The sequence below is a fragment of the Prionailurus bengalensis genome, chromosome D4, assembly GCF_016509475.1.
Source record: "Prionailurus bengalensis isolate Pbe53 chromosome D4, Fcat_Pben_1.1_paternal_pri, whole genome shotgun sequence".
Taxonomy (NCBI): domain Eukaryota; kingdom Metazoa; phylum Chordata; class Mammalia; order Carnivora; family Felidae; genus Prionailurus; species Prionailurus bengalensis.
This window is the reverse complement of record NC_057359.1, coordinates 45,115,106-45,691,821: the sequence shown is the minus strand read 5'-3', so window position 1 is coordinate 45,691,821 and position 576,716 is coordinate 45,115,106. Positions and strand designations below refer to the sequence as shown.

Below are 576,716 nucleotides of genomic sequence, written 5' to 3'. Positions count from 1 at the left end.
AGAGCCTGGTGCCTGCTTTGGATTCTGTGCCTCTCCCTGCCCCTCCCCTGCTCACACTGTCTCTCTCTCTCTCTGTCCTTCTCAAAAATAAATAAACATTTAAAAAATGTAAAGAGGGGCACCTGGGTGGCACAGTTGGTTAAGCGTCCGACTTCAGCCAGGTCACGATTTCGCGGTCCGGGAGTTCGAGCCCCGCGTCAGGCTCTGGGCTGATGGCACAGAGCCTGGAGCCTGCTTCCGATTCTGTGTCTCCCTCTCTCTCTGCCCCTCCCCCGTTCATGCTCTGTCTCTCTCTGTCCCAAAAATAAATAAATGTTGAAAAAAAAATTAAAAAAAAATGTAAAGAAATAAAATAAATATTGACGTAAGTAGTTAGGGGCAGGGAATCTGCCTTGGAACTCACGTAACCCCACTAGCTCAGTGTCTCATCCCTTTCTTTCCCTAGGTGATCTATTGGCCAACCTTTTGGCCGGGTGCCTCCCAAGGTTAGGGGAGGGTAGGGAGCCTCGCAGGCCTAGGCTAGAAGAGGTTTTAGCACACTAGGGAACTGCAGGAGCACTGGCTGCAGGCTCAGTCTTTGCCCAGAAAAACGTGACCCGGTGGGGAGAAAATTACTCTGGAGATCCGAAAACTCCCAGCCCATGACCTATCAGAGCACAGTCCTGAAATGACCCCAGGTCCGCTGGTTGCCAGGGGAGGGTGCCGGGTCCTTGGGGGTCCTCAAAATTCTATGCTCGATGCCTCGCTCCATCCTCTCTGCACGTGCAGTCTCAACCTCCCAAATAGCCCCGAGTGTCACCTCTAGGATTATGACTTCTGCATGTAGGTCTTTTTTTTTTTTAAGTTTACTTAGTTATTTTGATAGAGAGAGAGTGAGCAGGGGTGGGGGGCAGAGAGAGAGAGGGAGAGAGAGAATCCCAAGCAGGTGCCACACTGTCAGCACGAAGCCTATTGCAGGCCTTGAACTCATGAACCATGAGGTCACAACCTGAGCTGAAACCAAGAGTCAGGCGCTTAATGGACTGAGCCACCCAGCTGCCCCGTCCATGTGTATGCCTTTACCCAGAGTCCTATCACCAAACATTAGACCCGTATTTCTACCTGCTGCCCTAGAACGTCTCCACTCAACAGGTCCAACATGGAACATCTATTTTCAAACTTTCTTGCCCTTAAGACCTGGTCTTCTTCCTGTGTTCCCCTTCTATGTGAGTGGATTCATCCTTCTGCTACCAGAGATAGGGACACAGACGTCATCCTTGATTCCTCGACTTCCTCAAAGCCCATACCCAAGAAACCTCACACCATCATTTGAGCACTTATAATATCACCTATCATATTGACGGCTACCCATCTTCTATATAACAACCTTCCACATTAGGGGATAGTCTACCTTACGAATCCTGTGTCTTCAGGTTGTGGGGTTTTGTTTTTTATTTTTTTAAAGCAATCTCTATGCCCAGTGTGGGGCCTGAACTCAGGACCCTGAGACCAAGAGTCGCATGCTCCACCAACTGAACCAGACAGGTGCCCCTCAGTTGTGGTTGTTTTAAAATACATCCACAAACTGCCTCATATTCTTCCTTGTCCCTTCCCTTGACTATATACTGCATGTTGTGACTCCCCTGTAATGCATACACAACATATGGCTGAAATGATTCTGGAAACTTCTAAGGCTATGCCACAAAACAATTTACTGCCTCCTCCACTCCTCTCTTCTTTTATCACTCGCTCTAGTTGAAGCCAGCTGCCATGTTGAGCAGACAGCCCAGACCACCATGGGGAGGCCCATGTGGCTGTGATGAGGAACTTCCACGTCCTTCCTGCCAATGTCCATACAAGTGACCCACGGTAGAAGCAGATTCTCTGTCTCAATGAAGCCGTCAGGTGACTTCAGGCCAGTTGATATCTCGACCACATGGGAGACCCGGAGACCACTGACTCTGCTTTCCAATTCCTGATTCACAAAAACTGGTAAAAAACTATTGTTGTTTAATAACTAATTATATATCAACGGAAAACTCAATTAACAATGTAGAAGACGCAATTGACATCTCCAGTCTCCTTTGCAGATAGAACATGGGCACTTGAATACAGCTGCCAATCAGAAGCAATGTGTGACATGTTAATCTTAAAGTGAAAAGCGAAGAGATTCAGGCTCTGTGTGGAAATTCCACGTTTTCTAGCTGAGGTGACGGTTTCCCATGGCGGCAAGTTCAAGTTTCTGGCAAGGAAATGGCACGATCAAATGGCCATTCCTTCCAGTTCTTACCAAAGTCGGCAAAGGTGTGAATGGAATTAATAAAACTATTTATGCTCCTTTTGCATTTCAAGGCAGATTAAAGGTGTATGGACATTTTATATCTCTTTAAAGGTATGGGTTAAGACCCAAACATTAAAATACAGATTCAACTACCCCCACAAAGCAATATAAACAGAAAGCAAAGCTTACCATGTTATAATATAAATGATAACATTTGCAAAAATAGAAATTATTATAGGATATTAAATTCTCATTACTCAGGTTAAAATGCAATTCCTTTTCCCCAAAGTATAGTTTCTTATTATTAATACATCATGTGCTGCAAACGACGCACCACATTTTAAAACTGACCCAGACAAAAAATATTTCAGTGAATATTTATAAAATTGAAGCCACACAAATAGATGAGACTCAATTGCAGAAGGTTGAACTGAGTCTCCTCTCCAACTTCCCGGGTGTTCTGATGAGCTTATTAATACAGGGAAAGCACTTCTTGATTTCCACTTCTGAATTTCCAGTCTGACAACGTCCCAGGCAGGGCAGCTATGTACTTTCTTGCCAGAGAAGACTGATTCTTTGCAACTAGCTCCCCACAGGCAGGCTGGCGTCCTCGTTGCTCGGGAGGGTCTTTTCCTTCCCCATCTCCTGCACCGAACACTCACCGGGTCGTCCACCTTCTCATCGAGTCCAGTGAGCACTTTCAGCGGTTCGTGCTGGATCGTCGTGAAGTTGGATCATCATCTCCTGAAGACAGAGGTGGCCTGCGCTCTTTGGAACCGGCTGCCACGCACCTGCTTCTGGGGAAACCTGAAAATGTTCTCGGTCCTTCAGGCACGACAGCAAGGACGATCCTCCCCACATACTGCAGAACTGTGACGGTCTCCAGCGCGGGCAGGCCACGGTTCTGGGCCAGGTCGCCGCGGAGGGTGCTGACAGAGCTGGAGAGCATCGTCTCTCCAGTGTCATCATGAAGAGGCTGGCAGGCCCCAGGCAGGCGTGATGATGCACAAGTCCACCCGGGGGGAGACTTTACCCAGCTGCTCTGAACACCTTGCACATGAGGTTCTTCATTAGGCCGGGACTGCCGCCTCGGTTCTTATCCCGATCTTCTTTCCACTTTTTGTCAGGGCTTCAGACCACGTCATGACCTCAACACTTCCTTTGTATTGTGACGCTGCAGATCAAACACACTCATGGAAATCATAGAAGTCTCAGTCCAATAGGATACGTTCACCTAAATGAGACCCCAGGTTGAAGTAAAAACCCGACTCTCCATCCATGTCTGTTTTTCAATTCTAAAAAGAACGCTCAGTGGTTTGATCCAGGTACCATTCTTCCACTTCTCCCAATGCACTCGAAGACAACTTGCCCCAACCCTCTGCATTTCCCTTGTAAGGGGCTCTCCATTAAGTTTGAGTTCTCCCCTATCTCTTTACAGGAGACATGGCTCATATATTCTGACACAGTCTGAAGATAATAGAGGCATAAAGGTGAACTTCAAGGGTTAACTCACAGAGTTCTCTGCATCCTGTCCCCCAGAAGGTGCCGCCTGCACAACACGCGGAAGGTAGTGTGTGGCCATGTGGTCTCACAGAAGGCAAGACAGGGATGGTGACTGCCCTCCAGGGAACAAGGAAGGCAGACATTAAAGACATGGTTCAGATTAATGAGGCACCAGCACAGTCAGTGCAGCTAAGGGCACGTACTAAGAGCTGAGGAAGAGGACGGACTGGAGGGTGGCAGAAAGCCCCACTTTTGAAGACACCTGTGGCTCCGGAGGATAAATGACACCAGATTTTGATCTCCTCCTCAAAAAGAAGTGGAGACATTAGTAGTGGTCACACAGGAAAGTGTAAAGACTAAATGAGATAAAGTTTGCAAATTTTAGGCTGATCACAGATGAGAGTCCACCTGACCGCAGTAAATGGTCGCTGCCTGCAGGGCTAGTAGGACATCCAATACTGGGTAGAGTCCACACTCAGCCAAACCAGCTCAAGCTTTCAGTGCAGCTCCCTTAACACCCTCAGGGGTGTGCATGGGGCCCCTCCCCCCACCCTGGACACTCCTGGAGAGGGCAGTGTCTGCAGGACCGTGAAGGAGCAGAGCCCAAGTTTCCCCTCTGGGGTCAGTACCTGGAACATAAAGGAGAGAGATCTCACAGCACAAAGAAGGTCTCTGCGGGGAACCAGCCTCTTGAAAGTTGTCTGACAGAAATGGCTGCTCTGTGAATAGGATAAAGCGGTCAGAGCTCCTTCCCTCAGGCTCACTCACCTTCAGACCACTTCTGGTGATAGTTTGAAGGCACAGTGGAGAAGACAAAATTTGTAGAAACGAGGAAACCAGTTTTAAAAATTATGAAGGAGAGGGTGATGAGAAATGGGACATTCCTAGATTTTCAGCCATTGAAATTCACGGCCCTAATTCAAAAGCTATTTCTTGGGTCAGTATTTGGGTAAAGTAGGTGAGTACTTCCTTCAAGTACTAAATATAAAGAGGCACCAAGTCTAAGTAATCAAGATAAATACCTTAATGCAATACTTTAAAATGTAAGTTAATGCAGAACATCCATGTGGTACAAAATATCAACATGTTAAATACAGAGGAGAACTGACCTTGCACGTGCAAGTTCCTGAGTCTTCAGAGGAGCCACAGTGCATATGAAATTTTGGCAAATTCCATTCAGTCTAGGAATTTCTTGCCAAAGAAAATACAAAGATCTCACCTGCTAAATGTGCTGAATGCTTGTGCACAACACCACCCTTCCTCTTTAACTATAGAGTCCAGTTGGAATACTGGGAGAGATGTTTCATTAACCAGGAGTTAAATAAAAATGACATGAAGTTTGTCAGGGAGACACAAGAAATTGTCAAACGTACAGTCCTACCAACTGAAAAGAAGAAGTAATCTCCACTATATTATTGAGTTTGTTTCCATCAATGGTGGAAGAGTAAAGTTATATTCAATTGTGTGCATTCAATCCCACTGCAAAAAGTTAACAAAAATAGCGGTTGAATATCTTAATATGAGAATGTTTAATATCTTATGTCTAATATTTTAATGTAATATTTACTATCAAACACATCATGGTGACCAAGTTGACCACAGTGCTGTGCGAGATTCTCAATTACTCCTTTGCAAAGTGCAATCTGTTCATGCCCCGCACAGGCTTCCAGGTGGCCAATGTTGCTAGAAGTCAGCAGAACGCTAGTGGGCGCCTTCACTTCCTCACAAAGAGCATCCAGATGCTGGCGGCACGCGACTGGCTCCCAGGACTGTATCAGCGCTTTGGTCCAAGCGCGCCCCATCGCCCCATCGCTTCATCGCCCATCGCCCCATCCTTCCATCCCCCCACCGTCCCATAGCCCCATCGCCCATCGTCCCACCGCCCCACCGCCCCATCGCCCCAACATCCCATCGCCCCACAGTCCCATCGCCCATTGTCCCATCGTCGCATCGCCCCATCCTCTCATCGTCCATTGCCCCATCGCCCCATCGCCCATCGTCCCATCGTCCCATCGCCCCATCGCCCCATCCTCCCATCGTCCCACAGTCCCGTCGTCCCTTGATTCAGACGCTGGCCGCTGTTGCTAGAAGTCAACAGAACGCTACTGGGCGCCCGACTTCCTCACAGAGACATTCCAGTGCTGACGGCGCGCGACTGGCTCCCACGACTGTATCCGTGCTTTGGTCCAGGCGCGTCCCATCGCCCCATCGCCCCATCGTCCCATCGCCCCATCGCCCCATCGTCCCATCGCCCCACAGTCCCATCGCCCCATCACCCATCCTCCCATCTTCCCACCGCCCCATCGCCCATCGTCTCATCGCCCCATCATCCCATCGTCCCAAGGCCCATCGTCCCATCGCCCCACCGTCCCACCGCCCCACCGCCCCATTGCCCATTGTCCCATCGTCGCATCGCCCCATCGTCCCATCTTCCCATCGCCCCATCGCCCATCGTCCCTTCTGCCCATAGTCCCATCGTCCCAACGCCCCATCGCTCCATCGTCCCATCGTCCTATCGCCCCATCGCCCCATCGCTCCATCGCTCCATCGCCCCATCGCCCCATCCTCCCATCGTCCCACAGTCCCGTCGTCCCTTGATTCAGACGCTGGCCACTGTTGCTAGAAGTCAGCAGAACGCTACTGGGCGCCCGACTTCCTCACAGAGACATTCCAGTGCTGGCTGCGCGCGACTGGCTCCCACGACTGTATCCGTGCTTTGGTCCAGGCGCGTCCCATCGCCCCATAGCCCCATCGTCCCATCGCCCCATCGTCCCATCGCCCCATCGCCCCATCGTCCCATCGCCCATCGTCCCAATGCCCCATCGCCCCATCGTCCCATCTTCCCATCGCCCCATCGCCCCATCACCCCACCGTCCCACCGCCCCATCGCCCATTCTCCCATCGTCGCATCGCCCCATCGCCCCATCGTCCCATCGCCCCATCGTCCCACTGTCCCACCGCCCCATGGCCCATTGTCCCATCGTCGCATCGCCCCATCGTTCCATCGCCCCATCGTCCAAAGCCCCATCGCCCAACGCCCATTGCCCCATCGTCCCATCGTCCCACCGCTCCATCGCTCCATCGCCCCATCGTCCAATCGTCCCATCGCCCCATCGTCCCATCGTCCCATCGCCCCATCGTCCCATCGTCCCATAGTCCCATCCTCCCATCGCCCCATCGCCCCATCGTCCCAACGTCCCATCGTCCCATCGCCCCATCGCCCCATCGTCCCACCGCTCCACCGCTCCATCATCCCATCGTCCCATCGCCCCATCGTCCCATTGCTCCATCGCCCCATCGTCCCATCGTCCCATCGTCCCATCGTCCCACAGTGCCGTTGTCCCTTGATTCCGACGCCTGATCACCCCGTCGTCCCATCGCGCTAACGTCCCACTGTCCGCTCATCCCGTCTCTCCATTGCCCCCTCCTCCCACCCTCCCATCTTCCTGCCTTCGGGCCCTGTCCTCCGTACCCTCTTACCCCCCAATCCTGTCCCAGCCGGTCTCGGCCACGGCCTCAGGCTCACACGCTACCCTAGGCTGACAGGGCGATTCAACGCGCTCACGTGGGTTCGGAGCCTCCAGTTCGTTTAGGAAACGATTGTTGGAAAAAATGGCCCGGCTGCACTCTCGGCGCAAAAGGAGAGTTCGGGACACAGGGAGCCCAGAAAACTCAAGGTCCACGCCTCCCTCCCCGTGGAGGATGTTCCTGGCGGAGGAAGCACAGAGGAGGTGCCCGCCAGGCGCTAAGGGCGGGGAGAAGCAGGGCTTTGCAGGGACTATAAAAGCAGCACACAGTTGGCGCCCAGAGCGCCTCAGCCCTCGCTTTGCCCTGGCGCTCTTGGAAGGGCTCAGCCTGGAGTCCCCCGAAGCTGCCCAGAAGCTGCCCCGACGCTCCGCTTTCTGTTTCAAAGTCCCAGCTTCTTTGCCCTAAAGCCACTTCCGAAAAGGACGGCCGAGCGCCACCTGCCGGCCGCCTGGAGAACCACCGAAATCGTCAAGGGCCCAGATCTGTGGTTGGCCTTGCTAGGCAGCATCCCTGCCTGCTCCCTTGCTGGAGACCTGCCTTGGCTCCAGAGCCCAGGAAACAGGGACATCCTCCTACTTTTGAGACAGTTGAAAAGGAGCCCCTCTCACACATGCCTGAATGACAGAACCTCCTGTTTCAGACTTCCTTGGGAAAGAGGCTATATCGCCCAAGTGCAGAAGGCACAAACCACCTGTTTCCACCATCAGATGCTCCAGCAGATCTCAGCCTCTTCAGCACAGACAACAGCCGCGCTGCTAGGGGCGACGCCCACCTCCTTACCCTCCTGTCTAGCCTGGATCTCAGCCTGGAACACCTGGAGCCCCCGGAAGAAGACAACCTGGCCCGTGTTTGGGAATTGTGGCCTAGAAGTACTTCTAAAGCATCCATCGGTATATGAAGGAAAAGACACACAGTCGCTCTACCTGGGTAGCAGGTGAGAAATATCTGAAACCAAAACCGTGAACTTAAAAAAAAATTAAGTTTATTTATTTATTTTGAGAGAGGCAGAGACAGCGGGAGCAGGGGAGGGGCAGAGAGAATAGGAGAAAGAGAGAATCTCAGGTAAGCTCTACCCTGCCCACACGGAGCCAGAGGGGGACCTGGAAGTCAAGTCTGATACCATGACCTGAGCTGAGACCAAGAGTGGGAGGCTTCATCCACTGAGCCACCTAGGGTCTCCAAAATCATGAACTTAAAAAAAAAAAAAGAATAGAAGACATGTTTAGGAGAAGAACATGATCTATTTCCATAAGTAAATGATCTTGTGATGTAATTTTAAAATCTGATCAAGGTTTGGGGCGTATTTGCGATTTCCAAAATGTAAAGTCCAAATTTTAAGTGGAGAGGTGTTTGGGGATAGTATTTTCTGAAAGACGTTTGTCAGTAAGTGAATGCCAGCTGTTGTACCAGATCTATAGAAAACTAGAAGAGAACCGTGCAGGAGTTCCAGCTCAGATGTCTCTTCTGGTTGGCTCATCTTCAAACAGTGACTCAAGGACACGAGGCCCTTCCATTCTGTGACTTGACCATATTCAGCACAGGACTCCAAATGGGTGTGAGATGCTTGAGTCTATTCCAGTTAGTTGTAAAGGGAAACAATATGGAAGATCACATGGGAGGTTTTCAAGGGTCAAGGCTAGACCCCACAGGACAGTATCACTTCCACCACCATTTGTCTGGTCCGAATGTATTCTCATGGGCTGCCTAAGTGTCCATATCAAGTGCGTCCACTGGGAAACAGACTCTACTCTGGTGACTGTGGAAGAGAGGAGTCCAGTGAAAGTGAGTTTTCACTGTTACATTATTTGTACTGATGCTTTTTTTTTCTTTACGTTTACTTATTTTTGAGACAGAGAGAGACAGAGCATGAATGGGGGAGGGTCAGAGACAAGGAGACACAGAATCTAAAACAGGCTCCAGGCTCCGAGCTGTCAGCACAGAGCCTGATGCGGGGCTCGAACTCACGGACTGCGAGATCATGCCCTGAGCCGAAGTCAGCCGCTTAACTGACTGAGCCACTAAGGCACCCCAGTACTGATGCTTTTCTCAAGGGGAACAATAGCCAATATGTTGGCAGCACACTTTTTCTTGAAAAGCTCAAAACGACTGACCCAAAGTCTGACTCCACAGTTTAAACCAGGGGAGATTCAGTCCAATGGATGTCACTCTTTAGACTTGACGGCATCATTGATCCACTGAAAGAAGCATTGCAATCGATTGCCAGAGGCCGATGTTGGAAAGTGGCCATAAGGGTGGAGATGAGGTCTTGGAACACTTTGTAAAATTCAGTTATCATTATGTGAGGGAGGTGAGCAAGGTATGATGAGGTAGCTCCTTGCAGGTACTTGAGGCTCCCTGAAATAAAAGAGGAGAGTGAGTCTTCCATTGATGACCAGGCCCGTGATTCTCGTCTTAATATTCTAAATACTGAAAATACAAACTTGAAGGAAATTTCCACACACAGAAATCTTTCTTTCTTCTTTCTTTCTTTCTTTCTTTCTTTCTTTCTTTCTTTCTTTTCTTTCATTCTTCTCTTCTTCTTCTTCTTCTTCTTCTTCTTCTTCTTGTATTGTTTTGTTTTTAAATGCCTCACAGGCTATTCCATTATAAGTTCCCTGTAGGACCGTGAGGAATTCATATAGGATCTTCAGATCTATTGTCCTTTCAAATCACATGATTCATATCTCTGTAGCCTCTGTTGGTAGTATTCTTTCTCCTGTAATTGTCATGCTTGTTTTCCTCATGAATATTGATTGTGCTCTGGAAATGATGTGGACCAGACTGGGTGCCTAGAAAAACAGCCGGCTAAGATGATGTCTCTCCCCTTAAGTATTTTACAGACCCCTGGAGGGAGGTATTCTAAGGAGAAAACAGAGCAGGTCAGGGCTCAATCTGTTTGGGCTGCCTTAAAAAAATAGCATACCCTGGGTAGCTTGTAAAAAGCAGTAATTTATTGGGGCGCTTGGGTGGCTGAGCCAGTTGGGCATCTGACTTTGGCTCAGGTCATGATCTCGTGGTTTGTGAGTTTGAGCCCCGCGTCGGGCTCTGCGCTGACAGCTCAGAGCCTGGAGCCTGCTTCAGATTCTGTGTCTCCCTCTCTCTCAGTCTCTCTCCCACTCACCCCTGTCTGTGTCTCTTTCTCTCTCAAAATATAAATATTAAAAAAATTTTTAAAAAAAGCAGTAATTTATTGGTCACAGTTCTACAGGCTGGAAATCCAAGAGTGGGGTGTCTCTTATAAAGGCCCCAATTCCATCATGAGGGCTATATTCTTGTTCTCGCGCTACCTTCCAAAGGCCCCACCACCTAATACCATCACTTTGGAGTTAGGACTTCAACAGATAACATCCAAACAGTCTGACCATAGCGGCTCCTTAAAGGCTCCATGCCCGCCATTTAGAAGATAGAACACAGCTGTGCCGAGGGACAAGAGTGAGGAGGCAGGTTGGCAGGCAAGGACAGGGCGCCAAGAATTAGGAAGCCAAAGCCTTGCTTTCTGACCGGAAGGGAAGCTCTGATTATTACCCACCCTGCCCTCCCCGAATTCTACATATCGAACTGAAACGGAGCCTACTCTCCCACAGAAATAGACGGAGATAGGAGCATGCAGCTAATGGTTCACGTTCTTTCTGAGTTGTCTCCAGAGAAGCTCAGGGTGAAGGCTCGATCATTGGCGCTTCGGACCACCAAGTCCGGGGATCAACGGTCAGGTGACTGTGAGCTCTGGGGTCCGGGAGAGTTGGAGTTTCGATGTGTTGTTCTGTGCAGGACGCCAGGCTGGTTAGTTTTCTGTGATGACCACGTTGAGGGGCGATTTGAGATGAGGCCACACCTGGGGGTTCTTCCTCGTGCTGGGCAAAGGCTGAAAATAGTGCTGTTTTGGCAGCCTGAGTCCCAGAGCCCTGTGTGCAGGAAAGCAAATAAAATCCCAGTGGCTTCAGCAATAATCTCAGTAGGCCACGTGGGTAGCAGGAGACTAGAGCAGAAATTTCAGCCATTGTCCCTACAATCTTGCACAGCACCTATGGCCCTGATGAAGCAAACTAGCATGGTCATTCACGAATGCCTTCTGGTAGGAGGAGAAAATCAGTGAGACGCCTGCAGTAAAAGTGACTTACTGAGCCAGTATTCAGGGCCCGGTGCTGAGGACAACAGAATGAATGTAACAGAGTCCGTGACTAGGAGCTGGTGTGTCCAAGATGGGTACACACCTTCCATTTAAAGAGTTGGTCTATGGAGGGCTTAGGCCGGGTAACTTCCTATGCAAAATCCAAAGAGTTAAGGATGGGAGCAAAGAGAAAGTTCTTCACATGATAATAATCAATATTTACAAACTTCTGAATTTAGGACAAACAACTTTCTTTTCTTTTCTTTTCTTTTCTTTTCTTTTCTTTTTTTTTAAGAATAGATCTGGTTTGGGACTTCTGAAAGTCCTCTGGGAAATTTGAAATTAAATGCAAATATAAAAGAAAATTCAAATTGAATATATATGTTTTTTAAGGTTATCTCTTTTGAGAGAGAGAGGGAGCACAAGCGGGGAGGAATAGAGAGACAGGGAGAAAGAGAGAGTCCCAAGCAGGCTCTGCACTGTCAGCGCAGAGCCCGACGAGGGGCTCAAACTCACAAAATGTGAGATCATGACCTGCGCTGAAACCAAGAGTCAGACGCTTAACCAACTGAGCCACCCAGGCGCCTGCGAATACGTTTTCTTACTTGCCTATTTTCTAGGCGATATCATTACCAACGGTGCAAAAATTAGCTCTTGGAGAGTGAACAAATCTTACGTATTATAATGGTTCGTTGCTCTTCAAATCAACCCTATTCAACCAAATCTTATTCCTTAGGATTTATAATCTCATCACCTTGTATCTTCTCGGTGTTTCTTGGGTATCTTATGTGAAGTATTGATGTTGAGTTCATGGACGTTATACAAAATGTATGCATGTTAAGAGCAATAAAACTTACATCCAGTAGATGGATCACCAGAGGACTCTCCCTCCATCATTTCCTAGATTTCAAAGCTGTGTTGTGAGAGGTGGGCTTCCCTTACCTAGAAGACGCCACGATGCTTACGTTGGAGCCTTAGCGTGAACTGGGCTCTAAAACTAAATGCGAGTAGTTTCTATTTGATCATTTAATTCTACTAAAGTTATTCAACTCATTTATAATTATGTCAATTGCTGAAAAGAAATCGATGTTGAGAATATCTTGATGAATATCTAGCTGCTAGTGAAATTAAAAATTGTTTTTTGATATGAAGCACAATTAAAAGTTAAGGCCTAAAAATACATGTTAAGACAATACTGTAATTTTTCAATTGTTTTTAGAAGTTCTTAAAAACGTTTTAAGTATATCATTACATGTATATTATTATTGTCTTTGTATAATTATTAATTTGAATATGTAACTTAATACATTACTATTTATACATGTAAATATGTTAACATTTGCTCTGCAAACTTAGCTATAGAGATAAATAAAATGGTAATAATTTTTAAATTTGCTTTTAGCTTAAAATTTTTATCAATTTTAACCCTGCCTTGGATCAAAAAGGAAGTTTGGCACTCTCTTTTTCTATGTATAAAGGATAGATAGAGAGAGAGTACATAAATATAGAGTATAACTGTGTCATTAAAATTTCATGAGGGTTCAATTAGCAAAAAAAATCTAAAAGGGGTCAGGGGAAAGGGGGCAATAATTAAATAAAACGGTTGAGAAGCACTGCTCTGAACCCATTTGGAGAATGCAAAATGAAAACCAGAAAACAAAAGTAGGAAGTAAGAGGAGATTCAGAAAATGGAAACTCATGTGTTCCCATTTAGGAGGTGCGCACAAGGGAAGATGTTCAGAGAACCTAGAGCCACGGGTCACAGAGTCGCCCACCCCAGCCAGGCCAACAGCATCTGCAAGATCCCCAATGGCGCTGCCCTCTTCCTTCTTGGTGGCCCTGGTGGCGCTGGGCTGCAACTCCGTCTGCTCCCTGGGCTGTGACCTGCCTCAGACCCACGGCCTGCTGAACAGGAGGGCCTTGACGCTCCTGGGACAAATGAGGAGACTCCCTGCCAGCTCCTGCCAGAAGGACAGAAACGACTTCGCCTTCCCCCAGGACGTGTTTGGTGGAGACCAGTCCCACAAGGCCCAAGCCCTCTCGGTGGCCCACGTGACGAACCAGAAGATCTTCCACTTCTTCTGCACAGGGGCCTCCTCGTCTGCTGCTTGGAACACCACCCTCCTGGAGGAATTCTGCACGGGACTTGATCGGCAGCTGACCAGCCTGGAAGCCTGTGTCGTGCAGGAGGTGGGGGAGGGAGAGGCTCCCCTCACGAACGAGGACTCCATCCTGAGGAACTACTTCCAAAGACTCTCCCTCTACCTGCAAGAGAAGAAATACAGCCCTTGTGCCTGGGAGATCGTCAGAGCAGAAATCATGAGATCCTTGTATTCGTCAACAGCCTTGCAGAAAAGATTAAGGAGCGAGAAATGAGACCTGTTCAACATGGAAATGATTCTCACTGACTAATCGTATCACACTATCCACGTGTTCTGCCATGTCAAAGACTCTCATTTCTCCATTCTGCTGTGACATGAATGGCATCAATTTGTCAATATTTTCAGGAATATTAACTACATCATGTCAACTCTACAAGCACTAGTCACTTTCCGATGACCTTGCTGATCTATTTATGTATCTATTTAACAATTTATTTATTTACTTAACCATTTACAAGATTTAAATTATATATGAATAATATTAAGTGTACTTTCCATTTGTGGTTAAGAGAAAAAATATATTCTTTATATTTATTCAATTTATTATTTTCTTTATTAAATATTTTCTATAGAAAAATTCTTGTCTTTCTTTATTATTTTTTCCTAACGTTTATTTATTTTTGAGACAGAGAGAGACAGAGCTGAAATGGGGGAGGGTCAGAGAGAGGGAGACACAGAATCTGAAACAGGCTCCAGGCTCTGAGCTGTCAGCACGGAGCCCGACGCGGGGCTCGAACTCATGGACCGCGAGATCGTGACCTGAGCCGAAGTTGGCCCCTCAACCGACTGAGCCACCCAGGCGCCCCTGTTTGTTATTAAAAAAGAAACAACTCTGATGAAAGAATGGATTGTGCAATTCACTTACTCATTAGTTATTCACGTTATACATTAAAAATAGACTTTCTCTAAGCCAGTCTGTATGCGGCTGTCAGGATAGGGGTGGACATAACAAATCCAGTTCTGCTTCTGCACCAGTGAGTTTTGTGGAGAAAGCAACCTAAAGACAATAATCACACTGAATTTATATCGGTTATATTAAACGGTATAATGAGGAGAAGGGGAAAAATGGAGTTCTCTCAGCAGGATCTGCAGGAAAGCATGCCAGGAAACAGAAACAAAAGCCGTAGATATCTCCTAGAATTGACTGGTGGACTTCCAAGTGCGAATATTCTTTGGAAAATGGACATTTGAGTCTGCAATTTACAAGCAACTCCATTAACTGAAAGCCTTAAAACCGAAGCGGTCACACGGGAAGAGGAGAGCATGAGCAAAGAACTTCAGATCGATTCCTCGAAACTTCAGATGGTAAAGGGAGAAAAGAGCCACAACAGAAACAGAGACAGAATGGCCATGAGGTAGTAGGGTAAGAGAGAATATCGCTAAAAGTCGATTTCAAGGACTGAAATGGCTTCAAAGAATTGCATCATTGTAAAATGTGGATGTAAAGTGCCCGCCGCACTGGGATGAAGGGGGCATTGAAGCTTTGGTGAGAGCTGGTTTGGAAGAACTCACAGAAACCATATTGGAGGGTGGGAGGGAATGAGTGAACAAGAGAAGAGAAGTTCAGGTATAAGGAGCAAATAGTTGTGAGAGATGTGCCTGCTGAAATGCAACAGGAGAATAGAATGGGAATTGGGAATTACGTAAAGTTTTTTTTTTTTTTTTTTCCTGCAGAGTTCTCCGTTTTGCGCTATGTGTGTCTCTGGATAGATGCATGGATTGGATGTATTGGCAAATCATGTTCATATGCTTAATGTTGTGTTTATTTTAAAGCATGGCACCTTTCATTCCTTACCATGATAATCTATTATCATTTTGATGCGTACTATGCGGAAGGTCAGGAAGCTGTTCTGTGGACGGAAACCATCCAGTATGTGGGGAAGCAGATGGAACTGACCTTAGCGAGGGCTGGATGGAGTTCGCAAGCAGGCACCACAGTGAGCAGGTGGAAGGTGGGAGCAGAAGCCAAGGGCTCCCGCTGGCTTCCCCTCACCTGGGAGCCACCCTAGTGTTTCCACGGCCGTCACGGTCAGATTTGCCTTTGATTTCCTGGTGCCTCGGTGCATCCCAATGCCGTGACAGCTTTCTAGGAAAGCTGAGTGGAGAAAGAAGAAGATGCTGTATCAAAACTGATGGGAAATAATGGTAGGGGCCCTTCCCGTTTGCATTCATGTTTCCCTCTTTTGGTACTGACCTCAAGATGAAGTAGAAAGGAATTCAGAAGAGAAGTCCACCCGTGCCTATAAAATTACTAAATTAAAAGGAACATATACAATTTTAAAAACTCCAAGCTAGTAAAGAAAGGGGTTAGTTTCTCTAGTATGTGGCCTCCCTGCCCCACATCTTCGCTGTGAGATGGATCACGATGAACCAAATAGCTCAGGAGAAAAGAACTGACTCACTAACCCAGGAAGCCTTATTCGTTACTTCAGCGCAAGCAGCAGGAAAATCAACACTGAGTCCCCTGCGGCCTCAGAAACTGAGAGCGTGAGAAGGACTCCACAGGTTAATAGACTGAACTCCACATAGAAATCAATATTTAGCAAAATAAAATTCCTGTTGCTATTTAAGGTTACAAAAAAAAAAAAAAAAAGGATAGTTTACCCACACCAGTGCCCCCTACACACATGAAGTGCATAACGTTTGTGTCCTCTGGAAGCTATGGAAAAATCTGACTCTTGAGCACCTGACAGAAAGAGAAGGAATTGGTTACAGAAACAAGCTTGGGTCGCAGACAGTTGATTGTTTGGGGGACAAAAGCAGCCACCCTCCAATAACATTTTGCTCAAAGCTGGAAGTATGATGAGCTGACTCCTGGCGGCCAGTTACAGAGAAAGAGAGAGTGAGCGAGGGGAGCCAGGTGCCAGACACAGGGCTATGGGCACGCTGACCCAAAGGGACCAGGCATCTTGACTGATGCGCAAAAAATAAAAATCACAACAGAGCTCAGGCTCGGAGGTCAAAGTATGTCCCGAGCAAGGAGGACAACACCTACCTACTTTTGATCGTAACACAAAAGATTTCCGTCATTTGAAAGCTTTGGATCCCTTTACGCTGAAACATTTGAAGTACTGCGGCAAATTAAACTTCACGGAAATAGTGAAATGAGTAATTCATAGGGTTAATGTTTTCTAATCTAATCTACTCTAATCTAAGGCTTACATAAAGAAAGAAAAAAAACTTAAGAAGAATAAAACGTATACAGGAGCATTCAGAAAATGAAAACGGTTTTGTATTAAAAGACATGCAGAGAAAGAACTTGAGAGGAACTAGGGTCCAAGACGCCCCCCTTGCTCGTCACCCAGGCCACCAGACCCCTCAGGTGCTCAGCGCGCACCCCCTCTGCGGGCCTCCTGCTGGATCCCCGTGGCCGCATCTCCTTTCTGGGCTCTGACCTGCCTCCTGGCCACGGGCAGCTTCACAGGAAGACCTACTGCTTCTGACACAGATCAGGAGGACATCCCAGTTCTCCTGACTGAGGGGCATCTCCCCCGGGGAGAGGGTGGGTGGCTGCCAGTTGCAGGAGGCCCAGGCCACCTCTGTCCCCAGGAGCTGCTCCGGCAGACCTTCAAAGTTCCTCACAAAGTGCCATCTGCTGCCTGGAACCCGATCCTGCTGGACAAGCTGCCCGGGGTTCCAGGGACAGCCGGAACCCGGGACACCTGCCTCAAATGCACACACCCGGACACTCCTGCAAGAACCTTTCACTAGAGGACAAAAGTTCCATCTGGGACTTCATCTCAGTCTCAGGAGAAGCAATGGAGTGATTGTGCCTCTAGAAAGATGCCTGAGTGCAAATCACGTGATCGTTGTCTGCATATTCAAACTCATAACAATTAGTAAGGAGGAAGGAAGGAGACCCCAAAATCATTCTCTTTAATACATGAAGTCACATTCCCAGGTATTTAGTCATTTCACTGACTTTATTTCTGCTTTCGTCTTAGAATGTATCGAGTTAAATTGTTCAAAAGTGTGCTCCAATGTTCTTCTTCAATGATTATCTCTCGGGGCTCTTTCCTTGGGAGACACTTACCTCTAACGATGTGACATACGTATTCATGTATTGGCGGACGTTCTGGTACCCACCCAACATGTAATCAGCTGAGCTGGTTGTCAGCCTTGACCTTCCATCAACTATAACACTAGTGCCAAACAAACTGAAAAGCAACAACTCTTCCTAGATCCAGACAGAGACCCTGGATGACTGGGAGCAGAAATGCAAGAGTTTAAAGCACAGCTGAAGCTTGTATTGGTAGAAACACTGAAGCTGAAATGCAAGAATTACTGGCAGGTCTATATGGACGAGCTTGAGATCGAAAAACTGCAAGATATCCTGTCTTTGGGGGCCACACGCTTTCGTGAGTGTTACCTTCGGGAGAAACCTTCACCAGGTTCTCACTGTGAACATGAGAAAACAAACTCCTGGTGCTTCCAGCAGAGGAAAGGAAAGAGAAATCACTGGCTGGGAATCCTCTCAGTCTTCTGTTCCCCTCAACAAAGGCCTGCTCTCCAGGGAAATGATTTTCCTAGAGCCTCCCCCCGCCCCCACCGGGGGAAGGGAAGTCCAGCCCTCTCTCCTCTTCCACTCGGGGGACAGGAAAGACACAACTGCACGCCCCTCTAACTTTCCTGTGTCCCTTAGCGGGGTGGTCACGTTAGAACATTTAGAAGCGCTTAGCGGAGTATTTTCCACTGAATGAAGGCTTACCATCATGTTCTTATTTATTCATAGAGGTCTATAAGAGCATAAGTAACTTCTCCTAGCCCTCTCTCTGTAACTGACTGCAAAATGCTGAGAGTCTAAAAAAACAGAATTGGGAACAAGTGGCTCATCAATGTAATTATATACGTACTAATATACTATGTACACATAGATACTATGTATATACACGTGCACTATGTATTCTGACACTAGCACGTTCCCCTTTCCTCCCGCTTCCCCAGATCTCATTCTTCACGTGCATCTCACAGTGTTTCCTTCTGCCCCAGTGTAGAAACCCCCAGCGAGCTCTGCTCTTCTCAGTCTCTCCTCCTGAACCTGCCCTGCCCATTCACACAGCTGCTTCCTTTTCTGCTGTGGTTTCCGGCCAAGTACAAAAGTCACTAACTGAAATCAAGAGTTGTGTGAAAGTTCTAGGTTTTTGGAAACTCTCATAGGAGAGTTCTTGTTCTCTTCTTTTTCTTCTCGTGACCTTTTTTGGCCATGAGGGAATGTTCCTCCTGCAATGATGTAACAAGCTGTAGGGAAAAAGGAAAGAGAAAGCAGGATCATTTTAGTCAGGGGTCTGTTAAAATATTTACAAAGGAAGAGTGCCACCTACTGGCCAAGATGGACAAAGACAATGACCGGATCTGGAGACCTGGCTTGTGGTCTACAGAAGTCTGTTCCCAGGCAGGAGTCTTTTCTACAGAGAAAAATGACTCTTTCCTGGAAAGAACTGACTCCAATAACATAATAAGCCAATTTCCTTACCTTGGATATAGTTTTGAAAAAACACAAGTGTTCTTTTTTTTTTTTTTTTTTTGAGAGAGAGAGTGAGCACATAAGGGAGGGGCAGAGAGAGACTGGGGACAGAGGATCTGAAGCAGGCTCTGTGCTGACAGCAGAGAGTCTGATGTGGGGCTTGAACTCATGAATCATGAGATCATGACCTGAGTGAAGTCGATGATCAACCAACGGAGCCCCCAAGAGCCCTTAGCTTCACAGCAAAATTGAGTGCAAGATATCGAGGCTTCACATACTCCCCGGTTCTGTATATGAATAGTCTCCCCCATTATCAGCATTGCCACACCAGGTGGAATAGTTGTTACAATTGCTTCCAAGGGTATAACAGTAAGTTCCTAGGGTTGTGAACCAGCCTGAAATATTGCAGTGGTCTGTGGCACTCCAAAGCTCAACATTGGGCCAGTCTAACAAAACATTATTCCTTAATATTTATTTTCTCTCATTGGATTTTCTTGGGTATCATACAAGAAGCACGGACATTGAATTTGTGGAATATACACAAAACATCTGCAAGATCAGTGTGACAAACCTGGGGCTAACCCGTCTCTGTGATTGGAAGAGTTTCTCTCCATTGTTTCTTGGATCTCAAAGTCATTCTGGGAGAGGTGGCTTTTGCTCACTTGTGAGCTGCTATTGGCCGTCTTGTGCATGTTGCTTTTGTCTGAGCCTCGATGTGATATGGGCTTTGGGAATTAAATACAAATATATTATATTTTATGATTTAATTCTACAAAACTCATTCAACACATCAGCAATTATCTAGTGAGAAACAGAAAAAATATTGTGACAATATCTTCAAGAGTATCTAGCAGCAGGCTAAGTTAAAAATTATTTTGTCAGGGCGCCTGGGTGGCTCAGTCGGTTAAGCGTCTGACTCTTCATCTCGGCTTAGGTCATGATCTCACGGTTTATGAGTTTGAGTCCCGTGTCGGGCTCTGTGCTGATGGCGTGGAGCCTGCTTTGGATTCTGTCTCTCCTTCTCTCTGTCCCTCTTCTGCTTGTGCTCTCTCCCAAATAAATAAATAAACTGAAAAAAATTATTTTGTCATGAGGCAACATTAAAATTCAGTACACTGAAAATAAATCAGGGAATAATTTAAGTGAATAATTAAAATTTTTTGTTGCTTTTAGCAATTTGGAATTATTTTAAATATTTAAGTACATTGAAATAGTTATGTCTTTATAGAAATTTTAATTTATGTACTTTATATAAAATTTATATAAGTAAATAAGTTATGAGTCACAAATTAAATTTAGGTCTGGAATAGAATAGAGACTCCAGAATTGGACCCACAAATGTATGGCCAGCTAATCTTTGACAAAGCAAGAAAGAATATCCAATGGAAAAAAGACAGTCTCTTTAACAAATGGTGCTGGGAGAACTGGACAGCAACATGCAGAAGGTTGAAACTAGACCACTTTCTCACACCATTCACAAAAATAAACTCAAAATGGATAAAGGACCTGAATGTGAGACAGGAAACTATCAAAACCCTAGAGGAGAAAGCAGGGAAAAAACCCCTCTGACCTCAGCCACAGCAACTTCTTACTTGACACGTCCCCAAAGGCAAGAGAATTAAAAGCAAAAAATGAACTATTGGGACCTCATGAAGAGAAAAACCTTCAGCACTGCAAAGGAAACAATCACCAAAACTAAAAGGCAACCAAGGAATGGGAAAAGATTTTTGCAAATGACATATCAGACAAAGGGCTAGTATCCAAGATCTATAACGAACTCACCAAACTCCACACCCAAAAAATAAATAATCCAGTGAAGAAATGGGCAGAAACATGAATAGACACTTCTCTAAGGAAGACATCCTGATGACCAACAGGCACATGAAAAGATGCTCAGCGTCGCTCCTCATCAGGGAAATACAAATCAAAACCACACTGAGATATCACCTCATGCCAGCAGAGTGGCTAAAATGAACAAACCAGGAGCCTATAGATGCTGGCGAGGATGTGGAGAAACGGGAACCCTCTTACACTGTTGGTGGGAATGCAAACTGGTGCAGCCACTCTGGAAAACAGTGTGGAGGTTCCTCAAAAAATTAAAAATAGATCTACCCTATGACCCAGCAATAGCACTGCCAGGAATTTACCCAAGGGATACAGGAGTACTGATGCATAGGGGCACTTGTACCCCAATGTTTATAGCAGCACTTTCAACAATAGCCAGATTATGGAAAGAGCCTAAATGTCCATCAACTGATGAATGGATAAAGTTTTGGTTTATATACACAATGGAATACTACTTGGCAATGAGAAAGAATGAAATCTGGCCATTTGTAGCAACGTGGATGGAACTGGAGAGTGTTATGCTAGGTGAAATAAGTCATACAGAGATAGACAGATATCATGTGTTTTCACTCTTATGTGGATCATGAGAAACTTAACAGAAGACCATGGGGGAGGGGAAGGGGGAAAAAAAAGTGAGGGAGGGAGGGAGGCAAACCATAAGAGACTCTTAAAAACTGAGAATAAACAGTGGCTTGATCGGGGGGTGGCAGGGAGGGAAGAGTGGGTGATGGGTATCGAGGAGGGCACCAATTGGGATGAGCACTGGGTGTTGTATGGAAACCAATTTGACAATAAATTTCATATTAAAAATATAAATAACTAAATACGCAAACATTAAAAAAATCAAATTTAGGGCCATACTTAAGCATCAATGGCTTTAAATTTTAACTTTAAAAAATTTTTAGTAATTCTTAACCCTGCATTGGATAAATAGAGTAAACTTTATATTTCCTTTTTTATGATTTTTTATGTATAAAGTACAGCTACATATACAGTACATAATTACACATAATGTGTATCTGTGTTATTAAATTTTCTCGGAAGGTTCAATTAGATAAATATGTACAAAAACTCTGGAGGCAAGAGGTAATGATGAAAAAAAAATGGTTGTGGAACCCATGCTCTAAACCCAAGTAGAAGGTGCATAAAGGAAAGCAAAAACAGAAGTAGAAAGTAAGGACAACGTTCAGAAAGTGAAAACTGCTATGTTCCCTACTTAAGCCACACGCACAAGGGAAGATGTTCAGAGAACCTAGAGCCACGGGTCACAGAGTCGCCCACCCCAGCCCGGCCAACAGCATCTGCAAGATCCCCAATGGCGCTGCCCTCTTCCTTCTTGGTGGCCCTGGTGGCGCTGGGCTGCAACTCCATCTGCTCTCTGGGCTGTGACCTGCCTCAGACCCACGGCCTGCTGAACAGGAGGGCCTTGACGCTCCTGGGACAAATGAGGAGACTCCCTGCCAGCTCCTGCCAGAAGGACAGAAACGACTTCGCCTTCCCCCAGGACGTGTTTGGTGGAGACCAGTCCCACAAGGCCCAAGCCCTCTCGGTGGCCCACGTGACGAACCAGAAGATCTTCCACTTCTTCTGCACAGAGGCGTCCTCGTCTGCTGCTTGGAACACCACCCTCCTGGAGGAATTCTGCACGGGACTTGATCGGCAGCTGACCCGCCTGGAAGCCTGTGTCGTGCAGGAGGTGGGGGAGGGAGAGGCTCCCCTCACGAACGAGGACGTTCATCCCGAGGACTCCATCCTGAGGAACTACTTCCAAAGACTCTCCCTCTACCTGCAAGAGAAGAAATACAGCCCTTGTGCCTGGGAGATCGTCAGAGCAGAAATCATGAGATCCTTGTATTCGTCAACAGCCTTGCAGAAAAGATTAAGGAGCGAGAAATGAGACCTGTTCAACATGGAAATGATTCTCACTGACTAATCGTACCACACTTTCCACCTGTTCTGCCATGTCAAGGACTCATTTCTGCTGTAGTCGTGACATGAAACGAAATAACTTGTCAAATGTTTTAGGAGTAATAAGGGACATCATGTCACCTCTACGAGCACAAGCCACTTACCGATGACAGTGCTGATATCCTTTTATCTATTTAAGTATTTATTTATTTATTTATTTAAATATTTATGAGATTTAAATTTTTTCAAGTAATCTGATGTGTACCCTTATGTTTTGGTAATATAATAAAATATATTCTTTATATTTAAGCAGTGTATTATTTTTTTATTTCACGTTTACTGTAGGAAGTGTTTATAAAGAGTAACATCTGGTCTAATGGTGCAACTTGATGGAAAACCGGATGTGAGGATTCATTTACCCATCAGATTCTATTAAAATCAGAGGTAACAACTGTCTTCCTCTAAGACAAGTGGTTCGTTGATCTTACGACATGGGATATAACAAATACAGTTCCTTTGATTTTTGTAGGGATAGAAACCTAAAAGCCATCATCATCCTTAATATTATAATGAAGCAGGGAGAGAAGTGAATTCTCTCAACTGATGGCAGAATGAAGAATGTCAGGAAATAAAAATAAAAGCTGTCAGTCTCCTCTACATTGACTGATACACATGGAAGTGCCAATGCCCATTGTCAGTGGATAGGCGAGCTTAGATTTTCTAAAAAATGCCGTAGAACAGGTCCATACATGGCAACAGGAAGCCAGAAACAGAGGCGGTCATGGGGCACGACCGTGTAGTGTGACCGAAAGAGTTACACTTGATTCTAAGGCACAGCAGGGGAGAGAAGAACCACGAAGGATAACAGGTATACTGACCATTCAGTAGAAGGATAACAAGAGAGGATGCTGAGTGTATTTAAGGAAATACACGTGCTTAGAAGAATGTCAGCGGATTCATGGAAGATGTGGGTCTAACTGCCTGCTACGACAGAAAAATGGATACCATCGTGAACTTCATGAGAGTTCGTTTGATGGAATTACTAAGCAGGAAACCACACTGGAATTCCTGAAAGCCTCAATAAGAGAAGTTAGCGCCTCTGAAGTGAAAAAGAATACAGCGTGCGATCTGGAAAATAACGTGGGGCAGTTTTTCTGTGCATCGTTCTGCCTTTTATGCCATAGATCTATTTCTCAGTGATTTCATGGAATTGATGTGCTGGCAAATCATACTAATGTGTCTAGTATTATATTTATTTTGAATCACAGCTCATTTAGTTAGTTACAATTTTTATCCTGTCTTGATTATTATTACTTTGTACATCAGCAAGCTGCTCATCTTTAAGAACCGACTGGGCGGGAATAGATAATTAATTCAGTCCTTCACCAAAATATCTATTACCACTGAGAAAACAATACTCCCTAGAATTACTGGTTTTATTAATTAAGTTACTTCACTGATCGTTAGGACACTGGCTTGCTGCGGCAGCCTTATAGCACGTTTCAGTTTCTAGGGGAGTTTGATACGATAAGAATTCTTTCACGTTACTCACTGGTAATTTGTGCTAATTTTTTGAATATCACCATCTTTGGTGGGTCCCCAAATAACACAATTATTACATAAATACTGACAGTCTTTTGGGGCACCTGGGTGCTCAATTAAGTGTCCAACTTTTGTTTTCAGCTGAAGTCATGAACTCAAGGCTCCTTAGATGGGCCAGGTGTCGGGCGCCAGGCTGACAGCAGAGAGCCTGCTTGAGATTCTCTCTCTTCTCTCTGCCCCTCCCCCACCCGTGCTCATATTCTCTCTCTCTCAAAATAAATAAGTAAACTTAAAAAAAAAAAGACCAGCAGACTTCCTTCACATGAGAGTGCGAAGCTGGGTTAGGCATCGTCTTCATATTTAAGGCAACAAAAAATTGTTTAAAATCAGCTGTAACCACAACATGAATAATGGAAATCCATAGAGCAAATGTGAGCTGTGTATAATTCAGGAACAGAAACAGAGCTAAGAATTATAACAGAATATTGTGAATACTAACTAAAGTCATGCACTTGAATGGCACCAAGCAACGCATCTTCTGTAGAGTAACGACCAAAAGTATGGTTCATATTTTCTTATTTTTCTTCAGACGGCTATATGTGAGAATAGTGTTTGTCTCTTTCAACAAAATTCTTAGCAACTGTGTGTCCCACCTTTCACTAACTGACCTTCAAAGGAGGCAGCATAAGAAAACAGCATTTTGTGGTGAATTCTGGAGAAGGCTGACTGATTCACTCCTTATTTCAAACAAGTGTCTTATTTATATTCAATTAGGAAATAGTGGCTTGTATTAATATCTGAGAGTTGAGAATAAGTACCTAGATGGATGTACAGGGGCACCTGGGTGGCTCAGTCAATTGAGCATCTGACTTTGGCTCTGGTCATGATCTCGCAGTTCGTGAGTTCGAGCCCCACATCCAGCTCTGTGCTGACAGCTCAGAGCCTGGAGCCTGCTTTGGATTCTCTGGAGCTTGTTTCAGATTCTGTGTCTCCCTCTCTCTCTGGCCCTTCCCTACTCATGCTCTGTCTCTCTCTCAGAAATTTAAAAAAAAAATTAAAAAAAAAACTTAGATGGAAGTACAGAAAAACATGATGTTTCTTTACTATTGTGGCACCTGCACCTCTCCCCTCAGCATTCCAGGACACATTCCCCTGTCCTAATAGTTCCTAGTTTCCTCCCTGTCCCAGAAGGAAGTCCCCACACACCCTGTCACTCACTCCCTTCAACTGTCAGCCTCTTCACACAGCAACTTTCTGGTCTGTTGTGGTCTAAGCTTAAACGTTTCCCTGAAGAGCAGCATGTCACAAGTAGAAACTAAAACTCAGATGAAATCCCTAAGTTTTGCAGAAACATCTTCAAGAAAGGCTTTTTATTTACTACCGTCAAATGTGATGTAATAGCACTTGTGGCGAAAAAGACAGAAAGGAGGATCCGGTTGAAGGGTGGGCTAACGAAGCTCCTCTCAGAGAAGACCACCCCCTGGTGGCCACGTGCGGCAAGGGCAGCGACCAAGACTGGAGGGCTGGCTTGGGATCCCTGCAGAAATCCCGCCACTTCTTGAGGATGTCCCCTCAAGCTGCAGAAAGCTACCAGCTGGCAACAACAGATTCAAACGCTGTCTATGACAAGGACTGAGTATTGCCCTGAAACTCTCTATAGCCATATTCGGTTTCAATCCCAGAGGTATTAAGTGTTAAATACTCGAAAGTGTTGGAGAACCGAGTCTCAGGGTGGGAGGCACGGGCGGGCGAAGGGAGTGATCACCATCCGCCAGCTCTCTCCTTTGAGCCTCAGGCCAAAGCAGCTATTTTCCTGATTTGGGGGAATTCAGTGTGGCCTTCACTCTTCCCTCTGCCAGAGCTCCGGGCCCCCAGTTTGCTGCACCGATTGTGTTAACCAGCCCTTTGCTTTTTTGCCAGCAGACAAGTCACTTCCCTTTTTTCATTTTCATGACATTCAGACCTATATTTTCTTTTGCCCAACACAATTGTTGTGTTTTGCTTTCTAGGAGAGTTGAAATGAGAAACAAAAAACCAAAAACCTGATATCTTGGAAATAGAGAGAAAAATGGTGCAGCCCCTCATTCTCTTACTTGCCTTTGTATTAACCTGCGGATGATATAAAACATGATGCAGGAAGAGCAAGACAGACTATGTCCAGTAAACCACTGCGTAAAAACGAAGTCATTAAAATTCTTTTTGTTGTTGTTTTTTAAATTTAAAATGAAATAACACGAGTAAGTAAAGGAGAGAAGGCTGTTTCTCCCCGACATAATAGCCGGGGCCTCACCGCCTGCATTCTGACCCTCAGACAGATGAACAGACTAAGAAGCCAAAGAGAAATACCCAGACTGAATGGACAACGGAAAGTCGCTAGTTTCTGTGCTGGAAGCTTCCACTGAGAGGCATCATCAATGAGTCCCCCGAGCCCAGCTCAGAAATGTTGAGTCTAACTAGTGCTCAATAGTTGAAGTAAAAGATTGAACAATTCAAGCTGTGGTGGCAAAATGACAAGTATTTGCTTACTGAAGGTGAAATGATTACAGTTGGGCTATTCCCCTACTTTTGTCTCAAAAGTTGAGACAAATTTTGCCCTAAGCATCTGAGGGCTGTTGACACTTTGATACCTGCTCAGGGGAGGAGGAGGTCAGCGCTGAGAGCTAGGGTCCCTCACAAAAACACTCCAGGGACAAGGGCAAGGATCTAGGGGTAATAGCTGTTTTGCTAACAAAGAAACCAGCCCCTCCACAGCAGAGGAATTCTAATGTCCTCAGGACAAGGTGAGCCTGCCCTCAGGGAGTGAGTCCAGGAGAGGCTGGGCTGAGGACACTCAGTCACTCCAGAGGAACATGTTAGTAGAGGTGATAACAACCTTGCGCGTGAGGGGTTGCTGAGAAAATAAAATGATCTGGGATTAGAATCTTCACAGCTACATGTCCCAGACCAGAACCGGGCTTCCTGCTGGGGACACTGGCACAGCCTGAGGAGCACTGTAGACGGGTTACAAAATGGCAGAAGGATAGTGTCTGTATTATTAGTCTTGACCCTGAGGCTCCAGTGAAGCATAACTGCATGGACGTGCATCAATTATTTCTAGAATGAAGAGATACATCCAAGAAACTCATTCACTTATCACCACAAGCCTCTAATGTGAGTACAACAGTAATTAAAACCCAGTCCTGGTTCTAAAGAGCTTATTTACCATACATCGTCTGGTCAGAACCTAGCAAGATACAAAAACCCATAGGATTGAAGGATCCTGTCTCTGTATGAAGTAAAGAGGGTAAAAACCTAGTCCACGATCAAGGCCAAAGCTTCTTTCTAACACAAAGAGCGATGTTCATATATGAAAACATATATGCGAGCAGGTGTGTGTATGAGTACCTACATGCCTACATCACTCCAGTCTTTAGGACAAAGACGTTTCTCGTTTGGTTGATAAGTGTCCATTGGGATGGACGTATCAGAAGTTTATTGGGAAATAAAGCTTCCATTGCCAACGTAGTATTTTAGATGGATGACATCTTCTTACACAATAAGGAGAATGCATAAATGAAAACAAAAAAAGGAAGTAGAAGTGGGGAGGATGTTCAGAAAATGAAATTGTCCGCGTTCCCTATTTAAGAGCCATGCTTCGAGTTGGTCCTCAGAGAACCTGGGCCCCGAGGTCCCCCAGCCGCCCAGCTCAGCCCTGCCAGCAGCCCCCTCGGCTTCCCCATGGCTCTCCTGCGCCCTCTGCTGACCGCCCTGGCGCTGCTCGCCTGCCGCCCTGGAGGCTCTCTGGGCTGTGCCCTGCCTGGGAGCCACGCGCAGGTTAGCAGGGACAACTTGGTGCTCCTGGGCCAGATGCGGAGACTGTCCCCTTTCTTGTGCCTGCGGGCCAGAAAAGACTTCCGCTTCCCCCGGGAGATGCTGGAGGGCGGCCAGCTCCGGGAGGCCCAGGCCGCCGCCGCCGTCCTGCGGGAGCTGCTCCAGCAGACCTTCAACCTGTTGCACACGGAGCGCTCCTCGGCGGCCTGGAGCCCCGCGCCGCTGCACGGACTCCGCTCTGGCCTCCACCGGCAGCTGGAAGCCCTGGACGCCTGCTTGCTGCAGGCCACGGGCGAGGGAGAGCGCGCCCCGGGGATGCACGGCCCTGCCCTGGCCATCAAGAGGTACTTCCAGGACATCCGCGTCTACCTGGAGGACGAGGGATACAGTGACTGCGCCTGGGAAATTGTCAGGCTGGAAATCATGAGAGCCTTGTCCTCCTCGGCGACCTTGCAAGACAGCTTGGCCATCAAGGCTGGAGACCTGGGGTCACCTTGAAGTGATTCTCAATGATTCACGTGCCACATCACCCTGCACTATGTCTGCTCACCTCAAGAGACTGTCACTTCAGCCTTCATCACAAAATTTATTGACTTTAATTCCACAAATATTTTGTGAGTAGTATTAAGCAAGAATATGTAAAAAAAAAAAAAAATCCGGCTTCAGGATCATCAGTCCTTAAGAGATGATTGCCCTGATGTTATTTATTTATTGTTTATTTATTTATTTATTTATTCATTCATTCATTCTTTTGACTAATTTATATTTATGTTTCCATATAAAGGTTTTTGTCTTTACATTGTGTTAAAACTTATAAAACGTACTCACCTTTTCATTTTATTAAATATGCATTTTGTCTTAATAAATTCTTATCAAAGACAACTTGTTGAGTCTCTTTCTTCTTAAAACCTAAGTCCAGGGTGCCCGGGTGATTCAGTCAGTTGGGTGCCCAACTTTCACTTGGGTCCTGATCTCACAGTTCATGAGTTTGAGCCCAGAGTCGGGTTACTGATAAAGGCCCTACTCACTTTTCCACCATCCCCCGCTTGATGAGAGAGCCTCCCTCTCCCTCATCCCAAGCCTCACCATGGTGCCCTTCCCCTGGGTGCAAAACCTCTGTGACCCCAAACAGAGGGACAGTTCCAGAAGGCTTAGCTTTGGACAGATTTCCTTGACGCACTGCAGAGAAGGCTCTAGTAAGATGCTTATACTTTATCAGTGACCTCTCCTCTCTCCTGACAGTGTTTTCCTTTCCACGTAAAAAAAAGTGAGCATCAGATGTGCCTCATTTTCATCTTCTTCATCCCAGCCCTACAACCACCTGTAGGTATTATCTTGCTTCTGTCATTCTGTTCATACCCAAACTATTTGAAGTTCTCTGCGGTGTCTGTTCCCACTTCGCGGTCAGGTCGTCCTGCCCTCACTGTAACGTGGCTTCAGCCTCCCTGTTCTCCTGAAACTGCTCGGCCCAGGTTGACACTAAACCACATCTTACTGAGGTCAGAGATTGCTGTCAGTCAGCCCTGGCTGCCATTTCCAAACATCTGAGCCCTTTGGTCACGCCTCCACTTTCAAGTCTGACCTCCATGTGGCTTCTGTGTCTCTACTGTCTTCTGCTTTTCTGCTCCTGCTCCGCTCTTTCCTCTGTTGACTATTTTCTCTCATCTTGGGGCAATCTGGGTGTTCCTCAAAATCCATGCTGGGTGCCACACTCCTTCCTCTCTGCACATACAGACTCAACCTCCCAAATAGTTCCGAGTGTCATCTCTGAGATATGACTTCCAGGTGCGTGTCTTTGCCCAGAATCGTATCACCAGCATTAGTCATCATCTCCAAACTCTTATTTCTATCTGCGCTCCTACAATATCTCCACTGATCATGTTCAGAATTGACCATATCATGCATTTATTTGGCGAACTCCTACAGATCCTTGGATGCCAGCTTGGCAGATGCTGCTTGTAGAGTTTGTGCCCCTTTCATGCTCCTTTGTGCTCCCAGCATCCTGTCCGTTCCCTGTCCTGGCCACAGAATGACATTACTTGAAAGCTCAATGACCCAGAACCACCAGACTGGAAGCTCTGTGACAGCAGGCGGTGTGTCTACTATTTCGTGTATCGGGCACCCACCGCAGCACCCACGGATAGAAGATGTATTCACTACTTAGTTGTTGAAAGTGAAATTCCAAGATTCTGTAATGTCTTTCACTTTGGTGTCTAGTTCATGCAATCGCTGAAATGGAATCAACAATCATCAGACATGATTTCTCCAAGAAACTTTAAGTCCAATGGACCAGCTCCAGCTGCTCCAATCTGTCAGAGTATCTGCTGCATCTCCTTCGTTGTTCTAGAAAGGACTCCTACGTAATTACTTATCCCTTCAGGTTGGGGGAAGAGGAGAGACTACAAGGCAGTAGAAAACCCCATTTTTTAAAGAAATCTGTGGCGTCAGCACATAAATGACACCAGATTGTCATTTCTTCCTTTAAAAAATGGTGACAATATTAGTAGTGGTCACACAGGAAATTATAAGGATTAAATGAAATAAAGTTTGCAAATTTTAGACTGAATCATAGTAGATGAGAGTCCACCTGACCGCAGTAAATGGTCGCTGCCTGCAGGGCTAGTAGGACATCCAATACTGGGTTGAGTCCACACTCAGCCAAACCAGCTCAAGCTTTCAGTGCAGCTCCCTTAACACCCTCAGGGGTGTGCATGGGGCCCCTCCCCCCACCCTGGACACTCCTGGAGAGGGCAGTGTCTGCAGGACTGGGAAGGAGCAGAGCCCAAGTTTCCCCTCTGGGGTCAGTACCTGGAACACAAAGGAGAGAGATCTCACAGTGCAAGGAAAGTCTTTGCAGGGAACAAGCATCTTGAACGTTGTCTGCCAGAAATGGCTGTTCTATGAATAGTATAAGAGTGGTCAGAGCTCCTTCCCTCAGGCTCACTCATATTCAGACATCTTCTGGTGATATTTTTTTTAATTTTTTAATTTTTAATTTTTAATAATTACATCCAAATTAGTAAGCATAGTGCAACAATGATTTCAGGAGTAGATTCCTTAGTGCCCTTACCCATTTAGCCCATCCCCCCTCCCACAACCCCCCCAGCAACCCTCAGTTTGTTCCCATATTTATGGATCTCTTCTGTTTTGTCCCCTCCTGATTTTTGTCTTTCTCTGACTGACTAATTTCACTTAGCATAAAGCCTCCAGTTCCATCCACGTAGTTGCAAATCGCAAGATTTCATTCTTTTTCAATGCCGAGTAATACTCCATTGTGTATGTATGTATATATATATATATATATATATATATATATATATATCTCACATCTTCTTTATCCATTCATCCATCGATGGACATTTGGGCTCTTTCCATACTTTGGCTATTGTTCATAGTGCTGCTATAAACATGGGGGTGCATGTGCCCTTCCAAAACAGTATACCTGTATCCCTTGCATAAATCCCTAGTCGTGCAATTGCTGGGTCGTAGGGTAGTTCTATTTTTAGTTTTTTGAGGAACCTCCATACTGTTTTCCAGAGTGGCTGCACCAGCTTGCATTCCCACCAACAATGCAAAAGAGATCCTCTTTCTCTACATCCTCGCCAACATCTGTTGTTGCCTGAGTTGTTAATGTTAGCCATTCTGACGGGTGTGAGGTGGTATCTCATTGTGGTTTTGATTTGTATTTCCCTGATGATGAGTGATGTTGAGCATTTTCTCATGTGTCAGTTGGCCATCTGGATGTCTTCCTTGGAGAAGTGTCTATTCAAGTCTTTTGTCCATTTCTTCACTGGATTATTTGGTTTTTGGGCATTGAGTTTGATAAGTTCTTTATAGATTTTGGATACTAACCCTTTATCTGGTATGTCATTTGCAAGTATCTTCTCCCATTCTGTCAGTTGCCTTTTAGTTTTGCTGATTGTTTCCTTCGCTGTGCACTAGCTTTTATTTTGATGAGGTCCCAGTAGTTCGTTTTTGCTTTTGTTTCCCTTGCCTCCAGAGACGTGTTGAGTAAGAAGTTGCTGCGGCCAAGATTACAGAGGTTTTTGCCTGCTTTCTCCTCAAGGATTTTGATGGCTTCCTGTCTTACATTGAGGTCTTTCATCCATTTTGAGTTTATTTTTGTGTATGGTGTAAGAAAGTGGTCCAGGTTCATTCTTCTGCATGTTGCTCTCCAGTTTTCCCAGCACCACTTGCTAAGAGACTGTCTTTATATCATTGGATATTCTTTCCTTCTTTGTCAAAGATTAGTTGTCCATACGTTTGTGGGTCCATTTCTGTTCCACTGATCCCAGTGTCTGTTCTTGTGCCAGTACCACACTATCAGGATGATTACAGCTTTGTAGTATAGCTTGAAGTCTGGGATTGTGATGCCTCCTGCTTTGGTTTTCTTTTTCAAGATCGCTTTGGCTATTCGGGGTCTTTTCTGGTTCCATACACATTTTAGGATTATTTGTTCTAGCTCTGTGAAGAATGCTGGTGTTACTTTGATAGGGATTGCACTGAATATGTAGATTGCTTTGGGTAGTATCGACATTTTAACAATATTTGTTCTTCCTATCCAGGAGCATGGAATCTTTACCCATTTTTTTTTTGTCTTCTTCAATTTCTTTCATAAGCTTTCTATAGTTTTCAGTGTATAGATTTTTCACCTCTTTGGTTAGATTTATTCCTAGGTATTTTATGTGGGTTTTTTTTGGTGCAACTATAAATGGAATCAATTCCTTGATTTCTCTTTCTGTCACTTCATTGTTGGTATATAGGAATGCAACTGACTTCTGTGCATTGATTTTACCTGCCACTTTGCTGAATTCATGAATCAGTTCTAGCAGTTTTTTGGTGGAACCTTTGGGGTTTTCCATATAGGGTATCATGTCATCTGCGAAGAGTGAAAGTTTGACCTCCTCCAGGCCAATTCGGATGCCTTTGTGTTGTCTGATTGCAGAGGCTAAAGCTTCCCAATACTGTGTTGAAAAACAGTGGCAAGAGTGGACATCCCTGTCCTGTTCCTGACCTCAGGGGGAAAGCTCTCAGTTTTTCCCCATTGGGGATGATATTAGCATTGGGTCTTTCGTATACGGCTTTTATGATCTCGAGGTATGATCCTTCTACCCCTACTTTCTTGAGGGTTTTTATCAAGAAAGGATGCTTTATTTTGTCAAATGATTTCTCTGCATCTATTGAGAGGATCATATGGTTCTTGTCTTTTCTTTTATTGAAGTGATGAATCACATTGATTGTTTTGCGGGTATCGAACCAGCCCTGCATCTCAGGTGTAAATCCCACTTGGTCATGGTGAATAATTTTTTAATGTATTGTTGGATCCAGTTGGCTAATATCTTGTTGATTTTTGCACCCATGTTCATCAGGGAAATTGGTATATAGCTCTCCTTTTTAGTGGGTCTCTGTCTGGTTTTGGAATTAAGGTAATGCTGGCTTCATATCAAGAGTTTGGGGGCGCCTGGGTGGCGCAGTCGGTTAAGCGTCCGACTTCAGCCAGGTCACGATCTCGCGGTCCTTGAGTTCGAGCCCCGCGTCAGGCTCTGGGCTGATGGCTCAGAGCCTGGAGCCTGTTTCCGATTCTGTGCCTCCCTCTCTCTCTGCCCCTCCCCCATTCGTGCTCTGTCTCTCTCTGTCCCAAAAATAAATAAACACTGAAAAAAAAATGTTTAAAGAGTTTGGAAGTTTTCCTTCCATTTCTATTTTTTGGGACAGATTCAAGAGAATAGGTGTTAACTCTTCTTTAAATGTTTGGTAGAATTCCCCTGGAAAGCCATCTGGCCCTGGACTCTTTTTTTTTTTTTTTGGTCAGATTTTTGATTACTAATTCTATTTCTTACTGGTTATGGGTCTGTTCAAATTTTCTATTTCTTCCTGTTTCAGTTTTGGTAGTGTATATGTTTCTAGGAATTTGTCCATTTCTTCCAGATTACCCATTTTATTGGCATATAATTGCTCATAATATTCTCTTACTATTGTTTTTATTTCTGCTGTGTTGGTTGTGATCTCTCCTCTTTCATTCTGGATTTTGTTTGTTTGGGTCCTTTCCTTTTTCTTTTTGATCAAACAGGCTAGTGGTTTGTCAATTTTGTTAATTCTTTCAAAGAACCAGCTTCTGGTTTCCTTGATCTGTTCTACTGGTTTTTTGGTTTTGATAGCATTGATTTCTGCTCTAATATTTATTATTTTCTGTCTTCTGCTGGTTTGGGGTTTTATTTGCTGTTCTTTTTCCAACTTTTTAAGGTGTTAAGTTTAGGTTGTGAATCTGTGATCTTTCTTCCTTCTTTAGGAAGTCCTAGACTGCTATACCCTTTCTTCTTATGACTGCCTTTGTTGCGTCCCAGAGGTTTTGGGTTGTGGTGTTATCATTTTCTTTGGCTTCCATATACTTTTTAATTTCCTCTTTAACTGCTTGTTTAGCCCATTCATTTTTTAATTGTATGTTCTTTAGTCTCCAAGTATTTGTTACCTTTCCAAATTTTTTCTTGTGGTTGATTTCAAGTTTCATATGCATGGTATGATCTCGATCGTTTTGTATTTGTTGAAGGCTGATTTGTGTTCCAGTATGTGGTCTATTCTGAAGAATGTTCCATGTGCACTGGAGAAGAATGTATATTCCGCTGCTTTAGGATGAAATGTTCTGAATATATCTGTTAAGTCCATCTGGTCCAGTGTGTCATTTAAAGCCATTGTTTCCTTGTTGACTTTTTGATTGGATGATCTGTCCATTGCTGTGAGTGGGGTGTTGAAGTCTCCTACTATTATGGTATTACTATCAATGAGTTTCTTTATATTTGTGATTAATTGACTTATATATTTGGGTTCTGCCACATTTGGTGCATAAATGTTTAAAATTGTCAGGTCTTCTTGATGGATAGACCCCTTGATTATGATTTAATGCCCTTGTTCATCTCTTGATATAGTCTTTATTTTAAAGTCTAGATTGTCTGATGTAAATATGGCTACTCCGGCTTTCTTTTGTTGACCATTAGCATGATAGATGGTTCTCCATCCCCTTACTTTCAATCTGAAGGTGTCTTTAGGTCTAAGTGGGTCTCTTGTAAACAACATATAGATGGATCCTGTTTTCTTATCCATTCTGTTACCCTATGTCCTTTGATTGGAGCATTGAGTCCATTGATGTTTAGAGTGAGTACTGAAAGATATGAATTTACTGGCATTATGATGCTTGTAGAGTTGGAGTTTCTGGTGATGTTCTCTGATCCTTTCAAATCTTTGTTGCTTTTGGTATATATATATATATATATATATATATATATATATATGTATACACATATATATATATATCTTTTGGCATGTATATATATATCTATATATCTTTTGGTGTGTGTATATATCTATATCTATATCTATATCTATATCTATCTTTTGGTATATATATATATATATATATATATATATATATATATTTCATCTTTTTCCCCTCAGTGAGTCCCCCTTAAAATTTCTTGCAGGGCTGGTTTAGTGGTCACAAACTCCTTTAATTTTTGTTTGTCTGGGAAACTTTTTCCCTCTCCTTCTATTTTGAATGACAGCCTTGCTGGATAAAAAATTCTTGGCTGCATATTTTTCTGTTTCAGCACACTGAATATATCTTGCCACTCCTTTCTGGCCTGCCAAGTTTCTGTGGATAGGGCTGCTGCAAACCTGATCTGTCTTCCTTGTATGTTAGGGACTGTTTCTCTCTTGCTGTTTCACGATTCTCTCCTTGCCTGAGTATTTTGTGAATTTGACTATGATATGCCTTGTTGATGGTCAGTTTTTGTTGAATCTAATGGGAGTCCTCTGTGTTTCCTGGATTTTGATGTCTGTGTTTCCCCAGGTTAGGAAAGTTTTCTGCTATGATTTGCTCACATAATCCTTCTACCCCTATTTCTCTCTCTTCCTCTTCTGGGACCCCTATGATTTTGATGTTGTTCCTTTTTAATGAGTCACTGGTTTCTCTAATTCTTAAATCGTGCCCTTTTGCTTTAATCTCCCTCGTTTTTTCGGTGTCAGTATTCTCTATAAGTTTGTCCTCTATATCACTGATTCTCTGTTCTGCCTCATCCATCCTTGCTGCTGTGGTATCCATCCGTGATTGCAGCTCAGTTATAGCATTTTCAATTTCATTCCAGCTATTTTGTTACATCTTTTATAGAAGGGATTCTAATCTATTTTCGACTCCAGCTAGTATTCTTATTATCGTGATTCTAAATTCTGGTTCAGACATCTTGCTTGTATCTGTGTTGGTTAAATCCCTGGCTGTTGTTTCTTCATTCTCTTTCTTTTGGGATGAATTCCTTCATTTTGTCATTTTGAAGGGAGAAAAATTAATGAGGTATAAAAATTTAAATTAAAAAATTAAAATAAAAAAGAGTAAATTTAAAAATTAAAACTTACAAACACACAAATCGAATAGATGATACTAGATCCTAGGTGTGTTTTGGTCTGGGTGTTGAAAGTGGTTTGACAGATTAGAGAAAAAAAGGTGGGGGGGGGAGAAAAAGAAAAAAAAAAGGAAATCGTTTGCGAATTTGAAAAAATGAATACACTGAAGTAGACTAAAATGTGATGATGGGGTAAAATAGAATTTGAAAAAATATACCCAAAAGTAAAGAATACAGTAGAAAAAATTAAAGAAAAATATTTTGAATAAAAATTAAAAATTATATGATTTTTCTTTTTATGTATTCAAGAAAAAAGAAAAGAAATGAAAAAGAGAAAAAAGATAAAAAAAGAAGAAAGAAAAAAGGAAATCGTTTGAATATTTGAAAAAGTGAATACAGTGTAGCAGACTAAAATACAATGATGGAAGTAAAATAGAATTTGAAAAAATTTACATAAAAGCAAAAATTATATTAAAAAATTAAATAAAAATAATTTTTATAGAAATTGAAAGTAAAAATGAAGTTTTTCTCTTTCTGCATTCAAGAAAAAGAAAAGAAACAAAAAAGAGAAAAAAGAGGGGCGCCTGGGTGGCGCAGTTGGTTAAGCGTCCGACTTCAGCCAGGTCACGATCTCGTGGTCCGTGAGTTCGAGCCCCGCGTCAGGCTCTGGGCTGATGGCTCGGAGCCTGGAGCCTGTTTCCGATTCTGTGTCTCCCTCTCTCTCTGCCCCTCCCCCGTTCATGCTCTGTCTCTCTCTGTCCCAAAAAATAAAATAAACGTTGAAAAAAAAATTTTTTTTAAAAAAAGAGAAAAAAGAAAAAGAAAGAAAGAAAAAAAAGGAAACTGAAAATTTGAAAAGGTGAATCCACTGAAGAAGACTAAAATAAAATGATGGAAGTAAAATAGAATTTGAAAAAATTTACACAAAAGTAAAAAATATAATAAAAATTAAAGAAAAATATTTTTAATAAAAATTGAAAATAAAAATGAATTTTTTCTCTTTCTATATTCAAGAAAAAGAAGTGTAAAAGAGAAAAAGAAAAAAAGAAAGAAAATTGAATAAATCAACCTGCTAACAGATTGAAGTAGGACTAAAATTACTTCGTTTTCCCCTAGAAGTCAGTCCGTGTAGCACTTTATAGTCCATAAAGCAAGCCAGCGGTGAGACTTATGTTCTTGAAGAGCAAAGTTGGCCCAGTTGGGCGGGGATCAGTGTAATAGCTCCGCTCTCCACTAGATGGCACGGCTAGCCTCCTGGGGTGGATTATTGAGGCGCTCATAGGTGCGTATGCGCATGCGCGGGACTGGCGAAAATGGAGCCACCCAGCTACCCAGTCTGTCCTCCTGGATAAGCGATCTCGCACCTGTTCTCTGTCTTCAGCTCTCATCCACTCCCCGCTTTTTCACTCTCCGTGACCAAGCCCCAGGCAGTACCTCTCTCCCGAGTTTTGTCTCAGATGAGGCTGTTTTCCCTGTCCCCTTACTTGTGAAGGACTGCGGCTTTGACCTGTTCCGCCCCTCTGCAGGAGGGTCTCATCGCCCAATGGCTGAATGTCGGCTGCACCCAGGAACGCTTGCTGGACCCTGCTGCTGCCGGTGCCCTGAGACTACGGCCAGGTGCCAGCCTATCCCAGAAAAAGTTCGCAAGATAGTGTAGCAGCAGCGTTTCAGGGATTATGGAAAATCACAACACACATCTGGCACCAGGCTTCACCCTAAACGACCTTGTTCTAGCACCAGCAAATGTGGCCGTTTTCTGCGGTCTGCTGGGACCAAGTGGCTTCAACAGTCTCTACCAAATGTCCTTCCAGCAGTGGAACCGCTTTTCTCCGTGTGGCCCGAGAACCTCCCGGACCCCACTCTGTTCCTGGGGATTCGCCCTTCTCACCAGAGCACTGCCAGGTATGGAACTGCAGAGTTTCAGACTCTGCACTCCCCGTTTATAGAGTCTTAATGGAATTTAAACCCTCTCCTGTCTCCTTTCTCCCTTTTTAGTTTGGTCCCTGCGGCTGTTTCCAACTTTCCACTTTCTCTCCAGCTGCTTTTGGGGAGGGGTGCTTTTCCCGTATTCTCCCCCCCTCCCCAGTCTCGGTCCTCTCTCCGCCCCCAAAAGTGGTTCCCTACCCTTCGCAGCTTCTCGCTCCCCAGATTCACCTCTCCGCGCCGCGTACCTGCTGAATTCTGTGGTTCAGGTTGTGCAGATTGTTGTGTTAATCCTCAGATCAGTTTTCTAGGTGTGTAGGATGGTTTGATGTTGGTCTGGCTGTATCTCATGGACACAAGACACACAAAAAACTTCCATGCTGTTCCGCCATCTTGGCTCCTCCCCCTCTTGTGATATTTTTAGAGGCACAGTGGAGAAGACAAAATTCAAAGAAACCAGGAAAACAGTTTTAGAAATTATGAAGGAGAGGGTGATGAGAAATAGGACACTCAAAGATTTTTACCCATTGACTCTCACAACCCTAATTCAAAACCTATCTTTTGGGTTAGTATTAGGATAAAGTAAGTGAGTACTTCCCTCAAGCACAGAATTAGAGAAGGTACCAAATGTAAAGAATCCATATAAATAATATCTAAATCAATGTTAAATCATGTATACTAATGCAAAACCTTCATGAAGTACAAACACCAAAAATTTAAATAAAGGCAAGAAATCAGCCTGCACTTGGAAGTTCCTGAGAGTCTTCAAAGGAAGAAGCAGGATGCATAGGAAATTTGGGCAAATTCCATCCAGTCTTTCAAGTTCTTACAAAGAAAATGAAAAAATTGACCCGCTAAATGCCCTTAATGCTTGCAGACAACTCTTTAACCATAGAGTCAAGGTGAGGTCCTATGAAAGACGCTTCACTAACCAAACGTTAAATACAAATTATTTAACACTGTCATGGGGGACACAAAAGATCATCAAACATACAGTTCTGCCAACTGGAAGAGGTAAAGGAGTAATCTTCACTGTATTATTGAGTTTGTGTCCATCAGCGGTAGCAAACTAAGGTTATGTCCAAGTGTTGTTTTAATGTAAATAAAGTATAGCTTCAATCCTATTGAAAAAGTTCCCTAAAATATTGTTTGAGTGTTTTTATCGTGAAGAAGTTTTGATATTTATGTGTGGCATTTTGATTTATTGTGCACTGTCAACTATTTCATGGTGACCAAGTAGATGACAGTGCTGAGTGAGTTTCGCTATTACTCTTTTGCAAAGTGCAATCATACTCCCTCCTTCCCATGGGCAAACGGTGCTAGTAGTCAGCCGAGGGCTAGTGGGCACAAGACTCCCTCACAGAGAGGATCCAGAGGATATGGACTCCAGACTTGCTGTGTCCACCAGGTCCTCACTGTGTCCCAGGCGAATGCTGTCATCCCTTCCACCCTCCGCTGTAGCCCAATCATCCCGCCCTACTGTCTCCTATCCTCCCATTGCTTCATTGTCCCATTGCCCTATGGTCTCTAGTCCTGTCGTCCTGTCGCCCCTTCGCCCCAAGGATGCACCTCTCCGTTGCCCCAGAACCCTTTGGCCCCATCTCACATTGTCCCATCCCCCCATTACTCATGTGCTTTCCTCCCGTTGTCCCATCACCTCATCACCCTCCCATCATCCCGTCCCCTGTCGCCCCATCCTCCCACTGTCCTGTCATCTCTCGCCCCCACCAGTGCCCCATCATTTCAGTGGCCCATCATCCCATCGCCCTATCATCCCATCCTCCATTCATCCTGTCCTCCAGGTACCCTATCTTCCCAACGTTCCTTCATTTCACCCCTCCACCAGCACCCCATAGTCACAGTGGCCCATGGACCCATCAGTGCATCCCTTGCGTTGTCCTGTCATCCCGTTGCCCAATCGTGCCATCATACCGTGGTCCCTCTGTCTTTTTGCCCATGTCCCACAGTCCCATCACCCCATCGCTACATGTGCACCTACATGTGTAGCTGTATGTTTCCCATCTTGCTATTATTTTCTTTGTTCCTATGGTTCTCTGTGCCTTTCTTTCTGAATTTCCTGCCTCCTTGGATGAATCAACGGTTTTTCAATGGTTCCATTTTATCTCCATAATGGACTCTGAGTTATTCTTTTTAATTTTAGTTTCCTTTATACTCTTTACCATATATTATTTCAAATTATCACACCCGACCCTTTCTGTAGCTTTCCCTATATTGTTGTAAGACCCTTAAACTAGCATGCTTCATTTGTCATCATCCCACCTGTGGCTCTGTGTGTATGGCCCCTGTGACTTACCTCTTACCGCTATACATGTTTTAAATGGCTGGACACAATTTTCTTATTTTTGTATTAGACAATGCAATACTTACTATTCTGTATACCTCAAAATTTCCATCTAGTACGATTTTCTCCTTTGCTTCAAGAGTATCTTTTAACCATTCTTACAGTACAAGTCTTACCATGAATTCTGTCCTTTGCTTCAAGAGTATCTTTTAACCATTCTTACAGTACAAGTCTTACCATGAATTCTGTCAGCTCCTATATTTCTGGAAAAGTCTTTATTTACCTTTAATTTGAAGGATTTTTTTGGCTGAATTGGAAAGTGCAAGTGAAAAAGGTTTATTCCCTCAGCCTTTATATATGCCATTTAACTGATACTGACTTTGCATAATTTCTGTTGAGAAATCCAAAGGTAGTTTTCTTTTCTTTCATCAAATGTAATCTCTTCCGATATGTAACTGCTTTAATATTTTTGCTTTACCAATTTTTCTCAGCAATTTTATGATGATGTGCTTTGCGCTGGTTGTGCTTGTGTGTGTGTGCGTGTGCGTGCGTGCGTGTGTGTGTGCGCGCGCGCGTGCGCTGCTTAGAGTTTATTGAGGTTCTTGGAGCCAAGGTTGGTGTTTTCATCTAATTCACAAAATTTCCTGCCATCATCTCTTCCAGTGTTTAGTGGGCCTTTCTCACTCTTATGGCCCTGGAAGAATCTGAGACCCTCATTTCATTCCATGCTCCTGTTGGACACATTCTACTCTTGTGCATTTAAGGATCCTGATCTTTACATCTCTACCTCATTTATCCTTCTCTAAAGTGCATGTGGGTTTTTATTTATGTCTTCCATTTCTATCCTTTAGGAAACCTTCAGGAAGAAAGACATGTTTCTTGTTGAACTCAAGGAGATGTTGTTCTTTGCCTCGACATCACAGACAGTTTTCCAGTTGTTTCTCCTAAGAGCACATATTCAGACCTTCTTGATACATCGTGACTGAAACCGCACTCTGTTCCTTTTTCAAATCGAATCTTACACCAATTATGTATTCCATCATGATTTCATTTTCCTCTCTCATATAATAAGAGAGTTGACATTGATCTCTGCCTGGATTGGCAGGTAATCATTGTGGAACCATTTCCGGACAGTGGATCCCACCAGTTGAACATCAGATATATACTTTATCCTAAACTTAACTGTCACTGATAACACAACCATTTTGGATATCATGTGTTTTACCAGTCTCATCCCCAATTTTCTTCCTTGTTACATTGCATTTTCTGTACTTATGAATACCTCTTACTTTTTCATAGACAATGTTATGTCTGGACTTCTTCTGTACTGTTCCCTTATTTTTGATTAAATGAAGATTTGATGTTTAGGGAGAGCAATGATTTCAGAAAAATCATAACTTCTTAGACATCATTAAGTAATGAATTTGCAATGGATATGATAGCCAGGGATGCTTCTGTCATAAGATGAAAACATGAAAGGTAATCAGAAAATTTCTGTTCTCCAATATCTAACGAGCAAACTTAAAAAGCAAGAGCATCATCAGTAAAAGCCAGAATCAAGAAAGGGTATAATTTGGGGATTCAAATGTATGAGAATTTCACAATAAGAATTGTTAGCGAGATTTATGACTGTGATAAAGGATTATGTACTGCATGTAGATTTTACCCAGGAATTTAGATGTTTGATCTTGAATAATTCACTTAACCCCTCTGGATCTCAGTCTCCCCATAATAAAGTAGGTTGGAAATGTTCCTAGAATTGTATTAAATAATCTAGAATATTTCAAAGTACTTAACAGAGTGTCTTCCACTGAGTGAGGACTTAACAGGTGCTGACAAGTTTCTTATCTTTTCATATGCATCTACAAGAGGATAGTGAATTGATAGCCTTGTCTCTGTTACTCACTAAAGAATGCTGATAGTCTAAACACACAGAATTGGGAACATGTGAATCTCACTTGTATGTAATTGTATACATGATAATATAATGTACACATTATACATTCTGATACCTAGCACATTCCTTCTTCCACTTTGTTTCCCTGGACCCTATTCTTTCACTCCCATATCATAATATTTCCTTCAGCCCAAGAGTAGGAACCACCCTGCCTGCCCACCCCCCCCCCCCCCCCCCCCCCCCCCCCCCCCCCCGCAGTGAGCTCTGCTCTCTACATTCACTCCTCACTAACCTGTCCTGTCCATTCATAGAGCTGCTTCCTCTTCCGTTGTGGTTTCTGTCTGGCAATTTTACTTCCAAGTACAAAGCCACCAGCTGAAACCAATAGCTGTGTGAAAGTTCTAGGTTTTTTGCAGACTCTCCTAGGAGAGGCCTTGTTTTCTTCTTTTTCTCCTGGTGGCTATTTTTGGACATGAGGGGATGTCCCTGCTACAATGATGTAATGGTGGCAATAGGGGAAAAGGAAAGAGAAAGGATCATTTTACTCTGTGGCCTGTCATGATATTTACAAAGGAAGAGTGCCACCTACAGGCCTAAGAAGGACAAAGATAGTGACCAAGTCTGGAGATCTGGCTTGTGTTCTAAGTGCAAGTCTGCAGGAGATTTTTCTCAAGAGCAAAAAAGTCTCCTATCTGGAAAGAACTGACTCTAATAGTATAATAGGTCAATTTCTGTAGTTTTTATATATTTTTGAAAAAAAACATACTTTTCTTAGAGAGTTGGTAGCTTCACAGCAAAATTGACTACAAGATAAGGAGATTTTTCACATACTCCCTAGTTCTGTATTTGCATAATCTCCCCTATCATCAACATTCCCTCACCAGATGGAACAGTGGTTACAATTGCTTCCAACCTTGGGGCACCTGGGTGGCTCAGTCAGTTGAGTGTATGACTTTGGCTCAGGTCATGATCTTGTGGTCTGATCTGTGAGTTTGAGCCCCACATCGGGCTCTCTGCTGACAGCTCAGAGCCTGGAGCCTGCTTCAGATTCTGTCTCCCTCTCTCTCTGCCCCTCCCCCACTCATACTCTGTTTCTCTCTCTCTCTCTGTCTCTCAAAAATAAACATTTAAAAAATTAAAAAAAAAATAATTGCTTCCAACCGTGTAACTGTTAGCTCTTAAAGGTTGTGAACATGTCTTAAATATTTCAGTGATCTGTGACACTCCAAAGCTCAACCTTGGAGCAGTCCAACAAAACCTTATTCCTTAGTATTTATTCTCTCATTGTTTTTCATGAGTATCACACAAGAAGCATTGACGTTGATATCGTGGAAGAGACACAAAATGTCTGCAAGCTCAGTGTGTCAAACGTCGGGATAACGGGGCTCTGTGATTGGAGGAGTCTATCTCCATTGATTTCTGGGTCTCAGGGTCATCTTGGGAGAGGTGGCCTTTGCTTACCTGTGAGCTGTCATTGGCTGTCTTGTGGATGTTGCTTGTATCTGAGCCTCAATATTATACAGGCTCTGGGAAATAAATAGAAGTAGATCATATTTTATGATTTAATTCTACAAAACCTACCAAAACTTCAATAATTATATCTAGTACTAAACGGAAAAAAATATTTTGACAGTGCCTTCAAGAGTATCTAGAGGCAGGTGCAGTTAAAACTTACATTCTCATCAACACAGCATTAAAATCCAGGACACTAAAAACAAATGTCAAGTAAATAAGATATTTTTACAATTGCTGTTAGCAATTTGGAATTATTTTAAATATTTGAATACATTGAAATCATTAATATCTCTTTTTAGAAATTGATAATTTGCATATTTGGTTTACATTTTATAATTAATATAAGTAAATACATTATAAGTTACTCATCACATTTAGTTATACATTTAAGCATCAATGGATTTAAAATTTAGCCCGTAGCTTAAAATTTTTAGTCATTATTATCCCTGTACTTATAAAGAATAAAAAGAGTAACTTTACACTCTCTTTTGTATGTACAAAACTCAGATATAAATAGAGTATAAACTATATAGAGAGAGTATAAACTATATATATATATTATATATATAATATATATAATATATAATATATATATATGGTATCTGCGCTATTAATATCTTGGATGGTTCAATAAAAAAAAAAAGACTCTGGACACATGGACCAATAATGAAAATAATATATATGGTTGGAAACAGTGCTCTAAACCCGTGTAGAAAGTACATAAAGGAAATCAAAAACAGAAGTGGAAAGTAAGGGCAACCTTCAGAAAGTGAAAACTGCTATGTTCCCTACTTAAGCCACACGCACAAGGGAAGATGTTCAGAGAACCTAGAGCCACGGGTCACGGAGTCGCCCACCCCAGCCGGGCCAACAGCATCTGCAAGATCCCCAATGGCGCTGCCCTCTTCCTTCTTGGTGGCCCTGGTGGCGCTGGGCTGCAACTCCGTCTGCTCCCTGGGCTGTGACCTGCCTCAGACCCACGGCCTGCTGAACAGGAGGGCCTTGACGCTCCTGGGACAAATGAGGAGACTCCCTGCCAGCTCCTGCCAGAAGGACAGAAACGACTTCGCCTTCCCCCAGGACGTGTTTGGTGGAGACCAGTCCCACAAGGCCCAAGCCCTCTCGGTGGCCCACGTGACGAACCAGAAGATCTTCCACTTCTTCTGCACAGGGGCTTCCTCGTCTGCTGCTTGGAACACCACCCTCCTGGAGGAATTCTGCACGGGACTTGATCGGCAGCTGACCCGCCTGGAAGCCTGTGTCGTGCAGGAGGTGGGGGAGGGAGAGGCTCCCCTCACGAACGAGGACTCCATCCTGAGGAACTACTTCCAAAGACTCTCCCTCTACCTGCAAGAGAAGAAATACAGCCCTTGTGCCTGGGAGATCGTCAGAGCAGAAATCATGAGATCCTTGTATTATTCATCAACAGCCTTGCAGAAAAGATTAAGGAGCGAGAAATGAGACCTATTCAACATGGAAATGATTCTCACTGACTAATAATACACACTTTCCACGTGTTCTGCCATGTCGAAGACTCTGATTTCTGCTGTAATGGCGACAAGAATGTAGTCAATTTGTGAAATGTTTTCAAGGAGTATTAAGTAACATCATGCCTACTCTACAATCACTAGTTGCTTACAGATGACCATGCTGATGTCTATTTATCTATTTAAATATTTATTTACTTAACTATGTATAATGTATAAGTTATTTCAAGTAATACTATGTGTACCTTTATGTTGCAGTAATATAATAAAATGAATTTTTAATATTTAGGAAGCATATCTTTTTTTATTTCACTTTTACTGCAGGAAGTGTTTGTAAAAAGTACCACCAAGCCTAATGGTGTGACTTGATTGAAAAATGGACAACAAAATTCATTTACCCATCAGATTCTATTAAAATCAGAGGTAACAACTGACTTCCTCTAAGGCAAGTGGTTCGTCGCCCTTAGGACATGGGACACAGTAAATACAGTTCCTGCTGTCTTTATCTTCGATATTCATAGGGACAGAAATCCAAAAACAATAATCATGCTTAATATTACATTGAAGAAAGGAAAGAAGTGAATTCATTCAACTGATGCTACAGTGAGGAATGTCAGGAATAAAAGTGAAAGCTGTCGGTCTCCTCTACAGTTGACTGGTCGACCTGGAAGTGCCCATACCCGTTGTAGTGGATAGGTGAGCTTGTATTTTACAAAAAACGCCATGGCTAGAGGTCCATTCTAGTCCTGGGAAGCCAGAAACAGAGGTGGTCATGGGGTGAGACCAGTGTAGTGTGACAAAAAGACTTATGTTGATTCTAAGAAAAAGCAGGGGAGAGAAGAGCCACAAAGGATAGGCAGGTATACTGGCCATTCAGTAGAAGGATAACAAGAAAGGATGATGTTGAGTGTGTTTAAGGAAATAAATGTGCTTAGAAAAGCATCAGTTGATTCAAGAAAGATGTGGATTTAACTATCTGCTATGTCACAAAAATAGATACCACCCGTGACTTTCAGGAGAACTGGTTTGGTGGAATTAATAAGTAGAAACCACACTGGAGAATGTGGTAACATAAATAAGAGAAGTTAGTTCCTCTGAAGTGGAGAAGAATATAGTGTGGGTTCTCAGAAAATAATGTGGGTTAGTTTTTCTGTGCAGGGTTTTCCCTTTTGTGCCATATGTTTTTCGTGAGTGATTTCATGGATTTAATGTACCAGTAAATCGTATTAATGCATTTAGTATTATATTTCTTTTGAGTCATGACTTACTGAATTACTTAAATTGTTTATCCTTTCTTGGTTATTACTACCTTGTGTATCAGCAAGGTGATCAACCTTAAGAATTCACTAGGCAAGAAGCGATAATTAATTTAATCCTTCATCAAAATATCTGTTACCACTGATAAAATAATATTTCCTGGAATTATTGGCTTTATTAACTAATTTGCTTACCTTTCGTATTGAGACAGTGGTTTACTACAGCCACTTTATAGCACGTTTCACCTTCTAGGAGAATTTGATATGATAAGAATTCTTTAATGGTACTCACTGGTAATTTCTCCCTGTTTTACGAATATTACAATCTTTGGTAGATCCCAAAATAACACAATTATCATGGACACGAAGACTGACAGACTTTTGGGGCACCTGGGGATGCTCGATTAAGCGTCCAACTCTAGTTTTCAATTCAAGTCATGAGCTCAAGGTTTATGAGATGAGCCAGGTGTTGGGCTCTATGCTGACAGCATGGAGCCTGCTTGACATTTTCTCTCTCCCTCTCTCTACCCCTCTCCAACTCATGCTTGTGCGCTCTCTCTCTCTCTCTCAAACTAAATAAATAAACTTAAAAAAAAAAGGACTAACAGACTTTCTTCACATGAGAGTGGGAAGCTGGGTCAGGCATTGTGTTTCTTAGTATTTAAGGCAATGAAAAAAACTGGTTAAAATCAGCTGAAAACACAACATGAATAACAGAAATCCATAGAGAAAATGTGAGTTGTGTATAATTCAGGAGTGAAAAAAAACATTTAACAATTAAACAGAATGTTCTAAATAATAACTGAACTCAGGCACTTGAAAGGCACCAAGCATCACATCTTCCATAGTGTAACAATTGAAAACATGGTTCGTATGTCCTTATTTTTCTTCATACAGTGGCTATAAATGAGAATAGTGTTTGTCTCTTTCTGCAAAATTCTTACTGTGTGTCCTACCTTTCAGTAACTGACCTTCAAAGGAGGCAGCCTAAATAAACAGAAATCTGTCATGATTTCTAGATAAGGCTGACTGATTCATTCCCCATTTCAAAGAAGTGTCTTATTTATATTTAATGAGGAAAGGTGGCTTGTATTAATATCTGAGTTTCAAGAATAAGTATCTAGATGGGAGTACAGAAGAATATAATGTTTCATTAATATTCTGGCACCTGCCCCACCCCCAGCATTACAGGATACATTCCCCTGTCCTAATCGTTTCTTCCCTGTCCCAGAAGGAAGTCCCCACACACCCTGTCACTCACTCCCTTCAACTGTCAGCCTCTTCACACAGCAACTTTCTGGTCTGTTGTGGTCTCAGCTTAAACGTTTCCCTGAAGAGCAGCATGTCACAAGTAGAAACTAAAACTCAGATGAAATCCCTAAGTTTTGCAGAAACTTCTTCAAGAAATCCTTTTTATTTACTACCGTCAAATGTGATGTAATAGCACTTGTGGCGAAAAAGACAGAAAGGAGGATCCGGTTGAAGGGTGGGCTAACGAAGCTCCTCTCAGAGAAGACCACCCCCTGGTGGCCACGTGCGGCAAGGGCAGCGACCAAGACTGGAGGGCTGGCTTGGGATCCCTGCAGAAATCCCGCCACTTCTTGAGGATGTCCCCTCAAGCTGCAAAAAGCTAGCTACCAGCTGGCAACAACAGATTCTAACGCTGTCTATGACAAGGACTGAGTATTGCCCTGAAACGCTCTATAGCCATATTCGATTTCAATCCCAGAGGTATTAAGTGTTAAATACTCGAAAGTGTTGGAGAACCGAGTCTCAGGGTGGGAGGCACGGGCGGGCGAAGGGAGTGATCACCATCCGCCAGCTCTCTCCTTTGAGCCTCAGGCCAAAGCAGCTATTTTCCTGATTTGGGGGAATTCAGTGTGGCCTTCACTCTTCCCTCTGCCAGAGCTCCGGGCCCCCAGTTTGCTGCACCGATTGTGTTAACCAGCCCTTCGCTTTTTTGCCAGCAGACAAGTCACTTCCCTTTTTTCATTTTCATGACATTCAGACCTACATTTTCTTTTGCCCAACACAATTGTTGTGTTTTGCTTTCTAGGAGAGTTGAAATGAGAAACAAAAAACCAAAAACCTGATATCTTGGAAATAGAGAGAAAAATGGTGCAGCCCCTCATTCTCTTACTTGCCTTTGTATTAACCTGCGGATGATATAAAACATGATGCAGGAAGAGCAAGACAATGTCCAGTAAACCACTGAGTAAAAATGAAGTCATTAAAATTCTTTTTGTTGTTGTTTTTTAAATTTAAAATGAAATAACACGAGTAAGTAAAGGAGAGAAGGCTGTTTCTCCCCAACATAATAGCCGGGGCCTCACCCCCTGCATTCTGACCCTCAGACAGATGAACAGACTAAGAAGCCAAAGAGAAATACCCAGACTGAATGGACAACGGAGAGTCGCTAGTTTCTGTGCTGGAAGCTGTTGACTACAGTACAGTATTAATAAACTCTTGCCGCCTACTGTATATAATGTAACTGGCAGTAAGGCAGAAGAAGGGTCTATATCTGCAGGCAGCCTGACCTAGAATGAAGCAAAGCATTCCTAAGCTTCCTCTTGTATGGAAAAGCAAAGGACTGTCCACAGGTGCTTAGAAATGACAAAAAATACACGAGAGCCAGTTGTGGACACCTTCCAACATTTTGAAAAATCCCAAATTTCTGCCAAACACCGTGGCCTGAGACCGAGCATCTGAGCATGGGAGAGGATCACCCACAATCCAGCAGTGAGAGAGAGAGAGAGAGAGAAAGAGAGAACCATTGGCTCAGTGGTGATCATGTGACACTCAGCATCACCTACTACCCTTACTGCAAGACGTCGTTCCTTTATCAAGTTAAAATTTATTAGAAATGTTTGCTCTTCTTGATGAACACTCAGAGAACAAGTTACTCACAATCCAAGGTTTTACTGTATTTCCTTACTAAAGGTGAAATGATTACAGTTGGGTCACTCCCCTACTTAGAGGAAACTAACTGTGACCCTCAGCATCGGAGGGCTGTTGACACTTTGATACCTGCTCAGGAAAAGAAGGGGTCACCACTGAAAACTAGGGTGTCTCACACAAACACTCCAGGGACAAGGGCAAGGATCTAGGGGCATTACCTGTTTTGCTAACAAAGAACCTAGCCTCTCCACAGCAGAGGAATTCTAATGTCCTCAGGACAAGGTGTGCCAGTCCAGGAGAGGTTGGGTTGAGGACACTCAGTCACTCTAGAGGAACATGTTAGTAGAGGTGATAACAACCTTGCGCGTGAGGGTTTGCTGAGAAAATAAAATGATCTGGGATTAGAATCTTCACAGCTACATGTCCCAGACCAGAACCGGGCTTCCTGCTGGGGACACTGGCACAGCCTGAGGAGCCCTGTAGACGGGTTACAAAATGGCAGAAGGATAGTGTCTGTATTAGTCTTGACCCCAGTGAAGCATAACTGCATGGACCTGCATCAATTATTTCTAGAATGAAGAGAAACATCCAAGAAACTCATTCACTTATCACCACAAGCCTCTAATGTGAGTACAACAGTAATTAAAACCCAGTCCTGGTTCTAAAGAGCTTATTTACCATACGTGGTCTGGTCAGAACCTAGCAAGATACAAAAACCCATAGGAATGAAGGAGCCTGTCTCTGTATGAAGTAAAGAGGGTAAAAACCTAGTCCACGATCAAGGCCAAAGCTTCTTTCTAACACAAAGAGCAATGTTCATATATGAAAACATATATGCGAGCAGGTGTGTGTATGAGTACCTACATGCCTACATCACTCCAGTCTTTAGGACAAAGACGTTTCTCCTTTGGTTGATAAGTGTCCATTGGGATGGACATATCAGAAGTTTATTGGGAAATAAAGCTTCCATTGCCAACGTAGTATTTTAGATTGATGACATCTTCTTACACAATAAGGAGAATGCATAAATGAAAACAAAAAAAGGAAGTAGAAGTGGAGAGGATGTTCAGAAAATGAAATTGTCCGCGTTCCCTATTTAAGAGCCATGCTTCGAGTTGGTCCTCAGAGAACCTCGGCCCCGAGGTCCCCAGCCGCCCAGCTCAGCCCTGCCAGCAGCCCCCTCGGCTTCCCCATGGCTCTCCTGCGCCCTCTGCTGACCGTCCTGGCGCTGCTCGCCTGCCGCCCTGGAGGCTCTCTGGGCTGTGCCCTACCTGGGAGCCACGCGCAGGTTAGCAGGGACAACTTGGTGCTCCTGGGCCAGATGCGGAGACTGTCCCCTTTCTTGTGCCTGCGGGCCAGAAAAGACTTCCGCTTCCCCCGGGAGATGCTGGAGGGCGGCCAGCTCCGGGAGGCCCAGGCCGCCGCCGCCGTCCTGCGGGAGCTGCTCCAGCAGACCTTCAACCTGTTGCACACGGAGCGCTCCTCGGCGGCCTGGAGCCCCGCGCCGCTGCACGGACTCCGCTCTGGCCTCCACCGGCAGCTGGAAGCCCTGGACGCCTGCTTGCTGCAGGCCACGGGCGAGGGAGAGCGCGCCCCGGGGATGCACGGCCCTGCCCTGGCCATCAAGAGGTACTTCCAGGACATCCGCGTCTACCTGGAGGACGAGGGATACAGTGACTGCGCCTGGGAAATTGTCAGGCTGGAAATCATGAGAGCCTTGTCCTCCTCGGCGACCTTGCAAGACAGCTTGGCCATCAAGGCTGGAGACCTGGGGTCACCTTGAAGTGATTCTCAATGATTCACGTGCCACATCACCCTGCACTATGTCTGCTCACCTCAAGAGACTGTCACTTCAGCCTTCATCACAAAATTTATTGACTTTAATTCCACAAATATTTTGTGAGTAGTATTAAGCAAGAATATGTAAAAAAAAAAAAAAATCCGGCTTCAGGATCATCAGTCCTTAAGAGATGATTGCCCTGATGTTATTTATTTATTGTTATTTATTTATTCTTGTAGCTTATCCTATTTATATTTATATTTTGATAGAAAAGATATTTCCCTTACCCTGTATTAAAATTGATCAATCATATTCACCTTTTCATTTTATTAAATATGTATTTTGTCTTATTAAATTCTTATGAAAGACAATTTCTTGAGTCTCTTTATTCTTAAACCCTAAATCCAAATCTTGGTTGTTCTAAACCAAATGGAAGAATGGATGGTAGTATTCATCTACTTACTCATCCTTTCAGTTCATGTCATATGTAAACAGGACATCAAGACGGCAGATGCAGAATCACCTTCACAAAGCACAGCCGAGTAAATCGAACATGGCAACTTCTGTGTCAAAACTTTTAGTCTCACAGGCAAAGAGGCATTAAAAGAGGATAAATATTTAAAAATTTTTAATTATATTAAAAAACACAAAATGATGTAAAGGAAAATGTTATTCTTACATAGAAGCTTTAAATACTATAATTTTGAGACGGGGGAACATGGATACCCTTTCTAGAGCACTTGGAAAATACATAATTGCAGAAGTCTTGCTGGCTGTTGGGCATAGGGGTCAGCAATGAACAACAAATGCTATGCGGGGGTGGTATTAATTTGAGATTCTTTATTACATAATTGGGAATGAGCACATGGGAATGGGTGTGGTAATTTTTGTCTTTTATTTGAGAGAGAGAGAGAGAGAGAGAGAGAGAGAGAGAGAGAGAATCTTATGCGGGCTCCATGCTCAGTGTGGAGCCTGATGCGAGGCTTGTTCCCATGACCCTGGGATCATGACCTAAGCCAAAATCAAGAGTCGGATCCTCAAGCAACTGAGCCACCCAGCACCCCTGGATATGGTCACTCTTTTTTTTTTTTGAAGGTTAAACTTTGATTTAGAAAGGCTGAAACAATTGTATGTTAATTGCAACAGCTAGGTTGTACAAAAATATGACTTGAAAATTCCCTTTTGATATCCTTGAAGAACTGGATTGCCATTACATACATGCCTTATTCTCTCTTCAGACCTCTGATTTCAGACTGGAGCTGAGCAGAGAAATGGCTGAGGGTTCCTCAAATCATTCTTGGGCTCCAGACAAGGTGCTGGGCCTCTAAGGAAATAAGCAGGTTATGGGTAAACCACACCTGTTAACTCTGGAGGCTTTTGGGTAGCATACAAGAACAAACTACTCCATCCTTAACTCTTTCCAGGAGTTCGACCCAGGGTACGTCAGTGGGCATCATAAGCTAGGTGAACGTATCACCATCAGGACAACCGGTATTCACCCTGGGAGGCAGCTGGATTCCTCCAGCTTGGTGAGGATGCTCACGTAATGCCTAGTTTGCAGGGATAGATCTTGTCCCATCCTCCAACCTGTGAGGTCTTTTGAACTGAACCACATTCTAACAAGTCGGCTCTCTTTCCGCTCTTTAGTGTTCCAGTGTGCACCTGAACCCGAGTGCCATGAAAAAATTAGCTGGATATGGTCACTTCTAAGTAGAGTGGGCAATGAGAAGAGACCTAAATGTAGTCCTGCAGACCCTCAGAGCATTTGGAGGTCAAGCAGAGGATAGTCTGCCAGGGGCACAGAGGTGGCGTGGTCAGTCCAGCTGGAAGGACACATGGGGACGATAACACATGGGGGGAGAGACCCCACAGGGAAGAAGGGTCAGAGTGGTGCTCGCAGGGTAGGTGCAGACGAACTGCCCAGGGGGTCTGAAAACAGACGCCATAGGGGACCTTAGCATGATCTGGTTTAGTGGAATTAATGAGGCAGAAACCAGATGGGTGTAGGTTGAAGAGGAAACACAAGAAGAGGAATTACTGGCACTGTGTATAGGAAATTATTTTGGGAAGCTTGTTTGTGAAGTGGAGACAGAAATAAGGTGGGACTTTGAGGAAAATGCGGGTCGGGCGGTTATGAAGAGTTTGGGCGCCCCCTTCTGGCGGTTGGGGCGCAGCGAGAGGCCTTGGAGGCGCTGCGGATTGCTGTCCACGCGTGTTTCACTACGGCCTGTGGAATCACAGAACGCAGTGACATAATCTATTCGCTAATGGTGCTGGTGATGCTTTGTGCCAGCCCCCCTGAATCTGATGGTTGTGAAAAACAGGAAATCATGCTTTTGAGATATCTGAAAATGATAGCTTCTCAGTCACGCCAGAATAACAGGACCTGGGTTTTTTTTTTTTCACCACAAAATAGATATCAACAGCCAGAAGGCACAAGCCACCTGTTTCTGCCATCAGATTCTCAAGCTGTCCCACAAAGACTACAATACAGATCGTCAACCTGTTTACACAGAGAACTACATACAGCACGGCTTGGAGTGGATCTGCTGGTTACATTACTCCCGAGGAAGTCTGGAACAACAGCAGAAAACGAAAGTAGAAATTCTTCTGGTTTGTGCTTACTTGAAGGTACCTAAAAGCACTCTCAAGGAATCAGCAACTGTCTAAAGAGCAAGGAATGTAGCTGCTGAGCCTTGGAGGTTTTTAGAGGGATGGCTGAAGTGTGCTTTTCCCTCTTTAATACATTCCAAAAACAATCAGGAAATGAGAAAATTATTTTCATGACTCTCTAATCACTGTATTATTGTTTGTCAAATCAAAGAAAGCAATCTGCACTGTTTTTCTGCACCAGCTATAAAAGATCTGAAATCAGGGGTGCCTGGATGGCTCGGTTGGTTAAGCATCAGACTTTGGCTCAGGTCATGACCTCGTCATTTGTGAGTTCCAGTCCCAAGTTGGGCTCTGTGCTGACAGCTCGGAGCCTGGAGCCTGCTTCGGATTCTGTGTGTCTCCCTCTCTCTCTCTCTCTGCCCCTCCCCTGCCTGCACTCTGTCTCTACCAAAAATAAACATTAAAACAATAATAAGAGATCTGAGATCAAAACTATATTTTAGGTATAAAGTCTCCAAAAAGTGTTCAGAAAAGTAAATGATCTGTTTCTTTAAAAAATAACCTATGATAATACATTTTTCATTTATCTTTTCAAATTTTTGGAGGGTATTTTATGTCCCTAGAATCTGAAATATAATGGAGGGTATTTTATGTCCCTAGAATCTGAAATTTTATGTCCCGAGAATCTGAAAACCTTCTTTACATTATTTTGTTACAGACTTCTGTGAAGATAATGTTAGGTGTTCAAACAGATACAAATGAAAATATCAGTATTTTGAACATAACACATGTTTATCTTCCCTCCATGTAACACTTCAATGCAAGTATTACTGAACAAATGACTCTTCTGGTAGGTTCTCCCTCAAACAGTGACTCAGGGATCCAGCTACCTTCTATTTAGTGCCTTCAATATATGACTTTAAATATGGCTGTGGTGTTTGGGCTTCTTCTACTTAGTTGTAAAGAGAAAAAGTACCATTGATCACATGGGCATATTTTCACGGGCCAGATCTGCACAGAGCAAACGTAACTTCCACCCACATTCAGTTGGCCAGGATTCATTCACATGGCCACATCTAACTGTAAAGAGACTGGGAGAGGGAGTGTAATTTTGTGACCAGTGGGGAAAAGGTACAAGTTTAAGGAACAAGACCACTATTAATTTTTAAACTATGTGCACTAATGCTGTTCTTTAGAAGAAATGGCCAATTTTCTTGCTTTTGCATCCAAAAAATGCTGAGTGCAGATCTGATTCCACAAATGAAAACCAGGCAAGAGACCTAACAGAAGAAGGCATGGGTGTTTGTATTATTGGCCCTTTAAAAGGGAGATTCACAGGGATTCCCAAGGGCATAGGTTAAAGTTGAAACACACAGCTTCTGGATTGGAAGTTCTTTTTTTTTGTTTGTTTACATTTATTTATTTTTGAGAGACAGAGCGTGAGCAGGGGAGGGGCAAAGAGAGGGAGACACCGAATCTGAAGCAGACTTCAGGCTCCAAGCTGTCAGCACAGAGCCTGATGTGGGGCTCGAACCCACGAACCGTGAGATCATGACCTGAGCTGAAGTCAGACCTCAACCGACTCAGCCACCCAGGCACCCCTGGATTGGAAGTTCTTTTGAGGTCCCTCTTACAAATCAGTCCCCATTCAAACTCTCTCCTGGCTTGAGACCATGCTGATTTGTAAGACTCTGGCAGATTACTTCTGGCCTGTTGTTAACTACTGTAAAATTTGGGATTGCAAGTAACTTGTTCTGGGAGTGTTCCACAAGACGAGCAAACATTTCTAATAAATTTTAACTTGATAAACGAGCACTGTCTTGCAATACAAGTAGTATGTGATGCCAAATGTCACGTGATCACAACTGAGCCAATGATTCATGAAATTCGCTTTGATATATGAGTGCTTTGGATTACAAGCAGGTTTCCAGAATGAATTATGCTCGCAAATTTTTACTGTACTTGGAAGCTTTAGGCTGAGAGATCTTATCCATTCACCTCTGCTCCCTGGGCAACGTATATAGGGTAGAAGGAGTTGATCAGGATATACTAGCCGCTCTCACTGCCAATGGTGCTTCAACTTGAAAATATCCCTGTTAGGCAGCTAGAGGAGCACATACCGCAGACATCTCCACATCCCCAGATATCTGGGTGCACATTCAGCAATGTTCTGGGAAAAGCTGGACTATGTGAACCCAGACAATGACACTCAGAACTCAAGAATTGTGCCAAGTAGGAGTAACTCTATAAGGAATGAATGGTAGCATGCCTGCTCCTCTCCTTTATCTTCCAGAAAATCTGTTCATTGTCAATAATGCAGCATAACATAATTAGAGTGGTTGGAATTTTTTTTAAATTTTTAATGTTTATTTATTTTTGAGACAGAGAGAAACAGAGCATGAACGGGGGAGGGTCAGAGAGAGAGGGAGACACAATCCAAAACAGGCTCCAGGCTCCACGCTGTCAGCACAGAGCCTGACATGGGGCTCAAACTCATGGAGTGTGAGATCATGACCTGAGCCGAAGTCAGACGCCTAACCAACTGAGCCACCCAGGCACCTCTAGAGTGGTTGGAATTTTCAGTTAGACTATCTTGGGTTCGAATCTTCATTGCTTGGTAACTGTGTGGCCTTGGATAAATTATTTAATATTTCTAAAGTTCATTGTCCTCATTGAAAAGTGTGAACAATAAAAAATGATAAATCTGCATTATTATAGAATAGTTGATATTATACACTTTATGATCAGACAAATTTACAATCAGTTGAAAAATGGGAATAACAATTTGGACCCTTTGAGGTGTCCTTTGTTGGTGTCACCAGTATTCCTGCTCTGGTCCTCCAAAGGAAATTTAGGCACTTTAGTCTCCCAAGGGGCTTTAGGGACTGAGAAAGGTTGATGGTGATTTTTGCCAGTATTCTTAACCTCAGAGCTGTGATTGTGTTCTTTAGTTCTTTTTTTTTTTAATTTTTTAAATGTCTATTTATTTTTGAGAGAGAGAGAGAGAGACAGAGTATAAGTGGGGGAGGGGCAGAGAGAGAGGGAGACACAGAATCTGAAGCAGGCTCTTGGCTCCGAGCTGTCAGCACAGAGCCCAACACGGGGCTCGAACCCATGAACTGTGAGATCATGACCTGAGCTGAAGTGCGACGCTTAACCCACTGAGTCACTCGGGCACCCCTGTGTTCTTTAGTTTCTAAAATTCATCAGTCTGTCCTGCCCATGTCTTGCCCATAAACAAGAGTGTCTATGAGGCAACCGTGTGTCAGGCATGGAGAAACCCTCACTACAACTGCGTGTAGGAGTTGTTACTGATGAGAAAATACAGACTTAGGTTAAATAATTCTCCTTACAGTTCAAATGGTTCAAAATACTACCTGAAATTGAATCCAGGTCTTTCTGACTTTAAAATTAGCATAATCTTGCCCATTTTTCTGAGACAGAAAGCACAGTTAGAAGCCAATCTCCTAGACTGTAGCTGACATAGACAGCATGTTTGAACACAGGCATCTTGTTCAATGTGAGCTGCAGCCTTGGAGTCACGACAAGGATGATCCAAAGTTTAGAACCACTGACTGTCCTTGACATGGGTATTACTGTGCCTGGTTCTTCCAGTTTATCATCAGTCATTAATATGCTCCAGGTGTGGCAAAATAAAAGCCTAATGATGCCTCTCCTCTTGATGTCACTAAGAGGGCCAAAAGCATCACCACTGCACAATCTTCCAAGCTAGATGGATCACTGTGTCCCCACTCTGCATCCCCCTTATGCAAGTCCCATCTGAAACAGAAGTCTGATAAAATCTTTAAATGAATCTGAAAGGGCAAGTTACTCATTCATCATACTCCGCTCCTTCCAGCCTCAGAAAGACAAATTCTTAGCTTAGGACAGACAAAGATGGCCATCTAGGTAGAGGGCTGTATGGCATTCTCTCCATGAGGATCCTTTGGGGGAAGTATGTTCAGCTGCCACACAGAAAATGTCAGCAAACCATTCCATTGTGAGTTTCTCAGCCCCCTGGGATCCCATATCTACTACCTAATCGTAAAACCCACTCATTCTTGGGCAGCATTTTGCAAAGTTTTCTCTCACCCAGAATCTCACTGGAGCTGCTATGAGGAATGATTTTCAGATCAAAGTGCGAAGTGATATCTTCAAGGACACTCATCCAGGCTGTGGCGAGTGGCAGAGATAGGACTCACAGCCAGTTCTGAATGTATAACTAGTGTTCTTTTTGCCATATTGAATCTGTCTAAGCTACACCTTGTCACCAGTCACGCGAGATTGATGAAAACCCTCAACAGTAATATGGCTTTCGAAGAAACTTTTATTTTTCAGTCTATTTCTTTTTTAAAAGTGAGCAAGCAGGGCGCCTGGGTGGCGCAGTCGGTTAAGCGTCCGACTTCAGCCAGGTCACGATCTCGTGGTCCGTGAGTTCGAGCCCCGCGTCGGGCTCTGGGCTGATGGCTCAGAGCCTGGAGCCTGTTTCCGATTCTGTGTCTCCCTCTCTCTCTGCCCCTCCCCCGTTCATGCTCTGTCTCTCTCTGTCTCAAAAATAAATAAATGTTAAAAAAAAATTAAAAAAAAAATTAAAAAAAAAAAAAAAAGTGAGCAAGCTCATTGATGCTTATCCCGGTGGCTCAGCATCAGAAAGAAGAGAGTTCAGCACAGTCAGAAAATGAGGAAGAGAAAGAAAAATGTATCTGGCCATTTATGCACCATCTACAAGGTAACTAATATTACTTCCTAAATTGCCCTGTCAATTTGTGGAAACAGGGATGCTGTCAAGTCCATGTATAAATGAATAAAGCAGAAGCCCAAGAGATGAAGTGACCCATCCAGTGCACAGCAAGTGGAGCTAGGAGTTGAGCCCAGGTGTGCTGATGGAGACTCTTAATACCTGGCAGAACTGAGTTAATGTCATGCTTCCTCCCCTCCCAGATGACTGTGGCAAGCAGGAGAGAGGTCAAGTGCCCACAAATCACGCTTGCCTTGCTCCCTCTCTACCTCATGCCCCAACCCCCTTCTCCTTCTCCTCCTACAGCATTTATCTAGATAACGAGCAAATCGTCTGTCACCAGCATGAGTACATTCGAGACCCCAACGATTCCCCCTCAGTTATACTGAGATATAACTGACATATAACATTGTATCAGTTCACAGTATACAAGATAATGATTTGACATGTGTTTATATCGTGAAATGATTACTAAATTTAACTAACATCCACCACCTTATATGGTTACAATTTTTTTTCTTCTGATGAGTACTTTTAAGATCTACTCTCTAAGCAACTTTTAAATATATGATAGAGTATTGGTAACTATAGTCATCATGCTGCGCATTCCATTCCCAGAACTGATTATCTTCTAACTAGAAGTTTGTGCCTTTTGGCCACCTTCACCACCCCCTTACCCATCCCCGCCCCTGCCTCTGGCACCCACCAATCTGTTGCATACTTTTATGCCCTTCATCTGTATTTACTCATTTCACACACTAATCCTTGAAAAATACCATTATTGTCCCCCACATTAAAGATGAGGAAACTAGAGAACGTAGTGTTTATGTCATTTACAAAAGTTCCACTAACAGTGGATAGCAGAGCTGGGATTCAACCCTCAACTCTGGCTCCAGAAACACATTCCTTAACCACTAAAACACATCATGCAAACCATCAGGACAAGTCAGGGCAGAGTCCAAAACAATAAAATGAGATGTTTTGAAGAATAACCACTAACTTCCCCATAGGACCTTGCATATGTTTTCCCACACACTCTTCCAATGTATATTTCCTCACATGCACCAAGGAACACTGGCGGGGGGGCGGGGGGGGGAGCAGTGTGAGGCTCTGAGATGAGAAGGGTTTTGCCCAAGAGCCACAGCTGGTGAGAAGAGTCAAATGTGATCTCAGGACAGATGAGGGCCTATTATTTTCTTATCCATTTCACAGAGGACAATAGTAAATAGAGGCCAGGATTAAATGTGTAATAGTATCCCACCTCAAGTGAGCCCAGCTAAGCGTGTTGCAGGTGTTTGGTGTTTAAAATGTAAGAAGTTCTAGAAGTGCCTTCTCTTTGTACCGAATGTAAAGAGCCTAAATGTCCAACAACTGATGAGTGGATAAGGAAGACGCGGAATGTATACACAATGGGATACTACTCAGCGATCGAAAAGAATGAAATCTTGCCATGTGCAACAACGTGGATGGAACCAGAGTGTATGATGCTGAATAAAATCAGTCAGGCAGAGAATGATAAATATCATACGATTTCACTCATATGTGGAATTTAAGAAACACAACAGATGAACCTAGGGGAAGGGAAGGAAAAATAAGATAAAACCAGAGAGGGAGGCAAACCATAAGAGACTCTTAAATACAGAGAACAAACTGGAGGTTGCTATAGGGGAGGTGGGGGGGGTGGGTTTAATGGGCATTAAGTAGGGCACTTGTTGGGATAAGCACCGGGTGTTACATGTAAGTGATGAATCACTAGGTTCTCCTTCTGAAACCAATACTACACTGTGTGTTAACTAACTTGAATTTAAATAAATAAGTTAAAAATAAAATAAAATAAAATTAAAATAAAATAAAATAAAATAAAAGTAACTGTTCATAGCCAGTCTTGGAATCTCGCTTCCAGGAAGTTTACTTCTAAATATCTTTTATTTTTAATGTTTATTTATTTTTGAGAGAGAGAGCGTGAACAGGGGAGGAGCACAGAGAGAAGGAGACACAGAATCCAAAGCAGGCTCCAGGCTCTAAACTGTCAGCACAGAGCCCTACGCGGGGCTCGAACTCACAAACCGCCAGATCATGACGTGAGCCGAAGTCAGACGCTTAACCGACTGAGCCACCCAGGCACCCCAAGAATGGATCTACTTTAAATTCTTTTTAAAAAAAGTTTTCTGTCAAATACTTTAGGACAGATTTGTATAAACACTGTACCCAGGAAATATCCAGGTGACGAACAAAAATGTGAGAAGATGCTCAACGTCATTAGTCATCTGGAAAATACCATTTTACACACTTAAACACCACGACACATTGATGAAAATAGTTAGAACTAAAAAGACTGACCGTACGGAATGTTGGAGAGGATGTGGAGCAAATGGAACTCTCCGTCGCTGCTCACGAGGAAGTCCATTTTGGAAGAGAGTTTGGCATTTCCTTGAAAAGATAAACGTATACTTCCACGTGATTCGGCTATTCCATTCCTAGATATTTACCTAAGAAAAATGCCAACAGACAGACAAAAATGTTACTTTGCTTTCTCGCATTTCTCTCATCTCCCCTCTTCACAATCCTATAGGAAAAGCAATTCCTGACCAGGGGCGGCTGGCACTCTAATGGATTCGCCTTGAACCTCAGTCCTCCCACCTTCTCGTGCCTTATGTCTATCCCATGTTTTGAGTCATTTCCACATTCATCTGATTTCCATCCAGTAAAAAAAATAAAAACAATAGTGTTTGGAATAGAAGTGTATTTACTAAAATTAAAAAAAAAACGCGGTGGCCAAGTGCATGGCATAAAAGTAAGTGCTCAAAGATTGTCATACAAAGTTCTAGGCCATAATTTCTCATTTCTTTGCCAACATGTGTCATTACTCTGGCTCCGGTCGATAAAAGACTGCCTCTTACACATTTTGTCATATCTGTAATACTTGACATTCTTTGAGAATTAACACCTGCTTCTCCCTTCTCTTAGCGCTAGGAGAATATTTTGAATTTATGGATTCAAGCTCTAAACGGATCTGCCAAGACAGAGGAGACTAGGGCTGGAGGTTTCGGGTAGTTCATTACGAAGTCTAATTGTTGGTCAGATACACTTGCTGCAGGGGAAAAAAGAAAACATGTAATTAGTGAAAAGAAAGTTTGTGTGTGGTGTGGTGTAAAGGCAACTTCCCTAGCAGACCCAGGTTATTAGATTTATTATTATTATTATCATTATTATCATTATTATTATTATTATTATTAAATCTCTTATTTAAAACTTAAACTTCTGTGGGTCTCAGGTGATTTATCTACTTGATGTTGGCTGCATAGGAGAAAATAGGAGGCATGGTCCAATTGCTCTCTGAAGTTATTTCTCTATCTGGGATCCTATGAGAAAGGTCTAGAAGAAATATGTTTTTGGGCAGGCAGAGGGTACCCCTCTGTTCCTATTTGCTCTTCAGCTCCCCTGAAAAGAAAAATTGAACTATGTGTAGTAATACCAACCATAGGATAGTCAAGGGATACAAGGTATCCTACAAGGTAGGGCCTTAAAAAGCTCCACATCCTTGGAGATCATTCTTCACCTGGGACGGCTGGAGTTCTAATGGATTCTCCATGAATCTCAGTCCCACCTTCTCATGCCTTGTGTCTATCCCCTGTTTTGAATTGTGTCCACATTCATCTGATTTTTGTCAAACTGCCTCTCACCTGACTGCTTTCTTGCGACCTTCCCCTTCAAGTCTGATGGGTAGCTGGAAGGTCACCTCTCAGTGACTCCAGGGGTCCCAGTTCATGGTCTTCCTCCTTCAGCACTTCACAGAGACCCAGGAATCAGCCATCCTGGTCCTGGCCTAGAATCCCATGGCCAGCTTGCTTGAATAGGGTATCAGGAACTTAGCTCCAAGGGATGGAGATGAAATTTGGCTTCTTATAGTCCAAACACTTAGAATGATCCTCTGATTATTCCAGGAAGGTTGTTGGGAAAAGTCTGTCTGGGAAAAGTCGCTTTTCTCTCGGCTCATCATAAACTAATCACCTCTCTGAATCTTCCTCCACAATGAATTTATTTTCTGGCTCAACAAACTGTTGTTCACTCTATCCTTTGCCATCCACCCTAACCACCAGCACTCTGGCTGCCACTCCCAGAGAGTGGATCCTGATCACGTTGCGCCACGCAGACAGTGTTCATTGTCATGTGATCATGCCATAGCTCGTATGATTCCACCTGGAGAAAAATGTCAAGTGAGCATCTGCTTTTACTGAATGTTTTCCGTGAAATAAATTATTGATGTGTGTAGCAAAGAAAGTTCCTGATGGTGGAGGTGGGGGGAGAAAATTTGCATAGCAGAACTCTGGGATCCTTTGAGAAAACAGGAACCAAAAGCCCAACCCCATTCATCCCCAGATTCAGTTATTAAAACTTGGTAATTGTCTTAGTGTGGTGCTTGAGACAAGGCACGTCAGCCCAAGGATGGCAAGAAGTCTTACAAACAAAACTGTTAATGAGATACAAATGTCTCTTTTTGGTTTAAATTAGCCAACTTATACACATATGCCAAGTATATGCACAAACTTACTTTGGAGTAAGAAGAGGATGATGTAGGTCTAAAAACGTACATTTCACATTACTAGGATCATTATGAATTAGAATTTATTTTGCTTCACTTATACATCTGTGTCTTTGTTTTCAAATGGGCAGGACATCAAAGTGTTCTTTCTTTTATTTCTAATTTCCTGCGCCTTCTTCCCAGCAGGAGGTCCTGGAAGGGAGCGGTGGTCTCTGAGTCAGTATTTGACCTACATGCAGTAGATGGCAGTATAACACCAAACTTCCACACCTTTCGTTCTGGACGCGTCAGTCAATAGGCCAAACAAGACTCCAGAGCTGAGGGCTTGGACCACAGAGAAGGAATGTCGTCTAAAATCTTTATTCTCTCTTTGTTTTAGCTTGATCCAGTCCAGCATTGGATAATAAATTACCAAAGAGAAGCCATTGAAGGCCTACAGGAAGAAATGAAGATCCTAGAGTAAGGAAGTAACCCCTGCTGCTTATACTCTACACTCAGACTAACTAGCTTCTTCTCCCTTTTTGGGTAAAGGTTGGAGGGAGCCATCAAAAAAGCATAGCCTATGGGGCACTCATGTACATCTTTCAATTGTTTCCTTTTCTTTCTTTTTTTTTTTTATGTTTTTATTTATTTTGAGAGAGAAACCACGAGCAAGGGAGGGGCAGAGAGAGAAAGGAAGAGGGAGACTCCCAAGCAGGCTCCCCAAGTCAGTGCCGAGACTGCCGTGGGGCTTGAACTCCTAAACCATGAGATCGTGACCTGAGCCAAAATCAAGAGTCCGATGCTTGACAGACTGAGCCACCCAGACACCCCTTGGTCATTTTCTTAACTGAATGTGCCTTACCGTAGTTTCAATCTGCATCTTGGAAAACATGTCAGAAATATAATGACTGAGAATGGCAACAATATTATCCTCATTCAAAAGATTTTGCAGGACACCTGGGTGGCTCAGTTGGTTAAGCATCTGGCTCTTGATTTCGGCTTAGGTCAGGATCTCACAGTTTGTGAGTTTGATCTCCACATCAGGCTGACAGCACGGAGCCTGCTTGGGATTCTCTCTCTCCTTCTCTCTCTGCTCCTCCCCTGCTCGTGCACACACACACACTCTCTCAAAAATAAATAAACTTAAAAAAGAAGATTTTGCATTCTAGGATGAGAACTGCCTTCAGAGCCAATTTACAAAGTAGCAAGTTGGCGTCTGGGTGGCTAAGTTGATTGAATGTCTGACTCTTGATTTCAGCTCAGGCCATGATCCCAGGGTTGTGGGGTTGAGCCCCACATCAGGCTCCATGCTGAGGATGGAACCTGCTTAAGATTCTCTCTATCCTTCTGCCCCTCTCCCCTGCTCACGCACACTCTCTCGCTCGATCTAAAATTTAAAAAAAGTTTTGGGGTGCCTGGCTGGCTCAATCAGTTAAGAATCCGACCCTTGAGCTTAGAGTCATGATCTCAAGGTTCATGGATCAAGCCCTGCATTGGGCTGTGCACTGACCGTGCAGAGCCTACTTGGGATTTTCTCTCTCCCCCTTTCTCTGCCCCTCTTCCACTCACATGTTCTCTCTCCCTCTCTAAATAAATAAATAAATAAATAAATAAATAAATAAATAAGTTTAAAAATATATTTAAAAAAACAAAGTAGCAAGAATATCAAAGTCATTGACCTTCAGTCATATGCTTCATCTTAAAATGTTTAATGCAAGCTGATTACCACCTCATTGACCACATGACCCTAAGAACTTCCAGTGGTTACATTTAGAATACAGGTGTTTATTTCACAAACTACATCCAAGTTAGTACTATTCTCAGAGCATTCAAAATTAAATAGTTTTGTTTTCTTTTTTTTTTTTTTTTTCAACGTTTATTTATTTTTGGGACAGAGAGAGACAGAGCATGAACGGGGGAGGGGCAGAGAGAGAGGGAGACACAGAATCGGAAACAGGCTCCAGGCTCTGAGCCATCAGCCCAGAGCCTGACGCGGGGCTCGAACTCCCAGACCGCGAGATCGTGACCTGGCTGAAGTCGGATGCTTAACCGACTGCGCCACCCAGGCGCCCCAATAGTTTTGTTTTCTAAAACAAGAAGTCAGTTTCCATTCACTAACTTTTTAGACCTTCTTATCTGTTTATGTATAAGCATGAATTCCCATGCATATATATTTATATGATGTCTCTTATGCACAATTATTATGACTAAAAGCAACAGTCCCTGTAAGAACTGGGAGTAAATAATAAAAGCAGTTAAAATTAATCTTAAATTAAAATTTAAAAAATTATATTTAAAGCATTGTGCAATGTTTCACTCAAAAATTAAGGGACATTTTAAATTGTTTTGAAAAATATATGGTCCTTAATAACAATTGGGGAGCTGGAGGGAGTATGACAAGTTTCAAAAAAAATAAAAGTCATCTGAAAAATAAGGCATAAGTCAATACATTTGAGAACCAAATACATAATGGTCAAGATTAGAAGTATAAACTGCTTGAACTTCCTTTTTAAAAGAAAAAAAAATCATTGATTGGTTTAAAGCACCAGTCTCATTATTAGTTTGCATAGGGGGAAAAGCCTAAAATCAAGTTATACTACATGTTTGGTACCAAAACAGTATTATAAGAAAAGATGGGCAAAGACGGAGCAGGAAAACACAATGGAGGAAAGTATTTAGAGGTGGCAATATTAATACGAATGAGATATTAATAATGATTAATATCAATATTGATCTCCAAGAGAATTGAATGAAATAAATTTGAGAAAGAAGATTACTATACCTAGGAAACAAATAGAATCTATAATTAAAAAGCTATGGAGCTAAAATTCAAATAATATAAAACATTAAGCAAAAGTTTTTAGCAATATATACAAATGTGAACAGAAACATGATGGTCGCATTGAAATTTTAGCACGTTGTCTATAAAATAATGTAGAAAAATAATAAGGACAAGAAGATTTAAAAGTAAATTATTGGTTAAGACTCTCGAGCACTGTAACTTCTTTCAAATATTTATAAATCATTCACAAAAATCATCATATATTAAACTACAAAGAAGGACACCTGGGTGGCTCAGACGGTTAAGCATACGACTTTGGCTCAAGTCATGATCTCACAGTTTGTGAGTTCAAGCCCTGCATTGGGCTCTGTGCTGACAGCTCAGAGCCTGGATCTGCTTCACATTCTGTCTCCCACTCTCTCTGCCCCTCCCCTGCTCACACTTTGTCTGTCTCTCTCTCTCAAAAAAAAAAAAAAAATTACCCACTGAGGTCAACTCACAGCCTAAACAAACATATGAATTGAAAACAGACCCACCTCACATATTAAAGTAAAAAAAAATTCTAAATAACATTAACACACTGTATAAAGAATACGAGCTAGCATTTATTGAATGTTCACTCTCTGCATCAGGGACAGAGCTAAACACATTACAGGAAGTATTTTTATCTTCTCAACAACGCTGTCAAGCTCTTAAACAATAAACAATACCTTATTCTCTACTGCATAACCTTAGATAATAATATTTATTGAGCACCTACTGTGTGCAAGAGCAGCAGATAATAGAAGCTATTAAGCAGCAGAACTATGATTCAGAAGCAACCAGTATTTTCCCAATTCTATATGCTGTCCAATGTGACATCACGTTAATAATCTAATTCATCATGATTAAGAAGAATATCATGGAAATATAGAGATGATTTTATACTAGAAAATATATTTATATAATGTGTTATTTATCACACCAGAGCTTGTTAAGTGGTAGTTTCTTAAGGATTAGTTGCAATGTGGAGTCTAAAACTAAAACAATAAAGTTTAAAAAGCCTATTACAAAAAACCCATCAATCTGACTTGCTCTTTGAATAGATCTCTTTCACCCAGGCATAATTTTGTAATATATGCATCACTTTCATTTTCCAAATGAAAATATCTGTTCACTAAGATATTCTGACATTACAAATCTATATATATTTCAATTATTATAACCAAGTAATTTATTTGTTAATATCACCATTGTTGTCATCACAAAAGTCTTTTAAGTATTGAAAAGTTGTCAAGTTTGCAGTGATAGGTTTTCCAAAATTTTAATTTCTTTTCTTTTTAAGTTTACTTATTTATTTTGAGGGGGGGGGGGAGAATCCCAAGTAGGCTGCACGTTGTCAGCACAGAGCCAGACATGGTGCTTGAAGTCACAAACCATGAGCTCATGACCCAAGCTGAAGTCCAGAGCCAGATGTTCATCTGACTGAGCCACCCAGCTGCCCCCCCAATTTTAATTTTCTATTGAAAGCTCAAATGTTATCATTGGAAACTAATATTTTTCTTTAAGTAACAAATTCACTTTGTAAGTATCTTGAGAAAGTGTTTGTCAAATACCTAAGTCTGAGTAGCCATGCTTTGTCTGTCTGTCATTCTTTCAAGTGAAAACGGATTCTGCGAAGAGTGGCTAGTTTAGCTCGCAACTCTAACAATCATATAAATGGTTTTCCTCAAAACGATCATCTTGCATGCAGCAGACGTGCTTGTCACTCAGAATATTAAAAGACTATCACAGAGAATATTCAAAAGATGTGTACTCACAAGTCAAGATTTAATCATTATTATTATTAATTATTAATAAAATTAATAATCTTTTTATTTCATCAAGGACATTATTAAGTGAAACTGGCTTTATTTGTTGCTCCAAGTATATTACAGTGAAAAATATAATAATTACTGGTACATTTTGGTGACACTGCCTTGATTGACACTTGGGCATTAGCAGTTTTATTCACTGTTGGTGTTACACCATTAGTGCAAATTGTTAATGCGGTAAACAAAGCAAATAATGTCTGGATGTTATTACCAAAGTATTTTTGATTTCCTGGATCCCCTTAAAGTATCTTGGGGACCTCTAGGGGCCCACAGGCCACACTTTAAAAAAAATTTTTTAATGTGTGTTTCTTTTTGAGAGAGAGAGAGAGAGAGGCAGAGTGTGAGCTGGGGAGGGGTAGACAGAGAAGGAGATGCAGGATCTGAAGCAGGCTCCAGGATCTGAGCTGTCAGCACAGAGCCTGATGTGGGGCTCGAACTCACAAACCATGAGATCATGACCTGAGCCAAAGTCGGACGCTTAACCGACTGAGCCACCCAGGTTTCCCAGGCCACAGACCACACTTTGAGAACTGCAAGTCTAATGAATTTCCTTGCACCTGCTCTGGTCAGGCTACTCTCTTACTTTAAATCCTGAAGTCACTTTCCTTGGTTCCTAAGATAAAGTCTAACATCTTTAACATAGTCTATTGCTGGACTTCTTTTCATTTCTCCAGCGTCATGACAAGCCATACTTTCCATCTGTTGGTACAGTCCACCTACTCTGGTGTTTTGCGCTCTTTCTGAAGTACCAGCCCCTTTCCTGCTACAGGGCCACTCCCTCCCTATGCAGCTCCTTTTAACTTCCCTGTGATATTTTGCCCTCCACGTGATACTTACCAAACACCCGCTCATCTTTCCAGCCTCATACTTCATATTACTTCCCTGGGGAAAACTGAAGGTAGTATAAATGAGCTACCCATGAAACTCACTGCCAGAACATCTTTTCTTTCTGCGTAGCCCAGATCCCAAATGTAAATACCTAATTACATTACAACTACTTCTTTATTTATTTTTAATTTTTTTAACATTTATTTATTTTTGAGGGATGACAGAACATGAGCAGGGGAGGGGCAGAGAGAGAGGGAGACACAGAATCCAAAGCAGGCTCCAGGCTCCCAGCTATCAGCACAGAGCCTGATGGGGGGCTTGAACTCACAAACCATGAGATCATGACCTGAGCCGAAGTCGGACGCTTAACCGACTGAGCCACCCAGGTGCCTCACAACTACTTCTTTAATGGCTATGTCTTTCGCTCTAATGTAAGTTCCAGAAGGACAGACACTACATACCCATAATCAAGACTCTATCCCCAAGGCCAATAAATGAATGAATGAAGTGCACCACATATTTTTATGTTTAGTGTGCAGAATTAGAACCTCAGAGAAATTAAAAAAAAGAGGAAGAGAAACGTCTTAAATTTAATAATTAAAAAAACCTCACATTTTTATTAAAGATGAAAATGTAAAAATACTTCTATATAAAAATAGAACATACGAGTGCAAATTCCATAAAAATGAATAATAAATTAATATAAGTAAATATATACATAAACATTTTATAAAATGAGGTTCAGCCCCAGGGCACCAGTTACATTTTCTCCAATTGTGAAACTAGCTGGGCATAGATGTGCTTAACATTACTGATAAAAATACGCCAACTATGATTCGTATTATTTTATAACTGAAGCAAAAAATAACAGTTTTGGAAATAAATGAACAATTAAAAGCCTGAGCTAGGACATTAGTCACTGAAAACCAGGCTCCTGTTAATTCCTGAGTCTTCTTATGAGCTTGTAAATGAAGAGATAGCGACTCCTGATTTCCAGCCTGACAATTTCCCAGGCGCAGTCACTGTATCCCTCGTCCTCCAGGTAGACGCGGATGTCCTGGAAGTACCTCTTGATGGCCAGGGCAGGGCCGTGCATCCCCGGGGCGCGCTCTCCCTCGCCCGTGGCCTGCAGCAAGCAGGCGTCCAGGGCTTCCAGCTGCCGGTGGAGGCCAGAGCGGAGTCCGTGCAGCGGCGCGGGGCTCCAGGCCGCCGAGGAGCGCTCCGTGTGCAACAGGTTGAAGGTCTGCTGGAGCAGCTCCCTCAGGAAGGCGGCGGCCTGGGCCTTCCGGAACTCCCCGCCCTCCAGCTGCTCCCCGGGGGAATTTGAAGTCAGTCCTGTACTTCAGACGGGAAAGAGAGATCGGCACCACTTGGTTGAGAGCTGTGAAGCTCTCCTGCTTTCCCAAGTCAAAGCTCTGAGGCAGGTCACAGCTAATGGAGGTCAGAGAGTGGGACAAGATCAACACTAATGCCATCAGTAAAGAAATTGAAAAAGCCATTGGTAAGTTTCAAGACGTCCTTCTGGTTGAGATGGGAGATGATGAGCTTTTGTCCAGCTTCTCTGAAAATCCTCCATCTATGTGTTTCTTAAATATTAAGCATAAGAGTTTTCATTTTCTAAATTTCCCACAGAATTTTGTTCTTCTCCATTTTGGGCTTTCCTTTCTTTTGAAGGGTCTGAAGTTGACATCAGTTTCAACTCTTTCTGTATTGTTACAATTGAAGAAAAATTTATTCACTAAAAAAGTAGAAGTTCTAAGTCAATGGAATGTTTATTATCGTAATAAAAACCAACTTTGAACTAATGATAGAGCTATCTGGATCTTTCTTCCTGATGTTAAGAACAACTTCTAAGGAAGCTTTACTAAGGCTTTCTTTTAAAATCTTCTTTCTCCCCTCTCCTCCAGATGGCCCTCTTAGAAGTATTGGTCAGGTGTGAAAGATAACCTGACTTGCATATGCATGGATGTCACCCTATTCTCTGCTGCAAAATACGTAGTTTGTCAAATTTGGTGTTATTTACTCTGCTTCACTGAGAAGACTACTGAGCATTTCTTCTGTGCCAATTATTACCGTGAGCTCAAGCTATACTAACATGATTAAACCTCCAGTCTTGCCCACAAGAGTAAAGAGTAGCCATTGCTACCTTAGAGGTGTTCAAGTTGTTAGAAAGTGTGTTTGCTGCTTTGTGGCAGGCCTCTTTGTGTTAGCCCAGACCATTGTCTTAGCTCAGGAGGAGTCATGGTTAAACAGTCCTTGTTGTTCTTTGCTATTTTGGCATAATTATAAAATCGTTGCCTTTCATTTGTATTTGTCTTTTCTCTTTATGAAAGCTGTCCTAGTGCTTTTCTATTTCCACTCTGAGGTTTGTTGGGAAACAAGGAAGGGAAAATGTAAGAGAAAAGAAGAGATGGCATTTCCTCTATGATTTTCAAAACATCAGAGCTTCCCTCTCTCTCTTAACGTTCCTAGAGAGTAAAAGGAAGCAGTCATAAAAACGTAATGCACAAAAGACAAATGGAAAGTAAATGCTGAAAATGAAAGGGAAAAAAAAGTGACATCTTCTCTGTCCAAATGACAAAATGTCACTAAACCTCTGCAAGGGATTAAGAGCTCTATAGAGTGGCAGGTTTCAAACAAGTCTGTGTGAGATTGTTTCCCTGCAGAAAGGTCCCCAAGGAGGACAGCTGGCTTTTTTTAAGGTGGGCGGTTACCTAAAGGGCTAGTTTTCGGCTTTGCTGAATCCGCAAATCTGTCTATCCCTCTATCTATCTATCTGTCTGTCTATCACCTATCTACTTTTTTCTCTATCAACAGAGGTGATCAGATTCCAAGGATTTAGTCGTACCAACTCACCCTCAAGAGACTGGGTTATAGATCAGACAGCCATTTTATTAATGTGTGAGAGGTCAGTTATTACCTGGAAGCTGATAGACGTTAGTGACTGGGACAGGGCACTCCCTGTCATGTGAACACCTGCTAGATGAACACAGAAGAGATGACATTAGAAATAAAAGTGTTTATTAGTGAGCTGAGAAGGAAGAGAAGCCAATCACTTCAGGGAAAACTTGCATCCAGTTCCCATAGTTGGATGGGTTAGTTTTCTCCGTTGTGATAACGGCTGACGGCTGTTGAGTACTTATTTTGCCCAGGCATTGTTACAGGTACATGACGTCATCCCACCTTCACAGCAACCCAGTGAAATCGATATGATTATTATTTCCATATGACAGAGGAGAAAAACAAGAAGCCCAAGGTCACACACACACAGGCTGGAGCTATGATAGTAATCCAGGCAGTCTGGCCCCAGAGTCCACTCTCCTAGCCACTAGATTGGGCCTTCTCTGATCTTCTTCCTATCTTCCTATCTTAGATTAATACTTAGCAAGTTTTTCTCTCCAGCTGCCATTCTTAGTCACCAAAAAGCACCATTCGCTTATTCCAGAGATACTGCAATACCCTTGAAGAGGATACAGCTTTCTTTTCACTTGCTAGATTCCAGTCTTGTCTTTCAAATGGTGTGTTTTGTTGATCTCTACTGGATCTTTGAAACTCCCTGCTCCCATCTGATGTATTTTCAGAAATCATCCAGATTAAAGAATCCATTTAAGTCCATCAACTGATGAATGGGTAAAGAAATTGTGGTTTATATACACAATGGAGTACTACATGGCAATGAGAAAGAACGAAATATGGCCCTTTGTAGCAACATGGATGGAACTGGACAGTGTGATGCTAAGTGAAATAAGCCATACAGAGAAAGACAGATACCATATGGTTTCACTCTTATGTGGATCCTGAGAAACTTAACAGAAACCCATGGAGGAGGGGAAGGGAAAAAAAAAAAAAAAAAAAAGAGGTTAGAGAGGGAGGGAGCCAAAGCATAAGAGACTCTTAAAAACTGAGAACAAACTGAGGGTTGATGGGGGGTGGGAGGGAGGGGAGGGTGGGTGATGGGTATTGAGGAGGGCACCTTTTGGGAGGAGCACTGGGTGTTGTATGGAAACCAATTTGACAATAAATTTCATATATCGAAAATAAAATAAAAAGGTAAAAACAAAAAGAATCCATTTAAGATGCATCTCACTTGAGTTGGTCTTAAACTCACGGGAGATTTTGTTTAGAAAACAATATTGCAGAATAAAAGTTATTCTTACTATCTCTGTTTTCGGAAGACTGTTGTTTTCTGACACAGCCCACAAATTTAAGTCCTACTCGTATTTGGAACATGTAGTCCTTTTTGTATTTGTTATGGGACAGAAAACTCTCTGTGTGCCTCCTCTGTGACACTCAAGATATACATTACTGCCCTCAGGGAGGTTATAGTCTATCAGGGCAGTCAGATGGTAAACAAATAGTTAAATTGATTACTTAATCACAAGCATAGAGAATGTAGCCAAAAGAGAATGCTTAAAGTTAAGGAGTAATATGGAGGCAGAACAGTGCAGCTGGTGAAGTACCACTCATGTAGCAAATTGTGTCTTTTAGCAAGTTAAGTAACCTCTCTGAGTTTTTGGTTTCCTTATCTGCAAAATGCAAATAATTACAGTAATTCCCTCTTAGGAAAGTTGTGAAGATAAAATGAAATAATGTTTGCAAAACGCTTTGCTGAGAACCTACATATAATTGGAATTAATACTGCTGCCATTAATATTATTAAAAATAATCTATATATTACAGATTCAATGAACACATATCATGATATGCTTTGTTGGGTTTCTTTTAGATTAAAAAAAAATTTTTTTTTACACTTATTTATTTTTGATAGACAGAGCACAAATGGGGGAAGGGCAGAGAGAGAGGGAGACACAGAATCTGAAACAGGCTCCAGGCTCGGAGCTGTCAGCACAGAGCCTGATGAGGGGCTCGAACTCACAAACCGCAAGATCATGACCTGAGCCGAAGTCAGACGCTTAACTGACTGAGCCCCCCAGGCGCCCCTAGATTTTATTTTTTTAATTTTTATTTTTTTAATGTTTACTTATTTTTGAGAGAGAGCATGCAAGTGGGGGAGGGGCAGAGAGCTAGAGGGACAGAGGATCCAAGCGGACTCTGTGGGAACAGCAGGGAGCTAGATGCAGGGCTGGAACTGAACTCAGGAACCATGAGATCATGACCTGAGCTGAAGTCAGATGCTCAAACGACTGAGCCACCTAGGTTTCCCTAGATTTTATGTTTTTAAGTAATCTCTACACCCAACATGGGACACCAACTTACAACCCTGAGATCAAGAGTCACACACTCTACTGACTGAGCTAGCCAGGCGCCCCATCACGATAAGCTTTGAATACCATTACAGCCCCATTAGCCCTGAGTACGTGATAGGATATCACTTGTCGAGGGAATATCTAAGGATATGAGGCTGTCTGAATTACCACACAATGATTAAGGCAAAGTTTTTACTATGAAAGGTTGTACTTGGTAGAGAACCAAGAGACTCACACCCTTGAATGCAAACTTGAAACTTTTAGGGAAACGAGCACCTAGCAAAGTGCTTGGCAGGCCATTTTGACAAATGATATCTGCAATATTGTTTTCCAAACAGTATCTTCCATGAGTTTTCAGATGAAACTCAAGTGATATCTTTGAGGCATATATATAACTGAAAAGCTTTAAAGAAGGCAGAAAAGTGTAAACAAGGAAAAAAGTAAGAAAAATTTAAATCTCCTGTTTTAAGAGCTTTTTTATATTTCTTGTTGACTTAGAAAGACCATCATTTCTTGCATAAATATTTCTCCCTTTTCTGACTTGGTCTAGGCTTTTCTCCCCAAGAACAATCTGGGTGGTATGAAAAATATGTTATAATGCTGTGTAGATACTGCACTGGCACATGTGGTTGGAGTCCCCCATCTAGGCACTCATGTCAATAAATGTACATTTTTTACTGATTTTGTAAAAAAAAAAAAAAAAATTGAAAAGGAAAAGACTGGGCAAAAATGGAAAAACCCAGAAAATGAAAGTTTCTATGTTCATGATTTAAAAGGCACTCATCACCCAAAGTTCTTAGAACTTTCTGAGACTTCCTCTTCAGGCAGTCCTGCAGAATCCCACCCTCCAGCTGCCTCATGGCTCTCTCAATCTCTGTGCTGTTGGCTCTGGTGATGCTGTGCTCCAGCCCTGCCTACTCTCTGGACTGTGACCTGCGTCCGAGCAATCCAGAAACCTTCACGCTTTTGAGTCAAATGGAGAGAGTCTCCATTCTGTCCTGTCTGAAGGACAGGACTGACTTCAACTTTCCTCAGATACTTGTGGCTGGGAACCAGCTTGAGAAGACACAAGTGACAGCTGTCGTGCATGAGATGCTCCAGCAGATCTTCAACCTCTTCAGCAAAAGCGACTCCTTTGTGGCTTGGGATGAGACGCTTCTGGACAGATTCCTTGTTGGACTTTACCAACAGCTGGATGACCTGGAGACGTGTTTGAGGGAGGAAATGAACATGGAACAGCTACCCCTGGGAAATGAGAACTCCAGACTGGCTGTGAAGAGATACTTCCAAGGAATCATTCTCTATCTTAAAGAGAAAGAATACAGCCACTGTGCCTGGGAGGTTGTCAGGGTAGAAATCAGAAGATGCTTGCTCGTCATTAACAAGCTCACAGGGACATTCAGGAAATAAAAAGGACGCTGAGTCTGGAAACAGTTCACCTGGCCAACTAACTGGCTATTTTCTAGGACTCAGAGTGCAATCTTCATCTCTAATTTTATGCCATATGAAAAGGGAATAATAGCAAATGTGTGAGATTATTTAAAATCATAGTAAATGTTATAAGTTGCAGTAAGCTGTTTAGAACAGAGAAATGCACAATTCATTTGCTTATAGCTTAAAATCTTTTGTATTTTTTATTTATTTAAATTATTTGAAATATTCGTGCTACTCATACTATTTAAGTATTTATTGTTCACAGACCACCTGTTTAGTGTTATGCTGTGTATTAGACTATTATTCATTTTTAAGTCATGGGAAATAAAAGCAATTTTTAAAAATCAATTGTGCTTGCACACATTTTTTTAAAAAATAAAAACCTAACCTAAAGCCTGATCTCACAAAATAAACCTACGGAAGGTTCCCGAATGCAAAGGGAATGGGGGTAGCCCAACACGGCCAGTGGAAAAGCCAATGCTAACACTCATATGGAATTGCAGGTGACTTCAAATTGCTGAAAAAATCTTGAAAAATAAAAGCAAAGTTGGAAGACTCACATTCCTGATTTCAAAACATACTATAAACTACAGTTATGGAAACAGTGTGTTACTGGCATAAAGGTAGACATATAGATCAATAGAGTAGAATTGAGAATCCGGAAATAAACCTATACATCCATGGTCACTTGATCTTTGACAAGGGTATTAAGACCAATTAATGAGGAAAGAATAATATCTTCAAAGCTAAATCTACAAAACTCTTAGAGAAAAACAAAGCTAAATCTTGAATGACATTACATTTGCCAATGATTTCTTAGATAAGACGCTAAAAGCATAAGTAACAAAAGAAAAACATATCTACATTGAACTTCATCAAATTAAAACTTGTGCAGCAAAGGACACTATCAAGAAAGTGAAAAGGCATTCTGCAGAATGAAAGAAAATATTTGCAAATTGTATATCTAATAAGAGTCTAGCATGCAGAATATATAAAGAACTCTTATAACTGAACAATAAAAAGGCAAAAAACCTTAATAAAAAATGGACAAAGGACTTGAATAGAAATTGTTTTTCAAATAAGATTAAAAAAGGGTCAACAATAATATAAAAAGATGTTCAGTATCATTAGTCATTAGAGAAATGCAAATCAGAACCACAGTGAGATACCATTTCGTACTTACTAAGACGGTTATCATAAAAAAATGGATAATAACAAGTGTTGGTGAATTCAGAGACATCATAACCTTTATACATTGTTGGTGAGAACGTAAAATGTCTCAGGTTCTGTGGAAAACAGTTTAGTGGTTCTTCAAAAAGTGAAACATACAATTACCAGATGGTCCAGTAATTTCACTTCTCGATATGGATCACAAGAGAATTGAAAATGAATATTCAAACAAATGTTTGCACACGTATGTTCTCAACAGCACAATTCATGATAGCAGGAAGTGGAAACAGCCCATTGGTGGATGAATGGATAAACTGTAGTATATTCATGCCATGGAATACTGTTCGGCCATAAAAAGGAATGAAATTGTACTGATATACTTGCTGCAATGGGAAGGAACCTCGAAAACATTATGCAAAGTGGTAGAAGCCAGACTCAAAAGATCACTAATTGTATGATTCCATTTATATGAAATATAAATCCATAGGGACAGAAAGCAGACTGTGGTTGTCAGGGGCTGAAAAGGAAGAGGGTGTGAGGAGAGACAATTGCTTAATGTGTATGAAGTTTCCTTTTGGGGTGATGAAAAAGTTCTGGAAATGGATTGCACAACATGGTGAAGGTACTGAGTACCACTGAATTGTACACTTTAAATCATCTAGATAGAGGATCTTTTCTTCCTTTAAGCATTTCCCATGTTCATGTCTTCCCCAAAGACCGTGAGTTCTGCAAGGACAAGGAAATACTAGATCCTTTCACCCAAGTCAGCTAGTCGAGAACTTTGCACAGAGGAACCTTTACATGATTGCTGAGTAATTGATCCTTTAGAGGAGTGATTATGACTTCTTTCAGAGTGTCTCATCCCGTTTGCAGGGCAGTGCAGAGAGATCATAAAGACGGTTAATAAGAGTAAAAAAGTAAACCCATATATAGAGTAGTTGTGTTGAAAGAGTAATTAGTTTTTATGAATGCTGCATTATTTCATATTAACTCTAGTGTGCTAGTCTTGTCTTTTCCTTTGGGTTTCTTGCAAAGAGGAACCCTTAGTAGCATCTCCCATGGTTTATTGCAGGTCTTAGGGAAGTCGCCTAAATCTTCCGTGGCTTAATTTTCACAGTTGTATTATGGGATTCGTAATAATACCTACCACAGAGACTTATGAGATTAAATGAGTAATGGGTACAAAATGCCAGGCACATATAGGAATCATATAGAAGTGAGATATTGTTACTATCATTTGTTTAAAAAGTTTATTTATTTTGAGAGAGAGAGAGAAAGAGAGAGAGTGAGCACAAGTGGGGGAGGGGAAGAGAGAGAGGGAGAGAGAGAATCCCAAGCAGGCTATTAGCACAGAACTCATGAGATCATGACCTGAGCCAAAACCAAGAGTCGGATGTTTAACTGAATGAGACACTCAGGTGCCCCTGTTACTATCGTTTTTTTACTAACGTGCACACTATAGTTACTCAGTAAATAATTACTCATCTCTGAGTTTGTTGTGGTAATTATTTAAAGAAATTCAGGGGCACTTGGGTGGCTTAGTCAGTTAAGTGTCTGACTTCGGCTCAGGTCATGATCTCACAGGTCATGAGTTCAAGCCCCTGTTGGTCTCTGTGCTCACAGCTCAGAGCCTGGAGCCTGCTTCAGATTCTCTCTCTCCCTCTCTCCTCCCCTCCTCTGTTCTCGCTCTGTCTGTCTCTCTCTCTCTCTCAAAAATAAATAAATGTTAAAAAACAAAAAAGGAATTCAGATGCCTCTTGATCTTTGGCTAACATCTCTACATTTCAGGAGCTGAGGAGAAAGAATTGGTCAAAAATACAGAGAAGCTGCCAGGGAACTTACCTCAAAAACCAAAGTACAAAACTTGAGGGGATAAAAGGGTGTTAAAAGTCTTGCATCCATAACAACGGCAACAAAACCCAAACATAATTTTAAAATAGACAAAGGATTTTGGAGAGACATTTCTCCAAAGAAGATACACAAATGGCCAATAAGGATATGAAACTATGCTCAACATCACTGATCATTAGGCAAATGCAAATCAAAACCACAACGAGATGCTACTTCATGCTTGTTAGAATGGTAACTACAAAAAAAAAATGTTGACAAGGGTATAGAGAAATTGGAACCCTTATACACTGTTGGTGAGAAGGTAGAATGGTACAGTCGCTATGGAAAAAAGTATGATGGTTCCCTAAAAAATTAAAAATAGAATTGCCATATATATGATCCAGCAAATCCGGCAATTCCACGTCTGGGTATACCCTCAAAAGAAGTGAAATGCAGATTCTCAGATATTTGTACACTCATGGTCATAGCACCACTATTCACAATAGCCAAAAGATAGAAGCAACCCAAGTGCCCACTAATAGGTAAATGGATAAATAAGATGTGGTCTATCAAGACAGTGGAATGTTATTCAGCTTTAAAAAGGAAAGGAATCTGACACATGCTACAAGATGAATGAACATTTAAGACATTATACTATACATTATATATACTATACATTATATGTTATAGTTTACTATGTATATATACACATGTATACATATATATGTTATATATACTATACATTATATATTATAGTTTACTATACACACATATACATACATATATACATTATATATACTATATATAGTATAGTATACTATACACACACACACACACACACATATACATACATATATATTATAGCATACTATACATTATACCTGAGCTGTGCTGACACCTCGGAGGCTGACAGGGGCTCGAACTCACGAACCATGAGATCATGATCTGAGCTGAAGTCAGACACATTATACTAAATTAAATAAGCCATTCACAGAAAAGATAAATACTGTATGATTTCAATTATATGCAGTACCTAGAGTAGTCACATTCCTAGATACAGAAAGTGGAGTGGTGGTTGCCAGGGGCTTAGGCGAGGGGAGAATGGGAGGTTGTTTTTTAATGAGTATAGAGTTTTCAGTTTTGCAAGATGAAAAGAGTTCAGGAGGTTGGTTGTGCAACAATGTGAATATACTATAAGCTTAAAAATGGCTAAGATGGTAAATTTTATGCCTTTGCATTTTACCACAATTAAAATTAAAAGAAAACATTTTAAGTCTTGCATAGACAGCCTAAACTCATATCAGTGTGGGTAAAGGCATGGGATTTTTTCAGAGTCTAAACTAGTGTTTAAAAAAATTTTTTTTAATGTTTTATTTATTTTTAAGACAGAGAGAGACAGAGCATGAGTGGGGATGGGGCAGAGAGAGAGGAAGACACAGAATCTGAAGCAGGCTCCAGACTCTGAACTGTCAGCACAGAGCCCCACGTGGGGTTCGAACCCACAGACCGTGAGATCATGACCCAAGCTGAAGTTAGACGCTCAACCGACTGAGCCACCCACGCGCCCCTAAACTAGTGTTTAAATTCTGGCTTCCGTCTAATTCACTGTATGACCTTGGGAAATATACTTAACCTTTTTGAGCAGCCTCAGTTTTCTCCTCTACAAAATGGGAAGAATTATACCTTCTTCGTGGCATTGCTGAATCGATTAAGTGAGATAGGGTATGCAGTAAAAAACAATACTTGGCCCATGAAATGGAGGGTTATTATTGTTGTTATTCAAACCAAGAGGAGTCTATTGAATTTGTCAATCAGGTCTCTGGTGATCAGGAAGAGGGTAATGTCAGTAACCAGTTAGTAGTAGACTGAGCCCTATTCAGTAGTGAGAAAAATGAAGGCAGTAGTAAGAAAGTTGTTTCATCATGGATAAATACAGGAAAAATATCTAACCAAGGGCCTCATGGAAATGTCTCAGGTTATGGGCTCTCCTCCTTCCCTCCTTGCTCTAACCTACGTAGCTTCTTTCATATTAACGCTTATCAGGGTTTACCTTGTACTGTTAATGAATATTTTATTTTCAAAATCTACTACCAGGGAGAAAAATATTCAAGGGTAAGTATTCCTGGTCTCTTCTTCCCCCCCTCCGCCCCCCCCCCCCCGTAAGGAGATGACCTGGGTGTGTCTCTTGACTCTCAGTGTTGGGTTCCTTGGAGTTAAGGATGAAGACGCTCACCTGAAGTGATTCACAGAAGGGAAAAAAAAGTCTTGCTGTTTGGAAGGAGGCAAGGAGAGCAGGATGGTCTGCAGTTTGCAAAGACAGGTGAGAGTGATATGAGGATGACCAGCTGTCGTGGTAACTGTGACTTTAAAGGAGATTTCTTTCTTTTTTTTTCTTTAATTTACAACCAAGTTAGTTGCATATAGTGCAACAATGATTTCAGGAGTAGATTCCTTAGTGCCCCTTACCCGTTCAGCCCAACCCCCCTCCCACAACCCTTCCAGGAACCCTCTGTTTATTCTCTATATTTAAGAGTCTCTTATGTTTTGTCCTCCTCCCTGTTTTTATATTATTTTTGTTTCCCTTCCCTTATGTTCATCTGTTCTGTATCTTAAAGTCCTCATATGAGTGAAGTCCTATGATATTTGTCTTTTTCTGACAGACTAATTTCACTTAGCATAATATCCTCCAGTTCCATCTATGTAGTTGCAAATGGCAAGATTTCGTTCTTTTTGATTGCCGAGTAATACTCCATTGTGTGTGTGTGTATATATATATATATATATATATATATATATACCACATTTTCTTTATCCAATCATCCATCGATGGACATTTGGGCTCTTTCCATACTTTGGCTATTGTTCATAGTGCTGCTGTAAATATTGGGGTGCATGTGTTCCTTCGAAACAGCACACCTGTATCCCATAGATAAATGCCTAGTAATGCAATTGCTGGGTCATAGGGTAGTTCTATTTTTAGTTTTTTGAGGAACCTCCATACTGTTTTCCAGAGTGACTGCACCAACTTACATTCCCACCAACAATGCAAAAGATATCCTCTTTCTCCGCATCCTCGCCAACATCTATTGTTGCCTGAGTTGTTAATGTTAGCCATTCTGACAGGTGTAAGGTGGTATCTCATTGTGGTGTTGATTTGTATTTCCCTGATGATGAGTGATATGGAACATTTTTTCATGTGTCGGTTGGCCATCTGGATGTCTTCCTTGGAGAAGTGTCTATTCATGTCTTTTGCCCATTTCTTCACTGGATTATTTGTTTTTTGGGTGTTGATAAGTTCTTTATAGATTTTAGATACTAACCTTTTATCTGATATGTATTTGCCAAGTATCTTCTCCCATTCTGTCGGTTGCCTTTTAGTTTTGCTGATTGTTTCCTTCACTGTGCAGACGTTTTTTATTTTGATGAGGTCCCAGTAGTTCATTTTTCCTTTTGTTTCCCTTGCCTCTGGAGATGTGTTGAGTAAGAAGTTGCTGCGGCCAAGATCAAAGAGGTTTTTGCCTGCTTTCTCCTCAAGGATTTTGATGGCTTCCTGTCTTACATTTAGGTCTTTCATTCATTTTGAGTTTATTTTTGTGTATGGTGTAAGAAAGTTGTCCAGGTTCATTCTTCTGCATGTTGCTTAGTTTTCCCAGACCACTTGCTGAAGAGACTGTCTTTATGTCACTGGATATTCTTTCCTGCTTTATCAAGGATTAGTTGTCCATACGTTTGTGGGTCCATGGCTGGGTTCTCTATTCTGTTCCATTGACCTGAGTGTCTGTTTTTGTGCCAGTACCATACTGTCTGGATGATTACAGCTTTGTAGTATAGTTTGAAGTCTGGGACTGTGATGCCTCCTGCTCTGGTTTTCTTTTTCAAGATTGCTTCGGCTATTTGGGGTCTTTTGTGGTTCCATATAAATCTTAGGATTGTTTGTTCTACCTCTGTGAATAATGCTGGTGTTATTTTGATAGGGATTGCATTGAATATGTAGATTGCTTTGGGTAGTATCGACATGTTAACAATATTTGTCCTTCTTATGCAGGAGCATGGAATCTTTACCCAATTTTTTTTGTGTCTTCTTCAACTTCTTTCATAAGCTTTCTATACTTTTCAGTGTATAGATTTTTCACCTCTTTGGTTAGATTTATTCCTAGGTATTTTATGGGCTTTGGTGCAATTGTAAATAGGAGCGATTCCTTGATTTCTCTTTCTGTCACTTCATTGTTGGTGTATAGGAATGCAACCGATTTCTGTGCATTGATTTTATATCCTGCAACTTTGCTAAATTCATGAATCAGTTCTAGCAGTTTTTTGGTGGAATCTGTGGGGTTTTCCCCCACATGATAGAGTATCATGTCATCCGTGAAGAGTGAAAGTTTGACCTCCTCCTGGCCGATTCGGATGCCTTTTATTTCTTTGTGTTGTCTGATTGCAGAGGCTAAGACTTCCAATACTATGTTGAATAACAGTGGTGAGAGTGGAAATCCCTGTCTTGTTCCTGACCTCAGGGGGAAAGCTCTCAGTTTTTCCCCATTGAGGACGATATTAGCATTGGGTCGTTCATATATGGCTTTTATGATCCCGAGGTATGATCTTTCTATCCCTACTTTCTTGAGGGTTTTTATCAAGATGCGATGTCATATTTTGTCAAATGCTTTCTCTGCATCTATTGAGAGGATCATATGGTTCTTTTCTTTTCTTTTCTTTTCTTTTCTTTTCTTTTCTTTTCTTGAAGTGATGAATCACATTGATTATTTTGTGGATATTGAACCAGCCCTGCATCCCAGGTATAAATCCCATTGGTCGTTGTGAATAAATTTTTAATGTACTGTTGGGTCTGGTTGGCTAATATCTTGTTGAGGATTTTTGCATCCATGTTCATCATGGATGAACTTGGTCTGTAGTTCTCCTTTTTAGTGGGGTCTCTGTCTGATTTTGGAATCAAGGTAATGCTGGCTTCATAGAAAGAGTTTGGAAGTTTTCCTTCCATTTCTATTTTTTGGAACAGATTCAAGAGAATAGGTGTTAACTCTTCTTTAAATGTTTGGTAGAATTCCCCTGGAAAGCCATCTGGCCCTGTACTCTGTTTTTTTTGTTTGTTTGTTTATTTGTTTGTTTGGTCAGATTTTTGATTACTAATTTGATTTCTTTACTGGTTATGGGTCTGTTCAAATTTTCTATTTCTTCCTGTTTCAGTTTTGGTAGTGTATATGTTTCTAGGAATTTGTCCATTTCTTCCAGATTGCCCATCTTATTGGCATATAACTGCTCATAATATTCTCTTATTATTGTTTTTATTTCTGTTGTATTGGTTGTGATCTCTCCTCTTTCATTCTGGATTTTGTTTGTTTGGGTCCTTTCCTTTTTCTTTTTGATCAAACTGGCTAGTGGTTTGTCAATCTTGTTAATTCTTTCAAAGAACCAGCTTCTGGTTTCCTTGATCTGTTCTACTGTTGTTGTTTTTTTTTTTTTTTTTGGTTTTGAAAGCATTAATTTCTGCTCTAATCTTTATTATTTCCTGTCTTCTGCTGGTTTGGGGTTTTAATTGTTGTTCTTTTTCCAGCTCTTTAAGGAGTAAGGTCACGTTGTGTATCTGAGATCTTTATTCCTTCTTGTAGGAAGGCCTAGATTGCTATTTACTTTCCTCTTATGACCACCTTTCCTGCATCCCAGAGGTTTCGGGTTATGGTGTTATCATTTTCATTGGCTTCCATGTACTTTTTAATTTCCTCTTTAAGTTCTTGATTAGCCCATCCATTCTTTAGTAGGATGTTCTTTAGTCTCCAAGTATTTGTTACCTTTCCAATTTTTTCTTGTGGTTGATTTCAAGTTTCATAGCATTGTGGTCTGAAAATATGCACGGTATGATCTCGATCTTTTTGTACTTGTTGAGGGCTGATTCGTGTCCCAGTATGTGGTCTATTCTGGAGAACATTCCATGTGCACTGGAAAAGAATGTATATTCTGCTGCTTTAGGATGAAATGTTCTGAATATGTTAAGTCCATTTGGTCCAGTGCATCATTCAAAACCATTGTTTCCTTGTTGATTTTTTGATTAGATGATCTGTCCATTGCTGTGAGTGAGGTGTTGAAGTCCCCTACTATTATGGTATTACTATCAATGAGTTTCTTTTTTTTTTTTTAACGTTTATTCATTTTTGAGAGGCAGAGACAGAGTGCGAGTGGGGAAGGGGCTGAGAGAGAAGGAGACACATAATCCTACAGCTGAGCTGTCAGCACAGAGCCTGATGCAGGGCCTGAACTCACAAACCATGAGATCATGACCTGAGCCAAAGTCGGAAGCTTAACTGACTGAGCCCCAATGAGTTTCCTTATGTTTGTGATTAATTGATTTATATATTTGGGTTCTTCCACATTTGGCACATAAATGTTTACAATTGTTAGGTCTTCTTGGTGGATAGACCCCTGGATTATGATGTAATGCCCTTATTAATCTCTTGATATAGTCTTTATTTTAAAGTCTAAATTGTCTGATATAAGTATGGCTACTCCAGCTTTCTTTTGTTGACCATTAGCATGATAGATGGTTCTCCATCCCCTCACTTACAATCTGAAGGTGTCTGTAGGTCTAAAGTGGGTCTCTTATAAACAGCATATAGATGGATCTTGTTTTCTTATCCATTCTGGTACCCTATGTCCTTTGATTGGACCATTGAGTCCTTTGACGTTTAGAGTGAGTACTGAAAGATATGAATTTATTGCCATTATGATGCTTGTAGAGTTGGAGTTTCTGCTGGTGTTCTCTGGTCCTTTCTAGTCTTTGTTGCTTTTGGTCTTTATTTATTTGGTTTTTTTCCCATCTTTTCTCCTCTCAGAGAGTCCCCCTTAAAATTTCTTCCATGGCTGGTTTAGTGGTCACAAACTTGTTTAATTTTTGTTTGTCTGGGAAATTTTTTTTATCTCTCCTTCTATTTTGAATGACAGCCTTGCTGGATAAAGAATTCTTGGCTGCATATTTTTCTGATTTAGCACATTGAGTATATCCTGCCACTCCTTTCTGGCCTGCCAAGTTTCTGTGGATAGGTCTGCTGCAAACCTGATCTGTCTTCCCTTTTAGGTTAAGGACTTTTTTCCCTTGCTGCTTTCATGATTCTCCTTGCCTGAGTATTTTGTTAATTTGACTATGATATGCCCTGTTGATGGTTGGTTTTTGTTTAATCTAATGGGAGTCCTCTGTGCTTCCTGGATTTTGATGCCTGTGTCTCTCCCCAGGTTAGGAAAGTTTTCTGCTATGATTTGCTCACATAACCCTTCTAACCCTATATCTCTCTCTTCCTCTTCTGGGACCCCTATGATTCTGATTTTGTTCCTTTTTAATGAGTTACTCATTTCTCTAATTCTTAAATCGTGCTCTTTTGCCTCAGTCTCCCCCCTTTTTTTTTCTGCTTCATTATTCTCCGTAAGTTTGTCCTCTATATCACGGATTCTCTGTTCTGCCTCATCAATCCTTGCTCCATGGTATCCATCCATGATTGCAGCTCAGTTATTGCATTTTTTATTTCATCTGGACTACTTTTTACTCTTTTATCTTCACAGAAAGGGATTCTAATCTATTTTCGACTCCAGCTAGTATTCTTATTATTGTGATTCTAAATTCTGGTTCACACATCTTGCTTGTATCTGTGTTGGTTAAGTCCCTGGCTGTCATTTTTCCTGCTCTTTCTGTTGGGGTGAATTCACTTATTTCATCATTTTGAAGGGAGAAAAGGAAGTAATGAGGTAAAAAATAATAAAATTTAAAAATTATTAAAATTAAAAAATTAAAAACAAACACACATGCAAAAAAAACAACAAATAAATGATGCTAGATCCTAGGTGTGTTTTGGTCTGGGTGTTGAAAGGCGCTTGATAGATTAGAGAAAAAGGGGAAAGGAAAAAAAAAGGAAATCGTTTGAAAATGTGAAAAAGTGAATACACTGAAGTAAAATAAAATGAAATGATGGAAGTAAAATAGAATTTGAAAAAATTTCCACAGAAGTAAAAACATAGTAAAAAAATTTAAAGAAAAAATTTTTAATAAAAACTGAAAATAGAAATGAATTTTTTCTCTTTCTGTATTCAGGGAAAAGAAAAGAAATGAAAAAGAGAAAAAAGAAAAAAAAAGAAAATTGAATAGATGGACCAGCGGACTGACTGAAATATGACTGAAATTACTTTGTTTTCCCCTAGAATCAAACTATGATGCTCTTTATAGTCCATAAACTAAGCAGGCAGAGACTCATGTTCCTGAAGAGCAAGGTTGGCCCAGTTGGGCGGGGCTTAGTGTAATGGCTCCGTTCTCCACTAGATGGCGCTGCTTACCTTACTGGGGTGGTTTGTTCTGGCGCTTGTAGGTGCCCATGCGCATGCGCGGGAGCAGTGAAAATGGCGTCACCCAGCTACCCAGTCTCTAGTATCGGAACTATGCTCTCCCCGACCAGCAATTGTGCACCTGTCCTTTTTCTTCAGCTTCCTTCCACTCTCTGCTATTACACAGTCTGTGACCAAGCCCCAGGCAGCACTTCCCTCCCGAGTGTTGTCTCAGATGCGGCTGTTTTTTCCGTCCCCTTATTTCTGAGGGACTGCGGCTTTGACCTGTTCCACCCCTCTGCAGGAGGGTCTCACCGAGCAATGGCCAGGTGCCGGCCACACCCAGGAATGTTCGAGGGACTGTGCTGCTGACAGCTACCAGAGACCACAGCCGGGTGCCAGCCCACTCCAGAAAAAGTTCTCGAGATAGTGTGGCAGCAGCGTTTCAGGGATTATGGCAAATCACGACACGCATCTGGCATCAGGCTTCACCCTTAATGACCTTGTTCCAGCACCAGCGAATGTGGTTGTTCACTGGGGCCTTGCCTTTGGGGGACCAACACGGCCTCTACCAGTTGTCCTCCCAGCAGGGGAACCGCCTCACCCTGTGTGGCCTGAAGAACCCCAGACCTCGCTCTGTTCCTGGGGATTCGCCCTTCTCACCAGAGCACCTCCAGGTAACAAGCTTTGGAGTTTCAGACTCTGCACTCTCTTTTTATATAATCTTAATGGAATTTAAACCCTCTCCTTTCTCCCTTTTTAGTTCAGTCCCTGCGGCTGTTTCCACTTTTCCACTTTCTCTCCAGCTGCTTTTGAAGGGGGGGTGCTTTCCCATATTCTCCCCCTGCCCCAACGTCTCCATCCTCTCTCCTCACACCGAAGTGGCTCCTTGACCTCCGTGGCTTCTCTCTCTCCACCAGTTCACCTCTCTGTGCCGCATACCTGCTGGATTCTGTGGTTCAGGTTGTGCAGATTGTTGTGTTAATCCTCAGATCAGTTTTCTCGGTGTGCCGGATGGTTTAGTGTTGTTCTGGCTGTAATTCATGGATGGGAGACACAAAAAAAACTTGCGTGCTGTTCCACCATCTTGGCTCCTCCCCCTAAGGGAGAATTCTTAAATTTATTTATATTTACATAATACACATGGATTTATTGTCATTGTTAAGTTTTCAAACAATTCATATAAGGAAAAAGTCCACCTTTCACCTCTTGACCCCAGCGCAACCCCACACTGCTAATAATTTAATGTGTATCCTTCTAGACATTGTCCTATGTATTAAGGAAATCTGCACATACAGAAATATTCAGTGTAAATACATCAATATCATTATTCCATATATATCAATCTCTAATTTGTCTTTTTTTACTTAGTAATAGATCTTAGAGATATTTCTCTCTTTGTACATACAAATCTACATTATTTTAAATTTTGTATTAGTGTATAAATTGAATTCATTCCTAATCCATACATCAATAAGAACTTTAGATGGAACTTGACTGTAAAATGTATCAAGAAGAAATCATTTACATGAAAATCTGAGAAAGGAAGAAATATACAGGTCAACTTGACTTCTCGAATATCAAATGATCTTCTAAGGCTATAGAAATTGAAACCAAGTGGTGTCCTATTCGATCAAGAAAACAGAATGGGGTTGCCTGGGTGGCTCAGTCAATTTAGCGTCAGACTCTTGATTTCAGCTAAGGTCATGATCTCACTCACAGTTTGTGGGATCCAGCCCCTCATCAGGTGCTGATAGCTCAGAACCTGCTTGGGAGTCTCTCTCTCCCTCTCTCTCTGCCCCTACCCCACCTATGCTCTCTCTCTCAAAATAAATAAAAATTTTAAAAGGAAACAGAATAAAAGTTGAGGATAAGACAATTGAATTTAGTGGAACTTTCAAGCCAGTGGGAAAAGTGGGTGTTAGCTAAGCCATTTAAAAATAGCATGATCCCTCTATCATATTCTTAGAGTTCTCAGTGCTGCTTTAGGCCTAAGTATATAATCAAAACTGGAGAGGGGGAGACAAATATAAGCTAGATATAGCCATGTGACACAATTCTAAACATGAGATTTGGGGGAAGTCTGCTGGACAATTCTAATAAGAATTTCAGCCTTTATTCCTTTCTTTCTGCTAGGGATGCTCTTGTAAGTCTTTGATGTTTGCAGTCAGTGTACCCGACCTATGACTATGAGCAAGAGACCAAGAGAGGGACAGAGATGACAGTTCAGCACACTCACAGCTTTAAGCTGCTGATCTAACCCTGCAACCATCACCCTGTAGACTTTAAATTGACATAAGATAAGCACCCACCTTCATTATTTTGCCTCTAATAATTGAGTTACCTGTTAACTTACAACAAAAAGAATTCCTAACAGATATAATAATATTGATCAGATTTAAGCTCCTTCTTCAAGCTTCAGTAGGCCAAGGTATAGCTTTTTAATTAATGCAGGGGTTCTGAGACACCTATTAAGACTAGTGTTTGGTTTTTCTCCTTGTTGCATAATAATGCAGTGAATTCCACAAACAGAGTTTTCTTTTGAACTATCATTAATGTCCTGGATAAACTCCAGTTGTTTGTTGATAAATACTTTTGGTCTGATCTCCTAATGTTTAACGTGGTATTTTTATCTTCACGTTTATAAGTAAGAATGTCATATGGTTTTTTCCTTCTGATTTTCTTTTCTAGGTTATAAGAGCCATATAAAATGAATTGATTAGCTTTCCATCTTTTCCCATACTTTCTTACAATGGGAACTCAATATGATTTACTGAATAGTTTCATGATATGGTTTCCCACTTTGCTATTTCTTCAAGACACTTCCCTGAAGACCTGTATTGCTTTCTAAAGACTTTTGATGATAGATTTCTATTTCTTTTGGATGCAATACCATGCTGAAAAGAGCTTAAGAAGTAGTAAGAAGATCCTCACGCAGTGGGGCTATCCTTGTCTAAAATAATATTTAAGCTTTGTCAAAAGGAATAGTATTGTATTTTGAATTTTGTTTTTCTTCCTTTGTTCACCTTGCCTAGCAACGTGCTCATGCATGTAACAGGGGCTTGAATTCTTGTCAAGACAACTTATTACATGAACTCTCAGCAAATAGCATTGAGATAGCCTCTTGGAGCTTGACAACCAGAAGCTCATCAAAGCACATATTCCAGGCACAGTATTTATTTAATAAACAATATTTAAGTCCCTACCATGGGCTGGAAACTGTGCTAATGACTGGGCATACAATGCTCAGATTCAAAAAGTCTAATCTTCTGGAAGAGACAGAAAAAAAAAAACCCATCAAGTACAGAACAGAATGATATGTTCTACTGGAAGAGCTGTATTTGCAAAGAGCCATAAGCGGGAGGGGGGGGGGGTGGGATTTGTGAAGTGGAGAGAGATAATCAAATAATTGGTACTTTAAGACTGCTAGATAGAGATGGAAAGACATTTAAAGAATTGGACAATGGGAGAAGAGCCAGAGATGTGCAGGGATTTGGAAGCAAGTGCTAGTCAAGGAGTTGGCAAAATTGGACATTTTATAAAAATAAGAAACCAGAGCTAGGAACAAAATCAAGTTTCCCTCCCTACAAGGGGTCTGGAAATGAGGATGGGAAAGTTCCACTAGACCTTCAACATCCCTGCTAAAACTTTGAGAACAGGATGTTATTGTTAAATTTCTTAACAGTCCAGGAAAAGAGGATCCCTGTGCCCAGTTTCCTTATCTGTGAAATTAACATAACCATTGTACCACCTCCTAAAACTGGGGTGAGGATTAATTGCTTTAATTTATGTAATGCAGTCAGAATGGCACTTGGCAGGGGTGCCTGGGTGGCTCCGTCGGTTAAGCATCTGACTGGCTCAGGTCACGATGTCAAGGATGGTGAGTTTGAGTCCTGCGTCAGGCTCCATGCTGGAGCTCAGAGCCTGGAGCCTGTTTTGGACTCTGTGTTTCCCTCTCTCTCTCTCTGCCCCACCCCTGCTTGTGCTCTGTCTCTCTGTCCTCAAAAATGAATAAACGTTAAAAAAAATTTTGTTTTTTTAAATGAATGGCACTTGGCGCTTCGTAAGTGCTCCTTACATGTCAACCGTTTGAATCTGGTTAGATTTTTCCCTGATGTTCCAGGTTTGTGGGCGGGAAGAAGAGGCAGTTCCAAGAGAGATGCCCAGGAGCACGTGCAGTGCCAGCTCAACCACTGCACAGGGGAAGAGAAATAGCCATTGACGGGGATGGCCCGGCCAAATGGATCTCCGCCAGGAATCCGACTTGGGACACACACCAGCTGTCTCCAAGCACACACCTTTCCCGGCTGCGCTCCCCGCTGTGAATCTCCCTTGCATTCACGATCTAGAAGTTTCCACCAGAAGAATCCTGTGTTCCGTGAAGTTTCCACGCACAGAACTAAGACAAGCCTCTGGGCCAGAGGGAAATCCCAGCCTGCTTTTTCAAATTCAATTTGACCACTTGCATTTTAGTTTCCTTTTCGTTTGTTGCATCAGACTCATTGTTATTTTCTGCATTCCCCTGGTTCGCTATGCAATGGCTGATGATGAAATAAAACTAAATTTAGCTGTTAAGTCTTAACTACTTAGAAGGTTTTGCTTCGGGCTGTTTCCCTTTAAAGAAGACCCAGAAACTGCTGCAGCCACCGGAAACGTCCAAGGAGCGAAGACAGCTAGCCACTCCCACTGTTAGCGGAGGGAAAGGAGTTTAAACTGACTCAGCTGCTATTGTAAAAGTGTTGCCCATTTAATTCTCTTCTCAAGCCCCGCTGGGCCTGGCTCAGGCCACCCCTAGGAGGGGTCGTGAGAACAAGAAATCCGGCTCAGAGTGTTGCCTGGCATTTGAAGGGAAACGTGAAGCCAGGCTTGATGCAGACTGGCGTCTGTCTCTCTGGGGGCCGGTCTGCGGTCGTGAGCAGCAGTGGCAGTCCCGGCAGCAAGCGCGGGGAGACCCTGGGTGGGCTGCCCGGTGTGTGTCTCTCGGTCACCGGCCTGTTGACGGGAGCATTCCGAGGGTGGCAGGGGGATGCACAGTGCAGGACCCTCTGGCGGTGTGTGCGTGTTGGAGCAGGGCTGAGGGTAGCGCGAGGTAGGCAGGACCTTCAGCAAAGTGGCTTTGTCCCAGGGGATTCGAGGGGACCAGGAGGGAAACCGAGGAATGAGTCTAGTCAAAGGCCTGTGACAAGACACCCAGGATGTGGGAAAGGGAAAAGGAGAGAGAAGATCCTGAAACCAGGGTCACTTAGATCTTGGCTGCACGTTCCGCTTCGCCACACCGGGTCAGTAGCCCGAGGGTAATTGACCTCGGCAGCTGCTGGGCTTGTAGTTACAGGGAAACCCCAATCCCAGAGGGCAGAATCAGCCTCCGGGGCTGAGTGAGGGCAAGAATACGGCGGCAGGTGACAGACTCTCCCCTCACCCCGAAAACAGGCTTTTGCATTGTGGTTCCAGAGATTCTCAGGAGCTCTTCTGCTCCCCAAGCAAAATTTCTCCAGTGAAAGGGAAACTTTTGGTGAGATTACCACTCGTTTATTGTTGTAGAGAATATTCTTTTCTGAACCAAGTTCTTCCTCATTTCCTGTGTCTTCCTTACCTCCCATCGTCCTCCTTTGTCAATGGACTTCGCCCCAAGTGGAACCTCCCACCACAGTTGTTACCCAAGTTCAGGGGGAAAAATCACATTTGTGTGATGTGAATAGAACAACCGATAAAAAAGATTAATGTCATTATTAACCCATAATACTCATCTTCAATTAGCCACCCAAATGGGTTCTTGTAAATATCAACATCAGCTATTTTTTTTTAAATTTTTTTTTCAACGTTTATTTATTTTTGGGACAGAGAGAGACAGAGCATGAACGGGCAAGGGGCAGAGAGAGAGGGAGACACAGAATCGGAAACAGGCTCCAGGCTCTGAGCCATCAGCCCAGAGCCTGACGTGGGGTTCGAACTCCTGGACCCTGAGATCGTGACCTGGCTGAAGTCGGCCGCTTAACCGACTGCACCACCCAGGTGCCCCATCATCAGCTATTTTTAAATGTTTTGGTCACAAGACCCACCTATACTCTTAAAAAATATTGAGACCCCCAGAGAGATTGCATTTGTGTGGGTTACATTTATTGGTTCTTACTGATATGTACCATGGGAGAAATTAAAACTGAAAAAGTTTTAAATATTCATTCTTTTTAAAATGGGAAAAATAAGCCTATTAAATCTTAACATAAAAAAATAGTTTTATGAAAATACACTTGCCAAGGCAAAAAGAAATAAAGAATGTATTTTAAGGTTTTGCATATCGAATGTCTGGCTTCGTAGCAGGCAACTGGATTCTCGTATCTACTGTGCATTCAATCTGCTGTAATACGTTGTTTGTTTCAGTCTTTGGAGGAAATCCAGTCTCAAACAGATATGTGCTTGGAAAATGGAGAACCTCAAAGAATGCTAAAAGAGTCTCCGGGAACCTCGAGGTGCCCAGATTACCCTCTGAGAACCACTCATATACGTCATCATCACAGAAGGTTGAAAGGATACTTACTGCCCACAGTGAGTTTGAATTACTGTTCATCTGCCTATCTCCAATTCTGCTTATTTTCATTATAGTTTAGAAAAACAAGCAGGATTGGAAAACACTACACTCATGTGGTCGACATTGCTCAGGATTATCAGCTAAAAGGTTTAGGTAAGAGTATGTGTTCATTCACACCTTTGATTCTTGTTTACTAACCATCTTTCATTGTGAAATACAACAATCATATACAAAAATGCACCAATGATGAGTAAACATTTTAATGGATAATTAAGGCAAATACTCACGTAGCCACCAGCCAACAAAAGTAATTAAATTTCACAGCATTCCAGAAGCCCCACCACCATTACCATCCAGTGTGCCCCTCGTGGATATAACTCCAACCCTCTGTACTAAAGGGAACCAGTATCCTGAATTTTATGGTAACCATATTCTTGCTTTGCTTTATAATTTTACTTTGGATCACCCAGTCCAGTTTTGCCTGTTTTTAAACTTACATAAATGGACTATGTATTCTTTTGAGTTTAGTTTTTTCATTTATCATTATGTTTGTGAGATCTAGCCTTGCTTATACATATAATTGTGGTTCTTCTTTTTTCTTGTTATTTATGGTCCTATTACATGCATAGACTCCAACATATTTATCCATACAACTTTTATGGGGTATTTGGGATGTTTCTCATTTGGGACTATTATGTATAGTGTCGCAATGAATATTTTTGTGCATATATTCTGATGTATATCTGTATGATTTTTTTCCCCCAGGGTAATTCCTGAAAGTAGACTTACTGGGTCATAGGCCATGCATATTTTCACCTTTGCTAGATAAGGCCATAATGTTTTCCAAAGTAGCTGGACAAATTTACACACTCAACAGTAGTGGATGAGAGTCTTTTTTATGCATATTGTCCTCACACTTGACGTTTCTAGTCCTCTAATTATTTTACACACATTCGATCTATTTGTTTCTCCAAAAATTTGAAAAATCAATAAAAAAAACCTCTTAGACATAATTTTTACAAAGTTGTCCAGGTACAAAGTCAAAATTCATAACTTTCACATATATGTGTGTGTATGTGTATTTATATATATATGAAAATGTAATGAGTTAGTCCCATTCAAGATTAGAAAATGTAATGAAAGAATCATTTCATTCATAATTATAACAATAAGAAAGCATAAAACATTAGAGGAGGAAAGAATATGCAAGATGTAATCAAGCCAACAGTAAAACTTTATTGAAAGACGTTTTAAAAATAGCTCAATGAAATGACAAGGTTCACCATTTTTCTTTTTGAAGTGATTAATAATTACTCAATAAATGTAGGTGTGTTTCTCAAGCGGAGGCTGGCATTGGCGGCCTATTTAGAGTCTGATTTCCCTTCCTAATGATGTTGCCCAGCCCACCACATGCTTAAGTGTCCCTTGCTCACCTACAAAATGAACCAATGAGAGAAGCTGCTTAATCTTCACTGGTGATCAAAGTGAAAACAATCTGTCTCAATTTAAGAGACAAAACTATGTAATGCTTTTCACTGGTTCCTGGCCAAAGAGGAGGATAACTTTCCCTGTCAATGTTATGTTTAAAAAAAAAATTTTTTTTAATGTCTAGTTATTTTTGAGAGAGAGAGAGACACACACACACACAGAGTGTGAGCGGGGGAGGGACAGAGAGAGGGAGACACAGAATCCGAAGCAGGCTCCAGGCTCTGAGCTGTCAGTACAGAGCCCAAAGTGGGGCTCGAACTCATGAACTGCAAGATCATGACCTGAGCTGAAGTCCAGTGCTTAACTGACTGAGCCACCCAGGCACCCTGGTTTTATTTTTTTAATTCAAGTCCTACTTTATTCAGATTTCCTAATTATTATTTTTTTTACCTAATGTTCTTTTTCTGTTCGAGGATCTCATTCAGAATGCCACATCACATTTAATTGTCACATCCCCTTAGATTCCTCTTGGCTGTGACAATTTCTCAGTGGTGGACTTTCTATGATATTGTCAGTGGCATCATTTTTTTTAGTGTCATTTCCCAATTTTTTCTTGCTAGTATAAAAAGAGGTGATTGATTTTCAATATTGATCCTGTGCTCACTCTCCTTGCTAATTTCACTTTTTAATTCTCATTGTTTATCTGTAGAGTCTTTTGTATTTTGTTGTAGATAATGAAGTAAAATATCTGAGATAGCCAGAGATTTGAACAGGCACCTCACAAAGAAAATATTCCAGTGGTCAATAAACGTAGGAAAATGTGCTGAACCTTATTAATGACCAGGGGACACGAATTAAAACTGTAATGAGATATCACTACACACCACGAGAATGGCTAAAATTAAAAAGACTGCTGACACTGGGTATTGGCAAGAGTGTGATGCAAACGTGCCTTCCAAACACAGACAGTGAGAATGTAAATTGGTGCAAACATTTGGGAAATATGCTGGATATTATCTGTTAAAAATATGCATATTCTGTGACCCAGTTACTTCATCCTATGCATATACCCAAAGAAATACGTACAAATGCGCCTCAAAAGACACATACAAGGGTTTTCATAGCAGAATTCATTATGATGACAAAAAATCAAGAAGAAAAATACCTGAATGCTCATCCAGTAGTGCAAAGGATAAACACTGGGGCATTTCTAAGTAGATACAACACATTCATGCAAATCAAGGAACCGTAACTGTACAAACAACATTGGTGAATCTCACGGACATACTACTAAGTGGAAGAAGCCATTTATGCAAAGTTTAAAAACAGGCAGAATATAGGGAGTTCAAAGGCACAACGACACTGTTGCAGGAGAGTGAAATAATGATTGCAAGGGGACAGACAGGGGTTTCTGTCCTGTGGATAATGCTTATACCTTCACTTAGTTTGTGTTTACAAAGGTGGGCAGAAGGTTTTATTTTATAATAATTTCTTGAGCTGTATACTTAAGATGCGTGCATGATTTTCTATGTAAAACATATAAACTTTTTTGTTCAAAAGGAGAAATGGGGAATTCTCCCTTTTATCTGTCAACATTCTCCCTGACTATCACCTTCACTGCCCCTTCCAGGTTATCACCGAAAAGGGGTTTTGGGTGTTGATTTTGGCTCTGCCACTGTTCAGACACTTGTGAATAACTTTTCATCTTGTCCAATTTGTCATTTTTTATGAAGCCTTTCCCTTGAAAAAATAGTTGAAGAGATGATAAGACAACTGTAATTTTGCTTTCTGGATACATATTCGTCCTGCACAGATAATGAATTGCATCAAAAAAGAGGAAGAACCACTTCCTGTGAGTTTATAGAAAAGCACCTTCAAATCATCAAATGATGACTCCAGATGGCTAGCCTGTTCAAGTTTTATTTTCTAAATGTCACTCTGCCTGTCTGGAAAACCTCACTAACCGAGAAGAAACTGGTGCAGGGGCAGGAAGTAGTTGTCTGCACCACAGAAAGCTGGTGGGAGAAAATGTGTGCAGAAAGCGATCTCCACAGGGACCCCTGGGTGGCTCAGTCGGTTAAGCATCCAACTCTTCATTTCGGCTCAGGTCATGATCTCATGGTCATGACCTCACGGTTGTGAGATCAAGCCCCAAGCCCCATGGTGAGTATGGAGGCTGCTTGGGATTCTCTCTCTCTCTCTCTCTCTCTCTCTCTCTCTCTCTCTCTCTCTCTCTCAGGGCTGGGGCATTAATCCTGGCAATGCAGGTATACATGAGGCTACTCTAAGACATAGATATCCCTGATAGAGACAAGTTCTATGAATTTTTCTGTTTACTTGATAAAACTCAAATAAATTAGAGGAATGAAACTAAAATAAGAGACAGTGTCTTACAAAGGAGAGACTTTAACCCATGCATAGATAGACTCCTGCTGTGACTTTCGCCAGATCCTCCGGAGAGGGGGTAGAGGAGAAATTTCACGAAGGAGACTAGAAGAGTGGACTAGGGAGCACCTCACGAACACAACAGTGAGAACTGGGAAGTGGACACAGGGAAGAAACCAGAAAAAAAGAATTCCCTTTTCATTACCCTGCATCCCTCCCTTCTGTTCCAATCCCCGAGCTATGCTTTTATCTCCAACCTCCATAGCCACCAGAGCCTCCTGGCAAGGCTTCTTCCTGTCTCTCCCCACTCTAGTTCACCTCCAATATTTCTGCCTACTCTTCTGCCCAGGGCAAAGAGCTCCAGTCTCCCCTCCGACCCAAAGATCTCTTGACTTAAGTAAGTACAAATGCTACACTCTGGCATTCAAGAGCCTCCACAATACATCCTGAGTTCATTTTTCCACGTTCAGTCCCCTTGACTCCTAGCACTTAGCCTGTCCACAACCTGACTCTCCTTCTATTTGCTCCTTACAAATTTGTCCATTCTCCTGGCCCTGTTCATGCTGCCCCTCCATCTGGGGCATTGAGCACTCAACGAGTCCAAACGGTGCTGTATGATGAATGTAAAAATATGCATCATATTTTGAAGACAGCCTAAAAGAGCAGAATGTAACTATCTCATTAATAACTATATTGATTACATGTTAAAATGATACTGTTTGGTTATATTATGTTAAATAAACACACCATTAAATTTAACTTTCCCCTTTTTAATGTTTCTTTTTATCCTTTTAATGTAGCTAACTAGAAAATTTTAAATTGCGTAAGTGGCTCCCACTGTATTGCTATTGGACAGCATTGATCTAGAATGCCCTCTACCATATCACCTTCACCACGACCATCACCTTTCCAGGCACACCGTTTGCCTCCTTATCCTCCCATCAGCTGTAATCCCCTTGTCCTTTGAGAGCCACCATTGCCACCATGGTTGGCACCCTGTACCACCCTGAAGGCACTAGCTGTTGTCTACTCCATATTCTATGTGTGGTACACGGAAAGAGCACAGGTTTGAATGCAGTCCACTCATTTGATTATCTTTGTGTATCCTGCGTATATTACTTAGCCTCTTTGTACCCCAATTTCCTCCTCTGTAAAATGGGAGTAGTGATAACCCATCTCAAATGTTTACTGTGAGGGAACACCTGGGTGGCTCAGTCGGTTGAGCAACCAACTCTTGGTTTTGGCTCAGGTCATGATCTCGCGGTTTGTGAGTTCGAGCCCTATATCGGGCTCCATACTGGCAGTGTGAGAGTCTCTCTCTACCCCTCCCTCTGCTCCTCCCCTGCTCACACATACACACACACACACACACTCTCTCTCTCAAAATAAATAAACTTTATTTTATTTTTTAATAAGGTTATTTATTTATTTTGAGAGAGACAGAGACAGCGTGAGTTGGGGAGGAGCAGAGAGAGGGAGAGAGAGGGAATCCCAAGCAGGCTCTGTGCTGTCAGCACAGAGCCCGATGGGAGGCTGGAACCCACGAAACCGTGGGATCATGCCCTGAGCCGAAACCAAGAGTCGGACGCTCAACCGACTGAGCCACCCAGGCACCCCTAAATTCATAAACTTAAAAAAAAAAGTTTAGTGTGAGAATTACCCAGAGAAGGACGCCTAGAACTGCTCAATTTGTGGTAACTAATACTACGGCCACTATTGCCACCATTATTGATTTTAGATTATGGACTCTCTTATCAGAGATGATTGGAGGCTATTGGATGTGGGCAGGATGAGGAGGCCCTCTGCCACACCTGAGGAGCTCAGCTCTGGCCAAGCTCCAAGTCACCCTGGAGGAGTAGGCCCCAGTGACCAGACTCCTTGGATGACCTCCGTTCGCTGAATGCAAGGACCCATCTCTAGGTTGACTCACCTCTATGACTCCTTGCATTGGCCTTTGTGGTATGAGCCTTGGATGATTCCAGGCACCCCTATTCTGGCCATTTTTGAAGAAACAATCTTCCTCGTTCTCCAAATATTTGCAGAAATTTATATTTCCATTGAGTGTATATCAGAGTAACCATTTCCCCAAGGCCTTTGCAAGTCTTACTGGTGAAAAATGATTACCTCGTTACTAGTTTGACACATTTCTTAGTAATAGTGAGCAGATTTCCATTTCTTTTATTGGCTCTTTAAATGTCCTTTCCTGATATCTGGCTGTTTACAAACTTCTCCAGTTGATAGGTTTCTATTAATTTTAAGGGCTGTTTGTATGTGAAGAAAATTATCCCTTTTTCTCATTGCGTATTATAACAGTGTCTTTAACTTTGACTTTTTTTTGTCATTCTGAAATGTATAACTTATTTCTAGCCATATTTATCAATTACTCCTATGTAGTTTAACATATATATGTATATGTATGTATGTATATATATACATATATAGGGGCGCCTGAGTGGCTCAGTCAGCTAAGCGTCTGACTTCAGCTCAGGACATGAGCTCGTGGTCCGTGAGTTTGAGCCCCACATCAGGTGCTGTGTTGACGGCTCAGAGCCTGGAGCTTGCTTTGGATTCTGTGTCTCTGTCTCTCTGCCCCTCCCCTGCCCTCACTCTGTCTCTCTCTCTCTCTCTCTCTCTCTCAAAAATAAATACATGTTAAAAAATTATATACATATATATATATATATACACACACACACATACACACACATGTATTATCACTGAGAAAAGTCTTCCTTACTCCAATATTTTTTAAAAAAAAATACCCAAGTTTTCTAGATTTTGGTCATTTGACCTTATAATCTGTTTCATATAATGTTATATAGTCTATACCATATGGTACCATTTTTGATTTTCTGAAAATAATTCCCTTTGGCCAATATACTATTTTTTATCTACTGTTGCTAACATTTTCCCCCAGATTAAAGTTTTTCACCAGTGCCAGATTTCCCCTAAACTTCTTGTATCTTGAGACTCTATCTTATTCAACAAAACTGAGACTGTTTTCTTTTATTTCTAATTATTTCCTACATACGTTACTTTATTTCTGAGTTTGTCTAATTCTGATTTATGGTGTTTTATCTCATTTCTTAATATTTTAAACTCCTTTGGTAACATGAGGTTAAAATTTTTATCTGTTTTGTGTGCATGCATATTCCTGGTATATTTTCATTATCTACAGAGATATTATTTACTCCTCATTCACTTTTTTCTATTGATCACCTTGTATGAATCTCAATCTTAATGCATTCTGCTGCGCCATTTTATAGGAGTTTACTTTTCCTAAACTTCTAGAAGAAATGGTTTGGTAGTTTCTCTAACTTCACAGAGCTCCCTCTTCTGTTGCTTTTGTGAAGTGTTCAAAAATGTCCGCTTGTTCTGAGTTGTGCGTTCCCAAGCTGGTCTGGTTTTCTCTTTCCTTGCCTCTGTTGTTTCTTTCCTGCTCAAATTTGATTCTACTTCTAGCAGCTTCTCCTCCATGTAGTGTCCTTTCCCAAAGGGGAGCTGTACCCGGTTGGTTTGAAAACAACTTGTATTCTAGACTATTCCAGCGCCTTTCGGAATTTACTGAGGCCTCTCACACTTACCGGCTATTGATTTGGTCAAAATCCCTGTTTCAACTGTTGTTCTCAAATCGGCCTGGATGGCTTTCCAGTAAACACCTCTTGGCTATTTTAAGGTTCTCGAGTCCGTTGCTTTTCTGTGCTTTCTCCCACACAGACAGTGTTACCAGACAGGTTCCGTGGAATTTGGTGGTTTGTCCTCATTGGCTTGCATTCTGTGCTCCGTGTCAACAAGTTTTGTGTCAAATGGGATTTTGGTTTCTATCTAGTAGCAGCGCCTGGTTTTGCAGGGGGACTAGGGGAAATTCAGAGCTATACTGCCACCTTGGCCATCTTCCCCGGAATCTTGTCTCCATATTTTTGGATTGTCCGCTACATCTTCTCAACTCCCCATACTCCTATTTGAATGAATATCACTAGGATCTTTCCTATTCCCCCAACTTAGAAGGAAAGATAAATTGCTTCCTCTCCACCCCATTTAGAAGGGATTGCACCAACACTGTTCAAGCACAAGTAATTTTCTTAGGAACACCTCAGATATCACCATTAGATACTCCCTCCTGGGGAGAACTGATTACATACAGCCAACTAAGAAGAAAGAATAGGACTAGGGGAATATTTGGGAGATATGTGGAGCATATTGTAAAAATCAGAAGACAGGAAATGTATTGATGATGGGAAACCTGGCGCTCACAGTTGCTGCTGGCTCATAAATCCACATTTACCCGGCTACTTCCAGCCTCTACCTCAATTTCTTACAATAGAAGTAACGTCCCGGTACATTAAGCATACATAGAAATCACCATAGTCAACAGAACTGATGCTGCTATCTGAAAAATGATGGAGGATTTCTTCAAGCATTCGAATTGGGTGCTGTCAGGAAATGAGAGAGTTCACATAAATGAATTCATTCTCCACCACTAGCTCCATAGTCTAAAATTTTCGTTAAGTCTCCTAACTGTTCTGCCTGTATCCATTCTGTGCTCCCTCCATTACTTATTGCTTACTGTAGGCAATTTTCCCCCCAAATCTAATCAAGTTATTCCACTTCGCCTAAAACCTTTCCATGGCTTCTATTGCTCTACACACACACACACACACACACACACACACACACACACACACATACACACACACACACAAACTTCTTAGCCAAACCCTGTGCTATCTAGCTCCCACCTGCCCTTTGACCTCATCTCAGGCCATTCTCTGGCCATTCTCTGACTTGAAGGTCACATTTGCCTTTGGTCAAGTTCTTTACCCTTTGGCTTTTGGTCAAGTTCTTCCCACCACAGGGCCTTTGCACAATGTAGTTCCATCTGATCTTCCTTTTGACTTCAGCTTCACGGTCACTATCACAGGATAGTCTTCTCTGACCTCTCCTACTACATATGTCCCCATGTCATAGGAACTCCTGGTACTACAAGCCTTTCCTCTGCAACATTGTCATCATTGTATTTTACTTCTGTGTAATTCTTTGATTAATGTTCTTCTCCCCTAGTAAACTGTACAATCCATGAAAGTGAGGATTACAATCTGTAGCAGCTCAGATGAGTTCTTTGCACTCAGCGAGGTTTTGGTAAATTCAGGTTGAAAGATAAGGCAAGGTTTTCTGAAAACTTAAAAGTTATTAACTTTAAATGTAAAAATTATTACAAATTATTTTTGTATTAAAATCTTTAGAAATGTACATATGCCTTCCTGCTTATATAAGCAGGATATAAAAATATTAATTTAATTTTTAATGATTCTTTTATTAAAATCTGTTACTATATTCTAGCAAAAAGAAAACGGCCTTAAAAATATTGACGTAGAACCATGTGTTTCTACAGTAACATCCTCTGATTGCTTGATTTTTCCCTCCCATTTTCCTTCTAGACCTCTTTATAAATTGTTGTTTGTGTGAGAATGGAAAATCAGATGTTTAGATTTATTAGAAGAATATACAAAATAAGAACAAATTGGCCCTTGATAATGATTACAAAAGACCCTATAAGGGGAGCCACAAACTTTTATGCATGGCTTGTATAACATTCATTTTGTCTGTTTAGAGATATTGCTTAATCCTTAGTTTTCAGTTATATTCTGGATATAAAACAATAAATAAGGTTAGGGGCACCTGGGTGGCTCAGTCAGTTGAGCGTCCAATTTTGGCTCAGATCATGATTCTCACGGTTTGTGAGTTCAAGCCCTGTGTCAGGCTCTGTGCTGACAGCTCAGAGCCTGGAGCCTGCTTGGGACTCTGTGTCTCCCTCTCTCTCTGCCCCTCCCCTGCTCACACTCTGTCTCTCAAAAATAAATAGACATAAAAAAATAGTAAATAAGGTTAATAAAGCTACGTGGTGTCTTGCTGTATATGCTTAAGGCCCTACAAAAATATTCAGATCAACTTAGTTTTCACGCTATTCTATTTTACAGAGGTGAAAAAAAAAGGTAGGTGTCTTTTTTTAAATGATAAACATATATTTACTGTTTTGTGATAGTGTAATTGGGAGTTAAGCTTAATTCTTAGGAAAAAGAAAACTCTCATACAAAGACTCCCCCTCCAAAAAAAAACCCATCTCATAAAACTAAAAAAGAAAAATAAAAAATCTTTGCCAAAAGAAAGAACCCTGTAATGGTAGAGTTCTGAATGATCGAGCTTATTTTTTTCCCTTAGTAACTGAGAATTCACTGAAATTATACAAAACATTAGAAATCCTCACAGTTTGTATATCTTATTCCTAATCTATGGAGTTTAAAGAAAAAGAGTTTTAGAGACTGCTATTAACTTAAATGACATAGGAAAACTGAAAGGGAGAACTGAAAGTGGGAAATTCCTATGAAATAGAAAGGGGACCATCCTGTATAAATAGGCCATGCTCATGGAAGAAGGGCATTCACACTGCAAACTCTCGAAGTCTTTGCTTCAGCACCTAGACAGTAGCAGGCAAGACTTCCTATTTTCATCATGACCGCCAGGTGCATCCTCCAAATCGCTCTCTTGGCGTGTTTCTTCACCACCGCGCATTCCGTGAGCTACAAGTTGCTTGGATTCCAACTAAGAAGCAGCAGTTTGGAGTGTCAGGAGCTCCTGCTGAACTTGAACAGAACCTCTAAATATTGCCTCAAGGACAGGATGAACTTCGAGGTCCCTGAGGAGATTAAAAAATCACAGCGGTTCCAGAAGGAGGAAGCCATATTGGTCATCAACGAGATGTTCCAGAAGATCTTTAATATTTTCAGTAGAAGCACCTCTAGCACGGGATGGAATGAGACCACTGTTGAGAACCTCCTTGCGACACTCCACTGGCAGAAGGAACACCTGGAAACGATCCTGGAGGAAATCATGGAGGAGGAAAACTTCACCTGGGACAATACGACCCTTCTGCACCTGAAGAGATACTACTTAAGGATCGTGCGGTACCTGAAGGCCAAGGAGTACAGCGTCTGTGCCTGGACAGTAGTCCACGCAGAAATCCTCAGGAACTTTTTCTTCCTTGAGAGACTTACAGATTATCTCCAAAACTGAAGCTCTCCCAGCCTGTACCTCTGGGAACGGACGATGCTGGCAATGGTTTCAGGGATTCTTCAACTCACAGAGACTCTGTAAGTGACTGGCAGCTAATGTACTCCATGTGAAAGAACAAAGACTTTAAATTGTTTTATTAATATATGCATTAAGTTATTTTTCTATTTATTTAAATTTTTCCCCGGAAAATAAATTTTTTTATGAACAAAAGTCAAAGGAGCAGTTTTCATTCCAACTTGATTTCATTACCACCGTATTCGAAATTACAGAGCACCTGTTAGAGGTTCTTTGTAAAATGCGCCCACAAAACAGCATAGGTTCTGGCCTCTGCCTTCGAGGAATGTGAAATCCAAGGAAGCCATGTGGAACATGTAAGAGTATAGATGCTGTGGGGGGTGGAGTGGACCTTTCAGGAGAATAAATGTGGCCTCAGCTTCTTCAGGATTAAAATGGAAGAGGCAGGTAAGTGGCTCTGGAATTAGAACAGGGGGCTCGGGGCACCCGGGTGGCTCAGTCGGTTAAACTGACTTCAGCTCAGGTCATGATCTCACAGTTTGTGAGTTTGAGCCCCGCATCGGGCTCTGTGCTGCTAGCTCAGAGCCTGGAGCCTGCTTCAGATTCTGTGTCTCCTCTCTCTCTGCCCCTCCCCCGCTTGTGCTCTGTCTCTCTCTGTCTCTCTCTGCCTCTCAAAAATAAATAAATGTAAAAAAACAAAGTTAGAACAGGGGGCTCTCCTGCTTCTCCCCTGCTTCTAATCTGTGCCTCCAGGCTCTCTGACCCTGAAGTTAGAATTTGACTGGCTATCAGGGTAGCTAGAGGGATATTTCAGCTCTTGTGTTTGCCCTAAACTCATTCCTGTTATTTGCAGGATGCTCTGCTTGCCCCCCTCCCCAGCCCCGCAGGATTTTAAAATATTTATGTGCCCCTCTAAGCTAAGGATGGGAAGTCGCAGCCATTTCTGTGACACTGTTAAAGTAGCAGTCCTTTTATTGTACTTCTCCTGGACAACTAAGATGTACGGGTGTCCAGGGGTGCCTGGGTGGCTCTGTCAGTTGAGTGTCTGACTTCGGCTCAGGTTACGATCTCACGGTTTGTGAGTTCGAGCCCCACGTCGAGCTCTGTGCTGACAGCTTGGAGCCTGGAGCCTGCTTTGGATTCTGTGTCTCCCTCTCTCTCTCTGCCCCTCCCCTGCTTGTGCGCTCTCTCTCTCTCTCTCTCTCTCTGTCTCTCAAAAATAAACTCAAAAAAAAAAAAGATGTACGGCGTCTTAGTGGAGCTGGGGTCTCTGTCTGCTTCCAGGGCTCAAACACCATAGGGAGAAGGAACTCTGCTTTATACCTCTGCTATCTGGCTAGGTTTTCTCCCCATGTTGTCAGAAAAGCAAGTTGGCTCCTCATCTCCCCTCCCCCTGCTGTTCATACAGAATTCCAGGACTCCCCTATCTGCTTTTCCTGATGCTCTGTATCTCTGAAGCCACACATTCCTTGAAGCCAAAGCCAAGTCAGGTGCGGCAGATTGAGTCATTTCTGTCAGGAGAAAAACCCAGAAGCATAGGGGAAAGGGAAATTCAGTGGGGAGGGGGCAGAGAGCTCACTAACTTTTCTCAGGGCTTACACCGAGAAAATAAAGTCTTCCTACGAGCTCTTTGGGCACCTAGCCAGCACGTGCCAGTTAGCTGACTTTCTGTCTTTGTGCCGAACCCCCTTGGGGACTTTAGATGCCTCTGTTCCTGTCATTCCCAACTCCGTCTAGGCGATGCACCCCCTTAGGTATATAATCAGATTTAGTCTCCTCACAAGCACCCCTCGGGTGGGCACAATTACATTATTACAGTTTTACAGGTCCAGAAACAAATTCTCAGGTTTAGTTAAGTGCCCCAAGGTCACACAGCTAATGCATGGAGGTTTTAAAAAGTACAAAGGGAAGAATCCTAGAAGACTTGGTTTGTATCTAGCATTTTCACCTAGAACAGTACAGAAGTCTGAGTTCCCTTTAAGGGAGTCAGCCTTGAGGACAAGCAATCCGTCAAGAGTTTCAGAGAAGACACTAGAGGACAGTGCAGACAATGAACTTGGGGCTCCCTCTTCTGACTCAAGGCCAGTAACACACCGGCTGTGGAACCAAGAAGTGCTATTACGTCCCTTGTGGATCTGCTGCTGCTTTGTCTCGAGAGACCTTCCCTCTCCCCAAAACTCCTCACACTCCACCATGCCACACCCCAGCTCTGCCAAAAGCCTTCCACAGACGTACTTTCTTTTGCCAGGGAGTCAAAGACTGATGGGCAGTGGCTGGAAGAGCTGAGAGGCTGCTCACGAAGTCTCTGTCGGCAATGGGCACCAACCTCCCATCATCTCCTCTGGGCTGGGTTTATCAAAGAAGGCTCAGTCGTACGCTCTTGTCTGCCGCCTTCTAAACTGGCCCAGAAACCAAGAGTCTGGGGCAGCCCTGGAAAGGTCTGTTCTGTGTTTGTGCTGGGAGCCCAGAAGGACAGAGGAAAGGCATCTTCTGCAGAATTATAAATGCCTATGCCACCGCCGAGAATGTCAGCCCATCCAAAATACCAAAAGTATGCCCGTCACCGGGAGAGAATAAATGATGATCAACCTTAATTCCAGTAAGAATGAGGGAGGGTGGCCCCAAAGCACATGTGTGAGTGTGTGCACATGCTAAACAGATAGCTACATAGAAGAAGTAAAGTTATTATTTTAGCTGGTACCAGAATACCTCAAAGGAGAGCGCTCGTTCAGAAAAATATTGCTGTGCCTCTCGAGATTGTGGAAAAAGCAACACCAAAGGCAGTTCAACGGCAATAGCGTGTTTCCGTGCGTCTGTTTCTGGTGAGGAGAAAGAGAAAAGCCCATCAGATGGTCTCCAGCCACCCAGGCGTCCCAGGAGGTGGGCAGTTTTATCTTGCTCCTTTTTTTTTTTAACTTGTTTTTTTTAAGTTTTATTTATTTTTGAGAGAGAGAGAGAGAGACAGACAAGCATGAGGTGGGGAGGAACAGAGAGAGAGGGAGACCCAGAATCCGACGCAGGCTCCAGGCTCTGAGCTGTCAGCACAGAGCCCAACAGGGGGCTTAAACTCATGAACCGTGAGATCGTGACCTGAGCTGAAGTCCGAAACTTAACCGACTGAGCCACCCAGGCGCCCCAGTTTTATCTCTTAAGCAGTTAGAAGGCCCTGGCAAGCATTTGGGTTGCATATAAATGCATAAACACTGCCCAACCATATGGACATGTAGATACGTGGCAACAGCATATGCCTGTATGGTATTTTGGGCAGCTGACAAAGCTGTTATTTAGGCGCTTTGGGTGTCAGTAGGCACATTCAGCTACGCAGATACATCTGATACAGGGACTTGTTCAGAAAATACTCTTAACAAATGAAAAGAATAAGCCACAGACTGGGAGAAGGTGTTTGCAAATCACATATCTGATAAAGGACTTGTATCCAGAATATATATATATATATATTTTCAAATATTTTTAAAAAATACTCTCAGGGGCGCCTGGGTGGCTCAGTTGGTTAAATGTCCGACTCTTGATTTCGGCACAGCGGTGAGATCAAACCCTGGTGTTGGACTCTGCGCTGGACGTGGAGGCTGCTTAAGATTCTCTGTCTCCCTCTCCCTCTGCCCGCCTCTCCCCACCTCTCAAAAAAAAAAAAAAACCTCTCAAAACTCACCAATAAAAAAATAATCAACCCCATAAAAAATGGGTGATACATTTGAATGGATACTACACCAAGAGATAGGTGAATAATTCAGCAAATATGTACATAGAACTACTGAAGCCCTCATCATGGAATTTTTTTGTGTGTGGTTTAGGCCAGATAATGAATGTGAAATGGTTTTCAATTGCAAACAAGTCCACTCCGTGAGGACCTATCTTAGCCACAGCCCTTTCGGAGGAAAGTCATCCCAGTCAGCTTTTAAATTGTTTTTTTTAATTATTATGTTTATTTATTTTGAGACTGAGAGAGAGAGAGGCAGAGAGACAGAGCATGAGCAGGGGAGGGGCAGAGAGAGAGGGAGACACAGAATCCGAAGCAGGCTCCAGGCTCCGAGCTGTCAGCATAGAGCCCGATGCGGGGCTTGAACTCACGAGCCACGAGATCATGACCTGAACCGAAGTTGGATGCTCAACTGATTAGCCACCCAGACACCCCTAGAATAGTTAGTTTAAAATAATAAACTCTGAGATTGGACTACAGTTGCCTGCATGGAAGTATACTCTCCTAAGTTAGTAGGACCAAGTTAATCACTTAACTTGTGAATTAACTTGATGAAGCCCATGTGTTCACATCAATTACCACCAAATCAGTGGTAATTTGACTTCAGTTGACATTGTTTCAAAATCCTGCTTTGTTTTATAATACCATGTAGGGTGTTCTTAGGGAACCCAAAATGCATTATTTAAATTTTATCTCCAGACAAGTAATCTAGGAATAAGAAAAAAATGGAGCTCACTTCAAAAGACCCTCTTAAGAAGATGAAAAGACATGTCACAGACTGGTAGAATATATTTGCAAGTCACGTATCTGTCAAAGGGCTTAGATCAATTCATAAAGAACACTCAAAACTCAGTAATAACATAACTACTCAATAAAGACGAACAAAAGATTTGAACGCACGCTTCGCCAAACATGGCACACAGATGGCTAATCGGTGATCAACATCATTAGTGTTTGAGGAAATGCACATTAAAACCACAATGAGGGGGGCGCCTGGGTGGCTTGGTCGGTTAAGCGTCTGACTTCGGCTCAGGTCATGATCTCACTGGCCGTGAGTTCAAGCCCCGTGTCGGGCTCTGTGCTGACAGCTCAGAACCTAGAGCCTGTTTCAGATTCTGTGTCTCCCTCTCTCTCTTCCCCTCCCCTGTTCATGCTCTGTCTCTCTCTGTCTCAAAAATAAATAAACGTTTAAAAAAACAAAAAAACCCAAAAAAAACAAAAACCACAATGAGGTACCACTACATGCTTATTAGAAGGGCTAAAATTAAAAAGACTGACTATATCAAATTTTTGCAAGGATGGGCAACAACTGGAACCCTCACATGCTGCTGGTGGAAATAAAACATGGTACAACCACTTTGGAAAATCATTTTGCAGTGTTTAAAAAGGTAAACATACACCCGCCATATGACCCAGCCATTGGGCTCAGTTGTTTACCCAAGAGAAAGTGTTTCCATGCACAGACTTGTATATGAATGTTGGTAGGAGGGAGGAATTACAAAGGGATACAAGGAAGCTTTTGGGAGGACACGGATATGCTCACAATCTTGATTGTGGTCATGGTCTCAGCGGTCTGCACATATGTCAAAACTTACCAGTTTTCACTTCAAATGTGTTCAGTTTATTGTATGTCGATTATCTTTCACTAAAGCCCTTTATTGTGTTTGTTTATTAATTTATTTAAAAAAAACAAGTGAATGGAGCCAAAGCACATCTCGTGTCCCTTTGTCAGAATCGACATCCGTTGTTCGATGTCCCAAGATCTCTCAGTAAGACTCCAAGATAGGACTAAATCAACAGGCTCTCGGACAAAAAATTATCTTAGACTCTAAGTTCGTCATTGTCAGCACTTGGATCGTTATAGAGGTTTTTATGTCACATTCACACATCTTTTAAAAGGTTGCCCAAGAAATTGATCCGTAGCTTCACATTTTAAACCCTGAAAAAAAGCTCAGAGCACTTGATACGTTGCAGAGCTGGACCATGTGCAATGCCAGTCACAGAAAACCAAGTCCAGCGCTCAAGAAAACTATTTGTCTCTCTCCCTCTCTTCTTGTCTTCTGGTAAAATACACACGACATAGAATTTACCATTTCCACCACTTCTAAGTGTACCCTTCTGTGGCGTTAAGTACATTCCGTATATTTGTGAAACCATCACCACCATCCGCCTGCAGAACTTCTTTTTTTTAATCTTCCCCAACTGAACTGTACTCATTAAACATTAACTTCTCGTTTCCTCTTCCCACCGGCCCCTGGCACCCACCCTCCTACTTTCTGACTCTATGTACTTCGTACGACTGGAATCGTAGAATATTTGTCCTTTAGTGACTGGCCTATTTCACTTAGCACAGTGTCTCCAACTTTCATTCATGGTGTAACAGGTCAGAACTTCCCTCCTTTTGAAGGCCGAGTAACATTCCATTGTGTGTATTTGTCCCATTTTAGTTGCCTGTTCATCTGCTGATGGACACTTGAGTTGCTTCCGTCTTTTGGCCGCCATGGATAAACACCTGCTGGAGACCCAACTTTCCCTTCTTTTGGTATACAGCCCAGAAGTGGAATCGTTGGGTCATATGTTAAATTTAATATAATTAATTTATTGAGGAATCATCAAAGCAACTTAAAAATTTTTTTTTTCATTCTGTTTAATATACATAGAGAGAGAGTAAACTGGGGAGTGGGGTAGAGGGAGAGAGAGAGAGAATGTCAAGCAGGCTCCTCACTGGATCCTACAACCCCAGGATCATGACCTGAGCAGAAACCAAGAGTCAGACGCCCAACCAACTGAGCCACCTAGGTGCCCCACAACTATTTCTAAGTTATGTCTTCATAGTGCAAACAAACATTTACAGTAATAACATAATGCAAACACAATAACAGCCACATTTCTTTTTTTTTTTAATGTTTATTCATTTTTGAGAGAGAGACAGACAGACAGAGTGCAAGTGGGAGAGGGGCAAAGACAGAGGAAGACACATAATCCAAAGCAGGCTCCAGGTTCTGAGCTGTCAGCACAGAGCCTGATGCAGGGCTCGAACCCACGAACCATGAGATCAAGACCTGAGCCAAAGCTGGACGCTTAACCGACTGAGCCACCCAGGCACCCCAACAGCCACATTTCTCAAAGACATATGTTTTGCATGGGACTCCCTCCGCTGTGTTATAAGTATATACCATCTTACTTAATTCTTCTGAGAACCCTAGGAGGAAAGCATTACTCTCCCCTTTCTATACATAAGAAAACCAAGGCTCAGTAAGGTTAAATAACTTGCGCATGTCTACAGTGTGTAAAAGAGAGAGAGAGAGAGAGAGAGAAATTTGGAACCAAAGATCATACTCTTAACTACCTGTAATCATCTACTACCTCCCCAAATGTTATTTTTATCCAAGCCCATAGCACTGATCTTGTGATTTAGAGAGGGAACGAGAAGCTCTACCGCCCAATGGCTCCAGCTCCTGGCTTTGCTGCAAATGCCCACGAGGACCTTCTGCCCTCCTGGCTGCTGTTTTTCTCCCTTCCACGCCCAGAGGAAGACTCCCTTCTCTTCCTTCAGAGGAAGACTCTCTCCCTCTCTTTCTCTACGCAGATTACTAGGAAATTCCCACTCACTCCCTCACCAGACTACACAAAATATCTTCTTTTAAGTTTGTCGGAGCAATTGTCTGAACCGTGAGTCATAGTTTTCCCTGGCAAGGCTGACTACAGTTATCCCCCGGAGCGGCTGCAAGTCTCCGAACGCGGTTTCCTTTTCAAGTCTGGCATCAGCCGCTTTCATTATCTCATAGGAACACTTAAGAACCTGTGTTGTTTAATGGAAACACACAACAAATTTCTCTTCCCTTTCACTTTTTAATGTCTTGCTTTTCTCTCTCTCTCTCTCTCTCCCTCCCTCCCTCCCCACTGAAAACCCACAGGTCAGGCAAATAGTCTTCAAAGAAGAAAGTGACTTGTTAATCCAGGAATGCATTGGAAATGTGTGAATTTGAAAGTCCAACTTTTTTTTTTTTTTTTTTAAGTTTCTTATACCCAAGAGGTAAAGGCACAGGACATGGAGTTATACAAACCCTAGAGCTAATGTGGGTTCTGCCACTTTCTAACTGTATGGTCCGGAGCAAGATATGTAAATTGGAGATCATCATACCTTGAACTCTTGAGGAATAAATGTAATCTCAGGATGTATGCCTTGGTCCAGCACTGGGCCTTGCCTATGAAAATGCTCATTTTTTTCCCTTAAAAAAGTGAATAAAAATTATAGAAATTTGTCACATAAAATTAGGTGGACTCCTAGAGTACTCTTCCCAAAATCTTATACAAAAAACAAGTCCTTAATAAACAGATAGTTGATAGCCATAGGCTCTGATAATGGGATCTAACTTCATTTTTACACATCATATTTATGGATATTAGGAAAGAATACTCAGCATCTATGATTACAATGTATAAATAAGACTTCTCTAAAATTCCAATTTCAACATTTGTATTAGTGGCCTCTGGAAAGTGACGTAAGAAGCAAAACCAATTGTTTCACAAACCTTTGAAATGTCCGGGAAAAAGATGGGCAAAACAAACAGACTGTGGGGAAGGGTGAACAGAAAGAATAATCGGTCTTTGTTGATCTCCTATGATGTGCCTGAGCTGAGCTCAGCTTTTCACATAGTACATTGGGCATCCGTTGTCGCCTGCCCGGCATTGAGCACCACCAGCGGCTGTGGGAGTGAGCATCTGACCCAGGCTGGGCAGCTGACAGCACTGGTTTCTCTATGGCCACCATGACTGGACAGAGGGTGGGGAAAGAGGGTCTCTATCTGCAGGAGCGGGTGCTTGGTCCAGTCTAAGCCTCTGGACGCCTCTTCCACCTATACAGCTTATCCTCTGCACACTTTTAGGTGGTGCTCTTCTCTGGTGATCCTCACATGTCCCATATTGGAAGAAATGCTTAAAAATAAAGCCAACTAGGGGCGCCTGGGTGGCTCGGTCGGTTGAGTGTCCGACTTCAGCTCAGGTCATGATCTCGTGGTTTGTGAGTTCGAACCCCGAGTCGGGCTCTGTGCTGACAGCTCGGAGCCTGGAGCCTGCTTCGGATTCTGTGTCTCCTTCTCTGCCCCTCCCCCACTTGTGCTCTCTCTGTCTATCAAAAATAAATAAATGTTAAAAAAAATATGAAGCCAACTAGGGGCACCTGGGTGGCTCTGTCAATTGAGTGTCAACTTCAGCTCAGGTCATGATCTCACAGTTTGTGGGTTCGAGACCTGCATCAGGCTCTGCACTGACAGTGCAGAGCCTGCTTGGGATTCTCTCTCTCTCTCTGCCTGTCTATATGCCCCTCCCCCATTTGAGTGCTCGCTCTCTCTCTCTCTCTCTCTCAAAAGAAATAAATAAAACTAATAAAAATAAAAATAAAAATAGAGCCAACTCAAAGGACAGCAGAAGGGAAAGACAGAGAAAGCCACATACCTTAAAATGTTGTTTCAGCCATGCTTGAAGCTTTGTGTCCTAAAATGTTTAACCAATCTGAGCTTTGAAAAAGAGTTAGAGGGGACTGGAAAGTAAACTAGAAACTCACCCAACCACTTACCAATCTCTCTTGCCTTTGGAAGCAACCCATCCTTGTTCCTTCATCCTAAAGTTTAGGAAGGATGCTCCGGATAGGTCTGCCCAATAGAAGCGTGGAAAGGCACTCGAAGCCCTTGCCTGACTGGCCCTTTTCTTGCTCTTCCAGTGTAAGCTGATGTCTATGCACTAATCAAGATCAATGATATATGAGGCCTCCTACAACCTTGCCACTAAATGCTTTAAATTGAGGTTCGGTGAAATCTCTATAGAAAGATAGCCAGGGCTTCAGAGTTAAACCGTCCTCTCATTTCTAGTGAAAAGTTGCGTCTTCTTGGAGACACATAGCTTTGTTTGTCCTTTGATGCAATTCAACAAACATTTCTTAAATGTGCAATGCACGTCAGACACTGTGCGAAGCACTGAACTTACGTAGACAAGGGAGATACAGACATTATACTCAAGAAATTCGTTTTCAAGGGAAACAAACAGATAAGTGTATAGCTAAAAATGATAGTATGATGATAAATTTCATTCTAACATAGTGGACGTTATACAGAAGCCCAGATGAGGGTACAATCTGTTCTGTCTGACGGGATCTGAGCAGCCTCCACAGAGAAAGTATCTGCGCTTGGATGTGGAGCGATAGTGACATTTTAAAATGAAAAGAATGGGGCGCCCGGATGGCTCAGTCAGTTAAGAGTCCAACTCTTGGTTTCGGCTCAGGTCATGATCTCACGGTCCGTGGGATGGAGCCCCACGTTGGGCTCTGCACTGACAAGAGTGGAGCCTGCTTGGGATTCTCTCTCTCTTTCTCTCTCTGCCCCTCCCCTGCTCATATGTTCTCTCTCTCTCTTTCTCTCTCAAAATAAATAAACATTAAAAAAAATAAAATGAAAAGAGTGGGAGAGAGTGCATTTCAAAAAAAAAAAAAAAGCACTCTGAACAACAGAACTGGAGTCACGAGGACACATAGCCTGTTCAAGGAATGTCACCAAGTACAGCATAAGTAGATGGCAGGTTCTGGGGAAGAGTGGAAAGGAAAAGAAGCTGGAACTGAAGTTGGGGTAGGTGCTGAGGGCCTGGAGAGCCAGGTTTTTAAGGAAAGGCGTGGCCTGGGCAGATGTCTTAGAGACAGGAACTGATCACAGCAGGAAGGGATGGACTAGAGCAGGGGGAGACCAGAGCTCAAGAGGCTTTGAGGGTCTGAGCATGAGGGGACGGCAGCCTGAGCCAGGACTGAGGACAGGTCAGTTTACAGACACACGTCATGCAGATTCAGTTCCGTATAAATCCCTCAGCCTTAATATGCTCTTTTCTCTTCATATTTACTACTTCCCTCCAATTTTGCCATTACTGCAGGGACAGATTTTTTGAAAGGTCTGACATTAACAATCCTCAATCAGACTGAGAAGCAACGGTTGCTGTCATTAATGAACCATCCCTGTAGCCCCAGACACTCTTCCCATAAGACCAATGAGGAGGCTCTAAAGCACGGACCATGCACAACCGGCTGCATATAAGAAATCACTTGAAGAGATTAACATCCTCTATGTCCATGCACGGTATAAACCCGTTTCCATACAAGACAGAATATTGCTCCTATCTGCTTGCATTGCAACTGCTTTTCCTGGGAATACCCCGAAAGCTTTCCTATTCATTGGTGGGTATTACCAAGGTGGATATTGCCAACCGACCGGGCTTGTGTCCCGCTCTCTGGCTAATCCAGCAAGGCCAGGACAGTTCCACGCAATGTCCCTTCTCTCACCTGCAGATGACGGTCTCTTAACCCTGGTGAAAGTCAGACTTAGGTAGCAGGATCCGTCACAGAGGATCGCAACCTGGGAGGCTTAGAACAACAGAAATTTACTGTCTCACATTCTGAAGGCTCGAAGTCTGCAAACAGGTGTCAGCAGAGCTGGTTCATTCAGAAAACTGTCAGGAAGAGTCTGTCCTATGTCTCTCTCCTAGCTTCTGGTGGTTTCCCGGAATCTTTGGCATTCCTTGACTTCTGCTGCGTCACCCTGATCTCTGTCTTCATCCGCACATGGTGTTCTGTGTGTGTGTGTGTGTGTGTGTGTGCGTGTGTGTGTGTTTGTCTGTGTCCAAATTTCCACTTTTTATAAGGACACCAGTCAAATTGGATTAGAGCCCCACCCTATTCCAGTATGACTTCATCTTAACCCGTTATATCTGCAGCAACCCTATTTCCAAATAAGGTCACATTCTGGGTTGCAAGGGGTTAAGACCTCAACATAGAAATCTGAGGGGGACACAATTCAATACATAACACAGGGGAAGACGAGATATCTCTTTCTCTTCTCTCCTAGGTTCTACTTTATGCCGGGTGGGGAAAAGTTTAGCAACTCTTCTGTCTTTTGCCCTGAAAGAGAGTCCCCTTTCTCTATCAGCAACAGGGAGCTGGGGCACAGACTTCATGTTTCCTGGAAGTGTTGCTATGAAGTCAAAATGAAAACCAGTCAACTAAAATGCTGTTGACATCATCACAGGCTGTTAAAATTGCCCTTTCCATTATATTTGGTGTAAATTTTATAAATAGTGTAAAGGACAACAAGATCTTTGGTGAATTAGCTTCAACTGGCCTCTGTTGGGTGTGCGGGTATCTCTGCCTCTGTTGAGGAAGGGGAACCAAGTGTAGGGACAACATTTAATGTTAGCTTCTTCACCTCTTAGGCTACAGTTTGAGCTCTCCTAAAATCCCATGTAGCTGAATCTCAAGGATTAATCTACACATCCCACCCCTGAACCGGTAAATGTGGTCTGCGTGAGAGATTCAACTTCTCTCTATTTACTTAGCTTTGCTCTTATTTCTTATGGGCCTAATAATATTGAACTTCTTAAGCCAAGAGTGCTCAGACTTTCTGGGCTAAATTATAAAACTTTCTGTGACAATCAACAAAGATTTCATTCTTTTTTTTTAAATGTTTATTTATTTTTGAGAGAGAGACAGAGTGTGAGTGGGGGAGGGCAGAGAGAGGGAGGCACAGAATCCAAAGCAGGCTCCAGGCTCTGAGCTGTCAGCACAGAGCCCAGACGCGGGGCTCGAACTCACAAACCTTGAGATCATGACCTGAGCCAGAGTTGGATGCTCAACCAACTGAGCCACCCAGGCTCCCCTAAGTATGCATATCTTTATGTGCATGTGTTTGGACTCTTTACCTGAAAGCAACCTTTGAAAAGCCTTAGAGAGAATGACTATGAATCACATGAAGGATAGAAGAAGACATCACAACCAAAGTGAAGAAAAGGCAGACACGGGAGTTGAAGTGGGATCAAAATCGAACTTTATTTGCTTTGTAATTTTACCATCAAGAAGTGAGGAAATCTAAGCTTCCTTTCTTCTCCGTTTCCTTTTCTGTCAAATGGGAAATTTACCTGCCTTAAATTTGTTTTAGAGGGATACATTTTTTTGTGAAAAATGCAGACAACTATTTGTGCTTTGAATCTCATTAGCTCTGAAAAGGAACCACAAGTCACTGACTCCATGTTTTAAAAATAATAAAAGTCCAAAATTAGTAAAAGAAGTAGGCATTTTAAAAAAAAGAAATAGGCATTGAACACAAAATAACAGAACTTTCAGGTTATTATTCAGGATATTCAAATATTTAGCAACTGGTAGGATAGCAGAGGGCAACAGAAAGCAATTGCCAAAGGCTTTAAAAGCGTATATTCCTTTTGACTCAGCAGTTCTGTTTCTAGAAATTTATCCCAAGGAAATAATTAGATAAATTTTGAAAAAATGCTCATACAAAGATGTCTATTGGTGCAGACTTCGTAATACCCAACATTTGGGAGTAAAATATAAATTTGCAACCGTAGAAAATTAATTAAATTATGCTACAGCCTGAAAATGAAAAACTATGTAGTCATTAAAAACGATTACACTATACCAGCAAATAATCCTTTGTCAGTAAGCAAACCACTCATACAGTTGTATTTATGTAGGCAAAAATATTTGCTCCCAGAGAATAATATTTTAGTGTGATGCCTTTTTAAAAATGAGACAAGCATTTCAATGATATTACTGAAATGTTGCCTTTTTAACATGTAAGACCATTTAAATATGATTTCCAGTTTTATTTTATATGTGCTGGGTAGGAACATTTCAGCTCATAAAGAGTATTTCAGCTGGTTAGAAGAAATTTAATATTTGGGAAAGATTCTTTTGGACTAAAATTAATGTTAAAGCCATTTTAGTACACACTGAGGGATATTAAGTCAAGTGAAGAGTCTGAATGATCCTAGTGCACTGAGTAACTTCTATCCTGTGGACACACTAAGCAGATGAACTTATAAGATATGTTCCATATTGACTCACTTGGTTATAAATACAAAGGGGCCACATCACAGTTAAAATATTTATAATCCCTAAATATATTAAGAGATGAATTTAAATAAAATGTAGTAGCAAAAAAAAAATAAGATTATGCTAGATCTATATGCATTGATTTACAAAGTTCCATAGCCAACATACTGTTAAGTGACAAAGATACATTTTAAAACAATATACATAAGGGGCACCTGGGTGGCTCAGTCGGTTGAGCATCTGACTTCAGCTCAGGTCATGATCTCATGGTGTGTGAGTTCGAGCCCCGCATCAGGCTCTGTGCAGATGGCTCGGAGCCTGGAGCCTACTTCAGGTTCTGGGTCTCCCTCTTTCTCTGCCCTCCCCTGCTTGTGCTGCTTGGATTGAGATGTGGGGCTCAATCCCACAACCCTCTCTCTCTCTCTAAAATAAACCTTAACAGAATTTTTAAAAATAAAACAATATACCTACTATAATCCCATTTTTGTGCAAGAATATATTTACATATGCGTACAATAAAGCCTGGAATTGCATAAAGCATAAATTGTAAATGAAACAGCAGAATGAGCATCTCTGAGTGACAGACTTGTGGATAGGTTTATTTTCTTCTTTGTGCTTTTTCTGAATGTTTAATACATTCAGCGGCAGGAAATGGCTTTTCTTAATCATTTAACAATAATAAAGTGATCTTAATTTTCAAGAGGAAAATACATTGTATCCTGTCTCATCACCACCCTAAGGAGTCATTTGCCTTAGCTGTACCTTAACATTCCATAGGCTACACTGTGTCCCCGATAATGAAATAACAAGGAACATGAAAGTAAGCACTACTTGATACAGTTCTAAGCCCCCATTTCGTTTCTGAGAATCACATAATGGTATTATTTTGTACCCTTATGTAATTTTAAAACATAATTACCCACTCACAAGCTTTTATTGTGAAAAGAAAATGCACTAGGCTGGGGTTTAGGAGACTTGAATACTTCTCTCTCCTCAGCCACTAGCTAGTGGGCAGATTTCCCAGTAGGACTTCTCAGAGCCCTGTGGGGATTTCAGAGGCTTGAGCCTACCAGAATTTTAGTTCTGTCTCTCAAGGATTTTCAATATCATCCAGTACCCATCTCTTTTTAAGATTATAATCGCACATAAAGAATTTTTCCTGGTCGATTTTAATATACCTGAAGCTAAAGGTCTGGATTGGACATACCTATATTTGAATCCTTATATTTATAAGGCAACACCTGTATGTTGTGTGACCTTGGGCACATTTCTTAACTTTTCAGAGGTTCAGCTTCATTACTTCAAAAATGAACAAAGGAAACAATTTATCTCTTTAAGATTTAAGATATGAGATATTCTATCTAAATTCCTGGCACAATTCCTGATACACAGAAGTGCTAGACAAATGTTAGCTCTCGTTATCATTGGCTACATCGATTACATACCTCTACTCAAACCCAGACTAATCCCTAAACCTTAGGATAAGAAAATATGTAAGACTGAAAAGAGGCAAACTGAAGTTTTCCTTAGCATACTTTTTCTTTTTTTGAGACAGAGAGAGAGAGAGAGAGAGAGAGAGAGAGAGAGAATCTTAAGCAGGCTCCCTCTTCAGTGTGGAGCCAGATGTGGGGCTCAATCCCACAACCCTGGGATCATGACCTGAGCTGAAATTGAGTCGGCTGCTCAACTCAGCTGCTAAACCGACTGAGCCACCCAGGCACTTTAGTGTATGTTTTCATTAGCATACATCTATGTGTCCATTTTGTTCATGTTAATGACACACAGAAATGAAGGAATCAATGGAAAAAAGAGAAATGATTTTATGATAAGAATTTCCTGGGTACTGTTAAAGGAATTCACAATTTATAAGCACTTGAGAATCACCTTTTCTTATTATTAGTAAAAACAATTTGTCTTAAAATGTTTACCAGCAACCACAACTTAGAATGTTCTACTGAAATCAGCTCATCTCATAAGAGTAGTAAGACAATTGAGGCACCTGGGTGCCTCAGTAGGGTAAGCATCCAACTCCGGTTCAGGTCATGATCTCATGGTCCATGGGTTCAAGACTTGCATTGGGCTCTGTGTTGACAGCTCAGAGCTTGGAGCCTGATTCAGATTTTGCATCTCCCTCTCTCTCTGCCCCTTCCCCACTCTCTCTCTCTCTCTCCCTTTCTCTCAAAAATAAACATTAAAAAAAATTTACAGAGTAAACAATGATCTAATTAAAGTGTTTATTTCCATAGATTCTTTTTCCGTTTCCTCAAAAAATTGCACTTGAACAGTTTTAATACTCAGGCTCATACTAAGATTGCCTATGATTTTAGATAAACATTTTCTTAAAGCAGCACTTGAAAGTACTCTTGTAATTGAACTCCCAAATTTTGAATTTCAAATAGAGAGCAGAGGATTTAGCAAATACGTGATGAAGAGTCGTGTTTTCATGTCCTTTCATTTTGGCAGGAACTCTTGTTTCAGTTGAAAACATTCCCTTACCGTTACAGAAACCCAGAGGGCAATCATGAGTTAAGACCTGGAAAATAAAACTGAGAGCAAAGCCTGGAATAACATGTGGTTGTCATTTCCAAGGCCACAGACAGGGGAAGTGGTTTTCCACTGCTGGCTACACAAAGCCAAGCGCATGTCTCGCATTAACATGGAGGGCAGACAGTAAAAATACAAAGAGATGGCAGTTCGCCTTTTTCCTTCATGGGCAGGTGTTGACTTGCCCAGCAGTTAGAGCTGCTTGGTTGAGGATCTGGATGTCATTTTAAATTTGAGGCAAAGTTTTTCTATTTATATCTGTGGCCTCTCACAACCACTCTGAACGATAGGGCATCTTACTCAATCTGGCTCCCCTGCCATAAAGATAAAACTTAGTGGGTTGTGGGACTTCCCCAAGACCACAGTTAGAAGTCTGATTGGAAATCTCTGAATTTTCAGTCTTACCAATTATTCTCTCTGGTCCTGCCTAAAAAGAAGAAAGAGAGAGAGAGAGAGAGAGAGAGAGAGAGAGAGAAAAGAAGGAGGAAAGAAGGAATGAAGGAAGGGAGGAGGGAAAAAGGAAGGAAGGAAGGAAGGAAAGAAGGAAGGAAAAGAAGAAGAATAAAGTGGTGTTTTTGTTTCAAAAATTTACGATACCAGGTTGTAAAAACAGTATTAACTTGTAGACATAACTATATCATTCTTCTAGTCTCCTTTACAGCTTGTGATCACCTGTCTTGTTTAATCTCCGTCCATCTACCCAGACTTACATCCTGCTCAACCTACTCTCAAGCAAAGGGATGCATACCTAAGGTGTCGTACTGTTTATATGGGAAGGACAACTCATCTTCCCCCCTATCTCATGGCAGACATGGCTGGCTGATTACAGTACTTTTTTCACTCAGCCCAGATGAAGCCTCAGAATCCTCCTCACTCCAGAAGACTAACACCAATTGATTTGGATTGAAGCGTCTTCAACTCCAGCCAGTTTAGAGCACAATCCTTCAATTCTGCAGCGTCGTCACCCACGAACGTTGCCTCTGCTAGTTGTGCGATCCTCGGTACACTTAACCCTACTGAAATTCACTTTCCTCGCCCCTGAAACGAGTGTCATATAATTACCCCACATCGAGGCTCTAATAAGACAGCGTGTGTAAAAGCACTCTGCCAACATACAGAATGACTGCTATTACCTCTAGCTTTATACAATGGTTAGGGTTTTTTTTGTTTTGTTTTTGTTTTTTTTTAATTTTTTTTTTCAACGTTTATTTATTTTTGGGACAGAGAGAGACAGAGCACGAACGGGGGAGGGGCAGAGAGAGAGGGAGACACAGAATCGGAAACAGGCTCCAGGCTCTGAGCCATCAGCCCAGAGCCTGACGCGGGGCTCGAACTCACGGACCGCGAGATCGTGACCTGGCCGAAGTCGGACGCTTAACCGACTGCGCCACCCAGGCGCCCCTACAATGGTTAGTTTTATTCCACTCGTTTTAATTGTTCCCATCATAACTGGCTCTCTCCCTCAGGAAATTCTGGCCTGCCTTACACACCGTAGCGCATCACCTAGCACATAACTTGTTCTCCATAAGCATTAGTCTTCTGGAAACTAGTTCTTAGTCTCCACAACAGACTCCACCTGTTCCTGCCTCACTCCTGCTCACCCACCAACTATTAATGTCCACAGGGCTTTCACCTACAATCTGCCCCAGTTAAATAAATTGCAAAACATAGCATCTCAGAGGATTTAAAAACAATTCTCTCAACTGGTTTCACGAGTCTGCGGCCTTCTTTCCGCACAGACGGAAAACCCTGGAAAGAAGTACGTCAGTGGCAGGGGCATCCAGGCCTTCCCCTCCCTAAGACAATGAGGACGGCGATGCTGCTGATGGCTATGGCAATAAACACCGAACATTTCCCATGTGCCAGTCATTGATCATTAACCTTTATAACAGTCACATGTGATAATATTGTTATCTTCACTGTAGATATCAGGAAATTGGCATAGAGAGGCTAGACAACTTTCCAAAGCCATGCAACTGTGAAGCTGTTGAGTTAGCATCCTCCAGAGAAACAGAACCCATAGGAAATAGATAGAGAGGTAGATAGAGATGAGATTTATTATAGGATTGGCTGATGCAATTATGGACGCTAACAAGTCCTATGGCCTGGCCTCTGCCAGCTGGAGAACCAGGAAAGCTCGTGATATAATTCAGCCTGAGTCCAAAAGCCTGTGAATGAGAGTGGGGAAGGGTTAGGAGGGATGCTGATGATATACTGAATCCAAAAACTTGAGAATCAAGAGCATCGGCCCTCCTCCAAGAGCAGGAGAAGATGGATGTCTCAGCTCCAGCAGAGAAAGAGAATTTGGCCTTCTGCTTCCTTGTTCTACTCAGGCCATCAATGGATTAGATGAGGCCCATGCACACTGGTGAGGGATCTTCTTTACTCAATGTACTGATTCAGATGCTAACCTCTTCCGAAGATCCTTTACCAGACACGCCCAGAAATAATGTTTTACCAACTATCTGGGTGTCTCTTAGCCCACTCAAAGTGACACATAACCATCACGGTAAAAGCCATGCCATTATTAAGCAAGGATTTAAACCCAAGCAGGCTGGTTCTAGAACTTATATTCCTATCTCAACGCATTCCTGCTTGGTTTACCCGGACCCTTCTCTATGCATGTGTGGAGGTTGTGTCAAACAGAATAGGTTCTCTCAGGATGGTGTGATGATGGAGCCAGACCCTCTTCCTTCCTTGGCCCCTTCCGGCATCTACAGAACCGGACGGGCACTGCCCAGGTGCTGCCTGATCACCCTGCCCGAGGCCATACACCTAGAGCATGGGCTGGGCTTTTAAATATCTCATAACATCTTTTTTGATAGCTATAGAAATATAAAGGTATATGCCAAAATATAAGTAAATTAACTAGGTGTGGCAAGTCAAATGCAAAGGCAAATGGAGACAGCAGAACAAACAGGATAAAGGGAGATTCTGGCTGATTGGGTAAAAGGCCAAAAACTTCTAAAGTGCCAGCTAATCCGTTCAGAAATTAGTTCAGAGGAAGACCAATATTTAAATCCACATAATCCTTTCACAATGTAGATATGTATCAAATTATCGTGCTGCATATTTTAAATATCTTACAACTTTATGTATCGATTATACCTCAATAGAGCTGAAAAAAATCAATAAATATGGATTAACCGAAATTTGGTATACTCCTCTTGTGCTCCACGAAGTGGTTTCTAAAAGCAACTAAAATCTTGCAATGTGGCTTACGATAAAATAACGAGAAGGAAAAATTAATAAAAAGTAGGCCAAGGAAAGAAAAATATGCCAGTTATTGGGCTAATACAGTTAATGGCATTTTTAAGCTTTTTGCTCAAAAAATTCAAAATGGATCTTTAAAAGGATCCTTATGAGTTAAAAAAAAAAAAACTGGTCATTTAATTAATTCAACTATTTCGACAAATATCTGTTGATGTGCTCTCCACAAATAAATAGAGACGTTTTTAGATAAATAAACTAAGGTTTTGCCACTAACAAATCCTAACTCGAATAGCTGCTAAAGCATATGACTGAGTTGAGTATAAAGTGGTTCTTAGGTGGAAGCTCTGTTCTGAGTTAATAAATGATGGTCAAGTCAAAAATAATTTAAATCCATATAAACCAGATAACTCAGCAATTATACTTGTAAAAGTCACCCTTGACCATTAGGTGGTCACTTACACTTTTTATTTGTTTTATTTTTAATTTTTTTAAAATGTTTACTTAGTTTTGAGATGGAGAGAGAGAGAGAGAGAGAGAGAGAGAGAGAGAACGCATGAGCAGGGGAGAGGCAGACACAGAATCCAAAGCAGGCTCGGTGCTCTGAGCTAGCAGCACAGAGCTTGCTGTGGGACTCAAACTCATGAACTGTGAGATCCTAACCTGAGCCCAAGTCAGACGCTTAACTGACTGAGCCCCCCAGGTGCCTGTCACTTACATTTTTGATATGAGAGGCACTAGGGCTTACATGATGCCTCGAAATATTTTTCCAGTTTTACAAAACTGGAAATTCTTCCAATAAAGAATCATTCCTGTGAACCAGAAGGGTTTTCTTGCCTTCAAGCAATTATTTCTGGACTTATCTCTAGGCGCTGAACAGTGTTCCACTGTTCCACCTGTAGATCTCTCCATGACTTTCCAACATGGACCATTCCATGCCTTCGTTAACGCCTTTGTCTCTCTACCTGGACAGTATCTCCAACTTGTCTCCTGTTGGACCAACAATTCTCTAAGATGCCTAAGTCTTTTCACTACTTTCCCTATTCTAAGACACATGAGTCCTTCTAGAATTTTCTGAAGACTGTTATTGTAACTCATCGCACTATATTATATCGTGGCTATCATCACACTACTAGAGTTCCTTGTTGCCTTCATGGTCTTTTTGTAATGTCTGGATATGAGCATCTTAAAGGCAGGGGTCCTAGCTTCTTTTCTTTGTCATTTCTATATCCCTAGTGTCTAACACAGTGTCCTACACATGGCCCATCTTCAATAAAATTAGAAGGAGGAGTGGGGACTGTTAGCAGCTTTAGAATCTTTATAGTTCACAGCACTATAGGATCATGGCAGCCAGCTGTGAGCAGTGCTTGATAATCCTGAGAGCAGCTAACATTCTTGGAACACCGAGAGGGCACTGGACACTGTCCTAAGCACTCTACTCAAATAGGCAAAGAACTGAGGCTGAGAGAGCTAAATTAGCTGCCTAAGGTGGTCGGGGTTAAATCTGATCCAAACCAAGGCAGACTGGCTTCAGTACTGGCACTCTCCATCACTCTATTTTTCTGCTTAAGGAGGAAAAGAGGAATACCATAAGTAGAAAGGAGGTGAGTGCAATTAAATGGGGGGAGATAGGAGACAAAAACATATTTCACACATTCCACAATTCTGGTTTTGCCAGAAGGAAAAAAAAAAACCTAACAAAAGTCTCACCGTACATAACATGTTAGAAGGACTTTGAAATACACGTTTGTGATAAAGTCCAATTAGCTAAAACAAAGCCTTGAGAACCATCCCAAATATCTAAACAAGGATTTTACCCAGAGAGAGTCATCCTTGATTGAAACAAGGACAAACAACATAACTAAAGGAAGGAAAGCCATGATGAGCCATGCGCAGAAAATTTAAACTAAGGCAAAAACATGCGCGGCTTTGTTTCCACTTAACTGATTGCTGGTCACATCGGAGATAGTTCATAGCTACCACAGTTCTAAAACTGGACGTGTGTATCGCCGTGCAAAGACACTGCAGAGTTTTGTTTATTATTGAAAAGTAGTAAACAACAGGCGGAAAAGACCACAAGAAAAGAGGGGGACCCTGAAATATTGTGCAAAAACGAGGCTCCCACAGATATAAAAATTCAGCGATACAGAATCTGTGCAGCCAGAGGCGATCCACAGCCGGGCTCTCTCCGGAGAGGGAGTCACCCTGCAAAGGAACCCACCATGACCAGCCGGAGCTTGCCGAGCTGGGCTTTGATGCTACTTCTTTCCAGTACTGCCTGCTCTCTGGACTGTCACTTTCAACGGAGGGGCATCTGGGAGATTGTACAACATTTAGAGAACCTTGGAGGAAAATTTCCCCTGAGATGTCTGAAGGACAGAAGCAACTTCAGATTCCTCCAGGTTGCAAAAATCGACCAGCTTCCGGAGGAAACTGCTTTCCCGGCCATTGGAGAAATGCTGCGACAGGTCTTCAACACTTTCAGCCTGAATGTCTCCCAATCATTGTGGAATGAAAGCCATTTAGAGAGACTCCTAAGTGGACTGTATCAGCAAACGGAGAAGACAGGGGTATGCCTGGAGCAGGACTCTGGGCAGGAGGATCATTCATCCTCGCAAAGGGAGGGTACCAGACTTGCAATAAAGAATTATTTCCAAGGCATCCGTGACTATTTGCAAGGCCAAAAGTATAGCCACTGTGCCTGGGAGGTCATCCGTGTGGAAATCCGAAGGTGTTTTCTCTTCATTGAACAGCTGACAAGAAGACATCGGGACCAAGAAATAGGTCACTTACATAACTAACTAATGTGGCACTGATCGCTAGTATCATTTTAGATGTCTTCTCAAACCAACGTGGTATTTCTAAGCAGTTTTTTATTTATTCTTTTTGTAACTTAGGATAATATCGTCAGTCAGTTTTCTGGATGGATAAAATCATGCTTATCATTTGCAAATTATTAGTTTAATGGATTTGTTTACTAAAGTTGAGCAAACATTTGTTATTAAAATAGTAATACTATATTTGATGACTTATATATAAAATATCATTTTAAAATTAAATGATTCTTTTATTTCGTTTTTACAATCAAATCTTCTAAATTCAGTCTTCTTGTAACTTTGCTCAAATGGTCATCCTCAGACTGCTTCACTTGACAGAGTTTAAACTATCTTTAGGATCATTTCACAACGCAGAAGGACCATCCACCAATACAGAAGATTGTGGCAGTGATGAAAAATTTGGCAATTTCAGTTCTCAGTAAGTCCTGACCTGGAGCGAGAGCAGGAACACGTCTTTTGCCCTAGCCATCATCCCAGTCTTGGGTTTACCTAGCCTCTATTTTAGATGTTATCTGAGATTTCATAAGAGAATGAGAACAAAGAGAATCATGGAGATAATGACGATAGTGAATATGAAAATGCGAGGGAAAGGAAGGAAGATGGGGCAGGAATTTCTGAGGTGCACTCTTACTCATGTTTCCTCATACTCATCAGTGTGGAAAGCCCTGGAGGATGGTCGCTCCCCATTCTCAGACTTCCATTCTTCCACTTAAGCCCATCACTGATCAATCATCCATCATTGACGTCTATTCATTCAGTGTTGTCTTCCAGTCTATGTGAAGCTCGGGGCCACGTTCTCAATCTCACAATTTAGGCAGGGAAACTTGCATGTGGACACGCAGAGGAGAGGTCCATGTGAACATGGAGGCAGAGACCGGAGTGATGCATCCATAAGTCAAGAAATGTTAAGCATTGCTAGGGGTCAGCAGAAGCTAGGAACAAGGCAAGGAAGGATCCTCCCCTACAGTCTTCAGAGAGAATAGAGTCCTGCCAATACCTTGATTTTGGAGTTTTAGCTCCTAGAACTGGAAGGGAATAAGTTTCTGTCGGTTTAAGCCACCAAATTTGTGATACATTGTTTTGGCAGCCCTCTCTCACTACACGGAGAGAGAAGATGCATCTTCCTGATCTTGAATTTTTGAGTGCAGAGAAAAACAGAGTTTCTCAGGAAAGCCCACTACTCAGAGATGGTACCCATGGGAGTAATCGACTGGTTTTTGTGGTCTCCTAGTGCTTCTGCCTTTCAAATGTTCCTGTTGCTAAATCGAGAGTTAACACCTCTCCCGTGTACACATCAAAAGCTGTGTGCTGCCTCAGAAACATCTCGTGGCGCTTTTTTTTTTTTTTTAACGTTTATTTATTTTTGGGACAGAGAGAGACAGAGCATGAACGGAGGAGGGGCAGAGAGAGAGGGAGACACAGAATGGGAAACAGGCTCCAGGCTCTGAGCCGTCAGCCCAGAGCCTGACGCGGGGCTCGAACTCCCGGACCGCGAGATCGTGACCTGGCTGAAGTCGGACGCTTAACCGACTGCGCCACCCAGGCGCCCCTCGTGGCGCTTTTTAAAGGCTTTGAAAGCATTTGTTTATTTGCCAGTGAGTTTAATAGAGAATATATGCCATATATAGATTTAGAGGATTTAAGAATAAGACTACAATAAAATTCAGCAGCAAAATAAAAGTAACAGCAACTTGATCTTTTAAAAAACAATATTTCAGGGGCGCCTGGGTGGCTCGGTCGGTTAAGCGTCGGACTTCGGCTCAGGTCATGATCTCACGGTCCGAGGGTTGGAGCCCCGTGTCCGGCTCTGTGCTGACGGCTCAGAGCCTGGAGCCTGTTTCAGATTCTGTGTCTCCCTCTCTCTGTGACCCTCCCCCGTTCATGCTCTGTCTCTCTCTGTCTCAAAAGTAAATAAACATTAAAAAAAAAAAACATTATTTCAGAAGGCATTTTCAAATTCTACCTACAGTGCCTCGGGATCCATACCTTAGAAATTAGCTTTCACCAAAATATAAACGTAGTCACAGCAATAGTTGGAAATTTGCCTTTGGTTACTAGATTAAAAAAAAAAGAATTTACAATATATAAAAAGCTCTGTTTTTTAATAACTAAGAGCTAATTAAAATCCTAGGGCTAAGCACCTAAATACACTTCAGTTGAATAGTTTCAAACCCAAGGAATGATGATCACAACAGATAGAGGCAGTGTGAGGACGAAGGAGCACATGACTTCGGTTAGAAAATCCAGCTACAGTAGTTAGTACCAGGTCCTGACCACCATTTACTATGTGACTGGACACTCACTTAATTTCTCGGAGGCTCACTTGCCTTCAGCTTAAAACCATATCAATAATACGTACTCTTCCTACTCATGAGCAAGATTAAATGAGACACTGTATATAAACATACTTTACCATATATAAAAATATGGTAAAAACACCACATATAAAAATATCATATAGGGTGCCTGGGTGGCTCAGTTGGTTAAAGCGTCCAACTCTTGATCTCAGCTCAGGTCATGATCTTAGTGTTCGTGAGCTTGAGCCCTGCGTCGGGCTCCTCGCTGACAGTGTGGAGCTTGCTTGGGATTCTGTCTCTCCCTCTCTCTGCTCCTTCCCTGCTCTCTCTTGCTCTCTCAAAAATAAATAAACCTAAAAAATATTTTGAATACCATATATACACATATAAAAACATGTTAAATATAATGTGAACCTTAAAACTCCTACAAAAAATACGTTTCAAGCCATTTCAAGAAAGGACTTTTCATTATTTACCAACTTAAGATTTTTTAAAAACCCTAATAAAACCTAATCCACGAAAACAAATTTGTTTAAGAAACAAGTTTATTTTAATAGGGACAATCTTTATCCCATTATAGCTTCCCTCAGGATGAGGACATGTAAGACAAGGAAACCTGTTAGACAAGGAAAGAGTTAACATTCCGATTCTTATTAATTAGAAGCAAAAATATTTTAGCACCAAAGTGGATGTATCATATCTTGTAAATTATGTATTTTAATAAAAAATTATTGAATTTCAGCTGTAATAGTGTGCCAGGCACTGTGCCAAGTGTGTGTGTCTGTATATGTGCACAGACACGCACATACACACGCATACACACACGCACACACACATGCACACACACACACACACAAAACCCTACACAAAATCTAATTTATTTCCCACCACAATGCTGAGAAATTAGAACTATTACTTTATAGATGAGGAAAACTAGAGCTTACAAGGATGAGTCCTTAACCCAAAAGGTCTCTTTGGTAGTAACTGTAACTCAACTATTGTGTTCATATTATTTTTTGAAATGACATTTAACATACTTTAGACAATACATCATTGTAGCTTAGTTATCATTTTAAAGATTTTTGTCTTTAGTTCGTCACCCATTAATATTACCATCTTTTCAAATATACTCTGACATGGGTGCCTGGGTGGCTCAGTCGGGTTGAGTATCTGACTTTGGCTCAGGTCATGATCTCACAGTCTGTGAGGTGGAGCCCACGTCGGGTTCTGTGCTGAGAGCTCAGAGCCTGGAGCCTGTTTCGGATTCTGTGTCTCCCTCTCTTTCTGCCCCTAACCCACTTGCATTCTGTCTCTGTCTCTCTCAAAAATAAATAAACATTAAAAAAATTTTTTTTAATAAATAAATGTTAAAAAAAAAATTCTGACCTTGTGAGGATTGTATCCAGCAGACCTTCAGCAATACCCGAACAGCACTATTGTGTGTAGTTTCCCATTTACACACAAAGGGCAGGTCTGATCAGCATGATAAGCCTCCTTAGAGGCTGAGATACCTCCAAGAGCTAAGCTTCTGCAGCCCGGCCTGCACTCCCGAGTCCCGGAGGAAGGGACAGTTCAGGTTTGTACTTTAAAGAGGTCACACACATCTTGAAGATGAAATCAATCACATTTGGGTGTAGCTCTCAAATCACCAAAGTCAAAAATGTTAAATGTCTAATCATCAAAGATCTCCAACGCAGTATGTTTTGGGAAGGGCTAACAATTTTCCTATCAAAATATTTCTGATGCTCAAAGAAATTGTTTTTATTTTTATTTTGAGAGAGAGAGAGAGAGAGAGAGAGAGAGAGAGAGAGGCAGGATCCCAAGCAGTCTCCATGCTCCTGACATGGGGCTCAATCCCATGACCCTGGGATCGTGACCTGAGCCAAAATCAAGAGTCAGATGCTCAACCGACTGAGCCACCCAGGCACCCCTAAAGAAAGTTTTCAACACATTTGCTCTCTGAGAGAGAAGGAACCTTAGCTTAGGAAGAGCAGAGATGTAAATGTGAAAACCCTTCCCTCTCCTGCTCAAGATAGTATTGTGCCTCCATTTGTTAAATAAATTCAACCACTTATTCCCCACGGCACTCTTCCCCTGGGTCTTGAAATGTACACAATCTCCCAGATGTAGAGAAAAACCTCCCTTGATAGTGATAGCCACGATCTTCCTGGAATAGGATTCTTTACTGTCCCCAAGGAGTCGTTAGATGATTACCTGCCAATATCCTTAATGGCAGCTATTTCAAGTGACATTGAACACCATTTCACCAGTACCTACTCCTCTCGTGGCATCGTGCCAGGTTGGGGGTGGGGCGGGGAGCTCGTGCAAAGATTCCTGTGTTCAGAAAGCTCAAAGTGTGAAGAAAAGGAAGACATACAAATAAGTTATGGTAAAGGGTCAAGCCTGAAACGAAAAAGAAGATCCAAAGAGGGGGGAAAGAGACAGGATAGAGCCAGAGAACATCAGTGGGCCACAGAGGGTTTAAAGAGCGGGAAGTGGTTAACAACGTCAAGGGAAGGAGAAAACCAGGGAAGACAGGGTCTGAAAGACAAGCCAACTTGGCTGTGAATGGAAAGGGAGAGATAAGGCAACAGCTGGGGGAAAGCACAGTCAAGGGAGAGGAGTCTATTAGCTGTGTCTTTATGTGCCTTGAGGGTGATAGATTCAATTTCTTTAATATGACAGCTGCCCTGGAAAATGTGATGGTGATCGATGGATATCTGAACAGCTTCAGATGTAATTAAATTAAGTTGGAGGGGAAAACATATCCCCTGGCACACAGGCTCTAGTTTTAGATTAGCGTAAGGACTAGCCGGCATTCTGTTTGTTTAGTAAATACCACCTTCTCGAGTTCTGAAGCAAAATTTTCAATTCAGCCTCTGAAAAGCAATTTTGCATGCAAAGGCAGTTTTTCAATCCCTTGAGTTGGCCTGAGTTGAAATCTTAGGTTTATGGCATGTTGGCAGTGTTCATCCTGAGTAAGTTGCTTGAATTAGCTGTATCCCAGTTTCCCCATCTACAAGATAGAGATATGAATATCACACCCATCGTGGCTTTGCTGGAGGAGCAAGTGAGTTAATTCACATAGGTGTTCAGAATAGAGACTAGCAATTCAACCATCAGTATGTTTAGCTCTTCTCATATCTGTCCTCATACATAGCCTCATTATTGTAACTGTTAATATCATGATTTGGTCTTGTTTTGGTCTAGTTCTCAGAAACATAAGGCAACTTACTTACTTCATTTCACAGATGAAGCAAAATGGCTGCATGTGAGTAAATTATTTTCTTTGAGTCTTACTCCTAGAAAGAATTAGAGCAAAGCTCTCAAACCAAACCTTCACTCATACAAACCTTAGTCTCTGTTTAATATGAACAAAATTTTATACCAAGGGCATCACAATGCCAAGACAGTCTGAAAAAATACACACACACGTATGTATATGGGCTCAAGCCTTCTACGTTATCACACCTGCCCACAAGGCCCACAAAAGTTAGATGAAATCCAATTGTATTACAACAAAAAATAATAACAATAAAAGAAATTAAAAGGCAGAAATATTGATACATAGTGTAACATCCAAATTGATGTCATTCATCGTCAGCCCTACACTCTATGTAGCCCTTGAGAGAACTATGCTAAGAGTATGAACAAAATTGCAAAAACAATACCAAGATTTTATGCAAGAAACACACCGACGAAGCCATTGTTGTGATTTTCCATTTTACAGAAGAGTCGCAACGCTCTGACCCATCCTTGTAACGCCAACACTTACACCTTGCGTGGCACAAAGATGGCCTGTGACACGGGCCAATTTGTTGAATTGAATGGAAAGTAAGTTAAAGAGTTGAAAATCATCTAAACTCCTCTCTGAAAATTGGAAGAAGTATTATAACCATTACAACACAGTGGGACACTTACAATACAATACAATTGCAATTACAATTACCATACAAACAAGTGGAAACATTCAGCAGATTTATCATCTGTAGCAATGGAGGTGATAATTCTGAACAAGAGATCAAAACAAAAATCAGTCATGTTAAGTATTGGAAGGCACCAAATGAGGGCAATTTGGGGAGTAGATTTTTCATGCTGTACGTAAACTAAAATAAGACAGGAACGACTTAAGTTTCCCGAGGTCAACTGGACCATAAAAGGAAGGGAGAATGAAGTGGGAAAGGAACAACACTCATATGGAGCAGGTGCTAAACAAAATATGGTAGCAGTTCATTCATTCATTCGTTCATTCATTCGTTCATTCATACTGTCAGGTCCCCCTAATTTCAAGAGATCTTAAAGGCATCAGTGTAGATAGCATAATATAACACGTTTTATCTATAACCATGACTAAGTTCTTGGTAAAGGGTTAAATTGTCTTTAAAGTTTGGTTTTAAAAGTCAGGAAAGTACGAATTATATTTCACAACAATTTCTAGCAAAAATCTTTGCTTTTTTTTCGATTCCTGTGATGGAAGAGTAAGTGTCGGTCGTGTAGAAAACTAGCCTGTATAACTGATTCTGGTTCTGCCTGTGATGGAATCATTAGTATCCCACCATAATCATAAACTCGACAAAATACATCAGTCAACTGTTTCCAGCACTGGACAAGAGACAACGTGCAGCTGTGATCCTTGAGAGAAGAACCGGCAAAATGAGGTACATATTCACACCTGCTTTCTGCCTGGGGGCACTTCCCCAAACTGTGGCACCAGGAAGTCAATCCCAAATCGAGAGCAGTAGTCTTGTTGGGCAGAGAAAACAGAGAACAGGGTTCAAGGCTGCTGACGTGGTCGCAACTGCGCTATAAGAAACTGGAACAAAGAGAGCTATGTGCAGTGACAGCTCCAGATGTTTGCGGAGGCATCCCCTTGTGTCTTTTCTGCCAGGGCAGGGCTCTGCGATGCCTGGCTACTGAGAGCTGTGTGCCAAACAGAAATTCCAGAGCTTTCCCAACAAAGAAACATGTCAGAGTTCCAGCCACCCAGAGTAGAAAGATTTCACTAAATACCATGGTCACAAGAAAGGTCATGTCCTAGTAGGGCTATTCTAACCCTCCAGTCTTGACTACAGTAGACTTTAAAATAAGAAGATAAAGTCTTAAAAGCAGTCATAGAGAAGAGATGCATAACATACAGGAAACAACAAGGATTACTGATGGCATCTCCTCAAAGCAATGTAAGCCGGAAGGTTATGGAAGGATATTTTTATTTATTTTTTAATGTTTATTTATTTTTTGAGAGAGAGAGAGACAGAGTGTGAGCGGGGGAGAGGCAGAGAGAGAGAGGGAGACACAGAATCCGAAGCAGGCTCCAGGCTCTGAGCTGTCAGCACAGAGCCCGCCGTGGGGCTCAAACCTGCAAGCCCCGACTGACATCATGACCTGAGCCGAAGTCAGACGCCCAACTGACTGAGCCACCCGGGCGCCCCTGGAAGGATATTTTTAAAGTGATGAAAGAAAAGAAGCAGCAGTAACAACCTATTAACCAGGGATTCTGTATATAGTAAAAATATCTTTTAAAAATAAGGTGAAATAGAGACAAAAACAGAGAATTCATTGTTATAACCACTATATTACAGGAAATATTTTTTAATGTTCTTAAGGACAAAGAAAAATGATATTAAACAACAAGAAGAATCATTGTGAGGGAATATAGAATTGCAAAATGGTAAATATATAGAAATATAAATTAAAATTTATTTAGATGATAATTGACTCTAACATACACACAATGGAACTTATTGCGGGATTTATCACATATGTAGAAGTAAAATGTATGATAGAGCAGAAATGGCAGAAATAACGGGAGAGGAAAAATGGAAGAATTGTGTTTAAAGTTTCTTACAATACACGTGATGTGGTATAATATGAATCCAATGTAGGTTATAATAAGTTAAGGATGCATATGATAATTCTTAAGCAACCACTAAAATGTAAAACAAAATAGATGCAAAAAGTCAATATAGGAGATGAGATGAAATCCCCAAAAGTGTTTGGTAATTCCAAAAATGTTAGACAAGGAGAAAAAAAGATTAAGCAGGGCAACGAGAAAACAGAAAAGATGGCACATATTAACCCAACTATAGCAATAATTGCATTAAGTGTAAACTAAATACTTTAATTAAAAGGCAGAGATTTTTTTAAAAAAGGGGGGTTGCGGTGGTTGCCTGGGTGGTTCAGTGGGTTAAGCGTCCAACTTCAGCTCAGGTCATCATCTCACGACTGTTGAGTTCCAGCCTCAAATCATGCTCTATGCTGACAGCTAAGAGCCTGGAGCCTGCTTTGGATTCTGTGTCTCCCTCTCTCTCTGACCCTCCCTGCTTGTGCTCTCTCTCTCTCTCTCTCTCAAGAATAAATAAACATTAAAAATTAAAAATAAAAAAGGCAGAGATTGTCAGACCAGGCAAAAAAAAATAAGACTCAACTACATGCTGTTTACAAAAGACATACTTTAAATATAAAGAAAAAGATAGGCTGAAAGGAAAAGGATAGAAAAAGATATATCATGCAGACACTTATAAGAAAGCTCGTGTAACTATACTGTTATCAAAGTAGACTTCAAACTTAACAAAATATTAGCAAATGAATCCGTTATAAAGGATGATACATCATGACCTAGTGATGACATATCACTAATCTTAATACAAGGTTAGTTCATCACATTAATAAATATAATTTTTATCTATTGGCATTGTTTTCATATCTTTTGCCGTAAGAAACATTTTTCTATAATTCTGTCTTGGTTGAACAGCTCTTCCTAACACCTAGGTTGTCTAAATAATCATCTAAATTGTATAAGTTGTTTCTATGACTTTTTTCTTTACACATAATTCTTTAATCCACCGGGAATTTACTTTTCTATGTGGGATGTGATAGGGTTCCAACTTTATTTCCCTCTAGATGGATTATCCTGGTGTGTCAGCCATTTATTAAATTAGTGATCCTTTTCTCATTGAATTGAAATTTCAACTTGGTCAAACATTAAGTTCCTCTACATGTTGAAATCCATTTCTGGGATCTTGATTGTGTTCCATTGTGCAGTTTGTTTCTTCCTCCACCAATACAATGTCTTATGATATATTTTATTGCCTGCTAATGCAAATCCTTCTCACTATTCCTCTTTTTAATTAATTTCTTGGCTATTCTTAAATATTTATTTCTCTATATGGAGTTTAAGAATATTTTATTCAATTAAAAAAAAACTCAAGGTGCCTGGGTGGTGCAGTCAGTTGAGTGACCAACTTTGGCTCAGGTCATGATCTCACTGTTGGTGAGTTCCAGCCCCGCATCAGGCTCCCTGCTCTCAGCACCGAGCCTGCTTTGAATCCTGTTCCCCTCTTTCTCTGCCCCTCCCCTACTTGTGCTCTCTCTCAAAAACCAAAACAAAACTCTCCTTATGATTTTAATTGGAATTACCTTTCATTTATAGATCAATTTGGGAAAATTTAAATTTGGGGACTACTAAGGAGTCCACCTAAGAACATGATCTATTTTTCCATTTGTATTATTTTTTAATATCTTACAATAAGATTTCGTAACTTCCTTCTTTTTAAAAAAAATTTTTTTTTAATATTTATTTATTTTTGAGACAAAGAGAGACAGAGCATGAACGGGGGAGGGTCAGAGAGAGAGGGAGACACAGAATCCGAAACAGGCTTCAGGCTCTGAGCAGTCAGCACAGAGCCTGACGCGGGGCTCGAACCCACGGACAGTGAGATCGTGACCTGAGCTGGAGTCAGACACTTAACTGACTGAGCCACCCAGGCGCCCCACATAACTTCTTTCTTAAAGAATCTGTATCTTTCTTCCTTATTTCTAGAGATCTCTAGCTTTGCTACTATTGTAAATGGATTTATAATTGTATCTTCTTTTTTAACTGATTATTAGTTTTATAGAGAAAGAATTTATAAATCTTTTTTAAAAGTTTATTTCTTTATTTTGGGAAAGAGATCGCTTCTCGGCCTTTTGGCTAAGATCAAGTGTAGTATTTTGGGAAAGAGAGAGAGAGAGCACAAGCAGGGGAGGGGCAGAGAGAGTGGGAGAGAGAGAATCCCAAGCAGGCTCCATGCTGTCACTACAGAGCCCAATGCAGGGTTTGAACTTATGAACTGTGAGATCGTGACCTGAGTCGAAATCAAGAATCAGATGCTTAGCCAACTGAGCCCCCCAGGTTGCCCTATAAATCTTTTTAAAGTTAAGGTTCATATCTGGCCTTTTGGAAATACAGGATGAGATCAGCCAGCCCTATAGAGGCAAGCTTGAGCTCCCAAGATCGTCAGGATGAATCAGGACCAGTCGTAAACTTTGTTGTAAATCTCTGCCTCCTGGTGGCACCCTACCTAGCTCTGATTTGGGCACCTCTTTGCAGTTTTTTTTTTTTTTTCTTCCTTGACTGAATTCCATTTGTCATCTGTTTGGTGCCATCCGTGCCTCTAAGGCTGGTCTCAGGGGCTGGGGGCCAGCACATGCCTGGATTTGTCCCATTTTACAGGCAGCCTAACAGACACCAGTCAGTCAATCTCAAGCTATATGGAATAAGACTTTTAGAATAGCAATATAAAACAACTAACCATCTCCACAGTAGTCTTCAAAGTTATGTATGCAGTAAAGATTATTCATAATGAGCAAATAAGAAATCGTTATAAACTTTAAGAGGGGCCATTTAAACGCGGTTATATCGGGCTAATAAACCTTACAATTAACAGACCAAATCTCAATGCAGGGTTAGCTTTAGCAACAATGTTAAGTAGAAATTTTATCTTCCTTTGACCCTGTTTCTAATGTGCTAATAATACAATGTAGCCGCTCTGTCTTCCCCTGCTGCTGCAACCTACAAAGATCCCATCCTTGCCTGCCCTCAATACCCTTAGGAGACTAGGAAATCAGACTTTTCTGCCTACACAATTCAGTCAACACAAGCACACCCGGCCTATGACACCTCTCTATTTCTGCTTCCTGCCTCTGTCCGCCAGTCCTTATTCAGAGAACCAACCCTTTCACGTATGAGGTTAGCCCTGACTTTTTGAGCTGGCTCCTAACAGAACTCCCCACTTCTACATTTATTTATTTTTTGAGAGACAGAGAGAGACAGAGCACAAGTTGGGGAGGGGCAGAGAGAGAAGGAGACACAGAATCCGAAGCAGGCTCCAGGCTCTGAGCTGAGCGCAGAGCCCAATGCGGGACTCGAACTCACGAACCTTGAGATCATGCCCTAAGCCGAAGTCAGATGCTTAACCGACTGAGCCACCCAGGTGCCCCCAGAAGTCCCCACATCTGAATCTGCCTCTGCTCCTCCCCTCAGCAGCAACCCCCCCCCCCCCCCCCACTTCACCCATCCACTTCCTGTCTATGACTCTTTCCCAGTACAGAACATGTGTTGAATATTCTTGCTGGAGGTCTAGCTCCTGAATTTCATTTAGGATAATTCCTTTGTCTACCATAGCTTGATCCCTCTCCACCCATCAAAACCACCACACCCTCCTTCCCAGCCACACACACCTGTTCGGTCTTCCACAGGCTTCTACCAGATTAGAACAAGTCATGTGCTGGGCTTGCAGAACCCTGGCCTCACTCTCATCTGAAGCTTGATAGTGATCTCATTTGATTCTCATGTGGGATGCGGCAGGCTAAGGTCTTTAAAACAACTTTCACCCTGGAAATAAAGGAACTGAGGCTCAGAGAGGCATTATTACTTGTCCAACATCACACAGAAGTAAAATCTAGACTTGAACACTGGTCTTCTGACTGAAAATTCCTTGCTTCCTGAAACTCTTTCTTCCTGTTTCTGAGCAGAGTTAAAATAAAAATGGCCATTTAAAAATACCTTGAGGGGCGCCTAGGTGGCTCAGTTGATTGAGCATCCGACTTCGGCTCAGGTCATGATATCATGGTCCGTGAGTTCGAGCCCCACATCGGGTTCTGGGCTGACAGCTCAGAGCCTGGAGCCTGCTTGGGATTCTGTCTCTGTCTCTCTCTGCCTCTCCCCTGCTCACACTCTCTCTCTCGAAAATAAATGAATGTAAAAAAATTTTTTTAATGTTTATTCATTTTTGAGAGAGACAGAGCAAGCAGGGGAGGGGCAGAGAGAGAGGGAGTCACAGAATTGGAAGCAGGCTCCAGGCTTTGAGATGTCAGCACAGAGCCCGATGCAGGGTTCAAACTCATGAACCTCAAGATCATGACCTGAGCCGAAGTCGGACGCTCAACCAACTGAGCCACTCAGGTGCCCCCAAAATAAATAACTGTTAAAAAAAATTTTTTTTAAATACCTTGAGGATGTAGACCATGTTTTTTGTCTTTAAATTTATTCTCTCTCCCAAACACCCAGTAAGGGTCCACTTAGCACAAGGTCATGCACAATATTTTTGATAAACAATAATTCTGTGGAAAGTATAAACAAACAGCAGAATAAAAATATAAAACTGATGCATGAAGGAGGAGGTACGAACATTAACATCACTTACAACTGATGGCTTTCCTAGAAACAACTTTTATAGAGAATGCATATGTGAGCTATGGAGTAAATCATGGAGCTATAGAATATTAGAACCAGATCATAAAGATATTCATGATCTTTTTACCTAATTCCCCTCAATTTACAGAGTAGCCAACATTGAGAAGGCGATATGAAATAAAGCGATCTGAGGAATAAGCCCTTTTTCTTTGTTCTTCAGAAACTGATTATTCAAGGAAGGAATCTGTCATTTTTCTTTTGGGACCAGCATTTCCTACCATTATTCAGCTATATAAATGCACAATAGGAACTATGTGCAACCCTTTACGCATCCAGTAAAATTCAATAACTTTTAGTTAAGTTAATGTTTAAGTGTTTAGATTGTTTCTTTTAACTTTATCCCTTTTGTTTTGCACTTTCTGTATTCAAAAAAAGATTACAAAAGACATTGCACTTTGCTTCTTGACTGTGTATCGTACAACCACAAAGTTTTAAATTCTTAAAGCCTAAGAAATTAGAAAATCTCTTACCTTAGAACACCAAAAAGCAACCCTGCCTTTAAAAGTGATTTAAATGCTAGTGATTAAAATTTTATTTAATGAGATCAATACAAAAGTTATCTTTTTATAACGATTTATATCTGCCACCCAAATAATGTTTTCATCGTTGCAAAATTAAACCTTATCTCAAAAATTATATTAAGTTGGTTTGCTATGGGTGACTCCTCTAAGTAGTTTATAAAGTGAATTGATCTAAGAAAAGCAACCTTCAGTAATTATAGACAATGGTGTGGAAGCAAAAATATATAGAAATAAAAACTGCATGTGAATTTAAATAAAACCTTAACTGTAAATAACAGGGATAATAGTTCTGAAATATACTAACGGGATTTTCTCTTTTGCATTAATCTCAGCCTTTCTCTATCTAAGTGGCCTTTTCGGTTTCTAGTGAGGCAAGGGTTTTGAGAGTCACACTTTGTCAGGAGGAAAAAGAATTCCTCGGTTCCCCAAAGACTCCTTTCATCATAGCAAAACTTGGAGAGCTGTGGGTTGAGCTGTACTATAAGCCACAGGGAAAGAAAGCCTGGTATATGACAATAAATGAAGACAACCTGCCTAGGGAATTAGTGGGGAGATTTGCAGGATGGGAGGGGAGAGAGATTCTTTAAAAAGGAAGCTACAGGGATGTCTGGGTGGCTCAGTCGCTTAAGCCTCTGACTTTGGATCAGGTCATGATCTCACGGTTCACGGTAGGAGCCCCACGTTGGGCTCTGTGCTGACCGCTCAGAGCCTGGAGCCTGTTTCAGATTCTGTGTCTCCCTTTCTCTCTGCCCCTCCCCCTGCTCGCACTCTGTCTCTCAAAAATAAATAAACATTTAAAAAAATTTTTTAAATATACATAGCAAAAGTCCATTTCACTCTTCCCCCACTCCCTGCCCAGGCACAAACCAAACCACCAAGCAGGACAGGGACCTGGGGGGGACGGGAGGTGCCTGGGTTGCAAAATTTAAGGTGGTGCTCCCTTTCAGGCAGACAATGCTGACAGGGTGCACTTGCTCAAATTTTGACCCCTGGGTGCTTGCTAGCCTCGTCTAGTCCCAGCCCTGCTACAAGGATGGTCACAGAAACATCCTGAGTGACACGGAAGAATCAGAGCCATGGGCTTAGTATCCTACTTTCTCAGGCAGATGCTGGAAAACCTGTGGGCTCCGAAAGTAGCGGTACATTCAGCACAGAGCCATGTCCAGCAGGCATCATGTGGGAAAAATGCCTGCACAGATAGCCCGAAATAATGTGAGTGATACCTCACAGCTTCCTCCAAAAGTTTACGCAGGACTCCTGTGAAAGTTGATAAGAGGAAATCTCAGAGCGGAGTTGGGAGGCTGGCAGGGGAACTCTCAGGCCCTCCCACTTGCAACCCGAAGGGAGAGACATATCCTGCAGGTGGATAACTTGAGTATACCAGCAGGAGCAAGAAAAGCTGTCCTCCCCCCTAGCAACCTCCCAGCCAATGAGAGACAGGCACAACTCAGCCAATGAAAAGCCACTATACACTCCCAACTCCCGGTTTCCTCCAGTGGACTTTTGGTTTATAACAGGCTTCCCAGAAGAGCCTTCCTCTCCTTTGTTTGGGGCACTTGCCTATCGTTTTGCCATAGCTTGCTCTTTCTGGGTTGCAATTCTCTGCCATTCCCCCCCTCCCCCAAACTCACTTTTGCAAGCGAGGTAACTGGCTATTTTATTTTTTAAAGTTAACCTTACTCGGTGATTGGAAGTGGGATCCAGAAAAGACCCTCAACGACTCTGAGGCTGGCGAGCAAACAGGTGCGGGTACCCACGGAACCGACTGGGCTCACTGCTTTCTCTCCCACCCTCGTGTTTGAGGGTTAATTTTCTCCTCGATTTCGAGCCACACACTCTCCAGGCCTTCATGGGGATGTGTTTTAAGGCCTTGGATTTTCTTTTCTAGGATAACTCATTTGGCCTTCAGTCTGACTGCTTTTTGGGGCCAGACCATTCCTGTCAGAACTGCTGGCCTTCGGTCAGACTTCGGTTTGGAACTGGACTGTTCCTGTAGGAACTAAGCTGGCCTTTGCTCTGATTCCTTCTGGAACCAGGCAATTTCTGTTGCACTCCCCTGTTTCGGAACTTTTGTCTTTGCTGTAGAGAAGAACCTGTAAGAAATGGGATTCCAGCCATCAAAATGCTTTGATGTTGCTGCCCCTGCGACTGGGACTCTGGCCAGTTTTTTCTTAATTTTTTAATGTTTATTTGGGAGGGAGTTGGGGAGGGAGGAGCAGTGAGAGAGGGAGGCACAGAATCGGAGTCAAGCTCCAGCCTCAGAGCTGTAGAGCCAGTCTCGGGGCTTGAACCCAGGAATGATGAGATCATGAACTGGGCCCAAGTCAGACGCTTAACCAATTGAGCGACCCAGGCCCCCCTGGCCGGTTTTGTGTTTAAAAACTATAGCCCATCAGTGTGCGTATTTTATAACCAAGTGGACTGATTTAGCCAATTAGAACTTCAATGGCCATTAAGGGGAATTTTGATCTCCCCAAGCATGTTTTACTCAAGATTAAATTAGAAAGCCGTGACTCCAAAACAAACCAAAACCTGAACGGGATCCCCATTTTAATATTTGTTTATTTATTTGTGACAGAGTGTGAGTGCAGGAGGGACAGCGAGAGGAGGGCAGAAGCTCTGAAGCAGGCTCTGCATGGACAAGCTGACAGCAGCCAGCCCCATGTGGGGCTTGAACTCACAAGCTGTGAGATCATGACCTGAGCCGAAGTCCGCCGCTCAACAGACTGAGCCACCCAGGTGCCCCTGGGCTGCTATTTTAAAAGGGTACCTTGAGGCTTCCGCATGGGTTGAGGATTCTAAGCTTGCCTCTGCAAAGTACTGTTTCTAAATTAACTGAGGCAAACAGTTCAAAAGAGTCAAAATGGTTTCTGAGGCCTTTTTCTCCTCTCCCATCTTCTTTGTCTGCAAACAGGGGGCAGCCACCTGGGTTCAGGACCCCGCTGCCTGTGCCATTTTTCTGTCTTTGCCAAACTTCCCATTTCCTCCCTTTCTCTCCCCACTTGCTCCTCTCCTGGACCTAGGAAAACCTGCCTCTTTAAAATTCAGTCTGCTAAGGACCTAAACAAAACTCAAGTTTCTTATGTTACCTGGACTAAGGCTGAATTGTGAACCATATTTTGTGAGTTTCCTATAGTAACAGACGACTCCCATAGGTTTGCTGAAGAATTTAGCCTAGTTATTCAGACTTACCAATCTGGTTTCTCAGATTTGTATCAATTAGCCCGCATGCTTGCTGGTGACGACTAGGCCAAACATTGGATGAAACTGGTCAGAAGGGAACATTCTGAAGGGAATTTAGAGAGGCAAACCCCTAACTTTTTTTTTTTTTGTAAGTAATCTCTACTCCCAATGTGGGGCTCAAATTCACGACCTCAAGATCAAGAGTCGCAGGCCAGCCAGGCACCCCCAAACTTTTGACAAGATGCTGCAGCATGGGCTGGAAAGCTCCCCCAAGCAATTGCAGTAGCTTTTCCCCTGCCTGCTGATTGGAACAAAATTCAGGTTTGCACACAAAAGCCCAATGAGTTTGTTCATGACTGTTATAGTCAATCCAAACTGTCTTTTTAAAGAATATTCTGGTCTTTAGGGCATCTGGTGGCTCAGTCGGTTAAGCGTCCGACTTCGGCTCAGGTTGTGATCTCACGGTCCGTGAGTTCGAGCCCCGCGTCAGGCTCTGTGCTGACAGCTCAAAGCCTGGAGCCTGCTTCAGACTCTGTGTCTCCCTGTCTCTCTGCCCCTCTCCCACTCATGCGCTGTCTCTGTCTCTCTCAAAAATAAATAAATAAGTGTGTGTGTGTATACACACACACACACGTGTGTGTGCAAGCCTGAATATATACACATATATAGCATTTAACTCGATGTTTATGAACAGGTTGAACAGGGATCTTTCCCTTTAGCTGAAGGGACCCCAGGATGTTTCTCTTTTAGCTAAAACAACCCCTCCAGATTTAGTTAATTTGTCAAACCTGCTCACTTGCGTCCTAGATGAGTCACCTAACAGAAAGACCGCTCAAATCTCAATTTTCAACTCCAGCAAGTGAAGTCTCCTAAACAAAATTCAAATCCTGGAGTTTCTGCTGTTACTGCAAAGAGCCAGGGCATTGGAACGAGCAGACTGTTACAAACTGAAGTGTTCCAGGCACCCGCGGCCCTCTAGTCCGTCTTTCCAGTGTCCTCCTAATTCCCAATCGTGGGGTTCCGAGGAACTACAGGTGCTCTTCCTAATCCTCACTCTTCATCTGCTCAGAGAAGCTACTCTCTAGGTTGGGCATGAATCTCTCTCTGTCGATACTGACACCAGAGCTATGCTCTCTGTGCTAAACCCCATTGCTGTAAAGCAGCCCCTGCCTGGAGTACCAGAACAGTTACGGTGAGGGCCTGCAATGAACCTTGAGAGGCCGCTGTCTCTGAACCTACTCCCCTTTGGCCTAAGTCCTTTGAGAGATCCACACTTTTTCTCCTTAGTTCCTCTGACCCTACTTGTTTATCGAGCTGAGATTTCTTGGAAAAGTAGCATGCCTGAATTCCTTTCTCCCAAAAGGGGGAAATAATTCTAGATTTTGACAGTAGTAATCAAAATAGCCAACCAGGGAAATTAAATGACACTTGGATATCTTGTATTCATTTTTGTTGGATCAACTACCCTCCTCTTTATGGCCAAAATCCTCGCCTGATATTGGCAGATTGCGAATATATCCCTCACAATGTCTTCCCATAATTAATCAATGCACTGTCAGTAAAAAAGCCCTTCAAGGCATCAAGCCCATAATAGAAGATTGCAAGTGTTAGGACCTCATTATCTCCTGCACTGGTCCCTGCGTTACCTCTACCGTACCTATGAGAAAGCTCAATGACTGACGATGGAGGTTGTCCAGGACCTCTGAGCAATAAATAACATTATCATCCCTCGGCACCCTGTTATTCCCAACCCCCATCCATTAGGAACATCCATTTGCATTGAATTTTCACTGTAATTGACCTATGCAGTGCCTTTTTTTAGTATTCCAGTTGATCAGGAGAGCCAATATCTTTTTGCTTTCACTTGGGAGGAAGGGAAATCTATCTGGATACTAATGCCCCAGGGTTTCACAGAGAGTCCTGCTCACTTCCATAAACATTAAAAACTGATGTGGATGGTATATGGTTTTCTGCAGGCTCTACCAGTTCCAGTATGCAGATGATTTGCTCCCCTGCCCCCCTTCTCAAACCTTTTCACAGGAAGAGGTTAAAACTTCTGGCTTTAAAGGGACACAAAGTTTCCAAAGAGAATTAGTTTGCTCAAACTCAGCTTTAATACTTGGGGCATCTGATCCCAAAACAAAGACTACATTTGGATCCCGATGAGACCCTTCATGGCTGCTTAATGCTGACAGGTTACCTTTTGAATCCCGTGACAATTTACAGGAAACTCCTTAAACATATGCAGATTTTTCATGGTTTACTGGTGGTTTTTATTTAAAGAATAAAAATGGAAAAATGTCATGCTGGGTATGCTACTGCAGTGCCTTTTGAAGTCATTGAAACAGCACCTTTACATTTACAATTCAGCCCAAGAGATTGGATTATATACACACCACTACTTGAACTTGTACTTTAGCCAAAGGTAAAACCACAGACATTTATACCAATAGTTGGTATGCCTTTGGGGCAGCTCATGACTTTGGAATGTTATGGAAACAATGACGTGTCCTTCCCTCCGATGGGAATAAATTTAAAATGGCTCCTATGTCTAAAATATGTTAGGTGCCATGCTTTTGTCTACTGCTCTGGCCACTAAAGTTCCTGGGCATTCCAGACTTAACTCCCAGGAGGCCACGGTAATCCACCTCACTGATATTTCTGCCAAGAATGTTGCTCTCCAGGAAACCAACAGCCAGATCTCTGTCATGGTTCAAAGGGATGCTCTCTCAAACGATAATTTGGAAAAATTGACAAGAGATACCCAACAATTGGGTTAGTCACATGTACTAAGTCACATGTACTAAGAGACTCAGTTGGCAAACTTTGTAGGGACCCTCCAAATACCTTGGCCTAAAACATTACCGTTGGTCTTCTAAATCTCACATCTATCCTTTGGGAACTCCTAGACTCTCAGCCTTTGAGATAATTACAAGATGTCCAATACACTTGGTCCCTGCCTCCTTTGGCCCATAGTTGATAAAAGGAAATAGACTTCAAGAGTGTAAAGGCTAATTGCTTCTATTAAAAATAACCATGCTTTGTCAGAGTAATCTACTGGGAGGCCATGACCTTAAGTATCCCATCCGGTAACCTGGAGATTTCATCTATTGAAAAAGACCCTTCCAGAAAGACTCTTCTGCCTCACTGGAAAGCCTGTTATCAGGAACTGCTAACTAACCTTTGTGCTGGGGAATAGACTCTTAGATTCATGTGACTTAACTAAAGAAAACAGCAAATCCTGGCTGGACCTGCCCTGCATCTGGTGACCCGAAAGTAAAGAATTCCTGTCATTGAAGCAGATGACCTCTCCTGAGACACTTTCTGAAGATGTCTGGGCCAGACCTGTACACCTTTTTCTCACTGTTGCTTTCTCTCTTTCGTAGAAAGACAATGCTCCCATCTACATTTCCCAAGCCCTTGTGAGAGGAAGGAACCTCTTTTGTTTGTGGCCTTTTGGAAATAGCCTCATCATGATCCCAGGACAAATTAACTTTCCGTTTGCTTTTTCTGAAGGGTTAGAAGTTTCCAAATTCAGGGGCGCCTGGGTGGCTCAGTCGGTTAAGCGTCCAGCTCTTGACTTCGGCTGAGGTCATGATCTCACAGTTCATGGGTTTGAGCCCTACATCGGGCTCTGCACTGATGGCTCAGAGCCTGCTTGGGATTCTCTGTCTCCCTCTCTCTCTCTGCCTCTACCCCACTTTCACATTCTCTCTCTCCCTCCAAATAAATAAACTTAAAAATTAAAAAAAAAAAAACCCACAAAAAACAAGAAGTTTCCAAATTCACAAAAGTCTTCTTTAATCTGAACTATTCACTGGCTTTGGATTCTTCTCCAGACTGATGTTCTCTGAATTTACAAACTTTCAGGCTGTATTACCAATAACACACTTCAGTGCAAACCCTTCTTTTGAGCTAACAATACGGCATTAAAATGTCTTTGAAGTTGTGCTTTCTTGGAAAAAGTTTATCAGCTATCATTTCATGTTTATACCTAGCTGTGTCTTCCCAAATGTACTCACTTAATTCTTTCAGTACACTCTTGCAGAATTCACTATTTTGCTTTCATGGTCGCTTTCAGTAGAGATTCCCAGACGGCACACGTGACTTCAGGTTTGCTTTCATAGGAAAACCTTTCTCCCCTAAGTCAGAGCAAGTGCCAATAAATATTTCAGTTGGCTACTTGCAGACCTAGAGGCCTAGTTTAGAACCGTCATACAATTTGGAATTGCTGTTACTTCTGTCTCGTATAATTATTTTAACGTTTGTATTTTGTTGCCTGTCGAACTTCTTAAAAATGTATCCGATAAGGTGATGCTGGCTCAAGGCCTTGGGATTTCCAACAGTTATGACCTTAGGAAGATTTTAGGTGGGATAACCTGAGAGTTTCTCCCTCCTAACCTTCCTTGTGAACTCAGATGTGGCCTTAAGTGCTTTCTAGCTGCTACACGCTTTCCCTCTTGGTGTAGGACAGGCCACCCAGGAGAGGTCCCTCCTGGGACTGCGGGACAAAACCACTACATATGGAAAACCTGACTCTTAATCAGCAATGCTTTATTTATTTTTTAAAAAGGTTTTATTGTTTTGAGAGAGCACAAGCAGGGGAGGGGCAGAAAGAGAGGGAGGGAGGATCCAAAGTGGGCTCTGCGCTGACAGCAGCTAGCCCCATGTGGGGCTTGAACTCATGAACCACGAGATCATGACCTGAGCCGAAATCGGACGCTCAACTGATTGAGCCGCCAGGTGCCCGACAATCAGCAATCCTTTTAAAGAAAGAGCTTGATCAAAAGGGGGGAAATGTGACAGTTAATAAAGGAAATCTCATTCAGAATGGAGTCAGGAGGCCAGCAGGGGAAGCTTCCATGCCCTACCACTCATGGTCAGTAGCAAACCCAACAGGAAGACACAGACCTTGCATATGGATACTGCTTTACCATCCCAGCAGGAGGAAGAAAGTCTTTACTCCTTCCTTGGCAGCATCCCAGCCAATGCTGTCTGTCACAACTCAGCCAATGAGAAGCCATTATATACCTCAAACTCCCAGTTTACTCCAATGGACTTTTTGTTTATAACAGCTTTTCCAACTCCCCCCTTTACTCTGTAAAAGAGCATCCCCCTCCTTTGTTTGGCAGACTTGCCTATGGTTCTGCTTGCTTTTCCTGGATTATATTCTTTGCTGGTCCCAAATGAAACTACTTTGCTGGTAATATAACTGGCGGTATTATTTTTTTAAGTTTTTAAAAAACGTTTTTATTTTTGAGAGAGGGAGAGAGAGTGTGTGTGTGTGTGAGCAGGGCAGGGACAGAGAGAGAGAGAGAGAGAGAAAGAGGATCCGAGGTGAGCTCTGCACTGACAGCAGAGAGCCCAGTGCAGGGCTCAGACTCACGAACTACGAGATCATGACCCGAGTTGAAGTCGGTCACCCAACCAACTGAGCCACCCAGGCGCCCCTTAGCAGTATTAGTTTTTAAGGTTTACACCCCTCTGGAGGGTGAGGGAATGAGGAGAGGATGGGAGGATCAGTAGAGGCCTTGGGGATAGAAAAGGAGGCTATTAAGGCAAGGGCAGAAGACAGGAGGCAATGGCGTGAGGGAATGGTCTGTGATCAGTGGCAGATGTGATCATCTTGCCATCAGTAGATTCAGTAAGGACACAGCCCTTCCACAGGGCTTGCAAGGTAGGCAACCCAAGGACCTGTGTGCATGGGTGACACCCAGTGTTCACCGCCTTGTGTGAACTTTCCCATTCACCAAGGTGCCTTGGGGAGGACAGTAACTCAAAGACCGAAAGGAGGATTTTGAGTTCCTATTAATTGGCCAATTTTACTTTGTGTCGTTTTTCCTTATAATCAGTGGGGTGCAGGCTCACAAACAAGAATAAATCAGTCATTCAAAGCAAACAAGCAAGACGACGTTTCTCTTCATAAGTTAGTGTGTTAAATCTTGGCTTTGTTGAAGTGTAACTGACCTAAAATAAGTGGCATAAATTTAAATTTGTAAGCTTTTTTAAAAAAAAAAAGTGTTGATTTGTTTTTCAGAGAGAGCATGAGCAGGGGAGGGGCAGAGAGAGGGGGGAACAGAGGATCTGAAGCAGGCTCCTCAGTGACAGTGGTGAGCCCGATGCGGGACTCAAACTCATGAACCATGAGATCATGACCTGAGCTGCAGTCAGATGCTCAACTGACTGAGCCACTCAGGCACCCCTCAATTTGCAAGTTTTAAGGGAAGTATACATCTGTGAAACAATCACCACCATCAAGACCATGAACATAGTCGTCATTCCTGCCCCTTGGCTGTCCCTCCCTTCTACCCCACCCCTCCCTCCTCCATTTTCAGGCAACTGCTGATACGCTTTCTGCCACCATGGATTAGTTTCCATTTTCTAGAATTCTATGTAAATGGAATAGTACAGTATGTACTCTTTTTCTCCTGGCTCCTTATATTCAACATAATTATTTTGCTTTATCCATGTTGTTTCTTGTATCAGTGGTCCATTCCTTTTTTTTAATTGCTGAATGGGATTCTATTGTATGGGTTCGCCACGATTTGCTTATCCATTCATCTGCTGCTGGCCATTTGGGCTGTTTCCAGCTTTTGGTTATTACGAACAAAGCGGTGTGAGAGTCCCAGTTGGTACAACTGGAAGAAGGGGTACGCTTCTTCACCAACACTTGATATGGTGAGCCTTTTTTCATTTTATCCATTCTCATAGCTGTGTAGTGATATGTTACAGTGTTTTACGTTTGCATTTCCCTAATGACTAATGATGTTGAGCATCTTCTCGTGATCTTGCCATCTGGCTATCTTCTTTGGTGAAGTGTGTGCTCAAATCTTTTGACTGTTTTTTTTTTTTGGATTTTTTGTTTTAAGTTTTAAGTAGACTTACATTTTGACTCTTTCATATAATAAAAAGAGAATCAGGACTTGTGAACAAATAGTGAACAATCATATGAAACAACTTAATATAGCACAGTGGTTAAGAATTCACTGGAGACAGACTAAATCTAATGAAATCTAAGTTCCAACATTTACTAGCTGTGTTGATCTTGGACAAGATCTGACCTTTTTTCCTCACCTATAAAATTGGGTAGGAATAGTTACCATCTCATAGCATCGCTCTGAGGATTAAGTGAGATATGTGGAGAAGGAGAGTGTCATTGGCTTAAAAAACAAATTTAAAAAATGGCTCCTGTGTAATTGAATGAGTCAGTTACACACTTGAATGTATTTTCCTTGGAATAGGACCGGAGAGAGATTGGAGAATGATGATGCAACCAGGCAAGTATCCCAGTCCAGGGTTTGATCTTTTGAATGGAGTAGTAAGGGTCAAAGTCATTTAAAGGAAGGATGGTTAAAGTTCCAGCAGAGAAGTACAAGCAATGCTTTGGAACATCTGGAGAAGAGTGATAATAGAGGCTAAGTACAAGCAAAAATTACAAGGGATGATGATTATGACTCATGCCTAAAATTAGGTAATGGGGCAAATATGTCTGAAACTTTGCACAGGGCTATGGAAAGAGATCTCAACCTAGCTTTCACTAACTTTGGGGTGCCTATGAAATAAAAAGATTAGACCACATAATCTCTAGGGTTTTATTTGGGTCTAGCAGCCTATGGAATTTCCAATCTAACATGAGACTGGAGGAAGAAGGGGGAGATTGTGATCCCTGAAAATTTTAGATGGTTGAAATAAAAAAGAAATCTCAAAGTTTGAATCAGAGTATAACTGGTTCCTTACACAGCCACTTGGGGCTGATGGAAGCAAGAGTGGCCAATGGGACACTTTCCCAGAATCTCTGCTCTCAGTGAATATTGCATGTCGTATTGGCATTTTATAATGCCTGAGTCTCTCAGTTGGTAAAGCATCTGATTCTTGATTTTGGCTCAGGTCATGCTCTCAGGATTCATGAATTTGAGCTTCGTGTCCTTCTCTCTCCCTCTCTCTGCCCCACCCCTGTGCTTTTGTGTGCATTCTCTCTCTCTCAAAATAAATAAACTTTAAAAGATAAAATGAGATTTGCAAGGAATAGGAGGGAAAAAAACACAAATAACAATGGATGGATGGTTAAGTGTCGAAAGTCAGGATGTTCAACCATTGGACTTAACTTCTCTGAAGATTATTGTGAAATAGTATATTTTATCACTTTTTAGGTATGGTTAAAAAAACAAACCTTAAGTCAGTCTGTTACTGCTATGACATATATTTCAAGGCTTTAGTCTCCCAATTAGTCAGGGATGAAAACACATTTAAACCTTTGCCCAAGAAAAACAAAACTGACGTGTTCAAATAATGTCAAAATTCCTTCAAAAGAGAATAGATTAACTTAGAGTTATTTGAACTATCTTGGCCTCTGACATCTGTACAAGTAGATAATTGAAAGTCTACTGTACATATTTAAAAAATGCAACTATTTCTGAAAGTTTGTTTTATATTGGTTACAATTTTAGGAGAGGAGAACTCATACCAGGTTTCATCCATTCATTCAAGACATTTATGGACACCCATCATGGCATGCACTCTACGAGGTACTTGTATACATTTTATAGATTTTATACATTTTCTTATTTAGTCGCAACAATTGTGTACTTGGGAAAAAGAAACTATTTAGAGAAGTTAAAACTCGTCAACTCCTTACTGTTAGTTAAGAGGTGTAGCCCTCTGGGAATCTGTAATCTAGTGGGGTAGGCAGGTATCAAACTAAAAAAAGGTAAGTACCATCATAGACCTCTACTGGCCCCGTGTGGCTCCTTGAGGAAGCCCTGAGAAGGGCTTTAGAACTTTTGACAGGTAAGTAGTGGTCTGTGAGAAGGCGTGGAGGCAGAAGAGAAATTCAAAATAGAGGAGAAAAGTTCCACCGAGGCACAATGGCCGAGAATACCTGGTGTGGTCATGGAATGGCAAGCGTTGCTGTAATGGGGGAGGGGGCAGGGGGAAGGGACAGAATGTTCGCATTAGACAGGCTTGGAGGCAAGATGACATATTGTTGCCAGGTGAGCTGGGGAGGTCTCTGGGTCCTGAAGCTCCCTCTTGCCCATCCTGTCTCCCCTTAGTCTCATCACAAGAAAAGAATTCAAGGAGGACCAGACATCGGTTGAGCAGTGCAAATGAAGAGTGTACTAGGGAGAGTCCACTCTTGAGAGGTGAGACCAGGCGAGCTCAACGGACAGCTGTGCCCCGGGTTCGGGTTGCTACCTTTTATTGACAGGTGTTAACTCGGGGCAGGAATATTTATTACTCGGGGAGAGGATTTGCCGGGGGGGGGGGGGGGGGGGGGGGGGGGGGGGGGGGGGGGGGGGGGGGGGGGAGGGGGGGAGCAGGGTTTCCTGCCATTTCTCCCTTACTTGGCCAGAGTCTCCTGCCTTCTAGCTGTAGCAGTTAACGAGGAACCAGCGAGGGATTTTGACCAGGAGAATAGCTGGTACAGGGCTGTGTTTTTTTTTTTTTTTTTTTTTTTTTAAGAAATGAGTTAGATTACTTTCTCGGGAAGTTTGGCTGTGAAGGACAAGCTAAATATCTAAGTGGGTATAGTATTGAGGAAATATGGTTTTTATTTTATTTTATTTTTTAATTTTTTTTTTCAACGTTTATTTATGTTTGGGACAGAGAGAGACAGAGCATGAACGGGGGAGGGGCAGAGAGAGAGGGAGACACAGAATCGGAAACAGGCTCCAGGCTCCGAGCCATCAGCCCAGAGCCTGATGCAGGGCTCGAACTCCCGGACCGCGAGATCGTGACCTGGCTGAAGTCGGACGCTTAACCGACTGCGCCACCCAGGCGCCCCAGGGCTGTGTTTTAACAATACTTCCGGTAGTCTTCAACTAACGTATGGTAGTCTGGGTAGAAGGAGGAGGCAGGAAGGCTGCTGGAAGCTCTTCTGGTCAAGCTGGCAGAAACTGAGGAGGACTTGCCAAAGGAAAGGGAGCATTTTACTCCCCACCCCAAGGGTTCTCTTGTGAGCTCTCTTCTGTGTTTATTCCTTGGAAAACAAGGTACAGTTCCCTAACTGACGTGAAGAAGATTTTTGTTTGTTTACTTTGTTCTTTGGCAAGTAAAAGGGGAGCTTTTTGTGTGTCTTTTTTATTTAGGTTCTGGGTCATGAGGAATGGAAGTAGAATACGAGTGGTCAGTAAGGCATCTGGAAAGGATGGAATCCGTAGAATTTGGTTGGATGGGGAGACGTCATGATGACTCCCAAATTTTAAACATCAGTGGCGAGGAAAATGGGGCTTTCCCTGTGGGAACTAAGACAGTGATTTGAGGAGAAGGACAGTATGCTTAAACGGGCCCAGTGGGAACTTGCAGTAGGCTCTTCGTGCAGAAATATCCAGAAGCTGTTGAAAAGCCAGAGCTGGTATTAATAAAAAAATAAAAAAAAAAAAAGTAGGGGCTGGAGATAATGCAGTTGGCTGTTGTCTGCGTGCAGATAAAGTGGCGAGTGGTGAATGTCTGTGCGGAGGGATAACACGGTGGCAATGGACAAGATGGCCCAGGGCAGAACTTTGAGAAAACAGAGCAGGAGAAGGAGGAGGGGACCCATCTAGGGAGAAAGAGAGGACAGGAGGTGAGAGAAGTAGAACATACTGAGGTGTTGAGGTAGTGGGAGGGGATGGGAAGTTGGTAAATGCAGGAGGCTGGTGGAGGAGGGGGGAGGAGGGTGTAGGCGCAGGGGCTGTGTTTGGTGATAAAGGGTCACTTCCTCTGGGCAGTCTCTTTGTCCCACTCCAGGCCATCCAGGACTGTCTTCCTCTTCCCCAGGCTTGGCCTGCGCCTCGGTGACAGGTTGGCCACCAGTGTTTGCTTGTGTGTCCGTTTGCCCTTTAGATCAAATGCTCGCAAAGAGCAAGGTCTGTGTAGAGTTGTCTACGCGGTGAGTATAGGACGAAGGCTCAGGAAATTAAGGCCACTCCCTGAGAGAGCAGTTTCAGGAGGGCATTGAGAAGGAAAGTCAAAGTGTAGGGTGTTCGGAAACAGGAAGATGGTAAGAAATGAAAGAAACGTCTGATTTAGAAGACAGGGCAGGCAGGCAGTTATGAGCAAAGAGGAGAGAGAAAGCAAATCACCAAGAAAGAAACAGAATAAAATGTCTAATTCTAGAGTAGGAGAGAGTTGCCTATGTTTCTAAACTGTGGCGTGAGCCAGTGGAAGGGAGTGGATAAGGATGCAACAAGAGACCATGGTCATGCCAGTAATGCCAGATGGAGTGATTTGGAGAGGGACCGGTAAATGCAGGGGAGAGATGAACCTCTGGCAGAGGACAGGGGTGGGTGAAAGTGCAGAGAAACCTAGCTGTCAGAGGTGGGCTATGAGGTGAGGGGTCATAATGAACTGTGAGGAAGGAACCTATGGCCTCATGAGAACATACTCCGGCCTTGAAGTTCTAATACCGCCCTTTATCGGCCACGTGGACTGTGACTTAACATTTTTCCGAGCCTCAACCTTCCTGTAGGTAAAATGGGGGTACTAGCTTCCAGCTCCAAAAATCAGATGTTGTCGCCCCACTTACTGGCAAGTGCTTTCTTGGCTTGTTGTTTGTTTGGGTTTTAAATTCATTTGGGGAGGTTTCCCTTCGACGGTAGAGACACTGGAAGGCGGTCTGGGGGGCTGGGCACAGGATAGGAAGAAAGACTCAACGTGAATAAGAGGATTTGCAAAACATCTGCGAAGACCCGGGGGAAGATCAGAGGGCAAGGATGCCTCTTCCTGGAGCCATCAGGCCCCTTGGCTGAAAAGAAGGTGTTAGGGAGAGCGTGCCCACAGCTGGCTCTCACAGGTGAGGGTAATAAGAGAGGCAGGCGCCCACCTGGGACCGGTGCAGCCTTTGGCATTTGGTGGGGGGAGGCCCCGTTAATTTCCACGCAGCTGCAACGAAGGGTCCATCCAAAGATTAGCAAGGCCTGGCAGGCGCTGCGCGAACCCCGTGGGTGCGCTCGGGCCGCCGCCAGGCCTGCCCAAGCTCGCGCGCGTGCCGCGCCCCGGCCGGGCACTCGCGGGACAGAGCGCTCTAGCCACTGCGGGAACTTCAGGAACTTGACTTTCATCTCTGGCCCAAAGCAAGACTTTAGGGTTTGGTGGTTTTGGTTTTTTTTTTTTTTTTTGTAAATTGCTGAGTGTGGCGAGGCCCCGCCTTTCCGGGCCGGGCTTTGGACGCCGGGCCGCCCCTCCCGGGCGGGCGCTCCTTCCCTGACGGCGCTGGAGGGCCTGGCGGCGGCGGCCCGTGACACCCATGGCGCTGCCCGCCTGGCTGCAGCCCAGGTAGGGCGCTCGGCTGCGGCGGGAGGCGAGGAGCGCGGGGGAAGGGGCGCCAGGGGCGGGGTTCCATTCCCCCGCGTCCCCCGGCAGCGCGGCGCTGCGCAGCCCAGCGCCCCGCACGCTCTGGAACTCTGGACGGGCATTAGCTGGTTGGGTGCTTTCTTCCCTCCCCCCTCCGCCCACCCGGAGTCCTTTCCTTACTTTCTCAGACCCAGCGTTGCGGGGGGGTTTTTAGGTCTACCTGCTGCAGAAACACCTATGGCACGTGTAGATTCCAGGGCGCAGTTCCGGAGAAACTGGTTCAGTGGTACTGGGGGTAGAGCCTGGGGAATGTGAGTGTTTACCCAACACTCCAGGTGATTCTTTTGCAGCTTTAAGAAGGGATCCTTCTTCCCCACCCCCTCCTCATCTGTTGGATGCCTGTCGGCCAGCTACACTGTATCTGCTTCCCAGCCTATTTGCTCTCTTTCTCAGAGATTTCACACCTCCGACGAGGAGAGATCCTTGTCTATACAGGCAGGGCCACTCCCACCACCCTTCTGAACCCCCGGGCACACTTCAAACAATGCTCTGCCTAACTACCTCAAACTGTATCTGTCAATCATCCCTTAGTCATCTCCCCAGCAACCCATTTTTAAACTCAGCTTGACTTCCCTTTTCTGGCCGGAGCCACTAAACTGCTTTCTATGTGTGTCTGGCGAAGGGAACGATCTGCCCTTGCAGATACAATAGGCAGTAGCGGGGTGCTGACCCCCATCACGTAATACATTCAAAAGTCGGGTATGGCCAACTACTGAATGATCCGCCCTTTGGAAATGCCACCATCACCACTCCCCCTCTTGTAACCCTAAACCAGTCATCTCAGATTTTGCACTGAGCAGGCCCAGCTACAGCAACACGTGGGGCACATCAAGCCCTCACCATCCTTTTTTTTTTTTTTTCCCTCCTCTCCCCCAAATATTCAGAGCCATCTTTGCAACACTTCCTTTTATTCCTTCGTGAGAGCAAGGTTAGAACTTCCTCAAAGCTAAAGTGAATTTTGAAACAGAACCATATTTGGCTTTAAGCAAACCAAAGACACTCCTTTTAGCAGATAACGCATGCTATGGGGCGTTTCACAATCTGCTGTGCATTACAGAGGCAACTAAATTAAAGACTGCTCTGGAATAGTTTTCTCTTGCTCAGGTGGGCCAATAGGCTAATTAAGAAATGTGTGTATAATGCTGAAAGGATGATGAAGGAAGTGTTTAATGGTATTTTCCTGTATCTATAGGTATAGAAAGAACACCTATCTTTTCATCTACTACCTAATCCAGTTCTGTGGCCACTCGTGGATATTTACCAATATGACCGTCCGATTCTTTTCATTTGGAGAAGGTAAAACTCCAAAACAGTTTTGGCTTTTTAACTTTGAATCCTTGTTTTCACCCAGTCCTTCTTATATTAATATTTTAACTTCTGTGAACTTCACCTAATAGCCTTCACTGCTCTGAAATTTAGTAACCACATTTTTCAGTAACCTTGCTTCCTATTGCAGAAACCAAAGCCTTTTTGGAGAAGGGGGCAGGTAAGATGAGGGAAAGGGACTTGGCTTCCCTCTGACTAGGCAATTCGCCCTGAAAACACAGACATGCCATTTCACTCTTCCTTTTTGGTTCTGCAGCAAACCTTAGTGGATTTGAGGGGGCTTGAGGAAACCTGTAAATTCCAGTATAACATTTTGTGCGGGGAAATCAGGAATTCACCAAATTCTTCCCTTGTTTTCTTATCCCCCAGGTTTAAGGTAACTGGAGACTACTAATAAGTGAGAGACAAACTTTACAGTCACCAGGGTTCTCTTTGGTCCCCTTCAGGAGTAATGTGTCCCTAAATAAATGACACATCTTCTAGATGACTCGCCATCTATATGGGAGTTGGTATTAATGGTTTAAGTCGTAAGTTTCCTCCAGTTTTCTCAAAAGTAAAGGTTTTGACTAGCGCTTCAATTTGTAAAAAAAATGAATCACTAAGTGGCTGTCAAAATAACATTCTGTTCACGCTCCATCCCCACGTGGGTAAGTGTCATCACAGTGTACAAATGTTGGGTGACTTGACCGTTTGAGCAACTGCTGGATTCAGCTAAAAGCAAACACCTAGAATATACCCCGGGGAAAGTCCTGCTGTGCTCATCAATTCAGACTTGTGTATCATAAGGAAATTTAATTCTGGGGTTACCAAACCTGTTTTATGTTGCTTTTTTCTTTTTAAATTTTTTTTTTAATGTTTATTTTTGAGACAGAGACAGAGCATGAGCATGGGAGGGGCAGAGAGAGAGGGAGACACAGAATCCGAAGCAGGGTCCAGGCTCTGCGCTGCCAGCACAGAGCCCGATGCGGGGCTCGAACTCATGAGCCGCCAGATCATGACCTGAGCCAAAGTCGGACGCTCACCCGATGGAGCCACCCAGGTGCCCCGATGTTGCCGTTTTCTTACTGTAAATCTGTAGTTAAAGTCTTGCCTTCAGCGGCGTCCAAAGATACAGCCTAAGGCTTGAATTTCATCTATGAATGTTGGGAGTCTTCAAGCAGAGGAAAAGCCAAGCAGTGGGCAATGAACTCTTTCTTATCCTGCCTGGCCCTTCCAGTGGGAAAAATTGCTTTAGTCAGCAGTGTGTTTATTTCTTAATTATTATCCTGCTGTTGTAATTATAGAAGCTACTTATTAAAGACACACAACCATTCATATGGAAAGCAGACTGAAAACAACCAAGTGGGGCTTCAGTACAATTCCTGAGTCCGTGTATAAATTATAGTAAGTAGCTTAATAGCAATCTAATCACCTGAATGGTAACACCTGCTACCTTTCCTGTCCCGGAGCTGTGTGACTGATAATGCTGTGTTGTAGCCAGTGCAGGGCAGCGGATGAGAGCATGAGGCTGTCTGCCTCAGCCATCATCTGTGAAATGGGGATGTTGATAATAGTGTTCACCTCATGGAACCGTTGAGCAGCCCTCAGTGCTCGGTAGATTACCGTCATGTGAATGATCACGGGACAGTAAAGGCCCAAAAGTCCTCCCTAGGTGTTTCTTAACACAGCGGGATTTCATTTTAGAATTTAAACCAACAGATTTATCCTATTTAGAGGAAGGGTTGTTTTCCCTCTTATTTCAGTTCTCTCCAAATGCAGCAAGGGCTCTCAGCAACTCCAGAAATCCCCACCAGAGGCCCAAGTTCTAACAAAGATCCAGAAAGCGCCAACCAAGTATGTATAGGATGCAAACGCTAGATACACGTTATTTAATATCACATTTTTGATGCCTTTTCCATAAAGCTTCTCTGAAGTATTTTTCTCATCTTTGTCATTTTCTTGTCCATGGAAACATTGTGAATATGCCAGCTTCTTTAATAAGCTTACCTCCAACCTGTTCACATTCGATACAGTCTAGATTCTACCAGGTTGCTTTTATGCAGGAATTGCTTTACAATATAGGGAATAAATACTATAGCTTTGGCCATGATCCTTCTTTTGCAGATTTTTACTCTTTTTTTGGAAGAGGAACAATTAAGATGTATTATGATATGAAGTGCTTTCTTTGGTTGCATAGTATTCCTTTTTTTATTTTAGAGAGAATGTGTGTGAGCAAGAGCGAGCATGGCAGAGAGAGAAGTTTTTTTTAATGTTTTTATTTTTTGAGACAGAACAAGTGCACATGAGCAAGGGAGGGGCAGAGAGAGAGAGAGAGAGAGAGAGAGAGACAGAATCTGCAGCAGGCTCCAGGCTCTGAGCTCTCAGCACAGAGCCCGACGTGGAGCTCGAACCACGAACTGCTAGATCATGACCTGAGCCGAAGTTGGACAAACGACTGAGCCACCCAGATGCCTGAAGTGAGAATCTTCAGCAGACGCCATGCTCAGCGCAAAGCCCGATGCAGGGCTGAATCCCAGAACCGTGGGGTCGTGATCTGAGCCGAAATCAAGAGTTGGCACTCAAGCGACTGAGCCACGCAGGCACCCTGGTTGCATAGTAGTCTTAGCAATTTAGTAGCTGTTTAGGAAATTTCTCACCTGTGCAATGATTTTTATTTCAAAGTGCTACATAGGTTTGGGTTATGACCTAGTTTTTACTTACTGTATCTGTGTTTAATTCCCTGACACAGATTCCATGGTTGACACTTTTTATGCTATCGGTCTTGTGATGCGCGTTTGCCAATCCATTTCCCTCTTGGAGTTGCTGCACATATGTGCCGGCATTGAGCCAAACCATCTCCTTCCTAGGTTTCTGCAGGTAGGTGGTGGTTTTATTTATTTATTTTTTAGCCATGTTATTGACTGTAATCTCTATGCTGTACTTTTCATTCCTGTGACTTATTTGATAACCGGAAGTTTGAACCTCTTAATCTCCTGTATTTATTTCACCCATCCCCCCAACCAGCTCTCCTCTGGTAGCCATCAGTTAGCTCTCTGTATTTTAGAGTCTGTTTGGGGTTGGTTTTTTTTTTTTTTTTTTGGGTTCATTTGTTTTTTAGGTGCCGTCTGTAAGTCAAATGATGTGGTATTGTGTTTCTCTCTCTGACTGACTTAGAATAATACCCACTAGCTCCATCCATGGTCTTGCAAATGGCAAGATCTCATTCTTTTTCATGGCTACTATTCCTGTGTGTGTGTGTGTGTGTGTGTGTGTGTGTGTGTGTGTGTGTGTGTGGTGTGGACCGCATCTTCTTTATCCATTCGTCTATGGATGGACACTCGGATTGCTTTCATATCTTAACTATTGTAAATAATGCTGCAATAAACATAGGGGTGCATATATGTTTTCAAATTAGTGTTTTTGTTTTCTTTGGGTAAATACCCAGTAGTGGAGTTACTGAGTCATATGTTATTTCTAGTTTCAATTTTTTAAGGAACCTCCATACTGTTTTCCATCGTGGCTGCACTAATTTATGTTCCCAGCAACCGTTCCCCTTTCTCCACATCCTTGCCCACACGTGTTATTTCTTGTCTCTTTGACTCTAGCCATTCTGCCAGGTGTGAGGTGATAGCTCATTGTGGTTTTGATTTGCCTTTTCTTGATGGTAAGTGATGCTGGACATCTTTTCATGTGTCTGTAGGCCATCCTTATGGTTCCTTTGGAAAAATGTCTATTCAGGTCCTCTTCCCATTTTTAAATTGGACCAGGGTTTTGTTTGTTTGTTTGTTTGGTGTTGAGTTGTCTAAATTCTTCATACATTTTGGTTACTAACTTCTCAGGTCTTTCACATGCAAGTATCTTCTCCCATTCACTAGATTGCTTTTTGTTTTGTCGATGGTCTCATTAGCTGTGCAAAACCTTTTTATTTTGGTGTAGACCCAGTAGTTTAATTTTGCTTTCGTTTCCCTTTACAATATAGCGAGACAGAAGCGTAAATATGTTGCTAAGGCTAATGTCTAAGAGATTACTGCCTATGTTTTCCTCTAGGATATTCGTGGTTTCAGGTCTCACTTGATCCATTTTGAGTTTGTTTTCGTGTGTGGTTTAAGAAAGAGGTCCAGTTTCATTCTTTTGCATGCAGCTGTCTCATTTTCTCAACACCATTTTTTGAAGAGACTGTCTTTTCCCCATTGGATACCCTTGCCTCCTTTGTCTACGATTAATTGACCATATAATCATGGGTTTATTTCTGGGCTCCCTATTCTGTTCCACTGCCGGGTGTGTCTGTTTTGGTTCCAGTTCCATACTGTTTTGATTACTCCAGCTTTGTTGTATATCTTGAAATCTGAGATTGTAATACCTCCACTGTGTTGTTCTTCCTCAAGACTACTTTGTCTGGGGTGCCTGGGTGGCGCAGTCGGTTAAGCATCCGACTTCAGCCAGGTCACGATCTCGCGGTCCGTGAGTTCGAGCCCCGCGTCAGGCTCTGGGCTGATGGCTCGGAGCCTGGAGCCTGTTTCCGATTCTGTGTCTCCCTCTCTCTCTGCCCCTCCCCCGTTCATGCTCTGTCTCGCTCTGTCCCAAAAATAAATAAATGTTGAAAAAAAAAATTAAAAAAAAAAAAAAGACTACTTTGTCTGTTCGAGGTCTTTTGTGGTTCCATACAAATTTTAGGATTACTGTTTCTAGTTCTGTGAAAATGCTCATGGTAGTTTCATAGGGTTTGCGCTGAATCTGTGCTTTGGGTAGTTGGGACATTTTAATGATATTGATTCTTCCAATCCATGAGCATGGTTCTGCAGGGTGGTTTTAATCACATTATCAGTCTTACAGAATCTGTTTTATACTTTGTGCTGTTTCCGCCTCCCTTGACTTAAAGCTAGCAGTTAAAAAGCAAACCCCTGCAAACTTGCAACCCAAGTCACTAATACGAATTCTATAAAAAACAAACAACAAAACAAAACAAAAACCCCCACCTCATTCTAAGACCCTACGTGGTTAGAAGAGCCATTTGGAAACATTCAGGACAATGACGCTGTTGGTCTGTGCAACACTTTAGTGATCCTGTCTTAGGGACAGATTTCCCAGCCACTTCCCATGCTCACTGTGCCACCACCCTGGGCAGTGTAGGACAGAGGAGAGTCCTAGGATTGGAGTCATTCAGACTTGGGTTGACACCTGGTTCCTCTGCCTTTCACTGTGAGATCATATCCACAGTCATTGAGCTGTTGAAAAAGACACCACACAAAATATCTGGCGAAGCGTAAATGACCCAAACAGAAAAAACAAGTGTCCTTCATCCATATCGAAAGAATAGAATACTTAGCCATTTCTTGTTCTTTCTGCCACTTTTACTGAATACAAATGGAAAGGAGAGATATATGTTTATCTAGTAGAGCATCTAATCATAGACTTGGGAATCCTACAGACCTGGATTCAAATCCCACTTCTAGCTCTTACTAGTTGTTACAATTTGTTTTTTCTTATGTCAAGTTTTTATTTAACTTCCAGTTAGCTAACATATAGTGTAATAGTAGTTTCAGGAGTAGAAACTAGTCGTATGGATTTAAACAAAATTGTTGGGGCGCCTGGGTGGCTCAGTCGGTTAAGTGTCCAACTTCGGCTCGGGTCATGATCTCACAGTTCGTGGGTTCGAGCCCTGCGTCGGGCTCTGTGCTGACAGCTCAGAGCCTGGAGCCTGCTTTGGATTCTGTGTCTCCCTCTCACTGCCCCTCCCCTCGCTCACACTCTGTCTCTCTCTCTCAAAAACAAACAAACAAAAAACATAAAAATTGTTCTGAACCAGTTGTTCTGAATCATTTTCTCAAGTGATGTGAAAGTAACTTGTATCTCTTGGAGTAACGGAAAAAACAGGTGAGATAATTTCCTAGCACTTAGAATAGAATATCTGGGAGCTATTGCCATTTGTTCAGCTATTTTTTGTTTCCTCTACCGTATCTTTAGCTCTAGATGGCCATGTTCCTTTTTAAAGGCCAGTGGAAGGGAAGGTGAGAAATTCACGGGTGGAGATTCAGTATAGGAAATTATTGCTGGTAAGGTGAGAGAGAGAGAAAAAAAAAATACCATGAAAGTTTAAAAGATGGAAATAGGACTGTAATCCTAAAGAGGCTGTTAAGAACTCAGCATTATAAGTTTATGGGAGATTTTAAATTTTACTTATTAAATAAGAGTAGAGAAATAGTGTTCATTAAGATGAAGACATTTTAAGTGTTGAAATAGCAAATGTAAAATAAAAGTCAGGATAATATTTAGAGCCTTGACTCCTAATAACAGAGTAGTCAGCTAGCCAAGACCTAGATGGACTTCCCTTAAATGTATTTCCTTACAAAATAAAAAGGAGTACATGTCTGTCCCAGAAGCAGCATATTTGGGAACAAGAGTTATTGATGTTTATTATATGTTAACTAACACAATGTTTATAGTTCCAACATTCCATCATGCTATTTTTAGAGAACAGAATTAACCATCCAGGTTGAATGCAAGTTGTAGTCTATCATGGAGTTATTTTACCTGGAGGATGACCAAGCTCGTTGAAAGTCTAAGTCATGTTTTCTTTTGGCATACTTTCTTTTGGTATTCTTTGGTGTATATTTTTTGGACGTTTTACTTTCTTAGGCTAAATTGGCTAATATCAGTTTCATGGTGAAACAGCACTTTCAAAATTAAGAGTAATGTTATTTTAGTTATTGACCTCGTAAGGCATGCAAGTGAGACACGGGATAAGTAGACTTGTAAGAAAGAAAACAGAGCACCTTAATTGTGCCTAGAAAATGTGCACCTTTTTTATGATTTCCAAAATTGTGTAGGCTTGCCTAGTTATAGAAATTATTATGCAGCTTAGAAATCTGATGTCTTGGAGTTCCAGAAATTCCAGGCTATTTAAATGTGCTTGTATTCACTATTAATCTAATGTGATCTAATTATAGAACTATGGTCAGTGTAATCAAACTATATCCTGGTTTGGTAATTAAAAAAAAAAAAAAAGGCAAATCTACATGGAATCTTTTTATTCAGAGTGATTTGAAGTGTCTGCTGTTCATGGGGCTCAAATGATTTTTAAGTCTTTTTTGTTGGGAGGGATGACAAGTGAGGGATTTATCACATGAGGGAAGACAGCTACCATTTTCATCCTGGGCTACTATTAATTTTTGTTGTGATTGTTAGCCTTCCTCTTTTTATCTCTTTCAGATTTTATCTGTCCTCTGTTTGTGGTATTCATTTACTGTCTTTTCTATAGTTTTCCAAGTAGACCTGGTGTTGGAAAAAGCTTTGAAAATCCGTCTCATCATATTCAAAGTTTCATTTTCAACCCCCTCCCTTCATTTGAGCTCTGCAGACAATTAGAAGAATTCCCTCATTATGAGATGACTCGGGAGGCCCCTGCTTTAAAATAACCAAACAAAACTCTAAGGTTGTGTAATCATTCTTGGTTTTCCTGTTTCCCCATTTTTAAGTGAAGAAACTGTAGTTAAGGTTGTGGCTAAGCTTCTTTCCACAGTTAGCCTGGCTGATTGCATATAGCATCGTGAAAAATGCATTGGTGTGCAACTGCTTTCAGTGGGCTGAAAAACACGTCCACAAATTTGTGATGTCACTTTGCCGTTACCTTTGCGAGACTAAGTTACGACTGAATTATCTTTTTGGGAAACTGGTCTTCCAAAATCTCAAGATAAGTGATTTCATAAAAAAATAGGAAAGTTTAACTAACTGAACCATGTATCAAATGATTGCGGTGGGTTTATAGAAGGTGTGTTTGTGTTCCGTGTTTTGTTCTGTGCATTTCTGGATGTTGTATACACACATATTTATTTTGATAGGGAAAAGCCATTATGAATTTCTAAAAGCCATTATGAATCACACACAATTGCAAAAGGGGAGGAAACCCATTGACAATAAGACAAATAATTTAACGGAATAAAATTTTTTATGTATTTTCAAAATACACAATATACATTAAATACAGTAAACAGTAATAAATTTTATATATTTAAAAAAACACACTTTAGGAGTAAAAGGCAAACCTATAACATAAATCGTTGCTTAAAGACATCCTTTTTGGAAATAATTACATGTCACTTAAAATTATGTAGAGAAGGGGCTCCTGGGTGGCTCAGTCGGTTGACCGTCCAACTTTGGCCCACGTCATGATCTCACAGTTTGTGAGTTTGAGCCCCATGTCAGGCTCTGTGCTGACAGCTCAGAGCCTGGAGCCTGCTTTGGATTCTTTGTGTCCCTCTCTCTCTGCCCCTACCCTGCTTGTGCTCTCACTCTGTCTCTCAAAAATAAATATTAAAAAAAAGTTATATAGAGAAATATAGTAAACTTTTAATTTTATAATAAATACAATATATATAAAACATACAAATATGCTTTTAATTTATAAAATGGGAAAATAAGAAAGGTCCAAAAGAAACAAAGAACTATTTTAACACATGATAATATAAGTGAATATAAAACTAGGCGTTACTCCTCTCCAACCCCTTCCTCCCAAAAGAGTCCCCATGTTTAGCTTGGTAAAAATAAATAAATAAATTAATTAATTAAATTAAATTTAAAAAGTTGAATTGAGAAATTCATTTATTTCAATAGAGGTAATCAGAATAGCTTGGTTTTCATAGTGTGGAAACACTACCAACCCTGAAATACTGATTTTGAAGGACTTTGTTCTGACTTTGTGCAGAAGCCTGAGAAAGAGGTTTTTATTGATCCTCCTGGATGTCTCAACTCCAGGAGAGGGGAAAATCTCCACAAAACTAACCTTTGTATCAGGACATTAGACTGATACACCTTTAGGAAACCCTCAGAGTAATCCAATTTACTCCTTTGCGTTTTGAGAAATGATTTGAAATTCAAAGACTTCATATAAAATCGAATTAAAAAGTCTAAACTCTGCATTCTTCCTTTACATTGCAATAAACACTGCTGCACATGTATTCATTTTACAAAACTAAAAATCTATAAATCAAAACACCAGGAAATTCCTCAAATTCCTGTGCCTACAAAACTTCCATTTGTGAACCTAAATTGCAAAAACCGTTGTTACATTTACTAATAATCCCCTCCCATTCCTGATAAGGGCAAGCAAGCGTCTGCTGGTCAAAAATCCCTCCAAGGATCTCACACAGTCTTAGATTCTGAGAACAAACATGAAGGAAATGCCAACAGAGTATTGTAACGTAAACCCTTTTCGGAAGACCGCCAAGTTGCACCCTGATTTCTTTTTAGCTGTGTGGCAGGTACGTTTTTGCATTGCTGGATTAAATAATCTGGTTTTCCATGAAATCACAGAGATTTTCTCCACTTTTGAGTTGAGATCAGGTTTACGTTGTTGGAGATAAAACTGTCCTGGAGACTGTGTCAGGCTGACCTTGTCAATGTTGAATCCTCCTGGGAATGAATGGCACAGTTCACTCTGTAGGTAGGATTTTAGGTTTTTCCTTTTTTTTTTTTTTTTTTTTTTTTTTTTTTTGCGTTTGATCCATGCAGTTCTTCAGTGTGATCATTAAAAAACTATATTTATAGTATAATTTTAAAGATGCTGAGATTCACCTTTTTTATTCACTGATAGTCTTTAAAAAAAAAAATTATTTATTTTGAGGGAGGAGGGGCAGCATGTGAGAGAATCCCAAGCAGGCTCTGTGCTGTCAGTGCAGAGCCCAATGTGGGGATCGATCCCACAAACTGTGAGATCATGACCTGAGCTGAAATCAAGAGTTGGACGCCTAACTGACTGAGCCATGCAGGTGCCCTTTCACTGATAGCCTTAATGTACTAATCACTACATTAAATTATATTTATTTTACTAATAATAGCTTACATTTATTTAGGACTTTTTTTTAATTTTTTTTTTTAACATTTATTTATTTTTGAGACAGAGAGAGACAGAGCATGAACGGGGAGGGTCAGAGAGAGAGGGAGACACAGAATCCGAAACAGGCTCCAGGCTCTGAGCTGTCAGCATAGAGCCCGACGCGGGGCTCGAACTCAGGGACCGCGAGATCATGACCTGAGCCGAAGTCAGATGCTCAACTGACTGAGCCACCCAGGCGCCCCAATTTAGGACTTTTTATGTGCCAAATAGTTTTCTAAGTCCATGTGCATTAACTAATTTAATCTTCACAATAACCTTATACTAAATATTTACTATGTAATAATAATACTAATTATTATTTCCAGTGTAATTACTTAACACAGAAGTTAAATAAATGACTGAAGGCCACATAAATTGTGGATGGTGGAGTGAAAATTTGGATTTAGGCTATTTGTCTTGAATTCTCAACTCTTCTAAATGTGCTTATTGTATATCTTACCAAGTAGGATATAAATACCCTGAGGGCTGGGCCTTGGTCTTATTCATGGCTAGATCTCCCAGGATCCAGAACAGTGCACTTAATAAGTATGATGAATGATGAATAAACAAAAATATACATAAATAAAATTATGTCAACGTTTGTGTCTTACAGAAGAAAGTAATTGATGGTTTTGAACATGTTAAAGATCTGCTTCTAAGGTTCTTGACAGAAATTCATAGGATGGAAATAGTTTGGGTTATTTAGTAAAATAATAGTCTTTGAGACTAATTTTTATTTCTTTTTTAAGTGAAGTAAGTATAATTAACATGTAGTGTTGGGGTGCCTGGACGGCTCCTGTCGGTTAAGCGTCGGACTCTTGGTTTCAGCTCAGGTCATGATCTCACGGTTCGTGAGTTCAAGCCCCACATTGGGCTCCGTGCTGACAGCATGGAGCCTGCCTGGGATTCTCTCTCTCCCTCTCTCTCTCTGCCCCTCCTCTGCTCTGTCTCTCAAAATAAACTTAAAAAAATTAAAAAACGTAGTGTTATATTTCAGATGTACAGTGTGATTCAACAGTTCTGTACTCAGTGTTCATCACTATAAGTATACTCTTAATCCCCTTCATCTCTTTCACCCATCACCCCACCCACCTCCCCTCTGGCAACCACCAGTTTGTTTTCTGTATTCGAGTCTGGTTTTTTTTGTTTCTCTTTTTTTTCTTCATTTGTTTCTTAAATTCCACATTTGAGTGAAATTATATGGTGTTTGTCTTTCTCTGACTTATTTCACTTGTATCTTCTGGGTCCATCCATGTTGTTGCACATGGCAAGATTTTGTCCTGTTTAATGGCTGAGTAATATTCCATTATATACGTGTACACACACACACACACACACACACACACACACACACCCCGCCTCTTCTTTATCCATCTATGGATGCACACTTGAGTTGTTTCCATATCTTGGCTATTGTCAGTAATGCTACTATAAACATAGGGGTGTGTATATCTTTTCGAATTAGTGTTTTCATTTTCTTTGGGTAAATGGAATTCCAGTGGAATTACTGGATCATGTGGTATTTCTATTTTGAATTTTTAAGGAACCTCCATACTGTTTTCCACAGTGACTGCACCACAGGCATTTTCACCAACAGTGTACCGATGCTCCTTTTTCTCCACAGCCTCACCAATACTTGGTATTTCCTGTGTTTTTGATTTTAGTCATTCTGACTGATTGATATCTCCTTGTGGGTTTGATCTGCATTTCCCTAATGATTAGGTTAGGGATGTTGAGCATCTTCTCATGTGTCTGTTGGCCATCTGGATATCTTCTTTGGAAAAATGTCTATTTGGGTCCCCTGCTTGCTTTTAATCACATTATTTGGTGTATTTTTGGTGTTGTATAAGTTATTTATATATTTTGGATATTAATGCCTTATAGGATATAGCATTTGCAAATATCTTCACCCATTGAGTAGGTTACCTTTTTGCTGATGGTTTCCTCCCCTATGCAAAAGTCTTTTATTCTGGTGTAGTCTCAATAGTTTAATTTTACTTTTGTTTCTCTTGCCAGAGTACACCTATCTAGAAAAACATCTCTATAGCTGATGTCAAAGCAATTATCACCTATGTTTTTTTTTTTAGGATTTTATGGCCTCAGGTCTCACGTTTAGGTCTTTGACCCATTTTGAGTTTATTTTTGTGTATGGTGCAAAAAAGTGGTCCAGTTTAATTCTTTTGCATGTAGCTGTCTCATCGTCCCAGTACCATTTGTTGAAGAGACTGTCTTTTCCCCACGGTGTCCTCTTGCCTACTTTGTCTTAGATTAGTTGACCAGAGATGTGTGGGTATATTTCCAGGCTCTCCTGTTCTGTTGATCTATGTCTGTCGTTTGTGTCAGTACCATACTGTTTTGACTAATACAGCTTTGTCATGTATCTTGAAATCAGGGAATGTGATACCTCCATCTTTGTTCTTCTTTCTCAATATTGCTTTGTCTGTTTGAGGTCTTTTGTGGTTCCATACAAATTTTCGGATCGTTGGGGCACCTGGTTGGCTCGGTTGAACATCTGACTCTTGATTTCAGCTCAGATTATGATCCCCGGGTCATGGGATCAAGCCCCACATGGGCTTCATGCTGAGTGTGGAGCCTGCTTAAGGTTCTCTCTCCCTCTGCCACACTCGGGTGCTCTCTCAAATTAAAAAAACAAATTAGGATTATTCTAGTTCTGTGAAAAATGTTGTTGGCATTTTGATAGGGGTTGCATTAGATCTGTAGATTGCTTTGGGTGGTGTGGACATTCTAACAATACTGGTTCTAATCAGTAAGCGTGGAATACCGTTCCATTTATGTGTCATCTTCAATTTCTTTCATCAGTGTTTTATAGTTTTACCTTTATCTCCTTGATTACATTTATTCCTAGAGGTTTTGTTATTTTTGGTGCAATTGTAAACATGATGGTTCTTTTTTTTTTTTTTTTAATGTTTTATTTATTTTTGAGACAGGGAGAGACAGCGCATGAACAGGGGAGGGTCAGAGAGAGGGAGACACAGAATCCAAAACAGGCTCCAGGCTCTGAGCTGTCAGCACAGAGCCCGACGCGGGGCTCGAACTCCCGGACTGCAAGATCATGACCTGAGCCGAAGTCAGCCTCTTAACCGACCGAGCCACCCAGGCGCCCCAACATGATAGTTCTCTTAATTTCTTTTTCTGCTACTTTTAATTCTAGAAATTCTCTCTATAGAGGGAATAGTTCATAACTAAAGCTGCCATTTATAAAGTCACAACTTAGTTTTAGTCACTGCTTAACTTGGAATTTAGGATTCCCAAATAGAACATAAAAATGCAAAGTATTTTTATTTTATAGTTACCATACTTTTTTGAGTATACCACATTATGACAATGTTTCATTTGGCCTAAGTTACTGGTTGTTGTTTTTTTTTTATGGTGCTTTTATTCTACTTGGTTTGAGCTATGCTAAACATTAAAAAACCATTAGTAATTAGTCATGTTCTCTTAGGATTTGTTTAAAATGATGAAGTGCTAAGTTCTCACAGGTGTAAAGCTCCAAATAACTGGCCAAATTATTACACACAAAGGCAAGTAATAAATTTAAAAAGTCTAGTCTTCAAAAGTGTTTTGGTGTTGATTTAGAATATCAAGGAGGTTCTTGTTTTAAGTTTAACTTTTTTTTTTTTTTTAATTTTTTTTTTCAACGTTTATTTATTTTCGGGACAGAGAGAGACAGAGCATGAACGGGGGAGGGGCAGAGAGAGAGGGAGACACAGAATCGGAAACAGGCTCCAGGCTCTGAGCCATCAGCCCACAGCCCGACGTGGGGCTCGAACTCCCGGACCGCGAGATCGTGACCTGGCTGAAGTCGGACGCTTAACCGACTGCGCCACCCAGGCGCCCCTAAGTTTAACTTTTTAAAAGAGACTTTAAAAAAATTTTTTTAACGTTTATTTATTTTTGAGACAGAGACAGAGCGTGAACAGGGGAGGGGCAGAGAGAGAGGGAGACACAGAATCTGAAATGGGCTTCAGGCTCTGAGCTGTCAGCACAGAGCCCGATGCGGGGCTCAAACTCATGGACCGTGAGATCATGACCTGAGCCGAAGTCAGATGCTTAACCGACTGAGCCACCCAGGCACCCCTAAAAGAGGCTTTTGAGGGGCACCTGGTGGCTCGGTTGGTTAAGCATTCGACTTCAGCTCAGGTCATGATCTTACAGTTAGTGAGTTCCAGCCCCTCATGGGCTCTGTGTTGACAGCTCAGAGCCTGGAGCCTGCTTCGAATTCTGTGTCTCCCTCTCTCTCTGTCCCTCCCAGGCTTGTGCTCTGTCTGTCTGTCTCAAAAATAAACAAACATTAAAAAAAAATTTGAAAAGAGGCTTTTTGAAAGAATAGACTATAACCTGGATATTAGACATGAGGATAGCCCATGAAATGACAAGGGGGAAAATATCTTTGTGCTTCAGAACGAGGGATTTAGAGTCACGTCGTCTAGATTTTTATCCCAGATCTGTAGGCAAGTCACTTTCACTTTGTAAGATGCAAGGCCCTTTATAAAAGGCAGAAAAAAATTAAAACACTTATTTCTTAGAGTCATTGTGGAGATTAAATGAGGTATGGTGTATGTTTGGAACCTTACACAAATTAACTGGTAAATACTGGCTGTTCTCAATTTAAGAATAGCTCCAACTAGATTCTCCCAGTGTTTTGTCATCGAATGGTCAAGTTAGAGTTGAAGCACCATCAGATAATTTAATTGACGCTGTAAGAGGTGTCTTCTCATATTCCATATGTATGTATGTGGTTGTGGGGTTTTGGGGCACGTTGATTGCCAATTTCTATGCAGTTGGGATTGCATCAGTAACAAGTGGTGATTCTCAACAGGGCGAATTCTATTGTCCAGTAACATTCTCTGTTTTAGGAGATTTCCCCCTCTGTACTCATCAGTTAAGGGGCAGTCTGACATCATGGATAGCTTACAACTCCGGAAACCACAAAGCTCGGGATCTGTATGTTTCTAGGTCTGCCACTAGGGCAAGTCACTTCTCTGGTTCTCCAGTTTTTTATTTGTAAAAAAGGTAGGATTGGGCTAGAGTGGACCCTAGAGATCCATCTTATCAAGAGGTATTTAGGTCTTTTCTTTCTGTAGTGAGCCATGGAATTAGGAATGTGTGTTGTTATGTACGCATTCATGTGTATATATCTTCTGAGATTTTTATCAGAAATTAGATGATTTTCCTAATTAGCAGGCACTGACCAAACGGAAGATTAGGTGGTTCCTAAGTACTTATTTGCTCCTCAGATGTTCGCCTAAAATCTTTTATCTGAAGGCTGCCGGGTGTCATTGACAGCAAGCTTGGATCATTTGGTAATTATAATTGCAGTTAAGTATACTTCTTTATGTAAATATAAATTAAGAAACTAGGGCATTGTAAAGAAAGACTAACAAAATAAATACAGCTGTGTAGATAGCTTCTCTAGATGGACTAACGTATGAATCATATGCAGTTCCCTTAGCCAAGCAGAGACCCTCTTGACTCAGTGCTGCGGTCATAAACATGCTGATAGAGCATGTGGGCCCAGTGTTGGCAAATCTTGGATTTCTCTGCAGTAGGTGATTTTCCAGGATTAACAAGCCTATGATTCTAAGTCACAGATTATTCCTAGATCTGCCTCAAAAATAAAGACCGCTATTGAAAAATATAAAGCAATCCTCCTTCTTTAAATCACTACTATGCTCCTTCAGTCTCCAGTACATTTTCCTTTTACCACTGAAAGCAAAGTAAAATGTTCTCTTAAAAAAAAAGAAAAAGAAAAAGAAAAAAAATGCAGCCTATACAGGGGGTATTAATGTAAGAAGTCACGTTATATTTAGATTGGGGAAGAAGAATGTGTGTTTTGAGGTCAGTAATTGGAGCTAAGCCATAAGTGTGTGAATTCTCAATGATTTGAAAATGCTTACTGACTTGGAAAAAAAATGTGTATGTTGAATTCTTTTCATTTTCCACTGGCTTTTAAAGGTTAGGATTGTATTACTTCTCTTCCCCCTTAAAAAAAATGCTACGATGACTTAGATGAAATCTTAGATAAATCAAAATTTCTGGGCCCATTATTCAAAACCCTTCACAACCCAGCCCCAACACCTTTTTTATTTTATCTCCTATTATTATTCCCTTCTCTACACTTTCCTCCAACTGTAGTCTCCAGGGGTTCTCATTACTCCCCAGTACACCTGCATTTTCACACCTCTGCCTCTTTGCTTAGTCTGCTCCCCTGACCTAGGATGCCCTTTCTCCTACTCCGTCTACCTGACAGACTCCCGTCCCTTCTCCCAGATCCCTCTGAAGTGTTACCTGTCTTCGTGAATCTCTCTGGATCCTTTCCCGAGGCAGGTATCTCCCTCACCTGTGCTCCCATACAGAGCACTTTAAACGGCACCATTATTCACACCGTGTCAGAATTCTGTCCTCACATTCTCCTGCCGCTGCTTCTCTCTGGAGCAAGGACCATGCTTTCTGCCAAAGTGAATAACAACCTGTGTGCCTTTCTTGCAGGGGGAGAGCTATCCCGATTCAGATAAAATACAGGTTTTCTTTTCTTTTCATTCGTTATATATAATTTGGAGAATACAAAATGCAAAAAACAAAAAGGAGGAAATGAAATGGACCTCTAACCCTACTCCCTCAGAGGTTATGCTAACAGTTTAGTATACCTATTTCCAGTGAAAGCATACTTTTAAGAGGGACTGGGGTGTTTAAAATTAGAAAATTACCTACATGCTTACCAGATGATCCTAATTCTTGACTTTGCTGTTTCTTTGTTAGCTCACAGAGAGAATAATCATCCTCTTTGTGGTGATCACCAGTCAAGAGGAAGTCCAAGAGAAATATGTGGTGTGTGTTTTATTCATCTTTTGGAATCTATTGGATATGGTTAGGTAAGGAGGCAAAATAATCTCTTAAAACAAAGCCAAGTTGCTTTTCTACAATGCAACCAGTAATAGCCGCCTACGTTTGGTTACTGTGAATGAGAGAGAAAAACATAACCCCTTTGCAAATTATTTTATCTTGATATGGAAATGTATTTTTAGCGCTTTCCATAATGGGCATATCAGAGATAATGAAAACCTACTGCGGTATTACAAGAGCAAATCAGCGCATGCAGGTTTCCAGCAGAAAACTTGGCAAAACACCAGTTTGGAATAAACCTCACAGCTGTTTGCTAATGAAAGGCATTCCTTGCAATTGCTCTGGTCCATGTGACTCTAACAAGCAAAGCAAGACTTTTATCGTATCCCAGTCAGGATTTCCAAAGTTGCTTTCTGTGAGTTCCAGCATATTTTAAAGACAGGACCTCATCTCTCTGGGGGGAAAAATGCACCTCCACATGCATTTGTTTTTTTATTGAAGTATAATTCACGTACAACGTTATATTAGTTTCAGGTGTACAACATAGTGATTGGACAGTTCTATACATTACTCATGCGGTGCTCACCGGGATAAGTGCAGTCACCATCCGTCACCATACAATATTATCATAGTATTATCGGCTATATTCCCTGTGCTGCACTTTTCGTCTCCAGGATACATTTTGAATACAATTCCACTGGGTTTGAATGACTTCTTGAAGTTATTTTCTGGATTCCTTGGGAATCCTTGAACCTCAGGTTAAGAATCTTTTCCTCTAGATGATCTTCAGTTTCCTTCTATGTCGAAAACTTCTCAGAGATGGGTCTAGTCTTACCTTTACCAGCAGTGGGGTGAACAGTCCCCTTTGCTCAGAGGCTCATCTTGGGGAGGTGTCCTAACGGCGACTTCAGCTTTCACAATTGAGACCTGCCTCTCCCACTTGCAAGGTCTGGATGTGGTTAGGTAACAAACGAGCCATGGCATTTTAGCTGAGGTTATGTAAATTCTTTGTTTATTATATTGTCAGTAACCTAGCTGAGTTAAAATATTTCTAAATAATAGGTTGAGCCCCTAGAGTGAGTTAGAATGAACTATTTTGTTGAATTCTTTGTGGATATAATTCGTGTAAGCTATTTCTCATTTTTAACTGATAGTTTTGTAGAGTCGGGGCAAATTCCATGGACTTCTGTAGCCCAGGACTTTGCGTTCCTGAGACCAGGAGCCCCGTCTGGGACTGTGACTTTCTGATGTCTTGTTCTCTGCTGTGCCCGAATTTCTCAGTGCCTGTTCAGTCTCAGATGAGCTCGGTTAGACCCATTAGAGAACAAAATGACTTAGCATCGGGAGCAGCATCATGATGTCCGGAAGGACTTTTTAACCCAGAAGATCTTAGGATGAATCTCACCTCCACTACTTGCTATATAGTCTTGGACAAATCACTGAGCCTTTAAAAACAAATAACAGAATTAAGATAATTCATGTACCTTAACATTCACCCTTCTAAATATAAAATTTGGGGGTTTTAGGGTATTCAAAGATGTGTATAACTGTCATCACTAATTCGAGGACATTTTCATTGCATTCAAAAGAAACCCCAAGCCTGTTAGCAGTAAAGTCCCCATTTGCTCCTCCTCTCAGCCCCTGGTAACCACTGACATACTCTCTGTATGAATTTGCTGGCATTTCATATGAATGGAATCATATGGTATGTAGCCGTTTGTGACTGGCTTCCTTCACTTAGCATAATGTTTTGAAGGTTTATCCATGTTATAACACATATCAGTATTTCCTCTTTATGGCTGAATAATACTCCATTATATCGATATACCACTTTTTATCCTTTCTCTAGTCGATGGACCTACTTTTTGGTTATGAGGAATACTGCTATAAACATCCATGTACAAGCTTTTGTGTGCACAAAGACTTTCATTTCTCCTAACTTAGAAGTGAAATCCCTGAGCACCTAACTAACCTTTCTGAAACTCAGTTTCCTTTCTCTATGAAGTTGGGGAGGAATTATCTTCCCAGCTTACCCTGGAATGACGTTTTTGTAAATGCAAGGACTAGAAATTTGCCCAACCTAATAAAGCCATCTATAAAAAATCTGCATCCAAGTGATTGTTAATGTTGAAAACTGGATGCTTTCCTCCTACACCCAGGAATGAGACAAGGATGTCCACTCTTGCCGCTTGTGTTCAACATTATACTGGAAGTTCCAGCCAAGTTCTGGCAATTGGGCAAGAAAATTATGTGAAAGGCAATCATATTAGACAGGAAGGAGTGAAGTCTCTATTGGCAGGTGACATGATTTTGTACATAAATCATAAGGAATCCACTAAAAATATTAGAACTAGTAAACTGGTAAAGGCCGTAGAATACAAAACCAACATACAAAAGTCAATTGTATTCTATACACTTGCAATGGCCTATCCTAAAATAAAATTAAGAAAAACCGTTTCATTTATAAAAGCATCAAAAAAAAAAAAGTACTTAGGCATAAATTTAACAAAAGATGTGTAGAACTTGTCCCTTGAAAACTATAAACTATTGTTGGGAGAAGTTTAAAAATATCTAAATAAATACAAAGATAACCCGTGTTTATGGGCTGAAGACTTAATGTTGTTAGGACTGCAAAACTCTGCAAACTGATCTACACATTCGGTGCAATCCTTATCAGAATCCCAGCTGGCTGCTTGGAGAAAATTGCGAAGCTGATCTTAAAACTCGTGTGGAAATTCAAGGAACTTAGAATAGCCGCAGCAATCTTGAAGAGGAAGAACATGGTTGGACGACTCACACTTCTCAGTTTGAAAACTTCCTACAAAGCAATAATAATCAAGAATGTGATACTGGCATAAGGATATACCATAGAATAGACTTGTTAGTCCAGAGATTAAACTCTCACGTTTATAGTAAATTGATTTTTGACAAGGTTACCAAGACAATTGTTGGAGGGCAAAAAGTCTTTTTAACAAATGGTGCTGGGACAACCAGATGTCTACCTGAATGGACCCTTACCTCCCACAATACACAACAATTAACTCAAAATGGATCAAAACACTGAATGTAAGATCTAAAACTGTAAAACTCTGAGACGAACATGTAGGGGTAAACCTTCATGGTTTTGGATTTGATAGTAGATTCTCAGACACCAAAAACACAAGCCATGAAAGAAAAAAGATACATTGGACTTCATCAAAAGTGGCTTTAAACATACGAGAAGATGCTTATCTACTCTTGTACTAAAAAGAAAAATAGGGGTGCCTGGGTGGTTCAGTCAGCTGAGCATCCGACTTCGGCTCAGGTCATGATCTCGTGGTTCCTGAGTTCGAGCCCCGCGTTGGGCTCTGTGCTGACAGCTCAGAGCCTGGAGCCCGCTTTGGATTCTGTGACTCCCTCTCTCTCTCTCTCTGCCCCTCCCCTGCTCAAGCTCTGTCTCTCCCTCTCTCTCAAAAATAAATAAACATAAAAAAATTTTTTTAAAGAAAAATAGATGCTATTTTTCACTTAGATTGGTAAAAATCAAGTTTGATAACCTGCCATGTTTAATGAAGGCTCACGCTGTTGGTGTATAATATCTGCTCCCATAGATAAGCAAATGCAAAACTATTTAAGAGAATACATAAGAAACTGGCATTGGTCACTGCCTCTGAGGAATGGAATTGGGGTCTTAGAAGGGGAGAAAGATTTCGTTTTCTCCGTGTTTTCAGTGTCAGATTTCTTGGGTTTTTGTTTGTTTGTTGGTTTTGGTTTTTTTGCTATAGTATGCATTGCCTATTCCAGTAGTTCTCAAAGTATAAACAGATACCTGACCAGTGACACCAGCATCACCTGGAACTTGTTTATAATACAACTTCACAGGCTCTACCTCACATTCCCTAAATGAGACACTCTGGGGAGAGGGCCTAGCAATTTGTGCTTTGCCAAGACCTCTAGGTGATTCTGATGTATGCTTAAGCTTGAGAATCACTGCCCAGTCGGAGAAACAAAAAGATGTGTGCTATTTCATCTATTATATCACGAAGGCAGGTGTAAAACTACCTACTGCACCCAAAACAAGATTCTAAGGTCAGTTCTTTTAATTGATCATAAGACGAGGCAGAGGGATGCCAAACACGGATTTAGAAGTCACACCTTTATTTTAAAAATTCATTCCCTAGATATTTACGAGTCTGTCCGTCTTAAAACACTTAGCCATGTGCTCCATAAAATGGGCTTAGCTTCTGAGTGGAATTGAAGTCACTGATCAGGGAAGCTTGTAACTGTAATTCACTGAGGGATAGGAGTTACCTTTTTCTTTGTTCACTTCCGTAATTATCCATGATCCACCCCCGAGACAAACCAGACTGACACAGTTCCCTTCCCCTTATTATTAGTTTTTTAACCTCTTCTCCTGCTTAAATGCTAGGAAGTAAAGTTTGGACTTTGCACTTTCCAGTTGTATTTCTGTGTTTAATTACAGTGTAAGCTATTTTCTTCCCTTGTTATTTCCCAGACATCAGCAGGAAATGATGTTGATGAGCTCCTTGTCTCCTTTTAGGTACACTTACAGCATGTTGTCAGTCATAGGAATATCCTATGCTGTCTTGACCTGGCTCAGTCAAACGCTGTGGATGCCGATTTATCCTTTGTGTGTTCTCGCTGAAGGTAAGCAAAGAGTGACTTTGCAGTGTTGCTTACTGACAAAGCAATCTAGTTATAATGGCTCACTAAACTTTTTGATGATTAAATTACTATTTTTGCTACTGCTGACGGCTGACCCAGTGTATCATTCCTGGCACACTTCCCTTGATGCAAAAAAGCTGAGCATTAAGAAACAAAGTTGGAGGGGGCAGCAGCTTTGCTCAGTAGACAAAATATTGGGTGAGGAATGAAGACATCTGAGTACAGGCCCTTAAGTTCATTAACTTGTTGTATGAGTTGTAACCTTTCGGTGTACTTATCCAAAAAGGGTTTAACATTTAGTGACTCAGTGGTTATGTTTAATGCATAGAAATCCAGTTCCCTCTGGCGGGACTATCTTTCCTACTTAACTGTCTCCCATGCATCACACTCTGCCAGGAATAGACTCTACCTTTATTTTTATTTTATTTTATTTTTTTATTTTATTTTATTTTATTTGTTTGTTTATTTATTTATTTATTTATTTAATTTAATATAATTTATTGTCAAATTGGTTTCCATTCAACACCCAGTGCTCATCCCAACAAGTGCCCTCCTACCTGCTCATCACCCACTTTCCCCTCGCCCCCACCCCCCACCTATAGTTTGTTCTCAGTCCTTAAGAGTCTCTTATGGTTTGCCTCCCTCACTCTCTGTAACTTTTTTTTCTTCCCTTCCCCCCCCCCCCCCATGGTCTTCTGTTAAGTTTCTCAAGATCCACATATGAGTGAAAACATATGGTATCTGTCTTTCTCTGCCTGGCTTATTTCACTTAGCATAATACCCTCCAGTTCCGTCCACATTGCTGCAAATGGCCAGATTTCATTCTTTCTCATTGCCGAGTAGTATTCCATTGTATATATAAACCACATCTTCTTTATCCGTTCGTCAGTTGATGGACATTTAGGCTCTTTCCATAGCTTGGCTGTTGTTGAAAGACTCTACCTTTAGATCAGTCATCGGTTTCTCAGGGAAGCCTTCCTCAACTTTCTCAACTCAGTCAGTCCTATCCCCCACCCCCTAGTACAGCATCATGAATCTGTCTTTTACAAGACCTATCTCGGGTGTAATTAGACATTTGTGTGATTCTTTGATTAGTGCCTATTTTCTGTCTAACCTCTGATATCCTTGGGGATATGAGGTTGTCTGTGTTTCCTTGCTTTCTTTCTCTTACATACCCAATATACATGCTCAACAAACACTGAATGAATTACTGAATACAATATAAAGTAAGCTAGTTACTTAGCTTAAATGTAAAACTAAAACTTAAATAATTAATCTGCCTGCAAAAAGATTGAGGATATTAGGGGAATATATACTTCCTTCTGTAATGGATTTGGCAGACTGGTAGGGAGCTTTCTGAAACAGACATTAAGAATTTTGAAAACAGAAGGCATAAACAAATTAAGAAAGCATATTGAGATAATTGAGGGAAAATATACAGAAATAAATTTAACGTAAAATGGTGACATTGGTGATAATCTTAAAGGATATACATTATACCCACATGTTTTCTACTTGCCAATGACTAGAGAAAGTTTATATTATAATAAATCACAATAGGTAGAACTTTAAAATGTGTTTTGCTTTCAAAAGAATTACTAATTTTTAGAAAAAACTATGCCAAGAGACTCTAGAGAATACTCCTGAAAATTGTAAAACAAAACAAAACTGAATTACTTATTTCTTTGAGAATGGAGTCCTTCACTCATGGAAACATTTATTAAGTACATTCCTTTGTTGTATCATATGAAAAATGCCATAAAGAATATACAAAGGACTAAAGTAGAAATATGACTGATCTTTTCCTAAACATAAAGGATGAATAGCTGTATAGAAAGCTTTTTCATTCTTGTTATTTGGTAATGTTAAGTCTTCTCCTTTCTGGGAAATCCATGTTCCTGTATGTTTGCCATAAAACCTATTTCTTTTATTGAAATTAGATTCATAAACTTACTGCAATTAAAAAGCAAAGTGTATGCAGAAAGAATCCTGGAAGCATATGTGACAAAATATCAATAATGACTCTGGGGGGCACAGAATATAGGTAACTGTAGTTTTATTTTTATGTATTTCTATAGATTTCAAATGCCTCAAGGTATAAAAATACGTAGTTAAGACAATCTACCTGACTTTTGATAACTCTAATATTTTTTAGTAATCTTTTTTTAGTTGCCTATACAATAATATAAAAGACAAAGACCAAGTTCTTTAGATAACCAAATCAACTGTTGATACTGATAAAATGCTGGAGACTCAGGTGCAGCAAGTGGAAATCTTACATGGTACGTGTTGCTGTCAACTGCAGATCCTGGGTCCATGACCCTCATCGTGCTCAGGCTTCTCTAACAGCTTTGGTTGCCTGACATTTCCTCGGTCTTAAAATTAAAAAAAAAATTTTTTTTAATGTTTATTTTGTTTTTGAGAGACAGTGAGAGAGAGTGAGAGAGAGAGAACGTGAGCAGGCAAGGGGCAGACAGAGAGGGAGACACAGCATCATCCAAAGCAGGCCCCGGGCTCTGAGCTATTAGCACACAGCCCCACGTGGGCTCGAACTCATGAACTGCGAGATCATGACCTGAACCGAAGTTGGACACTTAACCAAGTGAGCCACCCAGGCGCCCCCAAAATCCTTTTATTGAAAAGTAATTTTAGACTCACGAGACGTTACAAAAATCGTGTGTTGTTCCCATGTACCCTTCACCCACTTATCCTAATAACATCTTAACATAACCATAGGACATTATTATTTCATGAAATGTCATAAAGTAATCTATATGTGAGATATAATTTCATAGAACCTTCTTCTCTTTATTGAAGTATAACAGACAATGCTATATTAGTTTCAGGTATACAACATATTGATTCAACAATTCCATACGTTACTCATTGCTTCCTACAGTAAGTGTAGTCACCAGCTGTCACTCTACATTATTACAATATTTTTGACTATGACACCCTATGCTGTACTTTTCATTTGTCTTACTCATTTTATAACTGGAAGTTTGTACTTCTTAATCCCCTTTGTCCATTTTGCCCATCCCCCCACCCCCCAACCACCTCCCTAACTGGCAACCGCAACTTGGTTCTCTATATTTAACAGTCTATTTCTTGTTTATCTTTTATATTCCACATATAAATGAAATTATATGGTATTTGTCTTTCTCTGTGTATTTCACTTAGCATAATACCCTAACTATCTGATTGATAAGTTCTTTGTGTATTTTGCATATCAAACCCTTGTCAGATATTTCACTTTCAAATATCTTCTCCCATTCACTAGGTTGCCTTTTTGTTTTGTCGATGCTTTCCTTTGCTGTACAAAAGCTTTTTATCTGGGGGCGCCTGGGTGGTTCCGTTGGTTAAGCAGCTCTTGATTTAGGCCCAGGTCATGATCTCACAGTACGTGAGATGGAGCCCTTGCTTGGGATTCTCTCTTCCCCTCTCTCTATGCTCCTTCCCCCCTCTCAAAATAAAATGAACAAACAATTTTTAAAAATAAAAAAAATTTTAAAAAGCTTTTTATTTTGATGTAGTCCCAATGATTTAATTTTGGTTTCATTTCCCTTGCCTAAAGAGACATATCTGTAAATATGTTGCTAAGGGTGATGGCCAAATTACTGCTTATGTTTTCTTGCAGGAGTTTTATGGTTTCACGATTCACATTTAGGTCTCTAATCCATTTTGAGTTTATTTTTGTGTACAGTGTAAGAAAGGGGCCAGTTTCAATCTTTTGCATATAGCTGTCCCATTTTCCCGGACCATTTATTGAAAAAAACTGTCTTTTCCCCATTGTAAATTCTTGCCTTTGTCATTGATTAATTGGCTATATATGCATGGGTTTATTTCTGGGTTCTCTATCTTGTTCCATTGACCTGTGTATCTGTTTTAATACCATACTGTTTTGATTACTACAGCTTTGTTGCCTATCTTGAAATCTGGAATTAATGTACCTCCGGCTGTGTTGTTCTTTCTCAAGATTTCTTTGTCAATTCGAGGTATTTTGTGGTTCCATACAAATTTTAGGATTATCTGTTCTAGTTCTATGAAAAATGCTATTGGTGTTTTTATAGGGATTGCATTGAATCTGTAGTTTGCTTTGTGTATTATGGATCTTTTAATGATATTTTTCCAATCCATGAGCATGTTTGTGTCATCTTCAGTTTCTTTCATCAGTGTCTTACAGTTTTCAGAGTGTAGGTCTTTCACTTCTTTGGTTGAGTTTATTCCTAGGTATTTTATTCTTTTTGGTGCAACTGTACATGGTTAGTAGTATATAGAAGAAATGGAACAGATTTCTCTGTTACTTTTGTATCTTGCAAATTTACTGAATTTATCAATTCTAATAGTTTTTCAGTAGAGTCTGTAGGATTTTCTGTATATAGTGTACCATGTCATCTGCAAATAATCTTGGTTAACTTCTTCCTTGGCAATTTGGAAACCTCTTATTTCTTTTTCTTGTCTGATTGCTGCAGCTAAGACTTCCAGTACTCTGTTGAATAAAAGTGGTGAGAGTGGGGGCGCCTGGGTGGCGCAGTCGGTTAAGCGTCCGACTTCAGCCAGGTCACGATCTTGCGGTCCGTGAGTTCGAGCCCCGCGTCAGGCTCTGGGCTAATGGCTCAGGGCCTGGAGCCTGTTTCCGATTCTGTGTCTCCCTCTCTCTCTGCCCCTCCCCCGTTCATGCTCTGTCTCTCTCTGTCCCAAAAATAAATAAACGTTGAAAAAAAAAATTAAAAAAAAAAAGTGGTGAGAGTGGACATCCTTGTCTTGTTCCTGATCTTAGAGAAAAAGCTTTTTTTTCACCATTGAGTATGATGTTAGTTGTGGGTTTTCATAGGTGGCTTTATGGTATGTTTCCTCTAAACCCATTTTATTGAGAGTTTTTATCATGAATGGATGTTGTATTTTGTCAAATGCTTTTTCTGCGTCCTTTGAAATGGTCCAGTGGGTTTTCTGTTTCATCTTGTTAATGTGATATAACACGTTGAGTGATTTGCAAATACTGAATCACTCTTGCATCCCTGGAAAATCCCACTTGTTTGCAGTGAATGATCTTTTTAATGTATTGTTGTATGCAGTTTGCTAATATTTTATTGAGGATTTTTGCACTATGTTCATCAGAGATACTGGCTATAGTTTCATTTTTTAAACAGTCTTTGGTTTTGCAATCAGGCCTTGTAGAATGAATTTGGAAGTTTTCCATCATCTTCTATTTTTTTGAGAAGACTTAAACACTTCTTTAAGTGTTTGGTAGAATTCATCTGTGAAGCCATCTGGTCCCAGACTTTTGTCTGTTGGGAGATTTTGATTACTGATTCACTTTCATTACTAATAGTAATTTGCCTGTTCAAATTTTCTATTTCTTCCCGAATCACTTTTGGGAGATTGTGTATTTCTAGGAATTTATCTGTTTCTTCTAGATTGCCCAATTTGTTGGCATGTAATTTTTCACTCTATTCTCTTACAATCCTTTGTATCTCTGTGGTATCAGTTGTTATTTCTTTTCCTTCATTTTTCATTTTAGTCCTCTTTTCTGATGAATCTGGCTAAAGGCCATCAATTTTGCTTATCATTGCAAAGGGCAGCTCTTGGTTTGATTGATCTCTTCTGTCATTTTTTTAGTTTACTTTTTACTTTTTTCTGCCATAATCTTCATTATTTCCTTCCTTCTACTTTCTACTAGCTTTGGGCTTCTTTTCCTGGCTCCCTTAGGTGTAAGGTTAGGTTGTTTGAAAGTTATTCTTGTTTCTTGAGATAGGCCCGTATTGCTATAAACTTCTCTTGTAGACTGCTTTTGCCATGGCCCAAAGATTTTGGACTGCAGTGTTTCCATCTTCATTTGTCTTCCTGTATTTTTTGATTTCCTCTTTCATTTCTTTGCTGACCCATTTGTTGTTTAATAGCATGTTGTGTAGCCTTCCTCTATTTGTGTTCTTTCCAAAATTTTTCTTGTAATTGATTTCTAGTTTCATACTGTTGTGGTTGGGGAAAAAATGCTTGCTATGACTTCAATCTTCTTAACATTTTTGAGGCTTGTTTTGTGGCCTAACATTTGATCTGTCCTGCAGAATGCTTCATGTGCACTTAAAAAGAATGCATATTCTGTTTTTTAATGGAATGTTCTGTAGGTATCTGTTAGGGTCGTCTAGTTTAATGTGTCATTCACAGCCACTATTTCCTTGTTGATTTCCTGTCTGGATGACCTGTCCATGGATGCACGTGGGGTGTTAAAGTCCTCTCTTATTGTATTACTCTCAGTTTCTCCTTTTATGCCTGTTAATTGCTTTATGTAATTAGATGCTTCTTTGTTGGGTGAATAGATGTTTACAATTGTTACACCCTCTTGGACTGATCACTTCATCATTATGTAGTACCTCTGTCTCTTGCTACAGTCTTTGTTTTAAAGTCTATTTTGTCTAAAATAAGTATCGCTACCCTGTTTCCTGCCCCATTTGCCTTGTATAGGTTTTTCCATATCTTCACTTTCAGTCCATATGTGTATTTAGGTCTGAAGTGAGTCTCCTGTAGGCAGAAATGGATGGGTCTTGGTTTTGGTTTTTTTGTTTGTTTTTTAAATCCTTTCAGTCACCCTATAGGTGCAGTTAGTTCACTTACATTTAAAGTAATTATTAATAGATATGCACCTATTGCCGTTTTATTCATCGTTAACAACAAATTGGTTGTTTTCAGAATTCTGTTCCTTTCTTCTCTTGCTCTCTTCCTTTGTGGTTTGATGGCTTGCTTTTGTGTCACATTTGGATTCCTTTCTCTTTATTTTTTTGTGTACCTATTGTAGGTTTTTGATTTGTGGTTGCCATTGGGTTCAAATATAACATCTTTTTTTTTTTTTAATTTTTTTTTTTTTTCAACGTTTATTTATTTTGGGACAGAGAGAGACAGAGCATGAACGGGGGAGGGGCAGAGAGAGAGGGAGACACAGAATCGGAAACAGGCTCCAGGCTCTGAGCCATCAGCCCAGAGCCTGATGCGGGGCTCGAACTCAAGGACCCTGAGATCGTGACCTGGCTGAAGTCGGACGCTTAACCGACTGCGCCACCCAGGCGCCCCTCAAATATAACATCTTATGTGTGTAATGGTCTGTATTAAGTTGATGGTCACCTAAGTTTGAACACATTCTAAAAGGTTTTACTTCCCCCTCCATGTCTTATATAAACGATGTCATATTTTACAGATTTCCTTTTTGTGTATCACTTAAATTTTATAGATATAATTGATTTCACTACTTTTGTGTTTAAACCTCCATGCTGGCTTTATAATTGGTTAGTCTACCACCTTTACGGTGTGTTTGCTTTTTACCTGTGAAACTTTTCCTTTTATAATTTTCTTCTAGTTATGTCCTAGAAGCAGTTCTTGCTGCTTTAAAAATTCACTCTATATCACTACTTTTTGCCATATCAATTATCATGGTTGAATAATAATTGGTGTGGACGTCCTTGGATTCATGTTTTTGAGGCTTTATGTGCTTCCTGAAGCTGGATGTCTCTTTTCTTTCCCAGATTAGGGAAGTTTTCAGTTATTTCTTCAAATAATTTTTCCACTCCCTTTCTCTCTCTCTCTTCTGGGATCCCTTTAATGCAAATATTGTTACTCTCGATAATGCTGAGTTCCCTTATCGGATGCCATTTTTTCCTTCCTGCTCTTCAGCTTGATTGCTTTCCATTATGCTGTCTTCCAGATTGTTGTGTTCTTCTGCATCCTCTAATCTGCTCTGGATTCCTTCTGGTGGAGTTACTTCGTTTTTTGAATGCTTCAGCTCTAACTGGTTCTTTTGTATATTTTCTCTTTGTTGGAGTTCTCATTGAGATCTGAGATCATCTACTCTTTTCTCACACCCAGCGATTATCTTTATGACCATTACTTGGAACTTGTTATCAGGCACAACGGTTACCTGTTTCATTTAGCTCTTTTACTGTGATTTTGTTCTTTCCTTTGGGCCATATTCCTCTGTCTCCTCATTTTGTCTGTGTTTTTGTGTATCAGGTGAGTCAGCATCTCCTGGTCTTTTTTTTTTTTTTTTAATGTTTATTTTTGAAAGAGAGAGAGAGAGAGTGCAAGCGCGTGAGCATGAGCGGGGAAGGGGCAGAGGCAGAGGGAGACACAGAATCTGACACAGGCTCCAGGCTCTGAGCTGGCAGCACAGAACCTGACGTGGGGCTCAAACTCACAAGCCGTGAGATCATGACCTGAGCCAAAGTCAGACGCTTAACCGACTGAGCCACCCAGGTGTCCCTGCATCTCCTGGTCTTGAAAATAGTGGCCTTATGTTGAAGAGATCCTGTGACATCCTGTAGCACAACTCCCCCTTGGTCTTCAAAATCAGGAATGTCCCTTGTGCGGGTTGCCTATGCCTTACTGTTATGGCTGAGCTGCAGTTGCCTTCAGTGCAGCCAGCTGCTGTGACCCACTTTGCCTGCTTCGGGCACACGGGGCAGGGTTTGATCCCTATGTTATTGAGAGGGCTGTTTGAAGCCTCTGTAACTAGTTGGTGGGTAGACCAACAAGTGGAATTACCGGATAGTACAGTGCTCCTATATTTAATTTTTGAGAGACCTCCATACTATTTTCCACACTGGCTGCACCTGTTCATATTCCTAGTAACAGTGTAAGAGGGTTCCCCTTTCTCTACAGCCTTGCCAACACTTGTTATTTCTTTTCTTTTTTCTTTTTCTTTTTGTACTAGCCATCCTGGGAGGTGGGAGGTGATATCTCATGATTTTGACTTGCATTTCTGTGATGATTAGTGATGCTGAGCATCTGTATGTCTTCTCTGGAGAAATGTATGTTCATGTCTTCATGTTTTTGCATTGCATTGTGTTTTTGGTGTTGAGTTGCAGAAGTTCTTCATGTATTTTGGATATTAATGCCATGTAAGATACATACCTTGCATTCTCCCATTCAGTAGGGTGCCTTTCTGTTTTGTGAATGGTTCCTTTCAGTGTGCAAAATTTCATTTTGGTGTAGTCCCAATTTTGCTTTTGTTGTCCTTGTCTGAGGAGACCTACCCCTAAATATGTTCCTAAGGGAAATATCCAAGAGTATAATGCCTATGTTTTCTTCTAGGAGTTTTGTGGTTTCAGGTTTCACATTTAGGTCTTTTATCCATTTCGAGTTTATTCTTGTCTACAATAAGGGGTCCAGTTTCATTCTTTTGAATGTGGCTGTTCAGCTTTCCCAGCATCATGTATTGAAGTGACTGCCTTTTTCCCATTGTAAATTCTTGCCTCCTTTGTCATAGATTGACCATATAAGCATGGTTTGTTTATTGGCTCTCTACCCTCTTCCATTAATTTTTGTGTCTATTTTTGTGCTAGTACTGTTTTGATCATATCGGGTTTGTTGTATACCTTGGAATATGCAGTTGTGATACCCCCAGCTGTGTTCTTTCTCAAGATTGCTTTGGCTATTCAAGGTCTTCTGTGGTTTCATATAAACTCTAGGATGATTTATTCTAGTTCCATGAAAAATGCTATTGGTATTTTGATAGGGATTATACTGAATCTGTAGTTTGCTTTAGGTAGTATGTACTTTTTTTTTTTAATGTTTATTTATTTTTAGAAAGAGAGAGTAAGCGGGAGGGAGAGAATCCCAAGCAGGCTCTGCACCGTCAGTGCAAGCCTGATGCAGGACCTGAATTCACAAATTGCGAGATCATGACCTGAGCTGATGTCAGACACTTACCCGACGAAGCCACCCAGGCGCCTTGGGTCCTGTGGACATTTTAATGATAATTCTTCTAGTCCACGAGCTTGGTGTATCTTTCCATTTGTTTGTGTTGTCTTCAGTCTCTTCCTTCAGTGTCTTAACAGTTTTCAGAGTATAGATGTTTCACCTCCTTGGCTTATTCCTAAGTATTTTGTTTGGTGCAACTGTTAATGGGATTGTTGTTTTCTGAATTTTTCTTTCTGCTACTTTATTAGTATATAGAAACGCAGCTGATCTCCATGTGTTAATTTTGTAACCTGCAACTTTCCTGAATTCGTTTGTTACTTCTGTTTTTTTGGTGACATCTTTAGGATTTTCATGTACAGTATCATGTCTTGTGCAGTGAGTCTTGTGCATGTCTTCCTTTCCAATTCGGATGCCTCTTAGTTCCTTTTCTTGTCTGATGTGGCTAGGACTTCTAGTACTTTGTTGAATAAAGTGACAAGAGTGGACAGCTTGACTTGTTCCTGATCCTAGAGGGAAAGCTCTTAGTTTATCACTATGATTTTAGCTTTGGGTTTTTAATACATAGCCTTTATTATGTTGAGGAATATTTTCTCTAAACCCACTTTGTTGCATTTTTATCATGAACAGATGTTTTGTCAAGTGCTTTTTCGTCATCTATTGATTGTGATTTTTATCTTTTGTTGATATGGTGTATCACATTGACTGCACATATTGGACCATCCTAGCATCCCCATAGTCAATCCCACTTAATTGTGGTAAATGGTCCTTTTCACGTATTGTTGAATGTGGTCTGCTAATTTGTTGAGGATTTTTGCATCTATGTTCATTAGGGATAATGGCTTGTATTTAGAGGGAGGGTGGTGGGAGGGGGTAGTCTCTTTGCTTTGATGTAAAGGTAAAGCTGGCCTCATAGAATGTATTTGGAAGCTTCCCTTCCTATTTTTTTTTAGAATCGATTGATGTGAATAGGTATAAACTCTTCTTTAAATGTTTGTTAAAATTCACCTGTGAATCCAGTTGGTCCTGGACTTCTGTTTGGGAAGTTTGTAAAGTATCGATTCAAGGTTGTTTCTAATAATGGGTCTATTCAGATTTTCTATTTTTTCCTGATTCGATTTTGGAAACGTGTTATGTTTCTAGGAATTTCTTTCTTCTAAGTTGCCCAATTTGTTGGCATCGAAATTTTCGTAGTAGTCTTGTAATCTTTTGTATTTCTGTGGGTCAGTTTTTGTTTCTACTGTTTTCCGATTTTAGTTTAGTCTCCTTTTTTCTTGAGGAGCTTGGCTAAAGGTTTATTATCTTTTCAAGGAACCAGCTCTTGGTTTCATTGATATTTTCTTTTTTTTAAGTCTCTACTTCATTCCTCCCTGGTCTGAGCTTTATGATTTCCTTCCTTCTTCTAGCCTTGTATCCTGCTGAATTTTAAGGCTCCCAAAGATTAGCCCCACTGGATTTCAAGGCCACATGTCATAGGGACTCATTCTCACGGCAGTCCCCCAGTGCCAGGGCGCTCTGCGGTGGTTCCTTACTTCCTTGCGCTTCCAGGCTTGTGGTGTCCCCTCCGTTTGTGGTTAGTCTCACTAGGGTTTTGGTTTCCAACCACATCTCCACCCCTCCTACCCTTTTCCATGTGGCCTTCTCTCTCAATTCGCTGTGGAAGGTCTGTCCTGTGTTCAGGACGTTTTCAGAGCTGTGCAGATGTAGCTGTTACTTTGGCGTGCCCATGGGTTGAGCTGAACTCAGGCTCCTCCTACTTCACCATCTGCTCCCTCTCTGAACCTCCATCTCTTTATCTGACCCCAGCCTCCTCCCTCAAACTTCTTTAGGCCACCATTTCTCCCAGAGTTGCTCAGAAGTCTTTATAAGTTCTACTAGTGGGTGGGGAGGAAGGAGGAGCTATTCGAAGGCCAGTTAAGCTGAGGAGATGTTGAGTGAGACCAGTTTCTTTGTTGCAGAGCTTTTCAGAATCTCTACTGCACTGACAGGCGTTTTGAAACTCCAAGGAGAGCAACCATATGCCACATTTTTCGGATTCATCAACCTATCCATCCATCCCTATTAGTGGCTAAGGAGACAAGTATTGGGGGATACCACTTTAAGAAACATTGTAAACTATTTCTCTGTGGGCATAACCAAGTGTAAAATGAACAACAACAAAAAAATTCAAGTCGCACCGTTGTCATGGTCTTGCCAGTTTAGTCGTTCACATTTCTTGGTTAAACTGTAGCTTTAGCTGTGGGATTCAGCAGTGGTCACAACCGTCATTATAAAATTCAAAATATCCATACACACACGCACGCACACACACATACACACACACACACATCCCTGTAGCAATATGAGAGGAAACTCACAATTCTTTCTTTCTTCTTTAAACAGCATTTGCCATCTATCAGTCGCTGCCTTATTTCGAATCATCTGGCACATACTCCACGAAGCTGCCTTTCGACTTAGCCATCTATTTCCCATACGTGCTGAAAATGTATCTCATGATGCTCTTTATAGGTAAGTGGCTTTTGTTTTTGCATTCTTCCTGTGCTTTCTGGTTTGTGCTGCTATCTACCTTAGCAGAGAGGTCTGCAAACACGGGAGAGGCAGAAAAGGAAGCCCGGCATGATGGACTAGATCTTGTTAGTAAAGCACCTTGAAGCTATAATGCTTTTTGCAGGACATCACAAGATCATTTCACCGTATAAACACGAACAGTTTCCGTAGCAGGTAACATACCTGCAGTTGTAGGAAATGTAGAAGTTTGACCGTGGAGGGGCGCCTGAGTGGCTCAGTCAAACGTCGGACTTTGGTTCAGGTCATGATCTGACGGTTTGTGAGTTCGAGTCCCGCGTCGGGCTCTGTGCTGACACCTCAGAGCCTGGAGCCTGCTTCGGATTCTGTGTCTCCCTCTCTCTCTCTGCCACTCCCCGGCTCATGCTCTGTCTCTCGAAAATGAATGAACATTAAAAAAAAAAAAAAAGTTTGACCATGGACATAGTGATCTACAGAGAAAACACAGATGTCAAAGGAAGCAAGCTTGGCCATTCTGGTTTTCCCATTTATATCGATTTTGTTTCCTGTTTGTTTGGTTTTATGTGCTAGCGTTTCCCCAGCAGGCAAGTGGGAGTAGGTGCTAAAAACACAAGAAAAATGTGTGGGACAAACACTTGGAGTTGAGAAAATTTAACTGGCAGAGGACTTCCACGATTATGTTTCACTCTCTGCAGCTCTAACCTTCCCCAGTCCCCAAGAGAGTTGTTACCTTCCGGAGGTAATCATCATCAGACCTGTAAGAACAACGCATCAAAGAGAAGACAGATGCGACGCTTGCGGGGTGGTAGAGAGAGCTACCCTAGGGAAAGGCAGAAACGAATCCCTTGCCACAAACCGAACGGGACGGCAGAGTATGCTTTCCTTCCCTTTCCGCAGAAGAGCTGGACCCTGGGTTAAGTGTTCCTTCTTTGGGTCTCCCTTGCAAGTGTCTTGTCCTTCGACTCCACGCAGCACTCCGACTGTATTTTAAAACCACGGTTCTTTCCAGGGAAACGCTTGGTAAACCTTACTTACTTCTGCCCCTCCCTTCTCCATGGTAGGTATGTATTTTACCTACAGTCACCTTTACTCAGAAAGAAGAGACGTCCTCCAAGGCTTTCCCGTTAAAAAGAAGAAAGTGTGAAGCACGGCGCTCTGATGTGACAAGAGAAAAACCAGGCTTGTGGATTCGTTGCAGTAAACGGCACCTTGGCGGAAAAACACCTGGTACTTGACAAAAAACCCACGACCGGATTGCGCTCCTCAAACTTGAGACATATCACGGCACTCTCTTATCCTCGCATGTTTTCAAAACACGTATTCTGAGCAAGCTACTTCACCAAAGCTGTGGGTTTTATACAAGTTAAATTTACGTCGTGGGAAGCCTGATTATTTTCCTGTAAGGTTAACGAGACGTAGGAGAGGGACTGGGATAGACTTCGTTTACGTCTCTCTCCATTTCTTTTCACTTCGGAGTTCCCAAATAGCAAGTCTGCAGGAGGGCAACGATGTGAAATATGTTTTGCAGTTGTCTAGGAAAACACTGTACAGACAGATGCCCCGCCATCACCTCGGTTCACACCATTTTACACATTAGACACGCTTAGGAAATGACACGTGTTCCAAACCCTGGAAGAATGTTCACTAATATTACACAAGGTACTTGGACTTCGATCCTTAAAAGAGGACCCTGATGAAACAGAATAGATCTTTGATAAATATACAAATAATGCCCCATATTTCTTTCCTGAAAAAAAAAAAAATGAGGCCATATCCATACCTTATAGGGACATAAAAGATACAAAACTATAATAATAATTTTGAAGGAAACAAGGCAACTAAGAACTAGTGATGTTTCAGATTACTGAATTATTATTGCTAATTACTATGTCATCACTTAGAGTTTTAAAAACTTTTCTTTTGAAGATCTAAAATATTTGTGAATAATTGACTAATAGCATCATCTCTGTAACACTGGTATATCATTCACTTTTCTTGAAAGAATTCTAGAATCTTCTGATCCAGTAACCATAGAAAAAGGGAACTAAACATTTTGTGACATAAAAACCAGGTAGTAAAAATGTAGTTACAAAAAAATTGGTCATCTCATTTCCACTAAATACAACGTTTAAAAAGTTGAGCGTTAATAAAGATAATTGCTATCTTTACAAATTTAGTATCCTATTTGGAATCTCAAAATAAGTATAAAAATGATCCTTTTAAAAATCTAGATTTTGTTTCTAATGTTGCTTATTTTAAAAAATTTACTGAAAGCTCTAGCGTAGGAAGAGAACAGAATTTCTCTGCAAACTTTGGGTGATTCAGTCTAGCTTCCTCTCAATTAAGATCGCTGAAATACTATTTACATCTAGAATCACTGAAGAGCAGAGTTGTAACGATAAGAGAAACTACATTTTGTTATTAAATAATACTTTAATTTCTAAACCAAATGACCTTAAGAATCTGCGTACTTCTTAAAATAGAAGACTGAAAAGAAACACAAGGAAATTTAGAATTATGGATTGACAATTTCAGGTCTGCAACAGTTGAAACCAAAATCCATGACTCCTTTGGTGACCCAGTCACAGTTGTTCTTGTGGTTGGTTGCCTGTATCCATAATTGAGAGAAATATTAAATTTCGTTAGAGATTAGTAAAAATAAGGATGTAATTTTTCCTTCGCCACGTTAAGAAACCCAGCCAGTAAACATCTACCTAGTTAATTGGATATGACCCAGAATGCAAAGTTGATTTCTTTGGCTATTTTAATGTGTGTCCATCAAATCTCTATTTCATTTTGTTCCGTGTTGTCAAATGCTCAGTTTCCCAAATCTAATACATACAGATGAAATAGGAAACTATTAGATATTTTAAAAGCATAACACATAACTTTTAAGATGACCTTTCTTTGGAGTTTTCAATGCCAAGTTCCAGTGCCTCAAGTTCCAAGTAACCCCAGCTAAGGTGTAGTAAAGTAATCAACAGCACCGGGACCTCCGGAGGGGGTGGGGGATAAAACTGCTCTGAACAAAAACGCTGCAGAGCTTACTTCATCACTGAGCAGAAGTCTGCCTGAAAAACATCACGTACACGCTGTCATATCATCAAAGTCCCTGGGCCTTTCCTTTATCAAAGTAGTGCATGAAAAGCAGTAACACTTCTTCCAAACATATCCATTCAGTATTAATGCATTTTCTTTTCTTCACTTTTCAACACTCTTACCCTTGTCTGACGTTTTTCTTCAATAAACAGATTGTTAGTAAAAGGAGTTGATTCTTAGTTGCCGCAAACGCGTCTACATTCGTTGAAGAAACAATGTGGGGTGCCTTGCACACTGTAGGCCTAAAATTATAAAACCTTTATCAGGCTTCCTGCAAACACATTTGTCACTGAAGAATAAACCACATCTTCCTGAAGTCCCTAAAAGAAGTTAACCCTTTTGTTTTAGTATATAGCTTATTCTGCCTACCTTGAGCAAGCAAATTTCGAAAGAATTTGCATTTCTTTCGAAAGATATAGCTATAACATTAATATCCAAAATGTTTCTGCAAAGAATCTTATGTTTATATGCAAAGAAAACAGTCACATTTTATTGTGCTAAAGTATTAAAGTGATTTAAAATTAAAATGTGCTAAAAATTATCTCCCCTTCCCCCAACATCGTCCTCTCCTTTATTTTTGCTTTGTAAACATTACGTTGTTTTTCCTTTGTTCGGGTAACTTTTACTTTCTATTTCTGGGCCTAATTGCTGCGCTAACTTTGATATGGCCCTTTTTACCAGGGTACCTTTTCAGAGTGTTTCAGGGAGCAACAGTCCCAGAACTAACCAGGGAACCACCTAGAAGGCAGATTCCAGGGTGCCCCTGGGAGCCAGGAACCTGCATTTTGCCAGGCTCCTCAGATGCCCCTCTGGCGCACTAGAGTTTGAGTCCAAAGTATTTCAGCTTTGGACAGAAAACCGCTAATAAGAACTTCAATAAAAGCCACCATGCCACGTAGTTCTGTTTTTAGAACCAAGATGATGACATTCATTTATGTTTAAAGGTGCTACCCGGGAATTCATTTATCTCTGGTAAGGGTGGCTAGAGTTGAAAAATCTCATCTTAGAAAGGGGAACTGTCAATTCCATCTGAAAATCAATTAGTAAGAACATGTCTTGGTTCATCAAATGTAGGTGCCTACCGCGTGCTTTGTGGTATTCAGCTGAGCCACGGGGTCCAGTGAGAATGTGGCCTGGAAGTAAGAGCGGTGGGTAGGATTTGAAATCCAGCTCCAATGTTTACCAACCGAATGCCCCTGAGTTCGTTTCCTGCCCTGGCCAACACATGAAGTATGGTAAATTAAACCTTTTTAAAATATAAGCAGCTATACAGAAGTAGGAAATTTGTCACATGCTTTCCTGGATGCTTTAAACTTACAAGATGGTTCGCTGATTTACATTTTCTGAATCTAAGTTCCATGAAGGCAGGAATGTCCTGTCTTACTTTGTCCCCCAGGACCTTATATGGTGCCACATAGTACTCATAATTGTGCAGCTCTGACTTTATAGATTGCTACCAATACATCCAGAAAGAGACATTTTAAGAAATGTATCAATTAGGTGATGTTTCAATTATATTTGATTTGTCCCAACACTTCATGTTTAGAAGACACATGAAGTTTTTTAAAATTTACGTTAGTACCCTTTCTTCATGGGCTACTTGCTTTTAGAATGTTTTAAGGAGAACAATTTGTTAAATTTCTATGATCTTCCCAAGTCCCAGTGCACATATGGTCAAGCATTAGAGCTATTTTAGTGAAACCTATAAAAGTGGTAACATTTCTATTACATCTGAGAATTTATAATGCATATTTTTGTATTTGATCCTTACAACTACTTTGTGAGGGAAGTTACTCCTTGTATTCAAGAAGTAAAACCAAAGTCAGGGAATCATCACTGTCACTCTTAGTTTCATATCCAATAATTTAGCTGGAAATTATTTCATATGTCCCTTATGTTTGACAAGAATCAAATGATCTTTAACAAGTTACATGCATATTCACAACTTCGTAATTACTATATCTTATCTATCATACATTCAAAAAAAAAAAAAAAAAAAAAGAGACCTTAGTGTTTCCAGGATCAGAATTATTTCCTTTGAGAAAATACAAAAACACATTACCTCATCCAGGACCAACGCGACGATGATACACATTTACACATGAAGATGACGCCGTGAGGTGTTTTCTCCAATGGGAGGAGGAAGGATGTGAATTATTGCAGCCCCATTCCGTCCCCGGGTCCCATCTGAAATGCCTGCAGCCAGGAATGGGCTTGTGGGGTGGAGATACGGACTCACCAGACACCTAGCCTACAGCTCTGGCTTTAGCGAAGGCCACAACGTCCAAACCAAATGATCCGACTTCCCTTCTAAAACAGCAATTTACAAAAATGTTTACCGAAAGTTTAAAACGGCTTATTTTCAGAGTTACCGAGTTACTTCAAGATAGCAGCGGAGTTCCTATCAAAGTCTTACTATAATCACAATATCGTTATCTTTGGTTGAAACCATGTAGTAGAAATTCAGGCAGTCAACTTCAAAAAAGGTTAAGAACCCTGTAGTTAGTTACCATGGAGTCATTACATTACAAATAAAAAAAGATAATTTTAGGCACTTGCATGGATGCCAACATCTGCTTGGAATGCACACTTTTCAAATCAAGAGAGTGTTTGGATACTTCTGAGACACATAATAAAGCTTTCACCCCACACATTAATTTGTTAGGATATTCCAACATGCTATTTGTCTTGGCAACTGGTGATTTCGAAACCCAACAGACGATAACTTGGAATATTTCCTTTTGTATATAGTTTGGAACATCTGGTCTGAGAAGGCAGAGACTTCTGATTTCTAGAGAACAACGCGAGCCATCCTGAGGGAATAGCCTCCTTCTGACCCGAGGTCACACAGGTGACCAACAGAAAGAGTGTGCTCATTCCAGTGGCCTTAGATCTTGAGATTTTAGAACCTTCAGATTTTCAAATGTAGAATCTTATATCTTAGACCCTTCAGAGGGTACGGTGAATCGGAAAATCCCACAAATCTGCAGCTCAAGACTGCTGAAAACAAAACGGGGGTGGAGTGGGGTGGCGAGGGAAGAACGGATACAGATTTATTTTATTTCTCCCATTTTGTACTCTTCTGCTCCCCAAGGGCCCGAGCAGGGGACAAAGTTTGAGATCAAAAGGGCAGCCTGGATTTAGAAAACTGGGTTGATTCTTCCTTCCCTCTCCTCCCGCACCAGCAAGGTCTGCCTGCCGATTCAGGGCGGAAATGCAGACACGCTCAGTGTCCACTTCCTCTCGCTGTTCTTGACTGCCACCCACGTTTGCAAGCTGGCCCAGGAATTCAAAGTCCCTTAGCCCACAAAGACCCATTCCTTTACAACTCCTAACTTCCCAATTCCAGCAGCCTATCAACATGAGGTAGTATCCTTTTTTTTTTTTTTGTAGTTGACAATGTTGTATTAGTTTCAGGTGTACAATACCGATGTTTGACCCTTCCATACATTACCCAACGTGCACTCCTGTTGAGTGTGGTTACCATCTGTCACCATTATTTCAGTATTGACCGTATTCCCTGTGCTTAAGGGTTATTTCGTTTCTCTGATTACAGCAATCGATATTAAGCATGAACAAGATTCAATCCTTGGTAGGAGTTTTCATCTTTAAAAAAAAATTTTTTTTAATGCTTTATTTTTGAGAGAGAAACAGAGCATGAGCGGGGAAGGGGCAGAGAGAGAGAGGGAGACACAGAATCCGAAGCAGGCTCCAGGCTCTGAGCTGACAGCACAGAGCCCGACGCGGGGCTCGAGCTCACAGACCGCGAGATCATGACCTGAGCTGAAATCAAGAGTCAGACGCCCCGACCGACGGAGCCACCCAGGCGCCCCAGGAGTTTTCATCTTAAAGTGGATGCTGATGCCCTGATACGGTAGAATGAGCACTAGATCTGGGGTTTTAGGGCCCTGCTGATCTACATATAGCTCTGCCTCTCATTCGATGTATTTTTTCATTTAAAATAGAAATGCCTCTTCACACTATTGTTGTAGGAGTGAAATAAGATCATACAAGTAGAGGTTCTAGTGAACTTACAGTATGGCACCTAACAGATGAATTTCAGTCTCTGGTAGGAAGTATAAGAAAGTGTATGCAGTGGGAAGGCAAGAGAAGCTAGCTTCTCACATAAAACTTTCAGTTTCTGCCCTCAAATTCATTTCCCTCCAGCCCAGCCTCTAAGGAAATAGTAAACGCGAAATATCGGCAACGCAGGTGAATACTACCCGAGGGCCCGTCTCGCCTTCCCCTTTTCTGAAAGCATCTCGGCCCCTTATTGAGGTTCGGCAAAAAGAAAGAAGAACGTGAATTACGAAGTGAACCACAGATACCCGGAACCTGCAATCACAAATCCATGTATTTGGAAACTAAACTCGTGGAGTTATTTTTAACCTGAGCGGGAGGGAGGTTGGGTGACGGCATGAATGCACAGTATGTGAAACAGGAAGACTAAAAGTTCCCCGGTGCTTGTAAAGAACCGGGCACTGACATGGCATGGTACACACAAAGGTATATTATCACTCTGGGGGGCACAACGTTCATCCCCAGTGATCCCACGTATGTATCCATCAGAACATACATATGATTGGTTAAAGGTGGCTTTGATTAATGCCCGCATGAAGGAAAAATTATTAGCAAGCAGATCACAATGGAAATGCTGCCTGATTCTCAAGCCCTTGAGGACATTGTCGCGTAACTTCATTTATTTGTCATTAGGCCACCAGCCACCCTGCTTAATTAAGGTAGAGATTTGTACTTATAAAAAACATTGTTCTTTCAAAAAGATATATTTTTAAAATGTTTATTTCTTTGGGGGTGGAGAGAGAGCACACACACACGTGGGGGAGGGGCAGAGAGAGAGAGAGAGAGAGAATCCCAAGCAGGCTCTGTGCTATCAGTGTAGAGTCCAACCAACATAGGCCCTGATCCCACGAACTGTTAAGATCATGACCTGAGCTGAAATCAAGAGTCGGAGGCCCAATTGACTGAGACGCCCCTCAAAAAGATTTCTATCCAGCATTCCCTCATCTTTCTCCTGGAGGAAACCCAGTTTAGGTGTGACCCAGGCCTGGTAGATTAGGGTACCCCACGTCCCACGTCCATGTTGTTCGGGGACTCACATGTGTTCCAAGCCCAACCAGAGTCCTCTCCATGCTGCTCCTGTCACACCTACGGGCAAGGACACCTTTCCTTCCCTTTGTGGTTGCGGGCGGCCGTCTTAACAACTATGTGGAGTGATCACGCGCCCTATTGGCATTGTTTGCCTCACCGAGCGCAGCTGACTGAACCTGATCGGATCTGCTCTAGAACTTCTTGGTTTGTGAGCCCCTGTTTTCTTCTTTGGCCGGAGCTTTTTTGGATTCGGTAACTTTCAGACTGCATTCAAGAGACCCAAGCATAAGAAAATTATAGCCACCACTAACGAATCTGAGTTAGCTAATGTTCCACACGCACCAGGCTTATTATTGATAGGCGGCAAGACTGTTTTCTCAATAAGAAAACTTGAAGTCAACGAATATCCTCCAGAGACTTCGAGGGAAATCGATGGTGATGTCACTGTCACCACTATAAGTTTGGTTTTGCTAGCAAAAGCTTCCCCATGCCTTAAAACAAAGAAGTCACAGGCACAACATTCACAGGATTATTTTACTAGAATTTACGGGGGAGAGGATGATGTTGTCCAATTTGCACAGAGTAAATCTTCAGGTTGAATTCCTGCCAAATACAGGAAAATTCAAGTTCTTGTTTCAGTCTCAACTGGCCTGGGTACGGAAGCAATGCCCGCTTCTCCTGGTACGCGTGAGTCAAACTGTCGGTTATGTCTCCACCTTTTCGTGACCCTTAACTCTCTGCGTCAAGGCTCAGTGACCCCAGACACGAATTCTGGAAAAACTTCTTCCATTTCTATGGTTTTCCTCATCCATCTGAGGATGTTGTCGGCTATCACAGAACTTCACCAACCATACGCTCTGGTCCATACGGCTTTCTTCTTAAACTCTGGGAGAATTCTCAAGGACAGCAGGGTGGCTAAGGGGACAAAAAAAGTGAAGTGTGCTGTTGCATGTGGTGAAATGCATCCAAAAAGGTCATTTGCTTATTTATTTTTAACTGTTTGTTTATTTGAGAGAAGGCACGTGTGTGAGCAGAAGAGGGGAAGAGAGAGGGGGTGGAGGGAGAGAATCCCAAGCAGGCTCCACGCTCAGTGCAGAGCCTGATGCAGAGCTCGATCTCACAACCTCAAGGTCACAACCTGAGCCAATATCAAGAGTCGGAGGCCTAACTGACTGAGCCACCCAGGTGCCCCTGAAAAGGTCATTTAGATAAAAAAATGTGTCAGAACAGAACTTGGCTTTTTCTTACTTGGCTAAATCTTTAAGACTAAGCAAGCCTTAGGCAGAATTTTAATCATAGAAAGCCTTTAATAAAAGCTGCGGAAAAGGTTGGTTTTTTTAAATTGTTATTTGTTATTCTGGAACCAGTTAACAGGAAATTCTGCAGGTTTAACCAAAACTGACTTCTGGGATGCCACTGTTTTGTTGTTGTTTTTTTTATCTCATGATGATTACATAGGTGTGTTCCCTTTGTAAAAAACCTGCTTATGATTTGTACACTTTTCTACATGAATATGATTTTTCCATTACATGTTCAGTTAAAAGGTAAAAGACAGAAATAAAATACTGGTCCTGTGATGAAATTATTAGGTTCATGTGCTCAATGGAACAAGCCTGACTGTACTAATCTGTATGTGACTATGTACCCACAAGTCTATACCTTTTCTTATTTGTCATGGGTCCCTCAGGGATCAATTTCAAGTAGGAAAGTTCTATGTAATTCCTCTAGGTAACTTATTATAGATCTTATTTTAGGATATTAATATAAATATATTGAGATATTATTTAAAATATAATAGTATGAGGCTTATTATAGATCTTATTTTGGGATATTAACATAAATATATTGAGCTGTTATTTAAAATATAATAGTGTGAGGAAATGTAGGTAAGCCAGAGTTACACAATTCTTGTGTGTGACTCTAATAAGCCCTTGACTATATAATCAAGTGAACATGTACTTCTTCCCTGACCCAAATAACTATTTTCCTCATCCATATCAAGGTGTTTGTTATCTTCATGACCTAAAACAGTGTATGTTTGGAGGAACCAATGGTATTAGGGACCCATGGTCATTAAGCATGAGTTTAAACTCCTTGAGGCAAACAACTGGAGGAAATCCTAGCAAGTCTCTAGGGACGGATCGAGTGAACGTATGTCGGACCACTGCCCTTATTCTCAGTGAAGTTCTGTGGTTGATCACAATCCTCTTCCTGTACATGCCCTCTGCCTATGCTGGGGGTAGGGAGAAGGATCAGAACCAAGAGATTAGGGAATTCTTACTTGTTTGGCAACCAAGAAATTATACCCTACTTAGAGAAAAGGACGGTCATACTATGACCATTATCAGGCCGGACAGATAAATTATCACAAGTGTAGGCCAACAGGTGGTTTTCCCAAGATGAGACCTTCTAGTGCAATATCTTACAGCATGTCAGAGGCCATATCAACAGCAGCCATTGGTTGGACCAGATCCCTGAGTCCTAAGACACAGATGACAATACAAAGTAGTTCAGGCCACAGAACCAACACCCAAAAGACTTCTCAGATTTGAGTAAAATAATATACATAATTTTCACATGAAGATATTCTATATTTGTGGTTCCTATAGTCATAGTTTCACAACTCAATAGAGAAGTATAAAAAACACAAAAACCTATTTAAATGCCTGAAAGTGTAGGAAATGTTCAGTTCCCTTGGCATAGCTACACTATGCAGCTATTGTAAATACTATTAATGAAGCCAATACAGGAATAGGTTAAAATGCTTGAAAAGATGATTTTTAAATAAAAAAGGCAGTGTGCTCAAAGTGTCTGTGTGTATTTTTCAGTTGCTTATGATTATAAACATGTTAGAACAACACTCATACGCAGAGAGGGCGAAAACTTCTTAGGAAAAAATATCAAAATTGCCGTTGGGCAATGGGACTCTGGATTCGTCGTTGCTCTTTTCTGCATTTTCTAAAATTAATTAAAGCGATCTTTTGCCATTAGAATAAAACATTTAAGAGCTATTTAAATAAAAGTTAAATTTAAAGGCATGGAGCTCTTTTTAAATCCACTTTCTAATTCAAAATGCCACACGACGACAGCTCCAGATTGCTTTTCTAAACTGAGTTCAGATGAGCCTTTCAGGGACCAATATATACGAGGATGTGGTTTCTGCAGCAAAGACAACCATGGATGGCTTTCCTCTATGCTGGGCATGTAGTATGGAAGTAATACCTTTCAAAAGATCCCTGGATTTGGCTGAGAGGCCTCCTTTGGGGCTTTCCATGATGCTGAAGAGCCAGTCAATGAACTAGGATGAAAAGAAAAGAGCAGGATCAGTGAAGACAGTCCCACTAATAGCAAGAGACCAGTCGGGGCCCTTTGGCCTGCATACATGCATATCAGTGCAGGAGCTCTGAGGTAAATACCGACCTGAGCCGGAGGAGTGGAGAGGAGAAGGGGACCAGGCATAAGAGACGGAGAAGTTGGACACAGCTACCATTTAGTCCAATGACCCAGCAAAGTCAAATCTCCTTCCCCTGCTAAACATCCTGAGATCTACTATAGATTTTTAACTGTGAGGTGAACACGGGTCCAGAGGTCTCTTGTGTGCCATGAACTTTCTCTCTCATCACTCTGAGAGCACCAGAGAGGTTAAGAACCTTGCCCAAGTCCACTCCCAATGAACAGCAGAATCCAGACTTGAACCCAACTGCACCTGACTTCAGAGCCTCACGTTCCTTCTCTGCATCATGCTGCCTGATTCCGTGTGCATCTAGGCCCAGACTCGTAGGGCCGGTGGTAAATAGGGAAACACATCAGACAGAAGCCTCTGTTTCTAACGTAAGACATTCTGTAGATGAGAACAATTTGTGCCCAAATCGATACAAAACATGATGTTGAAATCCAAGAGAAAGGCATAAAATAATTTACTAGATAGAGCCAAATGTGTTAACTGCAAATAAATCCTGCAAATGAGGTAGAAACTCAGACTACTCATGAGTTTGACTGATTTCCCAGGGTAAAGACAAAATTGGTTTTGAATTAGATACAAAGTAATTTCATTAATGACTGAACGTTGTCAATCTTGACTCATGAAAAACACATACATTAGTCACGGGTACCGGGTATTTTAGCTCTGGACATAGAAACTGGTTTGAAGAAAGAGTAAAACCGAAAGAAAAGATTCCTAATTCTCTGCTTTAATTAAATTAATTTTTTTTCTCCTTCTTATTCTCAATTTTGTTTTTTAATATCCTACTGGTAAGTAAATAAATCAAGCACTACACATACATAATAGATGCAAGATGTCTACATTGTAGTCCAAAGTGATGATGGTGTCCTGGGCCAGAAAAAACATGAGGGGATTCCACACTTAAAAATTTGTTTTGATTTAAAATTAAATGGAAAACATAACATTTGGGATAATACTAATGCTTAAGAAAACAAAGGCATTTTAATTGAGATGCTCAGCGGAGTTGCGCACGGCTAACCTGTGGGTCCGTAGTTCAGAAATATTTTTAAAGACTAACGTTCAGCTGTTTAACAGTAAGCTACAGAAAGTTGGCTTTAAGCTTTCAACTTCACAGAAATCCAGTTTTCATTAAATGGGATTCAAAGAAGAATCTTTCAATCAACTGTATTAAAGACAGTTCAGAGCCATTTCATGAGAAGCACAGGAAGCACGGTATTTTCAGATGCTCCACACGACGGCTAAGAGCCCGGGGTAACTCGACATTAAAAACCAAATGGTGCTTCCTACAGTCTGATTTTCCTGGGGGCAAGGGTGATGACCTTTTCAAATTTCCCCATGTCACCTAGCACAGGCCAGGAGCATGACGGGCCCCTGGGATGTGGCTGTAGGGTGGCATGAGCTATGAGGAACCTTAAAGACGCTACAAGAACACGGACACTCCAGATTCCCGTTTCCCCGACCCAACCCCCAGGCATGGTTGGTCATTCCCTCCATTATCCACCACCACTGTATTCTCCTTATGCAATCTTGCAGCCTTGAACTTGCCTTCCCGTCTGTCCTCCCTCTGACATTCTGAACGCTCAGGGACTTACTCATCCCGTCACCCCCAGGATCAAGAACACATGTGCCTTTAATAACGGAAGGCAAGTATAAGCTCCTCTTTCTGCCTCACCTCCAACTGTAAGCAAGTTATTGCTCTTGTCTTTGTGGCTGTTTTTAGCCAGCAGTTAGCCTCACTCTCTGAGGCGGAGTATGAAAACCCGTGGTGTGATGCCCATTTCACTTTAACTCCCAACCTCAGTTCTACTGTAGAAATTGCTAAAGAGAAAATGGCCATCAGGGCGGGCGGCTGCGAACCTCACCTTCTGGGTCTGTTCCTTCCATGGCTCTTTCTGCAGCAGAATAGGCATGCTACTGGGAAGGAGAGTGAGAGTCTCCTGCAGAGTGACCCTGTGCATTGGACTCCTGCCAAGGAAGCTCGAAGCTGACCCAGCTGGGCCATTTTCCCGATGCCATGGCAACCAACTGGCACTAAGGCCAAGGAGGAGAGGGGCCGCGTGGTCTGCCCATGCAACCACTGCGATTGCAAATATCAGCAACAAGAAGTCCAAAGCCTACAAAGGAAATAGACACAAGGTTAGGTCACACGTTTTAACAATTTAAAGTAACACATGTACACATACACAGCCCCTATCACGACGCAGTGTTACCTTCCCCTTTACCGCAGAAGAGGAACCAGACTGAACGGCAAACTCCATTTCCACACTTAACAAACAGACATTCTAGGACTTTGGAAGGTTTTAGGGATCCTCTTTTTTAAGACAGTTTCATTATTATTGCTCTAATAATGCAGGGGAACGTTATTTAATTCCTCATCATATTGAGATCCAGACACTCCTCTGTTTTGGGGTTTCCAAAGAGACTAAAGAATTCATTAGGAGGGATACGGAAAGGGATATTTAGATTTATTGTTACGTAGCCCCAACTGAGTTTTAGAAAAACGTATAGTCTGATTCTATTTTGAACAACAAATGACTCTCCACATGTATTTTATTTTTCTGTTCTCGATATTTAAATACTTGAGTGGCAAACACTTGATTTTGTTCCATGAATGCTGAAAATATAAGCATTAAGACAAAATAAAAACAAGCATTCTTGGCGGGAGTCACAACAAATCATTAGGCATTTTTTAAAACATATGTTTGAGTATTAGCAGGCATGAAATGAAATACACTCCCCAAACTCTCGATCCTGACCTACATCTATAATCCCAAGGTTTGTTTTTTTTTTTCTTTTCAATTTTACTTCCAGGGTAGTTAACATTCAGTGTTCTATTAGTTTCAGGTGTGCAATATAGGGACTCAACACTTCCGTGTGTTACTCGGTGCTTTTCAAGCTAAGTGTACTCTTGAATCCCATACACCTATTTCACCCATTCCCCGGCCCATCTCCCCTCTGGTAACCATGTGTTTGCTGTCTATAGTTAAGAGTCTGGTTTTTTTGGTTGCTTCTTTCCCGCCCCTGCTTTGTTTTGTTTCTTAAATTCCACATATGAGTGAAATCATATGGTGTTTGTCTTTCTCTGACTGGCTTATTTTGCTTAGCACTGTACTCTCTAGATCCATCCATGTTGTTGCAAATGGCAAGATTTCATTTTTTCTTATGGCTGAATAATATTCCATTGTGTGTGTGTGTATGTATGTATGTGCATATGTATGTGTATATATTTATGTGTATATGTATACATATATATGTACACATACACACACACACACACACACACACACCACACCTTCTTTATCCATTCATCTACTGATGAACATGTGGGCTGCTTCCATACTTTGGCTATTGCAAATAATGCCTCAGTGAACACAGGAGCACTTATATCGCTTTAAATTAGTATTTTTGTATTCTTTGGGTAAATACCCAGTGATGTGATTGTGATTACTGGATCATAGGGCAGTTCTATTTTTAATTTTTTGAGAAACCTCCACACCATCTTCCACAGTGGCTGCACCAGTGTGCATTCCCATCAACAGTGAAAGGATTCTCCGTATCTTCACCAACATCTGTTGTTTTTGGAGGTTTTGATTTCAGCCATTCTGACAGGAATGAGGTGATATCACCTTGTGGGTTTGATTTTCATATCTCTGATGATGACTGATACTGAGAATCTTTTTATGGGTCCATTGGCCATCCGGATGTCTTCTTTGGAGAAATGTCTCTTTTATGTTTTCTGTCCATTTTTTAATTGGATTGTTTGGGAGTTTTTGATGTTGTGCTGTAGAAGTTCTTTATATATTTCGGATACTAACCTCTTGTAGGCTAGGTCATTTATAGATATCTTCTCCCATTAAGTAGGTTGATGATTAGTTTTTGTTAATTGTTTCCTTTGCTGTGCAGAAGATTTTTATTTTGATGTAGTCCCAATAGTTTATTTTTGCTTTTGTTTCCCTTGCCTCAGGAGACATATCTAGAAAGATGTTGCTATGGCTACTATGAGAGAAATTACTGCCTGCGCTCTCTTGTAGGATTTTAATGGTTTCAGGTCTCACATTTAGGTCCTCAATCCATTTTGAGTTTATTTTTGTGTATGATATAAGAAAGCAGACCAGTTTCATTCTTTTGCATATTGTTGTCCAGTTTTCCCAATACCGTTTGTTGACGACACTTTTTCCCATTGCATATTCTTGCCTCCTTTGTTGAAGATTGACTGGCCATATAATTGTGGGTTTATTTCTGGGCTGTCTGTTCCATTCCATTGATCTATGTGTCTGTTTTTGTGCCAATACCATACTGTTCTATAATTATAGCTTTGTAATGTAACTTGAAGTCTGAAATTGTGATATCTCTGTGATATCTTTTGTGGTTCCATAAAAATTTTAGGATTGTTCTAGTTCTGTGAAAAATGCTGTTGGTATTTTGAGAGGGATTGCATTAAATCTGTAGATTGCTTTGGGTAGTATGGACATTTAAAAAATATTTGTTCTTACAATCCATGCACATGGACTGTCTTTCCATTTCTTTTTATCATTTTCATTTTTTCATCAATGTTTTATAGTTTTCAGATTACAAGTCTTTCAGTTCCTTGGTTAAGTTTATTCCTAGGTATTTTATTATCATTGGTGCAATTGCAAATGGGATTGTTTCTTAATTTCTCTTTCTTCTGCTTCATTATCAGTGTATAAAAGTGTAACAGGTTTTTGTATTGATTTTGCATCCTGCAACTTTACTGATTTCACTTACCAGTTCTAGCAGTTTTTGGATGGAGTCTTTTGGGTATTGTATATACAGTATCATGTCATCTACAAAATGTGAAAGTTTGACTTCTTCCTTACTGATCTGGATGCCTTTTATTTTTTTGCTGACTGCTGTGGCTCTCAGTTTTTCCCCACTGAGTATGATGTTAGCTGTGGGTTTTTTATATGTGGCTTTCTTATGTCAAGGTATGTTCCCTCTGAACCCATTTCACTCTAAATCCATTTTGTTGAGGTTTTTTTTTTTTTTTAATCATGAATGGATGTTGTATTTTGCCAAATGCTTTTAGGCATCTATTGAAAGGATCATAAGGTTTTTATCCTTTCTCTTATTGACGTCTTGTACCATGTTGTTTGATTTGCAAATACTGAACCACCCTTCCATCACAGGAATGAATCCCACTTGACTGTGGTGAATGATTTTTTTAATGTATTGTTGGATTCAGTTTGCTAATATTTTGTTGAGAATTTTTATATCTATGTGTATCAGGGATATGCAAAGTTTCTACTGAAAAATCTGCTGATAGCCTTCTGGGGTTTCTTTTGCACATAATTGTCTTCTTTTCCCTTGCTGCTTTTAAAATTCTCTCTTAATCGCCACCTTTTGCCATTTTGATTACTTTGTGTCTTGGTGTGGACCTCCTTGGATTGATTTTGTTGGGAGCTCTTTGTGCTTCCTGTATCTGAATTTCTGTTTCCTTCTCCAGATTCGCAAAGATTTCAGCTATTTAAAAACAAATTTTTTTTAATGTTTATTTATTTTTGAGAGAGAGAGACAGTGCATGAGCAGGGGAGGGAGGGGCAGAGAGAGAGGGAGACACAGAATCTGAAGCAGACTCTGGACTGTTAGCACCGAGCCCGATGTGAGGCTTAAACCCACGAACTGTGAGATCATGACTTGAGCTGAAGTCGGATGCTCAACCGACTGAGCCACCCAGGTGCCCCAGCTATTATTTCTTCAAATAAAGTTTCTTCCCCCTTTTCTCTCTTCTTCTGGGATCCCTATAATGCAAAAGTTATTACACTTGATGGAGTCACTGAGTTCCCGAAGTCTGTTCCCATTTTGCCTAATTTTTTTCTTCTCTCCTGCTCAGCTTGATTTCTTTCCATTACTCTGTCCTCCAGGTTGTGGATTCATTCTTCTACTGCCTCTCTAGTCTGCTATTTATTCCATCCAGTGTATTTTCAATTTCATTTATCATGTTCATCATCTGTGATTGGTTCTTCTTTATCTCTTTATTAAGGGTGTCACTGGGGCGCCTGGGTGGCTCAGTCAGTTAAGCGGCCGACTTCGGCTCAGGTCATGATCTCACAGTTTGTGAGTTCGAGACCCACATAAGGTCTGTGCTGACAGCTCAGAGCCTGGAGCCTGCTTCAGATTCTGTGTCTCCCCCTCTCTCTACCCTTCCCCTGCCCATGTTCTGTGTCTCTCAATAATAATAAATAAACATTAAAAACAATTTTTTTTAAAAAGGGTGTCACTGATGTCCACTCTTCTTTAAAGGCCAAGTGAGTATAATCATTACTTTAAATTCTCTATCTGGCATATTTATCTGTTTCACTTAGGACTCTTGCTGTGGTTCTGTCTTATTCTTTCAGTTGAGACGCATTCTTCAGTCTCCTCATTTTGTCTAACTCTCTGTGTCTGTTTCTGTATGTTAGGAAAAGTCGCCGATGTCTCCTGCTCTTGAAAGTAGTGGCCTTATGAAGAAGAGGTCCTGTGCACTCCGCAGGGCAGTTTTCCCCATTTACCGGAACCTGGTGCTTCCGAGGTGTCTCCTATGTGTGTTGTGTGCACCCTGCTGTTGTCCCTTGACTGCTTTTTCCTTCAGTCCAGTCGTCTTCGGTGGGTCTCTTTGCCTGTCACTGGCAGCGTTTGGTCCCTGTAGTGTCTGTGGGTCAGCCCCGTGCTGCTTTGGGCTTGAGTCAGACTAGGCATTTGCCAGAGATGCAGGGGCACCAAACTGCAGAGCACTTTCCCTGTGTCGTCCGTCCCCGGAGAAGCTTCTTTGGTTGACGCGCAGGGCCAGCAATCAGACCAGTCGTCTGCCCCCAGCCCATAGGTGGGGCAACAAGCTGACTGGCGTGTGTGGCTATCTTTCTCGCTCTCTCTCCAAGGCAGGAGTCGCTTTGGAGTGGCGCTGCTCCCTGTCAGGGCCGCTTGCACACTTCCAGGCGGGTGGCTTCGTTTTGAGTGGGTTCTGGCCAAGAGCTTACTGGAGGAGGTGGATCTGCAACGGGCTCGGGAGGGCGATGCGCAGAGCCCCCCCAAGACCTGTGCGCCAGGGTGAGGGGACATGCCACCGCATCTGGGGCCACAGTGGACGGGCACGGTCTGCAAAGCGTTCAGGGGCAGGGCATGCAGTTGGACCCAAATGCGCTCAGGTTTGCTGTGAAAGGAGACCTACCGCCACCACGGGGCCAGCCCGTGCGGAGCTGCAAAGAGCGGGTGGGCGGGCCACCCAGTTTCAGCAAAGTGCGTGCCCGGCTTCCACGGGAGGGTACCTGCCGCCGCCACCCCTGCCAAGGCCCCGCAAAGCGTGGGTCGGCAAAGTTTGAGCAGGTCTGGGGAAGGGGATCCGCAGCACTGGAACTGGAGCAAGCCCAGCTGGGGGGGGGGGTGGGGGTGGGGGGGGGCGGGTCGGAGCTGATCCACGAAGCCTGGGGCGGCAGGGGCGGGCGCAGCGTAAGCAAGTTAGACAGCGAATGCGGGTGCCAAACTGGTTCCTACAGGTGGCGCTGTGTTCACGCTGGGGAAGGAGATGGTGTCTCCCGCTCCTTCGTTCCTGGAGGAGTCACCCCGTGGACACTACCCCTCCGGACACGGACATGCACTGAGAGGAGTAAATAACTCTCCTTCCCTTATGCCCCAAGCAGTTTTCAAATTGCTGCCTCTATGCGGTACCTCCAGAGGCCGTTTGTTGTGCTGTCTCCTTAAGGGCAGGGACTCGGTTTCCTCTGAGCGGCCAGGCTCTCCCAGAACCCCACCTGCTGATTTTTCTTTTTCTTTTTTTTTTAAAATTTTTTTTTAACGTTTATTTATTTTTGAGACAGAGAGAGACAGAGCATGAACAGGGGAGGGGCAGAGAGAGAGGGAGACACAGAATCCGAAACAGGCTCCAGGCCCTGAGCGGTCAGCACAGAGCCCGACGCGGGGCTCAAACTCACGGACCGCGAGATCATGACCTGAGCCGAAGTCGGACACTTAACCGACCAAGCCACCCAGGCGCCCCCTACCTGCTGATTTTTAAAGTCCCAAACTTTAAGTCCTGCTGGTTGGAAGAACTCACAAAATTAGCCCCCTCTAAACTCACGAGATCAGCCCCCTCTAGTTTTCAAAGCCAAATGTTACAGGGGTTCGTCTTCCCCACGTGGGCTCCCTCCACACCTATGGTCTGTTTAGGCCCCCACCCCTGTCTCTGCCCTTCCTTCCCTCTTCAGCGTGGCCTCTTCTCTAGATTTAGTTGAGGAGTTTGTTCTGTCAGCCTTTGGGTCATTTCCCGGACTATCGACACTGATGTGAGTGTTCTCCAGTGTCCGTGGGATAAGGTGAGCTTAGGGTCCTCCTATTCTGCCATTTTCTCAGACTATGTATCTCCACAAGCATTCCAAACCATCTGTCTAGGATCCATCCATCTAGAGTTGAGACTAAACACTCACAGACATGGTGAGAACAAGGGCCTCCTCCGACTTGTGATTTAAACGACACTCCTGTTTATCTGTATTTTCTAGGTTTTAAACAATTTTTTTTAATAAATAAATAAATAAATAAGATGTTTGCAAGAAAACAGAACGTTGGCAAAACCTTAGGAGATCAGAAGGAAAAGAAGACAGATTCTTCTCGGTAAACACAAAGCTTAAGAAGTCTTCTTTACTTCCTTAAAATTCATAATCTCACTGATTACAATTTTAAGCCTATACCCAACTCTTCTACAAAGCTCGTCAGCATTTCAAACAACATCCCAGCTTATACAAATGCCACTCACACCGTCAGTGTCAGCGGGATACCTGTGAATGAGTCATGCCTACAGAAAAAAAAAAAAAATCTACTACTAAAAAATGCACAGTGGGCAGCAAACTCAAGAAAATAAGCAGAGTGGAAAGTGCTGTCTTCCTTTTATGCATTAACCTTTTCTATTTTCATTTACCTACTATCAATGGTTGTGAATCTTTTTTGGGTCACACTTCATATCACAGGTGTGCTGAAACTCCTCTCACGCACGTTAAGCATCGGCGCGAACACAGATTACTTGCATACGCTTCAGGAACCTCTTCAAACCAGGTGTTTGAAGACATTCTCTGGGCCGGTACAAATGTACCCCCCCTCCTTGGTGGGGTCAAGGCCAAGGGCACAGAACCCTGGGTTCCCTCATCAGCTAGTGTCCTCTGTGTTCTGCCTGTTGAGGAACTTTTTCTGTTGAAAATATTTTTTGAAGGGCAGCCCTAGCAGTCTTTGGGAGCCAGGCAAGCACATCCATTTCCTTATGACATCGGAGAGTTATCATCATCATTTCCCAAAAATAAAAAGAATGGGGGGGGGGGAGGGCGTGGAAAGCAAGCAAGCAGCAACCTTTTTTTTTTTGTCTTTGGGGAGAGCAAACATAAGTTGTACATTTTAAGAAAGCCACAGGTCACGCCTCTAGATTGTACCTCGTCAAGAGCCACGTTCTGAACAGAGGTAGACTGGTATGCAAGGTTTCTGATGTAACCCATCAGTTCCAAGAGCCATTCCATTCTCTTCAACACGCCTGAAACAGAAAAGGATGTTTTTGTACCAGACCACGGTTTTCCTAGAAATGTAAGACCCATCGGTAATAGCCATCATAACTAAAGCATAGCACCCAGTGAGGATTCCATGAAACGGTTTCAAATCCTCTTGCAATACGTGAGACCTGTGATTTTGCGCGAGAGTTCTTTGACGCTCTGCGTGTCAGAGGGACCGAATTTGTGTCTTTCTTTTCAAAAGGTGATCTGTTCTTCAAAACTGCGCCCCCACTAGTGATAAAATGCACTTATTGGAGTTTCTCTCTCAGCATTAAACACACGAGGAGAAATCTGGCATGCCAGCAAGTCAGTAATGTTGACTGTTGTTTTTATAGGTCTTCCTTTAACTTAGATGTTCCCATTTTATGCCCAAATCCCAGAGAAAGCCTATCCCAAAGACATAAAAAGAAAAATAAAAGCCAGCTATTACAGTAACTGGGGGACAAACACCAGCATAAATATCGATTTTTTTTCCTTTTTTATTTTTTAAAAAGGAGAATTCCCAGCACGGTAAAGATTACTTGGGAAGGCTGTCAAATTTAAGTGAGGAAAAGGAGAACAGGAATTAAATGGGAAGGCCAGCTAGTTAGACCCCAAGGCCCTCTCAAATTGAGTTCAGTTCACTTCGCGTATCCTCGTGTTTCACTGGGAACACCTAGTAGATTTCTTCTTGATAAATGCACTTTTGATTTAGAGTAAAAAATCTAGCTTTTCATCACAGGGTCATTTTTCACTGGGCAGACACTAATGCGGATAGGAGACAACCATCTCGATTGCCAAAGAGGAGAACAAATCAAAATTTCCTGTACCGTCTCACAAAGGGCACTACAGTTCTGCCTGCCGGTTTTCACTCACAACCTCGAAGATACAAGATGATGAGGAAAATACAGAAGATACAGAACCAGAAGTTGCCTAGGGGCACTCGGGTTTCCAGGTCCTACCTGATCTACCGAAGCCGGGTGTCATTCAGAAAAGAACGTAGACGTCACGCAACGTGACCAAAGGTGTAGGAGGAGAAATGGGGGAGCTGCCCTTTCAGATGACTATTAAAGTATAAATGTTGGGGAGCCTGGGTGGCGCAGTCGGTTAAGCGTCCGACTTCAGCCAGGTCACGATCTCGCGGTCCGGGAGTTCGAGCCCCGCGTCGGGTTCTGGGCTGATGGCTCAGAGCCTGGAGCCTGTTTCCGATTCTGTGTCTCCCTCTCTCTCTGCCCCTCCCCCATTCATGCTCTGTCTCTCTCTGTCCCAAAAATAAATAAACGTGAAAAAAAAATTTAAATGTCTATGACGGTCTAAAAGTTCTACCGTCTGATTCACTAGCAGAGAGAGCTTCAGGCCTAGAGCTTCGGGCTTGAGGATGCAGTTAGGGCGCCCAGATTTTATCCCTCTCACCCTTGAGAAGTTCTCTTCTAGAATAACGATGTAATTTTGTTGTGGCTGTTTTCTTTTTTTTTTTTTTTACTTGTTTGGTAAATAACCATCCAAGAGCCATTCTCAAGAAAACATGAGGCAGAATCAATTGACATCCTGTTTGAGTAATGGAAGCAGGCAGAATCAACCTGATAAACTTGTTGATATCCTCGAGGGCCCGGAGGGCTAAAGACAATATGAAAGTCACCAGCGGAATCCATTTCTATCTCTGAGGTGGGGGTTGGGAGCTGGAACAGATCTTTCCACTTAAGGTGCTCTTCTTTGGGGGGGGGTAACCAGAGCTCTCCTGTGTCAAGAAGCATTAACCTAGTTTTGAAGTGGAGGAAATAATTATAGCTCAAAGGGGAAGGTAGGCAGGCAGATCTTTCGGTTTCTGCTGTTCGCCCCGGGCTGGGCTTACCTGTGTTGGCATGGCTCACAATCCGGGCTTGGTATAAACCGTGCAGTACCATCCAAGCTAGTGTGTCTTTTTCACGGTGCTGAATAGCAACGCTGAGTATATCAGTCAAGCCCGTCAAGGGGAATCGTCCTTGAGAGACCAAGTACAGTCTGACAAAGGCAGCCTTTTCTACGCTGCTCTGCAAAAAAGCAAACTGTTCTGTTACTATTAAATTAGCTGAAGTCATTATGAAACCTTGAGGCAAGGGCAAAGCAGAAAGGGTGAGTTTAAAGTGGGTTATTATTCCGAATGCTAAAACTGTTCGTTTCCTGCAGCGTGTGACCTATCTGCCTCGTGTGCTAGATTTTAAAGTGTACGTACAGACGGAAGGTTGTAATGTCACCTCCCGTTTTCTCATAAAAACCGTAAGTGATTTCAGGGGTTGATCGGTGGTGATATTTTGTAAGAACACACAAATAATAATAACGACAACTAACAAACACGGTACTTACGTGCCAGGCACCATTAACGTGTATTCACTCAGCAGGTCACAAAGTGCGGTACCCAGACCTCTGAGGGACCCCAAGACCCTTTTAAAGGGTCTGTGGGGTCAAACTATATTCACACTAGTGCCCAAACTCCAGTAACAGTCGCTGTATTTGTCGCTGCTACTTCCAACTTTTTAAAAACCAAGTTTTATTTAAAATGCTCTTGTAAACAATGACAATTATTAGTTTCATCACACCTTTGCCCTTGAGTACACATCTTTTTAATAGCCTGTATAAAACAGGAAGTCCGCAGAAGGGCTTTCTGCAGCATACCCAAGTAGGAGGGTTGTCTCCAGGGAAAACACTTGTGAGTTTGCGCTGTGAACTCAACACGGCCAGTTTTTTATGGAACACCACTGACCTGCAAGGACGAAGGATGGACAAACTATGGTTATTCAGACTGAATATTTAACAGACTATTGTCGTTGTTGTTTTCAGTCGAAGAAAGTGGGCCTGTCGCTTCGAGGAAATACTTGGCAGTATTTGTTGCCAATGATAAAACCTGAGCTTTCACGTGAAAATCTGGTTTTTGGAAAATCTGTATTTGCTACCGTGAGTTGGCAGCTTCACAATGCATAAAAGGCTTTTCTGAGGATTTTAACCAACGTGATGTTTTGATACGGAATAATGAAATGGATCAACGTGTGGAGGATTTTCAAGACTCAGTGATTCGGTATTTTCCAAATGATTTTGTAATATCGTACGTTGGGGAGAAGACCCACAGTGCAAGACAGACCGATGGAGTTTAATATAGCAGAGTATGTCAAGTTCACTGACATGAATTCACATTCTACACTCTGCAACTACCCCGAAGAAAACACGGCTTGTTGAGTTTTGTTGCAACATCAAAAAAAAAAAAAAAAAAGAAAAAAAAGATATCCATAATTATCTGTAACTATTGACACATTGTTCCCTTTTCTACCGACATTATTTCTATGAGGCTACGTTTCCCCCCCATACTTCACCAAAACAACATTGCAACAGATTAAGTGAAACAGCAGCCAGGAGAAGTCAACATTAAAGAAATTTCGAAGAGAGGCCAGATGGAGGAAGCAGATCGGCAAAAAATGTAAAACAATGTCACTTTTTCGTTTTGTTTTGTTTTCAAAAATTCTTATTTATACTGAGATGCAATGGATTTACTGAAAGAGAGGACCATTTAAATCAAAGCCCTTGGGAATCCTCAACAACTTTTAAGACACTGAAGTACTCCTGAGACCAGCAAGTTCGAGAAGCCCTGTATTGGCCATTTAATTTTCACACCACCCGATGCAGACGACTACCATCATCCTTCCCTTTGGAAGCACAGAAGTTAAGTAACTTGCTCAGTTAAGGTCACGTGGCTACACGGGCAGAGTGAGAAGTGAAACCAGGAGGTCTGAGCTCTTCACCATTGCCTTATTCTAACCTCCATTCCTTCCAGAAATGAGTTTAAAAAGCACGGACCTCGGTAAAACACACTTTTGGGGACCTCAGAACACTATTGAATAATAGAACTTATTTTCGCTAGAATGTGAAAATGTTCTAACTGGTACTTTAAGAACCCGGGTGAGTACCACAGCAACCTTTGGCTCTAGGTATCGCGAAGTAAATTACATGCATTGCTTCCAACTATATTACACGAATATCATAATAACAGGATGTAATAGATTACACGAATGTGATAATTAGGATAATGAATAATTACTGAGTGCTCGCCTCGGGTCAGGTACGTTTCCAAGAACTTAACATGGATTAAGTCATTGTAACTCTCAAACCAACTCTAGGAGGTAGGTGCTATTATCTTTCTTTCGTAGATGCGGAAAGTGAGGCAGGTTATGAAACGTGACCAAGGTCACACTGCTAGTAAATTACAGAGCTGGATTTCAAACCCGACCGGTGAGGCTCTATAGTTCCTTCTCTCACTCGTTTCCTCATAGTGTTCATCCTTGCTTCAACTCATCTCCAAAACCTGATATTCCAAATGGTCTAGCAGGGGTTCTCAAACCTCAGGATGCAGCACAGTCACCTGGAGGGACTGTTGAACCACACTCCTGGGCCCCACCTCTGACTCAGCAGACCTGAAGTGGGACTCTAGAATTTTCATTTCTAGTCAGCTCCCAGGCTTATGCTGCTGGGTCCAAGGGACCCCATTTTGGGAATCAGTGCTACACGATGCAGAAATTCAAGGATTCAACTGAACCTGCCATCTTGAGCGAAATAAATGGTAAGAGGTCCACCAGTTGGATAAGGGCCCATAATTCTCTAGACCTTTGCTATTACCTGGTATGCGGGGTTGCCATTGGAATAAGTATGTCCATTGGGATATACTTATACTAAAAAAAAAAAAATCATTGTTTACAGGCAATTCAAATCTAATAAGACATCTATCATGCTAACTAAATGTGGCAACTTTATTGGTATGTTACTCACTCATCCTTTGGGTGTGGGTACCAGGAGCACTTGTTCATTAGCTGTGTCCGTGCTAATGGTGCTTGTTTTTCAATTAGCCACCTTTCTTCATTACAAAAGGATAAGTACCAGGTGAGAGAAAATAAATTTAAAAACAAGACTACTTCATGGTTTCCGTGCACCGCAAGCTTTTCAGCCAGAATATTCCCATGCTTTTGGATTTGGTATTGAAGACATTGCCCTGCGCTTACGTTTGCCCACAGGTGACACTAAAATGTTCTTGACAAAGTGGGATTAGGTAGGTTAAAAAGCCATTCATCTATCTATCCATCCGTTCCATGAGGCTGAGCATGAGACCCCACAGTGAAGCAGGGATAGTTTCCTGAAATTATCCAGTAAGAAAGAAGAGGCAAAAGTAGCTTCAATCAAAAAGGATAAACCATCTCTTCAACTGTAAGTCCCGCTTCAATAATGGAAATAAATACAGAGATATGTTATTACCTCAGTAATCTGGGCAACTCGATTGGCTTCATCATCTGTCATTTCTGAGAGGCATTTTGCTACGCTGATATAGAGCTCTAGATCATTTCTCTGGTAAGGAAAAATCACAAGCAGGTCAAAATACAACGTAAGATAACAGATATATTCTCAATGTTCCGACAAATTATTAGATTTGCTTATCTCCATGAACAGCGGTCTCTGAGATTTTAATCAAACCAGAACATATGGCCAGTTTTTGGCACTAAAAAAACCCATCTTTCCGGGGCACCCGGCTGGCTCAGTCAGCAGACCACATGACACTTGACCTAGGGTCTTGAGTTCAAGCCCCACGTTGCGCATAGAGCTTACTTTAAAACAGCAGCAACGACACAATCTTTCCCATTATTTTGTTGGGCTGTACTTTTTCTCCTTATCAGAATCCATCATTCCACACAGATTTTTAACTTCTTCGTAAAGCTGCAAAGAAGTTAAATAATTCAGAAATATATTGCGTCACTTGATAGAAGTCATATATTGGACAACATGCTCAGAGATTCTCCAGGTCTAACGCGTAAGGGTTTCTGTGCTTGTTCGTCTCCGACAGCCATCTGGTAAAAGGCCTGGCCGCATATTTCCTGGTGTAGCACTGGTTAACCCGTTTCTAAGCTTGCTCAAAACGTTGGTTCTAAATATTCAACCTCAATTTAGATCTTGGAAGCAAACACATTCTTAGTGCAAAATGCGGTTATTTTCTTCCTAGCCTTCCCACCACATTCTTAAAACATGCACCTCCCTGCTTTGCCAAAAGGGCTTAAAAAAAATCCCAAACATAAATGGTCAGGAATGTAAATATTTTTGTTCCTCACCCGAATCTTCTTTGGCAGAAGGTCAAAAATCTTCCCGGTGGCTTCGCAGAGCAGACTCCAGAGGTGGTGGGCAGGGCTGGGCAGTTTCATGGCCTGACTCAGGCCCTGTAAGGCACTGATGCATAACTCGGGGTTGGGAAGTGGGGAAGCCGTTTTAAACACCGCCACCATTAAGTTTTCAACAAAACCCGCCATCTGTTCGTCTGAGACGTGTTTTATCCACAGAGGTGTAGAAACCAGGAGGTATTTCTTGGCGTTCAACTGGAAGCAAACCAAAAGAGGTCAGGAAGAAACGGGCCAAGTCTGGGCTTGCAGGGTTTAAAACCTCAAGGTCACCCCTGTGTTTGAGGGCACATTGAGAGATGAAAGGTTCAAGGTTATTTCCCTGCCCCTCATTTCCCCCCAGCTTCACGGTCCAGTGGGCCACCGCTGCCTGCGATTGTGGCCACTGCAGTGACCTGTGGTCCGGGGCAACTTGTGTATATACGGTATCTGCCAATCCATCTGGGAACCACTCAGCTTAAGCCCAGGATTGTTTTGGGGAGGGGAACAAAATGCTAACTTTTGAAAGTACTTGACAGTTGCTATTTAGTCTTAAAAGGTCACATTCTCTGGCCAAAAAAAAAAAAAAAAAAAAAATCCTAGACATGAAAGCCTCATCTGCAGGAAATCGACTGGCCAGAGTATCTGATATTATTAATTTCTTCTTCTAGGAAGCGTAAGGAGATAAGGAGAACTGGCATGCCAGAACCATTTTTGACCAAAGAGGAGCAGCAGCTGAACACGTAGAACTGACCGTGGCATGCTGGAGGTCATGAGGGCCGGAAAGGCGCATGGTTAAAAAGAGCTCTGTGTCAGAGACGTTAAGAGAGGAGGCTTCAAAAATTCTTCGAAATGGGCGGAGCATGTGGCCTGTCCCGGCCCTGGGGGCTGAGGGCGGGCGCCGACCGGACACGGAGCACCTGCTCCGTTCCGCTATCGGCGAGTAAATCCACAGACAAACATGAATGCATAACAACAGAAAATGGCATTGGAACAGTGGGAATCAGCAGTTTTGCACAGGACACTTTGTGAGATGCTGTTTACCGTCGCGTGCCTGAAGTGGGGACAAGATTGAACAAGAAGAGTTTGGTGCTTTGAAAAGTGTGCAAGCTGCTAGTGAACTCTATTCTCTATCAGGACAAGTAACTGAAATTGATGAAGCTTTTGCAGAAAATACAGGACTTGTCAACAAATCTTGGTATGAAGATGGTTGGCTGATCAAGAAAACACTCAGTAATCCTTCAGAACTGGGTGAATTAATGAGTGAAGAAGCATATGAGAAATACAGAACACCTACTGAGGAGTGAAAATGGAACCCCTAAATAAACCAGTATGAAACAATTTAATCTGGCATAGTTGTCCTAAATTAGTGCTGCAGAGAGGATTTAAAATAGCAACTTTTAGCAATACCAGTGCAAAAAGAAACTACTTGCAACAATGTTAATGAAAGAAAACACGCTTAACTTTCTGATGACTGCAGATAAACACAATATGTATCTTTTTTGCAACACCCTATGATTTTTGGGCGAGGCTCCAGTTATAACATGGAGAATCCTGAAATTATCTGTAGTTAAAAACTAGTTCCAAAGATTATGTAATTCAAGGATAACATTGTCATCTTAAGCCTTTGGCAACTGTTATTTAAATTTTTTTTTAATGTTTGCTTATGTTTGAGGGAGAGAGAGACACACAGAGGGTGAGCAAAGGAGGGGCAGAGAGAGGAAGACACAGAATCTGAAGCAGGCTCTAGGCTCCGAGCTGTCAGCACAGAGCCTTAGGTGGGGCTCGAACTCACCCCAGGCTCATGAGATCATGACCGAGCCAAAATCGGACGCTTAACCAATGGATCCACCAAGGCGCCCTCCGATCGTTTTTTTTTTTAAAGACAAGGTATATAATTAAGAAAATGAATTCACCAACTTAATTTGTTAATTAACAACGATGTTAAGAAAAGTCCATTCTCAAAGACAAATGCAAAAAAGTAACACAGATCTGAGAGAGAAGTGGAAGGATAACAATTCTAGAAAGATTTTTGAGGTAAACGAAACGGGCTGTTCAAGTTCTACCTGGTTCAAAAGGAAAGAGGAGTTAATAGAACAGTGTCTGAGACACGGACTTTGGAGTCAGCCAGACTCACTCCCAGATATTAGCTACATAAACTTTGTTTGATCCCAATTTGCCTCAGTTTGTCAACCTGTAAACTGGAAACAATAAAATCTACTTCTCACAAGTGGAATAAGCTGGGCACAAAAGACTTCATATTGTATGATTCCACTCTAAAGAATTTCTAAAGTTTACATGAAATTTAAGTTTATATGAAAGTTGTTTAAAAAAGGAAAAATTAGAGGGGCACCTGGGTGGCTCAGTTGGTTAAGGGTCCAACTCTTGATTTTGGCTCAGGTCATGATCTCACAGTCGTAAGAGCCCGACATCAGGCTCTGCACTGGGTGTGAAGCCTGCTTGGGATTCTCTCTCTCTCTCTCTCTCTCTCTCTCTCTCTCTCTCTTCCCCACCCCCCTTCCCTCATTCATGCGCTCTCCTTCCTTTCAAAAAAAAAAAAAAAGGGAAAAATTATAGAGACTAAAAGCAGATCAGCAGTAGCCTGGGTCTGAGACTGGGAGCGGGGATTGTCTCCAGGTTGGCACGACGGAACTTTCTGGGGGTGATGGAAATATTATCGGTGATGGATAAAAATGTACTGGGGCGCCTGGGTGGCACAGTCGGTTGAGCGTCCGACTTCAGCCAGGTCACGATCTCGCAGTCCGGGAGTTCGAGCCCCGCGTCGGGCTCTGGGCTGATGGCTCAGAGCCTGGAGCCTGTTTCCGATTCTGTGTCTCCCTCTCTCTCTGCCCCTCCCCCGTTCATGCTCTGTCTCTCTCTGTCCCAAAAATAAATAAACGTTGAAAAAAAAATTAAAAAACAAACGTACAAATGTACCAGAACCCATCAAACTGTACATTTAAAATAGCCATATGTTATGCAATATAAATTATAACTCAAAGATGTAAAAAACACTGGTGTGTCAGGGTCGAAGACAGATTCAGTCTGATGTCAGGAAGCGCTCACTGAGTGCTTACAAGTCACAGGTACGTGGCCACTACTCAGTAATGGCGGCTACACGGGACGTGCTTGGAGCAGACAGCTCATGACAGCTGCTGATGCAAAGGATGCAGACCTCAGTCACGTCTCCCTTCAGTGGAAGAGAATTAGAATACGAAGCAGAGCTTAAAAGAAAAAAAGTACCCAACAGGAACTGAAGGTAAAAGACTGAGGAACTAATACAAGAGCTTGGCAAAATTCTCAAAGAACTAAAGCCTCCTGAATAGAAGAGTAACAATGATGAGGTCATTTAACTTACGATCAATTGGTAAACCTCTAAGGGATCATGGAGTGTGGTTTTTCTTGTCCCACCTTAGAATATACTCAAAATTATACAATTTACTAATTGCTTTTCTTTAAGCCATCTTATCCCATTCTTCCTACTTACCCTTGGCCTGTACCCTGGAAGGTGCTGGCTCCCTCTTTCTGTCGTAGATATCAGGCTAGGTCACTTCTTCCTCAGCGCTTTGTTCAAGCCCAACACGCTGGCAGAGATGTTTCTACACTCTCCCACCTACGTGCCCCGTGTCTCTAACTTGATGCTTGATGAGATCCTACCAAGCCTTCAAGGCTCACCTGAATTGCTGTCTTTTCTGTGAAAGGGAGGGATCATATTGGATTTGCCTGTTTCTTAATACCTCCTAAATATCAGGGGCACCAGGGTGGCTCAGTTGGTTGAGCATCCAACTTTGGTTCACGTCACGATCTTGTGGTTCATGAGTTCGAGCCATCAGCACAGAGCTCGCTTTGGATTCTCTGTTCCCCCTGCCCCTCCCCTACTCACATGCACATGCTCGCTCTCTTTCTCTCTCTCTCAAAAAGAAACAAAACCAAAACCAATGAATATCATTTATATGAGATTGTATACCATATAAATAAACCTAGGCTCTCATAACTCCATCACTTTCTAGCTGGAGGATCTTGAGAAAGGAACTTTCGTATCTCTGACCATATTTTCCTTTTTCATAATCAAGGGGAGCTGAAAGCATGAATGTCGACGGCTGGGGCAGAGTTCTGCGTCACAATCTTCCCATCTGCTGGCCAGCTATTGCCAAGCCCCCAATTTTTACAAAATCACATCTGGCCACTCTTTGACTTTGAGAACATACGCCCAGATGAACATTAATCTTTCCCCAAAGAACCAGATCCTCCTGTTGCCCAACACCCTTAATTGCTACATACACTCAGACTGTGGATCAGTGGTGGCATCACCCACAGTCCCAACAGCGCAGCTGCATTCTGGGATGATTGCGCCTGCGTCACCATAATTTCCAGGCACAGCTGCTGTATTTCTTCTCCTGAAAGAGAAGAAGAGAGTATTGGTAACACAGCTCCTTCTCGGATTCCTTTTCAGGCTTCCTTGTCTTAAATCAAAGCCTCTGCTTGTGTGACATCTACAAGTAACAGAACGTGAGTAAACCGAAAGGTATTTCAAGTGACCTTTTCATTGTGAGTCAAAGAATGTGCCCGCAGGCAGCAGCAGGTTAGGCCTTGGAACTGGCAAGGGCCATGATCTAGCTTAGGAAATTTCTCTTCCGGTGTCCCAAGAAACCTAAATAATCAAGGGGCGCCTGCCTGGGTGGTTTAGTCGGTTAAGCATCTGACTTCGGCTCAGGTCATGATCTCATGGTTTGTGGGTTCGAGCCCCACGTCGGGCTCTGTGCTGACAGCTCAGCGCCTGGAGCCTGCTTCGGATTCTGTGTCTCCATCTGCCCCTGCCCCACTCGTTCTCTCTCTCTCTCTCTCTCTCTCTCTCTCTAAATAAATAAATAAATAAATAAAAACTAAATAATCAAATACCATGAAAAATTTGAGAAAACACGAGCTAAAATGCTTTGCCTCTGTTTTCCTCTCCTTCTACCTTGCATTCAGTTCATAGAAAAATCCATTTAGGTCTGGAAGGACTTAAAAATGTTGCCACATTCCCCAGTGATCGAGTCCTTTTAGTAGCCTGATCCTCATCAGCACACGTATTTTCCCAACCCCTTTTCTTCTTTTTTCTAAGGATTTTTAGTAAAACATAAACATTTTTAATACAGCATACAAAAGTAGGGGGAGGCTCAGGAGAACACAATTTTTTTTTTTTTTTTAATTTTTGAGAGACAGAGAGAGACAGAGCAGGGAAGGGGCAGAGAGAGGGAGACACAGAATCTGAAACAGGCTCCAGGCTCTGAGCTGTCAGCACAGAGCCTGACGTGGGGCTTGAACTCACAAACTGCGAGATCCTGACCTGAGCTGAAATCGGACGCTCAACCGACTGAGCCACCCAGGCGCCCCAGGAGAACAAAATTTTTAATGAAATCTCCAGAAACACAGTATCGGTGACGTCATATCTTACACAGGTATTAGGTTCAACTGAAAGCATTTAAGTGAAAAACTGTACAGAGTCAGAATCATCTTTGAGCAAACTCTCAGCTGCATATAAATTATGGTTTATGAGGCGTTTTGTATATCGTGAGCACCGTACTGTAAACAATAGTAGGCAAACACACATACACACACACACACACACACACACACACACACGATATTATAGCATTGTTAAAAAATTGTCCCCCCCTCCCCGACCAATGCCACTTTTTCTTGAGATCGGGGCTGGCGGGGGTGGGGGGGATGTACATGGGATTAAATGTGCATATACTAACTCCACAAAAGAGGTTGCTGGGGTGTGCATTCCCTCTGCCTCTCATCACAAAGAATCTGTGGCAGACAGAATAACGGCCCTCAAAGATGCCTACACCCTAATCCCTGGAACCTGGGAACATGTTACCTTGCTTGGCAAAGGAGCTTCTCAGATGTGATTGGGAATAAGGATGAGAGATGGGGAGGTTACCCTGGACCGTGCAAAGGGACCCATGAATCACACGAGTCTTTGATGCGGAAAACCCTTCCTGGTTGTAGAGCACCGGAAAGGGGACAGCGTGAAAAGGCTTCGGCCCTCCCACGCGGGCTCTGCAGATGAAGCACGGGGGATGGCAAGCCAAGGCACGTGGGCAGCCTCTAGAAGCGGGAAAGAAATGGATTCTCCCTGTCTCACTCTGTTCGGACTGCTATCCCAATACATCACAGACTCGGTGGTTTATAAACCACAGAAACTGATTTCTCACAGCCCTGGCAGCTGGCAGCCCAAGATCAGGGTGCCAGCATGGGGGGCTCGGGCGGGACCGCTTTCCCGGCTGCCGACGGCCAGTTCTAGCCATGTCCTCGCACTGTGGAAGGGGCAAGGGAGCGCGGTGGGGCCTCTTTTATAAAGGGCAACAATCCCGTTCACGAGGGCTCCACAGTCACAACCTGATCACCTCCCCAAGCGCCACCTCCCAATAGCATCACACCGGGGATCAGGATGTCGACGCGTGAGTTTCGGGAGGACGAAATCGCTCAGGCCGTAGCGCTCCCCAGGGCATCCAGGGAAGGATGCTTTTCTGTCGATACTTTGATTTTGGCCTGGCAGGAGCCACGCTGGCCCTTGGACCCACAGAACTCCAAGCCGATACATCTGTACAGCTTCAAGCTGCTTCAGGCTGCCAGGTCTCTTACCACAGCAACAGAGAACAAATCCACCCTCCCCCGGGGGGGGCTTCCTTGAATCCCAGAGCTCCGAAAACGCGGTCCGATGACCATCAAACCGGGCTCTCTCTGCGACCTGTGCCACGCGGCCCAGCAACGGGCCCGCTTCCGTCCAGTCTCGTTTCGGTGAGCGCGTGTGGCCCGTGTCATCGGAACTCCTCCCCCTCGGCCTCAGCCACCTATAAAGTGACTCAGGGAAAGGAGCCCAGACGGTCACCCAAGCCGATGGACCTCACGATCGCAAAGGTCTCTCCGGCCGCCGTCACTCGCGACCCAGAATCTATTTTTCTCTTCGGGTCACGTCCTAAAAGCGGAGTCCGAAGGCCTGAAAACACTTGATATTTACCGAAGTTTAGCCTCATGAGTGGCGAGAGGAGCGCGGCCCAGCTCACGGGGGGGAACTGGTAGCTCTCTCCAACAGCTGCGATGGGTTTCATCACGACTTTGAGAAGGGAAGGAGGCACAGACTCAGGACCTGCAACAGAAAGGGAAATACTAGTAAAACGCTCCGTTCTGTGCTCTCAGTCTCAACCCCCTGCGTTACAAAACCCTGCTTCCTCTGCTCTTCTCCTCCTCACTTGCCTCTGGTTTTTCCCTCTTGTCTGGACAGAAATGGTCCACGTCACTACTTGACTGTCCTCCATACGCTCTTTGCCTTTTCATCCAGCTTTCTAAAAAGAGTCACTCGTCCACGTTACTGCGCCCAATCTACTTCCAGAAGAGGAGGCCATTGCCGCCTCGTCAGGCATAGTCCCTTCTAGTGACCGTGAAGTCCTTCCATCCCTGTGGCCCACAGTGGTCGTGCTGTGTACCATGTGACTTGCCGCTTTCACTCTCCAGCCTGTGCAAGGCTGACAGCTCCAGAGGGAAGTGCCTTCCGTTAACAGCTAATCCACAGGCTAAACAGCTATCTACGGCATGGGGCTATGGCTTTAACATACTCTTTTTTTGTTCCCCCAGGTGCGGGTTAATTTGCAACTGAAATGAGGAGACACTGGAGCAGGTATGAGTGGAGCCACAAGGCACAGTCAGGGTTTGAGGAGCCATGAAGGGCCATGTAAAAGTGAAGTCTGAAGGAAGCCGGAAATGATGTGTATAAAGGTAAAGGAGCAAGGAGAAAAGCAAAAGCAGCCGGATCAACATATGTAGCAGAAGGGAAATCAGCATCAGCAGCAAGAGAAGCAGACTGAGTAAAAGGAAAAGCATCAGTAGGAGAAGGATAATCAGGGGTAGAATCAGGAGATAAGCAGCAGAATCAGCAGACAGTGAAAGAGGGGAAGCAAAGGTGGGGCAGAGTCAGCAAAAGGCACAACAGCTGCAGAAAGGAGAAGCACGGGAGAAAGGAGAAGCACGGGAGAAAGGAGAAGCACGGGAGAAAGGAGAAGCACGGGAGAAAGGAGAAGCACGGGAGAAAGGAGAAGCACGGGAGAAAGGAGAAGCACGGGAGAAAGGAGAAGCACGGGAGAAAGGAGAAGCACGGGAGAAAGGAGAAGCATGGGAGAAAGGAGAAGCACGGGAGAAAGGAGAAGCACAGGAGAAAGGAGAAGCTGAGGCAGACAAGGCAGCAGAATCAGCAGGCACTTAAGACGGGGAAGCAGAAGCGGGGCAGAGTCAGCAAAAGGCACAACAGCTGTAGAAAGGAGAAGCACGGGAGAAAGGAGAAGCTGAGGCAGACAAGGCAGCAGAATCAGTAGGCACTTAAGACGGGGAAGCAGAAGCGGGGCAGAGTCAGCAAAAGGCACAACAGCTGCAGAAAGGAGAAGCATGGGAGAAAGGAGAAGCACAGGAGAAAGGAGAAGCTGAGGCAGACAAGGCAGCAGAATCAATAGGCACTTAAGACGGGGAAGCAGAAGCGGGGCAGAGTCAGCAAAAGGCACAACAGCTGCAGAAAGGAGAAGCACGGGAGAAAGGAGAAGCTGAGGCAGACAAGGCAGCAGAATCAATAGGCACTTAAGACAGGGAAGCAGAAGCGGGGCAGAGTCAGCAAAAGGCACAACAGCTGTAGAAAGGAGAAGCACGGGAGAAAGGAGAAGCTGGGGCAGACAAGGCAGCAGAATCAGTAGGCACTTAAGACGGGGAAGCAGAAGTGGGGCAGAGTCAGCAAAAGGCACAACAGCTGCAGAAAGGAGAAGCACGGGAGAAAGGAGAAGCACGGGAGAAAGGAGAAGCTGAGGCAGACAAGGTAGCAGAATCAGTAGGCACTTAAGACGGGGAAGCAGAAGCAGGGCAGAGTCAGCAAAAGGCACAACAGCTGTAGAAAGGAGAAGCAAGGGAAAAGGGAGAAGCTGAGGCAGACAAGGCAGCAGAATCAGCAGGTACTGAACACGGGGGAAGCAGACGTGGGTGCAGAATCAGCAAAAGGACAAACACCATAAAAAGGAGAAGCGCAGGAGCAGTAGTAGCTGAGGCAGAAAAGACAGCAGAATCAGGAGAGACTGGACAGAGGGAAACAGAAGCTGGGCAAAGTCTGCAAAAGGACAAACAGCTGCAGAAAGGAGAAGCACAGAGAGAGGAGAAGCAGAACCAGCAGATGCTGCATATGGGGAAGGAGAAGCAGAGGTAGAGTTTTTCTAGAGAGGATACAAAAATGACCAATAAAAATATGAAAAGATGCTCAACATCACTTAGCATTAGAGAGATGCAAATCAAACCACAGTAAGATATCACTTCACTCACATCCATTAGGATGGCTATTTTTTTTTTAAAGAAAAAGGAAAGAAAGGGGAGGTGGGTGGGGGGATGGGTATTAAGGAGGGCACTTGTTGTGATGAGCACTGGGTGATGTATGAAAGTGATGAATCAATGAATCCTACTCCTGAAACCCATACTACACCATATATTAACTAATTTGAATTTAAATAACATCTTGGAAGTTATTTAACACTCCGCAATTGTTGGTGAAGATGTGGAGAGATTGGAACCGCTGTGTACTGTTGGTGGGATTATAAAATGGTAGAACGGCTATGGAAAACAGTATGATGACTCCTCGAAAAATCAAAAATAGAATTCTGGGTCTATACTCCAAAGAACTGAAAGCAGGATCTTGAAGAGATGTTTTTACACCAGTGTTCACAGTAGTACTATTCACAACAGCCAAGAAGTAGAAGCAACCCAAATATCAATCAATGGGTAAATGGATAAGCAAAATGTGCTTATGTGTACATAAGCAAAATACATATGCGTGTACATATGTGTATATATATATATATATATATATGTATATACACATACAGTAAAACCTTAGTTTGCAAGCATAGTCCATTCAGGAAACATGCTTATAATCCAAAGCACTTGTATATCAAAGTGAATTTCAAGAATCACTGTCTCCGTTGTGATCATGTGACTTTCAGCATCACGTACTACTCACATGGCAAGACATTGCTTGTTTATCAAGTGGAAATTTCTTAGAAATGTTTGCTCGTCTTGTGGAACACTCACAATCTGTATACCATATATATACAAATTAGTTTCAACATTAAAAAGTAAGGAAATCCTGTCAGACATTATAGCATAAATGAATCTTGAAGACACTATGCTAAGTGAAATAGCTCAGTCACAACAAAACAAATACCGTATGATTCCATTTATATCAGGGACCTAAGTAGTCAATGTTAATAGAAACAGAAAATAGGGTGGCTCAGTCAGTTAAGTGTCTGACTCTTGGTTTAGGCTCAGGTCATGACCTTGCGGTTCGTGAGTTCGAGCCCCGCATCGGGCTCCAACCTGACAGTGCAAAACCTGCTTGCGATTCTCTCTCTCTCTCTCTCTCTCTCTCTCAAAATAAATCAATAAACTTAAAAAAAAAAAACCAACCCCAAACCAGGAAATAGAATAGTGTCTACCGGAGATTATGGGGAGGGAGAAAGGGTATTATTTAATGGGTATAGAATTTCAGTTCTGCATGATGAAAAAGATTGGTTTCACAATAATGTGAATAAACATAACACTATTGAACATATGCTTTAAAAAAATTATACATTAAAAAAAATTAATAACCTTCCAAGATGGATCGTATCAAGCCCAGGTGGGTTCACCGAATTATACCAACTATTTAAGGAAGAAATTACACTAATTCTTCCGTATACTAATTATACTAATTTCTCTTTCAGAAAACAGAAGCACAGGGAATACTCCTAACTTATTCTGAGGACAGCATTGCCCTAATACTAAACTAGACCAAGATAAAACAAGAAACCTCCAGACCGATATCTCTCATGAACACAGATGCAGAAATCCTTAACAAAATATTAGCAAAATAAATCTAACAATGTATAAAGAGAATTATAAACTATGACCAAGTGAGGTTTATTCCAGATATGCAAGGCTGGCTCACCATTCAAAAATCGACTGATATAACCCATCACATCAGTAATCGCCAACAAAGAAAATCACACAAACAATATCAATAGACGCAGAAAAAGCATCTGACAAAATCCAACACCCATCCATGACAAAAAACTCTCAGCAAACTAGGAATAGAGATTCCCCAAAAAACTCTAGGCTGACATCATACTTCATAGTTAAAAATAGAAGCTTTTTTCACTAAGATCAGAAACAAGTCAAGATGTCTCCTCTCATCACTCCTTTCCAATATTATATTAAAAGTGCTAGCTTATGCAAGAAGATAAGGAAAGGAAATAAAAGTTATACAGACTGGAAAGGAAAATGGAAATACCTAAAATCAGAAATAAAAGTGAAGACATTTCTACCTACCTTGTAGAAACAAAAAGAATTATAACAGGAAACTATGAGAAACTGTGTGCCAGCAAATTAGATAATCTAGATGAAACAGACAAAATCCTAGAAACACACAAGTTACTAAAACTGATTTGAGAAAAAACAGAAAATGCAAACAGTCCTATGACCAGGAAAGAGATAGAAACAAAAAGCTCCTGGGCGCCTGAGTGGCTCAGTCGGTTAGGCATCTGACTTCACCTCAGGTCATGATCTCGTGGTTTGTGAGTTCAAGCCCCACATCGGGCTCTGTGCTGACAGCTCAGAGCCTGGAGCCTGCTTCCGATTCTGTGTCTCCCTCTCTCTCGACCCCTCCCCTGCTCTCTCTCTCAAAAATGAATAAGCATTAAAAAAAGAAAAGAAAAAGAAACAAAAAGCCCCAACAAAGAAAAGTCTAGGACCAGATGATTTCACTGGTGAATTCTACCAAACACTTAAAGAATTACCATCAATCCTCAATTCCTTCCCAAGAAAAGCAGCAGAGGAGGGAATATAGTTAATTCTTGAACAACACAGGGGTTAAAGGTGCTAACGCTTTTGCAGCCAAAAATCCACATATAATTTCTGGCCTCCTCCCCAAATTTAACTACTAATAGCTTACTGTTGATGGAAAGTCTTACCAATAACATGAACAGTTGATTAATACATATTTTGTATATTAAGCTAGAGAAAAGAAAATGTTAAGAAAATTACGGAAAAGAGAAAATACACTTACAGTACTGTACTGTATTTAATGAAAAAAATCTGCATATAAGTAGACATGTGCAGTTCAAACCCGTGTTGTTCAAAGGTCAACTGCACTTTTGTAAAAGTTTATTTATTTATTTTGAGAGAGAGAGAGAGAGAGTGTGTGTGTGTGTGTGTGGGGGGGGGGACACGGGGCAGAGAGAGAATCCCAAGCAGGCTCCTCACTGGCAGTGCAGGGCCCAACATGAGGCTTGAACCCACGAACTGTGAGATTGTGACCCGAGCTGAAATCAAGACTCAGATGCTCAACTGAGCCTCCTAGGCGCTCCTCAACTGCACTTAACTCATTCTATGAGACCAGCCTTAACCTAACACCAAAGGCAAAGAAACCACAACAAACATTTAACAAAAAAAAAAAAAAAAAAAAAGAAACACAAAAAAACAAAAAACTACAGATGAGTATTTGTTATGAATATAGATGTGAAAACTGTCACTATAACACTGGCAAACTGAATCCAACGGTATATTAAAAGGATTATTCATAATGACCACACAAGATTTATGCTAAGAATGCAAGCGTCATTCAACATAAGAAAATAAATCAATGCAATTTACCACATTAATAGAATGAAGGGGGGAAAACACATGATAATCTCAAGTGACACAGAAAGCTTTTGATAAAGTCCAACAGCTTTTCATGATAAAAATACTCCAAAAGTTAGGAATAGGATGGAATCATCTTAACGTGATAAAGGGCATTCGTAAAAAATACACAGTGAACATTATATTCAACGGTAAAAGACTAAAAGCTTTTCCTTTACAATAGAGAACAAGACCAGAATGCCCACATTCACCATTTTGTATTGCACATTCTGGCCAGAGCCATTAGGAAAGAAAAAGAAATAAAAGGCATACAAATTGGAAAGAAGTAAAACTACCTGTATTTACAGATGACATGATTCTACGTATAGAAAACAGTTCAGTAAAGTTGCTGGGGGTAAAATCAACACACAAAATTTAGTTGTGTTTCTGTATCTCAGGAATGAATAATCCAAAAAGGAAATTAAGAAACAATTCCACTTGCAATGGTGTCCAAAAGAATAAAATACCTAGGATTAAATTTAACTGAGGTTGGAGCGCCTGGGTGGCTCAGTCGGTTGAGCGTCCAACTTTGGCTCAGGTCACGATCTCGCGGTCCGTGAGTTCGAGCCCTGCGTCAGCTCTGGGCTGATGGCTCAGAGCCTGGAGCCTGCTTCCGATTCTGTGTCTCCCTCTCTCTCTGACCGCCCCCCCCCCCCCCCGTTCATGCTCTGTCTCTCTCTGTCTCAAAAATAAATAAACGTTAAAAAAAATTTAAAAAAAAATTTAACTGAGGTGAAAGACACATACACCAAACAATACAAACATTGCAGAAAGAAATTAAAAATATACATAAGGGGAAAGATACCTTAGGTTCATGGACTGGAATACGTAATACTATCCAAAGGTATCTACAGATTTGGCATAATCCCTACCAAATTTCAATGGCTCTTTTTTTTTTTTTTTTTTTTTGCAGAAATGGAAAAGTTGGTCCTCAAATTCACATTGAATTGTTAAGGGACTCCTAACAGCCAAAACAATCTTGAAAAAGAAAAATCTGAAGAACTCATACATACCAATTTCAAAATTTACTACAGAGCTACAATAATCAAAACAGCATCAAAGGATATTATTGACAAAGTGAAGACAACCTAACACAACAAAATATTTCCAACTCACACATCTGATAAGGGTCTAATATCCAGAATATACAACTTTTACAACTCAAAAACCAGGGGTGCCTGGGTAACTCAGTTGGTTAAACCTCAGCTTCGGCTCAGGTCATGACCTCACGGTTCGTGGGTTCGAGCCCCGCGTTGGGCTCTGTGCGGACAGCTCGGAGCCTGGAGCCTGCTTCGGATTCTGTGTCTCCCTCTCTCTGCCTCTGCCCCGCTCATGCTCTGTCTCTCGCCGTCTCTCAAAAATGAATAAACGTTAGAAAAAATTAAAAAAAAAAAACAAACAACTCCAAAACAAAAAGAGAATCTAATTTTTAAAATGGTCCAAAGACTTGAAGAGATAATTCTCCAAGGAAGAGATGCTACAAATGGCTAACAAGCACTGGAAAAGATGCTCCCGCACCATTAGGTATTCGGGAAATTCAAATCAAAACCAAATGATGTCGCTTCACACTCAACAGGAAGAAAATGATGATGGTGATGGAGAAGGGCAAGTGCTGGCAAGGATGTAGAGAAATTGGAACCCTCATACATTGCTGGTAGGCATATAAAAAGGTGCGGTCACTGTGGAAACACAGTTTTGCAGATTCTCGAAAAATTACACAGAATTACTATATGACCTAAAAATTCCTCTTATAGATAGATACCCCAAATAACTTAAAACAGGTGTTCAAACACTGACTTGGACACAAGTCTTCATAGCAGGACCACTCATAAAAGCCAAAAGGCAGAAACAATCCAAATGTCCATCAACTGATGAACGGATTAAAAAACAAAACAGAGGGGCGCCTGGGTGGCGCAGTCGGTTAAGCGTCCGACTTCAGCCAGGTTACGATCTCGCGGTCCGGGAGTTCAAGCCCCGCGTCGGGCTCTGGGCTGATGGCTCGGAGCCTGGAGCCAGTTTCCGATTCTGTGTCTCCCTCTCTCTGCCCCTCCCCCGTTCATGCTCTGTCTCTCTCTGTCCCAAAAATAAATAAACGTTGAAAAAAAAAAATTAAAAAAAAAAAACAAAACAGAAACAACGCATATCCATAGAATGGACTATTATTCAGCCATAAAGAGCAGTGAAATACTGATGCTTACCACTACATGGATGAACCCTTAAGATGTTATGCAAAGTGAAAGAATGCAGCCACAAAGGGCCGTACAGCATACGGTTTCATTTAAATAAAACTTATGGGACAGGCACATCCATAGGGACAGAACGTAGATTAGGGGTAGCTGGAGGCTGGGGGAAACGGGGAATGATGGGGGACCAACTGCTCAACGGGTACAAGATTTCCTTTTGGGGTGATGAAAATGTTCTAGAACCAGATAGCGGTGACGGTGGCACAACGCTAAGAATACATTAAATGCCACGCAATTGTAGACTTCAAAGTGGTTAGAACTGTCAATTTTGTTCTGTTTTACAAAAAAAAAAAAAAAAAAAAAAAATTAAAAGAACAAAGCCCAAGAAGCATAGAAATAGATGAAGCAGTCTGGAGAGAAAAAACGCAGAATCCATGACAGAGATTGACACTGTGCAGCCCCTGGAAGGAAGAGTGACAGAAAGGCTCAGTGCCTGCTATCCGTGTCGGCTCCCGGTCCTCGTGCCACTTGAACTGCCCTTGCAAAGATTTCGATTGCTCTCTAAATGCCATATGCAAGGACACTTCTTCCAATCTTTCATGTCATACTTTCCCACATACAACTGTATCATGCCCTCATTCTTGAAATAAATGCCTCCCTACGCTTCCGGGTTTCTCTCGGCTGAGTCTCGCTGCCTGCCTCCGCTTGCTCTCACAGTTTCACATACGATTCGTATATTGACCAAGTAAAGCCACACTTACAACCCAGGCCTTTCCTGATGTTGGACACTCTTATTTCCAGCTAGAGCCATTTCAACAATCAGCATGTTTTCTCAGGCTAGCCACCAATTAATCTACCCCCGGACCCAAGCCTCTGCCAAGTTGGAAACGTAAAACTAGAAGTGTACCCCCCAGTGATGTTTCTCTCCCCTCCAACGAACACGGTTTGGCTTTTTGAAAATGTTAAAGTTCAATACTCTTCTAAGCTGTGTTACCAGTAACTGAAGCTTTATTTCTATTCCATCTTTTAAAAAAATTTTTTATTTTTTATTTTTTATTTTTGGGACAGAGAGAGACAGAGCATGAACGGGGGAGGGGCAGAGAGAGAGGGAGACACAGAATCGGAAACAGGCTCCAGGCTCTGAGCCATCAGCCCAGAGCCTGACGCGGGGCTCGAACTCCCGGACCGCGAGATCGTGACCTGGCTGAAGTGGGACGCTTAACCGACTGCACCACCCAGGCGCTCCATCTATTCCATCTTAAGATGGAATACGAGGAGTGCAGGGAGTCAGGGAATCTACCACTGCTATTACAAAGAGAATTTCTAACAAATAAATAAATACATACATAGATAAATAGATAAATAAATAAACATATTCATAAAAAAAATCATTCAGTCACTGAGTATCTAGCAGGTTCCAGGCACTGTTCCAGACAGTGAAGAGAGTATTCAACACGACAGAATAGATTCCTTCACTAGTGGAGCTTATATTCGAGTAAGAGGATAGATAGACAAGGCAAAATCAGGTATGATCAAAATAAAAACGCTGTGATAGGAATCAACTGGTTGGCTATTTACATAACTGTCTACTGATTACACACAGCAGGTGACTGTCCCTATACGATATAGGCAGCAAATTGGAGTCTTTGGTTTCACACACCCCCAGAAAAATTTAAGCCACATTTTTGGGGTAATTCTGGTGTGTGAATCTTAGAAATGGCTTGATGGGCTGGCAGACGGTTCAGTAAGTATCTGTGCATAGAACTGCTTTTCTCTCCTATTAAGGACATGAATCCAAATCTATTTTGGAAATCATTAATTCACAAGCAGATTCCTTTACATTTTTTTCTCAGATCGAGAGTTTTCAAAATTACATAAGATGTTATTCCAGGTCCTTCTACAGAATTCACTACAGAAATTTTGCAGTTTCCAGAGGATCTAGGGAACCAGGGAAGGCATTCACCCTGTCCTCTAATACTAGCACCCAGTGTGAAATATGACCATTTTCTCACACACACACACACACACACACACGCGCGCGCGCACACTCACACGCACACACACGCACCATGTTTTATTGTTTAGACAACGAGCTCTCCCTTGACAGGAGAACAGAGCCTGCGTTAATAATGGCACTTTACTATCCATTTTGCATGTTGCTTCCGTATTGACCTGATACACAGCAAGTGTCAGAGACACGAAGAACCTGTAACACGGAACCCAGGGCTGAAAATCAAGTAAGTGCTATGACACAATAAATCTTCCGCTTTTAAAAGGGCAAAGCATCGCTACTGAGTAGCATAACCAGAATCACACAAAATTTTCCGCTGTATTTACAGGGAACTAATTCTGACATGACCGGAATGAAAGGAATTATAGTAACTGTTAGGAATGTTGGAAACACTTGGCAGTTTCGCTCGTGCGGGGGGGAGGCATGGAAAGAGAGGGAGTCCCACGATGGGAGAAGAGAGTCACGTGGCCCCTTCCCCGGAGATCTTCAGCGTCGGACACAGGAACCCAAAGCCAAGTGACGGGAATGATTAGCTCCCTCCTTGCAGTGCTTTGTCTTTTAGGCAAGTGCCTTAGATAAAAGGAAAGTGTGGAATGCTTTATAGACAATGGCTTTGGAACTGAGAAGGCCTAACGGTACTTGTTAATGGGATCCAGATGTTTGAAAATCCAGATACAAACTTGCTTTAAATCTCTCATCCAGTTGACAGCCTCAAAGGACCTTGATATAAATGGCATATCCGAACATAATGCATTACAACAGGACCCATTATCACACATACTTTGGCTACACAGGGGATCACATCTCAATGCCACGACGCACATGTGTAAACCCTCCAGGGCAAGTCTGGTAGTAAGTAGTAGGCTGACAGCCGGTGCTTGTCTCTTGCCCACCACAGCATGTCGCTTGTGTAGTGTGGGCATGACTTCGCTTTCTCCATCTTCAGTGCTGTTTAAAAGCAACTTAGCGTAGAATTATCCAATACACACACACACACACACACACACGCACGCACACTCAGAGCTGCAGATCAACAAGTGTTTGAACACTAGTAAATGCCAAGTACTGTGTTCTAAGCATTGAGGATAAAACACGGATGTTCCTCCTGCCCTTGAGGAAATTACAGTCTAATGGGAAAGACAGACTTGAAACAAAGAACCACAAATAATGAAGAAAATAATGGCTCGGACGTAAAGTACTACGAACCACATATCAGAAAGTGTAACCTAAGAAACCTAAACCAGTCTGGAAATGTCACAAATCCCCCCTCTTCCCCCACTGAAGAAAGGATGTTTAAACCAAGATGGAAAGGATGGCGAGGATTTTTCCAGATGAAAGTCCTTAGGAAACAACGATAGAGATATTTACAGCATGGCTTATTTGTGGAGACGAGGAGATGCTTGGTCCCTTGCCAGAAACGACTCTAAAATCAAAATGGTAGTTGGAAACAGGTGATAATTCTGATCGGTCAGTCAGATACTAAGAGTTGGGAGGATGTTGTGAACAGTACTTTCACGACGTTCAGAGTTATCAGGAACAAAAACGTCCCTGGGCCCCTTAGCCCCAGGAAGGCCACCAAGCAGGGTGGCCACCCAGTGGCAATCAGGACCTGAGAGAGAAAGGCGACTTCCACAGGGCTCTGGCCCAGCGGGAACGGCAGATTGTCTTCAAACAGGGGGACTCCAAAAATGAGCAGATATGTGGAGAATAACGGAACCAGGCTTCTTACTACCGTCCGAGAAGAAAGTTACAAATACGCAAAGAGGGAAAAGGAGAATGAATGTGTGATGTTAATTGGAATTGGAGATATTATGAACTCATGACTTTCAATATATATAGCTCTAGAAATGTATATAGACATGAGAGACAGAGCGAGAGAGAGAGAGAGAGAGAGAGAGAGAGAGAGAGAGTCTATTTCCTAACTGTCCACTGAAAGAGCCTGAGAGCAGGGATTTCTCTAGTACCAAGGAGAATTTGTGCCCAGATCTTTGCTTCTAAGTATTGTTCCCGGTGTGCCTGAGCGGCACAGGGAACCACTGTGGGTGGTTCGAGCCCATGAGCGTTGGGATCTGTGCTGATGGTGCGGAGCCTGCTTGGGTTTCCGTCTCCCTCTCTCTCCGCCCCTTCCCCATTTGCTCTGTCTCAAAAATAAACAAGCAAACAAAAAAATAAATAAGTAACATTCCCCAATGAAAGGAACCTGACCTACCCGGCTATTACGGGACTGAAGACGAATACAAGATGAGCCTAGAATGTCTTGTGCCACAACCAACCAAAGTACTCACAGAATGATGGGGCCATGTCAAAAGGACACAAAGCCAATGTAAAGAGGCTCTCACTATGGAACAATATGAAGGATGAAATAATGAATAATTGAGTAACAATTACACGAAGTAAAATTTTAGTAGTCCATACTAAGAGAGAGTGAGAGAGAGGGAGGGACATGGCAGCTCTTCCTTATAGAATGCCTACTGAAAAACATAAATGGAATGAGGGAATTTTAAGAATCACCTTTTGGCAGGGGTGCCTGGGTGGCTCAGTCGGTTGAGTGTCTGACTTCGGCTCAGGTCATGATCTCACAGTTCGTGAGTTCGAGCCCCACGTCAGGCTCTATGCTGACAGCTCAGAGCCTGGAGCCTGCTTCGGATTCTGTGTCTCCCTCTCTCTCTGCCCCTCCCTTGCTCACACGCTGTCTCTCTCTCTCTCAAAAAAAAAAAAGATTAAAAAAAAAATTAAAAAAGAATCACCTTTTGGCAAACATCATAGGAATAATTCAGGCAAGAAAACATTCATGGACAATGAAACTCATGGGCAAAAGCAGGATGAAAAACCGGATAATCCTAAAGTCTCAAAACAGCTCCACAAAGAATATTTACTGATGATAAAGGAAAAGGAGGACTTACTAGTGGAGAGGCCTGGAACATAGCACCTTAGCCAAGAGATCAAAATCAACATCCCCAGCGCAGAAACCATGTGCCCCCTGGTGGGATGCCGTGAGAGGAGCAACGCTCCACGTCTGTGATATTCCTGCCAAGGATGACTGACCTACCCTCACGTGAGCAACCGCAGGCAAACCGGCAGATCCAAACAGCCGAGTGTTCTATAAAATAACTGGCTGCTGGGGCACCTGGCGGCTCAGTCGTTTAAGCAGCCGACTTCCGCTCAGGTCACGATCTCACAGTTCGTGAGTTCGAGCCCCACATCAGGCTCTGTGCTGCCAGCTCAGAACCTGGAGCCTGCTTCCGATTCTGTGTCTCCCTCTCTCTCTGCCCCTCTGCCGCTCTCACTCTGTCTTTGTCTCAGAAATAAACCTTAAAAAATTAAAATCTAAAAAAAAAAAAAACTTTAAAAATAAAAAAATTAAGTAAAATCACTGGCTGCTAATTTTAAAATACTTTCAAGTCTTGAAAGGCAAACGATGACTGGAGAAGTGTTCTAGATTGAAGGAGACTGGAGGTGGGACAGACTAAGTGCAGTGTGATATTCCGGATTAAACTCTTTCTCTGCTAAAGACATCATTTGGACAGTTGCTGAAACTTGAATAGGGTTCTCTGGCAGTTTTCACTTTTTTGTAAGTTTGGAATTACTTTAAACCAAAAAGAAAAAAAAAGGTACAAATTTTGGGGGCGCCTGGCTGGCTCCATCAGTAGAGCATGTGACTCTTGATCTGAGGGTTGTGAGTTCCAGCCCCACAGTGGGTGTAGAGCTTACTTTAAAGAAAAAAAAAAAAGGCACACATTTAAAAAAATAAGTGTTCTAAAATTTAATTAAAACGTAAACCTTGGGAGCACCTGGGTGGCTCAGTCGGTTAAGCATCTGATTCCTGATCTTGACTTAGGTCATGATCTCACGATTTGTGAGATCAAGCCCTGCATCTGGCTCTGCGCTTATAGCGTGGAGCCTGCTTGGGATTCTCTCCCCCTCCCTCTGTCTCATTAAAAAAAATAATAATAAACTTAAAAAAAAATAAACTTCTTGGACAGTAAATATATGCAAAAATGTTCATTCCTTCTGGAAATGAAAGGTTAATTAAAGCAGTGCCAAGGTATGATTTTATACTTGATGGATTTTTTATTGTAATCATGTTTATCTATATATTGGTTTGCTTTGTAATATGATAGCTAGAAAGGGTTTCCTCTTTACTTTTTATTTTTTTTTTAATTGTTTTCTTACGTTTTTATATTTGAGAGAGAGACAGAGGGCGAGTAGGGGAGGGGCAGAGAGACAGACACAGAATCCGACGCAGGCTCCAGGCGCCGAGCTGTCAGCACAGAGCCCAACGCGGGGCTTGAACTCACGAACCGTGAGATCATGACCTGAGCCAAAGTCGGATGCATACCTGGCTGAGCCACGCAGGCACCCCTTTATTTTGTTTTCTAAGCACTGTTACATAAAGTGACTCATAAACTCATAATGTTTATCAAAACTCTATAAAGATTCAATTATTCTCTCCACTTTACAGAAGTAATTGAGGCTTAGGGACGTAAGCAGCTTGTCTGAAATTACACAGTAAAGCAGTGTGTGAGCTCTGGCAGCCTGACCCCCATGCCTTTAACCTCTGTTGTGATCTCCTGCTTTGCACATGCGTCCAGGGCTGAGGTACCCAAACCTGGTACAACCCTTTTGAAGAACAAAGAAGCCAAGGAAAACCTTTATGCAGAAGAGCGACATAAAGATGCTCTCCATAATGGCAATTTTTCAGATGACCAATAGATAAATGGCTAAAATAATTATGATCCATCAACTCGATCGAATCCTCTACAGTCATTTAAAGGTGATAATTGCGGAGATATACGAAACGCAGGGAAATGTCAATAATAGAAGTTAAAAGATTCAAAGCATACGTACACTGGGAAGTATGCAAAAATTATGTGTGCATAAAAACAAAAAGTAAAATTCAAAAATGATAACAGTGGTTAGAAAGTCATGGGGCAAGTGGTGACGTTTCTCCTTCCAAATATTTTTGATGGTGTTTACAATCAAAAATAGCAATCAAACACTCCCAAAACACATCCCGGGAACAAATGCAAGGATTCTTTTCACATCTTCTCGCAAGCTTCCTTCTGGAGGAGATAGGTGGTGATTTTGTCCATTTACATGAGAAGTCAGTAAATTTTTAAAAAATTAGAAGGCAACAAAATAATATACATGTTATGATTCAATATCACATAACGCACACACATCTAGATGGACGTAAGGTAGAATATCTATTGTGGCCATCTCTGGGTGGTGAGATTATAGGAGATTCTTTTTTCTTCCTTATACCATTTTTGAACTTAGTGTTATATACAAGTATTCATTTTTAATAATACTTGTTAAAAGATCTGTACAGGTAAACTCTCACTAAACTAAAATGCTTTAACACAATCTCGGTAATCAACTCCGTAATTTCATCAGAAAAATAGGACAGCTTTCCCATATTGTTTATTCTACACCCAGAGTTTACTAATCCTGCTTTTGACTAGACTCATCATATAATTACATCTTCTGCTGGTTCAAAATTATATATCTGATGGTTATATATCTTCTGCTGGTTCAAAATGATCAACTGAGAATATGTCTATCTACAGTTCATTTAAGAACCCCGTACTTATGCACATAGATCACTGACCAATGAATTCCTATCAAGAAGGAAATGCCAGGGGCGCCTGGGTGGCTCAGCTGGTTAAGTGTCTGACTTCAGCTCAGGTCATGATCTCACAGTTTGTGAGTTCGAGCCCCCCCCCCCCCCCCCCCACTGGACTCTCTTCTAGCAGCTCAGAGCCTGGAACCTGCTTCGAATCCTATGTCTCTCTCTCTCTCTCTCTCTGCCCCTCCCCTGCTCACACTCTGTCTCTCTCTCAAAAATAACCAAACATTTAAAAAAATTAAAAAAAAAAAAAGGAAATGCCATTCATCTTGACTTTATTAAAAGGATTTAAATAACTTTTCGCAAATAATACTTCTTACTGTGAACTTTAAAGCCTAACAGAAAAATACAAGCTTAGAAAGCTAGTCGAATTCCCCAGGAAGAGAATGATAAGAAAAATAATCCTAAATTATTAGGTAGAAATATGTGGTGTTAGCAGCAAAAATGAATCATTACTTTTCTTAAGTACTTCTAATACATTTTAAGTGTTTTATAAAAGAAACAGATACAACCTTGGTGAAATCTGAACATGGCTAGGAGACTGAGAAAAAGCAAAGATCAGAAGTCAGGGAAAAAAAATGAATAGAAAAGTAGCAAAAATCAGAGTCAAAATTTAGAGTCCCTTAAGGGGAAAAAAATAATTCCATGATAGGATGAATTAGATTCTGAGTAAATTTTAAACCTAGCATAGTTAAGAAATGTCCGTAGGAATAAATAATACATAATAATGATCATGACATCTGCTACGAGGGTGTCAGGGCTATTAGGGAAGAAAGGAGAATGTTACAGGGCAGAAAAAAAACAAAAACAAAAAAACAGTTACATTCGAAACTATTAACTGAAGCTCTGAAAAACTAGAAGCACTTTGTAGTTTTCGTTTTCAAATTTAGGCCTGTATGAAGGAATGGATGTTATCAACATCTCGTGTGTACTACCATATGAATATTAAAGTGAGGATCCAAGGTGAGAAAAGCCCTGAGCATTAGAAAACAGATTAATAGGGGCGCCTGCGTGGCTCAGTCGGTTAAACAACTGACTTTGGCTCAGGTCATGATCTCACAGTTCGTGGGTTTGAGCCCCGCGTCAGGCTCTGTGCTGACAGCTCAGAGCCTGGAGCCTGCTTCAGATTCTGTGTCTCCCTCTCTCTCTGCCCCTCCCTCGCTCGCATTCTGTCTCTCTCAAGAATAAGTAAACATTAAAAGAAAAGGGAGAAAAGGCTTCAAAAAAAAAAAAAAAAAGGAATGAAAACAGATGAATATATTCATTATCTCAAATTTGATTGGCTAAAATTGATGGTCCCCAATCTCATCCTGGCATAAGTGTGGATCAGGGATAACTCATCACATTTTTCTTCCTCTCAGGAGTTATTAAATAGCATACAGAGACAATGAAGCCAGGCCATCCCTAAAGTCTCCTCTCTCCGGCCTGTGCCACGCATGATTTTTATTCTCTAAAGCCATTTCGTCCTCAAAAGAGCTCACCAAAGTCGTCATCCTTCCTATCAGCAGCCCCACTGGGCTCTAGTGAGTGACATCCAGACATTTAAACTCAAAAGCTGCTTCAGAAGGGAGTTATTAAAATTCAAATGAGCTGGGCATATTGAAGAAAAAAACACTCGTTTGCATGCACACCTCCGCATTTGGCCACCCCATTTAGACCCATAGAGCAGGGTCTGGTTTTGTTTTTGTAAATGGGCTTCGGAGGCGGAGGTCAGCCTCCCACGGCCCCCACTCCTCTGGGGTCATCGTTAGTAATGTGTAAGGCTGAATAGATTTTCCTCTGAATCTAGTCAGCAAACCTGACAAGAAGGCAGCCCTCTCCCACAACCTGAAAATGCCCAAAATCTGATTGGTAGCATGGCATTTTTAATACTTCATTTATCTGTCTGAAAATAGCTTTCAGCAAGATTACAAATCACGTCACTGATGCCAGCTCCACCTGATTTTTCAATTTTAGAGCAGAATATTTCCTGTTGTGCCTTGACTGTGTAACACAGAAATGTTATGTTTGACCAAGAATTTCCCACAGGATTCAGAGAAAATTCGTGTCTGCTAAGAAATATGGATCTGGGGAGTCAACATGACATTTTATTCACTAGAAAAGGAGTATCTGTCATTTTATCTTACGAATTTTTATTTTATTTCTCATGGAAATACCTCACATCATCATCATTTAAAATTTTTATAAGATACCAGGGAGCAAACTAAGAAAAATGAGCCAAAATATGTATTCCAAAAATTATTCTAGCCATGGAAATTTAGACGCTCCTTTAGTAAGAATTCAATTTCTTACTAATGAAGACATCTCTATTATGAGATCTAATATAAAGAGACTTAGTTTATGACGATATAAACAGTGAACTCTACATTACGCGTAGTATATTACATGACTATATCCAAATATATTATGTACAACGACATAACTATTTATCTATTTTTCATAAGGGTATACAAAAGCAGTTAGACTAACTCATGACCCTAAAATAATAGTACAATCTCTTGAACTCGAGGAAGCAAAGGAATTTATCTCTGAACTATGAAGCCAGTTGAATTCTGGCAACTCCTGGGATTACTGTACCCGGTGGGAAATCAGACGACATGACCTTTAATGTCCTTTCCAACAGTAAGATTTTACTCTTCCCTGACCTTCATTAATCAAACTCGCTTCCTCCAGATTTCTTCGTTTGAATTTAAAAACTTTTTTTTCCCCTAAAATTGGAATGGTTTTGCCCAGAATGACCTAACCAGGCCAGGCAAAAGAGAAAGTAGCAAATAGTATCAATGAAAGAATATTACATCAATGAAACGGTTTCCTAAGCCGAGATATTTTCTAGTGAGATACATTTTCTCTCACAGCATTGAAGAGTATGTGTATCAGTAAAGAGCATTTATTTTTAAGACTTACATGGCATTATTCTGACTTCAGTCAAAAACAGAAGGCACTTGGAGCGCCTCAGTGGGTTAGGTGTCTGACTCTTGATTATGGCTCAGGTCATGTTCTATGGTTTGTGAGATTAAACCCCACGATGGGCTCTGTGCTGACAGAGTGTAACTTGTTTGGGATTCCCTCTTTCTCTCCCTCTCTGTCCCTCCCCTACTCGTTCTCTCTCAAAATAAATGAAATAAACATTTTTTAAAAAGGCACTCAATCTCTGTCTTCAGGTTGCTTGTGCTCTAATGTGGGTGGCAGCAATAAAGGACCACAACGGGACAAGGCACCTGGGTGGTTCAGCCGGTTAAACATCCGACTCTTGATTTGGGCTCAGGTCTTTGCGGGATCCAGCCCTACACTGGGCTCCACGCTGACGGCACAGAGCCTGCTTGGGATTCTCTCTCCCCCTCTCTCTCTCTGTCCCTCCCCCATACGCATGCACACTCCTTCTCTCCAAATAAATACACATAAAAAAAAAAAAAAACACAAAAGAACAAATGTTTGCAGAGAAAAAGAACACACGCTAAAATGAGGAACTAGAGCCAGTGATCCCAACAACAAAGGCTGATCATTCAAGGTTCAGGGAGAAGGCGTACTTCCTAGTCAGGTCCCAGGTGTGTTTCCTCTTTTATGGTCACACCCATTCGAAATCGACAAGAAAAGAAATGTACATTCATATTTTTGAAAAAGCCAAATGAAAGTTTAAGGTCTTCACAGATTCCCTGCTCCCCCCCACCCCGCCCCCACAACCCCCAAGGTCAAATACGATTACACAGAGTGTATGTTGACATACCACCTTAGCGGAGTTGGTCTCCTGGTCATTTCTGTTGCAAAGATGGTCTCGCAGAGGAAAATAGCCACTCCTTCAGATTTGTTATTAATTCTATAGAAGCAGGCTCAGGGCACACAAACCCACTGCATAGAAAGAGTGATAAAATTCGAGAACCATGCTCACTTGCCTTTTTTTCCTCCTGTAATGAAGAAGCCAATGGCTGCTCTAATAAAACTGCTCTCGGGCAAATAGCTATAGTCGGTAGGAACTGTGGAGACAGAAAATGATCAAATTAACCAGTGAACTCGGTGGGACTAATGAAGGAAAGATAATGATCTCATGCTGCCATATCAACCTAGAGATAAAGCGGAGATGTTTATGCCATTAATCTCAGCACAATACTCTGTGGTTGCAACTAATTCTATTAGATTAAGTGACTGGCCTTGAAGTAATCACTTAGGCTACACAAGCAAATCTAAAATGGGTGGTAAACCTAATAGAGACTGAAAAATCACAGGGGATGAAAACTTTACTGATGTGGTTAAAAAAAAAAAAAATCCTTTCCAGGGGCGCCCGGGTGGCTCAGTCAGTTGAGCGTCCACCTTCAGCTCAGGTCATGATCTCACGGTTCATGAGCTCAAGCCCCGTGCTGGGCTCGATGCTGTCAGCACAGAGCCCATTTCAGATCCTCTGTCTCCCTCTCTCGCTGCCCCTCCTGCACTTCCACTCTCTCTCAAAAATAAAGAAACATTAAAAAATATATATCTTTTCCACATGTTCACATCAATGAGCCCTGTCCAGTTAGCCTCAGCGTCAGCAAGGAGTCTGCTGGGCTTCGAGGCTGAGACTGCCATGCTAGGAGCAACTTCAGGACATTCAGAATCAGATATATGAACCATGGAAATACAACCATCGGTAATAACAGCGGCCCGTCTCTTACTTCATAAAGCAGGGACCTCTAAGTGACCAACACGTGCGAATAACCAGATGTGGCTGCTGACCTGGAACAGTGAAGCAGTGACTTTTATGCTGGTTGAGTCTGGGGAGTTTCCTAGATTCTTTTCCTCCCCATCCCCCATAATTGTTTCATGAGATGGTTTTCACCGCGACGAATGGCTCGACTGGAAAATTCCAACAGGAACGTGCCGCTGTACTTTTCCAGACACACAGTCATTTCGTTTCAAAGAACCCGGGTAGAAGATGATTCACTGCCACCTGACTTGAGTATATGTGGGCCAGAGCACGTAACCCATAACGTAACAATTAAAAGTCTATGTGAAAAAGCAAAAGGCCGACGGAAACTTGCTATTTTACCAGGGCATTATGAGAACACTGCCCTTCAAAACCAGCATTAGCTAAGGTTTCCCCTATGACTAAGTTTTTGTTTTTGTTTTTTTTTCTTTTTTCCCCATTTAACATGACAGCTTCCGGCTGTCTCGAGTTCATTATATTGGGAGCGCTGCAGAACCATGTCCTATTTCTATAGCTAAGGAGTGATTGAAAGCGAGGGAAACAGTAATTACAGTGCTACATGTTCACGGTGATGCTGTCCGCAGACTCCCTGTCAGGGGATACGCGAAACTAGGTTTTAATGAGAAATCTTTGGTAGCTAAACCTCTCTGGCCTGGGTCCAAGAGAGCCAGGGGGTCAACATTCTATAAAGAGCAAAGAGCAGATTTAGGTCCCCGTGTAGTGCAGTGATGCCTTCCTCGGAAAACCTCCAAGTGCAAACGTACATTAGGCAGGTGAGAACTGCAAATATTTTTTACTGCTTTTCTCCAAAATATGGAAATAGAAAAGGAAAAAAAAAAAAAACTCTTGTTATGTTAAGAGCTAGGATTTCAATTTCAAGGCCAAGTACATACACACCTTTGAATGCACTTACCCCACTATTTTCTTAAAAACAGGGGCCAGGAGAAATCCAGTCATATACGAAGAGGCTTTCAGTGAAACTGGAGTATTATGCAAAGTGTAACTCCATAAAGTAAAAATAAAAAGAACTCTCTTCCAAGCCTCAAGGACCTGGGGCCTACTCCCGAGATTTGTCACCACGCTAACGCCACTTGGAAGTCACGTAATCTTTCTAAGCCTCAGCTTGCTTTGGGAAATACGGGGTCAGGCTGAATGTCTAATCTCCTCTCTGAGGGAGGCAGAGAGGAAGAAGGACGAAAGCCTGGGCTGGGGAAGCCAAGCGATGGCAGGTCAGCTGCGTCTACGACTTACGGCCACGTGATCCTGAGCAAGCCAGGAAGCCTCTCCACCGAGCATTCTCTCCCGATGAAAAATAGGGATGGTAACATCCACCACTTACGGTGGCTGCAAAGATTAATGCTCTTAACAAAGTACACGGCCTCCAGTCAGCAATCCCTCCTTCCAGCTCCAGTGTTCTAAGAGCCCAGCCTTACCGGAGGTCCTGCTTTGACTCGAGGACAGGGTAGACAGATGAAGATGGCCCAGAAGCCAGAGCGCATTTGACTGAAGACCAATCACTCCAGACACGCTGATGACCTATGGATGGAAACGTGACAGTGCAATGATCGGGCAAGATCCAAACTCCACTTAATAAAAGGCCACTCATAGAAAGTCGTTTATCTTTAACGAGGTGGTAGCTTGTCTGGTAATGACAAGCTCTATGACAAGTTGTAAGGTCACATGCGTAGTCTTCTAAACCCTGGACATACAGCTGATCAACAACTATTGCTGAATTAACGAATCAATCAGTCAAACATGATAGGAGGTAGCATTGGTGGTCTCAGGTTTCACCGAGTCAGCTGGTCTCAAAGGAATATTTTTTTTTTATTTAAAAAAATTTTTTTTAATGTTTATTTTTTGAGACAGAGAGAGACAGAGCATGAATGGGGGAGGGGCAGAGAGAGAGGGAGACACAGAATTGGAAGCAGGCTCTAGGCTCTGAGCCATCAGCCCAGAGCCTGACGCGGGGCTCGAACTCACAAACCGTGAGATCGTGACCTGAGCTGAAGTCGGACGCTCAACCGACTGAGCCACCCAGGCGCCCCTCAAAGGAATATTTTTAAAAAGGAAAAAAAGTCCCAAGAGTGGGGAAAAAAAAAAAGAAAGGTGTTAGTTATTTAAGAATAAAATACCTTTAAGGATGGAAGGAGATGTTATTTTGTCCTCTAAGTAATGTTCTATTACTGCTTTATCACTCATCATAAGGATTTTGTTCAGTAAGAGTTTTCATTTATCGGTTTTTCTCCCAAGTAGAGCAACTTAAGTTTCAGCATAATTCTTTTCTTGAGAATTATATTCATACATTGAGAGAGTTTCTTCTGTTTAGAGATTTATGTTTGCTTTAAAAAATTTTTTTTGAATGTTTATTTTTGGAGGAGAGAGAGACAAGAGCGTGAGTGGGGAGGGGCAGAGAGATGGAAACACAGAATCCGAAGCAGGCTCCAGGCTCCGAGCTGTCAGCACAGGGACCGACGCGGGGCTCGAACTCATGAACCGCGAGATCATGACCTGCGCCGAAGTCGGACGCTCAACGGACCGAGCCATCCAGGTGCCCCAGATTTATGGTTGCTTTTAAAAGCACGAATCACTAACACTTGTTTATGTGGTAGGTGTGATAATCAGCTGTATTTTACAATAATGAGAAAAAGTATGCTAAATGAAAAGACGACTTGAAAAGGCCATCTACAAAGTTCTATATGTACTAAGAATGCCAATTATGCAAAGGAACTAAGAATTCTTGAAAAGATTTATGACCAATTTTTACAAACACTTGCTTCGAGTTGTGAGGACCATCAGTGATATTTTTTTCAGCTTCTTTCATTCTGTACTTTCACATTCGAGGCAATGAAATTAGTACATTTTTAAAAGTAAAAACCTTAAAATATAAAATCATTTCTCAGCTGATGAACAGACTCGTTCTCTAGCCAAGAATGCTGACAGTGATTTACCCAAATAGTTTTATCAGTTACATGTGAACTAGTGCCTCTTGACCATTCTACTTCGACACGGGCCCTTCCTTTGGTCACCCTCCATTTTACTTTGTCCTTAGGACCTAACACTCCTTGCAGGGTCAGGTTTTAAGTTTTAAAGGAAACCAATGCCAACTCAAGTTAGATCAAACACGACCGCTTTTTCTCCAGAGGCAGTGGGTGTTTGTTGGCAAACACAGGGGCATAAGCCACTCTCAAACGCTGCTTGGACTCAGTGTGAATGACCAGAGATCTCCCCATGTTTCAAGCAAAAGTCTGTATCATCAGAAAAAGGCAATAAAAGGGAGTATCCATTTTCCCATCCACGGATTTTAAATCCCTCTTCTCACCTGAGTTACAGTTTTAATGACTTCATTAAGTCTGGCTTGAAAATGAGAGGTCTGGATGGCTTCTGCCTTCAGCTGAAAGAAAAAGAAATACCCACTCCAACATTCCCCAAGAAGTAAACGATGGTATTCGCAGTGTATGAGCTATCATCTTCTAAGCTATGCTATAATTTGCCATTGCGTCTTTACATCTCAAAAACAAAAGCTATGGGCTCCTTGAGGGGAGGGCCCAAGCTGTATTCATCATCGATTTCCTGGAACCAGTTCCGTAGCACTCACTTAACACACCTTCACTGTACGAACACGGGTGCTCCTTAGAATTACTTGTTAACTGAAACATACATGTGTCTACTGTGGACGTAATACACTAGATAGAAACTTAAACATCACAGGTACAAAACGGAGTTTCTTATGGATGACTTAAATTTCTGACGATCTGGTCACTTTTCTCGAGCAGGGAACTTTGTGGAAAGTACATAAGCTAAGTTTAGTTCCTATACACCGGATACAAAAAGGGAACAAATCTCTAACAACAAATTCTTAACCCAGAGCGATTTTCTATACATCAAGGCACTGAAAAGCCCAGTACAACCATTACTGTGACCATGTATTCTGTCCTTAGCATACTGAGATACTGGGCATGCTCCTCTTGCCGTGGCTATGTACACATTCAGATTCCTCCCCTTCTTTTGTTGTTTTTACCTGCATTACATCCCCTTCAGAGCCCACCAAGGCCACCATGCCATGAAGAGCTGCAAGGCAGAGCATTGTCGGAGTGCCCTGGAAACAAAGCATGGGATATGTCAAGAGGCAAACGGCCCCTGGGTTTCAATTCTAAAAAAACCTATTCTATCACAGAGAAATACGGGTCAAAATGGTACTAAATTTCTAGGGTCAACATAACCCGTATCCCTAAACCAAAAACGGCAGCAGACTTGAATAAAGTAATAGGCTGAAGTTATTAGATCACAGGCGGCTTCTTGTTGGTTTTTATTTTTCAAAACCCCAATGCGCCTTTAAAATGAAAACACTGAGAAAGTAGCCTCTTAAAAAAAAAAAAAAAGCTGTCATAGTTGACAGGATAGATCATTTACAAGGGATTAAAAGTTCCTGCATCTCTTTTGTTTGAAATTGCCTATTCTTTTCCTGTTGGGCTGTGTACCTCAGCAGCACCTATAAGTGGCCTAATAAAATAGCTCTTTCTTCCTTTATAAAAATATAAAATAACATGCAGGACGTGACCTCCTACCTCTGTCAGGACAATTCTGATCCAGGCAGGGAGCAGCCGGTGGCCCAAGTCCTCCGCTTTTCCGTGTCCACACACAGACAATCCGTGAACCAGGTTTCCTAACGCTAGGGCAAAACCTGACGTCTGCATAAGCAAGGGAAAAACAAAGGGTAAGGAAACAGAAGAAGAATGGAACGGATCAGGAACTCGATAGACAGCAACCAAGCACTTCTAGGGGCTCCCTTTCCTACTGACACCTTCTCCTGCCATCTGCAAATCAGAGATTTGCAGATTTTTTTAAAAATCAAGACTTCTGGGGGCGCCTGGGTGGCGCAGTCGGTTAAGCGTCCGACTTCAGCCAGGTCACGATCTCCCGGTCTGTGAGTTCGAGCCCCGCGTCGGGCTCTGGGCTGATGGCTCAGAGCCTGGAGCCTGTTTCCGATTCTGTGTCTCCCTCTCTCTCTGCCCCTCCCCCGTTCATGCTCTGTCTCTCTGTCCCAAAAATAAATAAACGTTGAAAAAAAAAAATTTTTAAAAAAAAAAAAAAAAAAAAAAAAAAAAAAAAAAAAATCAAGACTTCTGGTTTGCAACAGAAACTGCAGTCTCACTAGGGAATTCAGCTGCAGTGAATGGTTTCTTTTAGGAAAGTAAGACCGGACTGTTACGAGACTTGACTCAAATGATCCAAATTTTCAGAAGGAATTAGGGTGAAAATACCAAGGTAGATCATGCAAGCCACGTCAACTCCCAAACAAGAGGAGAGAAAGTCCCGAAACGAGTACAGCATACGCAAACCTCCACGTTTTGGCATTGCAAGACCTATTCTGGATTTAAGTGCGCAGTCATACGACCGTAAAACAGTAACAACGCAATATTAGCTAATAACCAGCAAATCCTGCAATAATTCACGATGGCCAAAATCGAGACCATGGGAAACCTATAAAAATCCAAATGGGGAAGGAGCATTTTTTTTTCAATTTAACTGTCGTAAAAATATACATAACATAAAATTTACCGTCTTAACCACTTTTCGGTGTAAGTTCAGTGGCATTAAACATATTCACACTGTTGTGCCACCGTCACCGCCATCCATTGCCAGAACTCGTTCATCCTGCAAACTCCAACGTTATATCCCTTAAATAAGAACATCCTATTCTCCCTCTCCAAGCCCCTGGCGACTACCTTTCTTCTTTCTGTCTCCGTGCTTTTGACTACTCGAAGTATCTCGTGTAAGTAGAATCACACAGTATTTTTCTTTTTGTGATTGGCCCATTTCACTTAGCATAATGTCCTCAAGATTTGCCCACACTGTGGCATGTGTTCGACCCTCCTTCCTTTTGAAGGCTGAATAATATTTCAGAGGGAACATTTTAAGGGTATTTAATTTAATTGGCAGGTTTGTTTGTTTGTTTTATTTTTTTTAATGTTTGTTTTTGAGACAGAGAGCAGAGAGCAAGTGGGGGAGGGGCAGAGAGAGAGAGGGAGACAGAGGATCCAAAGCAGGCTCTAGGCTCTGATCTGTCAGCACAGAGTCCAACACGTGGCTTGAGCCCACGGACTGTGAGATCATGACCTAAGCCGAGGTTGGAAGCTCAACCGACTGAGGTACCCAGATGCCCCTTTAATTTGCAGGCATTTAAACTGTCACATGCGTATCCGGTCATGAACAGGGGTTCTCTGCTTTGAATTTGCTGAGGTTCCATGTTATCAGAGTCCCCTATGTATTTATATCTTTACAAATTGTTATCGCTAGCCTTACCTTCCCCTAGCCACATGTTTTAAGATTTTATAAATATAGAACAATACATGGGGAGAGAGAAAAGTCTTTCATACCCAAAGAACATAGAACATAAGGAGAGAAAAAAAGACACTTCTGACTGTTGGCTAGAGCAGTGACAAGAGAGAAGAGTTAGAAGTTCTTTAGTTCTGGGCACAAAAAAAAAAAAAAAAAGCCCCACTACAGTCCAATTCTGAGTTAGTCAAAATTAGGACTCAGCAGCAACAGGAGACCCCAAGAGAGTTGTAATCACGGCACGCATTCCAACCTGTTGGTTGTTTTCTACCAACAGCTGAAGCTTGTTCATGATATCTTCAGCCTCGGTAGCCTCAATGATTCCGGCACTGAATGCTGATGTGCATACACAGCTGAGGGTATAGGCAAGGACCTAGACGAAAAGACAGCGGAAAATGTTTCTTCATGAGTGCAAACAAAAGACCACAATTCGGCTGACACCGATGTTTTGCCAAACTTCTCCCCGGGATAAGGACTGCATTCAAGGACACCAACCATAGACCGGGCACCGTTCCGCTGCCCAATTCACGTGTCCCAACAATGTTAGGAGGTGGGTGTCACGATTCCTGCTTTACAGGTACGGACTTGGAGGCTCAACTACATACAGCTTGCAAGTGACAGAGGCGAGATTCAAACCCGGGTCTTTGGACTCAAAATCAAAAAGTTCCATCATGATCTCATGGGAGGACACAGCATGAATCAACAGCAGAGGCAGATTTTTATCCCCAGTGAACACTAGCTTCTAATAGCCATGTGCTCTGATCCAAGGCCAAGCAGGAGAGGAAATTCAAATAAGTTAAAACCCTGCTGCATTGGGGTGCCTGGGTGGCTCAGTCGGTTAAGCGTCCGACTTCGGCTCAGGTCATGATCTCACGCTCTGTGAGTTCCAGCCCCGCATCGGGCTCTGTGCTGACAGCTCAGAGCCTGGAGCCCGCTTCAGATTCTGTGTCTCCCTCTCTCTCTGGCCCTCCCCCGTTCATGCTCTCTCTCTGTCTCAAAACTAAATAAACGTTAAAAAAAAAAATTAAAAAAAAAAAAAACAAAACCCTGCTGCATTAAGACTGTCTTTTAGGAGGAGTGGGGGGGCATAATGGACCAGGCACATGGTTTTTAGGGTCACATAAATTGTGTAAAATAGAGGTAATACTACTTCCCACAGAGCACTGGGGTGCTAATTTAATAAATCAATGAATAGACAAGTAAACGAACATATGAATTAATTATAAGTAAAAAAGCATGCTGGGAGTCGAGAGCACGCACACTCAGGTGTATGTCTCCAGTCGACCATTTCCGGGCTAAGTAACTTGGGGCGGGTCACTCGATCTACGTGAGCCTCAAGTTTTGCACATCACGGTTCATCATCCCCTCCCTGCTGCCTCCCACTTTCCTCTTGAAGCCCTCCTTTACAAAGATGCTGTTAAGGCCCGGTGGAAAGGTTCAACTCCCAACCGCGGTCGGTACGGCGTGAAGAAAGGAAGCCGTTTCCAAGGTAGAGGTTGGATAATAAAACATCAGAGGTGGGGAAAGACAAAACTGCCTGCTCAAGCCTTATGAATCGAAACATCAAGGCAGGCCGACGCAGCAGTTGTAAAAAACCTTACTTCCTTTCACTAATCACGTCGCCCCTTGGTGGCAAAGTTTCCTCCGTGGGCTTACAAAAAAATACGTGCTTTCAGCCCGTGTTCCGCCACTGCTTTCAAAATGGAAATGCGGTGCCTGTGTTGGAACAAAACCGCGACCCTCCGTGCCCCAAAGAAATTCACCGATTCGACAAGTCCCATTGGGGAAAGCGAAGGGGCCGAGCAGGGAAACACAGCAGCCATTATGTAATTCATCAATGGCTCCCGGGCAGGCGCGGAGAAAATAGAATCTGCTCTAATGAGACAGAGAATCCGGCCAGGCCAAAAGGTCGTCCCCGGGCCCTCCCAAAGAAGAACACAAGGCGGCTCAGCTTCACCTGGGCACAGAGACACGCGCCTCGGAGGGTCGCTCGGAACGCGGGCGACTCGCGCAAGCTGCGTCACACAGGCCGCAGTTGTGCGTAGTTTTGCGCCGCGACAGAAAAATCTTTTCGTGAAGTGTGGTAAAGGGAATTTCCTCAATGATTTTTCATGCTGGCTGACACGAAGAAAGGGGAAAAAAAAAAAATCAAATGCCTTTTCGCTCTGCAGTTTCTTAGGCTTCTTCCGGGCCATCTTTTATAGTCACATTTGGCTGGAGCGTAATTCTAAATATCTCCATTTAACCTTCCTGCGGAAATCGGAAATCGCAGCTCTTCTTAGAAAGTGCCTTCTGGCGATGCTGAATTAGGTTTTTGCATTCACTAAAGGCTCTTATCTTCTATGCCACATTTAAGTCTGAGTTGATTTAAACAGCTGCACAATTTGAAACCTTATGATCTAACATAGGTTGTTTGCCACTCAGATTTTTCTCCTTATCCTGGCCCGAAACTGAGGAAGAATTTAATTTCAGGGTGACCGAAACATGAGAAGTAGAAAATAAGCAGCAACAGGAAAACAAAAAAACAAAGGGAAGAAAGCTGTCACTTCCGGCTCCTACCTCCTGAAATGTTCTGCTTTGGCTCCCACTGTCATCCAGGTAGGTAGACAGCTTCCGAAGTGATGCTGCCACATGAACTCGAGACTCCATTCGGCTGCTGTGGCTCATGAGGGACAGAACAAGTCCAACTCCCAATATACAGCCCGTGCTTGGATGCAAAGAAAAACAAACAAAACAAAAACCCACAAAAAATGAGGTGTTAAAATCACCAGAAACCCACATCACCACTTTTCACTTATCACGCGAGTTTATGCTGCTCTTCAGCCTGAGGTGAGATGGCTGGCTTCTAGATCCGCTGCCTGGGATATAAGTGTGCCCCATGAACCACGACAGGTGCACCCACTGCCCCCCTCAAAAGGAAAACTATATATTCAAACAAGTGTCCATGGCCCGCGTTAGTGCTGTGTACCCACTGGAGAAGAACAAACGAAAACATGAAATAGGTTTCACTTAAACTCTAGGGTGAGGTAGGAAGACGAATAAAAAGTCAGGTGAAAGCAGCTCTACGTCTACCCTTAGAGAAATGCCATGGTCCTCTGGACCCTCCCTCTACGTCCACATATTGAGTGCACCATGATTAACTGCATGGGAGAGAAGACTCCGTCTCAGGATGCGAGCTGAGGACATCTAATAATGGGGCAGGGGGCGGGGGGGGGGACGCATTGCAAGGCATGATGATGAGCAACTAAGTGCTTCATGTTTCCTAGTCAACATCCACAAGTGGAATTTCGTCCTTAAACTATGTATTTGTCTGTGCACAATGACATTAGTCCTCTTCTCCCCTCTGATCCCTCGGAGTACCACTGGGTCAGAAGAGAAAATGGACAAATGACAGGCTTGTCAAAAGTTGCCCCATGTGACAATTGAATTGGAATCTTGGGCTTTGTGCCCCAATTCTCGTGAAAGAACACATATCCATTTGAAGGAAAAAAAACAAAAACTGTTCTCCTGGAAAACTTCTGGTTAGGATGATAAGATCATGCAGCTGGAGGGCGATTTTCTACTTAAGAAGAAAAAAAAAAAAAGGTTTTGGTCATCATTGTGTTTTGAACTGAGGAGATGCCGAGTGTTTCAGAAATCATCCCGATTCTGGTTTGGCTTGCCTCGCACGGTATCTGCTGCTTAGGACGACGTTCCAGGGCACTTCTCCAGTAACATGTTTCACTGCCCGTATGCTCTGTCAGTTTGCTCTCCTATAGTAACTATACTATATAGTATATATATATACTATATATACCTCTCTCTATATATAAACACTATATATAAACACCTCTTGCAAACGAAGCATCCACATCTGATAAAAAGACACCCAAGAGGAGAGAGACGCTGCAGGATTTGTTCAAGGCCATATGGAGAGTTTCCAGCAGATGACGGCCAGAAGACAGAGGTTTCGGACTCCCAGCCTTCTGTTCCATCTGCCCAATCCCAGGCCCCTCTCAGTGCCCCGTATGATGCCTGGATGCAATTGCCTATGAGAAGGCACCCTATCTAGAGCACGTTATTCCAGGTTCTATGGCGTTAACTATCTGGCATTAGGAAATCCTTTGCAAAGAAGCTACTGCAGTAATAATCCATCATTACTCAGGCAGAAGTGCTGTTACAGCTTACATGAACTTAACAACTAGCTCAACTAGCATAATGCACTGCCAACCAGTTAAATCAGCATCTAACATCTGAACGCTGTGTGCTTTTGAGACAAATCATGTTTCTGAAAGAGGAAAGGCACTCTTCATTAGTATGGATTTATAGTCCTTGTTTCTATTTAGGATCGACAGGGAAGGTTTTTTTGTTTTTGTTTTTGTTTTTGCTTTTGTGTGTGTGTGTGTGGGGGTGGCTATCTTTCTATACTGATGCATGTAAAAATTTGACCAAATTAGAATCAAAGATAGAGTTAGACAAAATGTGATTAAGGGACACCTGGGTGGCTCAGTCAGTTGAGCGTCTGACTTCGGCTCAGGTCACGATCCCCTGGTTCGTGAGTTTGAGCCCCGCGTCAGGCTCTGTGCTGACAGCTCAGAGCCTGGAGCCTGCTTCAGATTCTTTATCCCTTGCTCTCACTCTGTCTCTCTCTCAAAAATAAACAAACATTAAAAAAAAATGATAAAAAACTAAATAGCAGGTATCTAAGTCTTGCTTTTGGCTATTCTGGGCATGCCAAAAACCTTTATCCTCTGGACTGAATGAAGTTCCTCTTCATCCTGAAGCATACGGGCACAAAGGCTTAGAAAAAGACATCCTGGTTTCTAGCTCACATTTACCTAAATATTATCACAGCATAATTATTCTTGGGCAAGGTTATCGTTAATGATTCTATCCATTGCTACAATGGTCGATGCCTGTTGTCATGTGTGAATCCATAATCTATGTATATCAGTGTGCCAATATAAATATGCTACAGTGTATGCATCTATTGACCTCCTAAACTCCTTCTACTCTGTCTCATTTTTCCAGAATGCACCAGGAAGGCAGTCCTAAAGCTTTACTCCCGATGTTTTCTTCTGATTTCCAAATTATCCATATTTTAATGAGCTTATTTTTTGTCCTAAGTCTTAAAGATTCTTCTAGGTGCTTAGGTCAGCATTTCTACACATTTACCTCATTTTAGCTTCCCTTTGATATGTTTGCCAGCTCTAAACCAAGAATGACTTGGGCAGAGGTAGCTCTCACAGCTTTCTCTCTAATGAAAACAAAAAGGAGTTCCACAGTGGTGCCTCAGACAGATAAAATAAAAACATATTATAATATTAGGTGTTAATTTCAGGTTTTGGAATTAATAACATGAATCTCTAAGAATACTAACAAACAATAAAGAGAATTTAAGTTGTAAAATCATATGCCCTATTATGTCCTGACTTACTTGAATCTCTTGTTCAAGCATACTAAAATATCACTGGCAAAAAGAAAATCTACAACTTAAAAGCTGTGCAATTCTGCTATGGGTGTTGCTATACCAAATGAGATATAAAGATTATCATGACACATTTTTTCTAAAATTAACCAGATGAATCTTCAATTCCTTACTTTATTGTGGGCACTCCTGCAGATTGAGTACGAGGCCATCTAATAATTAGTTCTAATAACAGTTAACATTTGTATAGCGCTTTGCCCTTTACAAAGTGCTATACAAATGTTATCGTATTTGTAAAAGCTCAATAGTAATTAACCAATGCTCAGGTCATTGATGGATGGCAGGACTGCTTAAGGCTGGGAGGACTGCAATGGCACAGTAATTACCACTAGATGGCAGCAAAATGTAAGCGATTGGGCCACGAACACCGAGCAGACCAGGTGCAGGGTTCTCTCAGCAGGGACGTGTCCATTAAATCAAGGAAGCGTGGTGAATTTGCTCTGGGTGAATTCTGTCACTTGAGGTAGCACGCTCCCAGATCTATTAACTACCCCCTGGTAATGCTTCCACTATTTCACTTGAGAGAGGACCGCCCTAGACTCCTGAATCTCATTAGACAGGGGAATACTTTATGCCTGGGCCTAGTTAGAATCTCTCTCTCTCTCTCTCTCTCTCTCTCTCTCTCTCTCTCATAGTGAGACACACCCACATGTTAAAAAAAATAGTAACTACCATACTATCATGTGTCAAATCGCTTTCTTTCTACTGAAATGTGTTCTCCACACAGAACTAGGCAAGACAGAAAAATGGCTTTGAAGTCCGACAACGTAGGCTTCTCCCCCAGCTCTGCTACTTACTGTGTGACCTTGAACCAGTCTATTTGAGACTCATTTTCTTAATCTACAAACCAAAGTGATGAGTATTCCTGTTTTAGTATCAACGTTTAGACTGTCACTGGGGCTTCATTACAGGAGAAACGGGTGTGAAAATGCCTAGCTACCTAAGCACTAACAGCCACAGAGCATCAGGAATGACAAAATACTAAACTTCTTTAACTGTAGGAAGAACAGGAATTTGGAGAAGATAGAGGGAGAAGTTCTTGAAGGATCTGGGCTTTTAACTGAACTCTCTGAAAAACAAGCAAGACTTCACTGAAGGACAGGACACTTCTGATGGCTCTATTCTATTTAATTCTGCAGCATTAATCCCTATCTAGGCCCATCCTCCCCTCTCCCAAACATGGTTCATCATTAAGGAGGTAAGAATCATGAAAGAAGAATGAAATAAGAATCTTATCAATATAAAAAGTTAACTTTAAAGTTAAATACACTTAGGCATAGGAGGTTTTTATAAGCCTAAATACCCATACTGTGGACAATTCAGTTATCTCTATGGTTCCCCTCACATTGAAACAAACTTCCTGCGGATTAGTGGAGATAACATGTGAAAGTCGTTCTTGATTGTTCCAACTGGCTGAAAGCCTGCAACATGTTAATGCATAAATGTGTACCCAATTTTATAATACCCCGAGCTACAGCCATGATGGATACCTGTGGGAAAAGGTAGGACTGGGGTGGGAGGTGGGAGTGGGGAGAGAAATGTATCTTACTCCTTGGTTGTAAAAGGCACCACCACCAATACATGGATTGGACTCAAAAATACCAATTCTTCATCAGACCCGGCAACAGTTAGATGGCCCTATCCCTTCCATTAAATCATTTTTGACATTCAAGAGACTTCAATCATGTCACCAAACTCTCTTTTCCCATATTCAAAGTCACGCTCTTAAAACATCTCATTTCATCTCTAACGTGTTTCATGATAAACTGGGTGGGTGTCTATGATTCTTATCTAATCTCAGCCTGCATTTCAGAGACGACCCTACAACTACCACCTACAAAGTGAAGAGTTCATGGTCTACGCATAATGAAATATACGATATAGGCAGTTACTTCTAGTTACTCTTTTGTTAGTCTGCACTTAACAGGCTAGATGATACGAATGTCACGTCAGATCACAAGTTCCTAAAGGGCCACCAATGTAAACACTCGTATCTAAACAGTGCCCATAACAGCAAAAGAGTAAATGAGTTCATAAACTGGAGGTTAGTGCTTACACTTTGTTGAGTTTTTTAATAATAATGAACCTCAGAGGATCTAAACCTGAGGTTCCAAAACATGTGGAAGTCCAAAAAGATACAATATAGGTCCTCAAGTGTGTCAATGTTTCAGAAAGCCTAATAAAACTGTACCTTCTCCCACACAAACACAGACCAATTAAAACATTAAATGTCTCACTAAACGAGTACGGTTAGCCTTAGTTTTTTGAGGTTTTTTTTGTGGGGGGGATTTTAGTTTTATGTAATCTCTACACCCAACACGGGGCTCAAACTCACAACCCTGAGATCAAGAGTTGCCTGCTCTATTGACTGAGCCAGCCAGGCACAAGGTATTGTTTTCTAAGTATTCTGTTTTGGTTTTGGTCACCCTTCACAAATTTTAAGATATTTAATAGACAAAATCTTTAAAAAGCATGAGATCTGGGGCGAGACAAGGAGAACCTATTGACACAGAGGAGGTTGGGACCCCTGATATAACCTATGTTTTGCTTCCATTTTGATTCCTCAGTCATTGGGTTTCACAAGGGAAATCTAAATCATGGGTCAAAGGCTCCCTTCACCCAATCAAATTCAACCATTCAAATTTCCAATCAAATTTCAACCATTTAAAAAGGTTAAGTCATGCACATAAGTCTCCAGATACATGGTTCATATGATAACGACAAGACAGAACTAAGGTATTAGTAACTTAACGACAACCATGAAGTGACGTGCATTGCTCTGTATTGAAGCAAACTATTGCTGAAACATGGTTTTTAGAAACAAGTAAGCTTTAAATTTTTTTTAATGTTTTTTTTTTTTTTTAATTTTTTTTTTTGTTTCAACGTTTATTTATTTTTGGGACAGAGAGAGACAGAGCATGAACGGGGGAGGGGCAGAGAGAGAGGGAGACACAGAATCGGAAACAGGCTCCAGGCTCCGAGCCATCATCAGCCCAGAGCCCGACGCGGGGCTCGAACTCCCGGACCGCGAGATCGTGACCTGGCTGAAGTCGGACGCTTAACCGACTGCGCCACCCAGGCGCCCCAATGTTTATTTATTTTTGAGACAGAGAGAGACAGAGCATGAGCATGGGAGGCGCAGAGAGAGAGGGAGACACAGAATCCGAAGCAGGCTCCAGGCTCTGAGCTGTCAGCACAGAGCCCGATGCGGGGCTCGAAGTCACGAACCGCGAGATCATGACCTGAGCCAAAGTCGGACGCTTAACTGACTGAGCCACCCAGGCACCCCAGAAACAAGCAAGCTTTAATTACAGGTTTTTGACAATTACTCAAAAACTCTTTGTGAACGAATTCGAGATCAAGTCCTATGAATACTTCACGATATAATGCAAAATTCATGGCAGAGGAAGATTTGATGCCTAAATATCAGACAGGAAAGGAAATCAACATACTTATATTCAAGACTAGCATCAAAGCAGCAATTTTCCAGGGCATCCAAAGACTTCATCAGAAGGAGGTTCATCTGTTGGCCAGATACATCACTAGGCAAAGCAAGAGGAAAAACTGAATTACTGAAAATAATTCACATGTCCAAAATACCATTTAATATTTTCCTCTTAATATTTTGGTGAAAATACATTTTGTTAAAAAAAAATAAAAGTCACAATATTGACGACTCACATATACTTATTTTGCAAACAGAGAATTTAATTATTGAGTTTCTGTACAGTAGCATCACTTGTAAAGCAATAAACTCAAAAATGACTACTTTTGTATTTCCTCAGCCCATTCACATTTTAAATCACTGAAAAAGACCAAAATCGGAATTCCAAAAACATTTTCAAGAAGGCCAAGGTGATTTTCTTCGGAATATTTAACAATCCACTAAGCTGATATTATCAATAATCATTCCAAATCTCTTTTCTTGCGAAGACAGTTACTTCTGATTTCATGTCTCAATTGGGAAGGCTGGTAAGCTCTACTCCTTTTTTCAAAGGAGGGGAGGGGAACCCCAGTTGTTTATTTTTCCTGCCTTTATACAGTAATTGATGTGGTTTTGCAATGGTCTTGGTGAGGGCTATGACTTCTGTAGTACAACAAAACTTACAAGGTCATTCTATGGCTGTTTTCTCAGGCAGAGTTGTGGGTTTCATCACCAACACTTTTTTTATCAAGGGGTTTCTAAGATGTCACTTCTCCTGCTGCCCCCTCGGACCACGCTAAGAGGAATGCGGCCCCAGGAATGCCAAACAGCCAGAGAGCACTTTAAATAAGGTCTTCCCAAACCAAAAATATAGTACTTTTGCCTGAGGTGAAGGATTGCATTTTGCAGCAAGAACACGCACGTGCATACACACACACACACACACACACACACACACACACACAGAGAGTTTTAATAGCTTTGACTAAATAAGTCCTTATTACGGCTGTTCTCTGGAGTAAAATATACTTAACTATCCTAAACAAATGCTAAAGAGATCCTACCGGTATCCTCTGGGAGTTATGACAGCAGCAAGCTTTGGAATAATATGCTTTTCTGAATAAATTCTAGACTGGAATTTAAATTCAGGTGACTTTCTCCTAAGCCTTAGCTAAAAATGGATGGCCATGATTCTCTTCTACAGGGTGATTTTTCATACTTGAGACCAACATACTGTCCTAATCCTGTTCCCCTGAGGGGTCATACTGGGCAACTTATTTGATGGCACTGGCTATTCAGGGCCAACAGCCCTCAAAATGTTTACTTTAATTTTAGGAAAACGGAAACTTCCTCTGAAAACGTCATTATCTAGTAAAATATTTCTTGGCACCAAAAGTAAACACTTCAGGTTCCTCTGCTCCAAAAAATTAGGAAGGTGGGCACCATGAATAATTATACCACTGGCTACAGTGTGAAGGATGAAGCGCACTATCCAGACAGATTATGAGAGCAAAGTGAAAATTTGCACTTATTCTGAGGGCCTTTGGCCTTGGAAGCGCTTCCTGGTGTCCTTCCCCAGGCTGTCCAGCAGGTGCAAAGTCACATAAGACAGAGAGGGGTAGAAGGCGATCTAGGAACCGGTTTCTCAAGGTAGCATGATTAAATTAACCACACATGCGAGCTTGTCAAGCCCTAAACCCAGCAGCATCTCATCCTAAACTAATGAAGAAAGGAGCCAGAGCCAAGATGGGATGAAATGAGTTGCCTGGAATTAAACTGCCATGGCTCATTTTTAGTTGTAAAACATGTTGCTTGAAAGATACTGAAGAAAGAGCATGAACACAGATGGTGAAGAAACTGCCATTTGTAGCATTGTAGCAAAGGGAAAAAAAAAAATCACTTTCAAGTTTTAAGCCTTTCAAAAATATGTTGTGTTCTGTCGCACACACAAGATATGTAACAGTCAATTCACATGCAAAGGGCAGCTTTTTGTTCATGTCCAGAACCAGGCCTATAAATAATAATGCTGGTGAACAGAACAGAATGAACATTCTAGAAACGTTTCATTTATGATCACAAAGACTAAGCCAATCTTCCCAATCGTCTGACAGATGTTTCTAAGAGCTGAAAATGATCATCTGAAATCTAGTATTTCCCTAGATCAATAGCAGTTCTCCTAAAGGTTTCACATAATGGTGTTTGCACAAAGCTATGTAAATTACAAATGCAAACTTAACCACTGGTTTCGAACTGAAATCTAAATATAGCGTCATGTCATCCAGTTTACCCACACTGACACCGTTTCTTGGCTTTGGACAGACCGTTAATTTCTGCCAACCAGGGAAGTTTAAGGACATCGAACATCTCAACAGGATGCCTCTTCCGACTACCCTATTTCCAGCGCAGGAAAATGGGGCCGAATTCCAAGTCAGCGACATCTAAATATTCATGATATTCAAATATTCATGTTGTACCACACTACAATCAATCTGGATATATAAAATCCTAAGATTTGTTATAAAATAAAGAAGAAATATAATGAACAACACAACCAAAGTAGATTTATGCACGAGACAACTTTTCCATCTAGTGGAATTTTCCACTTGGGTCTTTGCTATTCTGTTAGGTCCATTCAAGGGTAAAGCTAGCAGTCCAAGATTGACCAAACTGAGTAAAGCACGCAGTATAATATGCACAGATTAAGACTCTTTAAGGATTACAAAAATGTAGCCAAGGCACAGGATAAAAGCAATATTTAAAACTGGGTACACACAGTTCTCAGGTGACTCAGGTAATTCCCACAGCACCTCAGGCATAAGGGATACTCCAATCTTCGTCTCCCATTTTACAGTGATCCCACGAAAGGATCAGCAATTATTTTCACCCTCATGAACCAGGAAAAAGAGCAGCTTTTTCATTTTTAGCACCAGAAGATTACACTTTTCCTCATATCTATTACCTGGGTGTATCCTGGGCTCTCATCTAAGGACGGAATGATTTTCAAGCAATCGTCACCTTAGTAAGAGCAGCCCTAAAAACACATTCATGTCTTCGCGATGGCGTTGGAGGCAAGCCAGGTTCCCTCACAAAGGAGAAGAAAGGCCCAACTTGCCCATGTCAAAAAGTTTGGCGAGCACACGCGGCTCAGAGAGCGCGTGCGTGCGCGTGGGTGCACGTGGGCCACGTCCTCTGCCTACATCACAAAGAGGAAAAGGAGGAACACGCGAACAAACCGTACCTGAGTTTCTCCTCACACAAGCGGGACAGAAACATCCCCAAAGCAAGGCCCATGTGGATTTGCACGGCTTGAGACTCATCAGCTCTTGGTTTCCCAGGTAACCTGGCAGTCAGCATGTTGAGGATTTCCTCAACCTTCTCTTTGCAAGAGATAATGAAAACTTGCACGAGGAGAGACAAAGCCGTGGCGGCAGCCGAGCGGGCAATGGCACTGGCTGTGTTTTCACCAGAATAGGATTTCTAGGACATGCCAAAGAAAGAAAACAGGGGGTTGGCCTTTTGTTTAAAACATGAAGGAAGCATACCTATCACAAGAGCACGAAACGCAACAATATCAGCTTCTCTTAGATCCGCTCCTGCCGATGAAAAAAATGCGATTAAAAAAAAAAATCTATTTCTGGGCTTGTCTGTAGGTTACCTTGTCACTCTTCCTTACTGAAACGATTTTCTACTGAAACAAGCAGCTGATTAACAATATCCTTTTAAGTATGGGGGGAAAAAATCTTAAGTGTCTTCTCTTAAAGGGTGTGAACTCCCTCACTATAAAGCCTGAAAAAAATGTCAGTGTTTTGAAAGCCCACATGCGTATATAATAAAGAACCCAAAGTGAAGTTACCCAAGCTTGGAGAAACCAGCAAGCCACATTATAAATGTGTATAGAGCTAGTTTTCTAGGAGAGAAAGAAAGAGTGTGCGTGCGCACACGCTGCAGGACCGGAGGGGGGAGGGGGGTGCGGGGGGGGGGGGGGGCAGGAGGGGGGAGTGGTTAAAGTTTAGTATGAAGGAATAAATCTAAGTTCAGCACAGGGATCTATTGGCAGATCTCCCAAAATTTTTGGTGGGAACGCTTCCCAGTAGATGGATTATTTCCTACAGGGGGTTAATTCCTTTTAATTAAAAAGGAAGTTGAAATCCTAAAAGCCTCTGGTTACAAAGCAATAACCAGCTATTCAAAATGAAATGGGGAGCTCTATATGCGCCTTCCTATATGTAATTATGGGAAAAGAAATGAATAACAGCCCTGATAAAATGACAGGGCAGCTGAATATGAACAGCTTTTCCAAGAATCCCATGTTAGGGAGCTCCAACAGACGTTAAATACACTTATAAATACGTCTCGAGTGGGGAAGAAAGCCCATTTATCACTCGGCACTGTCACCTACTTCAACTTTTCAGACACACCATAAAGGCTGTGCTGTCCCTTGCAGCCAAAGCACGTTAAAAGGTGTTTTTAATTCTGCACCCATTTGCTAAGCTTTAGCACTTTTTAAGGCTAAAAATCACACACGTGCTAAGGTATTCTTTCAGCTAACATGGTACAATCGTAATGACAATACTATTCAAAATGACCCAGCTGCTAGAACACTGAAAATAAAGAAAGTGACTTTCGAATCAGGGCTTTGAAGAAGCACAAGAATGCAAAAAGCACAAAGGTAAGAGGCAACCCTGAGCTGGCTACGAAAGAGATTATTTTTATTGGTTTGCAAGAACTAAGCAGCGTTATTAGAAATCTCAGAGAATATCCTGTCCTGGTGAATATCAGAACCAGACAGCTACTGCAAAGACCTCTATATAATCAGTTTTTCATCCATCATTAAAGGAGTAAGAACACGTCTGACAGAAAACAAACTATCATAAAGAAATTACTTCTTTGAGTAAAGTCTACTTTGCAATTTAATTCTACGTTATCTAGAAGTCATTTTTTTTTTTTGGTCCCCAAGTATAGTTTAAAATTCTAGTTCTAGACCCTGAGCCCCAGATGAATACGTACCAGGTCCTCCCAAAAGGAGGACACAGAGGCACAGAGAATGTTGTAGAGAGAAGACCTAAGGCAGTGGAGTTTCACGCTAAAATCACGATCTTAGCAACAGTTCATGACCTGTGCTATATTTTTATTCGAATCAACTATAATCCTCCGCCGCTCAGCTGATTGTCCCATGATCACTATAATTCCCTAAGCACTGGAGACTGATAAGGCAGAACCAGAATAATTCCATGCAGATCCCAGAAATAAAGCATGCACTAGAGCCAATGAAGGGAAAAGAAAACCTCAACAAAAGAGTTGTATTTTCAGTTTGTTTCAAAATCTTAGGCTATTAGCAAGAAGAAAAAGAGTGACTCTTAAGTTACAGGTACTTTGTCTATGATCAACAACACTATTGCTCTGTACATGAAGAGTATTTCACAGTTTTCAGGACATTTTCCCACAAGTGACGTCATGTGATCCTCACCAATCTTTTATGAAGTTGGCAAAGCATTAGTTTTTAACCTTCATTTTACAGGTAAGGAAAACAAAATGGTGGGTGAAGTATCAGGTCAACTTTCACAAAACTAGTAAAGGGTGGAGCTGAGGCTAAAATCACTAGTGATAATACCGTTCAATTGCCTGGTTTACACACAAGGAAACAAAGGTCCCAAGAGATTAAGTGAACTGCCCACGGTCACATATCCTGAAATTTAAAAAAAACCATGACTAGGGGCGTCTTGGTGGCTCAGTCAATTGAGCATCTGACTTCGGCTCAGGTCATGATCTCATGGTTTGTGGGTTCGAGCCCCGAATTGGGCTCTGTACTGAAAGCTCAGAGCCTGGAGCCTGCTTCAGCTTCTGCGTCTCCCTCTCTCTCTGTCCCTCCTGCAGTTGCGCTCAGTCTCTCTCTCTCAAAAATAAATAAACATTAAAACAAACAAACAAACAAACAAACATGACTGGACACTCAGGGACAGCAATCTTCAACTAATGTTTATTTCACTGCAGCTGTAGCTCTTGACTCTGACTACACATGGGAATAATCCAGAGACCTTTCAAAAGACTGATAATGCCCAAGACCTATCCCTAAGCAATTAAATTAGAGGAGAGGCCTACAGGTCAGTATTTATTTTTTCTGGATACATCTATCTATCTATCTATCTATCTATCTATCTATCTATAGAGAGAGATAAGATATAGATGTCTATCTAGATGTCTATAGACATATATAGACATAGATACATATATAGACATATAGAGATACAAATATACATATATATATACTTTAAAGTGTGTACATATGCACACATATACATGTGCACACACTTAAAACTTCCCCAGGTGATTTTAACATACAGCTAAGGCTGAGAATAATTACCCCACAGCATGGCTTTCACGTGAACAACTAATAGGAGACAACTCAACCCTTGGGTTTTCCATCTTTTTTTTTTTATTATTATTATTTCTCTTATTCTCAGACTTACATAATAAAATGAGGAGAAGATTTGTCCTCTGGGTTGGTGATGGCTATCCACAATGACCAGGAGAGTATCAGACACCATGGAAACCCACTCTTTCATTGAAAGGAAATTAGGATGAACCTGTAAATGAAGAAAAAAACCATGAAATGGTAATGGAAAAAAAGAAAAAACCTAAACATTGTTTCTAGATCCAGGGCACAACCCCCTTCTGTTATTAAAGAGTAAAATGCTCTTCTCAAAAAGTAAGCTTCACTGGCCAGGACTTTGGGAGGCAGATAAGTATTTGACAAATACACATCCTTGACCTGTGCCCCAACAGGAGTACGGTTTACCTTTTGTTCAAGACAGGCAGAGGTGAAAGTCTGGGGGCTGCAAAACAGACCATATCTGAGAGCTCTCCCTGTGCTTGCCTGTGTTTAGTGAGGGTGATGGGGGGTGAAAAAGAGATGCGCAGAGAAAAGAAACTCACAATGGCTCATTTCGATGACTTGCCATTTCACAAGGGAGGCACTGAAGCAGCCTACGAAATTTTCATCACCATCTTTAGCATTTCTGCTTACTACCACCATATATTTATCATTTTGAATCATCACAACAATTGCCTAGCTAATTAGGTATGAAAGCATGAATGATCCTTCAGTTGGGAAAAGAGGAGGAAAGAGAATGCAAAAAAAAACGAAAACGAAAACCAAAACCACAACAAAATCCAACTTATTATAAAGAGAACTTGGTTTTCAAAATCATTCATGACCATGGATGTCAAAAGCATTCATTAACTCACATGGTGATGACACTCAGGTGGTACAAATGATAAAGGTCAATGCGGTGTTAAGTATCCTTGAAATTAATTCCTTGACTCAAAGAAGGCCTTCTTCCTGAGACCTTTAGTTGTTAGTCATATGCAGCTTTGAACAGAGTTTGAAAACTTCAATTTTAATCAGATAAGGAGGTCTTGAGTTTGTATTGAGGAATAGCCAAAGACAAGGCCATCAAGAATAAAAGCAAAGCCCCATCTTTGGCTTGTGTGGCTTCTCGATGTTTCGTCTAATATGTGTTACAGCACAGAACAAAGGGCGGGGGGGTAAAGAAGACGACGACTGCCTGAAACTCCACCTCTGAGCTAGAACCCTGGTTACTACTGGGGCAAACTGCCAGCACAACTGCCCTAAACAAGGAATCCTAGAAAGGCACATTCACTTTTTAGGTCATAAGATTCTACTTAGCTTGTTGTCTTTGCTAAAGTACTCCATGGCTCTTTCAAGGATATAAAACATTTCCTCTCGTAAAAAGTTTCGACTTAAAAATTAAAAAAAAAAAAAAAAAGTTTCGTCTTTCTCATCATTAAAATAAGATTCTGGATTTAAATTTTCGTACGGTAACTACCGTTTTATCCTTCATGCAATAATTCCTTGGCCTCTTTGCCTTCCCCATGTGAAATGTACATTTGTAGCTTTTGCCACCCAGCAAAAGCACCTATGCTCTTGTTCAGTGGTGACAGCACCTTCGGAGAATCCCCTCCTCCGTGATCTGAAGCTTGGTTAAATGCTCGATGAAGCTACCCATCTGACCCGCCCAAGGTGTGGGTATGAGACCCAGGGGACCCTAAACCTTAAGTGACCATCCCAGTGGGGGTAGTCTGCTCAGATGGTTCTGATATCAGTTCCTGTGCCTGATGACCTTCCCCCAACCCAGTTTTCAGCTGTGCCTTCAATTCCACGGGCTTCCAGATTCCACATCCTTCTGGTTCCTTTTTTACTTAGATGAGAGTTGGTTCCCTTGCTGGCGACCAAAAAACTCCACCATGAAAGAGGAGTACAGATGGCCCACGAGACAGACACGCTGAGGGAACATTTTGTAATGTTACAGGCTGAGTAACATTGAATAAAGTCTAGTTTTTGCAGCAAGAAGTCAGATGATGGTTACTATTGCCGGGAGCTTAGTATCTACTAGCTGCTGTGCTCTACATACATTAATTCCTTGAATCCTCGCAAGAGTCCTTGCTGGTAAGTATCGTTATCCCCATTTTACAGATGGGGGACCAGGCTTTGAAAGGGGAACTTACCGAAAATAGGCCGCAGAGCTAGACAGTGCAAGTACTGGGACTTAAATAGAGGACTCTCCTATTCCAAACCCTCTGCTTTTTAACCACTTGGCTATATTGTCTCCAGATAGTGCAAGCTACTAGATAATGGGGCTTAAAAGAAGAATAAATCCATGCCTTTTTATTTTGACAGATATGAATTATCTGTAAAAGCACATTGGAAATGAACATTGGCCAGCTCGCCACATGTTTAATTAAGAAATAAACGCCTTGCAAAAATGAATAGGCACTTTGTCATTGACATCTACAATTAAAATGCAAAGTACGATTTTTTTTCAGTCGGTAAACACTGCTTATTTATCATTTTTTTTGACAGCATTGTTCACTTTCAGTAAGCCTAGTTAACCTCCCAAGATTGGTTACCACTGATGCAATCACAGAAAGACAACCCCTGTTGCATAAAATTGGTACCTTCGAATGGAAATGACCACTTAACTGTGATGGAGAAAGGAAAACAGAAAAGCAGCAAGGGAAAGTGTCGTAGGAGACCCTCAAGCTCACAGTGTAAAGGCCCCTCGAGTAGCATAACTTGGTGCTGTTGCAAAGCATAGACTCTAACCTCGTAAATTCAGGGCCAGGCTCAAAGACACTGCTCACTTTTCAAACGCCGCCCAACTGGTTCAAGTCACCCTTAACTCACCTCCGGGACCCCCTCAGAGTCGGAGGAGAGGCTGGCTTCGTGTCTGGATACGACGACAGCAAGGCTGCTTAAGGCTAACAGCGCGTTGCCCTTGACCACTGGGCTCTCCCTGTTTAAAAAAAAAAAAAAAAAAAAAAAAATTCCAAGAGAGGATTTGGGGGCATTAACCGAGAGAAGAGAAGGCGTTATTACAGAGAAGGCAGATGAGGTCAAAAACACCTCTATTCCTTCCCCGAGCTTCACCAGCGCGCGTCTGCTTGTTCCCTGAGGCCTGTGGCTTTTTTTTCCTTCTCCGGACACTCGCGCTGAGTTTTCACTCTCCTCATACACGTATATGCTCATTGTGCTTGTTTTGCAACCTACAGACCTGAGCTCATGTATCTGAGTTCTTTCCTTCTGAAACTTTTATTTCATCATTTGACACTGCATTTCCTAAGCTGGCGCCTTCTGTGTCATCTCTGGCCCACAGAACTCTATCGATTTGTTCTGAAAACACAAGTGAGGGCAGTTGCGTGAATTAGAGCAGTAGAATGGAATTGGCCTCTGGCTTTTCTAAGGCACTGGTGTGTGGGAACAGCTTCTAGGGAGCCACTCGGATAGCGTCCTTCACCAGCCACCTGCCATGCTGGCAGCTTCTGGCAGTCATCATATTATCCTCCCCTTCTTTCCCAAAGAAAGCCAGATATGCCAAAGCCAGCAACCTTCAAGTTAGTTTGGAATATAATTTTAGAGACCCTAGATAAGATGCAAAAATGGCCTGTTTTTATTTTATTTTGATTTCTTTAATGCTCATTTATTTTTGAGAGACAGAGATAGCACGAGCAGGGAAGGGGCAGAGAGAGAGGGAGACAGACTCCGAAGCAGGCTCCAGGCTCTGACCCGTCGGCACAGAGCCCGACGCGGGGCTCGAACTCATGAACTCTGAGACCATGACCTGAGCCAAAGTCAGATGCTTAACTGACTGAGCCACCCAGACACCCCAAAGCCTGTTTTTAAATTATCTGGATTGAGAGTTGTCTTTTCTCATTATCCAAATGGTGTTTTCTTTTTAATATTAGCAACAAAATCTGAAATTTGACCTTTTTTCTTAATTCTAGTTATGTATTTTGAGAGAGAGAGAGAGAGACAGTGTGTGAGCAGGGTAGGAGAAGAAAGAGGGGGGAGAGAGAGAATCCCGAGCAGGCCCCACGCCATCAGCAACAGAGCCTGACGCAAGGCTCAAACTCACAAATTGTGAGATCATGACCTGAGCCGAAATCAAGAGTCGGAGGCTCAACTGACTGAGTCACTCAGGCGACCCTTGACTTCTGAAGTTAGTATCAAGAAACCTGAACCTTTTATTTTTTTAAGTTTATTTATTTTGAGAGAGAGAGAGAGAGATCCTGGGAGGGACAGAAAGAGAGAGAGAGAGAGAGAGAGAGAGAGAGAGAGAGAGAGAGACCCAAACAGGCTCCACACTGTCAGCACAGAGCCTGACAATGGGCTTGACCTCACAAACCATGAAATCATGACCTGAGCCAGAGTCAAGAGCTTAACTGACTGAGCCACCCAGGTGCCCCAAGAAACCTGAACCTTCCAAAATATACTTACCATTTGAAAATGAATGTTTAGCATTATTCCATAATTCCAAGGTGATTCTATAGAATAAAATCTTAAATGGACACTGATGCGATACTCTTGGCCTGCCACCTGTGTCATAACAGAAGTCAGGCAAGAGGGCACCCGTACCATCACACTTCAGTTCTGGCCTGGTTGTGGACTCCCATACAGACAAAATGTTTCCCAAAAACTGGACTTGAGACTTGAATGTGAATCTGTGTGTCCATCCGAGAATGGCTCCTGTCCAAGAACGACCCCAGCGTAGGAACGGGACAGGTATGTTAGATGAGGAAGACTTTCGGCCCCGCTCCCCTTGCGAGCTGAGGACCTCCAGACCCAGGCCACAGGCATGACTAAGCATGTGAGCTAGTGGGCATTAAAAGGTTAGTATTCACACATGTTCTTGCATTTTTGTTTCCGTTTGGTAAGAATGGGACTCAGCTCCTCCATCTTCCTACACATCTAATCCCTCCTGCCTTCTCATTCTCCCACCTTGGGGTGGTTAAACTCAGTGAAAGCTTGCTCTGCCCAGTGGGTCATTTGGTTCACTCATCCTTAATTTCTTCCACTATGAGGCCTGCCGTAAGTGGATAAGAGCACAACATTTACATCAGGGGATGGGATGGAGGGAGAAAAACAGAAGGAAGACTTGAAGGCTAAGCAGATGCCTTCAACCCAGGTTTTGCTAGAGTTTTGCAGTGAGGATTACTGGGAACTCAGATAGCTAATAATAAAACACCAGAAAGCCAGGCAAGGTCTGGGTATTCCTGGGTGCCCAAGGCATAACATTACATTAAAAAAAAAAAAAAATGAAGTCTTTTATTTCTAACATTATCTCTTTCCTTTAGCTGAGAATATCCTGAAGCCTGTCCTGCTACAAAATGGCCATGAATCTCTAAATGAAAAAAAAAAAGAAAAAAAGAAAGAAAAAAAAGTTTTATATTCTCAGTGTCAAGACTTCGATCCCCAGTGGTTATCACCATAGAGAAAAGCTCGGATGGTCCCCAGGAATAGGATATCAAATCTTTTTAAAACAAGGGTATTAGACAAGATGACATGAAAAGCACTCTTATAACTCTGAAATTCTGAGAGAGCATTATTTAGCCTCAGTTCCAAAACCGTGCCCAACATGGTTTTGTTTCAGAAGTCTTACTGGCCTTGACATTCCTGAACATGTATTGTCCTTGTAAAATGGAGAAAAATGTTATTTAAAGCCACTAGTAATGAGACCTTCGGTTGCGGACTAAATGTGTATTCGGACATTAATCTTTGAATAGAAAAAAGTATTTCTCGGTCCACATAATGCATGCTCAGACCACGCTGTACGTTTCACAAAGGTACTGTGACCAGTTTCTCTTGGTCGTCTCTGCATTCCCTACTTGCTGCACGCAGCGACTTATGGAAAGGAGACACTCAATACGGATTTCGTGAAACAAATTCATGGAGGAGCTGGCCAGGTAAACATCTACAACCAGTTCAGCAAATACTCATCAGCTTGTTGATCAAATAACTATCCCCCCTACCCCCCCCCACCCCCCGCCCCGCCCCAGTCGGGCAGTAGTAACTAATTTGCATAATAACATGTCAGCATCAGTACAGTATTTATCTAGGCAACACCACTAGCATTTTAATTAAACTGTCCTTTGGAACAAACTGATGCCATTAACCTAATTAAAAAGCACAGGGAAGGATGAGCTACAAGGATGCTTTCTTTGGGACAAAGTATTACATTACATATTAGTAAAGTGACCCAGTCCTTTGGGGATTTTCATCTTCGGGTTCAAATCTATTTAATTAACAACAATGAAAATGAACTTACATCAATCATCAGGTTTTATCTGTTCTCTGATTCTCCTTTAGCCCTATCCTTGATGCTTTAAAACTGCTCTTAAGTGAGCAAATCAGTCTAATCCTGTGACTGGTGTTTTACTTCCTGCATTTAACTTATACGGCTCAGAACAAAGTAAGTCTTACAATGGCCCAAACCAGCCTGTGGCGGCCATGGTCCAAAGAAGGCTAAGCTGGCAGCAGGTGGTGGTGGGGTCTTCACATGGTTGGAGGAAGCCAGGGGGAAAAAGAGAGAGACGCAGAGTGATTCTTTTTCCCCCCTGCTCTATCATTAATCTCTCAGCCTTTGAACCTGACTTGCTGTCATACCTACTATTGTCGGCATTGCTTTAATAAGATAAGGTCTATAAAATACTTTGAAATTTTTGATGAAAAGGTAACACTATGAGAACATGAATTATTTTTACTCCGTGCCACTGAGAATGGGGAAGACACTCTTCGTAGGCATTTCATGAAACGATGCCTGGCAAATCGGAAGATTAAAATCTTGTTGAAATAAAATTTTAGAATGGAAAATGCACAAGCTACTAGAGAGGCAAAATGATAGCTTGTTTTAATAGAGAGCTGCTAGATTCTTCAGCGTTCCACGGCTTTTTTTCCCCCCTGCAAATGTCAGAGCACAGTTTTTACCAGGATATAAGTAGATTACATAATAGAACAAACTATGAAAGGTAAGGGCTGAAGACAGTCCCCCCCTCCCCGCCCCGCCCCAGCACACCCTCCCCTCCAACAGGCAGCTGAGCGCTCCGCTCCCCCACTGTGTCTGCAATTCACCAAACTAGATAAGCAGACACAAATGAGTCCCTATCGAAGCCTCTCTGTACTTTAGTTTTCATTTTGTCAACAGATATGTCAACAGATATTTCCCAGTGCCTCCCACAGAAGTGGGTGCAGGGGAGGATTACCACTTCTATTTCCCTTTATTCAGAAGGCATTAGGCTGAGTGGTGATCGTGTACTGTGATTAAGGCAAAACCTATTTAGCCACAGAAAGTTCTGGAACACGATAGGGATAAACTATATTGAAATGAATTATGTCTAGATAATATGGACACATGAAATCCTGTAGGTCAAAGGTCTATCTATGTTATTTGGTGGATAAGAAGAAAGGCAGCAGCAGCTAAAGGTGATGGTGGAAGGGAGAAGCGGACATAACTGACGTGTAACTTACTGCCAGAAACAATTACTCAGCTTGTTAGGAAAGGAACCCGAAGAGATTGCTCAAGCAAGTTCATTAGGGTATAATTTTCTGTTGAGAGTTGGCTTAAGATAAATAAAAAGCCTCAAGGTAGTAATACTCGTTATTTTTGTTAAAACAACCATAAGGATATGATTGAAACTGCCTTTTTAATGGGTCATCACATTCATTTTTAGCATTTAAAAATCCGGTTTTTAGGAGAGCCCGGGTGGTTCAGTCAGTTGAGCATCCGGCTTAGGCTCAGGTCCTGGTCTCACAGTTCGTGAGTTCGAGCCCCGCATCACAGCCGGCTTCTGATCGTCTGTCCCCCTCTCTCTTTGCCCTTCCCTTGCTTGCGCGCTCTCTCTCAAAGATAAATAAAAACATATAAAAATTCAATGTTTAGATATCCTGGACCCCATAACACAAAGAGAATGAAAGGAAGTTACTACTGTGATTTATTTCCTGGCTCACAATTGAGATTTAATAACCTATTTGTAGAACCTACATAATTCACATTAGCAAGGAATTCTCTTTCAAACCACAACACCCCCCCCCCCTTCCCCACCCCAAACTAAATGAGAATCCTTTAAATCTAAGTCAAAGCACAGGGCATTTTGTTAGGTGTACGACAAGGGCGCGACCCCGGCGACTCTTGATGTGGAAGTCATGTTTGTATTGATGCCTCTGTATTCTCACAAAAAGACATTAACTTAAGAATTAACTTGAGAGAGGATGACAATTGATTTTTTCTTTTTTTCTTTTTTCTTTTTTTGTAAATAATTGAAGAATCCTTTAACGTTCTTAAAGTTAGGACATACTCTAAAGGGAGAAACTGTATGCACCCGCCAGGGAAAAAAAAAATGTTCATAGAAAATTTGGGGTAAGAGAATGAATGGATCTTACTTCACAGCCGTCTTGGTGATCTCATCAGTCAACATGTCTCGGACCCTGCAGTAAAGATTGGAAATAGGTGCAGGAGTTTATGTTAGAATAAGAGCCCAATCTTTTTGCTTATCCATGAGTTAATAAGACCCTCTGGCAATGACCCCAGGTCCTAAAACTGTATGTGTGGAATTGTAGTGTAAGGTGAAAACACTATAATATGAGCTTTATTTCAAAGAGTTTCCTCTGCCTATTCCTTAGGTCACTTATCCGAGGCGGGGAAGAAGGTGCCTGTAGACACACAGTGTTGTGATGATGTCATCTCTTAAACTGAATGGTGGCTCTGCTAACATTCTTTATATTATATTCTTAGGTGAGGCCTTTGGGAGGTCCTGCGGGTGGACCCCTCATGCATGGGGTTAGTGCCCGTAAGAAGAGACACAGAATGCTTGCTTTCTCTCTCTGCTCCCCAACATGCGAAGACACAAGGAGAAGGGGACTGCCCGCAAACAAGAAAGCAGGCCCTCACCGACACAAGACCTCTGATCTCGATTTCTCAGCCTCTAGAAGTGTGAGAAGTAAGTTTCTGTCGTTTAAGTCAGCCATCCAGTCTATGTATTTTAGTTACAGCAGCCCAAACTGATTAAGATATTCTCTCTTTTTATGCAGAAGAGCTCACTAAAACAGCAATTTACTATTTCCACGTTGTAGATAATGGAATAGTTGCTATGTACGTAGGTAAAATAAAATTTTAAATGTTGGTTACAAGATCACTCCGAAGTTGAAAGAAAATGATTCCACTTGTGGATCTGAAGATTGTATACTCAATTCAAATATTCAGAAAAATTTTTTTAATATAACAGCCCTGAGATATAGAAAAGAACACCCATTGACCGCCAATATTTGCCTTTTGAAGAAGCAACCACAGATAATTTCACTATATGGAGTTTCATAAACTCAAAATTTTTATAAATACTATAAAATTTCCACAAATATTGGTGGAAATATTGGTGCAGCCCCCCAGCACCCTCTGACACAACTGATTGCTCCTTTCTTGAAATATTTTATTCCCTGGGTGTTCAAGATTCCATTCTCTCTTGGTTTTCTTCCTCCATCACCGTTCACTAATTTTTCGTGTGCTTTGTCGGTTCCCTCTTCATCTACCCCACGTCTAAATGTTGAAGTGTTCTGAAGCTCTTCCCTCTGACCTTTTCCCTATCGCTACTCATTCCTTAGGTGATCTTATCCAGCAATCAGGATTTTAAATACAGCTGATATGCTGATCATTCCCAAATTTCTATTTCTAGCCCTGATCTCACCCCCTAACTCTAGACTCATATCGTCAACAACATATCTGATTATCTCCAAAGTGGAGGTTTAATTATGTATCTGAGGCTTAGCAAGTTCCAAACCTGATTCTTCCCCTACACAGACCTGCTTTTCTATCGTCGTCTGCATCTTAGTAAAGGGGAAGTCCATACTTTTCGTTATTCACGGTCAAAATCTTGGAGCTATCCTTGACATTCATCTACCACATTCTTCCTTCTGTCTCTATCTATTTTGGAGAATATAGTCAATATGCGACTATACATTCACCAAATTATCATTTTTAGAAGATGAAAGTCAAACTTTATGCAAAAGATCGTCACAAAGAGGAAGTGAAATCCAAAGTCTTAACCTCTAATTTTAAATTCAATGTCATAATGTTTTAAGCTGTGTTGCTATTTTTAAAATACATCTAGAAAATGTCACTTAGAATAGAATTATGTAAATATACACACACGCACACGGAGCTCCTGCTTTTCTACATATGCCAATTATCAGTAAATAAATCTAAATTCAAGCAAGCTTTGAATAGATTTTTAGATTAAAGAAACCTGTGGCTGCAGGTAAAGCAATTTAGATTCTGGGCACTTTACCTAGATTTAGGCTGCTGCCACATTAATCTGACAAGGTTTTCTTCCTAACCCATGTAACAATTTAAATTGCTTTTAATGTTCCAGCCCTTACACATTTCTAGATAATACAGTGGGAATTCACCAGGGGATGTCTGCCAAAGAAATTAAAGCCCTGACATGGTAAAGTTGCTCCTAATAATGAAGATGTCTTGGGGAGAGGCGGGGAGCATGGGAGCAGAGGGGTATTCCTCGACTAAATGTGAGTTAGGAAGACAATGGATTGAGTGGGGAAAACAGAATCTTTCAGTTGAAAGCATATAAAATAATCAGTTATGGGGGTGGGGGGCGGTGAAGGGAAAAGCAAACCATTTCCACGCTGCTGTAGAAAACAACTTAAAGAATAATTAAGATGTATGACTAAAACTCTACTTGTGATAGCCAGGGAGAGGGTGGAAAATCCACCTATCAGATTTTTGGCCTCACCCCCTTCGGGCTGGTAGGTAAGTGACAATTCTCCGCACACGCCTTTAAAGTGGCCACCTTCTCCCTCATCATTCATTCCGCACGACGAGCACTCATTCCCAGCAGAAGAGCATCCCCTTACCAGAGCCAGGCTGTGCCTTTTTTGTACTGCACCTCCTCGGGTCCTTCCTTCCCATGTTTCAACTGCAAATCCAGTTCTCCTATTCTGCCCTGCAGGACACACAGCATCAATCAGCATGCAGACCCCACGGCCAAAATGACCCTGAAATTTCTTTGTGAGACACTGAGAACACACGTAGCCTTTCTCAGTTGGCCTTCGGCGTTCCTAATAAAACGTTAGATTATAAACAAGGATGTGTGAGGAGAGAGAATTCTATCACTGCTTTGGTATTTCAGCGCTCACCAAAGAAGTTTATCCTGGAGAAGCTGTGGGTTTGGGAAATTTAGTGCACAGCACTCCATTTGGGAAGATCTATTAAAAGCAGATTTGAATTCCAAAGGTCCTGTTAAAAAAAAGAAAAAATCCCCTTTCTCATAATGTTCTGTGTCCTCAGCGGATAATTTGAACTGACACCGTACCAAGACTGGGGTCTGAGCACTAGTATTGTAACAGAATGGTAGAAAAGGAGGGTAATCACATGACACGTAAGAGTCAGGTAATCTACAGGGGCGCCTGGGTAGCTCAGTTGGTTAACTGTCCAACTTCGTCTCAGGTCCTGATCTCACAGTCCGTGGGCTTGAACCCCGCATCGGGCTCTGTGCTGACCATGCAGAGCCTGGAGGCTGCTTCGGATTCTGTGTCTCCCTCCTCTCTCTGCCCCTCCCCTGTTCGCACTCTGTCTCTGTCTCTCAAAAATAAATAAAAATGTTAAATAATTTTTTTAAAAGATTCAGTTTAATCTGTAACGTTACATTTTTATTTCTTGAACTTATAAAAATTGGTATGTTCAGCTTCTACACATAATAAAAATGTAGCTACTCTTACCCCTTTAAGACCAAGACCTCCAGATAGTTATTATTCTATTTTCTTTTACACTCAGGATCATTTTGATCAGCTTCTTTCCCCTCTAGTCTATCAACAATTACATTATTTAAATATACTGAAAATACTGGTTTATTGATGAGCCCTACATTGGACGAGAACTTCCCGTGCTTTGTGTTACTGAGTGATAGCTCCCATGCTATTTTCAAAAGTGGTCGTACAGCTTGCATTCTCACGAGCAGCAAATAAAAGTTGTAGCTACTCCACATTCTCACCAACAACTGGAATTGTCAGGCTTTGAATTGTTCCCGTTCGGGCAGGTGTGAAACGGTGTTCATTGTGGTTTTAATCTTCACTTCACCGTTTACCAAAGAGATGTGAAAACCTTTGCATACGTTCGTTGACTTTTAGATTTCCTATTGGGTCCATTTTTCTATTGGTTGTCTTTTTGTTACTGATTTTAGAGTTCTAAGGTATGTTTCACAGAAGAAAAGTGCATATCCATATATGCCCTAGAGAGAAGCAATATTCTGTTTCACAGAAGAAAAGTGTATATCCATATATACCCTAGGGAGAAGCAATATAGCTTGACGAGTAAAGGAAGTAGGTTCTGGAATCAGAAAGCCTTGATCTAAAGCCATGTCTACCTGCTTGCTGTATACATTCGGGCAAGTAAGTTCACCTCTCTAAACTTCAATTTCCACATTTGTAAAATGTAGCTAACAACTATCTCTTGGCATTAGAGCATGTTAAATAACGTGCAGAAGTGTCTCTTTCGAATAACTACCATTACCAGGTTTGTTGTTAACAACAACCAAAAAAATCCCACCTCCCTTTATCATCGTCTTATGAAATGATCTTTCATGAATATACATAAACTCTGTTACCACCAGTGCGTGAGCTCACTGAAGGCAAGGACTGTTTGTCAGTCTCAGGGGTCCTTGTACTTAGCACAATATTGATATTGGCCTCCCAGGGGGATAGGCAAAATAGAAAGTCGTACTTATTGCCTGTCTCTGCTAGTTATGCTTCTTAAATTAGCCTCTTTACTCCCAGGAACATTTACTGGCCACAGTGCTTTTCCAAAAAAGATAAGCAGTAGGAAAGGAAAAGGCTAAAATCTGCTTAGAAAGAAACTAAAAAGCAAAAGAGCTTTGCAGTATCTGCACAGCCTATTGAAAAGACCTGCTTTTCTCTATCTCCGTAGACATAACCCACTACACCATCGACTATAACTAAGTAAACTTCGAATTTCTTCTTCCAAAGTTTCTTGCTTCTCTCAACCCCCTCTTCTGGAAGGTCCTTCTCACCCTGTCCACCCAGTCCATGTTAGGCTGTTTATTCAGAAGCACTTTGCCCCCTAAGTCTCTGCCTGTCGGTCACTGAGGTGCAGAGGTGAGAGAGCCTCTCTGTCACCTCTGCTTCTGTGGTTAAGGGGCAAAACCACTCACTGGGGGAGAAGACACTGAAATGATCACCTGAATTGAGATTTCGGGATTGCCTGTAGATGCCGATTATTTATTGATCCTTCTTGCTTTTTTTTTTTTTTTTAAATCTTCAGCCTATGTAACCAAGGGCTTGCTGATTACAGTGAGTAAATTCACCTAGCTCCAAACCTACACATTAGAAACAAACATCTCTTACCCACGGTCAGAGAGAAATCTGCCCGGGTCACCATTCCTGACCCTGGTTTTGATTTTCGATTATTTCACAGTTAGCTGACCAACTCAGGAAGCAAAAGTCTGCAGTCGGCCTGCTTTAGAATTCCTCTCTCTAGTCTGAGGTCATATTCACGAGAGCCCTTTATACAAAGGCTGGAGACCTTAACCAACTCAGCGTCCCACAGGGCATCAAGGGAAAGATGGCTATAGCGGCCTCCTTCCCAAAATGGACTCTGAATTGTCAATGGCTTGTGTCTACCTATGTTTCCGGACCATAGTGATGTCGTGTGGGCCATACTGATACGCTTAAAATGCAAAATCCGACGTTCTCGTGGAAAAAAATTAGACGAGGCTGGACGTCGATGCCCAGGCAGAAGCCACCTGTGGTGTCCAAATCTCAAACTTACCCCCATCACAATCAAACCCCCAGGAAATAAGGTAGAATGTATCTTCTGGCATATCTCTTAGGCTTAACTGAGTAAAACATGCGCCTTCTCTAAATGATCCTCTGGTTTAATGCTACAAAATATGTTGAGCACCAGATGGAAGTAACTGTAACTCTTGTACAGAAGAAGTATCCTCCAGGGCAGAAATTCTTGATATAGACCGGGTTCTTGATATAGTCTGGCACGGTTGCTCTAATTCTAAGATACCATAGATTCTGTTGAAGTGTGGGGGCCTGTTTCAAAAAACTCAAACACTTAATATGCATCCGTGTGCATGTTGCCTAAAAAGCTTCCCTGTACCTTCAAATCATACTGAAAATCTTGAAGCCTGTACTTTCAGTTTCATTTCTTTGGTCACCTGTTCTCAGTGGAACTGGACCTAACCAGAAATGCAAAGTAGAAGGATCTTTTTTTTTTAATTAAAAAAAAAAACCTGTTTTAACGTTTATTTATTATTGAGAGACAGAGAGAGAGAGAGACAGAGCATGAGCAGGGGAGGGGCAGAGAGAGGAGACACAGAATCCGAAGCAGGCTCCAGGCTCCGGGCTGTCAGCACAGAGCCCGACGCGGGGCTCGAACTCACGAACTGCGAGATCATGACCTGAGCTGAGGTCGGACGCTTAACCGACTGAGCCACCCAGGCGCCCCTAAAGTAGAAGGATTTTAAATGATAAACAAGCAGAGAGGCACGTTATCACCCACCACAAGAGAAAGGCAGGATAACTGACGTGCATCCCTAAAAATACTCAGCTGGCTTTTCATGCATAGCCCTATCCTTTAAAATATTACACCTATTTGCATTATTTGTTGTTGCAACTAATGACAGTGCCAGGGAAAGCGCATGCTGCAGTGGAAAAGGCTGAGGCTCGGGGGTCACAGATAAATCCTCGTGTAAGTTTCAGTTCCTTCTCAGGGGCCCAGTGGTTTCTGCCTATTGGGGTTTGTACCACTGCCTTGCTTTCCTAGCTAACCCTGCTTTTTCACCTGTAATCCCATCATACATGGGGTTAACAACACCCACTTCAAAGGGTTTCTGTAAAGATTCATTGAAATAATATGTTAAGTGTTGGACACACACTAGTGACTCAATAAATGGTAGCTCTTATTATAAGAACAAACCGTTTTCTTTTTTTAAATCAACTGTAAGTCATCTGCATGAGTTATACCATAATCCTGTTCGATTTAGCCTTCCTTATGCCGAGAGCTAAATAAAATTCTCAGTTCATTCTGCGGGACGAGGAGTTATTCTTGCCTTCTTTCTCTGGGCGCCCGTAGGACTTTGCACATCCTCTGTTAAAGCCTCAGAGATGTTGTACCAACATTGCCGATGGACATGTCAATCTCCCACACTGGCCTGGGAGCTCACTGATAGGAAGGAACGCTTTATTCTCCTTGGTACCCCACACACCCCGCACAGGGCCTGGCCAAAGGTGCGCCACAAATGTTTACTGAAGGAAAACACTGCAAAATTGCGTAGAGAAAAGGCGATGGGAGAAAAAGTGCCTACTCTGGCCCGCACTCTCACTCTTCTTGAATAAAAACTATAACTGGTTTCAGGGTGTGTATGAGTAACACACAATCCTTCACTCACACACCTACTCAAAACTGAGTGCCCAGATGCCACCCAGGACAAAAGAGGCGTGGAAGCCGAGCTGAAGGAGACAGTGGTTCTAAAAGAACATCTTTAAAATGTGGACTCCAGGGGCGCCTGGGTGGCTCAGTCGGTTAAGCGTCCGACTTCAGCTCAGGTCACGATCTCACGGTCCGTGAGTTCGAGCCCCGCGTCGGGCTCTGGGCTGATGGCTCAGAGCGTGGAGCCTGCTTCCGATTCTGTGTATTCCTCTCTCTCCGCCCCTCCCCTGTTCATGTGCTCTGTCTCAAAAATAAATAAACGTTAAAAAAATAATAATAATAAAATGTGGACTCCAGTGTAGTTTGGGGAACCATCTAAAACACTGCTGCTCAGAGTGTAGCTGACAGAGTAACTATGTTGAAATTACCCGACAGCTTGTTCAGGTTCCTGGTCCCCTCCTCAGTTCTGATGAATCAGAACTTCTGAAGATACATCACTGTTTTATACATCTTAGACTCAATAAAATATGTTGCAGCAAATTTTCAATTTGAGAACACCCATGCTAAAATGCTTAATCATTCCTTCCCCATCTCCTTCCCACTCTTCCCCCCTCCATCTTTAAAAAATAATTTTTGGGGGGGCGCCTGGGTGGCTCAGTCGGTTGAGCTTCCGACTTCAGCTCAGGTCACGATCTCGTGGTCTGTGAGTTCGGGCCCCGCGTCGGGCTCTGTGCTGACAGCTCAGAGCCTGGAGCCTGCTTCGGATTCTGTGTCTCCCTCTCTCTCTCTGTCCCTCCCCGGCTCAAGCTCTGTCTCTCTCTCTATCAAAAATAAACATTAAAAATAAATTTTTTTAATAAAATTTATTTATTTTTAATAAATAAATACAGCGGGGGAGGGGCAGAGAGAGGGAGGGAGACACAGAATCCGAAGCAGGTTCCAGGCTCTAAGCTGTCAGCACAGAGCCCGACGCGCGGCTCGAACCCACGGACCGTGAGATCATGACCTGAGCTGAAGTCAGACACTTAACCGACTGAGCCACCCAGGCGCCCCGAAATAAATAAAATCTTTAAAAGGGGCAGGGGGGTCTAAGATAGCACAGTGGAGGGGCATGTAATCCAGTTTTGGAGGGGTGGGCCTCACAGATGCCATCTCGGATAAAATGATCTAAAGAATAAGTAGAAATCAGGTGGGCATTGAAGGAATGGCAGTTCTTGTTACAGAAGGAACAGTGTGTAAAAGTCAAGAGGTTAGGGTAGACGTGCTGGGTTTGGGAAACAAAGAGGTTTAGCAAGGCTGAAACTCCAAATTCAGGGGAAGGGTTAAGAGATAAGGCTGGAGTTGTAAACGAGGCCAGCCCGAGGAGGCACGGGAACAAGGGAGACGATGAACTCCGTCTGGGACACGCTTACGTCAAGGTGCTATGGGACAGCCACGGGGGTCACCTGGGCCATCTAGGAGATCTCCGAAAGCAGCAGGATGGAGGAGAGGAGCACCTGAGAGGGAGCTCCAGAGAGGCCACAGGGGGAAGACATCAATATTTAAGCCTGACGTGCAGCTGGGGGCCCGAGGGGCTCAGTCGGTGAAGTGTGTGTGACTCTTGACTTTGGCTCGGGCCATGAGCTCACGGTTCGTGAGATGGAGCCCCCATCGGGCTCCGTGCTGAGTGTGGGGTCTGCTTGGGATTCTCTCTCTCTCCCTCTCCCCCACTTGCTTTCTGTCTCCCTCTCTCAAAGTCAACATTTGAAAAAACTAAGTGCCATTATGTACATAACTCACATTCTTTTACGAGCAAAAATAAGCACAGCGTTGTCCTAAGGGCTTTCATACTAAATACGTGTTGGCAATGAAATGTGAGATACAAAGGAGACACTCGCTATGGCAAAGGATCCTACGGTCCCCTTACCTGTAAAATGGCATGGTAGGCTCGACTCATATACGCAAGCCAGGCCTGTGGCAGGAAAATCGCACGGTGCCACTCAGAAAGCTGGATGTGAACCTGCGGGGGAAAAACACACCGCCACGTAAGTTAGACTATGCGGTATGAAAGCAGAATGAAATTCTTCCCTTCCCCTTATTTAAATGATTTAGATCCTAAAAACAAACCGAATGAGTCTAGGATCAGAACCACAAATAAGATCTTTTGGCTGCTTTCAAAGGAGAAGGGTTTCGAGCCCTGTAAAGACAAAATAAAAGAAGCCTGGAATTTTCTAAATTAAAGCAAGGAGAATTCTACAACAGTAACAAGTCAGGACGCATGCGTAATACAAACGTGTCCCTGAAAGTTAGGGGGAAACCCTGCGAAGCCTCTTGCCAGTGTCAGGAAACCAGGTATCGTCTAGCCAATCCCACCCCACCCCTCCCGACCATTTTCAATGAAAATAAATATTGCTCACATCCCAGATTTCCAATAGGACAGTTTCGGAAGTAATGACCTGAAAGGGGCGACGGAAACATCACGCGTAGAAACCACGACAGCGAGAGGTGCAAACGGACAAGTGCACGGGGCAAACGGGCATACCGCTAGACCGGCGCCCTTTCATCAGGGTGGGTGAACAAGAGAAAGAGGGTATGTGCCAACACCGAAGCCTTGTTTCTGAAGAGAGGCCCAGACAAAACATCGGGTTTTCATAGTCATTTCTGTTTCTCCCCATTAGTACAAGGCTATCTTGCAACAAATCTTCCCAAGGCCTGCTTCTGTTAAAGGAAGATCGCTCAAGAACAACAGTCAGCGTGCATCACGTTTCACATTTCCTGTAGCTCATCTCATCCAAACCCAAACACCTGAAACGTCAGCGTGGGTCCCACAGACCAAAGACGACGACAACCAACCAGGCAGGCAAGTGTCCACAGAATTGCCCCAGAATCATGATAACTGGGAGTGTGTTAAGGAGATTTTGCTGTATTAGAGGAATTAATTTTCTCAAGGGCTTTGTGATAGGGAAGCGAAGAGCCTCTCTGAATACAGCTCATCCCCAGGGCCTCTGGTATTTTCTGTAATCCCAGTCTTAGTGCGGGCCTACTATACACAAGCTACTACGAAAGGGCTCTGAGGATTATCTTTTTTTTTCTTTAATTTTTTTTAATGTTTATTCATTTTTGACACAGGGCATGAGTGGGGGAGGGGCAGAGAGAGAGAGAGAGAGAGAGACAGCATCTGAAGCAGGCTCTAGGCTCTGAGCTGTCAGCAAAGAGCCTGACGCAGGGCTCAAACTCACAGACCACGACATCTATCATGACCTGAGCGGAGGTCGGACACTTAACCGACGGAGCCACCCCGGTGCCCCAAGGCTAGGATTATCAACCGATCTATGTCTGCTGAGATCTTTCTAGCGGGAGAGTCAAAAATGGGCAGTCGGGTTATAAGGCCAAAGTATGAGGAACCCACGAGAATGAGAAGAACAAAGAACATTAACTCTGTCTGCTATCACTTCTCATTCCCCCACGGTTTAAAAAAAATTCTTTTTGATATTCAGACAGTATGAAAAAGATACAACATGAAATGAACTTTAAAAAAAATGATAAAGACAGGTTTCTTCTTTTTCTGATTAAGTACTCACTGCATCGAGTAGGGGAGGGGGAGCCGGGTCACTATGTCAACAAAAATCCTTGAAGGGGCAGGCCCAGGGATTCTTGCTCCCTCTCTTGTTATCCAGGAAGGAGACTACAACCTAGGCCGTATTTCCAGCTAGAGAGGCATTAATCAGTCCTTGGCCCTGCTCTCTCGTTTCCAAAATGTGGGGAATTTTCCTATCGATTCCATTTCCGTTTCATAAAGCACATTAACTATCAAGTCCTATTTTGAGACCCGGATTTAACAGAGAGAACGCTCAAACACCGCCACCAAAACTTTTTTCTCTTCTCTCAGAGCCTCAAAATAGTCCAGTATTTTCCTGCCAAAGGAACCACGGGCATCACTGCACTACTGAGAATATCCACGGTCTCAGCAAATTGCCAAAAAGAGCACTGGATGTTTCTGGAAGGACAATGGTCGCAATTGCTTCTCAAACCTGAGTTAAACAAGGAAAGTATTATGGGAAAAAAATGTGAAGGAAAATGAGCAAATCAAACGTTGAGCTTCTAAGGGCAAAAGCATTCATGCCCGGAAACCTGTTTAAAAGGAGGTTAGAAACTGAAGGTGAAAGCCAGTACTCCAGCTGCCACTCCAACCACATCTGAAGGTGGGTGCGGGGACACAGCAGAAAGCGTGAGCCCACACCCCAGCCTGAACTACTCATGTTTTATGAGAGTATACGTAGTCTCGGGGTTCTCTGGAGTCAGCCGTGAATAAATCTCCTTAAAAATGCACTCTCTTGCTCTTTCCCTTACTCAAGAGAAACTTAGGGAAACAGTTTAAAGTGAGTCGTGCTCTTACACGCCGGTCGTGTCACACGCAAAAGAGACTTCCTTGACCATTTTTAACAAAAACACATTTTAGGAGGCTACTCTAATTCAGTGTATAGCCACCCAGGTAGGGTATTGATGCTCGGCTGAAAAATACAATTAGCATTTCTAAAGTATGAAAAGTATGTCTAATTTGCTACACTTTGAGAAGTCTCTGAAGGAAATCCAATCGACAAAATTAACCGCAAATCATGAACTTGCAACCTCGTCATGCGGCGGATGGTAAAGCAGGGCGCTCAACCACCGTGCGCCAAGTTGCAATGGATGTGAAATTTACTTTTGCTTTACGTATACCCGTGCAATGACAGGTGTCTGATGGACTGTTGACATGAGCAGGTTCTATGATCTGGGGATGACTAAGAGTTTCTAGGTAGAAGAAGTAGTAAGTATAATGAAACGTTACGCTTGTGCCTAAAAAGAGACCACGTTAGAGAAACAGACACAAGTAGGGGATGGGGGAAGACACTGGGGTGAGGGCAGGGACGGGAGCACATTACAGGACTAAATATAAATCAGGTTGTCAGGGTAGACCTCACTGAGAAGGTGAAGCCTGAATGAAGACCTGAATGCAACGAAGATACAAACACCCAGATAAGGCGGCGCCTACTCGGTGGGCTCAGCATTTGACTCCATTTTGGCTTGAGTCATGATCCCAGGGTCATGGGATCAAGCCCCATGTCAGACTCTGTGCTAAGCATGGACCCTGCTTATGACTCTCTCACTCTCTCTCTCTCTCTCTCATGCTCTTTCTCTCTCTTAAAAAAAAAAAAAAAAAAAAAAAAAGGAAAAACCCAGGTAAGTGCTGATGGGAATGTAAAACAGTTATTATGGAAAACAGGTCATTCCTCCAAAAAGTCAAACACAGAATTACCCTTTGACCCAGCTATTCCAATCCTACGTATATACCCAAAAGAATCGAAACCATGTATTCAAACAAACACTGCACACGAATGTGCATAACAGCACTTTCACAATTAGCCAAAAGGTGGAAAGAACCCACACGTTCAATGAATGAATGAATGAATGAAATATATCTACAATGGAATATTCAGCCATAAAAAGGAATGGCATACAGATGCACGCTAGAACGTAGATGAACTGTCAAAACATTTACGTGAAAGAGAAAGAAGCCAGGCACAAAGGTTGCATGCTATATGATTCTATTTATATGATATATCCAGAGTAGGTCATCCATATAGACAGAAAGCAAATTAGTGGTTGTCAGGTGAGGGGAAGAGAGAGGGGAAGGGAAGAAGGGAGGGAGAAATGGGAAGTGAGAGTTTGATGCACACAGGGTCTCACTGGAGGGGGATGAAAATGTTCTGGAACTAGCTAGAGGTGATGGTTTGCACACTGTGACTACACTAAATACCACTGCGTTAAGCTTTGAAGGTGTTAGTTTTACGTTATGTGAATTTTACCTCGATTGAAAACACACAAACACACAAGGTAAGGCAAAAGTCCTACAGCAAGCCCATGGCTAACCTGTCTGAGGAACACATAGAAGGCCAGTGTAACCAACCAACCAACCAACCAACCATCACAGACAGAGTGAGAGAGAGAGAAGGTCGGCAAATTAACAGGGCACTCAGGGAATGCAGGGAAGTGACTTCGAGGTCACGTTCCAGGACTTGTGTTAGTATTCTTAGGAAAGGGGGAGCCATTACAAGGTTTTGGGAAGAATGACATGACATAGTGAATAGTGTAGAAGATCATGGTGACTGCTACGTTGAGAACAGACTGTAGGGGGCAAAGGTCAGAGAAGAGACACGTCCTCGCAGGCTACTGCAACCATCCGGGTACGAGAGAACCATGGCTCAGAGGTGCGTCCGCAACCTGCAGGATACTAGTTTTCGAATATTTACCTATATAATTCTTCCACTCATCCCAAATGTTCAGTAAAATGCCAAGACATAAAACAGAAAATAGGTAAAACTTGTCTCAGTGAAGTGAGGAGGAAGGCTTGGGGGGCTTGGTGTTCAGCCCTCTTGCTCATTAGATGCGACTGGTAAAGGTCCCCGAGATGCCTGAAAACACAGCTTTAACTAGAAGGACATAAAATAGATCAGTGGTTGTCAGGAGAAGGTGGGGAAGAAAGGGACTGACTACCAAGGAGCATGGGGGAATTTTTAGGGTGACAGAACTGCTCTTCTTTTGACTGTGGTACCGGTTCCATGAACGTGTGCACTTGTAAAAATCCATACAACTGTGTACTAAGAGACGAGAAATCTACCGTATGTATATTATGCCTCAACACACACGCAAGATTAAAGATACATAGTTTGAAAGTCGCTACTTTCAGATTGTAGTGCTTCTCAAACCCTCTCCCCCCACCATCTATGACACTCTGTACACTCGCCATGAGCATTGCAAATCCACTCTTCCTTTTATACCGTTCGTGTTTCTATCAACACCACCCGCCAATATCCCAGTCACCCAGTCACCCAGGTTGGGAACTTCTGACTTATCCCGGACTTCCTTCTTGCCCCCAACTCAACCGTCAACTCCACCACTGAAATGTTTCTTCTATTTTCCCATACCTTCCGCTTCACTGCCTTTTTCCTAATTCCTGCCCAGAGTACTGAGGCCCCTAACTGATCTCCCAACAGCCGAAAATCTTTCCTCCTTCTAACACATCCTAAACGGTGCTGCTACTCTTACATTAACTCGGAACTTCTTTTCCCAAACCTTTGATGGTTCATTAAAGAATACGGTCCCAACTCTTCTGTACTAGGTTCAAAGCCTTTTAGAATCAAAAGCCCACCATTTACTTTAAGAAAGAATTTGTTCTCATGTAAGAACTCTGCTGGCCAAGATCCCCAACCAATTTCCCCAGATGATTTCCTGGTCTTCTCTTTCATTTAACCTGCATCCTGGCTGAATTGGGTTATAAACCAATTCCCAAGTCAGTCCTCTACTCTACAGGACTACTTCTAGGGCCTGGGATGCCCTGTCCTTCTCCCATCTCTACTCCCTGAAATAATTGCTTCCATCTCTATGCTTCCAGGATGCTACCAACCTCTCCTATAACATTCGACCGATTCCATGTTAGATTATTTGTGCATGCACCTTACCCTCAAACAATGCTAAGGGCAGAGATCACGTCCTGTTCCTCTTGGAATCCCTCCCACGGACCCATAAGAGTGTCTTGTGTTCAAGTAAGTACCTGCTGAGTTTAATCGGATTTAATGCACAGTATTGGCTTTAAGACAAAATTCTGTCATGAGAAAACTGTATGACCATAAACAAGTCATCACAGAAAGTCGTGAAGTTCAACTTTCAATCCCTCTGGAAACATGGTGTTAGAACACTTTTTTCAGCAGACACAGCTAAATTCAAACACAAGTTGTTGAGGACACAGTTCTAAAAGCGTGTCCAAAATGTTCTGGCCAGGAAAGGTTTAATTCCATCTGAAAACAGAGTGAGTGACAAAGCAAAATTTTAAAGCGGGTATTAGGAGCAGAGAGAGAGGGAGACGGAGAATCCCAAGCAGGCTCCACACTGTCAGCTCAGTGCAAAGCCCAATGTGGGACTCGAACTCATGAAGCATGAGGCCATGACCTGAGCCGAAACCAAGAGGCAGATGCTTAACCAACTGAATCCACCCAGGCGCCCCAAGAAAACATCCATTTTAACAGACTTTCATTAAATACTATTAATCAAGGAAGACAGATGCTGGTGAGGTTGTCAGATGGCCAAAGTAGAAGGAAATAAGGTAGGGTAACATGTACAAATTTACCGATAAACTAGGTGCTTGCTATTGCTTTTAAAACCTTAATTTCACAAAGTAAGGCCTTTCCATGTTCCCCAGATGTATATATATTATTATCAAAAGAATAAAAGTATTTAACTTCAGTTGCTACAAAGACATGCCAACACTGAGCCACTACACTTAGTCTGTGATGTGCCCACACTCATCCCACATTTCTTCTCCTCCCAGAAGAAAAACCATTTGTACTTAGTGTTCGAGACCCCAAAAGCCACTCAATGGCCCATTGTTTATATATGAGATATAATAGCCTTCAATTTTCTGTCAATAGTAATCTTGTTTGCACAAAAATAATTTTGTTATTCCTGTCTCCTGACAAATGGTGACTGGAGGACAAGAAGGGAGGGCTTGTAGAGGACACATTTTTAAAGTTAAATGACACTCGTTTCTTTGTGGGTGCTTTCTGGACATTTCAAAGTCTGACTCCCCCCCTTCCCTCCTTCGTCCTCTCTCTCTTCCACAGCCTATCTCTCTCTCCCCGCTCCCCCCCCCCCATCAGTATAACATTAGCTTGAAAGCTGACAATTCAGTCACATCTCAAGCAACCATTTACTTACTCTGTTATTTAATAGGAGGGGGGAAAACCCAGTTACCATAACAACTCACATCACATGGCAATTATGGAGTCTCTAAAATACAGCAAACCATACTTTTCACAGTGTTTTCTAAGGGGAATGTGTAATAAGCACAGATACCACTTCTCCCAATGATTATTCTGAATTTCTATCTAATTGTTTCATATTGCATGAATGTTACTGCTACTCCATATTCTTCATACGAAATATGTTTTTAAGTAAGAAGGAACTGAAAGAAAAAGGCAAATATATTACTTGTAGTTCAAACGATGGGGTATAGCCCACCTATTTCCGGGCATCTGGGGGGGGGGGGAATCCATAGAAGGCAGAAGAAAAGCAAGATTAATATCTAGAGGAAAAAGAATCAAATGATGATCCATGAGAAAGGAAGAGAGGAAGGAAGGAAGGAAGGAAGGAAGGAAGGAAGGAAGGAAGGAGGAAGGAAGGAAGGAGAGAAAGGGTGAGAAAGAGGGAGAGGGAGAGAGAGAACGAAAGATTGATTTCATTCAGAGTAGTGCTACCAAGAAGTCCAGATAAGGTTTCTCTGAAATAAAAACGAAAAAGAGCTCATTACCTAATGCAGAGGCAGAAATATGGTCGGGTGGCAGCAGCAAGATTGGGAGAATTTGCCTGTGTCCAAAGATGGAGGAAATAATGAAGCAAGACTGCCATTCCCATCCAGGGACAAACCACCGTCATCCAATTTAGGTGAGGGTGTCATGTCAGAGTTAGAAATGCCAAAGGATGACAAGGCAGGCAGCAAATTTCAGGGAAGGAAACTGTCTGTCATTCACCTTCAGCTTCCTCATCAACAGGAATCAAGTTCGTCTCAGGATGAGAACGTGTAGTTTAAATCAGAGCAGAAGTGGGGCGCCTGGATGGCTCAGTCGGTTAAGCGCCCGACTTCGCTTAGGTCATGATCTCACAGTCTGTGAGTTCGAGCCCCGCATCGGGCTCTGTGCTGACAGCTTGGAGCCTGGAGCCTGTTTCAGATTCTGTGTCTCCCTCTCTCTCTGCCCCTCCCCTGTTCATGCTCTGTTTCTGTCTCAAAAATAAATAAACATTAAAAAAAAAATTTAAATCAGAGCAGAAGAGGACAGTCACTTGAGCTTGGAGAAGCCCTACGAAGTCTGGAATGACCCCTGGTTATTCCCTGTTCAAAGGAGCGGAGAGAGAGGGCCACTTCAGGTTTAGAAAGCCCTAAACAGAATGATGATGACACAGAACTCCTCCCGGATGTCAGGTCAAACTCAAATCAGACTCACGTATCTGCGAGTCTTCCAAAAGTATCATGGGAGAGTTTCACTGTAAGAAGAGTCAATTAAAAAAAAGTTTTTTTTTTAAAGTTTTCAAAAAGAAGACAATACAATAATCTCCAAAAGAATACATCACAGGTTAAATCAGTAGTTCATAGCTAGTTTTCCACAAAATGAAAAGTTCCTTGGTTTACTAAACCTAGTTTTCGGGAAATATTGACAATTACGAGAAGCAAAATACACGTCGGAACATGAAGAGCAGAGCGTTTGGGACATTTGGGACACTTAAAACAAAGTTCCTCCACCTATTCATACACATCCACCCACCCACAGTTACAGGCATTAAGAAGGCCATAGCTGGGGCGCCTGGGTGGCGCAGTCGGTTAAGCGTCCGACTTCAGCCAGGTCACCATCTCGCGGTCCGTGAGTTCGAGCCCCGCATCAGGCTCTGGGCTGATGGCTCGGAGCCTGGAGCCTGTTTCCGATTCTGTGTCTCCCTCTCTCTCTGCCCCTCCCCCGTTCATGCTCTGTCTCTCTCTGTCCCAAAATAAACAAACAAACAAACAAAAAAGTTAAAAAAAATAAATAAAATAAAAAAAAAAGAAGGCCATAGCATATCCTACAAGTATACGTCACCTGTGGGAGGAAGACAAGGCTACCTCTATGTACTCATATAAATGAAAAGTGACATAAAACAGTGCATAAGAGCTATTCAAATTATAATAATGTCATTTCTGGAAGCCCTCAATAACCGGTAGATTCACCATCATGTTAATTACAACATTCAGGAAAAAGGAAACCATCATACCACGCGCACATACAAAGTCTAAGGCGCATCCGTGTTTCAAAAGGATTAAAATCATCAAGTCAACAAATGTCCACTATGTGCCAGGAATACTGGGCACGCTGGAACTACAGGCGACCAAAACCAACTTCCTGATTTTATAAACTTTTCACGTCACAGAAGGGGACAGACCCCAAGCTTCAGGGTTAGTGGGAATGGATGGATAGATTGAGCGAAGAGCCTCATATATCAAATAAATTGAATTCACAGTTAGAAACATTCCTAAAGACAACTCCAAACAGTTTCCAAATTTTCACTGGAAAATTCTATCAAGTATTTAAGGAAAAATTATTTCTTAGGACAGCATTACACAGTAACACATCAGGCAGAGATAATACAAGGAAACTACAGAACAATATCCTTCATGAGCACAGATGCAAACTTCCTTAACAAAATGTAATTAATAAATCAAATTCAGCAATGTGTAAATAGGATAATACACTACGATTACATGGAGTTTTTCCTAGGAATGAAGATTTGGTTCACTTAGACAAATCAAAATAATTTGTCATATCAACAAGTTCAAAAACTATACAGTCCTATGAATAGATATAGAAAAAACCCATGTGACACAATTCAACATCGATTTGTGACAAAAACTCTCAGCAATTTAGGAATAAAAAGAAACTTTGTCAGTCTGATAAAGGATATCTACAAAATCTTTATACTAAAATAAGGTAAATATAACATATTCAATGTTAAGACACTGAATGTTTTCCCACAAAACTGTGTATGAGATAAGAATGTATGCCCTTACCAGTCCAGTTCAACACTGCTGGAGGGCCCCAGGCAAAAAGACAAGAAAAAGAAATGAAAGGCACACCGATAAGAAAAAAAAAAAAAAAATTAAGACCATCTCTACACACAATGTTACCATGAAAAACAAAAAGCTACAAAAAAGTAACAAGAATATATAAGTAGGTTTAGTAAAGTCATAGAAAAGTATCCATTATATGTTTATATACTAGCAAGGAGCGGTTGGAAATTAAGACCAATAAAAAAAACACTTTGAGGCACTAGCATCAAAATACTTAGGGGCACACAATACTCATTAAATTTAACAAAATACGCACAAGATTTGTAGTAAAACACTGACCTAAAATAATCGAAAGCTATACCCTGTGCATGAGTTCAAAGACTCAATATTAGTAAGATGTCAATTCTCTCCCAAATTTATCTACACAGATTCAATATCTCTCTAACCAAAATTACAGCTGACGCTTTTTTTGTTTTTTGTGGTTTCTCAAAGCTGATTTAAAATTTACATGGAAAGGCAAAAGGCTTAAGACAGTCAGATGTTAAAACAACAAAACTGGAGGACTCATATTGCTTGATTTCAAGACTTCTTATACAGCAACACTAATTAAGCCGTATGGTTCTGATTTAAAGCACACACATACAGATCAATGGAACAAAATTGAGTGCAGAAATAGACCCACACATATGGACAAGTGATTTTCCACAAAGGTGCCTTGGTGAAGAAAGAGTGGTACATTCAAAAAATACAACCCATACCTTGTGAAAAATTAAGTTACACAGATCGTAGGCTGAAACGTAAACTGTAAGACTTCTGTAAGTAAACACAGGAGATCGTCAAGTGACTAATGGATAAACTATATATAGTATGTCCCTACAATGGAATATTATTAGGCCATAAAAAGAAAGAAAGTACTGATACGTGTGACCACAAGTACAAACTTTGAAAACATTATGCTAAGTGAAAGAAGTCAGACAAAAAAGACCACATACTGCATGATTCCATTTACATGAAATGTTCAAAATAGGCAGATCTATCAAGACAGAAAGTGTACGAGTGGTTGCTAGAGGCTAGGGAGAGAGGAAAATGGAGAGTGGCTGCTGATAGGTACAGAATTTCTTTTTGGTATGATGAAAAAACAGAAAATCTTTGAGGCTTTGGGTTGGAGAGAAAGCAAGAACATAAATAGAAAAACTTGATAAACTGGAATTCGTTAAAGCTAACAATTTGCTCTTTAAAACACACTGCCAAGGAAATAAAAAGACAAGTATACAGATTCAGTATAAAAATTTTTTTTGCAAAACACATTTCTAAGAAAGAATTTATGCCAGAATATATAAGGAACTCTCATTTGAAAACAATAACCTGGTTTAAAAAAAAATAGGTAAAACAACACAATGCTTCATGGAAGATATGAATGGCAAAAAATGCATGAAAACATGCTCAACATCAATAGTCATTAAGGAAGCACAAAACCACAAAGAGAAACCACTATCCATGTATGAGAACGGCTAGCTTTTAAGAAACTGGTCATACTGCGCATGGGCAAAGAGGCAGGGCACCCGGGACTCCCTTCCATTGCTGGCGGGGACTCAAAATGGGACAGTCACCAGGAAAAGTTTGCTAGTTTCTCATATTCACTTACCAGATGGCTTAGCAAGCCCAAGCCTACGTCTTTATTTACTCAAAAAGACATGAAAACAGATGTCCACACGTACACCTTACGAGAACTGCTTATAGCAGCTTCAGTCATAATTGCCAAAAGCTGGAAACAACCCAAGGGTCCATCAACGGCTGAATAAACCAACTGAAACTCTCATGACAGACTTTTTTTTTTTCTAAATAAAAAGACCCAGAAGCAGTGATGAGAAACCCAAGGCAAGTCTGAAGGAACTTCAGCTGTAATAATACCAAAAGGACTGCAACAAAGCAAACACTAGAGTCATCTTGGGAAGATCCAAAGGTATTTTTTAAATGTTCTCTGCTTAACCTGGGACTAGGGAAGGTAGTTCAAGGACCACCCTGAGTCACACTGCTGGGATCAGTTTCCAGGCTCCTCCACTTACTAGTTCTGTGATGTCGAGCACAATAGCTGTACCAACCTCACAGTGTCAATGTAGAGATTAAAGGAATTTATATATAGGGGTGCCTGGGTGACTCAGTCACTTAAGCGTCTGACTTTGGCTCAGGTCATGATTTCACGGTTTGTGAGTTCGAGCCCCACAGCAAGCTCTGTGCTGACAGCTCGGAGCCTGGAGCCTGCTTCCCATTCTGTATCTCCCTCTCTCTCTGCCCCTCCCCTGCTCACACTCTGTCTCTCTCTCAAAAAAGAATAAACATTTAAAAAAAAAGGAATTTATATTTATATATATAAATTGCCACACACACACACACACACACACACACACACACACGGCAATTTTTAAAACGCCTGAGCTGGTTATTAGCTATTATTATTCTAATTATTATTCTGATTAATCAGATCTTAAAACTCTTATTTGTTGTTGCCTAGTTTGAGAAAATGGATGATTCATTCTCTATCTCTGCCTTTTTTTTTTTGATGAATTACAATAGAATGAATTCAAACAAAAATCCCACCACAGGTTTGACAAAATTCTATCCAATATATCTTCTAACTGACTTGTAAAATAATGATTTCTTGGGGCTCCTGGATGGCTCAGTCAGTTAAGTGTCCAGCTCTCGATTCTGGCTCACGTCATGATCTCACAGCTTGTGAGTTTGAGCCCCGCACTGGGCTTTATGCTGACAGTGCGGATCCTGCTTGAGATTCTCTCTGCCTCTCTCTCTCTCTCTCTCTGCCCCTTCCCTGCTTGAGCGCACATGCTCGCTCGCTCTCTCTCTCTCTCTCTCAAAATAAATAAACAAATGAATAAATAAATAATAAATATGAAAATAAATAAAATATTTTCCCATCTCTTTGAAATTTTCTAGGCATCTACAAGACAAGCAACAAGCATTTTAATCCAAATATTTTCTCTGTTCATATCCAAGCCACACCCCATAAATTCTGATGCCATTTGCTGAATTCACTAGATTGCCTTCTGCTATTCCCTGTGTTAACAATTTTTATTGTTTCTGTTCTGATGGTGACTTTTAAAGTCAGCTTTCCATTAATACTTAACACTGTGGTTATCCTTCAATCTCCTAGCTGCACAGCGTAAAAATACAAAAAGGCACCAAACTCTATCTTCTCCATAGCCAAGTAATAAGAGGTCAGGGAAAACAAATCTAGAAATCACCTACATTCCCTCTTTCATGAAATTAAACCTCTTTTCTTCCCGGATCTTCATTCCCTCCTCAGTTAAGTGAAGACACTGAATTAGACTAAAAAGGCTTTGAACCAAGTATTTACATAATTTCAACTCTAATTGAATATATGAAAGAACACGGTTGCATAGGATAAATATAGGTCTCTAAAAACTGGCTATGCTAACTGGTAGGATGCAGAATATAATCCGACGAAACTCTGTGATGCCAAGATATATAAATTATGCACCAAAATGAGATTTAGTACAAACATCCAGTAGGAGCTCTAATTAATTTGACATCAAACTATTACATGCTTCACAATTTTTATCTTCATTTATAACTGACTGATGTTAACCTATCATGTCTTAATTATATAAAATAAGCCTCTTTGCTATATTTTGTTATTCATTTATATATTTTAATTTATACACACCCGAACAAGTAACTGTCATAAAACGTGCAAAGATAACACCAAAGTACACACTGCCCATGTGCTCTCTAGCCTCCCTCTTCCCTCTGGTGTTGTTATGATCTGCAATGATCAGACTTTATATAAATCGTCTCATGGCATCACACAACTTTATTTTAAAAGGGTAGCCTAGGGGCGCCTGGTTGGCTCGATCTGTTAAACGTCCAACTCTTGATTTCAGCTCAGGCCACGATCTCACGGTTTGTGAGACTGAGCCCTGCATCAGGTTCCGTGCTGACAGCATGAGGCCTGCTTGGGATGCTCTCTCTCTCTGTCTCTCTGCCCCTCTCTGGCTCACACTCTTTCCCTCTCTCTTGAAATAAATAAACTTTAAAATTAAATTTAATTAAAAAATAAAAGGGTAGCCTAAAAACAATAGAATAAACACTAAAACCAAAGGGTTTTTCTCCCCCCTTAAACACTTTTATTTACTGTTCATTCCCAAAATTCACACCATACATAAACACTGGTGCCCTACATACTTGCAAAGGATTCAAATTAAGAAATAGGCAAGATTATTTCTTTAAATAATAAACTCATTATAGCACTTATTCTGAACAATAAGAGTTTAACAACAATGAAATAAACCAAATTTGTACGGACCACTCCCTAATAACAAGGCTGGGCAATGGGAGAAGCGTGCTAGTTTCTTTCAGAAACACATCCAAATATTTTAGTAGTGAATCGGGTCAACTATTGTGATTGCCTTAAAATTTTTTTTAATGTTTTATTATTTATTTTTGAGGGAGAGAGAGAGAGAGAGAGAGAGCATGAATGGAGGAGGAGCAGAGAGAGAGAGGGAATCCAAAGCAGGCTCCAGGCTCCGAGCTGTCAGCACAGAGCCCCATGTGGGGATAGAACCCACAAGCTGTGAGATCATGACCTGAGCCTAAGTCGGACGCTTAACCGACTGAGCCACCCAGTCGGTTGCCTTTAAAAGCAACTTACGTTAATCATGATAAAGACAAAAATTATTTCCAAACACACATTAAATTACAGGTAAGGCAAGGCACCTACCTCATGCACAAGAGCAAGCGAGGTCTGCTTGAAACTTCGCCCTCTACTGGCCATCAGTCGATTCAATGGTTTGCCTTCTTTACTCTGGTACGTTGAAATATCATAACAAAATAACATACCACCTGAAAAAAAAAAAACTTATAAAAACACTTCTTATGGGAAAAATTCATTAATCATATTCTCAATAATCCGTATTCACTCAACCTCGATAGAGGTGTTTAGAAACGAAAAGAATTTACTAAGCAAATTATGATTTTTGACTATTGGTGTCTAAGGAAAGAAAAAACAGAAGAGATACAAGACGTCAGCTGTTACTATATTCAAACTATCACTTATTTACAAGCCTTATTCGTTTGTAAATAAGTGAAGAAATTTACAATTCGCACCTTATTTTAATCTCTAGAAGTAACAATTCACGAAGTTTAAGTTTTTAAGAATAAATTCCAATGAAAGAGAAATGCTTCCACCAATACCAATCCTCGGGACCTCCTGGTAACAGGGGTCCCTTTCGTTTACACCCACAAGTGGACAAGTTTTCTTTCATCCCTACACTCACCGTGTGTTCACCCTCCCCTTCTCCCTCCTTCCTCCTCCTCTAACCCTTCCTGTCCTCCCCACTTGGGTTAACTAAGTTCTTGAATTGAACTCCCAGTTCTGGCTGGCCCCCAGCCTCAACTGAAAAGCAAAGACAGGCAGCCAAATGCTAGACTATGAGTGAGAGTAGTCTTGGAAGCTCTCTGAGGGTAACTCTGAGCCAATGAGAAGACACACTCAAGAACTAAGATAATTTAAAACACAAAGATCATTGCATTTTTAAACCTCTCTTATTGAAGGATAATATACAACACAGGAAAAGTGCACATTGAGCATACAGCTCAATGAACTCCCACGAACAACATATGATCAGCATCCAGATGAAGAAACAAAACATTATCAAAATCCCAGAAGCCTTGGGGCGCCTGGGTGGTTCAGTCGGTTAAGCGTCCGACTTCGGCTCAGGTCGTGATCTCGCGGTCCGTGAGTTCGAGCCCTACGTCGGGCTCTGTGCTGACAGCTCAGAACCTGGAGCCTGCTTCAGATTCTGTGTCTCCCTCTCTCTCTGACCCTCCCCCCACACATGTTCTGTCTCTGTCTCAAAAATAAATAAACGTTAAAAAAATTTTTTTTTTTAAATCCCAGAAGCCTTTCTCCTGCTGGTCACATCCACCCCCACCCCAACGGTTACAACCTTCTAATGACCATTTTGCCTACTTTGGTACTTTATATAAATGGAATTAGACTGTATATATGCTTTTATATCTGGCTTCCTTCACTCAAATAATCACTGCGAGAATCAGCCACAATAGTGGCAGTTGCAGAACGCTCATTCTTGTTGCGGAGTAATATTCCCTCATGTGAATGTAACGCAACTGATTTATCCATTTTACTGTCAGTAGGCAAGGAGATAGCTTCCAGGTTGAGGGCTACTCAAAGAATGCTCCTGTGGACCTTAGAGCATGTCTTCGGTGATTTCATCTCGGTTTATCCCTGAGACTGAAATAACTAGGTAAAATAGGATCTGAACTGGTTCAGAACCAGTTTTCCAAAGTGGTCGCACTAACTTACATTCCCAGCAGCAGTTCTGGGTGCTCCACATATTAACCGATACTTTTCATTTTCCATCTCTTTTCACCTTAGCCATCCTGCTAATGGTGTCTTATTGTGGTATGAATTTGGATTTCCCTGATAAGGAAGTTAACTATCTACTCGTATGTTCACTGGACATCTGAATTTCTTCTTTTGGAAGATGTGTTCAAGTCTTTCTCCCATTTTTCCCCCCATTTATTGAGTGACTTTCTTGTTGATTTGCAAAAGATTCTCGACATCATCTAAATTGAGTCCTTCATCACAAATATGTATCGTAAATACCTTCTTTGCATTCCGCGGCCGGCTTTTTCACACTCTTAAAGGTAGATTTTGGTTAACACATGATCTTGATTTTAATATAATTCATTACTATTTTTATAACTTGAGACTTTAATTATAGGACCATTTGTTGAAAAGATCATCCCTTTTCTTCATAGCATTGCGGTGCCCCTTTGGAATAAATCTGGTGACCTTGACAGGTGGGTTTGTTTCTGGATGCTCTATATTCTTCATTCGTAAATCTGTCTATCCTTGCAACAATGCTGCACTCTCAATTTTATTTTAATTTTATTTAGAAAATTTTGTTTTAATGTTTACATATTTTTGAGAAAGAGAGAGACCGAGTGTCAGTAGGGGAGAGGCAGAGAGAGACGGGGAGACACAGAATCCGAAGCAGGCTCCAGGCTCTGAGCTGTCAGCACGGAGCCCAACACGGGGCTCAAACTCATGGACTGTGAGATCACAACCTGAGCCAAAGTCAGATACTCTACTGACTGAGCCACCACGCACCCCACTCTCTCAACTATTGTGGCTTTATAAGAGGCCTTGATATCTGGTATTATATATCCTCCTACTTTCTTGCTATTCTTCAAGATTACTTTGGCTATTTTTGGTCTTCTGCATTTCCACACAAATTTTAGAATCAGCTTGTCAATTTCCAAGATCTTTTTTTTTTTAAATTTTTTTTCAACATTTATTTATTTTTGGGACAGAGAGAGACAGAGCATGAACGGGGGAGGGGCAGAGAGAGAAGGAGACACAGAATCGGAAACAGGCTCCAGGTTCCGAGCCATCAGCCCAGAGCCCGACGCGGGGCTCAAACTCACGGACCGTGAGATCGTGACCTGGCTGAAGTCGGCTGCTTAACCGACTGCGCCACCCAGGCGCCCCTCAATTTCCAAGATCTTAACTGGGATATTGCTTGGGACTGGATTGAATCTATTAATTTGAAGAGAACTGACATTTTTACAACTTGGTGTCTTCTAGTCCATAAACATTGTGTATCACTTCATTTACTAGGATTTCTTTAAGTTTTCTCCATATTTCGTAGCTTCCAGTGCAAAGGTTTTACACACTCTGCTAAATTTATCCTAGGTAATTAATATTTTTAAGTGCTATTATAAATGGTACAGTTTTAAAATTTTGTTATGGTATATGAAAATGTATAATTGATTTGTATGTTGACCTTTGTATGTAATGCAGTAACCCTGCTGAATTCATTTATTAATCCTCTTTTTTTCAAGTTTTTATTTAATTTATTCTGAGAAAGAAAGAGCATAAGCAGGGGAAGGGCAGAAGGGCGGGGGGGAGAGAGAGAAAGAGAGGGAGAGCAAGAGGGAGAGGGAGAGCCAGAGCCAGAGCGAGAGCCAGAGCCAGAGCCAGAGCCAGAGGGAGAGAAGAGAGAATCTGAAGCAGGCTCCACACTGTCAGCACAGAGCCTGACACGAGGTTTGAGCTCATGAACTACAGACCTGAGCTGAAACCAAGGGTCAGACACTCAACCGACTGAGCCACCCAGGCCCCACATTTATTAATCCCAATTAGTCGGTAGATTATTTTGGATTTTCTATGTACTACACAGTCATCTGCAAATAATGACTAATTAATCACAAATGCCTATTTTTATTTTTTTTAAACTAAGCTTTATGCTCCCCATGGGACTTAAACTCACAACCATGATATCAAGAGTTACATGCTCTACTGAGTCAGCCAGGCACCCACTAATGACTATTTTAATGTCTAATTTGTCATCTGCAAATAATTACTGTATTATTTCTTCCTTTCTAATGCTTATGACTTTTATTTCTTTTTCTTGGCTTATTACATTAGCTACAGTCTTTATTAAAATACTAAATAATAGGGGCGCCTGGGTGGCTCAGTCGATTAAGTGTCCAACTTTGACTCAGGTCGTGATCTCACGGTTCTTGGGTTCGAGCCCCGCATTGGGGTCTGTGTTGACAGCTCAGAGCCTGAAGCCTGCTGTGGATTTTGTGTCTCCCTCTCTCTGCCTCTTGCCTGCTCACACTCCGTCTGTCTCTCTCAAAAGTAAATAAACATTTAAAAATTAAAAAAAAATACTAAGTAATAGTGCTTATTTAAAAAATTTTTAATCTTTATTTTTGAGCGAGAGAGAGAGAGCACATGAGTGGGGAAGGGGCAGAGAGAGAGGGAGACACAGAATCCGAAGCAGGCTCCAGGCTCCGAGCTGTCAGCACAGAGCCTGACATGGGGCTCGAACTCATAGGACTGCGAGATCATGACCTGAGCCAAGGTTGGAAGCTGAACCAACTGAGCCACCAGGCGTCCCTAAATAATAGTGCTTATAACAAACATCCCTATCTTTTTCCCAATCTCAAGGAGTACAAGTTTCAATCTTTCAGTATTAAGTACAAAAACAACATTGTAGCTGTTCTTTATTAGAAGTTTAAAAATTTCCCTTCCAGAGGCGCCTGGGTGCCTCAGTTGGTTAAGTGTCTCTGGGGTTTAGTCTCACACTTGGTGAGTTCGAGCCCTGTCTCGAACTCTGCACTGACAGCGTGGAATCTACTTGGGATTCTCTGTCTCCGTCTCTCTCTGCTCCTCCCCCCCTTTTGCTTTCTCTCTCTCTCAAAATACATAAAGATTTTTAAAAATGTTCCCTTCCATTCACAGTTTAATGAGAGTCTTTTTTGTATCATGAATGGGAATAAAGCTTTTCAAAGGTGTTTTCTACATCTATTGAGATCATCTGAGGATTGTTCTGCCTCTTTCTATTAATGTACTGGATTATACTGATTTTCAAACATTGAATTAATCCCACTTAATTGTTATATATTACCCTCTAAGTATTGAATTCAGTTTTCTAACATATTTTGGGGTATTTTTGCAACTATGCTCGATGGGAGAGGTTGGTTTACAGGTTTATAATATTCCCTTCTGGCACCTGGTATTAAGATTATGCTGACTGCATCAACAGTGTTCCCTTTTTCCATTCTGTTAGAATTTATGAAAGATTATTATTACTTCCTCCTTGATTTTTGTGTAAGAATTAACTAAGGAAGCCATCTGCACTTAGAGTTTTCTTCGTAGGAAAGTTTTTACGGATTTAATTTCTTTAATACGTATCAAACGATTCAGATAGTCTATTTCTCCTTCTGTTTTACAAAATTTTATATTTTGATGAATTTCTACATCCCGTCCCAACTGTGAAACCCATTGGCTAAAAGTTCTTTATAATATTCTTTGACGATCTTTTTGAACGCTGTAGGGTCTGAAGAGGCGTCTCCTTTGTTGTTCCTGATTAGAGGTAACCCACATTTCTCTATTTTCTTGTGTAGACTTACAATGGCTTTATCAATTTTATTGAAGTTTTCAAAGATTCGATTTTTGGCGGTGATTTTCATTATCTGTTTTCTATTGTTTTTATTCTTATCTTTAGTATTCCTTTCCTTAAGCTTAATTTAGGTTATTCTTGAAATGGAAGCTTAAATCATGATTGTCTTCCTGTCTTATTTTTTTTAACACATGCACTAAAGAAACAAATTTCCATGTCATGCTGTTTTAGCTACATCCCACGGGTCATGTGGCTCATCCCACAGGTCAATAAGCCACGTGGCTTATTTTCATTATGATTCAGTTAAAAATATTTTCTGATTTCCATTTTTGTTTTCTCTTTGAGCCACGGATTATTTATAAGTATATTGTTCAATTTTGAGGCTGCTGGAGACATTCTAGCTATCTTTTTATTTATTTTTAGCTCAATTCCACCAACATCAGAAGACAGGCTCTAAATAACTTCAATGTTTTGAAATTTCTTGAAGTTTATGTCTGTCATATGGTCACTTTGGTAAGTTTCCCAAGTACTGTTAAGCAACATAAGAATTCTATCACTGTAAGTTACAATGCTTTTCATGTCAATTAAGTAAAGTTTGTTCATAGTCTTATTCAGATATTTTGTAAGTTTACTGATTTTTTTTTGTCTGCTCTTTCATCAAGCTAAGTGTCCTACTTCTATTGTAGGTTTGTCCTCTTTTAAAATTTAAATTCCAGTTAGCTAACATACAGTGTAATATTACTTGCAGGTGTACAATGTGGTGATTCAACACTTGGATGCAACACCCGGTGTTCATCACAACAAGTGCCCTCCTTAATTCCCATCACCCATATAACCCATTCCCCCACCCACTTCCCTTCTGGTAGGTGTGCCTATTTGAACTTGTAGTTTTGCTAATTTCTTTCATATATTTTGAAATTATGTCATTTTGTGCACCCCGATTAGAACTGTGAGATTTTCTTAACGGAGTGACCTCTTTATCTCCATGAACTGTCCCCTTCATTTCAAAGTTTCTTCCGTTTTCATGCGTCCAGGACTTTTTTGTCATATACTGGACAGTATACAAAGGAACCACAGGAAAATCTAAATGATATTTTTTAATCAGAGAGGAGCTGTCCTCCCCTGTCAGACAGATACAGTGAAGGACTGATCGTGAAATTGCATCAGAGATTGAACAGGATTAGGCTTGATTATAGCTTTGGTAACTCTCGGTCTACCTGAGAGTCCCTGTTCCTAGGGAGCACCTCCCCCAAGACTTTCATCTGACAGCCTACTCAGTCTCCTCAATACGGAAAGCTTATGAGAGATTCAGATGTGTCACAGGTTTTTGGCTCACCTCTTTCATTCCCATCCCATCAAGCTTCAAAATTTGACAAATATCGTGACGGAGAAAAAGACTATGTGCCGAAGGCCTGCAAGTCTCCAGTTTTGCCACTCAGGCACCGCGTGAATGACAAGATCTCTGTTGGTTTCTCTGCCTCCTGCACCAGCCTCTTGTCAAGGTCAAGCCTGAATTTCAGCCTCCAGCTGAGGCAAAACAAGTTAAGTGCACCCAGGTGAAAAGAGCTGTAGATCATCATTATCAATTCACTGCTTGTGTGCTTTGTTTTCTGTCCCGTTCTCCCTGCTCTTCTTTGTTTACGTAAGGCTGGAGATTGCGTTTTGCCTCTTAGAAGCGCCAGCCTTAACTTTCAGCGCAAACTCGAAATTCAGCCAGATAGTTTATTAGATGGCTTATTCAGCTTATCAGTTTATAAGCCAGAGTCTTCGGAGAACCAAAACCAGAAACAGAATCTCAATCAATATAATATTATATAAGAATTATATAAGAATTGGGTCACAAGATTATGGGGGCTAAGAAGTCCCATAATCTTGTTGTCTGCAAGCTGGAGAGACCCAGGAAAGAGGGTAGTGTAATTCAGAGATGGATGTTCTAGCTAAGGAAAGAGCAAGTTCACCCCTTTACTAGTCTGTTCTCTTCAGGCCATCAATGAATTGGGATGTTGCCCACCCACACTGGGGAGGGTAAACTTCTTTATTCAGTCTACTGATTCAAATGTTAGCCTCTTCTAGGGGCACCTGGGTGGCTCAGTCGGTTAAGCATCTGAATTTGGCTCAGGTCACGATCTTGCGGTCCGTGGGTTCGAGCCCCGCGTCGGGCTCTGTGCTGACAGCTCAGAGCCTGGAGCCTGTTTCAGATTCTGTGTCTCCCTCTTTCTCTGACCCTCCCCTGTTCATGCTCTCTCTGTCTCAAAAATGAGTAAACGTTAAAAAAAAAAAAATTCAAATGTTACCCTCTTCTAGAACGACACTCACAGACATCCAGGAATAATGTTTTACCAGCTATCTGGATATCACTTAGCCCAGTCAAGTTGACATAGAAAATTAACCATCACATCACTCTAGACCCATGCCACCACTAAAACCTCCACTAGTTTCTCTGTACTCCAACAGACCTCTTCCTAGGCCAAGCCCCAGTCCTAGCCCACAACCGAAATCACTGTCTATCTTCCACGGGGCAGTGGGGGGCACAGTTCTAAAATGTTCTTTCTCTCCGTTCTGTGATTTTAATCTACTTATCTCTGCCTCAATAATTCTCCAGTGCCTTTACAATGTGGTTTATCTTTGCCATTTTATCCAGTTGTGTCTAAATGTTAGCAGCAGCAGCACTCTGCTATGACCCATCACATCCTTCTTGAAAGTGGAAGTTAGGGGCGCCTGGGTGGCGCAGTCGGTTAAGCGTCCGACTTCAGCCAGGTCACGATCTCGCGGTCCGTGAGTTCGGGCCCCGCGTCAGGCTCTGGGCTGATGGCTTGGAGCCTGGAGCCTGTTTCCCTCTCTCTCTGCCCCTCCCCCATTCATGCTCTGTCTCTCTCTGTCCCAAAAATAAATAAACGTTGAAAAAAAAAAAAAAGGAAGTGGAAGTTAAATGATATTAAAAACCTATACCTTGGGTCTATCCAACAGGAAGATTTAATTATGGTAAATATTTATGCCCCCAACTTGACACCACCCAAATATATAAATCAATTAGTCACAAACATAAAAAAAAACTCATTGATAATAATACCATACTAGTAGGGGACTTTCACACCCCACTTACAGCAATGATCTCTAAGCAGAAAATCAACAAGGAAACAATGGCTTTGAATGACACATTGGATCCAATGGACTTAACAAACATATTCGGAACATTTCATCCTAAAGCAGCAGAATACACATTCTTCTCAAGCGCCCATGGGAACATTCTCCAGAGTAGATCACATACTGGGTCACAAATCAGCCCCTCAATAAGTACAAAGAGATCAATATCATACCATGCATATTTTCAGATCAAAACGCTAGGACACCTGAAGTCAACCACAAGAAAAAAATGGAAAAGTCCACAAATACTTGAAGACTAAAGAACATCCTACTAAAGAATGAATGGGTTAACCAAGAAGTGAAAGAGGAAATTAAAAAGTACATAGAAGCCAATGAAAATGAAAACACGACACTCAAACCTTTAGGGTACAGCAAAGGCAGTCGTAAGAGGGAAGTATATAGCAATCCTAAAGAAGAAAGAAAGGTCTCCAATACACAACCTAATCTTATACCTAAAGGAGCTGGAAAAAGAACAGTAAATAAAGCCTAAAACCAGCAGAGGAAGAGAAATAATAAAGATTAGAGCAGAAATCAATGATGTTGAAATCAAAAAACAGTAGAACAGATCAACAAAACTAGAAGCTGGTTCTTAGAAAGAATCAATAAAATTGATAAACCCCTAGCCAGATTTATCAACAAGAAAAAGGAGAGAACCCAAATAAATTAGATCATAAATGAAAGAGGAGAGATCACAACCAACACCACAGAAATACAAACAATAATAACAATAGTATGGAGATTCCTCGAAAAATTAGAAATAGAACTACTCTATGACCCAGCAATTGCACTGCTGAGTATTTATACAAAGGATACAAAAGTGCTGATTCAAAGGGGCACAGGCACCCCAATGTTTACAGCAGCATTATCAACAATGGCCAAATCATGGAAAGAGCCTAAAAGCCCATTGACTGATGAATGGATAAAGAAGGTGTGGTGTGTATATACAATGGGATATGACGTGGCAATCAAAAGAATGAGACCTTGTCATTTGCAACAAAAGTGGATGGAACTAGACTGTATTATACTAAGCAAAATAAGTCAGCCAGAGAGACAAATACCTTATGATTTCACTCATATGTGGTATTTAAGAAACAAAACAGATGAACACAGGGAAAGGAAGAAAAAATAAGAAAAATACAGAGAGGGAGGCAAACCATAAGTGACTCTTAAATACAGGGAACAAACGGAGGGTTGCTGGAGCGGTGCTGGGTGAGGGGATGGGCTAAATGGGTGATGGGCACTAAAGGGGACACTTGTCGGGATGAGCACTGGGTGTTATATGTAAGTGGTGAATCACTAGATTCTACTCCTGAACCTGTCATAACACTTTATGTTAACTAACTTGGATTTAAATTTTAAAAACTAAATTAAGAATTAATTAATTGATTAAAATACAATTAAGAACGCTTCCTAATTAAAACCAAACCCTCTACCTTGATATCATGTAGTGCACTCACCTGCAAGGCCAGGTTTCAAACCCGGTTGCTTGTTTGTTTCATACATTTTCAATATAAAATTGGGGATTCCTGCTACGGTCTTTCCTTGGTCTGAGCGAACACCTCCTTTTAATGCAGAGTGATATACTCCACGGGGCATATTCACCATTTCTTGCTTCACAAGAGATGTAAAAAATTCCTCCAAAGCTGAAAGAGGTGAAAGATCAAAAGTAAACATAGTATGTTAGGAGAGCATCATTCACTCTTAACTCATATATACTTATTTTCATGCATACTTGCACACCCACACACACAGCCGTATTTCAGACCAAACTTCACACAGTGAAAGGGAACTCTTGATTCCCATCCTTTGCCTAGTCTTCCCAAATTACAACATGGCACCCAGTTACTCAAGCTTAAAACCTTCATCATTCTCAATTCCTCGCTTTCTCACACTTGGTATACGTAAGTCCACGAGCAAGCCCTTGCACATCTACCTGCAGAAATATATCCTGGCTCCATCATCCATTTCTCTCCATTTTCACCGCTGCTTGCCTACAAAACAGGTTTGTACTCAAGTGTTATTTCCCTAAGGGCCACTAGAGGTTGCCCAATGCAGAAACAAAAACAACGAACACATCTAAGCTAAACAAATGGTAGGCATGGAAAACAAAATGGAAAACCGCTGCCTGTGCCTCTCGTAGGAACAAATAAGAAGGGTCCACCTAACTAAACAGGAATTTCATTCTTAATAGATCTCAAAGTCCTCTTTAAATGACTGGGATTAAATTGAAGGTGCTCACTGGAGCATCTATTATGCGCCCAGTTCCGTTACTCCTACATAGAACCTTCCTAGAGGTGACCACGCTTCTCCACTGAAAGCCCAGAGAACGTCTGTGTGGGATGTTTTCCATTTACCCCTCCAGACCGGCCCTCTGCCCTCTCAACCTTGCTCTGTGCGTTGGGAGACAACCTTTATCGACTACATCCGCAGGGCTCCCTTGTCCTCCCTCCGGCCTTTAGTTGGCTTTCTCCAACGGGAGACACTCACCGAAGATCAGAGGTTGGGAGCAGAGTGAGGTCAGGGCATGTGTCCCCAGACACCCTCCTGCAGGACTGTTACAAGTGGTCTGCATCCCTCTTCTGCAGCCCCTGGCTCCCCTGAGGCAGTGCTATCCACGACACAGACGCTCTCCCCGATTCTCCAGACTGCTACGTCCCCTTCCTTACCTCTTCAGGCTGGGGGACATTAACCACTCGGGGATAACGCACCATTGCTTGTGAATTTCCTTCAAACCCGACCACACAGCTGTAAATGGTGCCTGTATGAAACCCTCAAGGACTCCAACTGAATGTGCCTCTTCTGCCAAGCCCCTGGCTAATACATCATCTACATGAAAGAGACGCACGACGTCCAGTCACAGGCCACATACCCCAATTCCTGCATAGGCGTGCACAGGTGGGACTGCTTCACCCTGGGGGGTGAGTACAGACGACTCAGAATGTAGCTAAAGATCATGTTTATGAGGACAGAGGAGCTATGGCGGGAGAAGGTAATTTCACGCTTTCTCAGAAGGGAATCTATTTTGGCAAAAGCTCATCCGTGTCAGGAGGTTAAGTACACATCTGCGCGCAGACTAACTCGGGAACCAAACTCTGTCTCCTTGTCAAGCTCTTCAGAGAACTAAGGACTCTCAAATTAACTCAAGCCCCCACAATGAGTTTAAATGAGGGTAGGACACCATGAGTATGACCAGTGTATAGAGCACCATCTTCCCTGGCCAGGAAGCTAGGAACTACGATTTCTTTTCTACTGCTTCTGAGCCTTGCCCTGTCCCTCCAGATGATCAGGTGAGAATTTAAAAGAGCTGAAAATTCTGTAGAACACGGGGTGTTAAATATAAATTTTTAAAACACCCCCCAGTGTCCTTTAATAGGTGAGGGGACAAACTGTGGAACATCCTACAATGGAGTACTACTCAGCAATTGAAAGAAATCGACATAGGCAAGTATTTGGGTAAACATCAAAGTCATTATGCTGTGTGTAAAAAAAAATTTCTTTAACTGAAAAGTGTATATACTATATGGGGGGGGAACTAGTGAAATCCTAAGTCTATAGTCTTTTTTTGTTTTATTTTTTAAAGAGAGAGAGCGTGAGCAGGGGAGGGGGAAAAGAGGGAGGGAGAGGGAGGGAAAGAGAGAGAGAGAGAGAGAGAGAGAGAGAGAGAGAGAGAGAATCTTCAGCAGGCTGCAGGCTCAGTGCAGAGCCCGACACGGGGCTCGATCCCATAGTCCTGGGATCATGACCCGAGCCGAAATCAAGAGTTGGACGCTGAACCGACTGAGCCCCCCAGGAGCCCCTAACAGGTCTATGGCTTAAATAATTGCTTTGTACCAATGTGAATTTCCTGGTTTTAATAATGAACCAGAGTATGTGAGAGGTTATCCCGCTGGGTACGTTACAGTGTACCTGCAACTTCTTTTAAGTCATTTAAGTTCATTTCAAAATAAAAAACAAAATAAAATACCAGTAACATCCCTATTTAAAAGGTGGCAAACTACTGGATTCCTCTGCAGCTGCTTTTGTGTTTACTTGAAAAGACATCAGGGAAGAAAAGGACCAGGGTTCACTCATGCTCAGTGCAATTTGGTTTTCTGGCTGCTGTAACTAGAGACCTTGTGTGTATTACCCACCCTATGCCTTTTAGGACGTATGTTCCTAAGGCTGGTGCTTTCTCCTGGTTCTTTTTTGAGTTCTCCAGTAACTGCAGGGAAAGGGAGGCCCAGAAAAATAAAGAACTTGGCCCCACGGCGACACGGTTTGCCAGACCCCGGCAGTTTCCAGAGCACCCCCACGTGACGCTACTGAATTTTCTCCAACAGACATACTTGCTGAACTCAAATCCTCCCCTTCTTTCTCAGGGAAAGGCACTCGTAACGATCAAGTACGAACAATGTAGAAGAGCCAGTTAATGGCCACCACATCCTGAGAGGACAGAAGCAACAGCACACCATGGCCACACCATCTCCTTTCTCCGCCACACGCCTGGGGGGGACTGGATAACATCATTTAAAAAGCCCAAAAGGACTAGGACTTCTACCTCTACGGCAATTTGGGGACGCAGGAGGAACTTTGGATAATGGAAGGCTTTTTTCCTTCCCGGGACTCACTATTAAAACCGCAAGGGGATCCTAGACTCTCCAGGGCCGTGAGCTGGGAAACGGGGAAGAACAGAAACGGGGAACAGGAATGAGTCCTTAAGGCTCTTTTCTGGACATCGAGAGAAAAGGAAATGTGAACTCTTTGTCTAAGTTGTTCCATTTCAGTTTTCTCTCATGAAAGGAGGCAGGGATTTGGGACAGAATTGTCTAGAAATAAATAGTATGCATGTGCCTGAATTCCTCAGCAAATCTCCACGGGGGTAAAGCCAAGGGGGAGAAAAAATCCCCAATTATAGGATATGGCGATTATGATTGACAAGATGACATTTCTTGTGTGGGCTGATCTTAATTTTCAGAAGCTGACCTTTTCACATCCACGTACATTCAAGGTAGAATTGGGACAGAACAAGGTAATCGGTGCCTGCTCGGAAAAATGTTGGCTAATACTGAATTAGATATAATTAGAATAATTTTTTTAAATGTCACGGTCCTATAAGCTTTTTATCAAAACTGAATGATCATACAATTTAATCCATTAATTTACAGCTTTCGAATATTGATACCATCTTCGGAATAATTCTAAAGAAAGAATAAATTCGTAACGAAAGTACCCAAGAAATCTCTGTAGATTCTAACGATCTTTTCATTTAGCTTATAGAATAAAGAACCGTTATTTGAGCCAGTGACTTAAAGTCCCACCGCAAATTTGTCTCGTTGAATATGGCTTTTGAAATGGATTTTAATTTCTCACTGAAAATGGTGGTTTCAACTGGTTTTCCAGTGCAATTTTATTCGACTCTTAACGTTTTTCCGTGTGTTCGGAACACCATCACCACCTCAAGCCGTCCCTATAAAAGAGACACCTTTTGCCTTTCAGACAGAAAGGAAGCTACAATTAAAGTAAACTATAAATATATACACATCAGGAAAGAACACCATCGGACAGGTAGAAACACTGACAAATGCTGGCTTCCCTGCCAATGAATAGGAGTCACCTGGAAAAACCAAAGGAGCAGTAAGTGACAATAGTTTGAGATAGCAAGAGCCAGGGATGGAAAGATCCAGATCCTTTTCATCACCCTCATCATCTTCATCTTCTTCTAGCTCATCAGGAATAGGGATTTCCGGTCTTATCTGAAACGACAGAGAAGGCAATAGCGTAACATCACATAAAATCTTTTCTTTTTCCTTTTTATGCGAAGACTTAAAGACTGAGTTAGACTCGTCGCTCTGTAATGTCAAAAGACCATTAAAAATTAATTTTAAAATACCTGTTCATTTTCAGATTAACTAAACGGTAAATTCTATCTTATGAGAGACAATCCCAGACCCATGTAAAGAACCAGTGGTAATATACTAAGAAAATTACCATAAGCCAGCATAAGCAATGATTATTATAGAGCACTAATAAAATTTTACACCCTCTGACAGTAAAATGCAAACAACTGACACATTCAATATATTGAACTTCCATGGTTTGTAATTAAATATTTGCCTTGTCGGAATACTTTTTTTTTTTTTTAATTTGTGATTCTGGCCATATCTCTGTGGCAAAGCTTAAAATCTTCCAGTAGAATATGTAGTAGAGATCGGAAAAGGATAGAATGCTTTAGTTGACTTTTTCTTAGACTCGGCAGTTTGTTGCTATAGAATATAAAAACACTAAAGTCTGTAATTGGTAGCTATACTTTATCGTGTCTAATTTGCAATTTGAAGATTTTTGTGGTTGCTCTGTGATTAGTTAGGTTCGTTTGAACCAAAAATTTAAAAATGGAAAAAGATTACCGTTATTGTAGCTTCTACAAGATACAACTGTCAAGCAATTAATTAAATTTTTAATACTTTCAATGACACACCATCATAATGCCCACATGGAGATAATTAAGCATTAGGGGAGGAAATCAAAATATATAAAAGTGGTTGCTATAACCATAAAGTGCCAGAACCCAGTCATTACCATTAGCCTGTCTCCCGGAGTTATTTTTAGAAATAATTAACAATTCCTGCAGACTGCCTTCTTCATAGGTCCCCAAAGCACTGTTCCATTTAGGAACTGCACTGAGTCAGGATTCTTGCAGGGGGATGAAAGAAAACAGAAAGGAAATGCTTCTCTTAAGTATAATAACCTCAACTCCAATGAAGCCTTTCAACCATAACTAGTGTTCTCTTCACTAGTGAAGGAATAAAAGCAACCTGCCTAGACGAGCACTTTCCAAGACGAGATTTAATTCTGATTCACTACGGAGTACCCAATTCTCAGAGGACCAAGCCAGCCATAATTACAGAGATAACAATAATGTACGCTCCACATAGGGCACAATGGCGTTTGTTGATTTCAGTGCAAACTGGAGAAAACCCTGGCGCATTTGCAACCCTTTTGGCTCTCACAAGTGGGGTTTTCCAAGTGTCTCTCTCTGGTCTGTCTACATACTCTGAGCTTGCCAGGTTTAGTATCATCAGGAGTTCTCTTGGAGATTCTAACCAGTCCTAGTCGTCTACAAAGACCCAAAAAAGGAGTTGGTTCTGGGTCTGTCTGCCTTGCCTGTCCCTTTTACACATCGTAGTACAAACTGAAAATGATACTTGAACGGCACCCTGGGGGAAACAGACAGCAATGCTTATAGCTGGAGACTGCAAGGGTAACACCAGCTACCACCCCAGTTATCAAAGCACCGGGAAGCTCGGACACACACCATATCCACAGGTGGCGGGAGGTTTGGGGAGGTGGAACACAGAGGTGACCACTTCAATTAATATGAAAATTCAGAGGGATGGTGAGGAGAGAGAGAAATCAGAACGCTCCTGCTCTGCTGGTGGGCATGTAAAATGGTGCAGGCAGCCCCTTTGACAAACAGTTGGCAGGTTCTCAGAAAGTTAAAGAAGAGCTACCCCATGGCCCGGCAATTCTACTCCTCAGTATACAAGGAGAGAAATGAAAACGTATGATCACACAAAAACTTGCACATGAATGTGAACGCGTTGTTTGAAACGGCCAAAAAATGGAAGCAGCTCAAAGGTCCGTGAACGGGTAAATGCATAAACAACGTGTGGCGTATCTACACAATGGAATATTCTTCAGGTGTAAAAGGGTTTGAAGTACAGATACGTGCTGGAGAGGAATGAACCTTGAAAATATGCTAAGTGAGGGAAGCCAGTCACAAAAGACCACATACTTACTGCGTAATTTCATTATAGAAAAGGTTCAGGCTAGGCAAATTTAGAGACAGAAAGTAGATTAATGGGTGCTCAGGGCTGCGGGAGTGGAAAGGAGTGATGGGGACTGACTACTAATAAAATGTTCTAAAATTAGATTGTGGTTGCTCTGTGATTCCTCGCACAGTTCTTTAAATATAGCAAACCCACTGAATTGTACACTTTAAATGGGTGAATTATATGGGATGCGAATTATAGCTCAATAAAGCTGTTGAGAAAGAGGAAGAAGGCGAGGAGGAAGGCAGGCAAGCTAGAAGAAGGACGTGGAGAAGAAAGGGGAAGGGGAGGGGAGGTAGGACAGAGTAAGAGGACGCGGAAGCGGGAAGCTGTCACCACCTTCAGAGGGATTTGGACCAGTGTATGAACTATGGCAAACAACCAAATGCTTCCAATTCCAGAATTACTTAATGTAAAAGGGACACGATTATTTCTGCACACATTTTAGCCTATCCAGTCTTTCTGATCAGTCCACCTAACTCACGTACAATGAGTCACAGGACCCAGACCATCAATATCTCTTAGACACGCTAAAGACAGACAGACCTACTAGGTTGGAGATAAAAAAAATAACGATCTGTCTTATGTTGTCTAATTTTACATCCACATAACTGGATGCCTCTATTAATTTATCTGCCATGTGGTAAAGAGCATATGTCTGTATCTTACATATGTATATATTTTAACAAAGAAACTACAGACGTACTGTAATTTAAGAAGAGCTGATATATTCTGCCTACTTACAACGGTATGATTTGTTTCTTCAAAGGTGAGTTAATTCTGAACAAATTAGCACTTATTGTTGGACCTTGGTTCCATCTCATTTCCATCCTCCTCCGCTCACCTCTTAAAGAAGTATTTGTCCCAGCTTCCCTGTGCAAGACCCAGGCTTTTCTCTTGCTTTGTGCGTAACTACTGAATTGCGATGAATGGGCGTACAACTAAGAAAAGTCAAGAGAAGTCATCTAAAAGAATACCTGCAAAATTATCACATTTTGGTAATTATATTACAGTAGCTACTAAAAACACCCAGGAAAACCACATATATATTTAAAACACACACACATGCACACACAACTACACCCTTCCAATTATCGCTAAGCTTTGTTGAAGAAACTTAAATGGAGAGCCAAATATTAAATGATAAATTACTTTAAGAATCTGCTTCAAATTGAATATTGGAAAGCTTATACTACAAAATGCCTCACTATGGGTTCTGAGCCAGATAACCTTTTAACCACCTTTCCTGTGTATAACCCATGAAAATCTAAGAGTTTGTGCATAAACACAGGATTTTATTTAGAACATGTCAAGTATCCGCATACATTTATTTAAAAAGAGAAACAGCTTCTGATGAACGCAGTGACATTCACTTAAATCAAAGCCAAAAACAGGTTACACCACATTAATACCAACCCAGGATGCATAATGAGTTCTCTTCCATTACTCACTTCGAAAATTAACTCCAGAAATCAAGAACACAATCTATCTTAAGATTCTCTAATTAAAAAAAAAAAAACAACTTAATTTTTGAACAGCTAAATAGTTTTTAATGGACCCAAGTCAGAGATGAGAGTCAGTCTTCTGCCTAAATGTTTATCCATGGCTGATTGTTTTACCAGAATAACAATTCTCTATATTTTTGTTTATTTTTGTTTGCTTTGTTTTATTGGGTTGGGGGGACAGTAAAGAAGGCCAAAGAGAAGAATAAATAGTTCAACAGAAGAAAGAGATACAAACTAAAAAACAAAAATCATTTCTGTCCATTTCTTAACATTGGAATCAACAAGGCCTCAAAGAAGCCCCTGAAATTTTTTGACCAACTTTAGATTTGCATGTTTCAAGTGACCAACAATGATATTTTTACAAACCAACAAAACATAATGGATTCACTCAATATTCCCAGCTTAGAATATGGCCTCGGGCTTAGTGTATGTCCAATAAATAATTGCTAAACCGATGCAAGTATGAAGTGTCTATCAATAATCCCACAGAACTTCCTAATAACAACCTAATGACAAAAAGAGGAGTTCATGGATTTGATATTCAAACCCCTAACTCACGTGGTATCTCGTTAAACTCCAGGGCTCCTAGACATGTTCCAATCCTACCTTAGGTGGACTGTTTCATTCAACCCAAACTGATGTCTGCCACTCTCCCAACGCCTTTTGTTCTATCCATCTGTGAGCTTTCAACAAGTTTCACGGTTTAAAAAATTTTTTTTTCAACGTTTATTTATTTTTGGGGGGACAGAGAGAGACAGAGCATGAACGGGGGAGGGGCAGGGAGAGAGGGAGACACAGAATCAGAAACAGGCTCCAGGCTCTGACCATCAGCCCAGAGCCCGACGCGGGGCTCGAACTCACGGACCGCGAGATTGTGACCTGGCTGAAGTCGGACGCTTAACCGACTGCGCCACCCAGGCGCCCCAAGTTTCATGGTTTAAATGGAGGTATCAATGAACAAGAAATCTTTCTTTAGTAAATTTAGAGAAAGTCAATACAGTACTTACAAGAGTAGCTACATTATATAAGAAAGTAGTCCTGGTTGCTAAGGATACAGTGTATCTTTTTGTTGTTGATTTTTACTTGAAATTTACAGCACTCTCATTTAAAAGATTCTTTCCCAAGTTTTCACAGAGAGAATGTGGATGTACTTTCACTGGAAAGGTACAGAGGTAACCTTCAGTTTTCTGAGTAAGTCAAGTTGCCCACCGTGCAGAGTGACTAATCTCTGTCAACAAGGAAGAAACAGAAGTCCCTACCTGGAAGGGACTCTTCAAACCATTGAAAATACCTTTTTATAGAAGAGCCTCAGTTTCACATCACTGCTATCATCTAAAAAACAGCGGTAGGGACATGACTCAGTTGTATCCTTAGCCTTTCGGGGTTTGTTTGGGATATAAACACATTGACCACTTTCTGGACTTTTAGTTCTTAGGTATTCAAACAGCCAAACTGAAACTCAGTAATCAACGAAAGGAAAAAGAATGCATTGTGCAGTCTTAGAAGCAATAATGCTCCATGAGGAGGCAGGTCGTCTATATCAGAAACTGGGGGTCAAAGACAGACTCTTTCAAATCACTTATGTCCCCTCCTCTTAAGCCTAGTTGAGAATATCCACTACAGTCAACACTGTTACTTCAGGGAGTAGGTCGTATCCCAGAAGGGGGTTAGGGTAGAAAAAAGTTGAGAAGCACGGTGGAAAAAGGATAAATGTTAGACATTTCCTTTATAGTTCTTCACACTCTAATGGTGAAAACCCAAGCATATGTAGAAACCCCAACTCTAAGTATACCGCTACCCTTTACATTGGAAGGTATAAAGAGCTATTTACATGTCCTCAGCTAGCAGAGGACATTGAACAGTTAGATTAAAAAAGTATCTAATAGAGATGCCTGAGTGTCTCAGTCAGTTAAGCGTCAGACTCTTGATAATGTCTCAGGTCATGATCACACGGTCCTGAGACTGAGCCCTGTGTTGGGCTCTGCACTGAGCGTGAAGCCTGCTTGGGACTCTCCCTCTCTCCCCCCACCCCACCCCACCCTCGCCTCCGCCCCTCCCTGCCATGGGCACATGTGCGCACTCTCTAAATAAATAAGAAAGTATCTAATATTTGACTAAGCATAGCCCTTAACTGAATCTACACTCTAATATCAGAAACGGAACATAATGCTAAAGTAGGAAAAGATATATCAATACCTAAAGAGGTAGAGACTAAACAGCTAGGAATATGTGGGAGTTATTTAATCAAAGCTACTATTCCAAAGCTACTACTCAAAATTTCATGAATAATAGCTAAAAGCAAAGGTAATTATGATGCTGTAATCTAAATTAGCAATTGCTTATTAAAATAATAATAATAATAAAAAGTATCTTTCCAGATGTTGTACCCAATTTACTGGTAGGCAGTTGCATACAAAATTTACATGTAGCTTTTTTACCTTTACCTTTTCTAAACTTTTTTGTTTTCTTTCTTTAGGCGTTTACATGTTTATGTGTTTATTTATTTTAAATATAACTTACCATCAAGTTAGCTAACATACAGTGTATATAATACAGTGTGCCCTTGGCTTTGGGGATTCATCACTTAACATACAACACCCAGTGCTCATCCCAACAAGAGACCTCCAGTGCAATCTGAAGTTCATCTTTTTTAATTTTATGAGTCACAGAACACTTTTTCTTAAGTCTTCCCATTTGGGATAGCCACACGACAAACTGGCCCATCTGTCTTTGCATCGTCACCGTGAGAAATCCTGCCTTAGTTAGGATTTGATTTTACAAGAGGCTTTCAACAATCCCTCCAATTCAATTCAATAAACACAAGTTTGCCTTGTTCCTACTGGCAACTAACCTCTATACAAACTCAGTCCCAAGGAAAAAGTCAACCCATTTTAATGCCTTAGGATCCTAAGACATTTGTACCAAAACTTCTTGAGCCATTTGACCTAAGGACTGATTCTGGGTAACATCAGATGTAACTTCTTCTAACACGATGTCTGCTTTACGCTCTAGAGGCATTCAATAAACGTTCATACGCATTTAAATTAGCAGTAACATTAAATGTGAGATCCATACACTTAGGTCCTTAACATAACCTAGTAACTTAAACCTGGTCATATTAAGTAGATATTAGAAAAGGTTGTATGTTTTCGATCTAAAAACTAAGAGGGACACCCGGCTGGCTTAGGCATGCGATTCTTGGTCTCGGGGTCGTGAGTTGAAGTGCCACGTTAAGCATAGAGCTTCAAAGAAATTTAAAAAAAAAAAAAAATATATATATATATATATATATATATATACACACACACACATGTATATGCATATGCATATACATATAAACTAAGATAATGTCACACAATGTGTTAACTCTTAGAAAAGTGATCCTTTCTTCATCCAGTTCCCTGGGACTAACCTATGTATCATTTCACGCTAAATGAATTAAAATAGCAGATTTTTCACATGCATCTCAATTTTGTATCGCAAATAAGGATCTCTGGCTGCACAGTCCGCCTAAACCTTAGTCTATGCAGGCCATGCTTGGATGTGAACTCCGGGAAGCTCACACTAACTGGGCAAAATGGTTCCTACGGTGACACAGATCCTCCGGGGTAAGCCAGGGGCACCGGCATGCAGTTATCTACAGAGACTTCGTCAACACCGTACGTGCCTTCCATCTGCTTCCAAGAGATTTAAGTTCATTATCTGTGGGGTCTAAGACCTCTTCAGTCTTTGACAGATTAGACAAATTAATATATGTAAGTTCTCATTCTTTATAGAAAACATATCTAGCGTTATGTATGCGTCAGCTAAAAATCTTCAAAGAGAGGAAATACAAATACAGTTATGAACCCCAGCAGTCAAGAGATACCACTGGGAAAGCAGAAAGGCCTACCTCTTCGGGCAGATGAAGAACGGTATGCTCTCCCGCGCTAAAATGTGACAGAGATTTATAGGCAGCGTTTGCTACAATTGATTCCTAGATGGGGTAACAGTAAGACAAACAAAAGAAACAATATATATTACACATCACCTCTGGAGGAAGAACAAAATTCCCACGCCAACCTCAAAGTGCTATAGTCAGGGCTTTGGAAATCGTATTCATGGCTTGCTTACTGGGTCCCACTAAAAAGAGAGAGAAATCAGCACTCGGTAGAGAGATCAGAAGCACTGTGTTTTTATCCCAGTTCGGACATTAAACATCAATTCACTCCAAATCGCTCAGGTCCCCATCAGGTGGCATGGTTTACCGAAGCAGTATATGGATTTAAAGTCCGATCCGTTGGAATTAGGTTCTGATTCTCCAGCTACTAAAAAGTTAGCCCATGGGAATCTAAGCTCATACACTCATGAGTGTAGTATAACGTCACCAACAGACACCCTCTTCTTTGTACTCCTTGATTGGAAATGACATCTAAAAAATGAACTGGACTTTTTGTTTGTTTGATATGCTCATTGTTGAGGGACAGGCAAAGCAGCAAAGGGGAAGGGCCATTAAAAAAATGACACAATGGCACCAGTCTCTCTTTACATCTGTCAGCTTCACCAGGTAACAAGTGCCTTTTATGACAAAAATGCATTAATGGGCATAAACTGGAAAGAATTTCTAGGGGCGCCTGGGTGGCTCGGTCGGTTAGGTGTCCGATTCTTGGTTTCGGCTCAGGTCATGATCTCACAGTTCGTGAGTTCAAGTTCCACGTTGGGCTCGGCACTGGCGGTGCAGAAGCCTGCTTGGGATTCTCCCTCTCTCTCTCCCTCTCTCTCTCTCTCTGCCCCTCCCCTGCTCATGCTCGCGCGCTCTCTCTCTCAAAATAAATAAATTATTAAAAAAATAAAAAAGAAAAGAATTTCGAAAACCTAAACTTACTAATGTCAGAATTCTTTTAAGATCAAGAAGCCATCATTTCAAATTAGTTATATTTTTTTATTCAGAGAGTCTTGTTTCACAGTTCTTTCCCACCTGGGTTGCGTTTCACTGACACCCTTGTGATAGTACCTTGTTTTGAGTGTGGGTCCAGAGGAAGCTGAGGACTTGGACTTTAAAATTCTGAAAAATCAATAAACATCACAATAAATTTTTAAGTCGAAGGCAAAACTGACAACAATCTAAAGCAGCAAACGGTGCAAATTAAATCACTTTCAAAATTATACCGCTAGTGACAGACTTCATCTGTATTTACCCATCATTCAGAAAATGAAAATGCTCAGAAACAGACTCATCATGGAAACATATGGACATTTCAAACACAGTGAGATGTTAGGATTACTAAATTGAGAAAACTGACCATTTTTTGCGGACCTCTCAAGTCCTACCTAGTACGAATGTCACTCCTCTTTCATGCCACTGTTCCCAGGAGGCAGTTCTCCCCTCTCCAAGTGACCATATGGCCCATGGCACACTTCAGCATCCGGTTTGATTATCTGTGTATGTGGCTAACTCCCTAGTAGATTTACACTCCTTACGGCAGTGACTGACTTTTTCATTTCCAAAGCCTATACTATGAAGCCCAGGTCCTCAAATGACAAATATTTAATAAGTAACTAAGCTTAAAAAGCCATTTCTTTTCCAAGGCCCACAGTCTTCATCATTTCAATCACATCTAATTTCTTGTCCTTATAAATCATAGAAGGTTCTTCTATAACTCCTTGTCTTTGTATATTCTATTTCTTAGACTTCAATACGAAGCAACATTTTTTTTTTTTATTCTACAAGAACCTAGTCTTATAGCACCAACTAAATAAGGTTTACTTCAATCCCTCCTAGAATGCTGGCCCCTTCCACACCATACTCTCATAGCCCTTTGATTAAGTGTACTCACCCATCAAATGTTATTATTATTGGCACAAAAACAGACATTCAGATCAGTGGAACAGAATAGAGAACCCAGAAATGGACCCACAAACGTATGGCCAGCTAATCTTTGACAAAGCAGAAAAGAATACCCAATGGAATCAAGACAGTGTCTTCAGCAAACAGTGCTGGGAAAACTGGACGCCGACATGCAGAAAAATGAACCCGGACCACTTTCTTACACCAGATGCAAAAATAAACTCAAAATGGATGAAAGACCTAAACGTAAGACAGGAAGCCATCACAATCCTAGAGGAGAAAGCGGGCAAAACCTCTTTGACCTCAGTCTCAGCAACTTCTTACTAAACGCGTCTCTGGAGGCAACGGAAACAAAAGTAAAAATGAACTATTGGGACCTCATCAAGACAAAATGCTTCTGCACAGCAAAGGAAACAATTAGTAAAACTAAAAGGCAACTGAAAGAATGGGAGAAGATATTTGCAAATGACGTATTAGATAAAGAGTTAGTATGCAAAATCTCCAAAAAACTTATCCCAACTCAGCATCCAAAAAAACAAATAATCCAGTGAAGAAATGGGCAAAAGACATGAAGAGACACTTCTCCAAAGAATACATCCAGATGGCTAACAGACACTTGAAAAGATGCTCAACATCACTCATCATCAGGGAAATACAAATTAAAACCACAATGAGATACAACCTTATACCTGTCAGAATGGCTAACATTAACAACTCAGGCAACAACAGACGTTGGCAAGGATGCAGAGAAAGAGGATCTCTTTTGCATTGTTGGTGGGAATGCAAGCTGGTGCAGCCACTTTGGAAAACAGTATGGGGGTTCCTCAAAAAACGAAAAATAGAACTATCCTACCACCCAGCAATTGCATTACTAGGTATTTATCCAAGGGATACCAGTGTGCTATCACAAAGGGGCACATGCACCCCAATTTTTATAGCAGCTCTATCGACAATAGCCAAAGTATGGAAAGAGCCCAAATGTCCATCGATGGTTGAATGGATAAAGAAGATGTGTGTGTATATATGTATACACACACACACACACACACACACACACACACACACATTCATTCAAAAAGAATGAAATCTTGCCATTTGCAACTACGTGGATAGAACTAGAGGGTATTAATGCTAAGTGGAATTAGAGAAAGACAAATCTACGATTTCACTCATATGTGGAATTTAAGATACAAAACAGATGAACATAAGGGAAGGGAAGCAAAAATAATATGAAAGCAAGGAGGGGGACAAAACATGAGACTCTTAAATACAGAGAACAAACTAAGGGTTGCCAGAGGGGTTATGGGAGGAGGGATAGGCTAAATGGGTAAGGGGCATTAAGAAAGACACTTGTTGGGATGAGCACTGGGTGTTATACATAGGGGATGAATCATTGGAATCTACTCCTGAAATTATCATTGCACTATATGCTAACTAAGTTGGATGTAAATTAAAAATACAATAAAAAAACTTTTAAATGTTATTACAATTATTGTTGCTTACGTCCACCTCTTCTGCCAACCTTTGAGCTCTTGGAAGGCAAGGACTGGGGCGCGCCTGGGTGGCTCAGTGGGTTAAGCGTCTGACTTCTCCTCAGGTCATGATCTCACAGTTCGTGAGTTTGAGCCCCGCGTCAGGCTCTCCGCTGCCAGGGCAGAGCCCGCTTCAGATCCTCTGTTTCCCTCTCTGTCTCTCTCAAAAATAAATAAACACTTAAAAAAAAAAAAAAGGAAGGCAAGGACTGACAACATGGTGTAATGGGAAAGTACGGACTATGGAGCTAAAAGTTACAGGTTTAGACACCAGCCTTCATTTAGAAACTACAATGTTCGTCAAGTTACTTGCCTAGCATGTGGCAGGTACTTAATAAACCTTTAATGAATGGATGAACCTCGTCAAATTTCAGATTCTTTAGCTACAAAATGAAAAATAATACCTTCCTGTGAGACATTATAACAAATTGGTATAAATTAATGGGAAAGGTGCTGGGAATATAATAAACACTTAAAAAGAATATCTAGAATATGTATTAGTGTCTGTAAAGCCGAGCACAGTTTTAATAAATATATCCTGAGTCAATGAATGGATACACAAGCACTTTGCAAAGCAATTCAGAAAATACACTAATGGAAGCATCGTGGCTATTTTCAACAAGCTTATACTTTAATGGGAAAAATAATATATGCACAAACACACATATCTGTAGTATAAGATAGAAATAAATGTTCTTAAAGGTGCCTGGGTGGCTCAGTCGGTTGAGCTTCTGGCTTCGGCTCTGTCATGATTCTGTGGTTTGTGAGTTCAAGCCCTACATAGGGCTCTGAGCTGACAGCTCAGAGCCTGGAACCTGCTTGAGATTCGGTGTCTCCCTCTCTTTCTGCCCCTCCCCTGCTCTTTCTCAAAATAAATAAACGTTTTTTTAAAAGAGAAATGCTCTTAGAATAGTATAAAGAATCAAGTCTCTAGCAATAGATTCCCACTTGCACAAAAATTCTCAAAGAGCGGGATGAATTCAACCAATTATGTATTGTCTAAAATCGATTTTAAAATTAGAGATTGGGAAAAAAAAGCAATTCTGACAGAAAACAATGTGCACAAAGGAAATGAAATGGAAAAGTTTGGAGGCAAGAAAAAAAAAAAAACCTTACCAGTGGTTTAATTTTCCTAGAGTGCAGGGGGCAGGAAAAATAGAGGGAGGCCAGATTCTAAAAGACCTGATTAGGTATTTACTGGTTAGGTAAAGAGGGGTTGGACTCCATTTTAGGCAAACACAAGACACTGCAGTGACTGGGAACAGCAACGACCTAAGAAATGCTTTGGGAAAATTATACCCAAACTCTAAACAGTTAACAGAGAACCCGTTATCTAGATACATACAGGGAGAGAGGCAAAGAGGGAGGGAGAAAGGAAGGCAAGAGATGGTGAGAGAAGAGAAGATGAGGGAAAAGAGGGGGACGGGGAGAGAGAGGGCAAGACAGACAGATCGAGACAAATGGACAGAGGTCTCCTTCTACATGTCTTTATTTCTGCTTCCAAGTGGATATGGTCACTGAAGGGCTCTCTCTTACTGGGAGGAAACTGATGGATGGAATGGCCTCAAAGCAATCTATCTGAGCAACAAGGAACCTCATGAAGATATGCATGAAGATTGGGGCGCCTGGGTGGCTCCATCAGTTAAGCGTCCGACTTCGACTCCGGTCATGATCTTGCGGCTTCTGAGTTCGAGCCCCGCGTCGGGCTCTGGGCTGACCGCTCAGAGCCCGGAGCCTGCTTCAGATTCAGTGTCACCCTCTCTCTGCCCCTCCTCTGCCTAGCACTCTCTCTCTCTCAAAAATAAATAAACATTAAAAGAATTAAAAAAAAAAACGATAAGCATGAAGATACACCAGAATAAGACACCACTGGAAAAGAATGTACATTCGAAAAAGAAAAAAAATCAAGTCCTGCCTCCCCACAACAGAAAACTGACAGCCACTGGTAAGCAGAGAGAAGAAACCAGCACAAAAGCCAGTTCCTAAATTAACCTGTAATAAAATCTGAATAACTCAAAGTACAAGCAATACAAAGGTATATGAGTTCAGTCCTTGAAAACAGAAAATGAATATACCCAACATGTCCTTACTTTGGCTTTTAGTCTTAGCTCTGTGTTACTAGCCCAACAGACTTTTTGACGACGTAAGTATACGTATCATAACGGTCGCCATAAAAAAGACGGTTGGTGAACTACATACTCTACAGTCTCAAATTGATTCTTTTTTTTTTTTTAATACCCTGAAACAAAAACCCAAATGTGAGAATAAACTCACGGTCCCCTATATTGGTTCAATCATGCATGAACTATTTACTGAATATATGTTATGTGCCAGGCGCTATGCTAGGTATTGTATCTTCAGGAAGGACAAGTTTGATTTCATCCACTGTGCAGCACTAAGAATGATTGGAAGAAGTATTATCTTATAATCCTGCCTTCTCACATAATCTAAAGCATTTAAGAGACTATTATTGGATTCTTACGGGGGAGGTAGTTTATCAAAGTCGGTGAAGAACTAAATCAAACTAAAAGTTCACGAAGACTTCAAGTGAAAATCAATTGCTCCTCTTTAATGGAAAAAGGGAAAAGGTGAGCATGAGCGGCGATATGGCGACAAAAGTCGAGACATAAATGAATTCGCCACTCTCTCATTTGACTCATTTCAAGAAGAGATAATACAGAAAATGTTAAGCAGAATATATGAATCTTCTAGCAAAGCATCTTCCACCAAGTGTTTCGGGGCACTACAATGACAAATACTGAGCAGCTCATAAAATTATTTTCCTCTCGGGGCGGTGGGGTGGCTCAGTTAGTTAAGTGTCCGCTTTCAGCTCAGGTCATGATCTCACAGTCCGTGAGTTTGAGCCCCGTGTCAGGCTCTGTGCTGACAGCTCAGAGCCTGGAGCCTGCTTTGGATTCTGTGTCTCCCCCTCTCTCTGCCCCTCCCCTGCTCATGCTCTGTCTCTCTCTGTCTCAAAAATAAATAAAAACATTAAAAAAAAATAATTAAAAAAATTATTTTCCTCTCCTAAGACAGTTTGATTTTTCAATCATCCTCATTGTATAGACGTTCATAGGAAATGTGAACTAACGTGTAAAAATCAAATCTATGACAAACGTAGAAGCAAAACACAAATGACAGTATGTCTGTACTATGGGAGACTTCTGCCCTGCCTTATTAAAGTCTTTGTGACATTTTTTACAAGTAAAAACACCAACAAAATGAATGTCAACTTTTGGCCTCAGGAATTCTATTGCTTTAGAAACACCGTTTTTAACACACTGACTTTTTAAAATCTTGACTATCGTCTCCTAATAAAAACTTGCTATCCTTTAGGTAAATAAGCCTTAAAAAGACAGAATCGATAGGATGGATATTCTCCTACTCCTACTCCACGAAGATTTCACGTTCTCAGAACAAAATGTGGTAAAGGAGTTTTGGCAAATGTTACGAATACCCTCTTCCGTAAGTTATCACAAGGCCCACGTCTTTCCAAGGTAGAAACAGATAATTTATCGAGCTCCAAGTGCATACCTCATATTCAGCTGTATTGACTGTCAAGGAAGGAACCAGAGAGAACAGTTCACTGAGGGTCTTCAAAATGAGAGGTCTCGTGTCACAGCTGAGCTTCGGGGAGAGAGCATTCCACGTGGAGCGAATGCAAACAACCTGGGAAGCAAATAAAAAAGTCAACACCCAACCAAATCCCAACGGACAGGAGGCCACTAGTAAAGAGGAGTCGCTTTATTATGAGGAAACTAGCAAAGAACAAGAAGAGTATTCCCGGAAGTTAAGATTTGATAAGGTAATCACTCCTCAAAAGAACTTTTTTATTTATTTTATTTTATTTTAATTTTTATGTTTTCAAAAGAACTTATTTAAAATTTTTTTTTCAACGTTTATTTATTTTTGGGACAGAGAGAGACAGAGCATGAACGGGGGAGGGGCAGAGAGAGAGGGAGACACAGAATCGGAAACAGGCTCCAGGATCTGAGCCATCATCAGCCCAGAGCCCGACGCGGGGCTCGAACTCCCAGACCGCGAGATCGTGACCTGGCTGAAGTCGGACGCTTAACCGACTGCGCCACCCAGGCGCCCCTCAAAAGAACTTATTTAAATGAAGGTAAACAACTGTTGAAGAAGACGCAGCCTGATTCACACGATGGCTTCTTTACTACTTTATTTTGGTGAATCAAGGAAATAAAACTCACACATGCATGCACATGCGTACACACACACACACACACACACACCAGATTAGCCATATACATTGTTGAAGAATCATCGCCTGAAACAAAGAAGGGTAAGCCAACGTTAGAACAGTTTTAAAGACAGGTAGGTATCCACAGTGTTTGTGGTCTTTCAGTCCTGCTGAAACTGCATCACCACTCCGAAAATTGAGATGTTAACAGATATAAATCGAACACACTCAAGTCATCTTGCAAACATTTAAAGGGGTCTGGAGAATAAGTGTATTATTTAAAATAATAATGGGGGGGGGGGGGGGCGCCTGGGTGGTTTGGTCGGTTAAGTGCCTGACTCTTGATTTTAGCTCAGGTCATGATCTCCCCGTTCGTGAGTTCAAACCCCTCACTGTCAATGCACAGCCTGTTTGGGAGTTGCCCTCTCTCCTTCTCTCTCTCTGCCCCTCCCCTGCTTGCTCTTTCTCTCTCTCTCTCTCTCCCTCATTCATAAATAAACTTTAAAATAATAATTGGGGTTCCTAGATCCAAGCAACTCTGGATCTCAGGGTGATAAGTTAAAGCCCCACGCTGGGCACAGAGCTTACTTTAAAATATATATATAAATATATCGACAGATTGGTAGATAAATTACTTTAAACCTTGGTTTTCAAAGTCTCTACGGATTTTTTTAAGAGACTGTTAAATGATAAAATAAAACTACAGCTCTGGGATGCCTGGGTGGCTCAGTCGGTTAAGTGTCTGACTATTGATCTCAGCTCTGGTCTTATCTTAGGGCTGTGAGTTCAAGCCCTGCGATGGGCTCTGAGCTGGGCGTGAAGTCTCTTTACAAAGAAAACAAAACAACAACAACAACAACAACACCCCACCGCCCAAGAAAAATGTTATTTTTAACTTGACCCAATTTTCTAAATCAAGTGTTCTTAGTTCATTTCAGTATCGTTCATTTCAGTATCTCGTTTTCTGGATATTCAAATGTCTCTTAAGTTCGATCCCAACTACAACAGACGATTTCTTCACGTACAGATATTTTATTAAAATTTTAAAACTCAGGCAGGAAGAGTGCCAACACAGATCAATTAGATAGAGTTTAACAAGGATTAATCTTTCTCAAATACTCCCATCTCTTCTCTGAAGCTTCAATTAACACACACTTTATCTCCATCTATAAACATACATTATTTAGGAAAAACTACATAAGGTAGTAAGTGAAAAGATGTCAAAGATAAATGAATATACTTAAGGACACAGATTAAGGAGAGGCTTAAAGAGGAGACGGCGAAGAGTATCTCAGAACAGCTGGAGTTGACGCTTTTGCTCTTATTTTCTTCTTTCCACGAAAGAGCAGAAAAGTGGTCTTTGGCTTGGGGTCCACTACAAATTTGGATCCCGTTAACATATACTAAGGGGGCACCTCGGAGGCTCAGTTGGTTGAGCGTCAGTTTGTGATCTCGAAGTTTGTGAGTTCGAGCCCCACAGAGAAGCATAAAGTACTAAGAGGAACAATGGAATATAAAACACAATCGAACATTTCAAAGAACTTAGCCCCTATTGGAAAGGAAGAGAAACGTATGCAATTCTAAATTATCAGGAAACAAAAGGTGTATGGTTAGAACCTAAACTGTCTTCAACAGAAAAGAGTTTCAGGAGGCACCGGGGAGTAAAGCTTTGTCTGGGGGTAGGGGTCATCAGAGAGAACATCGAGAGCCAGGAAGCCGTGAGATGGGACTTGAGGAAGGAATGGACAGAAATCAGGCAGACACTCCAGGAGAAAGTGGAAAGCATTAAGTCAGAACCCAAAACACAAAACCAGTGGCCAAAGTACCGGTGAGGAAAGACTGGCACATCAGAGAGTCCCTAGGATACCAAAACAGTTTCAATCAGAATCAAAAAAGAAAAGGAATCCTCCAGGGGTTTCTGAGTTGGGGAACAATCAAAATTAAAATGCCAGGGGCACCTGGGTGGCTCAGTTGGCTGAATGTCCAACTCTTGATTTCAGCTCAGGTCATGATCCCAGGGTCATGGGATCGAGCCCTGCATCAGGCTCTGCACTGAACGTGGGGCCTGCTTAAAGATTCTCTCTCTCTCTCTGTCGCCTCCCCCTCCCCCGGTAAAAACTGAAATGCTACTTTTGAAAGATTCTTCTGGTAGTCTCATAGCCAAAGTCAAAGCAGTCACCCGAACAAATTCCTATTTCTCACTGGTCCCTATCACATACAGAGCCTCAAACGTTTTCCAAAAACCCCATGCTCACTAATTGTACTCACTAATTGTCTATGCTTTCTCTTCACTTTAAATGCCTGTCCGATTCCAACTGAGGTGTTTCAAGACCCAGTTCAAAGCCCCGTTCCACAATTAAGTTTTCTTACAATTCAAGCCCTCCTTTTATCCCTTTCCTTTCCTCTACCTTCCAACTCTTAAAACTCTGTACCATCCAATTTAGCATTTAATTATATACTGTCTCGTATTATTCACTATTTTCGTGAATGTAAGTTGTCTCCTCAAGTAGATATTAAGTTCTCTGAAGACAATGATCATGTCTTTTGATTCTCCTTCCCCACTCACCGCGCATGATAATAAGTATATATCAGATTATCAGTCCTTATCAACGACTCATGGTCCTGGAACCTGAGGAGTACTAAATGTGAGATGGAGAATAAAAGAACGCAAAGAACTAGGAGGATGAATTGGGAAGGGACAGGTTTTGCACCTAAAGACCCGAGTGAATAAAAAGCAACATGTACAAAGGAGGGAAAAGTGGAAGAAAAGGCGTATCTGTAGGAGATGAGGAGTTCCGTGTGGGAGATGTTTGCTGTGAGTTGACGGAAAGACATCCAGAGAGAAATATCCTGCAGGCAAGAGGAAAGGAAAGTACTATAACTCAGATGTGAGGTTGGTCGCCAACGGCTTTGTCGTTTGAATATTTCTACAAATCAAAATACGCCGAGCCAAGTACGGCCGCACAGATGCTCTGATGCACCCTGCCCACCAGCAGAGACGACGTCTGGCCACCAAGTACAGAAGTACAAAAAAGGGCCTTGCCCTTTCCATGGGTGGTGGGTGGGGAGGAAGGCTATATCCTCCAAGTATTGTCAAGGGCTCACAGAACTTTTTTAAAGAAGTCTTCCGCCTAGAAAGTTTGAAAGCTAATGGCTGAAATGGTACTGGACATATGCAAAATATTTCAGAACCCCAGCCATGAACTGTGGCCTTAAACATAAGCAAAGGATACCTGCAGGGAATACTTGTAAATCCGGCTTGCTCCCATACATAATCGGAAACAGGGCAGCCTCTAGTAAAGAAGGCTGCTTTCTCTGACCTTCCCAACTCTGGGCTATTCTTGACACCACATCTCAGAGATCTTCTGACCCTGAGAGCGCCTTAGATTTAATCTGTTACCATCTTGCTACGTGCATCTCGTGGAACCCCGTGGATCTGACCCACACTACTCATTTGACTTGTACAATCTGTCAAATTACATCAGGTTCGTCAGTTTACTGGCTTGTTCTGCCTCTACTATGCATCACCCAATGACTTGTCTGTTTTCAGAAAGCAGACTGACTTCTGGCTCTAGCAATGGGATAGGCCACACCTGAAATGACTGATAATGAAGGAAATTCTGCTACACACAGCTGAGCTGAAGAGGAAAAAAAAGGGGCGGGAGGGGTTGGTGTTAATTAGCCAGTGCCCGAAACAAGAAGGGAAATAACTACGCTGAGGTATTTTAAGAAAGTTGTCAGTTTCCATAACCTAATAGCTTGTGTTTCGAAGTCCACATGGAAAGAGGAGATACTACCTTTAGCCTACAGGAGGCAGGGAGTTGGAACGGAGCGCCCTGGAAGGGCTGCACCCTTAGTGTAACAGCTGGACTGAAAACCAACAAGCTGAGACATTAACATAAAAAAATGGCAGTGACGTGGGGGCACCTGGATCACTTCAAGGGCTATTCCTCCAACACATAACCCAAATGGTTCACATGGAAAAATGAAGTAAAATACGCTTCTCTAAAAAAGGAGTTCGGAAAACTATAACGATACAGTCCGACATGAAAGAACTTTTTAAAGCAACAAACAGCAGGACTAAAAATCCCAAGATCTTCAGATAACAAAATGGAAATACAGAAGTACTTGAAAGAATTAAAGATTTCAGACAGGGCATTTAATTCCCAGTAAAAGAGTATGGCATGATGGGGGTGTCTGAGTCACTCAGTCGGTTAAGCATCCAACTCTTGATTTTAGCTCAAGTCATGATCTCACCGTTTGTGAGATCGAGCTCCACATGGGGTTCTGTGCTGACAGCGTGGAGCCTGCTTGGGATTCTCCCTCTCTCTTCCTCTCTCCCTGCTCCTCCCCTGCTCTCTGTCTCTCAAAACGAATAAATAAACTTAAAAAAAAAAAAGAGTATGGCATGATGGAAAAGAAGAGGCAAGTTTGGAAAAGAGCCAATCTCCAGAATCAAAGCATGTCATCACTGAAATTATTGACCCAAAAGATAAGAAGTTGTCCTAAACACTCACCTGAGAGATCAGAGTTACAAAATATAAAAAGAAATTTCAAAATCGGGTTGTATCCAAAGAGGTGGCCTTCCTTATGTTTATCAAGAGTTCCTAAAGGAGTTTAATTTTAGAATGGCCCTTGGAGAAGTGGTTGATTCCAGGACTAGACTAAGAAAATGTAACATAAGTCTGGAGCATCTTATGATGCCAAAAGTAGGGATGTGTTCAAAAAAGGATGTCAACTTGTTGAAGGGGCCTAAGAGCCAATTTTAAAGTGTTCCCAATGGCCAAATAAATATCCCCTGAGTCCACAGAGGCATAGCTAGATAAATAAGTAAGCAAATAAAAAAGAAGGCACAGCTCTTCCTTAGAGAAAAATTCCAATTAATAAACGCAGAAGCAACGAAAGAAAGAAATCATCGCCATTAGACAAACACCACAGGAATAACTGTCACAGGCAAGAGCTGCTGGTGGATAAGATTAGTGGACAAAAGTGTGAGGACAAACAGGACAACTGGATGGTCTCAAAGTATCTCCTCCAAGAAATGTGTTAATTACAAAAGAAAAAAACCAGTAACCGTGATGTAGAAAAACCCAGGATGTATCACATTCACCGAGTATTGAGTAGTGAAGGTTAATATCACCAGTAATGACACATACCAACATCATGTACTCCTGATATGATACGGTGAGAAACACTACTTCTGGAGTATCCTTGCCAAAAAATTCACAAGCTCAGTCTAATCATGAGGGAAGACCACGTACACCCAAATCGAAGGACATTTTACAAAATACCTAACCAGGACTCTTCAAAAATGTCGGCGTTGGGCGCCTGGGTGACTCAGTCGGTTAAGCATCCAGGTCTGGATTTCGGCTCGGGTCATGAGATCGAGCGCCATGTTGGGCTCTGCGCGGAGAGCACAGAGACTGCTTGGGATTCTCTCTCTCCCTCCCTGCCCCTCCCCCACTCATGTACACACTCTCTCAAAAATAAATACATAAATAAAGTGTCAGCATCAAGAATGTTGAGGAGACCGAGAAACTGGCACAGACTGGATGAGCTAGGTAACGTGACACAAGTGCCACGTGAGATCCTAGAATGGATCCTGGAACAAAAAAAAAGGACATTAGTGGGAAAACCGCGAAGCCCGAATAAAGTCTGCAGTCTGGTTAATGGCACTGTACCAACGTTAATTTCTTAGTTTTGGTGGCTGCGCTATAGTAATGAACGTAAGATGTTCACACTAGGGAAAGCAGAGTGAAAAATATACACGAGCTCTCCGTACTAGTTTTCTTTTTTTTTTGTTGTTTCTAACAGTTTTTTTGAGATATAATTCACATACGTTCACCACCTGTGTACAATTCGATAGTTTTCAGGATACTCCCAAAGTTCGGCAACTATCATCATAATCAATTCTGCAACAGTTTCATCACCTCCAAGAGGAACCCCATAATCATTCATCACTCATTTCGCTCCAGTCTTCCCAATCCTTGACTACCATAAATCTACTTTCTATCTTCTTAAGTTTGCCTTTTCTAGATCTTTTCTATAAAGGGGATCATGCAATACGTGGTCTTTCATTATTGGCTTCTTTCAAATTAGCAAATTGCTTTTAAGGTTCATCTACATCATAGCATATACTGGTACTTGTTCTTTTTATCACTAAATACGATTCCATTCTATGTATATACCTCTCTGCACTATTTTTTGAAACCTTTCGAAAGTTATTTATTTTTTACTTATTTTTTTGAGAGGAGAGTGAGCAAGCAGGGGAGGGGAAAAAAGAGAGAGAAAGAGAGAGAATCCCAAGCAGTCTTTGTGCTGGCAGAGCCCGATGTGGGGCTCGATCTCATGAACCGTGAGATCTTGACCTGAGTGCAAGTCAAGAGTTGGATGTTTAACCTAATGAGCCACCCGGGTGCCCCTGAAAGTTATTTCAAAGTAAAAGTTTAAAAATAGGAATAGAGAGAGAGAGAGAAAAAAGAACTACTTAAAGAAATAATGGCGAAGAAATCCCAAAGTCAATGAAAGACATTAATTCTCTAAGCCCTCAGCAAGAAAAATAAGTTTCCATTCACATACATTATAAGATGGCTATTTAGCACCAAAGGCAAAGAGATAATGTTCAAAGCCAAATGGGGAAAAAAAGAGAATATCAAAAAATAGAGACTATCTGCAAAGGACCAATTTAGAGTAACAGCAGACCTCAAAATTAACAAGACCAGGGACCATGCAATAACATCTTAAAGGTGCTAAGGAAACTATCAGCCTACAACACTAAATCCACCATTCACTAGTAAGGGCAAAACAAACAAGAATAAAGTAGATGGAACACCTAGGTATTATGGACATAGAGCATATGAATATTTACGGGCAAATTACTCTGAACATCTTGCTTAGTTCATCTATGAGTTTTGGAGAATATACCCATTCTAAGTGCTTACGTTATGCATATTTTATTGCCGACTGTGTTTCTCGGGGAGAATGATATTTTTGCCATGTCATGCGTCCATGCGAATCTTAGCAACACTACACAGCACAGATTAAGACGACTCTGGGCAGTGTGGTCCACTCGAAAGAGCACACGATTAGAGTTCAAAAGCCCCAGGCTCTCCCATTTGGTAGCTGTGTGACTACGGCAAAGTCATTAATCTCCTTCAATCTGTTTCCCCAGCTGCAAAACGGAAATAATACTAGAAACACCTGCTCTGCGTATAGCACAAGGTTAGCAGTAAAGGCAATGTTGAGACAATTGTATGCAAACGTGCTTTGTACGCTGTAAAAGATGGTTATTGCTGTTACAGCTGAAGGAAGACATAACGAATCCTCGTGCCTTAGGAATGACTTTGTTCCTTCACAGAGGAACATCAGATAGCTATCTTCTAATTTTACTTCCAAAAGCTATTTCTAGAAATTCCTGGGAACAGCCTACTCTTTTGTCCCGATGCTTTTTTCCAACAGAGGGAAAGCTTTACATATATGTGTGTGTGTGTGTGTGTGTGTGTATACATATATATATAGGCAATGAAAACTGCCTTATTTGTCCTTTTCATAATGAAGGTAAAAGAAACTGTCTTCACAGTTAAAGGACTCAGGTCATCATCATGCACTGAAGTCCTCTTAAGCTAATTCAGCACCCACAATTCATAAAACAGGATGCTTCTGTTACGAAAATACAATGACAGGGGATAAGAGGGAGTTTAAGCAGACACAATCAATGGAGCAGAAACAATGAGAAAAATAACATTCTTTCTTACCCTAATAATATGGGGTTAAAGGTTAGAAGCATAAGAAAATGACTAGCCCAGGTTTATTTAGGCAATTTTGCAGTCTGTCAATGCCTGAGACTAGTTTATTATCAAGGCAGTGTCCGAGAAAATAAGGGAGGTATATACTAACTTGCCTTTTTAAAAGTCCTTTATAATCTAAAGGGCAGTAATTCCAATGATTTCCTATGACAGTTGCTCAATTTCTGTCCTGTTCAGGGCAAATAATGTAGAAACACGTATCTAAATCCCAAACTGTGGCTCAGCAAGTGTAAAATATTTGTACTTGACGTGGTAAGGTTGCCCTCCTGTTAACAGTCCTTAACCTCTCCAGGCCATCTCCAAAAGAAGCGCGCCAGAGACCTTTCAAATTATTCTGTATTTCGGAGAAAGAGTTGGGCAGTTTAGAGCGCAGACCTGTCATTCTAGTATCTGAACAGGAGGGGCTTAGAATTGTGTGAGCCACACAAGTAACAACAGAGAGGCATTTATCAAACAGACTGATCTAGACTCTCCCTCCAAGGGACTCGCTTCTCAATGGCCAGGGATTTTAGGTTTCTCTTTTATTTCCCCCTGTGAGAAGTCGCAGCTTCCCTGAGATACTGCCCTATAGAGAATAGTCTCTTCCGATGCAAACTCCATTGATTTCTCTGCAGGAACAGAAAGAATGACACAAAGAGCTCCCCGCAGGGACGTTCACTTTTCAATTTTGCTAGATTCTGTCCGGATTAATTATCTATTTCATGTTGGGCATTCTTCTGGCATGAACTAGCAAACGCACAGTAAGAATGTGTCAGAAATATTCTCTGACAACAAAATGATTAGTTCTCTCTTCCCCTCCACATAACCAGAGGGAATTTTTTTTTTTAAAGGTCAGGAGAAATGGAGGTTAGAGTTCAAGGTAGTAAAGAAAAATAATAGAAATTCGATCAAAATAGCTTAAAATCAAAAAAAAAAAACAAACCACAAGAAACAAAAAACCAAAACCCAAATTGTTAAAAAAGCTGTTCAGCAGACACGAATCTGAAAGCAAAGCAAACGCAGTGTCTTAGCAGCAAAAGTAAAATATCGCCCACCTACATTTTATTTTTTTATTATTTATTTATCTTAATGCTTATTTTTGAAAGACAGGCTGAGCGCGAGTAGGGGAGGGGCAGGGAGAGAAGGAGACACAGAATCCCCAAGCAGGCTCCAGGCTCTGATCTGTCAGCACAGAGCCCGAAGTTGGGCTCGAACTCACCAGCTGTGAGATCATGACCTGAGCTTAACTGACTGAGCCACCCAGGCGCCCCATCACCCACCTAAATTTTTAAAAGGGCTAAAGTGGGGGGGGGGGCGGGAAGCGGCTGGGGCTCAGTCAGTTGACCATCAACTTTGACTTCAGTCATGATCTTGCAATTCGTGGGTTCAAGCCCCTGTGTTGGGTTCTGTGCTGACAGCTAGGAGCCTGGAGACTGCTTGGGATTCTGTATCTCCCTCTCTCTCCGCCCCTCCCCCCGCTCATGCTCCCTGTCTCCCTCCCTCCCACCCTCTCTTTCTCCCCCAAAAATAAAAATAAACTTTTAAAAGTTTTAAAACAAAAATAAATAAGAGCTAAAGGGATTAATATGAGTGCACTGTGTAGAGCTTGAGAAGTCATTTAGTGCCATTTCACATTGAAAAATCAACAACGTGCTACGCATCAAAAATAATTGATGGATTAAGCAGTCAGTACAGAGGCTCTAAAAACATCTTCCAGAACAATTTTAAGCAGCACACATGAAACGTTTGGGAATACCTATTGAGTTTAGTCCCCTTTACAATGATGGAGTTCCACGAAGACATCTGAGTAACCAACATTGCCGTTACTGAAACACGACCAAACTACATGTTCATTGAAAATGATTCTTCTATCTTCCTCCACCCCCTCTATGTATCCACAGATTTGCAGATAATACAACTGACGAGTTCTTTGTAGATAACAATCGTGAACATCAGTCTTGCGTGCCTGAATTAAACAGATTCGTCTACAACTTCCTAAGAACAAGGAAGAAATATACTTCAGACCCCTTTCCGAAGAAACAACCAACCTCCTGTTTAATAAAAACTAAAGGCAGGGGCACCTGGATGGCTCAGTTGGTTAAGTGTCCAACTGCGTCTCAGGTCATGAGCTCGCAGTCCATGGGTCCAAGCCCCGCGTCGTGCTCTGCGTCGACAGCTCAGAGCCAGGAGCCTGCTTCGGATTGTGTGTCTCCCTCTCTCCCTGCCCCTCCCCAACACTCTATCTTTCTGTCTCTCTCAAAAATAAACAAACATATACAAAAATTTTTAAAAATAAAAATGTAGAGACTCAACGTTACCCCACCCCAACCTCTTTTCAAACCTAATTTGTCCATTTGCATCAGAAATGTGAGCGCACTAAATAATAAAGATTAAGATACAAAAAAACACTTCTCACAGTGTGGTTTACAACATGAACAATCAAAACAAGAGAGTGAATAATTTGAGTATCCTACAACAGGAAATTTACTACGTTACAGCCACATGTTCATTCAATTTGATGTGAGAAGTAGACACATGACTTGGTGCCCACAGTGAACTACGAGATGAAGAAACGGATTAAAAAAGAATATATAATACATCCCTTTAACATAGTATGATCTCTTTTTTGTTAGATACATATCACTGAGGTTTAGAGGTGATTTTTAAAATCGTTTCCTCAGTTAGAACTTATTTATGACTTTCCTACTACATACATATAATACCTGAGTATTATTTTAAAGGAAATACATAGCCATTTTATGGATTTGAGCCTTAATCATTTTTCCATAGTTAACATTAATATGATTCTTCCATTTCCCTATAGTTTACATAAAGAAAAAAAAAAGATCTGGGGCTCCTGGACAGCTCAGTCGTTTAAGCTTCCGACTTTGGCTCAGGTCATGGTCTCACCGTTCGTGAGTTCGAGCCCCGCATCGGGCTCTCTGCTCAGCCCAGAGCCCACTTTGTATCCTCTGCCCCCCCCTCCTATGCCCTTCCCCCCCGCCTTTCGAAGATAAATAAGCTTAAAAAAAAAGATTTATTTTCCTATGACACCTAAAATTAGTGTATTTTTAAAATGATATTTGGCTAAGTGATCATTCTTTGGTAAAAACTAACATTCGTGTTTCTTCTTTCCACACCCCTCAATTAACATTTTACAGGGACACTTGAAAGCTTCCTATATTCTTATCCTACAGAATGAAGCCAAACGTCTTCCACCACACGTGGGAAACCTAATATAATTCCAAACATTTTCTTAAACACCCTCACTGCCAGGCATGATTATCGCTCCTCCTCCCGCAAAGCATAAGCCAGGAATTAACACCTATTCCCGCCACATCAACTTAAAGTATGGCTGGTGATAACTGTACAATCCATAAACACCTACCAGGAAAATAATACTGCACAAAGCTGGAAAACTTCTGAGCGGACGGACTAAAGAGCCTCCTGTAGGGTCTCAAAGCAAATAATAGCCAGTGGCACCTTCAGAGTTTAGATTTAACATGCTACAACGGGGATGAGCCTTGAAAACATTAAGCTGCGTGAAAGAAGCCAGTCACGAAACACCGCATATTATATGACCCCGTGTATATGACACGGAAAGCAGGCAAACCTAGAGAGACTATCAGCCAACTCCAGGTTCGAACCTTGCCTCTGCCACTAACGGGCTGCATGAACTTCAGTTTCCTTATCTGCAAAATGAAGGACAGTATTGGTATTAAGTCAGGATTTGCCAGAGAAACAGAACCAGCAGGAGATGATGGATGGATGGATGGATGGATGGACGGACGGACAGGTGGACAGACAGACAGGGAGAGAGACAGGAAACAACGTGCTGTCAAGCAAGCTGCAGAACCAGGAAAGCTAGTGTTATAATTCAGTCCAAGCCCATGGGTCTGAGAACTAGGGAGCCAGTGGTGTAACTCTCAGAGTCCGAAGGCCCGAGCACCAGGAGCTCCCTCGTCCAAGCAGGGAAGACAGCTGTCCCAGGTTAAGAAGAGAATTTGCCCTGGGGCGCCTGGGTGGCTCAGCCGGTTAAGCTTCTGATTTCCGCTCAGGTTATGCATCTCACAGTTTGTGAGTTCAAGGCCCTCATCAGGCTGACAGTGCAGAGCCTGCTTCAGATCCTCTGTCTCCTCTCTGTGCGCCCCTCCTCCCTCCAAAATAAATAAACATTAAAAAAAAAAAAAAAAAGAACGAGAGAGGGAGAGAGAGAGAGAAAGAAAGAGAGAGAGAAAATTTTGCCCTTTCTTCACCTTTTTGGTCCACTCCCAGCCCTCCATGGGCTGGACACTGCCTCCTCACATATCAGTGAGGGAGGATCTCGGTTCTCAGTCTGATTCAAATGCTAATCTTTACCAGAAACACCCTCCCAGATATCTGAGCATCCCATAGGTCAGTCAAGTTAACACACAAATTTAGTCGTCACAGCATTAATACCAACCTCACAAGGTTACTAGGAAGATGTCTGTAAAAAGACATAAGAGTGGCTGTAAAAAGACCTGAGTGGCTCAGTCGGTTAAGCGTCCGACTTCGGCTCAGGTCATGATCTCGTGGTTTATGGGTTCGAGCCCTGCGTCAGGCTCTGTGCTGACAGCTCAGAGCCTGAAGCCTGCTTCGGATTCTGGGTCTCCTCCTCTCTTTACCCCTCCCATGCTCATGCTCTGTCTCTCTCTTAATAATAAATAAACGATTGGGGCGCCTGGGTGGCTCAAGTCGGTTAAGCATTGATTTCAGCTCACGTCATGATCTCACACTCCATGAGTTTGAGCCCCGCGTCGGGCTCTGTGCTGACAGCTCAGGGCCTGGAGCCTGCTTCAGATTCTGTGTCTGCCTCTCTCTGACCCTCCCTCTTTCATGTTCTTTCTCTGTCTCAAAAATAAATAAACATTAAAAAAAATTTTTTTTTAAATAATAAACGTTTAAAAAAATTAAAAAAAAAAAAAAGACGTAAGATAGTTCCTGGCGAGGCATAAGCGCTCAACTAATGTTCACTTTTGGCATCAGCATTAAGATTACGTTCTGCTTTTAACTTGGGTAGTTTTCCAAAGATGGACCAGACATTCGACCCCCATCCATTTTCAGCACTTGCGTGGCCACCACTCTGCTTCCGACTTTAACCAGCCCTCTTCTGGGTCTGACGGGGATGGGAACACAGGGGGTTCGTGTGGCCTCGGCTTCGTCCACCTGAGCTGGCTGTGCGTACCATCACACTCCCATCGTACCGTTTGGACAATGCTCCCAGGCAAAGAAGAAGCAACCGTACTTCAAAAGCTCTCCTTTCTCCTTCACGCTCTTTTCCCCTCGCTCTTTCATAGCGGACGTCTGGCTGCTAGAGTCGGGGGCTGAAGCTAACACAGTCCCACGAGAGGAAAAGAGGAACCTCAGCCAGCTGACTGCATCCACCGAGGTTGGCTTTACCTTTCCGATGACTCTATGCAGCCTAACCTCCAGGCTGGGGGCAGAAGGCAGGGCTGGGCGGAGCCTCCCTGGGAGAGTGTGTATGCATTTCTCCGCAGTGGCTGCTGAGCTTCAATCCTCAGAAACCTGGTGCAACCACAGATATCTAGATGCGGTATACGGGGCTGCGAGGAGAGCACCCAACACAATCACTGAACGGCCACATCCTCGCCTGGCGTCCCAGAAGGTAACCCAGACGTGTCTATATGAGTGTAGAAGGTTTCGAAGCCTTCACATTACTCCTTACCACAACTTCCCACCCTAGACTACGAGAAAGTAAACGTCAACGTAAAGCTTTTCTTGCAGTAAAAATAATAATAATAATAATGTGTTAGATTTCCTTGCGTTTCCTCATTTGCTACAAGGTGTCATATCCTTTATTCTCGGCTAACTGTCACCAAATCCTCAGTAATGCCTATTAACCTACGTTAGCAGATGTAAAAGGCTCACTTTGATATGTAAGAGTAAAGAATTAAGTTACAATGGTCAATCGTGTTTTCCAAAATAAATGAAGACGTGTATGAAAACTTCGTATCCTGTGCAGAAAAAAGTATAGGTAAATCAACACTCCCACTTAATGCAGGTAGGAGTTCAAAAGGGAGAAATGTTTATGGATGGTCATTTATACCCTTGGGTCAGCGATTCCATTTGTAAAAACTTATTCTAAGGACTTTAAACACTAGAGATATGTACTAAGGTTTAGATCTAAGGACAATCATCATAGCCCTCTAGATGATAGTAAAAAGTGAGAAACAAACAAAATACCCATCAATAAAAGGTTGGAAAAGTGTCATACATGCAATGCACAATGAAATACTATTTAGCCACTAAAATTTATATACATGGGGTGCCCGGGTGGTTCAGTCAGCTAAGCATCTGACTCTTGATTTTGGCTCAGGTCATGATCTCACAGTTCATGGGTTCGAGCCCCACATCGGGCTCTGTGCTGACAACGTGGGGCCTGCTTGGGATTCTCTCTCTCCCCTTTGCTCCCTCATGCTCTCGCACACGCTCTCTCTCTCTCAAAATAAATAAACATAAAATAAACATAAAATAAACATAAAATAAAATAAACATAAAATAAAATAAAATAGTGTATACATATTGCCAGAAAGAGATATATGCAATATATTCAGAGGAAAAAAATCAGATCATATTAAACAGTATGCTCAATACACTCTCATTTTTAAAAATATCTATAGATATACAACCCATCTAGAAAGAAAAAGGTGCAAAGTTATATAGCAAATTGTTTACATTAGATTTATCTCTGGATAGTGACATCATATGCATTTTTTGGTTACACATTTTATGTATCCATATTTTCTGATTAAGAAAATTTTTTTTAATATTTCTTTATTTTTGAGAGAGAGAGAGAGAAAGAGAGACAGAGTGCAAGCAAGGGAGGTACAGAGAGAGGGAGACACAGAATCTGAAGCAGGTTCCAGGCTCTGAGCTGGCAGCACAGAGCCCAATGGGGGGCTCGAACTCATGAACCGTGAGATCATGACCTGAGCCGAAGTCAGATGCCTAACTGACTGAGCCACCCAGGCGCCCCCATATTTTCTGATTTTTGAATAAACATGCCGTGCAATAAAAAAAAAAAAATACTTTAAAACCTCAATACACATATTTCAAAAAGTAAAAATTCATTGTGAGAGTGGAATACAAAACGTGAAATCATAACTTTCCTGGACAATTAGAATGTCTCACAAACGAACTGGCACCAAATCTACTAGGCCAACTCCTCTGTTCAGAACTAGGACTAGAAAGAAACACAGAGAGCTTATTACATCCCCAAAGTAGCTCACAGGAACACAACCATGGAAACCAATATTCACAGCAAGTTATCACGTTCAAATATAGAGGGATGCTTTGGGACAAGGAGAGAAGAAGCCGAGGGGTAAAGAAATTTCATAAAGGAGGAACAGAAACCCATCATTTAACTTCACCATGAACCGGGAAAGGCCTCACTAATAACAACAAAAGTTTTACTAGCATTCTTAGGTTACCTCAGATTCACTCAGCTTGTTCCAAAGCAATGTATAGTCCTGCTTTGTAGAATTCATCACAACTGCAAACAGGAGGTGGACCACGAACGGTTAAACTGCCCGTGTGCTCGGGGCCCCGACCTAAGAGGAGAGTTTCCGAAGGGTATGAACTAGGTCTGTCCTTTACATCATTCTGTCTCTAGCGTCTAACAGTGCCTTGTGCACAGTAGGCACACAAATTTTAGTTGAATAAACGAACACGAATGAATGAATAGAAACAAAAACAGGGTATCCTTTCCTCCACGGGGTCGGCTCAGAAAGCAGACTGTCTTGCTTGGCTCAAGGATGCATGTCACTTGTAACCAGAATCAAGTCCCTCTTTAACACTGTTCTGCAACTGCTGACTCTAAACCCTAGCCACTTCTAAGTGGTTCTTGAGTTTTCTGTGGCTAAAAGGAAATGCTCTTGCTTGCTAAATCTCTAAGCCATTCTCCTTCAGCCCTTTTATTTATCAAGTGGCAGCTGGCTATGTCTCCCCCGCCTTTGGGGGAGGAGGGGACAAGGGGGTAGGGATGGGAAGATGAGTGAGAAGAATTGATTACATTATATGACAAAATACAGAATAAAAGGCAAGGAATTACCCTTGCATTTAAATCCCAACTCTGCCCTGTGGCTCCATATGCCCTTGCAAAAATTACTTATACTCATGGGTCTTAGCTCCTTCACATATAAAATAAGGACAAGACCACCAACCTCACAGAGACGGTGTAATAATGAAATGAAACAAAGTGTGTTACGCTTAGTGCTGTGCCTTGACCGCAACAGGCACTCAATAAATGGCACAGTTGTTTTCTTTGTCTTTGTGGTTATTACATAATGCTATTTGCTCCTAAATTACTCATCTAAAGGCAATTCCTCTAAGTGAATGCTATATCCCAGTTTCTTTAAGTCCTTGTTCTTGCAATGCATTTCCAAAAACCATATATAACAAAAAACCTGAGAAAAGGGATCGTCCTTAACAGACCTCTTCATAAAGATGGCGTGTGATGGCACCTTGGAAAGACATCTTAGTATACGTTAGACTGGAGCAACCTCTAATCCAGTGCCCTATAGACATGCCTGTTTGTACATCTCTACTGGTTAAAAAAAAAAGAGAAAGAAAAAGAAAAATTAGCATACCAGCATATATGCACATTTATTCACATGTTATATACATGAACTCTAAGAAGGAAAATATTAGGCAAAGTTAATTTGAAACAATTGTTCTTAATAAAAGAAAAATGTAGGGCCGCCCGGGTGGCTCAGTCAGTTAAGCATCTGACTTCGGCTCAGGTCATGATCTCATGGCTCGTGAGTTCGAGCCCCGTCTCAGGCTCTGTGCTGACAGCTCAGAACCTGGAGCCTGCTTTGGATTCTGTGTCTCCCTCCTTCTCTGCCCCTCCCCTGCGCATTCCCCCTCTCTCTCTCTCTTTCTCTCTCTCTCAAAACTAAATAAACATTAGAAAAAAATGTAAAACATCTTTAAGTTCAATGAATTTGAACCTCTATGTAATACAGATTTTTTTCAGAGACACTTCCAATCTCCGTACAAAATACTGTCAGTAACTCAGGAAACAACAGATGTTAGCAAGGATGTGAATTCGATTTATCTCTGGAGAGTGACATCATCCTCTTGTGCACTGTTGGTGGCAATGCAAACTGGTGTAGTCACTCTGGAAAACTGTGGAAGTTCCTCAAAAAATTGAAAATAGAATTACCCTACAACCCAGCAATTGCACTACTAGGAATGTATCCAAAGGGTACAAAAATGCTGATTAGAAGGGGCACATACACCCCAATGTTTATAGCAGTGCTATCAACAAGAGCCAAATTATGGAAAGAGCCCAAATTTCCATCAACTAGTGAATAGACAAAGAAGATGTGGTATATATATACAATGGAATACTATTCAGTGATGAAAAAGAAAGAAGTCTTGCCATTTGCAACAATGTGCATCGAAGTGGAAGGTATTATGCTAAGAGAAATAAGTCAGAGAAAGATATAATATGATTTCACTCATATGTGGAATCTGAGAAACTTAACAGATAATCATAGGGGAAGGGAAGGAAAAATAAGATAAAAACAGGGAGGCAAACCATAAGAAACAATTAAATACAGAAAACAAACTGAGGGTTGATGGGAGTGGATTCGTGGTGGGTGGGAGATGGGGAAAATGCGTGACGGGCATTGAGGAGGGCACTGCTGGGATGAGCACTGGGTGTTGTATGTAAGTGATGAATCACAAGAATCTACTCTTTTTTTTTTTAACGTTTATTTATTTTTGAGACAGAGAGAGACAGAGCATGAACGGGGCAGGGTCAGAGAGAGGGAGACACAGAATCCGAAACAGGCTCCAGGCTCTGAGCTGTCAGCGCAGAGCCCGATGCGGGGCTCAAACTCACGGACCGGAAGATCATGACCTGAGCCGAAGTCGGACGCTCAACCGACTGAGTCACCCAGGCGCCCCCACAAGAATCTACTCTTGAACTATACTGTATGTTAGCTAATTTGACAATTAAAAAAAACAAAACAACTTTTCCAAAGCAGAAAAAAAAATACTGTAAATAATATTATCTGCCAGCAAGCACATGAAAAAACACTCAACACCATTAAATCAATGGGAAACCACAATCAAAACTACAGTGAGATACTTCATATCCAATAGAATGACTACAATAAAAAAAAAGACGATTAACAAATGTCGATGAGGATGTGGAAAAATGGAAGCTCTCATACATTGCTGAGAAGAATGCAAAATGGTGCAACCACTTGGGAGAACACTTTGGCAGTTCCATGAAAAATTAAAAACAGTAAGCATATGACCCAGAAATCCCATTCCAAAGTATCCATCCAGAGAACGGAAAATGTAAGTCCATGCAAAAACCTGTGTACAAATCTTCAAAGCCATATTCAAAATAGCCACAGAGTAGAAATAATGCAAATGTTCATCCTTTGATGAATGGATGAATAAAGTTTGCTGTAGCCATGCAGTGGAATATTATTCAGCCACAAAAAGGAGTGAAGTTTTGGCTATGCTTGAAATGTTGTGCTTGAAAATGTTGTGCCAGGTGAAAGAGGCCAGACACAAAAGGCTCTATATTGCATGATTCCACTTACAAGAAAAGTCCAGACTAGGCAAGTCTGTAAAGAAACAAAGTGGTTGCCAGGGACTGTGCTTTTCCCACAGGCAATGGAGAGTGACTACTAATCGGCACAGTTTCTTTGAGAGATCGTACTCATTTCCTGTGGCTGCTGTAACAAATCACCACAAATTTAGTGGCCTAAAATGACAGAAACGTATTATCTTACAGTTCTGAAAGCCAGAGCTCAAAGAAGTCTGACAAAGCTAAAAATCAAGCCATTGATTTCCTTCCTTCTGGGGCTTCTGGAGGAGAAGCTATTTCCTTGCCTGTTCTAGTTTCTGGAAGCTGCCTGTATTCCTTGGATGTATTCATCCTGTATTCAGGATGTCCTCGTCATATCACATTATCTTTGGTCCTTCGGCTTCACGTCACATTCTTTCTCCTTGTCTCCTTCTTACAGGGACAGGTGTGGTTAAATTTAAGGCACCACCCAGATAATCTGGCATAATCTACCCATCTCAAGATCCTTAACTTATTAATCAGATATTCAGAGTCCTCTTTATTACACAAGGTTATATTCATAGGTTCCAGAGATTAGGACCGGAATATCTTTGGAGGCCATTATGCAGCCTACCACAGGAATGATTTTGAAATGTTCTGGAGTATGGTAATGGCAGTCGATGCACAACTTTGTGAATATACTAAAAATCGCTGAATTATACACCTTAACGGTCAACTTTATGGATGTGGATTGTATCTCAATAAGGCTGTTATTTCATTTATTTCCTTAAAAAGACACTGTTGTCAGAAAATGATAGCAATTAAATTGTTTTTTAAAAAAAGACAAATGACTTGTGTGTAGTTGTGCTTAGGCATTACACAAGGGAATAAGGAAATTCCATAAAGTCATGGTTAACAGTGCTTCAGATAAACTTTTCAACAACCCAGACCCAGAATCATCATGTCCAATAAAATAACACAACTACATATATATACATACATATGTATATGTATATATGTACGTATATACATGTATATATATACACACACACATATATAGGACATGTATATATATGTGCATAGATGTATAAATATATGTCCTATATATATATACACACACATATATATATACATACATGTGTATATGTATATATATATATATATAGGACATATATATATATACACATATATATACACGTATGTGTGTATATGTATATATATACGACATATATATATACATATACACACATATATATAGTATATACACACACATTCCACACACATATAAATATATGCAAAATGACTACATACATTTATATATATGTATGCATGTATGCATATATATCTCCTATAAATTCACTTAGCTGATATGCATAAACTGTAATGGACTGCCATAGTGTAACAGAGGAGAGATGATGCTACTCTGTGATAATGAAGCCATTCTTCATTGTGGAACTCTCCCTCTTCCTTTAGAATACCTGGCTACTTTAGGTGACACATGGTCATCTGATGAGAATTATAAGAAACCCATTAATCTACATATTAAATATTATTAAAGCTTAATTTCTCTTTTTGAGATAAAAGATAAATAAGAAACATTCTAGTATCTTCTTCCTATACCTCATGGGTAGGCTTGCACGCAATCCACTTGGGAGATTGCTGCTCTTGCCACTGGTCCCAAACATCACTGCACGTCATCGCACTGGGGAAGTCATTAAACAACAACCAACCAAACAAACAAACAAAAAACAGCTTTCGCTTCGTCTCTAGAGATTCTGATTTAGTAGCTCAGACTTCCCACAAACTTTTGAACACTCTACATACTAAAAACTATCACCACTCATTTTTCTGTGAAGTCCTTAACTTTCATAAAGTAGCTAAGCCAAACAAGTGCCAGCGAAGGAAATATACCCCAACTGAAGTTTTAAGTATAATATAATGAAACAAAGTCAATGATACTCTTTTATTTGACCTGTATTTCGACCATGTCAAACCAAAGTCATTTCATGTCAATTTGCTTAAGTAAGTTACTTTGTCAAATGACCACTTACGTAAGTAGAGGCAATGTGGCATGGCTCTGAAGCAAAAAGAATGGTACCCCTGAGACTATCTTATCCATTCATGCTGAATTAGAACCTAGGTCAACACATTCCACCTTGCTATCGTGAGAAAAATTAAGTCAAGCTTTTCATAAAGGTCAAAAGCCAGACCACGTGACTTGTAGTACGAACTCATGGAAATCATAAAAGTAATATATACTCAAAACACGAAAAAAAGCTTTAGAATGACATCCAACTAACAGTACCGTCCACAAACGAACAAATCCTTTACTGTAAAGAGTCTCCCAAACTTAAAACTAAAGAATTACAACAGAATGCATATATTACCTCTTCTAAATACAACTTCCAGAATTGCAGGCGTGTTAGAGACGTATGGAGTAATTCTGTACCGTTGTGGAGACTTATCAAATTCTTACTGTCGTAATTCCAAATATTTCCGAAGCAAGTTAACCACCTTTCACCAATACGTGATTTTAGTCATCCAATCAAGGTGAAGTCTAATACGGAACTGGTGTTTCCAGAAATGAGCCTCTTAGCGATATTTTATCTTAGGCAATGAGAGGGTGAGATACTTCTGTTTTTATCTGTACGTTTACATGGCACAGAGATGAGTTTAAGCACCACAGATAATAATCCCATTTTTGATCAAAGTTTAATTCTGGGTCACTTAAGGGTAACACTGAATAAAATCTTTTTCAAAACAAACCTTTTAAGTTCTTGGAAGGCACCCAAATGATGCTTTCAGTAAGATCTCAAACATCCATAAAGCCTTTCAGACATTAACGCTATTTAGTCTACTGCCCTGATTCAGTAATTCCCTCTCTACACCCCATGTCCCCATTTACCCCCCCAAAGGAAAACTCACCCCTTGTATAAGCTTAAACCAATATATTTTACTCACTGGAATGGTGGAATGGTACACAGCCAGCATCATTTTAGTCACGTCATTATTTCCAGCTCAGTGGCATTTATTCAGATGAGCACAATTCACAACCACTGAGCCCAGCTCTTCTGATGTTAACTGGCATCATTGAAACCCTCCCAATGTCCAACTTGTTTGATCTTTTAAAGAATGCCCTGGGTTTGTGACCGAGAGCCGGAAACTCACGGCTGGATACCCCGAACAGCGTTCATGTTCAGTCACAGACTACTCACATCAGTTAATAATCCTCAGAGACCATGATTCCAGTACAAGAGAGAAAACTTTTCACACCCAAATTCTTTACACACAAAAATAAACAGAAAATTGGATTAGGATAATGTAGAGGGGGGCCAGGGGAGCTCCTAAATGTGGTAACTTCAGACGTTGAAATCACAAGTTTTTCAAAGTATTTTTAAAAGATCATAGCATTAAAGGGCAGATAGCAGAGGAAAGGGGGGCTGAAGTAGAAAAGCAAAAACAAGGGAGGTGGGTGGGGCGCTGGGAGAACCGGGTGATGGGGACTAAAGGGAACACTTCTGAGGAGCCCTGAGTATGCACAGAACTGTTGAATCATTATATGGTACACCCGAAACTAATAGAACACTGTATGTTCACTACACTGGGATTACAATAAAAACTTAAAAAAAAAAAGAAAAGAAAAACAGGATGTTAAATTCCAAGACCTCAAATTTCAATTTTCCTTATTATAAGTTTTGATATAGTGCTCAATGTGAAATGATCTCCAAATACTTCTTAAAAACAAAAAAAAAGAGAGAGAGAGAAAGAATAGTGGGAAGCTTAAGTCTTTTCTAGTTAAAGAAAAAAACGCCAATATTTTTATTTTCCCGCCCATTTCACACATCCGTGGGCGCCGAACAGTATTCCACCGTACAAAAATATAAATAAATAACACAGTTAAATTTTTATGTTGAAAATGAAAAACCATACTGAAAAATCTACTTACGGGGTGACCAAGTAAATGTTATAATATCCCACAAATGTTTAATAAAAGGCAAGTTCCTGGTGTCCTTTTAAAGTTAAAAATAAGGCCAAACTACAACCACAAGTGCAAAGGGTCATTGTGCAGGATATAAAAAGCTCAGCATGGAAATAGATTCAACAAATGTACAAAAAGCGTTTTCATGCCCAGAAAGAACTGAAGGCATCAAAAAACATGCCCCAACTACAAATAACGCAGAGCTCGGTTCAAAAAGACCAGCAAATTCCTTCCCTAATGCACGGCAAATTAAACTTAATCAAATCCTCTGCAAGGTTGAACAGGCAATCCACCTTTAAATGTCCCCACAAACAAAACGGAAGAACAACAAAAGCGGTTCCAGGGTGTAATAAATACTGAATCCACAGTAGGCGACAGAATCCTTACTGTACACAGCTGAGAAAACCTGCCGTGGGACAATGGATCACATTTCCATATTAAATTATATTTATCACGCTGAAAAATGCTTCAACAAAATACAGGATTTCTATTGGCCACTTCTGTACCACACTCACTCCCTAAAACCTTTCAAACCTGCTGAGTCCCATTGAAAATCGTTCCCACCCCATGGTGCTCCGAAGGAGCCGTTAGACAAAGAGCTGGGATGATGAGAGAGGGCAGGACAACTACCTTCCCCCGTGATTTCAGAAAATAAATCAATAAAAGAGGATAGAATAGCCAAAACATAACCTTGGCATAGGGTATTTCCGGGAAAATCACTGCTGTGACAAATGGCCTGAAGTGAACTCTTCCAGCGGTCAAGAATCCCCAGGAAAGGCCCCTCCCCTCCTTATCTATTGCTCAATTGTACAATACTCCGCTTTGAAAATACGACACCCTCTTGGAGCTGGGCGAGATGAAAGAGCTTTTCTTCATGATCCTGCAACGCCTATTAATTTTTGCTACAACAGACTCACAGCTGATTAAGAAAACAGAGGGCTAGCACTGCCTCACATTCCCATCTCAAGACTCGAGAGAGAAAATGTTAAAAGTGAAGGAGTCCTCCTTTTCAGGACAATGTATTGATTTTCATTGCTGCACACACTGTAGCAGTCCCCCCCCCCCCCCGCCTCCCCAACTGCAGGCAATTTGTTTAGACTGGAAGTTATTTTCCTCCTTGAAACAGCAGCAATGCTAGGAGATTCCGATGCACGCACCGGATTATCTTCCAAAAATATTATGACTCATTCACCACCACCGAGCACAGGTTTAGAGATCAGTGGCTTATGTCACAAAACAAACTGTCCCAAAGTATAACTCACACTTGTATCACAATTGGGAAAGCAACATGATCGAATGAGAAATGCACAAGACTTACAGTCAAACCGCATTCAAATCTCCATGTTACCACCCATTTCTGTGTCAATTTAGACGCTACTTAGACTCTCTACCCTCATCAGCAAATATCACCTATAGTATAAGGTTATTACGGAGTTTAATAATGGATGTCAAATGCCATATGTGGTAACTAGCATTTAAAAATATAGCTTTTATAGCTTTGTTTTATTAAAGTATAACATACTACAAAAAGCACAGACCTCAATTGTAGAATTCAATGAACTCTGGCAGATGTATACAGTTAAAACCACCGCCCCAATCAAGATGGACAGACCATGGAAATAGAATGTGAACCACATATTCAATTTTAAATCTCCGAGGAACCACAGGAGACAGATGAAATTAACTTGAATATATTTTATTTAACCCAATATACCCCAAATATTATCATTTCAATATATACTGATTTTTAAAATATTAGCAATGTGGTATTTTACTCTTTTTTTTTCATAAGGCTTCGATGGGCCGTATATTTTACATTTACAGCATATCATAATCTGAATGAGGCATATTTCAAGGGCTTACAAGTCATATGTAGCTAATAGCTACCGTATTACCAGTGCGGATATGGACCACAGTCCAGGAATGTCCTTAGTCCCCTTTCTCTATCCTCCACTTCCCCACCCCAATCAACCACTATGCTGACTTCTGTCCCCATAGAATAATTTTGCCTATTCTTGAATTTCATAAAAATGCAACGTGACTGGCTTTGTGACTGGCTTCTTTCACCGAACATGTTCTCAAGATTCATCCGTGTTGTCCCAAGAAGCAGGGTACATTCCTTTTTATTACTGCATAGCATCGCACTGTACAAATATGTCACAATCTGTTCACCCGTCGACCAGCTGATGACCATTTGGGTTGTTTCCAAATACATTACCATTAATAAACCTGAAATGAACATTCTTGTACAGTGGAAATGCTGGATCATAAAGTAGGTTTATGTTCATCTTTACCAAAAAACTGCTGAATACTCTTCCTCAGTGGTTGCATCATTTTATATTCCTGACAACAACGTAGGAGATACTCACACCTTCTCTAATATCGGGTATTGTCGGTCTTTTTAATCTTAGTGATTGCAGTGGGGTATATGTTTCCAGATGACCAACAAGGTTGACCTTTTTCCATGGTGACCAGCCGATCATAGTGGTTTGGACAGATGAAAGGAGAGTTGTTACAAAGACAAACTGAGATCGCTTATATGAAATTACTTGTAATAGTAAAATAAGGGACACCCTTGGGGTGCCTGGGTGGCTCAGTCGGCTGGGCATCCGACTTCGGCTCAGGTCACAATCTCACAGTTCGTGGCTTCGAGTCCCGAGTCGGGCTCTGTGCTGACAGCTCGGAGCCTGGAGCCTGCTTTGGATTCTGTGTCTCCCTCTCTCTCTGTTATTCCCCTGCTTGCGCTCTGTCTTTCTCTCTCAAAAATAAAGATTCAAAAAAATTAAAATAAAATATATTAAAATAAGGGACATCCTTGCAAGGACTACCTGAGTCAGGCAGGTCATATAAATCCAGAAGCCAAGGAACAGTAGCAAATTAGAGCACATGCTCGTCTAAAGGAAGTTGCTACGTGCTACTTAGCACCAAGTGGTCATTGCCATGTGGTAAAGCAGCCCGGGTACTTCAAGATGTTCCTGTATTATCAAGAAAGAGTAGATAGCCGTCTTTTTCTTTTTCTTTTTCAAGATTTTTCTTTTTAATGTTTATTTATTCTTGACACACAGAGAGAGAGACAGGCATGAGTGGGGGAGGGGCAGAGAGAGAGGGAGACACAGAATCCGAAGCAGGCTCCAGGCTCTGAGCGGTCGGCACAGAGCCCGACGTGGGGCTCGAACTCACAGATCGTGAGATCATGACCTGAGCCGAAGTCGGACGCTCAACCGACTGAGCCACCCAGGCGCCCCTCTTTTTCAAGATTTTATTTTTAAGTAATCTTCACACCCAACATGGGGTTTGAACTCACCACCCAGAGATGTAGAGCTACACATTCCACCGACTGAGCCAGCCAGGTGCTTCTCTTTTTCATTAACATTAGAATTTAAGATATTAATCCCAGGATAATCAAACAAAAGAGGCCCTAAGTTTTCAAGCTCTAATTTATAGAAATGTTGGTTTTTATGAAGACAAACATCCTTAGTATGGTAAACATTACACCATTCAGGATTGTTATTAATTACTGGTCAAACAGTAATTAAAGGACACCTAGTGAGACAAGGGTTGGCAATGTCCCAAAAGCAGATGACAAAATCATTTTGAGCAGCAAGGCAACAATGCCCCAAAGAAAGTTCGAAAGAAACAACTGGCCAGGGCAGCCCTTCTTTCCTAGCAACGCTCCTCTGTGACCAAATGTTCTTATGTTCTCATTCTTAAAGGACTATCCACATCATGTGCATTTTTTAAGAATGTAGGTAACAGCTAATAATGCTCCAGTGGCCATGGCTACCTAGAAGTCTCTGCATTATTTGGGGAGAAGAGAAGAAAGATGTTGGTAAAACAGTACAGCTTCTTTGGAAAACAGTCTGGCCATCACTCACCCGGTTCAACATAGAGTTATATGATCCAGCAAATGCACTCTTAGATAGACAGCCAAGAAAAATGAAACATATGTCCACACAAGACCGTGCACATGAATGTTCATAGCAACATGATTCATAATAGCCAAAAAAATGGGAAAAACCCAAATGTCCACCCCCTAATGAATGGATAAATAAATCGTGGTATTACCCAGCTATAAAAAATATTGTAGGGGTGTCTACAGTCAGTTCATTAAGCATCCCACTCTTGATTTCAGCTCAGGTCATGATCTCATAGTTCATGAGATCAAACCCCATGTCGGGCTCTGTGCTGACAGCATGGAGCCTGCTGGGGATTCTCTCTTTCTCTTTCTTTCTATGTCTCTGTCTCTCTGCCCCTCCCCTGCTCATGTTCTCTCTCTCTCTCTCAAAATAAGTAAAAATTTTTTAACATTGCAAAACAAATAATATATTGATACATGCCACAGCATAGATGAACCTTGAAAACATTATGCTAATGAAAAGCCAGTGACAAAAGGCCACCTATTATATGGCACCTTTTATATGAAATGTCAAGAAAAGGGAAATTTATAGAGACAGAGATATGGAGATATGTGTACTTAACACAGTGTTCTCTCCTCCTAGACTGTGACTTCCTAGGCCCAAAATGGCTCATAAATCTTTATACCCAGAGAGCCTTGAACATCCTGGCTTAAATTGTCAATATTTTTATTTTAAGGTTAACGCTTTTTGTTTTCTGCCTAAGGAATCCTTGCCTAAAGTTTTCTGTGGTGGCCACAGGGTTTGAGGGGGAAGCCACACCATGACCTCCTCCCTTTCTCTCCTCCCCACCTCTACTCATCAGAGGATGAATAAATGACAATGTGGCAGAACACTTCTGAAAGGCTTCCAACCCTTTCTACTTGAACTTCTTCTGGAAAAGGCAGCAAACTGCATGAGATTAGGAGACGAATGGACCCCTTTTATACCTACAACCCATAAATCTATAAAGTAAAACAAGGACTGTTTTGTTTTATATATATATGGGCCACCTGGGTGGCTCAGGTGGTTAAGCGTCCCACTTCGGCTCAGGTCATGATCTCGCTGTTGGTGAGTACACGCCCCACGTCTGGCTCTATGCAGACAGCTCAGAGCCTGCTTTGGTTTCTCTGTCTCCCTCTCCCTCTGCTTTGTGCTCTCTCTCTCTCTCAAAAATAAATGTTTAAAAATATATACATAAAAGCCAAAAAATGCTGAAGTTTGGATTTAATATGATCTCAACAAGATGAATTTCAAAAGCACTCATAACAATACACAAATGATATAAAACTAAAACTAAAATATACTTAACTTTTCATAACTTCCACTTAAACATCTATATTGAATTAAATCACCACTCTGCCTCCTTTATTAATAATTCTCCAACGCCCTAAAGCTAAATGTACATAGGCAAGCTCACTACGGGGAAACAATGTAGATTTTTCGTCTCCTTAATGACAACTTGTCATTTTAGGACATAAGGGATTATGGGCTCCTGGTAGCAAGCAGAATGTTCCTGACAAAAGAAATGCTACGCTGAAGTTAATGAGGTAGTGACACAACTGAACTGTTCTCCCTGGTGACAAATAATACTGGCAGAAACTTGGGTACAAATTGCAACACTCTTCCTCTTTCTCATGCCCAGGTAAACGTGGAAAGTTACTACAACAATAAGTGAACTATTTAATAAGATCATAAAAATATCCTTAAAATTCTAAAATATTTATTCTAAGAACATAATCCAAAAGAAAGTTAAAACTTTACCCCTGTCATGACTTCCTAGACTATTAACTACAAAGCGGGGAAAGTGGGAAGCAACTAAAAACCCAATCAAAAATGAATTATTTGATTACTGATGATACTTTTGCTCAATGGGATTAAGTCATTACAATATGTAACAACATCGAAAATATTCCTAGCCATGGGGCGCCTGGGTGGCTCAGCCGGTTAAGTGTCTGACTCTTGATTTTGGCTCAGGTCATGATCTCATGGTTGTGACACTGAGCCCCACATAGAGTTCTGTGCTGGGCATGGACCCTGCTTAAGATTCTCTCTCCCTCAAAAACAAAACACAAAACAAAAAACAACGATTCTCTCTCCCTCTCCCTGGCCCACCCACCTCATGAGCACTTGTGCTCTCTCTTTAAAAAAAAAAAAAAAAAAAAAAAAAAAATCCCAGTAAAATGTAGAGAAGGTAGAAAAAATATATTTGTAAAGAATACAATGGAAAGGAATACGAACAAAATGAAAACGCTTTTGTGACAAGTTTTTCATTTTTTTCATTATTCAAAGTAAATGTGATGCTCTAAAAACCAAATGTCTACAGAGTGATATAAAAACACTGCAGCGCATCTTTCAAGCTTATCATCTAATTTTTAATCAGTAAAAACACTACGAACAATTTATCTCATAATATCTTTTTCATTAGGATCTTTATGCAAAGCCTAAGTTATGTAAAAATCTCGTGCAGTAAACCAATCACAAAGGAAACGGAGAAGACGTGTGGAAAATGAGTACAAATATCACACTCATAAAAAGATTTCTTGAATAATATCACACCATAACAAGGTCAACTGAACACAAACACGACTAATAAAAACACATAGTGGTAGTTTGTGAATTATCTCTCAACAAAGCTAGGGTTTTTTTTTTTTTTAAGGTGATTAAGATGTAGACTTTGAATTCAGACAGATCTGGGGGCACCTGGGTGGCTCAGTAGGTTAAATACCAGACTTCAGCTCAGGTCATGACCTCACAGTTTGTGGGTTTGAGCCCGGCATCAGGCTCTGTGCTGATGGCTCAGAGCCTGGAGCCTGCTTCGGATTCTGTGTCTCCCTCTCTCTCTGCCCCTCCCCCACTTGTGCTCTGTCTCTCTCAAAAATAATAAACATTCAAAAATTTTTAAATTAAAACAAATGAATTCAGACAGATCTGGGTTTGAATCTTGGCTCTATCAAGCGTTAACTTAATGACCTCTGGCAATTAATTTAACCACTGTCAGCCTCCCAGAAGAAAACAGTACCTTGCACTCAGAAGGCTTTTTTTTTTTTTTGAGTAAGATTAAATGAGATAATAAATATAATGATTGTAGTATATAACGGTTACTATACAGAAAACACTCAGTAAATCAGTATATGTTTACTAATACTATTATTAAAACATCTCTGATCGTTGTACATAAACCAAAATGAAAACATTCTGCTAATTTCATTAAAAACAAAGAAAACGTAATATGTAGACAGAGTAGTAAAATGGAACATATGGGTCTTCCTCTAATGTTTCATATGGTTTGATAAGCTCCCTTTGTAGCAAAAGGTCCATAAAAAAGCTCGTGATTTCCCAGTCTCCTTTACTTTGAAGTACAAGAACATTTACTAATCATTCCTATAGGAACAAAATGTAACTTGGCTGACAAGGCAAGTTAAATGCTATAAAGAAGAAAATAGTCAAAGGATCAGAATAGACATTTCTCCAACAAGACACAGAAGTGGCCAAGAAACATAAGAAAAGCTTAGTATCATCCGACAAATGCAAATCAAAGCCTTAAATGAGATCCCACTTCGCATGCACTAGGATGGCTACAGTTAGAAAAAAGGAAAAAGGGGTGGCGCCTGGGTGGCTCAGTCACTTGAGCATCTGACTTCAGCTCAGGTCATGATCTCACAGTTCAGGAGCTCAAGCGCCACATCAGGCTCTCTGCTGTCAGAGTGAAGCCAGCTTCAGATCCTCTGTCCCCCCTCTCTCTGCCCCTCTCCCACTTGCATGCATGCACGTAAGCGTGCTCTCTCTGAAAAACATTCAAAAAACGAAAGAAAGAAAAAAAGGGGGAAAAAAGGCAGCTAAGAAGAAGTGTTGCCGAGGAAGCAGCGAAATTAGAACCTTCATACACTGCTGGTGGGAACGCTACATGGCACAGCCATTTTGGAAAACAGTCTGGCAGTTTCTTAAACAGTTAAACATAGAGGGAGCATGGGACCCAGCACTTCCATTCTTGGGTGTGTACCTCGCCAACAGGAACACATAGGTTTATGCCAAAATCTGTACACGAATGTTCATAGCAGCGTTATTCATAGACCAAAAAAAAAAAAAGGAAAACATTCATTGACTGATAAATGGGTAAAATGTAGAGCAGCCATACAGAATATTACCCAACCATAGAAATAAATGATGTACTGATACATGTTATAACATTGACGATGCTTGGGATTCTCCCTCTCTGCCTCTCTCTCTCCCTCTCCCTCTCTCCCCTTGCAGGCACTCTGACTCGCTCTCAAAATAAGTAACAATACACTTTAAAAAAGAAAAAGGAAATTAAGGCAAATGGGGATGGAATGGGGCAAAAAGTGATGAGATGAGAAGCCTGAATGGAAAAAAATATGAAAAAGATAACGCAAAAATATTAATTTTCCTTTTAAAATGGCAAACCCTCAGCTTGAAGGCAGAGGAAGGTTCTTCTTTCAAGCTCATATTTTTCAAAGGAAGGAAGCCTCAAACTAACAAGAGTGTCAGACTCAGAGCGAGTCTTAGATCTACTTTCCTTCTCTTTCATTTCTGAGCCATGTGAACCTTGTAAAGTTACTCGAATTACCAGAGCCACTGTTTCTTCAAAATAAAATGAATTCCCCGGGGGCACCTGGGCGGCTCAAGTTGGTAGAGCATCGGCTCTTGATTTCAGCTCAGGTCATGATCCCAGGGTCCTGGAATTGAGCCCCCTATCTGGCTGTAGCACTGAGCTTGAAGCCTGCTTGAGATTCTCTCTGTCTCTTTCTCTCTCTGCCCTGCTCCCCTGCTCGCTCACTCTGTTAAAAAAAAAAAAAAAAATGAATCCCCACATCACAAAACGTCCAAATTCACATTAGGTACCCAAGAAGTGGTAGCTGTAACTTTTCACATAGTTCCGTGTACAAAAACAAACAGCAAACAAAAACCATGTGTGAAGTCCTAAATCAATAACCAATAGTGTTAAGGAAAGAGTACGTTTCTTCTCCAGTTCCCGAATGGAAACTACAGTCTCGTCTTTGTAATTAACCAAGATTCCTAGAATTTCCCCTTTCTAATTGTTTAGTAAAGCGGCACAGAAGAACCCCATATTGGAACCACAATCTTCACCTTGACAGAGCTGACATTTACATGGAATCCATCCTTTCAATCTCTCACTGGAGACCATGATAAATGATTAAGCAGCAGTCATTGCAGGCTTAATCTCGCCCTCCAGGACAAATGAATTTCAGGACTGTGACTCCAAACCTGAGGGGTTCCCTGCCAACCTTCAGAAAAAGAGCTCTGCTTCCTATACAAAGGCAAGGATGGGAAAGCCCAACGAAATCCAATTTGGGATGGTCTTCCAAATGAGGTACTTTCCGAAAGATAGGGTTGTTCAATGTTACTCTCTTTTCCCCACTGGTTTCTAAAATTTCACTGTTTCAGGCTTTCTACATTCCTAATTATATTTGACAGTCAAGGATCTAAAAAGCAGTGGATAGACAAATTACTACCAAATGCTACTGGGAAATAGATTTAGAACGATGCTGAATATTTTCATTCTTGAAACGCTTGGCAACCATCAATGTTTCACACATGATATCAATTAGAAGACAGAATAAATGGCCTCACAGAACGCATGCTGGCTTCTGTGGATAGCATGCTGGCAGGAAAAAAAAAAGGAGAAAAAGACTAGGCCAAACTTAGTGGATGTGGCCTGGTGAGAGCCACCAAACTGAGTATATTTTTGCAACTTTAACACACATCGCAGGACATAACAGCAGCAGCTTCACAAATAATGAACACATACCAAAAAAAGCTTGGAAAGGCTTAAACAAAACCCAAAGATGTATTAATTACCATCAAGGCTCATCAAGGGGAAACAGATTATTCCTACTTATTTAAATGAACATAGAGCTATTCATTACCAAACATTTTTTTTTTTAAGAGCGTATTTCTGTTGCCAAAATTAACTGTGATGCAGTCAGTTTGAACAAATTCCACAACCTGGGACACTTGTACTATCCATGAGGAAAAGATGGTAAATAACACTATTTACCTCTAGTAAATACCAATAAAATAGTGGAGTTGTCCCCCAGACAAGAAAGATGAAAAATAAGGGATGAGATGGGCCACCTGGGTGGCTCAGTCGGTTAAGCGTCCGACTCTTGATTTTGGCTCAAGTCATCTCACAATTCATGAGTTCCAGCCCCACGCTGGCAGTGTGGAGCCTGCTTGGGGTTCGTTCTCTCTCTCTCTCTCTCTCTCTCTCTCTCTCTCTGTCCCTCCCCTGCTCTTTCTCAAAATAAATAAATAACCTTTAAAAAAAGAAAAAGAAGGAAATGAAAATAAGTATTCTTTTTTTTTTTGTTTTGAGTGAGAGAGAGGGAGAGCAGGGGAGGGGCAGGGAGAGAAAGGAAGAGAGAGAGAATCCTAGGCAGGTGCCACATCCCCAGCCCAGAGCCCAATTCAGGGCTTGAACTCACAAACTATGAGATCGTGACATTAATCAAGGGTCAGACACTTAACCAACTGAGCCACCCAGGTGCCCCAGAAAATATTCTTTGTAATAAATGAAGTTAACGGATTGGGGCTGTTGTTTTATGATTTATTCTCACAGAAAGGATTAAAAGAGGTTAGCGTGCCTTTGTTAGAAAGACACGTAGGATTTCTTCTTTCATTTGCAACATGGCAGTTGAAGTGTTTTAAAAGCAAGTTTTTGATAAAAATATCATGTGGGATTTGGATTTCATAACATGAAAAGAAACAGAAGGGGAAGGGGTGAGACACAATGGAAAAGTGACATGCCTTTAACCAAGCAGAGGAACAAGTATTAAGGTATCAAAGTAAGACACAAGCCTCCTTAATTAAAATACCTAGACATGATGTCTCCATTCCTCCACAAGACGGTGGAATGTGAGAAGCAAAGAAGCTGCTGTAGGCTGAACATTCGTATCCCCTCCAAAATTCATATATTGAAATTGTAATTCTCAAGGCGATAGTTTTAGGAGCTAGGATCTTCAGGGGATGGCTAGGTCATGAGGGTAGAGCCTTCATGACTGGGATTGATGCCCATATAAAGAGACTCCGGAGAGCTATCCTTCCCTTTCAGCATGTGAGGTTATGGCAAGAAGAAAGTTATCCATCAAGATAGTGGTCCACGAACCAAGAAGCAGGCTCTTACCAGACACTGAATCTGGATCTCAAACTTACCAGCCTCCAGACCATGAGAAATAAATGTGTGTTAATAAGCTACCCAGTTTAAGTTATTTGTGTTACGACAACCTGAATGGATTTACACAGCATATGGCACTATGGGTAGAAGTTTGGATTGGGGGAATAGATTTCAACCATCTCAAATTATCTCCTTTAAGTATAGAAAGAGGCAACAAGAGCTTCAGCACTGAAAGGACAGGATCCCATTTGCAGGAAGAAGTCAAGTCACTATCATACATGAGCTGTAGAGAAAAGATTAAACAAGAAACAAATGACTTTGAACCTCCTTGATGGCATGGACTATATCAAACTGCGTACCAACTTTTCAGGAGCAAACTCAACATTTAAAGAGTACCCGTGTGGGTAGACATTATACCAGGTATGTTGTGTGTGTGTGTGTGTGTGTGTGTGTGTTGAGTAATCTTTTATCTTCATTTGAAGAAACAGAGGCTCAGAGGTTAAGTAAACTAACCAAAGGACACGTAACTAGTAACTGGTATATATACCAGGTACAGTCCCATGACTGCCCCAAAACGAAAATGCTTCCTACCACATCAGGCAACATTTTTCCTATCTCCAGTACTTACTCAAGTTAATGATATCTTAGAGAAACGGAATGAGAAAACTAACGCCACACACTGAGCATTTCTTATGAGTTAATAAGCATCTATAGACAACAGAGCTGTTGAATGGGTGGAGAACACAATGGAATTACAGCCCCAGTCAGACAAAATTACCATTCGTTAGAGGGAAAAAGTTAATTTCGGAAATGAGCTGATTTCTGTTTGGAAAAAATAATGAAAAGGAAATACTCCCAAAATGGTAACAGTGATCACCATTCAGAGGTAAACGTATACAATTCTCTCTTTTCTCAAAGCTTCTACTGAAAACACATTTCAAAATAACGTTTAGAATTATTTATTATGAAAGTAATATAATTATTAAAGTGACACTTTGCAATTCCGGATGACTAACTGACACAGTAAAGAACAAAAGTCCTTGGTCACGTATAGTAGTCCCCTGCTGTAATATGAAACCCTTAACAACTCTGTCAACTACTGGGCATGTGGTCTAAAAGCATTGCCCTTAGCACGCATTTGTTTCTAAACAGTGACAGTGCTTGCTCTCTGCTAAAATAAGTGTTTATCCAAGAGAAAATTACTTTTAGGAGCGCCTGGGTGGCTCTGTTGGTTAACCGTCCGACTTCAGCTCAGGTCGTGATCTCACGGTTTGTGAGTTCGAGCCCCTGTCGGGCTCTGTGCTGACAGCTCAGAGCCTAGAGCCTGATTTAGATTCTGTCTCCTCTTCCCTCTGTCCCTGCTCACTTTGCTCTCTCTCAAAAACAAATAAACGTAAAAACATTAAAAAAAGGAAAAAAGAAAGAAAATGAGTTTATTCTCATACCAAAATCCTGAGTGAACAACCTCCCTCCAAGGACTATTTTCCTCATTTATAAAATGATGTTATAACCCCTCTATTGCAGAATTAATGAGGAACATAAATGGAAAGTACTTTGCACAAGAACCTGGGCATATAAACACTCAATACAGTCACTGCCTGTATTATTGAATCATTATATTCATTATCATATCAACCATAATTGCCATAAGCTAAGAGAATTCCACCTAGTCTCAGTCACTAAAAGACTACAATTGTGTAAGTATGTTCACTGTGCGAAGACTTTGGTTCGGTTGATAAATGATCACTGACATAATTACCGCATTTCTCCAAAACGGTTAAGGATTCTCTCTGCTGTGTTGTGATTAGGGGAGTGGTATAGAGTTCAGGAAACGATTTGGAGGCTCAAGTCTAACATCAATCCATCCTACCCAAACTGATCACCAGGAAAGAAACAATCCTTGGCCAGTCTTCGGGCCAACAATCGTTTTTGCTGGCTATAAAACTCCCGCTGGCTTATGCCAATCCCTTCTCCTCTGCTTCTTAAGCCTCTCTGATCACCAAACTAAGAAGCAAACAGACTCAAGCGCTCCTGGAGCCTAACTTTCCCTTCTATGTTAACAACGACGACAAGTAAGAACAGGGAACAGCATACAGTGGTTTTCTTTAGCCTCTGGAGCACATCCACAGAACCCGACACTTCAAGACTCCCCTCCAGAAAGGATTTCTAACGTAGAAGGTCTTGCTTCCCTTCCCCAACAAGAATCCCTGGGAGTGACTATTCCAGCACTTAGTTACTCGACTCTGAACTTGCAGCCTGGTAACTCGTATGCCTCGTAAAACATTTTCTGCAAAACTATCCCAAACAGTGTCGAAAAGCCTACCTCAGCTTGGCAGAGGGCATGAAGACCTTGTAGCACCAAGGCTGCTGGAGTGGCTTGGTCAGGTTTGGTGCACTCATTCAACACCTGGGAAATGGCTGCCAACATGTCTGCTCCGTGCTGATAGGGCCTGTGAGAAACGATCGTTCAGAGACCAGATTAAAGTCGAAGAGCGCAGGCGCACTCCCAGGACATCTGCCTGAACAGAGAGCGTTCGTGCTTTTCTTTACGCTTGTGCCCACTGAACGCTGACCCTCCAATACGAATGCACGTTTTCATCCAAGATTCGCATCATCGTCGTTACTGCTGTAACCGGAGACTCATTTCTGATACAGAAATGTTATCCAAAAAAGGGGACCCGTGCTAACAAATGTTACTCTTCCCTAAGCCGTACATCCTATTGTCTGAATTGACACAAACTCAAGTCTCCGGTAATGGTGAAAAGAACTGACCGACCTCATTGAGATTATCAGTAAAAGATAGAGCTATTTCCTGCCTGCCCCTTGCTCTGGTTATCAGCCACGGACTACAAAAGCAGGGATTGCGTATCAGAAGGTCATTTATGACAGTAGCGAAACTAAGGGGGTTACACCTATCACAATAATGATGCTGATGCTGAGGACGATGATAAAAATAATGAAATGAATCGTAACTGACCAAACACCTATCTCATGCCAGGCACTCTGCTGGATTCACGCACTCAGGCTCCTCCTCTCCTCTCCTCTATTCCACATGTCATGTGCTGTCCCCAAAAGGATTTTAACTCCCCAGAGAAATGCTCAGGCCCATCCTTGGCTTTCCCGGTCACCCCTGAATGACGTAATAGTTTTCTCTAACGAAATACCAACCGATAAAACTGCCCGGCTGGATTCTACGGTTCCATTGTCTGGCAAACGGAAATGATTTTCCAAAACTGGAAAGATCTGACAGATCTTGAAGTGGCAACTGAAAGGAACACTGAATATATTCAATAGACTCTGACCCGGGCTGATATTTAACTTTTACTGAACCTCAACTTTAAGTGTGTAAAATTAAAATGTTGGCTAATGGGGTGCCTGGGTGGCTCACTCGGTTAAGCATTCAACTCTTTTTTTTTTTTAATTTTTTTTTTAATGTTTTTTATTTATTTTTGAGACAGAGAGAGACAGAGCATGAACGGGGGAGGGGCAGAGAGAGAGGGAGACACAGAATCGGAAACAGGCTCCAGGCTCTGAGCCATCAGCCCAGAGCCCGACACGGGGCTCGAACTCACGGACCGCGAGATTGTGACCTGAGCCGAAGTCGGACGCTTAACAGACTGAGCCACCCAGGCGCCCCAGCATTCAACTCTTGATTTCGGCTCAGATCATGATGTCACGGTTCATGAGTTCAAGTCCCACGTCAGGCTCCATACTGATGTTATAGAATCTGCTTGGGATTCTTTCTCTCTCTCTCTCTCTCTCTCTCTCTGCCCCTCCTAGCTTGCATTCTCTCTCTCTCTCTCAAAAAAATAAAAATAAAATAAAAATGGTGGCTAATAATTCCTTCATCTCTAAAATTTTTTCCATGCCGGTACCTCAAGAGAATCCAAACTCTCAGGTCTTGGGTTATATGTGTGTGACTTGTAGAGTGAGGTTATGTTTGGGTGGCCAAGAGACTGAAGCTTAGAAAAGAAGCAGAATTGCTGAGGTTTAGATCCATGCTGATCCGAGATTTATTTGAAACTGGAATCATCCACGTTACCGCTTCAGGATTAATCCATAATCGACAAGAGCAGAGTCACTTTCCTAAGACCCTCACATCTTCCTATACTCTAGAGCATACATGGGGATTCAATAATATGCCTCCCTTGTAATAATTCCTAGTAATTAATTCTATGCGATGAGTCACAAATAAGGCCTTCCCTACTAAAACTCTTCATAACAATCGGGCATAACATGGGGAAAATATAAGAACAAACAGTTTGACTTTACTCCACTGTTTAGGTTTTAGAAATTTGTTGTATACAAAAAAAAAAAAAAAAAGAAAAGAAAAAAGAAAACATAACATCACATTTTTATTATAGTATTATTATCCAGAAAAGGATCTGAATTTCCTATAAATCAAGATACAAGGCTAGTACTGAGATAGACATACTTGTTTCTTGAAGTCATTATCCAATATTATTAAGTTTTATAATTAGAAAACTTGACCTGAAAATTAACTTATTCTTACTCAAATACCCTCTGCCTATCTTTCCTGGATTCTCGCTTGCAATAAAAGAATTAGGTGCAAAATAATACACCATGATATACATTCCCAAGAGTTAAGCACAGCTTACCTTTGCTTACATATGTCTCTTATCGATGCTGCTTTAGCGATGAGTTTCTCCCACTGGACTTCTTTGCCCACAGACAGAGAAGGCACGTCAGACATGGCCATGAAACGCTGCAGTTCAGGATATACACGATCCTAAGAAGGCAATTTCACAAAAAAGGTAATTTCCCAACTTGAGTTGAATAATCACTTTACACAGCATTTTTACCTCCAAATCTCACATTTGCATCGCTAATTACAATGCATTTCTTCTAATCAGCAGAGAACAATGCTTTTGTGATTGCTGGGGATTTTCTTAGAGACCCATGCACGCCTCATTTCATAAGACAAGAAAAAGGTGGCTGAATCTCACCCTAATTACAAAGGCTCTAATCGTTTATAATCACACTTCTATGATTTTTCCATCTGTGTGGAAAAAGTAAATTTCAGAATTCAGGGAAAAAAGTTTATTTTCTATGCTCAATTTCTCTTTGAGAGCCAATCACAGCTGACTGCCTTACAGATCAAAAGCTTCCGCTGAACCAAACTTTCTCAATGCATCACGGACGTGCCTCCTTAACACGACCGTATCAAAGCTTTGTCACACGTACTGAAAAACTCATTTGCTTTGGCGAAAGGAACATGTTTGATATACAAGTGTTTTATCAGAGCTCACCTGCTTTTCCCACAAAGATGTCAACAAGCGCACAGTGACAGCTCTTAGGTGTGGAGTAGTTCCAAGAAGTTGGATCACTCGTAGAATTTGTCCTATGCACACCTAGAAAATATTGAAGAAATTATGGTTTCACAAATGTAAATGCAGATAATCCTGAGGTTACCAAAATAACGTGAAAACCCCTTATTATAAAATAAGGACTGAAATGGAAGCTAACTATAATATTACCCATCTTTCTGAGAGGTGGGGCATAGTTTTAGGGAGGAGCTAGCTAGCAATCCTTGGGGCATAAAGACCTAATCTCAGACAACAGCCAATGGGAAAACTTGGCTATGAAATGATTTCAAAGAATTCATTCTTTAATTTTTTTTTTAAATGTTTATTCATCTTTGAGAGACAGAGAAAGACAGAGCATGAGCGGGGAAGGGGCAGAGAGAGGGAGACACAGAATCCAAAGCAGGCTCCAGGCTCTGAGCCGTCAGCACAGAGCCCGACGTGGAGCTCGAACTCACCAACTGCGAGATCATGGCCTGAGCCGAAGTCGGGCACTCCACTGACTGAGCCACCCAGGTGCCCCCAAAGAATTCATTCTTAAATACTATAATAAATACTTTGGGCCCAACAAGGAAAATAGTGGTCATGGCAAAATTAAGAGCTCAAAATTTCACGATACCAAACAAACTTCAATGTAGTATTCATGCCTCACTTTCTCTTTTTAAATTTATTATTTCCTTTTGAGAAAGACAGAGAGAATGCAAGCAGGGGAGGGGCAGAGAGAGAGAGAGAGGGAGAATCCCAAGCAGGCTCCACGCGGTTAGCACAGAGCCCGACGTGGGGCTTGAAGTCACAAAACTGAGATCACGACCTGAACCAAAATCAAGAGTTGGATGCTTAACCGACTGAGCCACCCAGATGCCCCTCATGCCTCACTCTCTTTTTGCCCCCAAGTAAATTGGTTAAATACAAACCTTGTGAACACCAAGTGTAGGCAAAGTATACAAGATATCATTATATAATACAGGTTCCAGTGGTCTTCCCAATTTGAACATCAAAACTGGAATCAGATTCGGTACCTAAAATGAATTTAAAGAACATATTTGTTATGCCTTCTAAGATAAATCAATCTCCAAAGCAATCATTATTGAGGTTTTCTTCAAAAGAATAATGGGAATATATATAAATTTCAAGACTTAACATTAGCTAGCCATTTTTCGTTAATGCAGTTTCACAGTACCACTAATACTCTATTTCTTTCGTAATTAGCCACCAAATACCAATCAAAAATGTTTTTCTTAAACAACTATGACATTACCTCTCAGCAATACGAAAGTAGTTAAAATATATCCTGCCCCAAAGAAGTTTACCGTTCTAATGAGAAGCTGACACTTAGGATATATACACGAAAAATAACTGTAGAGTGAAATATGTTATTCCAATATGAAATAAGTAAAATTAGTTGTACGGTAAGGAAGGGTTAATGGCAAAAACTTCCCTGCAGGTCTCCATTTCAATCCCCACGATAAAATAAGAAGAACAATTCATTTGTGGATGAAAAGACGTGATATTGTTAAGATGGTGATATTGTCCAAATAGGTCTGCAGATGCCACATAATCCCCATCAAAAACCTAGCTGACTTCTTTGCCAAAATTGAAAAGTGGATCCTAAAATTCATGGGGAAAAGCAAGGGATCCCCAGTAGCCAAACAATCTTGAAAAAGAATCAAGTTTGAGGACTCAAACTTCACAATTTCAAAGCTTACTACAAAGCCACAGTAATCCAAAGAGTGTGGCACTGTTACAACAACAAGCAATATAGATCAATGAAACAGAACTCTGAGTCCAAGAATGAATCCTTACATTCACGTCCAGTTGATTTTTGATAAATATTCCAAAAAACCTACAATGGAGAAAGAAGAGTTTCTTTGAAAAATGACACTGGATTTCAACAACTGGACAGCCACGTACAAAAGAATGAATCTGGGTCCTTTCCTTACACAACACATAAAAATTAACTCCAAGTAAATTTCAGACCTAAGTGTCAGTGCTAACACTACCAAACTCTTGAAGAAAACATAGTAGTAAATCTTTGTGACCTTGGGTTAGGCAAAGCCTTTTTAGATGGGACACCAAAAGCGAGTGCAACAAAAGAAAAAAAAAATACATTTCACCAGCTTAAAAATATCTGTCCTTCAAAGGGCACCACAGAGGGAGGGAGAAAAAATCACAGAATGGGGGAATTTTTTTTTTTTTTTTACAAATCATCCATCAAATAAGATATTTGTATCCAGAATATATAAAGAATTCTTCTAATTCTATAATAAAAGGACAAAGAACCCAACTCTAAAAGGGCAAAGGATCCAAAGAAGATAAGCAAATGGCAAGAGAGAAAGACAGGGATACTCAACCATCATTAGCCATGACATAACTGCAAATCAAAAGCAGGATGATATAGCCCTTAACATCCAATAGGATCGATAAAAAAAAGACAATATCAAATGTTGGCAAGGATGTGGAGAAATGTGGACCATCATGCACTGCTGGTAGGAATATCAAATGGTGAACCCCCTTCAGAAGACAGACTGGCAGTTTATCAAATGGTTAAACAGAATTACCAGATGATCTACAATTCTACTTCTAGGTATCTATCTACCCAAGAGAAATGAAAACATTTCCACACAAAAAACCTGTACAGGAATGTTCAGAGCAACATAATTCACAACAGCCAAACAGTGGAAACAACCCAAGGGTCCATAAACTGATGAGTGGATAAATAAAATGTAGCCTAGGGGCATCTGGATGGCGCTGGTTGAACATCTGACTCTTGACTTCAGCTCAGGTCATGATCCCAGGGTCCCAGGAGCGAGCCCCATGTTAGGATCCGTGCTGAGCATGAAGCCTGCTTAACATTCTCTCTCTTTCTCCCCCTCTGCCCCTCTTCCCTGCTTGTGCTCTATTAAAAAAAAAAAAATGTAGTATAGCCCTACAATGGGAATATTATTCAGCCATAAAAAGGAAAAGGAACCAACAGGGATGAACTTTGAAAAGATCACGTCAAGTGAAAGAAGCCAATCATAAGAAACCACATAGTAAATGATTCCATTTATATGACATATCTAGAACAGGCAAATCTATAGAGACAGAAAGTAATTGCATGAGATTGGAAAGTTGTAGAGGGAAATGGGGAGTGATTGCTAATGGGTACAAGGTTTCTTTGGGGGATGATGAAACTGTTCTCAAAGTATTTGTAATTATGTTTGCACAACTCTGTGAATATACTAAAAATCACTGAACTGTACACTTTGCATGAATTACATAGCATATATAACACAAAGCATGTGAATTATATCTCAATAAAACTATGAGCCTATCGATGGCACACTTTAGTACCAAAACGAATTATTTTCCTTCCAGTGCATTTCAGTTTTGTTGTCCAGAATGTTACATGTCCTTTATCTGCTATAATCTTAGAAAGTCTGTTTCTTCTAAGCTTAAGAAAACATCTACTTTAATTCACTTTCAAGAAGGAAGAAAAATTCTCCAAACCTTACTAACCAAAAAGTAACAGTTGAACATTAATTCATTAATGACCTTGACCATGATATACCATGGCAGCATTTGGAGCTACACATTATAAGGGCCACAGGCTCACAGCACATAGCCAGAATTGATGTTTTTAACAAGTGCTGGGACTCTGTTAAAACAGAAGTTCTATCACCCTATATTGAGCAAATGAACGGAGACAAATTTTTGAATTGGCTTCTTATTCCCCATTTTAATTAAAAACAAAAGGTTATCTTAGATTGCATTACACAAGTCTCAATTACCCCTTCTGGTAAGATTTCTACCAAGACACGTTGACAGATTCTTAGTTCTGGGAAGGCAATCAGTACATTTACTGACATTTTATAAAATAGTGTATTTAGCCGTATGGCTTCCAAACAACTGGTTTAATTATATTGTCAGAAAAGAAATAAAGTACTCTATTTATGTTAAAGAGTACAGTTTTGTTTTGTTTTGTTTTTATGAGCCCCAGACTTAAAAAGTATGTATGGTGTTTTTTTTGTTTTGTTTTGTTTTTTGTTTTTGCTGAGTTCAGGAATGAAAAAAACCTACGTGGGAAACTTTTACTGTAAATAATCTTAAATTCATGCCTTCAACAGTTCCAAGGCTATTATAGCCCAAATTATATCCTCAAAAGTAAATGGGAAAAATAAAATAGGTATTATTTCATTAAGAAAACAGATGCAGATATAGACGTGTGGAAAAAAAATTTTTTTTTTGCATAAAGTATGTACCATTGTTTTCCCAATGAAATAACATACGTGTATTGATTGATTTGAGATGTAATTATGAGCTCTTGATTCCTCTGCTCTTGATCATTCTACTCTCTGCAGGCAGAAAACACAATGAATGCTCTGACTTTAAATTTAAAATAAGCTGGGGGCAGCTGGGTGGTTCAGCTGGTTGAGTGTCAGACTTCAGCTCATGTCACGATCTCACCATTTGTGAGTTTGAGCCCCGCGTCAGGCTCTGTGCTGACAGCTCAGAGCCTGGAGCCTACTTCAGATTCTGTGTTTCCCTCTCTCTCTCTGCCCCGCACCACCACCCGCCCCCCAGCTCTGTCTCTCTTTGTCTCTCAAAAATAAACATTAAAAAAAATTTTTTAATTAAACAAAATTAAATAAGTAAATAAATAAATAAGTAAAATAAGCTGGAAAGTGTCCTCTAATTCACAGTCTCAAGATCTTCTGGTTTTCGAAAATACTAAGCTTTTGCTTCCCTTTTTCAGAATTCAAGTCACTGATGAACAACTGGTTGAGAATGATGGGATTATTAAGGAGCTCCATAAGACTATCAGCAGATTCGTCAACAGAAATCTTATAGGCCATAAGGGGATGCAGGATTATATATTTAAAGTGCTCAAAGAAAAAAAAAAAAAAAGACAACCAGGAATACTATGTCCAGCAAAACTTTCCTTGAAAAACGAAAGAGAAATAAAAACGTTTTCAAATAAACAAAAGCTGAGAGAATTCACCCATCAGACCTGCCTTTAAAGAAACTAAAGGTAGTCCTTCAAGATGAAACCAAAGGACCTTACACAGCAACACAAAAGCATATGAACGTATAAAGCTCACTTTAAAGGTAAAAAAATAGAAGAATACACAATACTATAATACTATGATGATATTGCGTAAATCACTTTCAATTCTGGTATGGAAGTTAAAAGACAAATGCATACATAACTATATAAAAATGTGTTAATAGATACACAATATAAAAAGATGTAATTTGTGACAACAATAACAAAGTGTGGGGGAAATAAAAAAGTAGAGTTTCTGTATGCCAGTGAAGTTATGTTGTTACCAGCTTATAATACACCATTACAGCTGTGTTTTCTATAAGCCCCACGGTAACCACAAAGAAAATACCTAGGGAAGATACACAAAAGATAATGAGTAAGGAATCAAAGCACTTCACTTCCAAAAAAAAAAAAAAAAAAACAACAATGAAACACAAAGTAAGATAGCAATAGAGGAAAAGAGGGAAAAAAAGCTGTTAAGACTAACAGATAATAGGGTGCCCGGGTGGTTCAGTCAGTTAAGTGTCCAACTTTAGCTCAGGTCATGATCTCATGGTTCACGGGTTCAAGCCCCATACCAGGCTATGTGTTGACAGCTCAGAGCCTGGAGCCGGCTTCCGATTCTGTGTCTCCCTCTCTCTTTCTGACCCTCCCTTGCTCATGCTCTGTCTCTGTCTCTCTGTCTATCTGCCCCTTCCCTGGTTGCACTCTTTCTCAAAAAGAGATAAATGTTAAAAAAAAAAAAAAAAAAAAAAAATTAAAAAAAAAAAAGACTGGGGCGCCTGGGTGACACAGTCAGTTAAGCGTCCGACTTCAGCCAGGTCATGATCTCGCGGTCCGTGAGTTCGAGCCCCGCGTCGGGCTCTGGGCTGATGGCTCGGAGCCTGGAGCCTGTTTCCGATTCTGTGTCTCCCTCTCTCTCTGCCCCTCCGCCGTCCATGCTCTGTCTCTCTCTGTCCCAAAAATAAATAAACGTTGAAAAAAAAAATTAAAAAAAAAAAAAGACTGACAGAAAATAATGAACAAAACGCCAATATTAAGTCCTTCTCTATTTGTAATTACTTTAAATGTACCTGGATGAACCTCTGTAATCAATATACAGAGTGGCTGCCAGGATGAAAACCATGATACAAATATATGCTGCCTACAAGAGGTTCTTGTCACATTTAAGGATACACGTAGGTTAAAAAGGAAAGGATGAAAGAAGATATTCCAGGGGCACCTGGGTGGCGCAGTCGGTTGAGCGTCCGACTTCAGCCAGGTCACGATCTCGCGGTCCGGGAGTTCGAGCCCCGCGTCAGGCTCTGGGCTGACGGCTCAGAGCCTGGAGCCTGTTTCCGATTCTGTGTCTCCCTCTCTCTCTGCCCCTCCCCCGTTCATGCTCTGTCTCTCTCTGTCCCAAAAATAAATAAATGTTGAAAAAAAAATTTTTTTAAAAAAAGAAAGAAGATATTCCATGCAAATGGTAAGCAAAAGAGAGCAAGGACAGCCATGTACTTATATGGTACAACACAGCCTTTAAGTCAGAAACCATCACACGAGACAAAGACATTATCATAAAATTTTTTTAACGTTTATTTATTTTTGAGAGAGCGAGTGAGACAGAGAGTGAGCGGGGATGGGCCAGAGAGAGAGGGAGACCCAGAATCGGAAGCAGGCTCCAGGCTCTGAGCTGTCGCACAGAGCCCGACGCGGGGCTCGAACTCACGGACCGCGAGATCGTGACCTGAGCTGAAGTCGGACACCCAACCGACTGAGCCACCGAGGCACCCCTGACAAAGTCATTATTACAATAAAAAGGGTCAATTCGCCAGGAAGATAGACAACTATAAATACATAAGCAGCCAGCATCAGAGCAATATATGTAAGCCCAAATATATGAAGCAAACATTTACAGAACTAAAGGGGGAGTATTCTCCAGAATAGATCACATACTAGGTCACAAAATAACTCTTAAATTTAAGAAGACTGAAATGATACCAATTATCTTTTCTGACCACAATGGAATGAAACCGGGAGTCAACAACAGTAAGAAAACAAAAAAATGCACAAACACAAGGAAACTAAAAACCACACTCTGGAACAACCAATAAGTCAAAGAAGGAATCTAAAAGGAAATTAGAAAATATTTTGAGGGGTGCCTGGGTGGCTCAGTAGGTTAAGTGTCCAATGCGTGGTTTTGGCTCAGATCATCATCTCACAATTTCAGGAGTTCGAGCCCCACATCAAGCTCTGTACCGGCAGCATGGAGCCTGCTTGAGATTGTCTCTCTCCCTCTGCCCCTCCCCTGTTCTCCCACCCACCTCCAAAATTAATTAATTAAATTAAAAAGAAAAGAGATCTCAAACTAACTTTATCCCTCAAGGAACTAGAAAAAGAATAAGCTAAAACAGAGTTAGCAGAAGGAAGGGAGTAGTAAAGATTAAAGCAGAAATAAACGAAATAAGGAATAGAGAAGTCGGAAAAAAACCAAATTAAGAGTTGGGATGTTAAAAGATCCGTAAAACTGACAACACTTTATCTAGAGTAAGAAAAAAAAAAAGAGAAAAGACTCAAAATCAGAAATGAAAGAGGAGACATTACAATGGGAGTCACAAAAATAAAAAAGGATATCAGAGACAATTATATACACTTATACAACAATAAATGGAATAACCTAGAAGAAATGGATAAATTCATAGAAACATACAACTTACAAAGACGGAATCATGAATAGAGAATGGGAACAGACAGGTAATGAAGAAGGAGATTGAATCAGTAATCAAAAACCCAGAAAAAAACCCAAGAGCTGATGGCTTCACAGGTGATTTCCACCAAACATTTAAGTAAGAATTAACACCAATCTTTCTTAAACTTTTCCCCGAAAATTGAAGAGGTGGGAATGCTTCCAAATTCCTTTTATGAGACCCTATCATTATCGGACCAAAACCAAAGACACTACAAAGAAAAGAAAACTACAGGCCAATATCCCTTATGAACCTGGATGCAAAAATCCTCAAAAAAAAAAAAAAAAACCAAAAAACAAAAAACAAAACAAAACAAAAAACTAGCAAACAGAATTCCACAGAATCCTTTAAAAAGATCACATATGGTGACCAAGTGGGATTTATCTCTGGGATGCAGGAATGGTTCCATACACAAAAATCAATCATGGTACAAACTACGTAACAGGATGTAGGGGGAAAAAAAAATTACATGATCACCTCAATAGACAGAAAAAAAAAAAACATATGGCAAAACTCAACACACTTTCATGATAAAAGCATTCCTTAATTAGGGATGGAAGGAAATTACCTCAAAACAATAAAAGCTCTATCTAAAAAGTCCACAGCTACCAGCACAGTCAACAATAAAAAACCAAAAGCTTTTCCTCTAAGACCGGGAACAAAGAAAGGGTGCCTACTCTTGCCATTTCTATTTAAAACAGTACTAAAAGCACTAGCCAAAGCCATTAGGCAGGGGGAAAAAAAGAAAAAGAAAGAAAGAAAGATCACCCAAAACAGAAAGAAAGAAGTAAGATTATCTTTGTTGGCAGATGACATGACATTACATGCAGAAAACCCTGAGGACTCCACCAAAAACAAGATAGTTAAAACTAATAAATGAATTCAGGAAAGTTGCCAGATACCAAATGAACATTAAAAAAAACCTCAGGGGCACCTGGGTGGCTCAGGTGGTTAAGCATCTAACTTCAGCTCAGGTCATGATCTCATGGTTCATGAGTTCAAGCCCCATATCAGGTTCTGTGCTGACAGTGTGGAGCCTGCCTGGTATTCTCTCTCTCTCACTCTCTCTGTCCCTCCCCACTTGTTCTCTCTCTCTCTCTCTCTCTCTCTCTTTCTCTCTCTCTCAAAATAAATAAATAAACTTAAAAAAAATCAGATGTGTTTTCATACAGTAATAACAAATAATCCAAGAAGGAAATTAAGAAAACTATCTCGGGGCACCTGGGTGGCTCAGTCAGTTAAGCGTCCGACTTTGGCTCAAGTCATGATCTCACAGTTCATGGGTTCGAGCCCCGCGTCAGGCTCTGTGCTGACAGCTCGGAGCCTGGAGCCTGCTTCTGATTCTGTGTCTCGCTCTCTCTCTGCCCCTCCCCTGCTCACGCTCTGTTCTCTGTCTCGTAAAAAATAAGAAAACTATCTCATTTACAATAGCATCAAAAAAATAAGATACTTAGGAATAAATTCAACTAACAAAGTGAAAGACTTATATGCTGAAAACTGCAAAGCATTGCTTAAGTTAAAAGAAGACACAAATAAATGGAAAAACATCTTGTGTTTATAGACTGAAAGAACTGATATGTTGAAATGTATGTACTACCCAAAGCAATCTACAGATTCAGTACAATCCCTATCAAAATCCCAATGGCATTTTTTTGCACAATAGAAAAAACAACCCTAAAAATCAATGGGCCCTGAATAACCAAAACAATCTTGAGAAAGAAAAACAAAACTGGGTGCCTTTCACTTCCCGACCTCAACACATATTACGAAGCTACAGTAATCACAACAGTGTGATGCAAGGACAAATAGGCCAATGGAAAAGAAGAGAAAGCTCAGAAATAATTCATGCATATGTGACCAATTAATTTATTACAAAGAAGCCAAGAGAATACAATGGAGAAAGGATGGCCTCTAGAATAAACGGTCCGGGGACAACAGAATATCTGCATGAAAAAGGACACTGGACCCTTATCTTACACCATACACAAAAATCAACTCAAAATGAATTGAAGACGGAAACAGAAGCCCTGAAACCATAAAATTCCTAAAAGAAAACAAAGGGGAAAAACTTTGTAACACTGGTCTTGGCAATGTTTTCTTGGATAGGACACCTAAAGTACAGGCAACAGAGGCAAAAACAGACAAGTGCGCCTACTTCAAACCAAAGCGCTTCTGTGCAGGAGAGGAAACAATCAACATAGTTTAAACAACAACAACAACAACAACAACAACAACAACCAATCTACAGAATGGCAGAAAATACTTATAAACTCCATATCTGGTAAGAGGTTAATATCCAAAATACATTCCAAATGACCAAACAAAAAAAGAAAACAACCAAATAACTCAATTAAAAATTGAGCCAAGTTGTTGAACAGGCATTTTCCAAAGATGTACAAACGGCCACAGGTAGAGGGAAAGATGCTCAACATCACGCATCATCAGGGAAATTCAAATCAAAACCATAATGAGCTACCACCTTACACCTGTTAGGACGGGCATTATCGATAAAACAGAAAACACGTGTTGGTGAGGCTATGGAAAAACTGGAACCCTCATGCACTATTGGTGGGATGTAAAATGGTGCACCACTACGAAACACAGCACGAAGGTTCCTCAAAAAAATTAAAAACAAAACTTACATACGACGATCCAGCCGTTACACTCCTGGGAATTTCAAAACAAGTACTAGTCTCTTTTAAATATACCGACAGGGGGCGCCTGGGTGGCTCGGTCGGTTGAGCATCCAACTTCAGCTCACGTCATGATCTCTCCCTGTTCACGGGTTCAAGCCCCACATTGGGCTTGCTGCTGTCAGTGTGGAGCCTGCTTCAGATCTTCTGCCCCCTCTCGCTCTATAAATAAAATATACTGACAAAATACTATTAACTGCACAGTTGCTGTTAGGTACCTTCTAAACCAATAGTCTTTCTATTGAAACACAAACTTTTCTCTAATATTCTACGGACTATAAGACTAATTGTGGGGCGCCTGGGTGGCTCAGTCAGTTGAGCATCCAACTTCGGCCCATTTCATGATCTCACAGTTCATGAGTTCGAGCCCTGTGTCGGGCTCTGTGCTGACAGCTCAGAGTCTGGAGCCTGCTTCGGATTCTGTGTCTCCCTTTCTCTTTCTCTTTCTCTTTCTCTTTCTCTTTCTCTCTCTCTCTCTCTCTGTCTCTCTCTCTCTGCCCCTCCCTGACTCATTCTCTCTCTCTCTAAGATAAATAAACTTAAGCTTTAAAAAAAAGGGTCTAATTGCTTGCTTTCCTTTATTTGACACTGTTAGTATTTATAATGAAACACGCACAGGGATTGTCTTTTAATATTTCAAAGAACTGCGGTATTTCAAAAGAATTGAAATCGGGATCTGGAAGAGGTATTTGCACTCCCATGTTGACTGCAGCACTATTCACAATAGTCAAGAGATGGAAACAACCTAAATATCCATCGACAGATGAAAAGGTAAAGAAAATGTGGCACATACATACAACGAAGTATTATTCAGCCCTAAAAGAAAGGAAATCCTGTCATACACTACAGCACGGATGCATCTTGAACATATTATCTTGAAACAAACATCTTGAAACAAGCCAGTCACAGACAGACAAATACTGCGTGACTCCACATTTATATCAGGTATCCAAAGTAGACAGCCTTCCAAGAAGAAAGTAGACTGGTGATTGCCAGGGAGAGGGGGAAATAGGGAGTTGCTATTTAATGGGTATAGAGATTCAGTGTCTTCCAAGATCAAAGTCTGTACAAGATGCTGTACTGTAACCCCCAACAATTTGATAAGAAGGTATATTTCGTGTTACGTGTTTTTTACACCCCAATCTTAAAAAAGAATCAAGGGGTTGTTTTTTTGTTTTTTGTTTTATGAGTCAGGAGAGTCGTTGTCAAGTTCATTTAGTTAAACAACGTTACTTTGTAGATGATGGAAGTGAGGTCCAGAGGGACCCAGTTAGTGGCTGGGGTCCATGCCCCAGTTCACCCCTCCATTTTACTTGGCAGAGTGGCAATCAGAGATTCCAGGCCATCGATAACAGGATAAAAAGCTATCAAGTAAGACTTCTCCCTATAATTAGAGAAAACATACAGGACAAAACAAGCAGGAGAGACATACACCAGCATCTCCTTGGAGTCAATCATATGAAGAACAGAATATAAAAATTTAACTCTGGACGCCACGAAAAATGTCTACATTGGCCACACTGTATGAGGGTACACAGAAAGCAATAGTCTCCCAGAGAGTTCTATCATGAAATCATGAGTAGCGCTAGCTGCTTATAAATTATGAGATAAAAAGTGCTTTGTTATTCATCGTAGTCGTCAGATGGGGGGATATACAATTAACATTCACAACTATCACTCTTTTTAAGGGGACAGAAGTAGCTCATACTTTATTACTATATAAAAAATATAGTAATAAATTAATATCAACAGAAATAAAGATAGCAGCGAAAAGAAGCAATTTAAGACACAGTCATCTAATGGAAGATGCAAAAATCCAAAGCAGTATCGGGTTTTCTTTAACTTTTCAGACTTAGGTTTTAACAAAATTGGATGGGAGCTACACAGGTACATTCCTAGTTCATATTTTATTTATACCCTTAGGTTAGATAAATGCTGAACCATCTTTGCGTAAGACTTTCTCCTGTAGAAAAAATGGAAGTAAATTTTATGTACACAAGTTACTTGCCATTTAGAAAACAGTGGGAAGAAAACAGTATGTGTTAAGTCAGAAATGAAAGAAATGCATTTTTATACAAAGAATGAATAGACTTGAATGGTACATACAAAGAGAAGCAAAAATGCATTCCTTAGTAATTTGAACACTGAAATCTTACAAAATTATTTATTCTACAAAAGAAGGGCATAATGTACTATTAGTCCTTTGAACATTAGCTAATTCCACTTTCCTCGCTTACTTCCTCACATAACTACTTACGGTTTCTGCTTATTATTTAAGTAATACATTGGAACGCAGTCCACTGATGAAGTGCTGAAAAGCTAATCATTTCCTTCACTTACAAGGAAGCTGCAGGCAGGTGGCAACATCAAAGAAATGTAAACAGTACAATTTTATTCTTCTGTGGCTCAAATTATATTTGTATCATAACATAATTAAATAAGTGGTTTAGGGTTTGGAGATTTCAACTTTGAGAGTCAAACAAGGTCAAGGGAAGAAAGAGCTCTAGAACAACGAAGGCTCCTACCAGGGAATCTTCCATGTTGCTATTCACTCTAGCTTTATTCCAGTCCAGCCTGAGCATCTGATCTATAGCGACTCCTCTAGGGGCACCTGGGTGGCTCAGTTGGTTGAACGTCTGACTTCGGTTCAGGTCATGATCTCACGGTTCACAGGTTTGAGCTCCACATCGGGCTCTGTGCTGACAGCTCGGAGCCTGGAGCCTGCTTCATTCAGATCTTGTGTCTCCCCTCCCTTGCTTGCATTCTCTCTCTGCCCCTCCCTTGCTTGCATTCTCCCTCCATCTCTCTCTCTCTCTCAAAAATAAACGTTAAAAAAAAAATTTATAGTGACTCCTCTATCAGCTAACATCTACTAAACACTCACTATGAACAGCGTCCTAAACACTATAGAAAATCACTATCATCACCTTGTTTTAAATGACAAAAGCGAAACTCATAAAGGACAAATAATTTGCCCTAGCTAACAGAGCTGGTACATACTGGAGTTAGGAATGGACCAAAGCAATTGAACCCCAAAGCCCATGTACTTGGCACTCTGCCCTGCCAAAGACAGGGGTGACATCTTCTTGACCTTTGTCTCTCTGGTTCCCAGGATAACATAAATGCTTTCAGAACTACTGCTAATTTCTTTGCTCTGATTCCATTCAGCAAGATGGATCTTGTACTAATGTTACAGCTATTTGATGCGGTCAACAATTACTAAAAACATACCACTTGCAAAGCAAAGTCCTTGAGGATGGTACTCTAACCAAATTAACACAGAATGAGAAAATTTACCTACTAGGTCAATGTTACCAGGATATCAAAATGTTACCAAGACATCCATCCGAATTTGAGGTAAGAAGTTCCAGTATATAGGAAATCAGGTCAACAACACAGGAGCTCCACGAATGGAAAAACAGGAGAAACATCACTACACTAGAAGATAAAGTCAAGTATCAAATCACTTGACGAGTTTAAAACCGTGGAAGCAAAGAACCATGATCTTTCTCTACCTCAACTTGACTTCCAGGTTAGTCTCCTTAGCCATCTGGACCTTCATTACCTCTCAGAGTCAGAGGTAACTTACATTTTTAGAAAAAATGGTATAAGAAACCTTAAATGATAAAGTAATGGTTAGCCATATAATTAATATGCAACCCCCAGTGGGAAAAAGAAGTATAACCAACCTTAAGTTTTTTGATTGCTAACATTTTGACACTTGCTATACATGATAAGTACAACGACTGAATTCCTGTAAAGCATAAAATTTCCTTCCTGAACAAAAGTAGGCTTTACATTTCTACCACAATGACATCTAAATCTTTGGTGGTCAGACCGGCAGGACACAAGTTAAAAGTCAATGTCTTATAAATATAATGTGTCTATTTTTCCTTCCAATTAGGTGCAGTCAATTTCTACTACTGTATCTGTCACTGGCAATGTGTTCTACATCAGAGTTGGAAGGAGAAGGCTGAATGTCCTCTAATAGTGGCATACAATTAAATATAGCTCAGCTAGGTAACCAATTATGTAATAAAAATAGAGTCAATGCTTTTGAATGTATTAAAATAGTAAACTGCTCAAAGAACCCAGAGCTATGACAGGTCGATTTATTGGAATATGAAAGACGATGCCAGACTGACAATGGTAAATGTGAAGCCAATCCCTTCTACATTTGAGAAAAAAAGATTAAATGGCCAACATGAGTTGGCTGAATATAAAGTATGACTCCAATCTTCACTCTTTTTCAATGACAAAAGAAATCCTTTGAAGATTAAGTAAGTGGTAAATATCTTAATACTATGCATTTTACAAGGTCCTAATTCAGTCTCAAATAAAAGACTGACCATTAAATAGGGTCTACATGAATAATGGTAAACAAATGACCTTATTAGAATGCTATATTGGCCAAGAAGATTAACACCCAGGATGAAGTGAAATTAATGAAAGCAGCCAGTAACATAAAAAAGGATTGATTTAAATTTCTTGCAACAGTGAAAAAGAAGACTGATTCCTCTGCTTGGAGTAGATGGTGCGCCATTAAGGAATGAAAGAAAACAGATTCAGTAAACTCCTATCGTGCATGCTCTCTGCATTGAGGAAAATCATTAGACTACAAAGATAAAATGAATGTTAGTAAGCAGACACTGACAGTGACATTCATGACAGAAGCAGACGGTGCAAACCAAGAGTTAAAACATTAATCCATGAATGATAGAAAAACTAGTTAATGAGGAGCAAGAATCGTAACATATTACCATGCAAGAAAAAAATTCCAGGCGGATTCAAGAATTTAAATCAAAGAGAAATATCTTTTAAGAAACCAGAATGGTATGTGAATATTTACATGTTCTCTAGAAAGAACTCAGGAAGCATTAAAACAATGAGCGACTTACGTAAAGATGGAGACAATTTAAGAAAAAGAATATTTAAAAAATTTCAAAAAGCTGCTCAATTTAAAGGCATGTTGGCATAACAAGATGTTCAGTAAGTTGAAAGATAAAGGTAAGGAAATCTCCCAAGAAGTAGAGTAAAAAATAGAGAGAAGGAAATAAAAAAAGAAAGATAAGAAAATTTTAAGATCAGTATAGGAATTCAGGGTCCAAATAAGAGAATTTCCAGAAAGAAAAATAAGGTCAGCAGAAAGGGAAAGAAAGTAATGGCAACAGAATAAAAAAAAAAAAAAAAAAATTCCAGAATTAAAGGAACTGCATTTCCAGATTAAAAAGAGCTGCCAATTGTCCAGCCCCAAGAGATGGGAGAAGGGAAAGAGCCCAAAAGTCCACTGACTGATGAATATATAAAGATGTGGTACACATACACAAGGGAATATTACTTGGCGATAAAAAAGAACAAAAACTTGCCATTTGCAACTATGTGGATGGAGCCAGAGTGTATTATGCTAAGTGAAGTCAGTCAGTCATAGAAAGACAAATACCATATGATTTCATTCATGTGTAATTTCAGAAACAAAACTGATGAACGGGGCAGGGTGGGGCAGTGCAGGGAAAAGAGGCAAACCAGGAAATAGACTCTTAACAACAGAGAACAAACTGAGGGGTTACTGGAGGTAGGGGGCTCCGGTCACAAACCAGGAAATAGACTCTTAACTATAGAGAACAAACTGAGGGGTTACTGGGAGATGGGCTAAATGGGTGATGGGCATTAAGGAGGACACTTGTTGGGATGAGTACTGGGTGCTGTATGTAAGTGATGAATCACTAAATTCTATACCTAAAACTAATATTACACTGTATGTTAACTGGAATTTAAATAAAAACTTGAAGAAAAAAAAAAAGAATATATATTCACATCAAGGCACGTCATCATGAAATTTCAGGGCATCGGGGCCAAGAGAAGATCCTAAAGACTTCCTAAAAGGAAAAATAAAAACAAACACTAGGTTCACATAAACATACTCAGAAATTCAGTAAGTAGAATAACTTTGAATTTCTCCGTCCCAACACTGCAAGCTATGGAAACAACGGAAGAGAACAAATAAGATTGTGGGGGAAAAAATGATTTCTAGCCCAGAATTCCACATCTAGCCAAACTAACCCAATACCTGCCACACAGTAAAGCATTAATAGTTAGCTATTAAACACACACACAAACACACACACATACACACACACACACACACACACACACGATTATCAACCAATTATTTCACATTCTAAAGAATGCATGCTCTCTAAATAAATAAATAAACTTAAAAATAAACTTAAAAAAATACATATAAAAAAGGTAGGGGCTCAGGTCACAATCTCAAAGTTCAGGAGATCAAACCCCACATCGGCCTCCGCATTGCCAGTATAGAGCCTGTCTGGGATTCTCTCTCTCCATCTCTCACTCTCCCTCTCTAACCCTCACTTCCTCCCTCTCTCAAAATAAACACATAAACGTAAAAAAATACATATGAAAGACTACAAAAATTCTTAAGCTACAAATTCCTTTCCCACAAAGTATAGGCAAAACACATAAATCTAAAACTCAAAGAAAATGAAACAAATCTAGCACCAAAGTAACCTGAAAACCCACGATCAACTTCTAAAACTAAAACTAAGATCCAGAGGTGCCTGGGTGGCTCGGTCGCTTGAGCGACCAACTCTTGATTTCAGCTCAGGTCGTGATCTCCTGGTTCATGAGTTCGAGCCCCACATTGGGCTCTGTGCTGTTAGCGCAAAGCCTGCTAGGGATTCTCTCCCTCTCCCTCTCTCAAAAATAAACAAACAAAAAACTAAAAATAAGATCCTATTCTCACATACTGAAGTTTAAAATATTTTAAATGATAAATGTAATGTAAACATACAGTGAAACAGATATTTTCATGTAATTCTGAAAGAGTAAAATGTGACACAATGTTCCTAAAATGAAAATTTTCAAACTTCATTTAAAAAGTTCAGTTCCGATCTAAGATTTGCTTCAAAAGCACATTACAGGGGCGCCTGGGTGGCTCAGTCGGTTAAGTGTCCGACTTCAGCTCAGGTCGTGATCTCGCGGTTGGTGAGTTCGAGCCCCACATCAGGCTCTGGGCTGATGGCTCAGAGCCTGGAGCCTGCTTCCGATTCTGTGTCTCCCTCTCTCTCTGTCCCTCCCCTGCTCATGCTCCGTCTCAGAAATAAATAAAACATTAAAAAAATTTTTTTTTAATATTAAAAAAAAAAAGCACATTACAGAGCTCAGGACTGTTGAGTAGAAGGTATAGAAGATACAGCTCAACCATGCAATGACTGTTGAGATTAAGGGATGTGTGTGTCAAGTTTATTCTCTCCACTTTTGAATATAAAGTTTTTCATAATAAAAGGTTAAAAATGTCCTAACCTTATATTCTCTCTATATTTTTTAAACAAATGAGAAATTCAATAACATTTATTTCCCCAGATATACATAAACATACGTATGACAGCATGTATTATTTTTATGTCAGAGTAAATCAACTCATAAAGCAAAACAAAAAGTTCCATATTAAAAACCACTAACAGAGTGTACAATACACATGCACGACATGTTCCAGGAAAAAAAAAATACTATAAACAGGATTTTTTGTTATAACTACCAAAAAAAAAAAAAAAAAAAACCACTAAAAACAAAAGAGGGGGAGGGGGCAAAGAGAAACAAAATTCTGTGTTCTGCACTACTGAAAAACTGAAGACAGACAACGGATATCTTGAAATATTTTTTAAAAATTTTGTGTGTTTATTCATTTTTGAAAGACAGAGACAGAGCGCAAGCAGGGGTGGGGGCAGAGAGAGAGGGGGACACAGAATCGGAAGCGGGCTCCAGGCTCTGAGCTGTCAGCACGGAGCCCGACGCAGGGCTCGAACTCACGAGCCGTGAGATGGTGACCTGAGCTGAAGCCAGACGCTCACCCGACTGAGCCACCCAGGCGCCCCAATATCTTGAAATATTTAAAGGGCTAATATATAAATGACAAATCAGACTTGTTTTATGTAATCCTGCGGCCCAAATCGGATGGCATATTTGGATTTAATAAGGAAAAGGGATTTTTTTTTTTAATTTTTAAAGAACAGAGTGGGCTGCCCCAAGAGGAACTAAGTTTTCTTTAACTAAAGGTACCTAACAAGAGAATGAGAATCCCCTACTTAGAAGATGTTTAATGGATATGTTTAAATATCAAAAGAGAGAGTAGGAAGGAACATTGTAACAACTGGTTTTGGACCTGCTACTTAAAAAATAAATCACAATCCAGATTAATCAAAATTGAAGTAAATTTTTATGCACAAAAGAGTTACCACCGCAGGCCTGAGATGGCCATCCTTAAAAGACTTCATTGCAAAGTCAGCCTTTGGGTGGGATCCTGGAAAGTGGATTTTCTAAGGGTTCCCACCACTCTTTACTAAAACATGGTGCCTAACCAGCACCCAATAAAAACCTTGGGCACAGAGTCTCTAACACGTTTCCCTACTAGACAACACTACGTATGTTGTCCCACTTCAGGGCAAGTGCAGCCTGTGTGAGTCCCCTGGGAGACGACGCTTGGAAGCTGGCACCTAGTTTCCCCTGAACTTCACCCAATGATTCTTTTCCCTTACTCATTTTGCTTGTTACCCGTTTGCTGTAATAAATCACAGTCATGGTTGCAACTATATCCTGAGTCCTGTGGGTCCTTCTAGCAAATCACGGAACCTGGGTGTAGGGCTGGTGACCCCTGAGCCAGAATCATCTTACTTATATTTTGCTTTAAAAAAAAAAAAGAAAGAAAGGAAAAGAACACTAGCAATTAAAAAAAAAGTTATATAGATTTTTTAAAAGAACTTCTAGAGTATTTCTAATATCAACAGTAACAGTAAACTTTCCTACGAGCTGTATAGCTAACAAAAATACTGAAGGCCAACTCCACAGTGGATGTCGTGTTAGGCTTTAAGGATACGTCTAAGAAAAGTCAGCCCCTGCTCTCCAGGAGTTCACGGTCTACTTAAGAAACTAACAGAATCTCAATCATCATGGACTGAATAAGCCAAAGTCAACTTTGAAGATACAAAGCATAGAAAATAGTTTCTATAGACAGAAATTAAAATATAAGAACAAGAAAACAATTCAAAACAGTCTTTGATAAGTGCAAACTACTAACCATGACTGCTTTTCATTTTTCAGAGGAAGGGCGAGATTCTAGAGTTGGGCTGCCCAATAGGGTAGCCACTAGCCATACGTGGCTATTTTTTTCTTTAATGGTTACTTTTGAGAGAGAGAGCGAGCGAGCACGAGCAGAGAAGGGAGAAGCAGAGGAAGGGAGAGGGAGAGAGAGGGAGAGAGACAGACAGAGAGAGACAGACAGAGAGAGAGAGAGAAACCCAAGCAGACTCCACACTGTCAGCACAGAGCCCAACGAGGGGCTTGAACTCACAAACCATGAGCTCGTGACCTGAGCCGAAGTCAAGAATCAGATGCTCAACCAACTGAGCCACCCAGGCACCCCACATGTGGCTATTTAAACTTGAATGTAAACTAATTAAAATCAAATAAAACTAAAACTCCAGTTCCTCAGTCACATTAGCCAAATTCCAAATCCCACTCCCCCAAATCCCTCCCCCACTCACACTCTGTCTCTCTCTCTCAAAAACATAAGCTTTTAAAAAAGTTAATTTCATCTATTTATTTTCATTTTTTTAATGTAGCTACTAGAAAATTTAAACTTATATATGTGGTTCCTGTTATATTTCTATTGAACAGCACTACTGTTTATCCCCTTAATGCACCTTAATATAGTCCTCCCCCCGACACACACACATACAGGCACACACAGAAAACAGTTAATGGCTCTCTTTTCATGTACTTGGGAAATAAAGTATAACGATAAGCCCCAGATGGGCAAAGAACATGTCTATTTGTTAAACAGCCTAGCACTGCTCCTTGAACATAAGGCAGTAGATAAATAATTGTGAAATGAATAAAAGAGGCTATAAAAGTCAACCACAATTTTAATAATATATAACTTTTATCGAGCACTGATTATAAACCAGGAACTATATTCTGCATGATCTCATTTAATCTACATGATGAATTTAATGAGGCAGGTTCTTCTACGCTTATTTAAAAAAAAATTTTTTTTAAGTTTATTTATTCATTTCAAGAGAGACAGAGCGAGCGGGGGAGGGGCACAGAGAGAATCCCACGCTGTCTGTGCGGAGCCCGATGCAGGCTCGAACTCATGAAACACGAGATCATGACATGAGTTAAAACCAAGAGTCAGATGCTTAACTAAGCCACCCAGGCGCCCTGTACTATTCTTATTTTAAAGAGGAGACAACACAGACACAGAATTATAACAGAATCTCTAGTATACTTTGCAATGTTACAAGAAATGAAACAGTTCCATTGAGATGGTCTATACGGGAGGTTTACACAACTTGAAGTAAAAAATACTGAATGCCTTCCATCACATGGTATTATACTAGGTGCTGTGACATCAGGAGGAATCACAGGTTAATACAAGCAAAATATAAACAAGGTATAGGCTAAATCCTATTACAAATAAATCCCACTACAATTATCCCATATCCTACCAAAATATTAACAAGCTTGACTAATGGCTAATAATCCAGCCACACAAAATTCTTGTTGGATTTAGACAATACCTTGGAATTCACTGTAAAAACTAGTGTTCATCTGACACTTTACAATGTTGTTCATGCACAGAATCTTGTAATCCTTGCAACACCCCTGATAGATAGTTATTATTAGAGGGTGGGTGGGATCTTACAAGTACTTAGATGCATTATCTGATCCGGGGATGTCCCTTATCAGGCTTGAATTTATATTCTGTGCTGGTTTTATGGCTACTGTCCAGGATTGGGGCGGGGGAGGGAGGAGGGGTGGGAGTTTTAGGCAGGCCACCTACAAAATTAGTTTTGGGTTCCAGATTCCTATCATCTTTAGAAATAACGGCCTTGGGCCGAGCGAGGCAGGAAGAAAGTGTAATTAGAACTTCCAAAGAGGCTTAAAGAGGCAAGTTCCAACAACTTCTCACTTTTGGCAGGGGGCAAAAAAGCACTTGAATTTAAAATAAGTCTTCATAGAGAATCACTTAACTAGCGTCAGTAGGAACTAAGTCATTCTTATTGAGCCCCTTTTGGAAAACCTACTTATTAGGGCCCAAATCTTGGTCCACCTTGGAAAAAATGGAGCAAGATTCAGTACACGCTAAATGGTCAACTTAATTTTTAATGGGTAAATGACACGGCGAGAATAGTTCAGGTACTTGCAAATGCTAAACGTCTGGGTATGTCTTCGTCGGCTTTTGAACAGTTTCAAAGAGCAGACGTGAGGATTCATTAGCTCTTCGCACATATGAACCTGCTCCAAAGGCAGCCAAGAGAGTTGCCTAGCAACAGTGCATTTTGTATCTCCCATCAGCCCCAAAGATGCTGCAGCAGCGGCAGCTAGGTCAAGCCTCTCATTAGCAACCTGACAAAGGGTTTCTATCTCCCGTTTTACAAAATTATTTTTATTTCCAGGTGAAGCTCAAATATCAATGTGTTACTCCTACTGACAACACACTCCCTTTCCTCTCTTTCTCCTCCTTACCAAGCCCCATTTCAACAGCTAGGTTTTAATGAACCTAGCAGAGTACCTGTAACAAAGGCAGGGAAATCCAACAGAATCCACACGCTTATTCACATACTGTGACAGTTCCACACCTTTTCGGCAACCAAGTAAGGAAGTTTTAGAAGAAAGAAGGAAAAACAAAGACGCTGAAATCAAATCACGGGAAGAGGAAAGAGACAGGACGTCAAAACTGAAGAAAAAAATTACCCAAATTATTTGCAATGCCCTTGATTTCTTATCTCTTTTCCCTTCCATAAAAGCTGATCTCAACCTTATAGCAAAACAGCAAAAAGCTAGAAAATTCTGGAGTGGTAATTCCAGAGTGGATTGACAGTTTATAATGAATGTAATCCATTGGAAAGGCATGCTGGTTCCCAATTTATTTATTTATTTATTTTTTTTGGCTCCCAATTTAATAACGGTGTTATAAAGCCTCACCTCAGGTCAATAGCTATTCATTCCCTTCTGAAAATATTTCTTAAAATATTTACCACTCAGCATGGTTGCCATGCAGAACTAAAATATATACTCACATAATCTTCCTTATATACACTCAGAGATCCTTAAAAGAAAATAAACAAAATAAGCAGACTTCTCATTTCATGAATTTTCAAGTGCTTAATCCAGATTTTGACATAAACCACACGCACCCTTGGTCTCTGAGCTTTCGTGCTATCATCAATTTCCCTAAGGAAAAGATTACAGAATGTGTGTGACATGTTACGAAAGATAAAGTGTGATACTAACAGACCCAGATTAAGAATGGTGTAATGAGGAACATTTAAAGGCAATCGTCATCACACCAAGTCAAAATAAGTAAATGTTTTAAGTGATCTGAAAGGAACAATGTGATTTTTTTTTCCGCGAGGCCCCTCCCTCTTTTTTAAATGTACAAACAGCAAAGAATGGATCCTTAGGAGGATTTCCCAGAAGGGTGTCATTTACCACTAAAATATTTCATTCCAGCAGTTGAAAGACCATAAAAGGGTGAATGTCCTCCAGAGCCCCTAATAACGGTAATAGATCTTGTGTTACTATTCACAAGTGACCTCTCAGTCAGGCGATTTAATTTTTCCCCCTGCAGTATGGTTGGCTTCACACACAGTGTAATAACAGTTTTTGCACAACAAGACAATTCATCCGATTAGAAGGACTGTATTAAGTCTTTCGTGAACAGCATGTGTCACACAGCTTCAGCGAGGGTTTGATTTAAGACAACCTAATATATGCATGCATGGTTCTTCATTTTTCCACTGGTTTAAAAAAGATTCCTGGACTTTCTTCAGCAATTTTTGCAGACCATTGCCTGAATCCTCCCCGGCTTCAAAGAATAACTAAGAACTCATCAAATGCTCACGGAGCACTTTAAAACAGGTACCGACATTTTTTTCACCAGGCGACAGAAATGTGCGTAAGGCTCCTCGTTCCTCCGTGGGTTAAATGAAATTCCACTCATGTCTCAGAGGAGGGAGACATGAAAAGGGACAGAATGGGCATAACTGGTTACTGCAATTACTTGTATGCATCACAACATTGCAGCAACTCACCATTAATTATGAAGACAATATGACATTACCGAGAGAAGCGTCAGATAAAGTGAACTCGAGGCCCTCCCTTTGGAAACCTCCGCAAAGCACAAAAAAATTAATAAAAACTGGAAACCAAAGCAAAAGGTGTGAAATGAACCCACCATCTGACAAGCCCTACTTCAAGAAACGGTTTGGCATCATGCAAAGCCCACAGAAGCCTAAACCTAAGGCATCTGTCTACAGACTTCTTACTGCCTTGCAGAGGAGATTAACAAGGTTGAATCCAGAATCTCTGCAGGGAAAGGCTATAGTTGTAGCCAGGGCACTGGATTCAGGAGCACCTGGCTCCCGGGATCCAAGCAGACCGGGTGTGGCCACTCACCACTGGCAAAATCCAAAGAGACCGGTGGTGGGGGAATGAGAAAGGAACTTATTTCAGTGAGGCCAACACAGGGAAGACTTAAGTCTCAACGGCGATCTCCAAAGGGCTGACAACGACTTCCAGGTTTGTAGAAGGAAAATGGGGGTGGTCAGCGGGTACGGGCGGGTGGGGGGTGAAGGTTAGGTCAATCACTGTCTTGGGGTCAATCAGGGATGGGGTCTTGATGGCTCAGGGCAGTCCTTATTGCTTGAGGGGGTAATTTCGGTTCCTATCGGGGAATGTTTTGCCAGCAGTGGCCTTTCCCCGAGTGAAGAGGTCAGCTGGAAAGAACTTAATAGATTAGAAAGGTTGAGGTCAACATGGAGGTAGCTGAAGTCCTCTTTCACAGTGACAGCTGGAGGACTTCTCAGGGGTTCCCTTGACCGACTCCCTTTAGTCGATGGGTCAGAACTTGGCAACAGGACTAAGCGTGTCTTTACAGCTCACATGCCCCCAAGGGACTCTTCTGCGGCTCCTTGGCAAGCAGCCGAAACCTGCAAGATTAAGTTCTCTTTAGACTGGATTCAGGTCTGAGAGGCTCTCTTCCGGTTTGATTGTCCCCCCCGCGCTGTAGGAATCCGGGTTCTTTCCGAAGTGTGCACAGCCCCTAAATAAACCTGTAGGACGAGATGAGACAAGCCCACCGCTGCTCCCCTGCCCGCGCCGCCCACACTCTGTCCACGGGAAAGGCGCACACACCTTTTGCTCCGGCAAATTCTAGGCACGCAGGCCAGTCCCCACATTTCCCACACTCTCCCTTTCTGCTTCCGGGATCACAACCGCTGGCTGGCCCATCCCTCTCTGTTCGAGTTTGGATTCGGGGGCCAGTCACCGTAGACATCTGCCCGCCCCAACTGCAAGGCGCCCACGTAGTTGGATGGGAGTGTCACGGGGCTCCAGGCAGAGAGGGCTGGCAGTTGTAGGACCCAGCACTCCAGCAACTTGCTGCAAGAATCCCCCCTCTTCTCTTCACCTATCCTGCCCCGTCCTAACTTCCATTTCCCTCAGCCCGAGTGCGGCATTAAAACCTGTGGTAGCCCTCGGACACCTAAGTTTATTCCTGCTGCGCTCCAAGTTCTCCAGGGTGTCCGCTCTCAAAATCCATTCTGGTATTTCAAGGTCCCCACCAGAGCTTCTAACATCCTGTCCATACACCTTTATCTCCTCTATATCTGATTACCCCAATACTTTAAATAAACTCTCATCTCCCACCTGACCGCACGGCTCTCAGGATCTGGTTTCCAAATACGTGCCCAGTATCCACTCTGGAAAGTTTCCCGCACCCTGTACCTCCCAGATTAATACAGTACTGTTTGCAATCTTCTCCCCTCCCGTGACCTGCCACACATTTGCGTCTCTCTGCCTAGAATGCCTTCCCTCTCCCCTGCATCAGGGAAGCCTGGGGTCCTCTGCAGATATGTCCCAGGGACACTTACATACCTCCACAATGACAATTACCATCCTGCACTGAACAGCAAATTTTAATACCCCTGTCAACACACTAAGCTCTATGATTTCTGAAAACAAAGACTGTATGCTTTCACCTTTGTATTACCAGAACCTGCCATACAGGAGGTTTGTGCATATTCTCTCTCTCTCTCTCTCTCTCTCTCTCTCTCTCTATATATATATATATATATACATATATGGCAAGGGGTGGGGGAAGGATGATGAAACGAATGTCTTGAAAATGCTGAATCAAATGAGACCTAATAAAAATGAGGTATCTACAGTATTTCAAGCTGAATGAGAATTCCATGATAATTCCACTTAACACAGATCAAGATGCACCATTAAAAACTGAATACAATTTGACAACTAAATACACCTAAGTGGAGGAAAATGCCACCAGTATAATTATCACTAATAACAATTCAGACTACTGGTGACAATGAACGTAGGAAAGAGTGGATTAGAGAAAAATGTTAAAGAAACAAAATTCGATTACTTTCATGTCCATACTGTAACAAACTAATTAGCCAAGAGTTGCCAAGTATCAGTCCCTGCTGATATGTCTTAATGAATAGATAATGTGATCATTTTAAATGGGCACATCCATTGTACTAATGCAAATGAGCAAGCCCAAACTGTCTAAAAACAATAGCTTCAAAATCAGCTTATGTTTCAACTCAGCCTGTATCTAATTACCCTGAACCCTAAATTAATAGGATTTCATTTAATAAGATGGCATTGTAATCTAACCTAACCTAAATTCTATCCCTGGACCCCACACTGTTCCTTTTATTAGTCTGGATAACACATGAAAATATTGGAAACGTGGGTTTTTTTCGGGTTCTACTAGGATGGGTACATACACCTAATGTATTTTTGTGTTAATTCAATCAGGCAACAAAGCAGGTATCCTATCGGAGCCCAGGAACTGTCCAAGGTCATGAGGAGGCATGAAAAAGAAAGACCATTTCCCTTAAGGAATTCCTTTTGGAATTCTAAATCTAATCATAATCTATTCAAAATTTCCTTTGAAGGCCGCTGACACTCAAGATAACTATAGGACACTTAAACATGCTCATCTGTGCTTACTCATATTCATTCATCTTTAGCCCTGTTTAACTCTCTGATATGATAAATTCAGGTTACAAATATTTTTATAAGCTCATTTTCTCCAGATGTGTGTGGGGTGGGGGGGGAGGTTGGGAGTTAGAAATGCAGATTGTCTCAAATGCAGATGAAATCCCACTACCACAAAAATGCTACTGAACAAGGATAACAGGACCCAAGGTCTCTGAAAGTGCAATCAACATGCTAAAGCCTGACCTACAGAAATCATCCCAAGTCACTCCTTAACTACCTGTTTGGCTCCCCTGAGTTTGTAACCATGTCTACTCATTTGAAATAAACGGACTTAGGAATGCCCAATTGCATTCCATAACTGTCCTGACAACTTGCCAAGGAATCAATTATGCTATCTATCATGAAAAGCTCAAAACTGTCACTGATGGGGTAGAAGTCCAGTGTGCCAGGGGCGCCTGGGTGGCTCAGTTGGTTAACCATCCGACTTTGGCACAGGTCATGGTCTTTGGCACAGACCATGGCACATGGTCTCGCGGTTCAGTTCGTAGGTTTGAGCCCCGCATTGGGCTCTGTGCTGACAGCTCAGAGCCTGAAGCCTGCTTCAGATTCTGTGTCGCCCTTTCTCTCTGCCGCTCCTCCACTCCCTCCCTCCCTCTCTCTCCCTCTCTCTCTCAAAAATAAGCATTAAAAATGAAAAAAAAAAAAAAAAGAAGAACTACAATGTGCTATAAAGACAAAGGGACAGAATAAGTCTCAAGCCTGGTAAGGGAAGTAACACACCTGCCCTACTTTAAGAATTCTAGAATAAGGGCGCCTGGGTGGCTCAGTCAGTTAAGCGGCTGACTTCGGCTCAGGTCGTGATCTCGCAGTCCGTGAGTTCGAGCCCCGCGTTGGGCTCTGTGCTGACAGCTCAGAGTCTGGAGCCTGTTTCAGATTCTGTGTCTCCCTCTCTCTGACCCTCCCCTGTTCATGCTCTGTCTCTCCCTGTCTCAAAAATAAATAAAACATTAAAAAAAAAAAAAAGAATTCTAGAATAAACCTTTCCCACCAAATCCACCAAATCCTGGCCCATCCATTCAAATACAGCTATCAGACAGTAGCTACAATTGTAACTAAGTGTCAGTGACTTTCTTTCACTCCCCAAAAACAAAAAATCACTTCTGAAATACAAGATACATATTTTTTGATGCTTTTATTTTATTTTTGAGAGAGAAAGAGAGAGCAGGTGCACAAGAGTGGGAGGAGCAGATATAGGGGGAAACATAGAATCCAAAGCAGGCTCCAGGCTATGAGCTGTCGGCACAGAGCCTGATGCAGAACTCGAACCCATGAACTGTGATATCATGACCTGAGCTGAGGTTGGACGCTTAACCAACTGAGCCACACAGGCACCCCTGAAATATAAGATATATTACTGCTAGGGAATCTATGGTTCACAAAATAAAAACTACTCCAACACCTCCAGAAATTTATTTATTTCACTGTTTGACCAACAAAGATACTCAAGGAGGATGATATAAATGTCATATATAAAAAGTAGTGCTTTATGGGGGTGCCTGGGTGGTTCAGTTGGTTAAGCGTCCGACTTCGGCTCCGGTCATGATCTCACGGTTCGTGGTTTGAGCCCAGCATTGGGCTCTGTACTGACAGTTCAGAGCCTGGAGCCTGCTTGGGATTCTGTCTCCCTCTTTCTCTGCCCCTCCCCACTAGTATTCTATCTGTCTGTCTGTCTCTCTCTCTCTCCCTCTCTCTCTCTCAAAAATAAAAATAAACATTAATAAAAGAAAGTAGTGCTTTGTATGTAATAAAAACAGGCAACATATGCTTCTTCTAGGTCATTTCAAAGATTCTTTTTAACTTGTATTTGTCCTGCAAGACTTAGCTCCTACAACACCCTGTGCTTCCCCACATTATACCATTATACCCACAGAGGGTATTGATTATATGTTGCTACCTTCCGTATGCAGTGTCTCTCTCTCTCAATAATGGTCTTTGTAGCCCAAGTTCCAACTACAATGTGTGTCCCACCTGAATGTGAGACAGGAAACCATCAAAACCCTAGAGGAGAAAGCAGGAAAAAAACCTCTGACCTCAGCCGCAGCAATTTCTTACTCGACGCATCTCCAAAGGCAAGGGAATTAAAAGCAAAAAATGAACTATTGGGACCTCATCAACATAAAAAGCTTCTGCACTGCAAAGGAAACAAGCAACAAAACTAAAAGGCAACCGATGGAATGGGAAAAGAAATTTGCAAATGACATATTGGATAAAGGGCTAGGATCCAAAAATCTATAAAGAACTCACCAAACTCTCCACCCGAGAAACAAATAATCCAGTGAAGAAATGGGTAGAAGACATGAATAGACACTTTTCTAAAGAAGACATCCAGACAGCTAACAGACACATGAAAAGATGCTCAACATCAGTCCTCATCAGGGAAATACAAATCAAAACCACACTCAGATATCACCTCACGGTGGTCAGAGTGGCTAAAATGAACAAATCAGAAGACTATAGACGCTGGAGAGGATGTGGAGAAACGAGAACCCTCTTGCACTGTTGATGGGAATGCAAACTGGTGCAGCTGCTCTGGAAAACAGTGTGGAGGTTCCTCAAAATATTAAAAATAGATATATACCCTATGACCCAGCAACAGCCCTGCTAGGGATTTACCCAAGGGATACACGAGTGCTGATGCATAGGGGTGCTTGTACCCCAATGTTTATAGCAGCACTTTCAGCAATAACCAAATTACGGAAAGAGCCTAGGTGTCCATCAACTGACAAATAGATAAAGAAGATGTGGTTTATATATACAATGGAATACTACTTGGCAATGAGAAAGAATGAAATCTGGCCATTTGTAGCAACATGGATGGACTGGAGAGTGTTATGCTAAGTGAAATAAGTCATACAGAGAAAGACAGATACCATATGTTTTCACTCTTATGTGGATCCTCAGAAACTTAACAAAGACCATGGGGGAGGGGAAGGGGGGATAAAAAAAAAAGTTACGGAGAGGGAAGGAGGCAAACCATAAGAGACTCTTAAATATGGAGAATAAACTGAGGGTTTATGGGGGCTGGGGGAGAGGGGAAAGTGGGTGATGGGCATTGAGGAGGGCACCTGTTGAGACGAGCACTGGGCGTTGTTTGGAAACCAATTTGACAATAAATTATATTTAAAAAAATAATAATAAAATAAAATGTGTGTCCCAAAGAAGTCTTCCAAGAGTATTTACTGAATAACTGATTCTGTCATCTTTCAAGATCCTGAATTAACGATGTATCTTACTGGGGCACCTGGTGGCTCAGTTGGTTAAATGTTCAACTCTGATCTCAGCTCAGGTCTTGATCTCAGGGTCATGAGTACGAGCCCCACATTGGGCTCCACACTGGGTATGGAGCCTACATAACAAAAAACAAACAAACAAACAAAATATATATATGTTTGTGTGTGTGTGTGTGTATATACACACATATATATGTATATATATGTGTGTATACACACACACATATATATGTATGTATATGTGTATATATATACATACACATATATTTATCTTATCAAATAATTTAAATGTTTCAAGCCTAACCACTGTATAATTTTCTTCAAATTTATAAACATTTTTCAAAATAAAAGAACAACCTAATTTTGTTCACTAATATTCCTGACTTTGATTAGATTTCAGAATCTCCCAGTTATGATCAAATGTACATAAAAGCACTAAACCCAATTGCAACCATGCTTGCTGATTTGCTGATTCACTTGAATATTCTCACTCTCTCCTCCGATAGGAGCTTTCAGGAGTTAGGACTGTGCATAGGTGTTCCATTTAGGTATAAATATCCGGCTAAATGCGATTTACCTATTTATGGAAGGGCCAACAGAAGCTAGAATAGAGACAAAAATAATCACACTAGACTGAAGATCTGGCAAGATTTCAAACAAAGGTTGAGGTTCTTATCTTAGCATTTAATCCTCTCTACAGCTGAGTAGGCCAATCTTAAAAATGTAAAGTTAGGGGCACTTGGGTGGCTCAGTTGGTTGGGCGTCCAACTTCAGCTCAGGTCATGATCTCATGGTTTGTGAGTTCGAGCCCTACGTTAGGCTCTGTGCTGACAGAGCCTGCTTTGGATTCTGTGTCTCCCTCTCTCTCTGCCCCTCCCCACTCATGCTCTGTATCTCTCTCCTTCAGATATAAACAAACATTAAAAACATTAAACAAAAAATGCAAAGTTTATAAACCTTGTTTACTTTTTTTCTTAACATTATTTATTTATTTTTGAGAGAGAGAGAGATCAAGAGAGTGAGTGGGGGAGGGGCAGAGAGAGAGAGGGAGAGAGACAACGTCAAGCAGGCTCCATGCTGTCAGCAGAGAGCCCAATGCAGGGCTCGAACTCACAAACCAGGAGATCATGACCTGAGATGAAACCAAGAGTTTCGGACAATTAACCAACTGAGCCACTCAGGCGCCCCAACCTTGTTTAACTCTTTCAAAAAAAATTTTAGTAGTTTGAGTAAAAGTTGTATAGAGACAGTAGGTCTCTAAAAGTTGTATAGAGACACCAGGTAACAGCACAGACTCTGGAACTATATGTACTGGGTTCAAATCCTGACTTCGCCAATTACTAGCTGTGTGATTTGGGGGAAATTAATCAAACTCTGTGCCTCAGTTCCTAAACAGTGGTGGCGGCAAATTCACAGAGCTGTTGGTAAGTTATTTAATATAGGCAAATAAAGTGATTAAAATAATGACTGCCATATAATAAGTATACGTAAATGTTAGCTATTTTCATTAGCTATTACTTTGAGAAGATAATTTACCTTCTAATGAGTAGACTATATTTAAAACTATTTATTTAACACTGCAATACTAAAAATAGAAGAATTCATTCCATAGTATCAGCCAGGTTATCAAAAGGTCTAGGACTGATTTATTCAGCAGAACTCAGACTTCAATCAAGCTGGCAAATGGGACAAGCACTTCACTTTTGGACCTTGGGCACTAGACAGGAAATTGATTAATTCAATACCTTTCTGCAGTGAATCTATGGTAATGAATCGGAACCCATACACCAATTAAAGGTAATTAACGGAAAAAACAAAACTAAAGGTCTTGCAATCATAAGGTCATTACATTTCAATCAAGGATAAATATTTATAATGTGAATTCCACATCTAAAGCATCATACCAGAAGCCACTGTCCGCTATAATTATAAAATTTTGCCAAAACACAGTTTCTGTATATTTCTAGTATTGCGAGTTATAGTTTCTATGCTGCTTATAAATTATATCTTTCCCATATACTGCCTTTTTTTAAAATTTATTGGGTTTTTAAAAAGAAAATCAACTGGTTTTGTTCATTGATGTTGTATCTATCCACTGTCTTAAACTCTCCTATCCATTCTAAAAGCAGCAGCTTTTTTTTTTTTGTCCTTCAAAGCTTTCATTTATTTTTTTTCAATATATGAAGTTTATTGTCAAATTGGTTTCCAAACAACGCCCAGTGCTCATCCCAAAAGGTGCCCTCCTCAATACCCATCACCCACCCACCCTTCCCTCCCACCCCCCATCAACCTTCAGTTTGTTCTCAGTTTTTAAGAGTCTCTTATGCTTTGGCTCTCTCCCACTCTATCCTCTAAAAGCAGCAGCTTTAAGTATAATCTCTTGCATTTTCTAAGGAGCATTGGCTTCTTCCTTTATAGTACATACATAAGTTTTCTTTCTTTTTCTTGAATGAACAATGATCAGAATCTCCAGAAAAATAGTAAAACTAACATCAGACACATTTCTCTGATTCTTAACTTAGATGAAACAGCTTCTAAATGAAATCTGACTTGGAATTCTACCTAGGTCAGTATAAAATACCCTCTGTGTGAGAATTTTTACCTTGGATTCTGTATTATCTACTTGGATGATAATTTTCTAGCTTCTTAATGATCTACCCGGCTTTTAATTTTCACCATTTATTTTCCTTTTTTAAAAAAAATTTTGGGGGGCGCCCGGGTGGCTTGGTTGGTTAAGCGTCCGACTTCAGCTCAGGTCATGGTCTCACGGTCCATGAGTTCGAGCCCCGCGTCGGGCTCTGTGCTGACAGCTCAGAGCCTGGAGCCTGTTTCAGATTCTGTGTCTCCCTCTCTCTCCGCCCCTCCCCTGTTCATGCTCTGTCTCTGTCTCAAAAATAAATAAATGCTAAAAAAAAAAAAAAAAAAAAAAAAAAAAAATTAAAAAAAATTTTTTTAAGTAAGCTCCACACCCAGTGTGAAATCCAACGTGGGACTTGAACTCATGACTGTGAGATCAAGAGTTGGACACTTCACCAGTTGAGCTACCCGGGTGCCCTTTTATCATCTATTTTCAACTTGTGTCACTGTTTCAAGGTTTGTCGCTTAGAGTCTATGAATCTTTCTTTTGATAAGGTAATTTAATTGACTCAATGATAACTGGTGTATTTGGAATTCTGTGTGTGACTTAGAAATTATAAATCGCTAATTGTTACCAATAAGAGCTTAAGTACATATTTCAAATTATTTTTCTACTAACATCAAGAACTATTCGGTTCCCCCCAAAAACCACCCTTAGCACATTCTCAACTTTTCACACCATCACATTCCCACTTTCAGCCCTTACCACGTTTTAAAGCTCGGACTTTAGTTCCAGGCAGTTATTTTTTCATACTCTACATAATTATTCTAAATTAGCCATAAGGCTTACTGGATATTTTGATCACCATTCAACATTTCTTCTCTGTGCTTTCCCGGATTCATATTCCGTTTTGCTGGAGCATGTCCTTGAGGGGTTTTCTCCCCACCCCCTAATAAAATCAGTAAGCAAGAAATGTTCTTGAATTCTTACACATCTGAAAAAAGTCTTTATTACCATCAGTAATAAAAGGTAGAATAAGGGGTGGGGGGGGGCACCTGGGTGACTCAGTCGGTTAAGCACCGGACTCTTGGTTTCAGCTCAGGTCATGATCTTGCAGTTTCATGAGTTTGAGCCCCGCATCGGGCTGTGCACTCATGGTGCGGAGCCTGCTTGGGATTCTCTCTCTCTCTCTGCCCCTCCCCTACTCAACAGTGTCTCTCTCAAAATAAATAAACTTGAAAAAAAAAAAAAAACATAGATGAAGGAGGACAAATAATCCAGGAGCAGAGTGACTTTCCCCAAGAAACTGGAAGGTGATATTCCCAGTTTGTTGGGTATTCCAACACCCAGTGTGCTGCTGGTAAGAAATCGAAGATCAGTCTTACTAGGTTTTTCTTTCCCCCCATTCTGCTCTAAAAACCTCTTATGACTTTCTCTTTATCCTTTAAATTCTGGGGACAAATTTAGGTATTGATCTATTCTTACATATGCTGTTGGGCTTTCAGAAGGTCCTAACAATCTATATCCTTGTGTCTTTTTTTTTTTTAAGCTCAGGAAATAGTGTTTTGTCACATTTTAAGTTTCTCCCCTTCATTTTCTGTTCCCTCCAACAAGAATTTCAATAGAAAGATGTTAGAGCTCCCAAAATGGACCCTCAACATCTTAACTTTTTTTCTTTTCTATTTTGGGCTCTATATTCTGAAATGTTTACTTGAATATTCTGTAAATCACTAATCCTGTCTCCATTTATGTACTGTGGCAATCATTTTTAATTTCTAAAAATCTCTTGTCATTGAATTTCTTCTTTGTCACAGCAGTATTTTTGTATAGAATAGCTTTACAACACCTCGTAAGACTTCGATCGTTTTTGCATGATCTTCTGCTCCCTGAGTTCTCTTTCTTCTGGAAACAGATTCTTTGGTCAGTTATGCTATTAAATTTTCTCAAAGTCTGATGAGCCTTTATTTTCCATTTATATATATATTTATATTAATATATATTTATATATATAAATATATATATTTATATTCATATATATATGAATCAATGCTAAGTTGCTTGTAGGGAACTTGCATGGGTTGCTGCCATAGATGTAAAGCAATGTTTCCTTAAATAAGACTCTCCTCTTATTTGAAGGGTTGACTCCGGAAGAGCTAGAGAATGAATGGTAGGGCGTGTCTGGGTGGCTCTGTCAGTTAAGCAGCCAACTCGTGGTTTCAGCTTGTGATCTCACAGTGCGTGAGTTCAAGCCCCTGCATCGGGCTCTGTGCTGACAGCGCGGAGTCTGCTTGGGATTCTCTCACTCTCTCCATCTCTCTGCCCCTCCCCTGCTTGTGTGCTTGCTCTCTCTCTCTCTCTTTCTCTCTCAAAATAAGTAAGCAAGTAAGTAAATAAATAAAGCGGGGGCAGGGGGTGGAGAATGAATGGTAGAGGATGTCAACTGGAAACTTCACTTTAAGAGTGGCCATGAGGGGCGCCTGGGTGGCTTGGTCGGTTAAGCGTCCGACTTCGGCTCAGGTCATGATCTCGCGGTCCGTGAGTTCGAGCCCCGCGTCGGGCTCTGTGCTGACAGCTCAGAGCCTGGAGCCTGTTTCAGATTCTATGTCTCCCTCTCTCTCTGCCCCTCCCCTGTTCATGCTCTGTCTCTCTCTGTCTCAAAAATAAATAAACATTAAAAAAAAAAATTTTTTAAAGAGTGGCCACGAAACAAGTAGGTGGGAGGCCAATCCCACCTTCTCCCTTCCCAATCCATTCATTAAAATGAGAATTTTTTATTCCGGCAATAGTGGGCTTCGGTGAGTTTTCCCCTTGAGGAGAATTCCTCGTGCCTGTTTTGAAATTCAAAGGTGCCACAAAATCCGATCCTCCTCTGAGTCCTTCACCAACACTTAGGCCATCTCAAGCAGGTAGTTCCTTTAGGGGGGGTTTCGCAGGGAGAAAGAACTACTCTCATCCAGTATTTAACTGGGAGCAGAAAGATTCCACTACGCCAAAAGCAGTACAGGGCCCAAACCTCATCAGACTCCAACCTCCCTCCTCGCTGAGCCTCAGAGCTCACATATGACAAGTGTTTTTGCTTCACTATATTAGAACTGGTGACTATCGCCTTGAAACTGAACAGAAAATCACAAACAATCCCTTCAGTGAGAATCTTAAGCAGTTTACAATCTACAGACTCTTGCTCAAAAGAAATTCTGCCCAATATGAACACTTAGGGAAAGCAAGAAATTGATATAGAACTCCTTGCTGAGTAAAAATTCTAGGCTTGGTGGGGAAAAAAAAAACAAAAACCAGAAAGATTTCAAAGGGTTCAAATGCCAGTTAAAAACATGTTTATTCCACAGATATCGAAGTGGGGTTTATAAAGAAAAAATAAGCATATTAGCACAGCATGGAATAGATACCTGACCTTGGATTTTGGTCTGTGTTTCTCTTTGTCTAATTGTTTCATGTTGACAGGCTCAGCCCAATTTTGCTCTGGGCGTAATCGATGCTATGGCTACAAGGGAATAGTAGTACCGCACTTCTTATCTGTAAAGCTCTTTATTAAAAGTATTGTACATTCCAGCTTCTTTTTGCTGATGTGAAGAACACAGAAAGCAGACTGACTTCAGGGGGTAGCAATTCATAGAACTCAGCGACAATAGAACAGAGTGCAAAGTGTCCAAAGACTCTTTGTGCAAGTTCTTTTATGGAATATATTTTCTCCTTTTCTCACAGCAGTAACTTACACACCATTAAATTTCACACATTTCCTATTCATTTTCCATGTTAAAATATGGCTTATGACCCAGAGTAGAACTATCACAGGATTCTGCCCTGAAAGTCAGCTTTTTTACTGTTTGATAATGTGGCACTTTTAAAAGACCAGCAAGTCATGGGCCATGAACCTGGCCACGTAAGGGATTTCAAATGGCTCAAAAGTGTGTACACTTGTACACATGGAAAAAATTAAGCCCTGAACACATTACAAAGGATAAGATTAAATTATCGAAGAGTGCCAACTGTTCCCATTAAACAAGACCTTTAACTAGGCTTAACAACCAAAATGTGAAAATTAAATTAAATAAAATAAATAAATAAATAAATAAATAAATAAATAAATGCCCAGCTCTAGCTATCTCCACTTCAAAACAAGAGAAAAGCAAAGCAGGCACAAGGGCTTGGGAGAGGCAGGGAGTTTCACAAAACGTAATCTGTTGAGCTCCTCGATGAAGGTTGGTTTTAAGGAAGGGATGTGGAGTTTTCTCAAGCCAAGGTTCATAAACATTTCCTTTTTTGGCATATGCTATCAGTCGGAAAGAAGTTGATATACTTTACACGTAGTATTTAGAGTTATTCCATTGAAGTTGAGACGCTAAGCTAGAAGACTGCATTCTAAACCATCTTGGCCATGGTTCATTCTACACCATCTAAAAACTATTAATCTTTGTGGCTCATGTTCAATTCAGATTCCTGTGTCATCTTGCCATAAACTCCTCATATACACAGAAACACAGGAAGAGGGGCGCCTGGCTAAGCGGCTGACTTTGGCTCAGGTCATGATCTCGCAGTTCGTGAGTTTGAGCCTCACGTCAGGGTCTGTGCTGACAGCTCAGAGCCTGCTTCAGATTCTGTGTCTCCCTCTCTGTCCCTCCCTCGCTCACGCTTTCTCTCTCAAAAATAAACAAGCATTAAAAAAAAAAAAAGAAAAAGGAAACATAGGAAGAAAACACATTTTCTCAAGTTTTAAAACTACTAAGTAGCACCTGGGTGGCTCAGTCGACTTCAGCTCAGCTCATGATCTCACAGTTGGTGAGTTCGAGTCCCACATCAGGTGAGCTCTAGTCCCACTTTGGGTGAGCCCTGCTTCTCTCTTTCTCTCTCCCTCTCTGCCCTCACTCACTTGTGTCCTCTCTAAAATTAAATTATATTAAATTAAATTAATTTAAATTAAATTAAATTGATTTAAATTAAATTCAACCACTAACAGTAGCCTTGATTTCCAAAAGAGACTATCATCTTTTGTCAGGTGTCCTCCCTCCATATATTTAGAAGATCTACTGTGAAGGACCTAATAATTCCATTAAGACTTTTGTAGAATCATACTGCTATGTGGGAAAATAGCTTCCTCTAACACCTCTATCAACATCAGATGGAGAATCTCCATTCCATCAACTATAGAGAAGCTATAATTAATATCATATTACATCTTATATATTTAATATATATTAATATAATTACATAATCTAGTATGTTAAATATATAGTACAAGAAAATATAGAAAATATAGCAAATATTATAATAAGTAGCTAATAATATAGTTAATATAATATAGCTAAGCTAATAGGAAAGATTTTAAGAATTGAATAGCAGCCTTTTCTTCTCAGGGGACAAGGGTGTCAGAAAAACATCTTAGGGGGTTGGTTGGGGGAGTCCCAGGTAAACATACGGCATTTACCTGAAGCTGCCTTGTTGATTTATTAACCTCTTCTTAAGGAAGTTCTATCAGTCTGAGACATTTCCAAACTGTCCATAGTCACGTTATACACAGGCTGGCCAATCATTGGCTAAGGGTTCAAAATAAGATTTGATATTGCCCTTTTTAAAAGCTGTAATGATCAGGGACAGCTGGGCGGCTCAGTCAATTGAGTATCTGGCTATTGACTTTGGCTCAGGTCAATACTCATGGGATCAAGCCCCACGACTTAGCATGGAGCCTGCTTAAGATTCTCTTTCTCCCAGACCAATATCATATGACTTCACTCATATGAGGACCTTAAGAGACAAAACAGATGAACATAAGGAAAGGGAAACAAAAATAATGTAAAAACAAGGAGGGGGACAGAGCAGAAGAGACTCAAATATGGAGGACAAACAGAGGGTTACTGGAGGGGTTGTGGGGGGGGGGGGTGGACTCTGTGGATAAGGGGCATTAAGGAATCTACTCCTGAAATCATTGTTGCACTAGATGCTAATTTGGATGTAAATTTTAAAAAATAAAATTAAAAAATAAATAAGTAAAAATAAATAAAATTTATTATACCAAGAAAAAAAAATTCTCTTTCTCCCTGTGTCTCTCCCCCCTGCTCATACTCTCATTGTCTCTCTCTCTAAAAAATAAATACAAATAAAAGCTGTAAAGCTCAGAAAATGTCCTCATTTAGGCGTACAGTCTACATCATCCCTTAATTAACTCGGTAAAGTCCATTTTTAACGTTCACTACCAATGATTTCACACCAGATGAAACCAGGTCCTGAACAAACCATAGGGGTAGTAAATAGCTCGGTGAAGAGGAAAGAATAAGGCCAACTGGACATTACTGTACGTGAGCCATGAAGCCATGTGCTTTAATTCTCATTCAGGCATCCCTCAAGGCAGCCTGAATGACTTATTTCAAAACGTATGAAAATAACATTACTCAGTATCAGACAAGCAGGAGCTATTTTATAAACATAACCAAAAAGCACACAAATCTATCAACTTCTATTTCCAGAAAAAACACTAATTTAAGAAATAGACGGCACTCTCATTTATTATAAGCATAGGCCATGATACAAAAACCTCTCTCTAAACTAAATTGACGCATTTAAAACCTTCAAGACTTCCACGGGAATTTACACAGGATGCTCATTCTTGGATATCTCCCCAGAACATGCCCTCCGAGAAGGTCAAAGACACTTAACTTTTACCGAGTGCTGCCTGACCTGAGCTTGTGTCTTCTGCACATTAAATCTCACGAGTAAGAGATATTTCTCTGGGTAAGAAAACGGTTAGGATTAGTAACTACTGACAGCACTTCTAGATGTGGGGGTGGGGGAGGGGGAAGAGTTGCCCATTTTTTTCAAGTGTCGATTTATTGTTGTGTCTTTGGGTAACTATTTTAACATCGTCATCTGCGTCTAGTTAACTCTAAAATAGTACTGACAGAGCCAACTTCCCTTCAGACCACTTAACTCCACTAGTCTTCCACGGCCCTAAAGCTATAAATCCCAATGGAAAATGCATGACCCAGGGGAACCGGGTGAGAGACAAGGATGAAAACTCACTGAGGAGGAAGAGGCATCAAAACGCATGATTAGTAAGAAGTAACATCATCACTTTTTTCAAAAAGCCCATTTTCTGTGTGGGGATGGGGTAAATGGGTGATGGGCGTTAAGGAGGGCACTTTTTGGGATGAGCGCTGGGTGTCATATGTAAGAGATGAATCACTGGGTTCTACTCCTGAAGCCAAGACCACACTGTCTGTCGACTAACTTGAATTTAAATTAAAATCATCATCATCGTCATGTGTTAACTAAATGAATATTACTCAGAAACCAAGATAGGCACTTACATGAGGCATAAGGCATGCAGCGTCTGCTTGATAAATGTCTGATGGGGGCGCCTGGGTGGCTCAGTCGGTTAAGCGGCCGACTTCGGCTCAGGTCACGACCTCACTGTCCGTGGGTTCGAGCCCCGCGTCGGGCTCTGTGCCGACTGCTCAGAGCCTGGAGCCTGTTTCAGATTCTGTGTCTCCCTCTCTCTCTGACCCTCCCCCATTCATGCTCTGTCTCTCTCTGTCTCAAAAATAAATAAACGTTAAAAAAAAATTAAAAAAAAAATAAATGTCTGATGCATGCAAAAGCAAAAGCCCGCTTTCTTAGCATTATGAACACTCACATCACATTACTAGTAGATACTGACTTGTACCACCATTCACGGGCACTGAAAATAACTTCAGTTGATACTTTATAATGATAATAACAAGCATACCAAAACATACTTCGTCATGTTCAAGCTTTTCAAATGCTTTCTCTCACAAGAGCTTACAGTAGGATTCCTTCAATCAATTAAGATGTCACACAAAGTCGATCTTCAGCAAGCATACTGCACCTCAACGAATTCTACCACAGTGGTTAAGTGACCACCAAAACAGAGGTGAAAGACAGCCTCGAAATTCCTGCTCTTACCTACCTATTTACTTAGCTTCCCTTTAGTAGTAGTCTCAGACCTTTCCGTAGTATAAACTGCCCCATGAATTTGAGCCAATGACTGCTTAAACATAATACAGCTTCTTCCTCTACGGTGAGAACAGATAAACACCACACAAAAATTCATAAGCTTCAGGCAGACTTGTCAACTCAGTGAACGAAAGAGAAACAACCCACCAATAACAGATTACAATCATAACTCGTTTCGACTGAGTCTATTCCAAATATCTGCTCACAATTAGAAAACTTGCTCTTCCCAAATATTCGGTCCTCTCTTTTTGGCTACTTTACCCGTAACCCGAGTCCCATGAAAGGATATGAAATGGTCACTTCAAAAGGAGAAGTGAGGAAACACAACACTATCTCCTAGTTCAAGGATGCTCCTTTTCACAAAAACTCCACTTCTAAGTTCTTCTTAATGACACTGCCTTTGCTTATGCATGAAGCTGAGGAACTATTTAAGCATTGCACCCTACTATTCATCGTAACGGCACAATTACACTCGTTTCTCGCTTCTTTCCAAACTACCCAAGAGATCGTCAACAGAAGTGGAACATACCAATTTCGATTTCGACCACTGCTTCTTAAATGTTTATTGAAAAAGATAAACAAACCTGATGGTCACGTTAGTACTTCCCCACCTTTTCTATTTCGTGGCACACGTGAAAAATCAGGCTTATAAGGAATGTGGGGTAAATACCTGAAAACCCCAGGGGGTCAGAGGCTACCAGCCAAGCCAGCACCCTGAGCTTAGACTACGACACGGCCACCCGAGAGCTCAGAGGGGTGAGGACTTTGACATACCTGAAACGCCCTCACACCAGTTCAGAGCTCCCACAACACCGGCTGAGACGTTCACCGCTACATTTTTGGCCTATTCAGCATATCCCCACTTTCATTGCCAGGAAACGGTTTTTCTTTTGGGGGATCATCCCACCCTCAATCCACATGATCACGGTGGCATTCAGGATTGACCCTTCACCCACTTCCATTCTACTTAGGATGGCCAATTAAAGTGCCCCATTATCCTGCCACAATGGTCGATTCAGTATGGGCACACGACCCAATGAGGTCAATCCAAACACCTCTACCTCTCTCTCTTCCTTTTGGGCTATGAATATAAGGTTATAAGGCTTCGGGCTTCCAGCCAATTCACAGAGGACACAAAGAAACTCTACCATGAGTATACTGTCTAGGTCATGCTTTTTCTAAATTCTGGAGCTAATAAAAACTATTTAAGACAGACATGTCGCCACTACTTATAACCAAAAATGTCACCCTAGGATTTCAAAGACCCAAGCATTTCCTGATAATCAACACAGAATTTGATGTAATATATGTTTTACATCAGTGGCATACACAGGTCAGGTAACCTACCACAGGACTTCTTTAGATAGTCTCCAGGCATTATCTGTGCATTAACTATTATAAAGATATTATCTTATAAGGTGTCAGCACTGAAACAACACATCTATTAGAAGCACAACCGCTACAGCACGTAAAGGGAGAAATAAAGTAGGAAGCAAATTGAAATGACTCACATTATGCACACACCAGGACACAAAGGTACTTTGAGACCATCACAAATCCACTTGGAAACATCAGACCACAAGAGGTCTAGTCCGAAGGAAAACTTTTTATAGATAGATCAATGGTTCCTCACTTGACTAAAAAGAATGAGCATAACAAGCTGGGAATAAAAAGAATCCAAATACATTCACCTCGTATCTTAATCACTTTTATCCTGTCTCTATCAACTGAATTTTGTCCTGTAGGAAACACACATTTTCCATAAAGAGATGAACTTTTTCTTCACCAGGTTTAAAAAGAAGCATCAGCACAGATACTAATAAACGGAATAATAAAAATACCATGCTTATGTGGTAGGAAGCCTTTCCCTTCAAAGGAAATTAATTCTTGAGAGTCTATCCAATGGGAGAAAGATTACCTTACCAAGGATAAGGTTAGTTACAAAAAGTGGGCGGGGTCGGGGGGAGTCTTATTAATGTCTAAGACTAGACAATGCTGCTGGTTACACTCCAAGATCTGTGCAGATAGGAAGAATCCCACCATGTTGATCATTATCATAGAGAGCAAGGACTATTTTTTAGCTTATTAAGGGACTGAATCAAGACAGAATCAAATTGCCAGAAGTCAAAAAGAGATCGATGCCTACTGCGTAGGTACCTTTATCCTAAATTGATTAATCTGCATCCACTTTAAAAGATCAATATTAGAACTAAGGGATATTCATCTGGGAACAGGCCGCAAGAGTTAACAAAAGTGCTGCAGATTAGCCAATCTACCAAAAAACAATACCACCACAATAGCATCACGTGTAGATTTCAGTGTCAAATGTGTTTTCATGAAGGAAACGCGTGCATCGTTAAGCATACGTCAACTCAGTGTAAGGACAAAAATGAACAAATTGAGAAGATAAAGATAGCCCACCATCCTAAACAAAGGAATCAACCCATAATTTAAAACTTTGATAAGAATCATCCACGAACTAAGAAAAATCGACAATTCCAACAGTTAAGCTTTACTCCTATTACTGTCCCATTATTTTCTTACTTTACCTGAGAGGAATCTGCTTGGGCCAATTCTGTAGTGACCTTCAGTATTTGGCGAAGATTTTGTCCTTGATCTTCAACAAGGAGGTGAGCCAACAAAAGAAAAACATGGGCAGGGATTACTGTGGTTATAGGGAGCAAGGACTCTACGGAAAACAACCAGTCACTTGCAGCAGACTTTTCTCTCATTACTTCGAGGATCCTCCAGGCTGTAAATATTGATCCATACATGCCGGCTATGGGGAACGCAAGCTTGTAGGAGAGCTGAAAAACAAAAACAAAAACAAAAACAAAAACAAGGCATGAATAAGTGAGGTAAGTGTGCTTGTCAGAAATATATTCATTTATTTTTATACTTCATCGTAAGAAATCAATCCTTCCAACAAAATACGAAATTTTCGATTCCTGCCAAAAACTTCTCAGCATATAACTAAGCTAAGAGGATTACGCAAAAAGAACAGTTGTTAGATGGAACTCTAGGACTGATTCTTTCAACTTTTCCTCCTGTTTACCGTTCACTCCCAGCTAAGGCAGGAAAAAAAAAAAAAAAAAAAAAAGGATCCATACCCAAGATCCAGAGGCAACAGAATTTGAAGAGAACTCACTGTCACTAAAAAAGTATTTGCCAGTGAGAGGGAAGATTCAAAGGGGAAAAAAAAGTCACTGTATCTGCCCAGCTCCAGCTTCGGTAAGAGGCAACCCTGGGCAGGTGGCAGACTTAGCCTGAGGACAGTTCATTTTGGTGACAAAACAGTATGTTGATAGGAACAGAGTTAGTTCAGCTGGAACCAGAGAATACGAATAACTGTGAATAGCTCCTACAATAAGAAATGACAGCTCTAGAGTGAAATGATATCCAAAGAAGATGGTATGCTGAAGTCAACCTGAGAAATGGCTCCTCACAGAAAGGAAGTAGAGCAGTCAGGGACAGAGAATAGACAGAACTCGGCCAGCGTGAGCAATGCGCAAAATGGCTAAGGAGAAGCCACAGACATTAAAGAAGCATTACAGATTGATTGCCTGCTAATGAAATAATTCAATTCACTTAGAATGTGATGAAACAAATTCAAAGGATCTAGAATCTAACCGTCCAGTTATTAGAAGCTGATTTATATGGTAACAACTAAAAGGATAAGTAAAAATTAAGCTTTATAGAAGTTTTTTTTCCTCTTTCCTTTTTTTTTTTTTCTTTTTCCTTTAAAGTGAACTCATGACCCGGAAATTGAGTCACATGTTCTTCTGACTGAAGAACATCAGAAGGTGACCTGACTGAAGGTGCCATCCAGGCACCTCTGAAATTTTTTAAATAATGGCTTTATTGGGACACCTGGGTGGCTCAGTCGGTTAAGTGTCCAACTCTTGATTTCAGCTTAGGTCATGATCTCACGGTCATGAGATCAAGCTCCACATTGGGCTTTGTACTGGGCATGGAACCTGCTTAAGATCCTCTCTCTCCCTCTGCCCCTCCCCCATTCACGCTCTCTCTCTCAAAACATAAAAGTTTAGGGGCGCCTGGGTGGCTCAGTCGGTTGAGCATCCGACTTCGGCTCAGGTCATGATCTCACGGTTTGTGAGTTCGAGCCCCGCATCAGGCTCTGTGCTGACAGCATAGAGCCTGGAGCCTGCTTCGAATCTGTGTCTCCCTCTCTCTCTGCTCCTCCCCTGCTCATGCTCTGTCTCTTTCGCTCTCCTTCAAAAATAAATTTAAACACATTAAAAAAAATAATAAAGTTTAAAATTCAGTGAATTTTCGGGGCGCCTGGGTGGCTCAGTCGGTTGAGCATCCGACTTCAGCTCAGGTCACGATCTCACAGTCCGTGAGTTCGAGCCCCGCGTCGGGTTCTGGGCTGATGGCTCAGAGCCTGGAGCCTGCTTCCGATTCTGTGTCTCCCTCTCTCTCTGCCCCTCCCCCGTTCATGCTCTGTCTCTCTCTGTCTCTAAAATAAATCAACGTTAAAAAAAAATTTTTAATTCAGCGAATTTTCATAATTCATGGAGTAGTGGAACAATCACCACAACTAATTTTCCTCACCCAAAAGGAAACCCCACACCCATTAACAGTCACTCCTCATTCCCCCAACACCACCCTCGCAGCCCCTGGCAATCCACTAATTAATTTATTTTGTTTCTATTCTGGCTATTTCATATAATAGGAACCACATAATATGTGTTTTCTGGAGGCTGTCTCCTTTCACATAGCATGTTTTCCAGGTTCCTCCAGGCTGTAACTCGTGTCAATACCTCATTTCTTTTCGTGGGCAAATAATATTCCATTGTATGGACGTACCATATTTTTATCCACTCATCAATCAATGGACAAGGGGTGGTTATCACTTTTTGGCTATTACGAGGAATGCTGCTATCAACAGTCCTGTAAAAGTTTTTGTGAGGACGTAGGTGTTCAGTTATCTCAGGTATATGCTTTAGAGCAGAGACAACATTTGAAAGTAAACCCCACTGTAAAAACAAATCGAGAAGCTATCTTTATGGATACGAAAAGATCTGATATGAAGATATAAGATGCAGATAATGTGCCTGGAATGCTATCAATTATTTTTTTTTAACGGGGGGGGGGGGGGGGGACTATATATCTGTATTTGCTTGTGTATGCAAAGAAAAGTAGAAGCCAATACAAAAGAAATTAATACCCACTAATCATTACCTGTTTGATGAGAGGCTGGGAACTAAACAACCAGAATCAAGGGTAAGAAGGAAGCTTTTCACTGTATACGATTTTGTAATTTTGGAACCACGTTAATGTGCTACAATTTTTAAAACTTATATTTGTAAAATTAAATATATTTTACATTTACTATAGCTCGCTCTCAAAATGCTTCCCCTAACCAAAGATGGAATTCATAAAAGATTAGAATCAAATTTTTTTCTTTTAATTTTTTTTTTTTTTACTTTTTTTTTGTTTTATATTTCAGAGAGAGAGAGACAGACAGACAGAGCATGAATGGGGGAGGAGCAGAGAGAGAGTGGGAGACACAGAATCCAAAGCAGGCCCCTGGCTCCGAGCCATCAGCACAGAGTGCGACGCGGGGCTCAAACCCACCAACCGCGAGATCGTGACCGGAGCCGAAGTCCGATGCTCAACCGACTGAGCCACTCAGGCGCCCCTAGAGTCCAATTCTTTCGATAAATGACAAACAGCATTGGACCGGAGATTTAAAAGCCAGGACTTTAGCACAGCCGTGCCGGCTACTGTCTCTTCCACAATCTCTGAGCCTTACTTGGCCCATTCATAAAATCGAAGTAATGACTACCTTCCTGCCAAGATCACTGAGGTAGATGATGACACAATAAAGCACCTAGCACAGTATCTCAAGTTGCAAATACACGGAAATATTATCACTGTCATCTTCAGGAGAGAAAAATAAAGCCGGTAGAGAGGAGTAGAAAAGAAAATAATTGGAAATCACCATGAACCATAAATTGAGTCGCAAGCGGCAACGTTACACAGACACGTAAGAGTAAACATATGGAAACAGAAAAGCGATCCTGCTTTACTCGAAGTATTAGGTTGATGTTTAGGCTCTGTGTTTTGTCTGTTTGTTTGCCTAAAGGTTAGAACAGCAGGCGAAAAGCACAATGTTGAATGAAACATCACAGAACAGTCTCTGTGTCCCAGTGAGTGACAGCTGCCCCTGGCACAGGCCCAGAGCAAGGATGCAACTCAGGGTTTTCTCGAAAGTACCAGACACCAAATCGTGGCCCCACAGCCCAGAGAAGGGTCTGTGAAAGTGCTGGCCGGCACTTTGTTTTAGAGGAGAAAGCAGGTGTTTAAAAATAAAAGAGGTTTATGTTCGGTGAATGACATCTCAGTAAAAAATAAAGAAGAACCCATAAGAAAACAACATCTAAATGAATATTAAATGGTTGTAAAGCATCTTTCACAGATATTAGTTGAGAACCTTCATTCTAAAAAGCTTGTAATAAAAACGTTCAAGTCTGTTAAGTATTAACAATAAGACAGACATCTGATAGTACTTCTTTGTCTAAAGGAGTCTGCAGAAGAAATTGTGAATTCAGTGAATATAGATCTTCATTATTTTTGAAGAATAACCCTCATCTGCAATAGTCTCTGAAATAGGCTTAACCCAAATGGAGCCAGGATTTTATCAGGAGGGGGAACACAGAAACTCCAATCGGGAGTCCCTTAAAAGAAGGACAGGTTTTCTGAAGAGAGGATTTCATCACTCACCAGACCAGAAGCAGACGACCGGACTAGACATGGCTTCAAGAGGCTCTTTCTGCTCTATATCTCTATGAAGAATCCAGTCAAGAGTGGAGAGCTTTGGGAGGGCTACTTATCACCAAAGGAAAATCCACACCAACCTCAGTATCCATGTTATTCAGAGGCAATGTTAGATGTACAAGATCAACGACTTACTAATTCCTTTTCAGTGCCAACCAAAGCCTTTAAGAAACCAGTTTATTTTAATGTACTAGGACTTAGTGCTTGCCTATAAATCTCAAACTCTGTTCTATTTACTCCCAAGTTTGGCACAAAAGATGATAAATTACCATGCCAACAACAAAAAAATCAAAGCGGAGGCAAAAGGATGTAGGCTCTACAGTTAAATAGTTAAAAATCTGGATCTCAGGGCGCCTGGGTGGCTCAGTTGGTTGAGCGTCTGACTTCGGCTCAGGTCATGATCTCACAGTTCATGGGTTTGAGCCCCACATCAGGTTCTGTGCTGACAGCTCAGAGCCTAGAGCCTGCTTCAGATTCTGCGTCTTCCTCTCTCTCTGCCCTCTCCCCTGCTCGCCCTCCGTCTCTCTCAAAAATAAACACTAAAACAAGTAAAAAAATGATTTTAAACACATTAGAATTTATAACTAGTGTCTGATATTTTTTTTAACCCAGAAAAGCACAAAGGTAGTTTTAAATATCACATTTAATAGTCTAAGAGACAGGATCCTGTTTTCCACACACCACTAAAAAACAGTACAAGCTTACTAGATTACGTGAATCTTTAAAAATAAGATGAGTGGCTGTTCTGGTATCTTACATTTTTTAATTCTCAAAAATTAGAAGTTAAAATGTGCTCAATTTCACGGTTATCAACACTTCAGAAATGGATAGGTTAATACAGAATCACATGCTACAAGATATTTACCCATGTTTTCATTCATCAGAAGAATTGGGCTTTTGAAGAATTGCTCTAAGGGCGCCTGAGTGGCTCAGTCGGTTAAGCGTCCAACTTCGGCTCAGGTCATGATCTCACGGCTGGTGAGTTCGAGCCCCGCGTCGGGCTCTGTGCTGACAGCTCGGAGCCTGGAGCCTGTTTCAGATTCTGTGTCTCCTTCTCTCTCTGCCCCTCCCCCACTTGTACTCAGTCTCTGCCTCTCAAAAATAAATAAATGTAAAAAAAAAATTTTTTTTCAAGAACTACTCTAGTTCTAAAGCAAACGTGCTAAGTCAGAGACACCCATCTAAAAATAATAAAAAAACAACATCTGTGGTTTTGTACAAAGGTCTTTTTGTGAGAGAGAGAGAGAAAAAGTGTGTGCGTGCACACAGGTGCAATTGGAGGCGGGGCAGAGGAAGTGGGAGACAGACTCTTAAGTAGGCTACGTGCTCAGCAGAGTCCAATGTGGGGTTCAACCCCACGAGCCTGGGATTGTGACCTGAGCCAAAATCGAGAGTCAGATGCTCAACTGACTAAGCCAGCCAGGAGCCCCAGGTCTTTCTATAATATGTAAAGATAATAAAAAGATCTTCTGTATCCTTATCAGAAGCACACATTCCTCACTGAATAGAAATTTACTGAATGTCTATCATGTGGTAGATAAGGTGTTAGGTATCGAGGATACCACGATATATCGGCAACATCCTAGCTTATTTAAGTATGTGGAAAATAGAGTATTCAATTAACAGCTGGCTGAAGTATTTTTGAATGCTCTTTCTACGATCAGCTGAAAAAGAGAAAGCAAAAAACACTGGTGTGGAAAAATACAAAAAGTTCAACAACTGTTGCAATTTCGATTTTAACGTGCTTAGAAAATAAAGGTGAAGTGTGAAAAGGGTCACGATTGCTTTCCCTCGATGAGCTCACGGCATAGCTGGAGATACAAATACGTAGCCCCCTAAGTTAAGACACAGCACAAGTGAGTAATGTTGTAAGTGCTGGGGACGCAGAGGAGAGGGTAATGAATTCGGACTCCAGGAGGCTGAGAACGTTTGGCCGAGTCTTGAAGAATGAGTAGGTCAGGCAAAGGAGACAAAAGAGCATTATGTGCAAAAGCAAAGATTCAGGGAGAGACTCAGAGACTTTGCATCCTGTTAAATTTATAGGTATGCTTGGAATATAAAGGCCTGGACAGGTGCAGAAGAAAAGCCATCAGTAAACCGTGGCTTACATTTTTAAAAAATGGTGATCGTAACTACGCCGAGCGTCCACAAAGCAGCACATTATCATCGGGAGAATGTTTATAGCCCTAATGGTATTCCTTCCTCCTCCCTCTTCACCAGCTGCTGGAGACAGAGTCCAGCTGTTAGTGTTAATGACCACAATTCCGACACACCTAGGCGAATAGTCAACTGAGCACCCGTGTATTCCTTTCAGAGTGATTCTCAAAAAATATCACTTGTGAGCTAAAAGAACAGAACTCTTAGACATAAAGTATAGCCTGCCCTGCCCCCATCCAGAATACAATCATTGTTCTGTACCAGCCAATCAGGCGGGAAAGTAAAAGGCTATTAGAAAACCTGGGCAGGGCACCTCGGTGGCTCAGGAGGTTAAGCATCTGACTTCCTCTCAGGTCATAATCTCACTGCTCGTGAGTTCGAGCCCCATGTTGGGCTCTGTGCTGACAGCTCAGAGCCTGGAGCCTGCTTCCGATTCTGTGTCTCCTTCTCTCTCTGCACCTCCCCTGCTCACTCTCCGTCTGTCTGTCTCTCTCTCATCTCTCTCAAAAACAAATAAATATTTTAAAAATTACATATACGATTTAACTATTAACAACAAAATAAAAACATTTTTAAAAAGTAATTAAAAAAAAAAAAGAAGAAGAAGAAAGAAAACCCAGGCCGCACTTGTATTAGAGTGGGCACGAGAACTTCCTTCCCTCTTTTATTTTTTTTAAATATTTTTTAATGTTTATTTATTTTTGAGAGAGAGAGAGAGAGAGAGAGAGAGAGAAAACACTAGTGGGGAGGGGCAAAGGGGCAGGGGGACAGAGGATTCAAAGTGGGCTGTCCACTGACAGCAGTGAGCCCCATGCGGGGCTTGAACTCACAAACGTCGCGATCGTGACCTGAGCTGAAGTCGGACACTTAACTGACTCAGCCACCAGGCGCCCAAGAACTTCCTTCTCTCATTGCAAGTGAATTACCTATGTCAAGTTTTTTTTTGTTTTTTTTGTTTTTTTTTTTAATTTTTTTTTCAACGTTTATTTATTTTTGGGACAGAGAGAGACAGAGCATGAACGGGGCAGGGGCAGAGAGAGAGGGAGACACAGAATCGGAAACAGGCTCCAGGCTCTGAGCCATCAGCCCAGAGCCTGACGCGGGGCTCGAACTCACAAACCGCAAGATCGTGACCTGGCTGAAGTCAGACGCTTAACCGACTGCGCCACCCAGGCGCCCCTACCTATGTCAAGTTTTAAAGTTCTGGACAAACAATTAGGAATTCGGATGCTGCAGTATGCAGCCAATTTGCCTGTGGGCTAGTTTTTGCTGTGCCCTCAAGCAAGGAATCACAGTGTCCAGATTTTTGCTGCTAGAACATTTAACAATACGTGATTCCAGGTTTCCCTGCTTTCGAGAATGAAACAACTGTGGCGGTCGCCTGCATTTATATAATGTCACTCTCCACGGAGACAGAAGATGTTTCACCTGTTTTCCTTCTTGAATCCTCATTCAATCCCCAGAAAATCGGTAGTTGGGAAATAATCCCACATTTTACTGAAGGCAAAACTCAAATACCAAAAGAGAAAAGGTCTAACAAATGCAGGCCCAGAAGCCAGCCACTAACCAGATGTTGACAATACGTTTACGTTATCGTAACAGAGACGGTGAGATTGACAAAGCAGACTGAGGTATGCCTAGCAGGCAGGAATACGGATGGAGTGGGACAGACCCGCAGTCTTCCGACTGAAGGCCGCAGCGTGGGGGCACACACAGGAGACATCGGGAGCCATTAAGCCCAGGAAAATGGCAGAAGGTGCCACATCTTAAAAAATGAAGTCCTAGCTCTTGCAGATGCCAGAACTTCCAGGCGTTTGAGATTCCCAGCCTTGGATTGTCCCAGATGTAGCAACACTCTGTCCTTATTAAACAGTACGACAAGAAAGGAGGATTCCTTGCTCAAATGTGTTGGAGAAGCACTAGGTTAAACTGAACTAGTTCCTTTTCTGCAGGATTTCTCAGGACCTTGAACTACTAATGTAGACGGGAAATTCAAAGAGGAAAAAAAAAATTATACAGCACTTCCAAAATTGATTTTACCCTCCCCATTCACAGTCCAGAGGAATATACTAATAGCTACACCACTGCCTGACAGAATGGTAACGTTCAAGGTGTTCACACCCAAACAGATACTTCATCGGGATATGAGATTACCTGCGCAAACCTAAGTCCCACACTGCCACCTTACTTAAGAGAAACAAGGCTGAACTCATTACCTTCTGGCGGTCGTCTCTGCAGGATTCCTGCTGTACTATTTCCAAAAGGTTTAGAGCCAACTGCTGCCTAGAGGGACCTTCTTCGTCCGTGGACATACAGTCTTCCAAGGCAGTAGAAGACAGGATCTGCAGAAGGGGCATCACCAGCACCAAGGAGGCCTTTGGGATTTTCTGACCCTCAGCAAAAGAGACGAGCTTCAGAGCTATTCATCAAAACGACAATTCACAGTTAAGAAATTACTACCACAATCCGACGAAATGCTATCTTGTTTAAGAGTGATATGCAAAAAGTTTCCTTACCCCTTTACGACTGGGTCAGACACATAACTAAGATGACAAATCTTATCCTTTTAGAAATCGGAGGAACGTAAAAACGAACTATTATCGACAACAAGCGGTGAATGTAGGTAACTGGTAATGAAGACACTCTTTAGAGAAAATACATACCACAGAGTATAAACCAACTCTTTAAGTAAATACGAATTTCTTTAAAGTACAACTAACTGTTGCCCTTGTGCGGTCAGGCCCTTCTACTGTCCTCAGCGGAGCCAGAGACCAGAGTTCCTGATCAGTGGGTTCTAAGACCGATGTGCATGCTTCCCTGACAAACCCAGGTGAGAATTATATTGAGATGCTGAAGCGGGGATGTCCTTCACTGTAACTGCTAAAAAGCTGATCAGGAAAAATCTCAAAGTCCATCACCAGCAACCAACAGACTCATTCTTATAAATGATGTTTTAAAATGGACACTCGGCTTACACATCAGAAACATACGCACGAATGGGTAATAAATTAGTTACGTGTATAATCTCCCCTAGACCGTTAACATAATGAGTTAAGGCATAAATATCTATTTTTTCACAATTATTAGATGAACACTAATTTATGGAAAGACGTCACTCATAGGGTTCAGAGCTAGAGTACCAAAGTAATCATCTGAATTACCCATCGCAGCAAAAAATAAAAATAAAAATAAAAAAATAAAAATAAAAATAAAAAAAAAATTCTACGAGCCTTAAGTCAGGTCAAGGACTTGCCAATATTTTCTTTCCATCAGAAGTCAAACCTGGGCCGCACCCGCGTGGTGGCCGTGACACACAACCGCCGGCCTGGGGGGCTCGTTCCTCCGGTTACTGGGGTTGGTCTCGGCCACGATCGCCGCCAGGAACCTGACTCCGCTGCACTGCCACTTGGGCGCCTTCTGCAAATGTCATTGCCAGCCCAGCTTCCAGGGTCTGGAGCGTGACCTGACCCAGCACTTGGCCGGGGCGCTGGCGGTGAAGGCACTGAAGGTCTTCGCGCAGGACCCAGCCCCCGACCAAGCCACTGGTCCTCTCCCTGCAGGGCTGGACAGGCACTGGCAAGTCCTGTGTCCGCTCCCTGCTGGCGCACTGCCTTCTTCCGGGGTGGCCTCTGCAGCCCTGTCACGTGCACCACTTTTCCCTGCCATCCACTTCCCCTATCCCAGCCCCATGGAGCACCACAAGAAGGATCTTAAGAGCTGGGTCCAGGGGAATCTCGCTGCGTGCAGCCACTCCCCCTTCCTCCTCGACAAGATGGACAAGCTGCTCCCCGCCTCTTCAGTCCATTACTCTTGGCCCCTTGCTCTGGCACCATGCTCTCAACCCTCCATCCCACACCCTGTGTCCCCGTGTCGTGAAGACAGGCTGAGACTTCTCAGTCTCCATGAACAGAGGGACTCAAGCTGCCACGTGGGCCTGGTTTTTAAAGTGTTTAATTTTCTAAGAGAACAAATACAATAAACTTAGCCATGGGACCGGGGTCGGGGGGTGAGGGGTGGGGGGTGGGGGGCAGGGAAGAAGTCAAACCTAAACATGGTATGAAGTCCAAATACCTGCTACTCTAACACTACTAATTGACCTTTTCTGCCTAGGTATCGGGGTGGGGGGGGGTTCCCCCATTAAGTTTTAAGCATCTGGAACGCTTCACAAATTCGCATATATCCTTGCACAGGGCTGCAAATCTTCTCTGTATCGTTCCAAGCCAGCCAGGAGTCTTAATCCAAGATTCTCTCTGAGAGATTAGGAAAATCCATCACCTTTTATAAAACAGGAAATGCATAGAGTTCTATCTTCCTTGTTATAAATCTTCCAGGCATTTTTAGAGGTCGCTATTTACAATCAAGGCGAGTGTTTAATAACGAAGCAGCATAAACTTTGTATTACCGCTGTGCATTTAGCAAATTCGAAATCATCATCCTCTTGGTGCTCCTGTTTGAACGCACTCTTGCCCAATAGACAAACAACACATCTTCCCTACTTTGCAACATAACATCCCGGATGATAGAAATGCTCGAAAACAAGATCGCACGGCTGGTTACACAACTCTGTAAAGTCATTAAAAAAAAAAAAAAAAAAAAAAAAAAGGGGCGCCTGGGTGGCGCAGTCGGTTAAGCGTCCGACTTCAGCCAGGTCACGATCTCGCGGTCCGTGAGTTCAAGCCCCACGTCGGGCTCTGGCCTGATGGCTCAGAGCCTGGAGCCTGTTTCCGATTCTGTGTCTCCCTCTCTCTCTGCCCCTCCCCCGTTCATGCTCTGTCTCTCTCTGTCCCAAAAATAAATAAACGTTAAAAAAAAAAAAATTAAAAAAAAAAAAAAAAACTACTTTACACTTAAAAACGGGGAACTTTATGATAAATAAACTGTACCACAAGAAAGCTGCTAAGAAAGAAAGAAAGAGAAGAAAAGAAAAGAAAAGAAAAGAAAAGAAAAGAAAAGAAAAGAAAAGAAAAGAAAACAGAAGTATGGCTGTCTAAAGTGCTAGCGTTGGCAAATTATACCCGCGGGAGGATGCCATGTGCACCGCCAGAAGAACAACACCATCAACCAAAAAGGCAAAAGCAGTTCAGAAAGAGCCTCAGGAGGGCCTAAACAAGGCCAACAGACAAACAGCGCGGGAAGCCACGGGTCCCCTCCACTTGCTAGAGCCATGGTCAAGACAGATTGTAAACAGGAGACCAACTGACCCTCAAAATCGTGATGAATTAAAACGCCCACCATGAAGCTCCCCGTCGGGGTTTCCCTCAAGCACTTGAAAATGACGGTGGGGACAGATCCACAGATCACGGCACCAAGCAACATAATCTAGTCGGATCCTACATGACTACACGGATCGTATTAGACCGAGTAAAGCAAGGCGACACTAGCATAAAAGCTGCGTTTTAAAGGTATGACATCCTTGCCAATCTGTCAGCCCTAGCGACTGGATTCTTTACCATATTCTTAAAAGGAACATTTTTAAACTCCCCTCCCACCCCCCCCCCCTTTAACCCCATCCCTCACCCTCGTTTCAAATCAATCCTGGATAGTCGGAAGAATGTTATCTTTCATTTGTTTCCAGCTAGGTTGATACAGGGACTATAAATTAAATCGTGTTCCAGGTCGCAACGGTTTTAAATAGGAAAGGTATATAGGGTTTAAAAAATGAATACAAATGCTATTTGTACCTTTCTTTTGTTTTAGGCGTTTTATGCTATTGACTTTCAATCTGATATACACTGTGAATAAGTTGAGATGCCCTTCAAAATATTTACCAATGTCATTGCTACAGGATGTAGATTATAACGTCCTAACGCACAGCTGAGATAACTGGTAAATTATGGCATAAGGAGCCTTGCAGAAAACACCTTGCTGGGGGCGCCTGGGTGGCTCAGTCGGTTAAGCATCCAACTTTGGCTCAGGTCATGACCTCAGGGTTTATGGGTTCGTGCCCCGCATCGGGCTCTGTGCCGACAGCTCAGAGCCTGCAGCCTGCTTCGGGTTCTGTGTCTCCATCCCTCCCTCTCTTCCCCTCCCCCACTCACGCTCTCTCTTTCAAAAGTAAATAAACATTAAAAAAAAAAAAATTACCAAAAAAACCCCCACCTTGTTGGGTAATAAAAACAAAGTTCTACTTTGTTCCTTAATTAGGAAAATTCTAGAATGGAAACTCAAAGTATATAGGACTTTATAGCACAACCCAATACATAGTTCAAGTGAGTCCTGCTACCACTCATGTTAGATTTACAATTTACTCTTGTGAGAGTATTTTTATTTACCCAGACTTAAGATCGGCTTCTGCTGACTTGCTGGAGTCTGTAGAAGCAGTAAAGCTATTCCAATTATGACCAGTTCAACAGGAAAATCCTAAAAGGAAAACAAGAGTGGAATTAAAGAAGTTCCCAGAGCCATGCTTTATTAACACGCATCCAGGAAGAGTACATGTAACATAAGAGATCTTCAACCTATTGTACAACGTTATTTTTTTTTAATTTTGTATTTTATTTTTTTTATTTTTTTTTTCAATATATGAAGTTTATTGTCAAATTGGTTTCCATACAACACCCAGTGCTCATCCCAAAAGGTGCCCTCCTCAATTGTACAACGTTATTTACAGTAAGCCTGCTCTCCTACAGGAAGGATGGTGACAGCCACGGCAGTGACACGTGAATTCAAAACGTTATCGCACCTGGCTGAAGAGCCTAGGCTATACCCCAAATCACTTTAAAGCAGAAAACTCCGTAACACAACAGACTGACAAGTCTTCAAAACCGATTTTTCAAACCACTGAAAACCTATGTGAAATACTACGAGATACTTCATTTCTGCAAAGTAGCTCAACTAATCCAGACTCTACAACTTAGGTAAAGAACCACACTTACCAAATTTTAGTAAGTCATGGTATTTTTATAAAAGAAACAATAGTACCCAGGGAGGCAGAAATTATTTTTACATGACAGTAATCTATTAAGCACATTTAAATGTAGCAAAGCAATAACCATAGAAACTGAAAAATATTTTCATCAAGTATATAAATGAAGTGAAAAAGAAGAATGTGAACATCAAGTTCTAATAAATAAATTGCAAAAAAACATAAGCTTTCTAAAGCTTTGAAATTGAGCTTTCTAAATTTGAAAGCTTTCTAAATAAAGAAAACATTAACGTATTCTGGAACTAAAGAAGAAAGGTCCAGGCTTTTGCTTAAATTTTCCTGAAGTTACTTCATTTCTGAAATTTTACAGAAACACCTGCCGAGCAGAAGTGTCTAGGAACTGTGAAGACAGGCAAGGGAAGAAAAAAAAAAAAAAAAAAGGAAAGGAAAAAAAAAAAAAAGGAAACAAGAGCTAGAACCAAGTGTTAAGAAAACACTTGGAGAAAACAACTTAGTCTGACAAATTCAAAGTTATAACCTCGGAAATACTCTCAACTCCGGCACCGTATATAATAAATAAACATCCACATCTCTGTTATACCATTTAAAAAGTGAAAATAAACTGCACACTCTTCCAAAGTGCTTATTTATGGACTTCTCAAACCCAGCAAAGAAAGAAAAATTGTGAATTGTTTTAAAGGAATATTTTCTAATGTGTGTCTTTGGGCCTATACCTGCTCACTGTTTTGAAATACAGTTGAGAACAACGAAGCAATGGTTATCTACTTGAGGACAGTCAATACATTTTGAAACCAATATGCTTACTGTATATACCGTCATACTGTTCTTTGCCATTATCTTTTCATCAGCTTCATTTCAAATTCTGCATGTCCACTTTTTTATTTTTTATTTTTAGAGAGCATGCACAAGCAGCGGAAAGGTGCAGAGAGAGAGAGAGAGAGAGAGAGAGAGAGAGAGAGAGAGAATCTTAAGCAGGCTCCATCCACATCCAGTGCAGAGCCTGACATGGAGCCTGATCCCAAGAACCTGGGATGATCACCTGAGCTGAAATCAAGAGTCGGATGTTCAAGCAAGTGAGCCACCCAGGTGCCCCTCCGTGCCCAGTTTAAAAAAGAAAAAGCAGGGGCGCCTGGGTGGCTCAGTCAGTTGAGCGTCCGACTTTGGCTCAGGTCATGATCTCACAGTTTGTGGGTTCGAGCCCCACGTCAGGCTCTGTGCTGACAGCTCAGGGCCTGGAGCCTGCTTTGGATTCTGTGTCTCCCTCTCTCTCTTCCCCACCTCTACTCTCACTTTGTCTCACTCTATCTCTCAAAAATCAATAAATGTAAAAAAAAAAAAAAAAAGCATTTGACAAAACTCAACAATCATTTATCATAAAAAAAAAAATTCAATGAAGTGAGTAGAGTTGGAACATACTCTAAAATAATCAAGGATATATATGACAAACCCACATCTCACATCATACTCAATGGTGAAAGTTAAAAGCTTTCCCTTTAAGACCACGAACAAGACAAGGATGCCCACTCTCACCCCATTATTCAACGTAGTATGGGAAATCCTAGCCACAGCAATGAGGCAAGCAAAAGAGATAAAAGACATCCAAATTAGAAAGAAAACTGTCACATTTGCCGATGACATATACTACATACAGAAATAAAACCCCAAAGCCTCCACTGAAAAACTATTAAAATAAATGAATTCAGTAAAGTTGTGGGATACAAAAATCAACATACAGAAATCTGTTGCATTTCTATACACTAATACTAAACTATCAGAAAGAGAAATTAAGAAAACAATCCCATATACAACTGTTATCAAAAAAGAAAAAAATACACAGGAATAAATTTAACCAAGGAAGTAAAAGACCTGTACTCTGACAACAATAAGGGACTAATGAAAAACTGAAAAGGATGCAAATAAATGGAAAGATATTCATTCCATGTTCATGGGCTAGAAGAATTATTGTTACAATGTTCATACTTCCCAGAACAATCTAAAGATTCAAAACAATCCCTATCAAAATACCAATAGAATTTTTCACCAAACTAGAATAATCCTAAAATTTGTGTGGAACCACAGAAGGACCTCAAACAGCCAAGGCAATGTCGCAAAAGAACAACAAAGCTGGAGGTATCACACTCCCAGGTTCCAAATTATACTGCAAGTTTACAGTAATCAAAACGGTATGGTACTTACACAAAAACAGACACACAGATCAATGGAACAGAACAGGGAGCCTGGAAATAAACCGACACTCCTATGGATGATTAATCTTCGACAAAAAAGGCAAGAATATACAATGGGGAAAGGACAGTCTCTCAAATGGTGCTGGGAAAAACTACACAGCTACCCGCAAAAGAATGAAACTGGACCGCTGTCTTACATCATACACTAAAAAACTAAAAATGGATTCAAGCCTTACTATAACACTTAAAAGTATAAAATTCCTGGAAGAAAACATAGGCAGTAAGCAATCAGAAGTTGGTCTTAGCAGTATTGTTGTGGGTGTTTCCTGAGGCAAGGACAACAAAAGCAAAAAACAAGCCGATGAGACTGCATCAAAATAAAAAGCCTTTGCACAGCAAAGGAAAGGAAATCATTGACAAAATGAAAAAGCAATCTACGGGACGGGAGATCATTCGCTAATGATCTATCTGATGAGGGGTTAACATCCAAAATGTAAGAAGAACTGTGTTTTTACATATTTTCTATATCTTATCTAGAAATATTATGTGTCATAAACAGCAGATGTTATATATCTAATAGGTATGGTTATATATATTTATACATCTAAATAGGGCTTTGATCTATAATGATTATCCTGTTATATACAACATACAGTAGAGATAACAGATTTTACGTAATAGAGATAAAATATTGATCTTTATAAAATAGAGATATTCTATTACTATAGAATATATACCACATATTACTATTACACATATCAATATATATTATAGAACACAAACACATCGTTGACAAATTGACAAATTTGCCTTCCTTGGCTCCCACGTCCTTCTAAAATCTACACCCCCTTTCTGTTTCCTACCTATCACTTACTCCTTTATTCTAATTTGGTTCCATCACTCCAAACTGCTTCCTCTAATGCAAACAGTAAACTTCTACTCACTGCATCCTAACAGTACTTTCCATACCTTATTTTAAATACTCTCAGCATGACAATGTTGGCCATTCACCTTTTCGAAATAGGAGATATTCCTTCCCTTGATTTTCAGGTCCTCAGTCTCTTCTGTTTAACATGTAATCCTTCTAGCCATCTGCTCTCCCCATTTTCACTACACTCTAGCCCCCGGAGTTCCATGAAAACCCACGCAATGCAATCCCATGGCTAAAACTCGCCCCGAAGTAGATGTCTACAAAGCTACACCTTTCGCTTAAAAGCTTCGATCCTGAATTTCAAAACCACATACCCAACTATCTATGATTCATATATACCTCACACCAAGTCTCCCTAAAACCAAGATTTGTCACCTTCCCTCCAACATCTGCTGCCATCCCTCCGAGTGAATGGCGCCATCCAGATGCCCAAAAGAGGAAGCTGAGACTCTTGTCAAGGAACTTCTCCTTTGCCATCTAATCAGTCACAAAGCCCTACTGACTTCATCTCTCACATCTCTCTTTTCCTACTCTCTTGCTCTCCATCTTCTACTCTTTCCTACTCTCTTCTCCTAATCAGCCCCTTGCTATGGACAGAAACGTTGCCCCGCCACACAAATAAACATGCGGAAGTCCTAACTACCAATGTGACTACATTTGGAGTGCAGAATTAAAGTTAAATGAGGTCATAAGGGTGGGGCCCTCATCCAGTAAGAATAGTGTTCTTTTAACAAGAAGGGATGGCTCACTCTTGCTCTCTCCCCACCCTGTGAGAACGCAGCAAGGAGGCAGCTATCTACACGCCAGGAAGAGATTCCTCACCAGAATCCAGTCAGCCAGCACCCTGGCCTGGGACTTCCTGGTCTCCAGAAGCGTGACAACGAATTTGTGTCGTTCAAGCCACCCATCCCGTGGTAGTTTGTTACAGCCACCCCAACGGTCTAAGACGTGCCTCCTCACTGCCTGCCCCAGTAGTGTTGCCCTGCTCTAAAAACCTCCTCCACTCTCCCACCACAATGATCTTCCACACCCGAAAATAGGAGGGCACCTCCATGCAGAAAGGTTGCAATAGCACGCCTCGCTTAGAAGATAAAGTGTAAATTCATTCGTGTGGCACAGAAGACCTTTCATGGTAGGCCCAGCCTCCTCCCCTACATCTTGATCGGTCAACAGTAACTTGTTGACACCTTGTTTTCTGAAAAGGTCACGCCTGCCCAGCTTGCTCATGTTTGTGTTTGGGCACATGCTGTTCCACAGCTGGAATGCCTCCCCAACACCTGGTTTGTATCAGGCAAACCCCTCTTCAGACTTCCTCAAATCTGAACTCAAGGCCCTGCTTCCCTTAATTTGTACTCCCGCTGCACTTTCCAGATCCTCCCAGAAAAGCATTTAATTTACTGTCCAATTATTTGCATTATTTATTTGCACGTTTGTAAGTCTCTTGGGGTCACAGACTGTACCTTCTCTTGTATGTATTCTACAGGGTCGAGCATATAATAGGTGCTCAGTACTTGTGTTGTACGTGAATAAATGAAAAACAAAATGCTACGGGGGTAGACCCTTAACTGGTGCTCCAAATTTAGTGACTCGTTTTTATAACAGATGACAGCAGTAGCACATTAATAGTTTGATCTAGGGGCGCCTGGGTGGCGCAGTCGGTTAAGCGTCCGACTTCAGCCAGGTCACGATCTCGCGGTCCGGGAGTCGAGCCCCGCGTCAGGCTCTGGGCTGATGGCTCGGAGCCTGGAGCCTGTTTCCGATTCTGTGTCTCCCTCTCTCTCTGCCCCTCCCCCATTCATGCTCTGTCTCTCTCTGTCCCAAAAATAAATAAAAAATAAAAAATAAAAACGTTGAAAAAAAGATAGTATGATCTAATGGTATTTGATCAAAACACCTTTGATATGCAATGAAGTAAAAGAATACACTCACCCTGCTTTGAAAGGCCCACTTAAGGGACAACAGGGATATTAAAATTTCGTACTATCCTTACCTCCTTCAGAAGTTCAACGCTGTGCTCTAAAAGGTGAATTAACGAGGAGCATTCCCCAGTTATCTTTAAGCTGACTTCACAGACACACAAGAGCTGAAGGGTCAGCTGGCTAAGCTGAATTTTCCAGAAAATGGGATGACGCAGAAGGCTTAAATATACTTCTTCAATAAACGTCATCACTTCTGTTGTCTGGACCAAATCTTTTACCTGTTTAAAAAACAAATTAATTGTATGCTATTAAAACAATATACAAAACCAAAGGGTAATTGTAAACTACACAGGAAGCTTTAACAATATTTTTCTCCAAATGTATGAAGACTTCCAAGAAATGAAGAAATGTACAAAACTCAAAGAGGATTAAACCATGGATCAACTCCGCCTTTTTCTGTCACTAGCCAAAATACAATTTGCTACTGTTTTCATTGCTGCTGGCTGGTCCAACTTCTTTTCATTTATTTTCCTAACTTCTCTGAGTGCGGATTTTTTTTTTAAAGACAAATTACATGACACTGCCAACATGTTGAAGGAAATTAATTAAAGCAGGTTTTGAGTTCTCCAAATGAACTCTCCTTTCTACAATTCCAACATAGTTACCTGGAAGAAATGGGTTGGCATGTTAGTCTATGTACTACTAAGCCCTTCACCTGGAGATTATTTGCTCAGACAACCTTAACTGAGGGCATCATTTCCACACTTGGCAGATGCAACGGAAGACCATATTCAAAGGGTAGGATGTCTACTCAACAGGCTAATGTATTAGATAGGAAGGACTTGGGTGCTCTTGAAAATCCCAATTCAGTTCAAACCCAGCTGTTCCGATCAAAATTCTGGAGTTGGTATTAAGGATATGGTCCTACTCACAGACACATTGGCATTTCCCAGAGATTCCAAACAATGAACCATCTGCTTCAATCTGAAGCCTCATGTCTGTTAAATTCATCAAGAGGGGGGCGCCTGGGTGGCGCAGTCGGTTAAGCGTCCGACTTCAGCCAGGTCACGATCTCGCGGTCCGGGAGTTCGAGCCCCGCGTCAGGCTCTGGGCTGATGGCTCGGAGCCTGGAGCCTATTTCCGATTCTGTGTCTCCCTCTCTCTCTGCCCCTCCCCCGTTCATGCTCTGTCTCTCTCTGTCCCAAAAATAAATAAATGTTTAAAAAATAAACTCATCAAGAGGAAAGCCTACAGCTGACCAGCTGAACCTTTCACCAGTTGTTACCACCATAATAACCCAAAATGACTTTAAGTTATACCAAGAGAAAAATCAATGGCTAGCCAACAAAAGAAAAAAAAAAGATATTAAAAGATCAAGGGAGATAGAAAATACTAAGTTATAAAAAATAAATGTGAAGCGTCCAACAGCTAAATTATTTTGCTCTTTTGCAAATATACAATGAGAAAGGAAAAAGGCCACCAAGAAAATGGATTTAAAACAAAGCCTCAAGTTCATTGGACAATGTATTTCCTTGAGTGTATTTTTTTGTGCATACTTGAAATTTTCCATAATAAAAAAATTGGGGGACAACCTCAGCAAGTTAGCATCAAAGGCTCTCTAACCTGTAATATCACCAAAATTTGTAACAATATTTATGAAGTAATGTTCTTTCTTGATGTAGCAATAGGTCATGTACGATAGACAACATGTGCAATGACAAGAGTCACAATTAAAAAGAATGAATCAAAGTCTTGGACAAAGTCAACAGTGATGTTTAAGGCAGGTAAATCCAAAAAAAAAAAGACAATTCCACAAATACAACATGGAAGAACAATTGGTGTAAAAAGAAAACAGGATTTCCTTGACTATGATTTCAGCCATCAGTGGCATGGCTTTCTCTAAAATAATTTTTCTTTTAATTAATGAGATACTACTCAAGTGCACAGTATGGGTCACACCACAAGTACAGGAGTATATTCAGCTCTAAAAAGAACATTTCATAATGATACATTCTGAGCCGTGATAAGCTAAAGAATTCCTGGCAACGGACAGGGAAAAGTCTGGAAACATTGGTAAAGAAAGTGATGAAGGAAAGAAAGGAGGGGAGGATGGAAAGGAAGAAAGGGAAAGAAAAGAGAAATAGACAACATAAAACAGGATGTAGATGAGCTCTTTTTAAAGCCTACTTTGTTCTGTTCTATGAAGAAGGGAGACTAATGGGTAAAATCTTAGGAAAATGCAGGTCAATTAGACGTACTTGAAGAAAAAGGTTGCCTTGCAAAATTGCATGCTTCTGATCACTAAAATATTTCATTAGTCATGGGATGGTTATCTCAGAGAACTGAAGAAACACCTGGGAAAACGCCTCAGTGGGAAAACGCATGACATCGCCACTAAGATCCCTCCAGATGTGGAGATTCTTCATATTCTAAGAAAGCCGATTTGTAACATGATTAAATGTATTTATGTCGCTAGCTCCATTAGTTCAAAAGGATGTATCCCTTTTTTGTTCACCTGTCATGACTCTATTAAACAAGCCACAGACTGCCAGAAATGTTCCACAGAGCTCACTGCTAGAAGTTATTTAGGCTTGTCAATAATCGGTTCGTAAGGATGAATGCAAACATTCATCAAAGAACCCCGAACAGTTTCAGGCAAGCATGCGGTGGCAAAGTGCACCCCGGTTCAAGATGTTCTGCCTACACACTGCTTTATTGCCCACACAAAACAAAAGCTTTGGAAAAAGCCACAGGAGAATTCGTTTTAATTAACATTTCTCTGCCTTGATTACAGCAAAGCCTATTTATGAGTCGCAAAGGAAAGATTCACTCGAGTCACTCTTTGGGAGCGCAAACTTAAAACCGGTCATCTGTGACCTCAAGTGATCGCTCTGAAAAATATTCACAGATTCCCTCCATCGGCTAAGCAACATGGGGCTCAGAGTCTAGGCAAAAGACAAACCTCTATGATAACATGGGATGGCCTGATAAATTAACTCACAACACTAATATCTCAACACACGGGCAACTGGTATTTTTTTTTTTTTTGATCTGTGGTTATAGGGGCGCCTGGGTAGCTCAGTCAGTTAAGCATCTGGCTTAGCATCTCATTTCTTCAGCTCAGGGCATGATTTCATGGTTGTGAGATCAAGCCCCACATCTCACTCTTCACTGAGTGTGGAGCCTGCTGAAGATTCTCCCTTTCTCGGGGCGCCTGGGTGACTGAGGAGGTTCAGCATCCGACTTTGGGTCAGGTCATGATCTCACGGGTCATGAGTTCGAGCTCCCTGTCAGGCTCTGTGCTGACAGTGCAGAGCCTGGAGCCTGCTTTGGATTCTGGGTCTCCCTCTGTCACTGGTCCTCCTCTGCTCATGCTCTGCCTTTCTCTCAAAAATAAAAATAAACATTAACAAAAATATTTCTTTAATGTTTTTTTTCCAAGATCCTCTCTTCCTCTCCCTCTGCCCCTCTCCCGCTCCTGCTTTCTTGCTCTCAAAAAAAGAAAAAAATTAAAAATTTTTAAGAATTAAAAATTTTTTCCAATCTGCAGTTACAGAGACATTAGCTCATATTTCTCCCTTGAACTTCCTAGGCATTGGATCCATACCTGTTAGACATCTTTTTTTTTTTAATTTTTTTTTTTAACTTTTTTCTATTCAGTTTTTGAGAGATGGAGAGACAGAGCATGAGTGGGGGAGGGGCAGAGAGAGAGGGAGACACAGAATCCGAAGCAGGCTCCAGGCTCCGAGCTGTCAGCTCAGAACCTGACTCAGGGCTCGAACTTATGAACCGTGACATCATGACCTGAGCTGAAGTCAGACGCCTAGCCGACTGAGCCACCCAGGCGCCCCTAGACATCTTTTATCCATCTACTTCGAAATAAGAGAATATATATACTTGTCTTAACTCCCTTACTAGACTGTGGGCTTCTCATGAGCAGAGCAAGAAGCATCAGGGTCACCGCGTATGTCATAGGGAGATGCGTGGAAAGTGGAATCTAGCCAGCACTCAGCTGGTAAAGCCCTGCATCCTCAAGGCTGTATCTTCCCCAAGACAAACCTTTTTCTAACTTGTAAAGAGGTCTTTTTTTTTCCTTGTAACTTTTTTAGTGTCTAGCACAAGGAGAAACTCAACTCAAAACTCTCTTCCCCTGGGAAGTCTTTCTTAAACAAAAAGTGTTCATTCTTACTAATCCTAAAATGGATTATGTTGATTTATATCTTTTTTTACTTGATTTTATTTTAATGTTTATTTATTTTGGTGGGGGGTGTAGTACGAGCACGGAAGGGGCAGAGAGAGAGGAAAACACAGAATCCGAAGCAGGCTCCAGGCTCTGAGCTATAGCACAGAGCCCAACACGGGGCTTGAACTCATGAACCATGAGATCGTGACCTGAGCCAAAGTCAGACACTTAACGGTATGAGGCACCCAGGAGCCCCTAAACTTTATTTTTAATGCTTATTTTTGAAAGAGAGACAGAAAGAGAGAGTGAAAGAGAGAGAGAGAGTGAAAGAGAGAGAGAGAGTGCGAGAGCGAGAGAGCGAGAGCGAGAGCGAGAGAGAGCGAGAGAGAGCGAGAGCGAGAGCGAGAGAGAGCGAGAGAGAGCGAGAGCGAGAGAGAGCGAGAGCGAAAGAGAGCGAGAGCGAAAGAGAGCGAGAGCGAGAGAGAGCGAGAGCGAAAGAGAGCGAGAGCGAAAGAGAGCGAAAGAGAGAGAGAGCGAAAGAGAGAGAGAGAGCGAAAGAGAGAGAGAGAGCGAAAGAGAGAGAGCGAGCGAAAGAGAGAGAGCGAGCGAAAGAGAGAGCGAGCGAAAGAGAGAGCGAGCGAAAGAGAGAGCGAGCGAAAGAGAGAGAGAGCGAAAGAGAGAGAGAGCGAAAGAGAGAGAGAGCGAAAGAGAGAGAACATGCACCCACGTGAACAGGAGAGAGGCAGAGAGAGGGGACAGCAGCGAGCCCGATGCAAAGCTCGAACTCACAAACCGTGAGATCATGACCTGAGCTGAAGTTGGGGACTTAACCAACTGAGCCACCCAGGCATCCCGATTTATATTTCTGTGAAGCTAGTTAACATGATATGTATTAATGTTAAATCTAGAGTTGGTCCCTTCATCATCTACAAAAGCCTGCAAGCGTTTCTAGAGCGGAGCTTGTATTTGAGTTTGCATATCACATGGGTTCTTACTTCATGTATGTTGACAATGACCAACAACACTTGCTGATGCTGACGTTGTGTAAGTAAAGGAGGACAAGAAGGCCTTACCTGCAGACATGGAACCATGTCACAGCACAGTTGAAGTATCTGTTGTTCCAATGTTGATGGCTGTTCTGTGTCACCAGGAACCCGGGGCTGAAGTAAGACTTTCAGCAGGGTTAGTCGGAGTTTAGCATATTCTTCTAACTGAGATGGTTCACAATACAGATACCACAGAAATGGTGCCATTATTTGGATGCATGAGACTTCTGACCTGCAAGCCATGTAACGCATCAGCCAGTCACCAAGTTAAACTACGTACCAAGCCATAATCGTCAAACATCAATTTATAGTTCACGAAAAGCTACGATACCATCAAGTGTAACTTTTTCTCGTGATTCCACCATTGCACCGTGACCTACCTGGATCCGTACCAAGCAGTTCTTTGTGTCACTTCGTGACAACACCTGGAGACCATAAGCCTGATACCCAGCACTGAAAGGATGTCTACTTGCACACTAGAATAGCATCTACATCTGCAGGACCAGTCTTTGATGAAAAGCAACCTGAGAACCTTTTTGGAATTACAGACATCAGGATCCACTCTCCAGGAATATGACACAGGCATGCATTTTTGGAAAAACTCTACCGGTGAAGTCATATGTAACACAAAACCATACAGACATCCCAAGATTATAACAACGGTTAACATTTACTTGTCCAATTGTTAACACACGCGGTGCAAGTTACTGCACTTTATGCCTTTCAACTCATTTCTTCTTCACCAAAACGCTATGAAATTATGCCATGATGCAGAGGCAGAAACAAAGCAGAAAGAAGTAAAGTAATTTTCCAAGTCCTGCCTCTTAAGCTCCTCCCACTCAAAGGAAGAAGCCTTGGGGCACTTGGCGGTTCAATCGGTTGAGGGTCCAACTCCTGATTTCGGCTCAGGTCATGATCCCAGGGTTGTGGGATTGAGCCCCACATCAGGCTCCACAATGGGAATGGAACCTGCTTAAGATTCTCTCCCTACCTCCCTCTGCCCTGCTCTCCGACTCATGCTCGCTCTCTCTTTCTCTCTTAGAGAAGAAGAAAGAAGAAGAAAGAAGAAGAAAGAAGAAGAAAGAAGAAGAAGAAAGAAGAAGAAAGAAGAAGAAAGAAGAAGAAAGAAGAAGAAAGAAGAAAGAAGAAGAAAGAAGAAGAAGAAAGAAGAAGAAGGAAGAAGAAGAAAGAAGAAGGAAGAAGAAAGAAGAAGGAAGAAGAAGGAAGAAGGAAGAAGAAGGAAGAAGGAAGAAGAAGAAAGAAGGAAGAAGAAGAAAGAAGAAGGAAGAAGAAAGAAGAAGGAAGAAGAAAGAAGAAGGAAGAAGAAAGAAGAAGGAAGAAGAAAGAAGAAGGAAGAAAGAAGAAGGAAGAAAGAAGAAGGAAGAAGAAAGAAGAAGGAAGAAGAAAGAAGAAGGAAGAAGAAAGAAGAAGGAAGAAGAAAGAAGAAGGAAGAAGAAGGAAGAAGGAAGAAGAAGGAAGAAGGAAGAAGGAAGAAGAAGAAGGAAGAAGAAGAAGGAAGAAGAAGAAGGAAGAAGAAGGAAGAAGAAGAAGGAAGAAGAAGAAGGAAGAAGAAGAAGGAAGAAGAAGAAGAAAGAAGAAGGAAGAAGAAGAAGGAAGAAGAAGAAGAAAGAAGAAGAAAGAAAGAAGAAAGAAGAAAGAAGAAAGAAGAAGAAGAACAAGAAAGAAGAAGAAAGAAGAAAGAAGAAGAACAAGAAAGAAGAAGAAAGAAGGAAGAAGAAAAAAGACAAAAAAGAAAAAGAAAGAAAAGAGGAGGAAGGCTTTACAAAATTTTTCCTATCTATTTAGATTTCTATATATCCCAGTAACTCCACATCCAAAGTCACTAAAATGCCAGAAGCACCTTCCACATATAAAAATTTGCTCAGGTTAGTAACCAGCTTAAAAGAGTGTGCCCCCACTTAAGAGAAAGTATTTAGCCCAATTTGCAAGCCCTCCATAATTTAGCCTCTGCTGGTCTTTCCAGCCTCATTTCTTGCCACCCCGCCCCCCCACTCTCCACTGAGCCACACTAAGTGTCTTTCAGGTGTCAATGAAGTTATCTAAGCTTTCTTCTCACGTGCCATTCCCTCTCACGTTCTCCTCTTTCTTCCTTCTGTGTTCCTTCTTCTGCTAATTCCTATCATTTTCCGGCTCCCTCCTTTCAAATGACTCCCGCAGTCACACCTAGCCAGGGCAGATCCCCATTTCGTGCTTCAACAGGACAAGGACTTCATTTGTCATTATTTACTTAACATCTCTATCCCCTGGCAGACTGTAAGCCAAAGGACAACATGGATTTCTGTTTACTGCTGTATCACCAATGACTACACACTAGGCCTCCAAAGCGATCACTAAATTAATCGATTCACTTACTCTAAGTCATACTTTTACAATCAGCAGGCATCCGATATCGTAATTGCATTTTCACGTTTCATATTACACATAAGGAATTATTACAGTAATTTGCCAAGTTCTGCCTCTTAGGCTCTTCCCACTCAAATGGGTGGCTCAATCAGCTAAGTGTCTGACTCTTGTTTCAGCTCAGGTCACGATTTCAGGGTCGTGGGATCGAGCTTCTATAGTCAGGCTCCCAGCCAAACATGGAACCTACTTAAGATTCTCTGTCCCTCGGGGCACCTGGGTGGCTCAGTCGGTTGAGCGTCCAACTTCGGCTCAGGTTATGGTCTCGCAGTTCACGAGTTAGAGCCCTGCATTGGGGTCTGCAAACAGCTCAGAGCCCAGAGCCTGCTTCGGAGTCTGTGTTTCCCCCCCTCTCTCTCTCGCTCCCTCCCCCCCTGCTCATGCTCTGTCTCTGTTTCTCAAAAATAAATACATGTTAAAAAAATAAATAAAAAGATGGTCTCTCCCTCTCCCACTTCCCTCTCCACTGCTCTCTCTCCCCCCTCTAAAATTTAAACAGAAAATGTTTACAAATGGAGCTAACTATGCCTGTATCTACACACAAGTCTTTTCTATTTATGTTCAGAGGGAGAAGTAGTGGGAAAAAAACTTGGAATGAAAGTCAAAAACCTGAGGCTTTAGGCCCATCTCAATCTCTAACCAACCATCTGACCTTCAGCAAGTCATGTGAAGGAATTTCTCATTCCTTCATCTGAGAAATTATACATAAGACTAGATAACCTTAAAGTATCCAGGCCTAAAGACTATGACACTGTTGACGATTTATCCAATTCTCAGTTCCATGAAGGTGAAGTCTTACCACACAGGCTTTCTATAAATGAAGGCAGAATTTAATTAGAAAATAATGCCCCGGGGTGCCTGGGTGGCTCAGTCAGTTGTCTGACTTAGGCTCAGGTCACAATCTCACAGTTGGTGGGTTCGAGCCCCACATTGGGCTCTGTGCTGACAGCTCGGAGCCTGGAGTCTGCTTCAGATTCTGTGTCTCCCTCCCTCTCTCTGCCCATCCCTCACTCATGCTCTGTCTCTCAAAAATAAATACCTGTAAAAAAATAAAAAATAAAAAATAAAACAATGCCCCACAAAAATCTAGCATGAAGATATAGTGTCATTTTAGGACATCTACATACTATTAAAAATGAACTCAGACAGTCAACAATTCCTAAGACAGAAAGAGCTAGAATACAAGCTGCCTTCACAACATTTTGCCTTCTTCCCATAGTTGTGAATCACTAGATTTTCTCAGTAAATTAATCACCAACATTCCTTCATTACCTTCCAAACAACAACTAAAGTTACTAAGTACTAAGTGACTAAGTTAACTTGCTCTAAAATTAAATCTCAGGAAACTAATAGACTGTTGAAAAATGCAACCAGAATTATCAATTTCCTCCTGCAAAGAAAAATCCCACAGTGTATAAGCAGAAAGGAGACAACTGAAATTATTCGTGGCAAATAAACTTAATTTAGAACTTCCTAAAGGCTCTAGATGGCATAATCGAAGATCTGAGAATTTAAATGAAAAGAAGCTTATCAGTGAATAAACCAAAGTTAATTAATAATTTTTTTACCTTATGAATATCTGGACAAATTTCATTAAAATAACTATTTCCAAATCCCAATATAATACTCCTTTGAAATGAAAATAACCAAAAGGTAATTACATGTTGACTAAAGATTTAGAAATTTTTTCTTAAGTTTATTTATTTTGCGAGGGAGCACGAGTGGGTGAGGGGCAGAGAGAGAGGGACAGAGATAGTATCAGTAATCCTGCCCACAGCCCAACACAGGGCTCAATCTCACAAACCATGAGATTAAGACCTGGGTTGAAACCAAGAGTCTGAAACTTAACCAACTGAGCCACCCAGGCACCCTGGAAATGTATTCTTAAGGATTACCCTAAAACCAAGCTTAATAATAAACTTGGCACATCAGGAGTATCTTTTATAAAATATCCTAATCTATTTAATAACAGCAAGAAATTTCATTTTAAAAATGTGTTGATCATGAAAAGATACTCAACATCACTCATCATCAGGGAAATACAAATCAAAACCACAATGAGATACCACCTTGCACCTGTCAGAATGGCTAACATCAACAACCCAGGCAACCACAGATGTTGGTGAGGATGCGGAGAAAGAGGATCTCTTTTGCATTGTTGGTGGGAATGCAAGCTGGTGCAGCCACTCTGGAAAGCAGCATGGAGCCTCCTCAAGAAGTGAAAAATAGAACTACCCTACAATCCAGCAATGGCAGTTATTAGGTATTTATCCAAAGGATACAAAAATATGGATTCAAAGGGGTGCATGCACCCCAATGTTTATAGCAGCATTATCAACAATAACCAAATGAGATGATAATATAAGCCAGTACAGTATGGATGGAAGAAAGGGGGGTGGTTCTGAGGACCATTAGAATGCCCTGGTGAAGCTAAACTAACCTCCTGTGTAGCTGTATTACTTGATCCCAATTGGCAGGCTTCTTCCTTTTTGTTTTTTTTTCTTTTTTCTTTTGTCTGTTTGTTTGTTTTTGAGAGAGAGAGAGATGGAGTGTGAGCCGGGGAGGGCAGAGAGAAAGGGAGACACAGACTCCGAAGCAGGCTCCAAGCTCCAAGCTGTCAGCACCGAGCCTGGTGTGGGGCTCGAACCCACGAACCATGAGATCATCACCTGAGCCGAAGTTGGATGCTTAACCAGCTAAGCCACCCAGGCGCCCCCAAATTGGTAGGTTTCTAATGGAGAAAGAACTCACTAGCCAATTTCCAGGGGGGAAAAAAAAAATCTATCTTTTATATGCATTGTGTACAGTCATTTACCAAATACTTCTAATCAACTTTCCTACCTAACCAATGCTTATTAACCTTGTTAATAATATCTTTTCTTATATTCAATATTTCAACTATCAATTAAATCTAGATTTTTTTCTCTTACTCTTAAAAAGAAAATGGAAAACTATACTCTAAGACATCTCTTTAAGAGAAAACAACATAAAGCAGCTTTAAAAACAAACACACAAAAAGCTCTACAATGAGCATATGCCATTCCATCTTCCTCATTTATTTTATTTTACGTTACCTTTCAGGACATCGCTGGAAAAAAGCCGTCAGCTGCTGCAAAAGTACTGGCCAGCAATCAGGTCTATGTTCAAGCACAGTGATCAAAGGCTGAGGACGATTTCTGAAAAGCACAGAAAGTCACATTGGAAAGCTGTCGTTTTTCGGGCTACAAATTCGCAGTATTCAAATATAATGCAACAAAAAGCCAATACCCTCTAGAAACTTTTTCCCAGGATTCCTAATGGTCACAAACGATCATTGGCTGCAGAGCTGGGTCATTACAACTAACATTTTTTTTTTTTCCTTTATCTGTTTTGCAGAAAAGAGAATCGACTCTGGAGTCTTAGGGACCCAAGATTTGAGAATTAACTCTGCCATACATGAACTCTGGGCAAGCTCTTGAATATCCATCCCTTGCTTCCTTCATTCCTCGAAGTCCCAGGCCACCTTCTCCTCCTGTTTCCAAACCCGGAAGGTTCCCTTTCCTCTAACGCTGCCCCAACTTGTAAGCACTATCTCCCTCTCAGTTCCCGCTTGTCCCCATTCTTCTCAGTGTATGGCTCCATTCCTCCAGCATATTTAAGCTAAGTAAAAAGAAAACATTTCTCCCATCTCAAAACCAACTATCCAAACTGAAAATTCTTAAAATTTCTATTGAACAAGAATGAGTATTTTTGGTTTGAGCTATATCCATTAAGATACCTAAAGAGACTGGGGTGCCTGGGTGGCTCAGTCATGTAAGCGTCCAACTTCGGCTCAGGTCACGATCTCACACTTAGTGAGTCGAGCCCTGAATCAGGCTCTGTGCTGACAGCTCGGAGCCTGGAGCCTGCTTCGGATTCTGTGTCTCCCTCTCTCTCTGTCCCTCCCCTGCTTATACTGTCTCTCTCTCAAAAACAAATAAACATTAAAAACAATTTTTTTTTAATTTTTTTTTTCAACGTTTATTTATTTTTGGGGCAGAGAGAGACAGAGCATGAACGGGGGAGGGGCAGAGAGAGAGGGAGACACAGAATCGGAAACAGGCTCCAGGCTCTGAGCCATCAGCCCAGAGCCCGACGCGGGGCTCGAACTCGCAGACCGCGAGATCGTGACCTGGCTGAAGTCGGACGCTTAACCGACTGCGCCACCCAGGCGCCCCAATTTTTTTTTTTTTTTTTTAAGATATCTAAAGAGACTCTAAAACATAAGATCTGCAGCACCTGGGTGGCTCAGCCAGTTAAGCATCTGATCCTTGATTTCAGCTCAGGTCATGATGTCGCAGTTCATGAGTTCAAGCCCTACTTTGGAATTCCCTCTCTCTCCCCGCACCTTCCCTGCTCTCTCAAAATAAATAAACTTTAAGAAAATTTTAAGAAATAAAATGTAAGATCTGAAATCTGAAGGATTCTTAAGTAATGAGGTTAAAAAGAAAACCCACAAACAGGTTATTTTAAATGTTCAAAAACTCTATTAGAAATTGTAAATTCATTAGCTTTTTAAACTATGAAGTACTATACAGAGCTTTTAATTATCATTGATACAGCTTTTTCCTCCAAAAAAAATTTTTAATAAAATTATTACAAAAAAAGCAACCCTTGTTTCATATAAAAGGAATCCTATACATAATATTCTTTAATCTCAAATTTTAACTCTACAACGTATCTCTAGCAATATTTAAGACACCATCAAACCATCAATTAAAAAAAAAAAGTCATTTGGGTTTAAGACTGCCTTCTTGGTGATTCTCAAAATGTGGTCACCTTACCAGCAATATCAACATCACCTGGGAACTTACTAGAAATGTAAATGAATTCTCAGGCCCCAGCCCCGACCTCATAAATAGCCCTCCAGACAACTGTGATGCCCTGCTAGAAAGCAGGGCTTCTCAAGCCTGGCTGCATGTTAGATTCATCTGTGGAGCTCTTTTAAAAACACCAAGGGGCGCCTGGGTGGCTCAGTCAGTCAAGTGTCTGACTTCGGCTCAGGTCATGATCTCACAGTTAAGGAGTCTGAGCCCCGTATCAGGCTTTGCGCTGACGGTGTGGAGCCTGCTTGCGATTCTCTCTCTGCCCTCCCCAATCAGGCTCTCTCTCACAATAAAATATATACACATATATATATTATAAAAAATAATAGAAAATAAAAAACACCGATACCTAAGCCTCAATTATATTGGGGTTGCTAGGAATGGAGCACATGTATTAGAATTTCTGAAAGAGTTCTTAAAAATTACTAACATGTTGCCAGGGCTGAGAACCACTACATGGCAGGGGGGTGGGAAACCACAACAGAAGAGGGAGGTTAAGAGTCAGGAAGTGTTCTCATTTTTCTCTCTCTTAGAGAGATAAGTACGGCAGGCCGGTCACATCAAAACGCTCATGTTAAGCACGTTAACACGGTTTCTGCATGTTATAACACCATCTATTTTCTCATCAACCTCACCTAATCTATCATGCACTAACTTCACACGCTGGCAGCCTCCTGTTTGTTAAAGCACAGGCTATTTCTGACTGATCAGATTACTGCCATTGCTAAGGGATCGCTCCAACGTTTTCTGCCAGCGCTCAGAAATCATAGCAAAATCCTACTTCCAAATTCCAAACTCTCTGGCACTTAAACCTATCCAGAATTGCTTCTACTCTAGTTGCCGCAGATATTAATGAACAAATGTTACCAATCCTGAAAGTCTCCTAGGAATGTCAGATCGGCCGAACTTCTAAGAGCCGGAGTTCAGTAGGTCACGTTCGTGAACATGAATACAAAGGAAAGAAGAGAACCTGCAAATCTTAGGTAGGGGTTTTTCTCCCGCCAAGCATCATACTGAAGTGAGGCGCATCATATATGACCATCCATTAATCCTCCATTTAATGGTGGTATTGACGACTATTTGAGAAGACGATTCAACAAATTACCACACCACTGTGTATTATATTACCACATACGTGTGGGATCATAGAGCACTTACATGCTTATACGTCATCCCTGCCTGCTTCTGACTCCTCATCCCACAAAAAACTTGAGTATCTATCTCCCTTTTTTTTTTTTCCTATCTACTATTTAAGTTTTGTCCAAATTAAAACAGGTCAATTGAAATAAGGGGTAGTAATTCTAATTTTCTTTTTTAACATTTATTTTTGAGAGAGAGAGAGACAGACAGACAGACAGAATGTGAGCAGGGGAGGGGCAGAGAGAGAGAGAGAGGGAGACAAAGAATCCGAAGCAGGCTCCGGGCTCCGAGCTGTCAGCACAGAGACTGACGCGGAGCTTGAACTCACAGACCGTGAGATCACGACCTGAGCCAAAGTCAGACGCTTCACCGACTGAGTCACCCAGGCACCCCAAAGGGTAGTAATTTTAAAGCAGGATCAGAAATGATGCACATAGGACCAACCACTAAAATTTAACTTTTACTTCACTGGGATAGTGGGAACCACTCTAGCCTTTTTGCATGAAGCTGAAGGCTTATCTTGCTAGCCGCTGGATTCAGCGATTCTATTTAGTATCTCTGACTTTTACACTAAAGATGAGATGAAGTAGAATATAGTAGAATAGGGATTATCCAGATTAATTACTGATTTAGACATCTGGATAATTAAATTTTCTACAGAATTGATTATGTCAGATCCAAGTGCAAATATTGCAGAGAATAATACGCAATATTGATTCCAAGAAGCTCTCTTGAGGAAGAAGGGAAGCCCAAAATAAGAACATTGAATCTTACTAGAGATTAACATTTGATTATAATATCATACTCTTCCCATTGAATACAATGAACCTAAAATCAATTATAATTGCCAAAATTTTGTTTTAATACTTTGAGCATAATGAAGCCAAGAGCTAAATTCTCCCTTGTGAATCATCAAATTGGTAAGTGAATACAAATATATAAAGCTTTATGCTTAATTGAGTGAATGCATTTTGCAATTCAATATACATTATGGTGCAACTGCCATGCGTGAAGTTTTCCCACTCTTTGCACTACTGCTCCTTGAGGTCAGATGATTCTTTGGTGGTGGGGGGGGGGGGGGGTTGTCCAATGCACTGAAGGATATTTAAAAGCATTCCTGGACTCTACCCACTGGATGCTAATAGCATTCAATATAGTTGTGGCAATCAAAAACGTCTCCAGACATTACCAAATGTCCCCTGGGGAGCACAACTGTCCCTGGTTAAGAAGCACTGCAGTACGTAAAAGGACAAGCACTATCAGAGGCACAAAACCGATTAAACCATGGTACCATCCCAGAGCCACTGCAAAAGGCTAGGATTCCACCTTCACCTTCCTTACGCTGAACCAAAAAATCAATCGATCGTACTCAAAATTTCAGATTTCTTATGGAAATACACCAATCAAATTTTAACAGTGGAGCACAAGAGTTAACACAATACAGTAGAAAGAAACAAAATGTCTGCTGGAAAGCTAATGGAAAAGTAGTCCTTTCCAAAATATAGAATTAGGTTCCAACATAAATGGTATTAAATAATATACACACTAATTTGAGTAGGATAGAAAATAGTTATTTTCCTATTTAAGATACTATAATTAGGGCACTGAAAATGTCACAAGGCTAAGTATAATTCACTCCACTCCTGACGCATTCCAGGATTATTAAATTCGTGGATTATTCAAGATTTTTCTTTCTTTCTCTCAAGTCACTGCTCGTTAGCCATGCCACTTCCTTCAAGTACATCCGGCTGAGAAAGGTCACGGTAAATGGAAGGATCGGCAACTTAAACAAGTCACCTCTGCTCTTCATTAGGAGCACTTTTGATCAAAAAGAGAAGTGGTACAGAAAAACACCAAGCAAGACCTGGGTTATGCCTTAAAATTTCAATGATCCCCAAACCGGCTACTCAAGTTATAAGCGTAAGTTGCCTATAACAATGGATTCAAAATGATAAATGGGTTGACCATACAACCAAACTGATCACTTGTGAAATTAATAGTGGCAGACAATGGTCTGAAGAACAAACACCCACGTGGGACACGGTCATCATTTTCATTTATACAAGCAGTGCGTCCGTATCATCATCACCATCCTATCTCGGAAAAGACTAGGAGTGGAGAGGGGAGGGGAGACAGGAAAGGGAAAAGCAATGAACTAAAAGGGTCGAGCTCCAAATTTACATTCTGGCTCCGCAACAAACCGTGGGATTTCAGGCATGAGAATTAACCTCTTGTGGGCAAAGTTTCTTCATTTGGAAAATGAGGACATCAGACTGAGTACCTTCCAGTGCTAGAGGTAGAGAACTCAAGCCACCCATTAAAGCCCTAACCTTCACAGTGCTCCAGACTTGAGGTAGAACCAAACCCTGTCAAGGCAGAAAGCGGTACGGATGGCTCTCAACTGTTAATAATTCTAGACCGAGCTTATAGGACTCTAAGGCCAACATCTCATAAAATCCAAGCCTCAAAAAAGAGGTCTCCCATTTTTAATCTCAAAGAGATAAATCATACCAGATTTTTTTATTTCAGAGAGAAGTGCTTTTTTATTTCAGAGAGAAGTACAAATTTTTAAGTCAGAATTTTCTAACTCCTGAGACATCCAAGAGATTCTCCCTTCCTCTTAAAAGAGAATAGCACTGTTTTTCTAAAGATTACAAATCAATACAAACCGGGCGACCTGGTCACCTCTCACCGGCCTGTAAGGGCCTCTTCTCTCTCCCTCACTGTGTGGTTTTTGTTTCTGCCCCAGATGAACCCATCTGTTGTACAGTCTTTGACACTTTCCCATCTCAGGATTTATACATGTTTAACTGCCATTGTAAGTAAAGCATCTAACACAGCACCTAGCACACCGAATACTCCATAAACGGGGTACCGCTGTGATGATCACGCGGGTAGGTTTCTATCTTAAACCAGAGCAAAAGCTGCTTGAACGCTGGACCGGTCTTAGTCTTGTTAGGTTTCCCTTTCGGTGCCAAGGCATGGCTACAGTAAATGTAACTCACATACACACACACACACACACACACACACACACACACACTTTCCCCAAAGCACCTTTTAAAAACTCTTTCACCAGATCCTGAAAAACCAACTTATCATAGGGCCTCTAGTACGTGGTTTCAAAGTCCACATTGTTCAGAGAAAAAAAAGCCCAGAGGAAGCACGCAGAGTTGGTACCTAATACTTCGGTGCTCCCCACCCTTTAATAATATTGTCAACAGCACAGAGCAGTACGCGCATCTTAACAGAATGGAGTGGGGGAAGGAACGAATGATAAATTCATGGTTCCACTAGACTAGCGCGGCGGCAATGACAGAATAAGGTATGTAACTAGATTCACCTCCCCAAGTATAAATACATCAATCTTAATAGAAAAGAGGGAGTAAAAAAAAATTAGTCCTGTGGTAGGCAAATCAAAAAAGCAAAAGTTATTTGTAACCTTTGGGTCACCTCAACCTTTCTGCTCCATCTCTGAATACACAAAAGCTATGATTTGATTTACATCATAAATTCAGCGACAGACACAGATTGCCTTTTCTGTGTGAGGAAACAATGCCTGCAGTCACCATGCATTTTCATGTATGCAGCTGTGACCCTGGCGCTTTCAGAAGCATAGCATAGCACTTACTACATCAGATATGCATTTTAAAAGCATTTCTCTACCTGCTCTGAATTTTGATTTGAAAGTGCTGGGTAGAAGCCAAAAAGGGATTTACCAAAAAAAAACCAAAAACCAAAAAACAAAAACAAAAAAACACCACTCTGCAGATTTTAAGATAAAGAATTGCATAACAGAAATTTAAGATCCCACAATGCATACTACTATAAAAAAAGAAAAATTAAACAACAATTGTGAATTATCCTATAGTCTTGTGTTTTAAGACAAACGTATTTTTCCTTTCCACATAGCTCCCAGAAGATTTTTAGATCAAAAAGTATTTTAATTCTGACATAGTCACTAATGTCGACGAATTTGACTATTTTCTTTGGGTCCATAATGCAAACAGGGAGAGTATAAGATTTCTTTGAAATTTTTTTTTTTTTTTTTGCAGGATCCCTTTTTTTTTAAAATTTTTTTTAATGTTTATTATTTTTGAGAGAGAGATAGAGAGAGACAAAGCCAGAAGGGGAGAGGCAGACAGAGAGGAGACACAGAATCGGAAGCAGGCTCCAGGCTCTGAGATGTCAGCACACAGCCTGAAGCAGGGCTCGAACTCACAAGCTATGAGATCGTGACCTGAGCTGAAGTCAGATGCTCAACCAACTGAGCCACCCAGGTGCCCCCAGGATCCCTATTTTGAGAGGCAGGGTATTAATGCAAAGGTGTCTACAAACGTCGGAAGTTTAGAACTATTTTTAAGTACAAGGTAATGGCTGTGGGGCAACCAATACTCAGGGTTCCAAAACTTCTATTATTAAGTTACATGCCATGATTGCAAAAAATATGTACAAATAAAAATAAAATTACATTAAATTTAAACACTAGAGACAAGATAAATAGGCTAATAAGACAAATATTACATTTTATGCCCTTAAAGACATTTATCATCAAATTACTATAGCAATGTTTAAATTAAACATCCACGTTTAGAAGACTTTAAAAGCATATTCTAGTGGCAATTGCTAACTGGAAGACTGTACGATACGTATAGCTTATTCTTTAGGTCTGATTCTAAATCCCAAGTGTAAACCCCAGGTGATTAGAACCATAAACTGTGAACAAAGACTTCCCTGGGTGGGAAAAAGGAGAGAAAAGAGGAAATGAAAACAGAAGCAAAACACGCAGCTCAACAGAAAGAATCAAACTGCAAAGAGCCAGATGGCCCTCGGAAAGTTATTGGCTCTGCTTTCCCGGTTACTGCCCTTGCTTAGTTCTTATCATTAACTCTGCTGGGCTTTCTCAGAGTCAGATCTGACACTGATAATTCCTTCTTACCCATATTCTTACCCATATTCTTTTTCATAATTTTTCTATAAAAATGTCTATGTATCCATTAAAGCAAGAATTCACAATCCCTTTGAAATGATACACAAAATTTTGAGGACTCGTGTGTGTGTGTACATTTTCTATGGAGGGACTAAAACTTTTCTGGGGTTCTCAAAGAAGGTCCTGATCAACCCCTCACCTCCAAAACCTGGGAAATACCAGTGAATTACAGTATATCTAAAGTAATTGTTGCAATTCAGGCTTGTTAAATTCCCGCTTTCAAAAAAAAAAAAAAAAAAACACAAAAACTACAAAGTAAAATGCTACTTACTCCCTCCCCCAAAGAAAGGTTATATATGATGTGCCCAAAAGTGGTAACTCCCCAAGTACTGAAGTTTCTGTAACTTCAGCAAAATTAAAATATCTTAATGTGTTCTAATGGTTCCAATCCCTTACGGCAGCTTGACTATGTAGTACAGACGATTTAATAATGGCGTCATGCTTATTTTATGCTAAATAAAACCAAACGTCTACATCTCAGGGGATCCCTTTAGATAATATATTCAATTATTGAAATAATCAGCTTCCCCAAAAGCAAAATGCTCACTTTGACCAAAAAAAAAAAAAAAAACAAAACAAAACCTAAGGATTTAGATGGTCAAGTTTTTAAAGTATTACAGGATTCTAAGCGACCTCATTAATAAAATGTAAATGTAACACGAAAATTTACAAAAAAATGCAAACAATAGCTACTCTTTTTAATTTTTTCCTTTAGTGTCTCAAGTTTTAATTCTAATTAGTTAACACACAGTGCAATATTAGTTTCAGGAGTAGAATTTAGTGATTCATCATTACATATAACAATAACTACTTCTTTTTCAAACGTTTATTTTGAGTAAGCCAAGTACGCATGCACGTGTGCACATGGGGAAGGACAAAGAGAGGGAGAGAGAGAATCCCAAGCTGACTCCCCACCGTCAGCACAGAGCCCAACACGGGGTTCAAGGGGTTCAATCTCACAAACCGTGAGATCATGAGCTGAGCCAAAATCAAGAGTTGGACACTTAACCAGTTGAGCCACCCAAGCACCCCTCTTTTTATATTTTATTTCATTTCATTTCATGGAGAGAGAGAGAGAGAGCGCTAGCCAAGGAGAGGGACGGAGGGGGAGGGAGAGACCATCTTAAGCAGGTTATGTGCTCAACACAGAGTCTGACATGGGGCTCAATCCCATGACTCTGGGATCATGATCTGAACCAAAAACAATTGGATGCTCAGCCAACTGAGCCACCCCGGCTCCCCTAACCTCTCCCTGATTTTACAAAAATTCACAGGTGTTATGTAAAATATAGTGCCAATATAATCATAATAACTTGAGTATTACAGAGAAAGTAAGTTCAAATCCAAATCTCATTACCTCAATACACCTGGCTGATAATGTCCATTTTATTTTTTTTTAATTTTTTTTAACGTTTTATTTATTTTTGAGACAGGGAGAGACAGAGCATGAACAGGGGAGAGTCAGAGAGAGAGAGAGACAGAATCTGAAGCAGGCTCCAGGCTCTGAGCTGTCAGCACAGAGCCCAACATGGGGCTCGAACTCACGGACCGCGAGATCATGACATGAGGTCAGCCACTTAAACGACTGAGCCACCCAGGCGCCCCGACGATGTCCATTTTAAAGATAAAGACATGGAAGGAAAGAAAGGTATATCTTTTTCTAATGTGACCTTGAAATACCATGATGTTGTTTGGTTATTTTAGCTATTTGCCAGGGATTCACAAACCTATTTCCACATCAGGAAATTTTGTTAAATATGTAGATTCTAGGCACCCACAATGGCTGACAGCCAAGCTTTCTAAATCGGTATCTATTAGACACAGGGTTTCAGAATCTATAGATTAAGTGCATTTCCAGGAATCCCTACTATTTCCATCTCTCCATTGCCACTAGCAAATCTGAAAGGAGTGGTAGGCTAGGGAAATCACCACTTTGAAATCATCACGATGAAAATTAGTTGGGAGGCTGTGGGCTTAATGAGGAGCAGGATAGCTGCTTGAGTCCAAGAGTCCTCCCCAGAGATTGCTTATTAGTTACAAGAGGAAAATGATTAACAGAAACAAGACATCACCTTGACTGGGTAACCAAAATTAAAATCACCACTGATCATCACCTGGCTGGCTTAGTTAGTAGAGCATGTGACTCTTGATCTTACGGTCATGACTTTGAGCCCAGGCTGGGGGTAAAGTTTACTTAAAAAAAAATTATCCAGTGATGGAGAAGGTGGACATCAGTGCTTCCAGGTGTGATATCCTGGTAAGGACACGGCATCACTTTTATGGCATTCCAAAATGTCAAGGTCATAAAAGACAAAGAGAGGAAGAGAAATGGTTCCAGACTTTAAAAGACTAAAAAGATAGAACAACTAAGGGGACCATGTGATCCTCAACTAAATCCTACACACTAAAAATAAAAAGGAAAAAGGTAGAAAAGAACGTTATTAAGAGAGAGGACAAAACTAGAATATGGACTATAAATTACTCTCTCGATGTTAAATTTTCTCAAGTTGATAACGGTTCTCTGGCTATATAAAAGAATATCCTTGTTCTTAGAAAATACACAGTATTGAATACATACAATCTACTCACAAATGTTTTTAAAAATTGTATCGACAGGGGCACCTGGGTGGCTCAGTCGGTTAAGCATCCAACTTTGGCTCAGGTCATGATCTCACGGCTCATTAGGTTCAAACCCCACACTGGGCTCTCTGCTGTCAGCACAGAGCCTGCTTCAGATCCTCTGTCCTCTTCTCTCTCTCTCTCTGCCTACCCCCACCCCAGCCCCCACCTCATTCTTTCTCAGTCTTTCTCTCTCATATAGAACGATAAAGCAAATGGGGCAAAGTATAAAAACACTCACGGGGTAAATGGTGTAAGGGAGTCCTTTGTACCATTCGTGCAACCCTTCTGGAACTTTAAAATTATTTCAAATAATTTAAAATTTTTTTTAATTTTTAAAAATAATTAAAATAATTTCAATTTCTTTAAAAAGAAAGACCTCCGATAACTCCCCACTACACTTTAACTAAAACCCAAAGTCTATGCCACGGTCCTGTGTTCTTGGCCACGCCCCCTATCCCGGGCCTCTATCTCGGCCTCCCTGTCTCTCCAACACAAAGCTCCAGCCCTGCACCTCCCCATTAGCAGCTCCAGGGCACCAGCTCTTTTCCACAGCAGCATGCAGGCACGTGCTTCCACCCAGATCTGGAACATCCTTCCTGGGTCCTTCCCACGGTGGACTCCACTGCATTCTTCAAAACGGACAGAAAACGCAGAAGGAATTCAATGCTAAGAAAGAACTAGTCAGCCAAACTAAAACTGGAGCTACATTTTGAGGTCCACAACCACCAACCAGTCTTGGCGCATTCCGCGTGGGAATTTCCCTTGGGACTCTCTTCGCACTTTCTATTTGACTGCCTTAAGGGACAAATGTGTTTGCCTTAAGAGATAAGTGAAAAAGATCAATATGAATTCAGAAGTACTTCAGCCCTTAGGACACACGTCTTCACTTTCTTAAAATTAACTCTCCATCTAAATAAACAACAGAACACCGTCCAAACAGATGAACAAATACACATCTAGAGTGCATAGCTAATCCACTCAGGGTACAACCATCCATGACGATTGGCCTAATCACCCATTTCAGAGCACACAATCTGCCAAACCATTTAATATTCCCTGATTTCAGAAAGTACAGCTTGATGTTGATCAGACTGAACCTTTCCACAAATAAGATTCTTAACATTTGCTATTTGTGCATGTCGGCCACTGTCTGGCACATCAGAATGGTGCCGGAATTCTGGAACAAGCAGTCACTGCTCATGAATTCACAGCTATTTCCTCACTTCGGCTAAAGGAAGAGAGATCTTGAAAAGATTGCCATAATATGAATATGCAGAGGAAAAACTACATGCAGAAGCACATGGCAAAATTGCAAGAGGGAAAAACATGGCTTATTACAAAGCCACCGAGAAAATGAGCCTCGATAATTTAGGAACCATAAAGATTTAGTTTAGTTCTTCTTCCTTCCGACTGACATGCCCACTACGTCTCAGTTCTCTGCCACACTTCCTCTATGGTCAATATTGGAGAGCGTTTAAATAACTTACATCGAGGTATGTTACAGAAACGTGGAGTTCAAACTAACCAAAAGGAAATCCAGACTGAACAAAAGGGGGAAAAGAAAAATAAGCCTCAACTAAAGGACACATAGCAGTTTAAAAAAAAAAAGGTAATTAAAAAATTGTTCACAAGGGCACCTGCGTGGCTCAGTCAGTTAAGCATCCGACTCTTGATTTCAGCTCAGGTCACGATCTCACAATTTGTGAGCTGGAACCCCAAATGGGCTCTTTGCTTTCAGCAGCACCTGCCTGGGATTCTCTCTCTCTCTCTCTCTCTCTCTCTCTCTCTCTCTCTTTCTTTCTGCCCCTCCCCTACTCTCTACCTCTTTCTCAAAATAAATAAATACACTTAAAAAAAATAAAAAACTGGGGCGCCTGGGTGGCTCAGTAGGTTAAAGTAGGCGTCCAACTTTGGCTCAGGTCATGATCTCACAGTCCATGAGTTCGAGCCCTGCCTCAGGCTCTGTGCTGACAGCTCAGAGCCTGGAGCCTGCTTTGGATTCTGTGTGTCTCTCTCTCTGCTCCCCCCCTGCTTGCGCTCTCTGTCTCTCTCTCTCTTTCTCAAAAATAAACGTTAAAAAAAAAATTAACTATTAAAAAAATAAAAAAACTTGTTCACCAGGAAAGAAGAGCTTCTCAAGTTTCGGAAAACTGATAAGTGCCTAAAACAGAGGCTGCAAACCTGTTTGCACTTGGACTCCATCCTGTGAACAGATGTGTTTTGTCTGCCTACCCTGTATTTTTAAAAATTTGAATTGTTTTCCGGCATTCAGTGGTCAGGAATTTCAGAGAAAATATTCTTACCATTGAAACATCTGAAGGTCTAGCAGCAATGAACCCCTACTGCCTCATGTCAACAACTGGCCAGCAGTTCTCCACCCTACCAGCACGTTGGAAACCATCTAGGAAGCTCTAAAATCACGCCAGTGCCTGAGGCTAACGCTCCAGTCATTCTAGCAAAAAAAGCCCAGGCACCTGTATATTTAGAAGCCCCTCAGAGGCTCTACTGGGCAACCAGAGTGGAGGCTCGTGGACCCAGAGTTTCACACGTAGCCTGTGCGAAACATAAATGTGCTGTGTTGTGTTTCCAGCTACCCCCATCCTAAAAATCATTCGCTGAAATCACATTTAAACATCCCCATTTAATCTTGTTGAAGGCACAAGACTAAAGAAGGGTCCGGCTCAGCGATACGAACTTTACTAGCCACATACCCTCTACTCTAATGGATCTCAAAGCATGGTCAGTAGACCGCCGGTCTATCCAAATCTTAAAATGCACGTTTCCAGCCATGTTCCAAACAAACAGATCAAAAATGCTGAGGATGAAGGCGCCTGGGTGGCTCAGTCGGTTAACCGTCCGACTTCGGCTCGGGTCATGATCTCGCAGTTTGTGAGCTCAAGCCCCGCACTGGGCTCTGTGCTGACAGCTCAGGGCCTGGAGCCTGCTTCGGACTCTGTGTGTGTGTCTCTCGCTCTGCCCCTCCCCTGCTCGTGCTCGGTCTCTCTCTGCCTCTCAAAAATAAATAAACAGTAAAAAACAAAAAAACAAAAAAACAAAAAACCCTCTGAGGATGAGCTCCTCATACACTACAAACACTGCAAATAAGTATTGCTTTACAAGAGGGTGCGGAGGGCTCTCTTCCCCTCCTGCTCCAAACAAGCATCATCTGACCATGAAGAACACTAACTTGCTAGGGCCACAGAATTATTTCTTTGAATAGAGCGGTGGAGTTTAAATCTCTTACATCCCCTCTCGCATGTGTACTTCACTTGCTTTCACTGGCCTGCTTTTCCTTTAGAAATGCTCTCTGGTTCTGCTCTCAACCTCTCTATTGTCCTTGGTGGACATGGCAAGATGAACTCGGTGCCTTGGTGCTTAGGAGGAAACAGACTTTTTGCCTCCCAAGCAGGGAACAGAGGCAAGGAGACAGGACTAAGCCACTCAATATCCCCTCTGGTTTGCCCCCAAGGGGCTCCTTGCAGCTCATAGGTGGTACCTTTAAGCTCCCAGGGGCTCAAGCAATAGTTCTCAAATTTGAGCCACAGGTGACCTATATCCAGATCACTGAGCAGCTGGGTAAACACGCCGATTCCCAAGTCTCCTGCAGAACCTACTGAATACTCATCTCCAGCAAGGGCTTGAGAAGCGGTCCTGTTAACAAGCTCCCCGGGCGCTTCTTAGGCACAGAAAGTTTGAGAACCGCTGAGCTCCAGGTTCAACAAAAGAGAATACCCTCTCTAGAGCGCCTTCGAGAAATTCATAGGAACCAGGGGAAGCCGCTGGCTCATGCTGGGGGGGCTCCCGCCCCGCTCTCTTCACTTCCATACTGGCACAACTTGTGCAATTCAGCACCGACCCATTTAAAATAACCGCAGACTGTTTTGCTAGAATTCCAATTAATCTGCTATTAGGACAAGGAGAAGTGAGAAACGCATAAACTCCAAAGCTGTAGGCTAGCAGAGTCCTTAATACCATCAAAACGCAGATTAGTTTCATTCCCAGAAAGCTTACAATTATTTGTCATACAACTTCCATTTTAAATTAATCTTCCAGCATAACCAGGGAACGCCTCTCTCAGTGGAGTTCTGGGCTCCGGGTAGCCCTTCTATGCTTTCGTACACAGCTCATCAGCCGCCTCTCCAAAGCGGAATGATATTGCTAACCACCGTGTGGCAAAGAAGGCTCTAAAACAGCATGACAATTTTATGCTTGACTCAGGTAAAATCATAGCTCTCTTGAGGGGAATCTGCTCTTCAGACTCACCTCTCCTCTGTTCCTGCCATCCTCAATCCCCCCTGGAGGAACTTAAGGCTCTTATACACTCGATTACACTCTACTGATTTATAGTGCCAAACAGCCATTCACATAAGGGCTCTCCATAAACATTACCGGATTATGCCAACTCAGGTGATTGATTCTGGACCTCTTAATGTGCCGCCCCTCTAAAGACACAACTTATGTATCCAGTACGATCTGAGCTCCTCACACGAGGCTCCCCATCCTCACCTTCCACCGACTGTCTTTTGAAAACAAGACCGTAAGTTAGAAGAACCAACTAGAGGGGATGATAAATTATAAAGCGGGACAACAGGTGAAACATTACAGATGACTGAAGGTCTGGCAATCACACACAGCAAGGACAATCAGTACGAAAAGGAGAATAACTCTTTGGATGATAGAAAATTTGCTTTTACCATCCTCTGAACCAGAGCTTCTTAAACTTTAAGGTGCCTACGGATTACCTGGAAAATCTACCTGGAACGAGGGTGCTGATCCAGGTAGGCTGAAACAGACTAAGAGATCTCAGCCTCCTAACAAGCTCCCAGGTACCACTAACACCGCTTCCGATCAAGCGCTGCTTATATAGGGTAGCGGTGGAAAGCAGCATCGGCATCACCTGGGAGCTTGTTACACGACAATCCTGAGCCCATCCCAGACCTAAAGAAAAAGAATCCTGCGGCACCTGAGTGGCTCAGGCGATTGGGCGTCTGACTTTGGCTCAGGTCATGATCTCTCAGTTCATGAATTCAAGCCCCATGTTGAGCTCAGCTGTGCTGACAGCTCAGAGCCTGGAGCCTGCTTCAAGTTCTGTCTCTCTCTGTCTCTCTCTCAAAAATAAATACATATTTTTAAAAATTACAAAAAAGAAAAAGAACCCTTTAATCAACAAGGTCCCGGGCACTTAGCATGCACATTAGAGGAGGGCATGAGCACTGGGTGTTCCCTATAAGTGATGAATCACTAAATTCTACTCCTAAAATCAGTATTACACTCTATGTTAACTAACTGGGATTTGAATAGAATTTTAAATTTTTACAAACATAAAAGAAAATGCACACTAGAGCAAGCTGACATACCGTCTTATACTCACTGTGAATCAGAATCATGTGGGATCTTTTTTAAAAAAATCCAAATGCCTAGGCCTTACAGCAGAGATTCTGATTCAGCTGATCCGGGGCATTTGATTAGTCCTAGGTTTGTTTGTTTTAAAGCACACCCAGGTCGTTATAATAAGCAGTCAGTGCTGAAAACCACTGAATTAAAAATACGACACTGGGAGGGTGTCTGGGTGCCTCGGTCAGTTGAGTATCCGAGATGAATACTCAATTCGGGATGAATTTCACGGGATGAAGCCCCAAATTGGGCTTTGGGCTGATAGCCAGAGCCTGCTTGGGATTCTCTCTCTCTCTCCCGCTCTCTGCCCCTCCACCCCCCACTCTCCTGTTTGCTCTCTCAAAATAAATAAACATTAAAAAATATATATCCCGCTGGGAGGAGGGAAATATGGAGTGACTACTAATGGGTGAGGAATGTGGGAGGATATGAAAACGTCATAAAAGTAATTATGGCAAGGTTGCATAATTCTATGAATATACTGAAAACTGTTGAATTGTATACTTTAAATGGGTCAATCCTGTGGTATGTGAATTATATCTCAATAAAACTATTACATAAAAATTTAAAACTTGAATGACTTTCCTATTTTAAAATAAATAGCTCCCAATGAACAACAATGAAATGGAATTATTTTCTATCCTAGAAGAGTGGCCCAAGAATTTGAACTTCTTTAAACACACACACACACACACACACACACACACACACACAGATGTTTATATGACTCATCTAGAAATATTTAAAATCTGCTCATCTTCGTCTTAGGTTCAATTCTGGTTAATGTAATGGATGAAAGAGAAACCAGAAATGAAAACATTGTTATCTCACAGAGCGCCACTATGTTTAAAACAAAAAAAGGAAGAAAAAAATCATATTTATCAATTTGAAAAAGTTTACACACTCCAAGTTTCCAGAGTATTTTCAAAAAAACAATTTTCCTTTTGCTTCCCCAATTTAAAAATAGGGGCGCCTGGGTGGCTCAGTCGGTTAAGCGGCCGACTTCAGCCAGGTCACGATCTCACGGTCCGTGAGTTCGAGCCCCGCGTCGGGCTCTGGGCTGATGGCTCAGAGCCTGGAGCCTGTTTCCGATTCTGTGTCTCCCTCTCTCTCTGGCCCTCCCCCGTTCATGCTCTGTCTCTCTCTGTCTCAAAAATAAATAAACGTTAAAAAATAAAAATAAAAAAAATAAATTAATTTATGAATTAGCTCATAAGTTAGCAATGAATTCACTAATTCATTGTACTACATTCTTCCAAATTTTCTGTATGTTTGAAGACATTCAAAAAACATGTCAAGAAGAAAATACATAAGATGAAAATCTGACCTTGTTAGAAAACTGGCTTAAGAAACTCTCAATAACGTACTCACAAAAATCAAAAAGATCATAAGTAGCACTAAAATTTCAGAAAAGATCATTGTAATACAGGAGACACTGTTTGCTTATTATCAAAAGCAAAGTACCAGAAGTATATGTAACAGGTATCAGTTGGTATTTTGGAGACTCTCGTAGCTTCTGACAGCTGTGATGTCAAATGCTCAAAACTACAGGTGCTATGTGCTCAAGCCAATGACGGTTCATTAGCACCTGACTTATTTTCCCTGTTGGATCACCATGTAAGCCATTCGCCCCCCAGAACCACTGCCCTTGTTTATGGTCCCACGTTCTCATTCTTCTGAAACAGGCATATTCCAGACACATAACTGAACAGAGTTCCTGGGGCCCTCTATTCATTAAGAGACACTCTCTTAAGAAATGGCTTTCTGGGACCTTCAATGCAATGGTTAGGGTCACCTTCACAAGTAAGTATGATGCTGTCCCTTGTCCAAACTCCTCAATAAAATCCAATGTATTTCACTGTAATTGTTACTATCTTCTGTGTTGCTATGTTCTTTTTAACACAGTTCTACCATGTTACATTACACACAGGACAAAGAAAAGGCAAATCAATGCCCCTAACTACCAACCTTGCCCCGGGTATTAACCTTTAAATGGCCTATTCCTTTTTAGAGTGAGGAAGTTTACCCTCCTACCTAACCCAAACTCCTCCTGCTTTATGTACATTCACTCAATCAACTCTACAGTTTTCACAGTATTGGGAAGATGGTTACAATTCTCCAGAGCAGAAAGAATTTTGGGTAACAGATTCCAATTCCAAGGAAGCAACCCTGAAACCCACAATGGTGACGTCGGCACGTTTTCAACTCTGCCTCAATCTTACGCATCTTTGAAATACTAACTTCCTGAGAGGTCAAGACCCACAATCACTGCCGAATTAAATAACTAGTTCTTAACAGATTAGCATTATCTGTTCCTAATTTAGTTAACAAGTCGCACACATTTTGAAGAAAGAAAAAAAGGCATACCTTATAGTATATAAATTCCGAATATTCTTCTCCCCACCTTGTCCTTCCTTTAGAGCTTGCATTTGTAATAACTTCATAATGGCTTTTAGCAAGCCATGTGTATTCCTGTAAAGAAACATAACAACGTGTTAAATGCCAGAGATATAAAGTGAATATTCTAATCAGGCTCTTAACCCTACCATTTTTAAATAATTGAACACTTGCCACCCACACTAAACAGAAACCACCCACACGCACCCACCTCTTTCTACAGCACAGCCAAGAGGCCTAAAAGTCGACAGCTCTCAGGCAACATATTTAGAAGAGAACTGGAGCCAAAGAATCAAACCACCAGCCTCTCAATCACCTCCCTACACACACTTGGGGGGGTACCAATCAGGAAAAAATAAACATCAGCCCACATAATTGCAGGCAGTGACCACATCAGTTACCCATGCTGAATAATTAAGTCCTTCATTTATAAATATTAGTAGACCATGAATAATAACCAGACATATGAAATGGATTAGCCACTCAAAAAAATGGGCCAGGGGACCATTCGGGGCAAATAACCCCCAATAAAATAAAATTAATGGGAGTGGGGAATAAAATCTTAAATTTTTCCTTTATTCTAAGAGGTAGGAGGATAATATATCAAAAAAAAAAAAAAGGGAGAGAGAGACAGAGAAAGAGAAAAATAGAATAGCCTGCCCTTTTAATTTTTTCTTGCTATTAATTTTTTTTTAATTGTGAAATGTGATCTTTTCTAGTTTTATTGAGGTAAAATTGACAAATACAATTATAGTATATTTCAAGTATACAATGTGATATGTGCATACATTAACTTGATTATGGCAATCATTTCATAATTAACACATCTATCAACTCACATACTTTTTTTCTGATGAAAATACTAAAGACCTACTCTCAGCAATTTCAAGTATACAATACGTTATTGTTAACTGTCGTCAACATGCTATACATTAGATTATCAGAACTTACTCATCTTATAACTGGAGTTTGTATCCTCTGACTAACCTCTCCCCATTTCTCCCACCCAGATGCTGGCAACCACCAGTCTACTGTTTCTGTAAGTTTGGCTTTTTTTTTTTTTTTTTTAAGTAGGTTCCACACCCAGTGTGGAGGCCAACAGGTAGGGGCTTGAACTCACGATCAAGACTGAGCTGAGATCAAGAGTCAGACACCTAACCGACTGAGCCACCCAGGCGCCCCCTTTTTTTTTTTTCTTTTAAGATTCCACATACTAAGTGTTACCTAGTTCAGTATTTGTCTTTCTCTGGGTTAATACGTAGCATAATACCCTCCAGGTTCACCCATGTTGTTACAAATTAGCCTGCCCTTTTAAAATAAGGTTTTCTTGGAGAACAAAAAAGAAATCTTAGAAATAAAAAAATAATTGCTTGTTAAATGGGGGGGGGGGGGGGGGCCGTATTTTTTTAAATCATGGTTGTTAATATTTATGGAGCATCCACTGTAAGCTAAGTATACTCCTAAGTGCTTAACATGTATTATGTAATTTACTATCCAGAATATGGTAGGTTACAAGTCACTGTTAACTTTATCTTTAGGCTAGGGCAAGACTTGGACTTAATTCATTGGTATCATTTGGGCCAATTATGTGAGGTGTTATTTAGTGTACTCTTTTATGACATTTAAAGTTTTCCAGCTGACAAGAGGTTTGTCCACACTGTCCAATACATCAGCTGATAGCCACATGTGGCTCCTGACCACTTGTAATGTGGCTCATCCAAACTGAGACGTGCTATGTGTATAAAAGACACACTGCGTTTTAAAGATTCAGGAGACAAAAAGAATATAAAATATCATGTGTAATTTTTTATATTGACTGTACATTGAAATAATATTTTCGATATATGGGGCATATACTATGTCATTAAAATTAACATCACCTGTTTCCTTTTACTTTTTAATGCAGCTATGAGAAAATTTTGAATTGCATATGTGGCTCACAATTGTGGCTCACATTTCCTTATTTAATAATTTGCTTTCGATGTGATTGGAGTTCTAGAGAAGACAGATAACAGCCCTATGATTTTTTTTTATTGATACTATAGTTAACATACAGTATTATATTAGTTTCAGGTCTACAATATAATGATTCAACAATCCTATATACTTCTCAGTGCTCATCAAGATAAATGTACTCTTAGTCCCTTAAAGGATTTCACCCATCCCCCCCACCCACCTTCCCTCTAGGAACCATCAGTATGTTCTCGTATTTAAGAGTCTATGTTTTTTTTGTTCAGCTTTTTTTCTTTCTTTGTTCATTTGTTTCTTAAATCCCACATATGAGTGAAGTCATGTGGTATTTGTCTTCCTCTAACTTATTTCACTTAGCATTATATACCCTCTAGGTCCATCCATGTTGCTGTAAATGACAAGATTTCTTTCCATCTTTTTTACAGATGAGAAGTATTCAGGGTGTGTGTTTTATTATATCTTCTTCATCCATTCATCTATGGATGGATACATGGGTTGTTTCCATATCTTGGCTTTTGTAAATAATGCTGCAATAAACACAGGGTGCGGATATCTTTGCTAATTAGTGCCTTTATTTTCTTTCAGTAAATACCCAGTGGTGAAATTACTGGGTCATATGGTAATTGTTTTTAATTTTTGAGGAAACTCCATACACACCTATGATTTTTAACCAATTTGGGTCACCCATCCCTAAAAGCAGTAGAATCCCAGAGAAAAGCACATACATCATATATATGCATTTAATTCACAGAAAACTAAGGCTAATAAATGAACTCCAGGTTTTTTTTAATTTTTTTTTTTAAAGTTTATTTTTTTGAGAGAGAGAGACAGAGTGTGAGTGGGCGAGGGACTGAGAGAGAGGGAGACACAGAATCCCAAGCAGACTCCAGGCTCCGAACTGTCAGCACAGAGCCCAACGAGGGACTAGAACTCACAAACCATGAGATCATGACCTGAGCCAAAGTCAGACGCTTAACCAACTGAGCCACCCAGGTGCCTCTGAACTCCGGTTTTCTAACCTTTAAGTTAAATCTTGTTTGGTCTTATTTGTGGATCCAGACTTTACTGTGTGGAAAATTAAGTCTGTACTATATTTTAAGCAAGCATGTAGCATGAATAGATTGTAAGTTTTGAAAAATAATGGCGTCAATCAAATAACAGATGCATTCAAACAGTAAATTCAATTGAGTAATTATTTAAATTATTCAAATATTTCAAGTGGCCTGAGAGAGATGGTTTCAGATTAATTTTTATTTAAATTCTGGCTTTAATTCTAATTAGCTAGGGAATGTTGGGCAAGACTTGTAACACCTAGAAACCACAACATCCTCATCCATACAATCTAGAATCATAAGCCCATCTCTTGTGTTGTTATAAAGAATAAATGAGAGTATGTCAGTAAAGCACCCGGTTGTTTTTTCAATAAATTGTGGTAATCTAGTACTTGTAACCGTACCATAAAGATTGTAATGTTTTTCCCCCTTTACAGAGGAGGCTATACAAACCCAAGGGTCAGAGTTCATAAATGCTCAAGCCTAGAATATGCCTAAAACTAACTACAAACCCAAACCTACCCTAAATCCTAGTATTTTCCATCTGTCCTCATAAAGACAGCCATTGTTTTCTGTATCTGAGGTCTTGGCTTCAGCCATTGTTACTCTGTCTCTGAGATCTGCTCTTAAAAAACTGTATTTCTGGGGCGCCTGGCTGGCTCAGTCAGAAGAGTGTGCAAATCTTGATCTCAGAGTTGTGAGTTTGAGCCCCACACTGAGTATAAAGATTACTTAAATAAATTTCTTAAAAAACTGAAAAATACAACTAAATTACAGGGTGCCTGGGTGGCTCAGTAGGTTAAGCGTCTGACTCTTCATTTTGGCTCAGGTCAGGATCTCATAGTTAGTGAGTTCGAGCCCCATCTGGGGCTCCAGAGCCTGCCTGGAATTCTCTCCCCCTCTCTCTCTGCCCCTACCTTACTCATGCTCGCTCGCTTGCTCTCTCTCAAACTAAACTTAAAACAAGTTTTTTTTAAACGAAATTTCTATTGAATTCTATATGATTGCAGAAAGAGGTTACAATAATCGCTTGATGAGTGCTGAAAATCAAAATGGTGAAATAGTAGAAAACAATAACCACTAGAGAAGCAAAAATCAAAAACAGGATAGAAAAATCTTTCATTGAATTTATGTCTCCAAATTAAACAGGCCACCAAGTGCTAGACAAGATTCCTGAAAAAATTAATTGCTGACATTTCTCAAATCCAAAGACAAAAGGAAAATCCTATAAACTCAGATTTTATAAAATAAAACATATAAAATAAAGATCACTAGACTGACATCATGTCTAATTTCGCATCAGCATTCTCATCTGCAACAGTGATTGAAGAAATATATATGGAATTCTAAGGAAAGTGTTTATATAACTTAGTAAGTCTAAACACCCCCCCCAAAATAAGAGTAATTCATTAAGACAAAAGAAATACTTTCAGACATAATATTCTGACATTTTTCTTAACAAAGTTCTCTAGTTAAAAGATAACCCAGGGGTACCTGGGTGGCTCAGTCAGTTAAGCGTCCAACCCTTGAATTTGGCTCAGGTCATGATCTCACAGTTGGTGGGATTGAGCCCTGCATTCATGCTGACAGCATGGATTCTCTCTCTCTGCCCCTCCCCAACTCGTGCTCTCTTCTTGCTGTCTCTCAAAATACATGAACATGAAAAAAAAATTTTTTAAGATAACGAATGATGATTGTGCAATTTTGTAAATATGCCCAAAACGACTGAGTTATATGCACTTTCAAAGGACAATATTCTAATACGTGAATAATATCTCAGTAAGGTTCTTATTTTAAATTAAAAAAAGAAAAGAAAAAGATAAAGGATTAAAAAAACTGAAGAAACAGAAAGAGACATATGACAAAGAACTGGTCAGGATGAATACCAAAAGAATGTATAGCCAAGTCTTTAACATTTTTCAAGAGTGACAAAGAACAAACAGAAAAAGACAATCTACAACTAAAATTCCAGGCAGTTTTAGCAAAGTGAGTGGGGAGGGTTTTCAGGTGAGAAAAAAAAACATTAAGAGACAATATGAGATGAAATATTTACAAACCTATAAGACACACAAAGCGTTAACATCCAAAAAACAAGAAAAGCAACGAAAGCAGCCTAACCATATAACAGAAAGATGAGCGAAGAATAGAGATATGCAAGTCACAGAAAAGTAAGGTTCAAAATATCCAGGATTGATGAGTGAATGGGAGAAAAAGCACTTTCAGGTTGAGCATTCGTTGGTTCAATGTTTTTTAAGGTTATTCTTTTTAGTAATCTCTACACCCAACATGGGCTCGCACTCACTATGCTGAGGTCAAGACTCAAGACTCACATGCTCTTCCGACTGAGCCAGCCAGATGCCCCTGCTGGTTCAGTCTTTATGGAGAACAAATCGGCAGCATCCGTGAATTTTTAAATCCATAAAAAAAATGTTTAAGTACATACCCGCTTTCCCATGAATTCCACTTCTAAGAACCCCTCATATAGAATTACCCTTATGTATACTCAAAAGAAGATTTTATACTGCATTTGTTATCTTAAAAAATGGAAGAGGGGCGCCTGGGTGGCTCAGTCGGTTGAGCGGCCGACTTCAGCTCAGGTCATGATCTCACGGTCCGTGAGTTCGAGCCCCGCATCGGGCTCTGTGCTGACAGCTCAGAGCCTGGAGCCTACTTCAGATTCTGTGTCTCCCTCTCTCTGATCCTCCCCTGTTCATGCTCTGTCTCTCCCTGTCTCAAAAATAAATAAAACGTTAAAAAAAAAATTTTTTTTTTAAATGGAAGAAGAGGGGCGCCTGGGTGGCTCAGTCGATTAAGTGTCGGACTTCGGCTCAGGTCATGATCCCACAGTCTGTGGGTTCAAGCCCCGCATCGGGCTTTGGACAGGAAGCTAGGAGCTTGGAGTTTGCTTCAGTTTCTGTGTCTCCCCTTCTCTCTCTCTGCCCCTCCCTGCTCATTCTCTGTCTCTGTCTCTCTCTCTCTCAGAAAAAATCAACAAACGTTAAAAATAAATTTTAAAAAATGGAAGAAGAAAAACATGTTTGTCAATAGAGAAATATTTCAAATCCGATACGTTCACAATCTAGAATACTCTTTAGCCGTTAACAAAGCTGCAAACAGACCTATGGAAAGATGTCCAATACCTATTAAGTAGGGAAATGCAAGTTTTAGAACAATACGCGTATGAAAGGAGTATCCCATTTTATAACGCTTTTGGAGTGTATGTGCTTATAAAATATCTTTGATACAGGTCTAGAAACGGGGCTCCAATTTCAGAGCAATTAGCTGGTCCCTGATTGCATGTGCCTGGACTTGATTACACAGCATCACCCTGGCTTCTTCTATATTCCAGAGTGAACCAAGTTAAGATCTGGTAGAACCTGTGAGACACCTACCAGACACCTACCCTGAGCCTCGTCACTTCCCAGTTTTTACCAGAGCCCAAAAAGGAAGTGATTTTTTTTTCAATGGTTGTTTGTCTGTTTATTTTGAGAGAGAGAGAGCACGCACGCACATTCGGGGGGGGGGGGGGGGGGGGGGAGGGGCAGAGAGAGAGGGAGAGAGAATCCCTGGCAGATCCCGCAACATCAGTGCGGAGCCCGACGCAGGGCTCGATCTCACGAACCATGAGATCACAACCTGAACCGAAATCAAGAGTCAGATGCTTAACCCACTGAGCCACCCAGGTGCCCCGAGAAAGTGAATTTTTAAAAAAGAAGAAAAGAAGGGCACCTGGGTGGCTCGGCCTGTTAAGCATCTGACTTTGGCTCAGGTCATGATCTCACAGTTCGTGGGTTCAAGCCCCACATCGGGCTCTGCGCTGACAGCCCAGAGCCTGGAGCCTGCTTCAGATTCTCGGTCTCCCTCCCTCTCTCTGCCCCTCCCCCACTCACACTCGGTCTCTTTCTCTCTCTCTCAAATATAAGTCAACATTTTAAAAATTTCTTTAAAAGAAGAAAAGAGAAGATGACAAAAAGGAAACGTTTACTGCTTACTACGTTCACCGCCTGCAAGTGCCATTGTTTGAGTTTTCAAAGAAGTACGCACTACCTTTATTTTTTTATTCCTGAAAAAGGGGATGGGGAGATTTAGAATCTCAAGATGAAGCTGGGCCACTGAACACAAACAGGAGATGAAATCTGATCGAGGTGGATAGTATGAGCGGAAATTTAAATAAACAATGAAATAACCACGGGGTCCTTTATTTAGGACTTCTCTTTCACCAGTTTGGCACAGACACGAAAACATGTTAATATGACAAAGCAGACTTCCGAGAGACGTTTGCAGGACCTGGAATTAGCCCGTAGGTAGACAAGCAGGCTGCCTGTGTTTGAGGTACACAGGTATGCAGAAGAGTTCCTTAACGAATCAAAGCGAAGGCTTTAATAAGGGCAGAAAAGATCTGGTTACCTATTCTGCCGAACATTCAGGGCATAACGTGTCACCTGATATTCCCGCTCCGGTACTGGAATGTGCCTCAAATTCAACATGTTTAAAACCTAATTCTTGCTCTTTCCACACACCTTGTCTTTTGATGTTCCCTATCTACCTGTTAGGCAAGCCAGAAATCAAGGAGTCACCTTTGACATACCCCTTCCGGGCACCCTCCATAGTTGGATGGAAGATGGCTAACCGTCTTGCTTGACTGCAGAAGTGACCTCTAAAAGTAATTTCTAGTTCTCTAACTACACGATTTTTACACATGATTTTTATTGTATCAGATAACTTCCTTACGAAAATCTGTCATTAAGGGGCACCTGGGTGGCTCAGTCAGGTAAGTGTCCAACTCTTGATTTGGGCTCAGGTCATGATCTCACGGTTCATGAAATGGAGCCCCACGTGGGATTCTGCACAGACAGCACGGAGCCTGCTTGGAATTCTCTCTCCCTCTCTCTCTGCAACCCCTCCCTTTCTCTCTCACACTCTGCCCTTCCCCTCCTCATGTGCACTCTCTTTCTCTCTCTCTCAAAAATAAATAACCTTTCTAAAAATTTTTGTTATTTAATTTATTGCTAACTAAGCTAATATGAATAGTATTACTAGTTGTGGTTATAGGCTTTTCATTTCTGGGATCGCACATTTAGCAAAGGAGGGAATATGAGAAAATATAAAATGAATACAATACCTGTTGTGTTATCAGGCAATGACATAAGCCTATTGAGGGAAGGGAGGCTGCTGGGTTTTGTTGGAGTTGTTTGTTTGTTTGTTTCTTTTTTAATACATCTTAATCCATGTAACTGCAATATTAAAACCAACTTAAGACTCCTGATAGAATAAGTTAAAGTAAGGGGCGCCTGGGTGGTTTGGGCAGCTCAGTTGCTTAAGTGTCTGACTTCAACTCAGGTCATGATCTTGTGGTCCGTGGGTTCGAGCCCCACATCAGGCTCTGTGCTGACAGCTCAGAGCCTGGAGCCTGCTTCAGATTCTGTTGTCTCCCTCTTTCTCTGCCCCTCCTCTGCTCATGCTCTCTCTCTCTCAAAACTAAATAACCATAAAAAATTTTTTTAACTTAAAAAAAGAAAAAGAATAAAGTAAAAGATAAGTACTCAGCATGGTAAACAGAGATGTACCTACTATATTGAAGACTGCCCACCATGCAGCTAAATTCACCACACTGCACATGAACTCCTATGAGAACCTTAGGGAATATTAGATGGTTCCTGAGACTTAAGATCAGAGCGGCCACAGGAAGTCCCCTTTGGAAGATGCTATTTTCTTTCACTCCCTTCCCTCTTAATTCATTTGTTATATATGAAAATCATTAAGTGGCAGTGGGACTTCTGAAACTTACATTTCTCTCCCCCCACCTTCCCCCTCCCTCAGTGCTTCCAAAGAATGGGTCTAAAACAGACTCAAAAACAGGGAAAAGATAATGTCTCAAAAACCGATTTTAAAAAAAAGAGGGAAGAGAACCGAAATACTTCAGTTAAGTCTAAACCCATGAGCACATTATAATTCTTTAAAAATAAAACCTAACTGATCAACACTGAAGGATGTTATTAAAAGCTGAGTATTTTTTTTTAATTTTTTTTTCAACGTTTTTATTTATTTTTGGGACAGAGAGAGACAGAGCATGAACGGGGGAGGGGCAGAGAGAGAGGGAGACACAGAATCGGAAACAGGTTCCAGGCTCTGAGCCATCAGCCCAGAGCCCGACGCGGGGCTCGAACTCATGGACCACGAGATCGTGACCTGGCTGAAGTCGGACGCTTAACCGACTGCGCCACCCAGGCGCCCCTAAAAGCTGAGTATTTTGAAGTTTGGCAAATTTATTTGAGAAAGAACCCACTCTATATCCTGCCTTTCCTATACAGGCTGTACTGCTGGGTAACCAAATAATGGATATGGAGAAGATTCTCTTTACCGCAATATTTTAGGTAACTAGGGAAGAAAAAATGATAGAATTTCAACCATGTTGAAACTCCAAATGAATTAATGGATCTAACCACTCAGCATCAACAGCTAACATTTCCAAAAAAGCAAACAGTCAGATATTATTTCCCTCTTGACTAAAGAACATATTATCGTCTATGAGAAGTCTTCTTTCCTCTGACACCCCTCCCAGTAACAACAAAAACTGAACATAAATCTTATCAAATTTCTAAAGCAAACTTTCATTTTGGAAACACAGAGAAAGAAGTGAAAGCACACCACGGGCACGCATGCAGCAAAGTCCAAGAAAAAAAAAAGAGAGTGATAAAGAGAGCGCCAGAGATAGGTAGATGTAAGGGGGACAGCATGTAGATGTAAAAAGATGTAAAAGCCACAACAAATTCTTATTTGGATGGTCATCCAAACAAATCATAAAAAAAAATATGAGGCAACTTGAAATCTGAACACTGTACATTTAAAAAAATCATAGTAGGGGCGCCTGGGTGGTGCAGTCGGTTAAGCGTCCGACTTCAGCCAGGTCACGATCTCGCGGTCCGTGAGTTCGAGCCCCGCGTCGGGCTCTGGGCTGATGGCTCAGAGCCTGGAGCCTGTTTCCGATTCTGTGTCTCCCTCTCTCTCTGCCCCTCCCCCGTTCATGCTCTGTCTCTCTCTGTCCCAAAAATAAATAAAAAACGTTGAAAAAAAAATAAAAAATAAATTAATTAATTAATTAAAAAAATTAAAAAATCATAGTATACACAGGGGCGTCTGGGTGGCTCGGTCGGTCGGGCATCCGACTTCAGCTCAGGTCATGATCTCATGGTTCGTGTGGGTTCGAGCCCCGCGTCGGGCTCTGTGCTGACAGCTCAGGGCCTGGAGCCTGTTTTGGATTCTGTCTGCCCCTCCCCTGCTCTCTCTCTCAAAAACAAAATCAAACATTAAAAAAACAAATTATACACACACACACGTATATCCAGCTATAATGATGACACTACTGTTGTTTTTTAAAAGGAAATATACAGTTAAATAGTCACAGAAGAAATTATATAGTGTCCAGGATTTCCTTCCAAGCGTGGCAGGGGGTTGGTTATGGAGGGAGCAGGATGTTTTAAGAGGCTGTTGGGATGAGTGACAGAACATGAGGGTTCATAATACTGTTCTACCTATTTTTGAAATCGTCTATTAAAAAAGTTTTTAGAGTCAGAGGAAAAGTTCTTCTTTCTAACACCAACTTTGTCCAAAATTTTCTTGGTAACTTTTTTGGGTCACACTGTAAGCTAGTTTCCTTCCCTCCCTCCCCACTGGCCATCGAGGCAGTGGTTGTTTCTACCATTGCTACTGTTTGGAGAGCTAATAGATAATTTCAAATGAATATTCCAGAGGATGATGATAACGGAAAAGATGGTGACATCTCACCATCACAATAACACAATTATGATGTTAGCTTTGACAATGATTCTCTATTGACTCAGTGTTTCCTCTCTCTATCCCTGTCAGAGCAATACCGATCTAACATCAGTCACTCATACTTAAGCACAGCTGAGCTGAGGGGCTGAAAGATACCTATTTCCAACGTCATGGCTTTCCCTCAATTTAGTTCTGCTGCAGAAGAGTCCTCGGAAATAGTGTTCCAGTCCCCTCTGTTTGGGGAATTGCCACTCCTTCCCCCGTTCGTGTGGTTACTGTATATGGAACCTAGTACACATATGTTCACATAATGAAGACACACAGCCTGCTGAAGGTTAAATTGTGTCTCCCAGGAGGACACATTCAAGTCCTATCCCCTGGTACCTGTGAATGTGACTTTATTTGGAAACAGGGTCTCCGCAGATATAATCAAGATCTGGAGATCAGATGATTCTGGGTGGGCCTTAAATTCAATGGCTAGTGTCCTTTTAAGAAAAAGGAGAGGGAGAGCAGAGATAGGAGAGACAGACACACGGAGGAGAAGGTCTTAAAAAGACAGAGGCAGAGACTGGAGTTATACAGCCACCAGCCGAGGAACGCCAAAGGTTGCAACAGCCACCAGAAGCTAAGAGAGAGAAAGGGAACACATACTCCCAGCCTCCAGAAGGACCCAATCCTGCAGACTCCCTTGCTTTGGTACTTCTAGCCTCCAGAATTGTGAAATGACACATTTACGTTACTTAAAGCCACCAAGTTTGTGGTCATTTGTAACTGCGGCCTTAGGAAACTAATATATAGCCCCCGGCAGACATGACTGGTCCAGAGGGAACATCTCATGCACACTGGTCCTTGGACATCTGTAACTGTGGCCAACCTCAGTCTGGCTGCCTCTCATACGTAAGAAATATTAACCCAGGAGCAGGTTGTGCCCCGTAGATTAGAGGCAGAGAAACTCGGTCTGCAGTAAAGGGGGAGAAACACACAGCCTGTATTCAATTCGCTTTGAGGCTTGGCTGCATCCCTGTTCTTGGGTCTTATGGGACACTCTTTTACTAAAAAAAAAAAAAAAAAAGATAAAAGTCACCCTTTTATGCTCAAATTAGTTCAAGTGGTTTTCTGTAACTTGTAGCCCAAAGAGTCCTAACATACTCAGTAACCTGCTTCTAAAAGTCCTTCAGTAAAGGCCAGCTGGACCAAGCTCTTCCTTGGGAAGGTGCCAGGAAAAGCTGAATTGACTCAAGAACCCTCTAAGCAAGAGCAACAGAAACTTCTGGCCTGAGCTACAAGCACAGTGGTAAGAGGCAATGCACAAGAGGAACCTCAATTTTCAATGGCATGAGAGCCAAGACCCAGATCCTATAATGAGAGGGGTGTGTGGGTCAGCAATGATGTTGAGTATTACAAAGAAATAAATAAGACAGAAAGGAAAACATTTTTGGTCAAGCTGTACAAACTATAGTAATTAAAACCACCCACGAAAATTGCTTCTCTCTAGGTAAATATCTCTCTAGGTAAATACAGCACAATTACTAGTGTGCATATGAATAGCATACATCAGGTTTCCTCTGTTTGGGGTTGATTTGATTACAACATTAAACACTGCTCATGTGTGCTCAGTCGCCTTTGGGAAATACCTCAAGTTCGCTTGGTTCTTTGCTTTTGAAATATTCCAAATACGAGGTACAAGGAAGTAGCCATACTAATTTTTTGACCAGGGATGAGAATAACAAGGGTCTGGGTCGAAACGAATGGCCCAAATTATCTCTGAAGGGGGCATCCGTGGGCACATCGGGAACAAATGGTACACATGTGGCCAAGTCCCTTTTTTTAACCAGAAAGGAAAATTGGTCAGCCTTAAGCTCAGTAAGTCACCAGCAAATAAGAGAACGCTAAACATTAGATTAATGATCAAATCATTTTCTAAATTCGTTACAAAATTATATGAGAAAAGAGAGAAAGAGAGAGAGAGAGAGAGAGACAAAGAAGACCAGGAAGAAAGGAAGGAAATCAAAAACAGTTCTGGGGAACCCATGCTTGAATAAATAACAAAAAAAACCAAAAAAAAAAATGTAAGAATATAATGCTATTGACTTTTTGCTCGGGGAACTCATTTGTCTTCTCAGTACCAGAAAACAGCCTGATTCCTTATGAAGCCTTTTCCCACTATAAAAGTGACATGTGTTACAGTAGTTGCTTTTCTTAAATCACCTAGAAACATCTTAGCACAAACATATGACTCTTACAATGGAAGATTTGTGACAAAGCCTTCAACCAGATCAAGGAAGTTGAAAAGAAATAGGGCAGAATGTCCTACATGAGAAAAGTAACTGGAATCACTTTTCTGGTTACGAGCTGCAAGCTGAGAGGGGTTTGGGGATTTTAGGGAAAGGAAAAGGATTGGAAAGAAGAAAAGGAAAACATCTGGAAACAAGCTGAGCTGCTCACAGGAATATTTAAGGGACAAGATGGGGAAACAGACATGGTCTAGGGATTCTGTCACTCTCAGATAAGAGCTAAATGAGCAATGATATCAGGGAGATATAAACCTGAAACCATCTCAAATTCAAGAGAAATACTCTGATGCCCCAACTACAGATGAAAGCACAGATGACTGTACCCCTTAAACCCTGGGGAACCTCATAAAGTCCTCCTTCCTTGATTCTTCTTCTCCTGCCAAATAAAATAAAAACAAAGACGCTAAATAGTACGGAAACGCTTCAAGAACACAAGAGATGAATACCGTGTGTCCTCAGTTGCTAGCTATTTCCTACAAAAGCACAAGACAAATAAGTTTCCCAAGGAAGAGGGTCATCAATAAAAGAGAAGACCCTGAGAGACAAGAATTTCTCTCATTAAATTACCCTCAATACTCCCAATAGTTCTCAGAATCATTTCTAACCAATTTGGACCTTCATCAATCCATGATCAAAGACTCACTGAATCCATCACCTTTACTCAGGACCACCGTGGGCATTTTTAATATTCTATGCAAGATTTCACTGAAAAAGTAGACTTTGCTTTCGGGATCTCAGAAAACAGACTTTCATCTCTCATACCTTAGCACACTTTATTTTCCCGAAATGCATAAACTGCAGGTGTCTGCCCATTTAAAAGCACAAAAGGCACATAAATCAAAGGCTAGCCTAGTTTATCTAGAGCATAACCATCCTACCAAACACGTTTTTAAAAGAAGGAAGGGGTTGGGGAAGCACTTGAACTGAAATTACGGGCTGTCGTGACATCTCAAGATCAAAAACTGAATACCTGGTTCCACAGGAGAATACAGTTTTTATGCACAGTCCCGTTACTAAGCAACTATGACAATGGCTGCATGAGCTTTCTAGAAGCGAGTGCAGTTAAGGGAGGAAGGGAGGGACCTAAGAACAGAAAAATGGAAAAACTCCTTGCTTTGAGAATCTTTATCTCAGGACAAATTCAATGTAAAAACAAAAACAAACAAACCCTAAAACAATCGAAACTGAAAACAAGCAGTGCCTTAAGAGACAAGAAAAGCACACGCTACCATGTATCATTCACTTTAATTTCAGTATTGTTTAATTTCAAAATTCACATCTAACCGGTGATAATGATTTCCTTACTGCGCTTCCTTTGTGGTCCCCCTTCTTTCCTTCACCCTCGCTAGGGAATAATTTTTTTCCAAATTTCCTTACTGATTAAAAGAACATTTTAGACCTCTTAAATCCATTTCTTTGTTTACAGAAGCTATAAAAACTAGTTTAGTTTACAAGTGTTTCATGTTGCCTCAGCTTTGAACCGAGAACACTCTTAGACATCAAACTATTCCTTTGAAGGAAACAGTCTCTCAAATAGAGCCAGACGCTTTCCCAGCCACTCCCTAAAATTTAGACAACCAGAGTTTGACAAACGTCAAGTCTTTTTCAAAGTTAGACTATACAATGGAGCAGGCTCTAGACCAATGTTTCTCAAATTGCAGGTTGAATTGGTGGAGGGGGCAGGGAGGGTTTCCAGACATGTTCCAAGGGAATTTTACAGACTAGTCTCGCAAAGGGCCCAGGAGCAGGTTAGAAGGCGGGGAGCGATGACCTCACTGACTTTTCCTTCCATCTTTCCTTGCACATTTCAACATTCACTGCAATGCTGAGAAAGCTCCAGAAGCTACACTCTCTAAAATATCTATTCGATAGAAGGCTACTTCTTACTCTGCCTCACTTACTCCCTCTCTCAATCTCTCTGTCAGTTCCTAAAGGCTGCCAGCCTAGCAAGTAGGCAAAAAGAAAAGAGAACATTGTAGAATTATTGTTCTACATCAAAGCTGAGCAATTACTGAGGGGCACTGTTCCCAGGGTACCTCTAGATTCTGATAAACCTCTATTTAAGAAGAGAAATCCAGAAACAAGTAGACATTTAAATACCGGAAACTGAAGATCCAAAATGTCTCAGCCAAGAAGCACAGGGAAATGACAAAGTCATTCCTGCTTTGAGATCCCAAAGATAAAGATAGTGGCGTTTTTTAGGTTTGGGTATGTTTGTTTGTTTGTTATTTCCAGTTCTGTACTGTTGTGGTCAGTAAAGACGCAGGACAGGATTTTAATCTTTCATTCACTGCGATTTGTTTTGTGGCCTAACATGGCATCTACTCAGGAAAATGTTCCATGTGCACTTGAAAAGAATGTGTATTCCACGGTTTTTGGATGGAATGTTCTAGATACATCCGTTAGGTCCGTCTGGTCCAATGTGTCATTTAAAACCACTGATGGGGCACCTGGGTGGCTTAGTCGGTTAAGCGTCCGACTTCAGCTCAGGTCACGATCTCGCGGTCCGTGAGTTCGAGCCCCGCATCGGGCTCTGGGCTGATGGCTCAGAGCCTGGAGCCTGCTTCCGATTCTGTGTCTCCCTCTCTCTCTGCCCCTCCTCCATTCATACTCTGTCTCTCTCTGTCTCAAAAATAAATAAAACGTTAAAAAAAATTTTTTTTTTAAATAAAACCACTGTTTCCCTTGTTGATTTTCTGTCTGGACGACCTGTCCAATGTTATAAGTGGGGTGTTACAGTCCTTTATGTCTATTAATAGTTGCTTTATATATTTAGGTGCTGCCGTGTTGGGTGCATAAATATTTATAATTGTTACATCCTCCTGCTGGATTGTCTCCTTTATCATTATATAGTGTTCGTCTCTGTTTCTTGTTATAGTCTTTATTTTAAAGTCTATTTTGTGCCATATAAGTACCAGTGCCCCAGTTTTCTTTTGCTTCCATTTGCACAGCAAAAAGATGGTTTTCTGTGTCAGAAAATTCCTGGAACAGCATTTGAAGGCAGAGGCTGTTTCGGTCTCCTGTTTTTAATTAAATTAAATTTAATTTCTTAAATTTGCTTCCCATTTTGTTGTTTTTTTTTCTTAAGACATAAACAATGCAAAGTATAGTCTTTGTAATCACTACAAACCACAAAGCTCTGCTACTTGAAATAAATGAAAAAATTCTTGAAAAACAATTATTATCTCTACTGGCAACAATGAAAAAAAAATAGCACTTATATAACACATTTCATCACCAAATTGATTCCAAAATTAGGGGCGCCTTAAAAGATACCAAGAGAGGCGCAGTCGGTTAAGCGTCCAACTTCAGCCAGGTCACGATCTCACGGTCCGTGAGTTTGAGCCCCGCGTCAGGCTCTGGGCTGATGGCTCGGAGCCTGGAGCCTGCTTCCGATTCTGTGTCTCCCTATCTCTGCCCCTCCCCCGTTCATGCTCTGTCTCTCTCTGTCCCAAAAATAAATAAATGTTGAAAAAAAAAAAAATTAAAAAAAAAAAAATTGATTCCAAAATTAAATCGGTTAGCTTCAGGGTCTACCCTGTTCACTTCTCTTTGTGGCTGATAAGTTAGACAGGAACATTCTCAGATAAGAAACTTTGAAGAAAAAAAATGTTTCCCCAGGATCTTTCAATTGTTAAGATTCCTAAATTTGCTTACTGTAAAATGCAAGGCTTTCTTCTATATCTTGACCATATTTCCCAAGACCCTTGAAAACTAATAGACACCTTTATGTATAAGATTACTCACTGAAGCATTGCCTGTAATTGGAAAAATAATAATAATAATAATTGACAACAATGGGGAATTGGTAAATTATGGCACATGCATACAATGGAATACTATGCAGCTGGAAAAATTAGAAAGCACTTTATTTTTGTTAAAGAATCATCTCCAGGGGCACCTGGGTGGCTCAGTTGGTTAAGCGGCCAACTTTGGCGCAGGTCATGATCTTGCAGTTCATGAGTTCAAGCCCTGCATTGGGCTCTGTGCTGACAGCTCAGAGCCTGGGGCCTGCTTCGGATTCTGTGTCTCCCTCTCCCTCTGCCCCTCTCCCACTCGCACTCTGTCTCTCTTAAAAATGAATAAACATTAAAAAAAAAAAAAATGATCTCCAGGGGCACCTGGCTGGCTCAGTCAGTAAAGCATGCAACTCTTGATCTCAGGGTGGTAAGTTCAAGCCCCATGCTGGGTGAAGAGATCACTTACAAACATAATCTTAATAGAAAAAAAAAAAAAAGGTATAATCTAACCTGCTCTAATTCTCCCTTATGTAAACAGAGACATCACTCTGGCCCCTTAGCTGCTAGTAACTTACTTTTGAATATAAACAGTACAACTACACAGTGCAAGCAGATTTTATGTTTATGAATTTTAAGGCTCGTGAAAACTACTTAGGGGGAAACAAATACCATTACCTGCATCTGAAAAAAAGCATAAGGCAAAATCTAGGTGGCTTGCTTAAGATCAACCAGTAAGTTAAAAGAGAGACACATTAAAACTTAAAATTCCTGATGTTTTATTTATTTTTGAGAGAGTGCAAGCGAGGGAGGAGCAGAGAGAGAGGGAGACAGAGGATCAGAAGCGGGCTCTGTGCTGAGACCAGAGAGCCCAACGTGGGGCTTGAACTCACAAACCGGGAGAACATGACCTGAGCCCAAGTCGAATGCTCAACCGACTGAGCCCCCCAGGTGCCCCAAAACTTGACGTTTTAAAAGTCTCCTCAAAACTCCTTTTTTAGGGGCACCTGGGGGGCTCAGTCGGTTGAGCGTCTGACTTCAGCTCAGGTCATGATCTCACACTCCGTGAGTTCGAGCCCCGCATCGGGCTCTGTGCTGACAGCTCGGAGCCTGGAGCCTGCTTCCGATTCTGTGTCTCCCTCTCTCTCTGCCCCTCCCCTGCTCTTGCTCTGTCTCTCTCTGTCTCAAAAATAAATAAAAACATTAAAAAAAATTTTTTTAACTCCTTTTTGAAGGGTATGTGTAGGTGCGCATGTGTGAGCATTCACACGAGGAAAAAGATAGAAAATCATTACATTTTTAGCCACGATCAAATTCTTACTTATTCAGAAATATATGATCATCTAATAACTGTCAAAAAATGTGCTAAGCATAAAAATACAGGTTTAAAAATATATACACTACGAAAGAACGAGTAGCCCAGCTGGGAAGAGAGAAGGTATCTAGGCAGGAGAAGGGACGCCTGGACTGAGCCTTGAGGCATGAAGGGCATAATATCAGAAGGAAAACGGGAAGAAACCTTCCCATTCATGCCGAAGCTCAAGAATAGGGAATAGGGAAGGCCTGTGTGTGGCCGGAGAGGAGTGCTCGTGGCAGGGCACGCAGGCTGAACAGAAGGCTGGCCCTGGTTTGGGCAAGGGCGTGTAGAGCACTCGGAAGAGTTTGGACTTCTAACTACAGGCGGCACGCTATAAAGAAAAAGAAAGAAGGAAAGGTAAAGAAGGAAAACTCAAGGTTCCAAAAAGATACCAAGAGAGGATCGAAGGGAACAAAATAAGATCTGCGAAGCAAAGTTAAAGGGCCAGAGGTTACTCAGCCTTCACACCGGAGGACAACAGGGAGAACAAGCAGCCCCACAGAGAGGGAGGGGAGAGGCTGGGTAAGAACTAAGAGAAGGAAGCAGACGCCCCAGTGATTTAAAGTAGGCAGAACTGCAGACATCCAGATGAAGATCATTTCTTGAAGCAAAGAGGGGCATCTCATTTTCAGGGAATGTGCCACGAGAGACGCTGACTTCCACGATGTGGTTCCAACACGGTCCTGTTTGACCACCTCAGAACGCTGTGTGCCCCTTTCAATACTTTCGACTCCATTACTGTCCGTCTATAAATGTATAGTCACACTAGGGGCACCTGGGTGGCTCAGTCAGCTAAGCATCTGACTCTTGACTTCGGCTCTGGTCATGATCTCACGGTTCATGCGTTCAAGTCCCGTGCCAGGCTCTGCGGCTAACGGCGTGGAGGCTGGTTGGGATTCTCTCTCCCCCTCTCTCCGCTCCTCCCCTGCTTGCACCTGTGCGTGTGCTGGTGCACACGTTGGGGCTCTCTCTCGCTCTCTCTCTCTCTCTCTCTCCCAAAATAAGTAAATAAACTTAAAAAAATAAATAAATAAGTACAGTCAGAGCAAAAATTCAAAACACCAAACATGCTTTACTTGAGATAATCAGAGCAAACACGTCTAAATCACAAAATACTTTTTTTAAAAATTCGTGCTGTTATTTCTTTTTCAGGTTTTATTTATATTTTTAGTAATCTCTACCCCCGATGTGGGGCTTGAATTCATGACCCCAAGATCAAGAGTTGCATGCTCTTACAACTGAGCCGGCCAGGTGCCCCAGTGCTATTATTTTCTAATTCACATACTAAAGCCAAAGTCTGACCAAATATTACCAGTAATATATAAACTTTACCACCGTGGGAGTAGTATTGCTTATGGGCAACCTACTTGCTTAATGTAAGTCAAGAATTTGCACTGCACTCGTGAATTATAAACTACTTAGCTATTTTCTTCATTTAAGAAAAAAAAAAAAAAGAGCAGTGACAGGGCACCTGGGTGGCTCAGTCAGTTAAGTGTCCAACTTCGGCTTGGGTCATGATCTCACAATCCATGATTTCTTTTTTTTTTTTAATGTTTTGTTTTGTTTTGTTTTAACGTTTATTTATTTTTGAGACAGAGAGAGAGACAGAGCATGAACGGGGGAGGGGCAGAGAGAGAGGGAGACACAGAATCGGAAGCAGGCTCCAGGCTCTGAGCCATCAGCCCAGAGCCCGATGCGGGGCTCGAACTCACGGACCGCGAGATCATGACCTGAGCTGAAGTTGGACGCTCAACCGACTGAGCCACCCAGGCGCCCCTCACAATCCATGGGTTCAAGCCTCACGCCAGGCTCTCTGCTGTCAGCACAGGGCCCACTTCAGATCCTCTGCCCCCCTCTCTTTATGCCCCTCCCCTGCTCACGCTGTCTTTCTCTCTCTCTCTCTCAAAAAATAACATTAAAAAAAATTTTTTAAAGCAATGACACATTTAAGCAGAGCCCTGAAACTTACAGACAGCAACTGACCACAAATTCCACAACTATAGAGTTTAAATCAGTGCCTACGAAATAGCAACAGCATGACATTTGAAGGGAAAGAAAATCAACTGGCAAGTAGGGTGAATGTGGACCTTTAATGGCAAATTCGTGAATCTGTTTTCTAAAAATGTAAGTGTTTCGCTGATCAAAAGGGAAGGAAAGACGACCTGGTCGACGGAATCAGGTTGAGTATCCCATTGAGCACATAGCTGAACTCTGCGTGATCCTGGGCGACGAGTGCCACCAGAGCCTCGCAGCAGGCCGTTCGAACCACCGCATTATCACCGCAACACTTCTCCCACAGCAAGTTCAAAGCCGGAGTCTGAAATCAAACCAGTGATTAGAAGACACTTGCAACAAGCGCCAAAAGCATACAGAATCCCCCCTGCAGTTCGTCGAATTTGTTCCCAGCAGGCTACCTTCCCTCGACAAAGACGGCGCTCTTGTCCCACCATTTGTAGAATAAACTCAAGTCAGCTCCCCAGGAGAGATAGTGGATGCGTTCGGAGAGAGCAGCTGGCTCTCATCTGGTGCAAACTAAGGCGGCTGCACTCAGCCTTATGACTTGGGGCTGAGCAACACGACGAACCCAACAGGAGATCAAAACTAAGACTGGACTCTGGCGCCGGGCTCTAACCAATCCCTCTGACCAGCCACCATCCATGTCAGTCCAGCAGTTAGTCTGCGCTGCGCTCCAGATCATACCTATGCTTCAAGCCCTACGTGCGGTAACATTTCCAGAACGTGTTTCCGCTCTCCTACCACCAGACTCTACCACCTCCATGCACCCCACCCCGCCCCAACGATGTCCCTGCCCCAACTTACTCGAGTCTAACGTGGGCCCAGAGGGAAGGCAGGGAGGTAAAACAGGATACCCCCAAGTTGCCCCGCCCACAGCGACCAACAGAAGCCGAGAAGACCATTTTGGCCAGGAAAGAAATGGACTTTTTGCCCCCGCACGCTATGAACCTGTCATCTTTGACAGAAAAGCACCAGAAGGGCACAGGAGTCAATGTAAGTGCTTTATTTTGAAAAATCCTATAAAAGCAGAGACTCTAGCTTTCACAACTTTCTCAGGAACCCACGACCCAACAACCCCCAGGGGGTTCACTACTCGTGATGAATCCACGTTTTAATGTATGATGGGTTAAGCCCATTTAGAGTTACATGCGGTTTGAGGTGCTGTTTTTGTTTTTAATGTATTTAAAGAACACATAACGAAGTTATTTTTCCCGCCTTCGGACAGAACTTATTAGAAAAGTGTATAATCTGAGAAAAAAAAAATTCAGCTCCCACAGAATAACTCAAGGAATGAAAATCAACATCATATTGTGCCCACTTTCCCACTGTGGCTGGCTTTGGGAGCCTTTTCAGTCTTAGGATCCCACTCTAACAGCAGGAAAGAAATATTTATATTTCTTTAATAGTCACAGCAGGAAAGAAATATTTATATTCCATTTCTTTTATTCAGAAGGAAATTTTATTCGCCTGTACAGCCAGTACCGAAGGGTTCTAAATGTCATTACTCCATTAGAAGCCAGAAAAACGAAATCAGTGAATAAAAAACCATTGCCTCAGGTAATACTATGCCCTCGTGGAAGTAAGCATTCATTTATTAACAGAAGAGAAAACAGTTAGTTACAGGCATCTGACATTCAATAAATCCTGGCCGTTTAAGTAAAACCACTAGATCATCTCAGAGTACATAATGCGATTATCGGCAGGATTAAGATCAGGGTTCTCAGGAAACCTAATTTGTAGGACTACACACAAATGCCAGACAAATGCCAATTAGAGAAGTTTGCCTCTATGCTTATTTCGACATGGCAGCGGAAGCTATGGAGAGGGGTAACCTGGAATAGCTGATCAAACGCAAGGTGGGGGGGGGGGGGGGGGGGAGAAAGCCACGTGCGAGAAAGTAAATCAACAGATTTCAGTTGTGAGAAACATTGTCCTATTTCCATCACCGGTATTTTCCACGGAGTTTACCTTAGAGCACCTACTTAAGTGGAGTTTCCAACCGTCAGGTTGAAATACACAACACCAGGTGACCAAAACCCAAGTGCTATATAGCTCGGTATAAGCTCAGCATGGCTTCCTCTCTCAGCATTCCCCTGTCCTATGCATGGTACGGACATGCATCCTCCAGCTCCAAGTACCGATGCCCGACCTTTCCCACGCACAACTCCTTCTTGGGCCACCATAAAGTACAAGAAATCGCCCACATCCAAATTGATCCCCTCTATATTCACTTGCTCTGGTAAACAAAAATATGCCCTCAGAGGTAATCCTACCAGCATTCTCCAAGGCCATGTCTACCCTCATTTCACCCGGGGTTATTTTTCCCTAACAGTCGCAAGACTACCCCCCTTCACCCCCCGCTCCACATCTCATTCCCGGAGTCTGTCGTAAATTTTTTAATTGTCAAGCATTTGGAAGAAGAACATGGCAAACCAAAAAAAAAGAAAAAAAAAAAAAAAAACCCACCAAGGCAACGAACGTCTCATTTCTACAGTGACCTGAACTCCGGGAGAAACGAAAGAAGTGCGTATGTGCGGCTGGCAGCAGTATCCACAGAGAACTCAAGCACGAGGTTGAATACAGACCTGGTCTGTGGATTGGTGGATCTTTTCTGAAAAACCACTTTCCTTTAGGACGGCAGCAATGAGATGACCCACAGCCTTAAAAATAAATAAATAAATAAATAAATAAATAAATAAATAAATAAATAAATAATCAGTAAATACATTGTGTGAGAGGTTCTCTCCAATTAGTGCCTTTGAAGGTAACTCATATCGATACTAGCTGATAGGAACACGCGTGCGCCAGGCAGGCAAGTCCCATTCGTTTGAGCGCGTGATCTGCGCAAGGCACTGAATTAGGCAATTCTACGGGCATGATTTCTCATCTTCATAACAACTCTCAAGGGAAGCCTTTTGATCCCAATAAGCAGACTACAGTTCACAGATGTTAAGAAAATTGCCAGGTTCTCAGTTCACATTGCTGTCACTTAGTATTGAAAGGTCATGCGAGATCGCTTCATCCCCTTAAACCAGGAGACAAATGAGAAACTCCACAGCTTTTGAAATCATTTTTGCATCTACATGAAATCCATCGTGCTTCATCATGCCCTTAACGAAGATGGAGAAAACTCCTCCCCCTCTTGATGACCGTGGCCCACGCCGCCGATCCGAGCCAACAGGTCTCCCCCACCTCCGCCCCCCCCCCCCCCCCCCCCCCCCCCCCCCCCCCCCCCCCCCCCCCCCCCCGCAGCCGCCGTTCTCTCCCGCTTAGGCTCTGTGATTTAATTTCTTTCTTATTTTTCTCAGAGGTTTCAGCCCTTTAATAAGCTTTTGGCCTCATGAATCTCTGAAACTTTCCTATATCCTGCTTTGGTCAAAAAGCCCGAAATTAAATCTAAGACTTTTATAGGAGGGATGATGACTTAAGTACATAAATATCATTCTTTCCTACCACCGCAACTCCATTCTAGTTCTTTGGCCCCACCCAGCACTGCCGTCTTAGAGCTGGAGGCTGGCAGCAAGGACAGCCACCCTGTGCACGGGCTGGGAAATACCTTTCCAACTCCAGCCAAGTGTTGACCCTGCACCTGGACCAACATATGATACACCTGTGAATCCCTGTCAGCCTTGCACTCACTTAAGTCTCCGGAAAAGCGCGCAGAAAAACACAGCACCCACTCCTTTGTTTCTTTTCTGTATTTCACACATCGGAAATCCTTTAAGACCTCAGCGCATGATGGTCTCAGTTTTGCAATATAAATCACTCATTTACATGAATATTAAGTTTAAGATCAATTAACTGTCTCTTACCTCCCAGTGAAAGGAATAGTAACAAGAACTGAAGACCAGTGAACAGTTTTGGTGCCCATTTACAAAATATACCATATTTCATTGACTGTAACTGGCCATCATCTGCAAGATGCACCATTATTTTATGAACCACTAAGGAAAAAAGGCTGCCAATTAAACCTATGTTATATAATGCTCCTCATAATGTAGAATTGTGATTTTCTATTAACAGAAGAGCCCTTTCAGACTCATTTAGAAAATCGTGGCCAAGTTCACAATTGTGCAAGCCACACCAACTGTGTAACAACTGCTGCCACGAATTACTAGATGCAACCCATTTTCAAAGACGTTAAAATGTGAAAAGATGTGTGTGAATCAATGAAATATGGTGCTAACACTGAGCAGTGGTTACAAAAGAACAATAAGAAGTATTCACAGAGAACAGGGCACAATTGCAAGACCCAAATAAAATGAATGTGAAACACAACAGAGACCAAAAAAAAAATTAAATTAAATTAAAAAAAAAAAGCCACCGTTCACATTTAGAAAAGACTAGAAGAATATCAGCTTCCTGACAAACATTCCCCCACTGCCCACCAGGTTCAGCTTCTTCCTCTTGCCTGTCTATGTATCTTTCCAACAAATCAGAGAACAGAGGCTAAATTGATTTTGAAGTAACAAAATTTTAAAGTACAAAGTAGGGATAAATGACCCTATACTGCTACGTAAGTTTTCCATAATAGAATAAAGAGACATCCTCGGTGAAACAATACATGTGCACTTTGCAGTTAATGTAACAGTAACACACACAGGCGGTTCTCGGTTATCTATGCTAATGAAGGGGCTGCAGGCACAGAGAAACAAAAAACTGTGGACGGGATCCTCCACGCCATCATCTTCCTCTTCATGGTAAGGACCTGTGCTGCACAGGATAGGATTCCAACCCAGTCAGGTAGAAGGGAATCTTGCATAAGGAGTGTTCTACTCCTCATGGAAGGGTTCCCCACTACCCAGCTAAGTCAATTCCCACAGCAGGCATCTCCGGAGTTAAGTGTCGAAAGCAGCCCAGACGCTGGGTGTCTTCCAGTCTTCGGGCAGGCTTCTGCTGGCCCCTTGGCTTCACTCTCACAAGAAAAAACAGTAAGCTATTATGGTATCTTGACTAACCAGAATGCTTCTGGTTAGGGGAAGGCTGACCAGAAAACCACTTTTGTTTTAGCCCTAATAACTGAAAAGCTCTCTAAAATACATTGTCACCATCCCCTGCCTACGTTAGTACATACATCAAGTTTGTTCCTCCAAGTGACTTACTTACTTACGTCACTACCTATCAAAATCTCTTATTCTTAATTGCCGTCCAGGGGTAAAATATACCATTTCAAATCTTAATCTCTCATACTCTGTAGATGCATAGCCATTTGCTTCTATTCCCAAAAATTAATTATAGACTAAAATAAATAGATAGATAGATAGATAGATAGATAGATAGATAGATAGATAGATAATACAGATTCAGGGGCCTCCTAGTTAATCCAAGTTTTATTAGGTCTAATAAGAAAAGTATGAAATAAATAGAAGCTGAGATTGGTCAGTTTCAAATATTTACCCTCCTACATCACACGCAAATTTTTATTTTATTCCATTATTTTATTTTTTTTAATGTTTATTTTTGAGAGCGAGAGAGAGAGAGAGAGAGAGAGAGATGGAGTATGAGTGGGGGAAGGGCAGAAAGAGAGAGACACAGAATCCGAAGCAGGCTCCAGGCTCCAAGCTGTCAGCACAGAGCCCAAAGCGGGGCTTGAACCCACAAACTGCAAGATCATGACCTGAACCGAAGTCAGACACTCAACCGACTGAACCACCCAGGTGCCCCTCATTTTCTTTTTTTAACATAATCTCTACATCCAACGTGGGGTCTGAACTCATGACCCTGAGATCAAGAGTCACCTGCTCCACCAATGGAGTCAGCCAGGCGCCCCTCAATATAAATTTTCAAATTAACTTACGTAAAAGTTAATAAAATAATAATTATCCCTACTTATGGAGTAAAATATTTAATGTTAAAAAGATAAAGTTCTATCAACAATCCACCAGCAAGGTTCAGTTGTTACCATGAAGCAAAAATAATTAAATAAATAAAAATTACCTGTGATTGGATAAGAGAATTTGGAAATTCAAACCTTTTCCTGATATCATCTGACATTTTTTATTCTCTCAGATTCTCTTACAGGTATACATGCAGACTCTGTAATCAAAACAAAAGAATACTTGTTAGTCCAGAAAAGGAGTTCAAAGCAATTACTCCTCACATAACATGAAAGCAATTCGTTTCAAAGACAACAATGGAAATAAAGCATAGGGCTCTGCAGAGTAATTGTTGCCATACAATCATACCAACGACTTCAGTCCACAAATGCCACGATTATAAGTAACCAATAATGCTCAACCGCTCTTGGTTTTCCCCATTAAAGCTAATCCTGAAACAGATTAATTCGCGCTATGAAAACAAACACACAAACAAACAAAAACTCCAAAAGCTCGAGCCCAAATAACGTGACTTGAAAAGTTCAACCACATGTTTAAAATAGAAACTCTTTCATGGATCAAAACTTCCAAGGGAGAAAGACTCGAACTTCCCCAAAACTGTTTAAACTGTACCACAAGCTTGCATTTAAGCACTAATCCAACCGCTAGTGACAAGTGTAATGCCTAAGTGAGCTTCTCGCAGGAAGTACAGAAATGACCCAGAGACTCACACAATGAAACAGATTGCTCGTCTGCTAAAAGAGCAAGCAATTAGCACCAACTTTTAATATTTACATCACACCTCTCATTCCTACTGGGCTGTCAAAAAAAAAAAAAGAAAGAAAGAAAAAAGGAAAAAAGGAAAAAAGGAAAAAAGGAAAGAAGGGAGAGGAGAGGAGAGGAGAGGAGAGGAAAGAAAAAGACAAAATAGTTTTCAAGCATACAAAAAAAGATGCAGGAGGGCAAGGTGGTGAAACTACTGACAGAATTTCCTAAGGATCTCAATTTATCCAGTCCATGCAGCACTAAACCCACCAAATTACACTACTTTGAAAAATAAATTGCTTTAGCTCACCTAGTTATTACAATATAACTAAAAATAATAATTAAAAATTTAAAAAAAAATTTTTAATGCAGGTACTCCAGATTACCTTATAAAAATAACAGGCCATCAAACCAAGCTCTGCTGGTCTCACAAACGTCGGCGCCTTGTGTTGAACCCGTGGCTGTAACTACTTTCGTCCCCTTTTTCCAAGGCTAAATTCTGTGAAGTGATCGTTTATCCTAGCCTTCTTCTTCAACATCTCGGTCCAACTTAACTCCCTTGAATTAGACGTTTCACAGCACTGAAACAGCTTATTCTCAGACTGCAAATTATGCCCCCTATCAAAATCTATCCATTAGTTTCACTCAGCTCAAAATTTCTTCAACTTCCAGATGTGTCTGTCTCCTCTTTCTTGGAATTTTCTGCTCGTTTGAATTCTGTAAGATATCAGAACAGAATTCCCCAAAGTGTGTCCCTGAGAAATACAGGATATGCCAAGAGGGTTAAAAAAAAAAAAAAAAAAAAAAAAAAAAAGGATTTTGTAGGGGTGCCTGGCTCAGGCGTTTAAGTGAGGGGGTAAGTATCCGACTCGGTTTCAGCTCAGGTTGTGATCTCACAGGTTCATGAGATCGAGCCCCATGTTGGGCTCTGAGCTGACGGTGTGGAGCCCGCCTGGGATTCTCTCTCCCTCTCCCTGCCTCTCCCCGACCTGTACGAACTCTCCCTCTCTCTCAAAATAAAAAAACTTTGAAAAGATTTTGTAAGGAACATATATTCCCACCTTGGATTTTCATTCACTCATGTAACAAGTACTTATTAGGTGACTGTCTATTTGGTGTCAGGCACTGTTCTGGGTGCTTTGGTGACCACGGCAAACAAAACAGACAAAAATCCCTATACTCATGGAGCTTAGAATATTACAGAAATACTTTCTATTTTAAATATGGCAGTCAGAGGAGCACCTGGGTGGTTCAGTGGGTTAAGCCTCCGACTTCAGCTCAGGTCATGATCTCAGCGTTAAGGAGCCTGAGCCCCACATCCGGCTCTGTGCTGACAGCTCGGAGCCTGGAGCCTGCTTCGGATTCTGTGTGTGTGTCTCTCTCTGCCCCTCCCCTGCTCATGCTCTGTCTTTCTCTCCTTCAAAAATAAATAACATTAAAAAAATTTTTTTTAATTAAAAAAATAAAAAATAAATATGGTAGTCAGGGCCAGTCTCATCTAGAGAGTCTGACATTCAGTGAGTAACCCATACAGATGTCTAGGGGAAGAGTGTCACAGGCACAGTAAACAGTGAGTGCAAAAGCCCAAAGCCCATAAAGTGCTTAAGGTTCGGTCTAGAAAGAGCAAAGAAAGGAGTCAGGAGTGGATGACGGCAGAAGAGAACGGGAAATCAGAAAGCCAATGAGAAGACAGATCAGAAGAGGTCTGGTAGATCACCAGTAGGACAGATGTATCTATCCTGAGTGAAACAGGAAGCTACTACAGGGGAAAAGTGGTTAGATTTTAACAGAATCACTTAAAATAAGAAATGCTCAGATTCGAGATATAATTGAAGGGAGGGCAATGTGGTTGTGGCTAATGATTGCATGAGAGTATAGAGGAAAGGTTCAGAGATGACTCCAAAGTTTTTGAGCTGAGCACCTTTAATTTTAATCTCCATTTCTTTGGGCATTTTATACATTAAACCAAACAATTTAGGGCGCCTGGGTGGCTCAATCATTAAGCATCGGACTTCAGCTCACGTCATGATCTCACGGTTGGTGAGTTCGAGCCCCGCATCGGGTGAGCACAAGCCCTGCTTTGGGTGAGTCCCATTCTCTCTCTTTCTTTGACCCTCGCTCATTTGCATGCTCTCTCTCTCTCTCTCTCTCTCTCTCCCCCTCTCTTTACCCTTCATGGGATTCTCTCTCTCCTCTCGCTCTCTCTCTCTCTCTCTGGTCCTCACTCACTTGCACCCTCTCCCTCTCTCAAAAGAAAAAAAAAAGCAAAATTTAGGGCAAAAAATGTATACATCACTTACCATGACATTTTTTTTTACTAAAGGAAAAGATGGAGTCCCCATCAACTGACATAGGGAAACAAGTTTTGTGGGCAAAGACTGGGAGTTTCATTCTGAACAGGTAAGTTTCAGGTGTCTAACAGATATACAAATGGAGATGGTGGGTGGAAAGTTGGATACATGAATCTATAACTGGAGAGACAGATCTTAGTTGAAGATATAAATGATGATACACATTAATTATAGAATCTCGGAATTTCTAAAGCAAGAAGGCTGATAAACTTTGCTTCACCCAGAGCTTACCAAACTTATCTGATCATGGCACCCTTTTTTCTAGAAATATCCATTAACAATCTATACAGCCAGCCTTTCTTTCTTGGGATAAACACTGGGAAACTCTGCTCCACGGACTCCTGCTCCTCTGTCCACTGCACTTCCTGCGTCCCATCTTCCTGCTCCCAAGCTCCTTGTGCTCTCTTCCTTCCTAGAAACTCCCAGAGCCCAGTCATGTAGCTAAATACTTCCCTGCCTTCTCTTACAAAGATAGCAACTGGAAAAAAATAAAATAAAATAAAATAAAATAAAATAAAATAAAATAAAATAAAATAAAATAAAATAAAATAATAATAATAAAGCCAGAGACGGGCACCTGGGTGGCCCAGTCGGTTGAGTGTCCAACTTTGGCTCAGGTCACGACTCACGGATCGTGAGTTTGAGCCCTGCGTCGAGCTCTGTGCTGACAGCTCAGAGCCTGGAGCCTGCTTTGGATCCTGTGTCTCCTTCTCTCTCTGTTGCTCCCCCACTTTCTCTCTCTGTCTCAAAAATAAATAAACGTTGAAAAAAAAAAAGTTTCCCATTTCGGTCCCACGTTTCTCAGTTTCCCTCTCTCGAGTTTCTTTGCTACCATCCTCTACATCCACTCAATCAGAGTCGGTTTCCTCCCTCCCAGCACCTCACAGCCTGCCTCTCCTCCCCGTTTCTACCCTCCTCGCCTCAGTTCCTCACGCTAGGCTTCCTTCACTAACTGCGTGGTCTCGGGATCTCCACGCACGATCGCATCCCTTACGCTGCTGTCAGGTTCACTGTCCTACGTCGTGATTTCCATCACATCATTTCCCTGCGAAGAATTCAGAGCGGGGGGTCTCACTAGCCTGTCAGACTCAATGCAGATTCGGATTCTGAGCTTTGAACGTTTTATTTTTTTTTTTTCTTCAACGTTTTTATTTATTTTTGGGACAGAGAGAGACAGAGCATGAACGGGGGAGGGGCAGGGAGAGAGGGAGACACAGAATCGGAAACAGGCTCCAGGCTCTGAGCCATCAGCCCAGAGCCCGACGCGGGGCTCGAACTCCCAGACCGCGAGATTGTGACCTGGCTGAAGTCGGACGCTTAACCGACTGCGCCACGCAGGCGCCCCGGATTCTGAGCTTTGAAGACCTCCATCAACCATTTCTCCGAGTCACCTTCAATCTCACTGCTGTCTGCTTCCGATCTGGCCACAACACTTCTCAAATTAGTCCCACGTGCTCATTCCTGAGGAATTTTCCTTACGCTGTTCTTGCCTGCATAAAATACCCTTCTCTATATGTTCCCTCTATTTAAAGATGAAATTTCTTTGGGGCGCCTGGATGGCGCAGTCGGTTGGGCGTCCGACTTCAGCCAGGTCACGATCTCTCCGTCCGGGAGTTCGAGCCCCGCGTCGGGCTCTGGGCTGATGGCTCGGAGCCTGGAGCCTGTTTCCGATTCTGTGTCTCCCTCTCTCTCTGCCCCTCCCCCGTTCATGCTCTGTCTCTCTCTGTCCCAAAAATAAAAAAAAAAAAAAAAAAAAAAAAAAACGTTGAAAAAAAAAAAGATGAAATTTCTTTCATAGCACATCTTTTTCTGTCAAGCCTCTCTCCAGTCGCCACATCTTGTAATAGTCACCTTGTTTTATATTCTTGCAGTATTTGGGCTGACGAACACCATCATGTGACTAATTGCATTAGGATTGGAAATATTCTTTTCTAAAGGGTCAGGTAGCGGGGCGCCTGCGTGGCCAAGTTGGTTAGGCGTCCAGCATCAGCTCAGTTCACGATCTCACGGTTTGCGAGTTCAAACCCCGCATCTGTCGCTGTCAGCGCAGAGCCCAGTTCAGACCTTCTGTCTCCCTCTTTCCCTGTCCCTCCTCCACTCACACTCTCACTCTCAAAAATAAAGAAACCATTATAAAGATACATAAATATAAGGGTCAGATAGCAACTACTCACATCTGCCACTGTAGCCTGAAAGCAGCCATATCGACCAGAGCTGTGCTATGATAAAATTTTATTTACAAAAACAGGAGGACAGTGGGCCACAGTTTGCTGACTCCTGGCTTAAATAATGACAATTTTTTTAATTAATTTATAAAATTTACTGACACAATTGCTAAAATTGACATTCAGATTTGGCCCTGTGCTCCCAGGCACAAGTAAATATACAAATAAGGTAACTTACACACCTTTTATTGTGTAAAAGATGGGCAGGAAAGTACCTTTTATCAAAGAAAACAATCTTTTTCATACTTCTAACCTCAAGGAAATTTGTCAGATGAGGCTTTATCTGGGGAGTACAGAGTGATATAATAAGCAATACTGCCAATAACGTAAGCTAAAGGGAATTTTATATTACTTCTTTCTTAAAGAAAACCCTGGGGGCGCCTGGGTGGTGCAGCCGGTTAAGCGTCCGACTTCAGCCAGGTCACGATCGCGCGGTCCGTGAGTTCGAGCCCCGCGTCGGGCTCTGGGCTGATGGCTCAGAGCCTGGAGCCTGTTTCGATTCTGTGTCTCCCTCTCTCTCTGCCCCTCCCCCGTTCATGCTCTGTCTCTCTCTGTCCCAAAAATAAAAGAAAAAAAAAAAAAAAAGAAAACCCTGAATAAAACCATCGGGATAACACACCATATGATTCAGCAAAACAGCCCCAGCTAATGGAATCCAAGTACAGATTTCTGATGCTCCAACTCGGTAGAAAGTACACCTTAGACTCTCCAGAGCAGCAGACGCTTAGAAACGTATCACAGAATAGACTTACCCACGTGTGAACAGCCATAGAGCTAACTAGAAGAAAATGTGTGGTTACCCTCTCTGATCCAGGCCCCGAATGGTGAAATTCCAAAATGCTTTGGGGACCGATGAGCGGCTGGTAAGGCTAATAGCTTCTTATGCAGTGAAAAAGCCAACCCTTACAGAAAGAATGACTCTGTGTGCAGGAGGCAGGCCGACAGAGTAAAAGAGGGCCATTTCATCAAGATTACCTAAGTACAGATGACGAAGAGCTAAAGTTTACAAAAGAAGCCCTAACACTCGTGTGACACGCCAGAGAATGAAAACACACTTTTAAAATCTATGGCAACGGGATCCTTCCTAATAAACAGCTGCCAGCCATTCTAAAAACCACTACCCAAGCTGCATTATGATTTGATATCATCCTTGATTTGCTATCCTTGGGCTGCAAGCTCCAAGTGTCTTTCATCTGCCAGAGACTTGGATTTCAAGGTTAATCACAACCATGTGGCCTTTCCGGGTATCAGAACATCATATCCTCTTAGGGAATTTCAAAAAACAAGAGTACATAATGCTTGCTTTAGCACTGGTAGTCTAGCTTGGGTCCTATTTTTTTTTTTTAATTTTTTTTTTCAACGTTTATTTTTATATTTGGGACAGAGAGAGACAGAGCATGAACGGGGGAGGGCCAGAGAGAGAGGGAGACACAGAATAGGAAACAGGCTCCAGGCTCTGAGCCATCAGCTCAGAGCCCGACGCGGGGCTCGAACTCACAGACCGCAAGATCGTGACCTGGCTGAAGTCGGATGCTTAACCGACTGCGCCACCCAGGCGCCCCACTTGGGTCCTACTTTTAATCTCAACTTCCCTTGGGCATTTAATACATTAAGGAAAACAATTTATATATTACGTCTTACCGGGACACTCTTTACTAAAAGGAAACCACTCACGATATGCTCCATAAACCACATGTGACAAAAAAAGTGTTTGCTTTGAAAAGATTTATCTCCAACCTGTCATTGTGCCTTTTGGCCCTAAATCTAAATCAGAAAGTGAATTTTTAATAAGGCCTTCAAGTTCCAAGTGAATCAAAGCATTTGCTTAACTTAAGCAATTATCACCTGATCTGCCACGGTGTTCCAGCAGCATCAGAAGACTTCCAAGAAAATATATCTATAGGGGCACCTGGGTCGGTTGAACATCCAACTGTGGCTCGGGTCATGATCTCACGGTTCGTGAGTTTACGTGTGAGCCCTACATCGGGCTCTGCGCTGACAGCTCGGCACCTGGAGCCTGTCTGTGTCTCCCTCTCTCTCTGCCCGTCCCTAGCTCACACTCTGGCTCCCTCTCTCTCTCTCTCTCTCTCAAATAAATATTTTTTTTAAGGTATAAAAAAATTAGAAAAGAAATCTATCAACTGCATTCTAGAGGTAATAAAGGAGCAGCACGTAGACAAAGCACTTTAGGTTTTCAAGTTTCTCCATAGTTTCTCTAGGATACAAACATATACAACCATCTATCACGCAAAGGTGTTGAGCGTCCAACTTCAAATGGCATGCACAATCTGGAAAGTGAAAGATCTAATTATATTCACACTTGCTACGGGAATCCGCCAGAGGGATTATGTAGGGTGGTTGGGAATGGGATGTGGGGGCTGGAGGGATCTGATGATCACAGAGAAAGACAACTTTGAGCACTCTTCACCACCAGATTCCTTTATGGGAAGGACTCACGGCGGCAATGTAGGTCAAATCAGGGCTACTGAAAGTACACTCCTGAAGCCAGTTTACGTTAGCAGACTGATAAAAATATATACTTCGTTCACATTAAAGGGACCCTGTGCTTCAGAGACGCAAAATCTAGGAGGACTTTCCAAGTCTTTAGCGACTATTCCAACTCTCAGTTATGTATGTATTGTTTCTTTCTCCCTCAAATGAAGCTACAGAACTGTCACCCTGGGGATTTAAACCATATATGTGACGATTTTTTGTTACTCTTAACAGCATAGACAAAAGCTGATGGCACCATCAATATATTTGAGCCGCTCTCACAAGTTTGTCAAGACTGTGGCTCAGGGGTATACTCTAATCCCTCCTAATTGCTTCGCTCTGCTTTTTAAAGAAGGAAAAAAAAAACTTTTTTTTTTCACCCACGCACCTTGCTTTGCAATCCGCTATTGAGGTCTATTGCCTGCATAGCTTCTCATCTACCACTTGTTGGTCCCTAACTGCTTTTACACATGCTGTCTAGAATCTGGCCTTGGGATTGTATTTTGTCACCCAGTATTAAACCCTGATACTTCCTAGAGAGTCAACCCTAGCTTCAGCTCTTGCTTCAAAAGCTTTGAAATCCAACTGCCACCTGCCGCCTCAAATCAACGGGACAGAGCACCTGCGTGGCTCAGTCAGTTAAGCATCCAACTCTTTTTTTTTTTTTAATTTTTTTTCAACATTTTTATTTTATTTTTGGGACAGAGAGAGACAGAGCATGAACGGGGGAGGGGCAGAGAGAGAGGGAGACACAGAATTGGAAACAGGCTCCAGGCTCTGAGCCATCAGCCCAGAGCCCGACGCGGGGCTCGAACTCACAGACCGCGAGATCGCGACCTGGCTGAAGTCAGACGCTTAACCGACTGTGCCACCCAGGCGCCCCTAGCATCCAACTCTTGATTTCAGCTCAGGTCACGATCTCATGGTTCGTGAGTTCAAGCCCCACATCGGGCTCTGGGCTGACAGTGAGGAGACTGCTTGGGATTCTCTCCCTCACCATCTCTCATTCTCTCTCTCTCTCTCTCTCTCTCTCTCTCAAAATAAATAAACTTAAAAAAAAAATAGAAACAAACAGGATGGAAAGAACCCAGATCCCTAAATGACAGCACAGAGCAGAACTATATACCTGAAACTCCAACTATTACATGAGAAAGAAAGAATCTTCTACTTTGTTTGAACCATCGCATTTGGGGATCTCTTTGTTACAGTAGGTCGTACTTCCTTAATAACACGGTAGACCTGAGACCAGCTCCCTTCCTTCCTTCTTTTTCCCCAGAGAAATGAAGAAACTGAACGTCAAAGAGGTTAAACAACTTGCCAGAAAGGCTGATCAGGCTGGCGATTCAGGTGAGAAGGGAGGGCGGGTGCTCCCTTTGTGGCTCAGTGCATCCCTGGACCATCAGCACCACGAGGCATGACCGGCACGTTCCGGTCATGGCTGCACGAGGCCCGAGGAATTTCAGGGTCTGTAATTCAAGTGCCAAGCAAGTGTAGGTGGCTACGGCTTCTGATGATCTCACTGGTTACAATTTACGAAAATACATCAAACAGCAATCAAATCCCTGCCTTTACTATTTAGTTCTTTCTCCGTTTATATCACATGCTACTTACTCACAGATTTTGAAGTGAGAGTCTAAAATAAGACCAAAGGCAGGAAATTCCAAGTTAGAACTGATTGCTGTCCAGGAGAACCAGGCATTAAAGTAAAACACAAAACCACTTCCTTGAAGAATGCCTGATTTTGTTACATTTTCCCTAATTATTCCTGAGTAATCTTTTTTTTAAGTGTCATATCTGTGTAGGCATTTATGTGCCAAATATATAAGAGAATAAAGATTAAAAAGTTATTTTAAAAAACCTAAAGATTTTTTTTTTTTTTTAAATCTAAAGGCTTGGGGCGCCTGGGTGGCTCAGTCAGTTAGTTAAGCATCGACTTCGGCTCAGGTCATCTCACAGTCTGCAAGTTCGAGCCCCACGTCGGGTTCTGTGCTGACAGCTCAGAGCCTTGAGCCTGCTTCCAACTCTGTGTCTCCCTCTCTCTCTCTGCCCCTCCCCCACTCACACTCTTCTCTCTCTCTCTCTCTCTCTCTCTCTCAATAATAAATAAACATTAAAAAATTTTAATCTAAAGGCTTCTCGGCCTTTTGGCTAAGATCAAATGTAAAAAATCTAAAGATATACTTACCTAGAATTTTTACAGTATCCAATCTAAGCCTTCAAAGTCTTCAAATTAGCTCTTTTATGAGATGATTTTTTCTATTACAATTTTGAAATTTTTTGCTCCACCAAAAAAATACTCAAATTGCTCAGTGCGTTTTTGAGATAAATATTTCATGTTGATACAAAATCATCTTTACAGTATATTTATAATAAAAACTGATACCCAATCATTTTAAAGATCTTCCAAATAAAGGTCTAATCTGAACAGCTAAAATCTCCACTCTTATAATTTTACTTCAAATACTATTCAGTTAACTAGAATTTGGTAAAGCACCACAGAATATATTTTATAAGTATTTTACTTGTATTTCCTCCCCTCAAAAATGACTCTGTGGGGTGCCTGGCCGGCTCAGTCAGAAAAGCAGGAGACTCTTGATTTCAGGATCCTGAGTTTGAGCCCATGTTGGGTGTCGAGATCACTTAAATAAATAAAACTTAAAATAAATGACCCTAATTCTGTGCACTGGTTCTCTAAAATAATTTACTTCTCAGCAAATATTAATATAGTATAAGCTAAAGTATTTAGGGGGTAATGATAGGACATTAAGGATTTTCTATAAAATATTCCACTTACCCTGGGGGAAGGGGGGGAGGGATAGATTAAAACAAGAATGTCTATCTAAATGCTCATAATAGAGGAGTATATTTGAGTTCATAATACTATTCTATTTTTGCGTATGTTTGAAAACTTCCATAATAACAAGTTTTTTAGGTCTTCCACCATATAAGGACACAGAGAGAAGTTGCTGCCTATGACCCAAGAAGAAGGTCCCACCATGCCGGCATCCTAATCTCAGACGGTCAGCCTCCGGAACTGTGAGAATTAAATTTCTGTGGTTTCTTAAAAAAAAAAAAAAAAACATTTTTAAAACCTCACATAGGGGGTTCTTACTAAGGGCCAAGCAATATTCTATGCACTTCACCTATATTAACTCATTTAACCCTCCAATAACCCTATGATAAGTACTCATTTTGCAGATGAACAAACCGAGGCACAGAAAAGTTAGATTGGTTTTTTTCAAGGTCGTAAAGTAAGCTGAAATTCAAATCCAGATTGTCTGAGCACAGGTGGATGTGGAAAAGCCTGGAAAATATACCTTATGGGTGATTTTTGGTTTTGCCTGTTCCTATTTTCTAATTTTTTTCACAAGACCATGTGTTTTTGCAATTTTGAATAGTCACCAAAATATTTATTCAGATACTAACACATACTTTAGAAACAAAGATAGAATTTTCTGAAACCAAATTACTGCAAGCATAGAAATCCATCATTAACAGGTGTGATGCAGTGAGCAACAAACTAGGAAAATTTGAGAAATGATAAAAGATTCCTTTGTTAGCCGGGGCACCTGGGTGGCTCAGTCGGTTAAGCGTCCGACTTCGTTTCAGATCATGATCTCGCAGTTTGTGGGTTCGAGCCCCGCATCGGGCTCTGTGCTGACAGCTCAGGAGCTGCTTAAGATTCTGTCTCCCTCTCTCTCTCTGCCCCTCCTCTACCCATGCTCTGTCTCTCTCTCTCTCCCCAAAATAAATAAAACTGTTTTAAAAAATGTTTTTGAAAAGATTCCTTTGTTAGCCATTTTACCAACACTTTATGGAAATAGTAATATTGAAACAGGTCAATGTAATTTAACTAGATAGATGCAATTACCTTTAAACCATGCAAAAACTTCTTCCATTTTTAAGGAGAAACATAACCATTAAAATTTTCCCATTTAGACTCCCGGGTAAAGTTTACACCAAAATAAAAGCTCTCACTCTTGAAAAGAATTGTGTAGACTGATTACAAGTTAAAAAGCAACATTTTTCTTGATTGCTGCAAAGTGACCATTCAACCTCAGTTCTTATTTTCCATGAAAGCCAAATTACTAAATTCATGTAGAATGCAATAGTTACAGTTTAGTTATTTTAACCTGCATTCTTAGTGCTGGTGAAAGCTGAAGATCAAATAAGCACAAGAATTTTAGAGGAAGATAGAAAATTTCCCCACTGTTAACTAAGTCAATGTAGCCCTGAAATAAAGTAAATATGGCACTGGGGGCACCTGGCTGGCTCAGTCAGTAGAGCATACAACTTTTGAGTTGAGGTCATGAGTTCGAGCCCCACACTGGGTGTAGAGATTACTTAAAAATCTTTTTGGAAGTATTATTTATTTATTTTGAGAGAGACACAGCGCGAGCGGGGAAGGAGCCGAGAGAGAGGGCAAGAGAATCCCAAGCAGGCTCCGCACTACCCGCACAGAGCCCAATGTGGGGCACAAACCCACGAAACCACAAGATCAGGACCTGAACTGAAACCAAGAGTTGGACACCCAACCAACTGAGCCACCCAGGTGCCCCAGAGAATAAATAAAACTTTAAAAAGATAATAGTGCACTGGGAAGCAACATCCTTCACAGCTTTATCACAATCTCAAATGGTCATCATTCACTTATTTCCGCTGCCTCTTTCTACCCCCGCAATGGATGGCAAACTCTTGCAGGAAGGGACCTGGTCTCTCTTTTTGACCACTGTGACCCCAGCATATAACAAGTACCTGTTTAATACAGATTCACTCAGGGGCGCCTGGGTGGCTCAGCTGGTTGAGCAGCTGACTTCAGCTCAGGTCATGATCTCGTGGTTCATGGGTTCGAGCCCCGCATCGGGCTCTGTGCTGACAGCTCAGAGCCTGGAGCCTGCTGCGGATTCTGTGTCTCCCTCTCTCTCTCTCTCTCTCTCTGCCCCTCCCCTACTCATGCTCCATCTCTCTCTGTCTCAAAATAAATAAAAACATTCAAAAAAAATTTTTTTTTAAACTGATCCTATTGGGTCAGCACAGTAACTCTGAGGTAGATATTATTAACTCCCACTTCCCACATGAGAAAACGACATCTCAAGAGAGGAAGTAACTTGCCTGAGGTTATACAGTGGTATTAATAGCCAGGATATTGAGTTTTACCATGTGCCAGGCAGGCACTGTCGAAGCCCTTTATGTGTCTTCTCTCATCCGATATTCAAAATAACCACATGACAGGACTACTATTAATATCCACATTTTCATATGAAAAACCAAGTGAGGCAAAGAGAGGTCAAAATTAATTGCCTAATTATGTAAGAAGCTGAGCACAAATATGAACCGTGCAATCTGTCTCGGAAGTCCACGTTCTTAACCGCTACCCTATAAAGGACAATTGATGCAGAGTTTTTTTTCAAATTAAGATAATGCATTAAAGCACTTTACTCACAACCAGGCACATAACGAACACTTTCAAAATGTTGGCTATTATTATTCTTAGTCTGAATCCAATGCCTTGTTTTTTCTACTACATCTTGCTGCATCCCAGAGAATCCAGCATCTCTTTAAAACAAAACAAAACAAAACAAAAAACCTGTTCCCAAGCCTGTTCATCAGCACATGCACAGCACAAAAAACCTGTTCATCAGCACATGCAAACAGCTATGTATCTTTGTATATATTGCAATCCACCCTGGGTGTGGCAATTGCTTTAAAATAAAATCATTTTTTTTAATGTTTATTTATTATTTTGAGAGAGAGACAGACACAGTGTGAGCATGGGAGAAGCAGAGAGAGAGGGAGACACAGAATTCAAAGCAGGCTCTAGGCCCTGAAGACAGTGCCTGACGCGGGGCTTGAACTCACGAACCATGAGATCATGACCTGAGCTGAAGTTGGACGCTCAACTGACTGAGTCACCCAGGCACCCAAAAATAAAATCTTTTATTCATTTTTTTTTTTTTTTTTTTTTTTTTTTTTTAGAGAGAGAGAGCACACGCAAACAGGGGTGGGGGCAAAGGGAGAGAGAGAGAATCTGAAGCAGGCTCCACACTGTGTGTGAAGCCTGACATAGGGGTCAATCCCACGATCCTGGGATGGTCACCTGAGCTGAAATCAGGAGTCGGGATGCCCAACCAACTGAGCCACCCAGGAGCCCTCAAAAAAAATCTTTAAAAAAAAACGGAGGCATCCCATGCAGAGCACAAAACACAAAAACGATCAATATAAACCGACCCTCATCCTGTATATTTCTTGATTTTACATTTTCATTTCATCACTGACTATTCAGTTCAAGTCCAGTGAGCATCTAACAAAAACAAAGATTGGCTACTCTTGTCATGGCAATGAGTGTGTGGATCTTTCATTAGGTCCATGCAAATTCTTTTTTTTTTTTTAATGTTTATTTATTTTTGAGAGACAGAGCATGAGCAGGGGAGGGGCAGAGAGAGAGAGGGAGACACAGAATCCAAAGCAGGCTCCGGGCTCCAAGCTCCGAGCTGTCAGCACAGAGCCCAATGTAGGGCTCAAACCCACGAACTGTGAGATCATGACCTGCACCGAAGTTGGACGCTTAACCAACTAAGCCGCCCAGGCGCCCTAGTCCATGCAGATTCTTACCAGTGATATCAAAACTTCCATATTTACACTTCCCTTTTGTTTTGTTTTGTTTTTAGCAAGCACAAGACAGTTTATTAAAAAATCATTTTCCATTTTTAAATAAATAGGTAAATATACGTTGAAACAGATGAAAGCAATCCTTTGCCCAAACGATTGTTCAAACACTACCCCACAGGCACAGACGGCCACACTTCCGCAAAGGAATGCTTAGCTGGCAGGTGGCCCCATCATGTGACAGTTCAAAACACAGCTCCGTGAGACAGAGAGAAATTTCCGTATGGATGAGGTCATTTGTAAGAACACAGAGTTTGCAACCATGGTGGAATGTTCGGGAAGAAATGTCCAGAAGAAAAAGACCACACGGAAGCCACGCCACGTCCCTTCTCACTTCCCGCGGCCGTCTCAGAAAACAGGGTGAGGACTACATCACCTTCCAGGCAAGGACAAGAAGAGGCTGAGATGCAGAGCTGGGCTCAGGCAATTTCTAACGTCCCTTCCAGCCCTGTGAGGACTGTAATCTGTCCTCAAGATGGAGAAGACCTTCTCGTTGTGAAGGGGCTAGCTGCCATGGGATGGCAGCTGTCCCTGCTCAGACACTGGCGAAGAAGGCTGTCGAACAGGAAGGGCTCCTCTCTGACCAAGCCTGCTGCATTATTCCCCTGGACTTTTCGAGTTTTCTTGAGAGAAACAGCTGTGTCTGGCTCACCACTGCTGGGCCTGGGGTGCAATGGGCAGTTAGTAAAAGTGGTTTTCGACTTGCTGTGTTTAGCACAGTAGCTAATACACAATACACTCCAAAAAAAAAAGAAAAAGAAAAAATGTTAGAATCAGAATTCTGTTGTTTATTTTGCTTTCAGATCAACTTTCCAAAACAGAAAGTGAGAAATACAGAAGAATCTGTATCTTTCTCACGAATTAGACTCACGAAACGAAGGCCAAAATAAATCAATAAGAGCCAGAAGTAGAAAAACATATTTGTGAACAGTTTTCTTCTTCTTCTTTTTTTTAAGTTTGTTTATTTTGAGAGAGAGTGTGTGGGTGGGTGGGTGGGGCAGGGGCAGAGAGAGAGGGGGAGAGAGAGAGAGAGAGAGAGAGAGAGAGAGAGAGAGAGAGAGAAAGAGAGAGAGGCAGGCCTCGATCACGAATCCTGAGATCATGACCTGAACCGAAATCAAGAGTTGGACAGACGCTCAACCGTCTCAGCCACCCAGGCGCCCCTAAATGACTTTATCTCCGAATTAACACGGCAACCGGAAGTCACTTACCAACACATTTAGGGTCTGAAAATAATTCACTCTCCTTAGCCACATCCCTTCCCTGGCTTTTTTTTTTTTTTTTTCCACTGAGCAAATAACTTTTGTGTAGATAGTATCATGAACCAAGTCCAAATCCTAAATCAGCAGAACCCAGATTAGTGATATTTTATTACACTGTTATTCATTTTGATACATTTTCTTAAATTAAAAAAAAAAGGTCAAAGAACACATGCAAAAGCTCACAAGACTGGTTCTTCACTGTCTCCAGCTGAATCTAACAGAGCTGGAAAATGGGTCTTTGTTACTTGAATACATCATAAGTTTTACTTGAATGCTTCAGTCGACAGCTATTGTCTGTTATAGCCACGTCCTTAGTCTGCTATGTATTACAACCCTTTAGAAACCCGCAGTATCACCTCTGCGTATTTCCCACTGGGGGTAAAAGGCGCTTTAAGCACGTAACTACCCAAAGAAGTAACATTTACTAATTTTCTATTCCACAGCTGGCATTATTCACGGCTGTTTTTATTTGTAGGGTGCTTAATAAGCAGATAACAGTTAACCTTCACAACCATCCCGAGCAGAAGACCTTTAGTAAATCATTTCACATTGGCCTGGAGACACGAAGCACCATATGCAAGAATTAGAAGAGGCTCCTGGAAAAAAAAAAAAAAAAACACGCCGATACCCAGTTGGCAGAATACAGTATGTAGAATGTCCCTGATAGTTCATTTCAAGATCATATTTAGGGGCTCCTGGCTGACTAGTCGGTAGCACATATGACTCTGGCTCTCTGGGTTGTAAGTTCCAGCCCCACGTTGACGTAGACATTACTTAAAAATAAAACCTTTACCAAACAAGTTATACTTAAAGAAGAGGAGGAAGAGCAGTTGGAGGAGCAGGAAGAGGAACATGTAGCTCCTCATGGGAATTTTTAGGGGGTGGGGGGGAGGAAGGGGCAAGAGGGAAAGAGAGAATCTCAAGCCGGCTCCACCCTCAGTGCCCAACCCGACGCAGAGCCTGATCCCACGACCCTGGGACCGTGACCTGAGCTGAAATCAAGAGCCAGACGCTCAACCCACGGAGCCTCCCGACATCCCCAGCATTTCTTTTTTTTCAAGTTTACAAATTTTCAAACCGATACATGCAATTTTTATAGGTACAGTTTCTAGGAAACTTTTCAACACCGTGGGGGAAATAGATGACCGACTAGATGAACAGCAGCAGCAGCTCTACAGACCGGCAAACTCACAATAAAGCCACTGTTCAAAGAGCGTCATTTCAACCTCAAAGACCATTTCTGCCTCTCCGCCCAAATGCAGACACTAGGAGATCGCTCCCAACCTGGCTTCCCTCCGAACTGACGCACAGGTCTTCAAAGCCGCAGAAACAAGGCAGAACCAGCCTGGTGCCCGGGACCACAAGAGACTCCCCAAGGCCCACCCACCCAACTGAATCCCACAGGGAAATTGGCACAATAAAAATGAAAGTCTAAGGTAGGTCAAAACGAGCCCACTTTGTTATGGGAGTGGGCAGTCAAGGTGCTACTGACTGAGCATTTGATCTGATGTTTGGCACCTCTTGGCTACCTCCCCCAGGGTGGCATGTAGGTGTTCAAGTCCCATTCACTCCCCATTTCAAAAGTATAAGAACACAAAGAATACAAAAGGGGGAGGCGCCTGGGCGGCTCAGCGTCAGACTCTGGATGTCCGCTCAGGTCTCGATCTCACTTTTTGTGAGATCAGGCTCAGCATTTGGCTCCGTACTAACAGTGCAGAGCCTACTTGGGATTCTCTCTCCCTCTCTCACTGCCTCTCCCCCATGTGCACCCGCTCTCCCTGTCTCTCAAAATAAGTAAGTATTAAAACGCCAGAAAAGGATACGATAGGGTTAAACAAGACCATCTTCGGCGTAAAGTTACTCATTGATCTAAAAGATAAGCTACGGAATACGCAGATAAAATACTGATTAGGTATGAAAAATACATTTACAAAGTTTTAATCGTATAAGGAAATGCTTATGGGAGAGAGAGAGAGAGAGAGAAAGAAAGAAAGAAAGAAAGAGAGAGAGAGAGAGAGAAAGGGGCGCCTGGATGGCTCAAGTCAGTTAAGTGGCCGACTTCAGCTCAGGTCATGATCTCACAGTTCATGAGTTCGAGCCCAGTGCCAGGCTCTCTGTGCTGACAGCTCAGAGCCTGGAGCCTGCTTTGGATTCTGTGTCTCCCTCGCTCTCTGCCTCGCTCTCTGCCTCTCTCTCTCTCTCTCTCAAAAAGTGAGTAAACATTTAAAAATTTTTTTTAAAAAAGAAATTTTTGCAAACAATCATGAACATAACCAAGTTTAAAGTATATATATACAAAGTATATATATAAAGGATTAAGGAAAAAAGTGAATATGCAAAAATGTTAACAAGTACCCTTCTGGATAATAAGATGACAGGTGATTATCACCTATCATATTCCTCCTTGTATTTGCTACATTTAATTCCCCACCTCCCCTGTAATTGGCATACATTGCTTTTTTTACACTAAATAAAAATCACTAATTCTCTTCAAATAAAACCATAAGGTCAGTTTTGGGGTCTCGATAAAAAAAAAATAGTGATCTCGGGGTTCATGACTGGCTCAGTCGGTGGAGTGTGCGACTCTTGATCTCACGGTTGTGGGTTTGAGCCCCACACTGGGTGTAGAGATAACTTTACAAAAATAAAATAAAATCTTTAAAAAAAAGTGGTAATGTTATCGATTCACTTGAAACCACAGTCCTTTATCACTGTCTGCAAGAGGCAGTTTCACCACAGCACACAAGATAAAAAAGTCTCACTTGATCCAATTACACTGCTTATTAAGAGCTATTTAATGAGAAAGTCACACCTTTGAGTTATTAGAAGCTCTAATGGTCCTGCAGAGTTCCAAACAAGTAAGCTAACAGAATTACCTTGGATTCTAAGTTGTTTGCCAGCAAATGAATCCATCTGTCCCTGAAAAAAATTAAGTGTTCCTCCAGTGTGTTCAACTTTCTCCAATCTCATGTTAATCAAGTAAGTTAGCCTCAGGTGAGAGAGTAGCTATTTTTTCACCATGCTACTGTATAATAATGGACATGATATCCAAGGAAATGCACATAACTTCTCATGTACCATGTGAGGAGTCCGGACACATGCAAACGCCCAGGATTCCATCAGCACAATCAACGTGATAGACATGCAACAATGCAACACCTTCCGTGTCTTGTATCCTTTTGGTTGGGTATGGTTGTTAAAGACAACCTAACATGAGATCTACTCTATCGGATTTGGGGGGGGGGGGGTGGCGCCCGGGGGGGCTCAGTCGGTTGAGCGTACAACTCTTGGTTTTGGCCCAGGTCACGATCCCGGGGCGGCGGGAGCGTGGAGATTGCTGGGGATTCTCACTCTCTCCCTCTGCCCCTCTCCCCTCTCCTGCTCTCTAAAAAAAAATAAATAAGTCAAAAGTCAAAATAAAATAATCTGTAAAAAAAAAAAAAAATTTCTTTTGAAGTTCACAGTACCATATTGTTAACTACTGGCACTGTTTCAACAGTAGCTCTCTAGCACTTATTCGTCTAGCCTATAACTGAAACTTTATAAAAGCTAGGTTCTTTCAATTGCTAAAATTACAGTACAAAGAGTTTATTTCCTTTTAATTTTCCAAATGCATATACAACATAACACCTCAAAACCACTACGTCATCAATAGATAAATTTTAGGACAGTCCATTCATTCATTCATCCATTTACTGGCAGAGAGAGGGAGACGGAGAGAGGAAGAGAGAGGGCGAGCCAAAGAAGGTCAGAGAGAAAGAATCCCAAGCAGGCCCCACACTGTCAGTGCAGAGTCCGTCACGGGGCTCTAACTCTCAAACGGGAAGACCATGACCTGAGCCGAAAGCAAGAGCCACTTAGCCCACCGAGCCACCCAGGCGCCCCTTTAGGGCAGTCTTATATGTTTGGGCATCTGTCAAAGGACAAAGAAAGGCCTTTCTGGGAGAGTGACATTTGGACAGAGACCAGAAGGAAGTAATGAACATTCCAGACAGAAGGAACACGAAGCACAAACCTTGAGGTGGAGACATGCTTAGCAGGTTTAGGGAAGACCGAAGACACCAACGTGGTTGGTCCACACGAACAAACCGGGCAGTGGGAGAGCAAAGAGTGACCAGGGGCCCAGATCTTGTAAGTCCCTGCAGGCCGCCGTGAGCTTTGGGGTTCCTCAGTGAGACAGAAGAGTCCTACAGGGTTTGGGACAGGAGGATGTCAGACTCGACTGTCATTTCTAAAAGATCATTCTGGCTTCTCTGAAGACGTAAACCATAAACAGGCAAGGATGGAAAAAAGAAGAGACCGTGAGGAGGTTCCAGCAATAATCCGAGGAGAGAAACCACATTGCCTCGGAGAACAGCAGTAGCAACGGGGAGAAGAGGTCAGACTTTCCATGCATTTTGACAAAATGTGCAAACGGATTGGATGTGGAAGGTAAGAAGAGGAAAGGAGGACACCAAAGGTTTCAGGTCAGACAACCGAAAGAGGCAGTCGTCTGCTGCAATGCAGAAGACTAAAGGTAGGCTTTTGGTACCAAACTATTTTCGGGCCTGGGTATCTCTTTGGTGTTTTATGGAAAAGCCCTTGGAACAGATTCTGGCTCTTACCCGAGGAAATCCGTGGCTTCCTCTTGCAAGTACTTTTGTGATCTGTTTTTTTTCCAGAGGTCTGCTTAGCCAGAGTGTTCTTCCACATCCAGGCTCTTTGTTCTTTGGAAGAGGGTCATATTCTCAAATCAATGGCACGGAACACCTGAACTTTAGTCACCGAATAGCAGCCTCTTCACTTTGAGATATAAATCGTAACATTTTTGCCAGATGATTACCACCCTCGTATTACTGCCACCTCCAGCCTGTCCCATAGTTACCATTTCCCATCAGCATTTTTAAAATTGTTCTTAAATGTTTATTTATTCTTCACAGAAAGACAGCGAGCAGCGAGGGTCAGAGAGAGGGAGGCAAAGAATCTGAAGCAGGCTCCAGGCTCTGAGCTGTCAGCACAGAGCCTGAAGTGGGGCTCGAACTCACGAACTGTGAGATCATGACCTGAGCCAAAGTCGGACGCTTAACCGACTGAGCCACCCAGGTGCCCCCCCCATCGGCATTTTTTAAAACAGTTGATTACTTTCTGCTTCTTGAAACACCTTCCCTTAATGATCAAAGATGCACAATTCCTGGTTTTTCTTTCACCTGATGCCCCTTTTCTTTTCCCTTCCTGGTTCTTTCTTTCTTTTTTTTTTTTTTTTTTCAACGTTTATTTATTTTTGGGACAGAGAGACAGAGCATGAATGGGGGAGGGGCAGAGAGAGAGGGAGACACAGAATCGGAAACAGGCTCCAGGCTCTGAGCCGTCAGCCCAGAGCCTGACGCGGGGCTCGAACTCACGGACCGCGAGATCGTGACCTGGCTGAAGTCGGACGCTTAACCGACTGCGCCACCCAGGCGCCCCTTCCTGGTTCTTTCTTATCTCTCTGACCTCTTAACATTGGAGTGCTCCTGGGCTCAGTGTTAGACCTCACGGTCCCTCAATCATATCATTCAGTCTTTAATACTGGTAATAGTCAGCTGCAAAATTTATATTTTTAGCCTGAACCTCGTTCCTTGAAATCCAGACTCTGTGTATCCAGATACATACCCAGTGTTTCTATTTGAATGACTAATAGAAAGCTCAAACTCAAGTCCTGATTTCTTCCCTATACTTGCTTCATCTGTGGTCTTCCCCATCTCTGTTAATGGAAACTCCTTCTTTTCTATGACTCAGGGAAAGAACCTGGGTGTCATCCTTGACGCTTCACTTTCTCTTACAATCCGCACATATGTCTAGAATCTTCTCACTACTTCTCATTACCTACCATTCTCACTCTAGCGTAAGCCCCCCATTGTCCGTCCTTGATGTTCTAAGAGCCTCTATATTGGTTAGCGATTACAACCCACTTCTGAAATTTAGTGAGGCAAAGCAACCATCACTTGTTAGTTTATGATTCTGGGGTTGGCAATGTGGGTTGGGTTTGAAGAAGAGGAGAGGGGGTACTTCTTTTGCGAGTCTTGTCTAGGCTCACTCACGTGGCAAACGAGGACCGGTAGGTTTGGAGGCTTCCGCTGGGATGGCTTGTCTCTCCTACATGTGTTACAGCAAGCTATTCCATGCTTCTTAACGTGGTGGTCTAATGGAAGCAAGGCAAGAGGAAGCTACGTGGCCTTGAGACTAAGAAATCCCACTTCTCCTGCTGCTGATTAAAGCAGTCACAAGGAAGTCCAGATTCAAGGGGATGGAGAAATGGATTACCTCTTCCTGAGGGAAGCAACAAAGTCACTTTGTAAAGAAATGTGCATATAGGAAACGGGTAGAATGTCGGGCATTTTTTGCAACCTACTGTGGTCTTCTAATTGCTCTGTTCTGTCTTTGCCCACTGAAATACTGTCAGCAGAGCAGCCAGAGTGATTATTATTATTTTATATATTTTTATTATATATTTAATTACATATATTATGTATTTATTATTATATATAATTATATATTTAACTACATATATTATATATATATTTAAACATATATATATATATATAAACTTTATTCATTTATTTTGAGAGAAGGGGGGCAGAGAGAGGGAGACAGAGAATCTCAAGCAGGCTCCACACTCTCAGAGTAGAGCCTGATGTGGGGCTCAAACTCATAAACTGTGATATCATGACCTGAGCAGAGATCAAGAATTGGATGTTCAACCGACTGAGCCACCTAGGCACTCCCAGAATGATTATTTTTCCCAAAAAAGTTTTTTTACTGTTTATTGATTTTCGGGGGCAGGAAGGGGGAGTGGTGGGAGACACAGAATCTGAAGTGGGATCCAGGCTCCAAACTGTCAGCACAGAGCCCGACACAGGGCTCGAACCCACAAACCATGAGATCATGACCTGAGCCGAAGTCAGACACTTAACCAACTGAGCCACCCAGGCGCCCCATAGAGTGATTATTTTTAAAATACTTACTAGATTTCTCTTCTGTTAATATGTGTCACTTTCGCAATATGTGTCACTGATAACTCAGTAAAGTTGGGGCAGAAATGCTGATAGGTCAGGTAAGAGATGAGGATTGAAAGACAGACCTTTGGATTTAGCAAAATGAAAATCAGAGTCACTTTGAGGAGAGCAAATTGTTTCAGAGTGTGAGGGAAGCCAGATTACAGTGGGTTTGAGGAAGAAAGAGAAGGAAGTAAATGGACACATAAGTTTCACCATAAAGGGGCAAAAAGAAATTATGCGGCGGCATGAGGGGGAAATGGGATGAAGACAGGTATTTTTTTTAAGGATTTAGTTTAAAAAAAATTTTTTTTTAAGATTTTGTTTTCCGGAGGGGTGCCCGGGTGGCTCAGTTGGTTGGACATGGCAACAGCACTCTTGATTTCGGCTCAGATCATGATCCCAGGGTCATGGGATCGAGCCCCACATCCAGCCCTGCACGAAGGGTGGAGCCTGCTCAGGATTCTCTCTCTCTCTCCTTCTGCACCTCCTCCCCCACCTCTCCAAAATAAAATAAAAATTTTAGTTTAAATGTTTATTTGTTTATTTAAGTAATCTCTGTACCCCATGCGGGCCTCAAACTCACAACCCCCGCATCAAAAGTCGCATGCTCCTGACTCAGCCAGCCAGCCACCCCTTTAAAGACTTTGTTTTAGGATTTTGTTTTTAAGTAATCTCTACACCCAATGTGGGGGCTCGAACTTACAACCCCGAGATCAAGAGCCACGTGCTCCACCGACTGAGCCAGCCAGGCACCCTGAAAAGGTAATTGTTTTAAGATAAGAGAAATAGGATGTTAACATACTGAAGGGAATAATCCAGCAATGAGGGAAAAAAGCAATTTTGCAGGAGAGAAATTGGAGCCAAAACGAACAGGATCTTACGCATGAGTGAGGAACTGTCCTGAGAAACACAGACTGCTCAACAGGCCTCGAGGCCCTAAGAGAACAGGAGGGAAATCAGAGGTAGATGCATGTATGCCCGCCTCCCAAATCCATGGCAGTCGTCATTAGTATCGAGCCGTTTTTTACACCAGAACGAACCTAAAATGGTCAACATAACCTTCCAGGCGTCCTAACAATACCGGAGAACTGGCACGTGCGATGAAAAGCGTGTTGGAAGTCAAGACAAATGCTTCAAAGCCAGACAAACGCTTCAGAAAAACAGGGTCAGCCTCCCTCACACCCAACGCTTCCTAACCTGCCTTCCTCTCCAGTAAGCAGTCCTCGCTTTTTGGACTCTGATTCCATGGTTAACAAGTTCTGTTATTAGATGCTCAACATCTTCATTAGATGCTCCCCTTACTTCTTTTTAAAGTTTATTTTGAGGGGCGCCTGGGTGGCTCAGCCGGTTGAGCGACCGACTTCCACAGTCCGTGAGTTCGAGCCCCGCTTCGGGCTCTGTGCTGACAGCTCGGAGCCTGGAGCCTGCTTCGGATTCTGTGTCTCCCTTTCTCCCTGCCCCTTCTCCACTCATGCTCTCTGTCTCAAAAATAAAACAAGAACATTAAAAAAATTAAATTTACAGTTTATTTTAAGAGAGGGTTGGGAGAGAGAGCGCACTCTCGCGCTCGCTCTCCCTCTCTCTCTCTTCCTCTCAAGACAAAGCACGAGCAGGGGAGGAGCAGAGAGAGAGAGTGAGAATCCCAAGCAGACTCCACAGGCAACACGGAGATGTTCCCCCTACTTCTTAGGCCAAATGGAAACTACACTTTCCTTCTTTGGTGGCCATTTCGGTGAAAGTTAATCATTCTGCCAAGCTCCAAGGCCCAGAAGAAGCCTGACCTTTTAGTCTCATACCTGTGAGGTCATGCCATCCAAGTATCTTCATGTCCCATATATACTAATCACTACTATAGGCGATCTTAAAACTCAGAAACCATAGTCCGGCTCTCCACCCTGGGTACCATGGTCTTCTGGGGCCCATTTCTAAGTCAGTGATTCATCCAATACACCAGTCTCATTATTCTTGAATATCTCCGTATCACCTCCATTTCAGCCATCTACACCCCTGGCCAATTCCTACATTCTATCAGCACCCTAAAATCTTAAACTCCAATATTCTTCTCTGATTCCAGAGTACTTCTATCAGCTATCTTCCTTATACCCTACATACCTTACACATGCACACCTCACCCAGACTTCTAATCCCTTGAACCAATATTTTCTATCAATCTCTCAGCCTCCTCTTGGCTTGGTCACGACCTCGACGCAGTCTAAACCTCACGTTTCAACACTTCTACCACTGTCTCACTAATACTTTGAGCTCCCTTGCATTCCTGCCATAGGTAGATAACAAAATCCAAACACTGGTTCCTTCCGACTATACATAACGTCTGGTTCTATTGAATTTTGCTACAGAAAGTTATACAATTATATGAACTAGGAACGTTGCAAACTAATCATTCTTGCCTATCTGGTAGACCTTCCTAAAACCTCTAGGCAGCACTCTTCCATCCTCCGTGGTATTTCACAGTTGTCCATTCTCTCCTTCTGAAATCCTCGATGCCCTTGCCTTCTAGAGCTCCACTGTTCCTTCTCATTCTTTTTCACTGGAACATCTTCCTTATACGGTGGTACTTCCCAGAGTTTCCTTTTTGCTTGCTTCTTTCTTATCCTACAAACTCTCTTAGGTATCTACATCTATCCGCACACTGTTTTAACTATCACCTATATATTGATAACATCTTAATCGCTATGTTGCCTAAAACCACCTCCTCCTTCCCAGACCAGTACTGCCAACTGCCCACAGAACAGCATCAAATGTGTGACCTAAAGGCATATCCAAGACTCATCTTAGTTTCTGGATAATCCTCATGTGATTCCTACCTTGGGAAGCCATAAACCTAGGAGGCATCCTTGACTCCATCCACCTTTTCCTCATCCCACACATCGAACTAGACACCGCTTTCATCATCTTAATAGATCTTGGGTCCATCCTAGTCTCTCAAGCCCCCCTGCATCATTTGGAGCTCTATCACACTGCACTTTCACCAACGGGCCTTGCTCCACTACCATTCATTCCTCGCCTTGCCACATGAAACTGGTCTTAACTTTCTTCAACTTAAAATCTCTTACCCATTCAGGACACATGCACCCCCATGTTTATAGCAGCACGACCAACAATAGCCAAAGTATGGAAAGAGCCCAAACGTCCATCGATGGATGAATGGATAAAGAAGATGTGGTATAGATATACAATGGAGTGTTACTCGGCAGTCAAAAAGCATGAAATCTTGCCATTTGCAATTATGTGGATGGAAGTGGAGGGTATTATGCTAGGTGAGATTAGTCAGTCAGAGAAAGACACAAGTCATATGACTTCACTCATATGAGGACTTTAAGAGACAAAACAGATGAACACAAGGGGAGGGAAACAAAAATAATATAAAAACAGGGAGGGGGACAAAACAGAAGGAACTCATAATTATGGAGAACAAACTGAGGGTTGCTGGAGGGGTTGTGGGAGGGCGGGTGGGCTACATGGGCGAGGGGCACTAAGGAATCTACTCCTGAAATCATTGATGCACTAGATGCTAACTAATTTGGATGTCAATTTAAAAAATTTAAAATAAATTTTTAAAAATCTCTTACCCATTGGATCACCACAGCCTCAAGGATAAAGGTCAAAAAGTTTAAAACGGTAGGGAAGAGGGCTTTTCATTATATGCTCTTTGTTTATATATTAAACCTCATTTCTCTATCCACCCCTTAATACGTGAAGAGTCTATGTTTTGTCTCTCATCTGTCAGTCTGTTCTCACTTCTCCCTTGGGCCCAGAATGTTTATCCTCCGTCCTCACCAACTAATTTCTACTTGCTTTCAAAATTCAGTTCAAGCAAACAAGCCTCCAGAAAGCCTTCTCTGAAGCTCCTGAAATCTCATATTCAGTTTCCCCCCTCTGCCCTCCAGTATGCTATACATGCATCTAATTGTAATATTCTTCTCTGTAGTTTGGCCCTCTCTGTGGCTTCCACACAATACTTTTCAAGTTCTTTGAAGGAAAGTTAGGGACCCGGGACCAGAGCAGATACTCTTTGTTGAACTAAAAAGCAAAAAAACAAAAAAACGACCCGAGAGTCACATGCTCTACCAACTGAGCCAGCCAGGCACCCCAAATAAATACAATATCTTTAATATCAATGACTCTAAAAATTCCATTTACTTAAATGTTTCAACAATACCAAACTTTTTTTTATTTTTTTTAAGTTCTTTTATTTATTTTGAGAGAGAACACCGAGCACATGAGAGGGGGAGGGGCAGAGAGAGAGGGTGAGAATCCTCAACAGGCTCTGCGCGGTCAGTGCAGAGCCCAATGTGGGGCTCAAACCCACGAACCGCGGATCACGACCTGAGCTGAAGTCAAGACGGACTGAGCCACCCAGGCACCCCAACAATGCAAAACTTTAATAAAAAGTTTCTGCCACTCCCTCCATGTGTCCTAATATCATAAACTAACACCTCAAGTTTTGATTATATAAACCAACCTGTTCAATGATCATTAAATAAAGTAAAAGATACAGTAAATTCTGAAAGCAGCTAGGCCAAAGAAAAAGGTTTTAAAGAGAGGAAAGAAAAGTACACCGTGGCCGTGAGAAAACCTGGTAACAGGGGCGCCTGGGTAGCTCAGTCAGTTAAGGGTCAGGCTTAGGCTCAAGTCATGATCTCACGGTTCATGAGTTTGAGCCCCCCATTGGGCTCTGTGCTGACAGCTCAGAGGCTGGAACCTGCTTTGGATTCTGTGTCTCCCTCTCTCTCTGCCCCTCCCCCACTCACACTCTGTCTCTTTCAAAAATAAACATCTTTTAATGTTTTTAAAAAATTTAATTAAAAAAAAAAACCTGGTAACAAAACTATAGTTACAACATTCACAATTATGACGTTTGTTCAACATGTTTATCAGCCAAATTAGCAAGCCTTCATTTATTTAACCAAAAACAGATTAAAGGATAGAATCTAATGCACTGAAAAGAACTGAAATCTTCAGTTCAGAACCTTGGATGGAATGCTTCATTGGTCTCCAGGCAAAGGAAAAGACAAATCTCTAAATAAATAATAACAGCTGACTATCTATGCAGTTCGGATTCTCAAATTCCTTGGGCCTAAAGAAGTATTTTCCCTATCACAAACAACAGAAAATTGCACAATATTTAATATCAAATTTTTTGAACATCTTCAAAATATATAAAACTAAAGTAACTCAGTCTAATTGAATAAAAGCCAATATAAATTTAGCAAAATTTAAAAATCATAACTGCAATGTTATTACTTCCAATAGGACTTGAAATAGGATAAAAATTATGAGACCAGGAGTGCTTAGGGGGCCCAATTTATAAAAACAACAACGTTTAATCTATTGCTTGAAACTAGATGGGATCTTCCATATTGCTTGAAAGTTTGTTTTAAATAACTTAATTTTTTTTAACATTTTTATTTATTTTTGAGAGACAGAAAGAGACAGAGCATGAGTGGGGGAGGGGCAGAGAGAGAGGGAGACACAGAATCGGAAACAGGTTCCAGGCTCTGAGCTGTCAGACAGAGTCTGACGCTGGGCTCAAACTCACAAACCATGAGATCGTGACTTGTGCCAAAGTTGGATGCTCAACTCACTGAGCCACCCAAGCGCCCCTTGTTTCAAATAATGTAAATGGGAGGGGTGCCTGGCTCAGTTGGTTGATTTCAGCTCAGGTCATGCTCCCAGGGTCGTGGGATCGAGCCCCACATGGTGAAGCCCACTTAAGATTCTTTTTCCCCCCTTCTGCCTCTCTCCCTTGCTCCCTTGCTCCCCTGCCCCTCTCTCTATATATATATATAAAATAAAAATGTTTTAAAATAATATTTCAAATGTTTTAAAAATGTTTTAAAATAATAAATGGGAGAAAAACTGATGAACATCCCTTGTCCTATCAGCTGAGCAAATCTCATTTCCTATCATGTAGAGATAGTATACTACCTTCATCCAACTTATCATGAATTGCAAATCACAAACTTACACTTACATAACTATACTATATTTTATTATACTACTCATCTTTAGACCTGTAGTACTTTTTTTTTTTAATGTTTGTTTATTTTTGAAAGAAGAGAGAGCACGAGCAGGGGAAGGGCAGAGAGAGATGGGGGGGGGGGGGGGGTGGCCAGAGGATCCAAAGCAGGCTCTAGGCTGCCAGCAGAGAACCCAATGTGGGGCTTGAACTCACGAACCATGAGATCATGACCTGAGCTGAAGTCAGACACTAAACCAACTGAGCCACACAGGCGCCCCTAGATCTGTAGTACTTCTTCAAAAATATATAATATAGGGGCAACTGGGGGGCTCAGTCAGTTCAGCGTCCGACTCTTGGTTTTGGCTCAGGTCACGATCTCATGCCTTGTGGGTTCGAGCCCCATGTGGGGCTCTGTGCTGATGGTGTAGAGCATGCTTGGGATTCCATCTCCCTCTCTCTCTCTGTCCCTCCCCCACTCACGTGCACACGTACTCTCTGTCTCTCAAAAGTAAATAAACGTTAAAAAAGTAACATTAAAAAAATAAAAATAAATTTAAAATGTACAATATAGATTTCACATCTCCTAAAGAAGCATGTACTGCCCAGATGTACCGTGATCAAAGTTGAAATTACCACTCTAGGTTTCTTTTTTAGGAACCATAAATAGATGTCCATTGATAGATGAATGGATAAAGAGGATATGGTACATTTTATTTACACACACCAGACTATTACTCAACCATAAAAAAGAATGAAATCCTGTCATGTGCAAAAATATGGATGGACCTAAAGTGTTTTATGCCAAGGGAAATAAGTCAGAAAAAAGACGTCTGATTTCACTTATATGTGCAACCTGAAAAACCAAATAAATGAACAAAACAAAACAGAAACAGAGTCATAGATACAATAAACAAACTGTTACCAAAGAGGAGAAGTGGGGGGGGGGGGGGCGGAGCGCACAAAATAGGTGAAGGGGGTTAAGAAGTACAAACTTCCAGTTATAAAATCAGTAAGTCATGGGGATGTAATGTACATCATAGGGAATATAGTCAATAATATTGTAAGACCTTTGCACGGTGACAGATGATAACTAGACTCACGGGAATTTCATAATGTATAAAAATATCAAATCGCTATGATATACACCTGACACTAATAGGATAGCATATGCCAATTATACTTCAATTTTTAAAAAATCAAGTTTTGATATAGACTCACCAGTAATCCTGACACTAGTATTTCCTTACACTTCTTCCAAATATAGTTATATTTGTATTTTTCATTGTGCTTTTTTTCTGCTCAAATTTTAAACTAGAAAAGTCTCCACCTGGATTTTTTTTCCCTCAGTTCTTGCATTTCTCCTCAATCTTCCCATCTTGATCTGGTCCATTTCTAGAACTAGAAAGTTCTAGAAATTTTGCAAAAGCAAAACTCTGAAAAGTTGTAGTTCCTTAAACTTTCCAAATCCCTAATAGTGACATAAACAATTTAATTCACATAATGGCTTGTGAATAACATCCAAAAAATATCACAAGGCTATGAATATCATGTCTCAGAACTATTTTAGAAATCCTTTCTTCACCTGCAAGAAGGCCAAACGATTTACCTGTAAGTCCCATTAACCAATCAGCAAATAAAAAACTATTGTTCCATCTCTATGGGCATTTTTATTCTCAAACTAATGATTTATTTACCTTTGGGTTATCAATTCTCAAGTGGAAGCAGCAATCAATTGAATTCCAATAAATTTCAGCTTGATAAAACACATGTTAACACAGAGATGACATTGATAGATATTAACCAGGTGATGGTAACTACCTAACATTTAACCAAGTAAGCAAATAACCAAGGCAGACCCTGGTTTTAGCTACCGCTAATCTACCGCTGCAACTCAAAGTACTTTGAAAATTGCATACTTATCCAGTTGTCTTTATATCATACCTTTAAGCATAACATTAAGAAGCTCCTGATTATTACATTTCAAAATTTAGATGAGTCATAGTGCTTTGTATGCAGGAATCGAATGTGAACCAAAATTGTAAATATGCACCTGCTTGCTAGTCAAAAAGTAAATGTGGGCGGATTCAGAAAGATTAAAGCATATAATCATAAAATACATTCTGTGTTTTAAAAATGGTCACTTCCCAACCATTAACACGGTTCAGTAAACATGCCGATGTCCCTCCTCTCCTTGAACATTTCAAAATTACAGAATACTACTAATTCCATCCCCTCACTTTACACACAGGCACCTAAAACCTAGGGTCTTTCATAGTACAGTAAGCAATATTACAGCACCTCTAGCCATCATGGCCTGAGACTTCCTAGAGGTGAAAGTAAGAAAAACTGAATGAGGTCGCAGAAGAGCTCTATCTTACGATATAGAATCAAGAGCTTCTGTACCTAAATCTGGAACCTGAAACTGAACCATCAACATCAACAAAAAAAAAACCCTACATCTCAAATCTAGACAATAAAACTGGCAGATACAATGGGGGAAAGGCAGGGAATGCCATGTTAGTTTCTGACATAAGACCCTAACGATTAAGGAATTCATCAAAAAAAAAAAAAAATGTCAAATGGATGAATGAACCGATTGCATGATACTGGATAGGATGACTTCATTGATTGCAGAAGCACCAATTTCAGGAACTAAACTGAAGGATCATGATGATGCCATAGCTGAAATTAAAACTCATGGTGCAACACAACGACAAGTCTCTGCAAACCTCCGCATAGGTGTTGTAGGCATTTCAAAACATATATATGTATATATATGTTATTATTATATTTTTTTTAGGTAATTCCAGCAAGGGAGGACAGAGCCTGAGAATCAGGAGGTCTGAAAACAGGCCCTGCTCACCCATAAGCCTTTGCATTGAAGTGGACAGGATCTGAATGAGTCACTGGTAATGAGGAGACCGTCCCCGTCCCCTCCAGGCCCCCCACCTCCCGGCCAGAAAGGAAACAACCCAGAATCCCCTGCACTGCCTTCAACTGGGGAACCGGTCGGGGAAGAGTGGAAAACTGCAACCTGCTGCAGGTTAAGTATGCAAGGATCGCGCTGATCGGTTTCCGAGTCAAGATCCTGCTGAGCCCCCAGCGAAAGCACCAGAGCCGGCCCCACCCAGGCATCGCGGAGCTCTCTAACGCAGAAGGCCTAGTCGTCCAGGAGTTCAGAGCCCAGACAGGAAAGGACGAGGACAAACGGCAGAACCTGTCCCATTCCTGGCCACCCACGCCCTGGTGCGGCCCTGCCGCCACATGCTCCACTGCCCCATCTCCCAGCACAGCCCCAGGCCTGCAGGGCCTAAGCCGCCCTCCACGCCAAGCTGAGACAGGTCACAGGCGAGTGCGATCCTGCGGCCTCTGAGCAGGGGGCAGCGGCCCGCAGCCGGCCGCCTGCCACCCCGCATCGCTTACCTCCCTTCTGCCACAAGCTCAGCCCCGCGCCGGCTGCCTGACGTGGCCCGCCCCGCCGCCTCGAACGTCTGGGGGCGGGGGCTACGGGGAGAGGACCAATGGACTGCAGACTGCGAGCGCCTGCCGCGCCTCCTCCGGCTCCGGCCCGCCCCTCCCCGCTACGTCGCACGCATGCCCAAGGCCAAGGCCGCGCACTGCGGCTGGCGGGCGGCGTGGGCGGCTGGGTACTTCTCTGCCGGAGCCCGCGGGCCGGAAGAGCCGCGCCGGCAGGTTGGGGGCGTGGGGTGGCACCGCAGCGGGGATTAGCCTACGAGACAGCAGATGAAAGGAACTCGCCTGGAGATGCCACTGCAGCGTGCCCGGGTAGTCCTGTTGGCAGCCTGCCCCTATGCAGCTTTTGACGATGCAAAGCAGCTTTGGAGATTGTGTTTCTCAGGAACAAAAAATAGTCCCGAGAGCATGAAGGATTCAGAAAATTTATGCAAGCAGCCGACTTGTCACGTCGTTCTTCCCCCTGTAGCTGCTGCCTCGTATTTTTACTTCCTGGCCGACACAGAGCACTGCCGCTCTTCAGTGCTACACTGGTACATCCACCTGTTGGATAGTCCCATAGGACGTTATAGCCTGGGTATTTCTGCTCGGTTACTCGGGGGAGAGCAGGCACGCCTAATTGTTACTAATTTTGTCTAATATTTATGTTTACTATTTTTGTCTAATAATTACTGAATGTCCACCTGTGCGTGAACACTCGTTTTCATAGAAGACTAAATGCCGCACACAATAGAACAGAAGCTGAAGGAGGCAGCAGAAAGAGAAAAAAAATAATAAAGGTTATGAAGGAAGAATTCTAGTTGTGGAAAAATTATATACAAGAGTTAAGACAAGTTGCTCTAGAGAACCTGACTTACCCAGCAGTTTCCAAACTACCTTCAGAAGTAGGTATGTATATAGGGGCACCTGGGTGGTGGCTCAGTGGGTTCAGCGACTGACTTAGGTCATGATCTCGCAGTTGGTGAGATTGAGCCCTGCCTCCAGCTCCTCCTTGGCAGCACTGAGCCTGTTCACTCGAGTTCTCTCTCTCTCTCTCTCTCTCTCTCTCTCTCTCTCTCTCTCTCTCTCGTTTAGAACATTTTTTTAAGAAGGTATATATAGAAGTGGGGAGCTTTTTAAAAAATACCAGTACCGGGGTCCCGTCACTAGAAATTGTCTATTTAATAGCTCTGCTCTGAGTCCTTGGCATTGGTACTCTTAAACTTCCAAAGTCATTTTGTGCTGGCAAGCACAAAATCATTCGTAGGAAGGATTTGGTTCCCTGTACCCCACTTTAGAAAAGTAATTCTATACCACAGGCCATTTCAGTTCTCTCGTGCATTCTGGAAGAATATATCTGAATTAATTTTGAAACTACTAATATATTCAATCTCTGTTATCCACTGAGAGAAGTAGTTGTATAAGGTTTATCATTGCCTTCTTGGTTTTAAGGAATTTGATATGGTAACCTTGAAAATAAACTGGCAGTTATTTTACCAGCCGAAGATGGGTTTATTCAGGAATAGCAGAGAATTGCAATCCAGGACATGCAAGCTACAGCAAAACCATAGGCAAGTCCAACAAACAAAGGAGAGGAATATTATTTTATGGAGAAGAAGAATGAAATCCATGAAATCCAATGAAAATCCATTGGAGAAAAGAAGGGTTCAGGGTGATGCTGGTTTCTCATTGGCTGAGTTGCAGGGGTAGTTCATTTCTTATAGGAAGTGCAAGGTGCATCCTTTCCTGGTTGGGGCCTGTAATGGACCATTCTTTCCTGTCTAGGATTCTTCTGTTGGGTCTGTAATTGACATTGAGTGGTATGGCTCTTGCTACCAGTCTCCTCTTCAAGTATCCCAAGTCCACTCTACTGAGGTTTTCCTTAATTTTCACAGTTGTTATTTTCCTTCAGTCTTAATAATTCCAAATGCATCAGCATTTCTTTAAGACCATTTTAATTTTAATTACCCTCCCCCCCCCCCGTTTAAGCCATTTTAACTCTTTTATTTTTTAATTTTTTTTTTTAATGTTTATTTATTCTTGAGAGAGAAAGAGAGACTGAGTGTGAGCAGGGGAGGGGCAGAGAGAGACAGAGACACAGAATCCAAAGCAGGCTCCAGGCTCCGAGCTCTGAGCACATAGCCCAACGCAGGGCTCAAACTCACCAACTGTGACATCATGACCTGAGCCAAAGTAGGACACTTAACCGACTGAGCCACCCAGGCGACCCTAAGCCATTTTAATTGTTTTTTTTTTAAATTCTTCTATTCCCTTGGGTTGCCTGGGTGGCACATTCAGAAGAGCATGTGACTCTTAATCTCAGGGTCATGAGTTCGAGCCCCACATTAGGTGAAGAGATTATTTAAATAAAACTTAAAAAAAATTCTATTCCCATGTTTCTTGAGACGCATTAGTCAAAGTTATAAGTGACATTAACTATGTGAACAGCACTGTTCTAAGTAAATCAACTCATTTAATCTGCAAAACAACTTATGAAACCAATAGGGTTATTACCTACATTTTATAAATAAGGAATGGTAGGCACAGAATGGGGAGCATCTTGACCAAGAACGTGCACCTACTTAGTGGCAAAACCAAAGTTGGAATCCAGGCACTCTGACTCTCAAACAGATGTACTGTCTCTGCTGTAGAAAGGCTGGCCTTTAGGAGTACATGAGGAAATGCCCTTTTAAAAAAATTTTTTTTAATGTTTGTTTAGTTTTGAGAGACAGACTCTGAAGCAAGCTCCAGGCTTTGAGCTATCAGCACACAGCCCCATGCAGGGCTCAAACTCCTGAACTGTGAGATCATGACCGTAGCCAAAGTCGGACGCCCAACTGACTGAGCCATCCAGGTGCCCCAGCAAATGCCCTTTTATTTTTTTTTTAATTTTTTTTTTAATTTTTTTTTTCAACGTTTATTTATTTTGGGGACAGAGAGAGACAGAGCATGAACGGGGGAGGGGCAGAGAGAGAGGGAGACACAGAATCAGAAACAGGCTCCAGGCTCTGAGCCATCAGCCCAGAGCCTGACGCGGGGCTCGAACTCACGGACCGTGAGATTGTGACCTGGCTGAAGTCGGACGCTTAACCAACTGCGCCACCCAGGCGCCCCGCAAATGCCCTTTTAAAGAGTGATGTAAGGGGCGCCTGGGTGGCTCAGTCGGTTGGACGTCCGACTTCAGCTCAGGTCACGATCTCGTGGTCCGTGAATTCGAGCCCCACGTCGGGCTCTGTGCTGACGGCTCAGAGCCTGGAGCCTGCTTTGGATTCTGTGTCTCCCTCTCTCTCTGCCCCTCCCCCGTTCGTGCTGTGTCTCTCTCTGTCCCCAAAATAAATAAATGTTAAAAAAAAAAATTAAAAAATAAAGAGTGATGTAAGTCAGGGCACCTGGGGGGCTCAGTCAGTTGAGTGACTTCAGCTCCGGTCACAATCTCACGGTTCATGGGTTCGAGCCCCACATCAGGCTCGCTGCTGTCAGCCTGTCAGCTCAGAGCCCACTTGGGATCCTCTGTGCCCCTCTCTCTGCCCCTCCCCTGCGTGTGCTCTCCCAAACAACAAATAAGTAAATATTAAAATAAAAAAAATAGTGATATAAGTTAGTATGTGATTTTTCCCTTTTTCTTTAAGTTTTTTTAATGTTTTATTATTTATTCTTTAGAGAGAGAGAGAGACAGAGTGCAAGCAGGGGAGGGACAGAGAGAGAGAGGGAGACACAGAATTCGAAACAGGCTCCAGGTTCCAAGCTGTCAGCACAGAGACCAGCTCGGGGCTTGAATTCACAAACGTCGAGATCATGACCTGAGCCAAAGTCAGACGCTTAACTGACTGAGCCACCCAGGCACCCCCACTTTATTTATTTATTTTTTTTAAGTAAGCTCTATGCCCAATATGGGGCTTAAACTCACGACCCTAAGATGAAGGGACGCAAACTCTATCGACTGAGCCAGCCGGGGGCCCCTATGATTTTTCACTTTTGAAAATTGAGATTCAGGGGCACCTGGGGGGCTCCGTCCATTAAGAGTCTGACTTTTGATTTTGGCTCAGGTCATGATCTCATATGCATGGGGCTCTGCACTGAAAGTGCAGAGCCTGCTTGGGATTCTCTCTCTCTCTCTCTCTCTCTCTCTCTCTCTCTTCCTCTTCCTATCTCTGCCCCTACCCCGCTTGTGTGCACACATACGTTTTCTCTCTCTCTCTCTCTCTCAGAAGCTGCTAGTCCATGACAAAGTTTTCGCTGACAAGTGCTGAAGTGAAAACTAAATAAGGACAATGTATTGAGTTTTCCTAAAAATAAATGTATTCAATTTATTTTTTATTTTTATTTTATTTTTATTTTTTTATATTTTTATTTATTTTTGAAGGAGAGAGAGAGACAGAGCATGAGCGGGGGAGGAACAGAGAGAGAGGGAGACACAGAATTCGAGGCAGGCTCCAGGTTCTAAGCTGTCAGCACAGAGCCCAATGCGGGGCTCAAACTCACGGAACTGTGAGATCGTGACCTGAGCTGAAGTCGGACGCGTAACCAACTGAGCCACCCCGGCGCCCCTAAATGTATTCAATTTAAAGAACAGTACTTTTTCTGAAATTATGTTTCGGTGGTGGTGGTGGTCGTGTTAAAAATGTTCTCTCTTGTATGGAATGATAATAGTCATTGATAATAGTCATGATAACAGTAGGTTATAGTTTGGAGTTTGGGGTTTTTGTTTTTTTTTTAAGTTTATTTATTTTGAGAGAAGAGAGAGCTAGCGAGCAGGGAGGGCCGGGCTGAGAGAGAGAAAGAGAGAGAGAGAATATCCCAAGCAGGGTCCGCATTGTCAGTGCGGAGCCTGATGCAGGGCTCGACCTCACAAATCGTGAGATGATGGCCTGAGCCGAAACCGTGAATCGGACGCTTAACCTACTGAGCCACCCTGGCACCCCGAGTTTGGGGTTTTTTAAATGATCTTAATGTCGGGTCTCAAAATTTTTTGATGTTTTACTGATTTAGCTTAACCCAGTTAATTCACCGAGAGGGAAACTAAGATTCCAGAGGAGCAAAGTCCCGTTCTCTTTGTACTGCATACCCACAGGAAAGGCCCATTTTGAGCGCAGGGCTAGACATTTTTTTAAGTGATAATAACAAACTTCAAAAGAAATCAGGGTCAAGGTTAGACAACAAAGATTAGAACTGGTTCTGATAGGCCAGCTGTGTCGTTAGCCGGGAGGAAAAGGCTCCTGCCTGCTTAATTAATCAGATTAGCTAAGTAGATTGGTTTCCTTCTGCGCTGAAAGCAAAGAATGGGGCCTGAGGGAATACAGCTACTATAGGCAGTTACATTTTGATTGAGGTAAGACCTAGGAAGGTCAGCTTGACGGAGTAGGGCGCACCCACATCGGATACGGATATTTGGAGCCCTCCGCAAGTGTTTCCCTGACAGTCAGCCTGGGGAGATTTTTCGAGAAAGGGCCGGGAGAGGGAGGCCTCTCTGGGGAGCGATGAGAGGAGAGGCCACTTCATTCGTATAACCTGCAGAGGTTGAGCTAGATTTCATACTAAAAGAGCCAGGACCAGATGGAATTGTCAACTGAAGGATGAAAACACGTTTCAAATCTGTATATTATTTTCTGGGTAGGCTGAGATGGCAAATGCAAATGAACTCTTTGCCTTTTAAGTATTCGCGACAAACCACTGTCTTTAAGAGGTAAGCAGGCAGACAGCATTTCTGTTAACCTTCGTGTATTATTTCCCCTGAAGTAGTGAGGCAGTTAGTTCTCTATTATACCAGACCCTTTAGATAAGTACACTTTTTGAAGTCAGTATAGAAGGGCCTATTGACTTTAACAACAACAAAAGAAAGAGAGTAAGAAAAATGTGTCCACTCCCAAATCATTAACTGAACTGAAAAGAATATGCTAACAAAGAAAGACACTGTAGTCTGAATCCTGTACTGTAAGGGAAGGTCACGTCACCCACAGCATCAGGAGAGGCACAAAGCCTTGAACTCAGGCCCAAGCATGCTGGGCTAGCTTAACACACCCACACATTCACCAGCGGGCACGAGACTGGGAGGAGAAATTCAGAACTGAGTCACACAGCTCCATTGTGGACACATTAACAGAAAGCAATCTTATTAGCTTTAATTGGATGTGAGTGAATGGCTCCCGATAGTTTCCCATTTCTTTCAGAGTAAGAGCCAAAGTCCTTACAAAGGCCAACGAGTCTACACACGATTTGCCTCTCCTGCACTGTCTATTTCCATACACATACACACACACACACACACACGCACGCACGCACGCACAACCAGTCCTGCCTTTGACCTTGCCTTCCACACTCCTCACCAGCTCACTTGACTCCAATCTCCCCCCCCCCCCCCCCCCCCCCCGCAGGACCTTCTGGACTCATTCCCTTGGATCACAAAAGTCAGCCAAGATGTTACCTTCTGGGTAAGGCCCCCTCTATCAGTCTGGGTCCCAGCAGGAAACAGCACAATCAAATTAGGAAAACTGGAGGAGACTTCAGTAAGAGCCTAGAAACAAAGGTATGGTCAGGGAATAAAGAGATTACAAGAGAGACTTCATAATAGGGGGGCCCCCCAAATCACCCCTGAGCCTAAAAGGGCAAGGGGAGGAGGAGTTGCCAAACAGTGAGGAGGCTGTCTACAAAGACTACCTGACTACCTGGGATCATAGATCAAGGAACACAGCCAATCCACAGTGACCCAACAGGAACAGAGCCCAGGAATTAATACCTTAACCTCCCTTGTTCACATTTCTCCTTCTGGATCTTCTGAAGCAAAGGAAGTTCATGGAGCTCATACAGGTCAGCCTTCCGGGGGACGGCGAAGGGGCACAAAGAAGCCGTCTGGCACGTTCGCCTTGATCACCTGTAACAGCTTCTGCTGTGTAACAAACCACCCCAGAATCTAGTGACTTAAAATCACAAACGTTTATTTCTTCTCAGAGTTTTGTAGGTCGCCCAGGCAGTTCTTGTGATAGAGGCTGACTTTGCCGGTCCCTCCTGAAACTACTTCTATGTCTACAGTCAACTGGCAGCTTGGCTGGTCTAGGATGGCCTCATTCACGTGCCTGGTGGTTTGTTCAATGTCACCGGGGGCAGTAGGGATGATGTGGCCAGGTATTTCTACTGACTGTCACCAATCACTTTTCTTACTCATCAGACATTATTGTTAGATTAGGCAGTTAGATTCTCATAGGATACCTGGAGGCCCACAGAGAGGAAGTCCTGGCCAGCTATTGAAAAAAGTCAGAGACCTGTTCTGGCAGCCCTCCACAAGAAGCCAGATCAAACTAGACAGGCCCAAGATGACTGACAAAGTAGGCCAGAAACCTGACCAAACGAGGAAGAAAAGGCACACAACGCTTCCAAGAAATACCCACCCCAAGTAATTAATATTCCACCCCCTTGTTAACAACTGTCAATAAAAGATAGAAACCCAAACCCCAGAGCACAGCACAAACTCACCCACAGTCAGGCTGCACACGCTCCACGGCTCCTTCTCTCTCCTTTCTCATATTCTCTTTCTCCCTCACCCCTTCCCCCCTCCTTCTCTGCCTCCCTTTCTCTCACCCACCCACTTTCATGTATCCAGAGAATACTGTCACTTAAATTTTCCCACTTGTGTCACTTGTCCGCTATGTTGTGTGTCTGCCCTTGAATTCCTTCTTGGGACGAGATCAAGAACCTTTGGCGACACCTTTGGGATGGGCTGGGTTGAGGCCTCAGGACCCAGGCTCTCCCCGATTCACCTGGCAAAACTATCAAATCCTTGCTAATATCAAGACACATTATGTCAATGGAATTCCCATGTTAAAACAATCCCAATTTTTATTTGATTCAGTAATGTTCCCAGCCCCAGGGGATAGAACATGATTGATCAAAACCAGAGGTCAACAAATTTTTTTTTCTATAATGAGCCAGAAAGTAAATATCTTAGATTCGTGAGGCAAGAGGCAAAATTAAAGACATTGCATAGAAACTTGAGTAACAAGAAAGAAAACCAATTTCAACAAAATTCTTATTGATGAAATCTAAAATATAATAATTGAGCACAATAATTCCTCTTGAAGTTTATTTATTCTGAGAGAGAAAGAGATCAGGGGGAGGGGCAGAGAGAGAGGAGAGAGAGAATCCCAAGCCGACTCTATGCTCAACACAGAGACCTGGGGCTCGATCCCGTGAAGGTGAGATCACAACCTGACCTGATATCAAGAGTCTGACGCTCAACTAACTGAGCCACCCAGGCGTCCCTGAGTACAATCATTTCTCATACAGGTCTACTAACGAGAAGAACAGAATTCTTTGCTAGGGGATAATAGTTCATTTAACTGGAGTTCAAAGTTAATACTCTATCATCAAAATCAATTGCACACATTCATCCATTAAGGCTCATCTATGAGATTCTATGCATTCCATCTTTGAGAATGTCATTTCACACAGATGCGTATGGCCAAATACTTACATCAACCTATGAGAGTATGATTTTACTTGAGCATATTTATCACTTGGAAGTAATTTACAAAATCCTATTAGACCCTTCTCTTGATATTTGCCGATTACCATGTCATTATAGTGCAGATTAATCACCTCCAACTGAAGACCCTCAACTGCAAAGGTAAATGGATTTTGAAATATGGAAAATTCCCCTTTCCATTGAGATCCAAAAATGCTTTTGGAACCACAGTTGGAGCTTACAGAATACATCCTCTGCAAATTTTTGTGGAAATGGAGATCCTGATTAAAAAAAAAAAAAAAAAACTTTGGGGCGCCTGGGTGGCTCAGTCGGTTGAGCGTCCGATTCGGCTCAGGTCATGATCTCATGGTTCCTGAGTTCAAGCCCCACATCGGGCTCTGTGCTGCTAGCTCAGAGCCTAGAGCCTGCTTTGGATTCTGTGTCTCCCTCCCTCTACCCCTCCCCTGCTCATAATCTGTCTCTCTCTCTCTCAAAAATAAATAAATGTTAAAAAAAAAATTTAAAAAAACTTTGACAGCACAGGAAGTATATTAAACAGCTTGACATTACATATGTTTCAAACAACATTAATTGTTGTTAAAATGACTTAGCACAGTATAACTTTTACATAAAAGTACTGTTTGCCTTGTCATTTTATATATATTTTTAATTTTTTTAATGTTTATTTTTGAAGGAGAGAGAGACAGAGCACGAGTCGGGGAGGGGAAGAGAGAGAGAGGAAGACACAGAATCCTAAGCAGGCTCCAGGCTCTGAGCTGTCAGCACAGAGCCCGACGAGGGGCTTGAACTCACAAGTCTTGAGATCATGACCTGAGCCCAAGTCGGACGCTTAACCAACTGAGCCACCCAGGCTCCCTGCCTTGTAATTTCATGTTGAGAAACATGATCAAGTCCACAGCTAAAGCTAAATTTTCAAAGCCATTCAGTGTTCAATAAAAGTGATTGAAGGAAGTTCTCATTCCAAAAAATTTCGGGCTCCAGACTGAGTTCAAAAACCAGAATAAAACTTTACCCCTGCTAAGCCATCAAACTGCTTGTGGGTTCAGGTAAGTCAAGATATTCAGCTTCTATTTTTGACAACAGTTCACAGGACTGATGATCGTTAATTCCATCAGAGTACATGAAGTTCACCTGGGAGACCACTGGTTCAAAAGCAGAAAAATTCAAACGCTTTCTGCCAATTACCCACTGAGGAACAGCACAATGATAAACTATAGGCTTTAAATACCTACATTTTCACAAGCATTATAAATTTGTTCAAATAAGCCTTTTTTGCTCTCTCTCTCTATATATATTCTTTTTAAGTTTATTTATTTATTTTGAGAGAGAGAGACTGCAGAAGGGCAGAGAGAGAGGGAGAGACAGAGAATCCCAAGCAGGCTTCGCACCGGCAGCATGGAGCCTGACTCGGGTTTTGAACACACAGACCTTCAGATCATGACCCAAGCCAAACCAAGAATCAAATGCTTAACCTACTGAGCCGCCCAGGCGCCCCCACATGTATTTTTAGCACCATCTATTGTAAATCATCTTAACAGATTCCACTTCGGCTTGTACCGAATTAAAGTTTTCTCAATTTCTTTGAAAACATGCTCACCTAGAGTTGTTTCATGCAGAAAATTCATACAGGTCGCTCCTTCTGTCGCTTGAAACTCGGTATTGACTCCTTGAATAAATAACAACTGATCAGTGCTAGGAACATCTGTCGGTTCATCAAAAGCTAAGGAAAACCACTCAAAACCATTTACTTTGTTTTTTAATTAACGATTGATGGTGCCCCCAGTGTCCTCGACTGTTTAAGCAACTGTGTTCACTGAAAGGCTAATGGTCTTAAACAAGAATATTTTCCGCAGAAACATGTCTTCAGCTGCGGCAATCAAACATGATTTAATTAACTCGCCATCAGTACCCAGCTTTCCTGGCTCGATTAACAGATGAATTACTAGAAACGTACTTTGGTTGCAGTTTTTCCATTGTGGTATATATTTTAAGTTTATTTATTTATTTGGAGAGAGAGAGATACAGAGAGAGAGCACAAGCGGGGGAGGGGCAGAGAGAGAGAGAGAGAGAGAGAGAGAGAGATTGAAGGTAAGAGACAATTGCAAGCAGGCTCCGCACTCGAACCCACGAACCATAAGATCATGACCTGAGCCGAAACCAAGAGTACAACACTTAACCGGCGGAGCCACCCAGGTGCCCCTCATTTTTATCTTTGTAAAGAAATTCTGCTGATGAAATACTGCATCTTAAAATACACTTTTCTTACCCTTGCTTTCCTAGGAGTTTGGAATATTGTGAGAATCCTGGGAATGTTAATGTATATTATAACCACAGGTACAGTGTCACCGCACGATAAATGCACACTTTGCCATCTAGTTTGGTAACAGAGCGACCCACACTCCATTGTGCCTTCAAAGCATGAGGTGAAAGGGGAGTGGTGTCACCAAAATGTCAACGCAGGCGACCCCAGCTTCTGTTCCCCCACAAAAATCAACAATTAGCTATCCATTAACAAAAACAGTTCCAGGAGAGCTCTGACATCCACTTAAGAAACGTCAGCCCCACAGCAGAGCAAAACACCCAAGAATAACTGCTCAAGAGGGAAGACAGCTCGGCTGCGCCTGCCTCGTCCCATCCCCCAAGCTGCCACTGCTCCTGGCCGGCCGGCCGAGAGGGAATTTCTCAATTAGGAAGCGCTCCCCTCACCAGGAAAGGAAGAGCAGAGTGAGCCAGCAGCTTTCTCAGCCTTTTGGGACAGGGCACAAATGTCCTACTTCAGTTTCACTCAACCCAGCCCACAAAGCTGAGACATGCAGAGATGGCTGGGGACAAAGAAGAAAAGCAGGGGCCAGCCGCAGCAGCCGCTCAGCTGAAGCAACTGCAGTTCAAAGTGACCTGCTTTGCAGACAAACTCAGCAGATTCCAATACTGAACAATCCAGCAGCCACCGCAGCGTCATCAGAGCCCTGCAGATTTCACCTTGATTTCGCCCCAGAGGTATTCATGTTCACTGACGCCAGTCGCCTGAGTCTCTTCCTGCTCCCTTCCCTACCCCCCATGCCCTCCAGAGCCAGGGAACTGCGCTGATGCCTGTCACCAGACTCCAGACACCACCCCCCACCAGGGGAAGACTGTGCAGCCACAGAAGAGCACACCGATGGCCAGGGCCCCCCCAGCTGCCAGTGATTCCACGCTTGGCCCCGGACCCTTGCTGCCTCCCTGGCCCTGCACCTGCACTTGCATTTGTAACTCGCCTTTGCCACTGCGTGGGCACCTACAGCTGACCCTGGCAGTCAAGTGGGTGCACACCCTAGGCTCCAGCCACCACTGCTGCCTGTCCTGGTCACTAGAGACACAGTATACCAAAACATATGGGATATAACAAAAGCATGTCCAAGAGGGAAGTTGATAGTAAATGTCTACATCAAGAAAAAAAGGAAGGGTGTGCCTGGCTGGCCTCAGTCAGTAGGGCGGGGGGACTCCTGATCTCGGGGTTGTGGGTTCAAGCCCCACCTTGGGTGCAGAGATTAGTTAAAAATAAAATCTTCAAAAAAAAGAAAGATGCCAAATAAACAACTTTATACCTCAAAGAACAAGAATAAACTCAGCCCAAAATTAGCAGAAGGAAGGAAATAACAAAGATCAGAGCAGAAATTAAGGAAAACAACAACAACAAAAACAAGAAGAAAAGTAATTTAAAAGATTAATGAAATTAAGAATTGATTTTAAGGAGCACCTGGCTGGCTCAGTCAGTGGAGCATGGGACTCTTTTTTTTTTTTTTTTTAATGTCTTGTAGTCTTTTATTTTGAAAATGTACATACACTTATAAATATATGCACATCTATTTTTAAAGTCAAATAGAATTGGGGCGTCTGGGTGGCCCAGTTGGTTGAGCATCTGACTTCGGCCCAGGTCATGATCTCACGGTCTGTGAGTTCAAGCCCCACGTAGGGCTCTGTGCTGACAGCTCAGAGTCTGGAGCCTGCTTCAGATTCCATGTTTCCCTCTCTCTCTGCCTCTCCCCACTCACGCTCTGTCTCTCTCTCTCTCTCTCTCTTTCAAATATAAATAAACATTAAAAAAAAATTTTAAAGTCAAATAGAATAACATTAAATGTAGTTTTTTCAGTTTTATATTTTTTGTTTTTTTAATGTTTATTTTGAGAGAGAGAGAGAGAGAGAGAGCACAGGCAAGGGAAGGGGCAGAGAGAGAAAGGGAGAGAGAGAATCCCAAGCAAGCCCTGCACTGTCAGCTCAGAACCCAATGCAGGGCTCGAACTCACAAAAGTGAGATCATGACCTGAGCCGAAGTCGAGTTGGATGCTTAACTGACTGAGCCATCCAGGTGTCTCCAGTTTTATATTTTAAAGTAATTTCAGACTAACAAAAAGTTTTGGAGCGTGGGACTCTTAATCTCAGGGTTATGAGTTCAAGCCCCACACTGGGCGTGAAGTCTACTTAAAATTAAAGGGAAAAAATTTAAGAATTGATTTTTTAAAATGATTTTAAAAATTGACAAATATTTAGCTAGACTAGGACAAAAAGAAGATCAAAGAAACAAGATCAGAAATAAAAGAGAAGACATTACAATCTATACCACAGAGTTACAAGAGACTATAAGAGACTACTATGGCAATTATGTACCAACAAATCGGATCACCTAAATGAACGGAAACATTCCCAAAATTCCTAAAATTCCTAAAATGATTCAAGAATGAATCATTAAGAAATACAAAACCTGAACAAGCCAATAATAATGAGTAAGGAGGCTGAATCAATGATCAAAACCTTCTGGAGACAACCTCCTGGGTGGCTCAGTTGGTTAAGTGTCCAATTCTTGATTTCAGCTCAGGTCGTGATTTCACCATTCATGGGATTGAGCCCCACATCAGGCTCTGCACTGACAGCATGGAGCCTGCTTGGCATTTTCTCTCTCCCTCTCTGTCCCTACCCCACTCGCACACACTGTTTCACTCTCTCTAAATATAAAATAAGTAAATGGTTTTTTTAAATTTTTTTTAATGTTTATTACTGAGAGACAGAGAGAGAGAGATAGAGCATGAGCATGGGAGGGGCAGAGACAGGAGGAGACACAGAATCTGAAGCAGGCTCCAGGTGCTGAGCTGTCAGCACAGAGCCCGACACGGGGCTCGAACTCACAGACTGCGAGATCATGACCTGAGCCGAAGTCAGACGCTCAACTGACTGAGCCACCCAGGTGCCCCAATAAGTAAATATTTTTTATTTATTTTTTTTTTAATTTTTTTTTCAACGTTTTTAATTTATTTTTGGGACAGAGAGAGACAGAGCATGAACGGGGGAGGGGCAGAGAGAGAGGGAGGCACAGAGTTGGAAACAGGCTCCAGGCTCTGAGCCATCAGCCCAGAGCCTGACGCGGGGCTCGAACTCACGGACCGTGAGATTGTGACCTGGCTGAAGTCGGACGCTTAACCGACTGTGCCACCCAGGCGCCCCAGCAAATATTTTTTAAACAAAATTATAGTAATGGTAAAAAACCTCTCAAAAAAGAAAAGCCCACGACCACTGGTTTCACTGATGAATTCTACCAAACATTTAAACTAAAATTAACGACATTTTTTTTCTCAAACTCTTTCCAAAATTTAAAAAAGGAGGAACACTAACAAACTAATTTTATGAGGCCAGCATTACCATGAAAACAAAACCAAATAAAGACGCTACAAGAAAACTATAGACTAATATCCCCAATAAATATAAATGCAAAACTTCTCAACAAAATATTACGAAACTGAATTCAACCGCACATTGAAAGAATTTTACACTATGATCAAGCTGGATTTATCCTTGAGACGCAAGGATGGCTCAATGTATGCAAATCAATGAATGTAATATGGCACAGTAATAGAATGAATGATAAAAGTCGTTTAATCAGCTCAATAAATGCAGAAAAAGCATTCGACAAAATACAACAACATTTTCATTTGACAAAAAACAACAATCTTTCATGATAAAAATGCTCAACAATTTGAATATAGAAGGAACACACCTCAATATAATAAAAGCCATGTGTGACAAGCTCAGAGAAATGTTGGAAGCTTTGCCTACAAGATCAGAAGTAAGACAGAGGTGCCCACTCTCACTCTATTCAACACAATACCGGGAATCATACTCAGAGCAATGAGGCAAGAAAAAGAAAGGCATCCAAATCATAAAGAAAGAAGAAAAACTGTCTCTGCAGATGATGTGATCTTATATACAAAAAATTCCAATGTTTCTACCAATAAACTATTAAAACTAATCAATGAATTCAGTGAATTTGCAGGATATAAAGCCAACATATGAACATAGGAGTCTGTGGTATTTCCTCGTAGCAGACTGAAACAGACAAAGACACAGGGGCAGGGGCATCTGGGTGGTGCAGTCTGGGTGGTGAGCGTCCAACTCTTGATTTTGGCTCAGGTCATGATCTTGGGGTTGTGAGATTGAGCCCTATGTCTGGCTCTGCCCTGGCCTGCTTGAGATGCTCTCTCTCCCTGTCCTTCCGCCTCTCCCCTGCAAACAAACAACCAAATACATAAATAAATAAAATTCTAAAAAATGAGGACATTTTTAGGCAGAGTCAGGGATAGCGGTGCTTGTGATTTATGTAGCATAATACTCCCATCATGGTCAACATCACACTTTGCGCATGATGTCACCACACATGAGTTCGAAAGACACGTGTGCAGTCAGCTCTCTGGAGCCCATGCGAGGCAGGTGCCGCACCCTATAGCGCTAACTATGGTTTAGGGGTCTGTGTACGTTGTTATTTTTGAGGGTGGGGGGAGGACAGGCACATCGCATCTTCAAGGGTTGGCTGTACTGGGGAGCAATGCAGGAAATTCTTTGCTCCCTTCCTTCCCTGTGGGGAACCCATCTATTCACTCCGGCATCTAACTTGTCTTTCTTCTCTCTGCTTTTTTTCTTTTCTTTCTTTTCTCCCCCTCCACCTCTTCTATATCTCATTACATGTTGCCACACTGAACTACTTCTATAAGAGAATGGTGCTTCTCTTACAAAGAGGGCTGATAGGTGGTCAGTTGAACAGTCACCCTACCCATGAATTCAGAGATTTGCTCTCCTGCTGTGCACGCGGAGGTGCTCAGAGACTGTTGTGTCTACCTAAGGGGAGGCTCATCTGGCTGCTTCCAGACCTGGAGCACATTTAAAAAAAAAATTTTTTTTAATGTTTATTTATTTATTTTTGAAAGAGAGAAAGCATAAGCAGGGGAGGGGCAGAGAGAGAGAGGGAGAGAGAATCGGAAGCAGGCTCCAGGCTCTGAGCTGTCAGCACAGAGCCCGACACGAGGCTCAAACCCACGAATCGTGAGATCATGACCTGAGCCAAAGTCAGATGCTTAACCAACTGAGCCACCCAGGCGCCCCTGGAGCCATCCTTATAGCCTGGGGATTTTAAAAGACTGGTACAGATCTTCCATATAATGATGAGACAAGTGAGGATTTGCTTTCACCAATATTAAAGTGTATTTCATTCTTTATAATTTAAAAAAATTTTCTTAATGTTTATTTATTTTTGAGAGAGAGAGAGAGAGAGAGAGAGAGAAACAGAGTATGAGCTGGAGAGGGGCAGAGAGAAGAGGGAGACACAGAATCAGAAACAGGCTCCAGGCTCTGAGCTGTTAGCTAAGAGCCCGACACAGGGCTCGAACTCATAGACCGCAAGATCATGACCTGAGCTGAAGTCAGACACTTAACCAACTGAGCCACCCAGGTGCCCCAAGTATATTTCATTCTTAACAGCTCTTTCCTTTTTAAGACTTATCTTCCTTGAAATTTGTCACCAAGAATTCAGATGTGTGGCTTTTTATATCTATCTAATTTGTCCTCATGTGTATTTTAAAATAAGACTAGGGTTCTAATTGGCCTGACACCTTTGTAAGGTTGTTTAGTGTCCATGATACAATGTATCATATATATTATACCCATAATATAATAATTTCATTGCCCTCTAGCAGAAGCTCAGAAAAGTACTGAAAAATAAGTTTGACAATATATCTGCCTAAAAAAAAAAAAAAAAAGAAAAGAAAAAAAGAAAGAAAATATATTTACCTAAGGAGGGAATGCCCTTTATATAATCAGAATCCCTTGTTAGTTAGTATTTACTAGTTGGGATTTCTTTTTTTTTTTTTTTTTAATTTTTTTTCAATGTTTATTTATTTGGGGGACAGAGAGAGACAGAGCATGAATGGGGGAGGGGCAGAGAGAGAAGGAGACAGAATCGGAAACAGGCTCCAGGCTCTGAGCCATCAGCCCAGAGCCCGACGCGGGGCTCGAACTCAAGAACCGCGAGATCGTGACCTGGCTGAAGTCGGACGCTTAACCGACTGCGCCACCCAGGCGCCCCTAGGATTTCTAAGCTTTTGAATAATAATTATTTTCTGTTATCAAGTTACTAAAGTTGCTAGAGTTATGATTTTATTAATACCAGAAGACAATCCCAAAACCAATCAATCATTCCAGAGTGACTACTATGGGCACAGGGGTTAAAAGCTCAGACTTTGGGATCAGAGAAATATTGGTGCCAATCTCAGAGGCTAACCAACTATGAGACCTTGGGCAAATTGCTCTAACTCTCTGTTATTGTCCTTAATCTGTAAAATGGGAATTATAATATTATCTCATGAGGTTGCTTAAGGATTAAATGAGATCATTCATATAAAACCCTTAGCCAGGGGCACCTGGGTGGCTCAGTCAGTTGAGCAGTTGAGCAATTGAGTATCCGACTCTTGATTTCAGCTCAGGTCATGATCCCAGGGTCATGGAATCAAGTCCCAAGTTGGGCTCCATGCTGAGTGTGGAGCCTGCTTGGAATTTCTCTCTCTCTCTCTCTCTCTCTCTCTCTCTTTCTCTCTCTCTCTCTCTCTCCTCTCCCTCTCTCTCTTTCTGTCTCCCTCTTCCCCCCCCACCACTGTGTCTCTAAAATAAATAAAATGGAAAAAAAAACAACCTTAGCCAGCTTCCAAATTTTATATGTCCGTCCATTTCACCACCAAATGTAAACACTTACTATGTACCCGGCCTTGGGTCCATCATAAGAGTTAACTAAACACTGGTTATTATTGTTGCTGTTAAGCTCTCCCTATGTGTTTAAAATTATTTTTTTTACTTTTTTTAATGTTTACTTATTTTAAAGACAGAGAGACACACAGTACGAGTGGAGGAGGGACAGAGAGAAGGAGACACAGAATCTGAAGCAGGCTCCAGGCTCCGAGCCATCAGCACAGAGCCTGATGCAGGGCTTGAACCCATGAACTGTGAGATCATGACCTGAGCCGAAGTCGGACACTTAACCAACTGAGCCACCCAGGCACCCCTCTGCCTATGTGTTTAATACACACCATAGGTTGATAAGGTACATAAGAAACCCATGATGCCAATCATAGGGTTTGCAAGATTTTAAAATGACTTTTAACTTTATTTTCTAACACTTTTCCAGCTCTCCACAATTCCTTAAAGATGAACTATTTCATTTGAAAATATCCCGGAACCAGAGCATATGACCTGGGTAGTCACAGAGAACCTCACTCTCAGGAAGTCCTTGTGTTTAGTTTAATGCTCTGCTCTTGCTTTCTTGACATTCTCAAGAATTTGTCAAGGGGGCTCTTCCTTTGATTTTGTTTTTGTTTTTTTTCACCGGGCCTTAAAAATTATGTAGCCAGTGCTGCCCAGGATATAATGTTTCTGGGCCCTAGAATCCAGAATTCATTTAGAACAACTAAGTATTCTCCAGCTACTTCTCAGGCTCGGTTCCCTTTGCCATTTTGGTCTTTGTTGCTTTGATTATAAGGAAAAGAATCTGCTAAAACCAGCTCAGTTAAAGGAAGGGTTAATGTAAGGAATTAGCTATCAAAATTTAAGGAGGCTCTTGCACTCAGGTGCTCATTCTGCCCTTGTATGAACCTGAGAGCGAATGCCTCCCTAAATATTGGACCCTAAAGGCCCCACTTGCCTTACCCTAGTTTGGCCCTGCTGTGGTCCTTGATGGAGCACAAGACCCAAGAAAGAAGATACCAGGGAATTAATAAATATCCAAGAGCAGGGAATTAAAAATTCTCTCTTTTGAGGTGCCTGGGTGGCTCAGTCGGTTAAGCGTCCGACTTTGGCTCAAGTCATGATCTCGTGGTTGGTTCATGAGTTCGAGCCCCGCATCTGGCTCTCTGCTGTCAGCTCAGAACCTGGAGCCTGTTTTGGATTCTGTGTCTCCCTCTCTCTCTACCCCTCCCCTGCTCTGTCTCTGTCTCTGTCTCTGTCTCTGTCTCTGTCCCTCTCTCTCGAAAATAAATAAAAACATTAAAACACATTCTTTTTAAATCTCTCTTTCATCCTCCGATCTCCAACAGGACTTCTCATTGGCCGAGTCCAAATGGAAATTAAAAAGTAAGGAATCCTTTTTGACACACCCCAAAGAGGTCAACCCAGCCCAACTGGGAGACCAAGAGAGGCAAACAGAGACAACCCAGCACAGGCTGGGAACAGAACAGACAGATGGTAAAATTTATCTAGTGTCATTACCACTACTTATGCTATGTATTTTAGTGCAGTCCAGAAACACGAAATTACTTTTGAGCCTTGTTACTTCATTCCTATTCACAAAAACAAAACAGAACAGAACAAAACTTTTTTATTTATTTATTTATTTATTTATTTTTAAAGGTTTGTCCAGATGAGTCAGGATTCAACCTCCCGACAAGGCTAATACTCAGCGTAGGCCAGCTTGTATGTGGAAGGTGACCTCCTCAGAGACAGCCATTTAACTGGCTTCTGACAGCTTCAATTATGACTAATGGATCTATTCACTGGCCATCATGCCCTGTAATCACACCAGTTAGGATTTTTACAACCTTTATAGCCTACCCTAATATCTCTCCTTTTCCTCCCTCCGTATTTTTTAAATATAGATGTTGCTTTATGTCAGAACATAAAAAATAGAAATATGAAAGCAATAGTTAGCTGTTAGTAATTACGTGTCACCAGGAGTATTTTCTTGCACAGCATAATAATGCTAGCAGATAATGCAATTTTGCTTGTATCCATGCACATTTATAAAATGTTTCCTTTTGGTTCACATTTCCACCTGAATGGGTTGAGCGGATGCCCTGCCCCTGGCTTCTCTTTTTTGTATCTAGTTGTTAAAATGAAGTCATCAAAGTAAATTAAAAAAAATAAAAGTAACAAATATGAGGGGAAAAAATAAATAAAATAAAATGAAGTCGTCAAAGGTCAGATAATTCTGGGATTATTTTTTTCTTCTCATGATTAAATGCTTTAATATTCAGTAATGAAGTCTGAAATAGAAGAAAACAAAGGGAACTTTGTCATTACAATTGACATTTAATTCTTAAAAAATTCTAAAGATAGGCACAAATAAAAATGGATTTCCTCTCTACTACGCTAAATAAGGAAGTGGATTTATTTACATAAAAGACACAATTAAGTTCCATTTCACTCAGAAATTGGAGAAACTTGTCTCTCCCAGGAAGAGTTACAGAAGGAAAGGTACACTCCCTCTTTCCTGTCTAAATCCGCTTAAACCTTTTTAGTGGCGTCTATAAGCAACTGAAAAATAGTTACAATGTAGCCCCACTACTGTTGTCTATATCAGAACGATGTTTTTGATAAATACAATTAAGAAAGAACTCTTTTTTTTTATTAGGAAGATGGGTAGTCTGGTTTTTATTCTGGTTAGATTGCTATTGTTGTTTTGGGGGCGGGGGGGTTGATTTATTTATTCTTTGGAAGTCCAAGGTTTTCCTTACGTAGGTTTTCCACCGCCGGACTCTGAAGAAGTACTTTCTATCACAAAAGTGACCATGTGCAAAAGGTCTTCGGTTGTCAGTTGTAAAGCACCTAAAACATACTCAGAATTTCTGTAGTGGTTTCCTAGGTGATTCCTTTTTGTCCTCACGGGGATGTTCCTGGATCTCAGCCTAACATCGTGGAATTAGAATGAAAGATTCCATTGTCAGGGAAGTGGCCAAAGGGTGAGATTAATTTTGATGGGGCTAAGACACAGAAGATGAGCCATTTATTGGGTGCTTTTTCTTTTACCAATTTAAATTCTCAATTATAAAATTATATAGCACACATTTAGTTTCTCCCTTCTGGGTTAATAAATATGGAGACCATTCTTTAACCGTAAGCGCCGATCCGTGAGAATTACGTAAGACAATTGCAATCTCAAATGAACAAGTGAATCACTTTTAGATATAGCACGTGTCCATTTCACATAAACATGTTTTGGGGGACTATACAGGGTGGACAAAGAAAGAGAAACTGATCAGTTGTAGATTAAGTGGACTTAAATGTAGTTATTAGTGGCTGCAGAGAACCATGCTGGAAACATCTACCACATTTGCCTAAATATAAAGCGACCTCACATTTAAATCAACGCCCTATTTTCGTAATGAGAAGATGCAAAAGTAGTGGTGGGGCGGGGGGCACAGGGGTGCGGCAGCACCTGGCTTCAGGGGTCCCAAACAGACTGGGTTAGGCCACTTGCCACCGACAAAATCCAGAGACAGAGCAGTGGGGACACAAGAAAGGAATTTATATCAGCGAGGCAACACCTGGAAGACAGCCTTTCAAAGGCTGTCTCCAAAGTGCTGAAAATACTTCCAAGTTCACGTAAAGAAAATGTGGGACAAAGGTCTGCGGGAACAGGCAGGTTGGTGGGTACCTGCGTGCGAGCAGGAAACATGTTTAAGTTGATGTCTCCGTCTTGTCTTGGAGTTCTTGGCGGGCAGGGGCTTGATGACCCAGGGAAGTCCTTATTGCTTGAGGGGGTAATTTCGGTTCCCATCGGGGATGCTTTGCCCCCAGGGTCTTTTGCCTGAGTTTAGAGATAAACTGGAAAGATAATAAAAATTAGAAAGTTTGAGGTCAAAATGGAGGTAAGTCCTTTTTCAGGGGAATATTTTTTTTGTTTTTTGTTTTGCCAACTAGAATACGTACTATTTTAGAAACATTGAAGAAATAGTCAAAAAATTTAAATTTTTACACACACGTATTTACAATATGATATCTGATGTTATTTATATATATTCATATATAAGTTCATTACAATTTTATTCAAATTCTTCACGGGTATCTCCCACATTGGTATTTTTATCTCTTTTTAAAGATTTTATTTATGTTTTATTTATTTCACCTATTATTAATATTTTTTTATTTGAGAGAGAAAGAGAACACAAGCAGGGGAGAAGCAGAGGGAGAGAAGTGGGGGGGGGGGGGGGGGGGAGAGAGAATCTCAAGTAGGCTCCATAGTGAGTGTGGAGCCCAACACAGGGCTAGATCCCATGACCCTGGGATCATGACCTGCGCTGAAATCAAGAGTCTGATGCTCAACCAACTGAGTCACCAGGCACTCCTAGATTTTATTTACTTTTTACAAGTAGTCTTTACACCTAATGTGAGGCTTGAACCCACAACCCTGAGACCAAGAATTGCACATGCTACCAACTGAACCAGCCAGGTACCCCTCCAACATCCGTATTTTTGTCATCCTAGAACAACATTTTAAATCATAATAATTTTCTAGCACAGTATCTTTACTTTCATCTAAGTTGCTTAAGACTAAGAATTTACTCAATCTGTATATAAGCTCCAACTGGAAATTTTATTCTAACCCATCAGTACTTAAGTAAGATTAAGTCAGTTATTTGTATTCAAACCATATGTAATATTCATGATCTTCACCAGATAACCACTTAATAGCTTAACAGGTAAATAATTTAAACAATCACATAGTAAGTGGTACAGGATTTTAAACAACAACAAAAATAGTAGTCTTATGATCTAACTTTCCTTACCTCTGATTCCAGATCTCTAGTGGCCACCATGTTCAAGTCTGTTAGGTTTTTTCCTCCTAGTATTTATCTTCCAAGTCCTAAATAGGTTATACTAGTATTTCCCGATTTTCCAAAAAAACATTTTAGATAATATCTGTGGACTTCTTACTTTGAAAGATGAGGATTAATCTCATATATTAATCTCCTCCTGCAAACTCTCTCCCTCTCTCTCTCTGTCTCTGTGTCTCTATCTTTTCAATGTCATTATATTCCAATTTGGAGTTAAATCAATATGCAGTATTTATATTATTCCATTTTTATTACATTATTCACAACTGAATCTATATATAATATACCTTGTGTACTATAACAACATTTTCATTATTATGCAATTTCTAAATTTTTTCTGGCACTAATGATTGCTCATTTATTTTCATTTGCTCACCTTTCTATGTATCTATTATGAATTCATCCTCAAGCTGTCAAAGAAAATTGTAAATCTTTGTTTAGTATCTCCAAACACATCGGGTAATCTATGTTTCATTTTTATAGGGACGAATCCCTCCTGAATCTCTTTGTCTTCCTGATTGGTCTCTACCTGTGCTGTACAGTGTCCTCCTAGGACCTACTGCCATTACCTATATTATCATCACCACCACCACCACTGTCATCATCAAAATTCCCTTTACTTGTTTCTTCTGGTGGATCATCTTTTTTCTTGTTCCCACAACTTTCTCAGCTTACATTCTCACTAGCTTCCTAAGAATGAAAGGTGGGGAGGTAAATTTTTTGAGATCTTGCATTCTGAACATATTACATATTCTTTTCTTATATTGACTGATAGTTTAGCTAGGTATACAAAGTTTGGGTTCTACATATAGGCTGATCAATTTCTGCTTCTGTATTTTCATTAAAAAAATTTTTTTAAATGTTTATTTGAGAGACTGAGTGTGGGGCAGAGGAAGATGGAGACACAGAATTCAAAGCAGGCTCTAGGCTCTGAGCTGTCAGCACAGAGCCTGACGAGGGGCTGGAACCTGTAAACTGCAAGATCATGACCTGAGCCAAAGTTGGCCACTTAACCAACTGAGCCACCCAGGCGCCCCCTTTTCATTTTTAGAAAGGAGAGTCTTCTTTAAAAAGAAGAGTCTTTTTTATTCTTTCAATATTTTTATAATATCCTATTAATATTTTATGAATACAGTACTTTATCTCTCTGAAATGTTTCTTTTTTGCATAATTGCTTTTGTTTTATCATTCTCCCTAACTGTCTCTGTTTTCTCAGTTATTTCTTTTCTTCTGTTTTTGTTTGTTTCAATGTAGAACTGCCTCTAACTTCTGAATAATTCTGGAGTTTTCTGTCTTTGGGGAGGTTTCCTTCTTTTTTGTCTTATCCACTTAAGTATCAGCTTTCTCAGTTTCATTCTGTTATGTCAAATACTATTCACCCATTTTTAAGCTCTCAAAATGTTAGTGATATCTCTGATCTGTTGTCTGCACCTCTTTCGTTCCTTGTCCTTATGGTTTTATACCATTTTATTCCTTTACTACCATTTTCCATTGGTGTTTTCTGGAAGTGGCAGAGAGAAATTCATGTCTTTGCTCCATCGACTTTAGTTGCAAACCTGTATTTCTTTTTAGGGGATCTTAAAATAAAGCCTGCTTCAGGGGTACCTGGGTGGCTCAGTCAGTTGAACGTTAGACTTCAGCTCAGGTCATGATCTCACAGTTTGTGAGTTCAAGCCCCATGTCGGGCTTGCTGCTATCAGCACAGAGCCCACTTCATATCCTCTGTCTCCTCTCTTTGTCCCTCCCCAACTTGCACTCTCTCAAAAATTAATAAAACTTTTTTTTTTTAGTCTGTTTTAATGATAAACAGTGCTTTCAGTTTGAGGTCATACCCTCCCTTACCAGGAATAATGACTATAGTTAATCTAGTTAAGTTTTTTGGTCTTCTTGTTTCCCCCTCTTTTTTAAGTTTATTCTATTACTGACTTCTTTAAGCATCACAAACTAGCATTTACTGAAGTCACATCAAACCAATGGCTCTTCACAAAATGTGCTTTGTAACTCAAGTAACATGATTGAGGAATTAATTACATAATACAAGAAACTTTATAAAAACTTAAATATAGAACAATTCCTTTTGGGGCGCCTGGGTGGCGCAGTCGGTTAAGCGTCCGACTTCAGCCAGGTCACGATCTCGCGGTCCGGGAGTTCGAGCCCCGTGTCGGGCTCTGGGCTGATGGCTCAGAGCCTGGAGCCTGTTTCCGATTCTGTGTCTCCCTCTCTCTCTGCCCCTCCCCCGTTCATGCTCTGTCTCTCTCTGTCCCCAAAATAAATAAACGTTGAAAAAAAAAAAATTAAAAAAAAAAAAAAAAGAACAATTCCTTTTAATCCAAAAGAGAATTTGAGGGACAAAATTTCATTTTATTGGTGGCATCTATTTAATTTTAAAATAATATATTTCAATTGTATTCTAGATAATGACAGATTAAGACCTGGGAAAAGCAAATGTAAAAGAGATTTGTTTCCTTCCAGAACCACTATTTCTTTCTCCTGCTTCAGCTTGTATTTTCACACTTTTTACCAGCATACTAACTCATTTCCTTTCTTTTACTCTCATATTTATGGAACCAATCAATTGTATACACATAACATAAACATATACACACTTATTTGATCTTCTCCTGACACAACATAGACCACAATTCTGAGGAAGTACCTTGACTATACCACTCCCCTTACATTCTCCAATTAGATAAAGAGACAACTTAGTTGATTCTACATTACCAAAAGATACAGGGACACCTGGGGGGAGGGGGGGCTCAGTTGGTTAAGCATCCGACTTCAGCTCAGGTCATGATCCTGTGGTTCGTGAGTTTGAGCCCCCCATTGGGCTCTGTGCTGACTGCTCAGATGCTGGAACCTGCTTCAGATTGTGTCTCCCTTTCTCCTTGCCCTTCCTCTGCTCATGCTCTGTTTCTGTCTGTCTCTCTCTCTCTCTCTCTCTCTCTCTCAAAACTAGACATTAAAAAAAAATTTTTAAAAAGATACAGAATTGGGCTCTGTTGATTTAAACCAATGTGAGTCAGTGCAACATTAAAAAAAAATTTTTTTTACATTTATTTATTTTTGAGAGACAGAGAGAGACAGAGCACAAGTGGGGGAGGGGCAGAGAGAGAAGGAGACACAGAATCCGAAGCAGGCTCCAGGCTCCGAGCTGTCAGCGCAGAGCCCGACGCAGGGCTTAAACTCACAAACCGTGAGATCATGACCTGAGCTGAAGTCAGATGCTTAATGGACTAAGCCACCCAGGCACCCCTGAGTCGGTACAATATTAATCATAACTTCCCAGAAACAAAAACGTAGGTGTGCCTGGGTGGCTCAATCGGTTAACCATCTGATTGTTTATCTTGGCTCAGGTTTATCTCATGGTTTGTGAGATCGAGCCCCAAACTTGAGCTCTGTTCTGACAGCATGGAGCCTGCTTAGGATTCTCTCCTCTCCCTCTCCTTCTGCCCCTCCCCTGCTTGTGCACAAGTGCCTGTGCACGCTCAATCTTAAAATAAACTTTAAAAAAATGTAAAAGTTCGGTGTTTATATTTTTTGCTACCATACTCTCTCATCACTATCATAGTCTTCTATAAGACTGAGAGGAAAACTGTGCAATCATCCTAGGCTCTTAGATCTCTTGGGAATTAATCATACTTAGTCTTCACAAAACTATAAGCACAGGTTTTCTTTCTTCTTTAACAGTCTCTAAGCCAGTAATTCAAGGGATACTATCAGGGTGCCTGGGTGGCTCAGTTGTTAGGGATTGAAACTGTTGATTTCAGCCCTGGTCATGATCTCATGGTTTCTGAGATCGAGCCCTGTGTTGGGCTCTGCACTGACAGCCTAGAGCCCGCTTGGGGTTCTCTCTCCTCTCTCTCTACGCCTCTCCTGCTTGTGCTCTCTCCCTCTTTCAAGATAAATGAACTTTGAAGTAAATAAAGACGTTAAAAAAAAAATTTAATACTCACTATGCCTACCTAATCTAGTAGAATACTTCACACTGAGTTAGTCTTCTGGGCTTTATCACTTTCCTTTTGTAATTCACTCAACTAACATTGTCACCAGTTCATACTTCATAAAGCAGAACATGAGTTTTATCATTTCTCTGCTTTAAAAAAACTGCAGTATTCTCTATTGTGTATTGTATCATGTAAAATCTTCTCACCTTGTTATTTTGAAAAATTGCTTTTGGGATGCCTGGCTGTCTCAGTTGGTAGAGCATGAAACTCTTGATCTTGGGGCAGGCATTTGAGCCCCATGTTGAGGGCAGACTTTACTTAAACAATAAATAAATAAATAAATAAATAAATAAATAAATTACTCCCCCCCACCCCCAAATAGCTTTAGGGGTATCTGGGTGGCTCAGTCAGTTAAGCATCTGACTTCAGTTCATGATCTCTCAGTTTGTGAGTTCGAGCCCCGCATCGGGCTCTGTGCTGACAGCTCAGAGCCTGGAGCCTGCTTCAGACTCTGTGTCTACCTTCTCTCTGCCCCTCCCCGGCTCGTGCTCTGTCTCTCTCTCAAAAATGAATAAAAATATTTTTAAAAATTAAAAAGAATAGCTTTAGTAAAGTAGATTTGACATACAATAAACAGTGTATACCTAAAGTGTGCACAACTTAATAAGCTTCAACATATGAACCCATCATCGTGACAAAGATATTATCTTGGTATTTAAAGCTCCATAGTAGGGGCGTCTGACTGCCTCACTTGGTAGAGCTTGTGACTCTTGAGGTGTGAGTTCAAGCCCCACATTGGGTGTAGAGATAACTTAAAAATCTTAAATAAAAGAGAAATGAAGCTTCATACTACATAATCTCTTCTTTATGGAATTTGTCTCTCAGTGCCTGTTTATTTGCCTTATTCTTCTTGAATATATTATAAACTCTTTAGAAAGAGGGAGTATTGCCTGTCTATAGAATGCTCTAAGTGCTTGATAAATGATACCCACTCAAAAAGAGGAACTGTTAGGGTGCCTGGGTGGCTCAGTCGGTTAAGCGTTCGACTTCAGCTCAGGTCATGATCTCATAGTTTGTGAGTTCGAGCCTCGCATCGGACTCTGTGGTAACAGCTCGGAGCCTGGAGCTGCTTTGGATTCTGTGTCTCCCTCTCTCTCTGCCCCTCCCCAGCTTGCACTCTGTCTCTCTCTCTCTCTCCCAAAAATAAGTAAACATTAAAAAAAATTTTTTTAAAGAGTAACTGTTTTTCTCCTGAGACCAATATTGCACTGTATGTTGGCTAACTAAAATGGAAAAAAATAAAAAGAATAACTGTTTTTATGGAGGCCTGATCTTCTGAATCTTTAAATCGAGTCAGCACTAGTTGAACTATTATAACTTTTAACTTCCTTTAGTAAAATAGATATTTCTATGGCCATGGTAGATGTCAGATCACTTGGTAAATATCATATCACAAATAGATATAAATTTAATACTATAAATTCTTTTTTATTTATCTATAGGACCAGAAGTACTAAAGGAACTTTTACTTATTTATTTATTTTAGTTATCTCTATACCCAAAAGGGTCTTGAACTCATGAACCCAAGATTGCGTGGTCTTCCGAATGAGCCAGCCAGGCGCCCCTAAAAGAACTGTTAGAAAGGAAAACATACTTATGAAGAATTTAAATTACATTTTCTGCAGAATCTTGAGGAGAAAAACAAGGTTTAATATCTTATTTCATTAATAATTAATAATAAAAACAATGATACTATTTTCACTGTTTCAGAAACACTTTGAAATTTATTGTGTCATCTGACCTCATTAAGATAAAGGACAACACAAAGTAGGTAACTATGAAATTTTTTTAAGAACATCATCCACAACGGATTTGCTTTGTGACATTAATGAAAATTAGAGAAATTTTTTAAAGAACATCATCCACAACGGATTTTCTTTATGACATTAATGAAAATTAGAAAGATATGTAATTCCTGTATGTTTATTTTCTAGTATGAAGCTTGGGGGGAAATACTATGCAAAGTATATTTTGTAAGGATACTTGAGATGATTTTTCACAGAAAATGTATTTTAGGAAAATAGAAAACACAGAAGGCTGAATGGAAAATTTTTCAGAAAATGCTGATAACTAAAGCAGCCTCAGATTTGAGGTTACACATTGCTCCCCTCAAACCACAAGTTTAGAGGCATTCTGGTGATATTATTCAAACACTGACTGGCCTGTGAGTTCGTTGAACACAGGGACTGAGTCTTAGAATAGTTCCTGACACATAGCATTTAATAATTTTTTTTTTTATTATTAAACGATTAGGGACATGATGGATGAGAGATTTCAAACTGAGGGGTCAATTTAGTGTGTATGTCTGTGTGATAAGGTATACTGTTGGTATATTTCATTAAGTAAAAGAGTTCCTTTTCATTTACTTTCATTTGTAAAGCAGCCATTGTTCTAACAACAACAACAACAAAAACCCTTTTGTTACATGGTCATTTATTTATTTATTTTTTGCCGAGAACAAGATAGATTCTACGAGCTATTAGTATCGCTACTATAAAAGGTTACGTTGAGGATGTTGGGGATGTAACGTACAAGATGGTGACCACAGTTAACAATACTGCACTGCATATTTGAAAGGTGCTAAGAGAGTAGATCCTAAGAGGCCTTATCACAAAAAAACAATTTCCGTAACTATGTATGGGGTCAGATGTTAACTAGACTTATTGCGGTAATCATTTTGTAATATATACAAATATTGATCACGTTGTACACCTGAAACTAATATTAAGTAACATCGGGGGCAGGGAGGTTATGTTGAAATACATTAGACTCAACACAGCTGGTTACAAAGAATTTTCTCCGATGTGAATTATTCCTTTATGCGGAAACTTCTTGGCTTTGCTGTTAAGTGTGATTCCTGTTGGAAATAAAATCGTTAGAGTGTTACAAACACGTGTGATTCACAGATAATTATCTCCAAGAGCTGACTGTGAGGTGCTCAGGGTGCAAGAGGTTTATGAGGGAGAAACGCCCGTCAAAGGTGGGGGAGGAAGCGGAAATGACCCCAAAGCTAGCCTGACAAAACCTCCACTCAACCTGTCTGGGAACCCAGGAGCTAGAACTGCCCTTCAGAGTTGTTCCTTGTAGGGCTTTGGTTGCCTCTGATTTCATTCTCCTCTGCATCATATTTATTGGATGACTTAGCCTCCCTACCTCTCAGAGAAGACGAAGAACTTCTGGCTCTGCTCTGTCCTCTTCCAGCTGCCATTGTCAGGCTCCCCAGCTGTGCTCTTACTGGCACTCCTCTAGTCCCTTCAAACACATCCCTGCTGTGGAATTTTCTCTGTCTTCCCCCTTCTGCTGATTCACCTCCCAAGGTCTACGAACATGTTCAACCACTTTATTTTATATACAACCTTTCTTGTCATGTGTCCCTCTAGTTTCTGCCAAACTCTCTCTTTCCTAGTCTTTTCAGCCATGATTCTTCACTTTTAGGTCAACCCGCTCTTGTTCTGGCTTACTTCTCAAATCACTATACTCAAATCACTGACTCTCTCTCTCTCAAAAATAGACATTAAAAAAAAAAAAGGGGGGGGGGACACCTGGGTGGCTCAGTTGGTTGAGTGTCCAACTTTGGCTCAGGTCATGATCTCACGGTTCGTGAGTTCGAGCCCCGTGTTGGGCTCTGTGCTGACAGCTCGGAGCCTGGAGCCTGCTTAGGATTCTGGAGCCTGCTTAGGAGACTCTGCCCCTCCCTTGCTCATGCTCTGTCTCTCTGTCTCTGTCTCTCAAAAATAAACATTAAAAAAAAATTTTTTTTTAAATCACTGACTTCTGACCCTTCTCCCCCAAAACTCCACTGAAATGATCTTTGCTGGGGCTGTCAATTACCTCCTGCTTTTCACATCCCACGAACACTTTTCTGCCTCTGTTACCTGACATCTCTGTGACATTGACCAGTATTGACCACATTGTCTTCCCCTGGTCTTCCTTCTATCATTCTGAACAAACTGCTGCTTTAGATTTTTTCTTCTAACCCCCTACATATTAATATTTTATCAGATTTTATCCTTACCTCTTTATTTCTAATTCTATAGGGACCTTCTCCACAAGGGATCTCAATATCCTTCCCTGATTTTAACTACCCACTGTATGAAAAGGCAAATAATCCACTTGTCAAGATACACACTCTAAAACCAGACTGCCAGCGTTCATAGCTGGGCTATACTGCTTCCTGGCAGAGAATAACCTTGGGCAATCGCCCTCTGCCTTCATCTTTAAAATGAGCATAATAATAGTATCTACAGCATGGGGTCGTTGTAAGGATATGTGGGTTAATATATCTAAAGTGTTTGGAACATCGCCTGGCCCAGGCATGAGAAACCCATTCCGTGCTTTCAAAATGTATGGCTTATAGCCTATCACACCTGCGTCGTTGGAGCATGGACTTTTGCAGATGAATTCGGACCACTGCATTGCAACCAAGTTGTCTCATTCAGCTTTAAATTCAAGACCAATTGTTTCAACTAATTCAGGGAACAGTCTGACGCCTAAAGAAAGAAAGCCTTACTGGAAAAAGCTTCATGTGGCTCTGGACCCACAAAGGGATTAATTTGGGGACCTCCACAGCCCTGAGAAATCTACTCCTCGCTTACCGGTATCCTTAGTAACCAGAAACCCACAGGTCAGACACAATTTTACCCCAGTCCGAGCAAGTGCCCAATCTGATTCAGACACAGTAATCTTCGAGGTCTTTATTTCTTGTAAAAGTAGCTATTTCACTGCCTTGTGATCACTCGGAGATTTAGCCAGGGTAAACTTTCACAGCATTTATTTTGTTACCGGTACGAGTTGTTCTTGTACTGCTCCGTTGTTCTCAGGTACAGGACATGTCACTTTTCTTTATTTTTCTTTTTTCTTTATTTAAAACAAATTTTTTAGTGTTTATTTATTTATTTTTGAGAGAAAGAGAGAGCACAATCGGGAGAGGGGCAGAGAGAGAGGAAGATCAGGGAATCCCAAGCAGGCAACATGCTGTCAGCGTAGAGCCCGACGCGGGGCTCAAACCCACAAACTGTGAGATCATGACCTGAGCTAAAATCAAGAGTCCGACCCTCAACCAACTGAGCCACCCAGGCGCCTGTAAGAAGACCAGTTCTGGGGCGCCTGGGTAGCTCAGTCGGTTAAGCGTCCGACTTCGACTGGGGTCACGATCTCGCGCTCCGTGAGTTCGAGCCCCACGTGGGGCTCTGGGCTGATGGCTCGGAGCCTGGAGCCTGCTTACGATTCTGTGTCTCCCTCTCTCTGCCCCTCCCCCGTTCATGCTCTGTCTGTCTCTGTCTCAAAAATAAATACACGTTAAAAAAAGTTAAAAAAAAAAAAAAAGAAGACCAGTTCTAAGGGCCAATCCCAGTCTTTTCCTAGAAGGGCAAATTCCACAGGTCTAAAGGAGTGGAGACAATTACCTTTCCTTTTTTTTGCTAATGAGACTGGATCCAGAAAAAGGGAAGAGACAAGACTTAAAGCAAACCTCTGTTGCACTTTCTGGAGTTGAGTTCACAGTTGGTTTACTATCAGAAGGTATAATTTTTTAAGAAAGCAAGCTTTTTCTTTAAAGAAATATCTCCCTGTGGCACCTGGGTGGCTCATTTGGTTAAGCATCTGACTCTTGATCAAGGCTCAGGTCATGATCTCACAGTTTGTGAGTTTGAGCCCCACATCAGGCTCTGTGCTGACAGTGCAGAACCTGCTTGGGATTCTCTCTTCCCTCTCTCCGCCCCATCCCTCTCTCTCTCTCTCTCTCTCTCTCTCTCTCTTGCTTTCTCTCTCTCTCTCTCAAAATAAATAAATAAACCTAAAAAAATAATAAAGAGGGGCAGCTGGGTGGCTCAGTCGGTTGAGTGTCTGGTCTGACTTCAGCTCAGGTCATGATCTCACACTCCGTGGGTTCAAGCCCCATGTCGGGCTCTGTGCTGACAGCTTGGAGCCTGGAGCCTGCTTCAGATTCTGTATCTCCCTCTCTCTCTGCCCCTCTCCCACTCATGCTCTGTCTCTCAAAAATGAATAAACATTAAAAAAAAATTTTTAATAATGAAGATATCCCATTCTGACTGTATCTTAACATAACCTTTTTTCGTAAACCTTCTGACCATCACCATGCCTCTTATACTTAAAGAGATTACTTGCTCATTCCTTATTATTTGTGTGCTTTTCATAGAGTCCTTTTCCAGACAGCAAGCTCCCTAATAACTGAAAGCTAGTTTGCTTCCTGCCCTATCATAGCCTCAGTGCTAGCACGGTATTTAGTGATAGCCCATACTCTTTAATATATTTTGACTAAAACGCATTAAGTATTGGGGCACCCGGGTGGCTCGGTTGGTGGAGCTTCCGACTTCGGTTCTGGTCATGATCTCATGGTTCAGAGTTCGAGCTCTCATTGGGCTTGCTGCTGTCAGTGTGGAGCCTGCTTCGGATCCTCTGTCCCCTTCTCTCTCTGCCCCTCCCCTGCTCACATTCTCTCTCTTAAAAATAAATAAAACATTTAAAAAATGCGTTAACTATTGAAGTCGAGCTCAAATATTCTGGTCAAATGATGAAGGAAGGAGGAAAGCAAGCAATCAGCCCAACAGATAAACCATCAGAATAAAAATAAACTTTCCAAAGTTTCCTAAAATTCATGTATTGAAAGTAATAGTGAATGTAAAATAATACTGTGCCTCAATAAGCTTAATTCTCTTCTCTGGAGATGATTGTTTCTCAGCTACAGATTCAAATAACCAGAGCACTGCAAATTTAAATAAAAGGTTTTCTTCGAAAGCAACATTTTACTGCTAATAGAGCCAGATCTAGAGCCTGGCCTCGTCGTCTGTATTTTAGCCCTTTGGTGCACACATCATTACTGTAATAATTTATTAAATGCTATCACTAATAAATAGATTAATGAATGTCCTTGATAGAACATAAATATATTGTGCCTATTTCATTTCACCAATAATAATAGTAATACTCTGGAAATGAAATGGTGCAGATGTATGTCAAATGGATGATAACTCGGGCACCTGGGTGGCTCAGTCGGTTGAGCGTCCGACTTCGGCCCAGGTCATGATCTCACAGTTTGTGGGTTCGAGCCCCGCGTCGGGCTCTGGGCTGACGGCTCGGAGCCTGGAGCCTGCTTCGGATACTGGGTCTCCCTCTCTCTCTGCCCCTCCCCCGCTCACGCTTTGTCTCCCTCTGTTTCTCAAAAATAAATAAATGTAAAAAAAAAAAAAATGTTTTTTTAAATGGATGATAACTCGTATATGTAAAATGGTGGTGGGGAGTGCCTGGATGGGCTTTTCACGTATTCTCAGAGCTCAGAGCTGAAAACAAAGGACATATTAAGTCAAAGAAGGGCCAACGAGAGGACCAGCTCTGTCCACACAAGATTTGCCGAGGGCCAGGCATGTTTTAGGAGAGAAACGGAACTGTGGAGCCGTGACCGTGCCTTCCCCCTTCCATGTCCTCACCTTGGTGGACCTGGGATGGATGTTCCAGGCCAGATATTGCTAGAACAAGAAGAAAACAACCAGAGGGAGGGAGGCGTAGAGCTGAGAGCAGGAGAATCAGAAGGACAGCCTGCTTTCGCGCCATTTGAAAACCTATTACTTAAATAATAGTTCCAGCTGTGCAGTGTAATACTATTGTGTCGTTAAGAAGACAAGGCAGTTTTATGTGGCCCACAGTAGGATAGGCTCCAAGACCCATTATGTGTGTGTGTGTGTGTGTGTGTGTGTAGAACAGCACGTGGAACAATGTAGGTAACATGCTATCATTTCCATAAAAAATGAAACATGTTTATATACCTATATGGTTGCATACACATAGAATGTATCTGGAAGAATATTTAAAACTTGGGAACCTTGGGGGCAGTGGACAACGCGGGGCTTCTGGGCGATGCCACACAGGCGATCCACCCGAGGCATCGATTACGTAGGACCTTGCTATTCAAAGTCTGGTCCACAGAACAGCCACACCAGCATCACCTGGGAGCCTGCTAGAAATGCAGAGCTCAGCTCCCACCCCAGACAGAGGGAATCACAATCTCCATTGAATGACGACCTCCAGCTGTTTCTTATTGCATGAAACTCTGAGAACTACTGATCTAGATGACAAAGACTGGAGACCCCTAGAATTGTGCAGTGTATCATCGGCACAAGCCAGAGCGAAGGAAGTCCCCAGGTGCAAGGGGTGGAAAGAAGTCTCTTTACTGCAGAGCCCTTACGGGACCTTGGAGATTTTGAGTCACGGGGTACAAAAGATTTCTAGATATTGAAAAATAAAGTGAGCAGGACTTTACATCCCAAAGGGGATGGTTTTAATAATTGAGGGGCGCCTGGGTGACTCAGTCGGTGAAGCGTCCAACTTCAGCTCAGGTCACGATCTCAAAGTTCGTGAGTTTAAGCCCCGCGTCAGGCTCTATGCTGACAGCGCGGAGCCTGGAGCCTGCTTCAGATTCTGTGTCTCCCTGTCTCTCTCTCTGCCCTTCCTCTCCTCATGCTCTCTCTCTCTCTCTCTCAAAAATAAATAAACTTAAAAAAAATTTTTTTTAATAAAAAAATAGGGGCGCTGGGTGACTCAGTCGGTTAAGTGTCCGACTTCGGCTCAGGTCATGATGTCACGGTTTGTGGGTTCAAGCCCTGCATCCGGCTCTGTGCTGACAGCTCAGAGCCTGGAGCCTGCTTCGGATTATGTATCTTCCCTCTCTCTCTGCTCCTCCCCTGCTCACGCTATATCTCTGTTTCTCTCTCAAAAAAAATTAATGTTAACAAAAATTAAAAACAACGGGGCACCTGTGTGGCTCAGTCAGTTAGGTCTCTGACTTTGGCTCAGGTCATGACCTCATGGTCGTGAGTTCGAGCCCCATGTTGGGCTCCCTGCTGACAAAGTGGACCTTGCTTGGGATTCTCTCTCTCCCTCTCTCTCTGCCCATCCCCCACTCAGGCTTACTCTCTCTCCCCCCCCAGAAAAAACTATAAAAAAATTAAAAATCATACTAAATAAAACCATTGAAAGTGACCGAAAGTGATGGGTATGAAATCGTACATCGTTGCGGAAATTCACTGTCCGTGACAAAGAGCAGTTCAACTTAGCACAGGGACGGCAGATGTTGGAAAACAGAACTGTATCGGGCTGTTTATATTTCGGAGGCATGACTTAGCAGTCACGCCGGGACATTAGTTTAGTTTAACAGCTTTTGAAGATAAACGACTTCGGTATTGGGAGCAGCCGGGAAAGAGTTACCCACCCCCCCCCATGAGAGACTAATGCTTAACGTGTGCTTTGTGTTCTACCTTTGTGTCTCCCCTCCTGCTCCCTGGGACTCTTTCCCTGCACCGTCACCTCTGAGTTAGCACTGAGTCGACATTTTGCTCCAGGGGAGCCTCAGAATTATTTTGTCACTTCCACAGTCAGCAAGTACTACCGTGTAAATGACAAATGGGGAGGCACGTTTCACAATTTTGCTCACGCTTTAGAATTGGTCGTATATTCGCAGGCCACGCAGAGGCCAAAGGGGTGCACAGCAGGAAAAGCTCGTCTCTACCTCTGTTTCTTTTTTCTTTTTTCTTTTTTTTTTTTAATTTTTTTTTCAACGTTTACTTATTTTTGGGACAGAGAGAGACAGAGCATGAACGGGGGAGGGGCAGAGAGAGAGGGAGACACAGAATCGGAAACAGGCTCCAGGCTCCGAGCCATCCGCCCAGAGCCCGACGCGGGGCTTGAACTCACGGACCGCGAGATCGTGACCTGGCTGAAGTCGGATGCTTAACCGACTGTGCCACCCAGGCGCCCCTCTACCTCTGTTTCCCAGCCATGCCCCTTCCTTTTCTAGAGGCAGGCGGTACAAAGAGCTTCTGGCTATCTTTCTGGAGACAACCCGTACACATTAAGACAATTCACATTTATTTTTTCCCTCCTGTTTTGGCGCAAAGGACAGCGACCTCTGCCCACCGGAGCTTGAGTTTTCTGAGCGACAGGGGATCAGAGAGCTCATTCCCTATCACGTGAAGAACATCTTCGCACCTGCTGTATCCCCTACAGGAATGTGTCATTGTGTACACCCTCTGCCGAATAATCTTTTGGTTTGACAAACAATGCTACGATGAGCCATCCATTTCATACATCGTTTCATACCTTAGATCTTTGGTGATAGGATGATTGAGAAATGATCTTCCCGTGATGTTTTCACGTGCGTTTCTGTTTTTGGGAATAAGATTGAGCAGGCATCATTTCTTATGTTTGTGGGTCATTTGCCCAGGATCTTACTATTTGGAACCCGTGGGCAAAACACCCTCTTTTCTTGGGCATAATGGAAATATGAGAGGGAGGGCAAAAGACAGAGGAATGTACAGCTGAGGGACAAGTGACAGAGAGAGTCTCTGAAAGACGCAACAGTGTTTCAGCACATGGATCCTGTAATCCCTGATAACAGCCCTGTCTCCTCTTCCTGAAACTTAATGCTCATCTCTTAATTCTGTGAGTTTCTTCAATGTCCTTCCAATGATTTCTACTGCTTCCCTCCTTTTTTTTTTTTTGTAGTAACAAAAGAATTAAGATGAATAGGTAGAAGTCAGATTGTAATTGGTTTAAAAATGAATGATATAAAACACCTCAGGATAACCATAATAAGAAATGGACAGGAACGATATAAATAAAACTACAAAATTTTACCGAAGAACATAAAAGAAGACTTGAATAAATGGGAAGTCCTACCATGTTCCTAGGTAACAATGACTAGTATAAAGATGTCAGTTTTTTTCAAATTAATTTATAGGTTTAATGCAACTCCAATCAAAATCCAAATAGGAATATCTTTTGGAGCTTGAAACGGTAATTCTAAAGTTGATTAGCTAGAAAAAATAGAGAAGAGCCAAGACATTTTTTTTTTTTGTAATTTTTTTTAATGTTTATTTCTTTTTGAGAGAGAAAGAGATACAGAGTGTGAGCAGGAGAGGGGCAGAGAGAGAGGGAGACACAAAATCTGAAGCAGACTCCAGGCTCTGGGCTGTCAGCACAGAGCCCAACGCAGGGCTTGAACTGAGAGATCATGACCTGAGCCGAACTCGGACGCTTAACAGACTGGGCCACCCAGGCGACCCAAGAAATTTTTTTAAAAAAAGAAAATTGATGAGGGCAACAAGAAGTTCCTACTCAGTGCCCTCCCCACCTCAAAGTATTTAATAAAGGTGCCTCTGTGACTGTCTCTGCTGCTCAGAGTAACCCTGACCTCGGAGCACAGTTGATTGGTCCATGAATATTCTCCCTCTTGTTTAAAGTAACTTTAATAAATTTGTTAGTTGTAACTAGAAGGCTCGATACAAGGATATGCACCACAACGTGTCAAAAGATAATAAAGCAACTCATGAAACAGAGGGCTACTCGTATAACCTTTTATAAGTATGTCTTTGGAACAGAATAAATAGCCATAAATAGATACTATGACTTACAAAAACGATGTAAATAATAAAGTTGGGGGTCTCCTGGGTGGCTCAGTCGGTTAAGCGTCCGACTTCGGCTCAGGTCATGATCTCGCAGTTTGAGAGTTCGAGCCACGAATCGGGCTCTGTGCTGACAGCTTGGAGCCTGGAGCCTGCTTCAGATTCTGTGTCTCTCCATCTCTCGGCCCCTCCCCTGCTCATGCTCTGTGTCTGTCTCTCAATAATAAATAAATGTTAAAAAAATTTTTTTTAAATAATAAAGTTGGCATCACAGTGTAATACATAAAAGAAAAGTTATTCAATATATTGGGTGGCTGTGATGAGCTAAATTGTCACCTTCCACAGATATTTTAAAAAATTCCAGATGTTACACGTGAAGAGTGTTCAAAGTAAGAGAAACAAACAAATATTAAAACATGTGCCTGAAATATAATCAATGTTTGCCAAAGTGCTGGTTAAAAAGTTAAAAGAATATTTAGCAGACTATTTACTCGTTCTCAAGCTAAGGGGAAAATGGTCTACGCATGAATCAATTGGTAAACAAAAGAATCAAAAATCAAAGATTTGACTACATGAGCAATTTAAAAGAAACTGTCAAAAATTGAAAAGTAAATCACAAAGGGAAAGTATCCGACAAAAAGTAAGTAGTAGTTAAAATCAATAATGAGGGGCGCCTGGGTGGCGCAGTCGGTTAAGCGTCCGACTTCAGCCAGGTCACAATCTCGGGGTCCGTGAGTTCGAGCCCCGCGTCGGACTCTGGGCTGATGGCTCAGAGCCTGGAGCCTGTTTCCGATTCTGTGTCTCCCTCTCTCTCTGCCCCTCCCCCGTTCATGCTCTGTCTCTCTCTGTCCCAAAAATAAATAAACGTTGAAAAAAAAATTAAAAAAAAATCAATAATGAAAACACTGAAATTTCAATGGGAAAAGGTACAATGACAAAGTATAGACAAATCTCAGAAGTGAAAATATAAAGTGAAAATTCGCCATTGGTAGTTACAAAATAAGACATCAATGAGATATCATCGAATTCTATAAAAAAAATGAAGACTCTAAAATTTATAAAGTTTGAGACCGATGAAGTTGTTTCAAAAATAAGCCCAATCACGGGTGCCTGGCTGGCTCAGTCAGTAGAGTGTGAAACTCTTGATCTTGGGGTTGTGAGTTCGAGCTCCATGTTAGGTTAAGTAAAAGATTACTTAAAAAAAAAATCTCAGGGCACCTGGGTGGCTCAGTCAGTTGAGCGTCCGACTTTGGCTCAGGTCATGATCTTGCCGTCTGTGAGTTCCAGCTCCACGTCGGACTCTGTGCTGACAGCTCGGAGCCTGGAGCCTGTTTCAGATTCTGTGTCTCCCTCTCTCTCTCTGCCCCTCCCCCACTCATGCCCTGTCTCTCTCTCTCTCTCTCTCTCTCTCTGTCAAAAATAAATAAACATTAAAAAAAATTTTTTTAATAAAAAAATAATTTTAAAAAAATCTTAAAAAAAAAAAAAGCCCAGGGCACCTGGGTGGCTTAGTCAGTTAAGCATCCAACTCTTGATTTCGGTTCAGGTCACGATCTCGCGGCTCATGAGATGGAGCCCCGTGTTGAGCTCTGGACTGACAGCATGGAGCCCACTTGGGAGTCTGTCACTCCTTTCTCTCTGCCCCTCCTCTGCTCATACAGTCTGTCTCAAAATAAATAAATAAACTGGAAAAAAAAAAAAGCCCAATTACATGCTCCTGTTGAGGGTCCAAACGGGCACAGTAAAACCCTAGATTGCAAGTAACTTGTTCTATGAGTGTTCCACGAGATTAGCAAACATTTCTAATTAATTTTAAGTTGATAAACGAGTGATGTCTTGCAATACGAGTTGTGCCTGATGCAGAACCTCACATGATCACAACTGAGCCAACGGTTCTTCTCTCTCTCTCTCTCTCTCTCTGTGGGATTATGGGTGATCATCTCCCATGCTCAGATGCTTGGTCTCAGGCCGCAGTATTTGGCAGAAATCAGTGATTTTTCAGAATGTTGGAAGGTGCCCACAACTGGTGTTAGTGTATTTTTTGTCACTTCAAAGCACCTATGGACAGTCCTTTGCTTTTCCATAAAAGAGTAAGCTTGGGAATGCTTTGCTTCATTCTAGGTCAGGCTGCCTGCAGCCATAGACCCTTTCCTCTGCTGCCTTATTGCCCGTTACATTCAATACAGTCTATGACAAGAGTTTATTAATACTGTGCTGTAGTCAACATCCGTGCGAGTGTATACAATGGCCCCCATGCAGAAAGATTCCTTTGAGCCAATAGAGAGCAGAGATTCCGTGATAGTGAAAGTCGTCCTGCACAATAACCCTCCTCTCTCTTGCCTCCGTCACACCCGCCATGAAGGTAAGTGCAGGTCAGTTTGTTTATTTTTCCTTATATTTTGTATTTTCTTTTTTCTTTTTGTATTATAGTACAGTATCGTGACCATTTTTCTATGACTATTTTGGGGTTGTGGAATGAATCATCCGAGTTTTCATTATGTCTTATGGGGAAATTCGCTTTGATATACAAGTGTTTTGGATTACAAGCACATTTCTGGAACAAATTATGCTCTCAAACCAAGGTTTTACTGTATATATATTTTTGAAAGTAATTGGCAAGATATACCAAGAAGTTTATAAAAAGTCCATATTCTTTATCCCAAATCCCCTTTCTAGTAACCCAGCCTACTATGATTATTAAAAGCACAAAATGTAGCTCTTGCCTTCAAAAATGTAAATATGTATGAAAGCATAAAGCTGACAGCCAGGGGGAAAGGGGAAGGAGGAAAAGAGAGGAGTGGCTTTGAGCCCTTGGTTCTAGTTCCTGAAGGAACAGCCCTGTTTCCTTCAGAATCTGTGAACTAACTCAGGACCCTTCCATTGAATTCTTCCCTTACCCCCTCGCCTCCCTGGTTTCTGTTCCCTGCATAAGAAGACTATTGACTAACTTAACTACTTTGGCAGAAATGGATATCGCTTCTTCCTGCTAGATTAATATACCATATAATTTTTGGTAAGAGTACTGATTGCTTTGAGTCATGATAATTGATTTTAGTCCACATTTAAATAGTTTGAAATTAAAATGGATCCAATATTGGCACCTCCCGTAGTGTCTACCTAAACCCAATGTTAGATTAACAAAACCCCTCATGGATGAGAATCCTGGGTGAGATTTTTAACAAAGACAAAGCAATGTTTACTAAACTGAGTAGAATAGAAGCAAAAATTGGGGGGAAAAAAATGGGCCCCCTGGGAGGCTCAGTCGGTTAAGCATCTGACTTCGGCTCAGGTCATGATCTCCTGGTTCTTGAGTTCAAGCCCCGTGTAAGGCACTGTGCTGACAGTTCAGAGCCTGGAGCCTCCTTCAGATTCTGTGTCTCCCTCTCTCTCTCTCTCTGCCCCTCCCCGCTCACGCTCTATCTCTCTCTGTCTCTCAAAAATGAATAAACATTAAAACATTTTTTTTTTAGGGGCGCCTGGATGTCTCAGTCAGTGGAACGTCCAACTTCAGCTTGGGTCATGGTCTCACAGTTTGTGAGTTCGAGCCCCGCGTTGGGCTCTATGCTGACAGCTTAGGCTCTGTGCTGACAGCTCGGAGCCTGGACCCTGCTTCAGATTCTGTGTCTCCCCCACTCTTCCTCTCCCCCACTTTCTCTCTCTTTCTCTCTCAAAAATAAACATTAAAAAATTTTTTTTAATTGGTAGAAAATTACTGGATTTAGTTCTAATAAGAGAGATAAGATTGATTCATGGGGACACTGTCAGTAAGTGATTAAGTAACACTTAACAAAAAAAAAAAATGAGGGGGCACCTGGGTGGCTCAGTCCGTTCAGCATTGGACTCTTGATTTCAGCTCAGGTCATGATTTCATGGTTTGTGAGTTCAAGCCCCACATTGGGCTCTGTACCAGCAGTGCAGAACCTACTTGGAATTCTTTCTCTCTCTGTCTCTCTCTCTCTCTGCCCCTCCCCTGCTCTCTCAAAATAAATAAATAAACTTAAAACAAACAAACAAACAAACAATGAAATTGAGTATCCCAAAGGGATGCTCTTGAATCCATTCCTTGCTTGATGGATCAAAGCCTTTGACGCAGTTGACTGGTTGACCACTCCTTTCTTGGCTTTTTCCTCAGCCTTCACAATTCCACATTCTCCTGGCACTTCTCATTTTTGCCCTTCTCCCTTGGGTTAAGTAATAGTTGGGTTAGTTCAAGTAAAGGCTAGAGTCCTGTAACAAGAGATGGAAATTACTTAAACAAGGTAATTATTTCTCATGTAATAATTTTGCATATGTGCTCCAGGAATAATATGGAGGGCCAAGGATTTTGAGAACCATTATCCTTTTAACTTATGACATCTATTTGGATATGGCACTCGTCCATGTGGTCTAAGTTACTTTACTACCATATCTGCCTTCAAGTTCATGAAAATGGGGGACATGCTTTCTTTCCTATGGCTAGAAGTTGCAAACATCATATCTGCAAAATGTCAGAGAGCAAAACCCAGTCATGTGACCACAATTAACTCCAAAGGAGGCTGGGACATAGTCTCTATTTGGAGAACCATGTACCCAGCTAAACTTGTGTTAAATAGGAAGATAGCACCCTCTAACACACCTTCTAATTTTTTTTAGCCCAGTTTTCTCTTCTGAAGCTCAAAACTGATGAGTAAACAGTTGAATAAATATAAGTTGTATATATGGTACATGTATCTTTTAAATTGAGATATAACGTACATGCAGTAAAGTACGTGAAGTACAGGAATATACGTGGTAAACCTTAATGAATCTTACATATGTACATACCTATTTAACCTCCATCTAGATTAAGACACCCTTCAAAGTTCTCTGTGTCTTTTTCCAGTCAAGCCTTATTTCTCTCGCTTAGATAATTATATCAGCTTTCTTAAGGGTTGCATCTATTGCAGTAAATTCACTGATGATCTTTCAATTTCTGTGTGTGTGTGTGTGTGTGTGTGTGTGTGTATACATCCCCACCCCCACCCCCCCGCCAGCCTCTGGAACTTTACTTCACCCATCCTATCCTCCCTTTCCTCTTTTTCCTCTGCTAATCCTGCTATAATTCAGATCTCAGGGTTTTTTTTTTTCTTCTAAGATTTTATTTTTAAGTAATATCTACACCCAACATGGGGTTTGAATTCACAACCCTGAGATCAAGAGTTGATTGCTCTACTGACTGAGCCACCAGGTGCCACTCAGATCTCAGTTTAGACATCATTCTTTATCAAGAGGCCCTATTAGTTGCTGCTATGGACTTGCCTAAATAATTTTGTTATGGTTATCTAAGCTCAGGAAAAGGAGAAAGAAAATTCCTGGTGCATATGCTTTTCTTTGGAATACACAGTTTTGGGGCAATGAATTAGAGATCACATTTTATTGGTCAATGAGAGCTGGGCACGAAAATATTTTCATTTCTTATATTAAACATTGCTCCTGTAAATTAGCTATAGCAGCAAATCAGAAATATTGAAGCCTTACCTCCTCTGAGTGGTTCTTAGGAGTGAATAAACTATTGTGGGGTAAGCTCGTAATTCTTTTTAACCAATTTCAAAGTAGACACATCCTAGTAAAGTGTATAATTTGATGAGTTTTGACAACTGTATACATCTGGGCAACTAATACCCCAGTTGAAATGTCGAATTTTTCCATTACCCCAGAGACTTCCTTTATGCCTCTTTAGTCAGTCTTTCCATGAAGCAGCCACTGTTGTGATTTCTATCACAGTCCATTCGTCTTACATGTTCTTGAAGGGCATATAAGTAGAATCATATACTTTTACATGTTTGGCTTCTTCTGCCCAATCTATGTTTTTTTTAATATATTAAAAAATTTGTTTAATGTTTATTTTATTTTTGAGAGAGAGAGAGAGACAGACAGACAGAGTGCAAGTAAGGGAGGGGCAGAGAGAGAGGGAGACGCAGAATCTGAAGCAAGCTCCAGGCTCTGAGCTGTCAGCACGGAGCCGGAGGTGGGGCTTGAACTCATGAACTGCAAGATCATGACCTGAGCCCAAGTCAGATGCTGAACCCACTGAGCCACCCAAGTGCCCCTTAATATATATATTTTGTAAGTTTATTTATTTTTGACAGAGAGAAGGAGAAACACAAGCAGGGGAGGGGCAGAGAGAGAGAGGGAGGCACAGAATCCAAAGCAGACTCCAGGCTCTGGGCTGTCAGCACAGAGCCTGATGGGGGGGCTCAAACTCACGAACCGTGAGAACAAGACCTGAGCCGAAGTCAGACGTTTAACAGACTGAGCCACCCAGGGACCCGCTTAATTTATGTTTTGGAGATTCATCCATGTTGTTGCGTACATGAGTAATTCGTTCATTTTTTTTTTTTAACCAAACAGTATTCCAATGTAGTGTATATATTTCAACTGGTTTATCCATTTTATCAGTTCTGATGTTGAAGGACTTAGGGATTGTTTGCTGTTTATGGCTGTTTTGAATATTCTTACAGAAGTCTTTCTATAAATGTATACTTTCATAACTCAACTTTAATAAAATCCAGTAGTTGAAGAGCGGGATCATAGAATAGGTGTATTTTTATCTTTGTTGTAAACTGCTAACCCGTTTTTGAAAGTGTTGGTAGTACTTTGCACACCAACTAGAAATGATCGCAAGTTCTAGTTCCTCCACATCCACAGTCAAATCTGATGTTGTCGGTCTTTTTTTTTTTTTTTTAAGTTTATTTATTTTGAGAGAGACGGCACAAGCAGGGGAAGGGCAGAAAGAGAGAGACAGAGCATCCAAGCGGGTTCCGCACTGCCGGCGGTAGAGCCCAATGCGGGACTCGAACTCAGGCACCGTGAGATCACAACCTGAGCCAAAACTGAGAGTTGGACCCTTAACCGACTGAGCCACCCAGGCGCCCCAGTGTTGTCAGTCTTTTTGATGTTTGCCATTTTAGAAGTGTGAAATGATGTTCTCGCTGTAGTGTCAATTTGCGTTGCCTAAAAATGTTGAACACCTTTTCTAGTTTTCTCCTCCGGAATCCTTAGGCTGTGGCATTCGTTAGCCTCCTTACAAAATGGCTGCTGGGGCTCTAGCTGTCACTGAATTGTAGGCAGAAGGAAGAACAGAAGATCCAGGTCCTGAAGTCATGCTTCTTTTGTGACTTTCTCAGACACCTCATCCAGTGGTTTACATCTTAATGGAAAGAGTTAGGTCACATGGTCACTTTGATCTGCATGGAATGCTGGGAAATGTACTTTTTTTTTTTAAAGTTTATTTATTTGCTTTGAGAGAGAGAGAGAGAGCAAGCTGGGGAGGGGCAGAGAGAGGGGGAGAGAGGGAATCCTAGGCTCTTCACTGCCAGCACGGAGCCGACTCGGGGCTCAAAATCCTGAACCATGAGATCATGACCTGAGCTGAAATCCAGAGTCGGATACTTAAGCGACTGAGCCACCCAGGCGCCTGTGGGAAATGTACTTTTTAAAGTTGGTGTTTTGGGTATCTATTGCTGTGTAACAAACCAACACAAAACTCAGTGGCTTAAAATAAAAACATATTTTTTTGTTTTTTGTTTTGTTTTGTTTTCCACGAATATGCCATTTGGGCAAAGCTTAACCGAAACAGCCTATTGCTCTGCATTTGACATCAATGTAGCAGCAGGTGATCCTGGCTGTGAGCCAAGAAGACTCACACGGTTGAACCTGTGGTTAGAACACCTACACATGACCTTTTCATGTGGCTGCTTGGCGTCCCACACCATGGTAGCCGAGTCCCAAGGGTGAGGGTCCCAAGAGAGACCCAGTGGAAACCATATTGCCTTTTATGACCTAGGCCTAGAAGTCATATATCCCTTGTGCTGTGGTACTCTTCACTGTGACAAACACAAAGACTGGGCCACGTTAAAGGGGAGAGGAATAGATTTCACTTCTTGGTGTAGGGGGAGCACGTGGGATCAAAATACTAGTGTGGCCATTTGAGGAAAATATAATCTCCTACAATTGGGCATGCTGCCTGCCCCCAACTAAAGTGGGGTTCTCTTAGCAGGAAAGACATTGGCAAAGCGAGTTTCTGTCACGTTCCTTATACATATCACATTATAATTTTTTGCTTTGCCACTAGACAGCAATAATCTCCATGAGGGCAGTAGCCAGATTTGTCTGTCTTGCCAATTATTAACTCTTCGTGGTCTACGAGGGGAAAAAAGCCATTTAAGAAATATTTGTCAATGAATGATTATTAAACCAAATAAAACTACATAGAAAATATCAGTTTTATTTTTAAATGTTTATTTATTTGAGAGAGAGAGTGAGAGTGTGCTTGGGTGGGGGAGGGGCAGAGAGAGAGAGGGAGAGAGAGAATTCCAAGCAGTCTCCATCGTGGAGCTCAATCCCACAATCCCATGAGATCATGAACTGTAAGATCATGAATTGAGCCAAAAGAAAAAATCAAGATGCTTAACTCACTGAGTCACCCTGGTTCCCCAACCCTTGGATTCTTGATCAGCTCAGGTCTTGATCTCAGGGTTGTGAGTTCAAGCTCCATGTTGGGCTCTGCAATGGGCATGAAGCTTACTTACAAAAACAAAACAAAACAAAATACTACCTCCCCTATTAGAGGTAGAAATATAATTAGAAATCTGTGCATATGGGGCACCTGGGCGGCTCAGTCAGTTTAGCATCCGACTTTGGCTCAGGTCATGATGTCACAGTTTGTGGGTTCAAGCCCCGTGTCGGGCTCTCTGCTGACAGCTCGGAGCCTGGAGCCTGCTTCAGATTCTGTGTCTTCCTCTCTCTCAAAAAGGCCCTATTGGCACTCTCTCTCTCTCTCTCAAAAATAAACAAACATTAAAAAATAAAAATAAGATAAAGCATGGGATGCCTGGGTGGCTCATTTGGTTGGGCATCTGAATTTAGCTCAGGTCATGATCTCATTCAAAAATGAATAAACATTAAAAAGAAAGAGAGAGAGAGAGAGAGAGAGAGAGGTAAAGAGTGCTCAGGGAGGAGATCAGGGATTATTAGCCAACCTCCATGATTTTTGTATATATTTTAAAAAATTGGTTTAAAACACCCAACCATTGACCATTATTTGCTATTTGGAGGGACATCTTGGAAACTGCCACTTCCCCAATCCTTCCTGGATCACTACTGAGGTCAAGAACTTCTTCATTAGGTAAGCTTTCTCTTCTTCATCCTTAAATACCTTGTTGGGTCAAGTGGCTTAAAATTTTTCTGACTTATTTCCTTTGATAAGCTTTAATCTTTCCCATTGTTTTTATTAGTTTTGTAATCCTTTCCAGGAGATCTTCAGCTTTTTTTCTTCTTGTGGTCCATTTAATAAGTAGTTTACTATTAACAAAATAACAAGTAGTTTCCCATTAATCTTGTCTTCTCATGGCACATTCCTTAAGACCATGTGACAAACATTCTCATCCCGCAATCCTTTTAATATGCAAATCTGATCCTGGGACTCCACAGCTCACACTGTGTCAGTGGCTCTCCATCAGCACAGAGGAAGGTAAACTTCTTTTGGGGGGGGGAGGGGGGGCAGCAGGGGGAGGTGCAGAGAGAAAAGAGAGTCTCAAGCAGGCTCCACGCTCAGCCTGGAGCCTGACGGGGGCTCGACATGGGGATTATCTCATGACCACAAGATCATGACTTGAGCCCAAATCAAGAGTCAGGTGCTTAACAGATTGACCCATAGCAGGCGCCCCAGATAGTAAACTTTTTGACATACAAGGCCCATTCCTAGACTTGGCTCCTCATCCGTTTTCACTCTTCTTCCCTCAGGCTATTGAGCCCTCTCAGGTCCCAGTGCCTCCCGCCCCTCCCTGCCTCGTGTCTTTCCAGACTGAGGAAAGCCTTATCTGTTAAGTGTTTCCTCCCAAGATCCCTCCCCCTTCCCCATGTGATAAGCTCTTACTCATACTTCAGTCTCATCTCAAGCATTAACTCCTTGTTCACCCTTTTCCTGAACTCCGTTTACAGATTGGGTATGTTTCCTTTGTCTTGGGTTTGAATGTCTAAATTGGGCTTAAGGCTATTTTTTTTTTTTAATTGTCTTCATAGCTCTCAGTTTTGTACACAATCTAGTTAGAAGAAGCCAAACACAATAGTTTTTAAATTGGCATTCATTATTCTGTCCTTTCCCCATATCTTTTTGTAGGAGTACAGAGGTACCAGGAGGGAGTAAGGCATCCTAATCCTTTTTTGGCTCTTTCTGTAGATGGTTTAGGCCGAAGAAGGAAAGACAAGTGGAGAGTGGGGATGTTCCTCTTCTTGGAATGTCTTCTGAAAGAGTTCATCCACTCAGCGGAGTGCAGGATTGACTTAGAAGGTGGTAGCTGAAGTTTGGACTCATGCTCTCTAGATACACTTCCTATTTTCACTTGCATCCTTCACCAGGTGAAAGAGATTTTAGGGTATCTTGCTCCATCTGCCCAAGGGACAACCCATTCACCTTGTCTGTCCTCTGGTCCCCCTGAGGACAGCGGTTCTTTTTTTTAGGTGGTGTGGTCACCGTAAGGCTGGATGATGATTGAAAGGAAAAGGCCAACAGACACAGAGACGAAAGGAAGTTTCCTTAATAGCTATGGATAGAGACAATTACAGAAACAGTCAGACAAAGCAGGAAATAACGCAGGGTGCTCCCAGTTAGGTTTACAAATTCTCCATAGTGCCCAGTTGTGAAGCATGAGACATCTCCTTTGCCATTCTGAGAGGGAATTTCCCAATCTTCCCTCTGCCTGATTTTCTAGAGACTCTGTACTTGCCATATCTGTTCTGCAAACCGGGACAGTGAGTCACCCTAGACCTTGACTACATACTGGGTGTGTGACCTTCCCTGATTTAACCATTCAGGGCTTCAGATTGCTCAAGCCTAGAATGGAGATAATACTACTGGCTTTAGTTAGGATCTGTAAAGTGTTTATAAGGGTGGCTGGCATACATGAGTGTTTGTTGAATTAAAATATTAGGGAAGACAGGGGCACCTGGGTGGCTCAGTTGGTTAAGCGTCTGACTTCAGCTCAGGGCATGATCTCATGGTTCGTGGTTTCTAGCCCCCATGTAGGGCTCTGTGCGTGCAGCTCAGAGCCTGGAGCTTGCTTCAGATTCTGTGTCTCCCTCCGTTTGCCCTTCCCTTCTTGTACTCTGTCTCTCTCTCTCTCTCTCAAAAGTAAATAAACATTAAAAAAAATTTTTTTAATTAAGGAATAAATTTTCCCCTGGGCATAATCTCAGTGTCCAAGCAATATTTGTATTTTCTGCCATTATCTCAGGGATTTACAAAAGTAATTTTCTCATTCATCTACACATTTACATGCACACATAGAAAAATTGGTTTTTTTACCATCTAATTTTCACATTTGGCCGTATGTACTAAAAACACCAATGTAGTAATGCTGAATGGCAAAATGGTATGAAGTGACGTGAGTAGTAAAGGAGGTCCTTCCATTGTGAAGAATGTCCTCCAAACCCCTGACCCTCTTTTCCTGCTCGTCTGCTACTTTTTTAAAAACTTTTTTCTTTCTTTTTAATGTTTATTTATTTTTGAGAGAGACAGAGACAGAGACAGAGCATGAGCGGGGGAGGGCAGAGAGAGAGGGAGACACAGAATCCGAAGCGGGCTCCAGGCTCTGAGCCGGCAGCACAGAGCCCGACGCGGGGCTCGAGCTCACGGACTATGAGATCATGAGATCATCAACCCGAGCCGAAGTCAGACGCTTAACCCTCTGAGCCACCCCTGCTCTTACGCTACTTTGATCAAATCTCCATTATAACTAATATAATGGTATCTGCCAATTCAACATCCATGAAACTTCTTTAATGTTTATTTATTTTCGAGAGAGAGAGGGAGTGTAGGAGCAGGGGAGGGGCAGAGAGAGAAGGAGACAGAGGATCCAAAGAGGGTTTTGCGCTGACAGCAGTGGGCCTGATGTGGGGCTCAAACTCACCGACCGTGAGATCATGACCTGAGCCAAAGTCAGAGGCTTAACCGACTGAGCTACCCAGGTGTCCCTTAAATGTCAACTTTTTAAAAAAGCTCCCCCCCAACAAACGCCATTATAATAATTACTGCATTGTACTAGAATTGTATGCCTATTATCACACGAGAGAGGATGAGCAAGGGGTGGGTTGGGGAGAGCCTATGCTGTAACTGACAGCCTGGAGGGAGAAGGGGACTTGGGCCAATGGCTTTTGACATCTGCACCCTTCCACCACAAATGATGGGCCAGTGAGTGAGTGTCAGATCCCTGCCCGTGAGATCCACCCCTCTTCCTCCACTAGAGGCGCTGAGAGGAGTTCATTCTCACATTCTACGAAAATGAAAAGAGGGTCGGATTGCAGATTTTTCTCCCCACCTACAGCTTTCTGACTCAAAACTCTCCTCCTTTAAAATACTGGTTAAAAGCTTTCAAGCTTTAACCCTTGGAGTTCCAATCTAGAGGAGTGTTCTTGGCAAGGGGTGCACGCAAACTTCAGTATTTAAGAAATAACAAGGCCTTGGGGCGCCTGCGTGGCTCAGTTAGGTGTCTGACTCTTGATTTTGGCTCGGGGCATCATCTCCTGGTTTGTGAGATCGAGCCCCACATCGAGCTCTGTGCTGACGGAGCCTGCTTGGGGTTCTCTCTCAGCCCCTGCCCCACTCACAGGTGCATTCTTTCAAATAAATATACTTAAAAAAAAAAGAATAACAAGATCTCTTTTTTTTTTTGTACCCTATGAAAAGGACGCATAGATCCTCCCACGCTTAAAAATCCTCCTTTTCTTCTCCTATAGGCTGCTCTCTGCAGGAGGCAGCCCAGCACCTGGAGCCTACTCCCCTTTCCTTCTCTCCACTACTCTTTCTTTTTTTCTTTCTTTCAAGACTTTTCTTTTTTAAGTTTATTTATTTTGAGAGAGAGAGAGAGAGACAGAGTGAGCAGGGGAGGTGCAGAGAGAGGGAGAGGGAATCCCAAGCAGGTTCCACACTGTCAGCACAGAGTGGCAGAGCCCAACGCGGGGCTCGAACCCATGAACCACGAGATCACGAGGCGAGCAGAAACCAAGAGTCAGACGCTTAACTGACTGAGCCACCCAGGTGTGCTCTGTTACTCTTTCAAACGTGGGGGCATCTGTTCCTATGCCACTCTTGCTGCACACCCGAACTCTTTATTATATAAACCGATCTGTTTTCCTCAAGTGTCATCTCCTTGTAAAAATATTCTTCTGGGGGCACCTGGGTGGCTCAGTCGGTTAAGCGTCCGACTTTGGCTCAGGTCATGATCTCACGGTCGGTGGGTTCGAGCCCCTCCTCGGGCTCTGTGCTGACAGCTCAGAGCCTAGAGCCTGCTTCAGATTCTGTGTCTCCCTCTCTCTCTGACCCTCCTCCGTTCATGCTCTGTCTCTCTCTGTCTCAAAAATAAACATTAAAAAAAAATTAAAAAAAATATTCTTCTGTGCTGAATCTCTGCTGTCCTTCCAATTTCCCAGGACCATGGTGGCCACGGAGCACTTGTCATGCGGCTGCTCCGAATTGAGATATACCGCAAGCATATATGCGCTGAATTTCAAAGACTTAGTATGAAAAAAGAATGCTAAATATCTCATGAATAATTTTTATATTGATTGCATATTGAAACAATGATATTTTGGATGTATTAGGCGACATGAAATACGGTGTGAAAATTAATTTCAGTTGTCCCTTTTTCCTTTTAAAAAAAATGTGGCCGCTAGAACATTTAAAATTACATACGTGACTCACGTTACCTTTCTATTGGACAGTACGGCTCCACATCAGGGGTTAGCAAACTTTTTCTGTAAAGGGCCAGATGGAAAATATTTTAGGGTTTGTGAGCCATACGGCCTCTGTCACAGCTACTCCATTCTGCCCTTATAGGACAAAAAAGCAAAACTAAAGAGCTTTGCTGTGTTCCAATAAAACTTTATAGGCACCAAAAATTGAATTCCAAATAACGTTTGCATATCGTAAAATATCATTTTTACTTAAGTATTTTAAAATAGACAAGTTTTGGGGGCATCTGGGTGGCTCGGTCAGTTAAGCTTCTGACTCTTGATTTCAGTTCAGGTCATGATCTCATGGTTTTGTGGGTTCAAGCCCCATGTTGGACTCTGGGCTGACAGTGCAGAGCCTACTTGGGATTCTCTCTCTGTCTCTCTCTGCGCCTCCCTTGCTCGTGCTGTCTCTGTCTCTTTCAAAATAAATAAACTTAAAAAAAAATGTACAAGTTTCTGTTTGTTTGTTTGTTTTGTTTTAGCTGAAAGGACTTTTTAAAGCCTGATTTGGCCTGCTGCCATAGTTTTTCCACCATAGGTTACCATATCTGCTCAACATCAACAATGGTATCCTAGGGATAAGATTATCTTCAATACCCAGAGAAAGGTTTCAAGGGCTAGACTGGCTGAGTAAATTCGTGAAATAGACAGAGGAGAACTATAGGTAATTGGACAAAGATTACCTAGTCTAATGGAATAGCCTGGATTCAGTGTCAGCCAAGTTGCCATTCAGTATGTGAGCATTGGGTGGCCAGACTTTCTGTCTTTTTTGTTGTTGTTTTTTAACAGAAGGAGCAGGGAATTCAAATTTTTATTTAAAAATGTCCAATTATAGGGGAACCTGGCTGGCTCAGTCTGTAGAGGGTGTGGTTCTTGATCTTGGGGTTGTGAGTTCAAGTCCTACATTGGGTGTAGAGATTACTTTAAAATCTAAAACCAAAAATTGCCAAGTATGAATTTTTTTGTCTCAGTTCTTAAACAATTCTCCTGTTTTTTTGCAATCTCATTCTTTGTGGAAACATATTCTTTTCTGAAAGTGGCTTTTAAGCAATTGGTAGATGAGAACTGTCACTATTCAACAAAGCCAGACTTTCAGTCTTGGCTTTTACCAATTTTAGTTTCACCGTGATTGTTTCAGGGAGAATGAGTATTTAGAAAACTACGTGGGGGGACTGTGTAGCTCAGCTGATTGAGCTTTGGACTCTTGATTACAGCTCAGGTCATGATCCCAAGGTTGTGGGATTGAGCCCTGCATCCGGAGCATGGAGCCTGCTTGAGATTCTCTCTCTCTCTCTCTCTCTCTCTCTCTCTCCTTCTGCCCCCTCCCCTGCTTCTGCGTGTACACACACACACACTCTCTCTCTCTCTCTCTTCAAAAAAAAAAAAAAAGAAAGAAAGAAAAAAAAGAAAACTACATATATTCACTGAAAGAAAAAACGCCAATGTGAACTGATGTGGGGGTTTTAAAAATACTACCCTTGTGGCACCTGGGGGGCTCAGCTGGTTGAGCATGTGACTTAGGCCAAGGTCATGATCTCACAGCTCATGAGTTTGAGCTCCGCATCGGGCTCTGTGCTGACAGCTCAGAGCCTGAGCCTGCTTCAGATTCTTTGTCTCCCTCTCTCTCTCTCTCCTGCTCATGCTCTGTCACTCTCTCAAAAATAAACATTAAAAAAACTACTACTTTTATCTTTAACATTTACTTTAGGACCTTACATGTATATATATTTATTTATAGATTAGGTAAGCTTCATGCCCAGCACGGGGCTTGAACTCATGACCCTGAGATCAAGATCTGAGCTGAGATCAAGAGTTGGACACTTAATTTAAATATACTTTATACTATTAGGTTAATGAAAGATTTTTTTTTCTATTGCTACAATAGAATAAAATCTCTCAAATTTGTTATTTTAGGAAAGTCTGCTGTTCCTGAGCTCTGCCAGTTGGAGACAACTTCTTGATGTCAAAGAACTTCCTTTTTGAACAAATGTGCTTGGCTCAGTATTTCTTATGCTCCCCAGTTTTGCCAAGCGGGCTTGCTTTTATACCCAAAAGTTAAATCATTTTATCTTTGACATTAAGGAGTACTTTAGCCAATTTACATTTAGGTCAACACTTTTAAAAGGAAAAAAGTCTGGGAAGATTGATTCAATAGTGTTTTATAACATTTTATATGTATATTCATACGAGTTCCATGAACTCTTGACTCCACAACATGTGAAATTAAATAATGAAGCCTCGGCAATTACCTTCAGACTTAATTTTTCTAAGTTTTTACCCATGGAGCACAAAGCAGCTTTTCAAAATGACCGATATGATCAAATCCTAAGGAGGAAGAGACGAAGTAAAAGACAGCTATGATGAAATGAGGACCAGGAAGGTTCTTATCTATTCCAACTGGAAGAATGAAGTTAACCCTGATGGTATTCGTTCCTCAGCGCAGAATTCAGTGCAATGATAAATGCCTTTGTTTCTTGGGGCGCCTGGGTGGCTCAGTCGGTGAAGTGTCCGACTTCAGCTCAGGTCATGATCTCACAGTTTGTGAGTTCAAGCCCCAAACTGGGCTCTGTGCTGACAGCAGCACCTGCCTGGGATTCTCTCTCTCTCTCTCTCTCTCTCTGCTCCTCCCCTACTCTCTCCGTCTTTCTCAGAATAAATAAATAAACTTAAAAAAAAGAAAAAAATAAAAAAATTGGGGCGCCTGGGTGGCTCAGTTGGTTAAGCGTCTGGCTCTTGATCTCGGCTCAGGTCATGATCTCATGGTTCGTGAGTTCCAGCCCCGCCTCGGGCTTTGTGCTGACAGCTCAGAACCTGGAGCCTGTTTTAGATTCTGTGTCTCCCTTTCTCTCTGCCTCTCCCCTGCTCGCGCTCTCTTTCTCTCTTAAAAATAAACATTAAAAAACTTTTTAAAAACGTCTGTTTCCCCATTTTCACGTTGTCATGAAATTCTAACCATGTCCATGTTATTCATATTGTTTCTTGTTATTTAACAAAAAGACTTATTCCAGGAAATATATCATCTCAAAGACCTTAAAAACTTAAGTTTTTCAACATTATCTTTTAGCACATTTTCTTATTTCTCCACATAATTCTAAGTATTTCTTTCTGTGCCTTCTCTTTTTCTTATATTTATTTCTCTCCCCTTTAACCAATATCTCTCCAGCTGAATTGTCTTTCTGTTGAATTCTATCTCAAGTTGTAAAATGTAATTCTGTGCTTTAACATATAATAGGTATACAATAAATATTTGCTAAATAAATCTATAATGTTAGGGAAACTGGTTATTTTCTGTTTCATATTCTTTATTTTTTTTTCCTCTTTTTTTTTTCAATATATGAAATTTATTGTCAAATTGGTTTCCATACAACACCCAGTGCTCCTCCCAAAAGGTGCCCTCTTCAATACCCATCACCCACCCTCCCCTCCCTCCCACCCCCATCAACCCTCAGTTTGTTCTCAGTTTTTAACAGTCTCCTATGCTTTGGCTCTCTCCCACTCTAACCTCTTTTTTTTTTTTCCTTCCCCTCCCCCATGGGTTCCTGTTAAGTTTCTCAGGATCCACATAAGAGTGAAACCATATGGTGTCTGTCTTTCTCTGTATGGCTTATTTCACTTAGCATAACACTCTCCAGTTCCATCCATGTTGCTACAAAGGGCCATATTTCATTCTTTCTCATTGCCACGTAGTATTCCATTGTGTATATAAACCACAATTTCTTTATCCATTCATCAGTTGATGGACATTTAGGCTCTTTCCATAATTTGGCTATTGTTGAGAGTGCTGCTATAAACATTGGGGTACAAGCTGTTTCATATTCTTTAAATGTATTTCCATTAATAGTTTTACAGATGAGTGAATGTAGGAACAGAAGCAGTTTCCTACACTACAATGGTAATTGGCAGTTTTACTTTTAATTAGGATTAGAGGAATCATGACTTCTTCCTATTCTTCTCAAAAATAAAACAAGAAAATTCAAAGCCTTGAGTGTCTAGCTAAAAAATCTGTACCACCTTGGTGAATCAAGGAAGACAAAATGGTTTGGGTTATTTTATGTCGTGACCTGGAAACTCTCTTTACAGCTTTTTCCTGCCATTTGCAAATGATCACTATCTTAAGGCTCGACTTAGGTTTTGGCTTACGGTCAGACCATTGCCGTTAGCCCTCTGATCAAAATGTTGAACGTATAGTGGGACCAGTGCACAGTTTTTATTTTGTTTTTTAACATTTATTTATTTTTGAAAGAAAGAGCACAAGTGGGGGAGGGGCAGAGAGAGAGGGAGACACAGCATCTGAAGCAGGTTCCAGGCTCTGAGCTGTCAGCAGAGAGCCCGTCCCGGGGCTCAAACACGAACTGTGAGATCATGACCTGAGCTGAAGTCAGAAGCTCAACTGACTGAGCCATTCAGGTGTCCCACAGGTACACAGTTTTAAAAATAGGTTTGTATAAGAGAATTCAAGGTTTTGACTGAAGGAAAGGTTAAGAGGTCTGACATCTCCAAAAGACACTTTGGGGGCCTTTTGTTTATAGGGTAACCACAGTTTGGGTAACAACTACAGTGTAACAACTCCTTAATTAAGAAAGTACATGGACAGGGGCACCTGGGTGGCTCAATTGGTTAAGTGTCTGGCTCTTGATCTCAGCTCAGGTCATGATCTCATGGTTTGTGGGTTCCAGTCCCCAGACAGACGCTGTACCGACAGCGAGGATCCTGCTTGGGATTCTCTCTCTCCCTCCCTCCCTCCCTCTCTCTCTGCCCCTCCCCAGCTCATTCTCGAGTACATGCACGCACTCTCTCTCTCTCCTCAGAATAAATAAATAAACTTAAAAAAAAAGATTTAAGAAACTACGTGGACTGTGTTATATACAATTATAGCTATCACACTAGAGTTAGTGAATAAATATCAGAACCTGCCTGTAAAAGCTTAGCCTTTTAAAAAAATGTTTATTTTATTTTAATGTTTTTTTTTTAACATTTATTTATTTTTGAGAGGCAGGGGAGACAGAGCACGAGCAGAGGAGGGACAGAGAGAGGGAGACACAGAATCCAAAGCAGGCTCCAGGCTCTGAGCTGTCTGCACAGAGCTGGACACGGGGCTCAAACTCACAAACTGAGAGATCATGACCTGAGCCGAAGTTGGACGCTTAACTGACTGAGCCACCCAGGCGCCCCTAAATGTTATTTATTTATTATTTTGAAAGAGAAAGAGAGCGAGAGGAAGTGATTGCAAGTGGGGGGAGGGGTAGAGGGAGAGGGAGAGAGAGACAGAGAGAGAGAGTCCCAAATAGGCTCCATGCTTTCAGATCAGAGCCGGAGGAAGGGCTCAATCCCGTGAACCGTGGGATCATGACCCGAGTGGAATCAAGAGTTGGACTCATAGCTGACTGAGCCACCGAGGCACCCCAAGCTTTGCCTTTTCAGCAAAAGAATTTTTCCACAGTATAAATGTTACATTTGTAATTTCCATACATTTTATTTTGTGCTCTAGTTTAGATATTTTTGTCTTTATAGTGGTTTGACTTTATTTTATTTGTTCTTTATTCAGGTCTGATTTTTTTTCCCCCACTTATTTTGCTCATTGACCTTCTCTATCCCTGACCACTGTTTTAAGGAATGAGTGGTGCCTTTGTGCTATTCTCTTTCAAGTTTGGAAAAGAAACACAGAGCCCTCTCCCTTGTTCCTATTTTGTCTGCTCTTACACATTCCTCTCTCTGGTACACGTAGGCAAAAAGAAAAAAAAAATCCCCATAAAGATTCTGGCCCTAAAATGAGAACCTGAAGAACAATCTGTTAATCCATTATTCAAAACTGCTGGCCAGCCTTTAGGTTTTGCATTGGCTGTACTTGATCAGGAAAAGGTCCTATTCCTGATTCTGAGAAGTGCTAACCTGACAGGTGTCAGATGTAGGTGACCTTTTAAAAAAATATTAACTGAGAACAAAAGCATTAGAGGGTTCCTAAATGAGCCAAGGCTACTCAACCAGCTGCCCTTGAGCAATAAAAAAGGAAAGTCAGTGCATTATACACAGGGTCAGTGATAAAAGCCATGAAAAAAAAATCTTTCTAAGTTAGACAATGCTGATATTGGCGGTCCGTGAATGCTAGTAAAACACACACACACACACACACACGCACGCGCGCGCGCGTGCGCGCACGCACGCACACACACACACTTCTTTTTGAGAAATGCTTAATGGGGCACAATTAAGCGGTCTGTAGAATTGAATGACCTTTAAATTGCTGTAATCTCATGAGGGAAACCTTTCACACACAGCATCTACTCTTGAAAGAACATTCACATGAAAATATTGTCACTAATTCAGCAGAGCATGCCAAACCCATGTCCTGTGTCTTGCTCCCTTTTGGAGTCCTTCATTGCCTGTGGAAAGCTGAGGTCACCAAAGATGCTGACCTCAAACATGTCAGTCAACCAAAAGCCATCAAGCTATTATAATTCAGAAGCAAATATAGTGGTGAGTAGAAAGGAAAAAACATAAAGTGTCAAGTGGCCAAACAAAGAATCTAATCTTCTATCTTTCCTTTCAAATAAAATCCTTTAGATTATAACATCTCTTCCCCTTTTCCTTACTTTTATCCTTGGTAAGCGTTTTTTCTTTTTTGGAGACAAAAAAAAAATACTTTTGAAGAAACGTATGAACTATGACTTCAGAAATTAGTTCTGAATCTTGAAGATCATTTTTCCCCTAAAATTCATATTTAAAAAAAAAAACCTACAGAAAAGGCACTACAATGATCACCTCAATTCATTAGCATATCCACTGAATTTAACTTTGATTCTATAGTATCAGCATTATACAGTACATATTCAGATTTCCCCGGTTGTTCCAGAAATTTCCTTAGCCTGTTTTTTATTTATATTTGTTTTTGGATCTAGAATTCAGGGGCGCCTGGCTGGCTCAGTCGGTAGAACACACAACTCTTGATCTCACGGTTGTAAGTATGGGTCCCATGTTGAGTGCAGAGATTATTTAAAAATAGAATTCAGTTAACTATTAAGCATTGTATTTAGTTGGCATATTCTCTAGTTGTCTTTATGTATTTTTTAAAATATTTATTTATTTTTGAGGGAGAGAGAGAGAGAAGGAGGGAGGGAGGGGCAGAGAGAGGGAGAGAAAGAATTCACCAACAGGGAGGGGTCCGATGGGGGACTCTTCTCAGGAACCATGAGATCTTGACCTGAGCCAAAACAAAGAGTCCCACACTTAACTGACTGAGGCACCCAGGCGCCTCTTTTTAGTTGTCTTTATGTTTTCTGACATTTAGTGGTGGTGAGGGATCTCTCAGGATATTGACTTTTTCAAGAATCCAGGCTAATGGGGTGGGGTGCTTGCCTGACCCAGTAGAGCATGTGACTCTTGATCCGAGGGTCAAGAGTTCAAGCCCCACGTTGGGCCTAAAGCTTACTTAAAAAAAAAAAAAATCTGTAAGCTCATGTAAATTAATGCATGAATTATTTGGGGCACCTGGTTGGCTCAGCCCGTAGAACACAAAACTCTGGATCTTGGGGTCCTGAGTTCAAGCCCCACACTGGGTGTGCAGATCACTTAAAAACAAACAAACAAGAAGCCAGGCCAGTTATCTTGTAAAATGTCCTGCACGATCTTGATGTGTCTGATTTCTTCCTCACAGATTCAAACACTTTTGGCAGAAATAATACATCCGTGAGGGGTTCCTGGCTGACTCATCTGGAGGAACATGAGATTCTTGATCTTGCGGTCATGAATTTGAGCCCCATGTTGGGTGCAGAGATTACTTAAAAATAAAATCTTAAAAATATATGTATCTGTGATGTTAGATGTTAGATGCATTTTATCATATCACATCAACAGGCACATGATGTCAGCTCTTCCTATTATTGGTGATGTTACGTTTGGCCACTCGGTTAAAAGGTGTCTACCAGATTTCTTCATTGTGAAGATCCTTGTCTCCCTTTGTAATTAATATGTAATCTGTGGAATAATACAATGAGGCATTGTACCATTGCGAATAATGTATTTTCCAAAAATTTTCACTTCAAACTTTCAGCATATGTTGATAAGCTTTGGCTAAATCTATTCCAGCCTTGGTGTCTACAAAAGTATACTTTTTTTTCTAATTCTAACATTCCCTTTATATATATTAACTAGCTAGTATTTTTCTGTACACAGAACCTTTTGTTTTTACCAGCTCCTTGTTTTTTAAGTATCTTTGTGAACTCACAGATTCTTTTTGAGACCATTCGGAGCCCTTGAAAATGAAATTTTTATTTGGAAGTACTTTTAGTACTTGTTTGTGACCTTAGTACATAATTTCAGTCATGTTTTTAAAGTAAGAATTACTGCCAATGTTAGGATTAAATCTTTTTCCTTTTAAATCTTTCTTTTTTTGGGGCACCTGGGTGGCGCAGGCGGTTAAGCGTCCGACTTCAGCCAGGTCACGATCTCGCGGTCTGGGAGTTCGAGCCCCGCGTCGGGCTCTGGGCTGATGGCTCGGAGCCTGGAGCCTGTCTCTGATTCTGTGTCTCCCTCTCTCTCTGCCCCTCCCCCATTCATGCTCTGTCTCTCTCTGTCCCAAAAATAAATAAACATTGAAAAAAAAATTAAAAAAAAATCTTTTTTTTTCTTAAACAGAGATACAAATAAATAACAAGAGTTAATTGTTGTATGTTTAATAACATCTTTATTTGTTGTAACAACTTATTAACTCTAAGGCAATAATGAAGTGCCTTGACATAAATGACAGCGTTAGAGGCATCCCTATCTGTATCCTGATTTCAAAGGACCAAGCACAGTGGCTGACCTTCAGTGGACAGCCAAAAGAAATTAATAGAATGCGTTGAATTAATGATAAAGTCAAAATGTCAAGGTCATGAAACATAAGGCAAAAGACTGAAATAATATATATTGAAGTTCTAATTGTATAGAAATAGGTAAATTTCATTTGCTACTCTTAAGTGATTTTTAAAATTTATTTGTATTTATTATGTGTTGTTATTTTTTAAATGTTTATGTATTTTGAGAGAGAGCTAGCACGAGTGGGGGGCAGGGCAGAGGGAAAGGGACAGAGAGAGTCCCAAGCAGGCTCTACGCTATCAGCACAGAGCCGAGTGTGGAGCTTGGTCCCACAAACTGCAAGATCATAACCTGAGCCGAACTCAGACACTTAACAGACTGAGCTACCCAGGGGTCCCTTTTATTTTTTAAAAAATATTTATTTATTTATTTATTTATTTATTTATTTATTTATTTATGTATAGCTGGGGAGAGGGACAGAGGGAGAGAGAGAATCTTAAGCAGGCTTCATGCTCAGCACAGAGCCCAACGTGGGGCTGGATCCCATTACCCTGGGATCATGACTTGAACCAAAATCAAGAGTTGGATGCTCAACCTACTGAGCCACCTAGGTGCCCCCATAAGTGATTTTTAATTCCCTACTACAACTTGAAGTTTTCCCTACATTGCTACCACTAAATTTGAGAAGACAATATTTTACTAACTTTTCTTTATCTGATTTCATAGAGAATACACAATAGAACTAAAATTAACAATAGCCTCTAGGAGTTCTTTTGATTCAGCACACGGGTAAATGAATATTCTTTTTTAAAAAAATGAATATTCCTTCTTCCCTATCAATTTGTATTCCTTCCTAGATCAATAGTTTGTTGTTGTTGTTGTTGTTGTTTGTAAAGCATTCTACCCCTGGGATGACAAATTGTTTAATAACAGCGAGAAAGTGGGCCTAAAAGAGTTTGGATGGACTAGTATATCTGCTTTCCTGCGAGAAAAAGCTATGAATGGAAACTGGCAATTAGATACAGTTACGTGCATTTTGTACAGTTAACAAAAAACTGACTCTAACATAAATTAACATAAAAAACCCCTACATATAAATTGTGTCATTATAGATTAGCTACAAAGTGGATAATATAATCATGGATTATTCAGAGCTGACTGTAAATAGTTTAACCCAACTGGGATACTTGATCCTACCAGAAGGTGGTAAATCACTCACTTCTTAGAGGCTTAGTACTATTTTGAAACCACTGTCAGACCATTTAATACACGGAAGGGAATAATTTCTTCTTCCTAAGTTTCTTTTGCAGTTTTAATTGAAGTTTGGCCTGTCAGTTCATAAACCTCATATGTTATTTTTCCTTTTTATTGACTAAGACAAAGTATAGTTTATGGTTTTAGGACAAAGTGATTATTTTAACTCTCCATTCATAATACGTGAATGGGAGAAGTGAAATCATATATGAAAACAGACTTTCCACTGAAAATCAAGAAGGTCAAATCATTATGTAAAAAGAGTTAGGGAGTTAAGCAGTAGCCTTTGAGAGATGCCAGGGATACATAAAGATATACCAAAATAATCGACTTTTTAGATTGTTTTACAGAAAGTACTTTCAATTTAACATGTATTTTACCTATAAATATTCCACTGGGGTTCTTGTATATATTAGGAAGACGTTTTCAATCACACTATATCAACTGACCTTCAATATTTATCTTGTTTCATATTGTTGGTCTTACATAACATCCTTGATTAATTTTCAGGCCTTGAGGTGCTATTTTTTGAATTACGA

General features: G+C 41.7%; 10 protein-coding genes and 2 pseudogenes across 12 annotated transcripts; 9 read left to right on the top strand and 3 right to left on the bottom strand.

Moving 5' to 3' along the window:
• The first annotated feature begins 12,988 nt into the window (after positions 1-12,988).
• On the top strand, positions 12,989-13,965 carry LOC122474291 (interferon alpha-like). Its single transcript, XM_043565160.1, has one exon. It carries the CDS (start codon positions 13,035-13,037, stop codon positions 13,773-13,775), a length of 741 nt encoding a protein of 246 aa, XP_043421095.1. The 5' UTR covers positions 12,989-13,034; the 3' UTR covers positions 13,776-13,965.
• Positions 13,966-22,179: 8,214 nt separating this feature from the next.
• On the top strand, positions 22,180-22,836 carry LOC122474324 (interferon alpha-like). The gene has a single exon (XM_043565198.1). It carries the CDS (start codon positions 22,186-22,188, stop codon positions 22,765-22,767), a length of 582 nt encoding a protein of 193 aa, XP_043421133.1. The 5' UTR covers positions 22,180-22,185; the 3' UTR covers positions 22,768-22,836.
• A 5,201-nt stretch (positions 22,837-28,037) lies between these two features.
• LOC122474508 (interferon omega-1-like) lies at positions 28,038-28,628 on the top strand. The gene has a single exon (XM_043565405.1). The coding sequence runs from the start codon at positions 28,038-28,040 to the stop codon at positions 28,626-28,628; it is 591 nt and encodes a 196-aa protein (XP_043421340.1).
• Positions 28,629-45,044: 16,416 nt separating this feature from the next.
• Positions 45,045-45,737, top strand: LOC122474263 (interferon alpha-like). Its single transcript, XM_043565111.1, has one exon. The coding sequence runs from the start codon at positions 45,049-45,051 to the stop codon at positions 45,616-45,618; it is 570 nt and encodes a 189-aa protein (XP_043421046.1). The 5' UTR covers positions 45,045-45,048; the 3' UTR covers positions 45,619-45,737.
• Positions 45,738-50,990: 5,253 nt separating this feature from the next.
• Positions 50,991-51,581, top strand: LOC122474389 (interferon omega-1-like). The gene has a single exon (XM_043565273.1). It carries the CDS (start codon positions 50,991-50,993, stop codon positions 51,579-51,581), a length of 591 nt encoding a protein of 196 aa, XP_043421208.1.
• An 18,273-nt stretch (positions 51,582-69,854) lies between these two features.
• LOC122474388 (interferon omega-1-like) lies at positions 69,855-70,416 on the bottom strand. The gene is given in 2 exon segments (XM_043565272.1): positions 69,855-70,229; positions 70,231-70,416. Coding segments are annotated over 2 exon segments (561 nt in total).
• A 4,566-nt stretch (positions 70,417-74,982) lies between these two features.
• Positions 74,983-75,534, top strand: LOC122475087 (interferon alpha-2-like). Its single transcript, XM_043566766.1, has one exon. The coding sequence runs from the start codon at positions 74,983-74,985 to the stop codon at positions 75,532-75,534; it is 552 nt and encodes a 183-aa protein (XP_043422701.1).
• Positions 75,535-103,444: 27,910 nt separating this feature from the next.
• Positions 103,445-104,424, top strand: IFNB1 (interferon beta 1). The gene has a single exon (XM_043566202.1). It carries the CDS (start codon positions 103,721-103,723, stop codon positions 104,279-104,281), a length of 561 nt encoding a protein of 186 aa, XP_043422137.1. The 5' UTR covers positions 103,445-103,720; the 3' UTR covers positions 104,282-104,424.
• A 50,704-nt stretch (positions 104,425-155,128) lies between these two features.
• On the top strand, positions 155,129-193,508 carry HACD4 (3-hydroxyacyl-CoA dehydratase 4). Of its 2 annotated transcripts, none has more exons than XM_043565390.1 (7): positions 155,129-155,251; positions 156,522-156,625; positions 159,384-159,511; positions 173,286-173,398; positions 177,910-178,016; positions 190,101-190,226; positions 191,306-193,508. In XM_043565390.1, the coding sequence occupies exons 1-7, from the start codon at positions 155,223-155,225 to the stop codon at positions 191,386-191,388; spliced, it is 690 nt and encodes a 229-aa protein (XP_043421325.1). In that variant the 5' UTR covers positions 155,129-155,222; the 3' UTR covers positions 191,389-193,508. The 2 variants fall into 2 exon arrangements, with proteins under 2 accessions (XP_043421325.1, XP_043421326.1); XM_043565391.1 differs by having other exon boundaries at positions 155,131-155,251; positions 173,286-173,347.
• Positions 193,509-198,972: 5,464 nt separating this feature from the next.
• FOCAD (focadhesin) lies at positions 198,973-514,677 on the bottom strand. Of its 2 annotated transcripts, XM_043565388.1 has the most exons (44): positions 514,560-514,677; positions 482,497-482,595; positions 479,145-479,219; positions 476,706-476,860; positions 456,327-456,431; positions 438,044-438,145; positions 432,576-432,780; positions 427,391-427,597; positions 421,670-421,757; positions 417,614-417,816; positions 408,986-409,243; positions 367,002-367,106; positions 366,034-366,135; positions 365,383-365,513; positions 363,087-363,213; positions 326,712-326,846; positions 320,812-320,862; positions 319,711-319,794; positions 312,099-312,237; positions 307,963-308,148; positions 298,144-298,265; positions 283,689-283,781; positions 277,243-277,331; positions 274,762-274,806; positions 269,233-269,341; positions 266,495-266,611; positions 263,266-263,504; positions 260,056-260,145; positions 253,696-253,843; positions 251,390-251,509; positions 249,366-249,488; positions 248,819-248,896; positions 248,120-248,191; positions 246,234-246,336; positions 244,016-244,096; positions 224,586-224,714; positions 221,855-221,970; positions 217,532-217,792; positions 216,687-216,776; positions 213,268-213,445; positions 211,323-211,420; positions 203,778-204,029; positions 201,675-201,750; positions 198,973-199,367 (listed from the first exon to the last, which is right to left on the bottom strand). In XM_043565388.1, exons 2-44 carry the CDS (start codon positions 482,551-482,553, stop codon positions 199,294-199,296), a joined length of 5,418 nt encoding a protein of 1,805 aa, XP_043421323.1. In that variant the 5' UTR covers positions 482,554-482,595; positions 514,560-514,677; the 3' UTR covers positions 198,973-199,293. The 2 variants fall into 2 exon arrangements, with proteins under 2 accessions (XP_043421323.1, XP_043421324.1); XM_043565389.1 differs by lacking the exons at positions 476,706-476,860; positions 479,145-479,219.
• Positions 418,711-419,392, top strand: LOC122475101 (annotated as a pseudogene).
• On the bottom strand, positions 419,544-419,642 carry LOC122475502 (annotated as a pseudogene).
• Positions 514,678-576,716: the final 62,039 nt, after the last annotated feature.

Coding starts and splice junctions, on each gene's coding strand:
- FOCAD (XM_043565388.1), bottom strand. CDS start 482,553: ATGTCAGATGATATCAGGAAAAGGTTTGAATTTCCAAATTCTCTTATC. Junction 366,136..367,001: donor CTACACTTGGTGTTCACAAG/GTTTGTATTTAA, acceptor AATATTTTCTAG/GTGTGCATAGGACAAATTCT. Junction 201,751..203,777: donor GGAAGGAACAGACCCAGAAG/GTGAGGTTCGCA, acceptor TTTTCATCCTAG/TTCATTGACTGGCTCTTCAG.
- LOC122474324 (XM_043565198.1), top strand. CDS start 22,186: ATGGCGCTGCCCTCTTCCTTCTTGGTGGCCCTGGTGGCGCTGGGCTGC.
- LOC122474263 (XM_043565111.1), top strand. CDS start 45,049: ATGGCGCTGCCCTCTTCCTTCTTGGTGGCCCTGGTGGCGCTGGGCTGC.
- LOC122475087 (XM_043566766.1), top strand. CDS start 74,983: ATGGCTCTCTCAATCTCTGTGCTGTTGGCTCTGGTGATGCTGTGCTCC.
- HACD4 (XM_043565390.1), top strand. CDS start 155,223: ATGGCGCTGCCCGCCTGGCTGCAGCCCAG. Junction 155,252..156,521: donor CCCGCCTGGCTGCAGCCCAG/GTAGGGCGCTCG, acceptor CTGTATCTATAG/GTATAGAAAGAACACCTATC. Junction 190,227..191,305: donor TCTCATGATGCTCTTTATAG/GTAAGTGGCTTT, acceptor TCTCCATGGTAG/GTATGTATTTTACCTACAGT.
- LOC122474389 (XM_043565273.1), top strand. CDS start 50,991: ATGGCTCTCCTGCGCCCTCTGCTGACCGTCCTGGCGCTGCTCGCCTGC.
- LOC122474508 (XM_043565405.1), top strand. CDS start 28,038: ATGGCTCTCCTGCGCCCTCTGCTGACCGCCCTGGCGCTGCTCGCCTGC.
- IFNB1 (XM_043566202.1), top strand. CDS start 103,721: ATGACCGCCAGGTGCATCCTCCAAATCGCTCTCTTGGCGTGTTTCTTC.
- LOC122474291 (XM_043565160.1), top strand. CDS start 13,035: ATGCAAAATGAAAACCAGAAAACAAAAGTAGGAAGTAAGAGGAGATTC.